This window comes from Apiospora kogelbergensis (assembly GCF_038363985.1).
Source record: "Apiospora kogelbergensis strain CBS 113332 chromosome Unknown utg000001l_segment0_segment0, whole genome shotgun sequence".
Taxonomy (NCBI): Eukaryota; Fungi; Ascomycota; class Sordariomycetes; order Amphisphaeriales; family Apiosporaceae; genus Apiospora; species Apiospora kogelbergensis.
The window spans coordinates 5,335,211-5,868,347 of NW_027117418.1; the positions used below are offsets into that span (position 1 = coordinate 5,335,211).

A 533,137-nucleotide genomic window follows, 5' to 3' on the forward strand; every position below is an offset into this window, starting at 1 on the left:
GGCGGCGGTTATGCCGTTGTTTCTCGAAGGACCCCCACATCACAGATCCCGGAGTGCACGAGAGGCTGGATGGATGCATCTCATATCACCAGTGCGCCGCGCCACAAGGGGTGGGTTGGGTTTGGGACGTTGGGCTGGCATCAGAGGCTACCTAGAAAGCTGGAACGTGGTATGGTATGGTAATAATGCACCAGTCGTGAAGGTCAGCACGGCAGGATTGAAGGAGTGACTCCAAGAAGACCGACTATATTCGCAAACGCACACGTAGACACGTTATGGCAGTCGTGTATCTTGCTAATAAGCACCGGGGCCAGAGGGAGCGGTTCTGAGCCGACTTCTCGAAGGCCAAACGAGTGTTCGTTGCTTCCTGAGCTTCCGCATATGCCACCGCGGCTGTTTCTAATGCTTCGTGCCTAACGCCCACGGAAGGCGGATGGAGAGGCGCCTCTAATAGACGCCGAGGTGACAAATGCGATAGCGGCAGACGAGACTCAACAACTTGGCGTTCGCACCAGCAAGCTTATATCTGGCACAGTCCGCACCTGCACATGGCCATTACGTGGATGGACACCCTGATCCTGATGTGCTGTACAACCGACAAGACCTTTGGTTCGGGAACTCCCCTCCTGCGGACGCGATGGTCTCCCGAGATGAGAAGCATGATGAAGCTGGCTAGCTAGTAGCACCTACCTTATTAGATGCGGAGGCCTCGAACGGCCCGGATCAGCAGACCCCTAAAAACAGTAAGCAGTGTGGTGAGCATTATTCACTCAGCTGTTGCGACTGGAGACGAACCTGACCAGCTGGGCGGCGGGCGGATATGCATCTGGAAAGCCAGCTTTATTAGCCCCGGTGGAGAAACGAGATGGTTACAGTAGGTGCAGCTTGCAGGAGGAGCAGGTGGCTTCTGGGTGGAGGTTCAGCCGCGTGTCCCCCCGACCTCGACCCGAGGAAATGGGCCGGTTTGTAGATTGGGTTTTATTTTGCTATGTATGCTTGTATTCGTCTCTTCGTCTTCCTTGATGGCCAACTGCAGGAACGACGAGCCAGAACGAAAGGGGAGAAAGCCCTGGTCTTGCTTGGTGAGACGAACATCAAGTAAGCATGAGGCGTCTTTGTCTTGTCTTGTCTTTTCGCGTGTTTCTCCTCCCCCTTTCGTCCTTGGCAATGGGGAATACGAAGATTGTTCTCATACCCAACGTGACATGGTAACATGACTGTTCGTGCCGTACATGTTTGCAAGGACAAATTTAGAATCATTTTGGAGGATTGAGTTCCGATTGATTGACTGATTGATGTCAGCAAGGATGCTGCGTTAAAAATGATATATCTATGTGCGTAGCATGTCGGTGCGCTGTGCTGTACGACATGCATTAATCATGTAGCAAGTATTAGTAGGTACTCGTAGGAAGGAGCGTGTTGGGAGTGCAGGTAACCAAACAAGACTTTCCGAGAGGGAAGGGTGTCCTGGCTGTGCAGGCTTGCAGGCACAGGCACCAGAGCTCTTCTCACGCGACAGGAACCACACGAACCACCTGTGTTTGGTGGTAATTGGGAGGGGATTCCGGGCGGCGGAGAGGGGGAATAAGGAATGAACAGCCAGGCAGCGTCGTCAGCGTCACACTGGGGCGATTGACCGAAGGCCCGGCGTGTCGATCAACGGCGGTAGCTACGGAACCTGCCTCCTAAAGTAGCAATTGATGATCGCACAGGCTATTGGCAAATGCTCGAGGCTCTTCAATTCTATTTCTCGTGTCGGCAATTGGCAATAATTCAATCTTGCATGGCCGCGATGAACGCCGGGGCTGGGCTTTAATTGGATCTCTCCATGCATTCCTGGAGAAAAGTCTTGTTCGAGGTGTCACCAAGAGCAACGTGATCGAGGCTGTGCTGCCTCGAGTTGTTCGGTCGCGCATAAAGAACACGGACGCCGACATTTCACATGGGGACGGGCTCCATCACACCCTCATTTGGGTAAACAGGATCTTGGGCTGAGTGGCAGGATCTTGTAAAAGTTGATTGATTGGCCGTACGGCCACGAGTCGGTCGCCGTCTTGTCTGGGTGAATTACTAGGAAAATAAATGTGAAGCTGGGTTTTATGCAAGCCGCGCACAGGTGCTTGCTACTAATGAGTCGAAAAAAGAGAATTGACCATTCCGCCGGTTTGCCAGTCAGAACCAGTCGCGTGCCATGCAGGCGACACGGGGAGAACAAAACAAACGAAATGCGTCTACGCCAAACATCGAGGTCTCGAGGTCAAACGCGATCTTCACCCCTCCCGGATTGGCGTACGGCTCGTCGTAGTTTCACATTTCGCGTTTGGCTCGATTTGGCGGCTTGCTGCATTGGACTAATGTTGCGAGACGTTCATCAAAGCCATCCGTCGGCTGGGTTTGGCGAACCTTCTTTTTACGTCCGGTATCGTGCTAGACCAGGCACCTCATGCGCGCCGCTTTGGTAGGCGACGGCTTCCGTTAGGTTCAATGTTAGCCTCTGGAGATAAGGAGTGGTTCGAAGACATTTTGACATTGTCACTGGCTGGACGGCGAGGATCTTGACAAGTCAAGTCAAGTGTCAAGAAGACGTCGAGGTTGGACCACGACTTGCACGTCTGAGCGAACCGGGGCCATCTTGGTTATGAATGTCTCGAATGCGACGCCTGTGCCTTGGTTTGTGCCCGCGGAACAGCATGAGAAAGGCAATTGTTCCTGAAGATCGTCAGGGCTTCCTGCTTGTGCGCGCAAGGTCTCCCCGTCGCAGCGATATGCAAGAAAGCGTGGCAGCGCCGAGTTGTGCAAGGTGCGTATGTAAGCAGGCCTGTACAGACAGTGTGCTGACGACTGTGTACAGCACGCCCGTCGCTCTCTTGGACCTCCCTTTTTCCAGGTCTCACAAGAAATTGATTAGACGGCCAATCAAACCCCAACGGGTGGAGGACCATCTCATATGTCCTCTTCCAATTGGCTGAAACTATCATAGCTCGTCTCAACCGTTAACCACAAACGGAAATAGGGGTGTCCACTACTGCAGGGGCGGCATTCTATGTACACGCAAAATGCCTCCGCCAAAATAGACCGCAGCGCCCAGCGCCTGGGGATGCTGGAGGAGAAGGCCTGGATTGCCCGATGCTGTTGGCTGCGGGCTGCAGGCTTGGAGCTTGGCTCTCTCGACGGCTGGGCAGTACGTCTGTACTGTGCAGCTGTACTTGCCATCAGCTTATCCTGCACAGCCGGCTAGAAAAAGCAAAGGGTATGCCCCTGGTCGGTGTAATTTCCCGTCGACTTCGCTTGGCTACTTTTGACCAGTACCAGTGCCCGGCGGCGTGACGGCCATCCACAGAGTTCCCACAGGTACTCTCGGGGCCTTGATCCTGTCTGGCGACGTGGAGTGATGAGCGTGCTATTAAAATGTATTGTGTGCTTGCCAGCAGGGTACGGAGTACGGACAGAATACGGAGTGCTCTGTACATGGCAATGAGTGCGTGGGGAGTGGGAGAAGACAACTCAAGTGAGCAGTGAAGCAAAGCCGCCCCCCAATACCCTTGTCGTTACTCTCTGGCCTGGGCCCATCTCCCATCCTCCCATGTCCCAAATCTCTCCGTGCGCTCTCTTCTTTCCCTCCCTTCCCCCCAAGTCCCTCTTCTCGCGCTTTGCCGGGCATCCACTCTCTCTTCTCGTCTGATCTCACTCGCCTGTCTCTCGTTTCGGCCACTTGAGATCTCTCCTTCCTTTCCTAAACCCGACAGAAACACCTCACATCTATCGTGTGTGTCAGCAGTCTTGCCTCCATTTCCACGCCAGACATAGTGGCTTCTCGTGTCTAACGCTCTTCTCGCCCCTTCGACTTGCCATCTGCTCGTCGCTCATCAACGAGGGATAAATCGATTACCGAAGTTGTCCACACACCTAGGCTTGGACAAGTCGTTACCATCGAAACCGGCCATCGAACATCTATACACGGTCCGCCAACAGAAACCTTGCACCATCAGGTTAGGGGAAGGTTGTTGAAAGCAAAGGTTAGTGCTCACATCCCTTCTCCCAGAAGGGTCGTCTGTAACGGGAGTGAGGACAACGGGTTGTCGAATGGGGGGGCATTGTTATTTCCTTGGCCCTTTCAATCGAACCACGCCGTCTATCCCGTACAAAGACTCGTCGACGACCAAGTCTTGCCTTCAACTTTCGTCACCCCTTTGATATCTCGAAGGCTGTCAAAGAAACGTTGGCTGGACACTCCATCTCAACATCTCATCCTACTTCATGCGACCGGACCATACCAGCCAGACTATATCATTGGGCCAATCGACTAACGTATCATAGAAATCTGCCAAATTTCATTCAACAATCCTCTCCCTAGCGGAGCCGACATTTTGTCACTTCGATCTTTCATCGTTCTCATCGCTGAGCGTCCTGAGAGCTTTTCTTACCACATTCGCTAAAAATCTATATCGAACTCACCGTTCAACCACCTTCAATATGTTGTTCAAGTCTTTCGCCTTCACGGCCTTGTTTGTGGCAGCGCCGTTGGTCTCAGCAGCTGGAAAGGGGACGCAAAAGCCAGCACAAGAACCCCAGATTGGACCTGATACCGTCCATGGGTGTTACTCCTCCAAGGGCAAGATGGTACTCGCCGACACTAACAAGTTCCAAACGCAAGGAAGTTGCGCCGCAACCTGCAAGGAGAAGGGAAATACAGCTGCTGCTACGCAATCAGATCAATGCTTCTGCGGTGACTCGTATCCGCCCAAGTCTACATTAACCAAGGACGAGAACTGTGGCGAGCCATGCCCAGGTTTCGATACGGATGCTTGTGGTGGTCTGGATACATGGACGGTTTACAATTTGGGTGTTCGCAAACAGCTGCCGGACGATCCCGACCCGAAGACATCCTCATCAGCAGCAACATCTGCGGCGACATCTACCGCTCCTGCGGCCGTTACGACTTCTGGTGAGTATAACGGTTTCTGCATTAATTGAAGAGGGCAAATGCTAATGTATTCTAGCTGCGGCTTCTGCCTCCTCTTCTGGAGAAGCCGACTCTGGCAAATCGACGAACACCGTAGGCATCGCAGTTGGTGTTGTTGTTGGTCTTATCGCTGTGTGCGGAATTGGTGGCGGTGCCTTCTTCTTCTACCGCCGCAGAAGGAACGCCGAGATAGAGGAGGAGCATCGACGAAACGCCGCTGTTAATGCCTTCATCGCGGGCGGCAAACCCCCATCCAGCAGCGGAGGCCTATCACTTTCCGACCAGCGCCTCGACCCCGTCATGGCCCAGCGCCGAGTCAGCAACGGAAGCATTGCCGACAACGAAGACTACTCCCGCAGAATCCTTCGAGTGCGTAACACGGCAACCCCATGATTCAGGCCTCTTGTAACCAGATCCTTACTAACGTATCAATAGGTCACCAATGCATGAACGACTCATTAAGACGCATTCTTGAAGCATCAACTCACGACGAACGAATGACTTCGGCTTGTACCTACTTGTTCTACATTGGCATATTTGACGGCGTTCTCTCTGGTGTGGTGTCTTTTGTCATCGGATGATCCATTATCATACCCGACAATCCTTTGGCGTTATTTAGTGTCTTGCAGGCTGTTGGATAACAGCCAATATTGGGCGCACGAAACGGTACTCGACGCATCACCCTTCACCTATACTACTACTACTACCACCACTACTACTACGCCGGTCACACAATGCCGTCCCCTCCTTACCTCTTATCTTCTGCTCGGACCCGAGCGTAAGCGCAGAGGCGCCTTACGACCAGCGCGCGTATCATTCCAACACATACACTTTTTTAAATTATTCACAGCGAGAACCACAGCAAAGGCGGCGGTGGCCTTCTGAGCAAAATGTCATAGATAGGGGGTCCCCGGGATACGTTAACCACACGGTTGGTTGTCTCGTATCAGTGACATACACTGACGGGTTGTGCTGTCTGGGAATTCTGCGATGTTCGAAGGGTATGCCCCTGAACCGGGATCTAGGACAATAGACAGCGTGAAAAGGTACTGGCATTGAGGCACTTTTTTGTATATTTATCTGGATAGCCCAACATATCTGAACTTGCGTTCACAAACTAATACCCTTGTGTACACCTCTTGTCTTTACGCTACTAATAACTGGAACCAAGCCCGATACTTGGCGGCCATGACCTCTACCTTTACTATCTCGTTTCGAGTCAACTTAGTCAGTGAATGGGTTTTAATCTATTTCCGCTGCCACCGGCATCTTGACTGGCACGTCTCCACTAGAACACGTCCCCCTCTAATGGGAGGTTATCTTGATTCGCATGGAGACAATTAGGCTTTGTCCCTGGTGACCCAACTATATAGTTGCCTTTTCCCTACAACGGTTGGGAGGTGTTTCGCGATCAAGATTGTGACACAATGGCCACACTGGAAGACAGACGATCATCATTCATTCTGGTGGCCGCGGCTGACGACATCGCATCCTGGAGCGTCTAGATGGATGCAGTGCGACAAGATTACGAACATCGAATATGCCCACTTTTGGGAAAGCAGACCATTAGGACAGACGGATAGAGTAACGAGTGACTCGGTGAGAAGCGCTCTCGTGGCTCGTTATAGAAATGACGTGAGGATCGACTAGTCTGAAACGTGGGACAGAATGCCTAAGGACTGCCTTGACCTGTGCATCCTGTGGATTGTTTGGCGTGTGTGTATTGGATGTAGCCTGCGTTATACAACACGTGAAGATTGCATTATCTCGACTTCATAAAAGAGTCCCCCCCTTTGCATGAACGAACTTGAACGAAGTGAAGATGACCATGTTGATGGCAATGACGATTGTCGCGTAATAATACTCCGTTCCTGGCCCAATACCAACCGTTTAATGCCTTAGCCTGCGCTGGGTCGGTCGCAACGGATCGGTGGTGCCCAAAGGCCTGGTCTGGTGCCTGATGAGTTTTGATTGAGAGGGCTAGAGCTGTTAGCCACTAGGAAAAGTAGCGTCAGCCACCTCTCCAGCCACATCAGCTAGCTCTAGACAAGGATCGCGTTAAGCTACAATCCGCGTGCTTGGTGAAGGACGACAAACACTTCCTTAAGCAAAGTGATGCTTTGCGACGAGAGAAGCCAAGCGTGACGATACCCGCTTTGTATCTCAACACACCATCACAGTTCCACCTGCCACCATTTACCACTCGCGGATTTCATGATCAGCTGATCTTTTGTTTTGCAACAGCTTCTCAGCTCGTCAGGGTGCGAGCCGAACTATAGCTGCTGCAATGGCAGTCAGCGTTGGGCCTCGAGTGCGCCGTACTGCGCAAAACACCCAGACCACGTAAGCCATTGAAGACACAAGCTCAATGGCCTTGAGCTATTTGCTAATCGCTCGTGCTGGTCTTTTTAGATATAACCTAACGCGTCGAGTACATACCATCCAAACCTACCCTGTCCTTTCCCCCAGGGAGCCACGATCATCCTGTACGGCCACGAGGATGGCCTTTCAATAATTTGGCGCGGAGGGCGGCCCTTCAAGGCCTCTGTTTACGAAGACTCCGGCCACGCCAAGGGCAAGCAAAACGGCGGTGCACCCGAAGACTCCGTTATGGTCATTGATTCCGACGATGACGACACTGCGGCTCAAGGCGGCGCGGCCTTCGTGGACAAGCCGCAATTCGAAGATGGGGGTATGGATGAGTTCCCACAGACCGACATCACGCAAACGCTGGACCTATCTATGGGCACGGCCGTCTTCCATATTGCTACTTTGCCGATGACACCTTGCGCCGCCGAGGATGCTGCCTGGAACGGTGCCGATTTGCTTAAGGAGAAAATCGTGTTCTCCGTATCGTGTGCAACGCGTGAGGTGTACTTGATTACTTTGCCTCTGACACCACCCTCGCCTCTGAGCAAGTCGCGGGAAGAGCTTCGTGTAGACTTGCTGGCCGGAAAGGCTGGCAACGGAAAATGGGGCGAGTCCATCACCCTATTGATGGGCCAGGAGAAGCATAGTGATGGGTTGGCCATGACCCTGGTCCAGCCAAAGCCTACGGCAGAGCGCAGCAAGTCTGCAGAGCGCTCAAGGTCAACTGGCAGAGCCGCTCCAAGAGCTGTGATAGCAGCGCATTCAAAAGAGGCATCGGGTACTCTTCGTCTTTGGGATGTTGCGCTCGAGAAGACCACGAAAGACCGGCCGGTAGAGCCTTTCCAGACCGAGTTCCTACCGTCCCCGCTGGCGTCGGTAGCTTTCAACTCCACACACTCAACCCAACTTTTGTGTAACACTTCCCTGGCCATCAGGGTCTATGACTACGCACAACCATCTATGCCACTTGACGACTTTTCCGATACCCCGTTTCCCTCTCAAGGCTCGTGGCTCATCTCTCTATACCCGCCCTTCGCTCGCCCTTCCCCGTCACGCAAACCTATCATAGCAGCCTCTTGGATTGCCCATGGGCGGGCTGTGCTGGCCTTATTAGCAGATGGACAATGGGGCATCTGGGATGTCGACGGAGTTTCGCCACAAGGGCCTGCCCTCACTAAACAGGGTTCTGGTATCCGTGGTGCTGCTCTCACTTCGTTCAGCGTCACGGGTTTTGTGGAAGGGACAAGCCCTCTCCGCAATCCCGGAACCCAACGAACACCGGGTGCCGGCGGCGATTTTGTGCCCATGACTCCCCATTCCCGCCGTGAAGCCTTGTCCACATTCTCGGGGCCTGACCGACTCTTCTCAGTTACAGGAGGTATCGCTGTTATGCCCATCCCTGCTCAAGCGACGACTACCGCAGATGAGAGTGCAGTCCTTTGGATTGGTGGTTCTGAGCATGTCCTTGTTATTCCAGGCATCCTCAAATTCTGGGACGCACAGCTGCGGAAGGGTGTCGGTGGTGGCGTAAATCTCTTTAGTGGTGCACAGCCGACGCGAATGGTCCGCCTAAGCGATCTCGCCGTTGGCCTGATGGGCGAGCGATGTACTGATGTGGCGGCCATCCCAAAGTTCGGAGGACCGCAGTCAGCAACCAATGAAGGTCTCCCTATCGACATCGCTGTGTGCGGCGAAACGCGGGTTGTTGTGATACGTGAGAGTGAGACTGTTGTCGGCACGCGAATTGGTGGTATAATGGGCCGCCGCAAGGGCCTCAGCGAACGCGCCAGAGAAAGCAGTGCTATCGTCGTGCACCCGCGGCCGGAACAACCTGCCAGCCAGGCATACAATCTCTCAATCAACCCTAGGAGAAGATTCCTAAGCCCTTCGGCCCATCGTGAACCCGAGAGCAGGAACAAGGCCGATCGAGTTTTGCCTTCCACTGAGACGGATGATGCGACAGCTGCGCCTTTGTCCACCAACGGCTTTGCCTTTGCAGATAGCCTAAATGCAGCGGCCGATGTCATGCAAGACGAAGACGAGATAGAGCGAGATGTCGAGGTGGAGATGCTTGACCTTATGGAGATTGATCGGTCATTGGACAACATGAGTGACGGAAGAGGGAGGGGCCGGAAGAAGGTCGTCTTCGACTCTTAGGACGGACAACCTGATACCTGAGCATGTCACAATCTCGGACGAGGGCAGATGGATATCCCAACAACTACTGATGTATAAATTTGATACTAATGCTGGGGCGTATAGGGATGCTTCACGAACGGATGAAATGAGAGGATGTGCCGCTGCTATTGTCGGTCTGTAATGCGACTGAAGTAACTTTCGTCAGCTTTGCACTTACCCGATTATTTCACAAACTTTGCCCGGCTTTCAAAGTAGCCACCTGCTGTTTCTCCGGCTCCCATTTTATCGCTCCCCTTGAAAGTCTTAGCTATTCCCAACCTCATCCCCATGAGCTGCTATTCAAAGCAGTCGCACGGGTTTCACGAAACTCACTATCCGCGCGGCAAGGTGGAGCACAAGGCGAGATCATTCCTTGTTGTTCTGTAATCCATGCGGGATATTAAATGGCCTTCGTTGCCACGTGTCGCAACCTCTTTCCCCTTTTCTCAATAGATCAGGGACGGATGGGGGTGACGTCGTTCTTTAGACGGACACGCGCCAAGTTCCCTCAGCTCTTGCGTTCTCTGAACAAAGGAGTTTATTTCACCATAGACCTGATGCTCTCCTGGCTTACGCTAGCCATCCTGTTTTACCTGTTCCCTCGCAAGGGGGCGCTGGATAGGCGGGCAGAACTGGCTTCGTTTCTCACGTGGGCTGGGTGGTGAGACTACTTGGTACATTTCCCTCTCTGGGTATCTTTGAACACCGACTGTTTGCATGCATACGTAGTACCATACGGCTCGCTCGGGATCGTCAATGTCCGGGAATTCCAATTTGGGGGCTGGAACTGCCGGGTTCGTTGTGAGTTGTCCACTGCGTGTAGATAGCCAACGGCCACGATTGATTGGTTGATTGATCGATATAATTGAACAGCACGCACGCAGCACAGGAACAGCTGACTCGGACGCTTCGCTCTCTACTGTAGCTTCTGGCACGAGGTGTAGCTTAGCACCGTCGGGTAGGCCAGCCCGCGATTCCAAGGTTTGTTTGTAATAACTCTATTAAGATGAGGGTAATGAAGCACAGCATGGCTCCGAATGGACGCCGTTGGTGGCGGGTTGCCAGGTGCTTATCTTGCTTTTAGGTTTGTTTCAATTCCCGCGACGGATTTCAAACCACTTCAATACCATGTTGTTCAACCAATCTACAAGATGATAACAATGGATTCGCCAACGCCGGGGTTCCAATTTCCCATATTGGCGTAGCTTACATGGTGACTTGCCGTCAATCTCAAGCGGTCTGTCGGTCTGGCTTGACTTGGAATTGTTACGATTATCAAAGTTCGGACCTCCTGTGCGTCATGACACAGAACACGAGGTGAGGCCCGGCAGCTGGCCGCGCTGAGCGTGGATGCCACGCGCTCCCTGCTTCTCCTGGAGTTGCTCACGGCACGCTTCGGTCAGGGTAGACGGAAGTGTCTGTGCCTTTGTTTGCTGTGAACGGGCGCGGCCACGCATGCAAAAGGAATGCATGGCTTGCCTGCCTGCGCCTTCACTAGCCTGCCTGTCGGTTGGAATGAACTGGGGATCGACATCAGCTTGCAGCCACCGTGCTTGCTGCGTGCCGCAAATGTAGGCTTTGTACATAAAGTCCTGTCCCACCCCTCCATCCCTGGCAGCTCAGCTTTGAGGGACCAGCAAGGGCCTATTGGATGAAGCGTCCTAGGCCACTAGTGCCTTGAGTCCAGGTTCTAGAGCGCCCGTGGCAAAACCATCATCTCATACCGAGCATATCTCATCTGCGGTACTTGACGTTGGCAGTGTACTGGCTAGGAGGGAGGGCAGGGTGGCAGGGTGTCGTTATGGGTGGTATGTTGAGATACTACGAGTGCGGCCTGGTCTGCTGATGTCTACATCCAGCAGTACACAACCGCAAACTCCTTTTATAGCCCTGCAATTCCATGTATTTGCTGTTGTACCGTGTCCAACCAGCTGCCAGCGCCCGCACTTTTCGGTCTGCAAGGGCCCGTATCGACGTATTGCTTGAGCGCTGGTGGATCTGTAGGGAAGTGATCTGCGCAGCTGGCATTAAGGCCTATTCATCAAGTGCTTACGGGCATCGTCACTCGGTTCAGGGAAAGAGGAGGCAGGAAGCCGCCGCCCGTTTCCCTTATAATCCCTCCACTGTCTTCCTCGCTCACCGGTCGGTTGCGGAGGTGAAGCAAGACGTTGTTGATCAAGGCATAGAAAATACCTGTGCTGCCCCCGTGACGACGTTCTGCTTTACGACTCAAGCTTACAAACAGTATGGGCTGGTTAGAGAAGGGACTCCTACTGTCCGGTAGTTTTACTGGGCTGTTCCAAACATGTGCCGCTGTCGATGCTACTGCTCAGGGCCCGGTCTCCCACGGCGGCTCGTGGGAGCCCGAGTATGTACTCGTCGCCACGGCACAGAATATCACCATCAACTGTGAGTCGCGGTACTCGGTGGTATTCAACGGCACATCGCCCGGTCCTGTTCTGCATCTGCAGGAAGGAAAAACTACATGGGTGAGAGTCTATAACGAGATGGTGGATAAAAACATCACCACGGTATGTTGCATAATGATCTCGAATATATCACAGACATCATTACACACTACGATAAATAGATCGCTGACTGGTGCGCTAGCACTGGCATGGGCTCAGCCAAAGAACGGCGCCATTCTCAGACGGCACACCACTCGTCTCGCAATGGCCCATAGCCCCCGGGATGTACTTTGATTACGAGATCCACCCCGAGGTTGGTGATGCCGGGACGTACTTCTATCACTCCCATGTTGGCTTTCAAGCCGTCACGGCGCACGGCGCCCTTATCGTGGATGATGCCAACAATACGAAGCCATACGACTACGACAAAGACATTCCTATTCTGATTAGCGATTACTACAAGAAGGTGGACGACGTTATAGAAGCGGGCCTCACCGCGAACCCCTTCAAGTGGTCGGGCGAGCCGGATGCCGTCCTCTTCAATGGCCGTTCAGGGAACGCTTCGTTCAGCAATGCGACGGACGACTCTTGCAAGCCCTACGTCATCACTGTCGAACCGGGCAAGACGTACAGGCTGCGGTTCACCGGCGGTACCGCTCTGTCTTACGTGATGTTGGGCATTGAAGACCACGCAGAACTGACCGTCATTGAGGCGGACGGGCAGTACACGAGACCGGTGGCAACAGATCACGTGCAGCTGGGCAGCGGACAGCGATTCAGCGTTCTCCTGAAAACCAAGAGCGAGGAGCAACTGAAGACGGAGAGTAAATCATCTTACTGGATCAGATACGAGACCCGGGATCGGCCGACGCTGCCCAGTGGCTACGCCCTGCTGCAGTATAAAACCAAGTCGGCTGGATACAAGACGGCCAATCCACATGCTGATCTCCCAGCCGATTTGCCAGCCACGGTGCCAGTCAAATTACCGACGGACTTGACAGACTACACTACCTGGATGGAGTACGCCTTGGAGGCTCTCACCCCGCAGAGCAACTTCCCGACGCTTGAGGAAGTAACACGGACAGTGGTAATTACAATGAATCAAGTCGTGGTTGATGGGTTCTACAACGGCAGCTTCAATGGAATCCTGCAATGGGAGTAAGTTATCAATCATGCGGTCACATACGAGCAGAAGCACTAATCCGTCTCCCCCTTGGCACAGCTCGAACAATCTGACGTGGCAAGAAGCCACGCTCGCGGCACAGAACTACCAGCCATACCTTGTGAAGGCCTACAAGACGGGCGAGACGCCCGACTACGACGCCGCGGTGGCCAATGGCGGGTGGGACCCGGCGACCAAAGCGTTCCCGGCCAAGGTGGGCGAGGTGCTGGACATTGTATGGCAGAGCAACTCCGGGCCGTCGGGCGGGTGGGACGTCCACCCGATGCACGCACACGGCGAGCATTACTGGGACCTGGGGTCCGGCAACGGGACCTACGATGCCGTGGCCAATGAGCGGGCCCATTTTGCCGGCACGGGGTACGTGCCGGCGCTGCGCGACACGACGATGCTGTACCGGTATGCTGCCAAGGGCAGCGCGCAGCAGACGGCCGGGTGGCGCGCGTGGCGCATCCGCGTCACCGAGCACAACGTCGGAGCCTGGATGATGCACTGTCACGTCCTCGGCCACATGGTCATGGGCATGCAGACCGTTTGGGTCTTCGGAAACGCGGTCGACCTGCTCGCCGCTATTGGGCCCCAGCCCTACATCAACGGATACCTCGATTACGGTGGCAGCGCGTACGGGAACGACAGCTACGACCCGCTTGTTGTTTCGTGGTTCGGATGAAGAAGTTGTTGTTGTTGCCTGGCGCATTGGAGGAAGGGAAACCTGCACGATGCTTGAGAGATCTCCTTGACTTGGTGATGTGTAACCGTCTTCTCATAGTAATCCTGTAAGAGTTAATCACGATGTTACGATCCATGTGCCATCGTAGGCAAAGTCACCTATGGTTGGCATTGTTGTTTACATCAGTATCGAAAAAGCCTTATGCAGATGTGTATTGGTGGATGTAACGTGACGTCATGTGTAAGTGCCCGGAGACTATGCTCCATCCTTGGCTTACACTTGCACATGCCGTATCAAACAGCAGACTTTCCTTCACATGAGCAGCGACGCAACATTCTCACCACCTACAACCTCTGCTGTCAGAAGCCAAGGCACCTATGAATTGACCAAGCGGCTGAACTATTTGCAGAGATGGGCCAACGCGAGGAGCAGATTGCCAAATCCATCATCTACGTTATAATAAACACGGACGAGAATGGACATCCTCTCCAGCACCAAACGATCCTGGGCCGCATCTTCAGCATCTTCAATCTCTACTGGTTGACTTTTCAACTGGTACGCGAGGATTTGTTCCGGAACCTGCGCGAGTTCTGGGCTATCAAGCCCTCCGCCTACAAGGACAGCTTCACGCCCGCGTCTGCGGCCACCAAGAAGCACAAAAAAGGCACTGCTGCAACCGTTGGGGGACATGGGCTACAGCGGATCGACCTTCTTCCGCACAAATGACGGTGCCTACCTGGTCAAATCAGTACCGCGCTCCTTCGAGAACAAGTTCTTCAAGAACGACATGCTGCTTCCGTACGCAAATCACATGCGCGCCAACCCCGGAAGCCTGCTCGTGCGCATCACGGATTTCCTGGAATGCGCCCGGGGCAGCTTGGGTACGCTATTCGGCCTGGCGCCCAGCCACCACATCGTGATGGAGAACATCCTATATGGCCAAGACGACAAGAAGGCTTCTTCGTCAACCCCGGGATTCTCTCCTGTGGACGGCGATGACGCGGCGGAGGGGGAGCCGAAGAAGAAGTGGGAATCTTGGGACCTGAAACCCTCCTCGTATTTCTTCCCGGAGCGCGACATCGCCGGTGGCAAGCTGACGTCGGAGGCCACCAAGTCGAAACTCGCCGACGAATTCGAGGGCAAGCTGTACCTGACCCTCGACCAAGCCGAAGATTTCAAGGCCCAGCTGCAAAAGGACACCAAGTTCTTGGCCGACTGCAATGCGGTGGACTACTCCCTCTTCCTCGTGCGGATATCGGTAGACGTCGACGAAGGCAATGCCAACGGGGCCGGCTTAGTGGATCTCCGCTCCCTGGCGCAGGCTGACAGCGAAACCCCTGTCCTTCCACCTTCGGAGCCCCCTTCGCACCTCCAGGCCCGCCGAGTTGGTGCACCGGCATCGCATCGAGCAACGGGAAGGAGGTTTACCGCGCGGCCGTGCTTGACTTCTTCTGGGCCAAGCATACGGTCCACGCCAAAGCGATGACGGGCCTCATCAACACATATAACCTGGTCGATGAGCAGGGGCCCATGAGCGTCACGGCCGAAGCCGACGAATATCGGCAGCGGTTCATGAAGATGTGCCTCGACATGATTGAAGTCGATGGGCGGATGTGGAATTTTGAGGGAGCCGAGGCAACGGGGACCGAGGCGGCATCTGGCTCTTAACCTCGCTGGCTCCTCCCGGCACTCTTCATCATCCGGCGTGGAGATTGTTAGGCATGCCCGGAAAACGACAAGGAGGGTCCAGGACCCGGGGGTATAAGATATAGGGGAGCTTTGTACAATTGTATGACCAGTCCAAGATACCCATCACTGTTAATGAATGAATACACGCTGCATCGCAACTGAAAATATCGGCAATCGCTTGAGTCTATGCAAGGTACTCCTTTACGCTGCTATCATGAGTTTACTACGATGAGCTAGAGGTTTAATTCTAATAGCGGATGGCTTCACTTGATGCTACTCAATCGACACCATCTAAGAAGTGTTATAGAACTGGCCAGGGAGTACTGGTCGCATGCCACATATAGTACGTGCCACGACCACGCCGGTTGAATCTTTGAAACCCCATGACCCCTGATTCTTACCTTTCCCAGTGAGTGCATGCGGGCTTGAATGTGCTGATCAACGTTGGCCCAGCACCCTAAGTGTATACAGTCTTAGACATGTGAGCTGGTGGTTCATGATAGGCCCGTTGCGGAAGATGGGCGGAAGACCCGTTTACTGCACTGCACAACCGTTAAGCTGGATGTAAGAACGAGGGGAAACCCATACATTCCTACTGGTCAAGCCGCATATCTCTATTGATTAACAAAACGTGTCTAGGGGTGGGACGGCTCGGGAATTAGCCGCGCGCGGAAAAAGGAGATATATTGTACGCAAGCTACCTAGAGACAATCATGAAAGGTGATGATCGGCTTATATGAGACATCTACATATTCGTAGTACCACGCGCCGTTGGTGCTTAGGTGATAGATAGGCACTGCCAACTAAGAAGGACGCGGACGGGGGATACTGCCCACTTCGGCGAATACAGCCACGAGCGAGTATTTCAATTATCTAGTTGACCCATGTTCGAAGGTAATCAGTAACCCGCTTTCTCTCTGGTGCAGAATTGTGAACTAACTTAAGAACAGAGAATGTCCAGATGTCTCACGGTCCAACGTTCAGGCAAGCAGGCAGGCAAGGCAGGGTGGCAGGTTGTCCTGCACTGTAAAGGGGTGGCGATGGTGCCCGAGGGACGGAGCCTACTGGACGGCTCGTCACCCCCACAGATCCCAAAGCGCGGGGTGGTTTCCAGGGGCCAAGCAGCTGCAAAACCAACCAGAAGCAGCAGAAGTCTCGCAAGAAGTTTTGCCGAAGGAGCCCAGCGGTTCTACGGCCCTTGCTGCTGCTTCCTGTGTGGGCCACGGTGGTGAGCGAACCATTTCCCGACACGCCGCATAAAAAGCCCGTGGCGAAAGGGATCGGTTCGAGAACGTCTCGTGAAATCACTGGACACCGACGTCTACCGCGCCCACAAGGAATGCGACCGTGGGAAGTGGCGTGTCCAACACAACCTGCCGGGCTATGGTATGTATATAGTATGCTAGTATTTGGAGGCGGTGGGTGGTTGATATGGCAAGTAGCTTGCTGAACCGATTATTGTAGACTGTAAGACATCGGATCGTCAATACATCCTTGCCCGATCCAGGCTAGCTATCTTCGCTTGCCGCCTGGTACGAGGCGAGCAGGCGAGTGAACAACACATCCAGTGGTGCTACGAGATTCTCATACTTACATAATTCCCATCCAGGTAATCCGTGAAAGGGTGCCACGAGTCATGATGTAAGCACTAATTACCGCAAGCGATGGAGGCTGTTTTCGACCTGTCATCTGCACAAGACTGGCGCATGGGCGTGGCCAAACCGTGGTGGTTGCTGTGCTGCAGCACTTGTCGCACAGGCAGGCCACCAAGGCGTTTGCGTGTGTGATGGGAGTCGAACGAGACATGACGATCAGGCGGGTGACGGGGCGGCGCCTCTGGGCAATATTCTCGCTGGCCGCTTTGAGTAGTTGTTTTGATATGTAAGTGGCTTATAGGCCATAGATCCTGTAGCGATGTGAGTCGCGTCTTCATTCCTGCCGTACGTGCGCGCCCCTGTAGGAAGATGCCGTCATTTTCGTCCAGTGAGTTGGGGTGAACAGCCGTTGAACCATTCATAAAGGGTGGTTTTACGGGGTATGCAGTTATGACGGCCAACGGTCGCTGCAGTGCTTGAAATCGGCCTGTAAAATGTCGAGATGCTAATGTCGATAGTGACAGTGCTGGTCCAATAGTCCTGCCTTGGACCATCACTCATTCGTTTCTCGTCTGCCACCTATGTACATACATGCAGATTTACATGTATAAGGGGTGTCAATTAAACTCGCTCCTCCAACGGCTACTAAATTTCTTTTGGATGATCTTTGATGGAATCCAATTAGGCTAGGCATGTACATAATTTGCCGCCTCCGCCCCTGGTACCTGCAGAGCATTTTTCCTGATTTCCTAGTAGGGATCTCAATTGAGATCGGACGCACTACTTCCCAAGCCGATGGGTTCTGGATGGAAGATGGGCCCCCTCTGGGCCCCCCGACCAGCTACGATGGCATTTGGGACGGTGCGACGGGCTGCGATGGGTTTAGGCCGGTGATGCTTTCACATGGCGTTTCAGGAATGTTCTTGAGTGTGGAGCGGACCCTGAGCAGCATGTATGTATGTATGTATGTATGTATGCATGAGACAGCTGTCCATCTGCAGGCGACCAGGCGAGCACAAAGGAGAGAAGAGAGGCCTGCCATGTTCGCCATTGTGAGTGTCCGAGCAGCTGGGCGGCAGCGAACCCCGGCTATACGTGGCGCTCGCTCGTACAGCACATACATACATCTATACATACACTTAGCAGTCGAGATGGATAATCTTCCACTCTAGCGGCCCCAATGCGAGCAAGCCCCCGACGTTACAGGCTCTAGTCCCGTACGACCTCCATTCGAGACTCCCCAAGCAGGTACCCGCAAGCACCGCAGCCTACGACTACTTGCGTTGATGGTCATGATTTCTGTGGAAACACGTCTTGTTCATGCGCATTCGCGTTGGCGCGGCCCTTTTAGTTTTTAGTACCCTCTCTGCCTGTCCTGCCTCTGGCCAGGTCCTGCGAGTAGTGAATGATAACACCCCCTTCCCTCCCCTCGACTCCAGGTCGGGTACGACACCTCGGCACGCATTGTTCCCTCGCGAACGGCACCATATCTGCATACAGCCATACAGCCATACAGCCATACGGCCATACAGCTACACATCCTTACTAATCAGTGGTGGGAGGGAAGTGCAACTCTCTACGGAACAGTACATATGTACATGTGCAAATTAGGGTCGCCAATATTCTCCTATTGGATTTGGGACTTGTACGGCGGCGCATGCTCTCGGCATTAGTGCCTCTGTCCATTTCTCGAACTATTGGCCCTTGGCTACAATCCGTTCCACGGTTGGATAGTTCAGCACAAGCCGGATCGTCGGGCTAAGCCATGTATCCCTCAGAAGGCAGCCGCCGCTCCAGCAGGCGTCGGCCTGAACTGAATATCGATACCTTGTCATCATCTCCGCCACAAATCCGCGACACGAGGCCGTCAACGCCGCCTTCCCTGCGAAGGCCGCCTGTGCCTCCCAAGGGCAAGCCACCAGTGTCCGGTAGGGCGCGTAGGATGCAGCAGCCTCCCTCCATGGACAGCACAACTTCGAGCCGCGACCGAGACTACGAAGAATCCTTTCTCGACATCTCCTTCCACAGCCCCGTGGACATGACGGACAACAAGGAAAACAACGTGCCAGATTTCGTCGGCGATCGCCTGAGGAAGACCAATTACCGAGACTCCCATGACCTCTCCCTCCCATCCCGACAAGTCACCAGAGACTCGCTGGTTTCCAACATGCTCGCCTCTCTCGACCAGTTCAGTCTCGGCCAGATCCACACGCCGGCCACTCCACAGTCGCCATTCGACGAGCCTAGCAACTACAGGTCCATGTCCCTTGGCGGGGAAGATCCGGCGCGAACTATCTCGAGCATCCCCCGACCGAGTCAACGGATGCACAGCTCATACAACGACCGAGGCCACAACTACACATACAGCTCCGACTTCGAAGGCACAGACGATGCCGCCAGCCGGATATCGAGTCCATACCGGGGACGACGGAGCAACAGCAGCTCGGGCTTTCAATCCGGTCTAGGACGGATCAATAGCATGCGCGAGTCGCCGACGCAACAAAGAGGAAGCCAGATGGCAAACGGCCGTGTTCTTCACTCGAGGGGTGGTAAGACGAGTAAGAGCAGCAGCACCAACAGTTTCGATGGGGGCTATGCACAAGTGCTGGGCAGTCAGCGATGGGCACACGGAATTGGGGGTCGCTCATCCAGCTTCGACATGGGCCAAAAGCATCCTCCTTTATCTCCGACCTTTGCACCCGCAGCACCAGCACCAGCACCCAACAACACTGCAGGCGGCTCCTGGAATTTAGATTTCTCCAACACACTGTGGAACGAAGATTATGAGGCCGCACCCACACCTACCGTGCCTGGAGGTCCGCGCCGGCCAACCTTAACAAACGCCCCGACCGCCATCCCGCAGCCGCCCCCAATCCCCCCACAGCAGGACCAGGAGCCAGAGCGCAGGAGTGCGTCGGCGTCGGATCGAAAGATGAGCATGCGCTCAAATAGGACCGGGACGGCAGGAAGAGGAGCTGCTTCGTCAAAGTATAATGATTTACCACCACTACCACTACCACCACCACCAGCCCCTACCGAAGAAATGGACTCGGCACCCGCACCTCACGTCGGTTACGAAAAGGCCAAGGACAAAGAGCTCGGGCAGGCAGGCGCGAACACCACAACACAGCCGAAGGAGCCACGACCGGGATTTTTCAAAAGGATGTTCGGTGGCTCCTCCAAGGCTTTGGCGAGTGCTTTTGACTCGGGCTCAACAAGCTCCAACCCGCCCCACGTTTCGCCAGCGCCAGTTGAAACGCAGTCGCGACCACCCAGCTCTCGCCCTCCGACGCAGCAACCACAGCAGGTGCAGCAGCCACAGTACAGCCCGTCGGCTCCCCGTCCCGCGAATCGCAGCATGCCAATTCCTTCACGGGGCACCATGTCGTGCAGAAGAAGTCTTCGTTCTTCCGAAGACGCAAGAAGTCCATGACCGAGCCACCTCCGCCCGTACCCCAGGCACCCGCAGCTCACATGTCCCGGTACGCAGAACATCCTGCCCAGAGGGCCAGACAGATGGATCCGTCTGATTACATGCCGGACCCGAGTCCGGTTAGTAGTCTGCGCCAAGTCATGAGCCCCTACCTGAAAGAGAGCAGTTCTGCTTCCCCTCTAGGCCTCTTGCCGCCTCGGAGCAAGCGTGAATCTGTCTCGCCTCACTACAATGTAGAAGACCCCGAAGACGACCGGAGACGTAAGAGCAGAGGCTTCTCCCCGGACTACGACCCTAGTCCCAAGGCGACAATACGGACTGTGAAGTCCCAATCGGCGTTGGTCACTCGTAGCCGCGACTCTCCCACTTCTAGCTCCAATCGCACACCCATGGCAAGCCCTCCGATGCCGACGCAGAGGCCGAAGCTTACGCGCGACACCACATTCTTTGAGGATAGCAGCGACAGCGAGGGTGACAAGGGCAATCGGTCCGGTCAAACGAAGCGAAACCGACCTCGCAGATCCTCCAGTCCTACCGCGGGCACGTACAAGCTGGCCCCGAACGACGAAGACGGTTCATATAGGGAGAATTCGTCTGCGAACGGGTCGCCCTACCTCGAAGCTTTCGATACGGAGAAGCAACGGCCGGATAGCCTGGGCCTGCCGATTCAAGACCAACCAAGCTCCGGGAGAGTATCGGCCTTGAGCAGAAGCGGTCCCGACCAGTCGAATGGCAGTGTACCGAGCCTGCAAGTTGAGGGTGCGGAAGCGAGCTCCAAGCCCGTCGGTTCGCCGCTGGACGAGCCAGAAGTAACGGTGGGAGAGCCAACCGAGGACGACCGGTTGAAAGCCCAGCGCATTTTCGACGGCAGAGAGGACTTCATCCAGAAAGACCGAGCCGCCTCCTGGATGGGCGAAGAAGGACTTGTCCGTCAACGGACGCTCCGAGCCTACATGGAGCTGTATGATTTCGCTGACAAGAGCGTTCTCACTGCGTTACGGGAGGTTTGCGGCCGACTCATACTACGGGCAGAGACTCAACAGGTAGACCGGATTCTGGTCTGCTTTTCCAACCGTTGGTGTGATTGCAATCCCAACCACGGCTTCAAGACCATGGGTAAGTTTGATCCTTTCTTGGCGGTCAAGCCCTTGCTAACAACACCTACAGACGTAATCCACACGATGTGCTATTCTATCATGTTGCTAAACACCGATCTTCACATGGCTGATATCGAGTCGAAAATGACTCGCTCTCAGTTCGTGAAGAACACCATGACCACCATCAAACAAGCTGTAGAGGACTCGGCACCCGACGCTTTCGAACGACCAAGCATTCTGCCCGGCAGAAATACGCTGTTGAGTCCCACCGAATCCGAAATGCGAGCTGCCCCAGAGCCTGAACAGAAAAGGGACTGGAGATCATCATTCATCCCCCCGAGGTCCGAGTCAAGGTTGGGCTTTGGTGACCATGAGGAGAGTGAAGGCTGTGGCCCATTGGTGAAGACACCGTTTACCGGCTCCATGCGTGCTTGGGAAAATCTGATGGAGATCGTGCTGAAGGACATTTATGTTTCTATCCGTGATGAAAAGCTCCCCTTGTTCGGTGGAGGACCTGACCCAGCGCAGAGCTCACAGGGCGGCGGCCTGTCAGTGGTGGGCATGTTGATGCGTACCCCCAGTGTTCTTAGCAAGGCGCCCTCGGAGACTCCTTCCTCGAGGGGCGAATGGAGGGGCCCAATCGGCCCAACAACGGCCGGTGGAGTTCCAAGAGTCGGTCACGGCCTCGGATCAACAATGGGTTTTCATCAAGTCGCACCAGCTTCGACGATGGGAATTCTCTCTGGAGCCCCACCGTATCTTCGGCCACTTGGAGTCGATATTCGCTTGGTCGAACGCAGACTACTCCTTCGGTTGATTCTCTGGGCTCCTCATTCCTGCGCGGCGATTATCAGCAGTCGATCGGGTTTGCCAATGCCCTTGCGCATGCCATTATTCGTGAGGATGGCCCCGCCACGAGCTCTCAGTCCATCATGAGTGACGAAGTCAACGGTGCCGCTCTTCTGGAAGACGAATCTCTTGAGCTCACAGGTCCACCGTGGGCCAAGGAGGGTCTCGTGATACACAAACACCATCTTGACGGCGTCGATAAGAAGGCTAAAGATCGAAACTGGAGCGAAGTCTTCGCGGTCGTCCAGAAGGGCCAAATGAGCATCTTCTCGTTTTCTACAAAGTCGATGCGCCAGAAGGCACGTGGCAACCGCAAGCCGGCGCCAGGAGGCGTTGTTGGAGGTGGAAACTGGCAAGAGAATGCTACCAGCCTTGGTACTTTCTCCTTACGTCAAACCCTCGCCTCGGCACTCCCGGCTCCCGGATACTCGAGAACACGTCCACATGTCTGGGCCCTCAGTCTGCCTACAGGGGCCGTCCATCTATTCCAAGTGGGGACTCCGGAGATCTGTAAGGAGTTTGTTCTCACTGTGAACTACTGGTCTGCCCGGCTGTCGACGCATCCATTGGTCGGTGGTATTTCGAATATTGAATATGGATGGAGTGATGCCTGCATTAACAATGCTCTCGTTTCCGCCATCAACGAGAATGCATTGCCACCCCGCCCCGGCTCAGCCACTGCAGGAGCAGGACGCCAGTCTATGCATAGCCGGAAAGGCAGTCATCAAAGTAGTCTGCGGTCTAGTTTCGATCTAGGCAGCTCTTCCAGTGCCCGGCCGAAGCTGCCAGGCGACCGCATCCATATTGCCGAGTGGACGCCACCTGCGCAAAGCTTGCGTGCTTCCAACTGTACAGAGTCGGAGCAGTATGAGACGCTATTGGCATATGTAACCGGGATCGAAGAAGAGCTGCAGAAGCACAACCAGCTGCGCTCGCCCATGCTATTGGCCTTCACACCTAGAGCGTCGAATGCGACAAAAGCCATGAATAACTGGGAGCGCAAGAGTAGTTATCTGCTTCGCGAAATCGTCAAGTTCAGGACCTACGTCGACTGCCTCCAGTACGCCGAACAAAGACGGAAGGAGATCTACGACGAACGTCAGATCGCGCAACGCGCAGCACGAGGAGATGAGATATCCGACTCTGAGGACGATGATTAAGGAGTTATGCCGCTTCAAGGCGAACAAAACGGGTGCTACTATTAGGCATCGGCGGCATTGTTACGCTATTGTTTTTTTCCGGGTAGTTTTTGCTAATCGTCATGTTCTTCTTGGAAAAAGGGTTTGCGTGGTTTCAAACGGAGTAGGGGAGGGAGTGGGACATTAGGACATGGAGCGTCCAGTCACCACACACACACACACACACACACATCGGTTCTCTTTTTTGTCATTCTATCTCGGACATCAGAAAGAGGATTCATTTGTGTTATTGATACCCGGGTTGGCGTATAACAATAATTTTCTAGTGTCATTTCCATTCTTTCGATGCTGTAGCAAGCGATGGGCACCGAGTGTGACGAGGCATGTTCACACTCTGTACATATAGAGGAGTTCAAGCGAGTGAGTATGCAAACCATGATACACTATTTTGCCACGTCCGCTGTGTCCACATGTATCCCATATTCGGTTGTTGATGCTACTCTAAGTTACCAACGCAGCAATGTTGGCAAGTGACGAGTAACAAGTGTGGGATTCCCTGGTGTATCCATATACTGCCACCTCTTCACAGTCCACTGCTCAAGTGGGGTTTGCAGAAGCCGTGGGAACTCGATACAGAATCTCTGTACTTGGGACACTGAAGAAGAGGTCGTCTTCCGTGGCCCAGTCGGCCCAAGCCCGCGAAATCGCTTGCAGGTCTGCCTCGGAGCCCAACCCCTTGTCCTTGACCACCTTCGCAAAGCCGGACTGCACGGCGCGATCAGCCCACATGTTACCCCACTGCTTCGCCCTCTCGCCTGTGTAGCACCATGAGGTGACTGTCGTCTCCAAGTTCTCGGCCTCGAAGCCCGCCCGCCGAGCCCACGTGTGCAGGAACCGGCCGGCATTGGGCTCGCCGCCGCTCACCAAGGCCTGCGCCTGGTACAGCTCGCCCCAGCGGTCGAGCCCGGCGCTGGTCGGGTGCCAGGCAAAGGCGCGGTAGTCGGCCTCGCGCGCCGCGACGACGCCGGCGCCGGGCTTGGCGACGCGCCGCATCTCCCGTAGGATACCCACGGGGTCCTGGACATGCTGCAGCACCTGGTGGCAGTAGACGACGTCGAAGGTGGCGTCGGGGTAGGGCAGGGCGTTGGCGTCGACGATGGCGAACTCGACGTTCTTCCGGTCGCCGGCGAGCGCCCGCGCCTGCTCCAGCACCGACGCGACGGCGTCCACGCCCACGACGCGGCCCTCGGGCGCCAGGTCCGCGAAGCCCATCGTGATGGAGCCCGGGCCGCAGCCCACGTCGAGGATGTGATCGGTGGGCTTGATGTGCGGGGCTAGGAAGGCGGCCGAGTCATGGACGGTGCGCCGGGCATGGCTGCTGACCACGGACCGGTGGTGGCCGTGAGGATAGGTCGCCTGTTCCGTGGACATTTCTTTTTGGCCTTGCTGCGATGTTCCGTGTGAGATGGTTCGAGTCGATTATTTTGTGGTGCGGTTTCTATCTCTGAGCTGAGTTGTGATGGCAGTAGGTTCCCTAGAAAGCAATAATGAATGGGTGCTTGGAGATAGGCAGATCCTGAACGGCCAGTGAACTCCGAGGTCAAGCCCGATGTCGGAGACGTACATCCGAATCAACGCAACGGTTGGATGAACAATCAATTAATGGGGGCTTTTTTTGTACGACTGAAACGAAGTTCTATTGTTCAAAAAGTTCTCTAGAATTTCCTTTGAAAATGTTCACTATGTAGTTGACCAAGTAAGCCGTCAAGCTCCTCGCTGATCAAAGAGATCAGCACACCGTACCGAAGACGGGAATCTTGCCGTACTGCTTCGGAGGAGTAGAGAGGAGTATGTCATGGGAATGCCTGCAAAGTGCGGCATTCTCACTACCGATGAAAGACACCTTCAACCATGCCGGTGTCCAGTCGACCATGGGTCTTGTGAGACACGCCGCAATGCCGGAACTCGGAATCGGCGTTACTGGGAAGCAACCCCTGCAAGCTGTGGGGGTGATCTTGTTCCGCCGTCTGATCTCTTATTATACACGCCAGGCAGTGTCTTGACAACGCGTAGGTCAGATACATAGGACTCGAAGCAGTATCCCCTTTTGCATACGAAACGTCTTCGCTGGGTTGTGTGGTCGACATGCAGTTCTACAACGCGGTTGCCATTGCGGCTGCTCTGGGCAGCCTTGTGCTGCCAGCAACGCCCGCGTCGTCGATTTCGGGCCATGGCACGTCTTCGGGTCCTCTTGCCTCAGCTGAGGCGAAAAGGGGGTGCCGTATACCCTGCGAGAGCAGAACGACCAGGTCTGCGATGCTAGGAGCCGACAATGGACTGGATGGATTGACGTGTCCGAAGAGAAGAAACTTTTCTTCTGTAAGTGATCGCAACCGAACGGGCATTGCATTGCGTCCAGACTGGTCCTGTGGCTTGCGCAATGGTTCTTCGAAAGCCGGTCTGCTCCACGGGACGACCCGGTCATGGTCTGGTTAAACGGCTGCGTAGTGCTCCACGGAGGGTACAAAGAGAGTCTACGACGAGCTCGTGTGGTCTCACCAGGCCTCGTTTCGCCTGGAGAAGTATGTCGGCTGGGGGTGGCCCGACCAGTCCGGAGTGACGCATAAAGGGGGGCGAGTTCAAGGCAGCCGATAAGCTGGCCCTCGCGACCTTGCGCTTTCTTAGACGGCAGAACCGAGTCTCTCTGGCCGCCTCAACCCGAAAATGTCGAGCTCTGAGACCGACTGCGGTTTAAATGTCCATATTCAGCATGCCATATGTACTCTGCATGCCATCATCTTTGCGTAATGCTCCGTTGTGAAAAGTCGCGTTTTAGAGTCGCATAGCGAATCAGAAGACGATGTTGTAGCTGAGACGATAGCTGCGAAACAGATCTGCACTACTGCGACGACTTGCCTATCGGGGTAATGGTAGCCAGCTAGACTGGTCCCGTGGCCGCAACGCTTACAGCAACCCGCCATCCGCGATCGGCATCTCCAGTTGGGCCCGCCTTTAGGCTAATGAGTTACAAGAGCAGATTGGAATCATCGTCACGACCTGGTGGAGCGAGCTCATTGTTCATTTCTCGCAATAGGCTTGCTCGATAACATGATTTCCTCAATCCCGCTGTTGGCCCTTGTCCTGTTGTGCGGGACGGGCTGGGCGCTTCATGCTGTCCTTCAGAAGAAGAGAAGGAGCACTTCGGTGGGTGTCGTCCGTTGATTTCCATGAAGGCCGGGATTTGTTGATGATGCTTGTAGTTTCGAGACCATGGTCCTGGAAAGCAGCATGGCGCAGGCAAGGAGACGGCGCTGACAGTCAACCCCGTCGCGGCCGACTTTGAATGGGAGACGACGGAGCCCCAGAAGTACCGGCCGTTCAAGCCCATTTACTACATCACCATGGGTAACGCACCACACATGAACCCCTATCGTGATTCTGTATAGCGGAACAGCATGACTGACGGTGCGCGCACCCCCACTGCCAGCTTTGCGGTCAAGCACGCCCTCCGACCTGATCGCCATTGACAGCAACTACCTGTCGCGCATCCAGCTGCGCCAAGGGCTCATCCGTGACCACGCCCGCCACGTCGTGGGCTGTCTACCTTCCGGTGCGGACGCCGTGCGCGAGACGTACTCGTACATCCAGAACTTCCTGCTGGCCCGCTACCCGACGCTCTTCTCGCCGGACGGTGAAAAGAGGCAGTTCCGCAACCACGTCACGGGGCAGTCCCTACCCCTGGGCCTGCCCGAGAACCAGGACCCGGTCGGCACGCTCCGGTTGCTGGGCGACACGGTCGAGGACGACCTGTTCTTGCTCCACGCGACGCCCGAGGGCCACCTGTGCGTGGCGTTCCTGTGCTGTTTCCCGTCGGGCTTCGACCCGGCCGAGAAGATTGGCAAGGTGCTGAAGGATATCCACGGGCCGGTGCCGTCGTACGAGAAGATCGGTGCGAGTATGGAGCGCTTCTTCAGCCGCCTCGAAGTCGGCAAGAGCGTGACTCGCAACAACGTATGTCGTCCAGTACGCCATGCGTTCTTTTGGACCGCTGCTGACCGGAAGACTGCTTTTCCAGTGGTCTGTCAACATGACGCCAGAGCTTTATAATGTCTCGGGAAACCATGTGCTCGAAGGGGACGCTTACAAGGAGGATATCGACGTTGACATCTCCAAGGTCAGTATGCGCGCAGCACTCGAGACGCCCCGAGCCCCGAGCTATCACGTCCACTGACACCAGTCTCACAACGACAGGCGCATATCCGCGTGGAGCTCCAAACTTTGACACGCCTCCCCAAGACACAGGCGATCCTCTTCTCGTTCAAGACGTACCTGTATCCCGTAACCGAGATCAAAGCTGACGGGTTGGGGCCCGAGGTCGCCGACGCCATTGAAGGGCTACCAAGGGGCAATGCACCCGGGATGTGGAAATATGTGAGTCATCTCTCCCCGGGTATTTGGCTTTGGCTGACCTGGTCCACACAATACAGAAAGGCGGTGTACGCTGGGGAAAGAGTGTCTGTGCATATTTGAGGTCGTGATCGGGCAGTCCTGTCGGATCTGCCGGCGAGTTCGTAGGCGAGCGGTTTGAATAACAAGGCGATTAAAATCCAATAACCCACCGCGCGTGACGTTTTCAGCTCCCAGGTGAACTGTATAGCCGATGTCGCCACAGAAGCTGAGCAGCTGAGGCTTCCATTGACCGACAGCACACTAGCGCCCCCAGCCGCGGCATGAGTCACCTGCCGACCGTGGAGACTGAAGCTATCACAAACCCTCGTCATTTTGCTGCCGATGATTGAGCGTCTTGGACACAGCTACAGAAGCAGGCATTTTGCAACTTAGGTATATCACCTCGGAGTCCTCGCCTTTGTTCACATAACGGGCCGTGCCGGCCACAGTAAGACAGCCATGGCACCAGCAGCAGACCACACGAGCACGACGCCTGCCCCCGGCCATGGTCTCGACGACGGAACCGTGCTCATCAGCACCACCTTCCCCCGCCTCCCACTCCCGGCCAACGACGCGCGGTCCCACATCCACACAGCGCGCCTCTTGGTGCGCCCGCTGCAGCAGTCGGACCTCGCGGGCCTCCACGCACTGCGGTCGCAGCCCGAGGCCATGACGGGGACGCGGCTGGGCCGCCCGGACCAGGACCTGGCCGAGACGCAGACGGAGCTGGATTTTTTCCTCGGCAGAAGCAGGAAGGCAGAGGGAGAGGAGGAAGGGTGCGGCAATCCCTCGACGTACCTCTGGGGCGCGTTTCTGCAGTCGACGGGCGAGCTGATCGGCGAGGGCGGCGTGCATACGCTGGTATCGGACGACGCGGTTGCGGGTTGGCCCGAGATCGGGTACAAGTTCCGCAAGGAGCATTGGGGTCACGGATACGCTACCGAATTCCTGGACGCTGTGCTGGGGGGCCTGGTGGGGGCTGCCGCGCAATGCGGTGACTGCGAGGGTGAGCAGGCGGGCAGTAGCAGTGACGGCGGCGGCGGCGGCGGCGGTGGCGGATGGTGACGTCTCAGGGGTGGATGGCAGTGACGATGTGGCGGCGGCAGCGGCTACGGAGCACGTGTATGCCAATGCCGAGCCCAGCAACGTAGGCAGCTGTAGGGTGCTGGAGAAGCTGGGGTTCCGGCGCTTCCACGCATGGACGGAGCCCGACACGCAGTTGCATCGGATCGGGGAGCCGCTGCATCTTGCCGGCTACCTACTCGCGAGCCCGGGCCCCTCGTGCGCCAACGAGTAAGTGACATCGGCCTGCCATCAATTAGAAACAGTGTCGCTTTCAGGATGCACACGATTTATAAAGCATGCGTGCCCCGTTGGATGATGAAAAGAAAGTACGACACTTGGATTGGGCAATGCCGGCCCGGTGAGCGCGGTTATAACCGGTACTATAACTGTTTCGTCTCAAGCTAATAAAAAGAGCCCATTTCAATCTATTCCTATCTTGGTCTGAGAAAGCCCAGAATATAGCGACTGGAGCCGGATCAGTCGACCCTGGCGCGGTTTTCACATCAGCTGTAGATGATCGCCAACCCTAGCCCGGCTGTCGCTTAGGGTGCCCTGCGAGAAGCGCCGCAGCACGATGGGCGGTGGTAGGGCTAGCGACGAACTGCCAAGGTAAAATGGCTGGCTCCAGTTCGTTTAGCAGCGTATCATCGAGCTTTTCTGCTGGAAAGGAAGACGATAGACTCTCTCTCTCTCTCTTTCTCTTTCTCTCTCCCGCTCTTCCCTGCTCGAGAGCGCAACGATGGCGACACCAGCAGCAGAAGCTTCTGCTGAGAAGGATGTAGCCATTGCCATGGTCGGCGAACATGTCTGCCCAATCGACCCCACTGTGGCAGCCAAAGCCGTTCGCAAGGTTGACTGGTTCCTCATCCCGGCCATGACCGTCGGTGTATGTATATTCACATTGTGCATACGAGTCAATTTTCACTAACACGACTCTGCATGCAGTATGGCCTGGTTTATTATGACAAGGTACGAACCCGTCCAGCTAGCAGTTTGCGGACATAGCAACAAAAAGACTGACAAAAGGGGGAGCAAGGCCATCCTCGGTTCAGCAGCCCTTTTGGTATGACTTCGGACCTGAAGCTCAGCGTCCCGGATCCGCATAGACCCTCCGTCGTCGATACTAGCCGCCTCTCCTGGGCCACTTCGCTCTTCTACTTCGGCATGCTAGCCGGTCTCTACCCCATGTCGTTCGCGCTGCAGCGATTCGACGTCGGCCGGGTCCTGGGCGTCATCGTGTGCCTCTGGGCGCTGATCTGCATGCTCACGGCCGCCGTTGCAACGTACGAGGGCCTTTACGCGCAGCGCTTCTGTCTTGGCTTTATCGAGAGCGTCATCCCGACCGCTTTCATGACCATTGTCGCCGGCTACTACACCCAGCAGGAGCAGTCCCTGCGGCAGAGCTGGTGGTTCTCCTCGACGGGGCTCTGGACCATCATCGGCGGCGCGCTCAACTACGGCTTCGCCCAAATCACCGGGGGCGGGCTCCATAGGTGGCAGTACATCTATCTCCTCGCGGGTTCGCTGACCTTCCTCTTCGGTCTGTGCTGCTTCGCCGTACCCAGCTCGCCAGCGTCAGCTTGGTTTCTCTCAAAAAACGAGAGAGTTGCGGCCGTGGAAAGGCTTCGTTTTGGACAGACCGGAGTGCGATGCACCAAGTTCAAGTGGTCCCAACTCCAGGAAGCATTCCTCGACGTGAAAATATGGCTGATTGCCATCATGATGGCATCCGCCTACACCGTCAATGGTGCCGTAAGTGGTTTCGGCCCCTTGATCGTGTCTACGTTTGGATGGAGCGCCCTCGAATCGATCATCTTCCAGTTCCCTCTGGGCGGCCTCTGCCTCATTACCATTCTCCTGACCGGTTGGCTCGGTTCGCGATACCCCAACATCAGAATAATGATGCTGATTGTGTGCTGCCTGCCGGTGATTGCCGGGTGCGCATTGATCTGGCGGAGTGAATGGAGCCACCACGCCGCCGCGCCCGTGATTGGTTATTCGATCACGGGCACCTTTGGGGCGGTAGTCAGTCTGATCATTACCCTGGGTATGTCAAATGTGGCTGGTCACACGAAGAAGAGCTTCACGGCCGCCACTACTTTTGTTGCTTACTGCGTCGGTCAGTATAAGCCCTAGACAGATCGAGGGCAAGACGTTTAGCTTACTTGCCTCCCAGGAAACATCATCGGGCCGCAAATGATCAAGTCGCAGACGAAGCCTGCCCATTACCCGGAGCTCTGGCTCGGTCTCATCATCTGGTAGGATGCTATCTAATGCTTTTTGAAATGACCCCTTTTACTGACGCTTCTCCAGCTACTGCATAACAATCGTGGCTGCCATCGCGTTGTATGTCGTACTACTGCGGGCAAACCGTAGCAAAGAGATGAAGTGCGAGGATGACATGGACGAGAGAGCCAAACTCGCATTCCAGGACCTGACGGACAAAGAGAACCCATATTTCAGATACGTAATGTAACATTTGCGGTGGATCGCGCTGCACCGCAGAACTCTATCGTATTCACGATTCCACCAGCTTGGAGGAGTTTTGCTACGTTCCCGCCTGAGCTAGCTACTGCTGACCCATCACCTGATGAAGCGAATTAGTCCAGCTGCAGGATGTTTGTAGGTCTACCTTGCGTCAGAGTAGGCAATGAATATTTGCTCAGTGTGTCAGAAGCCAAGGGATAGCACCAGCTGCCACAACTACTGGCTCTCTTGTGACACGTTGATGGTTTGGCGTGATGATCATGGGTTCGGACAATTGACTTCATTCCAAGTAGAAGGGAAACTTGGAAGCGACCCGCGGGTTTATCAGGGTCTCGGTCTTGTCGGTCGTGGGACCGCCTTGGGAGCACGTTTTGAGTGTATACCGAGCAGATGGATCTCACATCATCTATGGCTTCATTGACCAGGGATGCCCATGGCACGATCTTGATAAGAGACAGCGCTTGGTGTTAAAAGAGGCTTAGGTTCAATGTGGCCCAGTCGAGTGCTGATGTATCTTGCTCTAGCAAAGCTATCATTGTACACATATATGCCTGCACCTGGTTCGGCACGCACGAGGCGCCGGGGTTTTGATCAAGACCCCCAGCGATACTCCGATGATAGGAGAGAGGCTCTTCCAACACGATAAGTCAAGCGTTTGTCACCACGAATAGATCTTTGCACCAAGGCTGAGTAGATGAAAGAAGGAGGGGTGACGTTTCATGGCTGTTTTTAGATGAGGTTTATCCTTTGAATTGGAACGGCGGTTATACCGAATGCCTGATGATTCAACCCTCAACGACTTGGATGCCTAGTATCAAAGTATTAGTGGCTGCTAATATAGGGATCAGAGTTTCCTAGGCTTTGATTCGGATTTTACCATATACGTACATATCTGGATGTTCTCGGGAATTGATGATGGCCCCTGAAACGGCAGGATCAGAGTTGAAAGAGGTGACTAGGATGTTTACTTTTTTTTTTTTTGGTATATCACCTTACTCGGGCAGCGAGAGTGCGAATGACTGGTGGACACACCCACGGCCTGCCGCGTCTTCCCGAATAAGGTTCATATGGGATATGGGGATATGGTATCATGAACGACTTTCACCTTGAAAGCCAGGATAGCACACCTGTGAGGTTGTCGACACGCTTAGTGAGGAATTGACACAGACCACGTATTGGACCAGTTTGAGGTCTTTCTCCCTAGGGAGGGGGGCATAGGGCTACGAAGCCTTGATTGCCGCTGTCTTGCAACCGACTTGAGGGGGCTAAATTCACCAGACTTCAGTCCTAAGCCGTGCAAAGGCCGTGGGAAGTCGGAGCCGACCAGGATCATGGCTGTCGACAAGCCATCACGAGGGGCTATGGCAGGCTAGCTCCACCCTCCCGTCATATTTGTGTGTATTCCTTCCGTTTCTTGTCATGGCGTCGCGAAGGGCACTGGGGCACCAACCCGCCACCCTTTGATCGCTACGGCCCGGCGACCGAGGAAACAGTGGCGGTGGCGATATCCCGAGGCTGCTGGCTGCTGGTCTGGCTGGGTGTCTGAGTCTTGTTTCCTCTACCTATGTCCGGCTATCAGCAGGCCTTTGAGTTTTGCGCGCACGCGGCCGCAGGCAGTAGGCAGTCGGGCGTTGAGACGGGGTTGGGAGCAGGCAAAGCCATGAACAGCTCCGTGGGTTCTAGGCCAGTCTGTCTAATGCACCCGTTGGGGCTTGGAGCCATAATCCTAGTGTCGATGCAGACTTTCGATAGCAAATAGAATGGGAATAGCAAAGTGGGCTGTGGATGAGACGACAGCAAAATGGCCGCGTATGGCATTGAGCCGCAGATAGACAGATTGTTTCGCCAAGCTGCTGTGTCAGTGGGAACGGAACGACGCCCGTTGTTGATTACTGTCCGACTGTGGGATATTGTGCCCCTCTCTGGTTATAAATACACGATACAGAAAAGAAAAGCGCGTTGCTACAGTCGTCGCATGGATCCATCTGAACCGAGCGAGCCATCGACTTCTAGCAGTCCCATTATCGAAAGGTTTGGGTTAGGTGAGCCCAGGTGAGAGGGAGAGGCTACCAGGCTACGGCCCTGGGAGGAGTCATCAACGCTCAGATACCACTCACCACTAGATAGATGCCTTAGTTTCCATGCATGCTTCCATACTTTGGCTCTAGCTAGAGGCTGAGAGGGCCTTGGCTGCTTGGGCAGTCACTCGGGGGCTGCTCGGGGGCTGATAGCGGCGGATGGTGGACTTTTAAACACTGGCCAGGGCAGGCTAGTCCTGGATAGCGGGCCTCTAGGCACTAGGTGCTAGGCCTGTAGGGTGGTGGGTGGTGGGTGGTGGGTGGCCCCTAGCAGCCCAGCAGCCTATATGTAGGTGCTAGGGTAACTAAAACGAAAAAGATTAGTGGCTGTTCGATCCAAGGAGGGGAGGAGGGCAGTAGGAGGGCAGTAGGAGGGGTCCTCTCTAGCGCTCGCCTGGCCCGCCAAACCCACGATCGCAGTGTCCATCGCGGCCTCTCCACCCCCCACTGAACCCACTTGTCTATATGTGAGCGAGCCTTCATGTTCTTCTTACACACGCCATCACTTGATCACGGAATTTCGGAGCGAATCCGCCTTCTTTCTCGCTACCCGGTGACAGAAAGACGCTATCTGCCTGCTAGGTATACTATCTCGCTCTGAATCGCCCATGTCCCTGCCCTGGGCTCGGTCGCTCTTGAAATATCCTTATGTTACGTTACCGCACAATGCTTCATAATCGTCGTACCTCTCCCTTACACCTGGTTCTCGTCCCCGTGGGAATCTGTGCCATTGCCTATCTTGATCTGCCTCTTACTTGAGGTGTAGGCATCGGGTGTCATGGACCATATTTCGTCAGCTGCTTCGATCTAGTAATCGTCACCCTCCCGACCTAGACTCCCTTCTCTAGTCCTGCCCCAAACCCTTCCGACTGATACGAGCGGCCCGCCTGTTGTGTCTGTCCTCCGAGCCGCTGGCGCGTTGCCTCGAAGCATGGACAGACTATCCGAGGTGGCCCGCGAGCGGGAAGTGGTCAGATATGCCTCGCATCTGTAGGTAGAATATGTGCTGCGTTTTAGTTCTTTCTTACCTCGAGAGCCGTTCCCTTTTCTTCCTCAAGGGATGTTTGCGGTATGGAGCTTTAGCTGCTCGCACACCGCCCCCCTGCCCTCAAACCTTTATATTGCACAACTAACTGTCCAAAAGCTATGAGATCGCACATAAACAACAGCAGGAAACTGAACCCCCGTGTGAATTGTCCCCGAATACTTGCACAGATCCAGTCTTGACAAGCCTCTCTCAGCTTGGCGCTCTCCGGTTAGACGCCACCCGCTGTTTGATATCAATCTTCGACAGAACTCACCAGCACGTTGTTGCCGAGGCTACGCCCAACTCTGTTCTCGCGCCTGGAACCAGGGGTCAACATCTGTGGTTAGGGGGCACTGCGATTCCGAGGGCCGAAGGGGTGTGCGAACGTGTGCTAGTACCAAACTCCGATGCCAGGGAGACCAGCAGCGACCTGCCCATATTGTGTGTGCCTGATCTCATCGCCGATCCTCGATTCAAGAACCTCCCATATGTCGAGAATTCTCCAGATAACCGATTCTACGCCGGTGTGCCGATCAAATCACCAAAGAATATCAACATAGGCGTCTACAGCGTCTTCGGCAGCCAGCCTCGAGCCTTATTAGACGATGCGCAGGCCCAATTCTTGCGCGAGGTATCACAAACAATCTCAGGGTATCTTGAATCGAGAAGGTCCGATGAGAATCTGAGGCGCAGTGATCGCATGGTGCGAGGGATCGGCAGTTTCGTCGATGGAAAGTCCACGATATCAAGGTGGTGGTTAGGGGCGAACACAGGACCTACCCCTGACGATGGCGCTCCCGTCACAACTCGGCAGCACGAGACGCGACGAGGCAGCGATGTCAGCCCCCATACTCGCGAAACTGCACCACCACGGCCGCATCCATCGCCGTTGCAACCTAGCTTTGTAGGCGCACCATTTGACTTCAACAAATCTGACGACTCAATAAAATCCAGCACGTCTTCAGGTGCAACTGCGACGATTACTAAGACAAAGTCCAACGTCCTCGTGTCGAGTCCAATGGCTAAAGCACCGACTGACGATGACCATACTCTAGAAGTCAAAGATGTCTTCGCGGAGGCTGCATCTACGATACGGGAAGCTCTTGAAGTCGAGGGCGTGGTTTTCCTAGATGCAGTAATTGGGTCATTTGCCGGACTTGTACCTAGTGGGAAGCAACACTCTGCAAACTCTTCTATCGACTCGACCGTCACCACCCCTGGAAGTGAAGAAGGCTTTTGGAAAATACTGGAGAACTATGAAGGCCAAACGTGTAAAGTATTGGGCTCGTCAACTTCGGAGGACCGCACTGGCGACAAGGTATCAGCCGGTATCCAACGGATCAACATACCCGAGCGATTCCTCAAGACGCTTTTGAAGCGACATGCCAGCGGCAAGATATTCAATCTCGAGGAAGACGGCTCAGTACACGTTAGCAATTCGTCCGAAGGAGAATGGACCTGGTACGCCAGGCGCGACTCAGTAGTCTTCCCCTCTCCCTTGGAACGGTCATCGCACGGTGCCCATTCGCAGCAATATGAAGGCAAGGCCCTCTCGAACATATTTACAGGGGCCAAGAGCGTTGCGTTTATCCCACTTTGGGATTCCGGCAGGGAGAGGTGGTCATCAGGCTGTTTCGTTTGGACCAAAGATCCTGCTCGGGTCTTCACAGTGGATGCTGAGCTTAGTTATCTACGTGCTTGTGGGATGACCATCATGTCAGGCCTTGCACGTGTCGACACCATGATAGCTGAGAAAACCAAGTCTGATGTCCTCAACTCCCTGAGCCACGAGCTAAGGTCTCCGCTCCATGGAATTGTTGCGGCGGTCGAGCTGTTGGACGGCACCGACTTGGATGCCTTCCAGGGTGAAGTTTTACACTCCATGGAATGTTGCGGGCGCACCTTGCTCGATGTTATGGACCATCTTCTCGACTACAGTAAAATCAACAAGTTCATGAAGGACTCCAAGGACCAGTACAAGAAGGGCGCCCAAATGCCGAAGAGGCGAAATGAGATTCAAGAATCGTTCGAGTCGATGAGCCGTAAGAAGAGCTTTTCGTTCAGTTCCAAGATGACCAACTTGTCTACAGACATCGATCTCAGCCTTCTCACTGAGCAAACGATCGAAAGTATCATGTCGGGCCATAACTTTCAGAAAATGTCCATCCCGGCCGGGACTAGCAATATCGAGGCGTTTGGGCAGCATCCCAAACTGGTGAGTCCGATAGACATTGGCAATGACACACCATCCGTGTATCTCGATGTCGATCCGTTACACGACATCTCGTGCCGCACCGAGGCAGGCGCGCTGCGGCGGATTATCATGAATCTGCTCGGAAACTCCTTGAAATACACGACTCGTGGCTACATCTATGTTTCCCTAAGGAAGCAAGATTCGAACAACGTATTGTTGGTCGTCTCCGACTCAGGAAAGGGAATCAGTGATAATTTTCTCCATCATCACCTGTTCAGCGCGTTCTCGCAGGAAGACGCTTTGAATCCGGGCACGGGTTTGGGCCTGAAGCTGGTGCAACAGATCACCAAAGTCCTGGGCGGCTCCATCCATGTCGAGAGTCAAGTATCACGAGGTACTACTGTCTCTGTTACCCTACCCCTACTTTCGCCTTATGGAGCAGAAGAGAAGGACTCGGTATTTAGGGAACGGATTGAGAAGCTGAGGGGCCTTCGCGTCAGCCTCCGTGGATTTAAAAGGACTGTGGAAGCTGGTGGTCTACCAGGAAGGGCGCCGCCTTCGGAGATGTCCTTGATGGAAGAATTATGCCGCCATTGGTTGCATCTGGACATCTTGCAGTCACAGACGCGGGATATCCGACCAGACATCATTCTGTGCACAGATAAGTCCCTGGAAGAACTTGCCATCGAGGGCGCTGGTGCCACTCTGCCTCCTGTGGTAGTCGTTTGTCGCGATTCTCTAGCCGCCCACCGACATGCAATTATTCAAAGAAGGGGGAAGGAAAAGAACGTCCTAGAGTTCATCTCACAACCGTAAGTACCCCTTACCCCCTAGAGTGCCCCAGTGATCTGATTCTGGTTCATTGCAGAGCGGGCCCTCGCAAGGTAGCCCAAGCACTTGTTCTGGCTTTGAGTAGATGGAATGCCACTTCGTCTTCACGGAACGACATGCCGATTACCCCCCAGATTCTGCCTCCTGGTCTGAGCTGGGAAGCCGTCGCGGTAGCTTACTTCATCCTTCCCCTTCATCCCAGCTATCGCGAACGGCGTCTTTCTCAGAAGAACGCCGCTTCTGCAGGGGACCGCAGCAGCTCGAAGTCCTGACCGAGCTCGAAATCTGCCGCACGTCTAGGAATGTGTCGCCGACGAATGAGCAGAACAATTTACCAAATGGCGTGAGCGACGCAAAATACTTACTGGTTGACGACAACAAGATAAACTTACAAGTCAGTTCATCCCCCGCGTCGAAACCTCTTAATCCCACCCTATTGACCCTTGAATCTAGATTTTGGTTTCATTTCTGAAGAAGCTCAAAAAGCCATATGCGACTGCCAACAACGGGCTGGAGGCGCTGCAGAAATACATGGCCAACCCTGGCGATTATCGTTGCGTCCTTATGGGTAAGCACTTCTTTCCCATGCACCGGCTTTCTCCGCTGCATTTCCTGTCACATGCAGTTCTCACGAAAAGGAATATCCTCTAACTTGTCTGTCTGCATAGACATATCAATGCCCATCATGGATGGCCTGGAATCGACTCGTCGCATCAGAGAGTTCGAGCAAACTAAAGCCCAGCGTCCTGCCACAGTCATTGCGCTGACAGGCTTAGCAAGCGAGGACGTACAGCGCGAGGCCTATGCGAGCGGCATCGATGTGTTCATGACGAAACCTGTCCGCTTGAAGACTCTTGAGGATACAATATCCAACATTAACGTCTAGGTTTCCTTTTTCTTCTTTTACTCAAGCGAAGACGACTTTCTTATCATACATCGGCGCCCCATACCTTTTGTTTTCTGCTCATTTCGTGCAAGGCATTTATTTGCACCCACATCTCGCTTTGGGTTTGGAGCCGGCGAAAAAAATGCGATAGAGGGATTTGGTGTTCTTGTGGATTCTGCATTGACTTCGGGTGGTGCCCCATGAATTCCATGGGCTTGTTATGGCGTAGGTGGCAGCTACGAACGCATTGCCTTTTCTTCGCTAATGCCGGCGTGTTCACGGAGTTCTTGGGAAAAGCATACTCAGAGCGCTAGATTGAGGGCACCTGCAATGGTCCTCTCGTTATTCTGGCGTTAGCCCCTATACAAGCTGGCTGATTTGAAAGCAGTCGGTTGTCATTGGCCATCTTAGACAGCACGGCATGTAAGACTGTATGAGAGTTGAAAAAGATTTTAAGTATTATTATCCATATTACGATTTGAAATCAGGTAAACACGTGCCCATTGACAAGTGGTAACCCGCCTGGCGTCGCTATGTAAGGCATCTACGAGCATTATGAGTATACATATCATCTATCGGCTGGCTGCCATTTCAGGTCGTCTCGAAGCCCGCTTAAAGGGCCATGGCGCCTCCAACCAACGCAGCAACCCCAGCCAGTACGGCGCGTTGCGTGATTTGCGGCACGGCAGCCCCGCCGACGCTGGTAGTACTCGTCGGGGCAGCCCCGCCGCTGCTGGGCGATGCCGCCGCTGAAGCGGCGCCATTACCGGAGGAGCTGGAGCCGGAAGAGGAGGAGGCCGCCTGGGTGGGCTGCGTAACAGCGCCACCGCTGCTACCACCGGTAAGCTTCTCTAGGCCGGCCGTGACGGTCACAGCCTTGAAGAGGTCCTCCGATGAGAAGTCGGTCATGGTCTCCGTCACCGTGCCCGGGTCGTTGGCCTCGGAGCCAGCACCCATGCTGGTGCAGATGGCCGTTTGGTGCTCGGCCTCGCATCTAATACTCATGGTGCTGAGACGGGGGTTTATTAGCGTTAGATTGGAAGTTCTAGCAAGGCAAAAAGCAGGGCTAGTAAGAAATAGGCCAGGGGTGAGTGGATTCATGTGTTGAGAAGTGACGACAGCACCCTGCCGTGTTGATACACCAATGTGAGGGCAAGAATGGTGGAAAGGGTTGCGCATTTGCAGTCCTTACATCGACTAAGGGGAATCTAGATGAGCACCGCCAGCAAGGGGAAGGAAGGCGAGCCATCTTGGCACGAACAGAAAACAGAGCAGGTGCAATGACGCTTCTGTACTTGCGTACCGAACTGTGAAATAGGGAAAGATGAGAAGTAAAAGGAAGAAGGAAAGAGGAGTGAGGGGGCTGGCTCTTACAATGCAGGCGACTCGTTTAACTCAAAGGCATACGTGCCGGGCGCCATGCTGACGGTGACGCCGGGACCGAGCCCGCACTCATCGCTCCCCGGAGCGCATTGAACAAAGTACTTTGCCGAGGGGGGCCTAGAAGTGGCGGCGATGACGGAGGCCTGCAAGTTGTTGCCATCGACGCCGGGGACGAACATGTTTAAGACTGTGGTTTGGGCCGCTGCGAGACCGGCCGCCGACAGAAGATAGAGGGTGGTGACGGAGGGCATTGTGTATATTGATTAGATGGATTCGAAAACGAGTGTGAGCGGCGGCCTTAACGAGAGACTGGGATGGAATGCAGATAGCCAAGATTGTTAGTTGAGAGGGGTAAATCAGGAAACTTGTAGGTCTCGAGATGCGAACGATATATCAGAAAACCAAAACCGACTCCCTCCGGACTCCCTTCATTTCCCAGACGCCTAGCTGCTAGATTAGCTGGATTTTTGATACCCGTGCCGTAGCGCTGGCGTGGTCTTGTTGCTAGCGCACCTCGACAGCATCATGCGAATGCCCTGGATGCCCTGGATGCCCTGCAGCGGGTTCGCGCTAACCATCATCTCAGATTCCGACTCAATGAGGGGCCTGATGGGCTCCGCAGCGTGTTCCATGCAAGCATTGCAGGCTGATAGGCCCAATTCCGTCGTACCGCAGCCCTGGGCATCGCCCGGCATCTCAAATACCTAGGCCACTTAGGGTGTGTCGGTCCGCTCCTAGCAATCGCCTGTAATTGAAGCTTCAGCGCCTGCATAACACTGGCAAGGGAAGGACCACTGCTCGTTGAAGTTGATGTGGTTGACTCACCCGGCAAAGCTCACGGGTCTTGGCGGCCGTGGCTTGCAACCACGGGCCAATAAGCGTCACGCAGTCATCTGCTGCCTAAAGTGACTCGGCACCGATGGCTCGGAGCATTGCGGCTGTCAGCGTTCATCGGTACGATTTATATAAAAGTCGCAACTGCCCAGGTGGGTCGTTATCAATGGAGAGATCATCATGGTAACGACACTATACCCAGCTCAAAATCGCCATGCCATCGATACACCAGGCGATTCGGGATACGGCCGCCCGCACCGGCGAGCTCTGGACCCAGATTGCTCAAACCGACTACGCACCGTCGGCGCTTGAACAACAGAAATGCAGAGTTGTCGAGCTAAGCGAGGCATTGCACAAGTTGAATGCACAGATCGAGTCACTCGACAAAGATAGGGGCACCACTTTGATGAGTCACCGGAAATACCGAGACAGTGTCGTCCGACGACTCGCTTACCGGGCCACAAGGCAGCGCAACAGATACCAAGCCAAGGCTGCATTGGTAACAGAAGAATACTACGAGGTTCTTCGGCAAGAACACATAGCCAAGGAGAAGAAAGGCATGCTCGAGAGACAGTGCGAAGACGCCGTGATTCTACTCCAGGACCTCGACCATGTCGCCTCTCGACATGACCAAGCCCAGCAAGGACTGGATCGTCTCTGGGAAGACGTCTTCTCGCGCTCCGATTCCAATTACCAGCAAGAGAGAGCGCTACAGCAGAAGGTGGACGCAGCATACGCGTCTAAATGCCAAATGCTAGAGCGATACAAAGAGTCGAGAAACATGGCGGAGGCGCTGGCAGGCGCGTTGAGCCGAGTTGCAGCAGCCTTTGACGAGGTGAAAAAGGCGCTCGTCCAAGGGCAGATGAGTGGTGATGGGTCAGAGACCAGGTTCTTGCGAGAGGCTCAGAGCCAGGTGGACTCGGCACAATATCTCCTGAGGCAGGCGCAGTGTGACGAAGAGTCCGTAGGGGCCGCCGAGAGCTTATGTATAGCTTCTCATTCCGAGAAAGGGGGCCAATGGGATGGGCCCTACAGCACCATCATTTGGCGTGACAGGATCCGGGTATCAAGGAGAGAGCTCGAGATCTGCCATGCAGTGCTCAGACAGAGACTGCACATGGCCAGGGAACAATGTGAGGACGCTGAGCTGGCAGTGGAGGTATCCGAGGAGGCGTTGAGGAAATCAAGAGAGGATCTGCGCATGGAGAGGGCAGTGATATACCTCGAGGTTGCTGGGGCTGAAGCATTGTCCATGGCCAGATTGGAAGACATCAGCAGAGGGTCGTTGCCCGTCATTGCGGCTCCTCCCCATATGTGACAGCATAGCGCACGGGTACCTGGCATTGAACAAACAAAGCAAAGCATCCGGTAGCCGGGTGTGTTTCGTGCTCATGTGAATTGGTGGTGTTAACGGGGATATGCCGGATGCTCCCGAGGTTTAGCCCCGCGATGATAACCTAGGCGGGGAGCTTGGGCCAAACAAACCAAACTGACCTCATCAATCAAAACAGGCAGAAGGTGGACGGGATGGAATCCAAGCTCCAAATCTAGTTTTCCCGACTGTGCCAAGCGAGCAATTCCGACTTCAGTCAAACACAGCGGCCATTCGCGCCCTCGACACTGCCCACTACCGCCATGCGCACTGCCTCTGCTTTGATCAGAAGAGGTCGGGCACGCCAATTGGCCGGTCAGAGCAGCCACATCTGCCGGCAATGTAGGGCAATCCAGATCAGCTCATCGCCCACGACCGACTCGCCGCGTCTTGGCGGCGATGCTTTCGGAACATCACTCGACACCTCTCGAGACGTCGCCGATGCCCGTTTTGAGGTCCTCGGCACACCATACTCTCTTTTGTCCGTTTCTCTAGCTGCGTCGCAGCGACTCTATACAAGACGGGGGACTCTTGTGGCTGTCTCGGGCAAGGCACAAAATGTAGCGCAGCCATTGCAAATCTGTCTATCACCCCTCGGGACTGGCTAACCTGCGATTCTTCTAGGCCCAATCGACACTTTCCCTTCTCTCCCCCTTTAAGCCGGGCCGCGACAGGTGTGCCCTTCCTTTACCAGCGCATTACCTCTACGTCCCCAATAACGGCCCTGATCTCTACGAAATCGCCCACGACGACTTTCACAGTTTTACACCTTGATGGAACGACGGACTGGATGGTTGCGCAGCGGTCAGCGCTGCTGGCATGGACCGGCCACACTCTGACGGTCACGCCGCGCATCCAACACAAGCTCCCGCTGGCAAACTGGGGCTCGTCGGAATTGTCAGGTCGGGGTCTGGCGGCGCTATCTGCGCCGGGTCACACCTACCAGCTCACCTTGGGAGAGGGGGAGGAGTTCGTTGCGCACCCTTCAAACGTGGTGGCTTATACCATCACCCGAAACCCGCCCTTGCCGTTCCGATTCAAGAGTACCGGCATCACCTTCCAGATACCCTCTGTTACCAATTGGCTGGGCAATATCAAATTCTTCCGTACCATGCGACAGACGGACTGGTACCAGCTGATGTCCCGGGTATTCTTCAGTATGCGCACGACGGCGCGGAGAACCATCTGGGGCGATCGGTTGTTCTTGCAATTCAAGGGACCCATGACGATCCTTATGTCAAGCCGAGGCGCCAGAATCAGCGATGTACTTACCAAGGACAATGTGAACGAGATCGCCGACACCCCGGCGGGTTCGCTTCCTGCTGCCGTCGAGCTTGCCACCAAGCCGAAGCCGGATGCCACGGCGCCTATCAAGGCGGAGGAGCCCGCCCTTAAGGTCAAGGTGGCGAGTGTCGGTCAAGATGGGAAGGTCCATTTTGAAGATGCCAAAAACCCCTAAGGGCTTCAGAAAACAAAATAGAGGTGGTCGAAGACCTGTATCAATAGCATCAAAACAAAACGACACGTAATGATAAACACTCACGCTTAAATGGCAACCCGCTTATGTCCCGTACTTAGGTCGAGCACATGCTCCCCTTCTAGTTTGACACGTTGTGCTCCCATGTAAATCCTGCAATACTGTTTCCTGGGGCTACAACACTTGAGGCTCAACGCGTATCGTACAGTGATCCAGGGCTCCCCACAGGTGGGTTGCATCTGTCGGCAGTGTCGGGGACTGACCCGCCTTCCACGTGGTATTATAGAATAGAGGTGCCCTGGTGATTTTAACCCGGCACCTCGCGGAGCCTATATCCGACGTGTTGGAGGCAGCTGCTGCCATGTGAGGATAAGGGTTGGCAATTCTCATGTTGGAGCTTTAGGGTTGGATAGCGAACAGGAGAACTAGTGGTCCTGACAATACATGCGGACATATCTCTCGAAGGTAAGTGTCGGGCGTTCGACATTTTACCTCACTGGTAGTTCTACAAGTACTGGTTCGTACAAAGGCGCCGGTTGGCTGGATCACCGACGAATGTGTCTTTCTTTTCTTTTAAATGACAACTTTAATTACGTATTTGTCATATCATTCCAGAACATCAGTCCTGTCTAGACTCAGTACTTTCCCACCTGCCATGGGCATAGTACTACAGAAACAGAAACCCCAGTATAACTTACATGTAGTTATTGTTATAGCTACATGAACAAAATGTTCCTTTGCTTGGTTATCCTACTGTTACGTTCTTGATTCATGCTACTGTTATTGTATTGATTAACATGGAAACAGTACCGAGCGCACCGTTGGCACATAGCTTGAGTGTTCGCATATAACCATGAGAGAGTGAGACAAAGTCTCAGCCGACTCGACCTATGCAGTATAACGTACCGAACAGATAGTATCATGATTATTAAATAGTCGCACCCAAAATAGCCTAACAGTACAAAGAATATAAACGACGTTTCGCCTGTTAGTTTGTACAGTGCTCTGGTTAAGGTGATATGGACGCAGAGCAATGTGCCTCGAGAAGTATTTTCAGGAACAGCCTGACTTGGGACTACGCGGCAGCTGAAACAGGTCGAACGATTACAGAGACACTCTCAACTCTTTAGCACAGGTAGTTTCAACGCTCACGCGTCTGGGAAACCTAATCTGCCCGACGACAAGATTGCACCACTTCCAATCTAGCCAGAGGGTCGGACTGTCCCATCACCCCAGAAACGGAGGCAACGTGGTAAATAATCGCAAACCTCCGCTTATCAAGAGAATAGAGGTGAGCCGACAGGAATTCCTCATCATGATCACACACAAGTAATAATGTCTTTCATCCTCTTTCGCGATACAGAATGTGCCCGTCCTTCGGCCAACCAACCAACATACCTGCCACTAGGTAATAATAGCTCCTGTGCCGTTTCTACTCTTCGCATGCTCAGTCCTTGGGGAGTACAATTTTCTAACTAGAATCAGGAATATGCCTTGATGTGCCGCCGGGGACAGGCTCAATCCAGGTGGGCACACTGCCCGGGTGTCCTAATAGTGGACTGCCCACCCTTTTAATATCATCAGAATTTGGGTGTGCCTTCCCTACCGAGACGACATCAAGCAGCGGCACCGAAACCGGCAGCAGCACCGGTAGCAGCAGTAGCAGTAGCACCGGCAGCAGCAGTGGTAGTAGTGGGGATGGTGGCACTCACGGCGGCACTGGGGCCGCATCTGGGGGCCGGAACAGCACGAGCGGGAGTGGAAGCAGCAAGGAAAGTGGACATGACGGCGAGAATGCTGGCCCGTCATGGCTAGCCCCTCCGCCCACTTTCACTCAGGAGTCCTATGCCCCTGTTGTGCATGCTGCTACTGCTGCGCAGGGTTTCGCCGGGGTGAATACGTCAGGGGTCTGCACCCAGTTCAGGGGCCAGAGAATCGCCAGCGTACAGTTCGCTTGCCCTGAGTTTGCACGCCAGCCAGGCCCAACTGCAACGTCAGTGTCCAGTAGTGGTGAAGGCCTGCGGATACAAGGGTCCGTTTGGTGGCACGGGGCGATGTGGTGGACGTTGATTTGTGTATATGCTGTATCTGAGCTACTCGGGGGAGGATAACGCTTTTACCCTGTCACATGGTTGCCCTAATGAGGTAATATATATAACTGCGAGACGATAGACCTACTTGGCTGCTACTTTTCATTTACAGCAAATAGATACCCAAGCCCTGAATACTTTTACCGGAGGCGTCTAATGTTTTTGGAAATCTATAGTGACGTCAAACCGTTCAACCCACCATCGAGTTATGCCAATAGCGAAGCGAGTATCATGGAGAAACCATTGGCCCCCTATTCTATTTCATCGCATGCGTGTCAACATCCCACAACTTCTTAAACCCAACTTCGAGTCTGGATGTGGAGGTCTCAAGGAAGTGGGCATTATAAATTCGTCACAGGTCACGAAAAACAAGGTTCAACGTTGTGCTGATCAAGTCCTTGGACCTTTTTTGTGCCCAGTGAAGCCTACGACGATGCCCTTCATCTGTCCTACTCAGATACCAGGCTGTCATAGTGGCGCAAAAACCCATGTATAGCCTCTACAAATCTGTCAAGTTCTGTAGCAGTCACTTCCAATGACAGCGCAATGAAACCACGTCGGGCGAGGTAGAAGCCTTGGCTTAGCATATATAGGTGCAAAGTGTCGAGTAGGAAGGTGTTGTGGCCATCAAGATCTCGAATGCTGTGGATCCTTTCAGAAGGCGTTGCAGTGAAATGAATGGCCATGATAGAGCCGCAACCTGTGACCCTCATAATCGTGCCTTTAGCGACAGCCTTGAGCTTGCTTTGTAATTCATCACCACGGGCATGCAGGGCTCGTGCCACGCCAGGGGAGAACACCTTTTCTAGCCCTGCTGAACCGGCAGCCATGGTGAGAACGTTGTTGTTGAATGTGCCGGCGTGGGGGACGGAAGCCCCTTTTCTTGTAATGCTAGTCGTCCGAGGATCGTATATTGACATTATTTCTGCCTTCCCGCCAAATGCCCCAAAGGACATGCCTCCACCGATGTATTTGCCCAGGGTGGTGACGTCAGGGGTGATGCCAAGCTCGGACTGAATACCGCCACCCGAGTACAACCGCGAAGTCATAACTTCATCGAAAATGAGGACAGCTCCTATCTCGGTTGCCTTTGCTCTGAGATGAGTGAGGAAGTCAGGGGCTCCAGGAATGCAACCCGCTGATCCAATCATGGGCTCGACAATAATAGCAGCTATGTCCTTTCCATCTGTCGATATCAATTCATCGACAGAGTCCGTGTCGTTGTACTGCGCCATCAAGTACTCGTGGGGAACGTTGACGGGATGCGGGCCGGATTTGAACAAGAAGCCTCCGCCATGGTACCCTCCTTCGAACACCATAATCTTTGGCCTGTTCGTGTAGATTTTAGCGGCGGCCAGGGCCATCAAGCTCGCCTCAGTGCCCGAGTTGGTGAAGCGCACAAGCTCTATGCTCGAGAAGCGGTCCCGAATCAGCTGGGCGAGACGTGCCTCATCGGTGTGATGGCTTCCAAAACTAAGGCCGCGCTTCAAAGCGGCCTGGATCGCCTCCACGATCACCACATTGGAATGCCCATACAATCCTGCCGTGTACTCCCCTAACAGATCGACGTATTTGTGCCCGTCGACATCCCATAGGTGGCAGTCCTCTGCTCTCTCGGTATAAAGGGGGAACGGCTCGTAGAACAGGACTGTGCGCGTATTGCCGCCAGGGAGGCTTTTGGTCGCGGCCTCGTATGCGGCTTTGCTTTTGGGATTGTTCGCAGCATACTCACTAGCCAACGCATTGTACGCTTCTTGGATCTGCTGCATAGTCGTTGTATGAATCTTGACTTGTTTGTGACTGACATGGGCCGATCTAGTGTTGACATCAATCGTACTAAGTATCTAGGGACAGTTTGGGGTCGTCGACCTATCTCCGCTTCTTGCCCTTAGTGAGACGAGTGGAGATGGTGTTCATAGCCGATTCACTATCCAATCACAACCACATAGACTATCGAGAAGCATCAAGCAAAAGCCGAGTCCGATATCGCATTCGGTACAACCGGTCCGGCTGTACACAAAACGGGTGGTCAGACAGCCACCCCGAAAGTTCGGGCCGGATGACTGGCTTCTGTGCCATATCTATCTACGGCCGAAACGTATATTTAAGGTGCTGACATTATACACCACCAGGCGCGGATTCGTTAGCCATATCTCGCAATGAGGACTGGGGAGGGCAAACTCCGGCTCAGATGGCCTCCCGTCTCACAAAGGGTGAATGCGTTGTTCTCCCAGAGAAATGGACTGCTCCCGCTGGCAAGTTCAATTACTGGTCGGGCATGGTGGCAGACGAGATGGCCCTCAGAACCCCTATGTATGCCACACAGCTCGGGAAGGAGCAGCCTAGGTGCAAACCGAAAACAGCCCACACAAACGGCAAGAAGGGCACCAGGCACCAAGTTTCTGCAGGCAACCGACCTTTAGTCCCAGGTTGAAATACCAGATCAACTCTCCCATCTGATCTACTTTCATCTCGTTGTCCAAGCTCGGCTTCTTGGCCAACTAAAACCCACACGCCGCGCCACCTGAATACTTCGCCCAAGACACCACCAAGCAAGACAACAAGCGTCTCTCATTGGCCTCAAGACTGGCTTGACCTGAGCCAAAATGTCTGGCGGAAGCAAGCTCACCAACAAGCAGGCGCATGCACTCTCCATGATGCAAGCCAATCCATTGGGCTGGCTTCGCCATGGCCCTATGGAAGTGAGAGACCTGGCGCTCATCAATGCCCACGCCGTTCCATTTGTCAAATATGGCAGCCAGAGCTTCGTTCGGAAGCTGGTACGTATAAGAGCATATCATGCTGCGGTTCTGCGGTTCTGCGGTTCTTCGGTTCCAAAACTGACACAACTGCTATAGTACTACAGAAAGACTCAGGACTTGTCGTTCTACAACGTAAAGTTGGCCAATTTTACCGCTGACCTGGCACCATTACCAATCCGCCTGTCTAACTTCAATCTAGTTAGACTGGACCGTCGAGAATAATGAGAACTGCATGGAGATTGTTGCCAAAATGGGTGGCACCGTCGTCGGTTTCGATTCTCGCTTGGCTACTGGTGCTGTCAATGACTTGACCTACACTTTGGGTAAGTACTTCGCTTGTTGCTCTGCAAATAGGATTGTATCTCGGATAAAGATCTATCTCTACTTCTATCAAGATGAGGGAAGGGTTAATATACCCTTTCCTAGAACAAAGCTAGAATCCTGCTGCCTTAGACAATATCGATGGCCACAAACCGGTCTACATGTAGTGGCCAACAAACATGATGCGCAGTCAATGTCAACATCACTGCCACACCCAAGTAAGGGTTCGGTTTTGGCTTTTTGTCAACCAGAGCAGAAAATGTGCGCATGTTTCGTGGCCCCCCTGCCACCTGCCCAGATCATCCTTGGGATGCCATGATCTTGAGAGATTGTACTGCCAACACCGATAGAATGATTGCCAATGAGGAGATCTCGTCACGAAAGTGGGACATTCTTGCCATGAAGATGAGCGAGGACTACGATGGCAAGTATTGTCATGGCATCGCTTGCAGTTCTCGGCTAACAAAATGCAAATAGCTCCTTGGCTGGTCACAGCGGTCCGTGACTCTGGCCTGGCAAGCGACGTACCTAGTGGTGGCTTGCCCGACTGCTGCTGTGCCCATGGTCTTCACCCCAGTACTTGCAACGACCATTGAAGCGTGACATGATGAGTGTTGGGGACAAGGGGTGTGTTAGAAGGTGCAGGATTGAGATGGCCTGCGGATTGTGCTGTTCTCTTCTACTACACGATGGTTCGCGAAGATGTGGACCAAATACTCATTACAATTAAGTGGAAATCTGTGCGCCCTGGTCAAAGTGCCCATGCGATATATTCTGCAGGCAGTTGATTGAATGTCACTCCAGCTCAAGTGATTCGCTAGAACGTCTACAGTGGCTCGATACAAATGTGCCAAGCCAGCTAATTGATGTATAATCTGACTGATATTTGATCTTCGATTCGATCCGATAATAGGAAGCATGTCTGGCGATGAGATGAGGCCTTCTCTGTAAGTGGGGTGGCCGTAAATCTCCCCCAACTACCGTCCGCTTGGAGATCCGGCGGATTCTATTTGCTCACAGCAGCTTCGTCCATATTAAAGCTCAAAGGCAGACGGCCGCTCGAGAAAGGCAGGAACTAGAACCAATAGTAGTTTTCTGGCAGTCTACAGAAATTCGAAATTATCAACTTCCTTCATGGAGATGCATGCTGCCAAGCTGGGCCACTTAGCGTAGGTACACCTTTGACATGCGTAGGGCGCGACAGGGCGTTTATGGAGTTGTTATTGTATAGAGATACATCGTTCCCGGCTTGGTTTATAAGTTAGCCATTTGCGATGTAGCCTTTCTATTTTCTCTGCATTGCGACCGTGATTAACGCTATAGTGCATTACCTCAAGAAATTGATCATTCCAGCATCTCATTTGCTGTTCTTGGAACTGCTTCTCAAGCGACTTTAACAGGAAGCAGCAATCCCGCCATTTCATCTCCACTAACCCATTCAATTCCCATCGATCGCCATGACAGTAACCTTAGACAAGGTCGCAGACATAAGTCAATCCACAACGACCCTGGTACAATCGAATACGACAGAGAAGCCGCAGCACGACATTCTAGTAGAGATAGCGTCAACCAGGGACGTAGACGCCATGGCTGATGTGGGCACGCGGTCCTTCAACGCCATGGTTGGTGAATCTGTGCCTCAAGGTGAGCTCGAGGCCTTCATGGCAGCAGAGTACTCGGCCGCCGCCATGGCTGCAGAGCTCCAATGCCCCGAGAAGATTACCCTTGTCGCTCGAACACAAGACCAAAACTCCGTCGTCGGTATAGTGCAGCTCGTGCGCGGGGAGACAGACGCCTGTCTGCAAGGAGATGCAGCGGAGAAGTGCTGTTTGCAAAAGCTCTATGTCGACCCTTCTGTACAAGGAAAGGGCGTTGGCACTAAACTCATCGACGCCCTCGAAGGAAAAGCCCGCGCTGAGGGATTGAAGGAGATATGGTTAACTGTGTGGGAAGACAATTCCAAGGCACAGAAGCTGTATGAACGCCTCGGATACCGGAAGGCAGGCGAGACAGGATTCTGGGTGGGGACATGCCACCAGACGGATTGGGTATATCAGAAAACCCTCTGAGAGTGATGGTAGGTTCCCCAACGGAACGCTGCTTTTATTCGGGGTTGATAGATATTACATTCGACGATGACACCTGCAGGCTTGGTCGATATGTATGTAGTGATACTTGTACATACATATGAAGAGATAAGACCACTCGCTCGCTCACTCACTCAAATGTCCACCGGCGTGGGGCAATTGGTTGGAGGAGGGGGAGGGGGGGTAGTAAGTGGTAGGAGGGGTTAAGAAGATCCGGATCTGCCCACCAGTCGATAGTACAAACTAACAAACAACACGGTTGGAACCAATGACATACTTCCGAAGCCAGCCTCTTATGCTACGGAATTCTTGCAGTTTCCTGATCTTTACGTACATTAACTACTCGCGTCTTCCAATCACAACACCGTGAAGCGTCCCCCCCCGCCGTCTGATGACACAAGGATGAAGGGATGGGCATCATCTAGATTCCGATGCAGGCACACTCAGTCCTATCTTTCACTGCCTTACGGGCCATGCCAAGGGGTTAGCTGACGTTTGCGGCACCCACTAATGGGGCCCAAACCCGCTCCGGCCGTCGGCGGATCCAGCTGTTGGGCAACGGACACTCCTAGCAGCTAGTTGATCGTGGGCTTTCGCTTAGACAGGGCAGGCGGCAGGTTGCACGAATGAATGGAGCTGCCATGGAGCTGCCATGGATCTACCAGCTGCCCTAGCCCACACAGCATGGGACACTGGACACTTTGAAATGTCTCGCCCTCGGGGAAGGTGGTAGGTGGTACAAGTTTCCCCAGATTGTGCAGTCAACGTCACCAGGTTAGACAGGACAAGGACATCTTCAAGTGCGTGAGTGCTGCCTCCTTCTTTACACACGACACTTGTTGACTGCCCAGATCCGAGTCGTACAAAACTCTGATGGCTGACGTCAAATTTCCAGCACTAGGAATTATCTGACGCACCGTCAGTTTGCCATCTACCCTGCGTTGTGCGTCGTGCCTGGGAAGTTGAGCCTCCAGCTGGTGGAGAGGTCGATTGCCCAAGCCGTACTAGCGGCAAGCAAAGAATCTCGAAGAATCTCCAGCACATGGCCACACGGTGTGGTGACTGATGTCTTCTTCTGTTGTTAGATATCCAATCCCGGAGAAACATCTATCGACTCGATCTCTCATCCGCTGTTGTTAGCCCTACCTAGTATACTTGTACTGCCTTACGATTTGTCAAGGCCTTTGGGGGTCACCACAACTTGAGCAAGCCACGTGGGATATCGTGGGATTCTGGTACGGCGAACAAACACAACCAACTGCCCCATGCAACAAGAGAGTTAAACCCTTCTCTTAACCTTCCTGTTCCCCATCCCAGAACCTTCTTTTCTTCCTCATTCTGTCTTCAGACGGCATCATGCCCATCCTCGATATCACCAAAGACCTGTCGGCGCTGTTTCGCCAACAGGCAGCCGCGACCCCTGATGCCCTCGCACTGGAGGATGAGTCCACAAAATGGACTTATGCCGAGCTGGAGCGTGAGACGAGTCTTCTAGCTGACCGTCTACGCCATCTTGGAGTCGGCCGCGATGATCTTGTTGGTGTGCTCCTTGGCCGCAGCGCCGACTATATCATCGCTTGCCTTGCTGCCTTGCGTGCTGGAGGCGCCTTCCTTGTTTTGGAACTCGCATACCCTCCTGGACTCCTGGCCGACGTCATCGACGACGCCAATCCTTCTGTCGTGGTTACTCATCGAGCCTATGCTGGCTCTATCAAGCCCGAGATTCCTCTCATTCTCCTTGACGAGGCGAAGGCGCATACAAATGGCACTTCAGAGACCGACGGACACACGAATGAGCTTCCCCCGCTGCCTGCTGAGGATGACCTCGATCGACTTTCTTTCGTGTGTTACACTTCAGGTACTACGGGCCGTCCCAAGGGTATCGCCAATCCCCATAGAGCTTCGGTCTTATCTTATGACCAGCGATTTCACTTGAGTGATCTACAGCCTGGAGACCGCGTGGCGTGCAACGTGTTCTTTATTTGGGAAATTTTGCGCCCGCTTCTTAGAGGTGCCACAGTTGTTGCTGTCCCTGACGAGACCAGCTACGACCCGGAGGCGCTTGTTGACTTGCTCGCCTCTCAAAAGATCACCGAGACCCTCATGACACCAACACTTTTGGCCACAGTCTTATCGAGGCATTCCAAACTTGGCGAACGACTACCGGATTTACGCAGGCTCTGGCTGAATGGTGAGGTCGTTACCGCCGACCTCGCCAAGAGAGCTCTGAATGCCCTACCGAGTACTCGGTTGCTCAATTGCTACAGCGCAAGTGAGACTCATGAAATCGCATGTGGCGATATCAAGGAAATGCTCACTGACGAGGCAACAATCTGCCCAGTGGGCCCTCCTATGGACCCCGACCATACGTACATTCTCGACGATAACTTCAACAAGATTGAGGATGGCTCTAGTGGCGAGCTCTTCCTTGGTGGTAATCTACTAGCTCGCGAATATCTTAATCTGCCCGAAACGACGGCTAAATCATTCCTTGCTGACACCTTCGACAAAACGCCTGGTGCGCGTATGTACAGGACCGGTGATCTGGCGAGAATGCTTCCCTCTGGTCTTATGGAGATCACCGGACGTGTTGGGGCCATGATCAAGGTCCGCGGCTACAGCGTGCAGCCAGGCGCTGTCGAAAGTATCATCATGAGACAGCTGGCTGTTAGGCACTGTGCAGTTATCTCATACGGTGAAGGCTTACGCCGTCAGCTCGTGGCCTACTTCGTCCGAGACAAGGAGGAACCAGGAGATCGCGTCATCCCTGTGGTGGAAGAGTCTGGCTACAGCCCGGTAGCTCGTAAGACCCTGTCAGCATATCTGGCGCACTACATGATTCCAGCGCTGTGGGTCGAGCTTAGCGAGCTGCCTACGCACGAGGTCTCAGGCAAAGTCGACCTGAAGAGGCTACCTGGTCCTACGGGCACCAGGTCGCCCAACGGAAACGGCCAACAGACAGAGAAAGATAGAGAGATCAAGGTGGAGGCCATCACTAAGGCTTGGGCTACTTCCCTGAACCTTCCGATGAACGTTATCACGCAGGAGCATGACTTCTTTGACCTTGGAGGTCACTCTCTAGCCCTTGCTGATCTAGCCCGCCGGCTTACTGTCAACTTTGGATTCCCAGTGCCATTGGCACGTTTAGCTGGGAACCCAACTCTTGAAGGCCATCTGGAAGTCGTGCGTGACGCGCGTGACGGTCACACTGCGAAAGTACAGGCTGATCTTCCAGCCGTATTGCGAGCAGACTCCGCACTACCTGATGACATCAAACCCACGAGCACCTCAATGTGCCCGCTGAAGGATGCTAAGACTATCCTTCTAACGGGTGTCACCGGCTACCTCGGTGCCTTCCTGTTAACAGAGCTGCTGAAGTCGACCTCGGCGCGTATCCTTTGTCTGGTGCGTTTTACCCAGCCGGCAGAATCCACTTCTCGTTCTGCCGGAATGGCGCGAATTCGCAAGAACCTTCTAGACTTGGGGATATGGGAACCGTCCATTCTGGATCGGATCGACGTCGTGCCTGGCAACCTTGGAAGAAAGCGGCTAGGTCTATCGGAGGAGGAATTTGAGGGTTTGACTTCACACCTCGATGTTATTGTCCATTCTGGCGCTACGGTTAATCTTGTCTATCCTTATGCTGCCATGCGTGGCGCTAACGTGGGTGGCACGAAGGAGATACTTCGTCTGGCTGGCCGAAGTGGCGCAACTGTGCACTATATCTCTACCAACGGCGTCTTGCCTCCATCATCCGAAGGCTGGACTGAGGACACAATCATTGACGCAGACTCTGTGCCTGAGAGGCTCGTTGATGGTTATGGCCAGACAAAATGGGTAGCCGAACAGTTAGTTCTTGAAGCAGGCCGGCGTGGATTGCCTGTCAGAATCTACAGACCGGGCACCATCAGTGGCCACAGTGTCTTGGGTTCGACAAACACCTATGACTTGCTCACTGCTTTGTTCGTCGAGTCGATTCATGTTGGCTACGCACCTGAGATCCCTGGCTGGCTGGCAGAGATGACACCTGTCGACTTCGTCACACAGGCAGTCGTGACGCTGGCCAACCATGTCGATACAGATCAGCGAATTTTCCATATTGGAGACCCGAAGCCCGTGACAGCCACTGCACTCCTTGGCGATCTTAGTAGCCTTGGATATCCTACTGATCTGCTTGGGTGGGACGAATGGCTTGCACTCTGGAATGAAAAGAGAGGTGCATCTGGCACAAGCGGCGACGACTCGTTTACAGCGGGGATTCTACGTCGCGGTATGCCGAGCGTCGACTTCTTGGAGGCCGTTACTGTTCTGAACGACGCAAAGACCCAAAAGGTCCTTGACATTTATGGCCTCCAGAGACCCAAGATTGACTGCGCACTCCTCGGGACTTATTGCCGGGACTGGTATGCTCGCGGTTGGCTATCTCATGCGCCTAGCAAGAGCGACGGATTGGTCCAAGCAAAGCCCAAGGGCCCTCTTGCTGACCGCGTTGCTGTCGTGACCGGTGCTAGTTCGGGCATCGGCGCCGCAGTTGCAACCGCTCTGGTTGGAGCGGGTGCACACGTCGCTATCGCAGCACGACGCACCGAGGCATTGGAGACCTTGAAATCCAAACTCACTGCTTCAGGCGGTAAAGTCCTCGTTCATAAGACTGATGTGACAGACAAGTCACAGGTCGAGTCGCTTATGCGTACCGCTGCGGAGAGTTTAGGCCCAATTGATATTCTCGTAAGCTGCGCTGGCGTCATGTACTTCACGATGATGAAGAACGTTCAGACCGATGAATGGGACCGCACAGTTGATGTCAACTGCAAGGGCCTTCTTCACTGTCTGTCTTCCACTGTGCCGGATATGCTATCAAGGGGCAAAGGCCACATCGTTGCAATCTCGTCAGACGCAGGCCGAAAGGTCTTCCCTGGCCTCGGTGTCTATTCTGCTAGCAAGTTCTTCGTGGAGGCAACACTCCAAAGTCTTCGGGTAGAGACTGCCGGAACCGGTCTACGAGTCACTAGTATCCAGCCTGGTAACGTCGCGACCGACCTCTTGGGCATGTCAACTGACGCGGAAGCGCTGAAGCAATTCGGTGAGCCCTCTGGCGCCAAGGTTCTCGAACCTGAAAATGTGGCCAACTCGATCGTGTTCGCGTTGACGCAGCCGGAGCATGTTTCTGTCAACGAAGTTCTGATCGAGCCGCGGGATGAGCCGATCTAAAGGGTTGAATTGAAACATTTGGGGACGCATTCGCATGCTAACAAGGCGCCTGGGGGATACTCGATGGCGAACAAACACAATCCGCATGGAGCAGACGATCGGATCATTTTTGATTATATCACTTACGGAATTACGGAACAATGGCCGTAATGGGTCCCAAGTATGCCGAGAGAGATGCAGCGCACAGGAAATTGTTTACACGAACGACCGGTACTCGACTAGTGTCTTCCATAGCATTCGTTCCTTGTTTGTGTCTTTTTTGTTTTGGCTTGAGCTGGTACAATAGTTGGCTCTTCTTACCATAGATATCGAAGTGGTCCGGATGTATTGGAGACTACGCAGCAGCGGCAAGCAGCATGGTGATTATTGGTTCGCCTGTTTCATGTGTCGTTGGTACTAACCTTGAGTGTCGTCTGCTCGTGTCCCGTATACCTCCCTGATCATACGGCAATGAACAATATATATATATACAACCCTAGGATTCGCCAAGGTAGGTCTGTGTGGTCTAAAGAGGAGGGAGGCAGGGGAGAACTGCAAAACCCCGCGGCCGTCGTCAGCTCTGTTCCAGCGCAACTGCCTGACATGATCTTGCCTAGTTGTAATGCCCTGGAAGGTGCTTGTTCTGACATCGGTAGCATGTAGGAGACAAGTAGTAATGAGGAGTAGAGATCATTTTTCTTCATCTTGTGTTCTTAATGCCTATGTTGAAAGCTCACACCTTCTCATGAACCTAGTGTCGGATCTCGTCGCGCTAGGAACCGTCATGTCGGTCCTTGCTTCTGGGTGCTGGGGTTGCAGGGTGGTAATTACGACGGCTACGAGAGATTTGCTTTCAATCCCAAGCCTGTATAAACAAGGGCGCTACTCTTGGTATATGGGTAGTCGATATTCTTCGCCGTAGTTTCCGCCAGTCATGACTAGGCGTTCGCATTAACAACGCATTTCACTCCTTAACCCTCCCAGACAAATTCCTGTTTAACCTCGCTCTCCCTCTTTAAGCTGCGGAGCGCAAAGCCGTAGTCGCCGGCGTTGGGCGTGCGCAGCAGCGTGTGGATGTGGAAACGCTTCGGCTCCTGGTTAGTGAGGAATACGCCGGAGTGGTGGTCGAACTCGACGACGACGACGGGGCTCTGGATACGGAAGTAGAAGGGGTCCTCGGCGCCGTAGCCGCCAACCCACGAGAAGTACGTCTCTTTGTACCAGGCGCGGCAGTCTTCGAGCTTGAGCTGCCGCGCGCGGGCCGGCAAGTACAGGAGATATTGCTCCAGGATCCGGGATACGGTCTCCTGCTGGTCCGCGGGTAGCGAGGCGACGACGATCCCCTCGTAGGGGACGATGCGGTTGTCACGGTACGCACCGAGCAGGTGACGCTGGTCGTCATGGTTCCAGCGGCCCTTGGGCATCTTGTCGTCCTTCATGTGTTCGAAGATGCGGGCTTCGGTCTGCTGCTCCGGCGTGAGGCTCTGCATGAGCACCAGGCCGAGCCGATCCTCCTCGTGCAGGATGCGTGTGCCCCTGTAGGGCCCGTCGTCGATGAGGTTAGGCTCGGCGCCGGTGAACCAGGGGCTCACGACGATCTGGGTCCCGCGCAGGAACACTGACAAGCACAGATGGTGGCCGTAGAAGCTGAAGCCCCAGGGCTGTTGGGCATCGGGCCCGCCGAAGACGCAGAAGTTGTAGGAGAACTCGTTCATGACGGCGGGAGCGCCCACGAGAGTACCCAGGAAGTGGTTGACGCGCATGGCAGCCACGGCCTTGGCGTAGCCCTCCGGGCTCAATGCGGCTTGGAGGACGGACAGGACGTCGCTTCGTAGGCCGGACGACAGCTGATCCAGACGCACGCCCTTGTCCGACAGCAGGAACTCCGGGTTCGACCACGTGCGCCACTGCGGCGAGTCGATGTGGAACAGCGTCTTCTCCCTCTGGGCGTCTGTCAACTGCCCCAGCACCCTGTTCGTGGCGTTGACGATTTCTTCGATGGGCACACCTTCGTCGCGGGGCTGGAACAGCCCAGGACGGACGTTGCCTGGCTCGCATTGTCAAACACCACCGTAGCTAAGGAGAGGGCATTGGGCGTACCGTCATTAGTCACGCCGCGGAATGGCTCCTTGAGCAGCTGCAGCCAGTGTTGATACAGAGCATACAGCCACGGGGGGCGCTGGTGGTCCACGAGTTCGGCGGCGTGAGTGCGAGCATCGCATTCGGCTATGCGGGTTAAGCGCGGAGCTGCAAGGTCTGGGAGGTATTCCCGGAAAGATTGCGATTCTGCAACGAGCCTTTGTTCAGATGCCATGGCGGCGGTGAAGATGCCGTGGTGTCGCTGTTGTCGGGTCAATAGAAATAACGAAAGGGGTGGGTGAGACACTGCCGGCCCCGAGACGGTGGTTCGATCACGATGGATGGCGGCTGTCTCCTTCGGCATGGCGGGGTCGTCGAGGCCGGCTCAATCTCTCTTTCTGCCATTTCCCCGCAATCGGGTACATACAGCGCAGGTGGCCAACTCAAGCCAGCAGGGGCCGAGCATCCGGTCGTGAGTAGAAAGTCGCTTGAGCTTCTTCATTGTCATTAATGGTGCTATGTACAGTATAGTTTTTTCATTTCGTTATGCGCCCATAGGCGGTAAAGGCAATGCCGAACACCCCCGAACACCCCCGAACACCTGTTTCCCAAATGCTGTTTAGTCTAGGGTTCGGACCCCCTGGCCTTTTCTTTTTCTCTCTCCCGCTCGAAGAAAGCCCCCTCCTTCTGCTGCCCCTCAAAGAACGCTCGCCCTGCTATGAAAGGCAAGCATCGTCACCCCGGTTGCTATGTCAGGTCAGTAGTCCAGAAAGAAAACACGCTCTCGTCAATCCCGTATAATACACAGTTATCGTAGTACCTCAGCCCGCTGCTCTTAGCGTTTTCTCGTGTCTTTCCCCTTTTTGGTCTTCCCCTTTTTCTTGTCCTTCGGCAGCTCCAGAGGTGTGCCTTCTAGCATTCGTCCCATTGTCCCAAGCATGAAGTCATCGATATTCCGCATCTGCTCTCCGAACGCGTTGAGCTCTACCTCAACCGCGTCGGCAGATTGCTCGTATAGCCCAAGGTTGGACCGACCGATACCTGGAGCAGTCGACACGTCCCTGGTAGTTGGCGTGCCTTGTCGCGTGCTTGAGTTGCCCGAAGCGCTTGTAGTAGGAGCTTTGTCGTCAAAGTCAGCCTCGTCTTCTTGGATTTCCTTCTCTGCTTCGTGAGCAGCTGCGACATCTTCACGGTCTTCGGCTTGTTCAAGGACCCGGCCAACAGCGCGTTCGCCTCCAGATTCAGCGCCTCCCAGTACGCGGTCCATGGCGTCTCCAACGACGTCCTCTACAGCATTGTCCACTACATCTTTCATGACATCTTGAACCGTCATCTTATTGAAATAGTCGGTAGTAAATCCTCCTTCCTGGATAACCACATCATCCAACATTTGCTTCTGCGAGGCCTTGCGCAGGATGTTGGCTTCAATGGTGTGTTCGGAAATCAAACGATAGATGTGCACGTCGCGAGTTTGACCAATGCGATGGCATCGATCCTGGCACTGCTTATCCATGGCTGGGTTCCAATCTTGGTCGTAGAATATAACGGTGTCAGCACCAGTCAAGTTGATGCCCAGTCCTCCCGATCGAGTAGACAGGATAAAAGCAAGAATGCGGTTGTCGTTATTGAAGCGATCAGTCAAAATCTGGCGTTGCTCGACCTTGGTGGCGCCGTCCAGACGAAGGTATTTGTGGCCGTGAATATTAAGAAATTGCTCCAGGATATCCAGCACTTTCGTCATTTGTGTGAAAATCAGAGCCCGATGCCCACCGGACTGGAGTTTGCGCAGAAGACGGTCTAGTGCTTGCAATTTGCCGCAGTCGTATTGTAATAACCGCTTGTCGGGGAACTGGATGCTTAACCGCATGCGAGCCTCGTGCCATGGATCGATCGGCGACTCCTTGGGCATGAAAGGGGCGTATCGCACAGGAGCCGCGAGTCGAAGGTTCTCCTCGTCGAACACGTGGACACCTTTGGACCCCAAAACAAATTGATCAGCATCTCGGGTGATGACGGCGGGTGTGATGCAAGCAAATCTGGAAATGGTTTTCTTCATGCTTGCTGCACGCTGATCAATGTCCAACACCATGGAGCGTAGGATGGGCGACTCTTCCTCAAACCAGCTCATGATCTTGGCCGGCACTTTGGGGCGTGATTTGTGTGGCCGCTTATCGGTGCCAATCGTTAAGAAGTCCCGCAGGCTTTTGCCATAGATTGGCCTCTGTTGCCGGCGAAGAGCATTAATATAGACGCAGTGTTGCAATTCTTCGAACCTACCCCATCGAGCTGCACTCTCCAGATAAACAATGTTGGACTCGACAGCAGAAGGGTCAAGATTCGAATAAGCAGACTGAGCTCGTGTCTTTTGCGCCTCCCTAAGATCCATAAGCGAGCGGTGAGAGCTTAACTGAGAACCCCGGTCACAGACAGCACCGGACAGATCCTCGTAGGTGGTCGGCAGCAGGTTGAGAAAGCTCAGACTCACGAGGCTCATTGGCTTTTCGGCTAAGAGCTTGTCCTTCACCAGGCGATTTGTAAACTCATAGTCGCCGGCCACAGACCCTCGCTGACGGAAGGAAGTCATGATCGGTCGTTCCACAAACAGATCAGGGTGGTTGCAGACTTTCCGAAGTTGCATGAGGCAATTGATGACGGATATGTAGTTGCCTGATGCCAGCGCATCTCGTGTATCAGTCCGAGCAAGAAACCCATCGTAGAGCTCACGCTGTCTTCGCGACAGCCGACAGAACTCGACATGTTCATACTTTGCAGGCATCTGCTTTTCGACGTCGGCCTTCAGACGACGAAGCAGGTATGGTCGAAGGACCTTGTGAAGCTTGGCAATAATGGCTCGAGCTTCATCATCCATCTGCTCCCTCCCACTCTCCAGAATCTGAGACTCTGGCTTATGAAACCAGTCTTGGAACTCAGCAAGATCGGCAAACCCACCGACTCCATTTTCCGAGGGCATCAAGAAGAATAGCAAGGACCAAAGTTCCGTCAGGTTGTTTTGCAAAGGGGTTCCGGTCAGTAAAAGACGAGCTTGCGTGTTGAATGTCAGCAAAGTTTGCCATCGTTTGGACTTGAAGTTTTTTATGTTATGAGCTTCGTCAAGAATCATGTAGTGCCATCTTCGACGTTTGAAGACCTGCTGGTCCTGGAGGACAATCTGGTAGGATGTAATGCAGACATTCCACATGTCATCTGTCTTCCAGCCCTGGCGCTTCCTCTTCCGCTCCTCTATACTGCCGTAGTATGAGAGAACCTTGAAGCCGGGGCACCATTTCTTGAATTCCATTTCCCAGTTGAGCATTACACTTGTTGGAACAATGACCAAGTGAGGACCCCAAACTTCGTGATGGCAGGCCAAGTGTGCCAGCAACGCAATTGTCTGGATCGTCTTGCCGAGACCCATTTCATCAGCCAGGATGCCGTTTGTCTTATTGCGATAAAGACCAGCTAGCCAGTCCAGACCGTAATGTTGATACTCACGCAGCGTCCCTCGAAGCAAGAAAGGTAGTTCCGTCTTGGGTGTGCGGCCTGCCGGTGATGTCGACCTACTGAGTCCGGATTTGACCACTGAGGAAACCGTATCGGCATCTGTGACCTTCGTCTCGGATGTCCTGGGTGACTGGCTAGGATCCCGGCTCCCGACGTTGGTTACGGCATCGGTGCCGGGGCTGACATTCGTAACGACAGGAGCCGGGAGGGCTTCGACGCTGGGGATGATTGACGGCTCTTCACTTGCTTCAATCATAGTCATATCAACATCACTCTCCAATTGTCCGTGCTTGACTGCATCAGCGATCCCATTGCCGACAGTTTGGGCACTGAGAGGGCCTGGAACTGTAGCCATAGCATTTGGCACATTGGCTTGATATGGATTAAGAGGAGGGTCGACCTCCATCGAGTGTAGCTGTGGTGTCTCAACTTCCGATTGTTGCTGAGAAGTCGGCTGGATGTTCTTTTGTTCGACTGTCGCATCGTCATGGCTTGGCGGCAGTGCCAGAGATGTGTCGTCCAATACCTCGCCGAAGGGCTCAGTTGCATTGGTTTGTTCGCCGACCTCGCTGTTATCTGGCGGCGATGCATTACCCATTTCGACATCAATAGCGGATGGATCCGAGTGCTCTCCATCGGTGTCCGTTTTTAATTGCTTCAACTCAGACTTGCCGAAAAGTAGCCCGAGAAGGCCTGAAGGCTCTTCCTCGTCTTCTTCGTCCTCCGACCCATCATCAACATCGCTTTCTAGGTTGTCATCGCTTGAGCCCATATCGTCGTCCATGTCGACAGACTCATCGCTTGTGTCGTCCTCATCGACGGCTTCAGCGCGCGTCTCATCATCAACAAGGTCATCGTGTGCGCCCATCTCATCACGTGGTAAATCAGGGACATTGGCATACTTTGCTCTTAGCTGCTCTTGAGTCAACTCAGCATCTGATAGATCCGATTTGGCGTCGTCCTCATCGTCGGATGAAGTCATGTTGTCTTCATCTCTGTCGAGAGCCTCACGAGGATCAAGTCCATCATCCGATTGCAAGTCGCTGCCAAGACCAGCGGCTACTGTATCGTCTTCGTCTTCGAACTCTTCCTCCTCCACTTCATCATCTGTAACATCGTCCTCCGCTTCGTCATCCTCCTCAGAAACGACCTCAGAATCGAAATGAGCACGGCGAGCTTGAAGCTTGAGTTCTGACATATTGACTGCTTCGTTCAGAGCCGCCTTCACGCGTTTTTGTTCGGCAGCCTCCCACTCGTCTAAGCGCCTGCGGTTGATCTCGGCGCGCACATTTTCCCATGTACCAGAGACCACTTTTACCACAGTCCTATACCGCGCCATCCAGGCCCCCCGTGCCTCGGCTTCGATCTGTTCGGCCGTTTTGGGTTGTCTCCGGAGCCATTCATCTCGACAAGCATCCGCTAGTTTCCGCGCCGTTGTCCTATGCCTGTGGTGTTCGATGAGCATGAGCCTTCGAAAATTGATCGTAGCCTTGAGCATGTGATCCATATGTGCCCATTGTCGAGGTGGCTCCTCAACCGCTTCCGGAACAAATGCAGCGCATGTGTCTTCATCGAGCAGCCCACCAGGCTTGGCCTCCTCCTCCACGCGCGCAAGTAACTTGGCATCTCTAACGGCCTGCTCGTCGGTGTAAGACGGTCCGTCGTCGCCCAAGTCCTGCCACCCACCTTCTTGGACATCTATGGCTGGCGCCTTACGCAAAAAATCGGCGAAATCCTCACCGACTTTGGGTCGAGCTACAGTTTGACCTGGTAGCACATTGACTTGAGCGGGGTGGACGATGGGTATAAAGGCGGACTTGACGCGTAACCGAATCTTAGTCGGGCGTGCGTTCGAGCTGTCTTCATCGTCGTAAAGGGGCGCTTCTAGGCTGTCGCGTCGGTTGCGAGAGCTACGCCGCGTCCTGGCCGAGGTACGTCTGGATGTGGTCTGAGACGGCGGCGACGGGGATAATCTCCTACGGCTCGTGGCTTTTGGCACAGATCGGGAGCCGTTCGTTATGGGCTTCTTCGGGACACCTTTGTTAGCAGAAAGCGGTGTTTTAGAGGCTGCCGCTCTGCTTCCGGAGGAGTATCTAAGGACCCCATTCACATGGCCATTCGCTCTAGGTGTGTTTGCTTGCTTGGCCTTGGCTGGTGGCGTGGCCTTGTGATCCTGTAAAGCACCCCTAGTAAGTCGTGATTTGGCTGCCTGTGGCGGCGGCGGCAGCGGCGGGCCCGGAGGTCCTATGTTGACGCGGCCAGATCTGCGTTTGCCATTGTCAATGATTGTCGTCGGGCCCTCAGCCTCGAACTTCTTCCAGGGCGGCGACACGGGGTTGGGTTTGCGCTGCTGAGAATCCGGGGGAGGTGTCGATACTCTACGACGCTTTGCTGGTCTTTCATCTTCCTTAGTCTCCGTATTCGTTGTGCGGTTCAGAGCGTTCGGTGTGGCCTGCGATAATGATGTCTCGGCGAAAGGGTTTTCTTCGAATTCATCGTCCGATTTGATAGGAGTCAAGTCGGAATCACTGCTATCGCCGGGAGGATTTCGAGCCCCGAGGGGTATGTTGGACGTGTCAATATGCAGTTTCTCGCCCGTTCCTGCACTAGGCTCGGTGTCGTGGTGGTTGGTATTCGAAGTTGCATCGAGGTCGTGTGCAGGAGCAGGCGCATTTGCAGCAGTTGGAGAAGCATCGGCCATGACGCGGTGGTGCCCAGGGTCTTGGGGGGACAAGAGGGTCTCGCACTCGACGAATGTGGCATTTGGCGAGTCGAAAAATAGGTCTACGAGTAGAGAATAGCCGAGAGATTATCACTGCAAAGTCTGGACATGCTCAAGGAACCGTGCCGGTGGTCACGATGGAAAATGTGTTGAAAATGCTACTCTCCAGCTAACAGTTTTGATGAGTGACCCCCGTTGCTCTAGAAATTTTGCGCTTGCTGCCTTGTCGCGCGGTTTAGAAGAGCAAAGAAAATGCAGCAAAGTGACCAAACACGTCTTGGGTGCTTTGGAGCTAACATCATCGCTTGTACCACTACAGTGACACACTACGCTGAGCTCTCTCTGGGTAGTGGGTAGTGGGTAGTGGGCTGCTGGGCTGCTGGGCTGCTGGGCTCCAGTTAGTGGAGTGGCAGTCAGTGTGTGGCTGCAAACCGAATTGATTGAGATTGGGGGCCAAGATGGGTGGTCCACTAAAAGCTATGCTGGGGGAGACAGTCAGCAAGCAGCCTGACCAAAGTACCTAAGACAGATACATAGATGGGCGGATGGATGCCTCAGGCCACAAGGAGAGCTCGCAACCAAAGCTTGAACCACACTCGATTGAATGACCTCAACCTGTAGACAGCATAAACAACCCCATCGCAACTTGGCAGGCATTGAGGCTCGAAAATGGCCACGGTATGTTCCAATTGCACCCTGCAGCTGTCTCTTCTACTCACCTTAGGTCGCATAGATGCTCCCTCGTCGAATTGCGCAGGCTCCGGCCCTGCGATCTGCTGCCCAGGCCTCCCGACGACTACCCGTTATCCAACGACGATGCTTCCTCCCCAACTCGATAAACGACAAGTCCATCATCGAGGATAAATATCCCAATCCGCCGCAGCTGACTGACGCCGAGGACCCGAACATGGTCAGTGATGCAGTCCATTGTGCGCTCCATCGCTTGTCGGCGGGACACTAACTGAAGTGGGCAGAACGGTGGCTACATCAACCCTCCTCGGATCAAGAGACAATTCCGCGACCCTCACGGCGACTGGTGGGACAAGCAGGAGCGACGAAACTTTGGCGAGCCCGTGCATGAGGATCACGATATGCTGGGCATGTTCAGCCCTTACGAATACACTTGGGTCTCGCCAGCAAAGGGTGCTGCCCAGATCGGTGCCTTCGTCGCTGTCTTCTTGGGTGTCTGCTATACGATTGCACAAGTATATCCTGATAAGCAATCATACCCTCGGGAGTATGAGGGGAGGGTTGGAGCGCGAGCTGGGTGGCAAGGGCGCCGTCAGGGTAAGGGCGACAACAAACTAATCATTGGGTTCTTAAAGCTAACTGTAGGACATAGGCGAGAGCTCCAGGCGACCCTGAGCCCTACCAGATTGCTGAGGAGGCCTGAATTGTACATATTGTCGAGTTTGGTGCAACGGAACTAGACAGGAAACCCTCAACATTAGGCTGGTAAGCCGTCTAAGTAGATGGGGCTTTGCTCAGGGGAACATTACAGCAATTAATGACCTGAGTCACATGTGATCTACTATACTTCCACAGTCGGTCCTTTCCCTATGTGAAATCTAGAAGTTCGTACTTATCATGGTGGCCTCCAGTAGGCATCATGAACCAATCAGGCAGGAGGCTGCGAGAGGAGACCTTGTACTCGCGCTTGGCATCGTTCTTCGTTTTGTCAAAGCAGGAGGCGCGATTCTAGATTTCCCCCTATGCCCATGCCCATGGCCATGCGCGCTTACATATTCTTGTAACGAACATCAACCTGACTGAACCATGGACACCTAGAAGTCTCGATGGCAGTAGTGGGCCGGCTTTTTCATTTTTGGCCTAAAAACTGCATGACTGCTGGAAGCTAAGTGCGTAAAGACTTGTACGGTACCAACAGTGCAGTCACGACCTCCTCGTCAACTCGCTTGGGGCGGACTTATGATGAGCGGCGGAGCCTAGAAGATGCGTGGCTGCCATCAAGGACCGCCTTGCATCTTTCATGGGACAGATGGACTTTGGCCACTGGACTTGGGCGAGAGCTTCGATCGAACATGTATCATACCGCATTGCACATCAGCCTGGACTACTCCCTCCTTTCTCAATATATTGGCCTGCCAGAGCCCGATGTGCGATATTAGGACTCATTGAGGACGTTCCATCCAAGCCTTTTGGGTTATACGCCCTCGTTTGTCATCCTCCTTACATATCATTCTGCTTGCTTCTCATTGCATGACGATACACACTTTGGCCCACCCGTCACGATGCGTTACGAGGATTGGGATCTCCTTATCTTTCCACAGGACTCCAAGATCCCTCTGCAGGAATTCAAAACCCAATGCCATGTCGTACATAATCCAGAATTCGCATTCACTTCCGGATCTTATGGCTTGCCCACCCTAACCTGCTTCGTGCCTGGTCTCACTGGTGGCACTCCTTTTAACATATCCCTCCACAATTGGCGAAAACCCGAGATCAGCCAATACACGAAGAGCTACAGCCAGCATTTGGAACTTGTCAAATGGGAGGCTCGTGTGATCATCGACGGCCGGCTTGTAGCGTAAGTTTGCCACGCTTGCTATGGTTCATGCCGATAGCCACGGCATTTCTAACTAACCATTGTGCTTTCATTAGATCCTCTTCTTTCTCTCAAGATACAAAATGGCCCCAGCTATTGAGTCGGAGCTTCGGTAGGGCCATTGCCCCATGTCATGCTGCTGCGATACTGACACACAGACTGGTCCAGAGTTCACCAAGAATGGAGAGCTCCTGCCTCTCAAGTTTCCTCACTTCAAGGAGGAGCTCCTCCAGCAGAACTACTGGAACCCTTCCGATGAACTTGGGCGCATCAAGATTATCCTCAGTGAAGGGTTTCCACGCGACTCTCTGACAGTCCCAGTTGAGCGTGTGAAGAACCTTGTTACGTTCTCCTTTCAACACGCCCCCATGGGTAAGTTGTTGTCATGCCGACATCGGGTTACCCAGGAATTTATACTAATCCATCATCTCAACAGATATCCTCGAGTCCTCGGGTATTGCCTGGCCGAATCCACGTATGTGGTACCGCAGCCCTGCCCAAAACCAATCGATGCCCGTCCCAACACAAGCCCACAAGGATGGTTCGGAGGCCCATATACATTCTCCACGCCGTGGCAGTGAACAAGGTATATGCAAGACGACATCTTTGAGCCACGACACTGGCATAGCCGGGTGGACAGCTGCGCAGACAAGCAGCTTTTTTGGAAACATGCCTCACACACAATCATTGTTACAGCGCGGGTCCAAGGGAGGAATCAACAACAGTATCAATTCCATGGATGCCTTCTATCACCCCTATTCAGAGTCCACATCACGGCATAGCGATTGGGCCTTCCCAAGCTTTGGCCCGATGGGCCTGTCTCCAAGCACTCAACAGTCTAAGCTGTGGTCCCAACAGGCCGTAGAGCAGAAGGCGTTCAGAAATGCTCGAAAGTTTACGAGCTCAGACGAGAGCATGCCTGACTATATAAGCAACCCAGGCAATACTTCCCAACATGTCGCAGAGCTGCAGCCGACAGGATCTCACATCCATAACTCGAACAGCAACATCGTCAATGGGGACCTCGAGAATGGCTTTCGTCATCCAAAGGCGCCAAGCAATACACCGAATTCACTACCTGGGCCGATCTTGGTCGAAGATCTGATCGCCGGGGCATCAAGCAAGTGTACACCCGGAGGTATGTTGCCTACCACTCCCGGATAACGATATATGAAAGCAACGGCACACTTCGTGGGGCGTGCGTGTGGCTTTAACTGATAACTAACAGATAATTACAGGTACCCTACCTACCAATGACCTACTCGCCAAATTGACAAATACGAATCGCTTCCCGTCAGAACTGGCGACATCTCTGACACAGTCCTTATTGAGCCAGCCCTCTCCACTTCCGGCCCAAGCTGGTACCATGATGACGGCGCCAGCTGCTGAGATCAAGTCTCGGAAAGAAGCTCGGCTGGGTGCTCACGGCGCAACGTACAGCCCCCCCCATCTCTTCTTGATCATATGAACATGCGTAAGATATCTCAAGCTGCTTTTGGAGGCCAGCCAGGCAGCTTTGCCCAGAATCAGGACTTTGAGGACGGCGAGAACAGCAGCCGCGAGGCAAGCTCCGGTGTATCACCTCAGCCAAGTACACGTACTTTCTCGGGGGTCTTCAGTCATCGTTCCGGCTCGGGTGGTGACTACGCCAAGAAGCTGAACAATACCAATAGTTTCGTCCAAGCTGATCGTGATGCCAGCACGCCGGTTGGTATGGGCGACATTGGTGATATTGATCTGTCAGGCGGCCGCAAGGGGACCAAGCGGACCATACAACAGACGACCCCGACCGGACCCAAAGCTGACCAAAACGAGCCTCGCAGCACACCTCGTATTAGAGTTGGGTTTGGAGAAGCAATGGCAAGCTGAAACTCGCGATGCGCCATCCATGCTGGAATGGCTTGGAAGAACCCACAAGTCTCGCTGAATACATATAACTGAACACATATGACTGTTATCCATCCGGCATGCTTTTGTTGCCGCAGGCTATGGAAAGTAACCGACAATCATTACTCGGCAGGCTACGAGGTGGGCGCACATTCTGTATGCATTCGTTACTTGGGGTTTCTTGGTTGAGAGAAAGCCTTTTCTGTCTATTTATCATAGGTGGAGTCTTTCTGGCATCAATCAAATTATCAACCTTACTGAAAGCCCGATTCCTCACGTACAGGCAGCTGGGAAAGACTTGATCGAGCTTTTGAATGACTATGATATAAGGGTTTAAGTGACCGATCGTCAACAACAAAACAGTCAGATCTGTCTAGGGTTTCGGTCTTGTGGTTTAGTGGTATAATTCTCGCTTAGGGTTCACCCTAAAGCTGTCATGCGAGAGGTCCCGGGTTCGATCCCCGGCAAGACCCTATCTTTTTGGTCTTTTTCCCCTCGGCTACTGCATCTATACATTCTGGTAATGGAGGTCATCCAGAGTGCATAAGCTGCCCTTGCTTCTTATTTTTCTTCTTGTTCGTGTCTATTCCAGTAGCCTTGCATTTGCACTGGTGTGCCTAATGTGGGGTTCATCCTATCATGCCTCCCTCCCCCTCGGATGCTCGGCCTCGCATAAGCTTATCCGCAAGCTCGTCCACCAATGACGTTGGTCGACAACGCTGTTTAGGAGACAGACCTGTATCTTCTGGCTGTGAAGTTCACAGCTGACACGACTATGCCTCTATTCGATGATCCGTTATGTTGTTTGCTCAACTTCTACTCATTCCTCTCTCATCTTCACATAGTCGCACAAAACCACATCACTCTTAGACGATGGCAACGCCTGTAAAGTCTAATGGTAGTAATACACTACCAATATCACCCAATGTCTCCAGTACTCGAAGCCTTCGAAGTTGTCAATCATGCCGAGCACGTAAGATTAAGTGTGACCGTCGACAACCATGCTCTAGTTGTGTGAGAGCCGATGCAAGCTGTGTTTATCCTTCGGGTCGGGGCAGGGCGCCCAAAAGACCACGAAAGGCGACAGAGAACTATGTGGCCGATAGATTGTCGCGTCTGGAGGCTGTTATTCGAGAATTAGAGAGTCGCCCCCATTCCGGGAGTAAACGTCCGGTTAAGTCAGACCCCTCAGCACCATCATCAGCAGGTCCAGGCCACGGCCAGTCAGAGCAGGATCAAAACGCCGGCGAAGGGTTCAGTCGGCTCATGATTCGCGAGCAATCGAGTTATTACGTTAATGACAATGATCTGTGGGGCAATCTAGCCGACGAGGTGTGTCCTCCACATGGTGATGGCTGTAATACAGCTTTATACCAAGCACTAATCATAGCCAATACTACAGGTCGAAGAGCTACGCGAGATGCTGCTAGATCCAGATTCTGACAATGAGATCTCAAACCCACCCTCACTAGGGGGCTCAAGCTTGACGTCTTCATCGTCCGGGATGAATGCCGCAATCTTCGGGTACCGCTCAGTCGCACATTCTCTACACTCGCTGCACCCTTCGCTAGCCCAAGCAGTGGCGTTGTTCAGAGTCTTCACTGAAAACGTAGCGCCCCTGGTCCTCATCTTCCATCTGCCAACCCTCTCAAGAGATTACTGGGACGCCCTTGCCTCTCTCAACTCCATTGCCAAGGACACTGAGACTGTCCTCTTCACCGTCTACTATACGGCTGTCATAAGCCTGGCCCCTCATAGTTGCATGGAGGTCTTGGGCATCCCAAGAGAACAGGCCCTCACACAATTTCGGTTTGCTGTCGAGCAGTCACTGGCCCGGGCCGACCTGCTCAACACACAGAGCATGACTTTGCTCCAAGCAGCGACATGCTTCGTATTAGCGTTACGCAACGAGGACGATTCCCGTACGCCGTGGTCATTAGCCTCACTCATATATCACACTGCACAGACGATGGGCCTGCAACGTGATGGAACACATTTTGGGCTCAAGCCGTTCGAAACCGAGATGCGACGCCGGTTATGGGTAAGTTTAAGTTATCCACCCCGGTTGGTTTGGCAGAGTATATAACATGTGGGTGGCCACGCTCATTTGGGTCGGTCATCACCGTTTGCTAACGTCAACCATCGTAGTGGCATATATGCTTGTTAGACAACCGTTCGTCGGAGTACCACGGGTTTGAACCATTTGTGAATGACTTGGCGTTTGATACGAAGCCACCGTTGAACATTAACGACAGCGATATCGAGCCGGATATGACCGAGTTCCCTGCGGAGCGAGAAGGGTTCACCGAAATGACGTTTTGCCTGATCCGAATCGAATCGCTGGCGGCGGGGTGGAAGATATTTCGAAAACCAGCCGCCGCGTCGGAAAGCAAGGGGCATGTAACAGAGGATGTGTTATCGCTCGGGCAACGTGAGATGATGCTCAAGGAGTTCGAGGAGAAACTCCAAACCAAGTTCCTGCGCCATTGCGATCCCACCATCCCCTCCCAGCTGATCGTGCTGCTGCCTCCACAACTGATCCTCAAGCGTTACTGGCTGTCGATGCATGCGCCACGCACCACCAAGAGGGAAAGTAGCCAGCCACAGAGTTCGAAAGCATATGATGCGAGCACTCGAGACCAAGTGTTCCGCACATCAATCGAAATCCTGGAGTTATCGAGCCGGTTGCTGCTGGATCCGCTTCTGGCACCGTGGAATTGGCACAGCCACACGTACATCCAATGGTCAGCCGTCGCATTGGTACTCTCCGAGCTATGTGTGCGGCCTCCTTCTGCCGACTGTGATCAGGCGTGGGAGTACGTGCAGAAAGTCTACGACATCTGGCAGCTCAACCAACGCGCGCAGAGAGGCACGCTCTGGCGGCCCATCCGGAGGATGATGGCCAAAGCCCGGTACGTGCGGGAGATGCAGCAGACGGAGCCGAGACAGCGAGGCCAAGGCAGCTTGGCATATTTGGACACTTCATCAGCAGCAGCGGTAGCGAGGGGCTCTGTTGGTCTGCCCGCGGTGGGCTCAAGAGAGCCGGCGGCACAGAGCTCGGGTTTGACGTCTTCCTTCCCCGCCTACGTGGCGAGAGAAGACTCAGGACTCGAGACGCTTGCATTCCCAGGGAACCCAGGGAACCCAGGGAACCCAGGTGTTTTCGGGGACATGTTCGAGGACCTGCTATCGATGGACTTTTCGGAAGACATGTTCAATTTCCTAGTATGATTGGCGTGGTCCCGTTTTAATCCACTCCCTACCCACCCCCTCAGGAAGCCATCAGGAGAGCAGTCAGGGTCGTTATCTGAGACCCTGTCAGGATTGGGACCCTGTCAGGATTTAGACGCAAGAGGCTCCGACTGTCAGGGGCCTGGAGGGGAACAAGGACGAAGAGCGGGATGATTAATACGAGCTATTATGACCCGCCGCCTCTGCTATGTTCTCGAAGCCCCAGCCGTTAACCTGACTCGCGGATTCGGTTGTTGCCGAATTCGGGATTCTCTCGACGGCCTCGTGGGTTTCACACAACCTGCATTCCGCCACACCTGTCTGTGCACCCGGGCCTCGTTCTTACGCCGATGGAAAGAAAAAGCAAAAAGGGGGAAGTAACTTGGTAACTGAGGAACTTTTCTTCCGCGGTGGATATACATATCTACACATGATGGATTGATTGCACGTGCTCGGCTGGCTGGAGGTTGCATCAGCCCAACCTGCCAGGTTCGGTTCGCAGGGTTCAGCATCGCACCACTAAATTTTCCCCTTGGACCTCAATTTAACTGATCCTGGTCCCTGAACCCTGCTACACACATACAGCAACAGCAACCATATCAGACAGAGCGCCTAGGAGCACAGGATCGGTGGCAAGCTGAATGCCCAAGTCGCCCAGTTACCTCACACCTGGCATGCTCAGCGGTACGGGGATGTTTCAGACATATTGGTGTTTTGGGTATTTGCATCTGCTATGCTACATGTTCTAGTCCACACAGACGAGGGATTAATACATACACATAAAACATGACCGAGTCCTCCATCATTGATCATAACGCTTTCCCTATCACATCTTCCCTCTCTCCCTACTTCCTAAAACAAAGGCTTAAAAAGCCAGAGCCGCGACCATGGCCACAGCAAGGCCGAGTCTAGCGCCAGCAGCGTTACCAGCACCGGTCACGGCAGTAGCGGCGGGCTTGCTGGGGGCGGCGGGCTCTGAAGGGGCGACCGAAGCAGAAGCAGGGATGGTGGCCGTGGCCGTGTTATGGGGGACGGAGGACAGGACAGCGGTGGTAGGCGCGGTGGCCTCGGGCAGCTTCGCCGTGTGGTAGTGCGAGTTGGTGTGGTAGTTCTCAGGCATGGTGACGGTCGTCGGGTTGGCGACGTACGACGACGCCGGGTAGGCGGTGCCGACGGAGCTGGCGGCGCTGGTAGTCACGGAGGCCGCGGTGGAGGAGGCGACCTCGACGACGGTGGACGAGGTGGTGAGGATCGTGGTCGAGGTGCCGCTGGTCACGGTCGTGACGACCGACTTGACGGTAGAGCTGGGAGCCACCGTAGAGGTCGCCGAGGTGGTGCTGGCGGCGCTGGAGCTAGGGCTGCTGCTGCCCTGGTGGTCCTGGATCTTTGCCTTTACATACTTGGCGGCCTCGTCGGTGTAGAGGTCAAAGTAGTTCAGGTGGTTCTCGACGTTGTCGCCGCCGGCGCAGATGGGCTCGTCGCCGGCGCAGTAGTCGCGCCAGACTGAGGCGTAGTTGGCGGCGTTGGCCAGCTGCTGGCTGTTGCGCGGGTAGAGACCCCACTTGTCGGCACCGTCGAGGTAGTTGTAGGGCTGGAAGGCGGTATGACGGACGTCGCCGAAGGTCAGGATGGCGGCGATCTGCTTGCCGGCGGGGCTGTTGATGTCCAAGTTGGGCGTGGGCTCCTCGACGCAGCCGTTGAAGTAAGAGCCGCCGCCGCCGCCAAAGATGTCGCCGACGACGTGGGCGCCCTGGGAGTAGCCGCTCACGACCAGCTTGGTGTTGGGGCAGCGCTTGTTGTAGGCGATGATCTGTTTCACGCCGTTGGTGGACCCCTCGTGGACGGCGCCGCAGTACTCGTCCTGCAGCATGTTCTGCATCTGGATGTCTTCGTAGTCACACGACGACAGGCCCTCGCAGATGGCCGATACCAGCTTGCCCTGGCGGCCCGGGTAAGGCTCGTTGTTGCCCTTGCCGAGGAAGATGTGCGTCTCGGAGCAGGTGGTGGTGGTCTGCTGGCGGGCGGCCAGGGGCAGGCTCGCGGCGCTGGCGACACCGGCCATGACGGCGGCGCGCAGGACAGAGGTGGTCGAAGGCATTATTAAGAGTAGGTTGATTATTAAGTAAGGAGGTATGATTAGTTGGTGGAAATAGCGAATGTGGTTTGCTTGGGACGCGGCTGGCCAACGCTGGTACTTAAGCAAGTGAACCGGTGTTGTGGGATCAAGCGAATGTGGATGATGCAGGGCCGTATAGCGAGGCTCGTATTAAGTCGACAGAGAACAGAACAAGATACTGCTGCTGGAGCGAGAGAAGACGACCAGGACGTCAACCCGAGCGACACGGCCCTTTTCATCACGTCCGGTGTTGACAGACCTGCAGGGGGGCCAGCAATGTGGCCAGTAACACACGGGCTGACGGGGTCAAGATAGCGTAGCATGGAGCTTCCGTATACCTACATACATATACACATGTAGGTACAGCGTCCAGGGGTCATGGCTGCACGGGAGTGGACTGCTCTCGTCTGCTCATTTCTGTCACGCCCTCCAGAACTGCACATCGGTGGGGATGCGCGAAGACCACCCCGGCCTCTGCCACCCTTCGCAGCGCATGCTAAGTCGACGGTGTTCCGGGTCGGATGCGGACATATGGCCGCATCCGCAGTGGCAGCGCGGGGCCAGTCGCCTTAACACTGTTCCTTTGTCGATCCGGGCCTGATTACCGCTTTCGCACTGGAATGGAAACGGTCTGCTACATACATGCAAACATATATGTAGACTGATATGAACCGAAGAGGCCGTCGTCCTGGTTGGCTCCAACTGCCCGTCTGGCCGCTAATAAGGCTAGGTGGCCTCGTATTGAACCCCAGACCCACGTTCTATTTACAAAAAAAACCCCTCGGTCGCGTGAGGAGACTTGGGAGATGAGGAAAGATCGCCAGGTGAACTACTCGCGCTCGACACTCCCAATCCGCAATCCACACCGGGGTTTTCGCGACGCTGCTGCTGTGCTGCTGTGCCGCCCTGCCGGATGGGGGCCACCCGATTAGGAACAGTTGACAGTGGTACGATGTATCAGCTTTGCGTCTTGTTTTCTCCGCCATCATGGCTACTGGGAGCTTTTCGAAAGCTTCATTTGGGAACAAAGTTGACTGCGGCAAATGTCATCGTGCTAGAAGACAACAAAAGTCGTGTTATCTACATAACGAAAGGGCCGGAAGCTTTTGCCAGGCACGTTATTTATAGAAGTTTTATATGGGTAAAAAACGGACTGCCGGCGAGCCACCGAGGTGTCAAATCAGGGGCTAACAGCAAACGACTCGAGCTATTGTCTTTAGCATCGTCTCGGGCAATCCAGAGTCATATCGTCTGCGTCACTCGTACTCCAATGAATCATATTTCCCCCCTTCTCTCTCATGCTGTTTAAATCCGGCTGTTACCCGTACACCTAAGCACGTTCGTTGTTCGAACTACCAACCATCTCCCTCCAAATGATGGGTTGGACTGTAGCCTCGCTAGCTTCTTCTGGTTTGAAATTACACAATGGGCATCTGAACTTACGACCACGCCTGCTTTTGTTATACAAGGGACATGGCTTTCCATGGGATCGCCAGCATGGGCTGGTTGCGTTGTGTACGCTGGAGCTTTCCTTGGGCTATGTATCAGCACCCAGCCTGTTCAGCTATTGGCACTCACTAGCTTCTTGATGCTACATATACCAGCATGAGTGCCTCGCTTGCATTCTCCAAGCTTTGTTTCCGATCCTATCATCTATAAAATGTCGACATGCGGTACTTCGTTTCGCCCCTATATTGCTCCAGTTCCTCTACGGCTTGTCTGCCCTCACGTTTGATCGTCTCACCGATCTCTACAGAGCGGGGCGTGATGCTGCATTCAAATGGTTGCGGTCGCCAGTTGAGTCCATTCCTGTGATGGGTAGCACGTATTTGTTAGTACGTAGTCAGCTTACCACGAGAGGAGTAGCATCATGTGGTTGTTCGTCCAGCCAACTTACGTATAATCGTTGATGTCCACCGCAACCACGCTGCCGTCGGGGCTCTTCGCCTTCTGAACCCTAAAACCCCAAAGAATGCGCGCAATGGTGATCCAGGTCCCCTGTTCGGCCAGGGCCTGTCCCGAGCAGACTCGGCGGCCCCATCCGAAAGTCATGTACCCTCTCTCACCAGGAAAGGGACGGCTGTCAGGGCTGTCGGCCAGGAATCTCCTGGGATTGAAGCGATCCGGCTCGGGGAACTCGCGCTCGTTGTGGTGGATGGCCCACACATTGCCTTGAATCCACGAACCCTTGGGGATTAGCCACCCCTTGTAGTAGTCGTCTTGCGTGGGTGCATGGGGTTGGCCTCCGATGATGGCCACCGAGCGCCATCGGAATACTTCCTTCATGAACGCCTTCACGTACGGCAACTTGTCTTCGTCCTCCCACGCTGGGCTGCGGTGGGGACCAACGACGCGGTCCAGCTCCTCCCAGGCGGGTGCCAGCGTGTCGGGGAACGCACAGCACGCAAGGATGAAGGTGATAAGCGTGCTGCTGCTCGTGTCAGAGCCCGCACCGAATAGGTTGCCGGTGAGTGATGCGATCTCTTCGACGCCGAGATGGAGTTTCTCGCTCTCGGAAAAGATGTGTTTCACGAACGAGTCCTCGTGTCCCTCCTGCGCCCTCGCTTCATCCGCGAGGGCGTAGAAGAAGTGCCGGCCGCGTTTCCTCCCCAGGCCGTGCTTCCAGGGCGCAATGGCGTTGGGAAACCGTGACAGGACCGGGAACGTCTCCATCAGCATGGGGAATGTCTTGCCTGGCACATTGAGGTCGGCGGCGACGTGCATGGCGCGGATGACCTCGGTGATGATAGGGTCCTCACTGGTCTCAACGCGGCGGCCGAAGGCGATGATGGAAACGACGCTCGTCGCATAGCGCTCAAAGTGCTTGACGTAGTCTCCGGGGTTGCGAAGTATGTCGTACGCCACCAGACGGCTCTCGTCGTTCTGGAACGTGCGATACCGCCGCACCGACTGGACGCCCACGCCCTGGTGCATCAGCTTGCGGTGGGCGCGCCACCGTTCGCGCTGCGCGGGCGTCGTCGTGTACATGTTCAGGAAGTTGCTCTGGCCGGCGCCCAGCTCAGCGAAGACGATCATCCGCGGCCGAGACGAGTAGATGCCCGCCTTCTTCTCGAACAGGTCCGAGGCGGCCCACGCGTCGCAGATCCAAATGGTGGGATTTCTGTTGCCATTCGCCCGAGGTCAGCCCATGACACACGACCTGTTCGGGAGTTCCGTTTCGAGACTTACCTCCCTATCCATATCGTGACCAATGGAGCATCGTACTTCTTCGACAGCTCTTCAAACCAAAACCACGGCTTGGTGTCGGGCAGCATAAATGTGTTGCCCACGATGGGCCATGGCCGAGGCCCCGGGGGCTGCCAGATATTAGCGCGTGTACAACACCTAGTCTAGACTTGAGTGACTTGCCAACTTTGATCGCAGCCATAGCATATGCCCATAGTCTACAATGAGACCTAGCAATGCCAGTAGAATGGCGCCAGTAGCGTAATGGGCCAGATCATTACCGAGTCGCGGTGAAGCCGAGGTCGAGCCATTGCCCAGGTAATCGAATAATTTATCAAACAGCATCGTGATTTACTGGCCCTCTACTTGCAGCATATCTTGTATACTCGCAATGTAAACAGAGAGGTGAAGCTGGAGTCGCAAGAGGTCAGTGTTCGATTCGGGCATATTTCTATGATCTTACCCCAGCTCAATTACCCCAGGTCCCCCCCCTTTTGGGATTTCTCCTCACGAGCGATGCATCCACCACTCGTTCAATACAACGCTCGGCATTTATCCCTCCGAACTATAATTGGCTGCTGAATACGACGGTGTAACGTGGGGCTCGAAGTTGTTCTTATCTTTTGCTGTATGATTAGTAGGCCTGAAGCCATTCGTCCCGACGCAAAAGATGGGGGAGGTAGAAAAGGATCTGGGTATGGGCAAAATGGACAGGAGCATGAGTTTGGAAAGGGAGCAGCGTCCCATCTTCAACTACGCGTTGAAATGCCCCCGGATGGAATACGGTTGCTGATAGTCGCCAAACGTGTTGCCCAAGGCCGGGGACCATATGAGCACGGCGGACGTAGCCCAGGAACGAGCGACTTAGGACTGGAGGGGGCTTCAACGGCGGAGGGACAACCGGTGACGATGGTGATGTGTGGCGTCCTGCGGGCATTGAGCAGTTAGTATCTGCCTGGGGCAGAGATAAGCATAATGTATGAACCGCGAAATAGGACTAGGGCAGAGCAGGAGAGGACCATCTTGTATAGCTGGGGATTACCTCTGGGCTAGCAGACTGCGCTCAGTATAGTCACGAATTGTGATGGAACAGGAAGCAAAGATTTGCGGTGGAAATATAATTTCTTGGTATCACATCGTAGGCTAAAGAGGGAAATACAAAAGACAGCCAGCTAATGATTATTCTGGCACTATTTCCATCATGTCTAGCCATTCCAACGTGAAAGCAGTGACTATTTTGCACCAATCTCTCACTGTGGGCATATCTAAATGCTCGCCATCGTCATCCATTGTATGCCACACAGGGGGGAAGGCCGAGGGTATCAGATGCAAGATCGGGACGCCACGTTTCATGAAAGGTTCGTGGTCATCCCCGACGAAACTTTTGCTGAATTGACTGGGCACCTTGCTTGCCTCGTAGAGGAATGGCTTTTGTGGCTTCGTCTCAAGTAGACCCAGCTTCCGCATTCGCTCCTCGACACTCGCCATATTCATATAGGCCCAGTGCGTGGGGAGAAAATAGGACGGGATCCGGGGGTTTGCGGACCCCAACAGATCGAGTAGCACGAAAATGCTGATTTGGCCCAAAGGATCACGGTAACTTGACATGGCCGGATTCATCGTGTGCTCCCATTCCTCGGCAAGAGACCGGGAGCCGTAGAGAGAGTCTGTGGACGTCCACGCTGGGCCAAATGCTTCTTCTCCATCGAGGAGGAGAATCTGCAGCCCCATGTCCATCGGCACAGTGCCTCCCAGCTCGCCAAGTGCCACCATCTCCTCATGCATCTGCTTCATGTACTTGTCCACGAACCGCGCAATGTGCATGAGAATAGCACATGGCACCGCACTGTCAATCGCGCCAATAAAGTTATCCGGCTTAAACTTGCTGTCGTAATGCGCCACCAGTGTCAAGTAATTAGCCTGGCCCGGTTTCGTCCACGGCGGCTCTTTCCGGACAATGAGATTGGAGAACGGGATTTGTCTATTGCCAGTTACCGGCGTCGTGCCAGTCGAGTTCTGCCATAGCAGAGTCCAATCTGGCAGCTCCTTGCGAAAGAAGTTCACAAAGTGTTGCTGCGTCTTGGCCTGGCCCGGCGTACCAGGGACTCGGGGTATGAGGATAGGCGCTAGAAGGCCTTCTTGGTTGTGGATGTCGAAATCCGACTCGGCCAGTGTCAGGTTTCGGAGGAAATCGTCAGAGAGTGTCTGGTAGGCAACGGAGAGGGCGCAGAGAAGTTGAAGGGCCAGCAACAAGAGTAGACGCCCCCTCGGGGATGGGGATGGGCGCGAGTGCTGCATGGCCAAGCTAGCTACCTCGAGCCAGCGAGGTTGTAAATGTGCAGTCGAGACTTGAGTTGGGTGTGCTTCGAATGAGCGGATTAGATAACAGCGCCCAGGCTCGACATGCTGTGCCGACGAAGTTCGAAGTTGGAAAACGACTTGTCATCGACCCGTCGCCGAAACTGCCTTGCTGTCCGAATTGGCCATCCGGGCTGTCTATCCAAGACACTTCAATTGGCCTCGGTGGCTCAGCCAGGGAGGGTGTTAACTCCGGCGAATCCATCCGACAGGCCGAGTGGCTGAACCCCACTAAACCATTGAGATGCAGGATGCTAGGTGCATACAAGTACCTATCTATGTACCCAGGTACTTAGTGCCATCCATGGCCAAAGCTCCCCCCGCATTCTCGGCAGTTATGTATGCACATCATATATCTATCCTACATACGTTGTATCAAAAAGATATCAATAGCTCCTCAGCCCCCGGCATCTTACCATGGCGTCGGCCACTGGGAAAGCTAGACGTCCTCGGGCTCGCGGCACGCGGGCTTCTATCGAACCGAGCACTGTTCTACCAGCAGTAGGAACAATGGAGCATGCCTTGATTGCCTAACAACACCATTAGCATCTCCCTTTCCGCTACACATCTGGCTACTCGAGCCGGTTACCTGATGCCACGGAATCAAAGTGGCTAGAACCTTCAAGGCCCTCTTCTCACGTCTCGATGAGGTGATTGGTCTCCAACCTTCCAATCAATACCGCAAAGACACGAGCTGTCCCGCCGCTCGATAAGCTGTCAGGTGGTGCATCTCGGTGACTCTGACAGGCCTGGACTCGCGCGGTCTTCTCTTGACACTCGGCTCTTTCGATGGACTCTCCCCTCACGATTTCCAAGCCTCCAACATGATCAGCACTGCATGACGTCTGGATGAGCAGTTAGCTCACACCACCGACGAATTGGATCATCAGACTATGGTAGCACCATTACTCACGATCCAAAGCCAAATCAAATTGACGTAGAAAGCCTGTGGAGGCAGCCGTAGAGGTGTTTCTCAAGCGGCCTCATCTACTATATAGTCGCGGGCAGTACGCTACCGACCTCCGCACTTCCCTAATGTCTGCTTTACTCGAGCGATATATCACCCTTCATGTCAAAGATATCCCTCTATCAGACAAGAAATATTTCCACGTTGTAAATCATGTCGTCTTCAGAGAGCCACGGTCTCCCGGACCCCGCCATCAAGGCCGCCCATGACGGTATGCATCATGTCGAACAAGAGCAGCACGAACGTGAGGCGGCTATGAGACGTGGCCTGCCTGATGAGGCCATTGATGCCGACCGAGAGTTCATGCAGGGTGTCGAGCGACGAGCCTCGGTAAGCACACTAACATCCTCACGATGTTGGGATATAGATGTCTAGGGCAGGAGACTGACGACAAACAAACAGGAGACTTCTCAGACCAGTGCTACCAAGTCCGGGTCCAAGATCAAGCGGGCCATTGACAAATTGATGCCAGGGAACAATTGAGGACCTCGGAGGTAGATTCTGAGATAGGTGCTTGTATAGTAGGAAACAACTTTTGCTGCTCTGTATCAATGGAAGATTGAATGAAACCCAGGGGTCTGTGTTCCTTGCTTGCCGTGTCATCCACCGATTCTCAACAGTCAGAACTTGCATGCATAGCATTCTTATAGAGTATGCGTACTATGAAATGGAATGATGCGATGAGCAATTGGTTGTCAGCAGAGCCCTCTCATGCGGCCTAGCTAGGACCTCCACATAATAGGTCGACACTAACGTGATGATTCTCAGCTTTAGGACTCAGCCACCGACTACGTGCCACGCCGCCCGCCTACATGTAATAAAGAACCTCAGCCCCCCACGGCGACAGCTGCAGATCAATCCATGATTTCTTTGCATACCAAACTTAAAGTTTCCGATTACTGTAGTCTTCACCATGGCACCAGGCGCGAAATCCATCGAAGTGGAGGCCGCTGATGAAGCATTGCCGGCATACGAGGCCATTGCTGGTCCTTCATCGGTTGACGCCCGGCCTGGCGCACAACCTTCCCCTCAAGCTTCTCAAAGTGCCGAGGGGCTTCCGGGCTCGGCAGGGCCAGAATATGGGGGCCAGGGTCCTACACCTTCGGACCCTTTCAATTTTCCCACGGCCGATGATCTACCACCATCCTATAGTCCACCGACTCCTGGAAGCCAACGGCCCATCGCCATACCACAATCATCCCCGGATGTAGCGGCTCCTTTTCTCCAGGCATATCCGCCATCACTCTTGAGCTATGGGATCCCCAACGACACGTGGGCGTCCTTCGTCAAAACCATCAACGCCTTCCTAACGGCCAAGGTGGGTGACCAGGCTATCCAGCACGCAGCCGACATGGGCCGCAAGCTCAGCGACCTGCCCAAGCGGTACGGCAAAGAGACGGCCACGCACGCTAAGGAGATCGGTCGTGGCGTCAGTGACAGCGCCAAGAAGGGCAATTACGTTGCGGCGGGCGTGGGTGCCATCGGCGGCTCCATCGCGCTGCCGGTCGGCGCCGCGCTCCGCCTGATCGGTACGGCCGCCGCGTTACCGTTCGCCGTGCTAGGTAGTATCTCCTCGAAGCCCAAGACGCCGCGCGAGCGGGCCATGGCCTACGTGGCGGCGGCCAACGGCAAGTGGTTCTATGCCCGCGGGCTCGACGCCCGGCTGCTGGACTCGGAGGAGCTCGCCAAGGCGGTCGGCCTCACGGTCGGCCGCATGGCGGACCTCTCCAAGGAGCACAGGAAGGGCGGCGCTCAGGCGCAGATGGCGGCTCTGGGCGAGTGGATCGCGGACGTGGAGGTCGGCGCCGCGGAGAGCACACTTACCCTTGACTGGGGCAAGAAGACGCTCTGGCTGGTCATTCACTGTGGTGCCCCTGGCACGGGGACGACAGAGAAGACGAAGAAAGGCAAAGAAAAGGGTTCGTCGTCGTCGTAGGTGGCACTGGCCGTGGGCCCATCTATAAGGGGTATTACATAAATTACCAATGGTTGAACTGTTTCAGCGAGTTCTACGCGTCAAGGCAGTATACCGCCATCCACTTCAAGACGCAACATACCTTCTACAGACCCATACATGATGCCATTGTTCCACCCGCAGCTCGCGGAATATTATCTTAAACTCCCGACATATATCCAGCCACATACCCCGTACCGTAGCAGCCCACAGGCCTATGTGCATATGTATGTACAACAAATCTTCAAGGCAACCCACGATCTCCGTTCTACTTCCCAGCGCCGACGTCTATCTCATGACTCAGGCCAAGTATGAGTTATTCTTAGGAAGGGCAGGAGAAGCCAGGAGGGGATCCGGTTCAAAACCAGACATCAAACGCGCTGCAGGGGGGTTTCTCGGGGTGAGGCGAGATGAGATGACCGATTGAAGACTCGAGGAAGTGGTGATATGCACAGACCTTTGAAACTTCCTGGGTGCCCACCAACCACCAGGCGCAACGGTCCATTCATTTTGGTCCATCCCATCAAGCCTCCTAGTCGGTACATGTTTCGACCGTGCAGGAAAGTACACACGTCCCAATCAATGTCCAGTCGCGCTGTCTCGTCTCACTTTTGATACTGTGAACCAAGTCGCCTTGCCTGTGTCGATCGCTGTCACCATTGGAGTTGCACATTGATATTGGTAATGGCGGTGTTCACAGACGGCCCGAGAGAACACAGAGAGGAAAAACAGAGTACGAGATTGCCATGTTCGCGGTCGCTACCCATAGTCATTGCTAGGCTAGGTAGCTTGTGAAAGGCAAAGGATATTTTCTTGGTGAGTAAAGGTCAACACCCGCTAACTGGCATAGCTCAAGTGCTACTTTTAGTTGCCAGGGTCATTGCAAGGCAAGGTTGTTAGTGTGTACAGTGCAGCTTGGTAGCGTAACGATCAAGGCCTACCACCCACAATTTGCCAAAACGACTGAGGATCAGCTTACAAGTACTTACTGGCCTTCCGTAGTTCATATCAATTCAATATATCAGATTGGTACGGGGTTGCGCATACTCCTAGGTAGCCGGCAGACACATAGATGTGCCTGCAGATAATCTAAACCAGACGTTGTTCTGGGGAGGATCTTATTAAATACCCCCCAAGGCGAGGTAATTGCCTCTGCCATTGCCTCTGCCATTGCCCCCGCCAGTGCATCCCAATTCTGTTGATAGGCTGGTTGGCTATGCCTGAGGAAGGACAGAGTCAGGTCCAGCTATCTCTGTAGGTGCGTTCAGATACTGTGTGCTCGTCACTGTATTTCACTGTCCTGCCTTCAATATCCGGTCGATGCAGGCTCTAGCAGGCCTACGCTTCTACTGGCTCCTACTTTCACGGCCCCTTGACCCCTGTACTCCCGCTCTGGTCGCATTTCGTGGGACCATGATCCATTTGGTCTTTCCCAAGGAACATTACCATGAACTCGGACCTGTCTTGGTGTCACGTCCCGTCCAGTCCAGTATGACATGTTTTCTTTTTCTTCCTACCCGCCTCTTGTCGTTTTCATATCGCCATGTCGTTTTTAGTTTTCTACCATTGATCTTGCAATTCCACCATAGCAGGCCTGCGAGCGTCGAGTCTACCTACTCATTTCCTTGGTATCCCACTGACCCCCTTCTCCCAAGCTCGGCAGCTTATCTCGAATTCTGAATATTCGAAGTACTCGGTTCTCGGCGAGCGACCAGATGATTTCAGGGTGGTTGGAGCATCGCACCACGCTGTGTTATTAGTCGCCTGGCCCAGTTGGACGTTGTTCTCCTTACCAACGAGACTACCAAGGCAACAACAACACGAGTCCGAAGACGCGCACGAGATCGTCTACACCTGCTTTGCGACACGGAAATAGGGGCTGCGGCAGCAACCAGGCAAGAGTTGAACTGCCCCCAAACGCTCTCTGTAGAAAAATCACATACTTGAAGAAAGAAACGAACCGCTCAAGATCGCGCACGCTGTCTTCTGACCGACCTCGACTTTTCTCCGGGGCACCCACTGGCAGACGCGAACCGGATACCGAAGCGACGGGTTGCGGGGTCTCGACAATTCCAAATACTCCCCATTCGAAGCGAATAACTGCGCTGGTTGAATCGCGCGATATCTTCAGCGCGGCTGGAAGTAGTGGTCGCAGCGGCTGAGGCAGATTAGGACATGCAGACAAGCAAAGCCCGGGCCGAGGCGCTGGGACGGAAGGCCAAGGTTAGTCAAGATCAGCCAAGAACACTCTGAGCTGGGCCAAACAGCCCGGCTCATTGTCCAAAAAAGGATTCACGAGCGCGGAGAACTGACCTCTTTTTAACACGCGAACTACAGCTCGCCAACTCGTACCAGGAACTTCTCGAGTAAGCTCCCTCGCTCCTGGCAAAGCAACAAACCCCGACGATGAGAGATCCAATGCTAATAACTTGCTCGACAGCGAGTTCTCAAATCTCGATCTGAAAAACGTGGGCAACTACGGACTTGGGAAACTGATAGGAAAGGGTTCCTTTGGCAAGGTTTACCTTGCGACGCACAAGCTCACCAATGGCTCCAAGGTTTGTCTATATTCACGATTGCCAGACATTGACGAGATTGACTGACGGTTACGCCAGGTTGTACTCAAGTCGGCCAAGAAAGATGACTCGAATTTGGCTCGCGAGATCCACCATCACCGGCAGTTCGTTCACCCACACATCGCAAGGCTTTACGAGGTGATAGTAACGGAATCCCTGGTGTGGTTGGTGCTGGAATATTGCCCAGGTAAGTGCAGGCGGCGTCATCCAACTACGCCGGATCTAACGTGCGATAGGCGATGAGTTGTATAACTACCTGCTGAAGCACGGTCCATTACCAGTCGAGAAAGTCCAGAAAACATTTACTCAATTGGTGGGTGCGGTATGTTACGTGCATCAGCAATCATGCGTACACCGGGATCTCAAGCTCGAGAACATCCTGTTGGACAAACATGAAAATGTCAAACTGGTCGACTTCGGATTTACTCGCGAGTATGAAGGCAAATCCAACTACCTGCAGACCTTCTGCGGTACGATTTGTTATTCAGCACCCGAAATGCTGAAAGGGGAGAAGTATGCTGGCGAGAAGGTTGATGTGTGGAGCTTAGGCGTGATCTTGTACGCTTTGCTCTGCGGCGAGTTGCCCTTCGACGACGATGACGACAATGTGACAAGGAAGCAGATTCTGTCAGAGGAGCCCAAATACCCCGACCATTTATCCGCTGATGCGGTTTCGCTTATCAAAATCCTGCTCTCGAAACGACCATTGCTTAGGCCAACGCTCCCAGATATCCTGCAACACCCATTCCTGTTGGAGCATGCTCCGCAGCAGCAAGCGATTTTGAAGCTGCACCAGCCTGCCCCGTTTACTACAGCCCTGGAGAAGGATTGTCTTCACCGAATGAGAGGTGCTGGGGTTGACATTGACCAAGTCATCGAAAGCGTATTGGCACAGAAATGCGATGCATTAGCAGGTTGGTGGACACTGCTTTTGGAAAAAGAGGAGCGGAAGGCCAAGCGGAGAGAGCGGAGACGGAAGGAGAAGGAGGCCGAGAATAGGAATTCTCGTCGGTTTTCGGCAGCGTCGAGCAAGCTCGAGCGTATGGCACCGATAATGGACGAAGACGGTGTCTTTAGGCTCGGGGAACCTCCACTTCCAAGAACTCGAGGACGAGCAGAGAGAAGGAGCGCCCATTATGGTGACCTCAACATCACTGAGCTGCCCAACCTCCCAGAGTCTTATGCTAGGGGCAACTTCAGTCCTGACAGCGATGTGCCACCGCCGCCGCTGGAAAAGGACTCTATACGTTCGACTAGTACATCGTTACAGCGGAGACCAGTGCCGCCACCAAAGGAGGGTATTATCCGAAGTGCGAGATCTAGAGGCTCGACGCTGCACCTGGTGACTACTCCGGATGTGCTCGGGGTGAACAACGACAACAATAATGACAAGTCGGAACAAGAGCCCCAGCAGAAAATGCGCAAGAAGCCTTCACAAGCAATCATACAACACTGGAAGACATGGAAACATTGGATTGTGGACACTACTCGGCGTCATACGCCCAACAAACGCCCAAGTTTGTCAACTCCGAATCTCAACGGCAAAAACGGCAACAAGAATACCAAAGATATCAGCCCGCGACCTCACACCAGTAAAAATAGTTCCTCTGGAACCGGCCAAGCTGGGACGACGACCGAATCGACACAGGCGAACGGCCAAGCGCCGAGAAGCGCCGGCACCATCCGGGGCGGTGGAAGTGTCACCACGCCAACGTCGTTAACTCATACGCACACAAACTCGGGACACATGACCAGGCGTATGCCATCTTCGGCGTCTTCGTACAAGCGACACTCGCTGTCTCCTGCCCCTCTTACACCTCGTTCCACCGTACGCCGGCCCTCAGGCGGCCTTCGTGGCCGAAAGTCAACTTCGTCCTCACTTAGCTCCATACATACCATGCCTCGCCACCAGCATACTCATTCGAAAGCTAGCTCGACTTCCTCCACCGGATCCATGTCGACTACAAAGACGCCACTAGCAGCTGGACGGTCGCCACATCATTCAGTCAAAGTTCTTCCTGCTACGCCTACCAGTTCCGCCTTTCCGTCCAATATCCGTCTAGTCCGAGGCCCCGCGCTTTCTCTCAACTTCAACGAGGGTATGCCGTCTGCCAACCAGAACCCACCACTTGGGAGTCCAAACCCGTTCGCATCCCAAAACATACTGTTTGCGAAAAGAAAGAAGAACATCTTCAAGGGACCAATGCTCTCCCTCGGTAACCAGTCCGGTGGAAGTCGCAGCCGAGAGACTAGCCACAGTCGCAATGCCAGCGCCAATGGTCTCGGCCGACGAAGCGGTGAGATGGCTATACAAGAAGAAGATGAAGAGGCCGATATAGAGACCGATTTGCAAAGCAAGGGAGATGGGGAGCACAGGGAGATGGACGAAGAAAGCGTCGAAGAGGTGGATCAGTTCAGCCCTATCATTAGCGTGCCAGGGGAAACGGTCGAAGAAATCTACGAAGAGGATGGAGTCGAAGGAGACGGCGTAACCGATTACTTCTCAACGCCAGTAGCTGAACCGGAGAAGCTTGCGGTGCCTGCGACAATCACCCCCGCAGCCGTCTAATGTGGGCTCGCCGGCGTCATGCGCATTACCCACATGGGGTAGGCCATAGGAGTGCGGTCTCGATTTCAAGCCGCTTGATTCTTGAGGGTTCTGATCGGCTTGGCGCAAGGTGCTTTCAAAGAACATTTTTTATTACTCTTTTTACAATAAGATATCCATTTGTTATGTTGCTTTTATACACAGTCTGGTGCGAATTGAAGATGCTTCATACCAGGCGTGCTGGTGCATGCCCCTAGTTCTACCACGACTCCCAGATTGCTACAACTCGTTTCGCTTCGTACGTGCAATTCCCATACAAAGGGGCCTCTTGAGCGCCGATAGATATCTTGACGAACTGTGTCAGCATATATGGCCCTGTTTGTGATAACGACTGCGGGCCGCCCCAAGGCGCGTTACTCATTCGGGTTGCAGCGGTCTGGTGCTGGGTTCCAGCCATATTGAACACTGAACTGAGACTGCTCTCGACTAACTTAAACGGCAAAGAGGGCGTGGACCCCTGATGAGGACTGACTATCATTGCCGGGTTGACGTGCGGAGTCTCCAAACCCAAGCCAAGATAAACGGCTACATAGGCAAGCTCGGATAGACAGCTAGTTACCGTATTCCCCCATCTCGTGTGATGAGATGCAGGCGATATACCAATGGTTTAGCCAGTACGTACCTCCAGGACATGGCGATTAAGTAGTCTTGGCAAAAGGCACGTAGAAACGTTGCTTCTTCATGCACGACTGCGTGGGCTTCCGAAATAGGAGGCTTCGTACATGGAAAACATGCATGAAAACCGGCCTGGATAGGCAATGGCTTCGAAGTAAGCCCTAACGGAGAAGGTCTACTTCGCTCAAAGGTTCTCCAATTCAATTGACATATGACTGGTGGGAAACGGGGGCGCCGTCAACAGGGAACTCCTCGTGTTGTCCATACAAGTACTTATCCGCACCGGCTGTGCGAGTTCCCTTGCTTGCACACTTCGCTCGAGTTGCCATGCGATCTAGGAGGCGACGAGGAGTAATACACAATGGAGATCAATTCTGAGCCTCGTTCTTGGGTCTTCGGGGTCTTCATTGGCATCCTTGTCACGTCCCTTATAGCTCTCGTGCGGTTCTCCCTGAAGTCGCTGCGGCCTCGAAACTACCCTCCAGGCCCGCCAGCTCTTCCTTTTATTGGAAACGTCCACCACTTCGCCACCCCCAAGCCATTTCTCACGTTCACGGAATGGCGAGGCAAGTATGGAGATATTATTGGGCTCAAAGCCGGCCCAGGCAACCTTGTTGTTCTGAACAGTGCTCGACTAGTTCGAGACCTGCTGGACAAGCGCGGCCCCATCTACTCGGGTCGTCCAAATGACTACATTGTCCGCAATCATATTGTCCTTGGGGCCCAGCACATCCTCTTCCTTCCCCACGATAGCTACCTGAAGCAGTGGCGTACCGCTGTCGTCAGACACCTCCTTGGGCCCACAGGCATCGAGCAGGTGCTGTGCATCCTCGAGGCCACAGCCGCCCACCTCATGTATCGGCTTGCTGTGGACCCGGCCCAGTTCGCCAACCACTTCCGAAACTGGGCTTTGGCGACCCCGCTGCTGGCAACCTGCGGCCACCGCGGCGAGCAGAAGGAAGCCGAGCTCATCGAACTCTTCTACCGTAACCAGGAAAACTGGCTGAACCTGCTGACGCCCGGGGTGGCGCCGCCCGTCGACATGTTCCCCATCCTCAAGTCCGTACCCACATTCCTGGCCCAGTGGAAGCGCGCGGCTCGGGAATTGCGCAAGAACCAGCGATGGTTTTACCACATGATGTTAGAGTCCGCGAAGGAGGAGCGTAGACAAAGCAAAGCGGCAGCTCCATCATCGCAAAAGCCGCCTAGGTACGAGTCACTGATGGCCAGGATACTGCGGACGCAGGAGGAGAGCGGCAGGACTGGATTCGACGACGACCAGCTAGCATACCTCGGTGGCGGACTTTTGGACGCCGCGGTTGACACTACCTACTCGACGGCGTTGACGTTGGTCAAGGTGCTGGCGGCGCGGCCTGAGATCATGAAAAAGGCACAGGCCGAGATAGAAAGCGCATGCGGGTCGCATAACGGACCTCCGCAGCCCCAGGACATAAACAAGCTCACATATCTCCGAGCCTGCTATTCAGAGGTGCGCACCCTATTCTCTTCAGTTGTGTGACGAACGAGCAATGACACAGTAAACTCACGTCTCGCTGCATAACAGGTCCTCCGCTGGAGACCGCCCGCTCCCAGCAACCTGCCGCACGTCCTGGACGCAGATGACACGGTAGGTGGATATCATCTACCTAAAGGTACTGTAGTGCTGCAGAATACGTGGGCTATTCAGCACGACCCAGAGCTATATGATGATCCCGACGCCTTCGACCCCGAACGATACCTGGGAAATGCCTACGGGGTCAGGCCCGGCATCTACGAGCAGTCAAATGCCGAGGGCCGCAAGTCCACCTATGCGTTCGGCAGCGGCCGGCGGCAGTGCCCCGGCGACCAGTTTGCGATCAACAGCGTCCTCATGGTGGCGGCCAAGCTGGTCTGGGGGTTCGAGATGGAAGCCCAGGAGCCACTGGATTTAAGTGTGGAGAGCGGCTTCCACGGGGGTCTTGTGCTGGGCTCTGAGGACTTCGCGGTGAATTTCGTGCCGCGGGGTGAGGGGCGGCGGAAGGCTGTGATGGAGGATTACGAGAGGACTAGACTTCGTCTTCAGTGATGCGGCCTACCAGGTACGCCGTCGTCCATCGGACAAGGAGTAGGCCGTATCCGTTCGATTCAGTACAAAGAATACCCGTAGTATTGGAAAGACCCCAGCTCTCAGCTCTCCACTGGATGGATATCACCATCAGCAAATCCTATTGGTAATTGAATGAGGAACAGGTTGATAAGACCAGCCACCAGCCGTTTGCGCTGGAGCTACCGAGGCCCACCGACCGGCCGCCCCTGCGTCATCGCGTTCTTTAAGAAGCTAGGTCAACAATTGTTGCGTCCATGCATATCGCCATTACATTACGAGGTAAACATTTCAAGACGAAGCGAAAAGGCAGTTGCATAGTTGTTATCCATTGACAGCCTGTTGGACGTAGATCTTGGCCAATTTCCCGCCATGAAGCTACCGCTACTCCCCGCATGTCTGCTCGGTGGCTCCGCCGCCTTCGCAAGCTCGTTGCAGAAGCCGCTGAGCAACGGTCTCTCTGCCGACACTCGACCTGTCCACATTCCCTCGGCAGCAACAGGGGGCTCGCCCGGCTACCGTGATGCGCTCCTCTCTCTCCACAAACAGCTTATTGAGATCTCTTCGGTGAGCGGCAATGAGAATGCCGTCGGTACTTTTCTGGTCGAGTACCTCACGGAGCGCAACTTCCACGCCCAGCTCGAGTTCATCCCTCCGTCCTCCAACTCCTCCTCTTCTACGTCGTCTGTCGATGCCGATGACGCCAAGCCTCGCTTCAATGTGCTAGCCTGGCCGGGCGCGAAGCGCAACCCCGACCCCAAGCTGCTTGTCTCAAGCCACATCGACACTGTCCCACCCTTCATCCCGTACTCCTCGTCCGACCCCGAGCCGAATGCCGACACGGTGATTAGCGGGCGCGGCAGTGTCGACGCCAAGGCCGCGGTCGCAGCGCAGGTCATTGCCGTGCTCGAGCTGCTCGAGGCCCAGAAAGTCAAGGGCGAGGACGTGATGCTGCTGTTCGTCGTGGGCGAGGAGGTGGACGGCGACGGCATGCGCTACTTCAGCGCAACGCTCGACGAGCTGGAGCCGCCGCCCCGCTTCGAGGCTGCCATCTTCGGCGAGCCGACCGAGGGTAAACTGGCGTGCGGCCACAAGGGCCTCGTGGGCTGCGAGGTCTACGCCCGCGGCCACGCCGGCCATAGCGGCTACCCGTGGCTCGGCAAGAGCGCCACTGAGGTGCTCATGCGCGGGCTCGTGAAGGTTTTGGACACAGACCTTGGCAGCTCCGAGCGCTTCGGCAACACCACCGTCAATATTGGCCGCATTGAGGGCGGTGTTGCCGCTAACGTGATCCCCGAGAAGGCCCACGCCGACATCGTCCTGCGCGTTGCCATCGGACCCCAGGACGGCAGCGAAAGTGGCGGCCAGATCGTCAAGGAGCGCCTCTGGGAGACCTTGAAGAGCGTCGACGACGAAGCCTTCGAGATGAACTGCCATAACATCTACGGCGCCGTCGACTGCGACTGTGAAGTCTCCGGCTTCGAGAACATCACGGTCAACTATGGCACCGACGTCCCGAACTTGAAGGGAAACCACACGCGGTATCTGTACGGACCTGGCTCGATCTTGGTTGCCCACGGACCCGACGAGGCAATCAAGGTGAAGGAGCTGGAACAGGCTGTCGAGGACTACAAGAAGCTTGTACTTCACGTATTGGGAAACTAGATTCTTAAAAACCTTTCAAGGCGTATTTAGCCCAACATGAAACGAAAGGCTTTGTACATTTGTAGCATTGGTATACACCCGTTAGTCACTAACTCGATACCACCCCCACGCAATGCAGTCGAGAAAACCCTTTATCCCAGGCCATTTTGCAATGTCAGCCGTTTTGTGCGTCTCCCCATAACCCATGTCATTTGTCTTGTTTAGTTTCCAATGACCTCGGCCCATCTCTCAGGCATAATCTCCTTGAAATCGAATCGTCCATCGGCACCCTTTGTCACGACACCACGCTCGGTGACCACAGCATCAATCAGCTCGGCAGGAGTAACGTCGAACGCAGGGTTCCAGACACCAATAGTCTGATCAGCTGTGACCACTCTGACCGACTGGCTGGTGTCCACCTTGCCGTCAGCACCTACAACGGCGCCGCTGATTTGGGTCAGCTCCTCCGGCTTGCGCTGCTCAATCTTGATGCCTGTGCCGCTGTCCGTGTGTAAGTCGATCGAAGTCGTGGGCGCGGCGACGATGAACTTGATTCCATGGTGCTGGGCCAAGACGGCCAAGGCGTACGTGCCGATCTTGTTGGCCGTGTCGCCGTTGCGAACCACGCGGTCCGCGCCGACGACGACGGCCGCGATGTAGTCGCTGTGCTTCCTGGTGGCGAAGAGCGCGCCGGCCATGGAGTCCGTGATCAAGGTAGAGGGGATCTTCTCGAAAGCCAGCTCGAATGCAGTGAGACGGCTGCCCTGGTTGTAAGGCCGGGTCTCGGTGCAAAAGGCATGGGACAGCGCGCCCTGTGCGTGGAGAGACCGGACGATGCCGAGAGCGGTGCCGTGGCCCGACGTGGCCAGGGACCCCGTGTTGCAGTGCGTCAGGACCGCGACTTTGCCCTCAGCCGAATGGATCGGCGCATTCTCAAGAAGCCACTCTGCGCCGTGCGAGCCGATCTTGAGGTTAGTCTCGGTGTCCTTGCGGAAGATCTCCTCGGCCGCCTCGATGTAGGCGTTCACGATGGCGGACCGCGCGGCATCCTGATCCAGACTGGCGACGTCAACACCCCTCACGATCTTCTTAAGGTTCGCGATGGCGTTGCCCAGGTCCACGGCCGTGGGTCGCGACTCGTACAGGTAGTCTAGCCTGGAGTCGATGTAGGATATGGTGTCGGCGGGCGACGAGGAAGGGCCGGCGCCGTTCTGCAGCTCGACGGCGTGCGCCAAAGCAGCGACGATGGCGATGGCGGGTGCGCCGCGCACACGCATAGAACGGATGCAGTCAAAGCCCTCCTCGGCCGTAGTTACCGGGTCATAGTGGTGCTCATGCGGGAGACGGAGCTGGTCCAGGACCTGCAGGGAGCCCCGCGTGTAACGGATGGCTTGTAAAGAAGCCATTTCTTTCTCTGGCCACTCTCAGATAATCTGAAGTGATGAGCAGAAAGTCGGACTCGAATGATAATACCTTTTTTATGCCTGTAATATCTGTCTAAAAATACACCTACGCGTTCGCCGGCCCGTTGGGCGTATCCCACCGATTGGCAAGGGGAGGGAGAGATCCTTCTGATTCTGCCGGACCCCGCCATCAAAACGGAATGGCGACATGCTGACATGCTCGAAGATGACTCGCTTGAGCCAATCGATTTCCGGCGTGGCTTTACACCGCCTTCTGCTAGGCCCGGCCGCCGGGTCGGTACCTGAAGAAGGTACCGGTCTAGCGCGACGGGGACCAGCACAGGGATCACCAGGCCAGTGCAGGCCCGAGCCAGAGACACCCACGTAGCAACACCATCACCCGCACCAACAAAGCAACACCGACATCGCCCGGTCGCAGACAATTGCATCCTATCCAGTCCGAATAATGAAGTCATGATCCAGAAGTAACGCTGTTCACCATGGAACAGCCCTATTCCACCTCCAAAGTAACCGGTATGCCCTCTGCACCCCCTCTGCATCGGACCGGGCCCGTGAACAACCTGCAACTTGGCGCATCTCTACTAAAGCACGCGGCAGTCGAGTACTTTGACCCCCATGGAGTCTACAAGCTGCTGGCACCTGGCTTGATTCCCCGGCTTCCATTACGAAATCTGCACTGGCAGTCTCATGCCGGGCCACTACGCTCCATCGATACCTTACACGTCGAGCTTGCGCCCGAAGGCTCCGTCGACCCGCGTCCTATTTTCTCCCCCGACCCCTTTTTCCCCTCCCGCCCACGGTCCGAGAGCGCCATAGCCCGCGACGATGGCTTCCAGACACAGATCGGCAATGGAGGGGCTACCCTATCAATAGACGCCTCGCTAGAAAAGACGGCCGGCCACCAGACTAGCAAGCCTGCGCGCCGGCATCAGATCCCCGGCCTACGACGAACCCCCTATCTCAAGGTCCTTCTCGTACGCTGCGATGATAACGACGCCTACAAAAATGGAGTGCGCCAAGAGGTGCGGGAATGGATCAAGACACAGACACCTGGGACCGGCGCCAAGAAGACAAACACGGCCGAGAACCACGACGCTTTCGAATGGCTCGTCCTCCACGTCATTATCCCAAACACAGTGGCCGCAACCCAACCACCTGTGACCGGCAAGGGAGACTCGGGGGCTGCTGAGAAGACATCCGCGGTTTCTAAATGGAGGCCAGGGTCTAGTACGCTCTTGGAGAAGTTCCGAAGCGACTTTAACTCAGGCAGCAAGGGCGCTGTCGACCACATTGCCCAGATTCGGATTGGAATCAACGATGTTCCCTATGACAGCTTACCGCGCGTCGTGCCTGCCGTGCCGAGCGGCTATAAGGAGAGTGCTGAAGACAACGAGGCTTCATGGGAAGATCTAATGATCAAGATGCGAAGCTTGATTCTCTCGAGTTTCGATATGCGCGTCACCCAATACGAAGATGACATCAAAGAAAAAGACAACCAGCGGAGCTTGCCGGGCTGGAACTTTTGCACTTTCTTCATTCTCAAGGAGGGGCTTGCTCGCGGATTCGAGAGTGTAGGCTTGGTTGAGGACGCTCTAGTTGGATACGATGAGCTGAGCGTAGGGCTTGACATGATCATCAAAGACCAGAGAACTGGGAATATGGGCACGACGGCTAGCGCGCTGCTGGGTTTCACAGACGAGCTCAAACAGAGTGCACTTAGAGCTCATAAGCTCATCTTCGAGGCCCAAGAAGACGACGATGAGGTTGTGGATATGCAAGCCACAGGAACCAAAACCAGCAGAGGTGGTGATGACGCCTTCGATGAGATCCCGATCAATGCATCCAAGAAGCCCTATCGCGATCTCATTCTTGAAAACAACGTCTCAGTATTTGACTTTAGATGCTACATTTTTGCGCGACAAATTGCACTCCTGTTGCGTCTCGGTAACGCATGGTCTACTAGAGAAGAGCTCCTAGCAAAGCTCAAAGAACAGCAGGACTCAGTGATACAAGGTGTGGCACCACGAGCACTGCCGCCAAACCACACGGAGAATGAAAGCGAAAATCTGTCCATGCTGGCAGAGATCTGCCGGCGGACGCTCGAGTTCATCCCTTCGGTGTCGCAGGTTATGCGGAGCGATGTGCAAGCAGCTTTAGCTAAAGAGGCCAAGTCCGAAGGTGATTCCCAAGAAACGCCACCCATAGATGCCGCAACTACGGAGGTTATAGACAATCTTGTCGCCTCATATGCGTTTTCAATTGCACAGCAGGTTCTTGCGCAGACATCGACCAAGGCTCTCCCGATTCCTCCTTCGACTTTGGCTACCCCTGACGGCCCCGAGCAAAAGGCAACTATACCGGAACCGAAGACAATGATGCACCCAGCCCGGGAATCATCTTTAAGGATCAGTACCGGTAGTGCTGGTGCAGGGCGTCCGCCCCCGAGCCCGGCTTTCTTCCCTGGGCCAGGGGCGGGCAAATCGGAACATGAAATAGCGAGGCACAACGCTTTCTTGAAGGTCGGACTAGAAGAATTGGCTGCTAGAAGAGCTGAGCTTCATATTCTATCTCGAAACATCTTGGAAGAGTGCGGTAAAAAGCGAGCATGGAGCGATGGCTGGGCGTCCGTGCCGGTTGTCGGACAGTCTTCACTTATAGCCATGGTCGAAATTGATCTTGATGATGATTCGCAATCGGTACCAGAGGATCAGCAACCATCAGCGGAAGCGGCCGTGTCTCTTGCTGGAATCGAGAGCAAGCTTCTACGAGCGGCTTTAGACAATAGCGAGGACTTTTACCGGCTTTATGAGTCTTTGACGGACAAGGCATTGAGACACTACACTGTGTCCAACCATACACACTCCGTCCAGGCTAGTATGGCCGATCTGGCTGTGCTCAAGTACCATATGGGCGATTATGCGGCGGCGGCGGCGTTCTTCTACAGAACCACCCCTTTCTTCGGGGAAAGCGGGTGGAGTCTTCTCGAATTGTCAATGCTCGTCATGTATTCGGACTGCCTGAAACAGTTGCAGAGGAAAGACGAGTATATCAAAGTCGTTTTGAAGCTGTTGTCCAAAGCAGCTGCCGCCGAGAGAGAAAGAAAGCACCATCGGTCCTCTTTTCGGATCGGAAAGAAAGAAGCAAAAGAGTACCCTGACAATGATGCTATCAAGGGATTTCTCGGTCATTTACTATCTGAGACGAAAACAGCAGCAAACGAAGCCCGCATACCACTTGCAAATTTCTTCTCCAGCGTAGAGGTTGAGGCCACTCCTGAATATCACGACGGCCGAGATAGCTTCTCTATCCTCCTCAAAGCTACTAGTATACTTGTAGACGAGTTTCCGCTTGAGAAGGCCAAGTTGCGAATGATTGGCCACGCGGGCGGAACACAGAGGGAGATCTGGCTCGAGCTGATGGACCCTATCGTGATCAAACCTGGGCGGAACAAGCTCAAGCTTGATAGCAAAGTAAGTTTTACGTGCCCAATCCAATTCAGCAAAGGCAGCATCACTGACCGAGTGTCAGGTCGTCATTCCCGGTACGTACGACGTCGATAAGATCGATTTCATTGCCAGCAACCTGTGCCTGCACTATGAGCGGGATATCAGCCAGCCCATCGCAAGCGGTGGTTTCTTGAAGTCACCCAGGATCACAATCTACCATCGTGCCAATACGCTCGATGCACGCCTTGCTGCAGCCAGTACCGTGCAGCTAGACCGCAATAATAGCGTTGATATCGAGTTTGATTCGGGTTGGAACCAGCTCGTCAAGGCCGAGGTGCGCGTCAAAGCTGCAACCAGTGGACTGCGCCTCCTGACTGCCGAAGGAAAATGCATACAAAGCACGGATACAGATTACAAGTTTGCTCAGAAACCGGAGGGCGGCCTGTTCAAGTTTGACGTGCTGCCCAAGCATGCGAAATTCAAGATTCGATTTCCATTCACTGTGGAACAAGAGGTTCTGAACGTGTCCGTCAGGATCGAGGTCACTTACACCACCGAGTACGGGACCTACCTGTTCTCGGCGACACCCAGTATACCTATTTCCTTGGCTCTGGGCGTCAATGTCCAGGACGTATTCAAACACAAAGCTTTATTCTCTCGCTTCACTGTATCTACTGCCAGCAGCAGCCCCTTGAGATTGTTCAAGAGTGAGCTTGAGAACTCGGATATTTTCGAGTCTCACTTTGGGTTACCGATGGACAAGGCAGTAGTGGTCTTTCCGAAACAGCCCGCCAGTCTTCTGTACAAGATAACGCGGAAGACGGGCGTAAAAATAACGAAGAAGACAGCAAAGACGCTGTATTTGAAGCTTCAGTACAGTATCATCCACGACGAAATCATCGATCTTGTCACGGGATCGATTACCCAGTCGTTGGCCGATTCTCCCTTCCAAGCTTACAGTCGTCTTCTTTGCGACACCGTTGTACCGCTTGTGCGATATGACCTCAACGCTCAAACCTTGGAACATGCTACACTCACGGGTGCATATTCTACCGACTTCCTCAGTGAATTGAATTGGCAAAGATACTTCGCGGGCCTGGGGAAAGACTCCGAGGGAAACAATATCTCCGAAACCCTGGTCTCGTGCATCCAGAAGTGGCAGTCGGCGCATCCCTCGCTGGCTCTTCCCCAAGAAGCCCCGGCGGAATCTCGATCTATTTGGATTCCCGTAGATATTCCGCCCGTTACCATCGTGCATACCGCAGACATCAGCCTGCAACCAAATGATGCGACACAAAAGCTCCGCCAGGGACCTAAATCCGAGACAGCTGCCATTGTAACTAACCAGCTCGTCCCCGCTACACTACATCTGAAATGGACACGGGTTTGGGATACCACTACCCCCATGGCAAATATGTCAGACATGGAGTTCTGCTACGAGGTATTGGCACCAGGCGATGCATGGCTCGTGGGCGGCCGGCGCAAGGGGCATTTCGTCATCCCAACGCCCTCTAGCGATGACAATCTCAACAGTACGGATGCCACCGAGGCGGACATCCCGTTGCTCCTGATCCCGCAACGAGAAGGTTGGCTACCGTACCCCACCATCGACATCAGGGAGGTCCGCTCAGTGCCAGGCGAAGCCGGTGGCAGTGGTGCCCTCACACCAGTTGACGGGCCAGGGGGAGCCATGTGAAATTGACCTCCGGAACCTGGGCGAGACGGTCAGAGTCATTGCCGACCGAGAACGAATTACTTTGAGTCTCGACGCCAGTGGTCCCGGCGGTGGCCCGCTAGTGCTCGAGACAGTCCGGAGTGGCTTGGCGGAGAGAGTGGTGGCTTGAGATGGGGGGAAATCACTGAAGGGACGGGCAGCCAGGAAAGAAAAGATAGGTTTGTGGTTGAAATAGATATGAAATGAGCCACTAATGAATATGCCACGCTTGTCCTGTCCGCCGATATATATATATGCCCCAAACGAGAAAACTAACGCCATCGCTAATCATGAGAAGAAAACTGAAATGAACAACAAAACTCTATCAGCCAGATTTCGACGGACCAAGCATGAGCATCTTGCCGAGAGCATTCGGTTTGCCGTCGTCTCCAAACAGAGAAACACCGGCGCCTGTCCAAGCGTTGGCCTTGTTCGGCCGGGTGGCACCAAACCTTTTGGGGACATTCACGTCAGTATGACCTCCTAACAGCAGTTGCCATCATGGAAGAAGAAGAATTTACTCACCAAGCGTACGCTTCAACAAAGTTGGCCTTGCTAAACGAGGAGTCGGCCTGCTTCAGGAGGGCCGCGTTGTCGGCGGGCGTGCCCTGGCCCTCCTGGCCGGCCTTGGGGACGCCCAGCTCGGTGAACCAGAACTTGGGCTCGGCCTTGTTGCCGTAAAAATCGTGGAGCTGACCCGTCCAGCCATCCAAGCCGGCGGCGGGGCCGTACCAGTGCACCGAGACGAAGTCGGTCGGGCAGTCGGCGCCGCCGTTCTCGCGCCGGCACGCGTCGCGGAACTGCTTCAACCAAGCGAGGCCCGGCGGGCCGCTCGACACGACCGGGTGGCTGATCTTCCACCCCTCGTCTTGTTGCAGCGGCATGATGACGTGCTTGTAGTACTTGGCCACGACGTCGGGGCTTAGCCCGGTGCCGCCGTTTTCTACCTTTTCGTTGGGCTCGTTGAAACAGAGCAGGCGCTTCGAGCCGCTCTTCTTGACATTTTGGAGCTGGTCGGCCGCTTTGGACAGAAGCTTCGGCTTGGCCGGATTGCTTAGGTCGAGGTCGTGCGGCCCGACCTGGGGAAGGAACTCGGCGTCCGGGTTGGCTTCTCGGATCATCGGGCTCTCGTAGAGCTCCCACGTGTAGTACCAGCTCACCTTGGACCCCTGGTCCTTGTCCACGATCTCCTTGAGGTCTTGGAGATTCTTGTCGGCCACAGCCAGGCCCACTTTGGGGCCGCTCCCGCCACTGCCGCGCTTGTCGATCCCTTCCAGCTGAGCGGCCGGGGCGGCTTGGGCCAGGCCGCTGAGTAGGGACAGGCCTACGATGCTGAGAAGGGCGTGCATGGTGGCGAGGGGTGTTTGTGTGTGTGTGTGATGATATTGGTGTAGGGGAAAGTGCGAAAGCGATAAAGGATTGTATATCACAACCCCTGCTGGCCGGCCAGTTATCTTTGAAAATGAATGTAAAAGGGATGGGCTTGCTATGTCGAGTGTGAAGACAGGAATGAAGGAGATGGGGAGAAAAAAAGAAACCGGGGTCTGAAATCGGGTCTGGGGATGGATATTATATAGATAGATAGGCTTGCTCACCATGAAGCACTTAGGCTGACCAGTAGATACTCATTTGCTTACTGTTAACGTATCTTGATGGTGATATCTGCCATGGACCAACAAGGGAAATATTACGTCAACCGTGAGATCTTGGGCCATCACATTGTGACTCCGGGGCGCTCATTGTCTCTAACACGGGGGCCAGTCCTAGGCATCTCAGTTTGCCCAAGCCCTGGGGGGAGCACAAGCAACGTAAGGATGCAGGGAAACGCTTGCCCCCAATAACTGACGAAGATTGTACCTGAATCGGTGCAGATGGTATCAGGGGTACCCGCATGGGATCAGTAACGCGCGGAAACAACAACCGCCGGTCAGCTGACAAGGGGTTTGTTTCATGGAATTGGAATCGGGGCCATGAGATGGATGCCCTGGGGGCCAACAAAGACGTTGTGGTTGGTGGGCGGCAACAAAGGATACAGAAAACAGGATCGTCGTGCAGACGCGCGGGTCAGGATTCTAACCCCTGTAATGTAAGCCATTGGCCTAAATTTAGCAGGAATATTGCGACCAATTTAGGCGTTGGGCTTATTTAGTGGCGGTCGACTTTCTTACTGGCCTCCTTTTCCTCTCTTTCTCTTTGGGGCCAGCAAACAAGGAATCAGACGTATCATTGAGCTTCGATTTCTAGCTGAAGAACTGAAGGGCATCACAGTCAGTATGGAAATACCGAGCCATTCCTGCCCCTTCAGCACCCCCCAGAGCGGGAACGTTGCCTTCTGGTACGTCCGGAGCAGGACTTCAAGTAAATATGGGTGACGTACTTCCTTTCTTCATTGGTGTAGATGATTGGCACCCAGGCAGGGTTTGTCGTGAGAAAGCAACTGGCAATAGCACGCATATGATGTACGATTTCTTGATTCGTGTTTGTCGCCTTCTATGTATGCGTGGTATCATTTTCCGGCCCCAAGGCCCAATACTGTCTTGCCCGGTTTACTCTGGCGGCCGCCTCCTTTCCAAGACAGAGCCGCACATCAAACTGGCCCAACCCCTCTTCAGTCGCATCCCCGGCCATTGCAGCGAGAGCTGCCAGGCCCAGATATGAGTGGAACAGGTCGGGTGGCGATCCTGCGTCCTTTCCGAACCCTCCATAGGTATTTTGCGTCTCCTGCAGCAGAAACGCGCGGCCTGACGCTCTGTCCAAACTTGCGGCTTCAGGCAGAGCTTTGCTCAGCACCTGCAATGCGCCAGCTACCCACCAGGCGTAGCATGTATCTGCTACCTTATTCGGGCGGCCATTAAACCCGCCCAACACTGGGCCTGTGACGCTCAACGATGCCATTTCAGAGGTCGGTTCTGCCGGCGTGTTATTCTCTTCTCCTTCTCCTCCTTCTTCTTCGCTATCACTTTCATCGCTACCCGTGTAGACAATCTGCCGCGAGACTAGCCAACGTACCATGGCGGATGTGTTGGGTATGCCGGCGTCTAAATAGTGACTCGGCTTGTCCGCATCTGCTTCTGTAAGGTCCAGCATAGACAGCGCAGCGACGGCGCAGTAGGCGTATCCTGCCTGACTCTCGCCCATGTGGCTCTCGGCGAAGCCGCCGTCGTAAGCCTGGCTTTTTCTGATATGCCGCACCATGCCGTCGACATCAATATCCAGGTCTTTGCCCGCTTCGTTCCCCCGTAAGGCCCATCGTATCGTTGCTGCCATGTAGCAGTAGCGCATGTCCCGGCCCCCAGAAATGGAGCCGTCGGCATTGACGACTTCGCCAAAGCTCCCGTCAGGTCTTTGCAGTCTTTTGATCCACTGCAACGTTCCTATCCGGTCCACGCCCCGAAAGGCGGTTGCGACGCTGCTTGCGTCGTCGTTGGCCAGAAGCCCCAGGGTGAGCAGGGCAAAATATGTCCCGGGCAGGCTCGCGTTCTCGGTGTCGCTCGCCGCCGGGTACGAGACTGCTTCATCCCAACCCCGCTTTACAGTGTCGGGCTGGACATGGCCGGGACTGCCGCAAAAGCCCCTTTTCGGTGTTGTTGCGCAAGCACCCAGTCGCGCAATTGGAGCCGGTCCGAGGCAGGTATCAAAGACTGGGGAGTTGGGGGTGCACTGGCTTCGTTGGCCGATGGCGAAGCGGAGGAAGCAGACGAGAGAAGGTCCAATCCGGCGAGGGTGAAGTAGCCTAGGAGCAGGCGGTTACTGTCCATGGACGTATAGATGGATGGCAGGACTGTGGTGTAACAGCGCTGGAAGTACTGCACGTGTCTTGCTTTCTGGAGCTCCATCTCGGGCAGGCAAAGATGGGGGAGGACTGGGTTCTGTTGGAGCATGGCCAGAACTCGAGTTGATGTATTGGCGGTTTGAGGCGGATCGCGAATGTTTTTTTTTCCTTTCTTTCTTTCTTTTTTTCTGTTGTCTTCTCAACAGCAGCCATCTCCGAGGTTGGATGGATTCGTAAAGTCAGGGAAGGACCCCGCAGTGGAAGTACGTACGTGCCGCTTCCCTCATCATATCATATGCAGCCCCTCCCTTAAAACTGGGACAGCCAGCTGCTGCTGCAGAGGCTGGGAGGCTCGCGACAAATCCCATACACATACAGTACGCAAAGAAAGGTATGCAAGGGAACCAATATTTTTGAGACAAGGTCGCCAGCACAGCCCGGGAGGCAACACCAGGACACACACGTATCCTCCCTGCATCCATGGAACACGACCACTCCACACCATCGCCGTCGCCGTCGCCGTCGCCATCTACCGTTTTCCATCCATCGCCGTCACGACGATAGCTACCTGCCAATAGACCGACCGCGCGTCCCGAGAGCCACCCGAGCACACCGCAACCATGGCCCTCATATCGACCAAGACCATCCTGACCTCGCTGTCGCTCTTCCACATCACCCTGGCCTTCTTTTTCTTCACGAATCCGGAGACCATCGCCGACCAGGCCCTGGTCTATATGCTGGGCGAAGCCATGGGCATGGTATGCGCGCCCCCAATTCTCTCCCGGGCAGACGAGATAAGCTAATTGAGCCTTCTTTGCCCCAATATAGCCCATGACCACCAAGTTCAACGTGCCCTCCCCCCGTGACATCCCTACTCGCCATGGTCCTGCTCTCCGTGGGAATATCCGATATCCTGTCGCTGTCGATGCCCGAGGAGGTCTGGCTCATCCACCACTGGGGTGCGCAGGCGCCCCTGCGCTTCCTCTTTTTCCTCGTCGTGCTCGCGACGACCTGGTTCGGGACCCCCTCCGCCCCGCGCCGCCCGGGCGCCGGCCGCGGCATCATGTCACGGCCCATCGCAGTCGCGGGCACCGGCAGCGGTGGTGCTTGGGATGGCATGCGCAACCGGGTCGTCTTCACCCTCGTCTTCGTCGAGATGCTCAGCTGGTTCTGGGTCTGGGTCACCCTGCGCGAGGAGGCCCGCGCCCTCCAGGCCAAGAAGCGGAGGCGCAACAGCTCCGGCGGTGACCGTCACCTTTAGTTAGTAGAAGAAAGATGAAGAAGAGAAAAGGCGCCGAGACTTAGGGAGAGCAAGAAAGAGGAAAGAGAAGCGAGTCGCGGACGAATAAGAGCACATGGGCGTAGCGAGATAGATCTGAATATGCAGCTAAGATTGTATGGTCTGGCTTGGGAGAAGACGACGCGATTGCGCAGCTGGGCCGATCCGAAGTGAATTAATGCATGATACCCTTTTTTTAATTGGACTCGGGTTCCGAAGTCTCTGGTCTTACTACAATCATGATGCGCTACCATTATATCCAGTCAATCATGTCAAATACGATTGCCTGATTTCGCTATGGACGGGCTACCTGCGATCTTGTTGTTCCTTGTTTGTATATCTTCTGCATCCAGTCCAGGCGAACCTGGGAATGGAATGGCGTAGCTGTCTGATATGTCCTGACCATGTGCTGAGACCTGTTCGTCTAGGCTTGAAGCGCATGCGAGAGAGATGCCTCTATTCTCATCTTACGCAATTCGCAGGAGACCAAGACAAACTCGACATATCTCGTAAGATAAAACTAGGCTGTCGAGGGCGACGAAGTAAAGGGTCAAAACAACGGCATCACTATCACCATGCTTCATGATCAACCGCAGTACGGCAGTATAAATGGGTGCTATCATCTGGTTGTGAGTCAGGCTTCATGGTCTGGTAGGCCCAGGCTGCCAGCTCGGCTGTCAGCTGCTTCCAAGCAAAAGGTGTTGCCTTCGAAAGCAGCATATCAACCATGTCCCTTCTTATGGTAAACCAAGGCCACCGCCAATTCGTTCAAGCTTAGGGTTTAAATCCCTTATCGTCCAGCCGACGGCCCGAAGTGATATCTCAGCCTGTCTGTCATCCCAGAAAGGAAGGAGAAAGAAAAAGTAGACTCCTTGAAGTCCTTCGGAAATCTTGCCCAGTGCGAGAGAACAGCTCAACACAGAGCTACCAGGCTAACTCTAGGCAGGGACAACACGAACACAAACGAACACCGCGTTGAAATTTAGTCAATGATCTTGACGTTGCTCCAGCCCCGGGCAACATCCTGCCACGAATCCACGATCTGGCCGATCGTATTCTCGAGGTCAGGTCCCTGTCCAATGGCCTTGTATAGTAGCATGTCGGTGTCGCTGTTCTCGAACGTCTCACCAGCGTCGTCTGAGACGGCGCGGGTGCCGTTAACCAGATCGCCGAAGGCCCACTCGGAGATACGGTCGAGCCAGCCCGTCATAGTGACCGTCGTATTGAGTCTTCGGATGTACTCCTTCATGCTACTATTGGCAGTCGCGGAGGCTGTCTTCAACGTCTTCAGGTGGATATTCATCCACGATGGCATCGGGCTCTTAGTATCCGGGTTGCGTGTGCGCTCGAGGTAGCGGGTCACCTGGACGGTCACCAGCGCCGACTCGCGCAGCATTCCGTTAGCGTGCAGCGCAGCGAGGTCGTGGAACACATCGTTTCTGCTGGCTTCGGCTTCATGTGCCAGCTTCCTCCGTTCCATAAGTCGCGTGGTCTGGCTGACGAGTTGCGAGCGGATGAACTCGACAACTCTGTCGCGTGCACCGTCTTTCGGATCTGACAAAGACAGGCCGATGTAGGAAGCAAGTCCTTGAACGAGGCTGTAGTATTCCACCTCGGGAAGTGTCAGCTTGTCCTGGATACCACGCCCGTTCATCAGTTCATTCATCGACTCTGCCACATCTTGGCAGGCTGGAATTACGATACTTCGGTCACGATCTTTGGCCAGAGCGGCATTGGTGGGCTTGTAGTCCTTGGTCTCCTTGTAAGCCACGAGGCTAAGGAAACGCTCAGAAAGGAGGGACAGATGCGCTCGTTCCTCCTAAAGGGTTGAATTAGCCGAGAAGATCAGTTGCGCGTTATATTCAGTTCGTGTGACATACCGATAGACCAGGGCCAACACCGAGGAAGTCTTGAATAGGCCGATCCGGGTTTGCCTCAATGTTAGGAAAGGGGCCATAGTCGGTGGTGTCATACAGTCGCATGCCGGGCTTGACGTGCTCTATATGGTCGTTAGTGGGTGAATTTCGCGGATGAAGGGGTACATACGAGAAAGTTTGTCTTGCCAGGTTTCGTGCGAGACTTCGCCATTCAACGATCTAGTGCCTCTGCAGTGGTCTACTAAGGCCATTACCAAGGTACAGCTTTGCTTGTGTTTGGTCTTGGTAATGAGGTTGCCCAGAACACTAGCATAGCTGCCGTTGTCGAAAGACAAACGTAGGCTATTGGGAATGTTCCTGTCAATGGCACTTCTGTAGTAGTGCAGATAGAGAGACGTGGGAGTTCCATTGCGGCCAGAAGATGCCCAGAGGCCAGGGGCCATGGTACCGAGGCGATCCGTAAACAGGGGCCCCAGACAGTTGAGAGTTACGTTTTTGACCTCGAGACAGTCCCAGAGGGTTTTGGCATGCGATGCCGCTCCGATGAGGATATATAGCTTGACCAGTAAAACAGAAAGATCTTGCCTCTTGAAAGGCTGCAGATGGTGCTGTGCATCCATCCAGAGGAGTGCCTGCATTACGCGCTTGCGGTCAGCCCACAACAAGGGGGAATTGGCATTGCGCCCCCAGAGGCCATCAACTCCGGCGAGCTTCAGTAAGCACACCGATCCAATGATCGTCAAATCGGTATTAGGGCTGACACCTTCGCTCTCTATCTGCTTTTGGAGAGCCTCATGCTTGAAGCCAGTCTTCCATGTCCAAATGCATGCCTTGGAGATATCCTTAAGACAAGTCTCGCATCGTTCAGGAACGGAGTCTGAGTCGCAGATGCCACAAGAAGCCCCACGATAGATGGAAGACGACGTGTAACACTTCGAAGAAGTGGTGAAGAAGTATCGTAATCGAAGGCGCAGTGTCAACAACATGATGTTCTGGAACTGCGATTCCTCGGACTGTATTGGTCAGCTTTGGATCATTTCTAGGTGCCTAAAGCTATAAGAGTGTCAACAACAACGTACCTGGGAGCCATTAGTGCCCAGCCTTTCAAGCAAAAGCTTAGCCTCGCCGATAGAAAGCAAAGCGAAGAAGCGCTTGAGGTTATCAAAGCAGCTCATGTCACGATAATGGGAGTGAATGTAGGCCATGAGACCTTCTACCCGAGCTCCTGAGGCAAGCGAATCGTCTGACCCTGACTCGATGGGCGTCTCGAATAGAATGATCAGTCTTGCCATGTCCAGTTGTGTGCGGTAAATGGCATGCCTCGGGCCGAAGTCCGTGATCGTTATGAAAAAGCCCTCGACTTCCTTGAGCGCCCTTCGACGGTTTCAGCATTCTTATTCGGGGGAAAAAGACGAGAATGCGACTTACTGTTTGGCATTCGGTTGCTTACTGGCAGCCATGATGAAGCTTTCCCACATTTTCCAGTCCTTGACAACGGTACGCGTCGCAATAGACTCGGCAGCCAATTTGTTCTTGAAAAGGTCTTCAGTCGACGTGATGTTCAGGCGGTTCATAGCCGCCACCAGTTCGGCGGCTTTCTGTTCGAGGGACTTCTCTTTGGGATGCGCCTCTTGCTTTGCCTTCTTCTCTTGTTCTTCAACAAGCAAGAATGCTACGCCATTCTCGAAAATGGCCTTACAGATGGAATAGAACTCATCCCAGGCACCCAGGCTCTTCAAGTGATTCATCATGGTGGAGCAAACGGTCTCGAATCCATCCTTAAGAGCATCAAGGGCATTGTACTTGGGATCTGCAAGGCACTTGACTAGCTCGTGTCCCTTCTTCTCCTTGAGGGTCATGTCGAGCCAGAGCAACATCTCATCTTGAGTTGCAATAGTACGAGTCGGCAACGACCCAGAGTTAGAATCCTATCGTCAATAAAATTAGTAAACGGAGCATTTGCTTCATATGATCCTTCCAAATACCTGATGCCGGGAAGACTTGGCCTTTTCGATCTGTCGCAGAGCCAAAGTTCGGAACATTGCCTTCTTGACATCGGTGTCATCAAGCGAATTCTAAATTTGGGTGAGTGAGAATACCATATAATTGTATGATATAATGATGCGAGCTCTTACGGCATATAAGTATGTGGTTAAGACATTGCGGAAGTGGAAGCTTCGCTCAGCTGTGAAGCTCTTGTCCATGATGGCAGCAATCTTCCAGGGAAGTTAGTCGAAGGGGGTAAAAGGCCATGGGCTGTAAATCATACTTGTTGCGCGTGCTCCCAATCTTCATTGGCAATGCAAGAGAAGAAGCTCGTTTTTGCTACGTCTTTGAGCTTAGGGTTCGACTTCACCACATTGACGCGCATTGCGCCGATATACTTGGGATACTGGTCGCAGTCCATTCCGTTGCTGACGAGCGCCCACTCATAAAGATCGGCAGTTGCAGCGTCTTTGACAACGATCTTGTCGTTGATTATCTTATCTACAGCCTGGCAGGCAGCTTGTCGATCAATAGGACTGTCGAGCTGTGATCGAGCAGCAAGTTCAAGGGCCTATACACAATCAGTTTGTTGTCACCAACACTTCGCGGGCATCCCCTTTTCAAAATGAATGTAAAGCAACAAAGCCGGGTGGGTAATCGTCAGTACACATGAGTTTGCTAGCCCACTTCGCAAGTTACACATTGGTATCTTCCGAGTGTCATGGTCTGAGGACCCTTGCCCTTGACGAAAGCTTTCTTGCGTAGAAGCTCACGGGGCTCTCCCAGCAGCATATCATGACGATGACGCCATGAGATATCCAGACTGGGATTTCCGTGTTCAAGACCATACGTGGCAGTGTGTTGGAGAGGTGAGTAGGATAACTGGCCTCGGAGCTGTGCCGATATTGTCCGGCTTCTAGCACCGATCGATACACGCGGAGCCTCGGCGACTGATACGGAGTCCTCTTGAACAAAACCCGCAACAGGCCAGCCATGTGTTTGGTCCGTGTACGTGGAAGAGGGACAAATGAAAAGCCGGGGCTTACCTCAAAGTAGGGGTCTTTGGTGGCCTTTGCCTTGGCTTTAGCATGGTTGATGACCACTGGCCACTGGCCCTGTTGCCAGGCTCCCTGGATTTGCAAACCGCAATCATCACGAAGTACTGGCCGGTGGGCCTGGTAGTCGTTCATGATGGGCAGTGTGGCGGTTCACGTGCTGCAAGGTGTGGTGATGTTGTTGATGTGGATGACGGGATTCAACAATATTCTTGGTGGGGGGCATGGCAAACGGGAAAATCCAACCAGATCGAATCACAGATAAAAGAAACCAATATTCAAAAGGGTGGTCGAAACTTGACAACGCCGGCAAAGCTTCTCATCGGCGTATAGTAAGTCTTTACAGTGCCTCATTATTCTTGAGTCTTTGCTACATGCGTCTATCGTGTGTTTACAGCTGTGCGGCCTCAGTCGTGCCCCTCGACCCTCGACCCTTCCTTCGGTGGGGTTGTTCTCTTTCTGCCACCGTTTGACCTTCGCCCAAGTAAACGTATACATAAGCGCCATATACCGCCGGGCGCTCCATATTATTAGCACTTCTCAGCCAGCCACACTTGGTAGGCGGTGACAAGACCATTCCCAAGGGAACGAGAGATAGGTTGGAAGAGGATGTTCTTATACCTGGAATGCATGCTTCCTTGATGAGATGAATACAGAGACAAAGAACTATGGGATATTCACATTTGTTATGCGCTCTCGTGACTCGTTACCTCTGCATGTACAATATTATACACTTAATTGTAAGGCCATAGCTGCCTGCCCGCTGTCGTCATGGCAGGAATTTGGCGGCCGGCCCCCACTGAGCACCCTGTATGGCCGCTACCAGAATATGCCGGCCTTTTCCTTCTTTCGCCTCTCGATCTTGGATTTTGTCAGCCGAGCAAGACCCTACAGGAGAAGGACGTCAATTGTCTTGATCGTACTTACCCATTCCTTCTTGCAGTTTCGGTACGCCCTACCCCGCCCGTTAGTCTTGGACTGTTGTTGCCATGGCTAGGCCGAGGGCGAAAGTAATGCGCCTGGGCCTGCGGCTCCCGGAACTCACTCGAAATAATCTGTACACATCTTTCGGTCACCTCCGTTTCGGTTAAGGCATCGTATGCTTCGTTCGGCGGCTTCTTGGCAGGGATCGAAGAATTCGCTTCTGGACTTGCTGTGGCGAGCGAAAAGGATGAGCGACGCAGTAGAGGGGGAAACGGCAATCCGATTCATTGGAGGCTCACTTCTGGAATTTGTTCTTGTTCTCTTTACTCCAAGGATCCTTGCCGTCCTTGCCATCTTGGCTGGCCTTGCTGACCTTCCCGGCGTCGTCTGGCGTTGACATCTTGTCCCTTGCGATTGCGCGACAAGATCATTGACGTGCAGGCGAACTGGATGCGAAGTTGTTACAAATCGAAGCTCTACATAGGCGTTCGCGCTTAATCCCTGCAATCCTGGGGCGTGCTACAAGCTAGGTGCTGTAAGTATCATCGGCTGATCGCAACATCAATATGCCGGCCGAGGCCCATTTAGTGGGCTTTCACACGTTTTGAGGGTCGCTATCCGATCAGTTGATTCCTTACCTACCATGTGCCGCCGAGCGAAGCATCTTTGAGCAATAGGACCCCTCTTCGTCATGTTCACCATTAATAAGGGAGGCGATCAAATCCTATCGACGTCATGGCAACTCTATATCGTCTGACGAACATAGTAATCATGACTGTCAGCACAAGTTGGCATGGTGTCGTAAGCATGCATGTCTGTTCAGCTGTCTGCACAGCTAGAATCTCGGGGGCAGGCGGGTGGCGGAGCGGATGGCGTGGACGACCCCCTTTGGCTCTTGGGTTCTGGGCCCTTGGCTGACAATATGCCGCTTCTGACCTTGACTAGAAAAGAACCTGATCATTTTCGCTGCTTCGCATTCCAAGGGACGGGTTCTGGGCGCAACGCAAACCGCAGAACGATTAAAGTATAAGACATACTGAGGTTTGATAGCTTAGGTATTGTATCATATGCAACGAGATTATTGCTCGACAGTCGTAGTTATTATCTACACAACATGTCTTGACTATATATGAAAGTGTGGGTATCAGCTCAGATATTTTGACCATTATATATGCTCTCGCCCGCCACTATAGCTCACGCGTTGGCTCCTTGTTGCCTCACGCCAAAGAACCAGTTCGGCGCACCCTGGCTGGATCCTAGACGCGACTTCAGCCAGCAGCGTGTGTTGCCCTGGTACACTCCCCATCCGGCGCCTACACACGCATCGTTTTTAGCACATGCGTTCAGACAGTCCTCGAAGGTAGTCGTCTGGAAATCGCCCATATCCTGTGTTCCGCCCCCGCTGTGATAATCCGTGTTACAGGCGACGCGAAAGAATTTGTTATTATCTTTGGAATCATAGAGCGAACCATTGTTCGCCGGACATATTATCGAAGTGACGACCGATGGCGACGGTGAAGCGCTGTTTAAGGAACAAGGAATTAGCAAGCGTGCCAGTAATCCAGGGGAAAGCAAAATGCCTTGGGTGTCTGGAACGAACCTCGGTGAGGCATCGTCGCTGCCATGCTGAGCTCCCAAGCCAACGCCCAACCCCACGGCCAAGCCAATGACGAACACGGCGATCAGGGGCCCGATGATGAGCCAAAACTTCTTCTTGCGCATCCCCATGACTGTCGACTCCTGCGGTGCTCTCTCCGACACTGATGGGCCCACCGTCCCGTTCCATTCTGACATGGCCGGGTGGCTGGACTGTGGTTGTTGGTATGGCGAGTATGGGGACTGGTCGTATCCATTCTGGATCGGGGAAGTGGCCTGCTGGTACTGGTGGTACTGGTGGTACTGGTGGTGCGGCAATGAGCCTGGCGAGCTCTGGTCCCATGGCTTCTGCGAATCCGGCCCTGCTACCACTTGGGGCGCCTCCGGCTCCGGCACCACTTCCAGTCCCGGCTGGAGTTCCGACTTCACCTCCAGGCCAGGTTGATCATCGTGAATAAAGGCCATGGCGCGCCTGTTTCTTTCGTCGGGTTGCGCTCCCTGAGTTGGCGACTGTTTACTGTCTGTATACTTTCCGTACCCTCGCCAAGTGAGAAAAGAGGGTGCAGGAGTGCGTGCATGAAAGACAACAACAAGAGAGGGAGGAAGGGAGAGAGAGAGAGAAGAGTGAAGGCTGCCTAGGGGCTTAGCAAGCGTCCGCTCGTTCGTTTTTCTCCATACTCTACACACACTTCTCTCTACTAGTCGAGCCGCCCCCCAGCCCTGCTGCCCTGCAAGTCCTACGGACTATTGCCCATCTCATTTACAGACCAAAAGCATCTCTCCAGGCCCAGCTCGTTATGGGGCGCGTGGAGACCCGTAAGGCGCTGATTTGATTCTGCTGCAGCCAGATGCCACAATAAGCACATGACCCCTGCAAGTGCTTACCGTCGATCGAAGACTCTGACCCAGGAGATTATGCGCGCTTCAATTTTGCAGGCGCAAACAGCCATTGGCCGGGCCCCCGTCCAGAACCCGTCATCGAGGTGCATGTCATTTTGCCGTTCCCCTGCGTTTTCACGCTGCTTTCAGCTATCTATTGCATACAAATGTGCCATCCTGCCTATACGAGATCTGCAACGCGGGGGTCTCGGGGGCCACACTTGCAGTGTACCCGTGCAGAGAAGGGACCTTTTCATCTCCAATTGCAGCTTCTTTGCATCGGGAGGAGGCTTCCAGAATATCAGCAATTGCGGTTCGCGAATCCAACGAAGGCTATGTAGATGTTCTGGTTCAGGGTCCCTGCACAAGATCGATCGGGAGACTGCTCGGTACTGCTCGGTACTGCTCGGTGGACGCAGTTTCTATTTATATCGCGAACAGCCCGCTGCTCGCTACACCTACTTACTAAGTACCATCACATACCCACCCACAGGCCAAGAATCTCCAATATGGCTGGCTGAGCCTCCCGACCTCTTCGACAGAGGCGACCCTTACGCTGCATGCTTGCTTGCATCGACGAAGTTTGCCATTCATTCCCTTCCCGAGCGACGATAGGCCCGAAATGCTTTGCCGACTTCAGGTTAGGGCGTTTCGTCGGTAGTGGGTATTTAGCTCACCCGGTGCCTAGCCAAATCCCAAAGGATGCTATTTCATACGCCAATATTAGCTTTACAAGATGCCACGATGCCCTGGCTAGGATTGGCTAGCAGCACATAGGATTGCAATCTGACGCCCGCCACTGCCATGCCACCCGAAGCTCTTTCCGTTGCTTCTCGCTTCATGGCGCTACCGTGTGTAGGCTTTTTCTTTGTATCTACTGTCGATTTGACGGTCCCCTATTCCGATATAGCTGTTTTACTCCATGTCCCGCACCAGAGAAAGTCTTCTGGCCGGATCGGGGCCGTTTGGTTGTTGTAGTAAGCAACATCCCCTCGCCGTGGGCATGGGACGCATGCACTTTGCACATAATCCTTGGGGACGGCACCGGAGAAACCGACCAAATACGCCTTGCAAAATGCATATACGCCAAGGACGGGTTGGCTAAAATAGTTGGGATGGCAGCTATTAGACTCAAGAGATGACCCATGCTGCGGAACCCATCGAGGGGCTCTATATTGAGTATCTACCGGAATTCTCCCACCTCAGACGTCGACCCAGCTTCCATCGGTGACCGAATGGTATTTCTATTTCAAAGAACACCGAAGAGCGCCAACAACCCCATGGCCCCCCCGGTGACCCAAGAGGAGTCCCCAGCAGGCTTGGCCGCCATGCTTTTGGGGACTTCAGGGCTGATGGAGGCGTTACCCCTATTTTCAATATCAACTTGAGGATCGACATCCCAAGTCGGTTTCATTTCGTCACGCAAAGACAAAGAGATATGAGGTAGGATGAGTAGATGAACGTAACGTACCCACAGCTCCAGCTCCCTGCAGCATCAACTTCGCCTTTTCCATCCCACTTCGCCATCGCCGGGTACGGACACAGTGGCCGTTGCCTCCGCACGGGTGTCGACGCATTGGCGGCCTTGTCCCAGGTTGTGGCAACAACGGCATCGACGGCGGTGCCGTTTTCGACCCAGCCCATGAGCGCGAGAAGGACGTCGTGGCGCGCGTCGCGGAAGCCCGGCACCGACCAGCTGTCGTTGCCGAGAGAGCTGGCCTGGGCCGGGCCCGCAAAGTTCCAGGGTGCATCCACCGCCGTGCCCCCGCAGTGGCCCATGCCCGGAACCTATCGACTCTCGGCGTGAGTATTGCTCTTTTAGTGCATAACGGTGTGTAGTAGGAGGCGCTGTAGGCAGTTATCCGACGAAGAGATCTAGCCAACCCCTCCGAGACACTGACAAAGAAAGGAATGAAGCACGGAAGTCGCTTACCGCGAAGTATCGAAAGAACGCTTGCGTCGCTGTCGTATTGCCCCCGCCCGTCGTCGCCACCACCCGGTCCCAATACAGATCCGAGCCCTTGGGCGGCACCAACCCGTCGGCGAGTCCGTGGTACATGATCATCTTGCCCCCGCGATCGCGGAACGGCGCGAGGTCGTAGTCGTCGGCCGTCGCGTTGCCCGGGTCCGTCCTCGCCGCATACGCGGGTACGCTGTCGTTGTAGTCTTGCCACCGCCAGTCAGGGTCGTCGTACAGGAAGTAGCGCGCGTAGTTGAGCCCATACAGACTTGTCATGTTCTGGCCCAGCACCTGCGACCATTGGTTCTCGCACCCGGGAGACAGGCCCGGATACAGTAGCACCCCGCCGGCGGCACGGTAGTTGCTGTAGGCTTTCTTGGCTGTCTCGATCTGCGCCACCGTCAGGCACGCCGACTGGTTGACCCCGGGCCGGTCGCACGCCATGACGGTGTAGTCGGGCGAGCAGGCATCGGGCGCGCTGATAATGCCGTCTTGGACGCCGTCAAGAAGGTCGCACTGCCGGATCACCTCTTTCGCCATAGCGGGGAACACGCTCGTGTTGATGTGGTTGGGCGCCGTGAGGGCAGGTTGTATGTGCCGACCTTGGAAACCCACGTGTTGAGATGGCTTGTATACCAAGCCGCGGACCCGACGAGCACGCCGTCGAAGCTGTCGGGGGAGATCTGGACTTCTTTCAGCCCCTGACGCCCGCCAGTGGAACAGCCGCTGTAGTAAGAGTAGTTGATTTTCTTCTTGTAGTACTCCTCGACAACCTTCTTCCCGATCTCGACGGATCCATGGAGAGAACGCCAGCCCCAGTCCGTCTTCATTTCGGGGTTGTTCAGCGCCCACGATACGTCGCCCGTAGTTGAGCTATGGCCCGTGTCTGTCGAGATGGCAGCAAAGCCGTACCTGACTCCCGCCCCCATATCCAGCCAATTGATGCCACCGCCAAACCCGCCATTGCCGTGGGTGATAATCCGGTTGTTCCAGTTGACTGGCAGGAAGAGACCTAGGCGATATGCAGAACTGGGGGATGACTTGACACGTATCGTCACAGCACACAGATCTGGTAGGTTGGTGGGCTGAATGGGGTACATGAGATTTCGTGGCCCTTCGCCATATGTGTTACCGCTCTCGACGAAGTCCACCCTTTCTATAGAGGCATTGGCTGGGAGGGCATCAACGAAACTGTGGTCATTACAGGCTGGAGGTACGCCACGGCGCTTGGTGATCGCCGTCACAATGATCGGCACGAGAGCGACCCAAACAAGAAATCTCTCTGTCCAGCCTTTCCTCGCCATGATGACACTGACGATTACTTCTTCGATGCGACAACCAATGGCTTGATAAATAAGGGCAATATTTTCTTGTTTCAAGTCTAGCCCTCACGGAAGAGTACTCCAAAAATCAGGGGGGTGGGTATTTTCCAAACCCTCGGAATGGGCTCATCTATTTCTGACTCGGGGCAATATTTAACTCTCGATGGTGGAATTATGCATCGTCGGGTTCATGCATCATCGGGCCAGAAGTCGGCTGAGAGGAATACGAAAGCTACACAGCCTGTCGACCGGCGGTCAGTCTACGTAGACTTGCCGTTGCTCTTGCCGCAAGCGAGCAGTCACACCGTATTTGCCCCGGCTAAATCGAAGAACGTTGAGCAAATCAGGGGCCGTATGACTGGAAATCAAACTCCAGTATGCCGATTCCCCCCGCAGATACCCCAGGAATAGAAATCGAAATGCACCGGCCCGTTAGCCCAGACCCAAGGAAGGGATAGGATTCGGCCACACTCTAGGGTAAGTCACATTCCTGGCAACAAAAAATGTGGTACGTTGGCCTATGGATGAGCGAGGGGTACTGCAAATTGACTATCTGGGTTCTCTCTTTCGTCGTGGCTCCATAATCTCGGCTACAGACTGGCTTATAGCGTTCCCCTGAGTGCCAGGCAAATACCTACAGTTATGTGCACTAACACCTACCAAGGGAATATTTAGAGCTTGTAAAGTCTGACCTCGTCTCCCTCAACCATGGAGCTCTGGATGCGCTTGTTCTTGCGCTGGTAGAATATGCTCAGGCCAATAGCCCCGATCGTCACCACGAATAGCATGGCACAGTTCACGCCATGCCCCGTAGGGTAGCCCTTTTGGCTTCATCTGCCTTGTAGATCCATACCCCGGGTATCTGACCCAGCCCTGCTCCGATACTCACATTGATAGCGATGGCGAGCCCCGTCGAGGCCGTGGTCCAGATGTTGGACGAGAGCCAGCCCAGCATTGGCGGGACGCATGCGAAGGCCCCGGCCGAGCCGATGACGAGGGTGGCATAACGGCCACCGTAGTTGTCGGGGGGAGGACAGCTGATACGAGGAACGCGATGGCGCCGACGAAAGCAGCACCTGCGCAATGATATCCACGGCTGTTGAAGTGGTCGGCAGACCAGGAGACGAGAATCTGTGAAACTGTGTTTCCTTCTGTTAGTTCCGTCGGAAACCGGATGGTTACCCAGAATACGCTTACCATATGCTGCCTGCAAATTCCTGTGGTTAGCACCTCATCATACCATAGCTAAGCTGCGATCTGTTACTTACTGCATAAGGGGGTACAGACATGAGCTGAGCCTCCAGGTCCTTATACCCCAATCCCTGCGTGATCGATGGCACGAACAGCGACAAGGAGCTAAAGGGCAGGGAGACCGCAAAGTAGATGGCGTAGTGCCCGTACAGCCGCCAATCCGTGATGGTGGCCTTGGCATCCTCCCAGCTGACGCCCTTGCCCTCGCCCTTGCTACCTTCGAGGTAGAGCCGCTGGACGGCTAGGTCCTTCTCGGCCTCAGAGAGCCAGTTGGCACGCTCCGGGAAGTCGGGCAGGAAAAAGAATACGGCAACGGCGGAGAGGCAAGAGGGAATGCCCTCGATCCAAAAGAGCCAGCGCCAGGCGGCGTGGCCGGCGGCGCCGTTCATGTGACCGATGCCGTAGGCGATGGCGCCGCCAAAGGCCCCCCCGCCAGCGTCGCACTCGCCAGGATGAAGGCCACGCGCACGCTGCGCTCGTCGCTCTTGTACCAGAAGGTCAGGTAGTACACGAGGCCTGGGAACAGCCCCGCCTCGGCGGCGCCCAGCAGGAACCGGACCACGGTTACCTCGGCGTAGGTTTTGGTGCCGCCCAGACCGATAGTGATGGCGCCCCAGATGAACATGATGATGGCCAGCCAGCGCGATGGGCGAAGCTTCTTAAGCATGATGTTGGATGGCACCTCGAAGAGCTAACCGTAGAGGAAGGACGGCTGTTAGACAGGGTCGCTAGTTCTCTTGGGTGGGAGACGCTTGCGCTTACGCCCCTTTCTCGCCTACGGGCACCAAACAAAGACTTACGAAGTACCCAATCAGGAATATCATCAGCGCAACGTTGAACTGATAGTTCGTCATGCCGTTTTGAGTCTGCATATCGTCATGGCTGGAGTTGTTCAGGATCTTGGCGTTGCCAATGTTGGACCTGTCGAGGTAACAGAGGAAGTAGATGCCGGCCGAGAGCGGAATGATGCGCTTGTCCTGTCTCCAGAGCAATTTGCGCTCCGCAGCGTTCGAGGCCAGGATAGTGTTGACGGCGGCCTGGCTGTGGATCAGTCGACCTCCAGCTTCGTGGCCCATATCCTTCACTTACATGTTTGCTATGAAGCCCCTCGGCATGCTGGCCACGGGTCTCGGGCTTCTCCCCACTTTCTGACATGTTGTCGTCACTTGCTGCTTCGGATTCAGTGCCAGATAGGCAGGTTGCTTAACCAAGAAAAGAAAAGAGACAAATACGGCAAATCCGGAGAATCGGACAGCAGTTGGAAGAGGCTATGCCGCCTTCAAATAGTATGTGTGTGCGGTGTAGATGCAAAACTTTAGTCGCTACGCAACACAACATGTATTTCGTATCAAAACATGGCTGACCACCCATCCGGGAGGAGCTGCATCTAGTCCCGTGGTGCGTGGGCTTCGGATCTTGGTGTCACCTTCCAGAAGTACCTGTACGCGGCGTGAAGCCGTCAAATCAAGAACCCCCGAGCTTGCACTGTCGCCCAATCAACAACAACAAAGCTACTGCATGAACTGCGGGGAAATGTATGCAGTCCAGTCCTAGGGAAGTGTTTGAATGATAGACCATCCCTGGCGAATGCAAGGGTAAAGGTTGTCTGCTTACCTTGCTTACCTTACCTCGGGAGCCCGCGATGCGTGTCGGCTAATATGGGGGATTCTGCCGGTAGTTGTCTTTTGCTTGGAGGGGCGGCTGTCGGCGGGAAGGGAGACCTGGAAGATTATTTCTTCCGCGTGTTGTGTTAGACGAACACGAGAATCCGGGAACGCGAGGCAGGCCCGGGATTTCTCCAATGGGGTGGCGTCTCATGGTGTCTGACCACGACTCTCAGCACGGAGACGGCCGGGTCTGGCGGATAAGGCGGAGCTGAACGTCAGCTGCGCCTACCGGGAAGCCGTGCGAGTCCAAGGGGCGACTCCCGATTGGCTGCTGCCAGCCGACCCGGAGTCCATGCTGCCATCTGGCATGCACCAGGAGGCCCTTGTGCCTGTCGAGCTTTCTTCCTCGACGTCCTGTACGATGTCGTAGCTGCCAAGGGAAATTACGAGCAAGCCATGTGTATAAAAGGACGTGCTGTCTAGGCACTCGGGATGGGAGGCTGACACCATCAAGAACCCTTATTTGAACCGCTGCATCCGACACGGTTCCATCTCGCATTTGGACTGAACTTCGAGTATCATACATCCACAACCCAACAGCATCGCTCAAGATGCAGGTCCGCACTGCCATAACGGCTGTCCTCGGCAGCAGCATCTCCTTCTCAGCTGCCGCGCCGCACCCACGGGCCAACATCCCTTCCGAGCTGAACATTACAGGACTCGCTGCTTCCACCGAGTCTGGTAAGCCGGCCGCGCAGTGAGTAGCCCCATTCTTGGATTTCTTCCCCCTTTCTGTGCTCTTTAATACAGAGAAGACTGGCTACTCCCTATGTAGCAAGTAATCGAGTGGCTTGACTGACCATCTCATGCCAGTTTCGCCTTCGCCGTAAGCATCCCTGGAGGCGGCGACGCAATTAAGTGCTCGTTCTACGGCCGCGCTGCTGCTGGCGGGCTCTTGCCTGACGTCGCCTGGCGACCCTGCGACGACCCGACCGTCCAGTGGCAGTTCCGGCACGAGCCCTCGCGACCGGGCACCAGCGGACCGTATTTGTTGGTCGTGACGTACCGAGTGGATGCTCAGACGGGACAGCGCGTTGGGGGGTTCAAGGAATGGCAGGCGAGCCTCTTTCCTGCGGAAGAGTCTCCCGACGGGATTACGCAGTCCTACAAGGGCGAGTCAAATTTTGTGGTTGCCAACCTCTCAGAGGGGTATGAGCTGGCTAGAGGAGGGATGGAGGCTAGGTAGAATCGATTTTGGCCTGGAGTCGTGTCTTTACCGTCAGACGAGTTAATCAAGCCGGAAACGCCGAAGTTCCATACTTGTAAGCTATCGTAGACCACATGCGATTGCAGTACCAAAGTCTCAATGCCTGGGTCCTCTGCAGAAACTCTTTCGTAGCCTTGGCCCCCTTTTCGGAAGCTCTCTGCCTCTCCTCTTCCAGCAATCTTGCCCGTTTCGCCGACGAGGCCCTCCTCCCCGCCATTTTCATAGCCCGCCGCGCCTTTGCCTCACCCTCATGTCTTGTTTGTTCATCATCTCCTGCCGCAGCCAGTCCTGATCCCGCCATAACCATATATCGGGTGTGTTCTGCTGGTAGGAGTGCGCGCTGTGGCCGAAGATGGGGTAATTTGGTTTATCCCAAGACCCTGATCCGTGGCGCAGGAGGTTACCTCCAGAACGGTTGTCCAGACCACTCCATGTCGGATTCCTTGTTCTGGAGGTTGGAGATTTCAATTTTTCGGGGAACGGAATTACAATAGTCTGTTGCCCAAGTTTATCTTCATGACTGCCCTTCGTTTGGTGACCAGGCCCCTTTTGCCACTTCACTGCATCAAACTCCGCGCGGAAAGGGTTCGTAGATGTTTGCGCACCTGGTCGGGGGGTTAACTTGGCATTGATGGCTATGGCTTTCGGCAATTTCGATTTCGGTGATAAGTAGATATCCTGATCTGTATTCTCCGGTCTTCGAACGCGGTTAGGAAGCTTGGAAGCGTCGGTCTTGATCCTCCCTGAATTGATCGAGTCGCCCGCACCCCCCCCATTTACGGCCGCTCCTCAGATTGACAGACGGAGGCTCAGTCTCCATCTCGGAGACTCCAGGGATGGTGATGCAGGGCCAAAAGCAGATTCACCGGTCGGCATTATTGCACCAGAAGCGAACAAAGAGGTTATCTGCAAACAGCGACCTCAGCCGGCAGGTCAGCACCCATCATATCCAAGACGAAGGTAGGCAATTTGATGTAGAGTGGTCTGAGGTTTGGATATTATTGACTATGGACCTACGGATTCCTCTTCCTGGTGTAACTGAAGGGGCTGCAAATACATCGGGTCAGCCTTGGGAGGCACCTACGGACGTGATGCATCCACAATCCTTCCAAATCAGAGAAATAATCGTTGCTCAAAAGGCAGGCCAACTGGTATGAGCTGGTGGGCTTTGTCAGGGGCCCAGTTGGTAGAGCCATTAGCTTTTACCGGAATAAGAATGCCGCTTGTGGCGCGACTGGATGACATGCATCGTGAAGCACGGCGAATTTGCGAGAAAGGATATCATAATTGATCCAGACGCCGAGCTGCTGTATGATTGAGTCGTACAAAAGCAACAGGGAAAGAGGAAGATCAGGCAGGGTCACAGCACCAGGAATGGAAGGTGTCGGCCTATGGCTTCGCGGCCACAATGCGATACGTCGTCGTCGACAAGCGCATGTTGTCCATCTTCACAAAGGCCTGGCCGTCGAGACAGAGTCGGTTGACCAGCGTCTTGAAGTGCGAGGGCACCAGGTGGAGCTTCACACCGGCCAGAATAGCTTGCCGCATGGCTCGAAAGTAGATGTCCACCTTGTCGATCAGTGGAGCCTGGAGGTCGTCGATGCTGGGATTGTCGGAGCGCGAGACGCTAAAGCCGGCATTCCGTAGGGCTGCTTCGAAGCTGGTAGGGGTTGGGGTCCCGACAGCGCCAATCAACGGCTTCACCCGGCGCATGAGCTCGGCATGCTCGGCGTTGTAGGGGTCGTATGCCGGCAAGCTGACCCAGTCACAGAGGACAAACTTGGCACCTGGCTTGAGAATCCGGAAAATCTCGTGGAAGAGAGCTCGCGGGTCTCTGCACAAACTCAAGGCCTGGATCTCGTAGAATGCATCGAATGACGCGTCAGCAAAGGGGAGAGGCAGATCGTTCTGGTCGTGCTCCACGAATCCGTTATCCAGCCCCAGTTCCTGGTTGAAGCTGGTGGCTTGTGCGATCTGATTGGGGTCAATGTTTAACCCCGTAACTTGCGCTCCAGTGTATTTGGCCATATGCGCAGCGACACGCCCGCGGCCACACCCCAGATCCAAGACTTTGTCGCCTGCTTTCAGGCCCAGGTCTCTGGCAACCGCCTCCTCAAACAGCAGTTGATTATCCAGGACGGATGCTTGCTTGTCCATCTGCGGCGGGATATACATCTTCTCTACATCGCCGAGAGCACACCTGGTATAATGTCAATAATAGCCCCGGTTTCGCATTGTACATATCCAGAAACAATGCATCCATCCCAGAGGAGGGACTCACAGATGGTTCATGATGCCGTAGTAGGATCGGAGGCATGACCCTACGCGTTGTTGATAATCTGGGCCCAAGGCGTCGATCATTTCCTTCTCATTCTCCCAGTCCAGGTTGTAAATGACATAAGAGTCCATGAAGTCGTCGACTTCTTTGGGCGTCAAGTTCCAGAGATGTTTGAAGGAAGCGCGGAACGTCTTCCATCTTTTCGTCGATGCAGAGCGATCTACAGGGGACGACTTCTTGTTTGGCGGCGCAAAGCCAAGTGTAGGCGCTAATGCATCGACCTTTTCATTGCTGGTGTTGCTTGACCTGGGACTCTCGCTGCTGGATTTGGCGGCGGCATCTAAGGACGGCAACTGCTGTGGTCGCGTAGGTGTGACAGCGGCCATGCTACCGGGTGTTGGAGACCGAAAGATAGAGAGGGAGAGAGGAAGAGGCGGGAGGCGGTATGTGTGTGCGTGCGTGCACGCGCGGGGCGATTCAAGTGAGAGTGAGAGAGAGATGGGGTGGTATGCCTGGTGTAGCGATGCGGTGTTACCCGGAACTGAGAGGGACAAGACAATGTGCAGGAAAACTAGGTTTTTTACGTTGAACAGTACCCGATCATCAGAAGGAAATCCAAACAAGGGAAGGCCCGGTCACGCAAGTGCAAGTTATGTCATATAATTTGATTTGATCGGTCCAAGGCAAGGCCTGGCTGGGTTGGATGTCCTGGGTTTCTTCGTCACTCGGATGTTGCGGGACCGCTGCTTACGAATAAAGGTGATAGTATCCGAGAAATGATCTGATAGACACCGGAGACGGCCAAGCTCCGGATTAGTCCACGCAGATTTCGTGGAGCGCACATAGATGTAAGTAAAAAAAAAACACGGCAGGCCCCAAGGGCCAAAGGGCCAAAGGGATCCAGTAATTTCCTGTTCTTACGCGGCAGGGCCGGGCAAGGTGAGGTAGAGTAGAATTGGATGGGATGATGGACTCACAGGGACGACCGGTGACTCCCGTCGGTTTGCTGCTGGCTTGAGTGACTGGTGACTAACCAGAGAGAAAAAGCACGGCGTGGGAATTTAACATTGGATCCAATCTCGCAGAGGCTCCAAGCACATGTTGTCATGTTGATGGTGCCACTTCATCATGGCTGCCCGCTGCCCCTCCTTGTCAACTGACAGCTGGACAGATCTGCAGGCACCCATCATTTCCTCCCACCATTTCCTCTGCTCCCGTAAAGCCCGGGCCGGACCCCCGGCTCCAGTCAGAGGCACGCTTTCCTCCCGCCGCCTAAACTTTCGTCCCTAGGCGTTACTGCCTTCCCGGGGGTCGAACAACCGACCTTGAGAGAGGATGCTATCCCATGCCATCCAGTCGCCAGAGTCGTTCCACGCCGGGAAACATCCTCCAAGCGTGTCTGTCGTCTTTTCAAGAAGTCCGCCCAATGTCAGTCTTCCCCTTTTCCGGGCTCCATGCAAGCTCTGGTTGGGGCAGGTCCGTTTTCGTCCTCAGCCCAAGCTGAGCAACATTATTGACAAGCCATGCGTGCATCAACATAGCTAGATGCGATCAAACGACTGCACCGTCTAGTCACAGGAAACTGCGCCGTGTTGGAAAGTGTTGTTGAAATAAGCTTCGAGGGAAGCCGTCGGTGACCCATGGCCCGCAGCAAATGCCATCCAATACGGGCCTGAGCATGTTGGCTTTCTTGGCTTAGCTCAGCGGATCAGAGGCAGGCCTGACTCGTGTCTTGAGCTGAGGAAGATAGATGAGGGGGACAAACCACGTGCCAACCGGCATCCCGCTTACGCGCTGGACTATTTATTCATGGACATGACATGAAGAATGCGGGCAGTGTCTCCTGCACGCTGCCATGGCTGCATCCGACCCCTGGCACGTCGGGCAAGTGTGCCTCGTGTAACCAATGCATCTTGTTTGCAGTCTAAGTACGAACCGAAAATGGCAATGAATCCTCGGTCCATCGGGGCAGGTAGAGTGTCCCGAGATGGGTTGAATCGACTAGCTACCTAGCTAGCCTTGCCGTCCCCTGACGATGGCGCTGCATCTTATCTGCATACGTCTCACGTCTAACCCACCTTGCCCGGATCACTCGGGCATGCCCCGGCCCATTGTGCCAAATCAGGTCTGCTATAGACAAGCGCGTTGCCGCTGTCTCCCCGCATGCCGGTCCGGAAAGGTGCTGCATGCTGGCCACGGATTTGTTCGTGACATGCCCCATAGCAGCAATAAACATCCGAGTACCAATTAACATTCGGCTAAGGGAGGATTCATCCATTTGTTCCCACCTGAACCTTCCCGTCAGCTGGGGTGGTGTTGGAGTGGCGTGTTTTCTTTCCACCCGCCTCATGAAAGATGGCTTCCAGGGTCTTGAGGTTGCGCGAAACAGTGTCGTGATCTGTCCCCTTAATGGATGCAGCGCCGAAATCGAGGCAGTCTTCGAACTCGCTGTCCTCTCCTCTCCAACATTCTTCCATGTAGAGCTGGCCTTTATGTCCGATCATGGCATCGGTCTCGGCGAAGTACGCACGTATCTTGAGCCTTGGCCTTTCTTCTCCAAGACCCCTGCTCCTCTCCAGCTCAGCCAAGCCACGGACGAATGCTGGATAATCGTCGCACTTGCCCCACGTCCCACTCGCTCCTTTTTTCAAGCACTGCAATGCCTCGCTGTCTGCTCCTACTGTTTGCCCTTCGAACATTATCTTGGGTATTTGCTCGTTCAGTTCTGTTTGCAAATTGCCAGCAAACCCATACTTCTTCTCCAGTCGCCGAGAAAACCCGTGGCGCCCAGCACTGCTGCTATCCATTTTACCAAAAATGGCGCTGGCGGTTTTGGTAAGTATTGCCCCGCTTGAAGCAAAGGCAGGTTGCGCCTTGGTGACAAAGAGTCGCGGAATATGGTGCCAGGCGCTGAAAGCTGGTGCTGGTACGTACTGAGCCACTTGGAGAGATACGACCCGAGAGTGGGTGGGATGTACAAACGGTGCTATACGATGTTAGTGTGTACCAATGTATGGGATTGCCGCATATCTCATTGGCCGATCATCCAAATCTGGCCTGCCGGCTGGCATCAACCTACCGAATAATGCTACGAACGGTTTGGTAGGGCTCAAGATATCACGGAAGTGATACAAGAGGTTCAGGCTGTAAATGGTGCCACTGCTGTGCGACACAAGTGCAACGTGGTCGATACCGAGATGCTTGAGGAGTGCAGGCACTGTTTCCAGCCAGACTGCGAGTCTCTGTGCAAGCGGCACGTTGGTGGAATAGCCCATCTCAGGACTATCGGGCGACCAGCATGTTAGATTATCAAGGATCAGACCAAATTCCATCTGCGCCGGCAGTCTTTGAATACTGCTGCTCTGCAAATACATACCGGTCAATGGCCAGAACACGTACGCCCAGCTTTTGCCCCATTGCATGCAGAGGATAGACTCCAAACAGACGCGAGGAAAACATGCCGGGAATGTATAGCATGGTCGGCACCGCATTGGGGTCGTCGCCCGCATCGCGCCCTGAATCGGAGTAGCTCACGACGAGTGCCTCATGGTCAGTTGTGGCTGGCAATGTGAATCGTTGGTGAAAGCGCTCGTTTGCCAAGTAGGCAACGGCTTGGTCCCGAACCGAAGTTGCCACTGCACCGCCCGTAGACTCTGCCATGTCTTTTCTGTACGTTTTTGACGTATCTAAAAAGAACAAGCTGCCTGGGCGATGGGGAGGATCGGTGGTCTTGGGAAGTGTTGCCTAATCAAAGAGATTACGTAGTTGGTGGTGGTAGGTTCAATAGCGAGCAACAAGGTACGGCGTATATCCAAGCACCCCACATCACGGGTCATCATCCAATCACACACACACACACACACCATGCATACCTACCACCTCCCGTACTTGCTCTTGCTGACAGCTGTAGTGTTGTGGTGCTGTGGTGCTGTACTAACGAGATAACGCGTACGTAGGCGAACTAATACACTCATAAGACTAGACTAAAGCAGATGGCATTGCAGTGCCTCATCGCACAGGCATAGAGATGCCATTGGTGGCGACCGGACCCTCAGGGCTACTAACAGCGACGGGCGATGAGGCCACCCCATTCTTATAGTCCTTTAGCACGAGGCAGCCCTCGAAGTACGCCTGCACCTCGTCAAAGTCCTCCAATTCACCAACCCACGCGACATACTGATCCGGCCGGACGATGACGACGCAGCCGCGCTCCTTGTCGACGCCGTAGTTCTTGTACGCATCGCCAAAGCCCTCGTGGTAGCTGACATCGTCCACGTAGACCTTGTCGTAGCTCCAGCCCGTGGCCTTGCGGAACGGGTGGAGCACTTCGGGGAAGTCCCGCAGCAGTTCCGTGTCCCAGCGCTTGGCCGAGTGAATCGTCAAGATTTCCACCACGCTATGCAGCCCGTCGCAAACGCCGCCGTCGCCGCCGCTGATGGAACGGTGCAGGAAACTTCCCGGCGCATCTAGCTTGGCGCAGAACGACTCGATACGCTCTTTCTGCTGCGCACTGTGAATGTTGCCCGCGAACAACACGACTCGGAACCGTCCGTCGGCCGGCAGCCGCTGCTGGAATTGCCATGGCTGCGCGGAGGACTGGTTCAGGACCTGGAAACTATTGAAGCGCATGCCGACAGGGATGCCAGTCGCCAGTGCCTGCTTCCGGCTGAAATCCGCCTCTGACATGGCTACGGAAGGTGGCGCCACTGCACTGCCGTCGCCCTGATCCTCGGCGTTACCAGGCTTGAGGACTAGGTTGCTGGGCCCATAGTTGACCGAGAGGCCGCAGGCAAACATGTTACCCTGAACGAAGGCCTCCTTGAACTCATCCATGGAGACTCCCTCGGCGTCCTATAAGAGTGTTACTTGACATTGAATTCCCAGGGGTGAGGGGATATCGTTTCTTTGCTTACCAAGATATCCTTTGCTGGCCTCCCGGAGAAGAGGCGGGCAAAGCGGTTATCGAAGTCGATCAGGTCTCGGGCAATGCGCCGACGCTCACTTTGGTACGTCTTGAGGATGTTAGGCTGTGCGATACCTCGACAGACGAGGCCGAGCTTCCACCCGAGGTTGTAGCAGTCTTGCATCGAGATGTTCATGCCTTGGCCAGCCTTGGGTGAATGCGTGTGCACGGCGTCGCCGGCCAGGAACACGCGTTGGTGGGCGTCAAAATTAGTGCCCACGCGCTGTCCGATTTGGTAGGCAGTCCACCAGTCGCAGACCTCATAATCGATCTTGTACGGATCGATGATCTTCTTGGCTGCGTTGAAGATAAAGTCAGGGGTGATCTTGGTGCGATCCGCGCGTCCAGATGCATCTGGCTTAACCTCCACAAGCTGAATGTACAGCCGCACCAGGTTGTTCTCGCGTGGGATGATCATGAGACTGCCATGGGTGGCAGAGTGGATTGCACATCGGCAACGAATATCCGCTGAGCAAAGTTGCGCATCAGTATTGATCACATCGCTCCGGGCTTGATATACTCACGAAAGTCGGTAAATGGGATGATGTCCATGACACCCCATATCATATCAGTGGCTTCACCTTCAAGCTCAAAGCCGAGTGTGGTTCGAGTCCAACTCCGAGCACCGTCGCACCCGATGACATACTTAGCATGAACCGTTTCGCCGGTTCCCGCTCTGCCGTAAGTCTGCCTGATTAGGGCATCTTCATCCGCCTCTTGAAACAGATTGCTTCGGAAGAGACCATCCGAGACCTTGCTGCCTCCAAGCTGCCTAGGTGCCGCCTCTTCTTCCGTCAAGAACCGCAGCTTGACGGTGACGGGATAAGCATTCTGGTCTTCGACTTTGCTCTGGTCAATCTCAAGAGATTCTGGCAGAACCCCTCGCTCAACTTTGATGGTGTCATTGGAATACTTCTTGATATTGTCGAGGAAGAAGCGCTCAATGCGGCCTTGGTGTAATGTGCTCTGCTGGAGACGTGAGAGGCCAACAGGCGTATCTGGTACACGGTCTGAACGTCTGATGATGCCGTACTCGTCCGGGTTCTAGGAGAGTCACTACCGGTGCCCCACGAAGGCGATTTTCACGACCAAAACTTACCCATAGACATATCTATATGGCTTTAGCGTTAGCATACGGCACTCGAGTGTCTTTGAGTGAGGCCTTCGCTTGGTGCATACCTCTATCATATGATTGGCCTCCTTCCAGGCTCTGTCACCAAATCCGAGACTATCCAACATCTCGAGACTGCGAGCATTCAAACCATCAGCTTGACCGCAGAACACCTTATTCGGGCAGTATGTCAGTCATCACCTCAAGACCAAAGACGGGGGTTCAGGGGCCCACGGGGACGACGAGATGTCTCGTCCAAATAGTACCTTTGTATTCCTCTTATCAATAATGCGAGTCTTCAAACCCATGCGAGCCATCCAGGCGGCAGCCATGATACTTCAGGCAGTTAGCCTCCGACTCGTTATATTCTAGACCATGTAGTCTTACCCCGCAGGCCCTGCGCCGATGATCAAGCTGCGATGATGTTAGCTCCATGGCATCTCCATTCGGTGCTTTTTCTGTACTCACACATCGACAGTGGTTGTAGGCTGCGTGCCGTTCGTCTCGCCCGTGGCGGAAATACCAACCGTCGCCATGTCCGCTAGTTGGGTTTCTTTTCTTGGTTAAAGTTCAAGAGGGCAAGTTTCACGGGACCCTTCGAGTCGATTCCGAGTGTACTGGAAAAGGAGTTCGGGGAGCTGTCAGTTGGAGAAGACAACTACGAGTCGGAAGGGGTGGTCAACATTTAAACGTGATATGATAGCCTGCCGGCCAATAGAGTTGCAGTGCAACCCTCCCTCGCTGCGGCTTATATTGTGAGCTCACGTTGGTAGCGAGGTCTTCTAAGCGCAAATGATTTGTCTTGCATCCAGTTTACACGGGTTGCGCAGTTGGAGGGGTTGTTGTTGTGGATGATGACCCAGATGGTATGCCACATGGGCTAGTAGCAACTCCCGGATCATACACACCCCTTGTATACGGGCTGAGCTAGTCTGCCAGACGTTGTGCGGCATCCGAGCCCGGAAAGGGGACTAAATTGGAGAATCGAGCAGCATTACATTCGTATGTGGCATGAAGCCCGAGGGCCCCGGAGCTGCGCTTCATACGATATGATATCTAGAGACTGCTTTGGGGTCCAAGCCAATCTGTTTCCAAGGTTCAACGGTCCAGAAAGCATGGGGCATTCTCAAACAGATAAAAGGGTGCGGCCGTTGTCGCAAATACCAGGCCATCTGACATTGATTTGGTAAGAACGATATATCCCAAGACAGGACCCAACCCCAAACCAGACACAGGGCTGCGTCACTCTACTCTATGTTCGGTCAGGTAGACAGTACCCAAGTATCCAAGATACCGAGGCCTTTGCTCTTTGTGGCAGTCTGGGACAGGGACAGGGAGTCCAGCGGAACCGGGGGGTGTTCTAATCAGCGAGCAACGCCAGAGAGACTTGTATGTAATTGCATTGCCCATCCCTCCCCCGGCACGTGTCGTAGCGAAGCGTCGGGTTCTGGTCACTGTGGCCTTTTCGGTTATCCATCTTTTGGAGTTGCGCCTCTGCGTGGGTGCGGGGAAGCATGAGATCCAGCCATTCCGGGCTCGGCTACTCTTGGCCTGCCTGTCGGGGGGGATGCAAATGGAAGGTGGCAGTGGCGCCACAAGACGCCCTCGGGGCTTTTTGACTTCGGATAGGCGTTCTTGGACCCCAACTCCCGCTGAGTTAGGCCGATGTACCGAGACGGGGCGCAGTCTTTCGAGCATGCGACGGCGCGGGAACGTACATGAGGCAAGGTAGGGAGGTTAGTTGACAGTTTGACAGGAAACGTAGGTAAGCAAGGAAGGGATACAGGAGATCTGAAACATACTGTATCAAAACAGGCTACCTTATGTAATCCATGACCCTTTTCCCGCGCATTACACCTGCGAGAAGACTTAACCATCACTCGGCAAAAGTGGGATACAATACTATACGTATATTTCGACCATCCCTTGCTCAGTTAATCTTCCTTCTATCCTGGCCAAGATGCCAGGCAAAGCAAAGCCTCCCTGCTGCTGAGATCTGGACCCCCAGCCTGGGCAGGTCTCCGTTTAGGCTGTGTTGTGTAACGATGTCGAGCAAAGGTAGCTTCGTTGGGCCGTCCAACGCAAGGCCGATATTTGCTCGCCGTAATGAGAAAATCAAACACGATGATCACCATACGATACAGCGCCACCCCTTGCACTTACCTACCTTCACCGCCCCCGTGTGTCAAGTACACAGGTATGGGGTGGTACACACGTATTGGGGTCCTGATCAGTTCGCGGGTGGATAAAGCCCAAGCACAGGTGATATCTCACTTCTGTTTCCCTGAGCCAATTTTAGGTATTCGTCATACCGGTATCGAGAAAAGTAGTACAGGATCCCATCTCAGATATTGTACCATGATAAGTATACGCGGTATCATTTGAGCACTTTACTGATCAACTCACATGGCTCTTTCCCGGTCTGCCTGCAAATGCATCGAATGTTTCGCAAAACGGATACCTGCTGGAAAGCCAGAACGGGCACGAAAACACACTCATATTATCAAAACTTACTGGTCGATTAACGATTGGTATGTCTGCCTGTTGAGTTTCCCGACAGCTTGACTTGACCTATTAAGATGGGAAGAGTTGCCAGCTCCGTGACATGTTTGCCACAAAAGACATGGAAACCTCGCCCTCAAAGCAGTCAGCTTCTTCCCTCCGATACTCTTCTCGGCTTTGTTATTAGATCCGCCCTAGCTGTTGAATTGCCAGCATGGACCCATCAGCAGCAGCCGCAATGACCACGGCGAAGGAGAGAGAAGGTCGGCTCTTCATCAGAGAAGTATGGGGCTTGACTGGAACAGCCATCGTCTTCGTCTTCCTCCGTTACTACGCCCGCTTAAAAGCCGTGGGCCTCAAGGGCTTGACTGCAGACGACTACCTGATGCTACCGGCCACTGTGTGTCAGCCCCCGCCTGTCTCTGTCCACTGGACCACCATGGGAAGGTGGAAAGTACAATTGCCTTACGGCGGCTGACATGTTGCATGAATAGGTGGTAATGTCGATCGAGTCGATGGCGGGATACATGGTTGTGGCCTGGTGGAAGGGCTTTGCCAACAATGGCATCTCGGATACAGACCGAGCCACTCTCGTGCGACAAGCAAGCCTCGATCTAAGCGGTCCAGCTGCGGAAGAAGTGCGGCTGCGCATAGGGGGCTCAAAGAATCATGTCCTTGGGCTCCTCATGTACACGACACTTATGTGGTTACTCAAAGGATGCTGGGCACTATACTACAATAGGTTGACGTGAGTAATAGAGCCCGAAATAGATGTTGTATCCATCCTACTAAGACAATACAACAGCGATGGTGTGCGAAACCGCAGATTACTGATCAAGGGCACCATTATCGTCTTGCCGGCTACCTACATCGGGTGTCTGCTAGTCGCCTTCCTCAAATGTGTGCCCTTCGACCACCATTGGCAGATATATCCCCAACCGGGCGTGAACTGTATGCCCGCGATATCCCCTTTGCAAACTATATTCGTCATGGTCATGAATACCGTGACAGACTTCTACCTCATGGCGATTCCGATCCCGGTAAGATTACGCAAACTTCCTCTTTTCTCCTCCGAAACCAAACGTCTCGCTTATTTGTGCTCACGGCTATGGTCAGATGATCTGGAAGTCCAAGCTCCCGCTTAGGAAGAAATTCATGATCATATTAATGTTTAGCGGCGCCATTTTGGAGATGGTGTTCGGCATCCTCCGCGCTGTGGCCATCCTCAAGGTCAGTATCCCCAAGGCCCAGTGGTTGACAGCGGTACATTTTCTCATCAGTTCATAATTATCGAAATACAGGAGGGCGACACCAATCCGGCCGAGTCAGGGTACTGGTCGATCCGCGAGTCTTTCGTCTCCTTTGTGCTCACCAACCTACCCATGGTGTACCCGCTCTTCCGCGAGTATTTCAACAATGTGCGCGGCAAGACCAAGTCGACGATAACTGCCAAATCGTCCGGCAACTCGTACCGGCTGGGCAGCTATCCACGCAAAAGCCGGAAGAACACCACCAACAACAACACCGGTGATACCCGCAGTCGAGACCCACACACCATCCCGAACGAGACCATTACATCTGACTCCAAGGAGAATATTTGCTTCGACACCGTGAAGCACCCGACGACTGGAGGCACAATCGGAGAAGACAGGTCATTCATGGATCTGCTCCAGGAGGAGGAGGAGACGGGCCACGGGGACCTAGAGGCGGGCCGTGGGGGCTATCAACCGTCATTCAAGGAATCAAACAGCCAAAGCAGGCCCTTCAACCCCCGGCACCAGCACAAGCCGAGCTCACATCAGATTACTATCACTACCGAGTACATGGTCTCCGATGGTGGAAAGAACAGGGCTCCGCCAGGTTCTGCCTACGCTTTTTAGTCTAATCTCCCTGCTGGATAGCGGCTGTTGTGATATACCGGGTTAAAAAAGGATCTTATCGAGGATACCTTAACCGTAATGCCCCGCTGTGGAGCTATACATATATATATCTCTATTCTTAGTAATATATCTATAACGATGCGGGTATATTCCCATTACCTTTATAACGTGTGAATATACCCGCTACCTTAAGCGTCTTTGTCAGTGTATCGTGTTCCGTCTAGCGTACTTTGCTCTTCGAAATCGATATTTTCGAACAGACTAGCAAGGGGCCATGTGAAAGTTGGTTTTACACCCAGTCAAGGTGTGCTGTTGGAGACTATTCATGCCTGCCCAGACGAAGTGGGCTGCGCTGGACCCCGACCTTTGGACCTTCGTGACAGGTGCTTACTAAAACGACCCATAGACGTCGCCCAACATGACAGGCGACGGCCTGCTAAGCCATTTCAGTGCAGCATCATGCATGCAATTGAGGCTGGTAGTGTGCGACTAGCAAGCGACACTCCATACACCAGAACACACACGGCCTGTATACATCAGACATCTGGAACCGAGCTCCGAGGTACATGTGGCAGCGGGATGGACGGGTCGACGCGACCGCCCCAGCAGTTGGTTGCAGGGCTGAAATCCGGACTGGCTGGTGAGGATTGGAAATCACTGCCGCCGAGATTGCACGGGGATCGAGGTCATTAGTGCGAGGCACAGCAGTTCTATTCTGGCTAGGTCCCGCGAGAGAGCGCGCCTAGCTTGAACAGCCATTGCCAACAAAGGCATGACTGCCCGCTCGGCATCCTTACCATGGTGGATCCATGCATCTCGTTAGGGAAGCGAACCAGCACAAGCGACCGATGCTGGCCACTTCTCCTGCCTCTTTCTGGTTCCCGATCATGCAGTTCGAGATTGTCGGTTAAGGGCTCGCGGACCCCGTCCTTTGGGTCGGGCTTGAGCAGCAGTGATGAACTTGCAGTTAGTTGCCTTAAAGCGGCCGTGTCCTGCATCAAGTCGGATCCATCCAGCGTAGCTTCTGCGTCAAGCCAACAGCCCGAAGCACCTACACCTCCTCAGTAGAAAGCATGCCTGTGACTCGCCAAGGTAGCAAGAAAAGGCGCAGTGTTGACACATTTCGTACATTTGCATCGCGCATATCAATGGGTACAACGGATTCCCCGTCGCCAGATGAGAGCGCAAAATCCAGGCCGAGCATCGCTGGGAGCGGCACCACCAGCGAAATCAACATCAACATCACGCCGAGTTTGCCCAAAGAGAAGGTCATCCTTGTCGGATCGGAGCAGACGTTGTTGCCCATGGTCATGTTCAAACTTCGGGATGCCCAGGGCCCCAATCCCATCCTCGCGGACCCTTACGCCAGACAGCTGCTGGAGCGGTGCGACGTCGATATGGATGCGAGTCATTTCAAATTTACCACCGACCAGCGATACGTAACTTGGATCGCCAACCGTGCCAAACGCCTGGATCAGTGGTGTCAAGACTTTCTGGACGCGCATTCAGAACCTGTCACCGTCGTGCATCTTGCCTGCGGCCTAGACTGCCGCTTCTTCCGCGTGAACAAGAGTTCGCGGGTGCGGTGGATCGACATAGACCAGCCTTTGGTGGTCGACCTGCGGTCGCGGCTGATACCACAGCCCGAAGGCGACTACACACTACGCACGCTGGACGTGGCCGCGCCGGGCTGGTACAAAGACATTCCCGCCGACCGCCCGACGCTGATCATCGCCGAGGGGCTGACTCCGTATCTGGAGCCGAAAGACGGCAAGGCCATGATGCGGGATCTGGTGGAATACTTCGGAGGGAACGGCCTCAGCGGACAGCTGATCTTCGATTCGCTGGGCAGCCTCTCTGTGAACTTGACGACATTCATCAAGGCGCTGCGCACGAGCGGGTCGGCATTCAAATGGGGCATTGATGAGCCCGGGGAGATCCTTTCGCTCCATCCCCATCTGACGATGCGCGATCGAATCCAATGGCGCGAGTTCATGGATAGTCACCCACCCTTCTTCGGGCCGTACGGCACACCAATGGCATCGATTCTCCCTTCTTTTGAAAAAAACATACAGTTTTGGCGTTTTGATTTTATATAGTCGCACTGCGAGAAATTCGACGGTTTGGCGCAACGGATCGGCGGGAGGGAAAGCCACGTGAACTGTCACCTTAAAAGAAATAGCGGTAGTCGCAACGAAGAGTTGTATATGAACTCGCATGTGTACGTGAACGATATCTACTCTGCTACTTGCTACTTGCTACTTGCGACTTGCTAAGGTCTAACTAATCCAAAGTCAGCGTCCGTCCGATCCAGGCCACTGAAGCCGTGGGCAGCCACCGTTCCTTGGCGGGCGCCGGCCAACCAGTGACAGCGCATTATCTTATCATGGGATGAGTAGCGGGAATTACGTCACGGCATCAGGCCCCCAGCCTTAGGCTTCGTGAGTACAGGAACATGCGCATGCAGGTTCATTGGAGATTGCATGTACGCAACTGTGCCTCTCTGTGTACCTGCTTGCCTCTCGCGCTGTCGCGTTCTTATCGTGAGCCGGTGGACCTGGCTGACTTACAAGGATAGAGCTGCTACGTTGGCAGGCATTTAAGCAGGCGAGAGTTCGTCTGTAATCTTGGGATGGCACCGCTGGCCAAGGAAAAAGACATCCCGTTCTCGCAGTCTCGTCTGATGCTTTCTTTGGTTTTTCGTTGCTGCAGCTCATTACTACAGGTATTATCATTGCTCGCGTAATATCCGGTACGTCCTTTGATTCGCCCGCTGTCTTGGAGTTTGTGGGATGCCACGCCTTGGGGTCGTTCCGGTTCAGCTCCCCTCCCAATGACAGGATGCAGGACGTTCGACAAGGGGGCGCTGTAGATTAAGAGAAGAAAAGAAATACCACACACACCAGGCCTCACTTGAATTCACTCTTCGCGACGAAGCTTCTGCCAAAGTTGCATACTAATCATTTTGTTGAGACCTAGGTATCCAATCCCGTGTCTATTATATACCTGTGTCCAGTTTAGAGGTCTCAGTCACACCTGCTATTGATCAACACACACCTCTGCGACCGATATAATGTCAGCCCCCGAAGTATCGCACGGCCGTGGAGGCGCTGGTAACATCAACCCCGACTCGACTCAATACGTCGACGGAGAGATCACGCGGCAGGGCGAGGAAGGCACCCAGAATGCCGGGCCCTACTCCACAGGTCGAGGAGGTGAGTCAAACACTCAGGGGATAATCCCATCGCTATCACCCCCGTCGTCAGTCCATCGCATTCTAGAGCACTTACATCGAAGAAAGCCCCTTCGTGCTACCCCAAAACTTGCCCCCGCGGGTTGACTCACTCGGCTGAGAACCCATTTCCTCCTTGACAAACAACAGCCATGCCCATAATCACTCCTTCTATGTCCCTTCTCCATAATCATTGCTGCTAATCCCGTTCCCCGCGCCATGTAGGCGGCGGCAACATAGGCGAGCCGGGCAAGGAGCCGGGGCTGCGGACCGACAAGGATGTGGTTCCTGCCGCGGCCACGCGCCACTCTGAGGAGGAGCCCTACCATACGGGCCGGGGGGTGCCGCCAACGTGCACTTGACCGACGACGACGAGGCAAGCAAGAAGAAGGTGGCCGATTCGGCGACGCCGGCCGCCAAGCAGCAGACCAGCACCGCCGACAAGCTCAAGCACAAGGTATTTGGCATGTTCAAGAAGTGAGGCGTCGTTGGGGCTCTTTCCCCGCGTCTTCATACCGGTGGTTTTGCTTCTGTTGTGCTCATTATTGGACGGATGGCACTTAACGATTATGAAGAGGACCCGGGGGGCGATGCTGTGGATGTGTTGATTGCTCCTTGGAAATACCCTTACTTGCCTTTCCTGCAAAGGTTAGGCATGCTTTCAATTCCATACAAATTTATTATGAGCGAGTACATAACGTCACAAATGCTATTTGGTGCGAACTACAGCACTTATAGGGGAGAAAGCAAAATGCTTTCATTTATGTTGTTGCCTGGGTAGGTTATTTACCCCCAACGACTCAAACTGTCACCATCCGAGAATATCTCAATTTTTGAAGAACCTGAAGCTGCCTCCAGTGTATATGTTGTAGTCTACAGTCAAGGGGATAGACGTTCTACAATCACCATAGTAGGCGTGTTGCACCAGGAGCTGATGCGCGCCTGGTCGTTGATTAAGATCGAAATTGGTTCATTCTTGAAGTGCTGGTCATGATTTTGAACTAAGATCTGTTTTCCACAACTACCCTTATATCCCTTTCATTTCCAAGACATATCGCCTTTGGATTAGACAGGCATCGCACTTATCCAGAGGGCATATATCACACAACATCGACCAGTGACAGCATGGGCTATGATGAGCCCTAGGCTCTCTGTTTGAATGCTCATTTCAAGGCATTGGCAATAGCGGTATAAGCAGCCTTCGGTTGATATTGGGCGTTGAACAGAAGAGGGTTGTTCTGTGATCGCCAAGAGTCCTGAGGTGATGAATCATTAGCATGTGTTTCATGGATTTACTCCCAATTCCGGGAGAATACATCAACGGGGTCCAAACATACAGGATCACGGACACCCCAGACAGTCACGCCAACACAAGACTTGATATTTAGACACCCGTTGACCACCGCGACGTAGTCGTTGCTGCCAGCGTTGACGATGTCGAGCTCGGTGATGGCGACCTCCTTAACCCCGGTGGCGGCGAGCGCGGCGAGAGCCTGTGCATTGGCGGAGCCCTGGCCGGCCTGCAAGTGGCCCTGCGAGCCAATGCCGTCGATGGGGACGCCGGCGGCGATCCACTTCTTCACGTGCGCAACCATGCCGTTGGTCAACTTCGCGTAGTTTGGGCTGTCTAGGTTGTAGTCGTTGATGTAGAGGATGGCGTCGGGGTCGGCTTTGCGGGCGGCCTCGAAGGCGATGCGGACGAAGTCCTCGCCCAAGACCTGTGAGAAAACGGATCCGCGGAGGCCGCCGTTCTCGTCAAAGATCTCGTTCACGACATCCTGTTGGTAGGTGGTCTTAGTATCTTGCAGGGAAACATCCCCGAATAGGGGCTAAGTGATGCAACATACCCAAGCTCGGATCTTTCCCTTGTATCGAGTGACGAGGTTCGTTACGTCTTGAAAGTTCCAAGTCAGCAGCTACTTCCCACAGCAAACTTCGCTCCGTTGCCCGTGAGTCAAGGGACAAGGACCTACGGTTCTGAATGACGGTGGTCAAGGTTGATTTGTCCCTGATGTTGCTGACCCAGCCAGGGAGCTGCGAGTGCCAGACGAGGGTGTGACCTCGGACTGTCTTGTTGTTCTCCTGCGCCCAGTTCACGAGGTAATCAGCACCGCCATAGCTCATCGAACCTCGAGAAGGCTCGGTGGCGTCCCACTTCATGGAATTCTCGGGAGTGAGCTGGCCGAAGTCGGGTTTGATCACACCGGCATTCTGGCTGTTCGACAAGGTGCGCTGGTCAGCACAGGTTCCAAAGTAAAGCTTCCCCTTGCTTTTGATCAGCTGGTCGATGCTTGGGTGGGACTGGCGTCCGACGAGCTCGGCGGGGGCCGCGAGGGCGGACAAGGGGGCCAGGAGCAGAACAAGTGCGGACTTCATCTTGATGGAGCGGTTTGATCACCGTGGTGTTTAGAAGGCGGGAGGTTGCAGTTGCTCCTTCTGGCAACGCAAATCCCAAGGGCGGCTCTAGGCGTGAGCTTTATAGTTCGGGCGGCAAACCGTCACGGAAGATGACGACCGAACCAGAGATGGTCGGCCGTGTTGAAGCAAAGCAACCATAGCACTTGCTTGGTCCAGTTCATCGAGCAGGAGTCATGTCAATGTGGGGTCGAAGACGTACACGTAGTTCCCATTGAGCAAAGTGCGGAGCCGAAGGCTTACCCCTGATACTCCCCTTGCCCTAAGACGGGTGTGCAACAGTATGGGGAAGCATCGGGGCGGCTGGATGGTAGCACCCAATGGGGAAAATGCACATGGAGATCCACGAATAAGACCTGAGTCGACCGTACGAACCTGGGTACATGGAACCCAGGAACATGTCAACCGTGGGTGAAGACAATAGCCTGAAAGAACGACGTTCGGGCCATATGCCAGATCATCGGCACATACGGTCGCTGGAAAGGATGGAAATAAGCACCCCGGAAAGATCGACGACAGGGTGGCCCGTCTTGGCATCGATGACCTAGCGACGGCCAACACACACCAACACCATCATTGACCTGCTAGAGCGTGCGGCCAGGTCGAATTCCATCTATAGAAATCGAACCGGCTCACATGATATCTAGGACCCAAAGTTGGACAGACTTCGGGTCTGCAGCCTCGCCCTGCCGTAGCATCATTCGGTGCGCAAGACGCCATCTGGAAACTGAACATGCGTCCCAATATCGAATATCGGCGAAGGAACCCCCGTCAGCCACAAACGTCTTTCATCATGCCACTAGGACCTGGTTCCATATTGCTTGCAAATTGCGGACATGGCATGTTAATAAGTCAGTGATGTTGCCATCGTCATCGATCTTGTTAATGCTATCGACATAGCCACCTCACCTCATTGACCGAACCAGCCGAGACGCTTTGTGGTTGGCATATATAAGCTCTGAGTGAGCCCCAGGCGTACATGTTCGAACGCTTGGTTCCTGGAAATGCCTATTGGCGAGGGACACAAGCTTTGTGGCAGGCCTGGGCACTTGTTACGTAAGTATAGCCCAATCCCAGTAAGGAAAACACTAGTAGGCAGTAGGTACTCGATGAGCACACGTGCGTGCGTGCGTGCTTGTTATAGTAAAGGTGTATAACCGGCTTACAGATACATGGTAGTACAATGGTACTGGTGGAAACCTATGGTTATATGTTACCCATGGTCGATGGGTCACACCCATAAAGATGGCCTGGCTGAAGGCAAGGTCATCCGTAACCATGGACTCCCTTCTCTCCAGATCAGGATTTTCTGAAGGAAAGCATGAGATCTCGATGTCGCAGACAGCAATGATCATTCGGGGGAGAGCCACCACGACCCCGCGTTCTCGTGCTGGAGTGGTGGAGTCGTAGCGTAGCAGCAGGCCAAGCTCCCAGCTCCAGATCCTAGTTGGGAATGCCGGTCTCAAGGCTACATATACGGCGAGAGCTTCCACCGGCTCTGGGCTCGGCCTCTCTCCGCAAGGGTCCCAGGGGGTTGGGAGAGGACGCTAAATTGGCCAGTGAAAGAGAGAGGGCGCTTGAATCTTACGACGGTTTCGCGGTTGTGGCTCAGCATCCACATTGGGCCTCTACGAGAGGTTTCAAGAAGGCGGCACCTAGAAAGACGACGATCATGGTGTTGAGTGCGTGCCACATATTGCATATGCGGCGGATGCGTCGCCTATAGTAAAATCGCTACGATGTACACCGAGAATCGTCAGAAAAGCTGGGTACAACAACGAAGCCCCTTGGAGCGTTCCTTGACAACCTTCCCATCGCAACTTTTCTTCATCTTACTTGTGCCTATCAAGACCTGTGGTGGTAAATCTTCGAACTTCGCGGCAACCGCTTTTGCTCGCCCAGCTGCTGAACGCATTCGCCATAGCCAACAGGAAGAAGGTCGATTGACGATTGTCATCTCGAAAAACAAACCCCACCCACCTGCACGTAACCGATTAACGCGCATGTTTGGCTACTTTGCAGCCCAACAAGCAATTAAGGGGGCGTCTGTGCCTGTGCCTATGCCTGTGCCTGTGCCTGTGTCTCCAGGTCCAGTCAACAACACTAATAATAGTAATAACACAATCTCAGGCTAGCAGGTGACGGCTGGGGGTCGCTGCTCTGTCTTGCAAACGACCACATACCTACCTACCTACCTACATACATACATACATACGTACGTACATGCACTCAAAGGTGCGCAGAGTTTAGGCAGTGTGTGCGTGGCGGTGTATGGATGTGACGGTGTGAGGGAGCTGTGCGGACCGAACTATTGGCGGTGGTTTAGTGTCTGCTGTGCGACGGCTCGCTTTGCTTTGCTTTGCTTTGCTGGCACGGAACCCAATATGGCCCCGCGAAACGAAGAGCGCTTACCTCCACGGCCTACCCTCTTGTCCATTCCATCCTTCGCCAAATCTTTCAAATCTTACCAATCTTCATTCGAAGCCGACGATGAAAGATCGACGTCCGAATCCGACGCCATGAGTCCCAGAACGAGCATCGAGAACGGGGAGCGCGGCGAAGGTCGCTATCCTGCCGAAGATAGGCGGCCTACCACCAGCAAGGAGCTCGCGGGATGGTGAGCGCAACATCACTGCCCTTGAATGCCCGGAAATGCTGACCCCGAGGCCCCGAAAAGGTACATGTACGCTTTTGCCGCTGAAACCTACATGATATGTGGTGAGTCCAGCTTCCATTCCCGTCTCAATACCCATGCTGGTGGTGATACGGATAGCTAACCTGCCCATGCGATAGCCATTTGTAAGTACGGCCGCCGTGCATGCATGCGACATGCTTTGCGCAGACTCGAATCCGCTGCGACTAACACCCAACTTCTACAGCCTCCTTCATCCCAATCCTACTCGAAAGCCTGGCCAGAGACAATGGCGTGCTCTTATCCGATCGAAAGTCGCCATGCCCAAGCAGCGATATCAAACCTCCCAAAGGGGAGGAGTCGCAGTGTATCGTAAACGTGCTCGGGATCGAGATCAACACGGCGAGCTTCACCATGTACACCTTTAGTATCAGCGTGCTGCTTCAGGCCCTTCTTGTTGTCAGCATTAGTTGTGCGGCCGATCATGGAAACTACAGGAAACGCCTGCTCCTGATGTTTGGCTGGGTCGGTAGTGTTTGCGTCATGGCCTTTATATTCGTCTTCAAGGAGATTTATGTCCTCGGCGCTTTACTGGCCATCGTCTCCAATGTGTCGTTTGGCGCTTCGTTTGTCCTCTTGAACTCGTTTCTGCCACTACTGGTCCGTCATCATCCCAGGGTGCAAGAGGCCGCAGTCGCCGGCGTCGTCACGTCCGACCCCCGCGAGACAAGCGCCGAATCGCAGCAACATCACTTGTCGACCGCAGCCGAAGGGTCCTTGAACAACTCGCAAACAGCTTTATTGCTGCAAAACGATGCCGATTCTGACTATAACGAGTTGGTTAGAGCACCCACGCATTCAGAGCTCACTTCTATCGAGTTGCAACTATCTACCCAAATTTCAGCCAAGGGTATAGGGATCGGGTACGGCGCGGGCTTGTTCGTGCAGTGCATGTCTATTCTCATACTTATCGCGATGGGGAGCTCGACGTGGTCACAACGAGTGGTTCTCCTGGTCATTGGCTCATGGTGGGCTATCTTCACCATACCTGCAGCTATGTGGTTGAGACCGCGGCCTGGACCTCCACTACCCAAAACTGACGGGAACAGCCGCTGGGCTTGGTTGTCCTATATCGTCTATGCGTGGAAAAACCTGTACCGCACCATCAAACTTGCCAGGCGCCTCCGCGACATTGTGCTCTTCCTGGCAGCATGGTTTCTGCTGTCAGACGCCGTTGCTACGACCTCCACGACCGCTATACTGTATGCAAAAACAGCCTTGGGTATGAAGCCGTGGGCGCTGGGGATGATCAATGTCATCTCAACCACGACTGGTGTGCTAGGCGCATTCTCCTGGTCGTTTGTCTCGCGATATTTTGGGCTTGCCCCTCACCGCACAATCCTGGCTTGTATAGCGCTGTTCGAAATCATCCCTATTTATGGCTTGTTGGGTTACTTGCCGTTCGTAAAGCAATGGGGGGTCATCGGGCTACAGCAGCCGTGGGAAATGTATCCCTTGGCTGCTATTTACGGATTGGTGCTGGGTGGGCTCGGCGCGTATTGTCGGTCGTTATATGGAGAGCTCATTCCTCCCGGATCGGAAGCAGCATTCTACGCACTCTACGCCATCACTGACAAGGGTTCCAGTGTCTTTGGGCCGGCCATCGTCGGTGCCATTATTGACGCCTCTGGGGAGATCCGACCCGCCTTCTGGTTCCTGGCGGTGCTAGTCGGCCTTCCAGCACCGCTCATATATCTTGTGAATGTAGAACGAGGCAAGATCGAAGGCGAAAAGTTGGCCGAGGTGCTCGAGGGATTTAAGAACCAGGAAGACGCATCTAGTCTACCCCACGCAGACGACGAATCCCGTGGAATGCTCGCATCGTATGACGGCGATGGTTAATAGACAGGGACCCTGACCGACATGGCGTTTTGTACTTTGGACTGCCCCTTCCGAGATTGCATGGCGTTGGCGTTGGTTTTCTAGACTATCTACTCACATAATTCACGCCTGTTTCGTCTCCTGGCCATTCGCGAAACATGACAGCAATGACAAACAACAAAGGCAGACCAGGTGCACATTGGCAAACTCAGCAATTAGCTTCCCGTCATGGATAAGAAGAAGAAAGGCGTGCACAGTTACGCCGCGGGTTGACTTAACGGCATGTAAAATTGCATACCTCATGCGTGTAGGTAGTTTGGCATCCAAGGGACTGAACCAACAACAACAGCACTGGGCACGCTGGTGGCCAAACTGCTCGAGACCCCACCAGCATTGTATTATTTAGTACCTGAATGCGTAGTACTGGTTGTCGTTCCTGTGCGACGTGGTGGGTATGCGTTACGCATCTATACGGTGGCACGCTTTATACGACGAGTACATGAAATGAGCTACTCCGATCGATGGTAGTTAGTTGTCAGCTGGCTCACGTGGTGTTCAGAGCGAGTTGGGTTTCTTGGCTTGGTCGCATATGACCCTACAGTCTCTGCAAATGAAGCATCATGAAGATATGCAACTCACTCAATACATGCATTTTCGGAGGGGGGGCGGCTATATCCAATCGGTGTTATGGCCAGGAGAAACACTCCAGCAGCGTCATAAAGCCGTTAGAGCCAAATGTTTCCGAGCCAGGATCCGAGTGCTTAGGCAGTCGTAGTCGTTAGTGCTGGTACTGCTGGCCTGGTCCCCCAGCCCCCAATCAATGCCTGGAGCTGGCCTCTCTAAAGACTCTGGGCGTCTCCAATCACGTGGTGCTTGATGACGGGCCTTTTCCTCTCTCTCTCTCTTTCTCTCTCTCCCCTGTGCCTGTTCCTCCTCCAGGGCTCCATCTAATAGTGATTAGAGGTTAAAAAAAGCAGGTGGCTAGGAACTTTTGGAGCGCAGTCCACTCCAGCTCTGTCAGCAACACGCGATCGCGAAGACCGACCCGACCGATACGACGGCGTCCAATTGATCGACCTGCTTCCGTATTCTACTGGCTGAATCAGGCAGACGATACGGCCATTGAGGGAGGCTGGCATATCCATCTTTCCGCAGTCCGCATCCATCTCCATCGCATCACAACCTTCATCATCGCATTCAACGCTCCCGCTACTCTACACCGGGCTCGGCAATTGGAACCCAACATTCAATTCCCCAAGCCAGTCAGACAGTCGCGTCTTCTCAAGAAGCTATTGGTCTCCAAACCACCCCCAAATCTGACATACTCGTCGTTCCTCCACATCATTTGCGTTCCCTGTCAGCGGGAGGAAAAAAAAGACAGCTAGCTTTCTAGCTATCCAGCACTCTCTTTTTGCTGAGTGTGACTGCCTTGCATTGGTGATGCTCTTCCCCCGCCACTGAATTCTCCATTGAACGGCCGGCGGTTTCGATTGATATCACCACTGTTCGCTCCACTGGCGCGCGCGACTACATCCCCATATCCATCAAGCCTTCATTTTATCCTGGGGCATTTCCTTTACTCTATTTTGCTTTTGGTTGCCCAATTCAAGCTCGGTTTTTTGTCACGCTGTTGGATTGAAGATTGCTTGTCGCAATCCTGCCATCGCATCACACTACCGCGCACACTCGCACAAGGGATATACATCACCAATCGGCTGGGTTTGCGACAAACTGTTTCTCTCGCCCAGGGCGCCTCCACCAGGATTATCATTTCCCCCGCGCCTCAACCTCGCAGAACGCGCCGGTCTTTTGACACGACCAGAAGCTGCCTTGCCTAACCGCGTACTCTATCGACTATTACCTTTTCCCTCCCTTCCTCGAACGCGCCCGTTGGTCAGTACCTCATAAACCATGGCGAGCGCACGCAAGCGACCAAGGGCCGAGCAGGACGAGAGCTGGGCAGAGTGCCCCTTCAAGGTAACTCACCCGACCCCGGGCGATAAGGACAAGAAGCAGAAGAAGAGGAGGCGCCAGGGTTCGAAAGAGAAAAGCCCTCCGCCACCACAAAAGACACCTCTGCAGGTTTCGCCCTTTGCGCCCACGGGCAAGTTCAAGGACCCCAATAACACAATGGACCGTCATTTCCTTGTCACGCCAAACCAGGAATGGGTTGATATGACGAGATACAACAGCTTTGTTTGTACGTGAACCTCCCCCTTCTCCGCGCGTTTTAGGGATGGCTCTATACTAACGCGGCTATTACCATAGTGAACGGGATCAAGTACTACAGCGAAGGCTTCATCTTTGTCGCCAACAGCTCGACAATTCAGCGACAGAAGAACCCAGACGAAGCGATGCAGCCGAGGAAGCGATCAGATGACGATTGGGTTGCCCGGATTCTCGAAATTCGCGCCAGCGACGAGCATCACGTATATGCTAGAGTTTACTGGATGTATTGGCCCGATGAGCTGCCTTCTGGCACGCAGGATGGGAAGAAATATGTCCAAGGCAGGCAGCCGTATCACGGGCGTAACGAGCTGATAGCTTCCAACCACAGTATGTTTTCATGAGCAGTATGATACTCGGCAGTTATCTAACCAAACCTACAGTGGACGTCATCAATGTCGTGAGCGTCACTGCTTCAGCCACAGTTAACCAATGGGACGAGCAAAATGAGGAAGAGATTCAGTCGGCTTTGTACTGGCGACAAGCTATAGACGTGCGAACCATGGAACTATCGGTAAGTTCGCAGCGGCAAGCACCCAAGAACATGCCGCTAACTGCCTCAACTACAGTCTGTGGAGCCTCGTTGCCGTTGCAATCAGCCCGAGAACCCCGATAAGGTTTTGATTGGTTGCAACAGCGATGGCTGCTCAAGCTGGCTACACGACGACTGCCTCCTCCGCGAAGCCCTGATGGCCACCTACCAGCGCCTCGGCACCGACAAGTCGCACAGATCCAAGCCTGTCAAGGAAGAGAACGCGGATGGTGAGGGACCCAAGCGACCTCTTAGCCCGAGCGAGTCTGGTGCTGCCCAAACAACACAGCATTCGATTGACGTCAAGCCGGAAGACCAGAAGACCATCAAGCTTGCCGATGTCGAAAATAACGCCGAGAACATGAACGTTGGCAGGAAGGATAGCACTACCATACCCGTCGCGTCCTCCAGCAATAACGGCGAGCCCAAAAAGAGGGGCCGTCCACGAAAATCTGACGCTGGCGAGTCAAGCGCATCCAAGCCCTACGAAGGTCTCTTCGAGGGTGTCATCAGAAACGAGATATCTCCGCCGGTAGTGGAGATTACAGACCTCCGGCAAGACATTTCTGGCGGAGAGAAGTCATGGACAGAGCCTATCAGATGCCTTCTTTGCTCGAAGGTTATCCAGTAATCGGCGGCCTCTCCTTTTATGGCACGCGCCATATCCAAGCCGCCCCTATTACTGGGCCGATTATCAACCTTGGCGATCCCACCCGTTAGCTTGAAATATGGTCCCACATTTATATACCAGTATCAAGTTATCTAATGTGCAGCGCAAATTGGGTTATGCTTTTTCTTGCCCGGCGTTCAGGGGAGGTGTTTGTTAGATACCCTGCAGTTTTTGCGGGGTGTCCTTGGGTTCGGTGGCATCTGCAGGCAAGTCGGGACGATGCTGATGAGATCTAGGGGAGAACAAGACCGCAAGAATGAGTTGGAAAAGCACGTGACAAAGCAATGTGTTGTTAGCAGCATCGGTGGCCCAGGCCCAGGCCCAGCCGATGCGGTGTGATGCGAAAAGGGGGCACGTAGCTGATGCAGGAGTACGGCCCTCGTTGAGCAGTAATATGGCTATATTCTTACTCCGGAAGCGGCCAATCATGGGTATGTCGAGCATTGGACTAAGTATACTTACTCCGGGCGGGCGAAGCAAGCCGTGGTTGGTTTTGGGCGGATGGGAGCTGATGTCTAAGGTAGATGTCTTTACCTGTACATAGTAACTCAGTTAACTATCTTCTTTTTCTACTACTGACACTCGTTAGATGTGTGTCTGTTCTATTCTGCGGTGTGATATCCTGTGTATTCTGTTAAGGTAGGTAGACTGCAAATCCAAGGGCAGCTAAATCATGTTATAAAGGCCGTGTTTAATAGGAGTCTCCTTTCCAAGTGAATATCTACGTCCGGAATTAGAGTTGGTAGCCCAGTAAGACGGTTCTATATATATAAATTAAACGACATAATATACACTATCGAACATTTAACAAGGAGGGGTTCATTCGACCTAGTGTTTTATTGCTCTTTAATAGCCCCCTGACCGGATGCACGTGTCGAACGAGGTTATTCCCTCGAGACATCACTAGCCACGACTTGAAGTGGCACGCATTCTGTTCGAGCCCGAGGCGCTTGGGACGGGTACCCGGGCTGCACCTGTACCAATGGGATCTGATCGGTAGCGGGGAATGTGTAGTATAAGTTTAGTTCGGCGCAAGTTGGACCCCTCGGGACCGGCGCGCCTGTCAGTCGTAATTTGCATGTGGAGCTGAGATAGGGGACACTTCTGTATAGCACGGTTACGCTTCGTGTTGTCGTCTTGTATCTTGGGATTGTGCAGATGAGCGGGTTCCGAATGTTCGGCTTGGTAGCTCAACTACACACATGTGCAAGCGATGTGTGCGTGATATGCCAAGGAATCCAAAGATGTGCGGCAAGGATGCGATTCAACGCATATGTATGTACGCATATGTATGTATGTAGTCTTTCTAGCTAGGTTGCGATTTGGCTCAGATCATTTTCTTTCTCGCGACTTGAAATTGGATTACTTTCCGCTGATCCACAGACACAGCATTGGCAGAGAATAGTCGTAAGGTTGGAATGTATCGAAGTGCCGCGTGCCGGCATCGGTTGGGTACGTAATCACCCGGCCTCAGGTACAGGAACCCAGAAGGTTGCATGCTGATTTCAACCTAATAGCACGAACCTTTTTGGGGCCCGGGGAGAATCACCATTAAACAAGACGGACGTGGGCTGGTGGAATGCCAATAACGCCAAACGGTGCCGATGACGCCGTCATGTGCCATTGGCCATGGATAGTACGAGCGAGTTCTGGTACGAGTATGTGCCTGATGCCTGTTTCCCTGAAAAGAACACATGCTTGCTTATACCCGGACCAAGCTGTTGGGTCGGCCTGCCAGCTGCTTTGCTTGATGCCATCGGATTCTAGGCCGCAATGCTGGAAAGAGAAGCAGGCATCCTGGTATTTCGAGCACGCTAAAGTAATGTCGCTGGTAGTGGACTAGCGACCCGGTGCCAGCCCCCACCTCGCCCACTACAGTAGGTTCTCTGAATCCAGCCCCCCCCACCGTAGATTAGGCCTGTCCGGCCTCCTTCAAGCGTCGTGATTGGAGCAAAACAGGACTTTCTGCGCGGAAACTAACGAGCTGCTGCGTGCGCAATTGCACGTCCATCCCCCCCCCAGCTGTAATTACGTAGTTGGAGGCTTGGAGCCCACGATCTGAATCTGGGCACTTCCCAATGAAGTAGCCGAGACCCTGTGTGTGGTGTGCTATGGTAGTATGGGTGTACTTGTGCTTGTGTTTTGCTGTGCTGTGGTACTCTGTACCTGCCGTGTAATTGGCCGCGGGCCTGTGTGTCGTGTTGCCTTGGATCTTGGAAAAGGACAGCTTCTGGTCGCTTACCAGCCCAAAAGGCTGGCCATTTCGAAACCTCTCATTGACTCGTGTAACTTGTTTTTCGCGGCTTGCATTCTTCCACTACTTCTGCAGCTATCGCCAGCTCCTACGCCTCTCTTTCCACCAACCCCTCGTCTTCTTCCTTACCTCTTACTGCTCTGCCGCTGCGACACTTCCACGGCGCTATTCCCGTCAAAGCTATCGGGGCAACAACCCGCCTCATCTTGATTCACCACGTGTATTGCTTGTCTCTTTTTTTTTTAATCTATTTCAATAGCTTTGCCGCCCATTGGCCTCGATTAGCACGGTTCAAGGCAGCTTGTAGACGCCTCACCACATCAAAATAAGCTTACAGCTAGCTCTACACTACCCAAGTCTGTAGGAGAGCAACAACCTCCAGCATATGGCCTAAGCTACTGCCTTTTGCCCAATTTCATTCGACAGACTCGGTGGCTTCTCGAGCAAGAACAACAACCCAAGTGCCAGCGAAGCGCTTCCTTCTCGCAGAAGCCCATTGTCGCAATGGCGACCGAACAATCCGCCGCGGAGCTTAAGCAGCAGGGCGCCATCGAGGCCGCCGGCAACCCGGACTCGAGCGTCACCGCCAACGATGCCCAGAGAAAGATGGTGGAGGAGAGCAAAAATGCTGGCGTAGCTGCTTTCACTTTCGACCCAGACGCCAGCCCCGAGGAGAAGCGGCGCCAGGCCAAGGCTGTGAGTCTCCCTCGCGTCTATCGTGATCCCTAACCGAATAAACTGCTGACTGCGTACTTTCCCTACCTCCAGGCCGTACCTGACGAGCTGCGACCTCATCGAAAACACAAGGCTGTGGCGGTGGTCACTGACGCCGACGACGGAGCCAAAGCCGACTACGAACTGCCCTCGCCCTCGCGAGCCGGTGCGATCGACGTTCCCAAAGACAAGGAGGGAAACCCCTTCTCAGATGATTCGAACGATACAGAGAGGCCCGAAGACATTGCTGCCAGAGTCGGGTGGCCGCAGCGTTTCGGTTGGCCCCACGACAGCCCCATGACCGCCGAGAGTCTGCTCGACCATCAGACATGGTTGGAGGGGAAGATTCCTGCTCACCTCTACGGAGACTGGTACCACAATGCTGGCATCATCATCTTCGCCTGCCTCTCGTCCTGGCTGGTGGCTGTCCTGGGCGGCGGTTTGTCCTGGGTCTTCATCGTCATGGCAATCTGCTCGACCTACTACCGCACCTCCATTCGACGGGTTCGCCGCAATTTTCGAGACGACGTAACAAGGGAAATGTCCCTTATGAGAAAGACGGACGTGGACGCCGAGTCCCTGGAATGGATCAATGCTTTTATGCTCAAGTTCTGGCCCATCTACCAGCCAGTACTTGCCGAGACCATCATCAACTCAGTCGACCAAGTCCTGAGCTCCGCAACTCCGGCCTTCCTCGACAGCCTGAAGCTGAAAACTTTCACGTTGGGCTCGAAGCCTCCGCGCATGGAACATGTCAAGACTCTGCAAGCCGAGGATGATATGGTTATCATGGACTGGAAATTCAGCTTCACCCCCAATGATACCGCCGATATGACCCACAAACAGATCAAGAACAAGGTCAATCCCAAGGTCGTCCTGGAAATTCGGGTTGGAAAGGCCATGATTAGCAAGGGCCTCGACGTAATTGTTGAGGACATGGCGTTCTCCGGCATTATGCGCCTCAAGCTCAAACTGCAGTTCCCTTTCCCTCACATTGAGAAGGTAGAGATGTGCTTCATGGGACGCCCCGAGATTGACTACGTATGCAAGCCTCTGGGTGGAGAGACGTTTGGTTTTGATATCAACTTCATCCCGGGTCTCGAGAGCTTCATCCTTGAACAGATACACGGAAACCTGCAACCGATGATGTACCATCCCAATGTCTTCCCCATCGAAGTCGCCAAGATGCTAGCTGGAACGCCAGTCGACCAAGCAATCGGCGTTGTCGCGGTGACGCTCCACGGAGCTCAAGGCCTGAAGAACCCCGACAACTTTGCTGGCACTGTAGACCCCTATGTCATCGTCTCGCTGAGCCGACGTGGAGAGCTCGCCCGGACCAAAACAATCAAAGACACATCCAATCCTCGCTGGAACGAAACCAAGTACGTCATCATTAGTTCGTTCCACGACAGCCTTGATTTGGAGATCTTCGACTATAATGAAATCCGAAAGGATAAGGAGCTTGGAATAGCTTCTTTCCAGCTGGATCAACTGGAAGAGGCGAACGTATTTGAGAATGAGCGACTCGAGGTCACGTCCAACGGAAAAGCCCGTGGTGTAGTCTCTGCCGATGTTCGCTTCTTCCCCGTATTGGAGGAAACTACCTTGCCTGACGGGAAGGTGGAGCCGCCCCCCGAGACAAACACTGGTATTCTCCGCTTCACCCTTCATCAGGCAAAGGATCTGGACGGTAGCAAGAGCATGGTCGGGCTTCTCAACCCCTACGCCGCTTTGCTTCTCAATGGCAAGGAGATTCACCACACCAAGAAACTCAAGCGCACCAACAATCCGATTTGGGACGATGGCTACAAGGAGGTCCTCATTTCCGACAGGAAGAATGCCAAACTGGGAATTGCGATCAAAGATGACCGAGAACTCGCCGGTGACCAGCTTGTCGGTACTTACCAAATCAAGCTGGAGGATCTACTAGAGATGATGGAACAGGGCAAGGATTGGTACAATCTCTCGAATGTCAGTTCTGGGCGTATCAAGGTCACTGCACAGTGGAAGCCCGTTGCTGTGACGGGTGACTTGGCCGGCACTGGTGGTTACCAGACACCGATAGGTGTCATGCGTCTGCATTTTAAGAACGCTCGCGACCTTCGTAATTTCGAGACCATGGGTAAATCGGACCCCTATGTTCGTGTGGTCCTATCTGGTATCGAGAAGGGAAGGACGGTAACACATCGCAATACCCTCAGCCCTGAATTCGACGAAGTCATCTACATTCCGATGCATTCGTCAAGGGATCGCCTCACTTTGGAAGTTATGGATGCTGAGAAAATGGGCAAGGATCGCAGCCTGGGTCTCATTGAGTTATTGGCTAGCGATTATATCACCCAGGACGAAAATGGCGAATACCTTGTCAACGATAGAAAACCACTCCTCGAGGGTGGTCTTCGCTTGCATGGGAAAGGCATTGCCAAGGGTGTCCTTTGCTATACCGCATCTTTCTTCCCATGCTTGAACATCGCCGACCCCGATGATGAAGAGGAGGAGGAAGCGGCGGCAGCCGAGGAATCGAATAACTCTCTGGAGCTCTCTCGGTCAGTGGATGCTGGAAAGATCACGTCGCTGGAGCGGAAACCAACGCAGAACGGCCAAAGTGCACCCTTGTCCCCGTCAATGCCGCCGATCACGCCAACGTCGCCAACTTTCTCCGATCGCCGTGATGCCCCCAGACAGGCTCCAAAGATCCGTCTTACGCCTGAAGAACTGCTCAAGCACGAGTCCGGCTTCCTCATCTTCCATTTCATGGAAGCTGAAATGCCCAAGAGTGGTTCCCACGTTGAAGTATATGTTGACGACATGCTGTTCCCTTCGTATGTATCCGGTTCAGCTAAGCACAAGTCGCATAAGTTTGACGAGATTGGGGATTGCTTTATCCGCGAACTCGACTTCTCTAGATTGACGCTGAAGGTCCGGGAAAAGCGAGAGAAACCTGGCGAGGAGCGTGATGAGGATCACACCATCGCTCGTCTCGCCGGAAACACCCTGGATACTCTCAAACAATGCCTGGTAAGCTTCCGAGGCATGCCTGTCCGCTGCGCTATTGCTAACACACGCCAGAATAACCCTACCGTACTGAAGTTCAAGGACGGCGAGAATGGAGGAACCTGGGTGAAGGTAAGCCTGAAGTACATTCCTGTGCAAATGGAACTCGATCCCAGCGAAAGTATCAACAACATGGGCAACCTCCGTGTCGACGTTTTGGACGCGGCTGGCCTGCCTGCTGCCGATTCCAACGGCAAGAGTGACCCTTACGCCCGATTCGAACTCAACGGTCAAGATATCTATAAGACGAAGACGGTAAAGAAGACGCTTGATCCTGTCTGGAATGAGTTCTTCGAAGTGGCAGTGCCATCTCGTACTGCTGCCAATTTCCATGTCAATGTGTACGACTATGACTTTGCAGACAAGCCCGACTTCCTTGGCGGAGCAGACATCAACCTGGAGCAACTTGATCCGTTCAAGGCGAAGGAGATGAAGCTTCTCTTAGACGGCAAGTCCGGTTCGATCCGCATCCGGCTACTCTTCCGACCCGACTATGTCACGCGCACACGCATGGGAACGGGTACCTTCGCCGGAACATTCGGGGCTCCCGGTAGAATTGTCACGGGAGTGGCAGGTGCCCCTATCAAAGGCGGCGTTGCGGTAGCAGGAGTTGTTGGACACGGTGTCGGCAAGGGTGCCTCTTTCCTCAGACGGGGATTCCGCGGAAAGAAGGATGATGACAGCAACGGCACCCTCATGCCGCCCGGCAATCCTGACGTCCCATCCATCGTAACGAATGGGGAAGCAGCCACACCAGCTCCAGGTCTCAGGCGATCTACAGGGCCTCGCGTTGATGGCGCCGAGTCACCCGAGACCCCGCCTGCTTCAGCACACAGCAACCACCACCAACGTACCACAAGCATGGGCGGCGTATCGGTGCATAGCATGGCGCCAGGTGCCGCTGGAGCAGGCACTGCTACTTTCACCGTGATCTCCGCGACTGGCTTCCCGCCATCGTCGGATGCCTACGTGCTGATCCGCCAGCTGGCACCCAAGGACAAGGTCGTTGGAAAGACCAAGCACCAGAAGTCAGCTACCAGTCAGATCCAGTACGGCGAGACATTCACGCACACGTGCACTGCCGACACTCAGTTCCGCCTCGAGGTCAAGGATCACCACACATTTGGCAGCGATGACGATCTGGGCGAGACGCTCTACTTTGTTGACGATACCCAGTCTGGCGGAGAAAAGGAGATCAAGGTCGGCACTGGAGCCGTGGTCATCAAGAGCTCGTTTGAGGAGAACAGCCGGCCCACGACTAGCAGCGATAGCCCGCGCAGTGGAAACACGATGAGGCGGAGCTTCCTCTCCAAGGGGGGCAGCAAGCCTAGTCGCGAGGTCACGCCCAGCTAGTTGCGCCAGCGTGGATCTCCGAGTAGTCTTAGTTCACCCGAAGGGGGAGGCAGGGCCCGGGTGAAGCAGATTGAGATGGTCAGGTCTCACGAAGTCGATTGAATTCGAGTAATCAGCGGCCGGGGAAGGTGGGCGAGGGGGGGAATACGATTCTAATAAGCGCTGGGAGTTGGGTCCAAAAGAGATGGATTTGGGTGGAATTGATTCAGGGATGGCACACGGAGTTTTAACGGCTGGTTGTCTCTTATACTACTTTCTCTCTCGGGTTGATGATCCTTCTGCTCTGTCTTAAAATGGGTTCATGATACGAGTTTCTTAGATCTGTACGCTAACTTTCCCCCTGTGGAAGTGAAGTGACTATAATATTACGTCCTCAAACTATTATAAGCTAACAAAGGCTGATAGACTACATCGTCAAATTGTGTAATATGAAGCTCGAGCCGAGTCTTTCTTGATGCACCAGAGTCAGGGGCTGACATCGCAATATCCTTGGTTATTGAATATAGAAAGGGGCGAGGAGGTTATTGACACTGCCACTCTGGAAAAGGCCCTGGGCACGATGAAATGGGATTACCAGAGTTTATCACATTGTCTCGTTCATGGCATGATCTATGAGTATCATTCGGTATATCTGGCCTCCGCGATTATTCGCCACCAAGCAAAGTTGATAATTCCCGCCCATCACATAATAACAATACTGGTCGGTTGTTTGTAAGGCTTAAACCCCATCTTCCTTCATTCGCCCTGTCTCTTGGGTTCTTCCTCTCATGTCATAGGTCAATTTTTCCATCCTATCCAGAGAGTTGTATGACACTTCTCGCAAGTCAGTTATGGATCCCAGTGCACCGGCCATTAGCGCCAGTGAGCCGTCCAACAAAAACATCGAGGCGCTGATGTTATAAACCTCCCGTGGCCTCAACCCCTGAATGAGCTGGCGGGAATGCCCCGGATGGCCTGCTGAACCTCGCGCATGTGGCGCTTCCTCTTCTGGTGGGTCTTTGCAAATGCCTCTACCTTTCTCATAGCAGCCTTGGTGCCTTCATCGATACCTTGAGCGGATCTAGCAACCGTTTTAGAAACATCTTGGAATTTCTCGAGGAACTTGCTGGCCGTTGGCTTAAACTCGTCTTGTTGCCGCTTCAAGAGGGTGGCAGTAATCTTCTTACTAGCGCAGTCATACTCTTGGACTACGCTATCAACAAGCTCCCCTTTTGGAGCAAGCTGGCGATGGATGGTCTATGTGTCTAAGTTAAAAACTGAAAAGGCAAATTCACATGCATAACTCACCTCGACTATTTCGTGCAACATCGTTGCTATGCCTTGACTAGCCTCCTCTACAAGGTTACCACTTCGGGTTCGTTGGCTTCCTTTCGAGTGTCTTGCTTGTAAATCATCGGCATTGTCTTCGTGAATGTGATGGTCCTGCTTGCTTTGATAGCCAGCTTGGGTTGGGATTCCCGGGGGCATGGGCCCCGCTGGTGCATCATTTGAACCAGGTGAGTCTCCTCTTGGAGGCATCGACACCGTGGAGATTTGACCTTTCAGGTTTTCACGGCGAAAGGTTTGCAAAGGCGCGAACATTCGACCATACTCTTGGGTCTTTGCATTGCATCGGGACGGAAGGTATTGTCCTGGACGTGGTTGTGGATGCCGTGCTTGGGTATCTCGAACGAAAGAATCACTCCGATGTTGCTGTCGACGAGGCTCTTGGGGGTTTGCATGATATTGATAAGTCTCTTGCACACTGGTCGGTTGAGGGCATGAGGCCAGCTTTTGTTTTGGCCGAGGGGCTGTTGATTGGATATCCCACGGATTCGAGTTATTGACAGCAACATCGTCACTGTTGTGCAGATTGGGCTGCACCACGGCCGTCTCGGATGCTTCCCAAGGAGGTGAACCAAGTGCGGTGTTTTGGCTCGCGACTCTGGTCAATATGCCTTGATTTTCCGAGTTGTAGGGGCCAGTAAAGGGGTCGCTTGAAACCATATCCTCTGATTTTGATATGGATTGTATGCTGGTATTGCTTACTGTATTTCCGCCCTTCCGGGCCAGTGGTTGCTTCTGCTGTACAACGATACCATCGTGGCCCCCTGCGGAATCATCACTGCCGGGATTTGACGTATCGATTATCTGGCTTGGAGATGTTAATTGTACTTTGTACGATGACGTTGCACCTGTCTTTGTCTTCTTTCTTGGGGGTTGTTGCAAATCCTCATCAAGCTCATATATGCTTGGCGGATCTGATGAGATGTCAATGAGGGGGACTTGTGAGCCTTGTTTGGAGTTTTTATTATCCTTGGAACCGACATGTGCAGGAGCACCTCTCCCGTCCTTGTCAGGAAAGTCAGTCATGAGACCATTGAGTTTCGTGGAACGTGATCCATAACCCTGAGGGGACGACCGCCTTTTCTTCGAGTTTGGTTTGGTTATTGATGCACCTACAACCACAGTGGGACGGTCGTCGTCCATGTAATCGTCGGAAGGTTCCTTCTGCGTGCCCGCAAAGGCCGGTTTACCCTTTTGAGATTTCTCTGCATCAGAGCCGGACCTCTTTGCGGCATTTCGAGTTTGGGTAGATTTGGCTGCACTTGAAAGCTTCTTTCGTGGGTTAGGCCTCTTGTATGAAGGTCCAGCGGGGGATCCTGTTCGAAGCCGGGCTCAGGAGAGCCCTCGATCTCAAAAGGGTCAACCATGGCTTTTGTCAATGACAGGGCAGCTGATGGTGTCTTGCTTGGAGGCTTACTCCAGGATTCTTTGTCACCTAATTCGAACGGTTTCTTCGCAATTCTCCTCTTGAAGGGTAGGGGTCTCGTGTCCTGATCAACCTCACGCTGTTTCATCTGTATGCCCGGGCTTACATTGGGGGAGTACTCAAACGACCTAGTTCCGGCGGGCCTCGGTGGCGCCGACTTTTGTGATTTTCCGCGAGCTGAATTTGATTTATCGGCCTGTGTACCCTGTTCGATATCTTGCCCTCTGTTGCCTTCTTTTTCGACCAAGTGAACACGATTCTTGGAAATGTGGATGTTCCTGGCCCGGACTGGGTTCTTCCGATGGGTAGAAATTCGTCGCTGCAGCTTCTTGGGGACCTGGGAGCAAGTGCTGGTCAGTTTCAGTGACGGGGTGTACTCTTCTTCTCCAAAACTCTTGGGAGAGTCTTCGGTCTCTTCGTCGAGACCATCACTGAAGACTATTTCTTGGGATCCGACCAGATCTTCTTGTATATCCGACGAATCCTGTTCTTGGAGTGCCTGGCTCGCAGGAAGTTGTCCGTTGTTTTCGCTCGCACTGGGTTTAGACAAGGCGCTTCGAGGACTTGAGACATCGTTATTATGCCAAACTGATGCTTGCGATCCGGGACCATCGTCATGGTCTAACCCAACAACTGATGGGCGATCGCCATCTTCTGTGCTCGCCCGGCTACTGTATCCCGGAGCTGTCGCCTGTGACCTCAGTAAGCCATCCGGCTCCAACATGGTCTTCATCCTAAGACCACTAGACATTGTGTCGAACTGAAAGACAGAATCGACAGCTGGTGTACCAACAAGCCCATCAGTGTGTTAGTTCACAGAAGAACGAGCGTCTGTATCATGTGCAGCGGCCTCCTGCTACAACCCAGTGAAGACGAATACTACTTTGCCCAGTCGCGTGACCCAAGTTCGCTACGGTGCGAAGATGATCTTGGGCAGCTGCCGTGGATCGCCAGTTGAGCTACCCACAAAGGTCGAGTCAAGAATATCAAATTTCTGGCAATACCGAGGAGATTGCATCGACAGACAGATGCCCTCGTATAACGAGTAGAGATTCAAAGGTGACTTCTATTAGTTTGGCGGTGGAAGGGTTCATTGAAATAAGGGTGGGGGGATGAGCATCCTACAAGAGAGAGAAAAGACCATGAAACTGGAAAGCAGATATGCCACATTTGGAAATTGGAAATCAAGCACCCTTGCCCATATGTTGCAGAGATCTGGAGGAAAGTGCCGGCTGGTCAGGCAATTAGATCAATTGCTTGCCGTCAACTCGCTCCTTCCAACATTTGGCTGGGAGTGGTGGGCTACTGCCACTCGGCACGCATTCTGTGCAATGTTGAGGTGAAGTGACCGTCTACGGTTCATTTGGTTGGTCATATGGGTTTATCGGGCCGAGTCATCACTGCTGGGCTGGATAGATATATGTCCTGCCTTTGAGGGAGACGAGTAACCAGAAACCATCATGTTCTGGACTAATTCGCAATCTGCATCATTGACATATTCGGATCGTGTACGTTTGTATGAGGCAGTTAGTTGTACTGTCCCATCCATGCTCTATCGCGCGTGTTCAAACGAAAACTCTTCGCGGTCCATCCCAACCCAAATTTGCACACGTCAACAGGCGACAGCCACACGATAACTATCAAATGATTGGAATCATAATCATAGCAAACACCCTGGTAGAGCCAGCGTCACCAATCGTCAATTAAGTCACAGTATGGAGAAAGAATTATATAGGGAAGCCGGCATGATGCCGGTCGGTCTCTGAGGCCGTTGCTGACTCGATTGAAGTCTGCTGGGTTGACGAGATAAACTCGTCGATAGATCGCGAAGTACATGAGAATGCAACCGTGCCCCCTCAAATCCGGGTGCATCAAAGGTAACAAATCCAGCCAACGCCATATGAGCCTCCGTGTTCATTCATTTTTTTCTTTCCTTGTTCGTCATCACATCCTCCCATGCCAGGTCGAATGATTTATCGGACGATACCATCGAAGCGAGACTTGAACCACTTGACGGTCTCGTCACGGTTGATGCGGTGAGAGGCACCGATTCTGCTCTTGCATCGGCGGCGGCGAGTGACGCGCTCACCGGGGCGGGTCATGCAGCAGTAGAAGTCCATACCGTAGATACCGATGGCGGGGTCGTACTTGATGCCGAGATCGATGTGCTCGGAGATACCGAAACCGAAGTTGCCGGTCTCGCTGAAGTTGCGCTTGCGCAGCTCGTACTCCTTGACCTTGAGGCCACGCTCAAGAATCTCCTCGGCCTTAGGGCCACGGACGGTGACGTGGACAGCGATCTTCTCGTTACGTCGGATACCGAAGGTTCGGACAGTGTAGCGGGCCTTGCCTACAGGGAGAGGGAAAACGGTCAATACATCATGACGATGAAGAAGCCAAGGGCCGGAGATGCGAATTGGGATACATACTGTAGACAGGGGTCTGACCGCTCAACTGTTCCAGCACCTTGGCGGCACGGGTGAGTCTATCACCAGACTCTCCCACGGAGATGTTGAGGACGAGCTTCTGGATGCGAAGCTCGCGCATGGGGTTCTGGGCCTTCTCAGACTGCAGCAATCGTGCATTAGCATGTTGATTCAACTGGCGACTCTCGATTGGCATGCACATACCATTTTGGCTGCTGTGTTAGTGATGACGAGCGGTGGTTCTGGTGATGTGATGTTTGGCTGTGCTGTCTGTCCGGTCGGTCGGCCTTAACGAAAAGTTCCAAAGACCAAAGATCGAAAAGTTGCAGTTTCTGGCTCCCGCGAAATTTCTCGGGGGGGGAGGGCTTCTCTGCCCTGTGGCTTGGGAAAAGTGGCTTTACCGAGCTGGGGCAGTCACTTGGACGGACGGGTAGGCCGGTGGGCGACGGTCAAGATGCACTAAGCCTGTTAAAGCTAGTTGGTAGCTGGAGCTTTGGGCAAGGACTTGGCCAATTGCAAAGCGGACCCTTGTTCTTCATTCAGCCTTGCTTTGCTTGCTTTGGAGCTTTGCTCTACTCGACGTGTGCCTGGCCTCGCCTCGTCCCGATATTTTATCTCGGCCTCCCCATACCACCCAAAGTCGCGATCTCTCTCAAACGTGCCTGCCAACGCAGTCCGGGATCTCGCAGAAGTCAGTAACGGCTTCGCAAACACGCACATCCCAATTTTTTGATAAGCTAGAGAAGTCCCTCGGGGCAACTCGTCGCAAACATGTCGAACAAACAGGGCAAGATGGTGAGCTGCTCCCCTCCACCGCTTCATGGCTTCGACGTTGACATCACAGGCTGACCAGACTTGTTATTTTAGGCCGGTTACGTATGTACCCTCTCACGGAAGCGAATCCGCCATCGACGACGCGTCTAGGCGCCTTCCGTATCGTTCTCTTCAATACTGACGAGTGCTATAGATCAACTACCGGATGAGAGTGACGTTGATGGACGGCCGCCAAATGACTGGGCAGATGCTTGCTTTCGATAAGGTAAGTCTTCTTCATTTCCGAACTGCGCTCTCTAGAAATCCCACTGACCGAGCGTTTGCAGCACATGAACCTCGTTCTTGCCGACACCGAAGAGTTCCGACGCGTCAAGCGAAAGCAGAACAAGCCCGCAGCCCCTGGCGCTTCCGGCTCAGCAACACAGACCATTGAGTCCGAAGAGAAGCGCACGCTTGGTCTGACTATTGTGCGAGGTGCCCAGATTGTCTCATTGTCGGTTGAGTCTGCACCCCCCGCCGATCCCAGCACACGTCTTGGAAAGACGGCTGCCACCAGTCTCCCTACTGCTCTTACTGCGGGCTCAGGCGTAGCACGACCCGCTGGCAGAGGTGCTGCTCCTACATCCCTTGCAGGACCTGCCGCCGGCGTTGGTGGCGGCGCGCCTGCGTTCCCTCCTCAGTTCCCTGGTGCTCCTGGTTTTGGTCCCGGCCGAGGCGGTCGTAAGTTATCCATCCTACTATGCTAATACCCCTGATTGGTGCATAACTAACATCGCACAGCACCGGCTCCTGGATTCCCCTCCCGGCGGCTTCCCTCCCGCTGGATTCCCCCCAAATACTGGCTTCCAGCCGCCACCTGGCTTCCCTGGCGGTGCGGGCGCTCCTCCGCCAGGTTTCAACCCCCTGGACGACGATGATTGTGACGCGGGAAGTTGGCTACTGTAAAGAGATGTATTGGCCCTGTGATTATGGACAAACAGATACCACTGGCGTTTAGGTTGCAGGTACGAAGAAAAGTGTATCGAGCTGCATCATTGATGCGCCCACCCGCATACTGGGATTAGTACCCAGTCTACCAAATGAATGAAATGATATCACAACATGTTCTGACGCCCCAGCTACGCAACGTATCTATACCAAAAAAAGTATTCTGAGAATATATGGCCTGCATTATTTCCATCCGCTTCGCCTGCTCTCATTGCCAATTATTACCTGAGATCCCGATCCAGGCTAGACACTTAAGGCCTCGGATTATCCACTTGCACGTTATACCAGATCTCAGAGTTGCACCGCATACCAATTAGTAACCCAGGAAGCAACGGAACTGGGTAAGCCAGAGCCTACCAGTCATCAGAAGAGCAGTCGCCAGGGCCGCCGTCCAGCTTCACGCCTATATCTTAAAGGTCGGTGTCTCCGAGAACGCCAGAAACTATATGGACGTTCTTACCGGCATGTTGATACGACATGGGTTCCGATCTTTCAAGCACTTCATCCGACACAGCCATGAGAAATACTTAATTCTCTCATAAAACTGGAAGGCTTTGAGTGGGTAAAAATGGACACTAATATGTAGTCTACAGTTGGAGCTGATGAGATCCAACCCGAAAAGATACTGGCTGGATGCGATCTGCTCCGTATCGTTGAAGACTGCCCACTGCCCAGTACAGTTGTTAAGCAGAGACGAAAAATCACATGCAGGCGCGTTAAGTATATGTATGATATGGGTGCTTTTTAGTGTTCATAACGTAGGCTCGTAATAACTAATGAAATCAAAGGGCATAACAGACTAACACCTCAAGCCTTCGCGATCTTGCACACAAGGTCGCTGCCATCCACGCTATCACCCTCCTTAACCTCCAAGCTGGTGACCTTGCCACTGTGAGGAGCGGAAATGACCATTTCCATTTTCATGGCGGACAGAATGGCGATCGGCGCTCCCTTGGTTACATCCGAGCCTTCCTTGACCCGAAGCTCCACCAGGACACCGGCCATAGGAGCACCGACTTGGCTGCTGTCAGTTGGGTCAACCTTGGGGCGAGCAATATTCTCGACACTGGACTTCTGATCAACCACCGACGTCTGTCTGACCTCTCCGTTGACTTCATAGAAGACTTCCCTCTGGCCAGTGTTCTCTGACAGAGGGCCGACGGCCAAGAGCTTCAGAATCAGGACTTTGCCCTTCTCAAGTTCCACGTGGAACTCCTCGCCAATCTTGGGAGCAGTGAGGAAGTACTTGGTGGGAAGAACGGACAGATCACCGTACTTCTGGATGAACTTCTTGTAGTCGTCAAACACCTTAGGGTACATGATATAGGATGCCAAATCACACTCTGTCACGCTACCCCATTTTTGACCAATCTCAGTGCGGATCTTCTTGAAGTCAATGGGGTCGAGGTACAGGCCAGGACGCTTGTCGAACTTGCGGCGGTTGCGAAGAGCCTTGGTGCGAAGAGGCTCGGGGAATCCGCCGTATGGTTGGCCCATCATGCCTTCCAAAAATTCGAGGACGGAGCCGGGGAAGTCCAATTCCTCAGCACGGTCGACGACATCTTCAGGAGATAGCTTGTTGGATACCATGAACTGGGCAAGGTCTCCCACAACCTTGGAAGTAGGCGTGACCTTGACAATATCGCCAAGGAGTTCGTTGGCGTGTTCGTAGGCCTTCTTGGTTTCAGCCCATTGAGAACCAAGACCAAGTTGTTGAGCTTGAAACATCATGTTGGTGAGCTGGCCACCCGGGATTTCGTGCTCGTAAACCTCGGGATCAGGGCCAGCCAGATGAGCCTCGAACGGTGAATAGAGAAGGCGCAGCTGAGACCAGTAGGAGTCGAGAGCTCGAACGTGGGCAGGGTTGAGGCCAGTACCGTGACTACCGCCCTCCAAAGATGCAATGATGGCATTGATGCTAGGTTGGGAAGTCATGCCACTCAAGCTGTCTGTAGCTGCGTCCACAACATCGGCACCTGCCTGCGAACAAGCGACCATGGAAGCGACACCGGTGCCAGCAGAGTCGTGGGTGTGGACATGAATGGGAAGGTCGGGGTACTTCTTGCGGATACCGCCAATTAGAAGAGTGGCGGCATGGGGTTTAAGGACGCCTGCAGACAAATCAGATTGGGCAAAATCCAAAGAGAGAGGGGATATAATTACCAGCCATATCCTTGATTCCAAGAATATCAATGTCAAGCGCGACCAGTTTCTCGATCAGGCCCATGTAGTACTCGAGGTTGTACTTTTTCTTGGGGTTCTAGTTGCCAAGTTGGTTAGCAAGTCACGATAGACCTCGACGGAAGAAGAGGGAGAATACATACAAGCATATCACCGGAATAGCAGCAAGTGGCTTCCACGACTCCGCCAGCCTTCTTGACGGCTTTAATGCCAACTTCGAGTTGATCGACGTCGTTCAGGGCATCGAATACTCGGAAGATATCAACGCCGTTATCCTTGGCTTGCTTGACAAAATGGTCAATAGCGTTGTCAGGCAGCGAGGCGTAGGCAACACCGTTGGCTCCACGGAGCAGCATCTGAAAAGGGATGTTGGGTACGAGCTTTCGCATCTTTCGGAGCCGGTCCCAAGGGTCCTCGTAGAGGAAGCGCATGGCGACATCAAAAGTAGCGCCGCCCCAGCACTCCAGGCTGTACAGGTTAGACAGTGCATGGCTGGTCTCCTTGGCAATGCCAAGCAAATCAACAGTTCGCACACGGGTAGCCAAAAGCGACTGGTGAGCATCACGCCAGGTTGTGTCCATCAGCAGGGTGCCCTTGTACTCGCGTACGGCCTTGGCGAACGCCTTAGGGCCCTGCTCCACGATGATGTTTCTCCAACCCTTCTGGCAGGGCTGGGAGACATCAAGCTTGGAACCGTCGTCGTTGAGGAGCTCAGGGATGATGATGTCACTCTTAAGCTTAGGCTCGCCGACTTGACCCGCGATGCTGCTTCCATTTACGGCGAGGTCGCCCAGGTACGCAAGCAGCTTCTGAGCTCGGTTCGCACTGCCGATCAAATCAAACAGTTGTGGGGTGTCATCGATGAACGTTGTCCAGCAGTTGCCGTCAATGAAAGTGGGATGAGTAAGCAGGGAGGCAAGGAAGGGAATGTTGGTCTTGACTCCACGGATACGGAATTCGACAAGAGCTCGTAGAATCTTTCGGCGGGCGATCTCGTAGGTAGAACCTAAGCATGTGCACTTGACCAACATAGAGTCGTAGTAGGGGGTGATAACGGCACCAGCAAAGCCATTGCCACCATCGAGACGGACGCCATTGCCGCCAGCAGATCTGTAAACCTCGATCTTTCCGGTGTCAGGCTGGAATTGCTTCGCGGGATCTTCTGTGGTGATACGGCACTGGATTGCGAAACCGCGTGTGGAGATTCTGTCCTGGGTCAATCCCAGCTGCTGAAGGGTGGCGCCAGCTGCAATCTGGATCTGCGCGGCAACGATATCAATGCCAGTGATCTCTTCAGTGATTGTGTGCTCGACCTGGATACGAGGGTTGATCTCAATGAAGTAGTAGCGGTTCTGTTGGTCAACCAGAAACTCGGCTGTGCCGGCGTTTCGGTAGTTGACTGACTTAGCCAGCTTGACAGCATCGTTAAGGAGGGCGTCACGGGTTGCAGCCGGAAGATCCTTGGCGGGTGCAATCTCAACAACCTTTTGGTGGCGACGTTGGACCGAGCAGTCACGCTCGAACAGATGCACAATGTTTCCATGGTTATCTCCGAGTAGTTGGACCTCAATGTGCTTGGGCTTGTCCAAGAAACGTTCGACGAAGACGGTGCCATTGCCGAAGGCGGACTTGGCCTCAGATGTAGCTCTCTCGAACGATTCCTTCAAGCTTGCCTGGTCTCGCACCACTCGCATTCCACGACCGCCGCCGCCGAAAGCGGCTTTGATGATGATGGGGAAACCATATTCATCAGTGAAGCCCTTGACTTCCTCGAAAGTGGCAACTGCACCTTCAGTACCCGGGACAACGGGGACATTGGCCTTAATAGCCAGTGTTCGTGCCGAAACCTTGTCTCCGAGGGCGTCAATGACTTCGGGAGAAGGTCCGACGAACTATACAGCGCAAGCGAACCAATCAGTATTGCCCGGCCGGATGAAGGTAGGGTTTCTCCAAACTTACAATCAGACCGTTCTTCTCGACATTGCGGGCAAATTCGGCGTTCTCGGATAAGAAGCCATAGCCTCGGATAACAAGTTAGCAGCATATCGCAAGAAAGGAAAGGCAAAAACGCCTCGGGGGATTACGTTCTACCCACCTGGATGAATCATTTGAGCGCCGTGCTCCATGGCGATCTTGATGATCTCGTCGCCGGCCAGATAAGCACCGACCGGGGTGTACTGCCCACGCTTGCCAATGACGTAGGCTTCGTCGGCCTCTGTGTAAAAGAGAGCAATTAGCGCGGTCCCTTGGGCGTGCTAGTGAGTGTGGGAGCAACACGTACTTTGCCGATGCATGCTCAGTCTGTCCTCATAACTGAAGACTGCAATTGTGTGGAGGGACAGCTCGTGCGCTGTTCGGAAGATGCGAATGGGGATTTCGCCTCGGTTGGCCACCAAGATCTTCTTCAGCTGCATGATGGAGCTGTTGGCACGAATGTGGTGTACCGTTTGGGCTTCCTTGGGCGCCATGCCCTCCTCGAAGACATCTTCTTCGACGGCAGCTTCGGCGCCAGCCGCCTTCAAGTCCTTGAGGTCCGGGAGTTCGGCCGCCATCTTGTCTCCCAAAGATGTGATTTGGATGAGGCTGGAGGAAAGCGAGCAGACAACTGAGGGAAGAAGCGGTTAGAAGGCAGCGCCCAGAGGTCAGGATGAAGAGAGCCTTGGACGGACAGACAGACAGACCCGTCGGAATGAGGGGATAGATAGATAAATGAATAGAAGAATATGGAAATACCTGAGGTGGTGTCTGTTGTTGAGGTCTCAACGGCCAGCCGTAGGGTTTGTTGTTGGCGGGGGGTGTCAGTCAGAGCGTCTCGAGGGCTCGTTGGCTGGAAGCTGACGTTATGTGAGTTGTGTAGAGGTGAATGGCTGAACTAGCTAGTCAGGGTGTCTGTAGCTGCTTCGCCAAGGAGGGAAGGAACGTGGGGTCACGCAAGTCCTTCTCGTCCTTCAAGGTGGCGGTGTCTCACTCAAAGAGGATTGCTTCTTTCCAGAGACGCACCAGAAAGAAGAGTCTTCTCTTATCTTTTTGTGCTGGGAGTATTACGCAAGAAGGTCCCGAGTTGATTAGACAAGAGGAAGAACGGACAGCAGCTTTTGGAAGGGGGGGTCGAAGGGGGGATCTTATAATCTTAGGAGCTAGGGCGACACCTGCTAGTCACCCCGAGCAAAAGTCACCCTCCTCTCCGGTCGTCGTCCTCCTCTGATGGATGGACCCATGCAGGCACGTAGGGTGGCCTCCAGTTTCCCACCTGATGCTGGCTTCTCTACATGCTTCTTCATACACCACCAAACATAGCAAATGTGAGGCAGGCTCATGGGGGCGCCATGGTGGGGGATACTCGGTGGGACTCTCTTGGTTCCTCTCGTGCTGGGCCTTTGCACCCCTGCTTGACACAGTTGCACAAACATCCAAGAGAAACACGCCGCATCTGGTGTCTCTCTCACCTGGACTTACTGCTCTCCACATCCCGATCTCCAGGGTAGGAGGCATCTGCCGCACATACATAAATAGCATCTGTCCTGCGATGAATGTGTTTCCCCGTGGAAGAAGCTCCACTGCTATATATGGCTGCTTCAGAGTTGCCCCTCATCACAGTTCCACGGTCCAGCTCCCAAAGCACGTGGGTACGTATGGCTGTCGCTGCAACATATGTAGGCAAGTGATGTTGGCCGATGGAGAAAGAGGCCATATGCGACATGCCGGTAGGATCTAGATAGCATCTGCGCAGCTGCTCGGCAACGCGACTAGGCAGAACTGTATCTTCCATCTTGTCCTTGAGCTGTCCAGCTACGACGACAAACCCTGTCCAAGCTTCATGATGGCGGGGTTTCATAACTCTAGAGTCTAGCTTATCGGAGTCTCTGATTGCTCAATTCGTGCTGCGGCGGGGAGCCCGGGCCTGAGCATGCTTTGGCGGGGTTGTTCTCTCAATCTCCCTCATCCTCACCAGCTGTAACAAGAACGGCCACCCCCGAATACACGTAGGAGCACTCGGATTTCCGCTCGGAGAGAAAGACACAGTTGAGAAAGTCTATTTGGGCATGGGCCTCCTGACTGGTGGCCGCTTCAACGCACCACCTACATAGGGACGGGGGACGGGGGACGGAGCCTGCCTTCGCTTCTGCAGTCGCGTCATGCTGCGCCAGAGTCTAGACGGAGTTGGGAGGTACAGCATGCAATAGAGAATTAATTGGAGAATCTACCAGTCCCTTGGTATCCGCGATGGACGTTGCTGTCTGTTCTCCGGCCAATCAGTCGAGCTGCTGATAAACGTTGCATTTGCTTTTATGTCTCCGTGACGAGACTCTATTATGTGCAAGTAACCCAGACCTCCGCTTCGGACGACCTATCTCACTAGACTCGGTCTACTTTTGAGAGCAATTGCTTGCTAACTAACACCGTCGTCGCCCATCCACCACACTGGTTGCTGTCCTCGCCCATGGAGGGGTTAAGGGTCATGGTTGCTGCTGTGCAACTTCAATAAACACACCACCATCCGAGTCTTTGCATGAGTGAGCAGCATCATTTCTTTTGATGTCATCCTGTTCCCTTTGAAAGAAAAGAGACCCATCACCTGCGACCGAGACGCAAAGCCTTTGATGGGGGCCATCTTTAATTGAGCCGAGGAAACACAAACCAGTGGCAGCCAAGACGAAGTTGTTAAACACGCCAAGAGCCAGCCCTCGGCATAGCTAACTTTCTTGGCGGGCGATCGTGTTCCTGGTTGACGAAGCGGATCCCCTCGATACTACATACCTAATACCTAGTTACTACCTGGCGAGCCTGGCCTACGCATTCCAGGGATAGGCGCTTAACAAAAAAAAAAAAGAAAGAAAAAAAAGGAAGCTCCCTCAAGCTTGACTCATCCCTGGTAGTAGAGGAATATACAAGAACAACCAACCGGCTATTGAATTAGCACTCAACCCTGGGTCCGCGGGTAACAAGCGAGTGATGCCGTAGCCATGGGACTGTTTCGGTAGTGGACAGAACGGACCGGGAAAACGGATCAAGGGTTCACCAGTTGATCCAACATGGCATGGCGTTCCTCTCCGGCGGTGTACGTATCATATCGACACAAGCCCGTCCAGCCCTCGACAGTGTCGGAAACGTCATCTCCGCTGCCGATGGCTGCTGGATGGGTAAAACACAACAGTGGGGAGGGGTTTTCCGTGTGCTCCAGATGTTGTTTGTTTCTATCAAGGCCCTGTTTCTGCGCTATTTAAAACCCTTCGTCCTACCTGACGGGGTCCATAGCAGTGGCATCGACAAGTGACAAGACTAGCAGCGACCTGCTTCATCATTCGAGCGGCTCGAAACTCGCAGCTCACCTTGGCAGAGCCGCGGCGTACCCTCTGCCAAGCACCGTCCCTATGCATCGAGCCGCGCCCGCTCTCCCTATCTGCAAATGGACAACATGCCAACAACATGCTCGCACACCCTGTGCCAAAAATCGGCTTGTCCGTCTGACCACCACCCACCGCTTTCTCCTCACATCCCATCTGTGCATCTCGGCTGAGGCTGCATCATACATAGATGGTTCGATGGTCGATGATCGGTGACTCTACACTCACGGAGCTCCAGTTCTCAAAGGCCGATGAGGGCTTAGGCCCGACTTCGGGGCTCGGGCGGCGGAACCAGTCGTCGTCTAGTAGGGCTGATTTGGACAGGTACTGTGTATTTAGGTGAAATAACGCCGGCCACGGCTTTATGGAAAGCTCCGATCATGGAGCTATTCTCTCACCACAATGACAAACAATCCGTCTCCGAGCCGGCGGAGGGGCAAAGGTCTTAGACAACACAGACACAAACGTCAATGTGCTGATGACAATGCGTTGCATCCGTCCAACCCGGCTCGCTACTCTAAGCATATTCAGGATGCAGGTGTCCTACGCAGATCCCTTTAGTGAAAAAAAAGATACCAGAATGGATACAATATCTAGATATGCATCTGCATGATGACCACCAACCCAGATGCGCTATAGCCTGTAAGCACACACATCCTGCCATCCCACGACTCGCCAAGACCACGTCGGGCATGCGGAAGGCGGGTATGCCCTTTCCCAGCCTGCACCTCTTAGCAGTGTGACCCCGAATGTAAATCTCAACAACTTCTTTCACCTCTTGCAGGGCAACTCCTTCCCAAACTGGGTACGTAGCTTTACCTTGCATGTATAAGCCGAACCACAACCACACACGTGTATGCCGATAGGCATTGGCTTCGCTTCCAAGCCAAGCAGTTTCTCGAAGAACACAAGATACGGTTGACTCGGTAATGTCTAAGCATCGGGCCTGCCGGAGGTGGGCAGAATAAGAATAGCCGGCACTCCTGTGTTTATAAGTATTGTATGTACAGTATTTGGAGGCATGCCGCCAAGGCTGGCGAGATACTGCAAGCTCCCTGGTCTTTTGACCGACACACGACTCGTCCGCTCTCGGTGATGCCTGCATTGCGACTCCATGCCCGACTGTCTTGACTCTTCAGCAGCCAGCGCCGTGGAATCTGCCGAGGAGGAAACCACATTGAATGAAACAATACCTTAGTCTGCAGCGTGCCATTTCTCCCTGCCTCCCTCCTGTGTCTTCTCGACTCTTGTGGGTTATTAGCCGCTGTCCTCAGAGGACGATTCGTAACATCTTCCTCGGGCACCGTCTTCACGCCCGCATGCATCTACGATCCTACTTCAGTTCTTAACCCCCTTGTCGCCCCGTGTTTCCCGAACTATATATAACCGGATGAAGACGCTGATGAACAAACCCTGCCCAGAAAAGTTCCCGCTTCCCTTTCCCCGTTTTAATGAGATGCGCGGATGATTTTTCTGGGATGATATGCGCCTAGCAACGCGCCCAGAGATGTACTACTGCTTCATCCCAGATAGGTAGAAAGAGGGAGAGGGAGAGAGGGAGGGAGAGAGAGATACGGAGACGGAGACGGAGACGGAACGAGATAAAGGGGAGTGGGGATCGCCTTTCTCTTGGCTTGCGTCGAAACATCAGTGCGACGGAACTGTCCATACCTCCTGTCTTGCATCGCTTACAAGGTATAGTCAAATGGCTCATACGGCCCTGAACAGCTTCATTCCAATTTCTCGAATTTGCGGCACCATCGTGGGGAGGCTCCAGAAAACGACCGAAGAGTAGGACTTGGCTACATATTCTTGGAATGCCGGCTTTTGATATCCACGAATTAGGTTATCGCCAGCTTGTCTTGGGGCGCCTCCCCAAAGAGCCACGAGGTGCGCGATATTCATCACATTAGGAAGTTACATGCACCCCGGCAGAGGAGGACCTTTGAACGCGAGTGCCCCATCATCATTCCTCGGCAAAATGAGGAACAGCAGGTATACCAATTACGTAGGTAGGCACTTATTGGTGTTGCTCTAGCGAACTGTTGATGTACAGGACCACAAAGCCGTCTGCTCCGGTGGCCATCGTTTATCTTCCTCGGTAGCTTGCAGCTCTATTTCATCTGCGGCCTCCCGTCTCGGGGAAGGATTGACAGCAATATGGGAGAGAGCAACGCCCCTTTGGCTGTTCGTCATTACGCCGCTAGGTATTGACCTTCGCCCCATTGATAGCCCGCAGCCCCCCTGCGTGTCTTGAGCAGAGCGCACACAGTCTTCTTTCAGTCCTGGCCGGCCTCGTTTATTTCGAGACGACATCCTTGACCTTGTCGCCAACGGCAGCGACCTTAGCCTTGGCCTCCTCGACGGCGCCCTGGGCAGCGGCCTTCTCCTTGCCACCCCAGTTGTGCCACGAGAGGTATCGATATCCTTGAGTGAGCTGGGAGCCCTCGTTGATGAAGTGGCACGCGAAGAGAAGGTAGTTCTTGGGCGAGACGGCGAGGGAATAACGCATGAAGGTCATCGAGTAGATGCAGAGAGCGGCGGTCATCTGGCCCGAGATCCTGGGAGTTGCATGTTAGCAAGAGGAATAGCGCGGTAGGAGCGAGGCAAGACCTCTCTTGTCGAGATCAGGTTAATGGTTAATGCTTACAGGTCGGGGGACTTCTGCGTGTCCATGACGGCGGCGACGGGGATGCCGAAGTTGGACACCGGACCCCAGAAATCTGTTGCGCACAGTCGTTAGCAATCGGTCAAGCTTGGCCCTGAGCTGGCGCCAGGTAATATGCTCATATAGAGACACATGACGAGGCTACAATCCGCAGCTCCGGTTGCGGCTCCTCAGCAGCCAGCTAGAACGAGAGTGCGCCAGGGCAGTCCTGCAACATGACAGTCTGGAATTGTCAATCCAGAGTCTCGAGAAGCCTGGCGTTTCTGCCTTGGGCAACAATTGAAGCTGGATGTTGTTGCAGAACCGCCCCGTCCCGCCCATGTCGAGTCGTCGCCGTCGGACTTAACGAAGCGAAGACCGGGAAAGAAGAAACACAAAGCTGGTCACGTACGTGTCGAGCAGAAGTAGCTCACGGTCGGGTTTGACCGGATCTTGGCATTGACGGCTTTGAAGAAGGCGGCCATTGTGAATTGAGTACGCCGGAGTTTGGGGCGGAGGTATGAGGTCGAGGTCGAGGTCGAGGTCGAGGTCGAGGTCGAAGTCGTGGACAGGAAGTCGCGAGAGGTTAATTGAAAAGCTGCTGCACGATCTTTCTCAATTGAATTTCCCCAACTAATGGCGCCGTTTCCTCCGATCCTGGCTGGGCTAGCCTTGGCTTTGCGCTTCCTTCCCACCTGCAAAATTTTGGGGCCCCGACTTCACTCACAGCTTGTCACGTGTCGTTAACCCGACCCTTCCCACTTCCACCTCCCATGTACGTCATGCCAACGAAGCATCTATCAATTCAACTGTGCCACTTGAAGGACAGATTTGGCATTGACACAGCAGATCTTGTCAGGTGGTCGGAGTGGTCCTCTGCAGGAGCGAACAGGCCAGACCTCACATTGCAAACAAAGCCATGGACGGCGCTACATAGTTCACACAAAAAAACAGATGACTCCTTATTTTACTATCATACAGCCCTGCTGCGCAAGAGCAGGCCGAGGCTCAAAACCATAAACATGTCTCGCACTATGGAGTCCATAGGGTCCTGAAGATATTCCCCAGCTTCTCCCCTGCCTAGTGGTAGATGTGAACAGCGATCCCCCTTGGCGTGTCCTATCCACCCTCTAGCTGGGAACCCCGGCATTCTCAAGAAAGCACTTTTTCATTGCGCGAGCTTCTGACCTGGATTATGGTGTGGTGTTCGTCCAAGCTGTAGCCCTCTGAAATACATCGAGTCCATGTATGATGGCGGCGGTGATGGGTTGGCTCCTTTATACAAGGGCATTAAGTGTACTGGCACGGGCATGACTGCCAATGGTTTTGAGGGCGCCGGTGCTAACTAAAACCCGAACCCCGTAGGCTGAGGCGCAAAGCCGTTGGTCTGTCCGAAAGCCGCTGGAGACGCTCGTCCACCAGCAGCGCCGCCGGGACCAGCCGTGATCATCAGTCGGCCGCCTCCCAGGATCGGGGCTTCGCTCTCGTCCTTTTCTTGTGCCGTCTCCTTGGCCTTGCGGGCCTCGTTGTCAGCCCTGAGTGTCGAAATCTCCTTAGTCTGCTGGCAGAGCATGTTGATCATGTACGGCATGGCGAAGTCATGGAGACCATGGCGCCACGACAGCTCCAACACGAGGTCGGGACGGATGAGGTCATAGCAGGCGTAAAGCATGCCCACGTAGCACTCCTTGCTGCCAATGTCGACAAACTAGGATTATGTTAGTAGCGCCCAGTAAGCAGAGAACAGATTTACTTACGTAGCGAAGGAGCTCCTCAACCACCTCCGACTTGCCAGAAATAGCAGCAGTCTCGATGGCATCCTTGAAGAGCTTGTCTTGTTTCGAGAGAGCAATCGACTTCTCCCATCTCTTCGTCTTACGGTAGATGTTAGCGGCAATTTGACGGAAGAAGACGAGGTCGTGCTTCTCAAGGCGTCCAGCCAGATCCGTGGCATCGTAGTTGTCATAGTTCTCGACCGAGTCTCTCAGAGTCTTGTAGTCCTCCTCTTCGATCAGAAGATCGTTGATGGCATCGTTGACGGTACGCTTGTTTTGGGTTTGCACGTTCAGGAGGAAGGGCTTGATCAACGGCAAGTTGTCCGACTTCTGGAACATCTTCACAACGCGATTGACGTCAATGCGGGGCGTCAAGGCCTGGAGCAGATCAGTGATGAGCGAGGGGTGCTGCTCCAAGTAGAAGTTGATGGCGCGGTAGTAAATTTCCAAGTTGGCAACCTTCACAACAATATCCTTGAATTGCTGGTGCTCCCAAGAGTTCTCGGCACGCTCCATGACCGCCAAAGCCGCATTGTCGAATTCATCGTAATGGTAGTAGCAGAAGACCAACTCCGGCCACAGATTGGCTTCCTCGCAGGCCCTGATGAGCTTGGGGAGGTTCATTCGGCTCCAGAAGAGCTTGATGTGCTCCATAAGTCGTTCGGGGTGGTACCTGGACAGGGCAATGCCAAGTTCTGTGAACATACCCATATGGGCGCGTTCCAGGCCGAGACCCTGCTCAAGCAAGTCGATCAGCTCATCGAAGTAGCCTTCGTATTCGTACTGCTTGACAAGGGTCTGCAGCTGTTCGGCATCAACAATGAGGTTAAGACCACAAATCTTTGCGAGGCGGAACTCCTTCTTGTTAACACAAGCTCCGTGTACCTCGCGCCAGACTCGGATGTTGTTGGCCTTGCGGGCACACTCTACGGCAGCTTGATAGTCCTCAAGGTGGACGAGCGTCGTGGCGAGTTTCGCCCAGTTTGAGATGCTAGTGTAGAATATCTTGGCGGCTTGGTGGAAGCCCTCGTTGGATGCCTTATCACCGGATTCTTCGATGTTGGCAACGTTAGTGCCCCGAAGGAAGTCCTCGAGTTCGCCAAGCTGATCCAGCCGGGCAAAGCAGAAGGCCAAGGCCGTGTCGATGGCAGGCTCTCTCATCGACTTGCGCGCCATGCGCAAGTACTTGACCAAGTCCTCATCTTTGCCGGCATGGGTTCCGACCTCAATGACCTCTTCATAGTTGCGAGGATCACCGGCCTTGATGTACGAGTCGATGGCATCAGTGACCCGCAGACCGTCCAGTTGAGCCTTACCAACCTTGCTCCACACTTCGGGCAAGTCAACGTCTTCGGCAAAGGCGCTGGCACGATCAATGCTGACGACATGCTCGACGAGAACGGCTGCAGCCGCAGTCGGGTTGCCGGCCTTCTTGTAGATTTCAAAGGCCTCTTCGTGAAGGCCGACGTTGATGCAGAGCTGGGCGCATTCCTCGGGATCATAGGCATCGAGACGCTGGATATAATCAGCGACTCTGCCCTTGTCAGCTCGAGCAGCAGTCAGGATAAGGAGGTTCTGCAGGCTTGGGTTGTCATTGAAGGGCGAAGGCTCAAGCATGATCTTCTCCAAGAGCTCAATAAGCTCAGATGGAAGATCAGCCGACAAGAAAGCAGCGACTGCCTCCGAGACCTTGGCCGGATCGGTGCACTCAGGCACAGCAGTAGCCACAACCTGGTCGATCACTGAACGGCGGTGGATGTTGTTTTCACTGAGCACAAACATCCAGAGCTCGCGATCACTTCGCTCGAGCAGGTATCGTGCCTGGGCTCGGTACATTGAGTTCTCGTTGGTGATGTTGACCAACTCCAGATCGTTCTGACCCTTCTGGTAGGCAATGTATGCTAAGTTCGGGTCTCGCTTCTCACAGTACTTGCCTACGCTGAGAGTGTCATATTGGTCGTTCTCCTTCAGGAACTTCTCGGGGTTGTTGTTCGAGTCGATGTAAATCTTCGCGAGAGCATTGTAGACAGCCTGCTGTTGGTTGCCGGCAGCCAGTGTTGCCTCGAGGAACGGAAGCAACAGCTTAAGTCTGTTGCGGCTTTCAACCTCAGACACCAGGGCATCGATGGGAATGGAGGCATGGTCTACAGAGTTCAGAAGACCCTTGATAACTGACTCATCGCAGTCAACATCCAGAAGGCCGCCAATGACCTGCGGCGTCCGGCTAGGGTTAACGCGCTGGACGTATGTCTCGATGGACTGGAACTGTTGGTTCTGGTACAGATACAACACCAAGTCATGAACAAAGTCGAAGCGGTCGCACACGATAATCAAGGGCAACTGCTCGGGCAGGCGAGCCTCCTTGAGGAAGTTCTTGACCTTCTCTGGGTTGTAGTGGTTGCTGTCGCGGCAGATTCTCTCAACCTCGGCAGATTGGCCCATCTTAGTAGCAGCCTCAATGTACTTGAAATGAACATCGGGATCTTCCGACATATTGACGACACTGCCGAGGTAGTAGAACAGGCCCTCGAAGGTCTTGTACTTCTCAAAAAGGTCGATCAAGTGACTGGGGCCCAACAGATCAGAGTACTTCGTTGCAATCTGGACGACAGACTGGAGGTTCTGGCGGATATTGCTCTTCATCATGGCGTCCAAGCAATCGAGGGACTGCTCGACAGACATTTGGCCGAAGAAGGTGACCAGCCAGTCAATGCTGAAGTTCGGTGTGCCAGCAATGTTGACAATGACGCGCTTGACGGCAGCGGGGTCCTCGTAGAGCTCCAAAGCCTTCTGGGAAAGCCCTTGTTGCTCACAGAGTGTGGCGATTCTTGCCTTGTCGAACTGAGTGAACATCTGGTTGCTTAAGATGGCATCTGCGACCTGCGGGGCCTGGGTTAGGTTCATCTCCAGGAGTCTCGTCTGAAGATGTCCCTGGTCGGGTCTGTTATCCTTGAGAACGTCGAGCAAGAAAGCGGTTGCCTGCTGGATCATGTTCTGGGATTGGAAGACATCGACAACGCGCTCAATATCCACAAGCGAACCGCCCTCGTTGTTGACCAGAGAACTGGCGAATTCGGCACCCTTCTCTGAGTTAACGCGGACGATGTGGTTGAGTAGACTGATCCAGTCGGGCTGGTATCCGGTCTGGCTGACATAAGGCAAGATCTTCTCAAACTGGCCTGTCTCGGCGAAAGCGGCAACAACCTTGTGGGGGGCATTGCCCTTTTAGGTACACTGCCAGGGCCATGTTGACATCATGAGGTCTGATCAAATCGCCAAGTTTCTCTGAAAAATCCAGCTTGCCCTCCTTGAGCCACTTCTCGAGGAGATGTTTGCGGCCCTGTTGAAGAACGGGGACAGCGAGTTCCAAAGTCTCAAACTCGTTGAGAGGGGTTGTCTTGTCTAGCAGCATTCCAAAGTACTGGAGAATATAGGACATCTTTCCAGGTTCCTGGGGGAGATTCTTGAATCGGTTGATGGTGTCGGGTGTGCGAAGGAAGCCCCGTGGTGAGTTGGCGGCAACCTTGGCGGCACCAGCATAATCGCCCCTTTGAAACAACGAGTCGAATTGCTGACCATAAAGTTGATCAGCGCCAGGAAGACCAGCTCTAGAGGCCATCTTGATTGCCATCTCGGTATTGGCGGGATTTTGCAACAGATACTGGACCATGTTGTTCTCGTCGACGGCAACCGCAAGAACCTGGCCCTTGCGGTTGATGCCAACAATACCGGCAGATTCAGAGTCGGAGCAAGTGGTGAATATGGTCTCGCTCGAAATGCGGTTCATGAAGATGGTAGCGCCCGTCTCGAGATCGTACAAGTGGATGAAACCATACTTGGTGACCATGTAAATAACACCATACTTCTGAGAGACTTGCATCGCAACAGGGAAGTCGTTTGTCGCCTCGGGCGGGAAGTAAATGTCGACAGCTTTCTTCTGGAAGGCAGGGTTCGCATCGGGCTTGTCGATTTCGACGATGTGGAGCTTGGCACCCGTTGCAGTTCGCACAGCAAAGGTGAACACCTTGGTATCCGCAGGTGCACCCTCCATTCGGACAGTGCCGAAGCTGGCGGCATGGCCCTCAATGGCCTGGCTAATGCCTCTATCCTTGGAGTACAGCTGGAGGCTGCCGACGACGCGGCCTTGCTGCTGGGAGATACCAACAACTGCCATCCATTTTCCGTCGCTGTTGATCCGGTAGTTGATGATTTGGCATCCCTAGGAATCAGTTAGTACATAACCCTGGTCAATGATCAGTTGGAAATAGTGCGCATACATTCATATTGGCGTTTCGCTTGAAGACCTCGACAGGCGCTGCTTGGGTCGCGTCGTTGATATCCCAGTGGAAGACAGCTGTATCTGTTACCAAGCCGAGCGTGGACTCGCTGATCCATTTCCAGAAGACGACATCTTCGTTCATAGTGGCCGACTTCAGCTTTTGCTTCTTCTCAAGGTCGAAGATCTGCAGCGTTCTTGACTGCGCACGCAAGGCGATAATCTGCTTGGTCCAGTGCATGATGGCACTGTCGGCCTTAATAGGACGTCGGGTGACATTGTTGCCCTGCTTCAGATCGACGATGACGACCTCGGGCTGTGCGGCTTCATTCTTCTTCTCTCGTATGCAGATAAAGTAGTCGGACTCTAATGTCTGTCGTCGGGCAGTGTTAGCAAGGAAGCTGCCGACCAAAGACCAATGGGCCACGTACGCAAGAATTGAAGCTTATGCTGTTGGTGTCGACACCGACTGTGTTGAGCATCAACAGCTCTGTGAACTTAATGGGAAGAGGCGCCATGGTTGCTGTTCACATGGAAAGCTGCTGCGTTGGATCGAATTGTTGGCGATCGCAATGGGATCTGAGGACAGTTGGACGAGGTGGCAAGCTCGATGGGCAACTTCTGGGTAGTGTTTTCGAGGTAGTAGGAATCGCGTTCCGCTGGGGGAAGAAAGGATCGAATTAGGCGCAGGAAAAGGTAAAGAGAACCTCCAGGGACCGTGGTGATTATTTAGGGTACGAGAGTGTAGATCCAAGTCTACATCAAGATCAAGGCAAGGCAAAGAAAGATCGTGAGAAGCACGCGCTCTAGAACCTCAGGGAAAACAATCACTGAGATGCGAGGCCCGGCAATCGCGATGAGAGTGTTGTACAATGCCTGATGAAGGGCGAAGGTAGAGCGGTATTTGGTTGATTGTGCGGGGGAGGGGAGGAGGGAGGACGGGGAAAATAGAAGGAGATGTGTTGATGTGGGAATACACGTAGGCAAACGAAGGGTGCGATCCTTTTTCCCAGATCAAATGGATTTGATGTTCTTTCCTCCAGTTCGGTTTAGGAGAGAGGCATTACGCTTACCTGTTCGCAAGGGCCTCAATCAAGCAGCCAGCCTGCCTGCCTGCCCAGCTGCGCAGCAGCAAAACAGCTTAGCCAAGCTCAATTGGATGCTTGGGTGAGCTTTTGTGGGCCGCCCACTGCTGCAGTGGCGCCCGGGCCAACCACAGGTCCCACCAGGTGCAAGTTGCTGGAGGCTTGCGTTGCCTGGTTGCATAGGGGCCGTAGTGCGTAGTTCTGGCCGTAGCTCCCCTATGTGATTAATCATCGCCTGCTATTGGATTGGGTCAATGCAGGGACGTTTCGATCAAGTTTGGGCGCCATCTACGAAATGTTTGAGAATGTGAATATTGAAAAGTTTCTGTCCACAGGAAATGAGGCAATCATGTTGATGCATGTTTATAGATGGGTTTGTCGTCTTGTGTAGGGGGCAAATTCAAACTTTGCGTTCCCAATTCACATCTCTCGGCTACGCTACTGGTATGGGTTGCTGTAGTGCTACATAGATAGTTCACGGGGTAAACACCATGCCGACTAGTAATTGCCATCATCCTCCTCGGCCAGCATTGCCGCATAGTCGTCAGCGGTAGCAAATGTCGGGAGGCTTCTGAGCACCTTCTTCCTCTTGGTGCGCTCAGACAGCGGCTTCTTTTCATCCTCCTTCTCGTCTGCGACAACTGCGCCGCCTTCGTCGTCATCCTCATCGCTGAAGCCAAGCGAGGACACATCCGAGAAGTCCGGTGCGCTGCCCTCAGACATTCCGTCCACATCCATCTCCTCTTCAGCATCACCTCCGGCTTCATCGCCAGAACCGTCAAGACTCATCAAGTCCGCGAAATCGGATCCTACGTCACTCTCATCGTCGCCCTCCACCTCGGGTCGCGATGCCGTGAGCGCGTTCCAGATCTCGTCTTCATCGCCAGACTCGTCACCCTCGGCGCCGTCCTCGGCACTTGCCTTGGCCTTCTTGACACGCTCGGCTTGGGCTGGCTTGCCGATCTGGTTGAAATATTCGTGGAAGAACACATCCTCAACCGCAACATCGCCGGCCTTCTTGTTCCAGAAGGCTGCCGAGTTCAGTGGTGCACCAGTCTTGGCGGATGACTTGCTGGAAAGCAAGATCGGACCTTGTCCCGTGGCGGCCACAGGCTGCATGAGAGAGTTGCCCTTCATACCATCCGAAGCCTTCGGGTTACGGTACACGAATTTGTCGAGGAAATGAATTAGCGTATGGTTGGCCAAATCAGGTTTCTGGGCTGGCTTTAGGCCATTCAGAAGACTCTTGGCATAAACATCAACAGATGGATGGTAATGATTCAAGAAAGGAATCAGTTCCCAAAGACAGCTGAGATGAGCGTTGCTGTATTCCGGGTTTCGTTTACGCCCGTCGTAAGCATCCTTCGGACGTGCGGAATCGGCGATCAATCCATCAGTAACCGCGTCGTCTTCTGGCGACGCGTCAGGGACATCGTCGTGCTCTTCTGGGTCCGCAAGCAGAGTCTTCAGGCCAGGGAAGGCCCCGTAAAGCTCCATAGTCAGGTACAGAATCCCGCAGACGAAAGAGGGTTGCTGTAGGTGTAATATTTGAAGCATTCTCTTGACGAAGGCCTTCACGCGGCGCACATCCACATCCGCCTTGAGACTGCGGTACAGCAGATTAAGATAGAGTGCCTGCTTCGAAGACGTTGCAAGGCGGTGGTCCAGGAGCGATTCATACAGAGTGCGGTAAAATCTCTCCGTAGCAAGGTGCTTAGTAGCCACAAGCTGTTGGATGAGCATCAAAGCCTGAATGCTAGTGTTGAAATTGGAGGAGTGGGTAATCTTGAACAGTGTGTCGAGATGCGATTCAAGGCTGGAATCGGTTAGCGGTGTGGATTGGTACTCAGTCAGGATAAACTTACGTGGAGGAGTCTGTTTCTGAGAAGGGTACTGCGCGGTTGATGCCGGTCAAGATGGCGGAAACGAGCTTCTCAGCTGCCTCTCGCTCACCTTGTCCCACATTGGCATCTTTGTCGGATTCCTTAGGTGGCCCGGAAGACCGCCTCTGCTTCTTCTTCTTCTTTTCAATTTTCGACGTAGCCGAAAAGTCAACGTCGGCGAGCGCTCCAGTCTTTAGTAGAGAAACGAACATGCCAAAGTAGATCTTGAGAAGCGAATCGGCGATTTGAGGTTCCTTGCTGCTGAGGATGGTCTGGTTTAGGGTGTTGACTGCATAGTATTTGGCGCGAACGCTTTGGCCGGGTTTGAAGATGATCTCCTGTTCCACGGATCGAATCACCACGGCCTTCATGCCGGGGTGAAGGTTGACCAGCTGCAGAAGCAGATACGACGCTCTTGAAGCTATCTTTCTCTCGCGATCTCCGAGTTTATTCACTAATAGCCTGAGCAGATTGGCCTCTTGCTCCGGCTTTTCCTTCAGAAGAGCGTATACCATGTCAATTGATCTGACACGGGAGTATTCAACCTCATCGTCGCACCAGGTCTCGAGGGTTTGGATAACCTTGAAGTAGGCGTCCTTCAGCCAGTCCTCGAACGCCCAGTAGACCAAATGCTCTTTGTTGATTTTTCCAGGCAAGGATTGATTTGAGGACCAGGTTTTGGTATTGAATTTCTGCAGAGTACCGATTAGACCTGTTTGAGATGTAAACGGGCGTAAACGGCGATTTGGTGGTAAGATATTGCCAGGGCCGAGTAGATCAACAAGGGCTGCTGCTGCTGCCAGAGCTTGCCCACGGCTGCGCTTGGCAGCAAGACCCATTAGGTTCTCCAGAAGTTTGATGCTGTGAACGGGCGACTCTTGAATGGCCAGAGTCAATGCGGACGTCTTATCAGAAACGGTACCGGAGGACATGATAGTAGACATGAATTTATGCGACGATGTCGCGGATAGGGTTTTGCTGTAGGCGGCTATGTCTTCATCCAGAAGCGAAGTTGCATAAGTCTTAAGGCTGTTGAGGGCGGAAAGGAACGGGGCGACGTTGTCTGATTTGGGCTCGGGCAGTTCCCTCAGCTCTGTAGCGTGCCAATCGGCTCTAGCTTCGAAGATCTGTGAAATGTATAAGGTCAGAGGGAAGTCCTTGCAGCTGCAATTAAATACGGTAAGGCTTACTAACCGTTTTCCGCTTTGCCTTCAGTGCCAGCTCGCCCTTGCTCTTTGGCTCTTCCTCCTCCGGCTCGGATGCTTCTTCCGCCTCCTCCTCTTCTTCTTCTTGGGGGCTTCCTCCTCATCCTCCTCCTCCTCCTCCTCGACAGCCTCCTCGGGCTGGACCTTCTCAAACCCAAGTCCTGAAGCGAACTTGGCCAACTCAGCTTGGAGGTCCTTGTCTCCACCCTTTTGGTCGCCGTAGGTCTCGTCTTCGGAGTCGACGTCTCCAACGAGCTCCAAGTCCTTCTCGTCTCCACCTAGAGCCATGATCTCGTCCAGGAGGGCATTGGGGCCCTGTCCCCTTTTCGGGGTTGGTGGCTTGTCATTCTGGTCACTTTTCTTCGGTTTGTTTTGATTTCCCGGTGGCTTTGACGAGTGGTCCTTTCTGTCCTTCTTGTTGCTCGCCTGTTCGGTCTTCTCTTCTTGCCGTTTTCTCTTCAGATTCGCTGGCGACTGCGCAGGTTCAGACGGCTTTGGCTTGTCCTGCGACTTTGGCTTACCCGCGGGCTTTGCTTTGTCCGCAGGCTTTGGCTTGTCTGATGACTTCGGCTTGTCTGCCGCCTTTGGCTTGCCGGCCGCCTTTGGACTATCCGTCGACTTTGGCTTGATTCCAGCCTTCTGCTCCGAAAGTTTCTTGTCGATCTTGGCAGTTAAGCTCGAGAGCGCCGCATCCGTGAAGGCGGACATTGTGCTTCTGTGTAAGACTGTCCAATCTGAAACAACGGTAGGTGTTCCCAGGGCCAATGTATGGAAACAGAGGCAATTGATCGCTGGGAAAACAACAAGAGTCGGGTCCTTGTTGAAATTCTGGAATTGGGACACTCGGGACTTGGACAGTTATCCCAGGGTCGAGCGAGGTACTGCCAAAAGAATTTAGAAAAATTATTGCGGGGCAATGCAAGGCTGGCGATAGTGGGAGGATTCGAATGGGCGATAAGCATGGCCAATCACGCATGTTGCGCAAAGTTGGAGGGCTCCGCCCCGTATCCACTAGCAATGCAAGGCTGTGAGTGAGTGCAGCTATGGTTCTCATTTTCCGGACGAGGGCTCATGTCTGGGTCGAGGGACTCTTGGGTGAACTAAGGGATAATTTGAACACATCTTATATGATGTTCCAAAGACGGTCACCTCAGGCGGCAGCTTTGGCCAGAGTCTCCCTACAAGACACATGGCAGCCCTGCTCCTTCCGGAGCAGCATTTCCAAAGCCAGCACGCTGGCTCACCAGAGAGCATGCTTGTCCAAAACATGGCTGCCCACAGCCGGCCTTGCAAAAAATGAGGATGAGGATGGCCATTCGAAGCTGGTCCGGGCTGGCTATTTGCGGCAATCCCATGCCGGCGTCTTCCACATGCTCCCACTCGGCCAGAGAGTGCAGGACAAGCTCGAGGACTTGATCGATAAGCACATGCTCTCGGTTGGTGCCTCCAAACTGTCTCTCTCGTCCCTTTCCTCCGAGTCCCTATGGAAGACGACAAAGCGGCTGGAAGCATATGGCCCAGAGCTGTTCCGTCTTACCGACAGGAAAGACACAGCGTTGCTGCTAGCCCCCCACTCACGAGGAAGAAGTCACAAATCTTGTCTCAAAACTCGTTACGTCTTATAAGAGTCTTCCGCTCCGCTTGTACCAGATCGGACGTAAATACCGCGACGAGTTACGGCCTCGTCAAGGGGTTCTCCGTTCAAGAGAATTCCTCATGAAGGACCTCTACACGTTCGATGCTACTGTCGATGCAGCCCTGCAGTCTTACGAAGAAGTTCGAGCTGCGTACTCTCGACTCTTTGACGAGCTCAAGATCCCATATTTGGTGGCTGAGGCAAGCTCCGGGGATATAGGGGGTGATTTGAGCCATGAATACCACCTGCCCTCATCCATGGGCGAAGACATGGTGATAAGCTGCAACAGCTGCTCGTACGTGGCCAACGAAGAGCTGGCTGTCACCAAACCTCCTTCGCAAGAACAGAGCTTCGATGAAGCGCGGGTGTGGCGCGGCGTATCCAAAGACCGCTCCACCCTGATCAATGTCTGGTATCCTGACTTGCCTGGGCTGTCTTTGTCCGACGTCAACACTCATGCAATCAAATCAGTCGTGCCAGAGCTCGACTCTAGTATAATGGACTCGATACCCTTCTGGGCCAAAGGGTCGACGCCAGACCCCGAATCGCCCAAGGTGCTGAAACTCATCAACGTCGTTGACAGGAGAATAAGTCCATCTATCAACGAAGCCATAGAACGGGGCAAACAACTGCAATTACTCCCCGCAAGTTCCAATATCGATCTCTTGTCCATCAAGAACGAGTCCGTAACCAAAAGCGATGATGGCCAGCCTATCAATACCCTTCGTATCCGCGATGGCGACAAGTGCGCCCACTGCGAGTCGGGTGAGCTGAGGGTACAAAAAGCCGTAGAGCTAGGCCACACCTTCCATCTCGGTACCCGTTATTCGAAGCCCCTCGGAGCAAAAGTAAGGCTGCGAGAGAACACCATGGCCCCCATGCAGATGGGCTGCCACGGCATCGGCGTCTCGCGAATTATCGGAGCAGTGGCCAACCACTTGGCCGATGAAAAGGGTCTTAACTGGCCGCGCGCGATCGCACCCTACGAGGTCGTCATCATCATTGCCGACCGTGACGTCCAGGATGAAGATGCGAACCAAGTCTACGACCGACTCGTCGGTGAACGGAAAGAGGTCGACGCAGTCCTCGATGACAGACCAGAGTCTTTCCCCTGGAAGATGAAGGATGCAGAAACGGTGGGCCACCCGGTCATCGTCTTGCTCGGCCGAAGGTGGCTACCAGACAAGATGTGCGAAGTTCAGTGCAGGAGGCTGAAGATGAAGGAGGATGTGGCGTTCGACGAACTGCCCGGGTATATCAACAATCTGCTATCGCAACTCTAGTGGCCCTGTTATGTATCTTGTCATGTTATATACCTTGCCCACCTCCAGTATTCGCAAGTCCTTGTCAGCGAACTTTTGAGATCACTTGATCACAGCCTATGCCTGTTTAGAACAGCACTACCCACCCAATCATTGTTTTGGCCCAAAAAGACAACAAGCAACTATATTGTCACACATGACGACGGCGAGCCCATTGCGTAAGATACTCTCGACCAGCCAAGCGATAGGTATCCTCTTCCACGCATGACCCGCCCTGCCCCTGCGTCTGTAAAACCAGATTCAATCCCTTGTCTCCGTCTCCATATCGAGGCCATCCGGGCAAGCCCTTACCGTTGGGGTTCCCGTGATACGCAAACCGGATCCAGTGGTCTTGCATCTGCTCGCTAAGGGCCTTGTACTCAGGCCAAGGCCCGACGTACGTGGGGTTTCCGAACACGAAGGCGACCTCGGTGTAGTGTGCTACCCCTCTGGAGGCCGGCACCAAGCTTCCCCCTCCGCCTGTGGCTGATCCATTGCCGCCCACATACCCCCGTGTGTTGAAGCGGTAGATGTAGGTCTCGGGCGAGTGCCGCGCGTAGTGCCGGGCATCGTCGAGCCGCGGCGCGTGGTAAAATACATCGCCCACGATCGCCGCGGCTCGCTTGTACTGCCAGCCGCCCACGTCAGCGAAGCGCTCGGCGCCCGTGCCGAGTGGGATGCCTTGGGCCGGGTCATCTGGGTAGAGCTCCATGATGCGCGTGACGGCGGAGGCTGGGAAGCCGAAGCCCGCGCCGTGCTCCAGGTAGTCACGCAGGTCGGCGTCGGTGTTGATGGGCCCCTGCGGCGCGTTATCTGTGCCTTCGTCTGAGTTGGTACCGTAGAGATGCGGGACGTGGGCGAAGCGGCCGGAGTGGAGGAGCTCAGTTGGGTAATTGGGTATGATGTCTCCGTCCTATCATCCCATCCGGGAGTCAACATAATTTCCAGGATATTGGGATTTCTCGCTGGTAATAAGGGGAAACATCAAGAGGCGCTTTCTGGATTCACATATCCGACACATATCCGACTTACCACTGTTGGATAGAAACCAGGCCCATCCACTTTCGATGATGCCATAAAAGGATAGAGGGTATTGTAGTCGACGGTCCGCAAACAAGCAAGAGTATCAGGAACCTCACTACAGTTGACTTGGCTCACGATCTTATCGTAGATGGGCTGGTACCAATCAGAACCATTATACCAAGCCTGGCAACATGATTAGCAATAGGATATGTGGTAAAATGCTCGCCACTCACTGTTGCTGCAGAACCGCTTTCCTGTATTGATCGGTGGAATAAGCCATCCGTCCGTCCTCCATATGTCATCAATAGTTGACCCTGTACTCGCGTCAGCAGATCAATTCCTGGCCTCATCCCTAGAGTGTCGACTATACCACAGCAAAAGAACCCGACGACTCTCCCCAGATTGTGACGTTGTCGGTATCACCGCCAAATGCTTTCGCATTTTCTTGGATCCAAGCAAGTGCCTTGCGCATGTCTCGTAGCGATAGGTTAGTTTGGCCAGTACCCTGTATTTCACGGGAATACATCGACCCCCACCCCCTTTCTGTAGTTGATACTGGCACCAATGATTGGCATGCCAATTTTGACTGATTTCTGGACCAGAAACGTCAGGTTGTAAGTAGGCAGGCCAGTGGTCCCAACTTGGTAGCTGTGGGCAGTAGAGGGTTCATATCAGCCGGTGCATGTTCACCCAGGCCACGCCTGATCGAAACACCATATTGCACGTACCTCCCACCATGTATCCAAACCATGATAGGCGTTCTATAGCTTTCATCAATCCCGGCTGGCCGCACGATGTTGATACTCAAGCAGTCCTCGCCCATGCCATAAGTACCGTCGGAGCCAAGATTCTCATCTGGGCATGCATGCCCATACTGTTTCGCCGGACGAATCTCATCCCAGGTCTCATTCAGGGATTGAGGTATACGGAACCTATTAGGCCCGCCCGTGTCCTGGGCGTACGGAATGCCCAGAAATATCTCTTGCTGGAATTCGGACAGGTAGATTCCTTCGTAAGTCCCATTCGATATGGTCACTCTCGGTGCTGCCCAAGCTACATGAGGCAGCCAAAGTAGGAAGTAGGCAAACAGGCTCTTCATGATGTAACGGGGAAATGACCAACGGATTTGCCCTCTAGGGATACCAGTTGAGAATTCCAATAGCTGGCGGTTGCAAAACAGCAGCGTTTGCAAGAGCGAATATATAAAAGAGGAGTACCACCCAGAGGACATGATCAAGATGCCGCGTTCGGATTCGACTTTACGTGGTAGATGCAACGTAAAAGAGGCTAGCTTTCTGTAATCATACCTTGAGACACCCCTTCTCTATCTTGCTTCTTGCAGCTCTAGCGGCATCGGCGCTCCAATGCCAAGAGTTGTATACCCCTCTGGAGTGAATAGATCGGAGGGCCCCGGACAACCAGGCATGCAACTTTCACCAGATTCGTGCCTGTACTCTTTTTCCTCTATGAAAGAACATACGCAACCCGGTGCTTTTGACCATGGCAGCTGGACCCGACAGCTCTGTCACAAGAGAAAGTACGGATTGAAATTAGAAAGTACATCTTGGCAAACGATATAAACTTGATGTTGAAGCTATTTCTTAGAGTTGATATTCCTTGTAAGGATTTTAACTTGAGAAGATATGTCAGCAACTGCCCTGTAAGCATGCATGACAACATTGGTTTTCTATTTCTTCTGCAAAAGGCAGATACAACCCAACCGCATGGAGCTGGATGTATTTAGTCGTATTGAGCATACCTCCCCTTATCACAGCCTCTGGACTACATGCTTGCCCCGAGCCTCGCATTGGCATGAAAGTAATCATGGGAGTGAATCTCGCTGAAATGCAATACAGATATAGGAAAAGCTTTAAGACGGTCGTATGCCTTCTTGACAACTATTTCTCCGCTCATATTCGACATGAGCCTTTGAGAAATGTATCGAGATGCATGACAATTACCCTGTTGTAACGCCCACGCCCACGCCCATGCGGGCCTTGGCAATCTCCAAATATACCACCTAGCATAAAGTGGCAACTGCTCAGGAAAGAACAAGACAAGCCAACCTGATTTGAGACTCATCTTACATGAGGAGTCTCCAGGCACCAAGAAGTAGAGCAGCAAAACCAGTGCAAACACCCATGAGCCACTGCAGGGTTTGGAATTTGACCTGCTCCAACTTCTCCCGCAAAGTTGCGACTTCCTGTTCGATCTTGGTCTCTGTCTCCTTGATCTTCAACTCTTGATTTGCAGCCTCTTCTCGTATGCGCCCCTTTTCCAAGTTGAGATCGAGCCGCACGGAAGCCTGCGTCCGGCCGATTTCGTCGCGTAGCCGGCTGTTCAGCTTGGTGATATCGTTGGTAAGTCGCTCATGCTCCACACGCGTGGTGCTGGACTCGGTGCTATCCGCCGAGAGAAGCTCAGAGCGCAACTTGGCAAAGTCAACTTTTTGGGTGTAGGTTGCTTTGGCCGCATCTTCACGAAGGACCATGGTTCGGGTCAAGTTTTGTATGCTGGTGAGGATGTTAGAAAAACTGCCCTGGTAGGATGAGCGATATCGGTCGAACGAACCTTTCCTCGATGACGTCGTTGAGAACCTTCATCATCGCAGCCGACTGGTCCTCAGTAAAACCTTCGCTCTGCAGCCGTTGCACAAACTTCAACGTATCAAAATGGTGGTCGCGCATCCGTGGTGCCGTCGTATGGAAAGACCGTTTGAGAGCCGGGTTTCGGAGGATGGAGGAGGGTCGCTTGGGTTGCGCCCTCGTCTCTGCGTGAAGGGCTCGCCAGCTTGTCCTAGAACCCACGCCATTATCTGGCTGCAAAGATGCTGCTTGCATCTGTTGCGATAAAACAAAGCCTGAGTTAAAGGCTCGTGAAGCTGTGGTTGGCCCTTGCCAGCTGAGACGAGGCAATAAGAACCTCGGCAGCGACTGTGCCGTATGCATTGTAGTGGTTGCCATGGCGGGACCAAATTAAAGGTAGATTTCAAAACGGAAAGAAAATGGGTTATGAAGGAAACGAGGTTAAAGAGTGATTTGGAGCGCCAACAGTCCAATCAATTGATTTCTGGGCGACAACGGCCTCCTAGGAAGACAGCATGCATGCGAGTTGCTATCGTGGTCAAGTGGATGGCCCGGAGCGGGTAGTGACGGCCGGTGGACAGGGGCTCCAAGAAGTGGACACAGCAGCCACAGAAGCCACAGGTCCGCCCAAGAAAGAAAACCCCGCCGAAAACGTGGCTGAATTGGATAATAAAAATCTCGTCGATCGACTACGAAGTTTCTTCCTTTTTCCTTTCCTTCCATATTATTAATGAACAACGCAAAAAATCACATTCGCGAGCAACATACTATTTGATGCGAGGTAGCTGCTTTCGAGGAGTGGCCCACGACCATTGAAGTTCTCGAAGAAATGAAGAACAAATCCCAGCGCACAATCTTGGGTGCGGCGCTTCTCTGTGAGGTGGGAAGGGTCGCAATGATTGAACGTACATATCACATGACAGCATGTCTGTTTGCTTGTGGTACAAATAAATTCTCTTGACTGCCCAAATACTTTGTGATCAAAGTGACTGTTATTTGCCCACTTGGGAGACGGGCTATACAGCCTTCTATTGCTTGGGCAACCTCCTCGGTAGCCCTGCTGCTTACGTGTCAAACCACTCCAAAGCATCGTCCTTGGAGAACACGGCCTTGTAGGCGAACCCTCCGTCTGGCAGTTCCGCCCTAATGGTGTGAATCGAATGGATCTCAGCTGTTTTGCCTTCTTCTGGACCCGGCTCGAAGGCCCTGAAGTGAATATAGCAAGGGCCAGTCTCGGGCATGGCTGGGATGCGTAGTTTGCCGAAGAGGATGTGGCCGTACGCGACCTCTGCATGGCGCACGGACACGAAGTCATCGACGGTGAAAGAGGTTAGGTCCTCGTCGGAGAGGTGGGCGAGGGGCTCGAAGTACGGCAACTCATGCTTTGCCTTGTCTTTGCGTTCGTGCTTCAGAAGGTGCTTCAGCTCCTGCTCGAATTCCAAGAAGGCGCTCTTTGATGCTGGTTTAGGGGCATGAGGTGCGCCGAGCTTGGCCGTCTCAGCGGTGGCCATTGTAGCAATGCTGGAGGGGTATTGGCTTGAGTCGGGGTATGCTTATATGTAAACTGGCTGGAGACCGATACGATTGTCGATGTGGTAGGAAAGGTGAGCAGTAGAGGGCAGAAAATGGTTCCGCTGTCTAGATACCCCAATGCAGTTACTTATACGACGTTGGATATGTGACCAGCTACCGGCAAGATTAACAGTGAGGGTCGCACAGCATGGCTATGATGCTAGCACGATGCGTGACCTGGCGCATGAAGTTGCAGCGCAAGCAGGTTTGGGGGAATAGAGTGAGGGGTTAGTCAGGGTTTGGTGCTAGCAGATCATTGGCTTGCTCATCTATCAGTCGGGAAGACTCACTTCGGCTGCCACGTATGTACTGTATGTATGCAGTGGTATCTGGATGATACGAAACAGTTGGCAGTGTGCCTGGAGCTACCCTCGGATGACGTAGAGTGGGAACTGTTGTTGTGCCATCCACGCCTACATATTACTTGCAGTGCATACGGTGGGATCCCGGCACACACACCAAACGCACCGCGGATACCTAGGCTGGACTCGTGTCAAGAACAGACAACTAGGTATTGGGTATGTAGTCCTTTTCGGCTTATTAGACCTAGACTATATTTTGACTCAATTGGAGCCAATGGACCGCCGGACGAACATCCCACCGACATCCACCGCCAATGCCTCGGCTCTTCCTACTATAGCGTCCTTGCCTGTTGTGCAGGCAAATCGACTGTAGGTAGGCCGAAATCGTTGGGGAAAGCCTGGTCGTTCTAGCCCCCTAGGCATCTGGGAAGACCCAGCCAACTGGTCAACGGAGTCGCAAATCTACAACCCTTGCTGCTTCGACAGATAATCTCCGGTGCCTATCGAAGGCGAAAAAAAAACCTCCACATCATCAACCTCGGGACCCTTCCGCGGGCAACCCAGCACACACAGAAGATGGACGCCCTGCGAACGCGATGCGCAGCCCTAGCGGCTTGCTCTCCTTTCTCTGCGCCGGCGCGCCGACTCATAAGTGCACCTAGGCCGTTCCTCAAGGCACAAGCGACGAAGCCATATTCCCAGTCCAGTACGTAATCTATCAAAACCTCCTTCCCGGCCGCTGTCTGGGTTTTTGGTCGAGTCAGTTGCACACTTGACTATATTATATCTATACCCATGTTGCCTGTCACCTGTCGTCTGTGGTCTTCCTCTTGCTCACGATCGCCTGCTCTTCCGTAGCCGCCGCACTGCAAGCCAGACCCTCTTTTCTCCGAAGAACCATCAACTTTGTCGCGATCGGTGTCGCCTTCACGTCCCTCGGTTTCGCCATGACTGCCGCCCCCGCGTTGCCGGCCCTTAATGGGATACTCACACCTGCTACCGACGCGGAAACGCTCACTATGTTCACGCCGGAGGACCAAGAGGAGATACAGGTCGAGGAGTATATAGCGAACCACTGGTTAACGAAAGAGATGCGGACAAGGGCCGACTATTCCGAATCGCGTCCGCATTTGAAGATACCGGAAACCTTTCGCGTCAACAATCTGACGGCCGGCACTCTGCGCGGTCCCGGCAAGGTTGTCGTTCCCCCCGTTTGCCTGGGTCGAGGCCGGCGGCAAGTCCATCGTCTCCATCTCGTACCTGGGCTCGGGGCTGTGCGGACACCCCAAGATCGTGCACGGCGGCTTTCTGGCCACGATGCTGGACGAGGGATTGGCTCGTTGCTGCCTAGGCGCCCTGCCTCACGGCGTGGCCATGACGGCCAACCTGAACATCAACTACAAGGCACCCACACCCGCAGGCACATATGTAGTCCTGAGAGGTACGACGACCAAGGTCGAGGGTCGCAAAGCCTGGGTCGAAGGCCGGATCGAGACGTTGGTTGCAGAGGGAGAGACGCCCGTCGTGCTCGCAGAGGCCACGGGATTATTCATCAGTCCCCGGCAAGCTGCTGTAGGCACATTCCCGACCCCCTGTAAAACTACTTTGCTAACTGCGGATTATAGATGATGGCAAATGTAATGCCTGTTGAATGAGCGACATTAGAGGAAAGGGTTTTATAATATAGACACGAAGCGATTAGATCTGTTTTATAACCTAAGATGCACATTGCATAAGATCTACTTAACAGCACATACAACCCCTTTTAAAGCCAGCCACGCAGGTATAGACGTTCACCAACAAGGAAGCGAGTCCTTTAGATCGGTTTATACCTTGCGGTACCAATGAGTAGACATGGGATTGGACAGGCCGTGAGGGTTAGGGCTCGTAACTCAGCGTGTATAGACCGTCCTATGCAGGAAGGCAGAAGTGTATGATACAATCAGCTAAGAGATCTAAATGTATAGGAAAAAGCTGTTCATACATCTTACTACATATGTTGCCCAATTGTTCGAGTGCCCCATCAATGTGCTTGCCTGACTAAGTATTGGGTAAAGAGTATGCATAAGGGGTATGCGACTGACTATAAGCCCATTTATCAGGGCATTACCAAGCAGGGTAGTAGTATAGAGGCAGATAAAATCTGCAATTACTGACAGAAGCCCCGCGGGTTCACGCAAATCACGTCATTCTCATTCTGTTAGTGGTACCTAGTCTAACAGCTCCGGTGCGGAACCCGGGAAATCCGCAGAACATGGAAACGGCACTTGGGGAGGAGTGAGGTGGTGTGTACTTACTTGACTTGAGGTGTTTCCCCGAAGAGGAAAAAGCAATACTGTCTTTCAAACACTCCTCCTTCATTCTATATTCCCATTCTGCATAGCCCGTCGAAAACTAGTTCCCATATTATACTATACAATGGCGTCGTGAGTATTTCTACTGCCCCTCCAAGACATTTCGATAACCCCACCATCTATCTGTCTACCAATTTACCCCTCCATTATCGGATCATCATCATCGCCATGGGCTAAACCTGGAAAAACAGCAACATCACATGGCACCCGTCGCTCTCGCGCAAGGAGCGCAATGAGTTCCGCGGCCAGAAGGGCATGACCATCTGGTTCACCGGCCTCTCCGCCTCGGGCAAGTCCACCGTCGCCACCGCCCTTGAACAGCACCTGCTGCACCTGGGCCTGGCCTCGTACCGCCTCGACGGCGACAACGTCCGCTTCGGCCTCAACAAGGACCTGGGCTTCAGTGAGAAGGACCGCAATGAGAACATTCGCCGTATCGCTGAGGTATGTCTTCACGCGTTGTTTTCCTCCTCCTTTCCCGTCGCTCAACGCTCAGAGACTGACCACTATGTTTATTTTTATGAGAAACAATAGGTCGCCAAGCTCTTCGCCGACTCGTCGACCATTGCCCTGACCTCCTTCATTTCCCCCTACAAGGCGGACCGCCAGACCGCGCGCGAGCTGCACGCCGCCTCGGCGGCCGGCAGCGCCGACGAGCCCATCCCCTTCATCGAGGTCTATGTTGACGTGCCCATCGCCGTCGCTGAGCAGCGCGACCCCAAGGGCCTGTACAAGAAGGCCCGCGCCGGCGAAATCAAGGAGTTCACCGGCATCAGCGCCCCCTACGAGGCCCCTGACCACCCCGAGATAGTCATCAAGACCCACGAGAACAGCGTCGAGGAGTGTGTCGCTCAGATCGTCGAGTGGCTGCAGGCCAAGGGCCTCGTCGAGCTCAAGAAATAGAGAGACCTGTCTGCCTGCTTATGCACAATAGAACAGGATCATAGAAAAAGATGCAATTTGTGTAGATGGAAACCGTAGCGCTTGTGCAAAATGAGATCATGACCAACCAAACGGAAACGTGGACGAGTGCATTGGTTGTATCTCCTGTGTTGTAGGATCTCTGCAAAGGCCTAGTCATCGCTTGACGACTATCTGCTCTCTTCGCCCGACCCGTATTCGAAGCGTCACACTGCAAAAGATTAATACCCATTCATTCTGGCGCCTGCTTGATTTGCGTAATGATACTAATTTCTGGTTGTCGCCAAACACAACGACTTATGCCACTTTAAAGACAACCATCTCATCATGTCAGGCTTAGAGCTCAAACTCGTAGTACACGTAGGCAGTGTACTCGCTGCCCTCGCCGTGAGCCAAACCTGCCGCCGCCATCTCAGACGTCAACGCCGCATCATCCTTGGTGATCCTCCCCTTCTTATCCCGGCCGACCGCATTGCCTCCTAGGTGTGAGAACGCCGAGTCCATGTTGGACTTTACCTTCTTAGCGAGCTTCGGGTTCGTAACAACCAAGGCAGACGCAAATCGAAGCGGCAGGCCGTACCGTAGCACGGTTTCAACGAACACACGAAGCGTGAGAACGTGCGCCCAGATCATGACGCTCTCGCTCCAGCCGGTCCGGCTGAGTCGCAAGGCTTCGCCCCATACCTTCTTCTCTTCTCTCGCGACACGGTCGAACTCCTTCTGCTCTTCTTCCTTGCCGCCTTCCACATACTTGTATTGGCGCGGGGTCCACTTGTTCTCACGACATTTCTGCAAGAACTCGGCACTGTGCTTCTTAAACGTTGTCGCTGTGAACAGTACGAACTCGTCGTCTTGAGCGACTTGTGTGGCTGACCTAGGCACGACCATGGGCGACAGGTCCTCGTAGCCTTTCAAAAGTCCTTCTTCAGGTTGGCGGGTACAACGATGAGGTGGGTTTCAAGGTATTCGGAGTCTTGGATAAGTAACGAGGGGTCGACAATAGGTGTGAGGGATTTGGTCGTGAGGTTGCCCCTGAGTCTTAATTAGCGCATCGCCACATAGCCGGCAAAGAAGGATGCTTGGAGGCTTACGTCTGCTTTCTCTGAAGCGTCGCAAGGTTTGTCTTGACTTGGTTGTATTGGTTGAGCTTCCCCTTCACATCGCTGTCGACAGTGACAAGCTCCTGCGGGAAACACGAGTCAGCTGTGGCATGCCATGGATAATTATGTGCGACGTCGTTACCTTTTGAAGTGTGTCGATCAACTCGGCAATGGGCTTGTCTGCTCGATACCGGACCTTGTTCCAGTTGAATGTGCGTAGGTAGTTGTCGGTAGGCTCTGTGGTGTTTGTGAGCGGGCCATTTCCGGCAATGGAAGAGAACGGGTTGGATGCATACTGTCATTCACAAGCTTCTGTTCCTCGACCTTGTCTGAATCATCGAGCAGTGATTTGAGGGAGTCGGCGACCTTGGCTACGAGGCCCTCGCAGTTGGTGTCGAGCTTACCGAGGTCATCAGCTTGCTGGACAAGGGCATCCAAGGTTCCGATTTTGAAGTCTGGCACGGCGAAGTTAAGGACTGTTCCATTATCGCCTATGATCCCTTTGAGGGCATCAAGGGGCTCATCGGAATCGACTGCCTCCAGGGGGACCGAAACTAGGCAGTATTTCATCTTGGCGTAGGGAGGTCGAAAGATATAGTGGCAGTGGTAGCGATGCTGTGCCGAGTTGTTAGGCGGGATAACCGCTCAGCAGGAAGCTTAATGTCCCCGCGCAAGAAGCAAGCACGCGAATTAGGAAAATGTGACCGGCCTGCAGCTCCAGAAGAGAGAGTGAGAGAGAGAGTGAGAGAGAGAGAGAGAGAGGTAACTGCCAGCTCTCTATGTTGTGTCGGGCGGTTGATTGAGGTTGACGTTATTGGACCACCTAGGACAGTAGTGGTGTATGTGCATGGAGTTGGAGCTCCCAGCAGAACCCAGGCAGGTGGTAGGTCTAAAGTGACCAGACAGGCTGCCCTCTGGCTTCTGCTCTGGCCCTGTCGGCTGTTTGGATGCCCAGCAAGGCCCGCTACAAAGGCGCTCTGGTAGGCGGGGGACTGGGGGGGGCCGGGTTCTGGCCGGGGACTACTGCCTTTAAGCTCATCAGCTAGAATAACTTCTAGATGCAGACACACATGCTGCCCCACGATCACACCAGCTTCCATCATGTATCTGGTCGACGCCTACTGACTGAGTCGCTCTATGCACCGATTGCTATATGTATTATTGTCTGCAACTGGTCCAGGTACATGTACGTAGCCCGGTAGTGAAATGCAGCTGCGCGGAGCCAATGCATGTTTCAGTAAGTAACGAGCGTTGGAATCCCTCCGGCTTCCGACTGAACAGAAGCGAATATGGCCTACATGTTTATGCATCGAAGCCCATTGACTTCTCTACATAGAAATGGGAGAACCCGAGGGTAAATTGGGGGTCATCAGGACGTACAAAGTCCACCTCCAACGTGCACCTGCATGCATCAGCGAAGTTACGGGCGGTTCAGGTTCAGGTTCAGGTTCAGATGCGCCAGCCACCCGACTTCTTGGACTGCTGCTCGTGTTGCCGATCAATGAATGAGCCACACTAGGCCAAAATTAGAATCTTACGGTGACCCTCTGCCCAAAGGGAAGGGTTGGACTTGGACCTTGGGGACTGGAACTGGTGACTGCTGGGGAGACTGGGGACCAAAGCGAAAGCAGTAAAGCCAGCAAGCAGGTCGGTCAGTCGGCCAGCTAGCACTGCCGTGAACACCTCCATCTGGGCAACCTTGATACTGGCTACTACTACAAGCCTCCATACCGACCTACTAGATCAACTCCAGCTAGCCCAGCGAGCAACCCAGTGTGGCCATTCGGGGTGAACCTGATCCCAGGAATCAGTTATTGATCCCGTCTTCCAAGGAGCTGAATCCGTCCTCGATTCCCCTCCCCTTCTCATTGCTGGCGTTGTGCGGCGTCTCTTCCATCATTTTCTGTACCCATCATCCGATATCCTCCAATTTCCTGTTCACCACCAACAGTCGTCGTGTCATCTGTGTCGTCCTCATCGTCCATCACTACTTCCACGACCGTTTATACCGAGTGCGCAGCGCAACTATCATTACCTTACATCGACCGGAACTACGCTCCACGCTCTTGGCGTTCGAAGTAGTAGCTGATCGTAAACTGACGTATTGTCGCTATTTTGCATCCCCCCGGTTTCAATACTGCGAGGTGGCCATTCATTCAACTTGACATTGAGAGCCCGAGAGCCTGAGAGCCAGACCACATCAGTATACGATCGAGCGTGGAACCATTCGACCAAACTATGTTCCGATAGGGACGTGGGGGCACGTACTTGCGGCAACACGTCCTTTTCCAAGGGCCAGAATTGGTGCTCGTCAAGTCTTCACAACCAAAGACAATACATAGATACGCCCTGCGGCTTGGGATTTCTAGCCACGATTCGCCTCTACGGCCATGATCGCAGCCGCTGGATCCAATGGCCACTGCCGCGAGTAATGCGTCAACAGCCCTGGATTCCCCTCAACAGCTACCAGCTCCCGTCTCCTCGTCTGTCAGTACTGACAGTCAAGCCGAACTCACGGCTGCCCCCAATGAAGCGGCCACCGATAACACCGTCACCGGACATTCGGGTCTTCGAATAGATAACCGAGCCTATAATGGCGCTCACTCGGACGGCCGTGTGCGAAACCCGATTCCCAGCAAACTGAAGGGCAAGACAGACCTCATGAAGGGCAATTTCAACGTAATGCACATGGAACTCTCGAACCGCAACGAGAGCCAGGCCAGGTACGAGGCGGCAAAGCGAAATAGTGAAAGTACTGCCCTGCAGGCGAAGCTCGCCGAGACACCCCATTACGTCTCCCATCACCGGCGAGCCAACTATGCGCGCCCACGACCGGCCAAGACCCCATCCGACTCGGACGCAGCTGGTGCAGCTGGTGCAGCTGCGCCTGCTTCTGCAGCCACTCCTACGCCTGCTCCCGAACCACAGCGAGCGCTTTCTGCGTCAGGGGTGAAGGCAGAGCAGGCCCGCCTACTCACACTGATTCGTAGCCTGCCGCATGCGACGGTTGTGGACCAGGTTTGCAAGGCATTGGCTTTCTTCGGGGGCATTCCTGACGCACCACCGCCTGCCGACGGGAAATTTCCCGACAGTGGTGAGGCTAACGGTACTGGTAATCTTTTTGTCGGCTGGATTTCCGAGATCTTCCCAGACCTTACCCGGCCTCAGAGGCCCCCTCCTCCACCTGCTGGCCCAGCGGCTCCGGCAAGACGCCCGAGAGGCCGACCAAAGGGCAGCAAGGCAACCAAGGTCAGGAGAGACAAAGGTTTAAAGAAGGGCTCCAAACCAAATGGCCAGACTGCTACAGTTGCGCTGGCCTCGCAACCCGCACAACAAGCGACCGATGAGCCGGAAGTAGCCCACGACGAGAGTTGGGTAGATGTGGACGAGGAGCCGGCGGGAGCTGATCCAGATGGAGATGTTGTCGAAAGGAGGGTGTTTGATCTCCTGACGCCTCCACGTGTTTCTGATATGAGGGCGGAGAATGCAACCCCGGCGTCTGGGTTCACGTCTATCAACAACGAGGCCGGAGAACCTGGCTCGTCTGCTAAAAGAAGAGGCCGGCCGAAAGGGTCCAAGAACCGACCCAAAGCAGCGGGTTCTCAGGAAATGCCGCAGCAAACACAAGCCTCAACTGAGCCTAGTCACCCTCAGGCTGTGCAGGCTGTGCCTGTCACGGAGGTCGTGAGCACGACTCCAATCAAAAATAACACAGGGCGGCCCAAAGGGTCAAAGGGTAAAGGCAATGCAGCAGCCAATGCATCGACCCAGGTCTCTAAAAGCGTGCAGCAAACACCAGTCCCTGCACCGCAGACCAGTACCTCGTATATTCCACCACCCACTCTACCCACACCCAACGCCGCCGCCGCAGCTGCTCCGAGTCAAGTGAACGGCGGTGGAATCAAGAACAAGCGTACGCAGCTGCCGCCTCCGAACGCTGGTCAGGATACTGCTCCACCCCAGGATACCCAGCCAAGCACACCCCAAGTGAAGGCGTCTACTATTTCTGGTGCCAAACGAAAGCGCCAACCGAACAAAAGTGCTGAGGTAATCACGAACGGGAACGGCACGCTTGATACAACACCCCAGTCAACGTTCCAGTCACAGCAATCGGAGGTCGCCTCAGTTGGTGCAATTCTGGGAGGGAACAGGCAGCAGAACATGCCCGTGGAGCCCAGTAGCACGTCTGGTCCGCCTGCGAAGCGCTCGCGGAAATCGAATTCTGCAGCGGCGAAGCGACAAAACGCAGGAACTCCTGTACCCGCGGTGACTGCGGCAGCACCTGCCAGTAACATAGCGCAGACTATGCCTTCCTCTGTTGCTTCTCCAAACTTACCACGCCAGACGTCACAGCAGTCCACAGTGATGCCACGCCAGTCTATGGACAAATCTCTTGACGCAGAGTACGACCAGATGGGTGCACTCCAAGCGCGCAACGAGCCAAACTATCAAGCTTACGGCAGCCAGCAACAGAGGCCACAGCAGCAACAACACCAACAACAACAACAGCAGCAGCAGCAGCAGCAGCAGCAACAACAGCAGCAGCAATCACATCAACAGGCTCCATCAGCCACTAGACATTCTATCCCTGCTGCACCGGCTGAGGGCTTGGCTGCACACTATGAACAATTCACAGCATCTATGCAAAACCGCCAGCAAAGCGCGCAGAGCAGCAGCAGCAGCAACCACCCGCACATGCAACAGATGCAACAGCGTCAACAACAGCATACTGTGTCCCCTACACCATCACATATCTCCAAGCCACCCCAAATGACAACCACTCTGCCCTCTCAGCAAAGCACCCGGGCGACTGCGAACGCTCCAAACTATTACAGCCAAAACCAGAGTCCCTCCTACACAGTACAGCAAGGGGCTTATTCCTCGAACCCGCGCCAGCAACATGGCATGACAACCAACTCCCCCGGGGACCACGCTGGTGTCCCATGTGACGCATTCTCCGCAGTTTGGGACCCAGAATAACTCGCCCTTGATGGGAACCGAGAACTCGTTCCGGGCCTCGCCGTCCATCAGTTCCGTCCACCCTAATGCTTCGTATGCTGCCCCCCGACGAACGACGTCTGCGTCATCGATGGACAATCCATACCGGACGGCAAGCAACGCCGCACATGGGGTTCCAACGCAGTCACCACACTTCGGGACATCACGGCCAACTCCCGCAAGCTCGCATGGCGGTGTAGCTTCGTTTCCCTCCTTTTCTGACCAGAGCTTGTTCGATATGCAGGCGCTGGACTCCAGCGCGGCTCACAGCGGTATGGGGATGGGAGGCGCGGGGGGCATATGCTCTGGGCAGCAACGTCCAACGCACCAACAGTGGCTCGGGTGCGACTTCATATCCGAACAGTGCTATGACAAATGGCGGGTACGACACCAGCGGCTTAAATAAAAGCGGTATAAACACGGGCTACGGTCGAAACCGGTGGTCTTGACGATGTAACGACGAAAAAACCATGCTTTGTTTGATTATGTCTGTATTTTTGGTGAGGGGCTTTCATTTTAGCCCCTTTTCTGCTATTTTCATCTAGTCTTGGAGCCACGAATCATGATGGGCGTTTTCATTTTCCTCTTGGGCGGCGATTTTGGGGGATTCTCTTGCAGTTTCAAAGTAATTTCAGACGCAACCTGGATTCCTACCGACACTTGGGAGGTCTTCACTGCGCTACGACGGACGAATGAATGGAACATTTGATCGAGCAAACATCGGCCATGTCATTTTCTCTTCGACGATGCTGCCAGATGTGGGAAGCGAAGTCGGGAGCGGAAGAGTACAGAAGCCAGAGATGGGACTGAATATACCACTGCAGTAGTCATGCCGCCGATCTTAACGTCTTCCCCCCAACCACCCCAATGTATTTCTAGGCATAATGAGCGATATCGAGTATAGCCAGCTTTTTGTTCTTGATCAAGCGTCTCGATGGAAATAGAGGAGTATCATGTCATATATGTGGTGGAGGTCGGTAGCTACACCGACTCCTTTTTTTTCCTTTTTTTCTTTTTTTTCTTTTTTGGCTTGCTTGGTAACGTGTGGCTAAGTGAACCAGGTCACCCGGTTTCCTCCCCAGATTTGCCGAGTCATGGACATGCCCAGAAGCCTCGGCCCACGACTAGTATTGTCGGTAGACCAGAATTCGCCCGTAGGTGATATGGGGTTATATCGGCCAAATTACCCACTTTGGAGCAGGATGGCTTCGAATCGAACTTCTTCTTCCTCTTCCCTCCTGTCGCTTTTTTTCGCTGGTGGGCGGCCGGCGGCTCCTTCTCCCCCGAAAGTGACCCTCTTCTTTCTTCATACCCCCTGGGGTTGAGCACGAACTAAGTTGACATCTGGAGAAGAAAAAAAAAGGGAATCCATCATCGCCGTCACGATCAATCGACGGCCACGTTTTTGCCTTGTTTTGGTTTGTGGTAGATGGATGATCTTGATGTACCGCATATACTACGTAAGCTGTGTGCGTTGTTGTGTGTCGTCTGCAGAGCCCCCTTTCTTTTGCCTGCGTGCCGTCGTGACAACAGTTGTCTCTCATGTTTTCCTCTTAGGTACATTTACATATGCATAGTTAATTCTAGTCGGACGATATTAAAGTTTGACCAAGAAACCGACCGCTGAGGCTCTAGTTGTCTTTTCTTCTCCCCCCTGCTGTTGTCTCACCCCTGTCCCCTAACCTTCCAGTGTCACGCGCTATCTAGATCCATTCCGACGCCATGGAAAAGACACACGCGAGCTAGACTCCACAGCCTCTCGTTTCCCGAATCGGCTGGAAGTCGTTAGCTTGTTTAAGCAGCGTTGTAAGTGATGGAGGCTAGGCCGGACGAAGATAATATACCCGGGTCTCGTTGCAGGAACAAACAGTTGAGTTCACTCTTCTCATGGCCATCGCATCTCGCTTATCGGGAGAATCTAGTGCCCGCGACGGCTGCGCGCAGGGAGAAAGCATGCTGAGTCAGTAGGTGAGCGAGCGGCGATGTGGTACAGCGCAAGTATTACACATGCAGACAGGAAACACCGACAACAACCTGCCAGACGTTCACTACGTATTTTCTCCCACACGCCAACCCCCCATGGCTGGTTTGGCCCTTTGGGGTCCGGGCCAGCCTCAGATAGATTTCACGACTGGGGGAGAATAAACAAGCGCCCGGGACGACCGTCGGAAACCGTTGACCGTACAGTGCGCCAGCGCGAGTGGGAGGCACGAATAATGGTGGGAACCCCGATACTTCTACGGGGGACGCGAGAAGGAAGAAGAAAACCAGAGTGCGTACAGATCATGGGGTGGGTGGGAGGATCTGTCCTGATGAGATGATTGTGTGGACAACGGGCCGAATATGGAGTTTTGGTCGATGTGCGATGGCAATGTGACGGAAGAGAAACAGGAAAAGAGTGGGAGACAGCGAAAGGGAGCAGCGCATGCTCTCCCGACAGTGGGGGGCCCCTGACCCCATGGGAAAGCTGGCATAAAGCAGGGTACCTACGACATTGGTGTTGAGACTCCCCATATATCGAGTGGATATATGTATGTAATCCATCGGACGATTCTTGGGCGGGCTGCTGGATAGGGACAATACATACCACCTCATGGGGTCGGAAGTCGGGAGTCGGCGTCGGAATGTGGGCGTCAACGAGTGAGTGGTACGACCGAGATCCGACTATACTCGCCAAGAAAACAGTATTCGCCGTTTGGCGTTGGGAGCCTTGTAAGCAAGTTATAGACACTTATAGCAGTGTTGACGAGTGCGGCTTGGACACATTGATAGTGTCTTGCTTTAGCATTGGCTTCATCTATCTGGTACACTCATCCCCCTACCCCGGGCTCATCTTGGCCCAGCTGTCAGCCCAGTACCTATGCATACGAGTAACGCTGCATAGACAATTCAAATAAGAAAATTGGTGTTCGGAGGAGTCCTCATTTTGGCCGTCGATCCCATCCATAAGACAAAGAAAATAACTCCAATATGGACGCCGCCGCTTCTAGGGCCGCCTAACTATCCGGCCTGAACCTCTCTTGACCGGAACGCCTGCAAATGCCAATGACTTCTCGTGGGTATAAAATAAACAACAAGAGAGATAGAGAGAGAGAGAAATGATGGTGATGTATAGTAGAGAGCATTACGTCAAACGACGTAGATTGGTAGGGTGAAATTCGAGCCATGGGATACATTTGTATACATGGCGATTATTCGATGGGATCTTCGTCAATCGATTCTAAGGGTGGGCAGACCGATTCAGGTGCTACTCGGCCATACCACCACTCGTCTTGGACTGCCGCGCCATCCTCTTGGATGAGGTCCAGCATCACCGCAGCGTTTCTTTTGATATCCTGCGGTCGTTCAACAATCTTCCGATCTAGGATGAGAGCTTCGGCGGTCTGCATCCATATTTGTTGTAAAACGGGAAGATCCGGGATGATGAGCCTGAGTTGCTCTCGGGATAAGGGGCCCATCGGCATCCCAGCTGACATGCTAGTATCGAAGACCAGGCTTTCCACCATTGTAGCGTTGGGCAGTGGTGACGTAGCGTCACTCGGCCTCCGTGCTGCGTCGGATGTGCGACGGGCCCTCGTGTCCGGAAGAGGTGGTGAAGCCTCAGTCCCCGGAGCTGCAGCATCTTTAATATTGAATGACGACTTCTTGCGGCTCAGACCCAACAGGCCCCGGCGTGGTTTCGCCGCTGGCTCGGCAGGGATCTTAGTAGCTGGGTTTTTGGCAACTGAGTTGTACCAAGCGTCGACAGTGCCTCTTCGTGAGTTGTAGCCTTTGATCTCCCAGAAACGCTCGCATTGCCGAAGTCCACCGATACACAACGAAGTCACGTAAATCTCGTCACTGGGCTTCCCGTGCATGTAACCGCGCAAAGCTCCTTCGACACGACCGACATATGAAGGGGGTCGTAGCCTTCGGCAGAATGACGACACTACCATGGGGAACACTTGGTGAACATGTAGCAGCGTCTTGTCGTCGTACATACTCATGATCTTGGCCTCGATGGGGTTCACCGTATAAGGCTCCTTCATGAGACCGTGGCCATGCTCTTCGATATACTGGAGGTGGAGAGCCCGATACGTCTCGAAGAAATGAAACAAAGTGAACAGCAATGGGATCAGGCGCCGCCGCATGCGCTCGCGCTGAACAGAGAAACCCCGCCGTTGTTCTTCGGTCCTCCTCAGAAAGAGCTCTTTCGTAATCCACTCGCAAATGAGAAATGCGAGTTTTGCCGCAACATGTAATCGATGCCATATCCCACAGAGGTAATGTATGTTCACAGCCGACCTATCTTCCGGCACCGGGTACAGCCGTGTCGCATAAGCCGGGATGTGGTGTTTGAGGTGATAACGAACAATCGGCAATTCGTTCAGTGAAATCATGGCATGCCACGAACGAGACGCAAGTCTCAGGCTCAATATATCAGATAATGGTAATGATGCCACAATCTGAATCTTCAACTCGTTAGGAAGCGCAAGGAAAAGCTGGTCGAAAGCCGCCCTGTATAGATGAGTTAACAAACAATTTAAACCCAAATTGATTCGGGATTCCCACAAACCTCTGTTTGTGAGCGTTTTCAGTGGCCAAACGGCGCTGGTCATGCTCGGTTGAGGTTCGTAAGGGTATGATATTACGGAACTTGAAGGGAAGACGTCTCTTATCCGCAGTCTTGAGGATTTCGGCATCAATCTGCTCTGGTGACTTGGAGGCTCCAATGGGAAGGATAAAAGTCGAGGCGGTGCTGACCACTGAACCGTCTTGCTGGGGGGCATTTGGTGGTTGCCGGTCTTTCGCTTCGGCAAGCTGCTTGAGCTTATCAAAGTATCGCTGGGAAGCGAACTCGGTTACGTGAGGGGGTCCATGGCAAATGATAGGCGGAAGGACGATCGTCTGTCGATAAGGTAGGACTTCAAAGCAGAGCGGAGGACAGGCAGTCGCTGGATGCGTCCAAGTCCTCTACGAGGCAACGAGAAGCCAAAGGAATGAACCTGGTACGGGCGACAGTTGTCGGTCGCGAATTAAGCATATTGGGACATCGAGTACTCGGTCTGAGACGGCAGTGGGTTCTTCAAGTCGAAGGCTGAATCGCCAAGACGCAAGATACGATCGGTAACGAGTGGACGGGCGAGTATGAGATGTTGGACAGAAACGCAACGTTCCGAGTCTCTAATCGGCCCAACCTGCACACCCGGGGCGCCAGTTCCACCGTCTCTTCTCCTGCTGTCAAGGCGTTGTGCTCTAGACCCAAGGGTGCCTGGTGCCTGTCGCTAGTCGGGTCTCGGCGAGAAGCGAGGAATGTGAGGGCGAATCTTGTGCCGGTCACTGAGAAGTCGTCGAATCGTCCAGAGAAGGGGGCGTCTTTCGATGAAAACCAGTCGTTCTGGATCGTCTCCAATCCGTGGCCGCGTTGAGTCGTTCCGCGGCGAGCGAAGACGTGAGTGCACAAGAGTCGGGATCAGGTGCAAGGCGTGGTGTGGTGGTGGGAGTTGCCAATGGGAATCGTTTAATTGGGATATGCCGCCACGTTGTGTTAGTGGTAATAACGGGTGGGATTCAGATTCACTATCAAACGAAGGTGTCGGGACCAACACAGCAAATCCTATACGATCAAAGACTCGAGGGGAGGGGGGAAGGTAGAATCGAAACGCAAGAGGCAAAAGTAGTATACTTCTAGTCTCGGTGGTCTGGTCCGGCTTAGAAGGGCAGGTCTTGGGGATCTCTTGGAACTGGAGAAAAAGAGACAAGAGACTGGGGGTCGGAATGGGAAAAGAGGCCGAGTGATGGGTAATGGGGGAGGGGTGGAGGGGGTGTGTGGAAGCACGGGTGGAGAGATTCTGGGGCGTCTGGGCAAAGAAGCAGCAGCGGACAGGACAGTGGACAGTGGACAGTGGCAGGCAAGGCCTTGTACTTTGGGCCTGCTCTCGCTGCTCCAGGACACACACGGCGAAACGAGAAGAGGACGGACGGGGAGCTACGGAGCGTGGAGAAGTTCTTTTCTTTCTATTCTTTCTCTTTTGGCCGACATTTCACCATAATACTACCAAGCCAAAGCTTGCCAAGGGGTGGTTACCGCCGCGCGTGGCCCGCTGGGCTCTGGGCTCTGGGCTTCAAGGCTTCTCGCTCGTCAAAACTCTCTCTGTCTCTCTCTCCCGCTGTATGTGTGTGTGTGTGTGTGTGTGTGTTTGTGTATGTGTACCACATTGGACAGAGTGCTGTATTGATTGATGCACGTACGATACCTCACATCCATCCATACTTTCAGGTCAGATGGCTATCACAGTACTACATACCTACCGGCCCGTCACCCACTCATGCCTCTGTCGAGTAACCTCACACCTTGAATTATGATTGTCTCTCAATATCCATTCATTCTCTGAACTACCACTGATAGGCAAGGACGCGTCTCCGGCCGGCTGTTGTAGAGTTTGCGGCTACTGCAACACTTGACGCTGAGGGGCTTGTACATAGTTGGCAAAGCTGGTAGTTGGGCTTAGATATGTATGTACAGGTAGCAACGCGCGCCCTCCTCGGTGCACTGCAGTTGAAAGATGCGCCACCTTTTTCGTCCTTTTTCGCTTTCTTCTGTACCGTCTCGGGGCTATTCTCGTAGCCAAGTTCGACGGAAACGTAACCAGCTCCCACCCCCAGTGGCCGACGGTGGTCACGTCTGGGTCCACGGAGCACTACTTACGGCGATATGGCCGGCCAAATAGTGGGGTGGCAACAGCACGCCCGAGCGAGTGATCTTCCCGCCTTGAAAGCCCTTTCAACACCCCCTAATCGTCCAGTGCTTTCCTTCCATCGGCGGGCAGCGGGTGTGCTACCTACTACCTACCTACTACCTGCTACCTGCTACCTTCTAGCCTTGCGCGAATCAGCCAGTTTCCAGCATGACGTTCGTCAAGCACGCACGACCTGCCACGAAACACAGATACGTATGTATCTGCCTACCGTCCTATGTACTACCTAGCGTCAGTGGAGCCTTGGTCACTTGTCTTTGTCGTCGTCGTCGCCGCCGTCGCCGTCAAACCAAGCCAGTCGGCCCGTAGAACCCTTATCAAAGACGGTTATCAGTCATGAAGTCGGTCCACCCCCGCCTAACGCCCGATACACAAGAGATAGACAAGGCTGCGCTGTACGCTTGCTACTGGTCGCACTTGATATGTGACTGTCTTGTTATCTTGCAAATCCAGAAGAGAGCTGTCATGGTTTCGACTTCTCACAACCCAGGGCCGCGCCTTCTCAATCTGGCCCTGCAGCGACCCTGTGCCTGCTTCTGTGGTCTGGTCTAGAGCTCGCGTCTGCATTTAGCCGGCAGTCTGACTCGGCTGAGTTCGATTGGGTTGGGCGGGAGCATTCTCTCTTTTTTTGGCCCATACCACGCACGCCATGGCTCTTCCTTGCCGAAAGTGCCTCCTTTAAGCTTATGCCGAGCAATGGCCACTGGAGTTTAAGGGTAGATCGGTGCAATGCCAAACAAGCAATTCGCTTCTTCCTTTGCCTCAATATCGCAAGATGGTATCTTCGCAAAAGAAACGTTCCCTCAGGCGAAAACGGGCGGCATTCAAAGTCACGAGGGTGACCCTATCACCTATGTATGGGCCCTGCGCACATATGGACGACCATGTCATAGTATTTGTGTGCTACTACCAAACGATCTGCATTACAACTCGGCACTTCTCTCACGACTAACCTTCCCACTGTCTTAGCAGTTTTTAGCAGCCCCGGATTAGAGCACTCGAAATCCTTATTGATGATGCGAAGCTTTCCAGAAAGGCTTACGATGCAATGGCGACAATGCGACGGGTGCCGCAACTAGTGTGCGAGGTGCTGTCAATCTCTCCACGAGCGTACGTAGTATGTCTAGGTCAGGTAAAAATGGCCATGCAGATCGCGACCTTGGTTTGAAGTGAACTGGCTACTTGTACATAATCTGGCCGATGGGAAGGTTTGAGCTCGGCATAATTTCACGCGTTTCCACGAAACTATCGTGAACACATACCCTCTAGAAGATGCCGCGGACCGATTGCATGCTCACTCGTCCATCACTTGACTCCGGGAAAGCGGGAAGATGGTTCTACTTCTTGGCAGACAGTGCGTGCGACGAGGGAAGGGATGGAGTCCCCGCGACGCAAGAAGAGTCCCACCGATTTCTAACCGGCCCTTCTCCGGCCGTTCTCGCAAATTGCTCAGACTGACTCCGGCTTATCTCATTGGCGCTCTTAAACAACCCTGTCATCGCCTTCTCCTTATCATCACCCAGAGACAAACACCCAGAGGAGATGCTGACATTATAGGTAGATCCCCGTTCATCGGGGGTCGCAACTATCGACAAACTCTATACAGAGTACTATGCGCAGTATCACCAGCCAGTGACGATCAAGTTTGCGCTCTGCGTGCCTATCATCAAGGTGAACAATGAAGCGTAACGCTCGAGATCGAGAGGTTTGTTTCTTTTTCGTAGCGCGTCATGTAAGTAGTAAGACAGCGGTGCTATCATTGCCCAACAACTCAGCTCCGAGTTGGTAGGGATCGGCATCTCGCTTCCAGCATTCCAAGAGGGTTTGTTTTGCATGTCATATCATCTCGAGCCATTCTACCTTCTGATCTCAACACATACCCAAGCTTTGTCCCTCAGAAATTGATGTCATACTTTCCGGGACAACCATAAATCTCTTGACCTATTGACCCATAATCCAGCCCAGAATGTTCTGCCCAGCAGCGCAGCAGTCAGTGCGCCAGGGGAACGGGCAGGGAGAGAGAGAGAGAGAGACACACACACACACACAGGGTACGTACCGGCCACGCCGCGTGAAGAAGCCATCCGGCTCGGAAACCCGTCCTAGGTTAAGGCTTCGGACCGGAACCGCCTCCCTGCCCCCTTACGTTACCTGGGTTTTTTTGGATGTGGGGGTCACACTACTAGTGACTACAGTAGAACTAGAACATCTTCCCCCTTCCCCCTCACGACTGTTCCGTAAGATGCCGGCCCAAATCTGGGGAACTCGTATGTCATTGGCTTTTGTGCATGGCTGCCCTGTAAGACGCCCGCCCTCTGTTGTAAATAGCCCAGACTCACCCACCCACTCTAGACCACCAGTCAGGCAGCCTTCCAGCTGCCAGCTCCTTGCCTGGTCTCATATTTCCTTTGAGGAAAGGGGCTGTCGCATGTTGCCTCAATTACCTCAAGTTACTGGACGTGTTCTAACATGGGTTTTGCGCCAGGCGAGCTCCGACCCTCTCAAGCCATCGGCATACTTGTCTCCCTATGGAGTGCTTCCTGTGTGCTTCCGTGTCCCAAGTTTCCTCCATCTACATAATAATAGTAGTAGTAGTAGTAGTAGTAGTCGCAGCAGTAGTAGGCATATTCCCTTGTTTTGGACCCTCGGCAGGCTTGGCTCGTTGCGACATATCCTCCAAAGAGGTGCATTGTATGAGGCGATCAGCAATTAGATTGCATCACTGCGATGCAATCCGAATGCCGAAGCATGGCTTTCTGTTCGCATGACGTTGCGCCCCTGAGGCAGGCGAAACCCGTTCCATGGCCTACATACTACTGTCTATCTCACGACCCCGAAGCGGCCCGCACTCGCAATCATGGACCGTTTGTGTGCATCGACGAAACTCGAGCCGTACATATTGCCCGGTCGATCTTTGCAGGCGGAATCTAGGAAAACAGCAGCTGGCAGCAGACGGGTGTGTAGCTTAGCTAAGCATCGACATTGACACCCTCCATGTGCCATCCAACCATCTCTTTCGACACTTTCGCCGACAGTTTGGTTGGAGATCGACGCCAGTCATCTGTCCCAATGCGTGCAGGCTACAGGATCAGGACCCCTCATTCTCGCGTGGGAAGGAACTCCACCCTAGCAGTTAGCTGACTCTCTCTTACTCTCTTGTCTCCCTCACTCTCTCCCCCTCCCCTCTCTCTCTCTCTCTCTCTGTCTCTGTCTCTCGTGGCAACGGATCCACAACTTTCATGCCGCAATGTGTCTAACCTGGCTATTCTATTAATAGCAGGGAAGCTCTCTTCAGGGCCCTGCCTCGTCGCCGACGCTCATTCGACTACGAATGGGACAGAAGCTGCTTGTCTGACGAAAAGGCGGTACTTTCGAGTTACATGACATCTCGGACGAGCCAAACCACTGCACCCATACACCGCAATCTCTTTGCGCTGAAGCGGCGGTTCTATTACTCATCTTGGACTTGTCCCTTGGGCGTACCGTAATCATGGCTCCCTCGCCAAGATTGTCAAGTGTTCCTTTTTGAGCCAGGGAAATTCGTGCCCACGACAAGTCAAATAAATGGACTTTCTCGTTGCTGCTCTTCCTCCCCCGCCGCATCTTCGCTGCTGCGTGGGCGGTTCTTTCGAAAAGAAACATAGATCTCCACCGACATCCGGCAGGATTCTTCGTCCCATAAACAGATAATGCCTCTGGCCTTCATAGCTTCCTAGCCTCATGGCCAAACTTGTTCTGCAATTTGCCTCTTCATCACTCGAGCCTACTTGCTCTCGGCCCTGAGCCGCTCCCTTTCCAAATATCCCTTGTCATTTTTTGTGGCCGCTTTCGCCTCACGGATCTTGTTTGCCAACGACCTTGCCGGGTCCGTTCGGTTGATAGGTATCTTGTTTATCGACACGAAACCCCGAAACATCGCCGTGTGCTTGCGGGCCTGCAGGCGCATACCCACCACCGCCCGGTATTGCTCTTGTCTCCAATAGGTCTTGAAGGTGTTTGACCGCGTCGCGGCTGATCAATCCTACGCACCACTAAGGCGCATTGAGTGACGGTTACCTGCTCTCACTCAGCTTAGCCAGTGCCTCGTGTTGTCACCTCAGGGTTACATCAACCCGGGCTTTGCGGCTAAAGTGACCGGGTCATCAACAGAGCTGCCTTGGGAGGCTGGCTTGCCATAATCACTCCTGATTTTTTTAATTGGAAATACTGCGGTTTGCCGGCACAAAATGGCGGCTCCAACCATCGAAGCCCCCGAACCCGGTATCTCTGCGGTCGACGCGGGCCCTGTAGATTCTCCGGCAACGCCGTCTTCGCAAGACGCCCTGGCGCGCTTCGAGTTCGAGACGGGGAGAGGCAACGAAGGTACAAAAGTACTCCTGGTCGAATGGAATCCGGCAGCGGGCGATACTGCCGGCACGTCGGGCGCTCTTTTATACGGCGGCAAACAAGATGAGGGTTGGGAGGTTTCCTGGGAGGGCAAAAAGACCCAAATCCCTGCCCAGAGTGAAAGAGAGGGGAGCGAAACACAACGAGTTTATTTCTTAATACCTTCCGACATCACTATTCCGCCCATGATACAGATTTCGCAATCCCGAAGTGGTCGGGTACTAAGTACGAAACCGATGCCCGCGATATATATCCCGGCGCTTGGTATGGACACGAGAAAAGATGTAGGGAAAAGGGGTGTTCTGCATACTATTTGGTTCGTACCACCCCAATGCATGTTTAGACGTCATGCGTCATGATCATCGAGTGCATCAGGCAGTTACGAGATCGGCGCCAGGGGCTCTCTTTCTCTAGAAAGTTTGAATCACCAAGGACTGACCTTACATCGAATGCAGGGCCAAAAAGCGTATGTCCCAGTTACAGGACGAAATCCGCCGCGAAATGGGGAACAACAGCGAAGGCATAGCTTTGGTCATGGCGGTGCAGGAAAGGGACTGGATTGCCGAGCATTTTGGGCTACCGAACCCTGACGCGGACACTGGACATTCCGATACAAGGCAGATTCCGCCTACTCCACAAAGCCCAAGATCACCGGTAGCAGGCCGACTCGGTGAGAAGTTGCGGGGCCTGAAGCTGGTCACAAACGCATCCGATTTTACCGCCTCCTCTGGTAAGTCCTTTTTATGAAAAAGGAACTACAGTTTCTTTATTTCCCCTTGACAGGGATAGATAGAGAGAGAGAGAGAGAGAGAGAGAGAGAGAGAAAGAAGAGAGAGAGAGAGAGAGAAAGAAAGAGAGAGAGAGAGAGAGAAAGAAAGAGAGAAAGAAAGAGAGAGAAAGAAAGAGAGAGAAAGAAAGAGAGAAAAAGAAAGAGAGAGAAAGAAAGAGAGAGAATTGCTCACGATTCCCATTTAGGTCATCAACAGCATCATTTATATTCACTGTCTCCCGACACGTCGGACATCGCTATTCCGTCGACAACAACCTTTGCCGCCGGCGCGGCTAAAATGGGGGCTGCGGCAGGCCATGCGGTCGGTTCGTTGAACGCCATTGTCAGTGGCAACAACATGCCCACCACTAAGGCGCATGAAACTGAGGACGAGCTGTTCATGCTGCCTCTGAGCCCCAGAAGTCCGGAGATGACGAAGAGCCCTTTCAGTCTGTTATGAAAAGGGTGGTGTTGAGATACATGAGATTATAAACGAGGTGGAGACCTGAAGCATAAGATGGGCTGAAAGCATCAGTCTTGGAATTTGGGTGTAGAGGCGAAAGCCCGGTCTTTCCGGCAAGCTTATTGTTGCGACGTCGTCACTAGTGTTGCCGACCTGGCTTTGCAACTACGACGCCAATGCCACTATTATGTGACAATAGTTGGACTTGTAAGGCAAGTCTAAACAATAAAAGCAAAGCACGTTGTTGTCCAGCCATAGCCTGTAGAATTAACCAGCCTATTATGGTTTGTCATCGACCGGTGTGCGATTTCAATGAATCCCCATGAAGTTTCAAAGGATGTGGCATGAAATTGTCCAAGTACTCTATAGAATGCAACGCTGGCTTAGGTCCATGATACACGGAGGCATCAGCCTGCTGTCGAGGCGGAACCGGATGCCTGGCTATACGAGAGACGATGGTGATCGCATGCAGCCTTTGCAACTTTGCGCAGCTCGAAAAGGGCAAGGGCTATTCGCGAACTGCAAGCGTTGCCTATGAGGGCCCGTCCGGAAGCATGTATGTCGCACCCGGTGAAGAAACACTGGACCACTGGTGCAACCCGGGGGTTTGCAGCTCTGCGGTGATGCAAAATAGGGAGAAAAAGAACATGTGTGCTTGGATGGGGGTGCACAGTGTTCGAAGCGGGCGTACCTACAGGAACACCACGTTGATATCGGACCGACTACGACTACAAACAAGCATTGGCGCGGATGTGCAGCTTATCCCAACACCGTGACGCCGTGGTATGTATGTACACGTTGGCAATATCGAATAGAAGATGCCCATGGGCTGTCGCTGACGAGATAAGGAAGCGTAGTGTGTTGGTTGGTACTTTCTGGTGGTTAAGCAACTTCTTACTGCATTGTGACCCGGCCTGACACCGGCGTGGTCTGATATGGCTACCCATGTTCGTCAGAGTGAAACCGGCCTTGCGACGGCGCATCTCACTGTGGTACAGCAGCTCCATCCGGCTTGGAATTTTGTTGGGATTGCTTACGATTCCGCGTGATATCATCCGATGAACCTCACTCATCGTCTCGCGCCTAATAAAGGACATTGGAGGGTTTCTGACCCGGGCGCTGCTGGCGCTCCGTTCTCAGCCCCCTTTTTGCGAAAAGGCGCCGCATTCTCCCACAGGCCAATCATGCCCGTAGCGCAACGCAGAAAGTAGCATCACCGTAGCTTGTAGGTCCCGTAAACTGTGCGTGTTCCAGCGGTGGTGGCGGTGGTAGTAGACGTAACTTACCATCACCTCCAACCACCAACTCGGCGCTCGTTCCACCTCTCCTTGCGCTCCTGTCGCAGGTAGTACAGCTTTCTGGCGTCGCGGTACCGGCGCACCCAGTCCAGCACCTCGCGCTCCGTCGCCACCCCGCCTGCGTCGTCGCCCCCATCGGTGGCGGCATTATAAGATAACGACGAGCGCGGCGGGGCTCCGCGGCCGCCGTCGAGGAAGCTCTCCTCGAGCGCGTCGCAGATCTGCTCCTGCTCTGCCAGCGCCTGGGTCAGGCGACCGTACAGGGCGGCGGGCGCAAACGACGACAGGGCCGCGTCCATCTCGGCCTGTTTCTGGCGCCACTGCCGCTCCAGAGCGTGTGTCGACAGCAGCTGGGCCTGCGTATGCGCACGCTGCTGCGAGACGCGCCCTTCGAGGTCCACTAGGTGCGCCGCGAGCGTCATGTTCTCCGTCAGAGCGGACTGCAGGCCAGCGTGCGAAGACAGGAGGAGGGGTGCCCAGTGTCGGGCGCGTGCGTGAGGGCGTTCAGGAGGTTGGGGTCGGAGAGGATATCGGCCAGGTCTTGTTTACTGTAGTGGCGGCACAAATCATATAAGGTCAGTATTACGTACAACAAACGGGCAATGGGAAGCTATCACCACCGCAGTGCCAATGCCGACTTACGATTTGTCCTCGAGAACCCTAGGCAGCCATTGCTCGCCCGGATCCGGAATCTCCTCCGGGGGTGGAATCTGGCGCGCGGCGGGTATCAGGCCGGCGGAATCTGTCGCGAACGTTCTCCCTTTCCCATCCAACATGGTTTCTGGGTTTGGCGGTGGGCGCGGGGACTGGTTTGTGGCGGGGGTACCTAGGCGGCTGGTGTCATGACTGCTAGGCTTCGGCGGTGGTATCGGGGGAGGCGGCGTAGGGCTGTACATCTTGGGGGGTAATGCGGTGCGATGTCTACCAAGTTGTCGAGATGATGGGCTGGGCTTGCTGGACAGATGGATGCAGACGACTGTGACGTCTCGGGTTACGCAACTAAGCTATGACCCCCCCCATGGTGCTTATCTTATCAACACATCTGTGTGCCGTGCGTGACACGGAGAAGCTCTCATCAACAGCAACAGATCCACCAGAACCCCGGATCTTCAAAACCCCCAGCTTTTAGCCCATTGCCTTTACGTACTAATACTCATTCATGAGCGAGTAGGTGGCTTGCTATTGGATGGGCTGGCTGCCCCCTGGCGACAACAGGTTGGCAAACAATGTTCAAGTTGTCGGGCTTCGCCTAATTAGATGGAATTTGGAGGAAACAAGGAATCAACGTGAATCACGCTTAATCTCCCACTCGTTGATGATGCGCAGCATCTTGGCAAATTAGGCAAATTAACTACCTGGCTGTTACCAACGCCCAACCAGCAAGAGCATATAAACGATAAACTTCTCGCTAGAAGATACAACGACTTTTTGTTCATGGTGAGTAGCCGCTCCTTAGTGATGACCTGATCGACATGTCGGTAATAGAGAGGTCCTAAACAGGCTATCAATAGCAGAAGCTTGCTGGTTCTTCAAGATGACTGCGCCAAAGTTTGACCCAGAAAGCGACATTCCCGACCTCAGGGGAAAGGTCATCTGCGTGACCGGCGCCAACGTAGGTCTGGGGAAGGCCTGCGTCAAACACTTCGCTCGGCACGGCCCAGCTAAAATCTGGCTCGCCGCCCGCAACGCCGAAAAGGCAAAGGCCGCCATCGCGGACATACTGGAAGAGCTGGGCCCCGGCGGCGGCGGCGGCACGCCGTGCGAGTTTCTGGAGCTCGACCTTGCCTCGCTGGCTTCGGTGCAAAAGGCAGCTCAACGCCTGCGTGCAGAGTCGCCGCGCCTCGATATCCTCATGCTGAATGCGGCTGTCATGTGCAACCCGCCCGGCCTCACCGCCGACGGCTACGAGCTCCAGTTCGGCACGAACTATATGGGCCATGCGCTGCTTACTAAGCTGTTGCTGCCCTTGCTTTTGAAATCGGCTGCCGAAATCGAGCCCGAGACCGAGAAGGACAAGGACAAGCCCAGTGACGTCCGTGTCGTCGTTCTAGGGTCGGAGGCGCACAAGGTCGCCCTGCCGAAGGTGGGCATCGACCTGGGCCGGCTCAAGAGCGAGACCATGGATGTCTCCAGCGCGCGGCGGTACGGCGTCAGCAAGCTCGCCACCGTGCTCTTTACGCGCGAGCTGGCGAAGCGGTACCCGCGGGTCACGGTCGCCGCCGCGCACCCCGGATGGGTGACGACCAACCTGGGGCACTCGATGGCAGACTCATTCATGAGCCCGGCGGTGCAGGGGCGGATCATGAGCTTTCTTGCGCATGTGCCGCCTTTCCAGACGCCGGATAAGGGGGCGAAGACGCAGCTGTGGGCGTCCGTTTCCAAAAACGTCGTGAGCGGCGAATACTATACTGCCGTTGGCAAGGGGGTACGCAGAGCGCGACGGCCAAATCTGACGACTTGGCGAGGCGCCTGTGGGAGTGGACCGAGACGGAGCTTGCGCGGTTCGAGACATAGTTGTAATGGTGGCTTGGATATGGGTTTTGCTTGAGTCTACTAATGGGGCCATTCACTTGGTAGCGTCAGCTTGGCCGTTATACACGCTATCACGAAGTTCAATATACTACTGAGTTTGTTCTTACTCTCAGTCGTGACTTAGGAATACATAAGCTGAGAGCTCTAAAATAGACTGTTGAAATTATAAGCCTCGGAGCGGTATAAAGATATCAGTCCAAAACAAAAGCGCGGCTTATGTTAACCATGATCAAGTAGATGTAGACTTGAAGTGTAAGTGGATAGAATTCTGAAAATTCAAGAAATCCAGTGCCCGATACGGTGAAATCCTACAACAGCAAGCAGTACAGTCTTGGTGGCTCAGTTGGTTAGAGCGTTGGTCTCATATTTAATATGACTGAATTAAACATTCAGATATCCAAAGGTCGAGAGTTCGAGTCTCCCCCCAGGACATGCCTAGCTTTTTGCTGTTTTTACTAGCCAGCATTAACTGCTTATTCGGCAGCTTGGAGCTACATTTTCTATGGTCATTGTCGTCTCACTTTTCCTGTGTCGACCTGGTGTGGCTCGGTTGCATAAAAGGAAACTATAGGGCTTCTCTAATATATATATATATATATATAGATATATTTACTATATAAATAATATAAATTAGATTAACCTAGGGTTATTAAGTTAAAGTAATATAAGAATCTTTAGGTTAAAGTGAATATTAGATTAATTAACTAGCTCTAGTATAATAAGTATCTTTTACTAGCTATAATATTTATAATATATTTTTATACTTAATAATTATAACTTTTAGATATATTAATAAATACTAGAAACTCCACCACATCTTTACCCATTTCAGTCGACAGCTTCCCCTTCCATCTCCTGTCTTCCGTGCAACTAATTGTCACATTAAAGGCCGCGCCAGAAGTTGCCGAGGTTGCCCAGCTTATCTTTCATACTGGGGAACTTGGACTTGAGCTCCTCAATCCAATCCTGAATCATTTCTGGGCACGCTTATTAGCGCGAGGCGCACACTAGGGATGAGAGGAGGGCAAAGTACCTTGGGGCGTCTTGGGCTTTGGCGGGGAAGGCGGGCCGGGAGCGGGAGTGCTGGGCTTAGGCGGCGCAGTTCCACCGGAAGGTCCGGGAGGCGGAGGCGGAGGCGGGGCTCCGGCGGATGTGGTGGTAGCCGGACGCGTGGCGCTGCTCAGGGTCGTAGCCTTCGTGGCTGCACTGCTGACGCTGGTGCTGCTAGCCTTAATAGAGGCCGAGCTTGTAGACACAACGGGCACCTTGACAGAGGTCGACGCCGAGGAGGCCGGGGCCGGGGCCGGGGCAGAGTCGTCCTTTCGGTACCAGTTCTCGACAGGGTCGTTGAGACACTCGCCGACGGTGACGAACTTGTAGCCCTGCTTCGAGACGGTCGACAGCATGAACTCGGTCAGGTTGTAGACGGTCTGGAAGTGGATGTCGTGGCCGATGGACAGGGCGTCGAAGGCAGCGCTCTGCTTGCCCTGGAAGAACTTGGTCACGATATCCTTGGACGTCTGGATCTGGTCCGCCTGCGTGTGCAGGTAGTCTTGGGTGTCGAGGTCGAAGTAGACGACGTGGTAGCCGAGCGACTCGAGGTCCTTCTCGCACCCGCTTTCGGCCGTGCAGGATGAGTAAGGGGGCGCATGTAGGTGGGGACAAAACCGACAATGTTGCGCATCGCCATCTCGAGCTTGATCATCTCGTTGCGGCGCTGTGCCGAAGTGATGGCGGACAGGTCGGCGTGCGACCACGTGTGCGAGGCAAGCTGGTGCTTGTCGGAGTGCATGCGGCGGATGACGGCGGGGAAGGGCGTCGCCGGGTCGTCGATCTGGCCCTTGTTGTTGTTGACGCCCGTCATGAAGAAGGTCGCCTTGGCGTTGTACTTGGCGAGCAGGTCAAGGAGGTCATTGGTGTAGCCACTGGGGCCGTCATCGTATGTCAAGGCCACGGTGCCTAGACAGGGGAGACACGCTGTTAGTAAATCGGCGCCCTGAGGATGCGTGGTTCGAACATACCCTTCTTCGCGCAGGCATAAATGCCGGCACCGCCGTAGGCAACGCTGCCAAGCTTGGATCTCGGCAGGGTTGTGGTGTTCTTGCCCGAGGGAACCTTGTTGGCGTCACAAGCAGGTCCGAATTGGAACTGGCAGTCTGGCGCCTTGCAGTGATCAGGGGTGGTACCGCAGTAACTGTTCGCGGGTATTAGCAGAGTATACTTCGATGTTGGCCGGCACAGGTAGAAGACCTACCCTTCTGATGAGCAACACTCTGTAGAGGCACACACAGTATTGCCGTTCTTGGGACCACAAAGTCCGGAGCCTGAGCCCGAGTCGTTGCCGCCAGTGCTGCCACTGCACGCAGCGCCGAACTTCGACTGGCAGCCTACATCAGCACCACAGTAGTCGTTTCCGGTACCGCAATATCCACTAGGTCAAAGGTCAGCGTAAACCCCTTAACACCCATGAGTCAAGAAATTTGTGACTTACTAAGCTGAGCAGCACATGCCATCGGGGCATGTGTAGCCCTTTGTTCCAGCCCCGGTGTTTCCGCAAGTTAAGTCAGGGGAAACCTCGCGCTGTAAGAGTTGGAGGCGCGAAGAGGCAGAGGCAGCTACGACACTGCTTGCGAGAGCGTACGAGAAGATGGAAGAGGCCCGCATATTGACAACGAAAGTCTTAACGAAAGTAATGTATGACCCAATCTGAGCGTGGGTAAGCGAATGTAGTGCCACGAGCAATGGGCGACTGCGGATGCGAGGAGAAGGATCTCGGGGCTCTTCTGGGCGACGTGCGGCCCATTATGTACCCAACAGTCGACGGCTCATATTGGACCTGGAAGGCGATATAACAGTAAGCTTTAGCTGTTCCTGAGCCAAGAATTTCCCCTTCGTTGTCGGACGAGTATAGCGTCCACGATACTACTATTCTCAGCCGCAGATCTTGACCAGAACAGCAACCCCGTCCGCCACCACGAAAAAAATCATATCAGGATGGAGACCACGACGGTGTGTATGACCCATGCTAGCCATGATGCCTGTGTCATATAGGCAATCTTGGCATCCGATGGAAATTTGCTTCGCTCAGAGCTGGGAAAAAGCAAGTCTGGCCACTGAACAATACACAGGTCCCGAAACGATGGGTCGATGCCAACACGAAAGGACCCATGCAGAACTCGAGATAATTACCCAAAGCAGAAAGATGGTGGGCAGACTAGATGTTGGAAGAAGGAAGCCCGGTGCGGCAGCTAACCACTAGCTGGATGGGTCAGGCATCCGAGCATCGTGAGATTGCTATTGGTGTGTTGGTGAGCCCCAAGTCATCTGCGTCTTTGGTGTATGCACGTGAGAAATGACAACACATGCGTCGACTTGCTTCTTCTCTAGTACTTATTGTAGTGCAACAATGGCCTTTGAGGTAATGATAGCATCCAATCTTATCCGGGGATAACACAAGTCGTCGGTGCCGGGGTTCGTTGTAAGCAGGGTAAGCAAGTAAGGAGCTGCTGTTATGCAGCCAAGCATGTAGCCAACCCTCGTATCCATCAGATGCTCATGCCGGCTTGCAGTTACGAACAACGCACACGTCTAGCAGAGCTACAGAGCGAGCCAGAGAGCGGTGATCTGAGCGCAGGATAGCAGACTGGCGAATATATGACACCTCGCATCTAGAAGCTAGGGGGGTATTCTGGCCTGGGACGGGAAGGTAGAAAAAGCCCGTCGGGTACCTGCATAGCCTGATATCAGCCACGAAAATCCCCATTCCGCTGAGGATCCGACCCCTACCCCGAAACGACGGTGGCTGCTGATTATAATAGTGACGGCCCCGGCCGCTGGCGCACTGGAAATGGGATGAGCTGTGAGCCAACTGCACATTCCTTCTGCAGATCCTCTGCATTCATGCTAGAGGCTTGACATTGACAATATTGGTTCATAAGCCATAAGCTGACATGCAGGAGGCAGTCTAGGCAGTTGGCTGAGCTTGCCGAAGAAATCGAGAATCGAGGGGACCCGCAGTCATCGACTACCCCCGGGCGAGTGTTTGGAAGAAATCCCACCTGAGACGGCGACCACAGAAATGGTGCAGCGATCGTGGAGCAAGGGAGCAGAACAGAGCTAGGCCGTCGATCGTCCGGGGAAAGGGCACATACAGTAATCCTCCTAAATCATCACGGGCCCGGTCTGGAACCAGAAGCTGGGAGATCCCGTCTACCGTTGCCGGCTTCGTCTGCCATGCTGCCATGTACGAGCGCAGCCCATCTCCTGCCCATCTAGTAAGCGCCCCCCTGGCGGCCCCCTGGTACTAAATCGGTATCGCTAATATATGTAGCATGTATGTAGTAGTAGCTCAATCTGAAACACATGGCCGTCTATCCGCAAGCGGCCCAGGGGTGAGCAGAGCATGCTGTGTCGCCTCGCTCGCCGGCCCCCGATTAGCTGCGAGTATATAACGAGGCGGTGAGCGCACAAGTCGGTCGCTTGCCTCCTGCTCTCGCTCCATTTCACCATCCTCCTCCTTTTTGCTTGCACTGTTGAATCGTCCTCTTGTGGGTGGTGGGTGGCGCCCGGAAGTTCGGGCGATCTAGTGCAGGCCTTGGCCGACATATCATCCCAAGCACGGCAGTCGGCAAGTCGGGATGCGTTAGTGTGAGGATTGGCAGTCCACGGTTTCTGCACGGTGAGGGATGACTGTAGCATTCACATACATCTTGCTACATCTGCATTCTATTTCTGGGGTGGTTGCGGCTATCATCACACTATGTCCTGCCGGCCTACCAGCCTACTTACTGTACACGTAACCACCATAGTGGCTGAGCCCTTGCGGGCGCATTAGGGGGCCAATGGGGGCATCATGGGGGGGGCTGATGCACGCGCCTCCACGCCTACACGCCTACAAACCGCCTGGCACGAGACCCTTAACTGCTTCTGTCTCAGCGTCTCAGTGATACCCTCCTTTGGCCCAATTGCCGCCCTCCGGCCTCCCTTTTCCACCATCTTCCCTCTCCCAACACCTGTCATGAGTAAACCTTAACTTTTATTTGAGGGCAGCCCTTCCTTGTCCGCCATTTGGATCGACCATCACGTACACACTCCTCCTCCTTCTGCCTTTTCCTTGCCCTGCCCAGAGGGAATTGCGCAACAGGGCTTATGCCGCCAAGCAAGCACCAAGCATCCAGCGCACAGCCAAGCAACGTCCGCACAAAGGACAGGCGGCCTACTCGGGCTCCGGTTAAGCGACTGTTTTCATTTGGCCCTGGCTGCTGGCCGAAGGGACTGGAATCTTGAGGCCAACCTGACAGTAAACTGCTCGCGCGACTGCCCGTCACGCCCGCGTCCGTCTTTTGTTTCCCTCCTGCCTCCCTTGCACGGAGCGCTAAGAGCTGAGTCGAGCACCCGGCACTCGCTAGCTGCTCCTACTATAATTGCGCCTGTCGGTTCCTCCTGCCTGGCGTCGACGGTCGCTCCTTTGTCACCAGGCACTTTCCGCTTTCTCCATCTAGTCTGATTGTTTCCTTTGCTTGAGACGGGATTGCCATTTGTCATTTTGGGTTCTGCCGGGTGGCCAGCGAATCCGGACCGTTGGTTTTCAGGTCAATAGTATAGAATGCAAGAGGACTACTCTTACCCCAAACACCGCCCAAAACCAGACCACAGTCCTTCTTAACATTTCCAACCTATCAAGCGTACCGCAAGATGTCCGATTTGGGCGGTCCTTCTGCCCGAGGGAACGGCGGTGGTGGTGGCCGCAAGAAAGCTGGCATCTCCTGGGTCCTGATTGCCTCTTATGCGTTAGATTGGATTGTCATGATTGCTGCCGATGCGGTTGGCTTTTACCTAGGCAACATCACACCGAATCGGAGGCCCTTCAGCTTGTCGGATCCAAACATCTCGTACGTCTTACTAGCCGGTCCCCGGCATCATCATTCACTCACTTTCCTTGCTTATCCCACTGCCGGACCAGCCCACCTGACTCTAGCACCTGAATGCTGACTGTAGACATAGTTTTCCTTTTACCGTGAAAGAGACTGTGGACTCGAAGCTTCTCTTAATCTGCAATGCCATCATTCCCATTGCCGTCATTCTTTTCGTGGCGTTGGTCTTTGTTCCTGGCAACACTGTCCCCAAGGGGACACCTAAATCTCTCATCTGGAAGCGCAAGTTGTGGGAGCTTCATACGGGATGGCTTGGCCTGGCATTGTCGCTCACCGGTGCTTGGTTCATCACGAGCGGCATGAAGAACCTCTTTGGGAAGCCCCGGCCAGATCTCCTAAGCCGCTGCCAACCAGACCTCGTCAACCTTCAGCAGTACGTGATAGGTGGCATCGCCAACCTGTCGAGCAACGGACAGCTCGTGTCGGCCGACATCTGCAAAAACCCCGATGTGAAGCTTCTTGAGGACGGCTTCCGAAGCTATCCCTCGGGGCATTCGAGCTCGGCGGCCGCTGGCCTCATCTACTTGTCATTCTTCCTGGCCAGCAAGTTCTCCGTTACGATACCCTTCCTGGCGTCTGGAGGCTACCCTGACGATGCTAACGCCATGTCGTCGTTTCCGTCCCGCCTCGCCAACAACCGCGGCAACGCCGAGGAGGCCATGCGCCTAACCTCTTCGAATGGAACCGAGGAACTTGGTAACCCGAACGACCCAGCCACAGCTAAGCAGCTTGCCTCTCACACCAAGGCCGTCTTTGCAGTTCGGCGCCAGGCCGCGGCACCGCCTGTGTACCTGTTGGCCATCACGCTGGTTCCCTTCTTCCTGGCCATCTTCATTGCCAGCTCCCGCTGGTTCGATTTCCGTCACCACGGCTTCGACATCCTCTTTGGCTTCATCATTGGGACCATCACAGCCTGGTTCGCGTTCCGCTACTACCATCTGCCCATTGCGCGCGGCGCGGGCTGGGCCTGGGCCCCTCGCAGTCATGACAAGGCGTTCTGGGCCGGCATCGGATCGTACAGTTACGCCACCGAGAAGAAGGACTGGGTCCGAGCGGGCGAGGAGGGAGAAGGCTTTGGCCATGCGCCCACGGATATCGAGATGGGTGTGCGCAATCGGAAACCCGAATACGACGCTCAAAACGACCGCATGGCCAGCAGTTCGGCTCTCGATGGGCGCCACGATGGGGATCATGATCGCAACTCGTCATTACAAGGCCAGGCGTTCTAAGACCCCATTTATGGGTACTGGCGTTGGATGTGTATGTGTGTGTATGGTCAGATTTACATGGGTCTGGAAAACACAAGATGCGTGTATGTATGTACTGGCGTTTAAGAGGGTTTTGCTTTGCTAAAGGCATGCGGGGTGGTATATTTGTTCCTGTATCTTCTTCCTTGTGGTATAGCAGTGAAGGATTTGCAAGAAAAGGGCGGAGGGCAAGGAGCTTCATGGCCTGCTAAAAGCCGAGCCTTCTCTTTAGGCACACTGCTGGCCAACGAAGACGTACCGTTCCTTTCCTCTGCACACAGTCAGCCATGTGTCGGTGAAGGCAGGCTTGACGAGCGGCATGATCTTGGACGATATGTATTACGACTGTAAAAGTTTCTACGAATAGAGCTATACCACTGTTCAAGGAGGGCAAACAGCAGAACACATATCTGCCAAATACTCATGTTTCAAACTTTTATTAACTCGATCCCTTTCCACAATCAGTTGGTCTCCGCTACATAGAAGATTTGGCACCGTGATGTTGTTGGATTCCAGTCACGTACCCAATCGCCAGTTATATCTACGTCGAATGTTGACTGCCAAATGATCCGAGCCCAGCTGAAAGGGCCGAGCCAGTTTACGACGCGCTGCACAAGGCTTGCTTATTATGGCTACAACCCCTAACTATCTATGTACAATAATCGTAAGCTGCGTATACTTGGGAGGTTTGATAATCACCGTCCGTCCGTCCGTCCCCCTGGATTTACGGATTCCAATTTGGAAGAAGAACATACATATGGTAATAACAGTTCACGCCTTTATTCCAAGTTATAGGATAAGACCTAGCTTGAGAGCGATCGATAGGAGTTCGCCCACGCCCACGCTCAACCTCAACGAAGCACTGGCGCCTTGGTCGCGTTTGCTAGAATCGGTAGGCTCGAGCATCGTCGGGTGTCACACAGGGGCCAACCAGGCATCCCTTCCGCAATAGGCGAACTCATTTCTAAAAAGTTTCATAATACCATTAAGCTCCCTATGACATGCTCGCCGGAGCACGGTGTGAGACTTGGGGAATCACTCAAAAATAACGCCATCGCAGAAACAAGCCAACCTTTCTCTGGAAACGCCGAGATGTGCAAAAGCCGTAGGCAGAGCAGCAGCCTTTTTTTTCTTCTTTTTTTTTTTTTTTTCTCTCGCTCGCTTCTTGAACCCCCTGACACAAGACCAGTCGGAGGATAGAGAGATGAAGATGGAGAGTATGCCTCACGAATGTCCATCTTCATGGGCCGTTCCTCTGAGGGCTGAATCAGTGTTGTCACGGACTCTCTTCCTCCCACGTCGATTCTGTTCCTAACCGACAACGTTGGTGTCACCCTCGACATCGATCTCATCCTCCTCTTCGTCGTCGTCGTCGAGATCCTCCTCGCCTTGGTCGCCCTTGAAGCCGCTCTCGACCTCGAGTTTTCGTAACCGCCGGAGCATATCGGTCCGTTGGATGTTTTGCCAACGGATCAGAGCGGCTGATGAGTGGACGCGGAAGCCGTAGACGCGGGGTATGTAGCGCTCAGAGCTCTTGGGCGGGACGAGGGCAGGGTAGACTTGGAACATGATGTTGTGGAACGAAGTGCCAAAGTAGGCGCCGTCGATGGCAGCGTGGCGAGAGGACTTGGGGTTGTAGACGTCTTCGCAGCGCACACAGTAGAGCTTAACGGGTTTTTGGTTGGGCACGTCGGTCTGGCCCATGGGTAGTAAGGGGTGTGAGTGGCAGAAGACACGAGGACATTTGCCAAAGTCGGCCTTCTTGTACTTGTCGAGCTACAACGAGACGTAGAGTGATTAGTACAGTGCAATGCAGCCGAGGGGGGTGAGACTTGTTGGTAGCATACCATCTTGGCTAGACCTCTAGTCGTAACAACGTAGCGTGCGTGGATGAGCCCGTACAGATGGCGAGCCGACTTCTCAATGGTCTCTCGCATGTCATCGTCGCAGTCGAGGTCGAAGACGTCGGTGATTAGGTCGAGAGCATATTGGTAGTACTGGACCTCAGTGTTGAGCCCCGTCAGGTTAAATCGGTCCGTGAGATAGTCTTCGTCGATTTCGCAGAAGTATTCGTTGCCACGGGAGGAGATGAACTGGAAGACAGCCACGATAGTCAGTATTTGGTTGGTCCCCATGTGATAACGGTGGAGGGGCAAGTGTGGTCAGCGTACCCAGTCGCGCCAGTAGCTCGTGTAGTCACTGTCGGACTCGGATGCAAATTCGTCCATCATGAGACTGAGTTTCGGTAGCGGTCGTTGGCAATGGGAGACACTGCCAGCGACTCGTGTATGAGTTGCTGGAAGAGAACTGAGGTTTTTTCTTTTGGCGGCGACGGGCGATCAAAGGAAGCTGAAGTGGGAGAGGAAATGGAATAGAGTTTTTGATATCAGATATCCCAATGCGCAACCATCACGTAACACACAATGGCAATAGGTCCAGCTTTGGGTCCAAAAGTGGCACCTTCTTGGAGGAAAATGTCTGCCGGGCAACCCAAGCCAACCCAAGCCAAGACAAAGCACGGAGAAGACAAGACGAGGCAAGGCAAGGCAAGGCAAGGCAAGGCAAGCGCACAGGTGAGGCGAGGCAAGGCGGAAAGAGTTGGGATAGACAGAGATGGAAAAAATGGCGGGGTGGTTTGGGTGCTTGGTAGATTGGTAGATTGGGAGATCGGGTTGATTGAGTGGTCGATTCAAGAATGGGCAAACCGCTAACACTAGACTTAGCGGTGGTAGGGAGGCGTTAGGGAGTCAGGGAGGAGTCAGGCAGCCTGTTAAACCCCCCTCCCCACCCAAGGCGCGCCCGCACACGCTGAATACATACACGGACATTTGAGGCATCAATAACCACATCTCTCTGTGCGTGCTGCTTCCATATTACGTATGTACCTATTGATTACGAATTACTCGCGGTGCCTACACTACTTTCACTGCCGCCGCTCGTCGACTGCACGTCAGAGCCCGAGTCTCGCCTGGAACCCCGCTGCCGTTGACGTTAATGGCGAGTCTCTGCGTCGGCACTTCTAGTCTCGTCATCATGTCCATGTCCTCGCTGCCCCCCCGGACTTTCATATTGACCAGGTTCATCGCCTCCCGCAGTGTTTCTCCGCTTTCGTCCAACGCCGCCAGGAAGCGTGCCAGCTCTTTGCAAAGCTCCCAGTCCTCTTCTCGAATCGCTCGAGAAAAGAGGCGTACCGACTGCTCCGACGCAGTTGCCAGCTCGTCAAACGTGTGTAAAATCAGCAAGTAGCCGCCTGCCGTCTTGAGTGACCCCTGCTGCAGTGACTCTTCGAACAGTTCCTGAGGCGGCGGCAAGTAGGCGAACAGCGTCCGCCACGACCGCACTTCCGTTTTGCGTGTGCATTGCACCACAATGTCATGATACTGTCGGAAATGCGAGAGCAAAGATAGGACCCGCGGCAGCACCGCTGCATCCGGCGCTGGTGAGGAATCTACCTCCTCGTCAAGGACGTGGTGAAGCAGAATCTCGAGCGCGTGGGCAAAGTATTCCAAATCTTGGTAAGCCCGTGCCAGCTTGAGAGCGGCTGTCAAGTTCTTGCATGCGAGTTGGAAGCGTAGTATCTCGGGGAGGAAGAGGTGAGTCTGCGTGCGTTAGCAAAAACGGCCGGTTTGTGCGTGGGCTTGCGCGACTTACCCGGATGGAGAAGCGGAAGTACGAGAAGTTCACATCTCTCCTTTGAACCAGATCAGGCTCGACCCCGAGCACTATGCCCTTCGAGAGCAAGGTAGATAGAGGATAGAAATCCATTGGCATCGACACTGTCGGTGGGAGGTCCTGTGCGACATCTGTGGCTGCCCGTAAAACCTCTTGAACTTCGGGCCAAATCTTGAGCTCGCTTCCCTCAAACACCCATAGTGAGTTGCGAAGACCGCCATCTTCCATATCCGCAGGGAAATGCGCACTTGAATGGCTTAACAGGTGGACGGCCGTCTGGTCTTTCATGCTGATGTAGTACTCAACGCTTTGCGATATCACACGCATGTCGTATTTGAGGTGGCCCTCGTTGTTAAGTGAGGGCTGGAGTAGGACAAGCTTGCCGTCGACTAGGAATAGTACCGACGCCACGGCAACGTCCTGTGAAGGATCCCCATCCACAAGTTGGTTCTCGGGCAAGATCCAACTAAGACCCCTCACTCGGGCCGGAGACCTGACTATACCATGAAAGGCGATCTGGCCGACTTGTATGGGACGGACTGCACCGCCTACGGGGGCGAAAATGAAATGATAAAGTTGGTTGTCATAGGTGTAGACCAGGAGAGAGTCTTCACCTGAAGGGGTGATCAGGACGATGGGAGCCGGCATCTGCTGTGTGAACATGATCGTGGAACTCTCCAGTGCTGCCTCTCTAGAGTAAAGACGTAGTTCGTACGACCGGTTGTTGGCCTCGACGGCGGCAACAAGGATATGTTGATACCAGCACATACCGCCCCTTACCTGGAACTCATTCTCTGCCGCCTCATTAGAGAAGGTTTTCCACCTGCCGCTGTTGATGCTATAGTGCGCAAGACCACGGCGACCTGCCACGGCTACATATCTCCCGTCAGACGAGACCACGGTGCACTTGATGGGCCACTGGTTCAATAGATAGTTTTCGGGTATTCGAGCCGTGTGCCATAAAAATGGCTCAGCGGATATGCTAGTCAGATCCGGGAGGTCATAGCCTCTGTAAACCATAACGCTAGAAGACGTTTGCAGAACTGTCCGGAACAAGTTGGGAGGGCTATAGCAACCGGTCACTGCGCTTCTGGCCATCTCCAGCAGCCATATAGAGTCGCTTCGTCGGCTAACCAGAAGTATCTCGCATGCACCACCAATCCACGAGGCGTCGTTGACTCCAGCTAGCCACTCCTCGTTATTGGCGGACGTCACGGAAGAGTTGGCACCAAAGCTCTGGCTGGTGGGTTTCCCAAACACACTCCAGCAGGCCCAGCCGTTTTCGTAGCCTGCGAAGAGGCAGTATCCGTCTGGGGTGTAGCTCAAGACTGTTAAGCTACCTGATGTCCTGGTCGACACAGGGTTTTTGTGAACGTGAGAAGCTGGTATGTTACCTGCATAATCTCTTACTGAATAGACGTGAATGCTCCCATCGGCGCATCCGACGGCAATGAGCGAGAATCTTGCGTTGATGATTGCCTTGACAGCTTCATCACCCTCCCCCTGTGGGGTATGAAAACAATAGCCCCTAAACAGTTTCTTGGGATCCACCTCGCCGTTGTCCTTTGACTGAGAGGCTTGCGCCGGCGAATTGCGCTGCACGGCATAGGCTCTGCCATCACTGGCTACCCATGTCGACAGATTCATGGGCCGGTCATGTGTCATCTCCTTGACAGAGGCCTTCTGCTCGATCCAAGTCATACGACTGAGGATCTCGGTGCTGGTTTGGTTCCCTGTCTTATCTGGGGTCCAACGTATGCACTGGACGGCTGCAGGTTTCTTCGTCGCGACTACCAGCTCATCTTCGAGAGCTATTGCGCACTCAATTCCAGCATCAACCTTAATGACTCTCCTGAAACGCACGCTCATGTCACGGACGCCAGCTCCTTCACCGGGTCCCAACAAGATCTGGTCTGGGGCGGAGTTGCCATGCCCTCCAAAGTGGCTCTGGCGCCGCCTGACAATATTCGTATGGTCGGCGAAATGCGGTTTAAGAATCCGGGACTCGGTATCGGTTGCTAGGGAGTACGTGATGAGGAAGTCGGAGCTGGTGCGTACGACAAAAATGGCCGAGTCAGGGCGCAATAAGATGGCCACATTGGTGCCGTAGGACCTCAAAGAGGCGTCTGAGCGTACGACTACAGCAAGAATAACAGTCGGCTGAAGCAGGGCAAGTCAGTTCGACGAATTGTAGTGCCGTTCAATAGCTAATGCCTACCTTGGTCTGCCATATTGTTATAGTAGTTTCGGTTATGACGGCAAACAGATGACCAGTCTTCGAGACCCTCAGCGCAAGCACCGGCTCGTCAGATGGTATGGAGAGAGACGTCTCCTGGGAGTAATGGGCTGTAGCGTCATGAAAGACGTCGTGCTCGACCGAGTTTACAGCAGGCGTTCTGGGGGTGAAGGGCGTTGGGGGAGGCTGGTTTGTGGCGGCATCGGATGTCGCGTCGCTTTGGCTTCCGTCGTCGGTGGGCTTGGACAGAGCAGAGTCGACGCTCAGCAGAGACCGACTGTCTGCATTGATGGCCGGGTCGAGGCCATCATGGGAGAGGAGGACCTTCGACTGCGCTGGAGCTGGGTTGGTGCTTGTTGCATAGATCCGAGGCGTTCCTATGGGCCAGTACATGGCTTCTGAAAGCCAATTGGGGCCGCATCAGCGTTGCCGCATGCCAACCAGACAGAGTATGGTGAAGGTATCTGTAGTGATGAAGCAGATAGCTAGTGCACTTCAGCTCGCTGGTACATTCTAATGGCGTTGTAATACTGCTATCCGCATGCCGTACAGCAATAGTGACAGTGTAAGATCAGAAGAAGACTCCGGGGTCGACGGCGAGTTAGACTGGTCTGCTGTGGCCTTGACACTCGCACTCCACGCCCGCGTCAATCAGCACCAGCTTGGACAGTACTAAGAGTACAGCTAAAGTGATATGCCTGGGTAAATGAATAGAACGCACCCACGCACCCACGCACCCCACTTGTTGCCATTGCGCCCAAGCTCAAGCTCAAGCTTGAACCTGCACCGCGCTTCATACATAACAGGTTATGCAATTGACGCTTTCCGAAATTAGAAGCATCAAACAACAAAGACAGACTGAACTTCTCGAACGTTTTGGGCGGGGGAATCTATACGGTGGCGGTAGTATCGAAAGTAAACCACAATACCACCACCAGAACTTCATTGGAAACCTCACTCGGCTCCCACACACTCCCGTCGACGTTGACGTTGGTCAACATGGCACGCATACAGCCCAAAGTATCTGTTCCGCCTGAGAAGTTCAAGTCGGTGTTTCCGAATTTAAAACCCACAACCTACAACGACACCAATGCCGCCAGAGGCGTTCACAAGTACGTGGTCACAGCTCGATAGCTCACATGTCCTTGTGAGCAAACGTCGAGCCTTATACTGACATATATCTCAAGCTTGCGGTCCATAGCTTGGAATCCTCTGGGTACTTGGGTTGCGACGGGATGTGCTGATAAGACTCTTCGGGTTTGTACGTTTTTGTGTGTGGCAAAGACGCCCCCGTTTATTAATCCGTTATCGTGACACTCGGCTAACGCGGTGATGAAAATTAGGGAATGTTGACAAGCCCAATGTCCGTCAGTCAACTGAGCTGAAGGGCCATACCGCCTCTATCGAAAAGGTAGCCTTCAACCCTGTGAAGGAGCTGGAGCTCTGCAGCGTTAGCATTGATGGCACGGTCAAATTTTGGGATGTCAAGACTAAGGCACTCGTCAATGAAGTCAAGGGGCTCGGTGAGGCCTTCACTCTAGCATGGGCACCTGATGGCGAACATCTTATCGTTGGCAACAAGGTAATGAGGCCCTGCGCCCAGCAACTCCGGATGGCGCCGACTTGGTTAACAATTCCAACAGGCAGACAATTTGTTCGTACTCTCGCCGACGAAAAGCACGCCCGTTGCTTCCCATCAGCAGGACGTACCAACCAATCAGGTGGTATTCTGCTGGGGTGGGAAGAGAATTTACGCCACTACTGGGGAGGGCCGCATTCGAATCCTAGATTTCCCAAGTTTCGAGCCAGCTTTCCGCTACGACTACAAACCCGAGGCGGAGGCAGAATTCATGCTAAGTGGGCATACCTCATCATGTATATCTGCTGAGCTGCACCCTTTCAACAGATGTTTGGCTACTGGAGGGACAGATTCACTAATCTCCCTGTGGGACACGGATGAGTGGAATTGCGAAAGGACCATCACTAAGATGGTTGGCCCTGTTCGAACAATCAGTAAGTCTCCTTTTCCTTCGGCTGTCTCTCTCCTGGCCAATTATCTAGTTACTCACCAGGGGATAGGCTTCTCCTTCGACGGCAACTACATCGTCGGCGGAAGTGACGAAGGTAACGGGCTGGAATTCACATATGCCGAGACAGGCGAGCACTTGTTCACATTCAAGACTGCATCACCGTGCCCAGTTGTCGCATGGGCTCCTAATAGATATGCTCTCGCCTACAGCGATCTCGGTATCCTTCGCATTATCAGTGCAGGGGCGAAATAAAGTGTGCATTCACCTCACCCACGCGCCGAATTGCTTCATACCTGCAACTGGTTTGACAGGCACGCATACGCAATTTCGATGTGCGGCAGTGTCCCCTTTTTGGTAAGGTGACCGGTTCGGTGCTGATTCAATCAGAGCATCCGTGCCACTGCCACTACGTATGATGCAGTGTTTTGGTGAAAATGGACACAAGTCTAAGTGCCCTCAAGCAACCTCTTGAAGAAGACGTAGCCTCTCAAATGATTGGCCGCTCCATAGGAGCGTTTTAATATACCCTGTCGAATTATAGATCTGTCTCCTTACTTTGTGCATGAAAACCAGGACGTGATAATCAAGAATCATCAAACTGCCCGTCAGCGCGGGGTAATTTCATGCCGAATATCATACCGAGCCTCGAGCCTCGTGTATCTTAAAGCCTCCGAGTAGGTCAGTGTCCGAGATGACGAGAAAACACCAAGCAACGGAATTAGTGCATTTTGTATATACAAGTGTGCATAGTAGGAGAACGAAAAGCAGATGCTGCGACTAAGGCTCTTTAAGATCATCATTGGGGCAGAGCGGGTCGGTTCAATAAAGGTTGCTGGAGGTTTTGAGGTTAATTAGTCAGTATGCTAATCTTGACTGATAGCCTGTCTCATACTTCCAGGGCGGCATATTGGACATCTCCTGTTCGCATTTGAGTACATATACATAGGCAATTAACTGCCGGTTGCCAATTCTGTTATCAGTAACAGTATGTTCTCGGCTCGATTGAGGTTGTCATGCGTAATGTGGTGAGCCACGTCTTTCTTGGTCGCCTAAATCATCACACTTATGCTGTGCTAGATTAGCTAGCCCATCATCGTCCGTTGATTCATGTCGACGCCGCTGCTGCCTGACCATCACATATAAATTTCCTATTGCCAGGGAATGTGAAGATACGTCAATACCGAGATCTACCGTCTTCTCCATGTTTCGGGTTCGTGGTCGAATTCCAGCTGCTCTCGACTCGACCAACAAGGTACAAGCCAACCAGCTTCAGCCCTACTAATGTCTCCCCAAACCCCCAAATCCCCGCTACGACGCTTGCCTGTGTCCCCGAGTGCCCCCTAGCTGCCCCATCCAGAATCCCAGTACCAACTAACTGGGTATGCTATCCAGCGCTAATATACCCTTGGGTCTTACTGTACCCTCAACGATAACAGTCAGCGCCGGAAGAACAAGACGGGATCAACATCACGATCTTCCGGACGTGCTAACGATTGTCTTCTAGCGACAGACACTGAGTCCATTACTAGACATTCCAAAGGCTTTTTTTTCTTTTCTTTTTTTCTTTTTCAGAGTACGGGGCCCTCTGTGTCGTTTCACCGGCTACCAGGTGTCTTCGGTACTAGCTAGCCTTAATCAAAGGCTTATAACGACCCTGGGTGTCGGAAACATTTGTCAGCTCACATCTTTACCAGTCAACTCAACAACAGCCCGTCGTATTTCGAACACGCAACGCTCACGTAACGGGAAGACGCCGAAGATAGTGGCCATGGCTTCATCCATGCCGAGTGACGCGCTCGGTCGGTCGGCATCGAGGGACGAAGAGGGCAATGGTAGCGACCAGAGCCCTGCTACGGAAGGCAACGGCGACAGTGTTGCTCAAGCGGCTGGTGCAACATCTGCTAACTCGAGTGTGCCCAAGCCGAAACGACTGGCTTGCATGATATGCCGGAAACGCAAGTTGAAGTGCGATGGTGTCAAGCCGAGCTGCAGCACCTGTACACGTTTGGGGCATACATGCGCCTATGACGAGGTGCGGAGGAAGAGTGGCCCAAAAAGAGGCTATGTGAAAGCTTTGGAGGAGCGACTGAGTGAGCATCACCCGATATCCTCGATCCTGCTGCTGTTTGGTGGATGGCTTGTTAACCACGTACCACTGCAATTATAGAATTGGTCGAATCGCTGTTACAGACACCTGAATCCTCATCAGCGAGGCCCAATAACACCACCATGGCGCCCAAGGAATTTGCCAAACCCTCTACGCCTGTCGAGCCCCGAACCCAACCTCCCGTTACCGCGGTAAATCTCAATATAGCAAACCCGGCCATTGCAATTGCTAGCGACAACGATATGGACCGGTGGCATTTCAACGGTGACTCCCCACAACCTGGGGCCGCCGACGACTTCAACTTCAATACTGCCATGCCCATGGACATGAACCTGGACTCAAGTTTTACTTGGGAAATGATTGGCCTCGGGCTAGAAGAGCCTCTTCCACCACAAGAAACAATAGATGAGCTGTTAGTATATCGTTGTCCAATTTACCTGACTTCCGACCCTTGCTGACTCAATCTCGCAGGCATCAAATTTACTTCGACAAGGTGCATCCGTCTTTACCAATGATCCATAAGTTTAGATACTTGGCCGCAATGAATCTGTGAGTCTCTGCGGGAACGCAAAGGGATAGCGATATTTTTCGACGAGGAAGGACAGCTAACATTGCACCAGAGCTCCGAACCAACGCCCCCTGTTGCGCTGCGGTACGCAATGTGGACTTTGTCTTGTTCCGTGGCTGAGAAGTATGCTGGTATGATGGATTTGTTCTATCAAAGAGCTCGAAAATACGTCGAAGCCGACTACGTCAAAGGCTACGGCGAACATATGATCTCAGTCGCCCATGCACAAACTCACATCTTACTCGCTTCATACGAGTTCAAAATGATGTACTTCCCCAGAGCTTGGATGAATACTGGTTCTGCAGCGCGTCTATGTCAAATGTACGTATCTAGTTCCCTTCGAGCCTGAATGTTATTGGAGCTAACTTCTTGAAGGATTGGATTACACCGGTTAGATGGCACGGGATTAGACGTCAAACAATGTCTACCACCACCTCGAGATTGGACCGAACGGGAGGAAAGGCGGAGGACATTTTGGATGGCCTTCTGCCAAGATCGTTATGCCAGCATTGGCACTGGGTGGCCGATGACCTTCGACGAAAGGGACATCATGACGGACTTGCCTGCTTCGGAAAAAGCGTTCGAAATTAGCCGTCCCGAAAAAAACGTCAACACTGGGCGACTCCATGACACCATCCGGCGCTGCAAAGCTCCAACCGTTTTCCAGTGTTGTTCTTATGGCCTGCCTCTTTGGTCGGAACCTCATCCATCTACACCGACCTGATGCCAACGATCGCGACCACGACCATAATGGCGAATTCTGGAAACGACATAGGAACATGGATAATATTCTTCTGAACACGTCCTTATGCCTTCCCAACTCGCTCAAACTCCCAACAGGGCTCAGCAACCCTAACATCATCTTCACCAACATGAATATTCACACTTCGACAATCTGCTTGCACCAAGCAGCCATCTTTAAAGCAGACAAATATAAACTGCCGTCATCGGTGAGCTCCGAAAGCAAGGTGCGGTGTATCACCGCTGCAAACGAGATCGCGAGTATCATGAGAATGGTCTCTCATATGGACCTTTCTGTGGTAAGTAGTGCAGAGGAAGAAATCCCGGGTTGTTGTTGCTTTTTGCTAATAGTAGCTCCGCAGATGAACCCCTTTCTCTCGTTTTGCTTATACGTAGCTGCCCGTGTATTTGTCCAGTATCTCAAGAGCCGTCCAGAAGATAGCCAAGTAGCCGACTCGTTAAGATTTCTCCTGGCTGCCATGAACGCGCTGAAGCGCAAGAATCCTCTCACCGAGTCGTTCCTTGTTCAGCTTGACGTAGACCTGGAAGCACTCGGTGCGAGGATACCTACGCTGAGAACCGCCTTCCCTCGAGCTAGTGATTCGGTATGTGAGATAACAGCCTAATTACTGCACCCTGTTAGCTGACTCGACTTAGCCCATGACATCTCAAGTGAAAGCCAAACTGCAAGATCATGCGCGGCTAAACCAGCAGTTCGAGAAAGCTGGCGTGCCAACGAATCCATACAACGCCGACTCCGCCTTCCCTGGTGCCCAAGGTGATCCTGGGAGTTCTGCTTGCCGGCCGGAAGTCGTCAGGCCCGAGACGGGCATCCCAGGGACGGGTGGGCGAATGAGTACGGGGTATAACGCATTCCCTTGGGACTCGATGCCTGCAGGGGAGCCGAGTTCTGGAAGGCGCAGCAATGAAGATAATGCTTTGCCGGGAATGTCCCTGCATAATGCATTCACCGCGGGCGGTAACTCTTTGAAGACGAACGGGTTCGTTGAGAGTCAGGGTACCAGTTCTCATGAGTTATCGGTCTCGCCCCATCCAGACAGTCTGTCAAGCCGACCAACACCCAATTCGAGCGGCACCTCAGATCAACCCAACTGTAGTTCAGCACAGGTAACGGTGGGCTCTGGCCGGACCTCTTTTGAGGCCAGTCCCGAAGGACCGATCACGACACAGTCAGAGATGGACGCTGCGGCTACAACATTCTTCACGGCTTCGAGCGAGTTTGGCTTATCGGGAGCCGGTCCAGGGATGACACCGGGTCGCGGCTTCATCATCCCGGAAATGACGGGGAACGACTTCACGATGCCAAGTAGCTGGGACCAAGCCCAAGACCAGCCCGAGATGACCCCTATAGCGGAGGGCGTCCTTCGCAATCTTATGAATATGCCACCAATGGACGCCATGGATTTGGGATGGGATAGCGGGACGTGAGGAAGTATCTGTATGCATATGGGTTTGCCCCTGGATGATCTATGCGTAGGCTGGTAGATGAGACACGCATTATGACATGGATATAACGACTGGGGTTTTATGGGATTTGAGGGCCGGATCATAGGAATAAGCGATCCAGGGCTCTTGGGATCGCTGGTTGTGTATTACGTACCACGGGTTATAGGCGATCGAGTGTAGAGAATCGGCGGTTTCTATACATAATGTTTGGCGTCTTGACAGGCTCTGGAACAGTCTATTGATACCCACTCCACGTCAGAGATGAGATGGGATGAGATGAGATGTCGCACATGCACATGCACATGCACTTGGGTAGCTGCTCTCGTTGCTGCAGCTGTTCATGCCGGCCGAGTGGGAGGCGAAAGAGGAAGGAAGGGCTTGCTGTCATGTAAGTGATGTATGTATGCCGCACCCGAGACATGGGTGCAACGCCGTGGGGGTCAACGGAGATCTTTCAGGGTTTCAGGGTTCTAGGTTCTGGTCCAGTCCAAGGACCGGGACAGGGCTGAGGGTCTGATTCGCCGACGGCCTTGCGAGAGCGCCGCCGGTCTACTGGAGGCCCTATCGATAGAGTCGGAAGTGAAAGCCCCTCCTCCGGGCGCTCCCTAGCCCAGAAAGTCCCCCCCCAGGATCCCGTCTTGTCCCCAAGACGGTCGTGCCCAAAGAACCCCAAGCACCAAGAAACCCAGAGCACCCTTGCAGGGATCGGCGCCCAAATGCAAGTGCGCTTTCGGCTTGGATTCCTGGATATGTACATAATTTATTCACCACAATCGGCTGGCCTACCTACAGGTGCTACTACACCACACATTCTTTACGCATCACGCGGGGCTTTCTTTTTCGCGATAGTCGGAAGAACATCGCGTTTGTTGCCCTCACCAGAGTCTTTGCAGTCTTTGCCAGGGCCTGTTTCTTTGCACTGACATCGTTGGCCCAGCGCCTGCCCTTCTCCTAGCTATCTACCTACTCTACGTACCTCTTTAATACTCAATCCTATACCTAATTTGAAGCTTCTTACCACAGCATTGCAGCTAGGCGCCCAACAGTATACCCAGCTATCCGTTCCCACTGCCAAAACAACAAAGCAAGACCAATATACTGCCACGTAATCAAGGAAGAATGGACTGGTGTCGACAGCTCGCCCTCCGCTGCGAGACGGTGTAAGAAGCGGCAATTAGCAGCCAGGACCAGCCCGATACTCGTCTCTAGAACTCGCAACATGGACATGGACCCTTCGTCGACCACTTTCGCAACCCCGCATCCTCTTGTCGCCCACTCGCTCCATCATGGAATGCCGGACATCGAATCCCACCATCATCAGCACCACCAACAGCGCCAGCAGCATCACCAACAGCAGCAGCAACAACAACAATACCATGGGCCGCCCATGCAGCACCAACACGCCCACATCGCCCATCATCACCACCACCATGCCTCTTCTCCACCCCCGCAGCAGCCCAACGAACCGCCACCGCCTCACTTCCCCCTGCCGAATCTACCATCGAACGCCGATTTAGGCCTTGTACTCGACGGGCCCGATCCATCCTTCTACATCGACCACGCCCACCCCCACGGGCATCTCCAGCGGCTACAAACACCAACTACTGTGCCCATACTCCAACACGGCCCTCAGCAACAGCAACCACCGCCGGCCCCGTCGCAGCAACTTCGCCAGCAACATCACCATGCGCTAAGCGCCTCTCCTGTACCGGTGACCGTTGCGCCGCCGCCTCCTCCACCACCTCCGCCGTTGCCACCCTCGAGTCACCCTCCGCCAGCGAATCATGGCGTCCACGGTGGCCAGGCTCCCTTCAATCTCCTGACCCCGGGCCTTATCGCTCAACTGCAGCAAGAGGAGGACTATCTGGGGCCAGGTATGGCTTCGTCCTCGTCCCAGAATCTCGAGAACCCAGAGAACCGACCCCACGGCCAGCTGGTCAACAGAATCGTCCCCGATCCGCCGAATCTGGAAATGTGGCGGGAGAAACTATTTCATGTTGACGATATGATCATTTTGACCAATGATGAATTTGAGACGTATTTCCCTCACATTGATAATGTTTATTCCCACCGTTCGACTCAGAAGTATAAGCGCAAACCCTTTATATCTCACTACTGGGATTGCCGCATGAAAGGACGACCGCCCGGCACTCCTAAGTCGGATGACCCTTCCAAGAAGAAGAGGAAACGCAATGCGCGCGAGCGAGATCTATGCGACGTCAAGATCAAAATTACGGAATACTTTGCTGGTGCCACCATACAGCTCGACGACGGCATGACCATAGACGGGACCCAGGCTCCACTGGTTGGTGACAAATTCTGGACAATTCAAAGGGTAAATGGAAATGGAGGCAACGGAAAGCAAGACGGTGTGGCTGGCCCTCATAAACACTCACTAGAGAAGAGCGACGAGATCAAGAAATCTACCGTACAGCGGTTTGTTCAAGCGCAGGAGAAGGAGGCCAAGAAAGTCACGAAGCCCGCCCAGAGAAAGGCCACCGGCGCAGCCCAACTGACGGCCAAAAAGCACTCAAAAGACCACGAGCTGAAGCTCTATGCTGCGTGTTTCTGGTACGTTCTGATGATGGAAACCTTGATTATACTCGGCTAACTAGCTACGTAGCCCCTTTTCGCAAAGAGTCTGGATTGCACTGGAGGTCAAAGGAATGCAGTACCAGTATTGTGAGACCGACCCTTTCAAACGACCTACTCATCTGCTCGAGGCGAATCCTCGCGGTATGGTGCCGGCTATACGCGAGGGGGATTGGGCTAGTGGCGAGAGCGCCGTGATTCTCGAATATGTAAGTCAATTCCCTACCAATAAAGAGTTACGATGTTCTGTGCCTTACGATTCAAATTGCAGCTAGAGGACCGCGATCGTCACGTGCCCCTTCTTCCTACTGATCCACGGCTGAAGGCAAACTGTAGGTTGTGGATAGACCATGTGAGTTGAAGTGTTCGATACTGCGGCAAGCCCGCCCACGAGGACCACTGGTCTAATGCCGTCCTAGATCAATGCCAAGATAGTACCGTCGTACTTCAACCTCCTACGAGCTACAGATACATCCAAGCAGTCCGAAGGCATAGATCGCTTGCAGACCGAAATCCGGGCGCTCGTGCAGGCAGCCGACGAAAGGGTACGTATGGGTATAGACGGGAGAGCCTTTCTCGCATGCAGAAGCTTATACTTTTACAGGGGCCATATTTCCTCGGAGCCGATCTTTGCTTGGTTGACGTGCACTTTGCACCCTTCGTTCTACGTTTGCCACGGATGCTCAGCCACCACCGGCACTGGAGTGATCCCATGCCGGGGACACGGTGGCACATGTGGGTGGAGGCTCTAGAGCGGAATCCGCATATCATGGCGACGACAAGCTCCAGCGAGCTGTACCTTGAAACATTTGATCTCTTCATGAACAGCCGTCTGGCTAACGGGGAAAGCCGAGGTTCCCAAGGGTTATGAATGAATATTCACTCACTCCCGAAAGGGGGCATGTTGAGGAAGCTGCCGAACACATCGATACCCAGTCATATATAGTTTGAGAACCGGAAGATTAGGTAATCGGGTTATACATGGTCAGGTGGCCCAGAGTTGTGAAGTCGTCAGACTGACTATATGAGGTTAACTACAGAAAATTGGAAATAAGGGGGGCTGGGCGTTCTTTTTCAGCGATCATGGACTGGAGTTGCGGATGCTTGTTGTTTGTTTGAAAATTGTCTAGCGTACAAGCACGGGTTTTGTATGCAAAATATAGAAACTGTATCTATGGAAGATGATATATAGCCTCCCCCTCTGCGCATTGGATTTGATATGGCAAGTTTGCTGGCTTACTGGATGTGTGCCGAGTATTCACGGTAGTCCCCTCAACTGCAGTTCCAACTTGAGTACGTGTAGTCACGAACGAGTAAGTGAATCTGGGTATGGGATGACATCATTTGCTGATCCGGCTCACTTCAAAGAAGCCAAGATGATAAAGATGGAGCTTCGAGAAGCCTTTGGGCGGAGGCGGGGCTAGACTCAGTCTCGTACTGCCTAGTTCCTCGCCGACATGGTAGATCAGGCACTGAACAGAAACTGGAGATGCTGGTAGAAATGCTGGCTTGCCGGCAGCTGGATGCCTCGCACCAGAACTTCGCACCGCCTTCCGGCCATCTCCGATTAACTCTACTACTGCAGCCAGGTGGGTGGGTGCTGTGTTGGAAAAGCTGCCCAGCCTCTCCTCGCGACCCCGTCTAGCCGTTTGACGCAGCACTGCCACTGGCAACAGCGTACGTCACCAGCAGCAGCGGGCAGATGGTCGGCATGAACAAAGTGTGATAGACGGCCTTGCGCATCGTCGTCGGGGTACATGTAGCACAAGCATGGCAAACGAGGCCTGGGGAGCCGCGCTGCCTCGTGGTTCTGCCTGTTGGCGAGAATCAACGTTCCGCACGCAGCAAACAATACCCCGCCAACCGCCTCGTATATGTAGAACGGTGGAAGGGAAGGAGGGCTGGCTGGCTGGCTCTCTCTGCTCCGGCCAGCTGCGCCCACATAGGTGCCCAGCCTCCGTCCATCTTCCATGTCATGGCCAACCTAGGCCCATTTCGCTCGTATGGCGTTGGCCCAATGGGGACGAGTAGTTCTCGCAAGTTGAGACAAGGCCTGCTGTTCAGACCAGAGACCCTGCCACCTGCTGCCGCTACCCATCTTCACCCGTCCCTGTCACTGCCTGTCCTAGCGAGCGACCAATGTATTTCCCTGTTCTGATGTAGTCGTGGTCTTGCCCGCCCCGCCCCCCAGTGCCCAGGTCGTCAGTCACTTTCATTAGCAGCACCCTGCCACCCGCCCTACTACACCCAACACCCACCTCGCAGGTATTCTTCGAAACAAGTCCTGCTTCTTTCTCTGCCCTCTTTGTCATCTGACTCAGAAAAGATTGCTGCCCGCATACTGTCTGCAAAACAAAAGCTTAGATCCATACCGAGTTGTGTTGCGACCCGAGCGGCCTTTTTCTACTTTACGTCATCTGCCCCAGTCATAAGGCAGCGACTATATCCGGTTTTCCCTGCTTGTTACTGCGACACTAATACTTTACATCCAGGCTCAGCTACCTGCCCCGCTTCACCGCAACACCCACATCTCTCTATGCTCACTCGCTGAGCTTACGCTCTCTCACTCTCTCTCTCTCACTCACCCCCTTCATTGTTTTACCCCCCCAGACACTCAACCCAACCTCACGGTCCAATCTATTCTACCATTTCATACACACATATACAACCCACGCCTGCTTTCTGTCCGATCTACAGCCATCTGTAGAGAAAGGTGTAGACCATGTCGACTTACGACCCCTATGACCCCCCCTTCGCGGGGTCATTCTAGGCGATACTACCAGGAAGAACGCCGCGAGACCAGAGAGCCGCGTTATGTTGACACGCAAGAGACATACCTGAGAGTGAACCCTTCTAGCCGTACCGACCTCGTTCCCCGGGCTCGTGAGGACAGCGACCTCTCCATCGAGGAAGTCAGGCGGGACTTCCCACCCCCGGATATTCTGGCTCGCGGGATGTTCGGCGCGCTCGCTCGGCAGAGCCAGGCTACTATGATGACTACTACGACGGTCGCTACGAAGGTCGCTCCACCCGTGGAGGCGGCCACCGTGGCCCCAGGAAGGCCGGCAGCGTCTACTACGAGGAGGAGGAAAGGACTCGCAAGCGCGTCCTCAACAAGCAAGAGAAGATCATCGCCGCCGTTGTGGGCGGTGTCCTTGCTGCTGGCGCCAAGGAGGTTTGGGACCGCCGCGAGGCTCAACAGGAGGACCGAGACGTCGACCGCAATATCGTTGCATCGGCTGCGCTAGGAGCAGCGGGTGCACTCGCCGGTTACCAAGGAGCCGACGTCTACAACAAGTACGCCGAGAAGGACGAGAAGAAATCGACTTACGTGGTCCACAAGGGTCGCGACGGACGTGTTTCCGAATATTACTCGGACGATGAGGAGGATACCAAGAGCCGCAAAGGCAACAAGTCCTTCCTCGAAAACGCACTTTCCGCAGCTGGTCTCGGTAGCGCCATCAAGGCGCTGACGGGCGGCGGTGGCAGCGACAAGGACAGATACGACGACCGCCGCTCAGAAGGTAGGAGCCGCCGGGGCAGTATGGACTCTCACAAGTCCAGGAACGACCCTGCTGGCCGCATGCAGAAGGCCGCCAAGGCATCCCTTGTCGCAGGCGCCGCCGAGGCTTTCCGTGTTGCCCGGGAGCCTGGCGGCTGGAAGGGAGAGAAGATGAAGCGCATCGTCACTGCCGCTGCTGGTGCTGCCACTATCGACGCTGCTCAGAACCCTGACAAGGACAGCAAGCGCCATCTCATCGAATCTGTTATTGGTGGTCTTGTTGGCAACCGCGTTCTGAACGGCTCCAGGAAGGACATTGAGGAGGACAGAAAGACAGGTCGGAGCCGATCTCGGTCCCGCGCCCGCTCCGAGGGTGGCAGCGGCGGCAATGGTCTCGCAGCTCTCGCCACTGCCGGTCTCGGTGCCCTGGGTGCCAAGAAGCTCCTGGACAAAGGAGGAGATGACTCTCGCGAGTCTCGTTCTCGGGGACGCCGTGGCAGTGTCGATTCGTATGACAGTCGTTACGACAGCCGGCCCAGCTCGCGGGACAGACGCCGCAGCCGCAGTCGAAGTGTTGTGGACGGAGCACGCCGCAGTCTAGCTAAGCTTGGTATTGGAAGCGCGCCTGCTGCTGCTGCTGAAGCCAGGGACGACTACGATGACACACGGTCTCAGAAAAGTCGAAGGAGGAGGAGCCCGGATGGCTACGATGACGACTATACCTCTAGGGGCTACATGAGAGGAGGAAGAGGCCCGGACGACTATTATGACGATGACAGATCCACTGCTAGACGCCGCAGCAGATCTCGATCGCATACGCGGGGTGGTCGATCCGGCTCAGTTTCGAGCAGTGATCTTGGCGACTCGGACGACGACGAGAAGACGGCCAAGAAGATGAGAGGTAAGCAAATGATTACCACGGGTTTAGCCACCGTGGCAACGATTCACGCAGCACACAATGTCTATTCGAGTATGGAGAAGCGCAATGCAAGACACAAGGCAGTCAAGGAAGGCAGGCTCACCCCCTATGGAGGCCAAAAAGCTCAAGTCCAAAGCCATCATGCAAGACGCCGCATCTGTTGGCATCGCGGCTATGGGCATTAAGGGAGCTATTTCTGAAATGAAAGAAGCTCGCGAACAAACCCACCAAGTCAAGGAGTGGAACCAAGAGAAACAAAGGAGGCACGAGCGACGCATGGAACGGCTCAAGCGGGCCAACGATTCCCACCACGGGAGATCCAGGGATGACGATCGGTACTCCCCAGCCTCACCGCGCGAGAGTCGGTACGACGACGATTACGGTCCCCGCTATTCTGATGGCAATCCGTATGCGGCCACCCTCCCCGCGCCTCCCATCGGCTACGATAGGAGATACTGAGCAGCTGCTTCCCTCCCCCTCTCTCCTTTCCTTGGCTGCCTGCAGAAAGAGAAAGAAAAAAAACCCCGAGCTATCAGGATGTATCACGACTTTACGACACTTGACGAAGATGGCTCTGGAAACCATCCTTGGGCTGGCGTTTTTGATACTTGGTTCATGTTAAAGCCATGGTTTGAATTTCGAGAACCGAAAGTCTGCCAGCATGTCTTGCGTTGATTGCTTCTTCAACCTCGTCCTTGAAAATAGAATGCTTCTCTCCTGTTTCTAACTCCCCAACCAGCATCAAGCAATTCATATGTATACTTGAGCAATCTAAACTGATCTTACTTATTTTTGTGACAGACGGGCGCCGAAGACGCCACCATGACCACTAAAAAAGTGGCGAGGGGACGGGCTATTGACTTCCATGATATTGGCCAGACCTTCACGATGATGACTACTGCAGTTTTGTATGGGCCTCTACGATTGCTGGGGTTGGTTTTACAAGGACGTGCGTAAACTCTCCCTCGAGGCACCGATGATGCTGTATCACCTAGCGGGGGTGCGCCATCCCGGTGCGCGAGGGCAATGGGTTGACAAAATAAGGAGAGCAATGGAACTCTGGCAGAACGCAGCGCGACCCCGGTATATATATATATGCGTGTGTACATACCCCTACCGACTGCAGGTGTCATCATTGTGGGAAGATGGTCGATCCAACGGACGTGCATATAGACCCCCTCCCCGAGCGAACAAGCAACGAAGGCCGGGAATCGAACCTATCACACCGCAATCCGAAGCCAGGGATGGAGCGAAAGAACGAGGGCCACTTGCGGAACTCGTGGGTGCGTGTTCCACCGCAAATTGTTTTACGGTTGGGAGCGGATGTGTCGGAGTAATGCAGGTAGCGAGTACTTGCATTGCATGGGGGATGATAGGATGAGAGGATGGAGGTTTGAGCGGTGAGACTTGTCTTTCGAGGGAATTATTTGGGCAGGTATAGGGAAACGAATGGATGGACAGGAAGCCGGGGGAAACGTCATGGGGTGTGTTAGACGGGCATTGGTGGTTTCATCGGTTTTATTTTCTTCTTAGCAGAGAAGGATATTGTATCGGGGATCTGGGCGGGCGTGTTCGCTCCCCCTCTAGCGCGGGGGATGTGTCTCGCTGCAAGATGATGACATACGGGAGAAGTTTGAAGGCGGGGAGGCTGGGAGCGGGAGACCGAGCGTTGTTGAGTTGCGACGGACGTGCACGAGATTTAGGACGCCATGATACGAACGAATGTTACGAATCTCCTTTTCAAATATAACCACCAGCTTCTTTATGGTCCAACAAGCACTTGGAACTCGTATATTTACTTCGCTCTACTCTTTGTGATATTCGCCAAGTGCCAAGGTTCCTCCAGGCACAAACGTCAAGATAGGCAGTGCCTAGCACTAGCTGAGATGGCGGGATTTAGGTACGATGCGCCCGCTTTTCTCTTACATACATTGATACGTGGCACGCATTTCCATCAGCAAGCAATACGCACACAATAGGTACATGTATCCGCCTTATAAGAATAAAGAATAGGTACTGGCCCATCCTTCGCAAGCCGGCGGGGTTTCCTGTCATTGTCCTGATCAGGCCGCGATGGGGATGGGCTAGGCCGGCACGCAATCGGCGATAGAGGCAGGATCTCTAAGTGACATCATCTTGCTGCTTTTCCCCTTCGGTCGTGCTTCTTCACCGCCACCAGTCTTTATTTTTGGGACTGCGATATGACAATAGGCCAGTGCTTAAGGAAGTTGGCTGATGGTTTATAAGACCGAGGTATCCTGATAATGTGTCACACGATAGGAGTCCGGGACAGTAACCCCTCGCCTCACCTCCGTAGTACCAACTCCCCGTTCATCCTTTTCCGTCTCCCTATTTTTTCAATTCCTCCTTTCTCACCAATTTTTTTGGGAGGCAATTGGGATAGTATCATCCTGTTCTACCTAAGCTTGTTATAGTCCGTAGCAGAGAAGGTTCAGACTAGGGAGTCCTATACGTACGCCAAGAACAGGAACGCGGGAAATACTCCTATCAGTCTAGTAGTATACCACTATGCACGAGATAGCACAGCGACCAAAAACAAAAGTTTCTGTCTCGCACAGATCTTTCATGGCAAGTCCAACAAGTCTAATAAGGCATCATGTTGCCGGTGCTTAAACTAGAGGTGATGGGCGATCTGCGATAGCGGGGTTTTAGCGGGACTTTTTGGTCAGATAGTGTGGTCCCCGATCTCGGGCCGCCCACCACAGCGAACAAAATATTTCCCCTGCACACAGTTAGTCAGCCGGATCAGAGGCTCGTCGTCGCAAAGAGCAGTAGAGCATTCGTTAAAGGTTTGAGGCACCGTTCAACCGCCTGTCTGTCGCTTCTGGCATTGTTCATCTCTGCGCCCGCTGCCGAGGACACGCAACGATTCCTGGAACCGAGGAACGAGCAAGACATCATATCATGTCTTCCTCCCTGCCGGGTAATCGCGAATTGCCCGAGTCGCAACACGATCTCAGCACGTACTGGGGCCGTGTCAAGCAGACAGCTGGTATTACAGACCCTAGGTAAGTTGAAGAAAAACCCCTAGGCTATAAAGGAGTTCTCGGCAAGGCTGGTTGACTGTAGCCGTTGGACAAGGCAGCTGAAGGCCCAGGCTGATCGTTGCGATTATCTGCAGGACCCTTCTTGCCGGTAAAAATGGTCTTGAGCAGGCAAAGAAATTGGTGATCGCGTACAAGGAGGGCGCAATCCCGACCATGACTCCGGAATTGTGGAAAGCAAAGAAGATTGTGGACGCCACGCTCCATCCTGGTACGAATAACGACTGAAGCACCCGATACGTACGCCGGAAGCCCCAGCGCTGACCATGTTACAACTTTGCAGACACTGGCGAGCCAGTTCTCCTGCCGTTCCGCATGTCCTGCTTCGCGCTGTCTAATCTGGTGGTCACGGCAGGTATGCTGACACCTGGACTCCAGGTAAGAAGAGCCTACGAACGATTTCCTTTCTGTCACCGCTTGGGGAACAAGCATTCTAACAATATGACTTTACAATAGACGGCGGGAACGATAGGGTGGCAAGTCGCCAACCAATCCCTAAATGTCGCCATCAACAACGCCAACGCCAACAAATCCTCCCCGCTTTCGTACGGGAAAATCGCACAGTCCTACTTCATGGCTGTAGGCGCCTCCTGCACCGTGGCCGTAGGCCTCAACGCGATCGTTCCCCGTATGAAGCGTATATCGCCGGCCACTCGGACAGTCCTCGGCCGTCTTGTCCCCTTCGCTGCTGTCGCATCGGCTGGCTTCCTGAATGTGTTCCTCATGCGCGGTGAGGAAATGCGCACGGGTATCGACGTGTTTCCTGTACTTTCGGAGAAGGATAAAATAAAGCTGGCGGCAGAGGGCAAGGCCGAGAGCGACGTTGCCAGCCTGGGTCGGAGCAAGAAGGCGGCCACGCTGGCGGTGAGCGAGACGGCCCTGAGCCGCGTGCTCAACAGCAGCCCCATCATGGTCGTGCCGCCGCTGGTCCTCGTGCGGCTGCAGAAGACCGACTGGCTGAAAAAGAACCCGCGGTACACGACCCCTATCAACTTGGCCCTGATTCTGGGTATGAGCTACCTCGCTTTGCCGTTTGCGCTGGCGGCCTTCCCCACGAGGCAGCGCATCAGCGCCGACAGTCTCGAGGAGGAGTTTCACGGCAAGGGCGGAGAAGGGGGGCCTCGTCGTGTTCAATAGAGGCATCTGATAGAGACCACCATAGAAGAGCCATTCCTCCGTGGAAGGAGAGTGGCCGCATTCTCAAACTACCTGCATCAAATGGCGTTGGGAGCCGGGGATCCTGCAAGTATTGGCTTCACTGAATTCATTCATTGGTATTCATTACAGCGCCTGCAATTGAATTCGATTTAAATCTTGCACTGGGCGGATGCCGTGCATCATTTTGCGTAGGCATGGCAATAGGAGTACGAACGATGAGAGCAGGCTCGGATTTCGTGGACGTTTGTTTGGTTTTGATAAACGCATCCCTGATCGCCAGGGCCCGTCCAAGGCCGTCTTCCACCCGTCAATCCGGTTCGAGATGAGGTGAAACGCGCATCACTTGAACCCTTCAACCCGGCCCCCCCAGGAGCGGCCCCGTCCCGAGTAAAGCGGCTACTTGACCCGCGCAGTATAATGAGATGGATTCGTACGATGCAGGAGCTAAGTCCGCTGCTCTGTCTTCCTCTAACTATCTGGAAACCCACCCTAAGCCACTTTATACCAAGCCGGCAGAATTGACGCGAACGAAGGCCTTATGTTTCAATCATTCAAATGGTTGTGATCGAAAGGAAAAAGGAGCTGAGATCAAAAACCCAGTTTTTCCCGTCTCACCTGCCCGTTTGATGATACGGAGCTTGGGAGTGTCGGCGTCGAGATAAAACGATTACCTCCTGTTTGGGCCTGACTTGCGTGGCTCTGACATTTATCGTCGTGCGTGTAGTACTCTATGTTCAAAGGAGCAGGTAGCCCGGGCAAGTCTATACCGTATGCAATACTGTTCGCCCCTGTCAGCTTCTTCCCCGAGATGTGCAATTCGTTGAGATGACAACAATCGCGAGGACTTGTGCATGCTTGCACTTTATCGTCATACAGCTTCGCGGCGTTTCATTACGTAGATTGTGATACGTGCGTGCCGGCTTCCAATTATACAGTTGCATGTCCTCCCGTGGTCCAGGCTACAGCGGAAACATGGCAGCACTAGCCAGCCCGTTTCTTCCACAAAAGAACTCACTGCCGAGATGTCGCTCGTAGCCCGGGCACCATGAAGATTAAGTCGTCACGTTCAGCGCATCCTTATTTATACGCACGGTCGCGACCCTTGTGGCTTTCCTTTTGATCGACATCGACGGCATTATAATCTTATTCATAGTACTCTGTACGGGAATATAATAAGATGTCTCCGTAAAGGATATTGTGGAATTTCGCATGCAAATAACGGAGATTTCCATTCAGGTATTCCTCCGAGCAGAAATAGCCCAAAATGACGTCCAGTAGTGTATGTATTTAATCTACGGTACCGGCACCCTGATACATCCGCCTACAGCGTGTGAAAAAGAAGGGTCCGCTGACAAAATTAAGAAGAACAGCCCAAAAAAAACACAAAAAAACACAAAAAACAAGGGCTCCAAGGGACTCTAAGGGACTCCAAGGGACTCCATCAATTACGACGTTGGCCACGCTCAAAGCCAAAAACGTGGTGATGGGCCATGGTGGAGCAGCTTTGGGCAAGGCAAAACGGCGGGGAAAGGACGAAGGGATTGGACGAGATGGTAGATGGGATGTGATGCCCGCGAAAGTGCGAGTGTCGAACGGATAAATGGCCGAGATGGTGCCATATCTGGCTGGCTGGCTGGTAGACCAAGACCTGGAGTCCAGGGAGACCGCCTCTACACTTTCAGTACGAATGTGCATCACCTTACCTCTTCGTGCTATCAGGTAGGTAATAATAGTATGTAGTAGTTGCGCGTACCTAGTGTAGTGCTTACAGTACCGAGAACCCATCCGCAACGGAGGAAAGCCGCCCATACACCCTCAAAGGAGAATTGCCACTTGGAACGACAGGCCCGTCGTCTTGTGTGAGGCAAATACATATGTAAGTGATGGGTGGGGAGAGCGGAGGTAGGGGGGCTTCCACGGGCTTGTCAGTCATCCTACGTCGCACCGAAAGCACTGGCTGTGTCTAAAGCCCGTCTTATCACCCTTTATCCCCTTGCTCAATACACTGCCATTTATATCGAACGAGGGCGGCCTAGCTATCAGCTACCAAAGGCTGTGCTGAAAGAGCTCCAGTTACCCGGTGGCTAGGTGGTTGGTGTTGGCAAAGGGTGGTGCAGGGTAGGTAAGCAGGGAGAACATGGGCGGCTGCACGCCTAATGCCCAAACCAGGCATAACACGGTCCAGTCTTGAGCAAGCAGGCAAGGCCTTCTTCATCCATCCTGAAACCCACCCATCAACGGGCCAAGCTCGAAGCAGAAAAGTCGAGAGGACAAGATATCTCGTTATTCCTCATCAGCGTTCTAGTTGGAAGATCTGAAGCCCAGAGCGTGTAGGATCTGCCTTGGGATCTTGAAGCCCCCTTCCAATGGGTGGTAGTCATGCTTGCTCCGGGGCTAACTAGCCTCGTTGGAAAGCGCGTACATACATGCATACTGCTACATACATGTCCAGAGGCGTCGCGGACTCCGCAATCACTCGCTCCCACCACCCTCGAGCAGGATTCCTGTGTGCTTATAAGTCTGCAGAACCCGAGTCAGCTTTTCCGTGGATCATGGAGGCATGCCCAATAATCCCTGATGCCCACGCTATAGGCTGCAGAGCAAAGGCCCTGCCATTTGTTTAGGCGGTCGTAGTACTACTGCGAGACCTGCATACGTAGGCGACGTCAAGCCACTGTACTGTAGCCCAGGCTGCCCAGGCCATCTTTACTATTCCCTATCTGCTTTGTACCCTGCCTAACCTACGTATAAGCCCACTTCAGGTTGTGTAGTGGATCTCCAGTTATATTGATGGCCAGCTGAATCATTCCAAAGGACCAAGAGCGAGCAGCAGACTACCTGTGGAATGGATGTGATATCATTGGTAGGGTGTGGTCGTTGCTGGCCAACCAGGTCGTCACAAAAAAGTTGTCAGGCGCTTTGGCTGCCCAGTGAAGAGGGGCTTTTGTGCATTCGTAAACTTTACCCAGAGGGACGAAGGGCAGTGCCCCCGAGGGTCCTGACGAGGCGTGAGGGCTGTTTTCCAGAAGGTATGTAGGAAGAGAAGAAGAAGAAGAAGAAGAAGAAGAAGAAGAAGAAGAAGAAGAAGAAGAAGAAGAAGAAGAAAAGAGCACTGTTGGAATCTTTCGAATGGCCTTTCCCCAATGAGGCTTCGTTGAGACGGACACGAGCTCACCCTGGAGATCCAGAGGACGGGAGAAACGCAGGCTGCGTATCTCACATATAAGAAGAAACAAGCAAATAGCCACTTGAAATGCACAAGCCTAACTCTCTGACCTGGCACCTTGGCCCATCGAGTGCTGGGTGCTTTGGTGTGAAAGGCAATTGCTTGATTGTCGCAGAAACGGAAAGCAACATCCCCTCTCTAAAATAGTGAGATGGCAAAAAAGCATAGTTGCACAGACCTTGCACGATCAGATTCCAGGATATGTAGAAAACGTGGTCCAGCAAGAGAAGCCAAAATGGCCGAGTCCGGTTGCCATGATAACACAACCCTGATAGACATGTCCCGATAGGTGCCGTCTGTAGCAACCGACGGCAATAGGGCCACTCACTTGCTGCAGAGGGGAGCTAACATCCAAGAACCAAAAGACTGAATATTCCAGGGGCGTCAGGCGTGTTCGTTCCTGAAGCCGATGAGATAAGGATGCAGCATGCAGCCCATCCTCAGCGTGATATGTCGCCGGTCCTAGGCAAAGTAAGCATTTATGAAAGCTGTCATTCAACCGTAAAGTCGAGTAACCTCGATATAAGATGGCGCAACTCCTAGAATCCATTATACCGCGCACCAATACGTGCTCTTCCTGAGGTTTGTGCAAACGAGACACACAAGGTTCCGTGCACGGTGGGATTCCCTCACTGATACATTCAATTACACATGGCTACTCCCCGGAATAGCATCCACTAGCCACCCAAACTCACTTCAGGTTTTTACGTGTATACGGAAATACGTGCAATGCAATGTTCTAGAAATACCATGTACGTATGATAACTATCGGAGATGGAAGGTGTGCAGACATCGTAGGGAAACAAGCGACAACAGACCCCACCCAGCAAGCATTTGTTGTGTGTGTGTGCCATCATCACCGAGTTACTGGCAGTAAAGCGTACAGTGCCGTGCAGCACCTCCTTACGGTACAGGCCGTTCATGTCCACGTCCACGTCCACGTCCATGTCCATGTCCATGTTACCCAGACCTACCTTGCCTGCCTACACGACATCACAGGCCAACTCGCTCCCTCTAGTTTGACGACAAAGGCGGCGTGAAGGAAGACCGCACAACACACACGCCTAGACGCCACACCCCTCCCTCTCTGTCGAATATTCACTTCCAACCGACTCGTTCTCTCCCTTCTCTACACAGATCGACCGACCCCCGTGAAGTTGCAACTGCTTCCTCTCTGCCTAAGTTTGCTTTGTCTCCAGCATACCACCGCCTTACTCCTCGACGTAATGCACTGACTCTGAGGGCGCCATCTTCGCGGATGCACTAACTGCCCTGTACCGCGCCGGTTCGACCTCACTCTCAGTGCTTGCACTACGCACTACTTCCTCAACCACGGCCATTAACCTGCCGCCTACGCTGGCAATTGCATGATAATCACGGTTTACATTGCCAAAAGTGCAACCACTCGGACAACTACGGAGCTCAACAAGCGAAGTATTCCATTCGTCGCGCCCATTAAGCATCAGCATCGGTCTAGACGTTCAGACTCTCTTCCGTACACCACCGAGGAATAGCGTCTAGGGTCCCACCAACAAAAACAGCCTTGAGCAGCCCACCAAGCACCTGCAAACCCCAAGCCGGACGGCACACACACACTGCGCAAACATACTGTTCTTTCTTGCGGAAGAATCGTTGTCATAAACACGGGCTTGAAGAGGGAGAGGAACAAATAGCCAGCTTAATCCGACCTATTTCGTACAAGTATCAACCATTGGGGACCGACAAACAACCTCACATTTTACCAACTGAGCTTCCGTGTAGCGAGCTTGCCCGCTAGAACGCTAGAAACGCAGGCGTTATTACTTAGTTTAGTGGTTATTTGGGGCTACCAGTGCCCTGAAATTTCAACTGCTGGCAGCCCTGCAACTGTGCCTCCCAGCCAGCCAGCCAGCACAGCACACCTTGGTTGTTTTCCCCCTTCCCTCTTCGCAACCACCGAGACTCGACCCCATCCATTCCAGTGGAACACCAGCCAGTCAGGTCAGACAGGCAAAGGCAAGAAGACCCTGCCAACGTCCGACCCGGAAAAAGGCTGCCCCAGTGCCCCCAACTGCGCCTTGGTGCTGGCGGCGATTGAAAGTAAGAAGAGACGCAGCGGCAATACGTTACTGCACTCCCACAGTTGGTAGCGGAGTAGGTCGTAGAGGGCAGACATCATCCATTTCGAGTGGGTTCCTGCTAACTGCGGCCCTTTCGAAACACACTCCCTCAATCTTTCCTTTCATATCACCACAACCGAGGACCCTCATCAGCCGAGTGTCCTTGCAAAAGGCGCCGTCTGTTGTTATTCCACAACAATGTCAACGCCGACTACTGCCACGGCCACGCTTCCTCCCCATCATTATCGACACCACCCTCATCATCACGCCCATTATCCGCCCTACCCGCAGTTGCAGAGTCCCGTACACCCTGCTTCCTACCGAACGGCTGCCGCAATACCCTCTACGCTTCCGGCAAACCACGTTCTCCCTTCTCCCTCCGGTGTCTCGGCGCCAACCGCGATATCCAACTCTTCTGCGTCTAGTCGCCACGGCCCTGCTTCTACCGCTTCCTTCTCAACCTACAACAGTGGTCTTCAGCAACCGTCGCATCGACGGTCGGCCAATGGAGCCACTGCTTCGGTAGCTTCTACAGGAGCACCGGGGACGAGATCAACCCACGAATATCACGGAACAGACTCAGAGTCAGCGTCAACTCCACGATCTGACGCAAATCTCGACACAATGTCTGTACCATCTTCGAGTCAACATGCTGCACGGAAGCGGAGGCGATCCAAAGGTCCCGATTGGACCGAGTTTTACAAGAACGGAGTGCCCAAGGAAGTCATTGTCATTGACGATACGCCAGAGCCTGACGGTGATGTCAAAGACGCCGCGTCCAATTACTCTACAACAACCTACACCGGCACCGGGGTCGGATCGGATGCTGGCATTATTCCTCGGCATGTGGCCAAGAAGCGGAGAAAGGACGACGGATATGTCAATGGCGGTAGAGTCGTCAATGGATCGCACATTGCTACTCCCAATAGTGCGACTTCATCGACCGATCGGACTACATCAGCGCAGAACACCACAGCCCCTACGTCGCTTGCCTCGCTCTCTTCCAATGGCCAGTACGATTACGAGCAGGCTGCGGCTCCCGGCTTGAAACGGAAAAGAACGCGACAGCAACATGCCCAAGAAGCAAAACGCAGAGACATCGAAGCCCTCGGTGATGCCTATATCAGCTACAGGCCTCCCCAAAAGCCCATCAAGAAATCGGCCGAAGTAGCCGTTCGAGTGGTCACTGATGTGAGACCCACTGCCACCAGCCGCTTCGGAAGCACCCTACTGACATTTAACAAGCGATACTCAAACGTGAAAGTCGATGACGAAGACGGCCACTACATTGTGGTGCCTGATGCTGATCTCACCCAGCAGTGTAAGTCTTTCTTCTTCTGGGATCTCCAGTTCCTCGTCTTTCCTGTCGAGCGTGCATACTGACGGGCATCAGACCAAATCAACAAACTTCTCGGGCAAGGAACTTTTGGCAAAGTCGTCCAGGCCCGCGACAGGAAACGAAACAAGTTAGTCGCCATTAAGATTATTCGATCCGTTCAGAAGTATCGAGATGCCTCCCGAATCGAGCTCCGAGTGCTGCAGACTCTGAAGGCGAATGATGAGGAGAACCGGAATCGATGCATCCATCTACGAGATTGTTTTGATTTCCGAGGCCACATCTGCATTGTCATGGACCTGCTTGGCTCCAGCGTCTTCGACTTCCTCAAGAGCAACAACTTTGTCCCCTTCCCCAACAGCCAGATCCAGAGCTTTGCCCGCCAGTTGTTGACGAGTGTGGCTTGTAAGTCATATGCCTAGCGTGCTCTCCATTAGTCTATTTACTGACTTGTCTTAAGTCCTTCACGACCTTAATCTCATCCACACGGACCTGAAGCCTGAAAACATTCTTCTATGTGACAACGCTTATCAGACGTTCACGTATAACCGCAGAATACCTTCATCTTCAGCCGGTACGCCTAGACAGGCTAATCAGCGAAAGGTTTTGCTCGACACTGAAATCAGACTGATTGACTTCGGTTCTGCGACGTTTGAGGATGAGTATCACTCTTCTGTGGTCTCAACCCGTCATTACCGTGCCCCTGAGATCATCCTGGGACTTGGCTGGTCGTTTCCCTGCGATATTTGGAGTATTGGTTGCATTCTTGTCGAGTTCTTTACAGGTGATGCTTTGTTCCAGACGCACGACAACCTCGAGCACCTGGCAATGATGGAGAATGTTTGTGACAGGCGAATCGACCAGCACCTCGCACAGCAGGTGACCAAGATGAGCAACCGGTCTAGTAGCTCAAGCAGCAACGCTGCAGCCAAGTACGTTTGAAGATCTATCTTACCACGGAATTTCCAAGTCAACTAACCAGGCCCAGATACTTCAAGCGGTTGAGACTCGACTACCCTACTGCCGATACAACCCGTGCCTCGCGGAGATTTGTCAAGAATATGAAGCGTTTGAGTGTAAGTTGAAGAATGGCATGCTCGAAACTGGTGGTAAGATTGCTAATGACAATATAGGACATCATACCTACTCACAGTCCCTTTTTGAGACTGTTCCTGGATCTGCTTGAAAAAATATTTGTTTACGATCCGGCCAGGCGCATTACAGCACGGCAAGCGCTTGATCATCCTTGGTTCAAGGAAGCAGCAATTGCTGATGATGGCACCGAGGCAGCAAAGATCAGGCTGGAACGCCTGAGGGCTGACCCGGAGTATGCTCACTCCAGAGCACCGCCCTTGGGCCTTTCATAATCCAAGAATGGAAAAGGGACAACTACCAGCATTGATACCACGGTGGGCAGCGATACTTACGATGCACATGTCTAGTCATATTTTCTTCGCGAGGCTTTTCATGAATGCTTTTTTTTCTGAGGGACAGGCGTTGAAGTGGTCGTTTTGGAGGTGGTGCAACAACATGGCATGGCATTGGAAGTACCTGCATAGAGAAGACAATCCCACTCGGCTAAGGCGCAGAGAGTGTTGCGATACTTCCACAGTATATAGGATTGCATTGGGAGATATCCCTGGTTTAATGGAAATGCAGGCTATCCTCACTTGGTTGAGTTGATTGCCATCTAAGCTGCCACTTCCCTCGCTATCTCGGGCCCTATTTACAAGATTCCTTACCTATACGATCGACAAGTCCCGACACGTTGAAAACTCCATTGCGGCTGACTATCCACCATGTAAGTTCCCTCGATACTTCCTGATTCTCTCAAATACGGGATTGCTACTGCTTCTTACAGGGTCGTAACCTCTACGTCATCCTTTGTGCTTAGGCATTTAGGGCTATATTATACAGGCCTAGGACAATGCCCTTGTTCGCGATATGGCACCGGGGGGCATAGAAAATGAAAGAAGGCAACAAAGCACAGCACTGGCGGTCGGGATACTGGATTCTTCATGCCAGACAAAGGTCCTGGTTGTTGTCGTGGTACAAATAGCTTGCCGCTGTCTCCCGGTTACAAGGGCCGGCCCCTTTCGTACCGTAATCACATTTCGCTGTCTGGCACAGTAGCTTCTTTGCCTTATAATTCATCATTTGAATTCATCACAGCAAGACAACTTACGTCGGTGATTAGGGCGAGTTCAATACGCCATGGAGGTTCCCTTGAGAAAACTCACGGACGAAGAAATTGATTCGCTAACACACCTTCTCTCGCGCCGGCCGAATTATGGCATCGCCGTTCCTTCGCAGAAATGGCTCTCCCGCCAGCAAGAGAAGGTAGAGCGGTTGCCCGAAATCCTGCTCGAACCAAAGAGTCGCCTGCTGAGAAAGGTCAAGCGCTTGTCGTTGGGCGCCCGCAAGATGCTCGGCGAGCTAGACCTGGCCCCTCCCCTGCCCGAGAGGGCGATCCTTTGTTCAGCCCACGAGCGACTAAACCCCTTCCTCGTGCGCGAGGTCTTCTGGCTGCTTTGTCTCGAGGTCGGCGAGCACCTGGAGTGCCTAAGGTGCTGGCCGCACAAGAGCTCCGGTATGGCCTCGTGGCTCACGAGGCTCGACTCGGTCACGGCATACTTTATGAGCAAAAGCCACTTCGACCGCGTATTTGGCTGCCCCCCCTCACGACAACCGGTTTGTTGAGGTCGTGAGCAAATGCGAGGCCTGCATCCTGGCGGCGGTCGGTGCCAATGGCCGGTGTCTGGCCGATCTGTTCACGGCTCTGACGCTGCGGCGGGATGCCAAGCACACCGCCACTTTACGACGGTTTGTGGATAGCTGGATCAGGCAGATGGGGGAGGAAGAGGAGCGGACTATTCGCCGGTGGATCGAGGAGCTCCTGCGAGATCTGCGCCCACGCAATGTCGAAATCCGATCGTACTGGCGGGAGCACCAGAGGGCGAAAAGGAAGAAAATGAGAGAGCGGCGAAATCGGGGAGAAGGCAGTAGGGAGCGGAGCGGCCGTGGCGCTAGGGGTAAGCGCCCTTCGCGCCATACCACCAACATTCCAAAGGTCAAGGTTGACCATGCAACGGCTTCGGAACAGAGAAGACTATATCGGGAGCCCAAATTAGCACAGAGCGTCTACCGGGATGACAGCATCGCCAACGAGGCCAACTACGCCGGCTTCGGGCTAGATGGATCGCCCGTTGGTGTCGCTGCCTCATCATATGATATCGGGAGTTCTTCCAGCGAGAGTGGGGAAGAGGAGCCGGGCTTCGGGCAACCGATGCCGTTTTCGGGAGATGATGAAGAAGATGATGATCTGCATCGTTATCCACAAATAGGTAGTACCTATGATGATAGCTACGAGCAAGAGGATAGGGCTCCGAACGGCGCGGAACAGGACCCCGAGGATCGGGGCGCCGGCTACAGTGCCGATAGCAATCATCAGAGAGTGTCAGAGTGGTACAACAACTGCCTCCAGGATACCGGTGGCAGCGAGCTCGACCCTGAGGACATACACCCCGCGATTCGTCGGGAGACAAGCAGGACGGCCGGGAGTAAAGCCCCGAAGAGTTATTTCAGTGCCAAATCCGCAGTGCCGCCTCCCCTGCGACAAGCTAAAATAGCAAAAGGAAAGATAGCAGAAGAAGAAGAAGAAGAAGAAGAAGAAGAAGAAGAAGAAGAAGAAGAAGAAGAAGAGGCGTACACGCCTGCTCGTGGAAGCTGGACCAAAGGTATCGGAGCGGAAAAGCCGCCGCCGCCGCCGAAATCTGAATGGACTGACTTAACCGCCAATACCGAGCTCTCACGAGGTGTACCTACCGCCGATGCTCCGCTTGTACCGTCCGTACCACCGCGTTTCGAACAGCAGAAGGCCTCTTCATCTGTCTATATCGATACTACTATAGCTGGGACATCAACCGCGGTGCCGTCGACGCCAAGCTCGCCGACACTAACAAATATTGGCCCGGAGGAGTACGGACCAGTATCCCCCTATATCTCTGATGCGGAGGCTGGACCAACAAAGTCTGCCCGCCCGCCGTTGTTCGATCGTCGTGAGTTGCAATACCCAGAGTCGGAAGCGAGCGGTCATGGCCAAGACAACAACAACAACAACAAGAACGGAATTGGTAAGAAGCGCGGGGGGCTGAAATGCGCCGAGCCCGGCAAGAACCCCTTTATCCGACAAGGGAGCACCAGAAAACGTGGCGGGTATCAACATGCATCTCCGATACCGAGGAAGGCGACGCCGCTCAGCGAGGCAAACCTACACCAGAAATTGGATCACGACGAGCAGATGAAGCTGCGCCGGGACCTCTCGCTGAGTCGCCGCACCGACGCGAGCTTACTCGCCGAGGACTCTGCGTCTTGCGTGGCGCCTCCTTCGCTTGCGGCCACCAAAACCGACATCACGACCTGGTCGCAGCTGATGAAAAAGGGAGGCAGATAGTCCTGGACGGCCTAAGCATACCCTCACCGCGTGGTTAGTATGCTGTAGTGGCTCCTCGCGCCGGAGAAACGGGAAAGGCGTCGATAAATAGTCCAGGTGCCGGTCGGTTGTTTTGCTGAAAACGACCATGTCTCGGGACGCTCCGTCGCCGTATTGGGCGTGCGTGGCTCTGATTGGGCAGGCCTGCTCTTTGGGCCGACGAGGGGCCTGGGCGTTGAAGAGATCCGGGTCCCCGTTACCCCAATTCGTTGGATGCTAGCAGGAGGCAGCCCCTGCCAGGAACGGCTTCCCGTCTGTTCCAGAGAGGCGCGTTCCCGACCCGGTTTGACTGCTATAGCACCTGGGATCCCACGAACCATCACGGTCCGTCTCATGTGGGCCAGGCAAGACATTGACTCGCTCATGCCTCGCAGCTGACCGGATTAGGTACGACACAGCATGTTCGGAACTTCCAGCCGGCGGATGATTGCTCGACCATGCCGTCTGCATGAAACCTCGACAGCAGGGGACCCAGGACTTGCCCGTAGATGAATAAATACCGAGCCAACGGCCTCTGAACCAGCAATGCCACCTGCAAGCCAGCCCACTTTAGATTTTTGCTTCTTCGCCGCCAACATGGTGAACGACACCATCCCCAGGGGGCTTCTGTCCCTGCTGCTGGTGGCATCCCCCGTCGCCGCCGTCAGGCTCTGGGCCACATCGTACAACGACCACGCGCTCTACTCGCTGAGACTTCAGTACGAAGGGCTCACCGTCACCGCCAAGTCGCTAGACTGCGGATCCGAACCGACCTGGATGACGCTCGACAAGGGGAAGTCGACCTTGTACTGCCTGAACGAAGGGTGGGGTGGCAATTCCTCTTTGACTTCTTACAAGGTCAACGAGGACGCGAGTCTCGAGACTCTTGATGTCCTGCCTGTACTCAAGAGTCCTGTCAGTGCCGCGCTGTACGGGCCTAACAACAATGGCCTGGCCGTCGCTCATTAGTGGGTGTCCCTTCTCTGCTGGGCTTGCTAGCATGGCGCATGGTTGGCCCTCGCATATCCATACTGACGATCATACCCTTCTCCTTCCTAGTGACACATCGACCTTCAGCTCCTTCGATGTCAAGGACACATCAAACCTGGCCCTGTCCCAGAACGAGACCTACACAATGGCCAAGCCCGGCCCCGTCCCGGCCCGCCAGGACGCACCGCACCTGCACCACACGATCCTCGACCCGAGCAAGAAGTTCATGGTGGTGCCCGACCTCGGCGCCGACCTGCTCCGCGTCTACGTGCTCCATCGCGGGTATATCGCGTGGTCCGAGATCGACCCCGTTCAGGCCCTTCCCGGCTCCGGCCCGCGCCACGGCGTCTTCGCGACGGCAGGGCCCAAGACGTTCTTCTACGTCCTCAACGAGCTCAGCAATACCATCACCGGCTACAAGGTCACGTACGCCCCTGGCGCGCTCAGGATGGACCGGCTCTTCGACGTCAGCAGCCACGGGCCCGGCGGCAGCGTGCCGGCCGGCACCAGCGCTGCCGAGTTGAAGATCTCTGTAAGCAGATCTTACTTTTGCTCCGAACCCCAAGATGCATTTCCATGTGAACCTTTTTGCTGATACTGGTATTGCCACCCTACAACAGCCCGACCAGAGGTTCATCATCGCTTCCTCGCGCGGCGAGAACTCGCTGACAATGCCCAACTTCGACCCCAAGAACAGCACGGCGGTGCCGTCGGACCCGCTCATCAGTTTCAAGATCGACCAGGCGACGGGCTCGCTGACGCACGTGCAGACTGCGCCCGCCGGCGGCCGCAACCCGCGCGGGTTCAACATCAACAAGGCGGGCACCCTCGTCGCCGCCGCGCTGCAGGACGACAACCGCGTCGTTGTCTTCGAGCGCAACATCAGCTCCGGCGAGCTGGCCGGCATTGTGGGCTGGGCGACGGTGGGCGAGGGCGAGGGCAACGGGCCGAACTATGCCTTGTTTGATGAATAGGCAGAGAAAGGGGGAGAAGATTCCCTGCCCTGTTGTTAGCCAGAGGACCTCCATAGATACTTAGCTTAGGCGTACATAGCCACACAGCAGAACTGTGTTTAATGTATAAAGACTTAAGACTCTAACACCAATTTGAGGGCGTACTAGACATGCAAAGCGACTCCTTGATTTGTTTTGATTTTTTCTTTTGGTGAGAGCAGCGATTAGGGGGGGCATTGCACGCCTCGGCAGGCCAAAAATAGAACATATGTCACATTTCACCGGACGGGTTGGCCAGCCTGTATTACAGGAGTTGGGGTTTCTTCTGGTTCGCCGGTCTAACAGTATATATGCATATGCCTATTTCTCTACATCATCAAACAGCTTCTGTATAGCTGGAAGGAAGGCCTGCGCTTTCCTGAAATCTCCAAGTTTGACGCGCATATAATCAAAGGCCACCAAGATAATCTCGTCGAGCTTCGCCTTTTCTTCGCCATCGGCGTCAGGCTTGACCTCCAAGTTCTCCTCTATTATCGGCACCTTCTGATACCTCTGGGAGAAATGCGTGAGAAGAATGCGTCTCGCACCCATCCTGCGTCCAACATCTATGGCTTCGGACATGGTGGAATGCTTCTTGGCAATGGCATCGCCCTGAAGCTCGTCGTCAAATGTGCTCTCGTGAATCAGCAAGGTAACGCCATGGCCAATCTGGACGAAGTTGTCACCAGGTCGACAGTCGCCCGAGTAGCCGATCTTTAGACCCGAGGGCCAAGTGAAAACCGTCGCTAAAGCCCCATGACAATGCTCGACAAAGCAAGCATCAATGCGCGCAATGCCGTGAACCTTAGTTTGCTCCGCAGCGAAGATACAAGGGTTGGCGATTTTAGTAGCCGGGTCGTAGTTCCTGAACTCGGTGAAGGTCAGGCGATCATAGCCGAAATCCTCAACTTGGGAATACTCGCGGAGCCAGTCCAGCATGTGCATATGTGACGCAACGTGGAGCGTCGCCGAAGGATTGCATTCTCTCGTCTCCTTATGCCATGCCCCTATCACACCGGCGGTTCCCAGGTGGTGGTCGGCGTGCAGGTGGCTAATCCAGATGGCCCTGAGATCCTGTAACACCGTGGGCAATTCGTTTCCGAATACTCGACGCATTTGACCCAATGTGTTTTCACCGGCATCGAACAGGTAGTTACCGTACCCAGGAACCTTCACAAGAGTTGCAGACACGTTACGATACTTTGAAGGTAATGCAGATCCTGTCCCGAGAGTGATGACCTCTGCATCGCGATTAGGTATATCGGATTCCACCTTCTCAATTTTTGCGAGGAAGTCGGCATCCTGCAGTCTTTGTCTTGCCTTGCTGGCCAGTTCAGAAACCAATGGTAATTGAGGTTCGCTTCCCGCCAGTTTTTCAACATCTGGGAATCCCACAACCTTGTCATCCTGGTGCAGGAATTGAGGCGAGAACTGTATCATTTTACCTGTCCGACCGACCTCATACCCTTCGGGAGATGTGTTTGTTGGATGGCCATGAAGGGTTTGTGTGTTGCTATAGAATGGCAGGGGGAAACGATCCGGGTCGATGCTGTGTAGCTTGTAAGCCTGTGTTGCCACAGACTCCAGAGCGATCATGTTTGGAGCATTATCCCCCGAGCAGACAGTATGGCGGATGTTGGCATGGTCTTTCATGAAATTTTGCAGGCGGGGATCGGCGCCAACATCAGGTCCAAGCAGCCAGAACATCACGCAGACATTGCCCATAATCTCTACATTGGACCATTCAGGCCGACTCACCAAGGGTTCAATGTAAGAAACGTCAGGGATGTCCACAACAGCGAAACCTTTCCCAAGAACAGTGTCTCCCAAGACCATTTCCGGGGTGACAATGGTGCCATCTTTGGCGGTAACACTTTCACCCCTGGTGAGATTGGAGTAGTCTCTCTTTGGTATATCGAAGGCTGCCGCCTTCTTGGCATCAAACTTGCCCCGGCGGTCATGGTTTTTGACGATATAGCACATCGATTGACGTGCTGGTTGTGTATGTGGGAGCGCCGGTACCAGGGCAGCTGGCCACGGTTGACGGACCAAAACCGGTATGTTGGGAACGTCTCCGTCCCTGCCAGGCAACGGTCCTTCATAAACCTGAATGTGGCCATTCCCATCTCGTACAAATAACTTTGCGGGGAGCTTAGCCTCGTGCAAAGTTGTCTCAACCAAAGCGTCCATTTTCCAGTCGGAATTGAACATTTTGGACACGACGCTTCGAACAGCTTCAAAGTCTTCTTCTTCGGTGCTGCCAACCTTCATGGTCTCCGACTCGGATGCGTCTTGGTGACTCCGCTTCCGGTTTGCGTCAGCGGCAGCCTTGTCCGTGGGCTCCAAGGCCAAGGGCACATACCACACCTTGATGTTCGTGTCTTGCCAGTCAGGTTCGCTTGAACCCTGGCTGGACATACGCGGATCACGACGAATTTCGTGGGGGTTCAGAGGCAAGCCTTTCCGGAAAATGAAGCGCCGCGCAGTAGCTAAGAAGTGCGACAGGTTTTTCCCTCCGTGGATGTTCAGGCTCGACAGAAGTTTGTCTGTGGCGGCAGCTTTGCCCTTGCGCCCTCGCTCTGCGTTCTGTGCGCCCAGATGTTCCCTCGAGGAGGCAATCACGTCGGCCAGCGTGAGAACCATACCCAGCAGACCGCCAGCACTGTGCCAATTCACAGGGCCCGTGATGAAGACATCTTCCGTCTTGTTCAGGGCGATCTTCCGCTGTACCATGGCCCGCTGTGTGCCTTCCGAGGCGTGTCCGAACACATAGCGTCGGTCGTCAAAGTGAAGCAGTAGACATGTACCCGGCGTATCTGCGGTGGGAGTCGTAACGATTTGGATCCAGTTCAACATCTTGGCACCGAACGCGCGCGCGCGCCTATCAGCCTCGCTCTTCTCGTCGGCCGCGAGGTCTCTCTCGGGAATGTTCAACAGCAAGAAAAATGGCTGCTGCTTCCCAAGGCGCTGGGAAGGAGGGACTCGTATAATCCTGAGGGCGGTCCCCTCATCCGGCGTTAACAAACCGTCGGGGATCTGAGCGCCCTCGAAAGTTGATATGTGGCTAGGTTTGAGGCGATGCCGGGGTGGGAGAAAGCGTTTCCGAGCGGACATGGAGATGGATCTGGAGTCTAAGGCGGCCGGGTTGCCGGAGTCGCGATGCCGTTTCCGTGCTTGGGAGAGTGTCGCCTCTCGGGTCTTCGGAAGGGCGAATGGGCTGGGGGGTGAGGGATGCCCTTTCGCACGTGGGTGGAGCGCTAAAGGTCTACTCAACGCCTCTTTGGCCGCGGGAGGAATCTTCATGAAGCCTCTCTGCGCATTGTTTAAGTAGACTCGCAAAGCTGCTACTCTATGTAGGATGCAGCATGGGCATGAGATGACTCTTCGGCGAGACGGTGCCGTACCAGCACCAGCTAAAATCTATAAATTCTTATCTTATCGGACCGCTGGCCGCCAGCCCCACTGGAAACCGCACTAGGCAGAGGACCCTGAGCATCTCACCGTCTGTATTCACAGATGATACGCCATGCCAAGGGCCACTCCAGATGATCGGCCGTTTGCATCTGCCGGCCGCGGCTCGGCGGGGGTTGCGGTATCAAGCAGGTGCCTTGTCAACCCACGCTCCGACATTTCTTCTTGCGCCGCTTCGTATCTACTCAACAAAAGCCTGCAACTTACGGCAGTATGGACTCGGGCTTAAGCTACACGAGTGCCCCTTACACTCTCGACAGCCCGGAGCTGGGCTCCATCAACGGTCTTGTTCTGTCTAGGCTGTCTAGGCCCGCCATTCACTACTTTGGCGGCATCCCTTACGCCTTACCGCCTCTTGGGCCTTTCAGATTCAGACGTCCTAGACCACTTCCGCTCCACTACAGATATGGCACGAAATCAAATCCAGGAAACTTCACAGGCAACTGTGCTGTCTGTCCGCAGCCGGCCTGGCTCAACTCGCGCAACGAAGAGGCGTGGAATGAAGACTGCCTGCACCTGAACGTCTACATCCCGGCAGGCACTGCTCCCAAGGACGGATGGCCTGTGTTTTTCTACATCCACGGGGGGCTTTCTTCAATGGGGGAACCCGAACATGACAGCCGAATCCATTGCACACCTCTTGGACGATTCTGCTCTGCGATGCATCATTGTGCAGCCGGCATATCGTCTGAATGCCTTTGGGTTCATTGCCAGTGCCGAGCTGCAGAAGGAAGCTGTGCTCGACGGCCATGCGACTGGTAACATGGGCTTTTGGGATCAACGCATGGCCCTGGAATGGACGCACTCCAGTATCAAGGCATTCGGTGGGAACCCGGGCAATATCACGGTTGGCGGCTACTCGGCCGGTTCCCACAGCACCTTCCAGCAACTTGCACATGAGCTTTACTTCGTCCCGGACGATAAGGCCGTCATCAAGCGAGTCATAATGTGGAGCAATGGGCCAGGAGTTCAGGCGAAAGGCATTTTCGAGCAGCAAAAGCAGTTTGACGAGCTGCTTACGGTCCTCGGCATACCTTCCGATCTGCCTCGGGAAGAGAAATTGCAGCGGTTGCGAGAGACGCCCGCCAAAGCAATTATTGATAGCCAGGCGAAGATGAGCATCACCGAGTTCCGCGCAACTACGGACGACGCCTTTATCTCTCCGGAGACCATGGCTCATATCAACTCGGGCGATTTTGCCCGGCGTATGAAGAGGCGCGGGATGAAGTTGATGAATGGCGAATGCCGAGACGAGCACAATCTTTACCGCACTTGGAGATCGGCAAAGAATTCATATGATGGCGTGTATACGCGTCTCTGTGCAGATTATCCCGAAATCGCGGTATCCAGGTACTTGGAAGACTGCTGCGGTGAGTCCAAGACACTGCCTTCAGGCATGAAGGACTGGCAAGACCTTTTCGGCTATGCATATGCAAACCTCCAGGTCCACTGTTTGGAACGTGGCTTCCACCGGGCCTTGGTAATCCACGGTTTGCAGCCTGGAAAAGACCTTCTGCGATATCGAATTGAGTGGCGAGCTGATTGTTGCGGCTATCCCCCAGAATGGGGCGTAACGCATGCAACCGACATGGCAATATGGTTCTGGTACCCGGGCCTCACGACCAAAGACAAACAAACTCTGAAGCCATGGAACGAGGCTCTGGCAGCCTTCATTCATGGAAACGATGTGAAGTGGGGGACCAATGGAGTCCGAGAGGCGCGACGTTTGCGAAGCGATGGTAAGACAGATGCGTGGGATGATAATCGGTGGGACGAGGGAATCCATGTTTGGAACCTTCTGAATGGAGAGGACGATATTTTGAAGTCTCGTCTATAGACGGGGCAACGTCGAGGCCAAATGACGGCGATGGTCCTTACTGGTGTACTTGCTTGTTACATGCATTTGCTGTTATAACCCAATTTCCTATTCTGCAAAAGCCATGTACGTCTTCCAATGCATACCCGAATCCGCCAATCGCCGGTTATAACCGCCCAGCATAATTGCCGAACAAGTGCGGAAACGGATGGCGGGGTACACAGAACCAACCATAACTTCCACTCCAGCAGTCTATAGATGAATAAAAGCTGACTCAGCTATTGTCACTCACTCCGCACTGTTGTCCCAGTCTGGCCTGTCTCGTGTGATGTCGCGGATAAGACCTACTGTGCTCACCCGGGTAACTTCCAACATCAAGACTGCAGCCACTACCCGCAGCTCCAGTCCCTCACTGCTAGCTCTCCGCCGTCGTCTTGCACCCCCTCAACTCATCGTCACCAGGAAAATGTCGGGCTCCATCTCCACGGAATCAGAGAAGCTGATCAAGCGGAATCCGCACCCGGATTTCAAGAAGGTAGAGGAGTCGCGGCCGGACTGGGACGCCTCCGCCGCCTTCCGCTACACCAAGACGGCCGACCCGTCCTGGCAATTCGGCGGCGGCGCCAACAACCTGCACTCCGAGGAGGCTGCAGGCAAGAAGCACGTCGCCATCGACCCGTATGAGCCCGGGCGCCCGGCCCCCTTCAACTACAAGCTGCTGATCAGCAGCATCGTGCCGCGGCCCATCGGGTTCGTCTCGACGCGGTCGCCTGATGGCTCGGCAACCAACCTGGCGCCCTTCAGCTACTTCAACATGGTGAACCACGACCCGCCGCTGTTCGTGCTGGGCTTCGCGGGCAACCTGGAGCGGCCCAAAGACACGCTGAAGAACCTGGTCGAGAGCAAGGAGTGCGTCGTCAACATCATCTCGGAGCAATTCGTCGAGGCCGCCAACGCCACCAGCGTCGACGCCCCCTACGGCGCCAGCGAGTGGGACGTCAGCGGCCTCACGCCCGTCTCGGACTGCCACGAGGTCAAGGCCGCGCGCGTCGGCGAGGCCGTCTTCAGCGTCGAGTGCAAGCTCGAGAGCGCCCGCGAGTTCGAGAGTCGCGCCACCCCCGGCAAGAAGACGGGCGTCCTCGTCGTCCTCGAGGGCGTTCGCTTCTGGGTCCGCGAGGATGCCATCAACGAGGAGCGCAACCTGGTGGCGCCCGAGGTCCTGCGGCCCATGAGCAGGCTTGGCGGCATCACCTACGGCCGCCTGACCGAGGCGCTCGAGATCCCGCGCCCCGTGTTCGAGAAAGACGTTGGTGGAATGGAAGGCTACGAGAAACTGAAGAAAAGCGACCCATCCAAGTAAAGAGAGAGACATAGGTACATACATATCCAGCAGTGGCCCCGGTTAGACTATTTCGAGATATGCAATAGACTGTTCCTAGACTTATTAGAGAATAGCGAACCGAAGCTAGCACACAAGACCGGGCATCGGTTTGACGCAGAGTGCAAATATGAAGTCTGCTTCTCTCATGTGTCCTCTTGAAATTGACAAACAAGGCTTTGAGCCAGTGTACCATGCTATCTAACATTCCATACACATCTTAACGCCGCCGAGAAGACCAAACAAAACCGACTCAAGTTATTCCACAACAGCCAGAACTCCATTGGCCCAAGCCAGGTACGGTACCAGGGCGTGCATATAAGCAAGATAATGACGACAACTCCCCTTGTCCATTTCGTCCAGTCGTCCAGTGCGGAAGGATGTCCATCGCATCGGCACACCCGAAAGAAGGAGATAACCCTCTTAAAATCCCTACAGTTGCAACCATCTCTATCAAAACGTGAAGCTTTGACCTGATTTGGAAACGACGAACTCGCAACCGAGTTGAACCTCCCTCTCGTACTCCAGAAGTTCGCTCAATATGATTTCCCCAGTCGACTCCCCGTCGCTGAAATTGTCCTTTACATGTATAATGACGATCTTCAACCCCTTTAACGGATGTGCCAGAGGGAGGGGCGGCAAGCCGAGCTTCATGGTCGGGTCGAGATCCTTGAGGGTCAACTCAGCGGTTGGTGTGGCGATATGTGGAGAGTCAACTGGTGGGTGCTCATCTGGAAAAGAGCCAGGGGCGGGCGATCCTAAGGCGCCGTTGGGAGAAGGTCTTGTCGACTTGGGGGATACTGGTTGGTCGTCTCCGGTAGAGCGGGCCGCCACCTTGGGAGAACGTCCGAGGGCTTCCTCCAGATCTCTCTTGCGTTTCTTATTCGATTCAAGTCGGGAGGAGACGTGCCGCGCATGTTCGACCTCGCTAACCAATGCTCGCAACTCCTCTATGATGAAGCGAGGGCAAAGGTGGCCGAAGAGCCGGTCATTCGTCTGGCTGTCGTCGTAGCTGCATTCAATAAAGATGGCTGCTAGCTGGCCACTGACGATCTTGGGCGCCGCCTCCTGCCATATCACAGAGTTGCGAGGAGATAGAGATATGCTGTCGGGTTCGACGTCGCCGAAGATCAGGACCTGGCGCCCCGAATGCTCATCGCGGATGAAATAAGCGCTCGAGTCGTACACGCACATCGATTCTCGATCTTGACTGCCGGACATCCTAGTCATGCTGGTCGAACGGAAGAGCGCAGAGGGGCCCGAAGCCGCGTTACTGCCAGGGACACCCCGCGGAGACATGATGCTCACGTCGGTGCTGTTTAGTCGGGATGAGGACGCCGATCCACGATGACTGTGCCGCTCGATACAATGGCCGTGACTAACCCCGAAGACCTTGACGGCCAATCCATCTGAGATTTCGAGGTAGCCCCTACCTTCGCCTTCACCCAGAGCAGGGCTTCCTCCTTCCACGAGCCGCATATACGTGACCAGACCCGCGCCATTGTTCTCATCGGAGAGGTTAGGCCATATTACATTATTGAAGATATGTGTCTTCAGGGCGGATATTGTCGAAGGGAGACCGGCTACGCGCTTAGGGCGTGAACCGGGGAGTCCGGCTGTGTTGATGACAAAACCACATATATGGTCGAGGTGGGGGTGTGTGATCAGGTACGTGTCGATGAGCTGCCTTGTGATGTGAGCAGCATTCGCTGAAGGGGATTTCGATTTGACCTCCAAGCCTGCAAAGGGGCCGGACTGGAGCTTATGCGGAAGATGGATGCGCGTTCCTAGGCCTTCAGGCTGTGTGTCTTCGAGTATGCGTGTTATGGCTGATAGGTGGACGCCCGCATCGAGGGCAACTATCGACCCTCTAGCCCACCCAGCGTGGGTTGATCGTACCAGCAGAGCAGTAACATTGTTTTCTTGTGGACCACCACCGGAACCCTAGAGACAGAGAGATAGTTGTCAGCATAAATATTGCAAGCCATTCAATCTGGCATAGTTGGGCTGTGTGCTGTCTCGGGAAAAGCGCCGGGGGCCAATGGAGCACGGCCGGATGGAACATGGCCGGCAACATGCCACACATGCCACACATGCCAAGCATGATACTGCCGGCAAGAGGCCACAGACAAGGCCTGTGACGTCACTGGGCTTTTCCCAGCGATATATATACACATATATAAGCCTGAGTAGCCATTGCCCCTTTTGCGATTGGGGATAATGAGATGAAGCCATCACCGGCTCGTGCACGTGACAAGTCCCAAGGACCTGGCTCGACTGTTTTGGGCGGCCCGCCCACTGTGGCACGGTTACTCGACCATTCATTCCACTGTCACCATACACATACATCCCACTCGAGTCTTCAGCCCCCAACAAAGGCAGGCAGGCATTCGTCTTGGAGGGCCGGCACCGTTTGTTTCCTTGTTTCTCTTCTTTCGCTCCAGCGACTGAACAGAAGAAATGCAGTTCTTTGCACGCCTGGCCCAGACAGATGGATCTGATGGTAGCTCCATCAAGGCTCCCCCACACCACGAAGTGGCGTCACGGACGTACAAGTCATGTATGCACAATGGCACGACAAGCTTGTGTGTGTGATCCGGGCGCGAGTATGCTTTGGCAGACCTTCCCCGATCTGATGAACAAATATGCATGAAATTGCAACGCACCCAGACCACAGCGGGCCATGCCGTTATCATGAAGCGCATCTAGCGGCCGCCGGGTTCTCTTGTCGGAAGTTCAACGCGAGCCAGCTCATGGCGCGTACGCGTAGGTTGCCCCCCAATGGTGGACTGGGCCATGACGTCCGTCCGCGAAAGACAATGGACCAAAATTGCGACTGCATTGACGGGCGCATACTTGATGACGGGCGCGCGCTCTGCGCATCGAAACAAACAGGAGGGCAAGACGCAGAAAGCCAAACGAGTGAAAGGGAATGGAGACAAAGGGAAAAGCCGCTTACCAGTACGACAACCTGCAGGGCCGAGCCCTTTTCCTCCTCAACCATGTTGATGAGGTTCGCGCAAGCTTTCTCAAAGAACTTCGGGCCCGGCTGGGGGTGGGTTTTGGGGGGGGGAGTGTGTCAAGCTCTATGTATGTATGTACTAATAAGCTGCTGTCTCGCACGCGTTGGTGCAAGCAAACTGAGCCCAGCCCGCTTCCACTTTAGGCCCGTCCGTCCGTCCTGGGCTTGGTCGGAGGTTCAGCCAGGCGCGGCGCTGGTCACACGTGATCTTTCTCTTCCCTTGAATCCGTCTCGTGTCTCCCGCCTGCAAGCGTAGGGGGTTTCTGTAATAGTATGGATGTTCTGGGAATTGGCATGTTGGATTTGCAGCCGCAACAAAGAGCGATGCGCACTCCCGGCGAACTATTTATTATTAGACGGGGCCTGTCGTAGGCCTCCTAGGACCATCAATTCCCTGGCTGCATGTCGAGTACATTGGCTCGATGGCTAGACTTCTAGAAGTGCAATCGCATTACGAAATACGCATGGCGGTGCTAGTCCCCTTCAGCTGTGCCAACATGCCGGCGTGTTCTTGTTATCAGGCTGTCTGCTCAGGTGTCAGGCTTCGTTTTCCCTGCCGCTGCATTCTTGGGTCACGGAGGACTAGGGAAACTCAAGACTGCGCTCCGCTTTGTGCTGCGGGCTGAGGTGGAGTACAGATACACTTCGCATTTAGTCATTTAGTACATACTACATACGTAGATTGCAGATTGCAACGGCGTGAGCTATGAAACAAAGAAACAGCTAAACAAAACAAAACAAATACCAAATACCTACCACCTACCTTCTGTCAGTCGAGCTTTCCAAAAGACATAACAGCTTCCATGTCGTCAAGACATAGACCGTAGGAGGGGTCGCATGGTATGTCAACGACTGAAGGGTCTTCTCCCTCCTGTTTGATAACAGTGGCTTCTGGGTCCTGAGTACCTGCAAATGGAGGCACGCTCGCCATTTCAGGAGGCTGAGAAGGCCCTGCATCCCCGACATCATACACATAGGGACCCATGTATTGCCCCTCAGCTGAGTAGCCGTAAGACGCCATGAGCATACCCGCAGTCGAGTCGTGAAGAATAGGGGTTGGGTATGCATTGAAAGAAGCCATGCTGCTGTTCTGATGCGGCCTTATGTCGGGTGGTGCCGACTGATGCCTTTGGCACGATGCAATCCATCTGCCTCCTCTGTTTCGGGGTCATCGCATCGACGCCTTTTCCGATGTACAGATCCGGGCTTCTCCAGGTGTTCCCGTTTCGCATGCTGGAAAAGGTCCCAGGCCTCACCGACTTTCAAAGGGCCGCTCACTTTGCTGCGTTTCTTCTCTCTAGCTTGATTGGCAAAATCGAGGTCTCCCTTGTGGGTGTCCCTATCACAGGAGTCGGGCTTCACCTCACGCCTTTTGATTCTCTGATTGGCCTTAGCCCGCGTCTCCAGCTTAAGGCTCTTGCATATTAGTCTGTATGTCAGAGAGTCGGACCATAGCCTCAGTCGCTCTGGCGCTGCAGGAGGTAGTGCAACTTCTGGGGAAGTACTCCTGGCCCTCCTGGCTTTGTCGCGATCGTCTCTCGCCGGGCTGTACTCGTCACAGCGCCAGTGGCAATAGTCCTCCCAGAAGTCGTTTGCCCATTTCAAGCAAGCTTGTTCCTCATCAGTCTTCAATGCACACAGGTTAACTTCCTCCTTAGCAAAATACCTATTATCAAAGCGCACGTCAAGTACGTCCATCAGATGTTCCATATCGAAATGCTTCTCGAGGCAATACAGATGGCAATACCCCGCGTTGTAGAAGGGGTCAATTACCGCTCCGTTGACATTGTGTCGCTCATCCAATATGACCCGAGGTTCACCAGTCCTGATGGTTCGATTCGATATCGCACAGTCCAGGAACTTACATTTGTTGGAGTTGGAGCTGGGGTAGCGGTCGTTGGCTTGAGCGGGCGTCCAGCCGACCCATAGAGTCAGTCCCGAACGAACCTTTCCCTCCCGCTGGACCTCGCCCGGCTCGGTTTTCCTTTCGACCCAGTTTTCGCAACCTCCGGGGCTTTTGGCGAACAAGTACCACTTCATTTCCTTGAGCTCGAAGGGCCTACCTCTTGCGAGTTCGCCTTGTCTGTTATAAGAGAATAGTAGCATACCGTCCTTCTGTCTCGGCCCCCACGCTCCCTTGGGCGGCGGTGGTTGGCCGTAATATTGCTCGGATAGAAATCTCACATCGTCCGGCCCGCCTCTCTTCCGTCGCGTGTTGCGTTTGATTTTACCTTGGACGAGATCTGTGCTGCCGCGGCGCTTGAGTGTGTGGGCTGGCTCCGAGTTCATTGGTTTTTCCACAATCTTACGTTCCACTGGGCTGTTGGCCAAGGGCGGATTGCCGAGGGGAAGCGAGATATCCGAGTCGTAATAATAATAGTCCCCATAACAGTATGCCGTCTTTCCTACGTCCAAAGGCAGCGGGGGGCTTTCCCGAGGTATGATGATGCCGCTGAGACCCTTCGGAGGCACCGGAGGCACCACAGAGCAACTCTGCGTATCTTGGCCGAGGCCAGACTGGTTCGGAATGCCTCCATCGAATAAGTTAGCCGTTCCCATATAGCCTAGGGGCTCCGGCTGCTGGAATTGCGGGTGTGCCATATTCATGTCCATGCCATCTAAATACTTAGCATTTGGCAGACCCATTGTTATTGACCCGTTACTGGATGCTTCGGGCCCTACAGGATCAAGTGAATTCACCTGCCCCGGATCAAAGGCGCCGATTTCTCCGCCAGTAGGAGCTTCTGCTGACAGCTCAGCAAGTCTAGCCTCAAAGTCAGGGCCGGCATACTCGGTTTCATTGAAGTCGGTCCCGTAGAAGTAGTCCTCGGCCTGCTCGAATATCTCGTCGGGGTTGAAGAAGTCATCATCTGGCGTGGCCATGGCGCTGGGCGATTCTCTTTCCTCCAAGTGTTGTAATATCACCATGATACACAGCGCTCGCAGTAAATCAGAAAAGGGTGCCGCGCTGTGACGACCTGATCAGTGGCCTTCCCGTCAAACGACAAGACAATGCACGCGACAGGTTTGGTGGCTTGATATACTCGGCATCTGACGCCCGCCGTATATTGGCCGTCCGAAGAGGATCTCTTATACTGTCTTTGTGACAAACACACCACATTGCAATTGTTCATCCTACAATGGGAGCCTGTCGTAACATGGCAGCCGCCAAACAAGAGCTCCCCATTGGGCAAGCCAGCGGATCAAATCAAGACAAAGAGCTCTTTCAATGTTCCGTCCAGATGCTTTGTTTACTTGCTTGAGACCAAATATTGACCTGCGCCCCGGTCGAGAATAGGGGGTTGGAAGAGCTTTGGTCAAGGGGACCTGCCTGATGTTTATGAATATGTATAGTTGTGAACTGTTAGAGGCAGCTCCATTTCTTTGTCCTGGAAAGGCACAGATGAGTTGGGTCTGTGCTTAGGTACAGTATCCGGAATCTGGAATCTGGCGATATTGCATGGTCGATAACCGCATCAAGGCCGGCAGCCGGTTTTCCCTCAGTTGAACGAACACGAGGTGCCGTACATTCAACGGCCCAATCAAATAGCTGCATCCGTCGTTCCGCCCAGAGCCATAGTACCCATCGGGCTTAGGGCATGTTGTCCATTGGATCCCCTGACGGCCGTTGCTCAACACGCCCACACTTCTCCCTCTCCCTCTGTCTTCCCCCCTGTTGCCCGTCTCCCCTTGCCCTGTCTTGTCTCCCTCTTGCGCGCTGAGGTCCATTCATTAATGCTATTAACCTACTTTATCAGTACGGGAGTAAGTCCATGTGCATGTGGCCCGTCGTTTGACCTGACCCTCACACGAGCAGTACTGCCTTTCTCTTATTATGATACCCCTTGATTCATGACGATTGCTGCGCTGCTGTGTGAGACAATCTCAAGTCGTAGTTGCTGCTGGCTTTTGCTGAATTGACTTGAGCCTCTTCCCCCACTACGTCACAGCGCCGCCGCATCTCTTTGGATGAATTCGACTTAGGTCCACCAAAATCCACCATCACCTCTACCTACACCGGCGCGCGCTGCTTGTGGAACGCATACGCGCAACACCATGGCGCAATTCGATCCCAATCTGAAGGCGAAGCTCGATGAGCTCGAAAGGGAGTTGGAGGTGAGCAGTTCGATTCCCATCTCGCATTGTCTTTCCTCGGCCTCGTTTGTTTTCCTCGCTGCGCTTAGCGGGGTAAGGTCGAAAGCCGTGCCAGCCTTCCGAAGCACTGGCCCAAGTCGCCGCATGAATGCAATCGAAGCGTGGTGTTTTTACTGACATTCTCAATCGCCATGCATAGGAGGGGGACATTACAGAGAAAGGGTACGTCCGGCGACCTCATCTAGGCCGCCACCTCTAGCGTCAGAGGCTGGCAGGCAGCTCTAATACGATCAATCTAACATGCCAAAATTGCCATAGATTCCAGAAGCGACGTACACAACTCCTTTCGCAGTTTATGGACCCTGGAGAAGAAATCGCCAAAGCAACGGGCGGCTTGAGAATACATTCGGTCGACGATGATGTCTATGCCTCGAGCGATGGACACCGCGGTGCCGCATTGGCTGCTCTGAGCTCCCACACCCCCGAGCACGCCGCTCCATACGCGCCGCCGAGCCATATGCCCCAGGCAGATTGGCGACCGCAGTCATCAGGCCCCCCACAATCCAGTCACTCGCATGGCTTCGATCATCCCGCAGGACCCCTCCGGCCAGGCGGCCCTCTGGCACTGGCAGATCATCGACCCGACCTCGCGGCTCGCGATTCGCTATTCCTCGGCCCATCTTATACAATGGGCACCGATCCCGATCCTCCGACACGCTCAGGAACTATGGTATCTGGAGACTATGCCTTTCGACCCGAGTTTCAAGGGGGTTACGGTCAGCACCCGCCGCAGAACCAGTACGACAGCAGGACGGGGACCATGCTGGATTCCCAGGGATACTTCTCCGACTTCACTGGCCAGCAAGCTAGCGACCAGACGCCAAGGGATGAGTATGGCGGAGGCGCGCAAAGATATTCGTCAAGCGATGCCTTTTCTCCAACTGCTGCTATGGCCCCTCCTATGCTTACCGCAAACGATTTACCGCCCCCGGAAGCGCTACAGTATCAGCTGCCTCTAGAACCGCGTGAGGTGCCCTTCGCGATACACGATCCGCACGATGAAAGCACTGCTATGTCTGCCTTCGACAACATAGCCGCCGTTTTGCGGCACCGGGGTAGAACTACTGCGAAATTGCCTGCGTACTGGGTTCTCGATGCCAAAGGCAAAGAAATAGCTTCAATCACCTGGGATAAACTGGCTTCTCGCGCTGAGAAGGTCGCCCAGGTCATTCGTGATAAGAGCTCTCTGTACCGCGGGGACCGAGTGGCACTGATCTATCGCGATTCCGAAGTAATCGACTTCGCGATTGCCTTACTGGGTTGCTTCATTGCCGGCGTTGTTGCTGTGCCCATCAACGACTTGCAGGATTACCAAAAGCTCAATCTTATACTTACATCCACACAAGCGCACCTTGCGCTTACAACCGACAACAACCTTAAAGCTTTCCAACGAGACATTACTACCCAGAAGCTGAACTGGCCCAAAGGGGTGGAATGGTGGAAGACCAACGAGTTTGGCAGCTATCATCCCAAAAAAAAGGAAGACGTCCCTCCCTTATCCGTTCCGGATCTTGCATATATTGAATTTTCTCGAGCGCCTACCGGAGATCTCAGGGGCGTGGTTCTGAGCCATCGCACCATCATGCACCAAATGGCATGCATGAGCGCTATAACATCCGCTGTACCAAATAATGGACCCGGAGACACGTTCAATCGTGCGTTGCGGGACAAGAACGGACGCCTCATTGGTGGCGGCGCGAGCAGTGAGATTCTCCTGTCGTACTTGGACCCTCGTCAAGGTATAGGCATGATCGTCGGTGTTCTACTCAATGTCTACAGTGGTCACACTACGGTATGGTTAGAGAACAAGGCAGTCAGCGTCCCAGGACTTTATGCGCATCTGATCACAAAATACAAAGCGACATTGATGGTCGCAGACTACCCTGGTCTCAGATTGGCTGCTTTCAACTACCAGCAAGATCCGATGACCACGCGCAACTTCAAGAAGGGCATGGAGCCGAACTTCCAATCAGTAAAGCTCTGTCTCATAGACACCCTTACCGTCGACAGTGAGTTCCACGAGGTATTAGCCGACCGCTGGCTGCGGCCCTTACGAAATGCTCGTGCCAGAGAGGTTGTGTCGCCCATGTTGTGCCTCCCCGAGCATGGCGGCATGGTAATTAGCACAAGAGACTGGCTCGGCGGAGAGGAACGCATGGGCTGTCCACTGAAGCTCGAGTTGAGTGACGAATCTGAAAGCGATACGGACAAAGATGAGGAGAAGGAGAAGGAAGAAGAGAGATCTGCGCCATCCAATGGATTTGGCAGTCTTCTGGGCGGAGGCACAACGACAACAAAAGAGCAAGTCGCTAAGAATGAACTCGGTGAGGCTCTCCTTGATCGGGAGGCGTTGAAGACGAATGAAGTGGTTGTCGTCGCGATAGGCGATGAAGCGAGGAAAAAGGCGTCGACAGAGCCAGGTACCGTGCGCGTAGGCGCATTTGGGTATCCCATCCCGGACGCTACACTTTGTGTCGTGGATCCCGAAACTGGCCTTCTAGCGTCCCCTCACTCCGTCGGCGAGATCTGGGTGGATTCCCCTTCCCTCTCCGGTGGCTTCTGGGCTCTACCGAAACACACGGAACAGATCTTCCATGCGCGCCCGTACAAGTTCGAGCCCGGCGACCCGACACCGACCCCTGTGGAGCCCGAGTTCCTGAGGACCGGTCTTCTCGGTACCGTGATTGAAGGCAAAATATTTGTCCTTGGCCTGTACGAGGATCGCATCAGACAGAAGGTCGAGTGGGTTGAGCATGGTCACGAGGTTGCAGAGCATCGCTACTTCTTTGTTCAGCATCTTGTGGTGAGCATCCTCCGGAACCTCTCGAAGCAAGTATACGACTGCTCCGCTTTCGATGTATATGTCAACGACGAGCATCTGCCGATTGTGGTATTGGAATCCACGTCAGCATCCACAGCTCCTACGACATCTGGTGGCCCGCCTAGGCAGCTCGACACCGCATTGTTGGATTCGATATCCGAGAAATGTATGGATGTCTTAATGCAGGAGCATCACTTGAGAGTGTACTGTGTCATGATCACGGCGCCCAACTCGCTCCCGCGCGTGGTGAAGAACGGTCGTAGGGAGATCGGGAACATGCTGTGCCGGAAAGAGTTCGATCTTGGCAACCTACCTTGTGTCCACGTCAAGTTCGGCGTTGAGCATGCTGTGCTTAACTTACCCGTCGGGGTGGATCCCATGGGTGGAATCTGGTCGCCTATTGCCTCGGATTCGAGAGAGGATATACTGGGCCCTGCAGACAAGCAATACTCTGGCATTGACAGGCGTGAAGTTGTTATCGATGACAGGACCTCGACACCCCTGAACAACTTCTCGTGCATTACAGACCTTATCCAATGGCGGGTAGCAAGGCAGCCCGAAGAGCTTGCTTTATGCACCATCGACGGGCGCGGGAAGGAGGGCAAAGGGATTACATGGAGGAAGTTCGACACCCGAGTCGCGGCTGTCGCCATGTATCTTCGCAACAAAGTGAAGATACGCCCTCGAGACCACGTTATCCTGATGTACACACACTCTGAGGATTTCGTGTTCGCAGTCCATGCTTGCTTGAACATCGGCGCAGTTGTCATTCCAGCAGCTCCCATGGACGAACGACGACTCAACGAGGATGTGCCGGCATTCTTGCACTTGATTGCTGACTACGGCGTTAAGGCCGTTCTGGTCAATCAGGAAGTCGACCATCTGCTCAAGACGAAACCGATCGCACAGCACATCAAGCAGTCTGCACAGGTTCTCAAGATTTCCGTACCAAGCGTTTACAACACATCGAAGCCGCCGAAACAGAACAACGGCCTTCGCGACCTTGGTATAACAATGGATCCAGCCTGGATCCAGCACGGCTACCCTGCAATTATTTGGACATATTGGACGCCTGACCAACGCAGAATAGCTGTCCAGCTTGGTCATGACACAATACTGGGCATGTGCAAAGTCCAAAAGGAAACCTGTCAGATGACCAGTTCACGGCCGGTTCTTGGGTGCGTCAGAAGCACCACGGGCCTGGGTTTCATCCATTCGTGCCTTATGGGCATATATATCGGCACACCGACATACTTGCTGTCTCCTGTCGAATTTGCTCAAAATCCCATTTCACTGTTCTTGACGCTGAGCAGGTACAAGATCAAGGATACTTATGCGACCCCCCAAATGCTGGACCACGCGATGAATGTGATGCCTGGCAAGGGCTTTACCATGCACGAACTGAAGAACATGATGATTTCGGCGGATGGGCGGCCACGCGTCGATGTGTTCCAGAAAGTGCGACTTCATTTCGCGGCTACTGGACTCGATAGAACGGCTATCAATACTGTCTACTCGCACGTGCTCAATCCTATGATTGCATCCCGATCATACATGTGCATTGAGCCTATTGAGCTGTGGCTTGAGCAGCGAGCGTTGCGAAGGGGTTTAGTTATCCCCGTGGACCCGGAGACTGACCCAAAAGCGCTTCTTGTTCAAGACTCCGGTATGGTGCCAGTGTCGACACAAATTGCCATTGTCAACCCCGAAAGTCGATTGCTGTGTCACGACGGTGAATACGGTGAGATCTGGGTCGACTCGGAAGCTTGCGTCAAGTCCTTTTATGGCTCACGCGACGCCTTCGACGCAGAACGCTTCGATGGACGGACTATTGATGGCGACCCGAATATCAGCTATGTGCGCACTGGCGACCTTGGCTTCCTGCATAGCGTCAGTCGGCCTATCGGACCTGGTGGGGCACAGGTTGACATGCAGGTACTATTTGTGCTGGGCAATATTGGCGAGACATTTGAGATCAACGGCCTCAGCCATTTCCCAATGGACATTGAGGCGTCGGTCGAGCGGTGCCATCGCAATATCGTTCCTAGCGGCTGGTGAGTGGCTTTGTATGTCCAGATTTGGTAAACCCTGCTGACGTAACTTAAAAACAGTGCCGTGTTCCAGGCCGGAGGTCTTGTGGTAGTCCTAGTTGAAGTATCGCGCAAGGCGTACCTGGCGTCGATCGTGCCAGTCATTGTCAACGCGATCCTGGGCGAGCACCAGATCATTGTTGACATTGTCGCCTTTGTGAACAAGGGTGACTTCCCCCGCAGCCGACTCGCGGAGAAACAGCGTGGCAAGATTCTTGCCGGCTGGGTGACACGCAAGATGCGGACTGTAGCGCAGTTCAACATTCGAGATAGCGACGCGTCAGGGCTGGAGCACGATGCCCAAGTCGAAGCGCACCGCGCCAGCGTGGGGAGCTTCAGAAGCTCAGGGATTCCCGGGGCCAGTTCGCTGAGGAACATGGAGCACGCACCGCAGATCCTCGAACAAGAAGAGTTCGACCACCAGATCAACAAGATGTCGGAGCTGCCGCCGGCCGAAATGTCAGCTAAGAGCAGCAGGCCGGCCAGTACGCTGCCTCCGATCGATACGAGAGGGGCAGCCCCGGGCGGCCAAGGCTATGACTTGACCAGCTTTGATCGCATTGGCGGCGATGCGCCGCTGTCGGCTCGACAGCCATCAGCCAACACGCCACAGATTCGGTTGCCCAGCGTAGATGGCCGTGAAACGGACCCGATGAGTCCTATCGAAGGCCAGGGGATTGAAGACGATGATTGGTCTAGGGACGCCATCATGCATTTCAACCTCGCCGGTCAGTCATAAATGGGCATTTTGCGGATCCCTTCATTTCCAAAGCCGGAGGAGACGAGTCGCCGAAGCTGGTTACCGGAGTTGGACGGAAGGATCAGCTGGGTATTGCTGGGTATTGCTGGGTTGAGCGCAACGAGACAGAATAGCATCACAGAGTAGCACTAGACAATAGACTCTGTAGCAAGCACCGATTCCTCCCTTCTGCCTTTCTCCTTCTGCCTTTCTGCCTTGCTGCCTTGCGCGCAAGGCAGCAACGACGGGTGACGACGGGCTCTCCCCAAAACGGAATAGTGCAGTCTGCACGCACGGGTTCTCTGCGAGTCCGTTCCTGAACTAATGCCAGGACGGGATCCCCCCATCAACCATCCGTTGGTAGGAGGTCACACCGGAGCACAGCAATTCAGGGTTTCGTCAACATTCGTTTACAAGCGCGGTTCCAACACTGCCGGCCCATCGAACCCAGCCCGTCCACCTACCGACCCCCTCCCCCCAAAACCCCAAAAATAAGAGCATGGCCTCCGAGCTCTCCGTCTCCGAGGATGTCCCTGCCGAAGAGCAGGCCGCTGCGCCGGCCGCGCCTGTGACCGATGTTGAAATGGCTGAAGGAGAAGAGGGCGGCGACCACGCCGACGGCAGCGAACTACCTTATGCTGAAAGCGGCGATGCGGAACCGCGCACGAGCTTCATCGACTACCTCACCAGTCCTGTCGTTACTATGATCGTTGGCAGTGGTGGAAACGAAACCGTTCTTACCGCACATCAAGCCCTGCTTCTTCAGAGCCCGTTTTTCGCAGAGGCATGCGCCGCCTTCAGCGAGGATGGAGGTGTAGGCAATACCCACCACGCGCTTCTGCTGGATACAACAACCTGACTCTTTAGTACAGCCGCGCCAGATCGAACTCGTCGGCGACGAAACCGACTCGGTTGGCTGCTTCCTAGAATACCTATACACGGGAGACTACTTCCCCAGGAAGCTACCTGGCCAGCGTGTCCTCGAGTCCGACCCGGCCCTGCCCTCTGTCGACGAATCGGGTGATCAGCTGTTGAAGCACGCGCGGGTCTACACGCTCGCTGAAAAGTTTGGTGTAGAGAAGCTCAAGAGTCTTGCCACCAGCAAGATTCACTGCGTCAACTCCACGGCCAAGGGCGAAATCGCCTACGCTCGTTACGTCTACGCCTACACTAGCAAGGACGACGCTTCGATCCGCGCCCCTGTTGCCAACTTCTGGGCCACTCGCAGCCACACTCTCCGAGCCGAGGCCGAGGAAGAGTTCCGCTCCCTGTGCCTGGAGTACCCTCAATTCGGATACGACGTTCTCAGTACGTCTGACTTCTCTCTCCCGAACCATCGGCATCTGCTAACATCAAACAGCTCGCGTGCTGGACGAGAAACTCAAGCGCGAAAGCCAGTCCAAGCTGCACCCTGCACCAGGGAGCGGGCGCAAACGACCTCGACACAGCCAAATCTAATAAAACTCAAGTGGCAAATTTGTTGGATCGCAACTTCCATTGCTACGTCTCAAATGTTTTGCGTATAGGGGATTATGTACTATAAATTGAGCTCCGGCAGGGCGAAGTGGCGGGAGCGAAAGCCACATCAGAACGTGGAGGCTATCAGTAGCCGTGTACATTATTAACTCATACCGCTCAAGGTGGGTGGTGTGGCAGCAGGAACAAGAACACCAAAAATAAATAAAGCTCATCACAAACACAGTGTCATTTTCACGGCATGCCCGGCGAGCAACGAGATAGGTGCGAGTTGGGCGTTCGGGAATGGGGGTAGCCATCTCAATACATGATCAACTAGCGCCACGGTATAGGCAATGGGTAATACCCCAAAGATCCAAAGAATAAAAAATAAAAAATAAAAAATAAAAACAAGAAAATCACCCCCTTGTCGAGTTTCTATTAAACCCCGCCAAAGGCAGATTCTACCCTCAGTTCGGTCATGGGAAACTCCAGGCTATATCAACTCCCCTCGTCAGTCAGCAGTCTACCTTACTGGCCTGGCCCCTGCGGCGACATGCCAGGACTATACGGATATTGCTGGCCAACTTGTCCGGGCGAGTGGACAGTATTCGATGGAGCATGCATGTTTTGCTGCACATAGGGACCGGGTGTGTGGCTCTGGCTATACACTGCCCCTTGGGGTTGTTGCGCGTATCCTGTTCCCTGTGCATACCCCATATTCGACGGCGGGGGCGTCATGGGGCTCTGCTGCTGCTGATGTTGCAGTTGATGTTGCTGCTGTCCTTGGTATTGGTGTTGTGGTTGTTGCGGCTGTTGCTGCTGTTGCGGCTGTTGCGGCTGTTGCTGCTGCTGCTGTGATGCATACGGGGCACCATGTTGTGCAATCGGTTGCTGCGGTGTCATTTCTGTGCCTGTGTGCATAGGGTAGCCAGGGACGGCACCGGCAGTAGTGCCGACGGGAGCACCTGCAGGCGAGACAACACCACCGGAAGCGCCGTTCAGCTGCTGCTGCTGCTGCTGCTGCTTCTCGGGGTCGGGCATGGCATTGGCCTCGGTGTACGAGAGGCGGAAGAAGTGGCAGACGTAGGCGAAGGAGGCGACGAATAGCAGCATGGTGAGGGCGCAGATGCCCGCAAGCCCGCTCAGAATGGCGAGGGCGCCTTGGGTGGCGACGCCGACCGTCTCGGTGTAGCGGCGCAGTATGTCGCAGTGGCCACTGTTGATAGCGCTGCCGTCGCTGGTGCACGTCGCCGTCACGCTGTACTTGAACGAGGTGCGCGCGCTGGCCGTCGCGCCCATGGCCGCCAGCCAGAAGACGACCAGCAAGCCGTCAAGCGACAGCGTGGCCCACGTGTTGTAGCCGGGCCGGCACCCGGACGCCTTCTCGGACAGGATGTTGTAGAGCGAGACGATCCAAGTGAAGACGCACTGTTTTCCAAGCGGCGTGTTAGTGGGTGGTGAGCCCAGAGGCGCAGACAGCACAGCACTTACACAGGCGATGACGAAGCCGAGTTCGTTCAGATATAAGCCGTGGATCCACCAGCCTGCCAGGCCGATGGCGATGACGGAGAGCACGATCTGGAATATCCGAACTACCAGCACCCAAACAGGTGTGGGTATGATTTCGTAACCATGCTTCCTAGCTCTGACGTCCATTATGTTCGTTTGCGTGTTGTGAGTTGGTCGTAGGGTATCCTTAGGTGTATGTTCACGAGGATACGGGCAACAAATCACCCTGAGAGCAGGAGAATGATCTTTCCACTATTCTGCCAGCGGTACCGAGTATGCCCACGGAAACCTTCCAGGCTTTTTTGGGGGAGAGCACGTCGCTGTATTTAAGACCAGCCAGCCAACCGTGCTTCCTTTCAGCCAGCCGCACCCCCCTCCCCTCTCTTTCCCCGACTTCGCGGGCCAGCGCAACTTGGATGCACTGCCAGCTTCGCCGGTGATGGACCACGGCAGCATGTCGTATCCTTAGCAAGCGCGATGTCTTGTCGGGCTGTTCTCCACTCAGCTGCCTGCCCAATCCTCAGCCGCAGTCCAGAACGGGAAGGGCTGAAGGCTTGCCTGCTGCCCTTTTCCGCGCTATCGACTCCCCTTGTCCAACCCTCATCTCGCTATTGGGCGACTCGCATGTTGGCGTGGCGCTCTTGCATCAGGAGGCGCGGAATTGGCGCCGTCGGGGTTTTCCTTCTGCGCAGTGTTGGGCGGGAAAGGGCAGGGGGTTTCTGCATCCTGTTTCGGAGGCCCCCTGTCTATCCAGACCTTACGAGCGAAGGCCAACGACGAGGACGACCAAAATAACAAGCTTTCGACATGCATTAGTGACTAGTGACGGTGACTCAGATTTGTCAAAGAGTGCGTGGCGCCTGCGGGCGAGACGCCATCCCCAGCCATGCAGGGCCTGGACTGTGATTGAAAAGGACAGCTTCCAGTAGATAACAAAAGGTATACGACAATATATCCGAAATCCGTGGCAAGCGACAGCCTCTTTTTCCCAGAATGACGCGATGTGGGTTGCAACCTCACAGCCCCGCTCGGCAGTCCTGGACGGGCAGCCGGGCCGGGTCGTGCTCTTTCTCCAACCCTGGTGCTGGAGGCCGTTGATGATCCATCCCCATGCAGCGTACAGACTATCTAACCAACGCCCGTCTATTGATCCAGAACCACGCCGAGGTCGTCATCCTCGCTGCCCAAATGTCCCCCCTCAAGAATGTCACCGTAGTTGGAGTAAGCCCAGTATCCTACCACAACCAAGAACACTATCGTCTGACATGTGCTTCCGAAGGCCTCGGGCACCCTAGGCATGCCTCTCGTGAAAGCCTTACAGGAAGCCGGCTTCCACGTCACCGCCCTCAGCCGGGCCGGCTCCCCGTCCACGCCGCCGGCCGGCGTGGTCGTGAAGAAGGTCGACTACGCTTCGCCAGAAGCGCTCAGGGAGGCACTGGCCGGCCAGGACGCCCTCGTTTCCGCCATCGCCACGACGGCAACCGGCGAGCAGTACCCCTTCATCGACGCCGCCATCGCCGCGGGCGTCAGTCGCATCATCCCCAGTGAATTCGGCATCAACACGCGCACCGTCTCGCACCCGGGACTGAAGGCCATGCTCCACTCCAAGATCAAGCTGGTCGATTACCTCCAGGAGAAGTCCACGGAGAATCCCGGCTTGACGTGGACGGGCATCTCCAACAGCTTTTCTTCGACGTATGGACCAATGTTTCTCCTTCTCAGTTCCGTCTGCTCCCCTTTTGTCGTCGGACTTACTGATGGCATGGATGTTTAGACAATCAAGAAAGGGACAGGCTTCGGCTTTGACCTCAAGACCAAGACCGCCACCATCGTCGACTCCGGCGACGAGCCCTTCGACCTGGCGACGCTCGACTTCGTCGTCAAGGCCGTTGTCGCTGTCCTATCGTCGCCCGAGAAGACGGCAAACCAGTACATCACCGTCTCGGGCACCGTCACGACCCAGAACCAGCTCCTCGAGATCATCCGAGAGGAGACGGGCGGGGACTGGAACGTGGAGAAGGTAGCCTCGGCCAAGTACGAAGAGGTCGGGAACGAAAAGCTGAGCAAAGGGGACTACTCCTGCTTTGGTGACTTCTTGCATGTCTTGCTCTTCGCCGACGGGGCGGGCCAGGCCTTTCACCATCCCGCCAACGACCTCCTCGGCCTCGAGAGGCAAGACGCCCGGGCTACCCTGAAGGCTCTCCTGGCCGGTGGCTCGTTGTAATGGGCTGCAGGAAACAGTGGCGAACCGGCAGAGCATTTCGCAACCTTAACTTCTCACAGTATACAAATTCTTCTACGGGGCATCTATGTATGCAAGTATGCATTGATCGGGAGCTGAACTTTGTCTCATCTCGAAGCATTGCTAGTTGTAGCTTCATCATGTGTGGCCTAACAATGGTTATCATGGTCGTTTCAGTGGCCAAACACAACTGTCCATGACCGCACAATTCTTGACCATCTTCTTGGAAAACCATCATGTACTTAAGCTCTCAATGCTTCGATTGTAATTCCTACATGTAAATACCATAAAAGCAGCCGTCGTTACCCACACGGAGTGGGAGTTCAGTCTTCCAAGGCCCAGGCCTCAGGATCGAACGCGTGGATCGAATAATTCGGTGGGATGATGACCAGGGGTGCTCTGGTGTCAAATAGGCAGTTCATCAGTCCCTGTGCCAGAAGAGTCTTGTCCTTCAACTTGAAATCCAACCCCACCGTGTCCATAACATGACTCTTCACCCTAGCTAGAGAAGGCCGCGTGAATGTGGTACACCACGCGACGGCGTCCCCGAACGCCGCCGTCCACGTCAATAAGCGGATAAGCAGCCAAACGATCCGACGCAGGACCCAGTGGATGGCGCAGATGCTCAAGCCGGTTACGAACAGGGCAATCACGCGGATCCCGAGCCGGTAGGCAGCCTCGGGCCGGTCCTCGCGCAGGCTCAGCACATCTCGTAGCTTCGGGGCCAGCGCTGTAGATTGGAGCAGTGGCTCGAGCTCCAACGCAGACACCATCATCCCAGCAACCTGATACGCGGTAAAGGAGATGATATGCAGCGCCGTCGCCCGCCACTGGGCTGCTGTGACACGATCATCTTCGTCGACGTAGCGCATGTCGACCTCGCCGCGCTCCCACTGGCTTCTGGCGCGGGAGATCTTCTCTTGGGATTGACAATGGTAGATAAGGGCAAACAGGAAGCAGACCGCGGCCAAGCTGAGCTGCAGTCCAGCCTGCGCGCCAAAATGACCCACGCTCAACCAGGATCCGTCAAACTTTGGCGAGAAGAGGTAGCTCCATCTCCCATAGATGAAGGACTTCAGGGTATCTACGTGTCTCGCCAGTATATCCACATCCTGGCCGGTGAAGGGCATGATGACGTCGGTTGGGAGCGCCCAGGAGGCCGCGGTCAGTATAGCACAGAGTGCCACCAACGCGGGCTGCTTGATGGCACCCGGCGACCAATATGAATCCAAGAGGGCCAAGGGACTTTCCAGGCAGCGGGCGACTAACGACTTGACTTTGTCACAAACATCCCACAGGCGAAGAAAACGCCCAACGTTCGTGTCTGATAGCCAGCGCCCACATAAAAGCAATCCTGCGATGACGGCTGCATTGACCAAGATGTTGGGCAATCCCAGAAAAAAGTCTTGACATCCAAATTGCAGCAGATAACAGTTGCCAGACAGACACCTGGTATGTAAGCACCAACGCACAATCAACAGCCCCAGTCGCGAGTTCGCTCGTGGCAGCGAACACCGTTCGAGGCACTTGTAGGGTGCCGCCCTGCATCAAAGCCTCCTTTTGGTCCTCGAGGGTTGCGTCTTCGTTGAGGGCGATTCCCCAGTGCCGCGCCACGAGTGACGCCAGTATAAGCTCGACGCGGTGGTTTATCCATCTCCGTTCTTCGTTTACCTTGGTGAGGTAGCCATCGTAAAAGACCATAGTAAGCCCAGCGACTATCACAGTAGCGATAGTCTTGAGCAAGATAGACCTGAGGCCAAGGATCGAGTCCAGCCCTAACTGGACATATGCATTAGTAGCTCCCAGGAGGACCCAGATCGTAGCGAGGAACCAGGTACTCTCGACATTCAAGGGGAACGGCGGGGGCCGAATGGCATCTGTGAAGGTGAAATCGGTCTCATCATTGTCTGAGAAGCCGTCACTCGTATTGTCTTCCATGGCGTGCTGCTCCTCTACAATTGCGGCGGTTACGGGAGGTTCCAGTCGGTTGTAAAAATCGTGATGAGCCCGCGAGCATGTCCTAGGTTATATTGGCGATGGTATTCCAAACCAAAGCTCAGTAGACCCTTTCGAAGAACTTGGTTGTCTTGCCATTTCGGGTGTTGCGCACTCGCCCTCATTCGGAGAGCAGTAGCAAATGGTTGAACAAAGAAGATATTGAACGGGACCCCGGATGCGGAAAACTTCAGAACTAAAGCAATACGTGGTTTGATGCCACAAAACTCGTGGTGATTGGCTTTGTCAAGCCCGAAACCGTTCAACCCGTCGATAATGTAGAGTCAAACGACGCACGAGGCTCTCATGAAACGAGACTCGACAAAGAAGGTGTTACTGGGCTTTGGGTGACCCGAAGTCTCGGACGGACCTGCTTTTTTGTTAGAAGTAAGAATTTGTCACGGAACAAAGGCATTCGACCACATGAATGCATGTGTACGACCGGAAGCCAAGCCATGCTGTAGCAGCTCATCTCGCTCATATATTGAGGCGAGCCTGGCCCCACCAGTGGCACGGCCATCCCAGATTACACTTGGGCAATGCTCCAAGAGCAGTTTGGGAATGTTGCCTTTGCAAGATGAAAGCCAGCCTCATGCATAAACATGGCACGGCCCGAAAGAGAAACATTCTGTCAGTAATCAAATAACCCGGGAAAGTTCAGGTGACAACTGGACACGGCCTGTCCGTTTGTTTTTTTTCTTTCTCTCCTGTCCGCTGCAGCAGCCAGCCAGTTCGAATTCGAAGAGGGAACACTTTTTTTCTTTCTTTTTCGGCCGAGGTGAAAACCCGATTGGAGATGAGAAGGGGATCCGGGCAGCTGGTGTTCCGAGGCAGCTAGGTATACATATGTATGGATGCACTGTATCTTGGCTGTTGCAGGGCCCGAGACGGAGGGTTGGCAGCCGGGGTCGAGAACAGCCTAAGAGAATCGAACTTTGCGAGCCGTATAGCCAGGAACCGACCGACCCAGGGCCAACAAGGCAAGGTCAAGGGCTACATAGAGACGAACCGGTTTGGCGTAGACTTGCCCGTGGACGTGAATGTTGTTGCTCGGCATGAATCATGTCCTCCAAATTGTTTCAGGTGACATTCCAGAAGACAATCGCCAGGAAGTCGGAAGCCAGTTGTGTCGAACAATTGATGGATGTGGTCGACGTCGTCGACGACGACGACGACGACGTGCGTCAATCATATATGCCGAGTCTTCGTCACATGAACCCAGCTAGCAGTCGGATTCTGTCCTGTTATTTAAGAGTGATCCCAATGATGCCGGGTCCGCCCTACCCCAGTGATCGGCAAACATCGCTGACGAATGCCGGCCGACGGGTATCTGGCGTTCCACTCCCGTTCCCCTTGGTAATTGCTTGGCGGCAAGATCTTCAGAAGGATGAGGTCAGCTGTAATGCAATTGGTAGATGGCAGATGGGTACCGGGACACCCGCTGCACGTGTGCGACGCGACGGATGTATGTATGCCGCGACGCAACACGAAGGAATACACATACATGCACAGCAGCCAGAGTTCTGGTCAGAGCATCCATTCAATGCACAAGATGCGAAGCGTCAGTAAGCGCGCCGGAACGGAGCGTTACACTTTAACGCTAGCCTCCTCTTCGACTGGCCTTCGACTGGCCTAGAGGCATTGCCTGCCGAGCCTGGCGCATGGCTAATGGCTATTTGCTCCGTAGATGGGGGTCCCACAGGACTGCCACAGGTCCCAGGCACAGGCACAGGCACAGGCACAGGCACAGGGCACAGGGTCCTACGACGCCCGCTAATGTGACAGACAACCACCACGGCCAGAACACGGCGTCGCTCAGCCACCCTCGTATGTGTACGCATTTGGCGTTTCGCCCCAATCGTCAGTACTCGATGTGCTCGGAAGCGGCTTTCTTGACGGCGAATGGGAATTGCATCGGGGAACGAAGGGCGAAGGAAAAGCCATGACATGACAAATGGTTGATCTGATAATTTTGCCGGTGGTCCCTCCACTCTCTACTTCCAGGTTCCCAGGTCTTGGGCTCTGCCTTTTGTCCCATCATCCATGTCGCAAGCCCAAGGCTGTGCTGTGTGCTGCATGGATTTGGGTGGGATTAAGGGGCTATTGAAACGCGTGTAGATCGTCGCAGTCTCAAGATGCGCCTGCCAACACACTGCGCCAACACGCTCCCCTTCTCGCCTTCTGCCCCTCTACCCTCCGGTCAGACAAGGAAAGGAACCCTGGCGAACCTACCCACAAACACCCCCCCGCCGACAGTCAAACCTACTGGTTTCAACCTTTCTTTCATTCATTTCTTGCTGTCTTATCGTCACCAACTTAACCCGTTCGATAATAACCACCTTTGGGGGCCCTTGTTTGTTCCCGTCCTGTCCTGCCCTGACCTGTTTGTTCATTGTTTTCCTTCTCTTGACGTAGCTGTGTGCTGAGCTGTGTCGTTGTTTTCTTTGTTGTAATATACTACCTTTCTTATCTACCTATACCTACTTTCACTACTATACTTCGAAAATCCTCCGCTTCCCGCAGGTGCCCGCCATTATGCAGGAACCTGCCTTGCAGCAATCCAAACCGGAGACGCAACAGCGAGATCCCACCCACCCCGTTCCGGACCTCGAGATGGGCAGCACTCCGCAATCACAGCGCGGCGGCCCGGCAGAAACCGACTATGACTTCCAGCCCTTCAATTGGAAGAGGTTCTTCCTGAGTCCCAAATACTTACGTACGCTATGCTATCCCTCGGCATGAACCCATCTTCTGGACGCCCGCACCGGCGCCCGGCATCGGGCCACAAGCCACTCCCCCCTTGGCTCGTACCCTAACTAACTCATGAACCAACATACAGCATGGCACATTCTCATGGTCATTGTAGGAATACTCACAGGCCTGTTGGTTATTTACCACGACCAAGTAGTAGAGGTCAGTAGCAGCCGTCCTGTCAAGCTGCGCCGCCCAGCGACTAACACGAACATGCTGTACCATAGATCCTAAGGCCCTTCTCGGAAAAGGTCCGTGATCTACCAGCAGGCTGGCTCATACCCATTGTCATTCTCATCATCATTTCTTTTCCTCCATTGTTCGGCCACGAGGTGATTGCACTACTGTGTGGTGTTGTCTATGGCCTGTGGATTGGTTTCGCCGTCGTCGCGGCCGGCACGTTCTTGGGAGAAGGTATGGAGCTGTCCCCAGTCTGGCTCCTCTTGGGAGAGAAGCTCATTTGCTAAACCACGTTTTGTTGCAGTCGGTACCTGGTTTGCATTCAAGTCGTTGCTGCGCCAGAAAGCTGTCAAGATGGAGAGGACGAATCTAAACTACGCCTCTCTCGCACGGCTAACGCGAGACGGCGGGTTCTGGGTAAGTGGCAAATACAACATTGCATTCGTTCCATTAGCAACTCGTCTAACCTGCCTATAGATTGTGTTCTGGATCCGTTTCTCCGTCATCCCCTCGCATTTTTCTACCGCTGTGTTCGCCACCTGCGACGTCAAATTCTGGCACTTCGCCGTGGCGACCTTCCTGACGTTACCCAAGCAGATCATTCTAGTTTACTTGGGTGTCTTGCTGGTGGCTGAAAAGGAAGGCAACGTGGTGCAAAACGTTGTGCTCGCCATTACCTTTGCCGTCACCATTGTCGTCGGTGTTATTATCTACAAGCGGATGAGGACAGCCAAGGCCGCACTTCGAGCGGAGCAGGTGAGGAGGAAGACTGGGCAAGCAGGAGGACAGACGCAAGGTGTCGAGGATTTCGCAGCAACCGGCGCGGACTCCACCAGAAACGGCTCGATCCCCTTGGTATACCAGCAATATCATACGCAGCCCGCATACGTCCCGCCCTTGTCGAGAGACGATACTGCTATGGCAGAAGACCGGTATTGGAGGCCACAGGATTCTACCACGTCATTACCGCAGCAGCAAAGTAAACAAGAGCCCCGCGAGTGGCTATAGATGCGAGGCGGTTCCTGGACTTGGAAGGATAACGGAGGGATTTGCATGTATTATTTGGGCATGGTTGGACCAGGGAATCGGTAAGGACTGTGTGTCCACGGTCACATTTGGGCACAATATCGATTACGGATGCTTGGGTTTTATCGCAAGGCGTTGGGGATCATCATTTTAACACCAGGACTCTTTTTTATGACGCTGGTAGGAAGCTCACTACCAAGGCTAATCGGGAAGGGGAGGTCTACCCAGGCATTTCCACGAACACAATACCGAAGCGCATCTACTATATATATGTGGCAAAAGCTATCTCACACCCACATGTACATATTTTCGAGATGCAAACCATGGAGTCCTCCAGGAGCGGGTGTATGCTCGTTTTCGGAGACTAGGTTCATCCTAATATTCTGTTAGTTTTTTGTCGAACCGAAACTCGGGTTCAAGTCACGGCGGAAGTGGCCGAAGGAAACCGGTCAAGCAATGCTTCCGAGTTGATATCCCAGTCTTTGTGTGCTGGACATCGGAGATGAAATTGGCCTATATTACTTTTCGCAAGCTTCCAACTGATCCATCATCCGGTGTTGAATGTTTCTTGTGAAAATGAGCTTATCTGCCCTACGCCCGTCCCCTCTCACGTGGGAAATTGGCATTGACGAATCAGTCCAGACCGTTTGAACCAAGTAATATCAGGTTAATTACGTTGATGCCACCGGACACGTATTCGAGGTCTGCAACCCCAAGGTACTCACCTAGCTTCGAGCTATGGGTTGGGCTTCCTCAATGCGATGAAACTATAACCTACTTACAAGTACTTCCCTCAAATAGTGACAATCCTGTCATTGCTGCTGCCGCTGCGAAGGTGGTGTGGGTGGTCGGACGAATTTTGCAAGCTGCCCCTATTCCCACCTTTGTCGAATATAAGGAAAAGAAATAGGGGCAGCTCGGATATTTCTCGTTGGATCTTGATTCATATGCGCTCCCCAGGCCCATCAACTACTCGGCTATGGACAGATGACCAATCGCGTCGAAAGCAAGTTCATGGCGTCATTGGATACTCGACCAAGATATGCCGAGCTGGCACAGAGGGTGGGACAATGTCTCGGTACCGTAGCTTGTGTGGACATGAATGTCCTTAGAGCTCCTTCCGGAAATCATCGGGTCCTCTTATTGTTATACCAGGGGAAATATTCACTTGTGTGTGTCATTTGTAGATTTCATGGAATCATTATGATTCCAAATACATTTGGATTTGCAATTCCCAGCAAGGGTTAAGATATTCCCTCTCTAAGCCAGCTCCCGACACGACGTTTCCATTTGAGAGTGAAAATCAAAGAGGGACTCCAGGATCCATTCTCAAGCATCTGAAAACTTCGCTTTGGTGGGCGAAGAACAAGTCGAAAGCATCCCCATCCGGCAATCCTTGCCTATATTGTTGTACCCAGCCGTAGGCTCGTCATCCCGTTGCTCATTCATCCTCTCTCTATCTTGAGATACTTTCGCCCCCAAAAACACCGGCAGACGCGCAACCCAGCCCACCGATAGCGGCAAGCCCCCAGGACAGCGAGGCGCTCTCCCAGTCTGGCTCCTCGGGAGGTAGAATGTCGCCCTCGACGACCTCCCGGGCTTCTTCCGCACTCGGTCTATATGCCTCTTCTTCCTCTGCAAGCTGCCTGTTTGCTCGACCTCTCTTGCGTGGTGTCGACGCTGAGATATCATCACTCGCGCCGCTGGAGCTCGCAATGCTCGCCAATCTGCGCTGGGCCCGGCCACCTCGATAGACAGCCGTGGAAGACGCCTCCAGCTCCGAGCCCTCGTCAGCTTCGGGCTCGGCCTTGATCATCGTCTCGTGCGAGTCGGGCTCTTTTGAAGAAGACAAGGCTTCCGCAACCTCAGTACCGTAGTACGGCACTGTCGATTTGATGATGGCTTCAACATCCGTTGCTCGAACTGCGGCCCAGACCCCCAGACTCGCGACACATATCAAAGCGTCCCATCCGACGGCCATAACAGCTGGGTGATCGGAGATGGAGCCGAGCACTTTACCCAAGGCGGTAGAGCTGCGCTCCCAGGCAGATCGCTCCTCAACGTCCCAAGGGATAAAGCGGCTGTGTCGGTGGTGGTGCGAATTCGGCATGTTATACCTCAGCCCGTAGAAGGTAGCCTTAGCATGAAGGAAGAAGCTGGCGGCGGAAAGGAACCGGAATAGGGCCGTAAAAGAGCTATGTGTGTTGTGCGGGTGCGGGTGGACTGTGCCCCAGTTTTGGGGTATAATTTTCGAGAGAAGCAGCGGCAAGAATGTGGCCAGCCGAGAGACCAAGGCTACCTTGACAAACGAAGGTGTCTCGGCGGCATGAGGAAGCAGTCCGATAGCGGCGAGGTTCACAGCCAGCCCCGTCAAGAAGACGGCTGGGTGAGGGCACCAGTTGTTGGGCTTGGGAGGAAAGAAGTAACGGTGGAATCTTGTCCAAATCGAAGCAGGGACGGGAGTAACAGGAAGCTCGACGTGACTCTCCCCCGATGGGATAGGCGTTGGCGTGAGCAGTAAAGCTAGGTAGAACAGATTTTGGGCAAAGGACAGGTTCACCAGATGCGCGAGTGCCATAAAAGCCGGCAACATAGGGATTCGTTTCCGACGCCCTTCGATGGCCAAAAGCATGCCCAAGGCGACAGTGGCGAGGTCAACCTGCTGCCCCCACCAAAAGCGACGGGCCTTCTCGGCAACGATCTCGTATGCATCGAAATAGACAGGAGTGTCATTCAGCCAGTGAGCGAGGTACAGCTCGCTCGAGTTATTGAAGCCCGGAGTGAGACCCTGATTGCCGAACAACCTGGACGTGACGTCAGCATAAATTCTCTCTCGACGTGAGTCGAAGTAGGCATACCGTTGAGGTAGCGCATACCCCCTGTGGTCGGCCCATGCTCTGTAAGACAGTGTAGCATATCGAACAGTTGAGTATGCAGCCCAAGACAACGCGGTGGCGGCAAGTCCAAGGAATACGGGTGCCAACTTTGCGCGTCTCGATAGACGCCGGCGCGTATCCTGCGACGGGGATAGCGACTTGTATGATGTGTACAAGCTGGCGCCAACGGCGTAAGTCAAGTAGACGACCAGGCCTAAATGACTGACAGCCACGCCCAACGGCACGTAGCTAAAATACACAGGATGTCCAGTTAGCCGTCGGGTCTGTGGCGATAAGTGAATGCGGCGCAAGGCAGACGTACCTTGGCGGGTGGAGGTTGGGGACGGGGGCCATCTCTAAATCATTCCCTGGTGCTGGATGTGTGGTCGGAAGACTTCTCTGTTTCCCAAGGTCCGAGTGGATCAGGAAGACAATCGGCCAGGCTGATTCGGGTTCCTGCAATGATGCTGTTGTCATGTAATCAAAAGTCAACGTGGGTGTAGGTAAGAAGTGTAAATTCGAGGCGCGTAGAAGCTAGCTGTAGCGCGGACCAACTTGATGCGCCATGACGTGAGGGAGGCTTTCGGCGACAATACGCATGCAATCAAACGCTCGGAGGGCAGAGGGGGAATGCCATGCATGTAAGCAGTGTCATGTCCAATATATATATATTTATCTCCTGGGTAGGCGAGGGAGTCTGAGTGAACCGTCTTTGGATGTATCCTTGTGCGTATCTGTACATTACATCATAAGCGACATCCACCCTCTCTCTCCCGTCGTATGTATGATAATGCCCACAGCGCATCGCTTCGAGAAGAGGCCGGCGGCTCGAGAAGAGAGACCTTCGCGAGAGGAGAATGTTTGTTTTGATGTCTCCTCAACGGTTAGGGAGTAAGTGCGCTGTAAACCGCCCGAACAGGGGTAAGCTCAGAGCCCAAGCCAGGCCAATTACAGGAATTCCAGGGCCCGAATTGGACCCCAGGTTATTCGAAATGTCCCGCTTTAGTGGGCAGCCAAATGTGTTTCAAGACATTCCTTGCGCAACTAAGCACGTGGAAATTGCGATTCGTCAACCTCGCACCCACTGCTGTCGCAAAACATCTGGGGAGCCGTCCTATGCTTCTCTAGATCGATACACTTCCAACGCCCCAAGAAAATCCGCCCGAGGAAGCCTGTCAATAGACAGACATCTTGTTCTGCCATGTACCATCTAGCCAAAGGCCTGTACCGGCTCGCGACGAGCAAAGAAGGTAAGGGGAGACACTCCCTCCCCCTCGCCCACGCACTATGTTCTTACGTAGCATGTATGGCTGTATGGCATCGACCCACGCAACCACGCACTTCTTCCTTTTTCTCCTCTCCCCACCAGCGTGAGCAGCCCGAACTGACACCCGCGCGCGCGCGCCATCAATCAGAGTACTCGGTAATCCTCCTAGGTCTCGACAATGCGGGCAAGACGACGTTTCACGAGCAGGCCAAGTCGCTCTTCACGCCCGAGCGCCCGGACCCGAAGCTGCGGACGGTGCCGACGGTGGGGCAGAACGTGAGCACCCTGACGCTGCCCGACATGTACCTCAAGATCTGGGACGTCGGCGGCCAGCTGTCGCTGCGCCGGCTGTGGCAGAGCTACTACGCCTCGTGCCACGCCATCGTCTTCATCATCGACAGCACGGACATCGGCGACGGCCTGCTGCTGCGCAACGGCGTGGGCGAGGACGGCGACGAGGACGACGAGGACGGCCAGGTCGACGACCGAAACAACGAGAACTCCCCCGAGACCGGCGCCAGAAACGAACGAAGGTCGTCCAGTAGCCGCGGCCACGTGAGCAGCGGCAGCCAGCACCTGGGCCGGCTGGACGAGTGCCGCTTGGTGCTGGAGGATGTGCTGCAACACAGCGAGACCGAGGGCGTGCCGCTCTTGATTCTCGCCAACAAGCAGGACCGCGAAGACTGCGTCGAGGTGGTCAAGATCAAGGAGGGGCTGGTCAAGAAGGTGTTCGAGGGCGAGAAGGCGAGCTCCATTCGCGACTCCAGAGTGCTGCCCGTCAGTGCTTTGACCGGAACAGGAGTCAGCGAGGCCGTGGACTGGGTACGGAGCCGGGTGAAGTGGAATAAGGAGTCAAGACCACCCGTTATGCGATAGACGACGAACCGGTAGGGCTACACCGTAGGTGGCGGGAAGGGCGAGTCTTTTCTCTGGGTTGGCGTTTCTCAAGCGACATGCAGACGGCGTTAGGTAACGGGGGCAGGAAACGGTTTACGCAAGGCTTGCGAGATCATCATATAGCAGCGATTCAAGGGGTATCCTCAAGATGGTGGGTATCATTGGTCTATTTTTGGGCGCCTTTCCAATAGAAGAAGAGTAGGGCTTTATTCTACCTTGCGTTCTCGGCAGACAGCTCTGCCAGAAGTCCACCTTTATTCCTGCGCTTCGAGTCCTCAGCCAGCTTCTGGTCCACGAAGTCTGAAAGATCCTTGACCTTCTGAAGGGCCAAATTGGAGCACTGCAGTACCGTCACGGCCTCGACAGGGGCACCACCAGGCTTGGCTACCTGGCATATCTCCCCATGCTTATTCATGCTGATGGTGCAGCTACTAACACGCAGTTGCTCTTCCAAACGTGTAGTATCCAGAAGCCAGATGTCCTTTTCCTCATCCTCACCAACGGATACAGTTCCAAAGAAGCTGAAGGTAATGCAGAAGGGCGAGTGCAACCAACTCAAAGGGACGGGCTCCCTCTCGGCCGGGGTGTAAACGGTCAAGGTGTCTCCCTCGATGCTTGTGTCGGGTTTGCGGAAGTGGCGCAGAGCTGCGACAACGGCCAAACACGAGGCATCGATCAGGTTGCCGTCGTGGGACAGGACGTGCAGGTCCACTCGGATGGACCAACACTTCTGGCCAGCCACCAGACATAGAGACTCGGTGTCTAGGGCGTTCGAGCGGCGCACCGTCTTCTCTAGTAGCCTCGACAGCAGGACTTCGGTTTCTGTCGGGCGGTTGACCTCGAACGCGGGCGAGGCCATGGGGCTGAGCTCTGTGGTGATGGTGAAGATGCCATCGAAAGGTCGGTCTGTGTACGGCACCGTGACTTCTGCGGTGACCTTGGCAAGGATCCTAGAGGCGTAGCCTGGTCAGATCCCGTTTGCATCCTCCGAGGTGCTGGGCTCGCATGCGGAAAGGGGAACCTACCTCGTCTTGCCCAGGGTGACGTCTGCGACTCCATACTGGTCGCCAAACTTGAGATCAAGCGGGCGGAACTGGTCGAGGGCGCGCGCATCCAAACGGTGGCCCTCTCTCACGGCTTTCAAGACGAAGTCCTTCTCATTCTGTGAGGGTTCGGCCTCGCGCGGCATGGTGAGTGGTTGAGAGAAGGAATCGGGCCTCTGGGAGAAGGGAAAAAACAACAATGCTTTGCGAAGATTCGAGGTGGGATGCAATCAATACAACTTTACTGAGTAGATGCCGTGGTGGGGCTCCAAAATCGTATGTATTTTAGCGTCCAACCGCGGCTCCTCCCCATATTCCGCGTTCTCCTGCCCATACCCAAAAGTCGGTGGTTTGGATGCAAGACGCCGACCACCAACTTTCTCTCACACTTGCCGTCTTACTTTCAGGCACATATCAGCATATTCAACCACGCCCCCCTCACGCCTGCGCGTAGCACACTAAATCCTTTGCCAAAGCCACCATGACTACCGCCCACAGACCTACCTTCGATCCCGCGCGCGGCAAGGAGGCTTTGCGCGGCCCGGCATACCACCAACGACTCCTTCCCGCACACACACAGTTGAAATACCGGCAACCGGGACAAGGCGGTGCCGCCGATCCCCAAGTCCGCGACCTGCGTGAGGAACTTCTGGCCGCCGAGGCCGCCCACTTCGCCAAGACCAAGAGCGGCGGTGCCCTTCCTGCGCCCGAGTCCGACGACACTTCGGCTTCCAATGGCGCCAAGCGCCCTCTGGCGCTGACATCGCACGCCGACGGCGAGGAGGATCCCGAAGCCAAACGGCGGCGTGTGCTGGAGGAGTCGCGAGACATAGATGCGGACGACGACGACGACGACGGCAGCGAAGAAGACGACGACGATGACAGCGACGACGATGATAGCGATGACGACGAGGCCGAGCTGGCGCGCGAGCTGGAGAAGATACGGCGGGAGAAGGCCGAGAAGCGCGAGAAGGAGGAGGCCGAGCGCGCCGCCGCCGAGGAGGAGGAGCGGGAGCGGGACATCGCGCTGGGCAACCCCCTGCTGAACAAGCAGAACTTCAACATGAAGCGGCGGTGGAATGATGACGTGGTGTTCAAGAACCAAGCCCGAGGGACCGAGGACAAGGGCAAAAAGAAGGAGTTCGTCAACGTAAGTACCACCAACGCCTGTTTATACATTTTCCATGTTGAAAAGCCGGGCCAATACATACTGACTTATCTGCAGGATCTGCTGCGATCTGACTTCCACAAGCGTTTCATGGGCAAGTATGTGCGCTGAGCCGCTCCGTGGCGGATTATTTAGAGATACCCAAATAGAATGAACACAGGATATGACAACGGCAGCGTTACGGGGAGGACTATGCTGTCTCGTAGGACGGGCAAATGAACTTGCCTTCGAGTAACGAGGAGTTTTGTATAGAAATCACAACCACGGTGGGCCAACCCAGGGATTGGCTTTAATACATACAGCATTATTGATCCTGCCAAGTAGCTTCTTCGTCACCTTTACCTTGCTGATGACATATACCGTTTCCCCCTAGCTCCGCGTACAGGCGCGTCATGCTAAGCTGGATCCCCTGTCCTAGGTCCAAGATACGAAGGCACTTGGCTGAAGTCCCTCTATCCCTACTGACCCTTCTTTGTCTCGCTCGTTGCCTTGGCGCTATTCAGCGCCGTGTGTGCCTGGAACCCAGCAAGTCCGGCCTGGATGGCATCCAGACTCCGAAGCTTCCTTCTCAGCGTCTTGACACTGTCAAACAACAAGACTGCATATTGTAACAATGTCAGCCGGCTAGCTACGTTTTGTTTGTTTCCCCCTTGCTCTCACACGACTGTTGGGCGCGGTCTGGGAGGCAAGGAATGGGAGAGTGCAAAAGGGGTAGATAGGAATCAGCGACACCGCGAAACTTACAAGCAGGAATAATAGCCCAGGGCAGATTGAAGCCGACGTAGTAGACCCAGAAGTACATAAACTCGGGCCGGCTGTGGGAAAGGCCGCTGAAGTGCATCTCGACGAGACTGGTGGCATAGTACAGGGCGACGCCGTACAGATGCGCCATGCACATGATGATCTGGAGCGGATGGCGGAGGTGGCTGTCGACGACAATGCTGGCCGCACAGGCGAAAGCGAGGGGTCCCTCGGTGAACTGGGAGTTTCATAAGGAGGTGCCATGGTCAGCGACTTGCCATTACCTGATAGGATACGGTATCATGATGGGATAAAGGGGGAAAGGGAAAGGGGGGCACCCACGACAGTAATGGTCTCCACGCTGAGCATGAAAGGGTCGGATGTCAAATACCTAGAGTCCGAAAGGGTATACTCCTTCCAGAGCTGTGCGAAGAGGTTCTGAGACGATGCTAATGTGGCATGGTTGACGACAAAATAGCCTGTGCGCCAAACGGTGGTTGGTGTCAGTCTCAGCGACTCCTCGCCTTCCATCCTACAGGGCCCCGAGAGAAGGGGAGAGGTCTGGCGTGTTCTCACCTTCAAAGAAGCAATGTAGCGAGCCACCTGAAGCCCGTATAATTTCAGTTTATTAGTAAAACTGCCCACCCACTAACTCACATGGCATGGCTTGGTTGGAAAGAACGGGGAACGAGTTCTTCCCAGCTTGCTGCTTGACTTACACAAGACGAACCAGCAGATCACTGCCAGGCTTGATTTGGTCAGAGTCGGGTTCACACGTAACGCGACAGTGCTCATAAGCAGCATGACGCTGGCTAGCATGCCACCCAGCGACAAGATCAGCGTCGGGACGGTGGCGGTATTGGCTTCATAGTTCGGGATGGCGACGCCTAGGGGGTAATAAGGATGCATGGGCTGTGGCGGCGGCGACGCCTTGGCCATGGATTCCGAAACGGCATCCCGGTTGATGTGGCCGCCCCAGATCCAATCCCAAACTACAATCGACATGTTCCCTTGATTAGCCAGCTGGATGAACGAGGGCGTGACGGGCGTGGCGGGCGTGGCGGGCGTGGCGGGCGTGGCGGGCGTGGCGTTTGCCAGGGCGGGATGATGTCTGTCGGGAAAGGGACGGCTGCCAGACAGGAGAAGGCGAGATGCCGAAAAGGGATGAGAGCCAAGGGAGATCCGTGCTCCACGCGTGCCCCACTTCCCCTCTGGCCGAGCCGGCTCCGGTTGAGGGCTTGGATGGCTGACAAGCAGAGCCCGGGCGGCTCCTCGCCAGCCTCTATTTATATATATATATGTCATCACTTCCACCGAACCCTCCTTGGGCCAGGCAAAATACACGGGCACACGAAAACATGTCGGCACTAATAGAAGTGACCCTCTCCTGGCTGCTCCAGAACTTCAAGCACCGCGACGACAAGCTGTTCGTCAAGGGCCCGGCCTTCGCCCACCACCCGAAACCGACCCTCTCGGTCACTTCGCCAGACTGCGGCGAGACGGACGCCCAGCTCGCCGTCGCCTACACGGCCGACGGCCTGGGCGCCCATCCGGAGCTGACATGGACGGCGCCGGCTGCTGTCCAAGACCAAGTCCGGGAGTGGTTGCTCGTCAGCGAGGACCCGGACGCGCCGCTGCCGACGCCCATTGCTCACGGGTGCGTCGCCAATTGCCCCCTTCTACTCATGTCTTTGATGTCCTCGTGCGCGTGCGCTGGGCTGGCAGCCGTCTGTGGTCAAGGCTGATGATAGATTGCTGACCATGGGGCCGAACGGGCACGATAGTGTATTCGGAGGCATCCCCGTAGCGAAAACCAACGTCAAGGCGCATGATTTCGACATCCAAGACGAAGCACAGGCCCTGCTGAAGGGCGGATTCCATTACGGAGTCACTCGTCGCGGAGTGCCGTACATACCCCCACGGCCACTGCTGAGCCACGGGCCGCACCGGTGTAAGTTCCGAGATTATGCTCTCTGCTACCCGCATCGAAGCTAAACGCTACAAGACTTTTTTTGTTGTCGCGCTGAGCAAGCCGCTCGAGGCTGGGCTGCTGAAGGCGAAGGCAACGAGAGAGCAAATCGCCGATGCTATCGTCGGGAAAGTCGTCGGCTGGGGTCAATGGGTGGGGAGTTGTGAGAGGAAATGGGCTTAGAAGAGCAAAAGTCACAGAGTGCTCGATCCAGGAGGGAGTTGAACCCACTTGCCTTCAAGTATACTCCGTATCGTTTATATTTCCATGCTGATTTCGTCCTTCAATCACGGTAGTTACGCGAATCAAGTAAAGTGTATGACTTTATAGGGGATATCAGTTGGGCAACCGAGACAATCAACCCGCCATAAAACAGTGCCAGACTAGGCATTATCGAAGTAACGGCGCCACCCAATACATCGTCATATATGCGTCAAGGCCCCAAGCCCACAGGTGCTAGTAAGCTCGGCTCGAAATTCCAATCGAAATCATCCATGAAAGACCAATCAATGTGCGCCAGGGGGTCAGCCCCCGATGCAGCCGCCGTCCCGACGCCCAGCGTCGCCGAGCTCGTTGCCAGCGCCGACGCCGGCGCCAACATATCACTGCTGTTGGCATCGCCCTCGGCGTTGGGGACCTGCGCAGTAGCAGCAGTCTTCGGCCTCATCGTATCTATATCATTCTTCCAGAGCTTCAGACAGTCAAAGCACACCCCGGCCCCGAAGCGCTGGGTCCCGACCGAGACCGTGGGCTCCCCGTGCCAGATGTTGGTGGACTGCGCCACGCTCCAGAAGGAGTCGAAGAGTACGGCGAGCCGGGCCCCTAGGTCGCCTTCCTGGACGACCGAGCGGCGACACACGGCCATGCAGTTGGCGGCGCTGCGCTCGGCACCTTGCTTGTCCAGACTTTGCTTGTACGAGGACCGGAATACCTTGTATATGATGCACATGGCCGACAATAGGGAACGAAAGGCAAAATGCGGCATGTGTTTCAAGAAGCCACCCTGGTCGTCTAGGCTGAGGGCGTCACGTAACACGGCCTGTGCGGTGGTGTATGCACGCAGGATGTTGCGTTTCAAGGCTTCGGGGTTATAGCCCGGTAGAGGTATGAGATAGTATGTCTGGATCTCCAACTGTACAAGGAGGGCATTGAATTTGTCCATGTTGTCTGTAGTGGCTGGTCAGCGAAAAAAGCAAAAGTAAATACCATGTCCGGCATCTGTCCCGGCGCTAGACACCTACCGGCTCGCTCCGAACAGATTAGTCCGCGGATGTTGTCGAAATCGTCCTCGAGTTGTTGTACAATGTACGAAGAAACCCCCTCGGACTCTTCCAAGCATGCAGCCATTGTTTTGCTCGCCCGGTGAGCGTACTTCTGGCACTCCAGGAGCACCCGGAAGGACGAGGGGACATGGAACGGCGTCTTGCCATCGATGACGTTCTGCACCGTCTGGTTGAAGAGGTTGCCTAGCGGCGGCAAGCCCATGTAGTGCGATGACCTGCAACCCGATTTAGCTACAACTCTACGCGGCTGGTATGCTGTGCTGTCATCGTCTCTCACCTCTGCGCGACGACATTATACCCCGCCCAAGTATAATGTGCTTCTTCGTCTGTGAAGCTACCTTGGAAGCCCCCGAAACTAAAGGCCGGATTGGAGCCCTTACCAGCCTGTAAGCCCAACAGCAGCGAGGCATTCATGATGACGCCGGTGAACATGCAGGTTGGATCGTTGACGAAACGCACATCAGGGAAGGCCCAAGTGCAGATGAGGACCATGGCATTGATGGTGTGTATGCTGATGGGCAGACTCGACAGGACGGAGAACAGTTCTCGCTTCATGGCGTCGAGAAGAAACGGCAGAACCTGGGGGTTCTTGGCGTAACGCCGACAAGCCACCAGGATGACGGTCCAGAACAGCACTTGCCCGGACTCGTAGCATTTGTTCGGATCCCGCTGCGTCAGTATGGGCATATATGGATGGAAATGCTCGAAGTACCTGGGGAGCTTAGACTATGCGCGATAAATATGACTTTGGGATGCTTGCTATTCGGAACCCCACTTACATCTTGAAGTAGTAATCGATATCTTCGCCTGTAAAGGGCTGTGAGCCGAGAGCTCTCGGACGGCTCGGCTCGATGGGGACATCCTCGGCGAGCGTCGTCGTCGGCGTCTCCGTGGTGCGAGGCCCGGAAGCAGCAGCCCTGTCCGACACCGAAGCTCTCGTCGCATCCGGCGAAGGAATCACCGGTTGAGGTAGAGGCAGCTCCTTTGAAAGACGGGCGGCGGTGATGTCGCCGGTGGGGTGAGCCGAGCCGACGGTCTGCTTGATGGTCTGGATCTCCTGGACAAGTTCATCTATCTTGCTGCGGGAGTATGGCCGACATCAGAACACCGCCCCGGCATTTGCATCCAACCCCTTCTATCGGGATAACTCACTTGCGCCTGCTGACTCTCTTGTGGCTCCTGTCCACGACACATTCCAGCTCCAATCTGCTGCAGCGCTGGCACGGCTGGCTCGGCTGACTGCTCGGATTGCACCGAACCTGCCACGGGAGATGGAAGTTGTAAGCGAGGCCGTCTCCGAGAGCAACCCATGACATGTTACTCACTTTTGCATCTCGACAAGAAGTGCAGGCCGTGTTCCGTCTGATACGACTCGGCGTCGGCGTTGGCGTCGGAGTCGGTACGGCTACAGGGTCCGACATGGCGGGCTACAGACAGCGGCTTGGCTTGGACTGGACAGCAAATCCACGCAAATCCACGCGGAACTTGACGTCGTCGCCTCCAACCGAGCGATCGAACGGCTATCAACGCGAAAGGGTCCGCATAGCACAAGCACAAGCACGGACGAGATCGGGCATTGCCACAATTCCATGGTGGAAGGGCGGCGGGGACTGGTTTCCTCCATCGGCTAACTATCGGAGCCGACAGCGGCTAACGAAAAGCAGTGCAGCTAAACCAACACCACCTACGTAATTGCCCGTCAAGTCAAAGTAGTCTTCATGCCAGCCTAGCAGCCCTATCTGAGCCTGTCAATCCAGATCTACATTGTCGAGAATTAGTGACTTCTTACTCGACCCTGGGTAGTATGTGACGTAGGTATTCCTAAAGCTTGTATCCATCATGGAAGTGCCGGGTCAACTACAACTATACACGGGAATAGACCCCTGTCGTGCCACCATCGTACGATGCTCGTTGCATTTCTGGGCTTTAGCGCAACTGCCGTACTGCCTGGTTTGCCCTTATAATACTGGACTGGCATCGCCAGAGGGGTTGGTGGTGGACTTCGTCAGGTAACCTCACAGTGGCAATCCATTTCTTCTGCATCCTCTACTCCTTCAATTGTCCTCTACTCTTGATCAACTGCCGGTGATCAGCAGGCTGCTCTCCTGTGGGTATCGCCATCACCAACCCCAGGGAGAATATCCTATGTACAACAAGGCATGCAATGTCGAGGTTGCGCCAGAAGAGATATAACCCATTTGCCGGGCCTGTTCTCCTTCCAAGATGCCATACAAAACGCCTTGCATCCCACCCCAAACATACAACGACATTCGCCTTCTTTGACCTGAACTGAAACAAAGGAAGCAAGCGACCACTTCGTGAGATTATCATTTCTCCTCCCATATACTGAGGAATTCATCATCGGTGGCTGTTCCTTCGCAGCCCCAGTCCACTACCTGGCGTCATGCCGCCAGGACTAAACATGCCGCCAAAGCCCTCCATGCTCGCCATACCGGTTGCTACATCCTGCCCCAGTTCCGGAGCTTCCATGTTGAACGGCATAAACCACGCCGACGACGGCTCTGAGTGGTAGCCCGAAGGCAACCCGCTGGGTCCTCCCTCACCCCCACCGCCAACATTGGCTCCATTACCACCCCCAGCATGGTGATTCGTACCGGCCAGAGCATCCCAGTTTATCATAGCTTCTTGTCCGCTGATAGTCGTTGGATCTATCCCGCCGTAGGCCCCAAACACGAGTTGCCGGTCGAGGTGTGGCATCATTCCGGATGGATTGTTTGCCAACCCGAGTGAAACCAGATCGTGGTCATATAAACCCGGAAGACCGTGGTGGCTGTGATGGCTATGTGCAGCAACAAAGTGCGGGTGCCCATGTCCATGCCCATGCCCTGCCCCGATGGGGCTGATGGGCGAAAGTGCATGATACGCTGCCATGCTACCCGCAGCGGCATTTCCTACAAATTCGAGTTCAACTACGGACTTCACAGACCAAGGGATGGGGCATGATGGACTTACGTTGTTGGCTACTCAAGCGAGCGGCATATTGCTGGCGCTGGTGGTGTAGCCTCTGCTGGACATGCTCGGGGAGGGTGTTTGGGTTGAGATCGGTAAGTAGCGGCTCGAGGTGCTGCGATCCGCCGCGGGGTGGCATGCCGTTCTTTCTGGTGCTAATACTGGCAACCGATTTTCTCTTTGGTATTTGTGGGCGGCTCTGTGTGCCACTGGCCGCGGCCTCGCGAGTCTCGGCACTTTGAGGCGGGGAGAGCTGAGCGAACAGCTCTTCTACGGTGTACGTCTCTGGTTTTTGTTCGAGCACCGCGTCATCGCCGGACTCTTTCTTCTTGATCCCAGCAGGATCGAGGAAGTCGGATGATGACACACCGTGCGGGTATCGGTCGAACCAGTCACCATACTGGAATATGGGCGAGGCTGTGGCATTCTCGGTCGCAGGCGTTCCCTGCCGGTGAGCGTCCGCGCAGACGCGGTATTGCTCGCGAAGGTTTTCAGACATAAAATGGAACATGCCCCAGTATCGTTTCATCTTCCCCAAAAAACCTCACGTTGGTCGCCAAATTCTTCTTGGCCGACTGCTCCACTGCAACGTTACCGGAGAATATGCCAAATATGTGTACTGTGCTGGAAAGAAAGGCGCAGTATCCAACGAATGGCGCGGCAATGAAAAACGACTCGGAGTCTCTGAGTAGGTCGGATATCCTGTTGGCAGCGCCAAACGCTTTGGCGCCTGCCTTGGTAATAAAGTTCTTTGGTACATCGACATTGGACAGTCCCGCGGGCGATGACACAGCAAAGCGATTCATGAAGAGAATATTCTGTTGTATCGATATGTGAAGGAAAAGGAACTGGTTTGCCATGCCTTCGGTATCATGCAGGCGTAGGTTTTCCGCCGAGTATTTGAGCCCTTCTGGCAGAGCTGCGGCGAAATCCTCGGCTTGTTTGAGCATCTTCGAGTAGTCCGAATCAGGCTCCCACATGGTGTGATTATCGATATCTTTACCTCCCTGGTTCAAGAAGCTAATTATTTTCCCCCATAGCGAGATGGTTCGTATCATGTACGCGGCAACGCCCATGTTATCTTTGGGGTTGGACAGCTGCCCTTCATCGACGGGTACAGGATGGGGCACCTCCCCATCTAGATCTTCCGTAGGTCCCGGCATGTCCAGTTGAAAAAGCTTTTCTTTGATGGGTAACTGAATCCGGACCGTCTCCTCCCTGATAAACATGGGACGGTCGGTCCCCGAGGAGTTGAACCGATCCATGAGAAAACAGGCCCACATAGTCCTCCTCCTGACTTCTCGATCGATGAAGCTGAGCTGTGCATTCGGATTGGACCGCGTGGGGTCAAATTCCAAGTCCTTGTGCAACTGGAGGGCGAAGGCCATTCGAATTGCCTGGCCTCCTAGAGACCAGCTCCTCCCTCCATGGCATGTACCAAACTCATGCAGTCCCAGGATGAGTAGGCACGTTAAAACTGTGATGTTAGGCCATTCGTATCGCCTTGTAACGATATCTCTGGCGTGTCCGGCCCATTCTTCACCCCGTAGAAAGTTCGGGATAGCCGCAAACATGGGGTGAGTCGAGAAGCGAGCCGAGATGGCGCAAACCGAGAGCACAAGGACTGGTGGTAATGTATCGGCCCTAAAGGCGAGTTAGCCACCCGTCTCAATAAAACGGACCCTGCGAGTAACATACTTCAGTTTCCTCATGTAACTGGGTTTGTGGAGTAGATGATAGACCTGGCCATATATATTCTCAAAAAAGACCTCAGCCAGATGCTCGCGTATGTCCATGGGCGGTAAAGCCTCGCGTCCTTCGGTCAGAAGCTTGCCGTCCTCTCGTTCCTGTACCTGTAAAGACGCCGGCCTAGAATCCTCCGGCTTCGCCTTTGATGATGTCCTGGACCAGTGGTCCAAATCGTTGCCAAAGGCTTCGTCGGCGCCACGCTTCTTGACTTGCTTCCCGGCGGACAGCGCACCAATGATGCCAGGCTTGAGATTCGCACGGGTAACATTGGCGGCGGTTGCGTCTTGCTCAGACTTTGGCACAATCTTAATAATCCGGTCTTCCATTCGCTTCAGTCGCTTGTCCAACATGGTCATGTAGTCCGTCCGTGGGGCTGCCTTGCGCGTCGTGACCTTGTAAACACACGGGATGCGAGAACGAATGCAGTGCTTGCAGGCCGGCTTCTCGCCGGAGCATCGAATCTTCTTCCGCCGGCACGCGATACAAGCTAGCGGCAGTCGTTTCCGTTCCTTTCCTGCTTTCGTTTTGAGCTCGCTCCAGGCTGGCGTGATATCCGACTTGCTGTCCTTCCGCCCCATGTCTGTACCATCACCCGGCGCACCAGCGGACAGACCAAATTCGTCCGACATGTCGTCTTCCAACGAGTTAACACCCGCATGTGTGCCACCTGGGCTTTCACCTTCCGATGCGTCGTGGCTTTGCCGCCTCTCTGAGTGGCCAGTGGCGGTAAAGTTTGCACTGGGCGCACCGGATGCGATCGAGTCCTTTCCGTCGCCTATGGATGCGAGAGAGGCTTCACCGCCCGATGGGCCAAACATATCTGTGGCGTGGTCTTCGAGCCCCATCATCTGAGCCCCTTCGGGCATCTCCTGGTAGGGAAAAGAGAAGTCTTGAAAGTCAGGGGCGTCTATCAAGCTGTGTGGTGCAGTGTTGCCCGACAAGCCATCACGGCTCGAATGGAGAGAAAAACCATTCATATCGGCTGAGCCAGTCTGAACGGCCGGGCTCCCGGTCTCAGCGGAAGCTCGAGAGACATCGGGCCTGGCGGTGGATAATGAGCGATTATGGGCCTGTGACTGACTGGGTGACATTGCTGAACCGAGAGGTAAGGACCAAAGAGAACAAATACGGGCGGCGCAACAGCGGACCCAAGATCAGGCAGGGCGAGGTTTCCCTGGTTGAAACTCGCGCGCCTCACCAAGTCGCCACGGGATCGAGAGTCCCCAATGAAAGTTCCTGGGGAATATAGGCCCCACGTAGTCAAAATTGTCTCAGCTGGGGAAGGCGAAGACTGCTCGGGCTCCCCGGGAAGCGATGCCAGAAGCCACAGCGTCGTCGACGGCGTTCAGACTGAGTCTCATGACATGAAACAAAGGGATTCTTCGTAGGGCAAAGACAACGAACATGTAGGAATTGGAAGTGAAGTGAGGTACTGTTTAAGGTTTTGGGGAGGTTTCGCGACGATCGCTGCTGACGGCGGCTTCAGAAGGTTGGCAATTTGACGGGGGTGGCCCCCGGCTCAATGGCGTTTCTGATCCCTGCATACGACAGCGAATCCACTCGACGCGAGATGGGATGCGTTTTCGGCGGGCTGGTTTTTGTGGAGAAGACAGAGTAGTAGTATGTAGAGGGGGTGGTGGAGGAGGACGAGGACGAGGAGAAGGAAGGAGAAGGAGCAGGGCCGAATCAGGTGTAGTGGTAGCTGCCCATACGACTAGAATACATAGTAGCAGGTAGTATTAGTAGTAGCAGCAGGATAACCCAACCCATCTATCTACCATCCATCCCAGGCAATCCCTCCTAGCCTGTTTGGAAGGCAGAAACGACAACGGTCCAGACTGCTGCCAGATTCCGGGGAGAGAGGGTGAAGGAGAGGCCACCACCACGTGATGATGGCTAGTAAAATAGTATACTGCTAGCAGTTGCAGATGCAGGTGCGAGTGCGAGTGCAGGTGCAGGTGCAGGTGCAGGTGCAAGCGCACACGGCAGCAAGACACTAGACACAGCGCCTAACAATGTCTCGGAAGCTGAGGATGTCAATGCAAGACAAGACAGGCCTGGAGCAACAGCAGCCTGTCGACCTGGGGAAGGAGGATGCGTGGTGGTGACGATCGAGGCGACAGCAACTAGCAGCTACAGCAGATCAGGCAACAACGATAAGCGCTCTATTTGCCTGCCTGCTGCGCATTTGATACGCACAAGCGGCAATGTATCTCTTTGCCTAACATCCGAGACGCGGAGGTGTGAAAAGAAAACAAGAGAAAGCACCACCCAGCATTTCAATAAGGCTCGTGGCTGGCCCGACCGACCCTTTCCGCGTCCTGGCCCTGCTTAGAACCTGCTGAGAGATCCCGCCAGGAGGGGAAGGTTTAAAGAAGGTTGTATGTCATCCATTATTAACACAGCCCATACCGGATGGAGACAGTGGCAGAGTCGGGTAGGAAACCTTCATGGATGCAAGCTTGGAGGTAATGTCCTTGCTCGTAGTCGTACATACATGCCATACCACTAGCATGGAGGAATCACTTGTCGGAAGATCTGGTATGGTGGCGAGGCAGCGCTAATAAAAGGCCGTTTAAAAGTGCCCGGCCCCAGGAAATCCCGGTATGCCAGTTACCAGTGTCGAAGGCGACGCATTACATACGTGGTAGATACCGAGGACCAAATACTACATACGCTGGTTGGCCATGCTCGTTAGGTAAGTCCTTAGCGGAACCCGCTCCCGTGCGGTTGGACCCAGCCCGAATATCCTCTTCTTCGGATGGAGGCGGCGCTATGGTCAGATAGCACCGGCCTGATGTATCAATGAGTCGCGACAGGTCACGTCACGCCAGGATGGCAGTCCTACTTTCAAGCTTTGATTCTCCCATACAACGAACAATAGCCGGGCCGAAAGTGGTCGAGGAGGCATGCATGTGGACGATCGACAACTGCATTGCATCCGTACATACCTCAGCTACAACTCAGGATGTCCCTAGGGCAGTACAGAAGCATATGGGGCGCTCTTATATCCTGCGCCATCGCGTACATAGATGCCGCGTTCTAGATGAAAGTAACGTGCAAAAAAGAGGCAAAGCGCTGTTCCGTCGCCATGTTGCGTCGAAGGCGACCCGCGGAAGCTACCTGCAGGTGATTGATTCCCCCAGGTAGTGAATCAAGATGTGGCTGCATGTTCCCATCGGGGCAACAAGAAGGAGAAAAGCGGTGATCACGATGGCAACGTACACGTGTCGTAATGTGTTGCCATCGAGTGTCGCGCTGTTTGCCAGCTGCACCCGAGGATGCCTCTGGCTAAGACACCGGGCCAGACCAGACCGGGCCAGAGCCAGACCAGAGCGCGAAGATTTCCTGTCATGGCAGCAACAGCAACAGCGACAGCAACAACAACAGCAACAGCAACAACAACACTGAACATTTGATATTACATACATGTGGTGTGGGAGAAGCCGGAGGTGGAGCTTGAAGGTCCGGGGTAGGAATGCAACGAAAGGATGGATCGGCTGTGTGGAGTCGAGGGGAGCAGCGGGGGAGCATGGAATCTTGCTGCTGACCTCCCATCAGAATATTACATCATGAGAAGGAAAACGGTGCTGCTTTCATTTCGTATTGCACCCAGGTAGTGTTCAATTGCGTCCCCGGCCAGCATATGGGGAGCGGTGATCATGCGGATGATCGCCTCGAAAGCCCAAAGGGGAAGCCCACCAAAAGTCCAGGCTTTGAAGATCCCCGACGCCACAAGAGAGCTGCAGCCATGGGAGATGTGAATGGAAACGGAAGTCTGGTATTCTCGGGCGTTTTTCTGGCCGAGAGGCACACCCAACCTGTCATTGCAATGCATGGGTTCATTACATAGTGCACACCATCCACCCGCCATCCACCAGCCAAACACCATCTCACAGTGGCGGGAAGGGGGAGACGCCATACATACCTAATACTTGACCTACCTCGCCGGCTGCAGGCATGACTGGGGATATTGCATGGCATACATAGCGTCTGCAGGGCGACCGGTCATGGTTTTCGAGGGAGGTGGGAGGGGCTCTGGCCCAATTGGGGGAGTATTGGCCATTGTTTGCTTTTATATGTACAGCTTACTTACATGTACTGTTTCTAATTAGTAAGATACTGGAACGGGATGATCGTTGCTATAAACGGCCATGGCCTTGGTCATGCTACATTCTGGTTGGCCAGAAACTCGATAAAAGCCGAGATTAGTGGACGGCGTGATTGCTGCCCCATCCAAGAAAAGCCGGAAGTGAATTCCAATAAATCATACATGACTGCTGCAACCTAACGGTCGGTGTACTGCTACTAACAGGGAATCAGGATGATAGGTAAACTGTAACTGCTGTGCTATCCAAGTACAAGTTCCAACGTTTTGTCTCAGGCCAGGCACAGGCTACAGGCACAGGCACAGGCACAGGCGCTGACTGGCACGCATTGCTGCTGATCTGGCCTACCCTACCCTCCCCCTTCCCCAGAAACGTAGGATGGGTGTGTAAATGCAACGGAACATTTCGTGCTTACATTGTGTGTGGTTTTTTTCGTGTTTGGTCCTCAGCCCAATCAATACCTGCCTGAGTGGCCAAGGATGAAGCGCATCAGAAGGACCCCCCGTCCTGCCCGTCATTTGTCCAAGCTGCGGCAATCTCGGGGGTTAAAAGCCTCGAAGCCTTAGACTCCCACGCCTCTGGGTGGGCCTGCCTGCTTGATTAACCCCCAGGAGAAGGAGCATCAACCGTTGCATCCGCAAGCGCGAGACCTTCCAAGCCTCTTCCGAGCCGCCAAATACGTCGGGTTAGTACATCGAGTGAGGCCATCATGCATAAGGCAGCCCGGTCTGTCAACATTGCAGCAGCAGCATACATCAAACTAAGGATTGCTGCTTAAACCCGAATCAGGGAGGAAGAGGAGGGTTGCCAGCGACTTTCCTCACTAACCGTCACCGTCCCTGCATTGTGACTTGTGTAACGTTTGGATCCCACATCATCCCCCCGGCGTCATCTTCCAAGTGGCTGGTATACCCGGCGTTGGCTACGAGCAACAATGGCAGGGAACAGACCAAATCGTGTCGCCTTTGGTCCGATCGAAGCGAGCTAAGGCTTGTGTTATAGCAACATGGCGTGCTATGGAAAATAGACAGGGCTAGCAGTAATAGCAGCAGCTGTTACCCTGGGTGCTGCTCCGGGCGGTAGGCGGGGACCCGGCCATCCATAGCCGTGGCGTGTCACTTATCACTCGTCATCTTCATCGAAGTGAAGGAATAAGAAGAAAAAAGAAAGAGAGGAAAAATCATATAGACTCACAATACAGCACGCACGCAAGTGGCCGAGACATCCTTCTCCACCCGGCCCGTTCAGGAAGCGAGTTTGCGGAGAGCAGACAGGTTCGATCCATAGAATATTCCCCGAAACAGTCGTCGTTTGTGCCACGGTTCTATCTAACGCCTATTTTGCCGCCGATCCAAATTGGACTGAGCCCCCCCGGAATCCCACAGCAAAGGCCGTCCTGGGAATAGCCAAGTTCCGAGACGCCGACGTGCCCAACCCGGATAAGGCGACTGATTATATAGGGCAGGTCCCCATTAGGAAAGCCATGCACGTTTCCAAGAGGCCCCGCGGGTCTTCACAGAAGTGACCAACATGCCCACTGCCGCCTACACTGCTTGCATATCAAAAAGCAAACAAAAGGCTTGTGTCTGGAAGGGACTCCGCAGTTTGTGTGTATGTGTATTCGTCTGAAAGCCTATGCGTAATACCGTGCACCCATGGTACTTCCTGGGTCTACGGCTCTACAGTAACGACCAGGGACAACTCGATTCACTAAATACTTAGGGAGGGCCCTCCAAAACACCATGACGGGTTTGCCCGGGGAGATCTCTGTGGCACGCCAGCATCTGCTGCGGGGGCAGCCGAGCAAGCGAGCGATCATGTGTTTTCTTTTCTCGTTGCTGCCACCTTGTGTGGGACCGCCGCCAGCTTGTCTCTACCCCTATTTCTCTCAGTCCAACTATCTTCCTTTTCTTCCTCTTTCTCATTCGTACGCTTGCCAGAACCAACGAGCTCGCGACTCGAGCAAGCACCACCACACTTTCGTCACATCACTAACACTAGATAATCTCAGATAAGCGGTGAGACGGAGATGGCCTCTGTTATCTGACATAGATGAAGCAAGTGCCTTGGTAACCCAGCATGGGGTTGAGTAGATACATGGTGTTCATATTAGACAAAGGCCGTACAACAGCTGACAGGAGCACTCACAGGTCTTGCATGCCCATTTGGCCTATGACTTATCACATTCATACTTCTCGCTCACAAAGCAGTGTTTCATTAGACGTAATAGCCCAAAGTAACACCGAAGGTCGTCGCCATCTGCTTTTAGATAGGCAGCTGGCTGTTCTGGCTCGCATTGAGGGGTCAGACGCATCACTCCGGCTAAGCTACCTCATCAAAACCCTGTTATGAGAAGCAGATGAACACAGCCATGCATGACTTTGGTCATTGTGCCGGTCCTTCTACTTATTACCGACGAAAAGCAATTCCTAAGACTAGGCTAGACCAAGTCTCCGTTGACCCACAGCTCTATAACGACCATGTAGTGCTTTCTATGATCTGTAGATAAAACCACAGTCATGACCATAGTCATTCATAGTCAGGTGAGCCTCGGTGGGTAATCATCTTCGCATCACGTCTCTTAGACAGGCAGAGCGAGCATGTAGAAACATTAATGATATATTCCTTCTATTTTGGACCCTTCCCTTCTGCGCTGAATTGAACAATGGGTATCAAAGCTACCTATGCACCAGAGAACGAAGAATAACAATTATAGCCCTCTCTAAGTCAAACACTAAAATGGCCATATACAACCCCTTTCCTTGCACCCAAAACACGACCGACCTTCATCCCGCCTATTTGCCAACATAGACCGGGATGCCGTACACAGACCGCCGCAGCGGTAAGGTATCGAAACTTGCAGGCATCCCTTGCCCTGGCGACCGCCTCCACGAGACTCATGGGTGCCGTGGCGGTGCCCTCGTCATCTCCTCCATCTGAAGACGATGATGACGCCGTCGCCTTGGCTTTCTTCTTGCCCTTCTGGCTACCTGTACTCCGGCTCTTCTTGCCGACGTCGCTGCTGTCCTCCTCCGCGAACGTACCGCGAGGAAACAACCCCCACTCCTCGAATAGCCGACTCGCGTACCGGTCGATGTCGCGATCTGTCACGTCCCACAGCGTGCCCACGACGGCAGGACTGCCGGCGAGCATGTAGTTCCAGACAGGGCCGTGGGGCTCAAAGTCACCTGGCGCCGTGAGGGACGCTGACGAACAGCCCATTAGCAGCGCCACGGCGCGGCACTTCTCCATCTTGCGAATGGTGCGGCCGCGGATGTACTGCGCGCCCGAGCCGTGGCCAAAGTAGAGCAGCAGGTCCGACTTGGTCAGGGCGGCCTCGAACTCGGACTCGGTGGGAACGCGCGCCTCGATTGCCGACCAGCTGAGCGGGAGACCCGACAACGGGCGGCCGAAGACGGACTGCGTGTTCTTGAGGTCGGCGCCGGGGTTCAATATGTAAGTACCCGACTTATGCGAGATGTGGTGGCCCTTGCGGAGCGGCTCCGTGGTGCTCTCAGAAGACGAAGTTTCGGACTCGTGGGAAGCACGCTGTTCGAGGATGGAACGGCGGAGGCAAGCAAGTGAGGGCACCCGGGACACGGCTACACCCTGCAAGCAGGGTAACGATTCCCAGGGAACGATATGCAGAGACTTGTCAAGCACCAGGATCGTGTGTGTTTGCTCTAGGCTCTCCTTGTTGCTCTTAGCTTCGGCATGGTAAGAGTGCAGTGCATCAGTAATCTCAATGACCATCCTATCGAGGTCGATCTCGTCATAGGCGTTACGTTCACCGTGAAATTGGAGAATGTCCACCACGAAATACAGTAGATCCGTCAAGGGCTCGTCGAAATCGCACTCCGGCAGGGAGGGATCGCCCAGTCCGATGAAGAGATCCAGGATTCGGGGGTCCAGTGAAACTTTTGGGGCGGCGGCTGCCTTTGTGCGTCTGCCACGAACCTGCCGCCTGGATGGTAAATTATTGTCAAGTATGTTCTGGAAACTCTTTTGGAACCTTGCAAGCAAGTCGGAGCGGCGGTGATGTTGAGAAAAGACGCCCCTGAAGCCTCCGAGCCAGGTGTGCTCAATGTTCTCCAACATGTTCTTCATCCGCTCGTCAAGAGCCTCTCGTTCAGACCACCAAGCAGACTTGGCACCTTTGGCGCTCATATCCCTGGCATTATGGCAAGTGCGGTTAGCTACGCCGATAATATCGAGGAGTTCGGCTCGGCCCTGCTCAAAATTGAAGACTTCAATATCGGCGTCCCTGGACATAGCTCGCTCCAGAGGCAATCGAATAGCAAATGGGCTGTGTCCGGCTTGTAACTTAGTAATGCACAGATCGTGTTTATTGTCGCTCAAGGATACCGAGACGACGTTCCATGAACTGGGAATGACGTCAATGTACTCCTTCTGAAATCGGTTCATGTCGACCGTCAGAGACAGGCTGGAACGCCTGGATTCCGACACTTCCACCGGCATAGGCCACTCCAATCTCGCTCCCTTGTTAGAATCAAGCTTCAAGGTCTTTCGCTCACGGCCCCAGACCAGATTACGTGCCAGCTCGACCGAGCATGTTGCGTAAGCAGGATTACTCGTTCCCGAGACCTTCGAGTGATTTGTGGTGGATAATAGGATGAAGGTATTCTGAAGCAAGGTCGCCACACGTTGCACAAGTACACCGTCACCGTTCATGACTGCAACAGAATGGGCGTCAAGAAGGTGGTCGCGGGCCTGTCGTAGAGTTTCGAGGAATAGAGGCCCTTCCTGCGGTGGCGATCGCCCTTTCCGAGGCGGAGAGGTCTTCGTAGATGGGGTCTTATCGGCCAATGCTTTATCCTTGGCAGAACCCGCCACAGTTGGAAATGACAGGGTCGAGTCCAAGACGGCAGAGTAAACCGAGTCTTTGCCCATCAACTCTAGGCTCTGACCGATGAGCGCAACAGCCATGAAGAGAGAGTCTTGGGTCATGTCAGCTGACAGACGGGGAAGCTCGCCGGCGGTCTGCAAAGCCTCAACCGCTGCAGTCCACTCTCTCTCCCGGAGCAGTGCGGCTGATTTTTGCTGAAGGATGGAGGCACGCACGAACATGAGTTGCTTGTCCTCTATGGCTGATAATGGTTTTGCAACAGCCAAGGGCTTGACAGCGGTGGCAGTCGCCTTTCTTTTCGGCGCAGCCTTACTGACACTTTTGGTTACTCTGGTCCGCGGCAGTCGTGTCGTCTTGGGAGGGGCTTTAGTCTTAATAGTAAGTCTTGCCATCTGTTTAGCCAGATCCATTTCTCCGCTTGTCTCTTGCCTGTCAAGTCTGGCTATCATCGACTCCGCTTGGTCGAGCAGATCTGATTCCGCAGCATGGTCCGCCATATCGCGATAGATTTGACTCAACTGGCAGGCCAATTTGATGGTCGAGTAGTTCGGTTCTAGTGTAGCCAGTGAGCCCTTTATTTCCGATGCCAGCTCCAGGGCTTTGTCAGTTGCCCCGGCTTTGATGTGTATCGCCGCCAGCCACGCCTGGGACTGCATTATATAATTTGTAGAGTTCGTGCTTCTCGCAATCTTCAGTGCCTGTTCAGCATAGTACATCGTTTCTTGGAACATTCCAATGTGGGCATAGACCGAAGACAGCCGCAACACGAAACGGAAAAGGGGGTACACCATAGCCCAGAACTCCGGCCCAGTTCGAGCACGTACGGCATCCGAGGCACTCGAGACCGAGGAGCTGAAGCTGCAGTCATCTTCTGAGGCCTCAACCTGCGATGGCTCGTCGCCTTGGTTAACAGATGTGTTTTTGATTGTTTCCAGCTTTGCCCAGTCGTGATATAGAATGCGGACAGCATTCTTGGCATATCGAAGCGCTTCGTGGGAGTTACCTCGCTCGAGGACCAACAAGCCTTGTAAGAACGAAGCGTATGCGATAGACAACTTCCTCGTCGCTTTACTGCTTCGGGATGATCTGTCAGACATGGAGGCAACCCCTGACGCATGAGCATCAGCTAGATGCTTTTCTGCTCGCTCGTAGCTTCCCACTGCCATATGGTACTCAGCTGAGCAGAGGTGGAAATTTGTCGCAATCTCATGAGGTAGATCTGGGCGCGAGAGAAATTCCTGGGTCGTGGTCAAGACAGTTTCTGCTTTGGTAGAGTGCCCGACAGTCAGATACTGCAGGCAAAGAGCGGTATTTTGGGCGATCAGGGCCGCAGGATCGTTTTGCGATAGGAGCTTGGAGACCGTCGATGACAACTCCAAAACAGACTCCAGAAGAGAGTCCATGCCTCTCATTCTGGCAAAGTCAGAAAGCGACTGCAGATTTGTGAGCAGCTGGGCTGGATTATCGATATGGTCGTAGAGGCCTTCCAGCGATTTCACATTTGTCAAAGCAGACCTCCAGAGACCGACAGCATCCTGGACAGGCTTCCAATCAACTTCAAGTTCAAATAACGCTGCAAGACACGCGATCAAGGACTTCAGATGCGGAATGAAACGAGCTAACCCGGCATCTTTACCCAGCTTCCCGGCTTGCAGATTCCCCGACAGGGCCTTGGCCTCTTCTACCCAGCTCCGTATGGAATCGCGGGATTCAATGTTGATCGTAAGAAGCTGAGTCAAGGTTCGTAGCCTCCTGATCGGGAAGGTGTCTGAAGGGTAAGCCTGCAAAATATTCTCAACCAACGGCTCTCCTGCGTTGAGACATGTTCGTAGTTTTGCGTCGGTTGAATATATGAAGTAAAGGTCGTGTTCGAGAGCCGTGGTCTTGTCGCTTCCGGATAGGAGCCACGTCCAGTCGCAAGGCTTGGGGTCGAGCTTCGCTAAAGTGCACACCGTCCTTGATAATGATTGTGTCTTTCCACTCAGCTGCCAAGCTGTCAAAGGCGGGCTTGAATCCAACGCCGAAGTAATTTGTGACACAGTTTCCTCGCGAACTATGGAGTCTCTGATAGATCTGAGCGTGTCGGCTGCATCATCTTTTCTCCCTGATGTCCTGCAAAGGTCGGCAAGGCGCTCTTGCTTGGCTAGGAGCTGTGCCTTTGTCTGATCGGGTTCGGGTTGTAGTTTCACTGCTTCGATAGAACGCCGCAATGCACGTAAGAAGTCCTTCGGGTTGGAAGCCTTCTTTCGCAGTAAAATATGTTGCTGGTAATAGAAATGGGAGATCTTGACATGGTAGGAAGCGGATGGACTACTCCCGAGAACAGACAAGTCGCCCATGTTCTCGAGCACTGCCAGACAGTCTTGGAAAACAGAGTCCATAAGATCCCATGCCATGCTATCTTCTTCGAGTAGTGTTTTCACCAGCATCAAAACCGAGTCTAGCACGTGGTGGATATATTTGGAAAGGAGCTGCCGTCGTTGTTCGAAGCGAAGGAAGTCTTTGGCAGGCCCTCCTGAAGTAGGTGGTTTTCCTAGCCATCTCAAAATGAACCGAGGAAGCTGCAAAATTAATGTTTCGAGTTGGGATTGTGTTGGATTCGATTTTGGATCCGATCGCCCCTTGCCGAGTACGATGCTTACAGCAGCCTTTCGTACTTGGCATATGCTGGTTAGGAGATCGTCCAGTTCTGTTGTACTCCCACTCAATGAGCCTTGCAAGCCTTCTAGCACCTCGAGTATCATGCTCTCATCCACCTTAGAAGACTGTTTCAAGGACAAGGCAAACAACTGAGCAGTTACAGCATGACATCTGGCAGCTGAATCAACCTCACTGCTTGTCAGGCCTCTCAGTTTGGCGATCCACTTGATTGCATCCTTGACGTCGCCAGCTTCCCGAGACAGAGACCCAAGTGACTGGTAGATTGCCGCCATCAGTAATCTGGATGAGTTCAAAGTTCGCAACCCCAACGTCTCAAACATCTGCCAAACCTGCTCAAAGGCTGAGTTGGCAGCCACACACTTCAAATGTGCGTCTCCTGAGCTCCTCCTAGTGAAGGCAGCCAGACATCGCGACAATGGAGAGAGAAGCTCTTTGTCAAGATCGCCCTTATGGCCCGATAGACTCCAAGAATGTAGCCTGGCCTTCAAAGCAATTGCTTGAACCTCCAGCGACGTTTCAGGGGAGGGACTGAGCCTTGGCTCGAGTGCCACTCCGTCATCGTTGGCCGAGACGCTTGGGGTAAGTGACAGCAGGCTTTGGGCCAGACTCTCAAGCTGCCTGGCGCTTTTGAGGCGGTTTTGCGGAGTGTCGCTCGGACTGGGCAGTAATAACGTCAGCGGTGAAGCCTGGTGTGTCGGCCGGAGAAAAGCAAGTGCCGCGTCCAAGTAGGTTGACTTTTTCAGGCCATGCAATATTCGTAATGCCTGAAGCTGAGATGTGACGACCAGCTGGGCCACGGGGGCGGTTGTATCGATGGCCGGATAATCAAACAAATCCGAAAGTGTCCTCGCAGCTGTCGTCGCCTCGGTCGGTACCGGCGTCTTCGCCCTTCTAGGGTTGCCCTTGGAAACTACTCCCTCCAGTCGTCGCTTGAGCAGACGGAGCTCCTTCACTGCGTGCTCAAAGAGACTGAGAGCTATAAGTCGGTTGACAAATGATGACATGCCAGATTCGATCTGAAGTTCGGGTAAGGTCACACTTCCGGAGGTGGAAAGTGTTCGCAAAGTTGCGAACGCGGCTCTAGTACATTCGACCATGGCCAAGCACCCACTCGAAGCCGGTGCTGCAGTCTGTGGCCGGCATGTTTTTGCGTCGTTCGGCGATGTGGAGACGCGATTCAGGGTTCGCGGTTGAAGCGGTGTCATCGGCATGGAGTTCGAGCGTCGCAGGCCTTTTCGAGGTTCGGCCTTATTCGGCATCGGGGTTATAGGGGAGCATTTTGCGGCCTCTCCCAATGCCTTGAGTGTCGCATTGATGACTTGGGTGGCGAGGAGCGCCTTCTCCTTTGGCAGCAGGCCATCAGTCTTGCTCTCGTCGTCTTGTTTGGTTGCGCGACCTGTTTTCTTGGCGGCAGTTGTCGGCTTTCCCCGTGTGGCGGGCGCCGCTCTTGTTTTCCCTTTCGCGGTTTTGGTTTCGGCAACCTCGGGCTCTGCTCCCTGGAGCAGCTCCTTGAGTGTCGCAGATATCGTCGGGGTGCAGGTTTGTACCGACGTGATGGCGCTCCGGATGGCGTCGGCTTGGGTAGTTAAGGAAGCCATGTAAGGTTTGATGAGATTTGTAGGACTAGACTCCTAAATCATGTCGTCGTGTGCCAAAAGGAGATATCGGGTATCCAGACGGTCAGAAAAGAAATTCAAAGGCGGGCACAAGCCAATCCTCTATTAGCAATTCGAATATTAGTATCTTAGGTGAGTGGGAGAGTACAGGTATGAATGGAAGAGCAGTCTATAACACATCAAAGCAAAGCATTCGCGATACAAAACCAACGGTGGACAAGCTGGCGGGCAAGTTCGTTGTGGATCGCACTGCCCAAGCAAGGGCAAGCGCGGTAGGCCCGGCAACCATGGATCTCAGCGTCCCATCTTCCCATCTTCCCATCCACCATGCTGCCATGTCATGCAAATGGACAAATCCAGCCTAGGCCCTGTCGAGCCCATTTAATATTAAATCCCGTCATTGGCTATTGGAGACAAAGTACTTCAAGATGTACCGACAGTCCGTCCCTCGGGTCACGTACTTGAGCCCAATTCTCCGTTGAAAATATTCTGTTGGCGGTCGCCCCACGATTCACTCATCCAACTTCAATCAGGCACCATGGAGAGAGCAACACACCGGGCTAGCGCACGCCTATGGAGGGGCACAACGGGCATGGGAAGCTCGCCACTCCAGGCGATGCATGCGATTCACCCGATTCACCCGATTCACCCACGCTGCGCCGTGCGAAATATTGGCTCTGGCTCTGCCCCGACGATTGCGCAACCGTCCTTTTGGAAGTCGCTGGTCCCTAAGCCTTTCCGCCGTCGCAAAGAGCCGGAAGTGGACTGGGGTGTGCCGAAGAAACCCAAGTCCAAAGAATGGAACCCGGCCACCTTCTTCATCATCATGTTCCTCTTCGTCGGCTCCATGTCAATCCAGATGATCGCCCTGCGGCGAGACTTTAACACCTTCACCAGACGAGCCGAGACCCGCATTGGTGTTCTTCGGGAAGTCGTTGAAAAACTGCAAAGAGGAGAAGAGGTGGACGTGGAAAAGGCGCTGGGAACTGGGGATGCCGAGCGCGAAAAGGAATGGGAGGAGGGTTTGTCGCACTTATATTATCCGAGATGGCTGCGAACTTGTTACTAACAGCTTGCAGTTTTGAAAGACCTCGAAAGGGACGAAATCGCACGAAACTCGAAGAAGAGCGAGAAGCCCTGGCAATCCAGCTCCAAACCGCCAGTCAAAAGCGATGCTCCAACACCACCGAATGCCGCCACTGTGAAAACGAGCAACAAGACCTCGAATTATTCTAGCTTCTTCTGAGCTGTAAATATGAATATAGTTATAAAAGCATCAAGACATCATGTCTTTAAATACGGAAGCGCCGTGCTCTTCCACCTTATGGCTGTGATGCTCAGCCGCACGGTGTATGCTCAGTTGTTTAACCAAGGCAGGCAATACTGCATCCGTCGACATCTCCACTCTTGCGCCTCGAGTTCCATCAGGATTGGGCTCGACATCGCTGAAAAAAGCATCCTCGCCTCTCACTCCTCCGAGGTTGGCGATGGCAATCGGGATTCCCCTGTCTTTGGCTCGCTTTGCGAGTCTCCAAGCTGAATACGTTGCGAGCGATGTTCCAAGGACTAGGAGCTTGCTAGCTTCCTCGACCGCCTTCTCCGCCTCAACCTTGGTTTGAGGTCGGATATTCTCACCAAACATGGTTACGGCTGGTTTCAAAATGCCTGCGGTGCTTGGTGCGCTCCAAGCACCATCGCCATCAACCTCGACCGCAGCGCGGCCTCCCTCTGGCGTAGACGGCGGGCTGGCCAGGCATCGTGGGCAGGCTGGGTATCTGAACGTGGTGTACGGGGCGTCGGGTAAATCCACATCGCCGTCTGGGTTGGTTCTCATGCCGCGGCGGCGGCGTTCCTCGGGGTTTTCTGTGTCTAATGCCCCTGACGCGGTAATCTCCTGCAGAAATGCAGCCCAGGCAGGGTTTAGCCTTGCCAGCTCTTCCTGGAATTGGTCACGTGGCAGTTCCTCATGGCATGATACGCAAACCAGTGACCGCAGATAGCCATGGAGCTCTATGGTAGGCAGAGAGGGATGGGCCTCCGGATGGAACGAGTCCACATTCTGAGTGATGACATTGTGGACCAGCCCCAGCTCCCCAAGTTGCTTGATAGAGAAATGTCCAGCGTTAGGCCTGGCCTTATGTAAAGACGTCCACCCCAGAAAGCTTCGAGCCCAGTACCGCTTTCTAGCCTCGTGATTCTGTAAAAACTCGGAATAGTAGATGGGGCGGTAGCTCTTGTTCACCCGATACGTTCCATTCGCCCCTCGATAATCGGCAAGCCCACTGGCAACGGATAGTCCGGCCCCAGTGAGAACCAACGTGGACGCAGGTATCCCTTTTGGCGATGGCGCAGTAAGAAACTCCTGTAATGCTGCTACAGCACCTGGGAGCGTGCTTGCACTTGAGGGCGTAACAGTCGGTGCAGCTAGCACGTCCGTGTACGGAATCCTCATATACGGTTTGCGCAGCATCGCAAAAGAGAGACTGGTTTGGCGACTCCCCCCTTTTCTGAGGTGACTTGTAGCAGAAATATGCAACCTGATATGGTGTTGGCGAGATGAGGCTCTCGGGACGATCTGCTCTAGGTTACAAATCCAAGTCGTCACTTTGGCGAGTAAGACTTGCGCTACGTAGGATTTTTGCCTCTTTCGACCCGTCCTGCTGTAATGCGGTAATACACTCTAGACTAGACACTACAAGGGCTGGAGAGCTGAGAGCGTTGCAGCCCCACCATAGGCCAACTCATATGTATGCTTTCGAGGTAGCTCTGTTGTTTACAGTATATAACTTTACAATTCCAATAGTATGCCGTCTGGCAGTTATGAGCTTGGGTCTCAATCAAAGGACATCTGAGTCGGTGCAAGATTGTCATGAGTTAAACAAATAACAGTCTTGTAGAGACTCGCAGCTTTTTTCTCTTTTCTACTTTGCTTCAACATAGTCTTCCCATCGGGGCTAAGGGCGCCAAGTAGAATGCGGCGACTGTCCAGTTAGTTACGCATTCGTCACCTTTACCGGACGTGAATGCGAGGTTGACTTACGGCCTGTTGTAGGTTGGATACCCTCGGGAATGGCTTTGCAAACGCCGATCCAGTGTCGGCCGACTCACAATAGCATCTAGAGAGCCAAGCCAAAGCCGACCAAGATAGTGTGTGGCCTGATTCCCATTCAATGTCGGTGTTGCGTGCATTGCATAGGCAGGCTTCCAGGTTCAAGGATCCGCAAATCGGCGCGTTCCAGATTTGATACACACCTTTACTTTTATTACTTACAAGAGTGCACTCACTGTCCGGCCTCTCACACACCGCGCAACAAGTATGATCACAGAGCGAGTTGTTGGCGAGTCTGCATATTCTACCTGTCTTCTGCCTCCAAGAGTATACGGCTAAACCGGCTGTTTACTTTTATGAGTGTCCCCGGCCCTTTACCCTTCCCCCTGAGCCGACTGATGTTGCCGACTCCGCAATGTCGAGTCGACAATGTGCGGCAGCCCTGAGGCTTGGGCCAAGCGGTAGTAACCACTGCAGCCGCCGCCTTGCAGCTTTTGTGAGCGCGGATGCGAGTGGCTTTCTTCCAGCTGCGTCATCTTCCTCAACAATACGCTCCTTCCAGCATGACCACTTAAGGACACATCGCCATAACAAGTCCCTTCATTACCGTGCTCTTCAAACATCCGCTGCTCCCACGGAGTCGCAATCCAAACAACCCCCCGCCATTCCCTCGTTATTGCGACCGTCGCGCACTCGTTGCCCCCTCCGTTCATTTCCAGCCATGGCAGCTCTCACCCAGACTCGAGGCCACAGCGGCCATGGCCACAGCCACGGACACCACCATCACCACGACAATGTCTACCTCACGTCCAAGAATAAGAATGATGCTGGCGTGCGCATCACCCGAATTGGCCTCGCTTCGAACCTGGGCATGGCCATAGCCAAGGGTGTGGGTGGCTACATGTTCAACTCGAAAGCAATGGTTGCCGACGCCTTCCACAGTGTTACCGACCTGGCATCCGATATCCTGACTCTCGCGACCATTTCCTGGAGTTTGCGACCGCCGACCGATAAGTTCCCTGTTGGCTTTGGCAAGATCGAGAGCCTGGGTTCTCTTGGCGTATCCGGCATGCTCCTGACTGGTGGTCTGTGGATGCTCTGGGGTAGTACACTGTCCCTCTACAGCCATTTCTTCCTCGACCCGGCGGCTGCGGCAGAGTTGATGGCGCATGCCCATAGCCACGGCCACAGCCATGGGCACGACCATGGACATGGCGCACCTAGCATCCACGCTGCCTGGCTCGCAGCAGGAACAGTAGCCGTAAAGGAATGGCTGTATCATGCAAGTAAGTTTTCGGCGGTTACCCCTGATCATGATCAAATTCGGATCGCCTAGTGCGAACAGCTACTGACTGACAATCCCAGCCATGAAAGTCGCACGCGAGCGCAAATCTTCGGTCCTGGCATCCAACGCCGTCCACCACCGAGTCGACAGTCTTACCGGCATCGTTACGCTCGCTGTTATCCTCGGTGCCAACTTTGTGCAGAACGCGGCTTGGTTGGATCCTGTCGGTGGCCTCCTCATTTCGCTCATGGTAATCAAGGCAGGTGCAGAGAACACGGTCGCTTCTGTGATGGAACTCGCCGACCGCAGCATAGATGATGAGGTGAAGGGCTCTATTGGAAAGCAGGTCCGCAAGGCTCTTGCGGACGTGCCTGAGGGTCACGTCACTGAACTTCGTGAGGTGACTGGTATCAAATCTGGCCAAAATTACCTTGTCGACCTCGAAATCTCGGTACCCAATAATTGGACCGTCGAACACGTTCGGGACGTCGAGGACAATGTCCGAGCCCGTGTAGGCGGCAAAGTACGTGGTGTTCGCAAAGTCCGAGTCCGTTTTGTGCCCAAGGAAACCAAGACTCTCCCCAAGTTTGACGAGTTCATCCCCGGCGACGTGAGTGCGAAATCCAGCCCGGAACCCGAGGATGAACATGACCATGATGATGGCAACGGCCACCATCACAAGCATCAGTAAAGGGTCACAACACGACATTTCTTGTCTCACCCTGATTTCTTCGTTTACACGGCGTTTTAGGTTAGTGATGGGTACCCGACCACACATCGGAAGAGGGCAAAAAGCTATGATACCACAAGAGAATCTGCTTCAAAATAAACCTGACATGGCATGGAGCAGTCTAAACCGGCCTTGACACGAGAGGCCGTGTCCCATGTATGCTGCGACCTGGGGACGGGGCAATTGCAGCATCAGGAGGCGTTGAGAGCCACGGATCCCACATTTGCATACGGGCCAAGAGATGTCTTGGGTGCTCATTCCACGCTGATAGATATAAACTAAACTACTGGCAAAACTTTGTAGATGCTCTGAAATACGTGGACGATTGAAACGGGTGACAGGTTGCTGCTCAGGTCACACGCCGTGCTCAAGACGCAAACCAATCGATCGATCGGGGCATTTAGCCTGAATGCGGCACTGCAAGGCTACTACAGCACAGGCAATGGCGGAAGGCTCTTGGCCTGACAGAGTCCTTCCCCCACCAAAACGTGTCTCGATACTGGCTACGCCTCTGGGTAAATCTGATATCATAGTGGGGACCCCGCGTCAAGCCTGTACCAAGAGACTCCGGAAACGCATCGTGAAGGGCCACTTCGCTCTGCTGGTTGTGGCACCATTTTCTGCCGTTGTATGCTTTTATCCTTTTTCCCTCCAGCACACGAGGCGTAGAGTTCCGTGGCAATCACCCCTTACTTAAACGGCTGCCCTAGCCATCCACTGTTCTGTTCTTTTCATTTCTCTGTGTATTGCTCCTCGAGTCACATAGACAAGCTCGACTTTGGTCTGTACATCTGCCTTAAAACTCCCACGAACGTTTCCTTTGGTTCATCATACACATACACCTAGACAATATGAGCTCTGGCCCCTTGTACATAGGGTTCGATCTCTCGACCCAACAGCTCAAAGGTAAGTAGTCAAATATCTATGTCTCCCTCACATTTACCACATGATGCTTATGACTGGCCGCCCAATATGTAGCCATTGTGGTCTCTTCGGACCTCAAGGTCGTCTCAGAGGCCAAGGTCGACTTCGATGCTGACTTTGGGCCGAAGTATGGCATCACCAAGGGTGTGAAGACTAACAAGGATGAGGGCGAGGTATTTGCGCCCGTGGCTATGTGGCTGGAGGCCGTAGACCTGGTGCTATCGCGACTCGTGGAGAAGAAGTGCCCCGTTGCCGACATCAAGGGCATCAGCGGTTCATGCCAGCAGCATGGCAGCGTCTTCTGGGCTGCGCCTGGAGACCCCGGGCTCAAGGCGCTGAGCAAGGAGAAGGGTTCGTTGCACGAGCAGCTGAAGGACGCCTTCTCTTACGAGTTTGGGCCCAATTGGCAGGACCATAGCACCCAGGCCGAATGCGACTTCTACGATCAGCACTTGGGTTCGAAGCAGAAGCTGGCAGACGTCACCGGAAGCTCAGCACATCATGTACGCGAGCCCAAGACTTCCCACCTAATCACTTCTTGCTCGATGGTATCTCGGGGCTAACGAAAATTTCTATCAGCGTTTCACGGGGACACAGATCATGAGAATGCGGAGGAGGCGACCCGAAGTCTACCAGAAGACTGCTCGAATCTCACTGGTATCTTCGTTCCTGGCCTCCGTATTCCTGGGTGCCATTGCCCCCATGGACATCAGTGACGTCACTGGTATGAATCTGTGGGACATCGCAAATGCGAAGTGGAGCGAGGAGCTGCTCGAGCTCTGCGCCGGAGGTAAAGATGGCGTTTCGGACCTGCGGAAGAAGCTGGGCGATGTGCGCCTGGACGGCGGCGGTAGCATGGGTGGCATCAGCCAGTATTTTGTTGACAAGTACGGCTTCAGCCCCGACTGCCAGGTCGTGCCCTTCACGGGCGACAACCCGGCAACTATCCTTGCCCTGCCGCTCCGGCCCATGGACGCCATTGTATCACTGGGTACGTCTTCGACGTTCCTCATGATCACGCATACCTACAAACCTCACCCATCGTATCACTTCATGAACCACCCCTGCAACCCAGGTCAGTACATGTTCATGCTTTGCTACAAGAACGGCGGCCTTGCGCGCGAGAAGGTGCGCGACCGGCTTCCCAAGCCCGACGGTGCAGACTCCTGGGCCAACTTCAACAAGTCGGTGCTGGCCACGCCGCCGCTGGACGTACGGGCTGAGGGCGACCGAGCTAAGCTGGGCCTGTACTTTCCGCTGCCGGAGATCGTGCCCAACATCAAGGCGGGGACTTGGCGGTACACCAGCAAAGCAGAGGACGGGTCCGACCTGCAGAAGGCGCAGGAGGAGTGGACGACAGAGACGGACGCGCGCGTTATTGTCGAATCGCAGGCCCTTTCGATGCGCCTGCGCTCGCACAATCTACTGGGCAGCCCGCCCGGATCCAGTCTTCCGGCGCAGCCGCGCCGTATTTACTTGGTGGGCGGCGGCTCTCTGAACCCGGCCATTGCGCGCGTGCTGGGCGATGTGCTGGGCGGCGTCGACGGCGTCTACAAGCTTGACGTCGGCGGCAACGCGTGCGCTCTCGGCGGGGCGTACAAAGCTGTCTGGGCGCTCGAGCGCCGCACCGACCGCGAGACCTTCGACGAGCTCATCTCGGAGCGCTGGCACGAGGCCGGCGCCATCCAGAAGGTTGACGACGGGTACCGCGATGGCATCTTCCAGCAGTATGGCAACGTCGTTGATGCGTTCGAGAAGATGGAGCAGGAAATCCTCCAGTTTGCCCACAACTAGATCCAGCTGAGGAGGCGCAAACAAAACGAGAAAGATATGACAAAAAACGAAGAAGAAAAAAACGAAAAAGAGACATGTTTACGGTGTGATGCTCTCTTTCAGTAGACGATGGTTTTTAGAGTAAATTGGAGTTCTGAAGAATTTGGATGCGAGTATGAAGGTGCATTTGAGAATCGGCTCCACGGCAAGCAGAGTATAGAAACTTCTAAGATTGAATACAAGCATTAAATGGTATATAGCTATTGGCTATCTTTCTACCTGCGTTCAGCAGATACTTGAATGTTCTGAACGATGTCGGTTTGGAAAACATATATTGTTTCCAATTGAAGACCAACCCTGGGGCGGCAGCTCCTAAAACATCCAACCCTTGTCTTCGACGTCATTGGTTTATTAGTCTGGCTTGGACAACAACTCTGTTCTAATACGCCGATCTCCTTCAAGGCTCTCAAATTATCGAGTCTGGTTTATTTGTTTACCTACCACCGGATCTCTAAAATTTGCACTGGGTGATACCTCTCAATGAGAAAGAACAGCCCAATTGTGCAATACTCATAGGGGAGGAGTTAGCATTGCTGCCGTCCAAGATGATCCTGGGTCCCGTCTCATACCTCGACTGTATAGTCTTCTGTGTTTTCCTCGCACCCCAACTTCTTGTCCACGTCGGGCTGGTTGAGACTCTCGGGGTTATACTGCGATGCCTTCCTTTCCTTTGTAAGGCCCCTAGCTACTTACTGCACGAATCGCGCCTATGGGATAACGAGACACTTGGAAAAGGGGACTCCGTGAAAGTGAAGAAATAATCACAACCGGTTTTTGGCTTAACGCTTGGTTCTAACTTATGTGTCCCAAGTATACGAGCTCCCCACGAGCTTCATCTACGAGCGCTACTTCGCAAGTCGCAGCCAACAAACCCCGTTTGTGCAAGGGGCTGCTCCCTTTGAGGACTTCGTGGTCCGTTGTGTTCGTTATGCATTCGCCAACATCCCTCCCCAGGTCGGACGGGTTTTCTTCTCAAGACCGGTTGCCCTGCCGTTTCTGAGGTTTCGAATGCTACGCCACGGCTTCATACGGCACCCCATACATTGGCACGAGTATGGCGATGTAAGAGCTATCTTCGCGCCCCGAAAGTTGGCCCAGAGGATCTCGGCAAATGCTGACCACGGGCGACACAGGAGAGGTGCCGGGGTGTATGGATAATCAAAGACCCAACGCAACCCGTGGATGTTTGTGTTTATTACGCTCATGGTGAGTTACAGAGATGATTCTAATGCTAAACTTGGCTTACAAGTACGTGCTTAGGCGGCGGATTTTCAATGGGTTCTTCCTATTTCTATCTCGAATTTCTTCTCACTTGGGTGGCGTTACTCGCCCAGAGCGGATATCGAAATCCTGCTATATTCGCGTTGGAATACACTCTGGTCCCGGATGATTCGTTTCCCACGCAGCTGCACCAGGCCATTGCGGGGTATCGGCACGTCTTGACGACAGTAGGAGATGCATCCAAGATCTGTGTGAGCGGTGACTCAGCGGGTGCAACTATCATGCTGAGCTTGCTACTGCGCCGGGCAAATATGAAACATGACGCAAACAGGCAGTTGAACGAGACGGGCGACTGGCGACTGGAACGGCCACGTATGGCCGCCTTCATCTCGCCTTGGACCACATTGATATCCCCCAAGCACCGAAACACACCAAGCGATTATCTCGACGAAGAGAGGCTGCATCAGTATGCGCTGGACTACGCAAATGGTAAAATCGAGCCAGACGATCCGCTGATATCACCAGGCAATTGCAGAGACGCGAAGTGGTGGAAACGAGCTTGCCCCTCGGGAGGGCTTTATGTGGCCTATGGTACAGAGGAGGTCTTCGCGTCCGAGGTTGAAGATCTGATCCATTTTTGGGATACACATGGAGTCAAAGCCAGCAGCCGAGCCGAGGAGGGCGGAATCCACGCATGGCCCGTGGCCTCTTTATTCCTGTGCACATCGGCAACAGACCGACAGAAAGGGTTGAAAGCCTTGGTTGAACAGATCCAAGAGAACATTGGGTTGGGGCAATAGAGAAAAGGAAGAGAGACGCGTGCGTGCAAACACCAAACAGGGTTGGCAGCCGCCCCGGGCAGACAATGCGAACCCGTGTCATGTCAGATTAGATCAAGTAAACCTTCAGCGACCACAAGACAGAGTCGAAACCCGAGAGCGGATGCAAGCGGCTTCGACATCTGCCTTGATAGCAGGTCTCCGTGATAAAAAGCTCTGATTTATTATCATCACCCATGACTAAAGCAAGAATTGGATGAAGCACACCTCGCTTGAGGGGGTGTTGATGCTAGGACACGACCTTCGTAGACTCGCATCGTCGGTATCAACAAAAATGACAACATGCAGACAATGGATTGTGTCGACCTCAACCGCGAGGGCGGTGGTAGTTCCGTGTCGTCCTACTGGTAGATCCAGCCGACACGCTCTTGGCGGGCGTCGCCATCTTATTAAGATTTTTCAGGCGAGGACGCGAGTCACAGCCAGCCAGTCAGTCAGTCAGCTGGCAATCATTGGCGATATCGAACGAAGCACCAGGTTCGCAGGTTTGGCGGTTCGGCCCATGTGGATGACGACGATGCACCATCGAAAGCGGCATGACAGACAACAGTGAGATGATGGGGAGAAGCAGAAAGGACGGTGACACCTGCATACATACAGTACTCGGTGGTGATGGGATCTGCAGTAGCCTCGTTGAAGAAAAAAGGTGGCTATGCTGCGAAGGTAGCAAGTAGGGGACCCCTGCATGGCTTCTCTCCGCTAAGGCCTCAAGGTTTCGTTCAGACCCCCCGTTACTGCCCCATGGCCATTCAGTATTTAAATCCCACTCTCAGCCCAGCTCGAGCCGACCCCATTGCGACTCAGCGAGAGCGCAAAAAGTCTAAGTACATACATATAGCACACACACACACACACACACACACCAGCCGCCCCTCATTCGGTTGATTGATACTGGCCTTCCACGTATATTTATTACTCATCCCAACCCATCCCTACTTGGCTTGATATCACTTCACCACTCGGTTGCTCTGCCCTTGCTCCCTTGCTTTGAAGCATGTCCACCGGAGCCGAAAACGAAGGAGCCTCCTATGCACCCAGGAGTCCTGACCTCTCTTCATTTTTCACGGGTGGGCCTGAATCCGTGTCGCTTCCGAACTATGCAAATTCCGGCATCCCTGAATACTCCAGCTCGTCGGTGCAGCCACACATAAGGACTCTGCAGCCCCACCACAGCTTCCCGCAGAACTATCCTCCGCAACCACCACCACATTCTTCGCCTCTCCAGCAGCAAACGCATCACTACGGTCTACACCAACACCACCAACATCCCCAGCACCACCACCAGCCAAGACAGACACCGCCCTCGTCCTACGCCGTCCTGCAGCAGCCCTTCTACCCGCAACACCAACACCAACACCAACACCAACACCAGTACTCTCCGCCTCAGCAGTTGCAGTTGCAGCTGCAATCCCAACCCCAGGCGCCGTACCACCAACAACAGGCACCAAGCAGCCATCCACAGCAGCAATCACCGCCAGTTCAACCACAACCAACACCACAACAACCCTACTTCCCACCGCCTGTATATCCAGCAAACCACAACGCGAACCAGTACCAACCACCGGCACCTGCGCCTGCATCCGCACCTGCACCAGCACCAGCACCAGCGCCAGCGCCAACATCTGTGCTCGCGCCACCCTCGCCTGCGTCGCGGCCACCTATCAAACACGAGTTTCCGGCCGAGTCGGAACCCATCGCCGCCATGCCACCCCGCAAGGCTTCGCAGATGAACCAGGAGGCCGAGATCACTCCCTCGCCGGTCAAGACAAAGTTCCCCACGGCGCGCATCAAGCGCATCATGCAGGCCGACGAGGAGGTCGGCAAGGTCGCTCAACAAACGCCCATCGCCGTGGGCAAAGCCCTGGAGCTCTTCATGGTCCAGATCGTCACTAAGAGTGCCGACGTCGCCAAAGAGAGAAACTCCAAGAGGATCTCGGCACAGATGCTCAAGCAGGCCATAGACTCAAATAACGAGTGGGACTTCCTGCGCGACATCGTGTCCAAGGTCAGCGAGAAGGAGGACACGTCGCGGGCTGGCAAAGCCAAGGTCGAGACGGAGAGCGAGGAGGAGGTCGAGCCGCAGCCCAAGAAGCGGAGAGGCGGCCGAAAGAAGAAGGCAGAGTCGTAGATGGGGCAAGCGACGCACCACCGCCACCACCACCACAACTCATGTCTTTTTCTTGCGTCTTTACGAAGGTTACGGTCCGTATGGTATGAAATTATGAGGCGACGGTTGGGTCGCCTGGGCGGCGTTCAGATAGGTCATGCATACACTCCCGGCGTTTTGAGGATTCCCAGGGCGAATCGTTGCTCGAAAATTGACTTGTGGCATTCTGAGCTTCCACATAGCGTGGCCTTCGAAGAGAGTTTATAGTTGGTTGATTTCGAATTCCATGACTAAAATCCAGGTCATCAACTCAGAATCCCGCGGACTGTGTTGTGAAGCTGTTGCTTTTAGGGATTAGCTTTGTGATGTTACTTGGTGACTGGTTCTTATCGAGCTGCCATCAAGTATCATGATATCTACGTAAGACAAGCTAACGCAGATCCTCCGAGGCCCTCCGAGGACAGTTCGGGCCTTGGGATGCAACAACACAACCCGCTGTTTCACCGACGTATCCCTCATACCGTTTTGATAGCCGTTCGCATGCGTGTAATCTCGCTCAATCCGACGTAGCGCCGCATGTGCTATTCGGGTTTTTTTTTGGTTTTTTTTGGGGGTTTTTTTAATATAAATATTCCCCCTCCCCCAGGGCCCATGCGCAGCAAAATAGCAAGATACATAGGCATGACAGGTACAGGTCGTGCCAGGCACAGGCAATTGCCAGAAGGGCCGAGGAACACGAACTGGGTTGATTACTTAAGACGGAAAGTCAGTCAGTCAGTAGCCAGTACGCATTGAAGACGGGCGAAAGAGACCCGCAAGACGCAACGCCGAGGAGCCATTAGCTGCCATGGATTTGCTCATTGGCGGGTGCGTCTACGCCTTGCGCTTTGCTTAGGTGGCATATAGCCCATAAGCCCACCACCACCCCTGGACCTGGCCAAGCACCTGGGCAAATGGGCAAATGGGGTGGACAGATTCATTCGCACTGGACCGACCGATAGATACCTCAACCTAGATGGACCAAGAGACCAATTCAACCATTCCCCCCGATTCATAAAAGAACAATTCACCCCTCGCGCCGCTCTCTCTCTCTCCATATCGGCCATGACATGACAGAGCTTTATCACTGGTTGAATGCACAAATCCGATGAAGCCGCTCGTCCCGCTCCCTGACCCATTCTCCTAATCCTGCGGCTGTGCGTGCGGTGACGACAATTCGCTATGTCGTGGAAGCTACTGCAGCGATTTCTCGAGAGCGACGTCTTCAACCAGAATCCCTTCCTCTCCGTCTCCTATCTCTCGTGAGTAGCCCCCCCGGTCCCTCCCCTCGAACATTCCCCCGGCCCGCTCTAGGACGTGAGCCCTTCTCACCCTCGATTTCTCCCGCCCCTCTAGACGTTACGCAGACCACGTCGGCATTCATTATGTCCTGTGCTCCAAGCTCCGCCAGTTCCCCTACGAGGACATCGAGTTCTTCCCCCCCCAGCTATGTCACCTCATAATAAGCGTCGACAACGAGTCTATGGCCTTGGAAGAGTTCCTGTTGGACCTGTGCGAGGAATCGGTTACTGCTGCTCTACTGGTTTGATACTCCACCCGTGTCTCTTTAGGGGCGAACGAACGAACGGGAATACTGAGACGATTTGTAGACATTCTGGCTGTTTCAAACGTACTTGCACGACCTCGCCTCGACGCACCAAGCACAACCCTTTAGAACCTGCCAGAGGGTGTACAACAAGGTGCAACATATCGTCTTCGGCCACTCGGATACGGTACGGCAGGAGAAGATTAAAGAGAACATCCTACCCGTCACGGTGCTGGCGAGCTTTGTGCTAGCCAGCATAGGAGTACCGCTGCTGCCGCAATGGGCTGGTCCTCTAGCTGTCGCGCAAGCCAGGAGGTCTCAGCCGGATAGCGACGTCATCTTGGAAAACAGCCAGACGCCCAAACCAACGAGAAGCCAAACTGTAACCGCCGTCTCGACCAAGTCTTCCAGGCGTCGCGAGCCGCACCGAACCGCGAGTGCATCGTTCCCCGACGATCTGAAATCACCGACGGAACCGATGTCGCCGCGCGTCGCAGTGACGCGCCCGACTTCGGGCCGCTCGTCGCCGAAAGATGTGCCGGACCATGCCAACGTACACAAACCGAGTTACATTGACAGCAAACTACTCGATGCGCGGCTGAGCTCCTCCTCACTTCCGCTGCCGGACATACGTTCTCCGGGCAGGGTCACACAACCCGCGACGCCAAAGTCTGCAGTCTTCCCCCGCCCAGGCGATAACCTTTCTCGTAGACATTCCCACCATGTCAAGACGCTCCTGAACCAGTCGGAGATGACGTCGATCCAAAAGGCTCGACTTTTGCGCCAAAACTACTTCCGCTGCCAGACAGCGTTCTTGACTGCCCTCGAAGATATATCGAATCGCCTCGTTATCGTTCCCAAGCAAGCTCGTCTCAGCGCCTTGCGTGCCGAATTGGCGCTCATCGCGAGGGATCTGCCCGCCGAGTTAGACATTCCAGTCATATGCCCTCCTACGCTGGTCGACGGATCGCCCTCGAGAAGTCGTCACCATCGGATCGTGAGAGTGAACCCGGCAGAGGCTACGGTGCTGAACAGTGCGGAAAAGGTTCCGTTCTTGCTCATGGTTGAGATCCTGAGAGATGATTTCACCTTTGATCCCGATTCGGCGGACAACCAGAGACTGATCGCGACGCTCTTAGCTGAGCAGGGTACTCGAAAGCGTCTTTTCGATCTCAGTGAAGCGCCGAGAATGTCGACAGCCGAACGAACTGGAGACGCAGCTACGGTTGTTGATAGCGTCTTCGAGCCAACCTCCGGTGACCTCGGTAGCTCACCTATGCTGAAGCCTTTCGATGATGATTCGGCGAACAAGAACAATGGCAAGCTTCCAGCAAACCCAGTGCGCTTACCTAGCGGTACTACCACTATCTCTAACGTGTCTGAAATGACCACAACACCTAGAACCTCGGCCACATCCACCTCGCGATCTAGCAGCCCGGGGATTTCCGGAACTTTGAGGAAAATGACCATCACCAACCCGCGCAACAATTCGGTAGACCAGCCAGACTTCTCTGCATTGGCAACACATATGCGGACCGCGTCGCAGATGCTAGCCCAGCTGGAGGCTACCAGCGGCAAACGGCCACGTAACGAGGTGGCTGCTATCAGGGCTAAGATCATTGCGAGCATGCAGAGCCTGGAAGAACAAAACTTCGACGTAGACGACGGCCAAGGTCCGACTTTTGACCTGATCATCGCAAGAGCTAGCGCTGCGGACGCGGCAGCTGCGAATGCGGCAGCGGCAGCGGCGGCAGCTGAGAATACCGATGCCGAGCCGGGCTTGGAGCCAGCCTTGATTGAAAGCGCAGGCCAAGCGCGGATGGAGAACGATGCCATGACGGGAGGGGTTCAGCGGAAAGGTGATCGAGACGATCCCAGCGCCGCAGTCTTCGGCGAAGCCTGGCAACAAAAGAAGGAGCGCATTCGCAAGTCGTCGCCGTACGGGTGGATGAAAAGCTGGGATCTGGTGAGCGTCATTGTCAAGACAGGAGCAGATCTTCGGCAAGAAGCATTTGCTTGTCAGCTGATCCAGGTCTGCGACAAAATCTGGGTCGAGGCAGGTACTCCCGTATGGGTTAAACTTATGCGAATATTAGTCACGGGCGAATCCTCTGGCCTTGTCGAGACTATCACAAATGGTGTATCGTTGCATTCTTTGAAGCGAAGCCTAACGTTGGCCACGATTGATTCTGGCGCGAACCCGCGGCGGCGCATAGCGACACTCAAGGACCATTTCGTGAAGACATTTGGGCCTGTAGATAGCGAACCCCACAAGGCAGCGGTCGATGCGTTCAAGCGGTCACTGGCCGCCTACAGCGTCATCTCCTACGTCATCCAGCTCAAGGACCGCCACAACGGCAACGTCCTCGTCGACAACGAGGGTCACATCATCCACATCGATTTTGGTTTCATGCTGTCCAACTCTCCTGGGTCGGTCGGCTTCGAGGCGGCCCCTTTCAAGTTAACCCACGAGTATGTGGAAGTCCTGGGCGGTGTTGGTTCCGAGGATTTTGACGATTTCAAGAAACTGTGCAAGCAAGCATTCCAAGGTGAGTTTGCAAATATGATGTGGATGGCGGGGACTACAAAGGACTAATCCAGGGATGGCAGCGTTACGCCGTTCGGCGGACAAAATCATCGACCTCGTGAGCATGATGGGCCGCGACTCGAAAATGCCCTGCTTTGCGGTTGGCATCGCCCATGTCACCAACACTCTGAGGCAGCGCTTCCAGCTGCACCTCAGTGCCGAGGAGGCAGAAAGCTTTGTGGAAACAGACTTGGTCGGAAAGTCATTGGGTAGCTACTACACACGACTGTAAGTTGATCCATTGTCTTTGGGCGTACTTGGCGGCATGTACTAATCCGTGGGTTTCCAGTTATGATACCTTCCAGTACCGGACCCAGGGCATATATTAAAACTTGGGAATCACGAAGACCCGGGCTTATCTGGCTCGAGAAAGGGGGCGATGGGGAAGGCAGGTGGCATCAGCAGGATCACTATCGCATCTGGGCGGCGTTGTCACGGCTATAGACTCTCGGTTGAGCAGAACAGGATAGTTCTCCGTCCGCAAAGGCATATGTTGGGTTGAAATGAGCTGGATTTGGGCGGGCGACGAAGGCCTGGTCGAACCCGATGCGTGGATATTCAAATATACACAGAACCAACTGTAGTACTGATATCACGCACACAATACCAATTTACTGTTTGCTGCTGTCCAAGGGAGGCCGAGGTGATGATGGTTGCCATTTCTAATGGTGTTTCCCGCCTTGGCCATCCATCCACACGCCAATCCAACCGAGAGCGATCCAAACTTGGATGTGAAATCGGCGACACACAATCATTCTGGCTTTGTCACGGCGAGTGAGTGGCCTGTCCTTTCAACCAAGCAAGCCCGTCCATGCTGTCTTTGCAGCACTGCTTTGATCCTCTTCCACGCCAACAACCGCAGCAAACACTCACCATGGCCTCACCATCGTCCCAGGACGGTGATGGTCAATCATCTTCCAGCTGCACTGCACGCGAGATTGGTGTCCGTAGCCGTGCCCGCTACTGGAGCCCATTCGAGCTCCAGGCCGTCTGCGCTCTGGTGTGCAAGGGCGCCCACCTGGGCAGTCCTCTCAGTTTCGCAAGCAAGCTGAACAAGATCCTCCATGGAAAGGACGACTCCAAAGACATCGACGTCGATGACATCGAGGAGCTCCTTCATCGTATCAAGACGGAGAAGGTGGCCGCTCTGGCTTTTGTGAGTAGTGTTCCTTCCCATCTCTCCAACCTTCCGTCCTCTTCCAGAGCCCGTCGCCTCTTTTTGACATTATTCGAGTGCCGCTGCCCACAACTGCAGCCATCACCTATCGAGATCCTCTGCTGAATCATGTTGCTAGATCCAACGTCAAGGCGTTTTTCGCATCACAAGAGCTCAGATGCGCGTCTTCGCACGTGACCTAGGCTTCGATGGCACCCAGGCCGAGTGGGAGGGAGGCCGGAAGGAGAAAGCGATGCAGGCCAGAAAGGCCAGGCTTGATGAAGAGGCCGCCAAGAGGGATTGCAATACGGCTGCCGATGGCACTCGAATCGACCGTTGGACCCCGAGTCAGAGGGTCCAGGTGTCCCAGACTGACGCCCGGATTCCTGGCCATATGCAAGACAGCGTACTGCCGACGCGCTATGTTGCGAACCGTACGCCCAGCCATGGTGAGGATTCTTGGATATCAGGTATCGCAGATCGTACTGACAGACGAGCAGCCGGCTACACCACTTCGACTCCAGTATGGGGTAATCCGAGCCCCATGCAGCCACCTGGTTGGGGTTACATGCCTCCTTCTGCCGGCTTTGGAGGTATCGCCTGGGGGACCACTGCTTTCATGATGTCTCGAGGCTCAACGCCCCCTTGGCGTTCGGGGCAGCACTGGGGTCCAGCTTATCAGGACGACCCGAAGGAGAAGTGACACCGAAAGGCCTTCCTGGACATAACGGAGCTCGGCAAAGTAAGCTTACCGACTCACATGGCCCCAACTGCACTCGTCTATTGTTGAAGCGAGATACCTTTCGCCTCGGAGCTTGCAGTGAGATCGATGCTCCAGCGGATGTTGCACTGGCTGGTCGTCGCCCGGGTTGGGTGGGCGAAGCAGGTGACCCGCGCTTGTCTAAGACAGAGACATAGGATGCAGAAACTTCTGCATGTTGGTTGCACCAGGCAACTTTAACTTGATAGAACACTCTTCTCTGTCTATATCTCTCCAACATGCACCGAGTGAAATGAAATGAACCTTCCGGATGCAGCGGCATGTTTCCCCCTCGGCGTGCTGGAAGTGAAAGGCCGCTTTGCATTTTCACTGGATATGCTGCGATTGGCCAGTGGTCCTGCAGAGCGAGCTTGGGAATGGACGGTTCGTGCATGGTATCGAGGTCCAATATGGCGAGTGCTACCATACAGAACCAGTCAGGATGTTCGTGTCGTCTCCGGACAAGAGGGTGCGAGGTGGGAAGCGGTGTCAATCTACCTATCAGCCTCACTCATCTCACCGCCCCCACATGGGATTCGCCGTTATAAATAGACTGCCCGGAAGGTATTGCTTGTCCGAACTCAAGATGATACGATGATAGGATGTAGTGGTATATGCCACCTGGATTAATACACACACTTCTGGGCCACCGCCGTACCATAAGGGTTGAAGTAGAGGATTATACTCGGCATTGCTTGGCTGCCAGGAATCAGCCGCAGGCTTGGATAATGTTGAATCATCCGACCGGTTGCAGGCTCCTGTCGCAGCCTGCTGCCTCCCCCATCCTTCTTTGTGCGTCATTATCCTATCTACCGACGGAGTCGAAAAACATCACGAGGCTGTCCCCCATTCCCCTCGGAAGGGGCAATGAAGGGGGCAGTAGCGCAGGTGAGGCTTCTGTACCGACCCATTAGGAGCTTCCTAGTTATCGCCCAGCACCAGTCCGGCAGTCGTAAGCAGCCCAAGCATCGGCCTACGTCGTTGGCTTCACACTCCCACGTGCCAAGAACAAACAACAAACAAGGAAAAACCTGGAAGTATGTGTAGAGAAGACACGGAGAAGCAAAGCAAATAGCTCAATCATACTATGAAGGAGGGAGGTATGCATTAGTGAGAACCCCCGCGCGCCACCCCCCGGAGGACCGTGTGTTGACTTTTGGGCCGCTGCAATTTGTTGATGCCGACCCCACGCTTACGGACGCGGGTAGTCCACCTCGATCTCGAGCCGGGGGATGGTACCCTGGCCCAAGGAGGCGAACAGCCTGGTAAGGTCGTCGCCGCCCCGGTAGTTTGCGAGGTCCCAGCTCTCGTCGTCGAACCAGGCTCGCTTCACCGTCGCTCGCAGAGCCCGAACACCCACACCCCCTGGCCGCACGGGCATGGGCGCGGGCGCGGGCGCTTGAGAAGAAGGATGGCTCGGGGGGTGGGGGTCGGGTGGTAGGGCCATGTCGGCGGCGGTGAGGTTCTCGAAGGCATGTGGGTTGTTGTGGACGTAGGCGAGAGCGGCGTCCTGCAGGGCTCGCAGCGACGGGCGTACCGTTTCAAGGGTGCGGGCTGAGGAGTGATGGAGCCAGACGACGGTGAGGCGGACGTCGTGTAGTCTAGGAGGCGCGAGGGAGACTATGCGGGTGTTGCTGGCATTATTGTGGTAATTCGCATGAGACAGTACATTTTGCTGATGTTTCGCTTGCTGTTGCTGCTGTGGGTAAGGGGGGGTAATAACAGTAGAGAACGATGATATAGGAGGAGGAGCCCCCGGTGGCCCCATCACGTTATTCAGAGGCCCGCCGTTTCCGCCCATGTGAGGGGGTGCTGGTCCAGCCCCTGGTGGTGCCGGTGGACCTGGTAGCGAGGATGATCTATGAACCATAGAGGATTGATGTTGCGGCGGCGGGGGTGGGGGCATCCCATGATGGGCTTGGACATATTGCGGGTGAAGGCTCATGTTCGGGGGAGGAGGGCCCGGTTGCGAAAGGGGGCCGTAGTTGTTCACCAGCTTTCCGCCATAACTCCGGAATGGCGGCGGCGGTGGTTGTTGACGAGCTGCGTTGGGGTGACCTGCAGCCCCTGATGGAGGGGGTACCGCTTGCCTCACGGGGTGAACGGTCTTGGTGCGAGGTGGTCCAGCGTTCTCCTCGTCGTCTTCAGTGAAGTAGTCATCGTAGGTCTTCCGAACAGCAGGCGCAGGAGGGGCCTTGCGGGCTTTGCGGCCATTGGTAGCCTTGGCTTTCTTCTTGGCGCCCTTGGAGGCGGAAGGGAGGGGAGCTGGCCGGGTTGTTCGGGTCGATGCTGATGCCGCATGGGTGATGGAGGAAGGGGTAGGTACCTCAGCCGCAGTGTCTGAGGTCGCACTCCACACAGACGGGGCGTTAGTCGACGACGCCGAGTCGCTGGACACGACAGATGTATTGTCATCCTCGTCCTCGTCCTCGTCATCATCGTCGAGCTTGTCGCCTTTGACCTCGTCGAGCTCGCGGGGCTCTGCGTAGCCATTGGTCACGATGTATAGATGCGCGGCCTCCGAAGACTTTGTGTGCAGAGAGGCAATGGCCTCTTGCACCGTGTCAGAGGGGTCGGAGGCGATCAGGGGCTCTCGCTTCTCGCTGTGCTTAACAGTGCGGAGGGCAACGGCCTTGAACTTTCCAGAGGGTTCCTTGGGAGTGATGATGGAGATGAATTCATTTTTAGCGACGAGGAATTCGCAGTTCTCTGGAGTGGTAAGTGTGCGTTAGTAGGTCTGGGACTCAGCATATATATATATATATATATACAGTAAGAGGGAGCAAGAGCCCACCAAGGATCTGGCCTCTGTAGTCAATAAGGACCATCTGTAGATCGACGGGTGCCATGGCTTGGATGGGGTGATAGCGACGATGAACAAAGTGCTGTGTTAGGGAGACTGCCGGGACGAGCAACATGAACAATGCAGGAAAGAAAAGTCGTGAGGCTCAAAGGTATGGACTTTGGCGACGGGTCGCATGCTTATATGCACACGGAGACGAGCACATCTGGTAGATTTATGTTGAGTTGCCACTTACAGACACTGCCTGGTTGTATGCAAGTGATGTTTGTATACACTGGCCCGCCGAGTCCAGACGCCTGAAGTTGGAGGGTAGGACGACCCAAATCTGCAATCACCCCCAAGGTGGCACCTCGTATTGCCTTCCTCAAGGCGGCTTCGCGGTACTGGTAGGAGGTAAACGACTCTTGCCAAACCCCGACCCCATGCCATAGTTTGTCGAATATGCTATCAACCATGGCGTCCTAATGTTGGCACTATAGCCGGCAGCCGTGTCAAGATCCCCTTGTTTGGTCAACTGATCTGGATTAACTTCAAGACCACATATGAAACCAGTTGCGAAGACCAGAAAGACGGGTTGGAAAAGTGAGGCGGCAGGCACTATATGTGTGTGCACCATTGCTGGGATGGGGGCCGTAATCCTGGACCTATCGAGAAGGTTGGGGTGACATCAAAAAAAGGGCTTGTTCCAGGCCTGACTGCTTTGCTGCTGCAGGATATCGGATGGCCTAGGATGATGCCCAAGGGTTCGGTGTCGCAAGTAGAACAGACGAAAATAAGCATAACAAGTTGGCGAGAGACAGAAAGGGGGCCAACTGCAGTTTATATAATTGGAAAAGCGACGCCCGCTGCGAAAGGGAAAACACGCCACTTGTTCTCACAACTGCTTGCTGGCTCTGGCTCACCGAAGGCGTCCAGGCTTCACCCAGCTTCACCACGCTTGATACCACCTCTTGGCTGACTTCGCAGTTTGCAGCATTCCAGATCCGGCCAACACAAGGCTGCATGTCTGCCAGACACTATTGGACGTCCACGACTCGGTCCAGAACGCCACGTTTTCACGGCTGACTGCCGAGGTAGTGGTGGCGATACCTGAACCTGCCGCGACCTCTCATAAAAGGGGCAGTGATCGACACAATATTCGCCGCTTGATGCACTTGTCTTGCGCAACGAGCTTCCTATATCCTTACTGTCTTTCACATATGTGCCAGTAGTCCATTCCCGAGGAGCGTTGACGGGGAGAAGGCTGTCCAATGAGTCCGAGATGGATTCGCCCACGAGAGAGCCTCACAGATCAACTGGGTTTGGTCGAATCGTCTGTCAATTACGCAAAACCAACGATTTTTCTACTCCAACTCATAATCTCGTCACTATTACACTCATTGTTACAACAGACGATTGCTTGGTACGAACTAGCGCAACCTCTCTCCTCCTCCACGTCAACTAGCCCGAGACGGCCATTTTCTCCAGCCTCGACTTGACAGCGTCGACTAGAGCCGACTCTCGTTCGAGTAGCCCTTGTACCTGCTTCAGCTTTGCCTTCCTGAGCTCGGACGGTATACGAAGGTCTGGGGTTGACGCGGTTGAACCGTCTTCCCTGTCGCCGTCCGCCTGGGCAAGCTTTTCTGCTCTGGGAACCAAATCATCCCTAAGCGTCTTCGCCTCGTCGTATCTCTTGCCTAGATGCTTCAAACGAGCTGGCCCCTCTGCCGTGCGTGCATCAGTCCCGTGCAAACTGGCGTCCAGGGCGTTCACTTCGTTGATCCATGCTTTCTCCTTATCGCTCAGCTCGCGGCTAGTTGCCTTGCTGACCGTCTTCCTCATCTTCTCGAGTCTCTGGTTGAGTGCGCTGCTTCTTTGCTTAGCTGCTTCCAAGCGTCGTTCGACAGACGCCTTGCTCGATTCAGGCGTCTCATTGTCCGCTTGATCGTCACCCGTGATCGCCTCGACCCTTGCCTTGACCTCGTGCGCCTTGGTGATCTGTTGTCTTAACTCATGCTGCAGGCTTTCCAGACGACGGAAGAGTTCAGATGTCCCAGCGCCCAGTCCATGCGTCTCCTCGCTCAAGAGTTGATGAACATCAGTGAAGACCTGTAAGGTTACAGGAGACAAGCGCACTTCCTGATTTACAATCGCTTTGTGACGGCTTGTCCGAAGTTTCTCGAGTAGGTCTGGAAGCGCTGAGCTTCTCTCGAAGATGTGGGGAGGCTGGAAAGTCGGGCGAGGCTCGTAAAAGTCCAAAGGTTTTACATCAACCTCTTGGTGGACAATGGGCGAAACAGAGCGGATGGCCTCGAATTCATCCTCGGGAGTCTCGAACACGACAGCGATGGGCTCGAACGGGGTCGCAGATAGTATGAAATAGCCGAGATCTGGATCACGAATAGCCGCAGCTGATGCCAAAGGCAAATGCTCATCTCCCTGACTCTGACTTGTGTAAAGCCTCTCACGGGTCGAGGTTTGCCCTCGGACAAGCACATCCATCCTGAAGTCCAACCCACTCTGAGACTCGCCTCGCAGCTCACTTTCAAGTCGGAAGACCCACGGAGAAAGCGATAGATATGAGATGCTTGTTGGGTGAGTGACGTAGAAGGAGTAGCGTGAAGTGACGTCGGGACTGAACATTGGCCATCCATCGGGAGTCATTTCCATGCTCTTCAGGGTGTCGAGAGTCTGGAAAGTAAGCAGAGTGTAGTCGCTTTCCTCATTCGAGGACCGTGTGATTTCCCTGAGTCTGTTTTTAGGGGGCAACCACTTAGCCTGGACACCCACCAAATCAAGGCATATCCGCAATTGCCCGCTGGACGAAAGAAGGCAAATCACGTTGAGCGACAAGCCTTCTTGGTCGATATCGTCAACTTCCAGCTCCTCGTCTTCTCCCATCATCAACTCGTCGGTATCCAACTTCTGGCCAATGACAAAAATGTCCGTAAGCTCTATGTCCATATCATCTTCGGCGTCTACACTAAGCTCCAAATCGAATGGACCTTGCAATCTAGGCACAATACCGGGGCGTGACGGCCTGGTGTAAACTTCGGCAGGAGGCTCCCCAAGAGGACCGTCGACCTCCACAGGCTCCTGGTTGTCCAAGTCAGACATCCAGTCAAGCTGCTGCTGCGCCAGTAGTTTAACCGAGGGGGAAACACTCAGGTCATCTTCTATAGCCGCTAGGTTGCCAACAATGGCGACGGAAAGCGAGGGAATCAGGGTGGGAGGAGGTGCCCATCGGGACGGGAGCAAGGGACAAAGAGCATAAACGTCGCCCTGCCCCATTGCCACCCACAAGGTCATGGACGACCACCCTCCCGAGCCTCGGCCTGCAAAAGCGGCCGAGGCCACATCCATCTCGAACGAGTCGGCCGAGAAGTTCCTCCCGGAGGCATCGTTGGAGGGCGCAAAGTTCTGGTCCAATGATGTACCATCTGCGAGTTTCTTCAAGTCGATAGTCAAAGTAGATTTGTCGAACGACCAGCGATCGCTGGGGGACAGCTCCCACACTCTCACAACAGCATCAGTAGTGACTGTAACTAGGGCAGAGCCGTTGACCCCCAGAGGATGCCATATCGCCGAGGCAACGGCAGAACGATCGAAAACGTGCGTCGTAGGTCCAAGAGTCCACGACTTGGGCTTGATAACCTCGTTCGTGGGTGACGTCAGGTGGGATAGGTCCGGGACAGCAATAATGCGGACTGTATGTGTAGTCAAGACGGCGAGGTAGTCTTCATGGGGAGAGATGACGAGTTGTCTGATCTCGGCGGCAACATTAACGGCGAGGGTCTGGTGGCAGTAGTAGTTAGTAACATGGCCGAGATGTGGATGCCGGAGGCGGTATGCTTACCCTGAACCCGACGTAGCCTTCTTGCTCTGCGGCATCTAGCAGCTCATTTGTGTCGAGACCGTCGGAGTCTTCGCGCTTGATTCGGAAGTCAGACCGGCCTCTCACATCCTTCTCTTGCCATTTCTCCTTGAGCTCGATTAGGTCGGCCCATCGGATCTCCTTCCCAACAGCGACGAAGACCTGCGAGCCAGATTGAGCGATGGTGCGTCGCGGGCCAGTCTTGTTGATGTCGGACCTCGACGCGGTATAGGCAGAGGGTCTGGGCTCCCCAGCTGAAGGGGCGAAGATTTGGTGACCCGGCGAAGGCCGCGATAGCCAGGCCGGAGTGTAAGCTTTAACTTTGGGCATATTTCTGAAGGGTGGATTGGTATGTCCTAAGTTACCGAGTGGGCATTTCGGGATTGGATATCATGTGCGATAGGTTCGCCTCTGTCGACAGTATTTGGGCGCCGAGAGTCTGGGGGAGTGCTGGGAGTTAATGCGGTAGTTGGGGATGTTGCGTTAATCGGTGGAAGAGAAAGCAGAATTCCTTAGCAACGGAGCCAACAACAACGACGATGCAAGCAGTGGACGCATCTGGGAATTTTTGGGCGCCAGCTCTCCAAGTCCGCTTGGAGATCCCTGCATGGCCTGGAGCTAAGCAAAGAGGTTTGTTTAGGTAAGTGGTAGGTGGTAAGTGGTAAGTGCATACAGCACTGGAGCTGCTGGAGCTCCAGCCACCAAACCACTGGCTACTTGCTACTGGTACCTACCTACCTACGCGACCGACAACCCGCCAAACCGCGTCTCGCAGCAACCTCCAGGCCTAAGGCAGGTCTCCAGTTAAATAACAATAAGTGGCACCGCCAGGCTGAATTGAGCCTCATGCAATATAGCGAGCGATTGACCAGCTTCACTTCACCACGTTGTAGCCTTCTTCATCCAACCATTCACATCTCCGCCGCTGACACGCATCCGTATCTCCTGTCTCGCTCATCCCATTGAACGATTACTCAACCGCAAAGTGCCGTGTGGCCCAACATGCGAGGCGGATTCAGGAACACAGTCGAGCGGCTCGACAGGCCCAGCGCGTACTACCTGAGCCGGGTGAGTTCCATCTGATACATCCTCCTATTGTTATGCAAAAGGGCGGCCGGGAATTGGCCGACGCGATGCAGACCGTTTGATTACCAAGAGTGAGGCTGACAAACAGCTGGCCCCCGTTCTTACAGAACAATAAGAAAGGGCGCCGGAATGATCGCAACAATCGAGATGAGAAGGATGGCGATACAGAGATGGCCAACAACCAGCAGCCGGATGAGCCTCCGGAGGATCCTCTCAAAAATGCCACTACCCTTTACGTTGGCAACCTGTAAGTCATGGATTTCCATTTTCCAGGCGTGAGAGAATGGGGACTTAAGTTCATTCGTTTGTTGCACCATTCCCCTTCGTCTCTACAAGCGACCAAAGGCTATCCAAGATGTGCAAAGTGCCTAACATATCTCCCCAGCTCTTTCTATACCACAGAAGAGCAAGTCTACGATCTCTTCTCCAAGTGTGGGGAGATCAAACGGTTGATTATGGGCCTGGACCGCTTCAACAAGACGCCGTGCGGCTTCTGCTTCGTCGAGTACTACACGCACCAGGACGCCCTGGACTGTCTCAAGTACGTCGGCGGCACCAAGCTGGATGAGCGCATCATCCGCACCGATCTTGACCCGGGCTTTGAGGAGGGCCGCCAGTACGGCCGCGGCAAGTCGGGCGGCCAGGTCCGCGACGAGTACCGCGACGACTTCGACGAGGGCCGCGGCGGGCTCGGCCGCGCCATCCAGCAGACGGAGCGCCTCCGCGAGTCGGAGAAGAACCGCGACAGCGAGCAGGAGATGCGCGAGGATTATGGACGCCTGCGGTAAGGCGTTCACTGCTATCTCCAAGGACGGGGAAGGGCGGTTTGGTTTATTTTGCATTGTACGATACGGCATACCCTTAAGGGCCGTACTTCCTCGGCCAAGCTACTTGGGCTCAATTTGCCGATTGAAGAGCAGGAGCCCTCTCGACGGGCACGATCAGAAATTCCATTCAGGGGGTAAACATATACTCCTCGTTAATAGTACGGAGCGCAGGGAGTAAGCAGATCACATTAGCATAAGACGATCCAATTTTGCTTGGCAACGGTGCCATGATTGAAGCCATTTCGTTGCTCTTCGCCTGTCTTGACGATATACACATACAAGCTCGTGTCACAGAAGCTTGAAGCTGGAGTTACAGTATTGTACAAATTCACCCAAACGCCTTGGTAGACCCTCCTTGGCCTCCATGCTGATTCGTCCGCGTCTGTATTCAATCGTCCCTCTCGTCCCGACGCTGTACAGCAGCCCTGTAGAGCACGATTCCTCCCTCTCCAATCCCAGGATTTGTGCTCTAGTATCCTGGGGGGTTCAATCGCTGCGATACTCTGGTCCACTTGGGCAACTCTGTGAAGGGGTTCTTGGTCAGCACTCTCAGGTTTTCTCAAATAAATGCTCTCCCAGTGGCTGTTAATGGTCTTGCACCCTCCCGCACAATCCAAGAAGAAGAAGAAGAAGAAGAGCACCTACTGTGAATGCCCTTCCTGTATCGCTTCTCCTTGCGGTCGAAGATGGTGTACTTGTCCTTGGGCAGCATCTCGGCCTCGGTAGGCATCGACTCCTTCCACGTCTCGAGGGCGGTCAGCGTCTCGCCCTGCTTGGCGAGCGCGGCGTCGAGGGTTGCGACGACCGAGTCGACGGCACGGAGCCGCCTTCGCTGGCGGGTCTTCTGGAAGCGCGACAGTCGCCAGGGAGTCTTCCTGTAGGAATTGGGGGGCAAATCGCCCAATGGTCAGCTCACGTGTACTGTTGTAGTTGGTCGCTTCCGGCTTGGTCTGTAGCACGATGGCCCTCCTCCCCCATTACCAAATCGGCGGCCGTCGAGTATACCGGGGTGGAGGAGACGGACGTCCTGCCATTGCACCGTCGCTATGCACTTCTCCCGAGAAAGCAACGCATTGAACGTACCATAGAAGACCTCCCGACAAGGGATTTGTGAATCGAAAGGCGCCGAACATGGTGCGTAGGTGGTTTGGCGGTTCCTGCGCTGGCTGCGTGCTGTGGCCGACATGCGAGGTCTGGTCAAAAAGCTCGCAACTCTTTCGTCAAATCGGCACGGGCCACACCCTCCCGACATCCCTGCATACAGACCGTCCGCTGCAGGCCCCCACAATCGGCCAGCTCCTCCTCCACCGTGATTGACGGGCGCGCAAGCTGAATGCATCGAAGATCGCCAACTTCGTCTTACCTTCTCTTCCCCATCTCGGTTGTCTCCTCCCTGAAAACGTCCATAATGTCGTACTACTTCGCCATCGTCGGCACCCAAGACAACCCGCTTTTCGAGCATGAGTTCGGCACCTCGAAGCAGGGCGGTGACGGCATGTCGCGCTTCAATGAGGCAGCGCGGCACATGAACCAGTTTATTCTACACAGCAGTTTGGACATTGTCGAGGAGGTGCAATGGGGCACAGGACAGATGTACGTTTTGCCAACGGCTTGCCACCTTGGCCGCCGCCCAGCCGGGGAGGAGGAGGAGGGGGCTTCTGGCTTCTAGTAACGATGGCCCGTAAGCTAAGTCTTTGCTTTGCTATCTAACAGGTATCTCAAACACGTCGACAAGTTCTTCAACAACTACGTATCTTGCTACATTACCGCCGGTAACATCAAGTTCCTCCTGCTCCACCAACCCACGACGCCCAACTCGGCAGCCGCGGCCTCTTCGCGGTCCTCCACGTCCATCGCAGCGAATCCCACGAGCCCGCAAACCGAGGAAGCCGTCCGCAACTTCTTCGTCGAAGTGTACGAAAACTGGGTCAAAACCATCATGAACCCCTTCTACCGTGTCAACATGGAGGTGCGAAGTCCTGTGTTTCGACAGCGAGTAGCGGCTGCGGGGAGAAAGTACTTGTAGAAACTGGAACCACGAATAGACATACTACAATAAATGCAAACAAGGGAGGAAGGGACGGTGTTATAAGGCGTTGGGCGCTTGTGATTCGAGATACCAATGCGATTAGTTTAAAACTGGGCAAGGAATGTAAGACCATAGGCATCTTTATGTGGTTCATCGGATAGAGTATGGTGTTGCCTGCAAACAAACAATACGAAACAGCTACGCAAAGAAATGGCATTCACGCAGAAGGACTAGTTCGGTATTGTTTCATCGCAGCAAAGCTTTCGCTATGCTCAAGTGTATTCAGTATTCGTCAGCGTACGATATAGCTGCAACAAGGCTCATCTGCCCTTCAGAGACCTCTAGTCGGGAATTCATCGCAAGATCCATGTCCATAGTAAAAACCGCCAACGCCAACAAGAATTCAGAGTGTATCATGCCATTTCCTGTAACCCAAACGCAAACAAAGCTGCTGGTACCGCTATTGCAGCATGCAACAGGCCCGGAAGCCGCCCGTCAAAATCAAAGACAGAATGGTCCAAGCAGATGGTTAAGCTGCAGAAAGCAGCTTAACCACCGAAACCGTACAGAGTGCGGCCCTGTCGCTTCAGAGCATAGACAACATCGAGAGAGGTGACGGTCTTGCGCTTGGCGTGCTCGGTGTACGTAACAGCGTCGCGAATGACGCCCTCAAGGAAGGACTTCAGAACACCGCGAGTCTCCTCGTAGATCACTGGAGAAGGTGCGTTAGTAAATATTACAGTTGTGGAAGGTACATTTGTTGCTTGTTGGTAAACTTACTGGCAGAGATACGCTTGACACCACCACGACGAGCGAGACGTCGGATAGCGGGCTTGGTAATACCCTGGATGTTGTCACGAAGAATCTTTCGGTGGCGCTTGGCACCGCCCTTTCCGAGGCCCTTGCCGCCCTTGCCGCCTGTGAGAAACCAAAATTAGTATACTAATACATGATTGTGATTGATGACGATAATCATGATCCCCAAGTGTACATAGGCGCGTGTGGTGGGAGTAGGTAGTGGAGACGCGTTCTGATGGAGGGGAAGGCCCACCATCAGAAGCGAATCGCAGCCCTCCCAACGCGCCGGTATCATGGAAATGATGCGACTTGAGGGGTGCACTTACGTCCAGTCATCTTGAATGATGTTTATTGGTGATTGTGAGGGGTTTGGTTGATGAAAATGCTTGATGACGCGATGGTCAAGGAGGTTGTTTGATGGATGTTGATGAATCGGGAATGGAGTCAATCGGAAAAGAGAGAAGGAAAAGAGATTGGTGGGCGAGTGGGTAGACTTATATTGTCGTAGGCAGGCTGATTGCAATCAGTAAAGTGGGGTTGGGGAATCTGGCTGATTTGGGATTTGGGATTTGGGGGGGAAAGGGGGGGCCAGTTGTGTTGCGGTAAGGAATTAAATAATTAATTCAATACGGAAACGCTTGGGTTGACTTTCTCGACGAATTCCGGGGCGCTTACAAGGTCCGGAGTGCCTGGGAGTTTTGGTGTGGTTTTTTCGCTCAAGGCTGCCGCTGCTGCAAGACTTAGACTGGTATCCACCTCAAATGCCAAATCAGCGGGACCCGCTTTCCTATTTGTGACCACATTCGGTCGACGGAACAAGGCCCGTGCTTTGTCTGGAATTGTTGGCCTGGACGCTTTGTCTGAGTCGCCCTACAAATAAGATACAGCCATGTAGCATCTTGAAGGTGGTAAACCATCCATTGGGTGGGAACCGCCCTTGCGCTTCTGAGACGCTTCTGGGTATCTGATGAAGACAGAACGGCTTCCGGATCTCGATTTATCCTATAGTACACTTGTCGAAACCCTAGGCATGATGGTTACATATACACAAAAACGAACAACTGCCGCCGCAGCCACAGCCCTCAAGACACCAGAAACACGCCGCCAAAGTCTCGGCCTCTTTTCTCCCAAACGCCGATGCCATGTTGTGATCCATGACCTATGCATGCCCTTGCAACCAAGTAATCCTAACTCGTTGCGTCGTACCCTTGATATATTGAAACTCGCTCCACGTATCCTCACGTCTTTAGAAATGCTTCACTGCCACTCCATGTTGCTGTGGCTTCACCCTGAGACGGCCTGCAGCAATCTGAGACCACCAGACTCAACCTTGATGTGTGCGTTTACGCCATCATCGAGTCCTCGTAACTGTCTTCCTCCTCTAAACTCTCGATGGCCTCCTTGATTTGTTGGCTTGCCTGTGGATAGATTAGTGAGAACCGGAAAGACATGGCGACGAACAAATGACATACCTTGGGATCCAGGTTCAGTGCAATGGTGAAATGTCGAACGGCTGCACCCTTGTCGTTCAGCGACTTGTACAGTTTTCCCAGCAAGAAGTGAACCGTAGCTTCATCTGGGGCAAGGTGTTTCAATATTTCCAGCTCCCTCTGAGCCGCGTCAAGCTGGTTCAAGGCCAGAAGAGCACGTGCCTTCTTGTACCGAGTTTGAGCGGCATTGGGAGCTAGTTCCGTGGCCTTACTGAAGTACTGCAGGGCCTGCACTGTTTGACGTTGCCTTTCGAGTACATTTCCAATGCAGCAGATCAAGACGGCATTGGTGGGGTTGATGACCGAAGCAGTATGGAAATGGGTGTATGCTTTGTCGTAGTTGCCGAGCTTTTCGTATACGCGGCCAATACCGTAGTAGGCGTTATAATGTCGACGATCAGCCGAGATAGCCTGGCGGTACGCCGTAAGTGCCTTCTCATACTCTTCATTCGCAACATGTTCGTGGCCCTGCAACGTGAAGGCGTACGCAAACGATGGGTTCAGCTGGGTCGCGCGCTTGAAGCATCGTAAAGCTTGCTCGTGATCTCTGGCCAGTGACCAAGCGTTGCCGAGCGCACACCACGCCTGGGGCGAGTGCCACGCAGAATCGACCAAATCGTGGGCGAGAAAGCAAAGGTCAGTTTCTCGCTTGAGAAACCACAGGATTGTCGAATATACTTCCATATCCTCTAACCGCGTGGGTGCTAAGATCCGCAGTCTTCTATACTGCTTTTCAGCTTCCGCGTAGTTTGCCTGCTCATAATACGCGCGACCCATCTGTGACAACACCCATGGCGTTTCCTGGTGCACTTTGGGCAGTGAGTTGAAGGCCACTATCGATTCCGAGCATTGAAACTGCGATAGAGCGAAATATCCGGCGCCAAATTTCTTCAGCAAGTCAAGTAAATATTTCAAAGGTTCTTCTACCTTGACAGGTTCTGGTTCCGCGGCCTTCACCATGGGAGGCGGTGGCGGCGGCTCCTTAAATCTCGGCGCCTCGGCATGGTCTACGTCCATGCCACCATCATCCATCGGCTTGCGATTCCCACTCACGGCTCGACCGACACTTGTACCGCTAGATGTTGCTGGCCGCATGATTCTTGAAATAGGGGGTCTAGCCTTTTTCAGTTCGCGCGTTGCCGCTCCTCCAACGGTGGCAGCCCCAGAGTTGGCCTTGGAGCTGGTGCCACGAAACATGTTGATTCTTGTGCTACGCCTTGGCGGAGCGCCTGGTTCTTCCGATTGTTGTCTCGGTTGTACAGGATGCCCAGATACTGTTCTCTTCCTTTCAAATCCCGGTCCGTTTGGTGCTGGCACCCTTAACGAGGCCGAATCTGATTCCGGAAGAAAATCGTCCTGTACTTTTTCTTGGGGCCTCTGATTTCTCCTCGCCCCCAGGCGGTAGCCCACCTTTGATGGCATATCCGAGGGTTCATTAGCTTGGACATTCCTGGTTTTCTTGGGTGCGCCATGGGTAGGCTCTTGGGCCAGCCCCAGTCGCGGGACATGAGGATGGTCTTGGTTATTCGTGGGTGGCGTCTCGAGGCCGTCAGGCATACGAACAGAGCCAGACGCCATCCTAGAGCGTGCTGCGTTGATCTTTGCCATGAACTCATTCTCTGCCGTGTTGAATGAGGAAATATTACTGGTCAAAAATGTTTCGTTCCCAGCTGCCGCACGATGCGCATCGAAGGGGTCCATATTCTCATAGATGGCAGTTCGTGATGGTTTTCTCAGAACTGGCTCTAAAGGGTTTACAAACCCAGTATCCCTTTGTTCGGATAGAATGCCAGCAGGCAGGTCATGTTCGAGACCCTGAAGCAACGAGTCGTTTAACTTGAAGATGTTCGGTGTCCTCACATTTACCCCCATGTCGCAAAGTGCCGTAAAAGCATCCCAGATGAATGGGTTTGCCTTCAACGACTCCTCAAAACATAAGATCGCTTTCTTCTTGTCCTCATATAACCGATACAGCTTCCCAAGAAGACAGAAAATGGTGGCTGCGTCCGGGTGTGGAGCACGGTTTGTGGCCGTATGCCTTCCGAAACTTGTCTTGTGTGTCCATAACCCTCTGGACTTTTCTAGTGCGGTGATGCCGTCCTTATAGCGCTCGAGTATCAGGCATGACTGGGCAAAAACGAAAGCACAGCCGAGGTGGCTACCTCTATAAGCCACAGCCTTGCTGTATTCGCATGCCGTCCGGTGGTCACCAAGGCGGAAGTGGCTCAGGGCTAGCAGGTAGATGGATTCGCTCGAGCGTGGATCGTGGGCCGTCAGTCGTTCGGCATAGAACAGCGCATTGTCGTATGAATAATTGTCCAAGTGATAATAAACCAGCTGCCTGAGCTGGCCACTAATGGCCGTGCTTGTAGGAGCCATGGTCGGAAGCGCTTTCCCGTAATTTCGAAGTTGTACTATCTGCTGAAGGCCATGGGGTACGTTCCTTCGGTAAACCTGCGCCAATGAGAAGAGTAGCCTCGCTCTTCGTGTGGGAGGACTTCGTACCCAGGGCCAAGGGAGGGTTCCTCAGACTCTCAGCGGCATAGAAAACCGACGCAGGGCTGGTTAGCAAGGGCAGATATCGAACAGGGTGCCGAGAGTGGTCGAAGTCGAAGTCGAAAGTCGCGTTCGGTATTATTAAGAATTAACGTCGTAGTTGATTGACGTGGGCCGGGGCAGGGGAACGGCGAGGATTCGAATGCAGCTGGAATGTGAATTGCCGAATCGTGTGGTAAGGGTGTGAGGTAGGCGTGGCGTAGGAGCACCTGGTGTGAGGTCGAGCCGACGTGAGTTTGCAGAGGCGGCGCGGCGAGGTTGGGCCCGTGAGAGCGGAACGGGAGTTGGTTTAAGCTTGCGGAGGTCGACGCATGTCGCATGTACCTTCGCGGTACGGGTTGTGAGAAAGAGAGGGAAAGGGTATTCGATGAAGACAGGATAGGGGATAACCAAGAAACAATCAGTCCCACGGTTGTCGATCTACTTCGAAAAACCCAGACCACCTTCCCCGTGACTTGGTGGTGCAATGACGGGTTGTTGAAGATGAGGGATGATGTGATGCTAGAGCGTTTCCTCTAGCTGTTACCTGCTTCGTTCTCAAGCTTCGCGATGTTGTGGTTAGCCACGGGAACGGCTCTGTCATTGGCTGGGTTGCGCCTCAAAAGGCCGGATTTGCAGGCCTTGTACTTGGGACTTAGGTAGGTCTTGGGGGTCTTGGGTCTTGGGAAGGCCCCCCCGTCGCCCAGAGGCCCGTGGCATGGCAACAAGAAGCGCCGCGGCCCACTTGCAGATTTTACGCCACTTGGAATTCAAGGAATCAATCTTCTTCTAGCCTGTTGAGCCACGTCGAGCTTTCGATTTGAGATGTACCAACTTCCCACGCTCACACAATCACCTCGATCGAGAATTCAATTCCAACCATGGCAGGCAAGGCGCGGAAGGACCGGGCCAAGGCCAACGCAGATGCCCTGAAGAACCTGCACATCGGAACTCTTGTCGTTCACTCTTTGTTCGTGCTGAGCAACGTCCTCTTCAGACGGCGGGCTCTTGTCCCCTACATCCTATTGTCTATACCCAGCTTCATCTGCCAGTATATCCTGGAGAAAACCGGCCGCCCCAAAGTTGACCCTACCACCAAGGCACTGAGGTCGGCTGGCGAGGATCTATCGGCACCCGGTCTCACCGAGTACATGTTTGACGTGGTTTGGGTCACATGGGCAGCCGTGGTGTCTGTCGTTCTCTTGGGCAATTGGGGCTGGCTACTTTGGCTGGTAGTACCTATCTACGGTGCAGTCAAGGGCTACAGCCTTCTAGGTGCTGCGCGTGGCATGGCGTCTGGCATGCAGCAGCAGCAGCAGCCGGATGCGGCACCAGTTGCGGGCAATAGGAAGCAAAGAAGGGCCGCCTAATTCTGCTCAGGTTCGCCCACGCCACTCGCTGCCGGGCGATGACAAGCCGGCTCTTGGGTCCATTCCTCCAAAACCTCCTTGCCAGCATCCTTGACCATGACATGGATATGTTCCAATGCTCTGACGCTCTGGAGTGCAACCCAGTTCTTAAACCAAAGCACACGCTTCTCGCCCCCTGCCCAAGGCGATCTACAAAGTACCTCTTTACGAAGTCCTCGACAGTGCCACGACTTGCAGGTGTCATATCTCCTGTCTTGGGGTCGGTTGCAATCGGGGTCCTGGACCAGACGACAATGTGTTGGATGTCGGGTGTCAGGCCATAAGGCCAGTCGTTGAGCAGAACTTTATAGTCAGAGGGGTCGTGAAAGGGAATTTGCGACGCAACGGTGAATGGAGGCGTCCCCCAAGCCTTGGGCAGTCGGTTCTCCAGGAGAAAATTGGTCATGGAGCCATAACGAGCTTTAGTTTCTTGCGTCCAGGCCATGTACTTTCTTAAGTCGGAGGGTTTCCGCTTCAACACAGACAAGTTGTTTTCCCCTATGAACCACTTCAGCGACGGACGAAGCCTAGGCGAGTTTGGTGTCAATTACCTATAATTGTCTCCATGTCTTCCCAGTCATGATACGTATACTCTTCATCTGTCAGAGAAAGGATCCACTTGTCGACCTCAGTGAGTGGGAAGGGTGCATCTTGTGCTGCTGATACGGTGCCCATGTCGCACGTCCACCGCTCCTCCGCGTCCTCAACCCCCCTTGGGTAAGATGTATCCCTGGCAGGCAGTGGGGGTGGGGGCTCCTGGGATTTTCTATCGAAGGCCGCGGTAGATCCTATAGCTGGCAGCTGGTTTGGTTGAAAGAGGGCGGCAAACTGCTCCTCCAGAGTTCCGTCAAGCACCGAGAGAGATGGGCGGGTTGACCTGGCCCAGCGAGCACGCGGTTGGGATGACCTGATGTTGTTCACGTATACTAAGCGACTAGCCCCCGAGCTCGGATCCCCCACCACCCACCATCTTCCTTCTTCACAGTACTGCATATACGTGTACTAGACAGCCAAACGCTGGGTTCCTTGCCACGCTAAACTCTAATCTGACATGTTATCCCATTGGCAATTGATTGGGTGATTGGGTTGGGGTTTCTGCAGTTTCGGCAATAGGTTTGGCCGCCATAAGAAGTTTCCAGCCCATCGGGCGGGTTTCTGGGCGCGTGGCTGGCAGACTGTCCACTCGGCTCCCCACATCGGAGCTTTGCTTGCTCAACAGATTGCATTTCGGCCTTTTTCCTGACTGACAGTGGAGGGTTCCTTGCCGTCCCATTGTAATCCATCCTCCTTCAATCCCGGGTCGCCAGCTTCTGTCAGTGCGAATCCAGAGGTTCTTTGTCTGCTTGTTATTTTATTTTATTGTTTTTAAATACGTCTCTTGAAAACCCTTCCGCCGCCAATTGGCGCAGGTCCTTTTCAGCATGAATGACAACGCATTGGGCTCGAGCCGCAACATCAACGGCATCTACATTCCCGCAGGTCTGTTGGTGTTCGGCACCTTCATTGTCAAGAGGGAATGGGTGCCTTACGCCGTTCTCCTGGCACTTGTTTTGGGCGCATGGAAGTTCATCGACCAGCGTATGTGCTACTGCTACCACCTGCATCCTCCCAACTTTCGCTAACTATGGTGCAGAGCCCAAAAGGTCCTTAAGCCCGATGCTTTCCAGGAATTCGAGCTTAAGGAGAAGACGATCGTATCCCACAACGTCGCCATGTCAGTATCCACGATTCGCGAGGTAGTAGTCTTCAAGTGGTCCTAACCAAGGATAGTTACCGATTCAAACTTCCCGCCCCCAACTCGATCATCGGTCTGCCCATCGGTCAACACATCTCCATCGGAGCCAACATCGCTCAGGAAGATGGCAGCAGCAAGGAGATTGTCCGTTCCTACACTCCCATCTCTGGCGACCACCAACCTGGCTATGTCGACTTTTTGATCAAGTCCTACCCGACCGGAAACATCTCCAAGTACATGGCCTCGCTCGCTGTTGGCCAAACGATCCGCATGAGGGGCCCCAAGGGTGCCTTTGTCTACACGCCCAACATGGTCCGCCACTTTGGTATGGTCGCCGGAGGCACTGGCATCACGCCTATGCTCCAGGTCATCCGAGCTATCATCCGCGGCCGACCCACTGGAGATAAGACCCAGGTTGACTTGATCTATGCCAACGTTACGGAAAGCGATATTCTCTTGCGGGAGGACTTGGATTCGCTCGCCAAGGAGGACAGCGGCTTCCGTGTTCACTACGTGCTGGACAAGCCTCCGGCGGACTGGGCTGGTGGTGTTGGATTTGTTACCGCTGAGATGCTTGAGGTGAGTGACCGAGTGCTGCGAGATTGCAGAAGCAAATTGCTAACACGAAACAGAAATGGCTGCCCAAGTCTGCTCCCGATGTGAAGTTGCTGCTTTGCGGTCCTCCTCCCATGGTTAGCGGTTTGAAGAAGGCAAGCCAGAGTCTCGGCTACGAAAAGGCTCGCCCTGTCAGCAAGCTTGCCGACCAGGTCTTTGCCTTCTAAAACCCAGATCTGATGTTGACCCTATCAACGATTGTATAAATATCAAACACGCTACAGCGGTCAAATGACCTCTATGAGCTAAACACCACATAGTCTACCGTTCTGGTTGTGGCACATGGTGTTCGTAGAAAGGGGCAGAGATGGGTGATTAGGCATCACAGTTCTATGGATATAGAGATTAATCGATAGAACCACTGTGTAATCTAAAACCACTCTTAATGAGCTACTATATGAGCTACTCCGCTGGCAGAACAGCGAATAACTTGTGTCCTAATACTATGTGATATGGATATTGACTAGCAACGAGAAGGAGCGCGACGACACCGGACCGGAGGCCATGTACAACGCGTGCACGCTCTGAAACGGTTTCTATCTTTCTCATCGAGCCCCATTGTTGGTACGACGTTACGGATATATACTAAGAAGTCGGTTGGTATTCATGCACTTCAGTAGGTATGAGGCTCAACGTCTTAGGAGTAGGGCGGCGCTGAATATAGGTGGCTCTCGAATTTAAGAGAGTAGAGATGGCCCAGCAATCACCTAGATCTGTGTGAATGCAACTAGGAACTATTTGCTACATGGGGCGATTTCACGGTAAATCTCTGTGCCACAGCAAATACAGATCTATTCAGTGTTCGGCGTGTTAAGTCGGGGTGACGTCGGATAGGAATTCACTAGGGCGGGTATGTCGGGCTTCACCTCAAGACGGGTTGCACCTTTGCACACTCACTCTTGTCTTTGTGTGTCCAAGCCCGACATTGTCCCTACTGCAAAATAAGTAAGAGGAGTCGATGCCGTTGACTCGTGTAGTCCGGTAGGCGCTGGGCGGATGCAGATCTAAAGGGGCTGTCATTCTTCGGACCAGGCACAGGGCAGCCAGCAGCCAGCCTAAACCGCGCACCACGAGCCAGGACAGTACTGCCATGTACGACGTATCGTATAAAAGGGGGGCTGGTGGCTGGGGAGCTGTCGGCGACACACGATGTGGGCAACGACGTCCTCCTGTAAACGAAGAAAGATGTTACGCCAATGCGTCAGCGCTTGGTAAGATCACGTTGGCTTGACATGTTGGACATGTTCGCCGGCGTATCTAGTGGCTGAAGTGGCCCTGCTCTAGCAGCCTAGAGTAAGTAGTAGTCAGTAGTGGTCGAGGTCGATAGAGTTGTCACCATGTACAACTTTCCTGCCGATGGCGTGTTTACGTGGGGTGGTCGTCGACACGGCTGACCTCATAAGCAACGCAGCCAGCCAGCCTCACAATTGACAGTTGACAATTGACAATTGACAATTGACCAATGCCTGATATCTCGGGTCCACCACCCACCATCCACCATCCACGGCGTACCTTATCTGGGCACACCACCTTTCGACCTTTTGCCACCAATGTAATGCCATGTTTTTGGTGTGCGCAGGCTCAGGTTCTAGAAGGCCACAAGCTTCGACGATCCCGGCCATGATCCCGGTCGCAATGCAACGGTGCGACATGGGCGCTCAGAAACGCTATCGCCGGATTCCTGGTTGAAGCGATAACCCGCAAGGATACACCCTAGCTGGCCCAGCAATCCAATCCCATCGTGATCACGCGCCCGCCACACTTTTTAATTTCTCTCTCGATGTATGTACGTATCGGTATCGCTCGGTATCGCCCTTCTGTCGGCGTGCGTTTGGTATGATTGATACCGTCTGTCACTCGCTTCCTCCCCCGCTCCGATCCCGCATTGCGCAACCACCAGCTCACCACAGCACACCACAGCGCACCACAAACCACCACCACCGATCAATCCCTCCATCCCTCCATCCATCCATCCATCCATCCGTCCACACCCACATTTTCTCCAATTCTTCTGATCGAGGCCTAGACGTCTCAACGTGGTGTCTGTGTGTGCGTGCGTGTGTGAATGCGTGTTGTGCATGCATCAGAGCTGCTGCTGAACACCATTCGTCGTGATGCTGGATGGGTTTGGGTCCTTTGTCCACTGGCGTCTGTTTTCGATTTTGATAGGGTAAAGGCAAAACCCACTAGCTCTTGTTGTTGCTGGCTTGCGGGTGTGTGTGTGTGTGCGCGCCACCTAGCAAAGGTTGCCCATAATAAGGACCGGCCGTACATATAACCAACACCCCAGAGAAACCAAGGACAAAAAGAGAAGGATTGACAATGGACGATGCCACCACCATCGCCTCCGACCTTCTGCAAAAGCTCGGCCATCTCGAGCAAAAGGTCCAGGACCATCGCCAGGAAATGGCCACCCAATTCCAGAGGTACTCCCGCAGTCTGTTGGAGACTGCGACAGATCATGTCTCGGTCCAGGTCGAACATGCGATACGAGACTCCCTTCACAGATACCCGGCCATTAGCCCGGCCTTGGATCAGGCGAATCCCATTAAAAACAACACTACTTGCCGTTCTCACCCTCACGACACCAAGTCCACCGCCACTGCCGATCGTTCGAAACGCAACAAGGGCTCGCCGCCGCCAATCCTACCGCATACATCAGGCACCCCGGCTGTGGAGGACAGTCCCAGAAGCCCCCATGCACGCGAACGCGAGTTCCACGGGCTCTTCACCCCCAGCTACTTGACTTTGCTGGGTGCGGACAACACAAATAGCCGAGACACTCTGTCGCCGCCCACATCACCGCCCGCTTTGCCGCCGGGCCCGCAAACCCAGGAGACGGCGTCGGCAACGCCACTGCCCGCTAAATCTGAGCAGGACTCGCTTTCCTCATTGGCTGCTGTAACTGATAGTCGACCTACTCCAGCACGACGCCCTACTCAGGACACTATCTCTTCAAATACGTCGGACGATAGTTCCGTCAGGAACCGCAGGAGCGCACTCCGCCGGTCCTCGAGTTCGTCCACCTCCAAAACGCAAAGCCCCCGACGTGTACGGTTTGAGGTCGAAGGGGGCGAGGTTCTTCCTACAATGTCGCCACCCACGTCGCCTCGTTTCGCGGAGCACTTGCCGTCCCCTCTGGGTAACTCGGAATATGGCGACGAGGGACATACTTCTGGCACCATTGCTGAGGAAGACGAGGATAGCGTCGGCTTATTGGGCAGTTCACCTCCGAGTTTGCCAAAGAAAGTATCCAGCACGGACCGGCTGAAGGCTTTGGCGAGAACGTCGAACGAAGATACTTCCCAGTGGGCTGTGGTTGGTGATTCGCAGGATGCGGACGATGACGACGATTTATTAGTCATGGGGGGTCTAAAGCCGAGACTGGGCAAATCGCAATATAAAACCACGGCTTCTATGGGAGGCGGTGGACATGCAGGCCAACCTCGGATATCACAGCCGCCCAAGCTCGGGGACGAGGGCGACGACGCCCAGGAGACGGGTGTGGAACAAGTGGAGGATGTTGACGACGAAGACGGCGATTTACTGACGATGCCTGCACTGAGCTCGTTCAAGGGAAGGAAAAAGTTCTCTCCCATTGAGCCATCTCCACTTTCGGAGGCTGCCCCAAATACACCAAACCCAGTTGTAACCCTGAAGGAGCCTGCGGCAAGCGAGCCACTGGCATTGCATCACAACAACAGCGATAGCCAAGCAGAAGAGGAGGATATGTTTGACTGGGACTCCGATGAGACCGAGCCGACGTCGAAGACGAAACGGAATGGGGATGCTAAAGAGCCGAAGAAGTACCTCGAGGAGGAGGATGAAGAAGTCATTGACCAGGGAGAAACTCCGGCAGAGGAATCCCAAAATGAGAGATCGCCAACCACTCTGTTTTCGACTTCTCCTGCGGTGCCCATACAGAAGCCAAGCTCTATCCCCATGCAAGCTTCTACACCACCGCGAACCTCGGCAGCCTCGATCGGCTCTTTTCGAGGGCGCCCGTTCAGCATGTCTAGCGTCAAGGAAGGCGAGGCGATTCGGCGGGCCTCGGAGCTGGGGAACATGCAATCTTTTGTGGGGAGTGTCGACGGGCGCAGCGGATTAGACGAGTCATCCAGCTACCGACCAATCCGTGGCCAATACAGCGGAACCCCGAAAAGCTTCAGCGAACGGCTCATGATGGAGGACCTCATCGAGGCACACGAAGGCTCGGCAGACGCGAAGTCGGGCAGGCCAAACTGAGGCCCTGACTTGAGGGCGTTGCTCATAACATGGCGAGCTGTAAAATATTAGCACTGTCCTTATGGGTGCGGTTTTCTGTGTCATCCGACTGCCTAAGATTGGTAAATTCCGTTGGCGTTTGCATTGGAATTGCTCTCTTGAACCGTTAACACACCAACGCTGGGCTTTGTGATCCGGCACTGGCGATGTCAACAGGCGGGGCTTGGATGATCTGAGTTCACGAGACCAGCACGATATACCGGCGTATGGGCAAACGTGGTTGCAAACGGGGACGGTGGCCATAGTCTGGTATGCCATTGCGCCGCGAATTATGAATGGCGGGCTCTAGTGGCATTTGACTATTGTTCGACAACATGAGCCTGCCAGCCAGCATCGGATTGTCGCATGCATCACTTGTCACAAATGCTTTGGTGGGGGAAGGGTAGGGGAGAGGGGGGGTTCGAAAAGCGTGATTACTCGTGTCCCAGTGGGTTGGATTCGTCCATCATCTGGGGAATCGATACGTTGTCTTACGAAACGAGGTGCTGAATCCTTCAGCAGATATATGCTGTGCACATGGAGCTCGTTAAATCAGGACTAATTCGTAATACATAATTGAATTCGCGTCTTTCGTGCGCCGTTGCTGCTATAGCTTGCCTTACCCGACTCAAATGCTGCTCCTCTCCTCCCCTATTACTGCTGAAGTAAATCCCCTATCTTGACTCCCCGGCACAGAATGCGACGGTTGTCGATGGTGGGCAACCCATGTAGCTATGTGCTCGTTGCCGCCACTTTCAGCTTAGCGAAACCAACGTCGAACATGCACTGATGTCCCTACCTGTGACGGAGACCCAATAGCGCATTATCCCTGGGAACCAAAAAGCAACAACATAAACAAGACATCATGTTTCATTAGACAGCCAGGCACGGAGTGCACTTTCCTAGGTATGTAGTGTTAGAGCCGAGAAGCGTTATATTCCCCATGACGCCAGAACGCCGCGCTCGTGCAAATATACAAACACAATAAACCCCACTCCTCTTTGTTTAGTCCGTAGCATTCGCGATATCAGTGGCGATACCTGCCCCCGTGCCCCAGTCGATTTGGTCTGGAATGCCCAAGAAGTCCCACGAGCCCGCATCCGTCGTCGCGTTGTCGGGGGCCAGCCCGTTCTGGAACTGCGAGTACAAGCAGTTCCCTGCCATGTCCCACGCTGGCACGCCCCCGGCAGAGTCGAACCGTGCTCAGGCCCGGCGGTGCTGACTGTACCTAACGTCTGGCGGCTTCCGGTGATGGTAGGGCCCAGAGCTACACCACCGCTGTTTGTTCCACTGCCAGTGGATGGTGCGTGTTGTGTAGAGCCGACCACGGCGGGGGAGCCCGTTCGGTGCGGAAGTGACTGCATGGGAAAGAGAGAGTGCCGTGTACCTGGGCTCGGGTTGTCGAGGCGAAGGTCCCGAGGCCGGCAGCTCTCAGAATTAGTTGCTGCATTGTACAGACTAGAATCAGGTGGCGTTGAGTCTGATGAGAGGGACTCGGAGTATCCGAACGACCCGGTCTGGGCCCAGAGCGGACTTCCGTCGTCCAGCTCAGATGTCCCCTTAGCGGGTGACCTGTCCGGAGCTTGACGTTTACGTTTGTGGCTTGCGTGGTCGACTGGGCTTGAGGCTGTCTCGCTGACGGGGTCCCTGACGCCGCCGCTGAGACAAGCAACACCGCAATCCATCGAGTAGCTGGAAGCGTTCATCTTCATCTTCTCGGCAGTCACTTTAGGCGGCACTTGTCCGGGCACGGCCGGTGTTCCGCTATGTCGGGAGATTGCGGAGCGGACCAGCAAAGGGATATTGCAGTCGCTGGTTGCGAACTGCGAGGGTAAGAAATCTAACTTTGGGACATTGACGTAGGCTTTGAGGTCGTTGCACTCAATGTCTGCTACCACCTGCCTAAGGAATGAGCGGGTAATGAAATGGTCCCGTGATAGGGTAGACATGGTCGAGAGTATATAGTTGAGGTTATGTGTCATCCCGGAGGGCCCTGTCTCTTTGCAGTGATAAATATATACCGATGCTGCCGAGTACAATGATAGAGCTGCAAGGGGTGTTTTCTGGAACGAGGTCAGCGACCAAAGCCACGTAAAGATTACGGTGATAATTCAGGGCCATAGACTTACCGGGTGCGATTTTGTAGGCCCAATCGTCTTCATGATTTCGACGATCGCTTGGGCGGCAGTGAGAAGCCGGGTCTGACTGGCCTTCTTGAGGTGATTCGGGAGCTTGTGCCTGTCAATCTTATCGATGGCCGCATGATGTAAACAGATGATTGATGCGTGCAGATTGAGATTTGTATGGACGGCTGTACGATCACGGTAGTTGTCAGGAAGCCGGAATCCTTCGGGGAGAAACATGAAAGCGCTCGAAAGCTTGTTGTCAAGTTCACGATGCCTCGTCCAGTATCTCCCGAATTCATAATTCTCCGGGAAGTCGTCCGGCCTAGGCCGATGAACATGCTTGAGGATCTCGTTGAAAAAATGACAGATGACCACCGAGCTTGCGAAGCTACTATATGGGTGCCCCTGGAGAGCCTCGTTGAGGGTGCAGGTTTTGGCCACCTCGCCGTTACGGAACGCTGCCTCGGAGCATGGAAGATGCGTAGTCACCTGCACGACGCGTGTTAGAATGAAAGATAGCCGCTCCCAGTCTGCTCCGCTTACCTCGCTCGGATCTACAAGGGTAGGCCAACCAGTGGATATACTGCAGTGGCTATCGAGACAAAAAATCCCCCAAAAAGTGCGCCTTCTCTCTTCCAATTCTACCCAGTCTTTTGGCGGGAGGACTGTTGCAAATATATCGGTTAGCTTCCTGAGATGTGCAAGGGCAATGCTCGGCTAGGGATGGATTTGGAACTTGTGTGGTTGAAGCAGACGCCGGACCCCATGTTGCTCGACCAGAGTGGCCTTGTGCGTGGTGATACTCACTTGTTGGCGACATTTCGCCAGGCGCAAAGTCTAGGCGTTGCAACCCCATCATCTCGGCAAGTCGTACGGCGCGGGCAGCGCTCATGGCAGCTCTCGTGAACAACATGGTTTTTGCTTCGCATACCGCAATACAAGCCCAAGCCTGGGCATGTCTCACGGTAAGGAAATGCTCGCCTTGCCCCTGATACACCGTTAGCAAAGAGGACTTGGCTGCAGGAGAACTCGGCGTGACTAACCTTCATCTCATCTGCCTCGGCGTATTGTCTTGCACGTTGATAAAAGACTTCACTAGAGGCTCTGTACTTTTCATTCTCAAGAGCGGCGATGGACCAGATGGCGTACTGTAAGCACATAGGGGGCTTCATATGAGGTGGTGAGTAGAACTCTTGCAAGTACCGCTGTTGGTTTAGAATAGGGATGGTTTCAGACTGGCGCTGAAAAAAGGTTTGGTGACTGTAGGCAAATAAGCTGGGTGAAATCATCTTGGTGCTGACCAAAGGGGGGGGTAGACTCACAGCTCTTCCATAACCCCGGAGGGGGCGTTGGCTCCGATATGCCTAGACCGAGGAGTTCACCGCCGAAGAAGTCGCTGGTGTTGTTGCCGAATTCACCAGGCGCATCTGTCGAGAAGCTGAACGAGTACATGTTGGCGGCATCTCCCGGCACAGAGGCAGAAGGAACAGTGTAGTCCATCCCCTGAAAGAAGACATCTTCGGACTGTGACTGTGCCACTTCAGCGAAATCGAACTCGACAGTGGGTTCGTCAAGCATTTCTTTCCCAGGGGCGGACGCCTTGTCACTGCCAACCTCCTTGAGTAGAGTCTCAACCTGAGCTTTACAGGCACACATTGTCAGAAGGGCCTGGACGGTTTACACCCTGCTTCAGGGGCGAAGGTTGGGCTCGGGGGTGAGTCCGCCTACCTAGACGAGCCTCTAGCTCTTTCACATTGCGGCGCTTGAAGGCGGGCTTCCTTCTCGACTCGGGGTAGACACACTCGCCTCGCACCCTGACACAACGGGAGCAGGCCGGCTTCACTCGATTGCACTTGAGCTTGCGGGCACGGCAAGTGACACAAGCCAGGGCCTCGGTCGTTTGGTCATCAGGGGGGAGCCATCTGGCGGAGTAGGCATCGCTTAGTAATGCCCGTCTGGTTTGCTTGAGGGCGTAGGCACGAGGACTTGGAGGAGAAGCACAGGGCTGGAGATACACGGCTTGCACTCCCACATGAGGTCGTCTCCGATTTGCCGTCATTATCAACGTCGTCTTACTTGCTTACTTTGCCAGGCAACAGCTGCCTTGTGCTGCTTACCTAACTAGGCTCGGACAAATTGAGATGCTCAGACGGCCTGATTTTGGTCCGAAGGCCGAGCAGCTGATAATCCGATAAGGATCTATGACGGCTGCTTGATACCATCACCATCGAAATCAGTCGCCTCGTTCAGGAAAGTCGCAAGGCTGCTGCTGGCTTTCCGCCTGCTATGCGTATGTATTGCAACTCCTGTCAGCCGTTCCGTTCGGTCTGGAATCATTGGACGACGGCTACAATGGTCAACGGTTCATACGATTTCCGTCGGATGGCGATCATTGCTCGCTTGGCCATTGTCCACGTCCTGTCGGCACACCGTTATGTGACGCAAGCGCTAGATGTGGTAGTACGTTGTGTATAGATTGCATCCCACGCTGGGCCGGCCAATGACTGTCCAAGGTTGGCCCAGCCCGGCCGGCTCCAAGTGGGCGAATGGGCCGAGTAGGTGAAGCAGAGTACAAGTATACATCTGCGAAAGGGCCAAGGGGTGTATACCAATAAAGATGGAGGGAAAAGCAGGTGGCAGCACAGCATCTCTCTTACCTGTCATTCTCGGAGAATTTCAATCGATACTACCGTGTTTTCGACAAGGTTGGCTGTTGCTTCGCTTGGGCCCATCCCCGAAACTTCCTTCGATGACAAGACCCAGAAGCCAGACGGGGAAGCAGTCCCGGGGCGATGCGCCTTTTCCTTCCCAAAATCTACGAACATCTGCCGAAGACACAGACCCTCCAGGCTCGGCAGCCTGCCAATCCGAACGGGACTGGGACTGGGACTAAACAGGGGTCAAGGGCACCGAAGATACCGCCGATGCACTCAGTAGCTGCCAGGCAAGAGAGAGGGGGAAAGACGACGTGCATGTCTGTAGATCCCTGTGGGAGCCAACGCTGATGCCAATCAATTCGTTCATACAGGCAGCAAAACAGGCACCGCCCTGGGAAAAGAAACTTCACAGTCTTTCACTGCTCCACATCCGAACCCTGCCTTTTGTATCCATCGCGTGCTATCGCAAATCAGAACATGTACATGACATGCCCGTATGTCTAATGTATAGTCGAGTTAGTCGGCGTCCTTCGTTGCAACGCCGACATGGTTCCTGCCGCACCTAAGTGTGGCTGTAAGCCGCGCATTCCCGCCATAGCCAGCACCTATTCGTTTCAAGAGCCTAGACTCTGCGGCCCGAGATGCTCAAATCTTCCATCATCTCCCCCCCCGTCGTGTTTCACTCAGGAGGAGGAGCTTGGGGGATGAACGTCGACAAGGATATACGATGATCGTCTTGAGCCCTTGTCGAGACGACGGGCATGGATGATCGTGAGGGATGATCGTTTTGACAAGTCCTGTCCGCCTTGTCAAGATTGCTCACTCTAGACGTGTCATTTATTGTTAGGTGTCGTACTTCAGGGGACCGGCTGGCTTCGGTCTCCGTTCCGGATCGATGTCCCTGGCTGGAGACTGGCCTCAACTTCAGGGCTCATGCCTGTCATTCAGACGAGGCGTTTGTTCGTCCAAGTAGGCGGCCAGTGGTTAGTTAGCCCATCTGGCACATCACTCTCCAAGGCTCAAATGGCATTGCTACCCTACGTCGTACCAGCCCGCTATACCCATCAGAGCAATAGCAATATCCGATCACCTACAGATGAGCTCCCGGGGGGTCGTAGGAAATTAGAGTAGTACAGTAGCAGTGCATCTGCTGCGACTCCATGCCGCTGCACCTGAGAGACTGGGTCGGATCGTCTACATGCATATGTAAGAAGTCAGCAGCCTCCCATAGTAGCCCTGGACACGATTCAAAACTCTGGCCATTGTGTGTGCTAGCCGGTCCGGCAAGGAGTAACCATGCATGTATGGCAGGCAAATCACCGAATTGGCGTCTTTGACAGTGCCGTCTTCGAGCCGACTATCGTTGGGAGTACCCGCGAACCTGTTGGACGAAACTTATTTACGGAGTGTGTAAAGTTCGGGGTACGTCCCGAGCTGTTGTGCAAGGTTTTACAGTCAGGGCCGGCCAGTACTCGTGAGCAAGAGGTTATGAATGGCCAGGCCCCTATCACGCCCATCAAAGCAGCAGCAGTAAATCCTGGCAGACAAAACTAAATACGCAGTCAGACATGCACAGCAAGCGTTACCTGTGACCATTAAAGAGAATCACTACCAGAGGGTGGGTGTAGAGTTTGTATTTCGCCCCCTCCCCCCTCTTCCCCTCCCCCAATATGCTTTGGAATACGGCTCCGACAGGAAGGCCGAGCCGCATGCTTCCTTTGAGGCGTGAAGCTTGCTGATGTCCTGGAGACGAATGGACCAGATGATGGGCGGTTGGTTCAGTTGGCGGACAACCACGGGCGAAGGCAAACTAATAAGAGCATCCCCCTCCTATCGCCGCGATGCTTGGACCGCGAGCGGGTGAGAGTAAGTTGAGTCGAGTGAATGCTTGACACATATGTCAACCGAGACATTCATCTATCACAACAAATTCGTTGACAGCTGCCTCGGGCATGGGCGGAAGGGGAGGGGATTCTACGTGCCTCCACATGCATGTACAGACGCATAGTACACAACCCACCGAAAAGGTGAGCAACTGTCGCGTCGTTAGATTTGTAAACCATGCCGGCATGAATTCAATTGGCATTCTCGCCATCCAATAATCAACGCCTCCGATGCCCACAGCATATGTGAGCCGTGGACAACGCCGGTGCTTCTCAACAACAAAAGCAGCAGCAGAGGGTCCTTCGTGGCCATGGAAAACGGCCTTGCCTCCAAATCCCTTGCTAGTGGCGAGGTAGAGCTACATGGACTCAGGCAGGTAGCTACACCACTTCATCCGCACCTGATGGTCTCACATCTTCTAGTTTGACGGGCTGTACACACACAGACGCACATTATATGCCTGTCTTCTACGGCATTCCCTCATGGTCCGCTGTCTAGAATCAGCTGATGCGATCCTCCTCCCCCTCTGTTCCCCTCCCTGAAGCGTCTCGTGCGCGGGTGTCTGTGTGGGTGGCTCGGTACGTTGTCCAAAATGTCCAGCCCGCCAGGTTGGCCTTGCGTGAGTGTCTAGACAAGTTGGTGTTTGGATTGGCTTGGGTCAGAGTGGTGATTAAGCGCCGCTCATGTCACTCAACACCACCGAACTTCCCAGCCTCCCCTCGCCCAACGGTGCCGCCGCCCGCAACGGTGGTGCATGATCAGCCCCAAGAGGCGTGTGAGACCCTGCGAGTGACCTGCAGAAACGGACAGTAGCTGGAAGTAGCAACAGCAGGAGAGTTTGGGTTGGCCGAAAGGTTAAGACAGCCACGAACGACCCAAGCAGAACGCCAAGATTGGGTTCCTTTTGGGGGAGGTGCTCGTCCTCTTTTCCTCTCTTCGCTCTCCCCCGTCACCGTTCCAACCGACACCTGACACACCCCAGCTTGGCCCGTCGTTGACCCTTTTAGAGCTTTGTCGTCGACTGGGTAGGTGAGACCCTTAGAAGTCTAAAGTTAGAAAGTTAGACAGCACTAGTGCAGCACAACTTTGTCCGAAAGGAGCCGACGGCGTGATTTGCGGGCTAAGCTGAAGGCCAGATTGGGATGATTACCGGGCGAGGCGGAGCAGGGCCTCAGGGAGTTGATCTCGATGTCATCTCGGTCCTAGGAAGTCTGCAAATTCAAATCCGCTGGCTGGATGGGAGATGGTCCGTATCGACGTTACTCGCTTCTAGCGCCAACAACGAATATTCTGGCAACTCGGCTCTCGTACCTGCAGGCACTCCTAACCTGTTCTATCGTATCACGTCTGTGCGATGAGCTGGAAGATAAAGACGCGCTCTGGGAGTGCTTTGTCCTGCGAGTAATCTGTTGCTTGTCTTGCCCTGACCTGCCTGTCTCGCCCTCCATCCTCGATTCGGCCTGATAGTTCCAAGACAGGTCAAACATGTATGGGAGAAACTTAATCTCGCAAATCTTGTTGCGACAGCTGCAGTAGCGCTTGATCCGTCTTGGAAAATGACATCCCAGCTATGAGACCATGGGGATCAACGGGCTGCTCATCGTGCAGCTTATCACCTATGACGCACCAACCGAATCCCAGCGTGAAGACGTCGATGATGCTTTCGGGCGCAAGTCGGACTTATCTTCCATGCTATGTAGTACTCATGCATGTGCCTGGTGGCCCTAAGTTACCGTTGTCGGCCTATCTAGGTAACATCAGAGAGGCAAGCCTCGTCCATTATCCTTCGCCCCCGTGGTAGTCGTGATGGTTGAAGCGGGACATTTCTAGATCATCGATTCGTGGTCGGTGCTTGCCAAAGGACACAAGGTTGTATGGCAGCGATAGTTAAGCAAAGAATTCGAGAATGAGTTTGATTTCACTCGATTGAATCGTTTATGGGTATAATACTACTACTACCGAATAATTCCTGGCTTCGCTTTCTCGCTGGGAACTCGCCCGCTGCCTGCCATCATTATTGGCTCCTCTCTAAAAGAATACTCCCCGTTCCTTCGCTGTGAGCGGTAACGCCCTTCTACACCCAATCCCCAACCGTATGATGTATATGTCCCATCCTATTTTTGACCACCCCATTTGATGGTTGCGTATACATTGTTAATCCGTAGCAATAAAAAACATAGCTGAATATAGCCAGACATAATAGTCGTCGGTCGGTTCGTTGCCGGCATCAGGTCGACATATGCGAGTACTCTGACTCGGCTTCCGTGTCTAAAGAATATAAAAGGGGTTTGTAGTAATACATGCCATAAGAGACAGAATAAATGACGAAGGCGAGGGATAGTGTTTAAATGCTGCCACGTTTGAAATGGCTCGACCCTCTTCGACGGGTCATGCCATCTAACTCGACATCGTCAAAGTTACTAGCTTCGCCGTCGCTTAGTGGGACACTGTTGCGCTTAGCGCCGTGGTCATAGTCGGCTCGCTCAGTGGATGGTAGCACTTTGCCATCACCGCCTCGACCAGACATGGCATCTGATTCGGCACGGGCGTTGTTGATCATGGTAGGCAATTGACGCCGACGTGCGTTGATGAACCAGTTGGAAATTTGGTCTAGTTGGGGAGGAAGAGCGAGTTAGTTTCGATCGTCTGGAACCCAGTCGGGGACAAACTTACTCATCTGCAAACCAGTCTGACGCATCAGGCTTTGTTTTTCGTCCTCAGTTGGGTATGGGTGGTGCAAGTGTGCGACAAACCAGGCGCGGAGTTTGTCGGTTGTTTCCTTGGGCAAATTCCCCCGACGTTTTCGTTGTTTGTTGTCCCCACCCATTCCCATGCTGTAGTCACCCATCCTCATAAAAGAGTCTTGGAAGTGGTGGTGGCCGTACGCTGCCGCCGAAAACGGCGCCCTGTCAAAAGGGTGTATGGACCCAACCGATAGAGATTGTACCCTGGACGGGTGGTAGCTACCGTAGCCACCGTAACTGGGTGCCCTGTATACGGGAGCCGGGGCCTCCATCGAAGGCCCACTGGGGTGGCTCACCCGGGGCCTCATGGACTCGTGCATGTACTCGTCTCCGGACTGGCTGCGAACCCTATGCATCGGCGTCGAGTTCCGTTCAAAATCCATGCGAGGTAGGCTTGGGAGAGTTGGGCGTGCTTCAACTCGCTCACGCACTTCCATGGGTGCCGGGGTTTGCATGGAGGGAAGTGCTCCACTGGGTAGGTACGGACTCGTCCTGCTGGACGAGGGCCAGGATTCTTGTGCAGGCCTCGGCATCGAGCGAGACGGAGGAGATTGATGCATCATCATTGGTGCCCCTGGGTTGGTATAGAGCCGGGGAATTTGGCTTGCCCGCTCACCCTCCCTGTCGTCTTCGAAAGAAAGCCTTCGCCTCTTGCTGCTGCAGTTGGGAGAGTGTATGTATTCTGGCGGCGTCATAGCGCCGGCTGGCCCGGTCACAGGCGAAGTTGTGGACGACGGTGTTCTGGCAGCCCCGTCATGCTGGACTCGTAATTGCAGCTCGGGGAAAGCCTGGATATTTGTTAGCGTGCACTATCCTGCCGGATCAGGACGGAGCAGCATACCTGTCGAATAGAGGGCAAAGCGATCTTCTCCATGTTGTTCCTTGACTGATGAACAGGCTCCGTAGAGCGAGTCTCCTGCCACGCGAACTCACGATGAAAGCCGGTGTGTTGATGAGGGGCGGGCATAGTGAGAGTAGACATTTTGTAAGTGGTTGGCGAGGTATCCAAGTTATGTATCTCTGGAAGTCGTCGTGGGGTATATTCCATGCCCCCAGATAGTCAAAAGAGTCCTGAAAACCGGCTCTCGATGCCTGTTGCGGATGTGAGTACGGGTAGAGCACATGGGCCGAGGCCTCATAAGGGTGCCTGGGTGCCTGGGTGACAAAGAAGCTCTTACCTCAGACCTGAACCGGCGGCAGAGGTGACTCGAGTGGTGAGAGTACCGAAGGGTTCAGCAAGCTGGGAACACCCGGCGTTGGATCACCGACTGTTTCCGAATGCAGAAGGCAAGAAAGAAGCAATAGTCGTGGTTATGGCCTGTTGGGTTTGTATGCTGTGTCTTGTCCAAGGAGGGCAAACAATGTCAAAGCTGAAAGAGAGTGTCGAGTAGAAACCAAATTACTCGGGTGTTGGTGTGCAGTCCCGAGGGCTTCGAAAACGAATGAGGGGCCCTAGTCGTCGATAAACCAAGCAAAGACGGGTGAGAGGCTGTTCCAGAGGGTGGTGAGGCATAAGCAAGCACCAGCAGTCGAAGTAGTTGCAGATGTCCGTCTTTTTGTAAAACGAGAGGAGCTGTGACCTCTGGAGCCGGTCTTGATGTTGTGGGTCAACGAGCAGACGCACAGATGAAGTCCCCCAAATAGGCAATGACAGAGAGTTCGAAGACGGAAGGAACAAGCAACGCTCGAGATCCAAATCTTAATATTTTCTAGTCTCAAGACGAACTGACACAAAGACAGCCTCAGACGAGTCCCGTAAAGGTGGCCAGCTAGAATCTGGGCAAGGAACGGTTGAGGTGAGCGGAAACGAAGAGGCGTCTTGAACAGGTAGGAGAGGCTTGGGATGGCTTTTCAATGTTGGAGTTGGGAAAGAAAAGCCCCCTTCCGGGTGTGGAGAGACGGTTTTGACGGGGGAGGAACTAAACCGTAAAGAGCCTGACCATGCGAGGCATGGGACAAGGATGACACTGAAGTTCAGGAGAGCGAGAGAGAGGGAGAGAGTGTGAAAGAGTAAGGACTACCGCGGTCATCATCCATCTACCGGCTGTACTTCCAGATGAATAGAGGAGGGAGAAAGTCGTGGTGTGTGCGAGCGAGTGAGAGAGTAAGTACTTTGGCGACGAATGACTGCATCCCCACAGACGAAGGCCCCTGATGCCTGTGGCGTTCCCTTTGTGTGGACAACGACAACCGGACTGTTGAGACTTGCCAGGCATATGCTAGGGCAGTCAAGATACCCAAGCGTGGGCATGATTACGGGGCCCAAATCGAGGTCTTCCTGGGTCCTGGGCAAGGGTACGTACGGTACCTTGACTGGAGGAGCGGTGGGAGTGGGAAAAGACACAGCAAAGAGGTGTGGAAGTGAGGTGGATAGGGAGGGGGGTGTGGGCGTGTGTCGCTGGGGGTGTAGACAGAAGACCGACACAGACAGACAGACAGACAGACAGACAGACAGGCAGGGCAGAGGCGGCCGCTACCTAGCTGGCTGATCGTAGCTTCGTAGGTACGGTACCGGCATGAAAGTAAGTGGACGAAGTGACACGAAGGGCCGCTAGAGAAGTGTAGTATGCACCAGCAGGGGTGTAGGACCCCGGACCGCGACCGTTCTTGTTCTGATCCAGATGTCCAGATGAAATTGCCCGATGGAAGGATGAAGTTACCGGGGTCGACCCTAGTCAGCGCTTTTGTGGGCTGGGCCAGAGAAGTGGGTGTGAGGTGCATGCGTCTTTTCTTCTACATACTACAGTACATACATGCCTAGCTTAGACTGCTTATTAGACTCGAATCGTCGTCGTGGTGGTGCTTCTGGTATTTCGAGCAGGTGCGTGTGCCTGTTCTAGGCGTTCCGACGGTATAGGCGGCCAAGACTGGTTGGGTACCACGAAAGCATGCCCGAATGCGGTAGGTTACTTGGAGAATACTACGATGGCCATACTCACACGCTTAGCAGTCAAGTCAGGTGCAAGAGGCTAGTCAGGCGCGGGCAGCAGTAGCACTACATAGTCCCCCATCATGCTGTGTGCGTGTGTTATTCCCGTTGCACCAATTCCAGGGGGGTAAGTCATGGGCCGACTATATTATTGCTTGGGCGAGTATGTATGTGCTGGGCGTAGGGATGAGAAAAGAAAAGCCAGGCCAAGCAAGGCCAAGCAGAGCAGAGCAAAGCAAAGCAGTAGAAGCAATCCATCCTTACGGAACCGACAACCCGACCGAACAAAGGAACTCCAACTCACTGCAGGCTGCCGAACCCAGCAAGAAGGTTTGGCTTGGTTTGCCCAGCTTGCTCGGTGATGCAAAGCGATGCGATGCGATCGATAGGCCAAGCACGTACATTACATTAATTACATGGCACAGCTAGCTACATTCTGAGCGCTTTAGGTCCCACCTACCGAACAATTGGTACCGACATAGCAAAGGCAATTCATTTCCTCTTTCGGTGAGTGGGTGGCAGCAATGGCGCTGTTAGTTCATCTGCTACCCGAGAAATAGACTCGGGAGAAGACGTTATGAGCCAACCCTACCCTAAGTAACAGCGTGGGCGGGCTCTGATGCATTGGCATGCGGCGCTCTTTCTGTAGCTAAGGTTTGGCTGGAAAGGGTTGTTGCGAATGTCGATAATGGATGGTTGCTATTATTGTTGTTGTTGTTGTTGTTGTTGTTGTTGAGAGGTCACTGCGGTTGCATTGCACGGCCAGCTAAAAGGATCACCATGTGGTGCCGAATCTACACTAACAACAAATCTTCTTCAGCAAGAACATAGCATGATGTCTCAGAGGCTGCAGATGAGCTAGTTGAATGGTGTCTCTGCCTGAAGACGGCACGCATGCTGGCTTATTTTGTATTCTGCTCCCCGGCGCAGTCAGGAGAGCACAGAGAGAGAGAGAGCGCGAGCGAGCGCGCGTAGTCAGAGCACGAGGAACGCAGCCAGGGAGGATGCTTCGACAACGATCGTCTTTGACGTGATTGATCATCTCGGAATTGAGATCTGAATTTACCCCGGCGCATACATCTACATACTGTACGTAGAACGACGACAACGACGACGCACCCACCCAGGAAGCCGGCCCCAGTATGTGATCGGCTATTTGATTAATGCCTTACTTATGCGACCGGTACTGTGGGTTGGGCCCGGAAGTCGAAACGCCTGACACACCCGATCTGGGAACTGCCACCACTTCGCGGGATATGAATGATATTGTGAGGATCATTACAACGGCACTCACTGCCTCTTGACGATTACCGAATGAGACGGTGGCATGTTTCGGCTCTACCACCGGCCGGTGGACGCTAAAGGACTGCGGCTATATGTGTACATAGGAGAGATATGATAGCAACCTCCTGCCTCCGCCACCAACCAGTCACCAGCCGCCAAAGGCGCCATGCGCGCCAGCCTTGGTCCGTCATTTCGAGAACCTGAGGCGTGGCAATGAGGGTGACGAATTCGCGCCTGTAACAACTACGTCAGGTCTGCCAAGTGACCGAAGAGGTACGGGGGAGGGGGATCGGACGAGAAAGAAGCTTCTTTGTGACCAAGCAGCAAACCATATACTACTACCATCACTACTACTAGACACGGGTTATTTCTGCCCAAGATTTAAGACATGATTGCCCCGAGGCATTAATGTGTCGCCACGGTGTCTGCCCGTTTCCTTTTAATCTTCACCACTCGCAATGCCGTCCGGCCCTGTCCCTCCCGCCCATCCAGTCCATTCCACCAAACCCCAGCCCGCGCGAGTTTATATGCCGTCCCTACATATTACCAAGGTGCAAATTGATGTAGGTTGACGGAGCGTGACGTTTTGGTGATGCCCTTGCCGTTTACCATGTTTCAGGGCGGCTTCTAGCTTTGCTAGCCGGCCATTGCTTCTTACTACTACTACTACTACTGCTGCTGCTGCTACTACTACTACTAGCCCATTCGTTCGCCATCATAACCTGCCATTGTATACAGTACGCATATACCTGCACAGAGCTTCGCAACATCAGACATTCAGGGTTGAGAGGGATCGCGAGATAGATTGCGCTATGTCGACTTCACCCTGTCAAAGGGCCGACTGCGGACTTATTAGCTGCGGACATTGCATCCCTTGGGGTGAGGAGGCTGACAAGTGCGGCTTGGTAACCACTGCATGACAGCGGGTGACATGGCGATCAATTGACTTTGCTTGTCCCGTCGTTTGGATTTAAATCATGAGTTTACCCAATTGCCTGCAGATTATTGTCTCCAATGTTATTTATATACAAACTGTGACTGTGCGTATTTTCGGTATATATTTTCTCTTTTTTCTTCTTTTTTTTTGCTTCTTCTTTTGCTTCTTTTTAGGCCTTTAGTTGTTTTGGCGGCATGCCGTGCCTAGCTAAGCGCAGTCAAGCAGAAATCATAGATCGGTTTTTCGTAGATATAGTAAACTTTCGATGGCTGCCGGCAACACAAGCCGTTATAGCAGGCAGCCAGTGCCGAATTCGATACTGGATACTGAAACTAACCGTTTTGATTGTTTGGTCCGATGCTACTTATTCCCCTTAGCAGATCGCCTTACTGTGTAATTATTGCAAGGACAGACAGGTGGTCACATGGAGCACATTAAGACAAAGCGCCATGGGCCGTAAGCGACATCGCTTGACGGTTTGACGTTTCTAGCGGTTGTAGGGATAGCCCACGGAATGTTCCAAAAGGCTGGTGTAAGAGCAAGCCTTCCCACGCCACATAGCAGGAAGCACATAGGCAGGGAGGCGAGTGATATCCAGCAACGAATGGCGATCATCGGGCCGGCGTTCCATCGCAGTATCACGCAGATGCTGCAGACCAGGGCCGGTTGACTTATCAGCCCTTTCGGAAACCAGAACAAGTACGCAGAGGACATCCAGGCTTGCGATTGGCTGTGAAGTCATCTGTCATATCGGATCATATTTCCTTCTCGACGGAATTCAAATAAGGAATGAAGCACGTCCTTAGCGTTCGCGATGTCAAGCCCTGTCTTTCTTTCAGGTACGGCGACTACTGCGACAAGTCGTGGCCTACCTAGAGCATGCCCGGAGCGTGAGAAACAGTGGTTGTTTGGGGGTCACTAGTCGATCGCGTCCAATCATGTGGAATTATAGTTGGGTGAGATGACAGTGCGTCCTTCCCACACCCGCGACGGTATACTCGGCTGGGGACAGGATCAGCCCTCATACGATGTCGAGTCAAACCAGGCGGTGTTTCTAGCAGAATCCCGACGCTCGGATGCAAAACGAAGTGCGTGTCAAATGGACCACGACAACACTGCCTGTGTTACTCTAGCGGATTACCACCTGGCGTCATGTACCTTGTCAAATCGCTCAACTATTGGAGCCTCTTGAAGGTGCTTTGGTATACATGCAAGTCATTTGTTCGTTGCAGGCAACCCAGCATCGGTGCGGCGCGGCCTTCCCCCAGGCGGCCGGAGTGGCATCCCAGGAGAATAGGTATGTAGGGAGGACCCGTCGAAGGACCTGATTCTTTTAATAGGACGACACGGATCCAGCAGAAGTCGCTAAAGCAAGCAGGTTGATGGGTGGGGTTGGTTTTTCTATAGGTGAGCTAGCCGCTGTTCCATTCCAAGCCATCCAATCTTCTCGTGGCATCTTGACGGCTGGTGGGAATACGGAATCAACACACACCGGTGTTATCGGGCAAGTCCCGGGCGTCTGTTAAGATGCAACTGCGAACTTTGCACCAAACTGCATGTCTCAAAGCCACTTCAACGTTCGATTCAATCCCGTTTCCGTCAAGCCAAGTGTTCCTTTTGGAAGGCTACACACGGTGGCGTTATCGATGATTGATTGTTCTCATTGTTTATTGTAAGTTAAGTAAGTACGAGACGGTGGTGCTCCCGAACCCTGACCAGCCTCCGGCCAAGTACTGGTACTTTGGAACGGGGTGTTTCTCCAGCACCATGATCGAATGTACACATGTGCTTGATTGATGGGCCGTACAGTAGTCGCTGCAGATCACGTCGAGCCAGAACAGCCCGAATCGAAGGGAACGGAACCACTGCAGTGCGCACCGAGAGGGACTTTCGCTACCTGCCTTAGCACTTAGCACTGGAGGGATGTATGCACCGTGTGTTTCAGGTACCTCGACTCACCGAACATAATGCAACACACGCAATTGCGTACGGTCCGCACACATTCAAGCACAGCATTCGTCCGTCACCGGGAGTCGATCACGGCCTAATGGTCTACCTGCGATTCACCATGGTTTCGATCTTCATCGGCTTGGAGACTTGGCAGGCGGGATTGATGCAACCAACCGCATTTCGAGCAATTGCTTCGAGGGGACTACACGCAGACACGGCCAAACCAGATGTGGCTGTTAGTCAGCTGAATACCGACCCGCTGGTTCCTGGTTGTGGACTAAATAACCTACGTTAGTTCTCCTTCCACACACATGGAATGTTTGATGGGCTCGGCATCAACACCCAATCTACCGGGCACGCACGCGACCTGACCGAGTGCTGACTGACTGTAGATGCCATTCACCACGGGCCTTCCTTCACACGCCAGTTCCCCCTTGTTGCTTCTGTTTGTTCATCCCGCATATTTCGAATGTATGCTGCATATGCGCTACCACCCACCCAGTGTTCTGGTTGTTTGCACATGCAACATGATCCATTGAGGAATATAACGGTACATCAACAGGGGACAGGCAGCCAGGGTGATACGGGCAGGACTCGAGGGTGACGACGACAAGACAAGAGGTAAATTGGCATCGTCTCAATATAATCCAACCTTATTACTGTATTGGGCGAGTATGATATTATACATGGACAGCAGGCAGGCGTCAGAGCAGCACTAATAAGGATGATCATAACAACAACAATAACAGCAGCAGCAGCAGCAGCAGCAGCAGCAGCAGCAGCAGCAGCAACAACAACAACACACAATACAGTAATTGAGAGGATTGGAGGTAATTAAAGGCCCGCCGCCTCCGGCACGAGCCCCCTTCAGCCCCAGGCGTATGCGCGACGCACTAAAGGAGAGTTCCCGACCCGCTGCCGCTGCCATCCATCGCATCGGCCAGATCCACGCACATGGCCCAGCAGCTAAGTGCAAGTAAGATCCGCGGCCCTCCAATCACGGTCGGATTTCCACTGCCCTTCATCCACCTGCCTGGGATGGCGGATGGCGATGGATAATGCTTGGCGCACCTACCACCCAGCCATTCGCGACAATTCCTCAAAACAGTCAAGTGCTGCTATTACGGAGTAACATTGGGTGACTTGGTGACAAGGTGCCTACTTGTATGTAGGTAAGGACATACATACCCCAGCAACCCGATTTGACAAGATCCAACGTCCGCCTTGTCTTGCCAGCTTGCCTGCCATTTGCAATCAAATTAATTGCCTGCCCCCACCGGAATTCTGCCCGGAAGTCGCCTGTTCTAGTTGCAGCTCCTCCTCGTTCTAATTCCGTTCCCTCGTCGGATCCGACTCGGGCCACGGCCAAGGCAAGCATAGATGGGGTTTGTCTGGATTTATCCGTCGGCAGCGCTTCTTTCTTTCAGCTCGTTTCGGATGAATGGCATTTGGCCTTGTTTGCTTGCTCTCTTCGGGGCCGTGGAATAGCCCCTCTCTCAAATCTTCTTTTCGTTCATCTGCGAATCATTGTTGAAGGGGCTCTTCACTGCATGACCGTTTCTGACCACAGCTTTTGTCTCTCAACACGATGCGGTGTAGCCATCAACCACCAAAAGACCAAAGGAGACGCGGGATGGCCTCCACAGTTGAGTTGCTTGCTTGCCTGCCTGGCACGATGACACAGCCACTCAAGGCCGGTCGCAAGGCAGTAATAATCAACTTATTATTAATCCGGTAATCATCAATGTTACTACATACACACTGACTGCCACCAACCCCTGCAGCGGCGGGCGGCCGATCTGGAAAATGAGGGACCCTCCCACCATGACGGACTTTGCCCCCAGTCCGGCCAGCCAGCTCCTTGCATCCAGACAGGTGTGGGAACACAAGCAAAGGCGACAAATGTAGAGGCAGTGATTGACACCGCACGCACATCGCCAATCTCGCAGTGGACGACCCGGAAGTCAAGGGCCTGTAAGAGTCCCGATCCGCCATCATGACCTCCGACGTGACTGCGTGACTTACAGCGTGTTGTGAGTCTGGCCGCCGTCTTAAAAGGGGCCATAACCTGATTCGTAGAGACGCCCCAACGTATCAATTCAATATCGGGGCGGCAACACATACAGCCAGCTAGCTGATCTGGACCCCTGGCATGGCATAGCAGCACCTGGCCAAAGAACCAACTCCCAAACTGCCATGTATGCATTTTGCCATGGCCATTCGGGCATGCATCCCCACGGCTGCTTGCGGATGATATGCAGCACTACGTTCCCCCTTACCACCAGCTGAAAGAAGAAGTTCTCAACCACAGACCAATGGCAGCAGCATGGAGGGCGGAGTCACGCATTGGTGAGCGGGGCTGTTCGCTGCCTCATAGAGGCACGCACCCGAGATATGTCAGGTCTCCTGGCCAGACAGATCTGGTCAGAGAGATGAAATATGACTGACTTTTTGAACGCAGTGGCACCATCACGTCAGCCGTCAATAATGTCTTGGGGACCGAACCGTATGCACAGGTTGTGCATCGTTGCATAAAAACTTGTCAGTCGTCTATTCTATCCAGAGATGCGGACTCCAGCCAACCACAAGCCTCGATCCGTCCGAACATGTTACGGATTCAGAAGTTTGGAAACACATCGCCGCCAGCCAAGCCAATCTGCATCGGTATGACAGCAGGCTACCGGTCTGTTTTAACGTGACGATAACCAAAAGCAGCACCGCAAGGCGACAATCCCCGAGGACAGGATCGCTTGGATAATGGCCACTTCTTAGCTGCAATATCGGCATGTAATATGGCGTTAAGATGACGGTATATCAAAGGTCGCCAGCCAGTGGCTTCGGTTAAGCTGGCCGCCCCGCCCCTTTATTATTATTATTATTATTTTCTTATTCTCTACCAAGTGTTTTTTTTCTTTTTCTTTCACCCCTTTTACTCGGTAGGAACGCCGGTCCTTTCACAACGGCCGCTAGGCGGGTCTAGAGACAGACATGCATACACACATGCATATCGCAGCCATGCTTCGTTGCAACACCTCGTGATAGTAGACGCCACTCTTTTCTTTTTTTGTCGTATGACATGTGCCTTATTCTACCGCACCCGCACTTGGTACGAATCCGACTCGTCACATTTGATCTCTGGAAGGGCTCGGAGAGATCTGAGGCTGCTGTAGCGTGCATGACAATATGTAGGTCGCGAGTCGGGCGGTGGATGCATCATCACGCTGCAGGCCCGGTTCACCATGGCATCTTCCGCCCAGCCCCACCAGTCAGTTCGCTCCATTGCCAAGTTCACCTGCCCGGGCGTGAATCATCCCCCCCCCCGGAAGAGCCTGTCAATCCAGGGCCTGCAAAGGTTATATTTCCCGGTCTTTTGTTCAGGAGCCACACCGATGCAGCAGGCCAAGTCGAGTCAGGTTGATCAATTGGCGCACAACTCCTCCCGCCCCGAGGGGGTCTCATGACGGTGTTGAGCCCGGCCGAGGTGGTGTATGTATGGCATGTCCTGCACGATTTCTGACATCCGCCGCCAGTCCCTCGAGCAGCAGCAGCAGCGGGGTACTTTGATGGCCGCTGGGAAGAGAGGGGTGTGTGCATGGGTTTTCTCCATCAACTACTACGCTGTTTACATTGGCAGGTATTTGCTCGTCCTATGTGTACGCCGTTCTCTGTACTCGACCGGCGTCGTATCCCTTGGCTACGCCAACTTGGAAAACCCCCATGTGTCCTTAGGACGATGGTGCGCCATAACTCCCGGTATATGCCCCAAAACATGTGCGTCTTGCGAGCGAAGGGCACTCTGCTGCTGCTGCTGCTGTGACAAGCGAAGCCAGCGACTGATTGCCCTGTCAGCGATCCCGCATGGTGGGCGAGGGTATAACAGATAGCCCCTGTCTATAGCAGAACCGTTTCTTGGTCAGATTTGGCAGCTCACTGGCCAAACCTAGGCACAAATCGTTATTTCCTTGGAACGGGGTGTATGTACAGGCAGGTGGTATGGGACTGTCATCAGGGCTGATACGACAAGTATACCAGTTGACAGCGACGACCTGAGGCTCTTGGTGTTTATGCAGCAGCACGCACACACCTCGAATGACTCGGGAATGGGGGGACACACTTTCCTTCTCCTCCATCTTGACAGCTACGATATCTGCCAAGCATATATGTTTTTTCGGAAACACAGACTGAGTCCGAGTTTTGCCAAGGCTAGGAATGGTCCTGGTCCTTGTCCCTGGGGTGGCGTGAGGGCTTTTTTGAAAAAAAAAAAAAAGATCCGGGCAGGCAAGGCAGTTGAGAGTTGATCAGCCAGTGTGGGCCGAGCCCTTTTTCTTTTTCTTTTTTCTTTTCTCCCTCTATTTCTTTTCCTTCCCTTGTCACCTGTGTGTCCTCAGCGACGACCACTGTGCAGAGTACTGTATGGAAACATGTCAAGATCTCCGATAAAGGTCCAAGCGGCGGCTGTCAATTGTCGTCAATGAGTCTATATATGTGCGACAGGAATGCTTGCTGGCCGGGCCTCCACTGTACAAGCCGAAGTGCCAGACATCCCAGCACGTCACATTGCCTGCAACGCTGGCTCCGCGAATCGCATCTCCAGAATCACGAAGGGGCAGGCGAAGGGGCCACCAGGTAAAGCAGAACGCGTGGGCAGTGGGTAACAAACAGCCCACTGTTCGGCTCGCCGTAATTGGACCCTTGTTACTCTTGCTCGGCTGTGCATACACACACGCCCCCTCCCAGAATCCTGCCTCTCTGCTCTCTCTCTCTCTCACTTCCAAAACCAAGATCAGATCCTCCCGCTTACGTTGTATTAGTATTTGACATGCTGCAGTTTCTATGGAGAAGGGTTCCCTTCAATGCGACTCTGCGACCAGGTGCCGCGAACAAGTTGCCCCATGGAGTTAAGCTTCCTTCTGGTCCATGTCAGGCCGTTCCTCGGGACACGTGTGATGCGAGGGGGATATCTAATGAATCGTCATCACTTTCGTTTTTCCTGGGCCATATTTGTTTCCTGGCGTCGCTTTCTCTGTTTCTTTCTTTCTTTCCCGACCACCCACCACCCACCACCCCCTTGTATGCAATAGGTAGGTGCGGCCTTCCCCCCTTGTGGCCCAGTATCAAATTGATGACGGACCATGACGCCGTTGAGGCTGTGCTGCGCCGGAAATCGTCTCACCACAGGACGGGCTGACATCCCGACTCAGGCCGGGTGTCACGAAAACAACCAGCATCTTGCTACCGCGCAAGCTGGCTAACGTTCTTGGGGGACGAACTCTGATGCCCCTCCCCCATCTGGTCTTGAATGATTGAGTTGTTGCTATATGGGCCTAGCCAAGCCGGGGGCACAGCACAGATTCGGCCGATGGTGTTCAGACCCCGTCGCCCATAGACCGTAGACCGTTTCTCGCGTTTGACCTACTATAGTCGCTCTGGCACTGCCACCTGACAAACCGCTTTTTCTTTCTTTCTTTCGTGCGAGTACAGACTGCGCAACTGCCAACTCGGCGGCCCAGCCAGGACTTATGTACGACTGGTTTTCTAGAACCGATCCTGTCCCGATTGACAATCAAGCTGTCAAGATCGGAAATCGGGGCGGTTGGCGGGGGTGAGTTGCAAGCGGAATAGGGAGAGTGGACCGAGATTGGCACACCTGCTGTCGAAACAGAGGAAATCCAACGGGACTGGCAGCCGGGCTAGCGACACGCCCCCGCCTATTTCTCTTTCTCCGAGGCTTACTACGACCCAGCGACACCCTTTCACACTCCTGTCATCTTTGGGACGGAGAGCGGAGAGGAGGGCGATTGTAACCTATGATCGACGGCCGGCCCTTCATCATCTTGCAGACATACATACACACATACATACATATGGCACTATATCCAGGCGAACCATGTCGGCGTCCCTTGATTTGAGCCTCTCCCACTTGCCCATTTCCGGTAGGCTGCTCGCGCCTGCGCTCTCTCCTTTCCCTGTTCCCTTGCTGTCTGGGCTTCCGGGATGGAAAGGGACTCGGCTTTGATTCCAGAAGCGAGATAGAACAGCAACGGGCAAGAAGATCAAGAACGATATGTGATGAACCCGATCTGCCCCCACGTACACAAGGGTATTTATTGCATGGGTCTGCACAACCATATGCCTCGCTTTATGTACGTGTTATGAATGCACAGCTTCTCTCTCTGCCTTTCTCTCTGCCTTTCTTTCTGTATTGTTTTCCTTTTTTCCCCTTTTGCTCCCTATCATGTCTCGCTTTCTCGACTGCACCTCGTCCTTTTGCGCATTGGTTAAGCTTAAAATTATGGATAAAAAAGAAGAAGAGTGACGGATGACACATTAGTTTGTGTGGGCTTCGCCACGCCAGGCCGTGTTTTGTGTGTCGTTGTGTGTCAGTCCGTCAGTCAGACAGTCCTCTTTTTTCTTCTTCTTCTTCTTCTCCTCCCTTGTCTTTGCTTGGGGGGGACACGGCCTGGGCCTTTGCCAGCCAGCGGCAGCAGGGGGCTTCGTGGAACGGGGGTGTGAGAGAACAGCATTTCTGTGACATGACAAGCCACACTCGGGGAGGGGAGGGGGAGGGGGGCGCCCGGGTTAGGGACGACGGGTGGGTTGATTCACAACCAGGGCCGCCCGGCAAAAAAAGGATCACCGCAACAACATGGTCCAGGGCTACTTATCTTCGCCTACCTGACTTGTGGGTTGTAGACATGACGGCCTCTGGCGAGTAAGGCCACGGAAATTCCAAGCAAACACGGCCTGTCCTGGTCGTTGTCCTACTGTACGTGGCTGTTTACTGACCGACCGGGTTGGCGAATGACAAATATTGGATGGATGGATGCGAAAGCCGGATCCGTACTGGAAGCAGACCCTTCACCCGCTCAATGCGATATGCCGTAGAACCACACATAGGATGAACGCACATGGCTGTCCAAGCAGCTTGTTCCCAGCCAGGTGGAAACAGCAACACCGGCTCCTGGGTTCCCCCTATTGGCTGTGGACAATATCTCAAATCACCTCGGCCATGCGAGAGACTGCCCCGTGGCCCAACATGAACGCTGCGCGCTGTCGCCGCCGACACGCCGCCGTTGGAGATGAGTATAGAAGATCGCTAGACTAGCCTCCCATGACCAACCTTCTTCTCTACTGTACATCGGAGGGTTTTTCAGGGTATTGGCTAAGCCCCCTTGGGCATGGCTCTTGGTCCTGCTTCTTGGGACGAAGCCCGAAACATTGCCAGTTGCCAAACTTTAAACGTCACAAGCGGAAGGGGCCTCGAGACTGAAGGGCCTTGGGGCGACACAAGTAGGGACGATAACGCAGACTGGCTCTAGTCTGTCTCTCTAAACGATCAACATGTCAAGCAAAATCCAGATGAATCGTAACGCCATGCCCGCTAGGCCGACTGTTTCCGGCAAATGTTGCGTCGCCGCCTTGGTGGTGGGACAGTCAGGTAAGAGACTGATGCAGGTACCTGACAAATGTCATGTTGTTCCCGCCACGGCCACGGCCGTGGCCGTTGATGTGGTTTTGCCTGCCAACACTCCCTTTCCCATTCAAACTTGCCGCCGCTCCCCCAAGGTACCACACCATGCTCCCTCGCTCGCAAGACCAAGACTCCCTTCACCGTGTACTTCGTAGCATCTTGAAGATATTCCTTCCACGCCCACCTGTCGAGGCTCCCTTTTTCTGTTGCGTGTCGCCTGATGATCCCGCTGCATTGTCGGACGAATAAGAGGGCGCTTTACTCGCTCCAGCTGATGCGGCCTTTTGCTGGTAGGCTGCGTCACTCGGCAGATGTTCGTGGTCCGTGTCGATCACATCGTAATCGTCGGCAGTAAAGTGCACATCCCGGCTCTTCTCAGGGTAGCTCGGCAAGCCGTGTCTTGAGCCGCCGCCGCCGCCGCCGGCCTCCTGCATCTTCTCCAAGCCTCTCGAGAGATGCTCGACCAAGGGCGCCTTGCGGTCCCACTTCTCAACCGGCTCGTTCTCTAGCGTTTTCACATCGTGATCTAGGGCCTTCCTATACAGCGAGGGCAGGCGTCTCTCGAACTCGTCCTCCAGATCCTTCTGGTGTCGTATCATGGCTTCCATACGCTCAGCCTTTACTGCGGGCACCAGCTCGGTAGAGGCAGCGCGGTCGTCATCCTTGACCAGTCTCAACCAGTCGCTGTAGTCTTGTTGGTTGTCCTTCTGTGAAGCAGATGTCAGTTTGATTTGAACGCCATCCAAGCCCAGCTGGTTGGTACTAAGACGAACCTGCTTCTCCATCGAACGTTCGCTCAGGCTCTCCAAGTGCTTGCCAGCATTGGCACTCATCCTGGAGCCTCCGATGTGTTTGTCGAAAGAGGCCGAGAACTCGCGGTAATGTCCCTTTGGTATAAAACCATGCCCACTCCAACCTTGGGCTTTGAATCGTTGAATGAGAGCGTCCGCTGCGGGACATTCCCAGGCGAACTCGATGTGTCTGTCGTAAAAAACGACACACCTGAACTCCGGCCATCGACGGAAGGTGTTTCGATTGGAATCGTCGGCAATGGCCCTTTCGATCATTTCAAAGCTTGCTCGCTGAACGAAGGAGGCGGGTGCGCGGAAGTTGATAGCCCCGTGGATGTGTGATCGTTGATACTCTACCGGAGCCCGGAGGTCGACAATGAGCATCTGGGTTGGTAGGAGCGTTTCTAGCAACTGATTCAGATGCCCAGGCAGTATCATGTGCGCACCATCACTTGCCTGGACTCTTTGCTGGCTGTCTACGCTTAAACTCTGTAACCTCGCGGCCACTTGCTGTTGCTCACGGCGGTGATAGAACCAGATCTGTAGAGCCGTTAGTTGATTTCAGATTCCAATGCCTCGTTTGCGTTTTCTTACATCGATGTCGGTCGTCTCGATCCCTAGGTTCGATGCCAAGAATTCCTTGACTGCCACCGTTGGAGCCGGGTCTTCTTGGAAGTAATTTTCCAGGCGGCTTTCTACATGCGGAGCAAGGCGCGGGCGTTCGGGGATGCTGTCACCTGATGTGATGTACGTCTTCCGTGAGCTGCGTGCTTGGTTGAGTATCATGGTCCTCGAAATGGCGTCATTGGTGGTTGTCCTTGCCAATGTTGTCGTCGGCGGTGCCGTATAATTCCGGCCTGGTGGGCCAAAGGGGCCAGGCCGCCATTCCTTGTAGAAAGAGCTTTGGGATGTCGATGGGTTGGACGGAAACACCGAGCTACCGGAAACTGAGTCTGGTGCTCTGGTGGTTGGCGTGTTTCTAGTCTCTTGTAGGCTGGGAACGGCAACACCCTTGGGTGACGAATTGCCTTGGCTGCAAGGGCCTGTCATAATCGTGGTCCCTGAGAAGATCGAGCCAGACTCTGCCTCCGAGCCCGGCATTCGTATCTCTGACTCGACAGTGCGAGGCACGCCTTCCTTGGAAACTGCCAGGTTGTTTGACCGTATGAAAGCGACGAAGTCAGTCGCCAGATTCTCCGGTAAAAGATCCCATATCATCACCGGCAACGACAGCAGCATGAGCGTAGAGTGGCTTTTGAAGACTCCCTGCACCTTGACGTATTTGGCAATTGCTGGGAACGCCGCAAGCCAGCTCTCCCAGGCGTTGATATCTAGGCTCTGGTTGTCTTCAAGGGCAAGCGATATCATAACATGCGGCACGTCTTCGGTGGGCTCTGCCGGCACAAGCTCCGGTGGACCGCTAGATCGCCCGGTGGGTGTCGGTACTTCTGGTTCGGGTTCCTGTGGAGGCGATGGCGGTCGCATGTCCTCGCCCACCATGCGCGACATCTCAATGCTGGGAGCTTTGTGATTCGATGTCATCATGAAGTGGACTGGCGTCGACCGGGCTTCAAAGTGCTTTCCATTCAACATGATAGGGCGTGGGTGCTTCAGTCGCGCAAGCACCTCTGCGTGTAGCATAGCGGCGGAGTAAGTCCTGTGCTTCCACTCTTGCAGAACCTCAATCAAGGCGTTGGTGAAGCTGTAGCGCCCCGGGTCCGGAGCAATGGCATCCCAGCTACTAGCTGATATTGTCTCGGTGGTGCTGTTGCCATTAGGGAACGTCGCACTGGCAGCCCCAGCACAACAGTCCAGCAAGATGAGGACATCAGACAACGACCGCTCCAGCAGGGTTTGGATAGCAGACCATCTATCGCCTGGTTAGCGGCTGAGGACAGCGGTGATGGGAGGCATGAACGCACTGTAGCCATGGCGAGTCCGGGTTTCGAGCTCTGCGTCGCGAGAACAGATGAGTAAGCCGGTCAGAATGCGAAAGGGGCTCTTTCAACGTTGACTTACGCGCACCACGTGCTCTGCCGCGAGTCGTCAATCCGAGCATGGCCGCCGTAGTATATGATGAACAAGGTGTCAGTAGACTCGTGCTCTTTGATCATGGACCCTACCCTCATCATGAGCTCCAAGTGTGAGTTGTCCGACGGAATCGCGAACGTGTCGGTGTCAAAGCTATAGTCTTCCCGAAGACACTGCCCGAGGTCTTCGAGCTCGGGCAAGACGAATAAGTCGTCAGATCGCCAGTGGAGAAGCAGCGCCTGCACCTTGTTGTAGCGCTGCGACCGGCCGCGGTTCGGGAATGCTCGCGCAGCAGACTGCCAGTTGATCCGTCGTTAGTACATGACGGGGTGTCCTGAATGGAGCCGGGGGGGAACGCACATCCTCGAGCGATTTCGCAAAGTCGGACAGGTGCTTGACGTGATAGCTGACGCGACTGATGTCGTGCGTGGCCGACGGCGTCCTGTCGTCTCCAACACTCGAGCCATACTGAGCAGAGGTGAGTGGAGCTGATCGAATCCGACGTTGAACACTGTGCATGACTTCACCACGTACGGCAGAATCCCCGCTACTCATGCTATTCCCATCCGCAGGCCTCCGCGTCCTCAGCGTGACATATGGCGGTTGGTCGCCCATGGTGGGTGGCAGTCAGCCGTCTCGGACCAGATCGGATGAAAGGCAGGTGGTTGGCGTGCAAGTCCGTAGAGGCAAGCAGCTTTGGCGGATAATGGGGACGGGCGATGCTATCGCAAAGTCGTGGTTGTCACCTCATGGCGCCGCAAAAGGGTCTTGTCGCCTTCAAAACGAAGGAAGCGGAACGTCAAGTCATCGCAATCGCACCAAGCTTGGGGCCAGCGACAGATTTGCTTTCCCGGAAGACAGAGGGAGGCCCACGTGTTTATTTCCGGCTCTGGGCGAGGGCTCGAGAGATACCGAGCAAGCCAAATCGAGGCTGTGAATGCGGCCAAACGGCATGCCACTTTTCGCGATGACAACCCCTCGGTATCAGAATCGGGTTTAGCGGCTGAGGGTCGTCGGTGAAGCAAAACCGACTTGCAGAGCCCCCGAACCCCCGGCCCATCTCTCCCGCCTGCCTTTGATTCGCCGCACGCACGCCACCCTCCTCCACCCTCCGATTGGCCCGCTACAGGGGCTCTGCCAGGGGGCATCGAGAAGCTTGACCACACGCACCGTCACCGATCCGGGGAACTTTACAAGTCAGTTGCGCCATGTGTGTCGTAAAGTGCAACCTGCTATGATTGGCAATGCCAGGTCTGCGAGTTTAGGAACCCATGCTGTCTAGATTGTCCACCATAGCCACAGCTCTATATCGCCCAGTGTTCTTGTTCTTTTCCCCTCCGCGTACCCCCAAAACTCCAATCATTACAGCTTTCAGGCCATGATCCGCTAAATCCACCCGTTGAAACAGGTACAAGTACACATCTTTATCCTATGCCCAAGAACAGGATACCCCGGGTGGCGGGTCCAGTGTCCCTCGCACCATCGTCTTCAACAAGCCCCTGCGGCTATATACCGCAGCTATTGGACCGTGGCATACTTGTCGTTGTGAGTGGAAATGGCCCTGTAACAAACATGCCATTAGTTCTGTTCACACTTGCATCGAAAGCAACCCCCCGAGTTCACTTACCGTCCACTAGGGTCCGACTGCTTCGACCAAGTAGGCGTCCATCGCATGACAGTTTCGGCGCAGTGAGGAGGGAAGTGCTCGTCAAACATGCAACGGTACCAGTACCTGCATCTACGGTCAGTGTTGCTAACAAATGGCAATAACGACAAGACTTACGCCTCCTTGGTATCGGGGATGTCGTTACCCCACTCAGGCTTGGGGTTCTTCATCATCTCGTCCGTCACATGCAACTCGGCGTTGTCCTTCAGAGCGTCGATCCAGCCGTAGCCCACACCGTCTGAGAATTGCTCCTTTTGCCTCCAGAGGATCTCGTCGGGCAGGTACGGTTCAGTCTCGGGCTCATCAGTGGTATCGAACGCCTTTCGCAAGATGTACTTCTCTATGCGCTCCTTGGTGATCATCTTCTCTTGGGGGTCGATGTTCATGCTGAGCTCAAGGAACTATGACAGTGTTAGCGGGTGGTCGGGCAAGATTGCAGAATTAACGAGACTAACCTCCTTGTCAAGGAAGGGAACCCGAGCCTCCAGTCCCCAAGCCGAGGTGGACTTGTTGGCTCGAAGACAGTCGGCAAGGTGGAGGTTCTTGACGCGGCGCACCGTCTCCTCGTGGAAGGCCTTCTTCTCCGGCGCGGCGTGGAAGTACAGGTAACCGCCGAAGATCTCGTCGCTTCCCTCACCACTGAGCACCATCTTGATGCCCATGGCCTTGATCTTCCTCGACAGCAGATACATTGGCGTCGAGGCACGGATAGTCGTCACGTCATACGTCTCGAGATGGAATATGACATCAGAAAGTGCGTTGAGGCCGTCCTCAATGGTGAAGGTCATGACGTGATGCTTGGTTCCAAGGTATTTGGCTGCCTTGATTGCCGCCTCGTTGTCAGGGGATCCAGGAAGGCCGATGGAGAAAGAGTTGAGTTTGGGCAAAAACGTCTGCGTCGTCAACTGGTTGTCGTTGTCGATTCCGACCAGCCCCTCGCCCTTGTCCGGGTCCTCTTCTGCCTCCTCGTTGCCGTTGGCAGCAAGAGCCAATTTCCTCAGCCGCTGCGTCTCGCGTTGGGCAATAGAAGCAACTAAGCTGGAGTCCAGCCCGCCGGAGAGCAATACACCGTAAGGGACTTCAGCCATGAGTCGCTTTCGTACAGACTTCTCCAAGCTCTCCCTGATGGCCTTGAGGTCCAGGGGTGTCTCGGGGACCTTGGCGCCATCCCACCACGTGGGCTGGAAATAACGGGTAGTCTCGCCAGTCTTGGTGTCGAATACGTGACCCGGGGGAATGAGCGAATCTTGTCGCATACGGAATGGAGACACTTCAGCTCGGAAGCGAAGTAAGTTGCGTTGTTCTGCTCCGAAGACCAGCCTTGGTAGAAGGTGGTGATACCGATAGGGTCACGCGCAGCAATGGTCCGGTCGAGCTTCTTGTCGTACAGAACGAATGAGAACATGCCGTCCAAGTATTTGGGCGCATCCAGACCATACTGCATGTACAAGGGAATGATGACTTCGCAATCCGAGGTCGTCTTGAAGTGGTAGGGGGTCTTCAGGTTCTTTCGGATTAACCTGTGGTTGTAGATCTCGCCATTGACAGCGAGAACAATGGTCTCGTCTTCGTTGGTTAAGGGCTGGGCGCCAGACTCTGGTGGCCATGTGTGTGAGCTTTTCGTTCATGGGGGAGGAGGGGGAAGGAGCGCATCGCAAGGCAACTTACCCACACCGACAATGCTGAGACGTTCATGGCAGAGGACTGCGATAGAGACAGGTTAGTGTGAGTCTCGGCAGAAGAGGAGGAGTTGGCTGGCCATACTTGTGTTGTTGCAGATGACACTTCCACCTGGCGGGCGCAATGGTTAGCCAAAAACCGCCCCTGGCACTTGGCGATACGTGACACAAGTGACTCACTCCAATCGGGGCCTCTGTGCCGAATCCTATAGATGACGAGTCAATTGAAGCCCCAGAGCATCAGAGTAGGATCACTTACTGCTTCGCAAGCCGCAGAGCTGTTGGCTTGAACTTCTGCACGTCGGGGTGACTGCGCGCGAGACCAAATATTAGCAGGCGTTCGCGAATCAGATATTTGGCGGGGTCGTTGCGGGAGGGTAGGTAGTGACGACAGGCCGGGTTGGATTTTGGTTGGCTTACCAGTGACACGCAAAGATGCCACACATTTTGACTTGTTTGCGGACTCGTAAACGTCTATGGCCAAACAAGAAGAGGAACAAGAGTGTCAAGTTGTTCTACACAAGGATAAAGTTGTCGAAGAGGAAAACGCGTGAGTGCTAACGGAAACCTGTGAACTGGCCTGGACCTTAAGTTGCAGAGAGGCTGCCTGCAAATGGTCTAACTAACAATAAGTAGAGCAGGGCCCCACGCGGCCAAGACTCACGTTCAAGCTACGCAACCGGTCTCACTGATAAGGCAAAGAGTCATATAAAAATTCAAAGCCGTTCCTCGCCTGCAGCTGAGTAATGAGTAATTCCTGTGGCCGAAGGGCTGAGTGCTTCCCCTGGCCGTCCTGGCCGTCCGGGCCCCGTCTTCGTTTCCAGGGCCAGCAGCCAGCTTGCTTTCGTCGCCGAAACCGGCCGGCCTGGATTGGCTTATCAACCTGCATGCTTAGTCGACGGCCACCAGTCAAGCCGAGACACGAATTACCTAACATCGTCTTGATAAGGACCTACTATGACAGTCGCCTTTTACCATGCTTTTCCTCACCGACCTGGGGCCTGGCTACTGGGTTTGCACGCAAACACTAAACATGCGGGTAAACTCCACTTTCTTCAAGTACGTGACAGACGGCGTGATGAGCGAGATGCGACAAAAATGAGGTGAAAGTCATAAACATCGTGAGAATAACCCGGCGACGACGAATCTCGATCTATGCCAGACGCCCTTCTTCCGTAGCTGACCAAAGGCTAGATGTGTCATCTCCTTCCCTTGTAGAATTTCGGCAGAGAAACTCCCGAGTCAAAAGCAAACAATGCATCACGTTTGGTATCGCGCATCCAAAAACGCCAGACCTATCCGGGTCTCGAAATCTCATGTTCTCCCTGCTTCTCTTTTTTTCTTGTTCACTTCTTCGGGATGCCCTTTGTGCCCTTCGCCTGCGTCATGAACAGAGGCCGATTGGGGTAGCTGGCATCTTAAGAGCCCGGGGCATTCTCTTTAACCACACGACGCACTCGTCGCTCGTATTCAGTTCGATCCTTCTTGAACAGGTTGTAGGCTTCGGCTTGGGCGGGTGACTCGGGATTCGGGTTGTCGAGGAGATCTTGGACTCCGAGGGCAATTTGCTTCACAGTAATGGCGGGCTTCCAGCCTTCCTCCTCGTTGAGAATCGACAAACAGACCGTGCCGGAGGGATAGACGTTTGGGTGGAAGAGCGGTGGGTTGAACTTGCCTGCATTGCACCGATCTATTAGTACATCCTGGATGCGACGGGGCCGGTAGGCGGACGGCGACGGCGGCGTGAGGAGGTGACTTACACTTCGGAGGCTTGGTCGGGTACTCTGAGAAGTGTGTCGCATGTCAGTAGTGAATTTCGCAAAGGCCTCGAAAGGCCTCGACACGGTCGCTGCAACCTACCTTCGGGGAAAGTCATGGTCATCTTGAACAGACCGCCCTCCCACAATGTCTTGTCCTTGCCAGGAATGCCGCACTCCCAAACCTTCAAGTCCATGACACCATCCTTGTTCTTGAGGGGTCTGGCCCAGAAGCCGAACGGGTGATCCTTCCGCCACTGCTTTCTAGCGAGCCTCCATGTTAGTGACGGCAAAGATGCATTTGTGACCATGCAGTTTGCATCAAACGACGACGAGAACATACCTCTCCTCCTGGAGGCGCATCTGACAGAGGGCCATGGCTGCAGTTGTGTCGGCGAGGTTGTCGCAAAGTGCCGGGATCTGCAATAAACAGAGGGTATGAGGCAAGGTTGCGAATAGAGACAGGCAGGTCGGGCGTCGGGTTGATCAATAATAAGTGGGCTGGCTGGGCTGGTAGGCTGGCCTTGGAGGGACCTTGCAGTCAGGCTGATGGTGGTGGGTAAGTGTGTTTCTTGCCCAGAGTTCTGCCCAGAGTTCTTCTGCCCAGAGTGCGGGAGGAGGGTGAGGTGGAAGAAGGAGGTGAAAAGTAAGGCGGGCCGTGACAGTTGATTTGGATGAAAATCAAACCAAGAGAATCCAGGTGTACAAAGAGTAAAGAGTTAGTTGGTTGCCTGGGGCAGGCCGTGAACGTCGCGATGGGCGTTTTTGACGGCTGGCTCCGTGCCTACCTCGCAACAACCCAGATACTCAGATACTTGGCGAATGCAACGAACAAGCGACCATTTGCTATCCCGTCTTTCTTTGTATTCGAGGCAACCAGTATACAAGCTATTTACTGTCGGGGCCTAACCTACAAGGACGCAGTTTTGACAATGACCTTACTCTTGTTTCTTCGGCGTTAGCAGCGCCTACTCAAGTACTCCAGCTGGACCCCACTGCATTTGTGTATCCTCTCCCAGAGGCATCATATCATACATTGGGCAAGTAAGTACATGTATTCAGAAATCATACACCAGGTATGAATGACTACGTGATCTGCTCCTCCGCCCAGCCAAAATTGACGTAATTGCACCAAGACTTCACTTCCCAAACGATCTGAAAAATCACCAAGAAAAAAGACACAACTCCCCGTTGCCGTACCTGCGTCCCTATCCCCAAAACCCGCATCTGCCATTTCAGCTTTTGATTTCTTTTTGTTTCGCAAACCCCTCGACCCCTCTCCATCTCATCGCACTAGGCCTGGAATTGTGTCGGCTCCCGGCTGCGCCAGTGATTTAGTACCAGTTGTTGTAGTCATGGTGTTGTTCGTAACCATAGCTGCTGTCCTGGCTGGTGGTGGCCTCGGGAGAGGCGCTCGATGCCGGTGTAGGAATGGACCCATACTCAGTTGTCGCCGCTGCCTGGGGTGTGCTCTCAGGAGCCGACTCGGGAATTGACGTAGTATCATACGTGGCAGCCGTGGTTTCGATGGCGGAGGTCTGCTGGGTGGTCACGGGGGTAGTTTCAGGGGTCGCGGTGGGTGCTTGTGTAGTAGTGGTTGTAATAGTCGAGGGCTGGCAGCGAGACAAAGTGCTATACTGCGCGTTTGTGCAAGCACACGCCGACTTGCCATAGTTGGCCACGTTGCTGCAGTCCACGGAGGCTGGAGTGCTGGGCTTGCTGGTGGGCACAGGTGTGGGTGAGTTGACGGGTGTCGAGGTGGCCTTTTGTCCGTAGACTGACGTCTTGGCGGGCGTGGGAGTGTCAATGGGCTTAGGGGAGGTAGGCACCGGCTTGCACTGGGGAAGTTCGGAGTTCATCGGGATCTGGCACGAGCACACGGGGTTGCCAAAGTTCATTGGGAGCAGGCAGTTGGGGGAGCCGTAGCGACGGGAGACGGGCTTGTGGTCTTGGCAGCGACGGGAGTCGAGGGGCAGGATCCGCCGCAGGCCGCGAGGTTCTTGTGCTGGTCCAGCTTGCAGTTGGGCTGCCAGCTTTTGAACCCATATTGGCATGACCACTGGCCACGGTTGGATGGGTAATCGCAGTTGATGCAGATGCCATTCGGGCCCGTCATCCCTGGGCCGCCAACGCCCGGGCCCGATCCGATGCCCGAGCATGGGTTGACGTTGCCGCAGGTTCCTGAAGATGACGAGCCGGTCGGCGAAGATTGGCTCGTAGTGGCACCGCCACAAGCGGCCAAAGCAGCATTCTGGGACCAACTACAGTTGGGCTGCCATCCTTTGTACCCGCTCACGCAGGCCTTCTGAGCACGATTGCTTGCTATAATAGAGAATTTGGTCAGTCCTGCTCCAGAGCGTCACTTCCAATTTATACTCACGATAGTCACAGTTAACACACACCTGCCAACACACAAGTTAGTAATCCATCAAGTAACTTCAAGCCGGGGAGTTGTAAGGAAATGCTTACGCCGTTCGGGCCGCCCATGCCCGAGCCACCAGGGCCGGTTCCAATGGAAGCACAAGGGTTCGAGCTCGTACTCGAGCCACCGGCGTTACCCCTACTAGAGCAGACAGCCAGATTGACATTGCTCGGGTAATTGCAGTTCACGGTCGCCCCCTGGTTGCCAGGGGCAGGGCCGCCGGGGGCAGGACCACCGGGAGCAGGGCCGCCAGGGGCAGGGCCGCCGGGAGCAGGGCCGCCCGGGGCAGGGCCGCCGGGAGCAGGGCCACCAGGGGCAAGGCCGCCGGGAGCAGGGCCACCAGGAGAAGCACCACCGTAGCCACCGTAGCCATAGGACCCAGGCAACGGGTTTGCCGAAACGACCATCGGTCCGAGGACGAGAGCGAAGAGGTAAACAGCGTTGCTCCTCATGGTAGCGATATGGCAAGGGAAGAGCTTAACGAATGATATCTGCTTCTAGCAGAACCAGCGAAGGATGAAGGAGGAAAGAATGAATGGAAGTTCCCTACAGAAACGGAATAGAAAGAGTGTGGGAGACCGACTAAAAATCGGATGAGAGAAGAAATGCTGATGCTGATAAGAAGAAAGAGGAAGTCAAGGTCCGCGGAATCTGGTCAATATATAGACATAGACCTACGCGCCGGGCCTGGTTGTATACTAGTACTACGTTCTACCTAAGAACCCCCTTCTGGCACACGATCTTCAGAGTGCTGAGTATAACCCCCTATTGGCGCTCCCAGAGGCTGCGCTTATGTCAGGATACAACGGGTCATATTCTGACAGACGTAATGGTGTATGTGAAAATGCGAGGAACTAGCACTACACTCGAGACAAGGCCAAGCACTTTCCGGTGAGGTTCAGCCAGGTTTCGAGTGTAAAAATTGCATTCAAGCTTCGGCATAGTCCTGATGGTCATGGTGTATAGTCAGCCGCCATGTAGAACAGCTCTGCCATAACTCTCTCTCGGCTTGACTGCCGTAGCAAGCTTTTCCGGAACTCAGGGGGTATGGAATCTTTCAAGCCAAAAGGCTGAATGTAATATTCAGTCCCTCGATTAGGGTCTAGGGTAAGTCAGACTAGAGATGACGGGCCTCCCCCTTGCTGTGCTGACGAGTAGACTACCAAGTAAGCGTGCGCCACAACTGAGGGCCCCTTTTCTGATAAACTTCGTATTGCACCTGCCACTGACGCCAGCTCATTTCAACGAGACGAGGTTGTGTTTTCCTCCTCCGGGAATATTCTTGCCAGCCAATCCTACTAGGCACCAGGGAGCATTGGTATCGGCCCCTCGGCTCGTAGTGAGCCTTAGCCAGCGCAAGATCCCATCGACTGCCTGCTGATGGCTTCCGGTGGCATTTCCTACACCGAGTCATAGCGGGAATAAGAGTTTCTAAACAAATTTACCCACGCGTATCTTTCTGGAGTCACCGGATGTCGTGTGAGGGTTGGGTATGTATATATTGAAATCCTCCTTGATGCTTGTTTCCACGTAGCAGTAGCTGGCAACCCCACGGTCTTCACACCAATTCCACTCCCTAATTCGTTTTGCTATCATTTATGAGACATACATTCGTTACTGAGCTTCTACCGCAATCACTACTCATTATCAAGTCACTCGTTTTGGTCTTGCCTCTCTCAAAATGCCAGGCATCATGCCTCCGCTAAGCAAATGCCTCAGGCTGGCAACCGTTGCGTTGTCGTTCACGGCACAAACGGTCTGGGGCCAATCGTCCCAACAATTTATTGTGACGGGCCTTACGTCAGGGGTCAACACTGCTACTGGCCAGAGACCCGTCAGGCAGAACGTCAATACGTTCGCTGCCAGTGGCGGGCCGCAATGGTAAGGGCAATGGTGTATGACTCAGGAATATCCCGATCCCGCTGGCTGATACGTATCATATAGGGATCTATTCATTCTTGGCTTGCAGGCATTCCAGGCCGCCCCTGAAAGTGACCAGCTGTCGTACTTTGGCATCGCAGGTATGCTTAGCAGTTTGCAAATGCCCTGGGGAAAACACAACCTAATCTCGCTTAAGGTATCCATGGTCGACCTTACATTTCTTGGAATGGCGTGAATGCCGTCTCGGGAGGTAGCGGAGGAGGATTCTGTCCGCACGGAGTAAGTCGGTCGCTTAGCTACTTCAAGAAGTCGAGAGGATTAACAAGACTGCAGGAGATCATGTTTCCAGCGTGGCATCGACCCTACGTTGCTACATATGAGGTGAGCATACCCCTTTACTTGGACCTAGGCCGTCCCAGAGACAACCGGCATCTGGGTGTGTGTACTGACAACCCTAAAGCAAGTCCTCGGTAGCTACGTAGCCAAGGTGGCTGCAAACTACACAGGAAGCAACGCCGCCGCCTACCGGGCTGCTGCACAGCAGTGGCGGCTCCCGTTTTGGGACTGGGCCGCCGACCCCGCCCTTCCGCCGTCTGCTTCCACGCCGACCATCACCGTCAATGGCCCGAATGGACAAGTCACGATCGAGAACCCCCTTTTCAGATACAAGTGGCAAAGGTTCCCCCTCAACCACGCCAACAACTACTTCCCCACCAACACCGACTACAACTGCTGGGGCTGGCCTACCACCACGCGCCAGCCGAACTCACAGGGGGTTGATCAGCTCTCCATCGTGAACCAGCAGCTGAGCACGGATCCAAGTCCCCTCAAAGACCAAGTCGTAAGTCATGGATGAGCCCCGCCTGGCAGCCTCCATCGGGAGTCTAACAAAGAAGCTGCAGTACCTCGTCTTGTCGTCGGTCACGGATTTCAACACAATGGCCTCGTCGGGGACTGCTGGGACGAGTTTCGAGGACCCCCACAACGATGTCCATAACAGCATGTATGCTATCATGAGCTCGCTCGACTACTCAGGCTTCGATCCCATCTTGTGAGTCCACATAAACAGCCGAATATTATATTTCGCGAGAGGCGTAGACTGATGCAGGGTCTTCCCAACTCATGGTAGCTTTCTGCACCACGCCCAGGTGGACCGCCTCATCGCGCTATGGCAGGCCATCAACTACAACAACACGGTCATGACGGGATCTTACCGCACGAGGGGTCTGTACGCCACGGCGGCCGGGACGTCCATCACGGCCGATACTGATCTGAAGCCGTTCTACCGGGCCGCCAACAGCTTCCACACGGGGCGCACTGCAGCAACGACGAAGAACTTCGGTTACTCGTACCCCGAGATCAGCAACGATTGGTCTCTCACCCCGGACCAGCTGCGCACCTCCGTGATTCGCAGCGTCAACATCCTGTACGGCGACGGCTCTCTTGCCGGTAACCCAGCATCTACGTCGTCTGCACCATCGTCAACACCATCGTCAGCGCCATCGTCAGCGCCATCGTCAGCTCCAACAAGCATTGTCACCCAGCAGCAGCAACAACAGGCGTCCAGCCCGGTCACCTCCCAGGCGTCCACGACAGCAGCCAGCACACCGGCCCAATCCACCACCACCACCGCAGCCAACAATAACCCCGATGGCGGCTGGAATTGGTGGGGTGGTTGGCCATGGGGACAGTGGCAGCCTGGCCCCCCGAGCCGCCCTGCCCCTGCCCCCGCCGCACCCCCTGCTCCGGCCAAAGGGCAGGGACCGCCCGCCCCCGCGAAAGCCGGACCTCCAAGCAAGCACGGAAAGCGTCACGCCCCTGTTGGCGGCGACGGCAGCGTCAGCGGCGCCGCCGCAGTGGCTGCTACGCAGGAGCCCTTCAGCAAGAAGGCGATACGCCGGCGAGGGTGCGGGCAAAAGCCCCCGGTCGTCGCGATCGCGTCCGAGTCGCCGGCCCCATCGGCTCAATTGGCCGTCAACAACGCCGCCGCGGGCTACTCTAACGACTACCCTACTACCGTCGCCCCTACTGTTATCGCCCCTACTGTTATCGCCCCTACTGTCAGCCCTGTCGCTGCCGCTGCCGCTGCCGCTGCCGCTGTCGCCGACGCCGGCGCCGCCAGCCCGCCGCCCTTCAACTCCACGCGCTCGGAGAACACGACCACACTATACGCACTCTCGGTACAGGTGGAGAGGTCGGATCTACCACTTCCCTGCAGTATCATTTTCGCTCTGGGCTCTCAGGTAAGTCACACAATCCCACCCCTTCGCTTCCGTCACACTCCAGGAGAGGGATGAGCCTCCCCCGTCAGAACCCGAATTGCTTGGAGACTCAGGAGAAAATAAGGCAATACTGACGCAGCCGCTCGCAGACCGCTGGCCAGATGACGGTCCTCTCCATGCCTAACACCGGCCTAACCCACAGCCAGATTCCGCTGAAGCGCGCCATCGACAGACTGGGCCTTGCGGACGAGATCGGCAAAGACGACGGCCCCACGGCCATTACGAGGCTCACGTCCATGCTTCAAGCCTCCATCCGAATGGCTAACGGCACCATCGTCTCGAACCCTAAGGTCCCCAGCCTCAAGATCCAAGTCCAGGCCCAAAGCGTCGAGCCGGCCGAGTCTATTGACCACTTCCCCCGTATACAGCGAGCCGCTCAAGGGGCCGACGCTGACCTCTAGCAACAGCAGCAGCGCCGCCGGCTCCGACGGAGGTGACAAGATCATCCTCGATACGCCCACCGGCGGTTCGCTAAACCTCACAACGACGAGGGTCACTGCCTCCGTTGCAGGCGCCGCCGCCGCCTCCGCCTTGAATGGCACTGCCGGCAACGGCACAGCGGTCGAACGATAGGCGACTCAGTCATGTGTGAGATAGAAAGGCGGAAAGGGGCAGTACATTTAGAATGGAAAAGAAATGGGGTGGGGAAAAATTGGGACGGGACACTCATTTGGCGGGAGGTGGATTATGGAATGGAGTTACAGTGTTATTGTGGTGTTGTGTTGCTGAAAAGTCTGGGTTTATCGGGTCACTCGGGTGCAATAACGATAAGGGGCTCGTGGGAGGGATATCTGGGAGAACGGGAATTGTGCCAACCTCTTCACTACCCCAGGTCCTAGTGAGAGCCAGTTGGGTAAGCAGCCTGCGTGCACTGCATGCGTATATGCCGTTGCCTGAGAAAGATATACGGATCGTGTAGTAATTAAACGTATATTGACACTCGGCTCCTGTGGTGTCCCCTTCCGTCTACTGCAAACGCTGCACCAAATCTATTATAAGGTATCTAAGTTTAGACAACACGCTGCGTGGTTGACAATGCCACGATGCCATGCCAGGGCCGACGTTTATAATACAGCTGTTTCGAGGTTTGTTTGGATGCCTACAATTCTTTTGAGGCTGAGCCACATCTCGAACATTTCCAGCTTGAGCTCTACTCGCAGGAAGCCCACGTATGCGGCCAGGAATCGGAGAGCGTTGGCAGGCCACAACAAACTCCCGTTGTGTTCGCGGATTTCGTCCATCTGCTCCTCTAACACGGTGCGGGCGCAGTATCGGGCCAGTATCACGAAGTTGCGCACAGGGCCCTGACGGGTTTTTAAGTTCTCATCCAAGCTTCGGGTCAAGTCGTTCGTCTTCAAAATGAGAAGCATGATGCGAGGAACCTGGCCCAGTAACTGTACCAAGTCGGTGAGCAGGCCCTCCTGCAAGGCATCGCCCATCGTTTTCTTCTCATCTGTTGAACGGGGCTTCGTGATGGAAGATGAGATGATGCTATAATCGCGTCCGGTAATGGCGCTGGCGAACAAGGGGAATTGTTCATCGGTAATGCCGGCTACTTCGTGTGCATAGTACTTCATGCGGTCCATGTCTCCATCAATGACAGCCAGCCACATTCTGGCGTAATTTCGCCGCAAGGCTTCCGGGATGTCGCGGTACAGACCATGGTCGTACAGGATCACCTCGAAATTAGCACCGCCGGGGCCCCGATGAGACGTCTTGCGGATGGCAATATTGCCTCCGTGAGGATCGCAGTGCAGAGGTGCATTTTTCCCGAAAATCATTTCGTTGAAAATACGTGCCAGGGTTGCTGAAACCTCGTCTCGGTCGATTCCGCTTGCATCCAAATACTCCAAATCATCAAGACGGTGTCCAGACTCATTAGCCATGACCAGTATACGCCTCTTGGCCCAGATGACCTGGGGAATCACTAGAGGCAGTCCAGATATGTTGGCGAAATGCTGCTTGGTCTTCATAGCATTGGCAGCCTCCATTTGGAAGTCCAGCTCCTGGGGTAAAGATACCTCCATCTCGGATGCCAGCCACTCCAAGTCGTATTCGGGGAACCACTTCTTCAACGTAGAGAAAGTAAATTTGGTGAGCAACGTGTCCAAGGGGGCCCACTGAGCCAGAGCTGGATGCTGCACCTTGACCGCGACCCGCTGGCCAGTTTCCTTTATGGTAGCGAGATGGACCTGGGCCAATGAAGCGGCGCCTATGGGTTCCGTGGAGAAGTCGGAGAAGTAGTCCTCGAGCTCTTCGCCAGTATCGTCTCTGAACATCTTGGCGATGGACTCGAACGAGGACACGGGACACCTGTCCTGCAAAGGTATAAACGTATCGGTCCATTCGACTGGAAGCAGGTAGGTCATGGCGCTCAGGTGCTGGCCCAACTTGATAAATATACCTCCATTCTTCTCCATCACCTTGAACGTTCTCGTCGAGCATCTCTTGTGGCATTCACTCAGCACACTGCTCTTCTCGTCTTCGTCTTCTAGGACATCACGTTTCTTAAGGGTCGTTCGATAGCTGGGACATGAGCACGGTTAGAGGTCGGTGTATACTTCCGAGAGTGAGGCTCGCACCAGCCAGGTTGGGGAGGAACTAACTCATTAATATTGATAAACAAGGCTGATGCCACTCTTCCTGCTCTCTCTGTGGCTTCATATCCCTGCGTAATATTGTCGGTCAAGGCCAAGGCGCCGGCGCCGGCGGCGCCTGTAGCGGTGGCCCAGAGAGTAACAGTTGCTCTTCCGGTCCGACTGCGCCTATTGCCCCCGGATGAATGGCCCGAAGAAAATTGTTTTCTGTATGATCGCGCTGCAAGGTTGGAGCGAGGCAGGAGCTGGCTGCGACAGTTTGAACAGGTCCATCGAGCAGTGTTGGGGCTCGTGAAGCGGCTCAGCGCATTGATCGAAGGGGCCCTCATAGTTGTAAGGAAGGCGAAAATCGGCCTTGAGGCATTACAAGCAGGGGCAGATCTGGGGTGGACAAATTACAAAAACGATAGTCATAAACCCATTACCGTAAAACAGGGCACTTCCCTTCCAGAAACAAAAACAAAACGGTATCCCTTATTGTAAAAGGAGAGGACAGTAACGAGAAAAGTGGAAACCGGCGACAATGATGGTGAACACGCTTGCACGATAGATACTGCCAGTATGTTTTTCGTTGGGGAGAGCAGCCCAAAAAAATAATCAGATTGCCACGGCCGCGGCGCCGTCATAGGGGTCCAGTCCTGGTCCAGTCCTGGTCCAGTGCCTGCCGTTCTTCGGGAAAAACAGGGGTACAGGGATCGATCGCCGCTGGCAGGTACGATTGCGATTGTTGCTGCCACTAAGAAAAGACACTGCTGACTGTCAACTGCGGCCTAGCGGCCTAACCCTTCCATCATTAGATAAAGCTTTATCTAATCTAATTGAAAATTGGCATGTGAGGCGGTGACAAGCCGTCAAGACCGCCGATGCGGGCTAGCACACTTTGGGGTTAATTGCGTATGTTATGTAGAAGTACATAAGGTACGTACAAGGGCAAGGATACGCGTGGTGGGGTGGCAGCCCGCGCTCCAGAATCCCAGCAAGTGCAGGTCCCGATCGCTTTATGTTATTGAGACGCGTTGGTTCGCGACTTGTTCAGATCAATTAAGCTTCAAAGAAAGCCTACAGTGTCTCTTCTGCCCACCACGCTGATCGACCACCACCGAAGATTTTGCATAAACACCAACCAGCTTTTGTTTGTCCGAAATATTGTATTCATTCCGCCGGCTTCAGCAAGAGAAGACGCAATGTTGACAGCTATGCCTGCTCCCACCTTCTCCCTCGACTTCTCGTCCCCCTACAAGCCCAACGTATCCTCGCCATTATCCTCGTCGCCCATTCGAGCCGCCGTCTCTTCCTCGCAGTCGTCTCCGTCCGCGCCCCTGTCCCCGCGCGATTCGAATCGGTGCAACCTGATCCAGTCCTCGCCTATTCCTGCCCTGAAGCTCTTCAAGTACGCGTCGCGGCCCGCCAAGTCGAACCCACTCCGGCAGACCCGCGAGAACGCCCAGGAGAGCCGGCGGAAGCTGTTTCTCAAGAACGTGCGGCAGCGGCAGGACGACCGGCAGTGGGAGCGCCGCGGTGGCGATCAGGAGGTCCTCAAGCTGGAGTGGCAGCTCCTCAACCGCCAGCGGCGGCTACAAAAAGAGAGCGACATAGACGGCTTTGTGTTCGAGGAAGAAATCGATGAAGACCCATCAGTAGAAGCGGCAGCTGCGACGACGACGGCAGGAGATTACTCCAACAATTCCCAAAGTGACGATATCGACAGCATGATGCTTGATGCCATGGAGCAAGACGAGGATGCGATGCTATCCATGTACGAAGCCGACGCTCGCTCTACTCAACCGCAACAGCAGCAACAGAGGGCGCCGCCGAGGCCTGACTCGCCCTTCTTCCTGTCTGATGACGAGGACTACGACAACATTTTCATGGACTTGCTGTCCCATACACAACGAGGCAACATCACCCCACACGACTTTCCCTCATCGAGCGACATGGATATGTCGTAAAAAAAAGATATTAGTCGTAAACCCTGTACAAAGTTCTGTTTTGATACCCTACGAGGAGTAAGCATTGGCTGGCGTTTTGGACTTCGATTTCCGCGAGGTATTCTCGGCTTGGCTGATTGGAGGCGATTTTGGAAGGATGCGAGATGCACTATTCCACCTCAGGTTATATCAAGCACTCTTGGCTGGGATTTTCATGGCATTGAAGATTATTCCAAGTCATAATTCGTCTTGGGGGTTTTGTTCTGTATATGTAATCGTAGAATGCCATCTGTATATCTCTTAACTGTCAGTCGTGCACGCACAAACGAATACATAGTCATCAAGAAGAGGCATGGACATGGTATCATTATTCGGCCTGGTCGCATGAACAGGTACACGTAGTATGTCTTAAAATCTAGCTTGCCTAGCCGTTGGATTACTGAGGCGCGCATGATTCGTCCGGCATATCGAGGACCTCCTTGGCGGAGGGCATATCGCCAACAAGATCGGCTGGCGGCGAGCCACTTGATTGCATCTGCGACTGCAAGTTAGCATAGTCTGAGGCAATCAAATTACCTGCAACCGGCCTGGGCGGCGGGGACGGGCTTACCTTTTGCATGCGCTCCACGATGTATTCGCGGTCCGCCACGTCCTCGTCCTTGTACGTGGGCTCCTCGAACTTCTGCACCATCTCCCGCACAAGCCGGCTCTGCTCCTCGTACTTCTTCTTGTCGTCCGCCTCGAGCCCCGCGCCGTTCTTCTCGAGCCAGCCGGGGTACTTGTCGTTCAGCTCCTTCATCGGCTCGTAAAGAATCTCCTTGTTGGTGAGCTGCTCCATCATGCCCATCAGCATCTTGCTGAACTCCTCCTCGGACCCCTCGCCGCCGCCGCCGGGCATGTCCTTCATGGCCTTCATCATCTCGGCCATGAAGTCGTCCTCGGACCCTTCCGCCGCCGCCGCCGCCGTGGCTTGCTCGCCCGACTCCTGCATGCGCGCCATGGTGCGGCGGATGGTCTCCTGGAAGGTGGCGTCGGCGCTGAGGTCGGCGGCGACCTTGTCGGCGTCTTTCAGGTTGCTGCCAGCAGGCTGCTTGGGGGCGGCAGAAGATGACGAGGCCGGCGTGGTCGCATGCGCGGGCGGTGGTGGGCCATCCACCGCCGCGGCTGCGCCCAGCTCCTTGAATATGTTTTCGAATTGGGCCTGCATCTCGGGCTGCGCTTCTGTTAGTGCTAGTCGTTGCGTTGCGTAAGCCCGCTATACGGAAAGCTGCCCTCCTACATTCTTGTCAAGGTCGCCCATCAGCTCTGCCATGCCGGCTTGTAACTGCTTTTGGAACTCTTCTTCGGAGAAGTCATCGAGGTCTGCCGCGGGCACATCTCCAGCTAATGTACGAATGGTAGGCACTGTTTTGGCAGTTTTCGGATTCGTCGCGGTTTTGGCCGAGCCGGGCACCGATGCGCCAGCCTTTTGGGGGTCGATCTTGGCAGCTGAGAACTCTTCGAGCATGTCGTCGAGATCGTCTAAGTCATCCTCGTCTGGGTCGCCGGGGTCAACCGTTGTCGTCACTGCCGTTTTTGGTGCCGGCGCGGTCTCTGTCACATGTTCGGCGGAGGTTGTGATATCGGGCTTTGTGGGCCTTTCCCCGTCCACGAGGGCATCTTTGCTCTCGGACATGGTTCTGCGAGAGTACCAAATGACAATAACCGAAAGGTGGGGAGAATAGGTTATCTGTACAAATCCAAGGGCGCTTGCTATTGGGAAATCAGATCATGCAATGAGCGAGCATGTTGGTCGGAGATGGGGTAGCTAGAGTGGTTTTGGCAGCTAATCCCAGCCGCGCTGGCTGTCCGGTAGTTCGCGGGGTACAGCCCGAGGCTTTCAATCGGCCCAAGTGCATTGTTGCGTTGTCAAGGCGGCTGCTGGAGTATCAGCCCGGCTGTCAATGATTTAGGCCCTTGCCTCATAACACAAACCATCAACACCACCGTGACCTCTTTATGCCTCCACCAAGTGACTCGATGAGGGTTTTGGTATGTAGACAGTTTGGATCAATGCCTGGCTAGACGTGCAGCAGCAGCAGCAGCATCATCATCATCATCATCAAGGATCTGGGGCCGACAACAGTTACAGGAGGGAAAAGCATAAAACGGGTCCTGCAAAAGAAGAGACCAAGAGCCTTGCAGGCAAAAAGCCACGTGTAGCAGCGGCAGAAAAATTCATGCTCCCAGCGAGACTCGAACTCGCAATCTCCGCATGTCTTCATACACATTTAATTGCTCAAAGATGTATAAGAACGGCGCCTTGACCATTAGGCCATGGGGGCGCAACCTAGAATTTTGTAGGTTAGCGAAAATGCCCTTATCGACATTGTTATTCGCTAATCTCAGATTCACTTTGTGACTTCGAAGACAAGCCCCTATTCAGCAGCATCCTCTACCTATTTGCAGAGCGGTACCGACTGTCCCTTTGACAGCCGATTGGCTTCAGCTTGGGTCCATGCTATGAGATTAACGCTGGCTGTCAGTGTGGTCTGCTTTTCTCGTGTCCTTCGCCACGAAGACTAATCCTCTTCTATATCGTTTAGGCTAAGGTTGCCTAGATCTGTGGCAACCCATTGACGCCCTTTGTATAAGCTTAGCGAGTACCGCCGTGTCAGGATTGGAGGGGATGCATGTGCGGCTATCATATGTCGGTCGATACGAGGTTAGAACTTCGGATACGATGCCGTGTCGTAACCGCAGTCGATTTTGCACGTCTGTGATCTGAACCAGACTGAGATGCCGAGCTACAGGTCAGTTTCTGCTATGCGGCGTCGACTACACAGGAGGCTTATGACTAGCTTGCTAGTGCTAGACTATATTAATACTCGGTGAACCAATCCAATAGCAAAGCTATCAGCACTAACTCACTGTGGCACGACATCTTTTGATATATTCGGCATATTTTAATGTTATGGTGTGTGATAGCGGACAGACCGGGATGCTCACCAGTTTAGATTCTCGGGCAGTCTCTTCTTTCTCCTTCAGGGCAAGTCCCACATCGTCCTCCCTCCGTTCGACCTTGAACTTTCCACACATCGTCTTCATAAGTGTACAAAGTAGTCAAATCCCACCTTGAAGCTACGTGATAGCCATGCAGAGCGATAGTGGTTTATGTATTTCCAATGGTATTTGTTGCTTCGGCCGTGGTCAGATCGCCAACCGACACTTCATTCCATACGGACACGCTGTTGTGAAGAACGGCCCGCAAGCGTGCTGCTGTGAAGGCCATTTCTGTCTCCCGCAGACTATAATGGGCAGCATCTTCTTCAACCCAACTGCTGTCCCGGCCCGAGGAGCAGACGATGCTTCCTCTAGCATAAGCGGTACCACATCAACGTCCGCCTCGATCCCGGCTCCACCTCGCCAGGCTCCCCAGGTAGCTCCTCCTCTGGCCTAAGCCACGACGTCCAGGTTGATATCGGAGTCGGGGTAGGAGTCGGCGGTGCCCTTCTGGTGCACAGTCTGCGGCGTCAGAAGAAGACGGCGCAGCCGCCACAATACGAAACGCCGAAACAGCAGTGGGTGAGATCACACGAGGCGTCACCCGACCCTGAAGATGTCGGCGGCTCCGGTCGGGCACAGCAAATCTCACCCAAGCCAGCGAGCAACCAAAAGGGCACCAAGTCCCCCCAGCTCGGTGCGGGTTTTTGGGATATACCAAAACTGTCTGGCGGCCCGACCCTGCGATCCGAGCTGCCGTCACGTGGAGCCACAAAGAAGGAGCACTTAGCAGAGCTGCCAGGGGCGGCCTAGAGGTTATTGGGGTTGCCATTCCCTCCTAGGACAGAAGTGCTCATAGCTCAGTATGCTTTTGGCCCCCATGAGTATTTTTTAATTTATTTTTTTAATAAAAAATAAAAATATTAAATCTCTTATTTAGGTCTATCATGCTGAGGGCTTTGGCAACAATCTTACTGAACCACGCTAGGCTTCGGAGTGCCACCTATAGATAAAAGCCATTTTTAGCCGGTTTCGCATCATCCAAGCAAGTGAGGCTCTCACAAGCAGCGATTATCTCATCGGTCTGTTGGCCCAATGGCAAGGCGTCTGACTACGATTCGACTCTCGACGAGAGATTCTCTTCTAATCAGGAGATTCTGGGTTCGACCCCCAGGCAGACCTGAGTATCTATTTTTGGGGATCCCGTCGATGGTGTTTGTGTCCTTTTATGTTTTGTCGCGTTGCAGGTGTAGTGATACGGGTGGGAGCACGTAACTAAGCCAGTCTGGCGGTCTCTTATAGACCGGATGGCGACGCTAGGAAGCTTCACACTAATAGGGGTTGATACCCACTTCTCCGAACTTACAGTATACACATTCCTATTGACTGGGTATTCTACGTACTATAATACTTGATTGTTGAGCAACCTCCAAATGCTGCCTTCTGTATCGACCTGGACATCCACTCATCCTGCCTTGGCGAACTGGGCATCTCGCTTCCTATTCTTACGGCCACTGCAGCAGGTGAACAAAATCAACGCCGAGCCTATTAGGGAGCATTGCTTTCTCATCGTCGAGATAGCTGTCTTCGTATCGAGTTTGAACTTGGGCCGTCACCAGATGGCGCGAACTTCAGCTTTCTGGGCCACATAAGTCGCCATCATCATCCTGGGATACCCGGTGTAAGCAAAATGATACTCACTTAGTATCCCAAGGGGGCCTGCAGATGTATGGCTATTTTTAGTCCGTATGCCCCCACACGTCTGCCTACCCTCATGATTGGTACGCTTCTGTCATTTGACATATACATATACAACAGGGAAGAAGAGATAGGCATGGAGCCCCGTACATATATAAGCATAAACACGCCATAGCCGTGCTTGCTTTGTGGGTATTACCCCAGACCTACGTCTCTGTTCGCGGTAAGAGGGTGGGAGTCCGGATGACAAGCCGAGCACAACCTTTACATACATACATAGGCGATACTCACTCTCCGGTGGGGCTGCCGAGTGACCTCACACTATTGTCATCATTGACTAGACATGTATTCCGGTGGCATGGAATCGTCTATAAACAACCCAACTTGGCAGCGGTGCGCAACCAGGCCGAGTTTGGAATAGATCGGGGGTCAATTCCGCGGATTCCACGCCAACTGGCAACTCCCCGAAGGATACCGCAGGCAATTGCACCAGTCGAGCCGAACCGACCCGAACAGACCCGAACAGGGCTGATGTTTTGTAGGTGCGTTGGTCCAAAGAGAATTGAGGAATGCCATGGCACGAATGGTGCCATAGTGAGGCCACAATGCCCGGCACCCACCCACTTCTCCATCCCGGCCAGGCCAAACGTCGTACGATTAAACCGGTGGAAGGCGACGCACTGCCGCTTTTGGGAATTGCACACCACCAGTCAGCAGCATTCCGAGCCTCCCCATTGGCCCCAGATCCTGCCTGCCACCCCTGGAGTTCTGCTGGAGCACCCTCCGAGTCATGGGCGGGGCGCACCCGATCGACACGACGTGCTGTTTCTAATAGCCGCCTGGCCGGTACAGGTAGTAACCGTACATTTATATGGATGGCAGGAGGCGGCAGGAGGCACGCAGCGCATGCGTACATGCGTCCAATTCCCTCTTGCAGGGTCAAGGAGGTATAAGCCAGCAAGGAGCAGGGAGTGTGTCTCTTCATCGTACGTGGTAGGAATAAAACTCACCCGACTCCCCATTCTTTCTGTCACTCCATCTTATCACCGCCTGGTTACCCGATTTGACTTACACGACATACGACAACCTAACGTCGATCTCTCTTCCACCTTCCACCTCCCTCTCCTAAACCCGGCTCGACCTTACCTGCACTTCTAGTATATTTTTTCTCGTTGCGCACCTGATCCTGAAGCTTCACCTTGTCACATTCCACAATCAACCTAAACCTTGGTTTCGAACCCATAATGAGAACGGGCATCAAAGGAAGGAGAAGAAAATAAAACCCCTACACTGGAACAAACGCCACTCTGCGAAACATCGTACCACCTAGTCTACTGCCCTCCACCTCCACCGCTACTACCACCAAAATCACCATCAACATGTCGCCCACATACACAATGTCGGCGCATTTGTGCAAGCAAATCACTACATCATGGCGCCAAGCGCGGCAAGGCCCCCTGCCCGAGCCTTCGAATGCGACAACCACAGCCATGTTGCCGTCGCGACGCTCGCCCTCGCCCGAGAAGCGCTCTATGGATAGCGACCGCAGCGACTCGTCGCCGCCCTCCCCATGTCGCGATCCTCTTCGGCTTCTAGCTGGCGCTGGGGCAATCGCTAAAGACTAAAGAAGCATCTTTTTTGCTTCTTTGTTTGCGCTCATTTTCACACTACTATTCTGGAAGGAGGGATCGTCGCAGGCGGAAACAAACAGTATCACGGACAAGAAGTCGGCTGACTGGGGGAGAAGGGCTTTGCGACTACTGCTACTACTACAACAACAACGACTAATCTACACGTCTGCCTCCCATATCACGCAAGCACAACATGCGATGGCGCCTTAGTGTCGTATTCGACAGTGCTCTGCCCACTGTCACATGGCTATATGCATACACAACACACATACACGCACGACCAGGCATCAAGACAGTGTTGGCGAAGGAGGTTGCGTCTAGGCCAGCCATTGCTCGGTAGTGGCTCTTAGCGGCCCCTATAGGGCAGGATACATGGCAACCAGGGAGCGGTTAGCTGGCTCAGACCTATTGGGTTATCAGAGGCAGTTCAAGAGCTGCTATTATCAGGACTGGGTGGTATGATATGGGCTTTATGAGTGCGCTGCCTTGCATTTTGGCGGCTAATGAATGACTGGCGTTTCGGTACATGGCCTGGCGATGCCGAGCCACGTCATTGGAGTTAGGTGTTTATACCCAGGATGAACATAACATTTGGCACTTATTCAATTTATGATTTTCACAAATATGCCATCGCATAAGACTTGTTGATTCGTGGGTTCATGGAAAGAATGCCCACTGGTATATTACCAGATTGCTGCCAGTATAAAGTCTAGCTACATGTACACAAGCCACGGTTTCACTCTCAGAAGTCCTTCCTGAGCCATCAAACGCCTATCGTAATTCGACACCTTGCGCCCCAAGCAATGCAAATCCTCGTGAATCAGTAAAGTAGCCGTTCCAGACGCCAAGCATCACAACGCGAGCCGGTGCTCGTCGTGGTGTCCTGGTCGAGCTTTTGGCTGGTATGCCCCTAGCCCGTTTTCTGCCTCTTTGAATCCGCTGCCGCATTGACGCTGTTGTTGGTGGAAACCTCATTCAACGCCGTTCGACCATTCGCATCGGCTGCAGGTCGCTTCACACTCAAGGGCCTGAATTGGCCTCTGTTACCCATGGGACTCATACCACCGCCCGGGGCACCGATCTGGCGGGTGCCGGCCAGCGATGGATTCATCGCATGTCCTGGGCCTGTAGGTGGTCTTCCCATGCTCTGAGTCGGACCCAAGCTGTGGCCGGTACCGGTTGCAGCGTTGCCTTTTACTGGGGCATCCTCGTCCCTTTTCATCGGGGGTACGTGTTTAATGTCTTTGGCAACCGGCTTGGATGATTTGTGATCGATACCAGGAGTCTTTCGAATCGAGGGACTCTCTGCATGAGGATCAAATACCTTGGCCTTGTCGGGCGCCACACTGGCCGTCCCAGGCGGGGCGTCTTCTGGCAATTGATTGACTGAACGGGCGGAGAAGAAACCGACTGGTCCCGTGAGTTCTGTATTGCCTGGAGGAGGCGTATTCGTTCTAGCATTCAGCGAAGCCTGTTGAGCGGCAGCTACCTGACCTTGAGCAGCTCCTGTACCAGCCTGCATTGGCCTTCCGTGCACTTGGGGATTCGGCCGCCCGTTGTTCATCGCACCCGGGCGCTGCGGAGCCTGGTTGGGTGTCTGAGGTTGTGGTCTAGGGGGCGGAATATTCTGACCTGGGCGTCCCTGGGCTCTCGCAAGAGGTTGCATGGGTTTTGCCGGCCCGGATGCATTCTTCGTGGAAGACTTGCTCTGCTCGTTATTGAGGCCAGAAGAAGGCGCGTGGGGCTTATCGTTCACTCCGTGTGACGTAGGCAGGATTACTTCGTCGGGATGACCATCTTCTGTCACCCCGAAATCCGTCATGTCAAAATCCCCAAAGTCATCGTCAAGTGAGTCCGCCGAATCTACAGGTCCAGAATATCAGTATCTACCCAGTCAAAGTCGTCAGAGTCCAACCCACCAGTTTGAGGCGCCGAGGGTGCAGCACTGACCCGGCCCTTATCAACAGCACCACCGCTCTCTTTCTTGACGACAACCTCTTTCTTGGCGAAGTCGGAATGACGATGCAGGTTATCCTCATTGAATCTCGTGGCACCGACCTTCATTTTGGTTACTTTGGCCAGGTAGTCTTTGTCGTAAATGCAGTTTCCAAGCACGTTTCCGAAGTTTCGCAGGGCTCTCTTTAAAGCATCTGTGGTGCCCTCTTTCTTTGCCTTCTCGAAAGCTGCCGCCTTGCCCTTGCAGTTCTCGATATGGCCGTAACCAATATCCTCGTGGTAAGTGCCATCTCGCAATGTTACACGAATCACGACAGACAAACCCAGAGATATCTTGAGGGTCTGCGGGTTCTCGTCGACGAAGTCGACTTGAATGTTCTGAATGCTAGAAGACCAGCCGTTGAAGCCAAACACCTCGTTCGCGAGCGCGATGCATTTTTCAGCAGCGATATAATGAACCTTTTGTCCTGAGGGTCCACTGCGCGCAGAGAGATACTCAGGGCCAAGCTGCTTTTCAAGTCTTGACTGGAGCGTGGCGATCTCTCCTGCTGTATACTCCGAGATACGCGGTTTTGCCTCCGCAAAAGGATTGGCAGCCACGTTATGCTGGTCGCCCGGGCTGTTTGCCATGTTAGCACTTCTGAGCCCTGTAGGGTCATCATGAGAGTGGTACTTACGCAGGCATGATGGAGCTCTCACTGATGAGCTGGCATTGAAAAATCTACAGGCGTCAATGCTCCAAGAGTGTAGATGTCCTCTTTTGGGTTGTAATTGTTGCGACAGTGTGAGGTGAGCTTGCGATATGCTGGTTGTGACGCGTCCAAGTGAGCAGTGGAGAGACGCGACGTAGCCTGCCATGTACTTTAGGCAGTCACGTCAGTCACGTGCAATGCAAGCATGGGCCATTTGATTGATTTCAGTGGCGGCACTCACTCAATATCACCTGGGCAGAAGAAGACAGGGGGTAAAAACCGCAATTCGATCAGTGTCGACTAGTAACTATTATTCTTCAACTACCTAGCAGCAGTAAACTTTCCAGATAACACTGCATTAGCTAGCGAGGCCGTCGTGTGTTTGGGACGAAGAGGCTCCCCTGGAGGCTTCGATTCGCGCCTGCTAAGGACGAGTAGAGGGCCAACTACTGCAAATGGCTTCAACAAGAGGCAGTTATGGATTGATACGCAGCGCGGATACGCCCGTAATACCGTACCAATTGAGATGGGCACAGCTGGCTCGATAGAATGCAACTGGCAATAAGCCGCAATGTAACTCAAAAGTGCTGAAAGAGATCACCGTGATTTGCAAATACCAAACACAGCACACATGTGGCACCCTTGCCTGCCTGCATTTTGCCCACACCAGCCATAGCCACACGCCCCGAATGCAGCTGAAGACTGGCCAGGCGGGTGACAAAAAGAGAGCACTGCTGATACGACAAAACCAAAGCGTTCTCCAAGAGTTTGTGCATGAGTTATCAAAACCCCAAAGAATATATTCTAGAAATGTATCAATATATCCTTACAATCGGTAAAGAACGTTGTGACTGACTTCCTTTGCGGTACTTTCGTATCTGTCCACCGCCTGCCAGCCTTTGGACGGTAGACGGGATGCCCCATCGCTAATTAAGGGCACCCTTACCTTCTGGAAGGGGGGCGTTGGGTCTTTATTGGCCTCCCTATTGGCCCCCGGTGGTAGCTTTAACGTTAGTGGGACCACACTAGCTGATCTCATCGGATTGTGAGATGCAACGCGGTGCTGCTGCTGCATTTGACGTCTGGGCCTGGACCCATGACCCAGCAGCGCTACAGACAACAAGTGGAATCTAGAAAAGGGATGATGAATGACATGATAGCACTTCGTTCTGCCAATATTTCCCAGCTGCCATTCCTATACCCCACGCGCTTCACAGCAGCCGTTGTCGACAGTCGGAACACACGCTCCTCTCTTCCTCTCGTTAAGTTGACAGCATCCATACAACAACAATCGGTCAACCAACCGCGCCCGCGAGTTGTCTGCTTTCACCACCGTCGTTCCCCCTACCAGCCATTTGAGAGAAGTCGCCCACCCTATACCGAACGCAAAAACGAATAGGCTTGCAAGCGACACTTGCTCTCGACTCTAATCCGACCAACTCCGCTCGTAAATACTGCCATACTGATTTACATTCCTTCGAAATTTATGCCGGCATGCAGTTACAGACAATCAAGTCGTGAAGCAACGAAACACTCCACGGCATTGGTCGGCCAGCTCTAAACACAACAGCAACACGACGTTGACGGGGTACCGATTGCCTGACCTACATATCACTGGAAGGAAATCCCCCTCCCAACATGGAGCCCCCCGCCGAACGAGACGACTCTGTATCCCCAATGTCGAGAAGCCCAATGAATATGACCCCAACCCCTGGGAGCTCTCGTCGACCTCAGATAATACGAGCATTTACCGGCCCTCCTGGGACGAGCTCGCTTTCCCATGAACTACCCCCTTTGGACGATGGACTGGCAGTTTCTTCCGGTAGAATCCGCGAGGAAGCGGCGGATTACTTGAACGGCGGATTACCTCATGAAACCCCTTCGCCTCACGCTGGTTCGGCTGCCGCGTCTCCGTCAGGCATCCCCAAAACAAATCATCAAACGACCCCGAGTCTACAGGCACATGTTGATGGACCCGCACCGGATGGTTTGCTCTCAGGGCGACGTAGCGTGCAATTTGCAAGAGAGGACGAGGTGCTGGAAGCACCGCCTGGATTCGGACACGTGCGACAAGATTCTGGGGACTCGACCGATGCATTTGGGCGTTCTCGCAGTGAAAGATTCATCACCAGGCTGAAATCATTGGCCGCGACGGGAGGGACACCAGGCCCTAGATCACCCGGGGCCGGACCATCTGACAGCGGCTTTCCCTTCAACAGCCAGTTCTCCTGTTGCAACTCGACCGAACCGTATTCCCGATACTTTGGACGAAGAAGGTAGCGATGCAGATGTTGAGGAGAGCGGCGATGAAGGAGATGGCGACGGGCACGAATCGCAAACGCCGAAGGCGACTCGCCGAAAGAGGATGCGCCGGCGCCTAAAGAACCTTGATATAAGAACAACGCAGAATACCCCCAAGATTGGCCATGATATCGACTCTCCTGGGCCTAGTAAGTTTAGAACCATGGTTAGACGGTCTACCATGCCTGATGCCACTGAGCATCGTGGGGGTCTTTCTGAGGGCGAAGGCCGGGATCATCTGACCGGCACGCACCGGAGAGCATGGGGCCGTGGGGCTTCGTGGGTCGGAAGCCCACGATATGACACTGCAGGCGAAGAGCCCGAGAGCCCGCGTGCTGCTCGAATGCACAGACGGAGGATATCCGAAATGTTCGGTACCGGAGGAGGAGGCGTCTCCGAGGGAGATGCGATGAGCCCTCGCAGACCATTGTTCGGTGCTGATAGAGCTACCACATTTGGAGTCCAGCGCTGGAAGCAAGTAAAGAACACATTTAAACTGCTTGGCAAGAAGAAGACGGACCAATTTGATCTTCACAAATCGGCCGAGTTGATGGCTGAGCTCAGAGCCGTAACGCCAGCTGTTGTTATGTTCGCTAGTATGCTGCAAAGAGACGAACATGGCAACAAGCGCATACCAGTCCTGCTCGAGCAGGTCAAGATCAGAGTCATAGACAGCAAACCCGATAAGAGCGATAAAGACGACAACAGCCGTGAACGGCATTCCATCTTCACCTTCGCCTTGGAGTATGGCAGTGGCCCCAGTCGCATGACATGGACCGTGGAACGCTCAATCACCGACATCATCAATCTCCATGCACGCTACAAGCTTTCTCTTAACAATCAGTATCTGCAGACTGCGGCCTTGCGAAAGAAGCCAAAGCAACCTCACTTCCCGTATTCAGCATTTCCATACCTTCGAGGCGCCCGCGGAGCTGATGATTCTGACGAGGAAGAAAACCCCCAGGAAGGTCGGGCTGATGATACAATCGCCGAAGCCACTGCAGGCGAGATGACAGCTGCGGAGGGAACAGCAAGTGAGGCAGAGCGGCCTGCAACGGCAAGGAGAAAGAGATCACGCATGGGCCTCCTGGGTAGGCGCCAGTCGTCCAGTCTCGCAGAAGGGCTCGAGGGATCCAGTTTGAATCCCCAGAAAGCTGCAATGGAAGCTGCATTGAAGAGGCAGAGATTCGTGGAGCGTCAACGATCATTGCTGGGAAAGTATCTGCAAGAAATGGTTCATTGGTTGATGTTTCGAGCTGATAGCAACCGTCTGTGTCGTTTCTTAGAACTGTCTGCACTAGGAGTTCGCCTTGCCGCTGAGGGAACATATCATGGCAAAGAGTGCTATCTTCATATCCAATCATCCAAAGGTATTGACTTCCGGAGAGTGCTCACTCCATCAAAGGTCATCGCACGGCACAGTCGCAAATGGTTCCTGGTGCGGCAAAACTATATTGTTGTTGTCGAGTCCCCTTCAAACATGAATATCTACGATGTCTATCTTGTTGATCCCCGATTCAGGATTGTGGCAAAGCGTAACAAACTGAAGGCACTCCAGGGAAAATCCAAACAAAAGGGCAAAGACAAGGAAGGACCGAACCCTAATGACGAGGAAGAGGCCGTGGATGATGAGGACGTTTCTGGCAACCACCACTCATTGAAGATTTATACCTCGGAACGCAAGATCAAGTTGTTCTCCCGCAATGGTCATCTCATGCGACAGTTTGACCAATCTGTCAATGAAATGCTGAGGAACACGCCGTGGCATGAGCATCAAAGATTTGACAGCTTTGCGCCCGTTCGGACTGGAGTGTTCGCCCAGTGGTTGGTTGATGGCCGTGACTACATGTGGAATCTATCGCGTGCCATTAGCATGGCACAAGATGTCATCTACATTCATGACTGGTGGCTTAGTCCTGAACTATACATGCGGCGGCCGGCGGCGATCAGCCATAAGTGGCGACTGGACAGGCTGCTTCAGAAAAAGGCCCAAGAAGGAGTCAAGATATTCGTTATCGTCTACAGGAACGTTGAGCAGGCCATTCCCATCGACTCGGAGTACACCAAGTCTTCGCTTCTTCACCTCCATTCCAACATCATGGTACAGAGATCTCCAAACCAGCTGAAGAAAAACCAGTTCTTCTACGCTCATCACGAGAAGCTCTGCATCGTCGATCATGATGTTGCTTTCCTAGGCGGAATCGATCTTTGCTTCGGGCGTTGGGATAGCCCACAGCATCCATTGACTGATGATCGCCCGACCGGGTTCGAACCCAACTCGGAAATACCGAAAGATTCGGAGCACTGCCAGATGTACCCCGGCAAGGATTACTCAAACCCCCGAGTGCTTGACTTCTTCAAGCTCAATGAGCCATACGAGGAAATGTACGACCGAAGCCGGACTCCCAGAATGCCGTGGCACGATATTGCCATGCAAGTTGTTGGACAGCCTGCGCGAGATCTCACCCGCCACTTTATCCAGCGATGGAATTACTTGCGCAGGGAACGAAAACCCACACGCCCCATCCCATTTCTCCTCCCTCCGCCAGATACAAGCCATACCGACCTTGAGCAGCTGGGGCTCAGTGGAACATGCGAAGTTCAAATTTTAAGATCTGCTGGTGACTGGTCGTTGGGTTATCCGAAAGACCTTGTGGAGCATAGCATACAGAACGCGTATGTTGAGCTCATCGAACGATCCGATCACTTCGTCTACATGGAGAACCAGTTTTTCATCACAAGTACAGAGACTCTGGGCACCAAGGTACACAACCGAATTGGCGACGCACTCGTTGAGCGCATCATCAAAGCGCATGAGCGTGGCGAGGAGTGGCAAGCGTGTATAATGATTCCTCTCATGCCTGGATTCCAGAACACGGTAGCTCAGGATTCGGGAAGTAGCGTCCGCTTGATCATGCAATTCCAATACCGCAGCATCTGCCGAGGTGCTAGCTCCATCTTTGGCCGCTTGCGTGAGCGTGGAATTGAGCCCGAGGAGTATATCCAATTCTATAGCTTGAGACAGTGGGGTAAGCTGAGGAACACCCATCTGGTTACCGAGCAGCTTTATATCCACGCCAAGACTCTCATCGTGGACGACCGCTTCGTTCTCATTGGCTCCGCCAATATCAATGAACGTTCGATGCTGGGGAACAGAGACTCGGAGCTTGCGGCCGTTGTCAGGGATACTGAGACCTTCTGGTCTACTATGGCAGGGCAACCGTACGAGGTCGGCAGATATGCCCACTCTCTTCGTATGCGCCTCATGCGTGAGCATCTCGGCTTGCCGGTCGATGAAATCACGGAGAATGAAAGAGCCGCGGAAGCCGAAACCGACGCCATGTACGAATCTGAGATGGATCAGATTTACGGTATAGATGAGTCGGATGTTCCTGCCGCAGGTCCTAGCTCGAATACAATGCTCCGTCCCGCGCCGTCGCAGGGCACCAGCTTCAACCATGACACGCCTGCTACCGAGGATCCTGGATTCACATCCTCTTCAAGCTCATCGTCGGAAACTAAGAGGGAATCACAGGCGGAAGCCCAAAGGAAAGATAAACTCGACGCCGCGCTGGAAGGAGCCGACACCGATCATTGGGAGGCGGCGAAGGAGAAGGGTCTTGATAGATTCCGAGACACTACCATTGTAAACGGGCACGAGGTTCTAGTAAACCCTCAGCTCAACCTAGCTACCGGCGGCACCCCGGCATCCGGCCGAGACTCCGTCGAGCAACACACCCCAAAGGGTAATGACCAGCTGCCACCTCCCGACTTCCAACGCCAATCGACGGCCGAGCTTGGCTTGCCCCGACTGACCCAGCTTCCGAACCTACCCGTCACCAACGATACAGATATCGGTGGCCCCCCGGATAAAATCAACCCACTCGCAGCTGACATACAGGCTGCCGTCATCGATAAGGATTGTATGCTTGATCCTCTGGACCCGGCATTCTGGGACGACGTTTGGAACCGTACGGCCGGCAACAACACCAAGCTCTACCGTCGGGTTTTCAGATGTATGCCAGACAGCGAGGTCACCACCTGGAAAGACTATCAGGATTTCGAAGATTACTCTACTCGCTTTACCGAAAGCATGACTGGTGGCAAGAAAGGCGAAGAGGTCGAAGAGAAGGGGCAGAACGGACAAGCTGGCGGCGCCGGTGCAGGCGTGGCCGTGCCTTTGGGGGCCCAAACTGGCGCCGAGTTGTCCGAGAAGAATGAAGGCCACCAGAAGGCAGAACAGCCGCATATTGAAGTGCCCTCTTTCGAAGGAGATGCTTCCCCCAAGAAAAGGCGCCTTTATCCGAGTCCCAAGATGCAGAGCAGCCCGGTAGACCGAAGATTACTTTCAACTCGGAGAATCTGAACACAAGACCTGTAACAGCCGAACCGCCATCTCCAATCCAACCTGCGGGAGATATACCCTTTCCTGCTTTCGAAGGCGCGGTCGACAGCACTGCCCAATCCCAGAAGACACGTGACCGACGAACGACGTTCTCCTCGACCGATAAGCCGCCTTCGTCTGCGGGTGGAGGAAACCCGCCCGTGACAGCCACAGGCTCGACACGCCGCCGCCGCCGCGCCACTACCAAGGGCAGCCGACGGGGTCCCGTCTTCCCGTCCGAGGTCCTTGGCGTCGACGAAGCCGAGGACCTTTGCAACCTGATCCAGGGCCATGTGGTTCAGTTCCCCTACGACTGGCTTGAGAGCGAAGAAAAGGGAGACCACTGGCTGTATCAAGCCGATCTTTTGGCACCCAAGGAGATTTAGTAAGTTGATCCTCCTTGTTTCCCCTTCTCTCTTGCATGCGCCTCACTCCCACTTTGAATTTGCTCGCGCCTAAAGCAATTGCTAACGAACCTGCGCAGCGACTAAACCTCCCATCCTAACAAACTGCCATTACTGCGTACGGTGCCTTAAACAAGCGCCTCCTGGGAAACCGGCACCTCCCAGGCGCACCTGTGGCGTTCTATTTCGCCCAGGTGGGGGCTACGGTGTAGCAAACTATGCAGAAATCCAGCCCCAGGGATAATGCGGTCTGAACATATGTCGTTTAATATATAAAGAAGAGATAAAAGGCGGTAGATAGCTGCTTCTTTTCTTTCTTTTTCCTTTCTTTGTTGTTGTGCCATCCTGGGCCACTGTTCTCCCTGCAGCACGTTGACGGGCTTTGGCAATGGGGCGGGGAAATGCATGGCAGACGGTTCTTCAAAATATGCAGAGACAACCTATAGGCCGTGGCTGCTTTCGTTAGTTGGTCCTCTCCGATGGGGCCAGGTGGCTATATCCGTTGGTTTTTGACAAGTATATATATACATATAAGTTACCCCTACTTCATTGAATTGACTTGCAGATCGTTGCGATGCCATCCGGGTCATCCGCCAGACGTCGATGTCTAGAACCTCACCAACGAGACTTGGGGCAACAAGCAGACAGCCACTCAAATCCGGGAATTTCGAGTCTTTACCAATTTCGGTCTTGGATATTGTACACATATCTATCTGTTCATACCTCTTCGAAGTAGACTACTTCTCATTTCGCTGCAACTGTGATATCGTGAAAAGGTTGCTGGCTTGACTGAACTAGATCTCGAAGACCTCGCCGACGCCGTAGCCGCCGCCCCTCCGCGTGTCCACAAGATCCAACCGCCAACCCTCCCAGTTCTTGAGGCCGCGCTTGATCTCCTTGATGCGCTCCAGGCGCTTCTTGGCATCCTCCTCGTGGGCGCGGCGGAACGCGTCCTCGTCAAAGTCCATGTCGTCGTCTTCAAGGAGCCCTTCGTCGTCGGCTGTCTCGCCCGTAGCTCCCGTGAGCGCGTTGAGCCCGCTGGTGAAAAAGTCGCCCAGACCCGTGCCTCGGCCGGATACCCTGCGGGCGGCGGTCGTCGGCGATAGGGGTCCGCCAGAGAGGTCAACGTTGGTGAAGTCGCCGCCGGGCGAGCCGTCTTCACCATCGGCGCCGGTCTCCATGTCCCGCCGGCGTTGGTGCCAGATACCGCGGCGCAAGTCGTAGATCTCGGCCTCGAGGTCGCGGATCTTCTTCTCGAGCCGTTGGCGTTCTTCGTCCTCGAGCTCGTCGATGCCGCCGTCGTCGCCCCCACCCTCGGCCGCGTCCTTCTTGCGCAGCTTTGTGTTCTCGCCCTCGAGCCGCTCGACCTTGGACTTGAGCTCTGCCGTTTCCTTCTCGGCAGCTTCCTTCTCGCGTCGCAGGGATTGGGACCGGCTGTCATTCTCTTTGTGCAGGTTGCCCAGCGCTTGGACCTTCTTTTCCAGGGCGTCGTGTTTCTTCTGCAGCTCCGCGAGGGAGTCGTTCAGCGTGATATTCTCCTGCTCCAGCGTTTTGACGCGGGTCTCGGCACTGGTCCGGTTGCTGCCCTCGCGTACGGCCTTCTCGGTCGTGCGCTCGAGGTTGCGCTTCAGGTCGACGAGTTCACGGGTGGCCTTGGATGCGGCCTGCTCGGCGCGTGCCAGCTTCTCTTCCAGGGCGACAATCTGGTCTTTGTCGGTACCTCCGGAAGCCTCTTGACGGGCGGCCTGCGCACGAAGGCGCGAAAGCTCCAGCTCCATGTTCTCGATGGTCGTGGCTTTGGAGGCAAGCTGAGCCTGGAGCTCAGCGGCGGGTGGAGATGATGCTGAAACGGATGGTGAAGAGCCATGACGGCGAGATGCGGCCGACTGCAGCTGGTTGTTCTGGCGCTCGAGTGAGGCGATTTCCGCTTGCTGCATGTCGGTCGGTGTTAGTATACGCCAATACAGAGCACCCCTGCTTGACCGAAGGGGGAAACCCGTTGGTACACGTACAAGTTTCTCTATCTCTCCATCCGCGCCCGCGCCGGCCTTCTTCTCATCCCCGCCATTCTCGCGCAGATCGTCCAGTTCTCCTTCAGCCTTCTGCCATCTCTTCTCGGCATCGGCCGCCTCCTTGGCGAGTCGCTTGTTCTCCTTCTCCAAGTCCTCGATGCGCGCAACCTGTTTCCGGTATATATCAGCAGCGCTGGTTCCTTCGCCGTCCGGGGTGGTGAAAGGGAAGCCCGGGGACAGAGGGCCGCCCGCCTTGAAGGAGGCGGAGCGCATCTTGGACTGGACAGAGGGTGACGTCACATCTGGGACTCCGTCATCGCCGCCGGTGGCTGCCTTGTCCTCGATCTTGAGGCCTTGGACTGCGGCGGGCACGGGTGGGATGGGGGGCTTCTTCTCGTTGGCATCGTCTGCGGCGGCGGCCTCCTCGGCTGGTGTTTCGGCTTCGGGCTCGTCGTTGGCGGCGGAGGTAGGCTCCTCCTTCTCCTTCTTGTCTTTCTTGGATGCGCCGCCTGACTTCTTGGCGTTCTTCTTCTTCAATGCCTCGACCTGGTTGAAGTGTTGTTTGCAATCGTTAGCCAGGCTAGCCCGTCCGGTGGACAGTCTACAGTGGGTGTGGGTGGTGGGTGGTGCATGCATGCAACACATACCCGCTTCTTAGCAGCGGCAAGCTTCTCGGCCTTCTCTGCGTCGTCGGCCATGGTGACTGTGGCGGTAGTAGGAGTCGCGCTCGAGACGGTTCGAGTGTCGTTGGAGCGGTAGGGCAGTTGGTTGTTAGCCAGGGAGAGGTGACTGTCTGTCTTACGTACATGGAGGTTCAGTGACAGCATGGCCTCAGCCACAGCCAGCCAGTTGAGTATAGGCTATTTCGGGGAAGCTACGTACCGCACCAGCCACACCCACTTTCCACCCACTTTCCACCCACCAGCCAGCCATATTGCCACTCACTTGCCTTCACTACGGCTATGACGATGACGATGACGATGCCGATGCCGATGACTATGACTTCCTGTCTCGCCGTCAAACACATAGTCGCCCCGTGTCACTACACCAGAAGAAGGACACTGTAATACAGGATCCGAAAATAACCGCACTTCAGCCTCAATGCGCAGGCTGATCACTACTATGGCACAACACGCGAGCCCGAGACGGTTCGCTCCTCTGCAGCATGGAATAGCGGCGGATCAAACAGCCAACTTGCCCAAGTTAAAAGGCGTCGTCTTCGATGTCGATGGTACATTGTGGTAAGCTTTGATTTGCTCATTCCATCCTTTCCTTCGCTCAGAACCCACCATGATCCTCGCTTGGCTGCCAAGACAGTCTGCCGGGGGTCGTATAAGTGAGCCTCCCACAAGGTCTCGTTGGAATAACAACTCAATTAACCCGCCGCCTCTAGCGAGCCCCAGAACTACATGTTCGGCGAGATGCGCGCCGTCCTGGGCATCCCCAAGTCGGTCGACATCCTGGAGCACGTCTACTCGCTGACGCCACGCTCGGCCCAGGACGAGGCCATGGAGTCGATCCGGGCCATCGAGCGGCGCGAGATGGCGCGCCAGACCCCGCAGCCGGGTCTCACTGAGCTCATGGCCTACCTCGATGCCCGCGGCGTGCCCAAGGCCATCTGCACCCGCAACTTTGATGCCCCCGTCAACCACCTACTGACCAAGTTCCTCCCCGGCTCTGCCTTCCACCCCGTCGTCACGCGCGAGTTCCGCCCGCCCAAGCCGGACCCCGCCGGCATCCTCCACATCGCCCGGAGCTGGGGCCTCGTGCGGTCCGCCGCCGAGAAGGCCCCGGACAAGGACGCGCGCAATGGGAAGCCGCAGGAGGGAGGGGAGGAGGTGGAGCAAGTAGGGGATGCGAGCGGGCTCATCATGGTCGGGGACAGCATCGATGACATGACGGCAGGTCGGAAGGCGGGAGCTGCAACCGTGCTGTTGGTTAACAAGGTGAACGAGCACCTGTCAGACCACGCGCACACGGATATAACCATCACAAAGCTAGATGAGCTAGTCCATCTGCTAGAAAGGGGCTTCACCGGCCGCGAGATACCCGAGAATTAAGAACTTTGTCTAAAAACCTTCCAACTTTGACATACCGAGCAAATTGGCCTGGCCGCTTTTGCGCCCGAAGAGCTTCCCAAGCACCGACGTGTCGCAGCTCATCAATAGAATGATCGGGACCACGTGAGGCACCGCAAAGAATCAAGCTGATTACAAGATTTCTCAAACAGCGTACGGTCAGCCCTTAGCATATGTAATATAATGTGCTCATAACTTTTTGCAACACATGCTCTGTTCATCGCCGAGGGGGCGGGCTCTGGATGTCTACAAAAGATATGCTTGTCTCAAGGTGCTCTCTCCCCTCTTTCATATAACACGATGCCCATAATGACTTTCACGACCAAACATCCCTAGCTAAAATCCCCGAAGCTTGCTCTAGGTCCTCCCCCCTCCTCAGACCTCCCTCGACGTCATGACTTACAGCCAACGTGATCCCAGAGTATGTGTTTACTTGGGGCATACCTATCACACGATCATTGCCCTCGAATGGTCCGACGTGCCAATGACATGGGCTCTCTCGGAGAGATGAGGGTAACCGTGACGAGCGAGGGCGCGAACCTGGTCGTTATTGTGGCCAACGTAATGCGTACCGATCCACGGTGTAGACTACTTTGTTGGGTATCCTGCGTTGCTGTAGCCGCCGTTAGACGGCGGGAGGAAGGCCGCTTGTCGTCGGTTATCTTTCCTCAGCTCGTCGGGTGTTTCTTTGCGCGGTGGGGGAGGCATGGCACCTCCCGCGCCAGATCTTACGGGTAAGGTGAAAGTTGCTTGACTTGCGCTGGCCGGCAAATTCTTGTCTGGAGTCCCCACTCTGGGAACTGATGTGGCCGTCGCCGATCGCTGGCCTAAGCCAGGATGAGCTGCTGCCCCGCCCGCGCGTCCGAGGCTACCGAGTCCGTTGCGTGTGGGCGACCGGTTCTGCGAGTGGCCGGCTGGGTCTCGCGGGGAGGAGATGGCTCCCGCAATGGGAATCTCTCCGGAGGTCGGTGTGTAGCCGCCGTCGCCTTGATAAGTTGGCGAGTCGCTGGTGCGTAGCAGGTCCTGTGTGGATGGCGAGAGCTGCGGTGCCAAGTGAGATTTCCGGTTGTCCTTCTCCATCATCCCGACTGCCCATGCTCTCAAATCAACAGGCGTGCGCTTGGCCGCCTGAACAAACGGATCGCGCTCCTGTAAAGTTGCGTTAGTATAGCTTTTGGCCCAAGCGCTCCCATAGTCGACTGCTTACAAAGAGTTCCTGCGGAGTTGGCCGTTCGTCGGGTACCTTGGACAAACACTTCTGAATCATGTCCTCGAGGATAGCCGGGAATGCGTCGCTCTTGGGAAGCTTAGGCGCCGGCTCATGGACAATCTGCTGCAGGAGGTCCAAAATACCGGCCGGTGCCCCGTCGCCGTCGGAGAGCTGCTCACTCGCAGCGAAGGGGAACTTGCCGATAGCCATCTCCATGATGGACAGGCCGAAACTCCACACGTCGGATTTGACAGTGTACCTCTCGCCCTGGATTCTCTCGGGGGCCATGTAAGTCGAGGTGCCGACAAATGTGTCCGCAATAGAGTTGATGAGTTCTCCGGACACGCCAAAATCGCATAGCTTGATGGAACCCCTGGAGTTGACCAAGATGTTGGACGGCTTGATATCACGATGCATGATGTGGTGCTTCTCGTAGAGATATGTCAGGCCACCCAAGGTTGCCTCTGCGATCTTACCCAGTACATCGACTCGCACGGGGGCAAAAACCCGAGATACGCGGTCGAGCGCTCTGCAAGCAGCCCGTTAGCCCTGTCGTAGATGTGCCTGCCATTTCTCATGCCTGACTTACCCGACATCCATGTATTCCATACACATGATCACATCGTTGTGTTCGTTTAGGAACGCTCCGTAGAAGTTGACGATGTACTCGGAGTTGCAGCTGTGCATGATTTGGAGCTCGCGCACGATTCGCTTCCTCATTTCCTTCTTGGCCTCGACGTGGATGATCTGAAATGCTCATGATATCAGCGGGCTGTCTTCAACGACTTGGGCGGCACAGCAATGCGCTACTTACCTTGCGAGCCATGGTTGTTCCCGTGGGCAAATGCTTGATCTTGCTGACGGTACCTCCATTGCCTGAGCCGAGCTCCTTTATTATCTCCAGGTCCTCCTGTCGCAGATCCAAGTTGAACTCGATGCCGATTTCCAGCTGGGCCTCGTTGCCATCTTCAGCTCTGGAGCCGCCTGCTCCCCAGCCAGACCCGGCGTTGTCGTTGTTACTGGATGGCGAGGCTTTCGGGGCGGCGGGTGTAAGGGCGAGACCCTTGACATTCTTGCGCTTCATGGAGCGCGGGGCAAATGGATCGGCCATGACGGGCGGAGTATCGACGGACGATGGAGGGAGATTCGGGGTGACGGCTCGCAGACCACAGGGCGGGTAATAAATGCGTGGGATCTCCGGCAGAAAAGCCCTTGATGCGCTCCGGCGATCATGCAGCGATGAGCGGCAGATGGGCCAAGCTGAGTCTGTCCCCTTGACAGGTTGGGGTGGGCGCTTCGATTAAGCGACACGTTGGGCGCGATAGGGAATTGTCTCGTACCTAAGACGAACGGACGGTGTTACCCCGCGGGACTAAACTCGAGCGGCGGGCAAAGTAGGGATCGAGGGATACCAAACCACCCAGAAGAAGGACTGGGTCAAGCAGCGAGAAGAGGAGGAGATGGCCCTCAGGAGTAGCTGCCGCCCGGGTTTTGTTGAAGAGTGGCTGTAGGGTTGTTGATGTTGGTAGCGTTGCCGTCGGCGATGGCAAATGGCTGCTTCCTTTTTCCTGCTGTAACACATACATCCACCGAGACGGGTGCTGGGTGGGCTTCTAGTGGTCGGCTAGGCCAGTAATGTCGACTGTGCGAGCTTTCTCACCGTTGATGGTGGGGGCCTTTCAGGAGCTGGGAGGGGGTCTGGCCTGCAAGTCGGTCTGGAAGCGCCTGAGGCCAAAGGCCTGAGCCCGGAGCGAGTCGGGGGCTTTCCCTCTCGAAACAAGGCCAAATCCAATCAACCAACCAGTCAACCAGTCGATCGGTCAATTCTTGGCCAGAATGTCGCTTGAGTGAATGCTGAAGCTTGTCAACCGTTTCGGCTGAGGGAGCGTGTCGGGAAATACTCCTAAGATACATACACATGCCTTGCACCTGCGTATTCCATCATGCCCACATACCAAAACACATAATACATCTGCTCTGATGCTGCCATTTGAAACCCCTAGCCTTCAAAGCGTTTATAAACGTGACATGAGAGGTGGGCTTTCTGTCACACGAAGTGGTCCAAATGCCCTCGCATCTTGTCCCAGCCAGTCAGGGACGGAGCCGACAGGGCCCGGACTATGTTATTGAACCTGCCGATCATATCACATCTGACTTGCGCCGCTAACGTATAGACTCTCAGATGAAGGGGTTGATAATGCACAACGTTGCCTTCGGCAGCTCCTATCTACCTGCTGACTCATCGTACCAATATCATCACCACCTATCGTCTCCCAAGAACCACGAGACAGACGAACGCACGCACGCACGCGGGGGCGTCCCCCTCCCCCTGGCAGATATCAGGCCAGTAAAATAATTACAGTCACGAATTCGCATGCGGTTTCAGTTATTTAAGTAGACGGAACTTCCTATTCCTAGTGACCTCTATACGCTAAATCGTAAAGTAGTCGTTGGCTGGGGGTATGACATAAATGTGGCAAGGGCACTCAAGTGCAGGTGACCCAAGCCGGACGGACAGCGATTCCCAGCATTCTCAATGCTAATGTATACGGCATCGTACCCAGAACCATATCAAACCACTGCCACGCCCTAATCGTCAAATTCGTAAAGAGCAGAACCAGTGAGAGAAACGCCGAACATGCATGCCTATGAAGGCTGCGAGACGCTTATCGGTCCTCAGCCCACTCGTTCTCACGACGGATCTGCTCCTCCTCCTCGGGCGTGAAGTCGTTCGTGATGTTGAACGTCTTGCGGATCTCCTCGGGAGACTTACCCTTGATCATGTTGGCGACCGTCTTGCAGCCAACGTCGAGAAGGGGCTTGATGTCCAGGTAGTTGGATGCCAGGATGATCTCGAACAGCATCTCTTGGTCGACCTGCATGAACTTCTGATCCCACTCCTCGATCTCAGTGGTACGCTTGCGGGTATCTGACTCGTCCTCGTTGGTGGCAGGGGGATCGCCGCGGTGGTGTTCGCACCACTCGATAACCTTGCGCAGGACAGACTCAGTGACCTACAGCGAAAGTCATGTTAGTACAATTGAATCGCTCCTCACAAGTGCGACAAGGAGGGGGGGATGAGGTGCAAGGGCAGATGGTTAGTTAGCTTACGTTGGGAATGGGGATCGTCTCGGAGACAGCAGCGTCGCCAAGATCCTCCAACATGTTCTTGATCAGCAGCGAGCGCTCGGCGACAGCCTTCTCTACATCGATGGTATGGTTGTCATTGGACTGAAGACGAATCATGGTGGCGTCAGTGGCAGCCATTTTGTCGGCGGTGTGGCGTCAATAAGATGGTAAGATATCGTTGATGGGTTGTGATGATAGTAGCCAGCTGGTGACGATGTACCAATGGCCGATGCTGGTTTTTGTGGAAGGGTTTGTCGCAGAAGTGCGTTGGGTTCTAAATTCGTTGGTATGTTGTCAGAAGAGAAAGCAGTGGTTGGATAGGTTGGTGGATTGGGATTTGATTTGGGACGTGTTGTAGCCAAGGGTGGGGTTGGTGTAGGTAATAAATAGGTAGCCGCAAGGATGCCGTCAGCCTTGGTGAGGTAGATGGAGAAAGGTGTTGTTGCGCAGGGCGCATGAGCACTATGGGTTGTGATTTGGGCCACAATGGATCACCTCGGACTTACCCTTTCTCAAAGCGTCGATGACTGTGTCTGTATTCCCTTTCAACCGAGCTGGCCGGGTACTTTGTCGGCGCGGGTTTGTGAATGGAGATTGAGAAAGGCGAATGGAGAATGCAGAAGGGACGGATGGCGAGGGATGGGCACGATCGAACAAAGAGACTGGATGGATCAGAGTCAGAACTGCAGAGGACGGGCTTTTTGTTGTTGGCTGTGGATGTTGTTTCCTTGGTGCTTTTTAGGCAGTCACACGGATTCAGAGTCGATCCCGGGGAGTTGTTAGTCTAGGCGGCGCCGTGGGTGACAGGAAGATACCCAGCTTGCCAGGCAATGATCCCTGTGAGAAGCCGCCACTTAAGCAGAAACCCATTTCCAATTTTAGTGCCTGCTGGTGCCTGCTTTGCGGGGGGTTCGCCCATCAACATTCAATGCAGCAGCCAGCAGCACATTCCAGGTGGGACATCTACATATTCACTCATCCATCCGGTATGACTCTTTCTTTCCCCTCAACCCCCCGTTTCCCTGCCGCTTCTGCTACTTCTGCCAACAAGCCCCTTTGCGTGAGCGGGTTTGGGGGATTTAAGGTGCATTTCAAACTTACGTATGGCCATGCAACCAACCACCAATACATACATATACATACATATACATACAGTAAGTATGTGGCGTGGCAAGGTTGGTTGGAGCCATGACGACCGAAAGGGCAAACGGGTGGATGTCACAACCTTGGAACACTTAAGAGCAACTTAGAAGCATTTCATTTACTGTACGCGGCCAACAAGGAACAGGGCCTTTTTGGTTGCGTAAGGTGGGATATAGTAGCAGTCACATCCGTCACATCCATCATATCAGGACACAAACCTGCGCAACTGCAGAGGCAAACCTGATTACCAAATTTCAAAAGAAAAGTATTTGCTTGCGTTCGCGTCGAGTTCATTGTTGAAACCATCATGCTCCTCAAGGGACAGATAGATTTGATCTCAAGTACAAGTGTGTAAAACTGCATGCATGCAATCAACATCTATTTAACGTATGGAAATCAATGAATCCCAGGTTTTGCTTCCAGGTTGTGGCCGGCCACACGGTGTTGACCGTGGGTCTAAGGTCAAATAGTGACCGGCAAGGAACGCAAGAAGCGGATTTCAGACGTGAATAATGATAAGATAGTAAGGAAGTGAAGAAAGAAGGGTATCTCTGAATGTTCTCCCCAAAACGTCGCTCTAACCAAGAGCCATCCATCAGTGGTAATAATAAGTGAAGAAAGAGGGAGGTGTATGGTGGTGATAATAGAAAACACGCCCAACGAAGGCGATCAGATCCGTTCATATCATGTACGTCGTGCAAAATCTCTTCTTCGCAGCTCGTCAAACTCGTCTGCTCATCTCTCTTTTTCTCTTCCTTTCTTTCGACTTTTGTTTGTTTGTTTCTCCCCCGAGGTGTTCAAGAGTCTCTGACAGAGCTCTGCATCCTTCGTAAAGCATCCCGATGCGCGTCCATCAAGTCGCCCCGGCGCATGCGCTCTTCAAACATGCGCTCCGCGCGCTCCTTCTCCCAGAGCGATATCTGCTTGCGCTGGGCCTCCTGCTCCTTCTGTGACAAGAGCTTGTGGCGTCCCTGCTCGATGCTCTGCCGAGCGGCCCCATCGCGGTTCAACGTGCCCGCGCCCAACGCAAGTGGGTTCTGAGAAGCCGAGGCCAAGAGGGTCTGGCTCCCGTTGGCACCGCTTGGGACTATGGGTGTGCCCGCTCGTAGGTCTTGCGCCACCGATTGCCGGAAGCTTTGCATTTGGGCGTTTCGGGCTGCTTGCGATGGCAGGTTCGAGTACCGTTGGGGCTGGTGCGAGTCGAATGGCACCGCCTCGGCCGGGGCGGACGACAAACGCACTGACACTCGTCCAGGGAGTGGCATCAAGCTTTGTCTCCCATCCATTGGGGAAGCCGCGTATTGCAGGCTCTGCTGGCGCATGAGTTGTTTCCTTTGGCTTAACGGAAGATCGTCTGCATCTTGTATCGACGACTGAAGGACAGACCCATCATCGCTTAGGGGTTGGGCGGAAAATCCTGTCGTTTCCGGCACCATGTCAACCTGGGATCTGCTTCGGAGGAGAACCTCCCGCATACCAAGCAGGGTTTGGGGACTGGAGTACGAGACAACCCCAGGAACGGGCAGTCGAGTCTCACCCGTTTGCTCCATCGACACTCGTCGAGAAGACACAGGCGACGCCTTGGTGGAGCCGACTGGAGGATGCCGATTGGGGGCTTGCATGAAGCTGCCCACTCGCCTCCTCGGGGATGGGATGGGCCATGACCACGTCAGACGACATACGGTGTGTCTGGTTGAAGGACATTCTCTTGAAGCTGTGGCTTGGGCGGATGCTTGGGTCTTGCGGAGTCGTCAAAGTGGAGTTCACCGAGATCCGGGAATTGGATCGTGACATGGGGGCCAACTCTGAGGAAGGGCTGGGCGTCGGCATTGGCATTACCGCGGGCGGCAGGGCGGCGGTCGCTGCAGTCTGCTGCAGAGCTTGGACATCCACGGGAGCGGAAATTTCTTCGTGAGCTGTGGCCTGTTCCGGAGTGGGCAGCACTTCTGCCTTCAGCTCTTCCAGCTCAGGGGCATCTGCCAGAGCCAAATGTTTTGCCCACTCGTTGGTTCGATACGATTTGGCAACGCGCGAAAGGTTGGTAGGCAAACGATCTTTCGTCAAACTATTAGGCGTCGAGGCTGCCGAAGGCGCGGCCGAGGATTGTTTTATAGGAGTGGCCAGCGCATCCTGGGCTTCCACTGGGAGATCCTTGGTCTTGTCATTTTCAGCCGCAGAGTCGGCTGCGCTGTTTCGAACGGACCTAGCACCAAGACCTTCATCCATGACTGACGGGTTCAGAATATCGGTTGCAACAGTTTCTGCTGTTGACTCAGGCCGCATAGATTTCTTGGTGCTATCAACCTTGCGGAGTGCGCGTTTTCTGCCTATTGTTGGCGGGGTCTCCAGCATGCCATTGCTGATTTCGATGGATGGCAGCAAACTTGATCTTTTAACGGTCTTTTGATCATCGTCGTCTTCATCTTCTGCCTCCTGGCCGTCGTTGCTCATTTCGTCAACGGTTGCAATGACCGAGCCGGTGCCGTCTTCACCAGCACCCGGCGATTGTATGACAAGGTCTTCTTGGCTCTCGCCGCCACCTGGCGACAAGGGGGAGGGGGATAAAACACCGGATCTTCTCTTAGAGCGTGACGATTTGATCGAACGGTGAGACAATTTCCGAAGTAAATTTCCGGATTCGATGGACAAGCGGTTGCCCAAGGATCCCCGGGAATCCCTTTTGCTGAAAGTGACAGACCGGTCTTCGTCGGCGAAGGTGGCAAACGAAGATCGATCGTCGTCATCGTCGCTGTCCTGGTTCGTTTGCTCCGGAATATGGAATGGGAGCGGGATGATCTCAGGTGCAGCTGACTTCATAGCTGTTTTCTCTGTAACAGCTGATATCTGAGAGACAGGCCTGGCAGATTCGTTGGTCTCTTTCTCACTTTGGAGCTGAGCCGGTTCAGGCATTGCCGGCAGGTTATCCTCACTGACAGGAGAATCGCCTTGTGCCACTCGTATTGTAACGCCGCTCTCCTCCTTCGTGTCGGACGTGACGAGGCCCGCCAGGGGAGATTTTGGCGGAGGTGGAGGAGCAGACACTGATAGTTCGGCGAGTTCGATGATGGTCTCTCCGGGCATCTCCTTATTGATAGAGCTGTCGATCCCGCCGGTTTTCTCGCCCACGTCTCCAACGCCAGAATCTTGCGAGATGCTAGGGCTAGTCGGACTTCTCTGACCATAGGTAGCTTCCCATTCCCGTCTCTCCCGAGCATTCTCAGCCTCTACCTGGCGACCAAGAGTCGCTTCTTCCTCGTCCATCTGCTTGCGAGCTTCCGCACGGGCTTCAGCCCGCTTAGTCCGCCGCTCCTGAATGACCTTCCAGAGCCGCAGTTGCGATATCATTCCAATGCCGCAGAAAATGATAGTAAGCGCAAGCTCAACACGCATGCCCCTGGTGATTGGGTAAGAAGTAGCCCCCAATGGGAATAAACCGGCATTGAGATCCCAGATCCAAGCCCAAAACTCTTTCAGTCCGGCCCGGCTAAAGCAGTCAATGCCCAGGACTATGACGGTAGAGCCGGCGAACGACATTAAAGCCATCAGCCCATACGCGCGGGTGTGTCGGCTGAAGTATAACGCAAAGCCTGCCATGGTGAAGACAATAATGAAGATGACCTTGCCGGTAGTGTTACCCTGCAATAGACCGCCCTCGTGGAGTGATAACAGCCACATACTGAAGCAGAAACCTCCGAGCAAGCAGCCCAAGCTCTCTGTCAGATCTCTGAAAACAACTGCGCCACCACCAAGCAAAAGTCCTGTACACACGACCGCCACCACATAAGCGCCTTGAATGGCGTTGGAGACTGGAAGTACCATGACATAAACAATGAGAACCGTAGTACACAGACTAGACAAGTACGCCGCTGAGCCGAACGCTTGTAGCCAAGTGTTCTTGATGCCGATTAAGGTGTATACGACGCCGGTCAAAATAAGGATGGCACCGGCAACCCCCATCCTGGCGTGACGACTGGGGTTAAAGGAAGCTCGCCATCAGGCACCGTGGCTGAAGAATATTGTCAGAAGGGAGAGGTAGGCTTCAAGGACCCAGCTAAGTGGCTTACCGTTAGATGCTGTCGTGTTTCCGGGCGCGGTATTGCCATTGAGCGCCGAGGGGGCGGCAGTAGGAGATGGCACCACGGTATTGCTCGGAGGGTCCGTGGTCCGGATCGTGCTGGCTGATGTGATTTGCGCCGTTTCCGATGTCGCTGTCGCGGTCGGTGCGGTGCTGGTGGGAGCCTCTCGTCCCGGGGGCCCTGTCGTGGCCACAGCAGCTGTAGTGTCTTGCCGTCGAAGAGGACCCAACCCTTGGACCACCACCGTGTTGGACATGACAGCCAAGCACACCACCACCCATGATCGTATATTGCCGGATAACATGATGGCGACCTCTTGCTGGCGAACAAGGAAGTGTAGTTGTGATGAGGCCTTCCAGATCTATATCTCCTAGCGGCCAACGTTGTCTCCCTCTAGTAGCCCGGTTGTAGGTGTTCAATAGCTGTCATAAGACATCATTGGCAAAGAACGTTGACGCTGATAACCTGGCAAGCCACTGAGAGTTCCGAGCAGACCTTGAAGGTCTGGAAACTTCGGGCGACAGACGCTTAAGAAGCACGGGTGGGTGGTCTTGGATCCGTCAGACCGGATCAAAGTGACAAGGAAGTTGACTTGAGAGCAAGGATGTTACTGGGCAGTGTTCACGACATATGCCGGAGGGCAACCCAGGAACAGCCTCTGTTGTGGAGATGCCAGAAGGTCGATCAAACAGGTATAGCCAGGTCCAATATCACGCATGGGCTGTCAGGACAGGGCAGTGGGGGCCTTCTTTCATGCGAACAACGTGAACATGAAAAGATGACGAGAGTGTGAGGATTGATGTCGTTGGCAGTCACGAAGAAATGGAAGAAGGAAAATTCAGCAACAGCGAGCTACCCGGGTCACAGTCCAATCGTGTGTTGGACTCTTACCTATTACTGCCAAGTCCATGTATGTACCGTACCATGGCCATGCTGCTCATCTCGGTAGTATATCGTTGCTCCACTTGGAAAGGGCTGGCTGGCTCTCCCATGCCGAGCGGTGGCTGACAACCAGAAACACCCGGTCAGAGGCGGCTATCCCCCTCACTCACCACCCATGGGAGATTGACAGTGACCGATCAGAAGTGCGACGATTCGACGAGGCGTGATCCAAATTTGCTTTCTTGTCAGGGGTGGGGGTGAGGTTTGGATCCGCTACGGCAGGTTGAGAAAAGCCATCCCACTTTGTTTAGCGTAGCCCCTCTGCGCCGCCCCCCAAATCCCCATGGTTCGTCACTCGAACATCAAAAGGCCCCATGTGCAAACGCCGCTCGCGAGCAAGCATATGAAGGAAGTTCTTCAACACCCCGTCACGCTTATAAGCTTGGCAGGTTATAGTTCTGAACAGAATTGCAGGTTTGGCCGTGGTGAAGGGATACGTCTGGTGGCGACGAGACAGCAGTGTATCTCCAGCGTCCCAGAGGGAGGTGTCTATAGCTGCAGGCCGTGGTGCCTAGTGGCTTGCTCTGGCAACAAAAGAAACGCGCGAGGATAGCAATGGCAACCAGTCTTCCAGTCCAGAGGGGGCTCCCAAAATCCGTCGCGGATTGGCGTAGGTGTGATGTCGTGTCGTGTCGTGTCACTCCGGGATCCTTGCAAAGGTAGCTACTGTATGTAACTCACATATGTACGTCTACATATATGCAAGTTGTGTAGGATGGATGGATGGATGTATGTAGGTGCTCAGGTGGTAGGCATCGGCAGCAAACACCACAACATCACAGACGTGCATACTATTAACCAATCCTTGCTCAAACGCGTCAGACAGACGAACATCGGCCTGGTTACTCTAGCCTGGTAGAGTTTGTGTTGCTTTCCGTTTTCGCTCCAAGGATCAACGAAATTATGAAAGGCGTTGTTGCACTGCAGTTTGAGGCTTGCCAGCACACGGTTGAGCGTTTCCAAGATAGCTCCAAACGAGCCTCACCAGTCAGTGGCCGAACAACAAATCACTGGCACACTAGACGTTTCCGTTTCCATTTCGACCAAGCCTTGGCAAACCAAAAACCAATGAAGCGGACCAAGGAGTTCGCGATGCAATTGTCAAGGTTGGTTGTCGATACACATTGGTGTTTTGTTCCGAGAGAGAGAGAGAGAGAGCTTTGGCTGGTATGGCGTCAAGATTCTGGAAATGAAATTGCGGTCCCATCCAAGTGCAGAGGCCAAGCTAGGGGATGGGCTGGTAGGCCGGCTAGGCGATCAAGCCGGCGCCCCGCCCATCCGTGATTGGGTCAGATTGGCTATCCCTGAGCGTGCGGACTACTGTCGACACAATGTGCTCCGTCTCTGGGCTGCGACTGGCAGCCTCGGGTTGTGGCTCGGGATCACTTGCAGCGAGCGAACGCGAAACAGAGAAAAGAGAAAACTCAGATAAATACATACATACCTGATGTAACCCCCGCCAATACTGTATGCACAGAGGATTCGGTCACACCTATGTTAGTAGGGCATGTTCTTCGGGCGACACGGCAGCGGACGGTGCAGTGCATCCAAAGCCCAGCCAATACAGTAGCGTGTGCGGCAGTCTATCTGCTTGCGGGCGCTGAAGATCTACACTGCGCAGCTCGGGGCTGGCTGGCTGGACTTGTATTGGCTGGCGATCAGACGGCACATCGCCTCGCCCGCACTTCTTCGTGTCTCCTATCCGGGCCACGAATGGAAAGGTGAGGATGAACATGAAGCAAGGGAGAAGCAGAGCGCCGCGTGCGCACTTCCCAACTCCACCAGGATCAAACTGCTGTCTTGAAAACCTTGCAAGGGCCTCCTCTGGCCCTCTTTTCCTCGGATCGGAGAGAAAGGTCAGGACAGCTCTGTACATACATACATACATACATACATACATGCGCAATACGTGATACATGCAACGCAACTGGAGCCGGCCGAACTTGATGACGAGAGAAATCCAATCCAGGTTGACTTTTGTGTGGTGGGATGCAATTTCCTGCATGGGGATGGGGGAACCTTGTCATCCTGGAATCGCATCATGGGTTGGTCCAGAGTTGGTCCAGAGTTGGTCCCGCGCCTTAAAATGCTTGGCAAATTAAATCCCGGACGTACCTGAGCTATCGTGGATCCCTGCACCTCAGCTCTATCGGGGCCCGTCTCGCAAGCGTTGCTGGCGTGAGCCGCCTGGGCCTGGGAAAAGCGAAGAAGAAGGAAGAAAGAAAGAGGAGAAGAAGAAAACCTATGCAGCCTCAATGTGCTGATGTCGAACATCTTTTGCAAACGAATGAACTCCTTGATGATCCCGAAATTTCGGTCTTCCCGATATCGAATTGCTGCGTCTATGAAGCAAAAGATGACGAATGGCACTGGTCACACAGGATAACGAGCCAATCCATGTCTACTTAATTAGAATAAGTTCGAATGACTCGTAAATGTCGTTTGCTGCAAAGTAAATTGTTATGTTCCTGTGGCTCTATCCCTACTATCTCCTAATCATCAGTCGTTACTATTACCACTCTCTTGTAGTTCGCTGAGCTTTTCAACAAAGAACCTGCCGCTCTTGGATTGCTCACTGCCTTGGCTGTAACAAGGTGCATGGAATTATGCCTTGCATGCATACATTCCGTCAAAGAATAGCCATCGCAGCGATGCCGTACCATAAGCCATTCGCAACCCTTGATCATCTATTCTGGTTCCTGCCGGTTATTATGGCTTCTCGCCTGGTATCAATATCTCTCGCAAACCCGTACCCCCATTACGCCTCATACAAAGCAAATTGCTTGAACCGTGATACTGCAGACCCATGAACACCCCTTTCACCTTCTAGATCTGCTAGATACGTATTCACCGTTGACCTTTGCAGAGCCAGGCCTTCGTCCCGTCCTGTGAGACTTTTCAGGAGCTAATCGACCTTTTTGCCCGAACAACGATGAGAACGCCCGGAAGGGAGCCCCGCAAACTGCCATTGCGGTTTGTATTGGGAAAGCAATCATGGCAACCATTCTCTCCGCCAGCCAATGGCTCAAGTCCGCCTGAGAAGTGCTATTCTTAGCTGCAACTGCGGCTAGAGCTATAGCATCGTTCATCTTCTGTTCAAGATACTCCACGCGGCGGTCTGTTGCATTGGCAAGAAGCGCCAATTTTTTCTCGTATCGTCGTACAGCTCGGTTCAAGGCGTCCAACTCCGGTTGCGTGTTGTCCCTCATGTAGCCTGCGACCAGAGCTTCCATGGCGCGGTTGTTGTCAGACGTTTCAGTCTGAACGCTGGGGGCGAAGACACCTCCGCGGCAGCAGCAGCTGCTGCTGCACGCAAGTCGAGTTCTTCAAGCCGCCCATATAGATCTTCGATCTGCTGATCCCGTTGTGTTTTTGCCAGGTGCGGGTTTGTACTGACCAGCCGTTGCATACGCAGGACACGGTCCTGGAGCAACTTGAACATATGGCTCACGGGGCGTACCTCGGCTGCGATCAAGAAGATGCACAGGTTGTAGTTCGAAACAAGACCTTCTGATCCCCGCGTCAATTGGCATCGAATGGCGTGCAAAAGTAGGGCTCCTAGCAAGGGGAAAATGAAGCATCCTGCCAATGCAAGCACTTCGTGGGTGTATAGTTCTTGTGAAGCAGACTCTTGACGTGATTCAAATTCCAGCTGTGCTGAGCTCGTAGGCCGATCGCCTGGGGTTTGGTCTTCAACCTCGTCCCGATCCTTCTCATCCCCCTCCGGGACGTTCTCAAGAGCTGTCGTAACAGAATCCGTAACGGAAGGTTCGACCTCGGTATCGGTCTCGAACACACGCTCGTCCATAGACGCGTCCTTTAACAGCCGTATTTCCTGCGCAGCACGATACCAGTCCCATGGTTGTGTAACAGACCAATGTAGAAATATAGCAGCAAGACCCAATAGTATGATATCAGTGAGGAAGGCACTTCCGTTCTGGAAGAGTATACCGCCCACAGCAGGCAACAGAGCCAGGACAAGCGGTATTAAGGCATACCGAGTTCGCTCGTCCGATTGTTTCTTCTCTTTGTCCGGAGTCCATATGCCTTCCATATTGTGCCCGAATGAATGCCTGGCATCATTCAGGCTGAAATCGGAAAAGTTGGAGCTACGCCGCCGAATATCGCCAAACGGATCTGCCGTAGGGCTGTTTGCTGTTGGGCGGCGACGTAAGTGAGCGGGCTCGTCAACCGTCACGGCACGTCTGATGCCATGGCCAGGTGGCGCGTGACCGGGAGAGCGCGGCGGGTGTTCTGCAGCCGCAAACGTTGGCGCGTTGTCATCTACCATGGCTGACGTGAAGAGCGAACCGCACGAGCGCATAGCCAATGGGTTCTCGGTTTCTCAGTGACGTACGAGATGGGCCGATGTAACGAGGAAAGACGGGTCGAAGTCGTGTGTATACGGATATGGTATCGACGCGGTCAAGTCGGGCACTCAAAAAGGTTATAGATAGATGAGGTCAGCTGTAGCCAAGCCGAGGGTGAGCGGGACCGAGCTCTGTGAGGAAAGATGGCACGAGGAGTGCCTGTCCTCTGTCCTGCGCAGGAGGCGTTTTGTTAAAGAATGGCCGGAAAGTCGGAGTCGGAAAGAGACAATTAAGTCAAGCCTGTTGTCAGTTCTCAGCTGCCACCTACACTAAGAGGATGGACTACCTGCCTCCCTTAGAACTAACAAATCTTCATTCTCGCGCTTTTACCGGTAGTCACACATGCCGTACGTCCTAAAGCCAATGTCCGAAATATTACGTAGCGGTGCAGGATAGAAAGAAAGTGCACACTACCGAGACGACGTAATAGAGCGGAATCAATCAGCCATCTGAAATACCAGATACATGTCTTCGCCTCAGGCCCGGGGCCCGGGTCCGGGTGCACATGTATGTATGTACGTATTGAGTGAGTACAAGAACGTCACCATATAGTGAGGATGCCTAATAACACTGATCTACCTCCAGATGGTTAGTTGCGCCTTCAAATCCACTATTCAAAGCCACAAGCATGATGACAGCAGGGGGCCAGAGTGCTGTAGCGGGGCGCCCCAGAGAACGTCACGTCACGAAGGGAATGGAATTGACCGTCAGCCCAGTCCAGCTGCACTTGGACCACCTGCCAGCAGAAATCAGGGGTCCAGTTCTGGTCCAGCTCAACTTGGCCAACCCTAGAAATACGTATGTACATATCCTACAGTCGCCTCTCCGCCCAGGGCTATCGTCGACTACGCCCTTACGCGTTCGGTTGTAACACAAATCTCACCGGCACAAATGGCCTCGGATCGATGATGCTCCGTGCGTACAGGGGCGCCTTTCGATATACTCCAGACACCAGACATTGTAGACTTGTGTGAGATAAGCAGTAGTTGCCTGCTTCTTATTTAACTAAGTTTGAGGCCTATCACAAGTGACTGGATCACAGGGTCCGACTACATAAACGGTTTGGCTAGGCCACCTTCCAAGCTCCAAGCCGGTCTACACAAAGGAAAAGGGGAGCCTCAAGGAGTTGCTCCAATCACTGCCACACGCAACACTGGACATACAGTAAGTAGTTGGCAGTCTCGATCCTTTCGCAACATCAGATGAACCAGACGTTGAGCGCTGCTCTCAAGGCTTCAAGCCCTACAGCGCCTACTAGTAGTAGTGCGCCAACAGGGCGTGTTGCTGCACGATGATACGTCAAACGCAAATAAAGCAAACCGGGTTTACACTACCATGGTAGCACAAACGGAGGCATTATGAACCATGCCATGCCTAAAGAGTCTTGCACGCCGCTGCTGTGCAAACAGTCTATCGTGAGATGTCATGGCCGAGAGGGGCATTGACATGGCGTGGTTCATGCCGTGTCTACTTTTAGCATGTATACCACTTTACAGAGGGGACAATGCGGCACGCAGTGGGTATGCATATTGAAACGGCCGCAATGACTTGTGGCAAATGGGTTTCCTTGATTGCCTGTTTATGCGGATGATGCACAGACGTGATGAGGCGTAGGAGATGACCGAAAGCGGGTAGCTAGCAACGTAGCATCAATCAGCTTGCCTTCTTGCCAAATAATTACCTGATACCCGAGAAAGAAAGGAAACTAAGTTTCTGGCTGTCGCTACAACCATACGAATCATTCCAGAGGTGAGGTGAAGCTGAGTCTTGACCAAGTGGCTGCTGGGGTTGGCTGCCTGGCTGCTATTGATCCGTGGCAAACGGCATGGAGCAGTGTTGGTGTTGGCTTAAGTAATCGTGACATGCACCTTGCAAGCTTGTAGGTGGATGCGGCTTGAGTGGTTCCTGATCCAGTCGCATCTCCCCAACCACTTACTCGGGTCTCTTGGGTGGTGCTTGGGGTCGCGTACAGTGGTATTGGCTAGTTGGTACCTGACTTGTAGGAACCGAAAGAAAGATCATTTTTGATATCGATCCACCATCAGGCTGCTACTGCTACTCAAACATGGCAAGTGGCAGGGGCCAACCCTGGCCACCTCGCGGCCGGGCGCTTCAGCTGAGCTGAGCGCGTGTGTGGACGGCCCCGGGAACAGAAAGAAGCAGGGAACGGAAGCAATAGATATGTAATTTAAAGCCTTGTTTCTAGTGACATTTCCGGGCTTGGGAATGATGTCTTAGGTCGGCGAGTAGTTGTCGGAGGAAACACCAGGACCTACTTATACGAGACGTGCGCGCAGAGCCGAGCAAACCAGACGTTCTGGACGATGCCTACTGGACCCTGGACTCAGAAACAAGAGGCTGCAGCCGTCAGACCTGAATCGTCTATGTATAGGCTACCATCGCAGCCCAGCAGCAACAAACGACTGACCAAGTGTCACTTCAAAGACACCCCGTCGTAACGCACATGTATCCGACCAGCCATTCTTGGACTCCCAACTGAAGAGAGCCATCGCCCTACATAGGACTGGGAGGTCCGAAACTCAACACACTGCAGACGTCAACGGTTCTTCCTGGTCTCACTGGCTACCTGTTCTTCCTAGCGTGGGTGGTGCGTGTCAGTGAGGCTAGAAAAGCCGATAGCCCTATCGTGAGCGGAAAAGCCGGGTGGGTGAAACAGTGGACACCAAACTGAAATCATCAGTGAAGGGAGAAAGAAAAGAACCCAACCAACTGACGACACACCATCAATCGAGTCCTTTGAAAACCCTTCATTGGGTACTATTGAGCGACTGATTGATTGCCGGCCGCCTTATCGGCTTGATCGTTATAAACCAGGTTCCTGGACGAATGGTTCAAGGCGAAGGGGGAAAAACACCATTCGCAGTGGTCCTCTCTGGGTCGTGAAAGCGACTAGGTAATTTCCCAAGTGCCTAACATTATGCTGCATTTGGCTAGCAGGTGCAGGAGCATCTCACGACCCCTGACTGCCGGTTCTACTACCACGACACCTTCCCAATTGACCATCCAACCAGAACCGCCAGGTCAACCAGGAGCGATTTGCTCTCTAACCCTCACCCAGTTCGAGGCCTGCGATAACCTGCTCTCAACACCGACAACACCGGTTTTGCGTCAAGACTACACGCTTTGGGTCTCATCATCGACTCACCCACGCAACAAGCGCCGGAGCCACATCGGTGGTCGTCTTTGCGGCTTGTCCGACAATTTTCCCAGCCCAGTCGCCCAGAATTTAATAACGACAACTTCATTTCATCAATTGCGTCTAAACATCCCCCAAGCCCGACACGCACGCCAGCAAAGGCGCCGCCGTGTTCGTGTGTTTTCTCATCTGGCCGCCTGCTCGGCCGCTGCCACTAGACTTTTGAAACGGCTTCGCACGCCGACCTTCCATCAACGAGTTTGTCACCGCCCACCCTAGATGTACGAAGGCAACAACAACAACAACAACAACAACAGCCACAACATTTACGTGGAGAAGCCGATGAATACAACCCCTCTCCCGAACCGATTAATACCAACCTCACTGCCGAAGAACAAGCTATCCCCACCGACCAAGATCATCCACAGGAACCACAGCAGCCCGCTCCGCGCCAACCACCGCGCAGAAACCTCTTGGCAAGGACACCCTTCCACCCCCGAAAATAACCTCCTGCAGGCTTCCTTGTACACCGCAGAGTCAACAATCCAGCCTCTACGCCAGCAACGTTTAATTGGGCGCCCAGCTGCTGCCCGTTTGTGGAATCCCACTAATTCAACTCCGAGACCACCTCCGCGGAAACAATCGTCACGAACACGTCGCGCCTCGACTCCACCGCCCCCGAACGTTCCGCTTCACCATCCCATCGTAAACGAAACCGCGGGCCCGAGGGACCCTTGCGACACAGGGGCAGGTGACTACCCGCTGCTCACTCTGCCACAGCAGCGACAAAACAAACATCCGGCCGCGACACGCGCTAGTCTTCAAATCGAAGGACGAGCCAGCGGCGATCATCGCATCAGCTTACCCAGGTCACTACGCCATTCCTACGACGGAAAGCCAGGGCTACATTCGCCTCCCGCCGAGGAAGCTGAGGCCGGCCCTTCTTTTCAACGGCCTCAAGCAGACAGCAAGCCCAAGGTCAGCGGGCTCCGGAAACGCGGCCAGAGCGTGACATCCCGCGCTCGAGCCCTCAGTTTCGGCTTGGTTCGCCAGGACCGGCAGGAAGACCGTCATCAGGTCGATAAAGGCAAAGGCAAAGCTATCATGGCGCCATCAGATACCGAAGGAGCGGGACGGTCATTTTCCAAAGACCTGGAACGAGGACCGGCCTCGCTGGCCCCGCGACAGAGCCATGACAATCTCTCATTGCCAGACGGTCTTGGGTCACCCATTTCTTCTACTGATTCTTCCATCATGGGCGACCCCGATCAGCCTGACATGGGAGAGGAATGGGGGCCACAGCACCCTTGCTTTCCTCACCTGAATCCCCATGTTCCCATGGACTCTCCCGAATATGCCGCGACGCGCATCATCCGAATCAGGAGGGATTGGTTACTGGAAGGCGACCTCGCCCCGACCTTTTCCAACCTGTATCCCGAGATTCTCGATCCTGCCGGCATCTCAGAACAAGAGTTCCGCCGCGTCATCGAGAAGCTGAATCACGAATTGGTACCTATATTTAATCCTTACTACTGGCGTAACATTGTCGATGGCGTTATGGGCCTGGTAACCGGGTGGATTTGGGATGACCTGGGTCTTACCTACACCAAATCCCGACTTAAGACTCTTGAGACCTGGATCGAGAAATGGAATATCGAGATGGAAAAAGCCGTTGGTACTGAAGATTCAGCGTTGGCACCCAAGATTGTCTCTTTACGGAGAACTGGGTACATGAATGTAAGTTGTGCCAACTTCAAGAGACTGTGTTCGCGCCTGTTACTGACCTTTCAATCAGCTTGACATCCAAATTCCCGATCCAGAAATTGCTCCTGCCATCACTGCCAGTCAACCAAACTCGCGGTCTGGTTTGCCGGTTGAACCAGAAGCGGCCGTCATGCCTGAAGGTACTGGCGATGCTCAGCCGTGATGTCTCTTGTCACAAGCCAACCCCACATCCCATTTCGTTTTCTTCCGTTCTTCTTATTGTTTTAATGCTACTATCATACTACGTTCGTACGATTCATGATGATACCCCAACCTTTACCCCAATAGCTCATAAGAGCCTATCAACCGATCTTTCTTCATTTGACTAGGTCCTAATCATTTTCATTTTCATGTATGTACTTGGTAGCACCTGCTGCTTATGCGCATGGCGAGGCGTCTTCGGTTTTCCTTGCTTCATTGTTGGTGACAGACTCGCGTGTCTGCGCATTGGATTCATTCATTGGACCAGGGGCTAGAAATAGATGGCAACAGCATAGCAAACCTCTCGGTGAAATAAAGAAAAGAAAAAGAGGAAGAAAGAACCTACCACTCGATTGATCACTAGTTGGTACAAGCATGTATGTACGTACAATCATTGTTAGGTTGCTTGAAATGTTACATAATCGGAGTGATGTGGACAAGGCACCTTCTGCATACTTTTGCATATCGCTGTTGTTGACCTCGGGGCAGTCAGTCGCTTCTTTTAAATGGGAAACGTACTTTATCCAGCCCGCCGAAACCTACGTCTCCAAGCCTGCCATCGTCATATTGAAATTGCATATAAGTATCACTCATATAAGCATCATTCGTTTCCATAGTTGGGGTGAAATCACAGGGTGCAATTGCCACTTTGGGCTTCTTTGTTGGCATTCGTTTGGTTTTAGTTCCATTCCCTTGTCTTTGGGTTGGAGAACTCGGGAGTTGCAAAGCCTCACTCCCTCGGCTCCATCGTCCATCACCGGCTGCTGTATACCGCCATGCCGCAGTCCCGGAGAACTAGACCTTCCCATCCGCACCTCTTCACCTGCACATTCTGCTGGCACCTCTCGCGGGGGCCGCCTCATGTCTTGGGCCGCGCCGCGCGCCTCACCTGCGAGGCGTGCTACGACGCCATCATCGACCTGGCCATCTGCTGGGTGTGCGGCGAGATCGTGTGCCGCGGCGATGAGTGCGTCAGCCTCGGGTAGTGCTTCTGGCACCGCGCTTGCTACGGCTGTCTCTTGTGCGGGAGCCGGCGGGTCACCCAGGGTAGGCGAGTCGAGGAGCTGTTTCGTGATGATAATGACGACGACGAAAACGATAGGGAGGGACAATTAGGCGAAGAGGGCCGGGATATTTGGGATGTGGAGCATTATAAGGCCAAGGAGATCCTCGATATCCCCCTCTGCGCCAACTGTGTCGTCGAGGTCGAGATGGACTCGCTCGACCGCAGGGCGGTTGTGCAAAGGGCGTTGCGGCGGACGGACAAGACCGACGGGGGACTGAACAGGAATAGGTGGGAAAGGAAAGAGGGCACCATCAGTCGCTCCGTGACGGGCCAGATCAGAAGGGTGCCCAGCAAGATGGCCAGAGTCTCCGAGGAGCCCGCGAGTATTCGCACACGGCCGAGATCCAAAAGAATCAACGCGGAAGACGGTGCTGGATCAGTAAATTCCACCGGCAGTGATCAAGGCAACTGTGTCGTGCCGCTCGACTCGACAATCTACATATCAATCCTCGACCCGATGGGCGAGCCAGCCTTCAAACCGAGTCCTACAAAGCCCATCCCCCGATGGATGCAGCGATCATCTCCCCAGGACCGTGTGCGACGTCATGCGAAGTCCCGTCCGGTCTCTATCTTGGACGACCATTTCCCGGACGTAACATCGGTATCTGCCAGAGCTCCCACCCCGCCCGAACTATCCAGAATCGTGTGTCCTACGACTCCATCCCCGCCTCCACCTCGAACCCGAACACCGCCAAGGCGTTTGCATCCCTGGCATACGCGGATTTCAGGAAGGAAAGGGTGGGAGCTGATAAAGGAAGATACCCTCCAGGTATCCCTTACAATACCAACACACAAAACCTCCTTTGTGACTTCCCCGCCCTTGAAGCGTCCATCTTCGCGCGTTATAGCACAAACGGTATCTGAAGGGCCTTCATTCATCGATTATCCTCGCAGGCAGACCGCACAAACCGTACAAGAGGAGCACCCAGGCTCGTATATTTCATCGCAGATGTCACGAACGCGTGATTCTATCATTCATGGCGACAACGGGCCCACCACTGCCGTGAACTACCAACTCCCTTCCCCAGGGACCGTGACACCGCCGTTGTCCAGACGAGTCGCAACTCCAAGTTCCGAACCAAACATCGGCTTCAGCGCCGGTACCGGCAACGGCGACAAGGAAGACAGCCCACGCAGCGGCAGCCGCTCACGGACACCCATCGGAAACCTCCTGAGCCGCTCGTCTTCCCCGCTCGCCGAGGCCGTCATCTCCGGACTTCAGCGCATCGTAGCCCGATCACGGACGCCGCCGCCACAGAGCAAAGAGTATCTGACGCTCTACCGGCCGACCACGGCTACCGGTTCGTCTTCCCGCAGCTCGGGGGCCAGGGGCAGAGGCCGAGGCAGAGACGTCACGGACACCAGCCCGAGCATCGGCGTCGCGGGTCGGAAAAGGGGGAGGAGGGTGGAGAGAGAGGAATTCGACGACATGATTCACGGTCGGCAGATGGTCGACGCCGATGGGGATGACGACGGACGAGAAGATATTGCGGGCGCCAACAATGGGAAGCAGCTGAAGACAAAGAGGAAGAGTAGTCTGCAGGTGGAGTTGCGAAAACTTTTCACCCGGGACGCAACATGATTTACGCCTCTTGTGTTGAACTATTACGTGAATAGGATTGCTGCGTAATCGGTTAGCAGGGGAGGTAGTATGAGCATCCCAAGGTTCTTTTTTTTTCGGCGGTCTGGTACAAGTTGACAGGGATAGACAAATAGCTTCAATACCAGAATGATTATTACAGAAAGAGTTTCGCATGTTGAGAGCACCCGTCACCCGTGCCTTGAGTCAGCGTCCTCCAGAAGACGACTAGACGAGACATGCTTACGATATGGCATTGAAGACGAATCGTCAGGGTCCACTCGGGTGACAGGCGGGGAGAAGCGGGTGGTGGATGTTGGGTGGAGGATGGATGGTTCTTCGGTTGCGGGAGTGGTGGGTATTGATCGGGCTACGGGTTGCCCCTCCTCCCCCTCCTACCTCAGGCGTCAGGCTGTCAGGATCACGGTCATGCCAATGAAGCACTCATTGCGGCCAAGGTACAAATGCCGATTGGTTCGATGCTTGAGTTCTGGCCTGAGTGCAGAGCCCGTTGCCCCAGGCCAGCCGTAAACCGACGGGGAGCATGTGGTAGTAGTGCAGGGTGTACTCCTATTTGTCAAAAGAGAAAAGAGAGGGTGGTGGGTGGCGCTAATCTCGGGCTTGGTCGCCCTTTCCCTCCAGCTGCCAGCATCGGCAATATCGTTGACGTTGACGACGACACGCCAAACGCGAGCGACTCGTCAACGGATGGGTTGGTGAAACGAGCCGAGACCGCTGCCGTAACCTGCATGAGTTGTTGTTGTTGCCTATTGCATACGAATCAGCCGACGTCTTCTGGTCCACCAGCACTGAATATTAGTATCCGGTGTCTGGGCATAAATCTGGGCAGGAATCTGGGCTCCACTGGGTCCATTACAAAGTGGTGGTAATTCCTGAGATCCCGCGGGGTCGAGATGGGCCAGGCGGAAGGCGGGGGCGTTTGAATTGCCGTGGTTCCTATTGGCTATTGGCGGCGTTTCGACGTGAACCTCCCACCTCCCACCTCCCACCTCCTCGTCCATATCGGATAATACAACTACGTATATGTATAGAGACGTCAAACATCAATCCAGGCATGTTTATACCGACTACTGCTACTGCTACGTATGTTCAACAAGGCCCCGAGCACGAGCGTCTGCGGCGCGCAATGCAATTGGAACTCCAGCATGGCTGCATCCAATGTAAGGGGTACGTTCGCGTATGTACATGTGTACTGGCCGTCGCAGGTATCACCAGTCAATAACCCGAACCTTACTCGACTCAACCCAAGATAGAAAAGACAGGCAAGCTCTACCCCGCGTGACGAAACGGTCCCAGTAGTGAAGGTGAATCAACCCGCGTCCGCACCCTTCTGCGCACTCCCCTCCCCCCATCCCGCCACTCATGTAAGAGTACGGTTTGCGTTGGACCAACCCCGCAACGGCCATTCATGTGCATTACTTGATACACTCCTTTGCCGGCCAGAAAGGGTATTCTTTAGCTGTTTCGGTATGCTCCCTACAGCCAGGTAGAACCGTCCAGATGTATTTAGTCTCGGCCCCCCGCCGGCTTCCCATCTCTCTCCCTCCCTCCTATTCTCTCTGCAATCCTCCCTTCCTCCCACCTACCTTTCCGACAGGCACGACCCTTACACAATCCAATCCATTCGACAAAGCTGTACTCTTCCAAAACCATGTCTGGCCAGTGCCCCATTAAGAGCAATGTTGGCGGCGGCGGCACCAAGAACCGTGACTGGTGGCCCGAGCAGCTGAAGCTCAACATCCTGCGTCAGAACACCGACAAGTCCGACCCCTTGGGCAAGGACTTCGACTATGCCGAAGCCTTCAAGAGCTTGGACTACAATGCTGTCAAGAAGGACCTCGAGGCCTTGATGACCGACTCACAGGACTGGTGGCCTGCCGACTTTGGCCATTATGGTGGTCTCTTCATCCGCATGGCATGGCACAGCGCCGGTACCTATCGCGTCTACGACGGGCGGGGCGGTGGCGGTGGCGGCCAGCAGCGTTTTGCGCCCCTCAACAGCTGGCCTGACAACGTCAGTCTGGATAAGGCACGCCGATTGCTGTGGCCCATCAAGCAGAAGTACGGCAACAAGATTTCTTGGGCAGACCTTCTGCTCCTGACCGGCAACGTCGCCCTCGAGTCCATGGGCTTCAAGACCTTCGGCTTTGCCGGAGGTCGCCCGGACACCTATGAGGCTGACGAGTCGGTGTACTGGGGCCGTGAGATGACGTGGCTGGGTAACGAGACACGCTACGCCGATGGCGTTCAAGGTGTATCAAAATCTGGCGTCGTCGATGGCGACGAGTCCATGAAAGCAGAGAGCAAGGCAAAGTCGCACTCGGAGCCTCGCCAGCTTGAGGAGCCGCTGGCGGCTGCTCACATGGGTCTCATCTATGTGAACCCCGAAGGACCCGATGGCAACCCTGACCCCATTGCCTCCGCCCATGACATCCGAACCACGTTTGCACGCATGGCTATGGATGACGAGGAGACAGTGGCGCTTATTGCCGGCGGCCACACCTTCGGCAAGACCCACGGTGCTGCCAGCTCAGACAACGTCGGCAAGGAGCCCGAAGACGCCCCCCTCGAGCAACAAGGTCTCGGCTGGGCCAACCAATACAACTCCGGAAAGGGCCCTGATACCATTACCAGTGGCCTCGAGGTGACGTGGACTACTACTCCCACAAAGTGGGGCAACGGATACTTCACGAGCCTGTTCGAGAACGAATGGGAGCTCACCAAGAGCCCGGCTGGTGCTAACCAGTGGGTTGCGAAGAACGCTGGGGATGTTGTTCCCCACGCTTTCGACTCTTCCAAGAAAATCAAGCCGACTATGCTCACCACTGATCTGGCGCTTCGCTACGACCCAGCTTACGAGAAGATTTCCCGTCGGTTCTACGAAAACCCCGACCAGCTGGCCGATGTTTTCGCCCGCGCCTGGTTCAAACTGCTGCACCGAGACCTGGGTCCGCGATCTCGTTACCTTGGACCTGAGATTCCCAAGGAGGAATTGATCTGGCAAGACCCCATCCCAGCTGTCGACCACCCGCTCGTCGATGCGAATGACGTTGCCGCCCTCAAGAAAGAAGTCCTTGCTACGGGCATCGAGCCTTCCAAGTTTGTCTCCACCGCTTGGGCTTCGGCTTCCACTTTCCGCGGAAGCGACAAGCGCGGAGGTGCCAATGGTGCTCGTGTCCGGCTCGAGCCTCAGCGCAACTGGAAAGTCAACAACCCTCAACAGTTGGCCGAGGTTCTCAAGGCTCTTGAAGGCGTGCAAAGTAAATTCAACGGCAGTGGCAAGAAGATCTCCCTTGCCGATCTCATCGTACTGGCAGGTGGTGCCGCCGTAGAGAAGGCGGCAAAGGATGCAGGCCACAACATCACCGTTCCGTTCGCACCGGGCCGCATGGACGCCTCGCAGGAACAGACCGATGTTGCCTCGGTCGGCCACCTGGAGCCGCAAGCAGATGGCTTCCGCAACTACGGAAAATCCATGTCCCGTGTCCGCGCCGAGGAGTTTCTGGTCGACCGGGCCAACCTGCTCAACCTGACTGCCCCTGAGATGACGGTCCTTGTTGGTGGTATGCGCGCTCTGAACACCAACTACGACGGTTCGTCTCACGGTGTTCTCACCAACCGTCCGGGCCAGCTGACAAACGACTTCTTCGTCAACCTGCTCGACACGAACACAGCGTGGAAGGCTTCAGGAAACGACAAGGAGGTCTACGAGGGCATTGACCGCAAGAGCGGGCAGAAGAAGTGGACCGGCACCCGCGCCGATCTCGTTTTCGGATCGCACGCAGAGCTCCGCGCCCTTGCTGAAATCTACGGCAGCTCGGACGGAAACGAGAAGTTTGTGAAGGACTTTGTCGCTGCTTGGGACAAGGTCATGAACCTCGATCGCTTCGACTTGAAGAAGAAATAAGTGTAATTGTAGAGAAGTACCTCTATCCGAGATTGACCATTTGAAACTGTAATGTTATTGCAAGCCATTGGGGGATTTCCACCATGTTACCTGTCAATGCAATGACGAAGTAGCTCATAAGAATGAATGGAAACACATGGACATACAGCTTGAAACACGTCACGTCGAGTATCTGATCCACTCACATTAGAAGGCACCCATAGACACGTATTCATATCATCTTGTTTTCGTATTGCTTCTTAGCCTTGCATTACAGCCAAGTTTTTATTTTCTTTGTTCTGTTATAGGAGTGCCCATAACTTATTATGAAAACCCATTGGTAGGGACAATATGAATCCCTCACTGAAACGACAGACACCCCAAACCTTAGTCTGTTGCTGTAGCAGGTGTCTTGGGCCGACTCATCCAGGCAAATGCCGAAGCGCCTCCTACTGGATTGGCCGCAGTTCGTGGTGCACCAGACGCATTTCGAGCTTCTCGAGCCTCTCGGGTCTCTCGGGTCTCTCGTGGCATTGCTGCTCCCGCCCCCATCTGCCTTGAATCGAGACCACTAATGCTAACAGCCCGGTCTGGCTTCCAACGAACCGTGCCTGCCGAGGCGCCCTCTCCCAACGGTTGACTCTTCCGGCGATGTTCACCACTCGTTCTGGGAGGCTCGTAGGAAGCACCGGTCCTTGCTGACGTAGACATACTCGGCTTGCTCGGTTTAAGGACTTTCATATTTCTGGCTCGACCCGGTGGCTGGTAGCCGCTCAGTGGCATGTTCTCCTTCGAATCGCTTCCGTTGGCCGAGGTGCCCTGTCTCCAGGAGGACCAGATACCACCTGCGGTAGACTCCCGCCGAAGGCTATCGCTATGAGACTCCGACTGGCTGTCATTGGCCCCCTCTGATTGCCTACCGTGGTTTGAGCCGACCTCCTTACCCTGGGGATCACTTTCAGTTCCACTCTCCGAGGCTGTACTGACGCCCGGGAAACCGACCGATTTCTTTGGCATTTCCGAAGACGGAGAAGCCAGTCCCTGCGAATCAGGCCCTGTCGAGGTATCCCTGTCAGCATCGTTTGAAATTCCAATCTCTGAGGCGCTTTGCTTGGGCTCGGCAAAAACGAATGGCCGTGCAGTGGCGTTCAGTTTCGGCTTATCCGGAATCACTGCCAGGGTACGGATGTTCTTGAAAACACCATTGTCCTCAGGCCGGACAAAGGGCACAGACAACTTCTCACGCTCAGTGCCATACAACACCATACGGTTCTGTGACAAGAGGATATCGGCTGAGTGCTCTCTCAAGTTTTCACTGCCAACAAAGATCCGGATGCCCTTCCGGGCCTCTGCACTCTCTACTTGTTCCGAACCGACAACCTCGAAATTAGCCATCAGACTGGGTACTTCTGGCATCTGAGGTCCTGGGCTTGCGGCTCTCGAGGTAGGCTGGGTGACTGTGGCTTCGGCCAGGTACACGGGGAGTCGAAGACGCTGTACACCATCTAGATCACGGTGTATCTCGTCAAGGAGATCCAACTCCCTCACAAGAGAATACTCCACTGATGAGTGCTGAGAGCCGGAGCACACAACGGCGTACAGGAGGGGTGTCATGAGCAAAGTTAGGTGTAAGCCAGCAACGCACAATAGACGGCACCGAGCCTAGAAACATGAAGCCAGGAGGAAGTTCGGGTACGCCAACAGGGGAGTCCTCGTCGGTTCCTGTTGTGGCAAATGTGGTGTCGAGCCCGAGGCTGCTGGCGTGGCCCGAGGCCATGGAGTGATGTGAATGTACGGAATGAACGGAATGGCCGGCCGAGCTGTGTCGTCCATCTGACTTGTGAGAAAGAGACCGCTCCATCATATTTCCCATGCCGCTCCCAGGGCGAATGGGACCGAAGTCACCTGAATGTCGCCCATTCTGTGCCCAACTGGAGCTCTGCAAGGCACTCTCGTCGAAGCGGACGCTATTGGCTCGAGAAGCCGCACCCCGTCTTGCCGGTTCGTCCTCCGCATCTAGATGCAGGCTACCTAACAAATTTTGACCCTGCTCTTCGAAATCGTCGAACAAGTCATTTGCAGGCATTTGCATGGGCCCTGCATATATTAGGTCAGACATGGTTTCTTTGCGTATGGGAGGATACGAACCATGTTGCGGGGTTCCACCGAGAGCGCTGGGGAAGGGCGAGTTCCAGACAGACTTCAAGGCAGCATCGTCAGCCTGGCGCTTTTCAAGACGGTGAAGCCTCTCGGCATGGCTGTTCTGCACCAGATGTAGTTGTTTCACGTCCATCTGCACACTATATAATTCTTCACGAGAGATAGAGAACCGAGAATCCATGCCCGAGCCCAGTGCTAGCCAAAGATCTCAGTTGCAGGCTTTGTAATTCAGGCAGGCAGGGTACAGTGGTCGACGATGGCTCTTTTGGATAGCGTGGCCCAGAAACTTCACAGTGGTCAGTCAAGAGCGTTGAGCTGGCGTGTATCCAAGTGGTCAAAGGCCCATCCGGCGGTGCAGGGTTTTGTGATTGCCGAAGACGTCGCAAGCAGCCCCTCAATTCGTGATCACTGATACGACGTCAGTCTCTGAAGCCTTGAATGAGGACCGCCGCCTCTGCCTCATCGCAGAAGACCCTACGGTCTTGAGCGACGATGCCTGCCGAATGTCCGAAATGTACTCGTATGCAGTCACGGGTAGTATTCAATGAGAACCACCGAAGTTCGAACCAGGATGTTGGCCTTGAGGCAAGGTAGATCAAGCGTATTTAAAGAATCGTTCAAGGTAAGCGTCGGTTTGGTAGTCTCTTGGCTGCGATTGATATTCAATCTTCGAAAGGTGCCAGCGGGCAATGTATGAACGTAGAAGGGTGGGTGGTAGAGTTACTGTGTGGCACACAGCACGAGGATGTTAGACGCCGAAATCAACTGTAGAAGTCTACGCTGCAACAATAGGATGTATTCGGTCTTGATCCCTCTTTCTTTCTTTCTTTCTTTCTTTTTCAACACGGAGAGGCCCTCGCAATAAGCGTATTGGCGGAGGAAAACAACGCGGTAAGTGGGCGTGGTCAACGGGCGTGGTTCGGGGAGCGTGCTGTTGTTATTTGGTGATGCAGATGCAGTGAGGGATCGGGTAAGTGGGATAGAGTTGAGTTGGCTAGACAGACGCTTCGATAACAAACGAAGTGTAAAAGCAAAAAGAACGGCCAAGTCGAGAGTTGGTTGCTGGTGCTGAGCAGAATATGAATACAAACACACACTTGAGGGGGGGAGCGCAGGAACAAGAAGATTATTGATGATGGATGGATGGAGGGATGTAGTTCAGAGGGCCCGATCCAAGTTCACGGAGTCGCTTCGGTTGCTTTGACTGTCATTTTGGGAGAGCACAGTTGCCAAGGCTAAGGTCAAGGAAGCAGGGGAGCAGGGGAGCAGGGCTACAGGGGCAGTGTTGATCAATCACTCACGGAGGGAGGTACCTGTAATAGAACCTTATGGCTTGTCAGCGAAAGCGCAGGTGACCCTTCCGAACCAGCTAAACAAAACCGGAGAACCAGTACACACTCGGGGAGCTAGGGGAGGCATGCACTTACTTACCTCATTGATATCCATCAATCTAGTCGAGGTGCATGTTGTACCTAAGGTCTGCCGCCTAGGAATTCCCCAAGCACCAAGCTGCAGGGATCTATTGGAGGCACATGTTTTCGATGGTGTCTAGTCCATAAATAGTTCCCTACATATGTACTACTGGACTGGGCCTTCTGCCATCCACTACTGCCTCTCTATTTATTATCTCCAGTGATCTCTCTGAACTGGAAGGACGGAAGGACAGCGATGCTCCAGCCGCGCAGCCGGGTTGCTGCCGCTGCCCACGGTAGAGTTGAATTGGCAGCCAAACCACATTGAAAGCAGTTGACCTCCTAGTGAAGTTCTGGCACCAATTGATATGGCTTGAATATGTTATTAGTTGGCTATTGAAACCACACTATAGGCTCGATCTAAGGTAAATTACACACCCCCTTTGACAAACTGGAACGAATCCGTCAAGCAGAACACTGGTTACAAACATTCCCATACCTCGTGCGTACATACTCAAACATGAAGATTTTCGATACTCAATACACAAGAAGCACCCGTCCATCTGGCCTGTATCTCCATCCTATGTGCAATGCGATACCTACCCTACTACCTCCTGTCACTTCGGTAGCACCAAATTATGGGCTCCTCTCCAGGAGGGGCAGAGCGTGGGGCAGCCAAGCAGGGGTGTCTTATCTGAAGAAGTCCATAGGATGATCAGCTTATCGCGTGGGTCCTGGTCGGTGAAACTTAACGGCCGGCAAAATCTCGATAACAAAAAAAAGTTCCTGGATAAGCTGCAAGCAAGTCTGTCTGTAAGTGCAGGTAGCGGAAGCCAGCGCAAGATCCCGACCATCTGACCTTTCCAAAATATCGGCACCTCATCGCATTTCCATCTGCCTCCTATTGCTGTCTCAATGACCACGACGAACCAGTGAGTGGATTGCTGCTAGACGAAGGCCAGAATTATGGCGACTTCTCTTGCAGCCCAGCTGCAGCAGATAGCTGCCAGCTCCAAGGCGACCCTGGACGTGAAGGCGCAAAAAGCTGCCCATGCGAAGTCTCTGGTATCCGGTGCACGTGAGGCGGCATCACAGAACTACCAGGAGCTCTACACAAAGTGTCGCCAAGAATACGACGAACTGTGCCGAATTGACGGCCGATTCGTTGCTTTCAGCACTACTCTGTTCAGCGAGCAAAGCCGAGATGAGGACCGCACGCAAATGAGCGCCGGCGAGAATGCAGAGTTGGATCGGAAGATCGAATCGTTCCTTCGCCTTGTTGGCGGACGACTTAGGATCAGCCCTGCTATATATGCCGTCGAGTGGCTTGTGCGAAGATTCAAGTAGGCATACATTCGTCTGTCTGTCTCAACTACGCTAACTTTCCCAGAATTCACGAATATAATACCGTCGCTCTGATCACCACTTTTCTTCCGTACCATACCGAGTTGTTCTTCGTAAAGCTTCTGACTATACTTCCCACAACTCTCCCGAACCAGTACCGCTTCTTGGACCCCTACGTACGCACGAGAGCCGCGCTTCCGAAATCTGTTCTTGTGCTCCAAGCGACAAACCATTCCGAATTCCTCGCATCGATTTCCGAATACACTTTGGAGGCATGCAGGCACCAGCAGCACCATGCTGCCTTGATCAACTTATGGCGGGATCTTATGACTCAGGCTGTCAATGGAATGTTGGACAAAATGCGCTCTGGCCGGCGCAGCATCCAGCTGACCAACGACCAGGATTTAATGCACCAGATCGGCCCCGTACTGAGCGAAGCACTGGTCATGAAAACAGTTTCCGAGATCCAGGTTGCATGCTACACCGTGGTGTACGTTTTAGCAGCTAAGGGCAACCTCCAAGACCAAGCAATAACTGCCCTGATGGAACAACTCGTTATTGGGTGGACAAACAAGACTGTTCGGCCGGGTCTCGCGACGCTATGCGTTCTTGCCCAATATCGGTCTTCCAAGCAGCTGTCACGAAAAGTGACAAAGGCTCTCCTCGATATTGATGATCTTCCAAAAATGCTTGACGAGCTTCCTGCAGAATGCAATACCGAGAGGCTATGCAATGGGTTCTGCGTTGCTGCAGTTGAGCGGGTATGGAAGAAGGCTGAAGTTCGTGGACTCCCCCTTATTGAATCCATTATTCTGAAAGATCTCCTGAGCGATTTGCAGCGTGGTGTCATCTTCAAATCGCTTCTGCTGGCTGCGCACAGGATCAATGGCGAAACAGAGGAACAAGGCCAAGCCAGGCATGCACTTGCCTCGACCATTGTTAGCCTATCCCACACTGGCGGCAGCAGTGGTGAAGTCTTCACCAAGGCTATTGCAGACCTCGAGGTTGACATTGAGGAGCTCGAGATGAAGCTTGATGTGGAGATAAGGCCCAAAGCCATTACTACACAGCCTGATGGGGATGTACAAATGGCCGGCGATGACAACAAGCAGGTTTCTGCACCTACCGAGGATTTCGAGACCGGCTTCAACCGTCTTAATCAACCAGGAGCAGGCCCAACGGCATCTTGCTTGCTGTCATCACCCCCTGACGTTTTCGCCGATCTCTGTTCTGTGTATATGACCGCGGTCACCAACCCAGAACACCTGGCAAAGTTCGTGGAGGTGGCTTCCTTACAGCACAGCGAAGCACACTCAAACCCCTTCTTTTTTACGTTCTTCACGCGAATGTGGTGTGGACCTTACCCGGCGTTGGCACGGGTGAATGCGTTGGAAATGGTTAAGAACCGCCTGAAGTCTGCTGAGTGTGAAAAGTATGACCCACAGGCCCTTATACCGTATTCGATTGTTGCTCTCAACGACCCAGCTAGAAAGGTACGACGTGCAGCTGCAGATCTGTTGGCGGTCATTGACGAACATTACGGCAAAAACGATACTAAAACGTTGAGTCGATGGGGAGGCAATAAGCTGTACGAGTCTACAAGTGCGATGGAGTGGATGTCATCAGAAACGAGCCGCAAATTTTTGCAAAGTGTCTTGATCCCGACCTTGGAAGAATGTGTTCTCAACGCCGATCACGTCAATGCCGTTATCCAAACATGCCTCAATAGCAGCAAGTCGAGGACGTCTGACGGAGCTTCTAAGGACAAGAAGGCACATCTGTCCCAGAACACAAGACTATCCGTCATGATTTGCCTGGCTGGCCATATCATTCAAACGCCCATTTTGCTTGTCAAATCGCGTCTTCTACGGTCTTTGAACCAAGTGAAGGGTGTTTCGGGTACGAGCCGAACTGAGATGCTGCTTCCCCTCCTACAATGGTGGGTGTCACTGCCCGCAGATGCTGCCAACGACCTTTGCCAAGTTGAGCACATTGATGCTCAGGGCTTGGATAAATCTGTCGCCGAAATCGTAGTAGCGAACGACGATGCTGGTCTGGACTTCTTGTTTGAAGCCATCAACAACCTGGATCTGCGTGCACGAGATGGTCTTGTTCAAGTATTGTTCGGGCGTATCCAAAAGATGTGGCCTGCAATGAAGACTGAAGCCAAGCATTCTGCCGCCGACAGGCTACTGGCCCTGGCCCAGGAAGCTCCCATGGATGAACGAGACCTCATAACCACTGAAGCTGCAAACCTGTTGAGAACTGTGGAACTGCCAACTGAGGTTCTGCATAACTTCTTGGACTCTTTGCAGGGCACTGACAAATTGGCAGCAGAGCCGCCGGTCAATAAACGACGACGCACAAGTTCCACTTCGGAGAGGAGTAATATCCAAGTGCCGGATCTGAGCCTGGCGTTGAAGCAAGTCACTTTCGTTCTTCAACTTGTGGATGGCCCGGAAGCTGGAAAACACCCCTCTCTACTCAAGCCTCTCTTCAATACTTTGTCGCAACTGCAGCAGTACAGAGCCATCTTGGGTTCAGAGTTGGGTTACCTACAAAGTCTTACTCTTCAAAGCTTACTTTCCATCCTCGAAACCCACAAAGACAGCAAGGAATTCAAGATCGACAGCTCCGGAGGCTATGGGGACTTGCTGGTCAACTGCATCCAGAGATCATCCAGTCCTGCTGTCCAAAACAAAGCTCTTCTTTTGGTCGCAAGCCTCGCCAAGATTGCCCCTAATCTGGTTCTCCACAGCGTCATGCCCATCTTCACGTTCATGGGAAGCTCCACCCTCCGAAACAATGACAACTATTCGGCACATGTCATCAATGAGATTGTCAAGGAGGTCGTGCCTCCACTAATTCAATCCCTTCGAAAGGGGAAGAAAAGTCCTATCGCGGGTGCTTCAGAGCTCCTACTGAGCTTCGTCACCGCGTATGAGCACATTCCTACTCACCGGAGGCTCGGGTTGTTCATATCGCTGCTTGAGACACTCGGGGCGGAAGATTTCCTGTTCGCACTACTGGCCATGCTGTCAGACAAGTATGGCCCAACTGCAGACGTATTGTCCTTTTCCACAGGAATCTTCAACTACTTCTCTGTTGAGATCGGGCTTCATTCGCTTATCAAGCTTCTCCATCTCATTGGTGACCTATTCAAGCCTAAGCCCGGTTTGTCGGCTTCGCTTCTTGGAATAGGCGACGAGGGCAACCGGGACCCCCAGAAGATCGCAGCCCCGTTACTTGATCTACCCCCTCAACTCTTGTCTAGCAAGAAGCTGACAGCCCAAATCCGGCAAGTCACTGAAGCAGACGACATGGATGCCGCCAGGGTTCGTGAACTGTATTCTACCCTTTTGGAAGATTTGCTGTCATTGGCAGAGAATTTGAAACCCCACCACACTCTTCACGTGCGTTGCGGCGACACACTCCTAAACTCCTCAACCTTCTTCCGATTGGGGAGTTCATCAAAGCGGTTGAGAATCTGCTGGATCGGCCGGATATTGTTGTCCGTCGTAAGGTACTGCGAGCCGTCGAGGTGCGGATTGACCAAGAGAGCCAAGCCAATGCCAATTCGAGAACCGCGATACTTGCGTTCCTGCCGCAGCTCACTGCCATCATCCGTACCACCGATGATGTACTTTACAAGTATGTCGCCGTGGAGTGTGTTGATAAGATCTCGGAGAAATATGGCAAGAAGGATCCCGAGGCTGTCACTGCGGCTGCAGCCATCATCGCCGGCGATCATTGCCTCGGCCAGGCCGATAACAAGCTCCGCGAAATGGCACTCCTGTGTTTGGCATCTATTGTGGATGTGCTGCAAGACGGTATACTTGAGGTTCTGCCTGTCGCTTTCTCGAAGTGTCTGTCTTACATGGAGGACAGTATTTCGGAGTCAGACAACGACACCAAGCTTCATAGCGCAGCCTACAGATTCATCACTGCGCTTGCTGAACACCTGCCTTACGTGATCTCTACGCAATACCTTAAGCAAGTTCTTGCTATATCCAGCGCTTCTGCTGAGGCCAAGCTCGATTCCGAAACCAACGACACGCGGCAAGAGTGTCTTCAATTCATCGCCAAGCGGGTGGATGGCAAGTCTATGTTCTCGGCACTCGAGACCAACTGGCTTGTGGCATCGAAGACTGGCTTTACTGTAAGTGCACATATGGTCGGCCCGGTACCGCGAACAAATGCTAATAAATACCAGGCAATCAGAGAGTATCTCGACATCCTTGGGATGGCCATTGAAAAGCATACCAAGGCCGATATCGCAAAGAGTGTCGGCTCCCTTTCAAGCATATTCATGGCTGCCCTCGATCTGCGCCGGGTGAAGCATGTCGAGGATGACGGTAGCTCCAGCAACTCTGGTTTAGCCCGGGTCGAAGAGCAGGTCAATGCCGTTGCCATTCGCATGATCATGAAGCTGAATGATGCTGCCTTCCGCCCCGTTTTCTCGCAGCTCCTGGTCTGGGCTTCTTCCGATCTCCCCAAGTCAGACGTCATCGGTCGTAACCTTCGTCTGCAGAGCGTCTTCAACTTCTTGTATGCCTTCTTCGACCGGTTCGGCTCGATTGTCACGAGCTACGCATCGTATACCATCGAGCCCTCGGTCGAAGTGCTGAAGGCCACCAACGCCCAGAACCTGGAGCAGCAGCGCGACCTCTGGCGCAAGGTCCTGCAGACACTCACCAAGTCCTTCGAGCACGACCAGGACGACTTCTGGCAGGCCCCCGCCCACTTCAATGAGGCCGCCCCCGTCCTTGCCGCCCAGTTCGCTCTGCCCTACTCGGGCCACGAGCTCCAGACGTACCTCGTTCCCGCCGTGGTCGAGCTCGCGTCCGCAGCCGACTCGCAGGAGCACCAGAAGGAGCTCAACGGCACCCTGCTCAAGCACCTGCGGTCTGAAACGGCAGCGGTGCGCCTGGCGGCCGTCAAGGCCGAGCAGAGCCTTACCCAGCGCCTCGGCGAGGACTGGCTCGCCATGCTGCCCGAGATGCTGCCCTACATCAGCGAATTGCAGGAAGATGACGACGAGGAGGTCGAGAGGGAGACGCAGCGATGGATCGTGGGCATTGAGGAGATTCTGGGCGAGTCTCTCGATGCCATGTTGCAGTAGATAGATAATCATTAACAGCCGGTTCTGTCTGTTTAGTCGGGTTTTAGGCACATATGCTTGGTCACATATAAAAATAGGAAAGCGCTACTACAAATCATGTCCTTCCCATCCTTCGAAGCCCGTTGAACTCAGTCGCGCATGGCCCCTAGTAACGCAAGCTTTGCAGTCGAGAGTTTAGCATTCACTTATTGTTTGGCCTATTTTACAGTGCGTCTGACTCAACTTAATAGAAACCCAAAGGGGAGGGGAGGGTCGTAGGCAAAGGACGTCGACTGGCCCCAGTCATCTACGCTATATACCATGTCGCTCCAGGCCTCTTCCCATGTCTGCATAACGATGTCGCCACTACCCATGCCTTCTTCTGTTGCCGTCACTGCCGTTGCCCTTTCTGCCTCCAGGACGAGGGACTCGCCCAGACTATTGCTATCCTGCGCGGTGTCCTGGAGCGAAGGAGTGGGCATCTGTGCAACACCATCCCCTTCCTGGTCAGGTTCTTGTTGTTTCCCCTCCTTCTGTACCTGTTGTTGTGACTGCGGTGATCGAGTTGCTGCTGCTGCTGCCACGATGGGTGACCCGGTAGCGAACAGCAAACCCCTCAAGCCATTTAGCAGATCAATAAGCCGGCGATAGGGGTCTTCTTCGGGTGACCAATAATGGAAGCCGCCTTTCTCGCGGCGCTCAATCATGCTCATAATCTGGCCCCTCAACTGTTCGATGAGGTCGCCCAGCCTCAAGTCGCGGCGGACGTGGCCGGGGTCCCAGCCGGGGACCCCGCCGAGGTTGGTCAGCTTCAGGCAGGTGATGAAAGCGTACATGAAGTCATAGCTCGAGATGCCGAGGAAGCGGGGCGCGAAACAATTCGGCGTCCTCTCCTCGAGCCGCAGTGCGAGGTTGGCCTTGCAGACGCCCAACAACGACCAGAGGAGCTCGAGGCGGTCGAGACAGGTCAGGCCGTCGGCTTCGCACAGGCTCTCCTGCATGCCGACCTCGTAGAGCAGGATCTCAGCGACCTGCATGTGCGCCATGAGGGTAGCTGTTTGTTGAAGGGTTTGGGTATTAGCTGCTACATGAACCTACACTGCTGCCAGCCGTTCTTTGGAAGAGGGGGTGAAGGGAAGGAAAACGGGAAAATACAACTTACGGCTATCTCGGAGACACCCAGCAGGCAATTTCGAGCGGAAGGTCTCGATCTGAGCCTGGAACCCCTTTACCATCATTATCAACGGGAGTGCGGAGAACTGGGGTCTCGCCAGGCTGTTGCTGCCGTCGGCGAAAGTCAGGGATATCGAATGGGCCATCTGCTGGATCTCGAGCAGACGCACGAGCATCGCGTCGGTCGGAGACTCGGCCTTGGCGCCAATGATGCGACTCACAACCTGTAAATAGGCCGTATTGCCAACTGCATCTGGCCGCTTGCTTGTCAGGAACGTGCTGTGTGGCCAAGGTCAGAAACAGGCATCGGCCAGGTTCTCCCTTGCTTACTATGTGCTCAAGTAGTACGTGCCCGCAAAGGCGCGCATCTGTTCAAGCTGTACAGCTCCATAGTCCCGCGGTTCCATCTCGGTCTTGTTCTCGTTGAAGCCGAGGCTGGTACACAGGGAGCGGGCAAGGCCCAGGAGATTGGTGACCTGAAAGGTGCTCAGGGCGTAATGGAACCTAGGAACGGTTAACATCCAGTATCCCAACCCAGTGGCCGGTCCATTCATACCATCCCACATATAACAACAATCCTTGAAGTACGTCCAAGCCCTTCCGCGGCTTCGTCAACAGGGCCTCGCTCAGCTCCTGGAGCAGCTTCCGACCCATGAAGACCTGCCGGCTCCCTTCTAGGTGGCAAGCCTGCAGCATGACGGCCTTCCAGAGCACTGGCCTCTCGCTGCGCAGCTGGGCGGCCGACATGGGCGGCGGCACGATGACGAACGGGAACAGGTGCATCATGTTCTCCCGAAAGTCGTCCAACAGCTGCTCGGCTTCTTCGCCTCGTGGCCAGGCCGAAGGTGTTGTGGTGGCAACAGTAGCAGCAGCAGCAGCAGCAGCAGCAGCCCTGCTTCCTTCATCAGACTGACTGTTGATGCCTGGAGACAGTTCCTGTTGCAAAGAGGCTCAGCTTTACCGCGGCCCATACCGGGAACGGGATGTCTTGCACCGCATGATGAATTCACATACTGGCCACTCAGGCGATTTCCCAGCCTTGTCGCTCGGGCTTTGGCCCGAGGATGCACCCTCGGGAAACATAACTAAGATGCCATGCCGCATCCTCGCATCGCAAGCTTCCGTCCTTCGCGCTGGTAGGCAGAAGGGTCCCGTTGGGGAACCAACAAGCGCGGCTGGGCTGTCCGCTGCAGCTACTTTCGCGGGCCCGGGCTCTCTCCGTGCCCTCGAGCGCGCCGGGGTCTGCTTGACGCATTGTTTTCTCAGGCGATCACATCTGCGTGTCTCCCGAGTTAGTCATGGACTGCAAGGAAGGCATCGCCCAGTTCGGACTCGTCTGCGCACCTTTCACACTTCACCGGGTTGTTGCACGGGATGCATCTGGCTTTGGCCTTGGCGCAGGTTAGACAAGCCCGCGGGCCCGCCTTCCTCTGCGGTGCTGCGCTCGAGTCCATCGCAGCAAATGTCTTCACGAGAGTACTAAATGGAGTAACGCCTTGGGAGTCGGTGATTCACCCCTACTTGACATGACCACAGAGGCGAGTTTTCGTCAGCAGGCTGCAGATGCCTCTCTCTAAGAATTGCGTATGTCTCCGACGGAGACGGAGCAATTCGTTGCCGCCGTGTCTCCCTAGCCTAAGGGATCTCATAAAGCAGCACTGCCACGATCCAGTACCATTCGGTCAAGATAATCCCGGTTCGCCGCCTTCCTTGTCTTCACGGCAATTTCAAGGTATGTGCAGCGGCACGGCAATTATGGACAAGTGAAGCTGGTGTTTTTGGTCCCCAATCGGGCCTTCTGTTCTATCCTACATCAAATGCAAATGCCAACGGGCAATCGAGAGAGAGAGTATATCCACGACTCAATGTCGTTGCAACCACGCTGAAACCCTGCGCGGATACCAGCGTACCTAATAAACCATCCTTGCGTTGTTTCTAGTTCCCCACGTCTCACCAGCCAACCCGGAGTCCAAACCTGGGTTGGCCATGGGCAATGGCAGTCAGTGCCTGTGCTGAGCAGGAACGAGATAACGCCTGCTTATCTAGGTGAAAAGAAGAATGAGGGTGGCAACCAACATGACAGCGCAGCTGGCAGAGCCGCCACCATTGCCGCTACCCCAGTAGAAGGGCGCAGGCTTCTTGATGGAGCCTGACACGACAACGGGGGGAGGAGTAGGCGTATCAGTCGCACTGCTGCTGGCATTGGCATAGACGGTGACCGTGCTGGATGCAACAGTGCCAGGGTAGTCACCTGTGCCGGCAATCGAAGAGGTCATGTTCATGGCAGTGGGCATGCCGTTCTCGGCAGCTGTGGTAGCCGAGAAGGAAGTGGTCAAGTCGGAAATGCTGTGTGACAGGAGTGTGCCCGAGTCGGTGGTAGAGGCAGATGCCGTTGCACCATCGACAGCTTCGGTCGTTGAGGGAAAAGTAGTACTATCGGTCGTGTGTCCGTTGCAGGGAATGCTTCCGCTTCCTTGATCATACCTGGCAGTAACAAGAGCAGTGGTGCTAGGGCCCATGGAAATGAGAGGCAAGCTGGCATACGAGGCAGAGCTCGAGCTTGAAATAGTCTCCGAGGGGGAATCCGTAGCGCCACCCTGTGCAGCAAATGCTGCGGATGATGTGGTGGCGGGGATGGGCACGACCGTGTAAGTCACCGTGGCGTCGCTTGGACCACAGCTTCCCGCAGCCGACTGAGTCACGGTGACAAGAGCAGTCTCGGTGACAAGGACAGTGACGGTCGCAGCACCCGTCTCAGTGGCAACTTCAGTGGTCTCCGATGCAGTAACCACGACAGTGACCGTTTCGACAGCACCAGAGCTGAGAACATACGTGGTAGTGCTCGTAAACTCTTCGGCCGAGGAAGACTCGGTCACAGTCTCGGTAACCACGGCAGTGACGGTCTCGACAACACCGGAACTCAGAGTAACAGTGGCAGTGCTCGTGAACAGCTCCATGGAGGATGACTCGGAGGCAGTCACAGAGACGGTAGCAGAAGCCGTGGGGGTGACGAACGTGGTGATAGTCCGTGTGGTGAGAACGCTAGTCAGGACGCCGTGGCTGCTGCTTGGGCTGCTGACAGACGTGGTGGAGTTGTTACTGACCTCCTCGGCAGTGCACGAGGTGGAAGTAGTGTTGACAGCATCGTAACTAGATATCAATATCAGCATGACCTTATCGCGGCATATTTTGGAGGGAGGAGGCGCTCCATGCTTACCTCGTAACGGTGGTTACACTGTAAGAAGTCAAGTTGCCGAAGACGATGGGAGCTGTAACAGTGGTGACCTCCGGAGTGGGACTTAAGACCGATGCAGAAAAAGTAGATGAACCACCAGAAGTCATCTCAGCTGTGGAAGTAGTAGTGTCGGAGCCCAGGACGGAGCTGGTGACCACGGTCACAGACTGAGCACCGGGGGGCAACAAGGTCTCAGTGGTTGCCTCGCCAGAGACCACGATGGTGTTGGTGACGTTCGCAGTTCCTGTGACGACCACAGTGGTCGCAACAACTGGAGTCTCGGTCGTGAGAGAGTCGCGGGGGAAAGTGGCTGTAGTTCCGTTGTTGGATGCAGTAACTACTTGGGTGCCATTGTTCCAGATGGTAATGGTCGAAACATGGTGTGAGGACGTAACAGAGCCAGTCACCGAGGCAGGGACACTCGCAGTCTCGGTAGCGAGAGACTCGCTGGAAACGGTGGCTGTAGCTCCTTGGTTAGTCGCACTAATGACCTGGGTACCATTGTTCCAGATGGTAATAGTAGAAACATGGTGTGAGGCCGTAGCAGAACTAGTCAGCGTGACAGGAACACTCATAGTCTCAGTAGTGAGAGAGCCAGTGGAGACAGTAGCTGTGGTTCCGTTGTTAGTTGCAGTGACTACCTGGGTGCCATTGTTCCAGATAGTAACAGTCGAAACATGGTGTGAGGCCGGGGCAGGACCAGTCTCGGTAGCAGCATACGCCGACGAGCTGACAGTAGCAGACACAGTGGAGGGGGCGCTAGAAGATGAAGTGCCAGTCTTGTTCATCGTGGTGGGAACACTGACAGTCTCAGTGATGTAGACCGACGAGCTGACAGTGAGAGCGACAGGAGAAGACTCGGAAGAAGAGGTCTCGGCAGACGAGACGGTCAAGGTCGTGCTAGCGGTCGTATGATAACCATAAGGCTGACCTTCTCGCTTGCCCAAGCCACCCAGCTGGGTAGTGCCGGCAGCGATAGGAACCTTGCTGGTATCGATCAAGGCGCCGACATTCTCAACGAGATCTGCAAGTGGAATAAGTAAGAATGAACATGTGATTGACAGGCTGGGATAACTTACGCATGTGCAGAACAAAGCAGATGCCAGCTGCAACAGACACACCGATGGTCACAAGTGCCAGAACGAAAGTGAGAAGGACAGGGGTGCTACGAGCAACTAAATCTGACAAGTCAGCTTGGTCGAACACACCTCCGAACGTAATTGTAGATGGAACAAGAAAATCATACCGCGCTGCTTCTTGCTTCCATCACTGCTTGTGGTCAGGGTGTTGCCATCGCTGAAGAAGGATGAGTCGGCTCCCTCCTTCATGTTGGGAGGGAAGACGGTCTCGCGAGTTGCGAAGAACGGCATCGTCACAAGCCGGAGTTGTGTTGTGTTGTAATTGCTGGGCGCCGCAAGTCAGTAGAAAGCACAAAGAACACAAATAAACAAACGGCTGTGTTTGGGTCGGTGTGTGAGTAGAAGTGCGGAAGGGGAAAAGAGTTGTGGATGAAGTGAAGTGTCAAAATGAATGGTGAGGTGGAGTGAGGGAGAGGTGAGGCTCGAGGTTGCAAGGTGTGGATTCACAAGCAGGAAAACACAGATGAATATCTGTCATCGACGATGCTTCTCAAACCTCTACCTTGGACCTGCTCTTTTTGTATCGGAATACAGATGAACCGTGTGTGCTCGGACAAAAGAGCGAGGAGGGGAAATATGTCCTGGGGAAGGGGACGAAGGCAGGTCGTGGAGGAACAGTGTGTACATACCTTGTCAACGGTTTATTGAGCGGAAAAAACGATGTCAGATTATTAGATGAAAAAGAGAATGTAGAACAGGAGACCACAATGTTAACAAGGACGCGCCAAACGAGTGAATGGGGTGGGTGGTTGCGGCGGAACGGTTGTGGTGGATGGCAAGGTTGGTGAGAAGGAGGGTTCGCGGGAGAATCAACTTCTGGTGGGCTGGAAAACAATAATAAATACTACCACCAGAATTGGCTGATTGAAAAAAAAACTCTGCAATTGTTGTTAGGTCTCCGCGTGAATGGGGAGCGATGGGAGGGTGATGGGGAATGGCCTCTTGGTTATCAACTCTCGATGCCTCAGGTGCTGGGTCCACTCCTCGAGACCAACACCATTCAATAAATACTCTGGGTGCATAGAGATACACACCTGCTATTCTATTGCCCTTGATTTTCATATGGGTACAGTAGAGCTGGCCCGTCGACTCCTCGCCTTCTGCTGTGGTAGCCCCTGAATATCAGTTGTAGGCGAGTATCTCGCTTTTGAACGAGGGACATCCAGCCTGATCAAGGACTGTTGCTTGTTCGTTGACATCTCTAACTACAGCCTTGAAACCCATGGACGGGTAAGCACAAGAGACCGGCTGTGTGAGAGGAGAGGACATGCGCTCCAAGATGGTGCTAGGTATTGATTCATCGCCAGTGTCATAACATAAATAAATTCATAACACAAACACACGCTCAAAGTCCAAAGCCACCCACGACATGAATAAACCACCACAAGAATAATATATAAAACTTTGATAGTGAGGTATAATAGAACACACGAAAGGGGTATGACCGCACTACATACATTTCTGAGCTCAAAGACCGAAGCCTCCATCGCTCAATGAATACCACCATCCACCCGATGTTGCTCCAGTAGAACAGGATAGTCTCAAGATATGATCGTGATGTGTAGACTGACGCAGGGCTGCAGTCTTAGAATGCTTTGCCTAGGTGCCATTCTCCCAATTTCAAAATTTGGAACCACCAATCTCGTCAGATACGCCACCTACGAAACAGTAGATGAGCAGGGCTCGCTTGGCTGGAACCGGTTGGATCAAACTCCATAATGACCGGCTACACATTATGCAGAATCATCGGCCGCAGCCCTTCGACTTCGTGTAGCCCGGCCGGAGGCAACAGCAGGCTGGGGCTGGGGCTGGGGCTTGGCCTTGCTGGCTGCCGCCTTCTTCCCCTTAGCGGCAGCTGGCTTGGTTGGCATCGTCTTAGGCTTTGTTGGGGCAGCATTCCTACCCTTCCGTGAGCTGGCTCGAGGTTGCGGCTCTTCCTCTTCTTCTTCCACCTCCTCCTCTTCTGCACCTGCCTCAGCCTCAGCCTCTTCCTCCACCTCCGCTTGTTCCCCCTCACCCTCAGGGTCGTCTGCGGGTGGTTCACTCAGATCACTGTCTTCGGCATCGTCCTTGTCAGGTGCTGATTTCACTCCAGCTTGGTCATCGTTGCCATCTTCCTCCATCAGTTCCGGTTCCGATTCTTCCTCGACCTCGGAAAGAGAGGAATCTGCCTCAGAGTCTTCATCCTCATCCTCATTTCTAACCCTATTGCCCATTTTGTCGTAGTATTCCCATTTGGAAACACCTTCAAGCATCTCATCTTCATCTTCGTCCGAGTCGCGTTCGATATACGACGAGTTTGCCTTGCTACGGCCACTGCGGCGGCGCTCACCCGACTCAGGCCCTGGTGATGAGGAGGATGCAGCCTTCCTCGACCGACCTGGTGCTTTGGCTTTAGCCGCTGACCTCTTCGCTGTGGGAGTCCTTGATGATTTGCTGGACTTTGATCTGGGAGTCCTTGACTGGGTAAGTTTCGTCTTCTTGGCAGAGGACTGATTCCCGTCACCACGTTCATCGGTGCCTTTGCGCTTCTGTGGGCCGATGATGTCAACTCTGAGAACAAGCTGCAGGGGGTAGTAATGAGGAGGTAATTGTGAGCGTACCTTCTTCTTGTCTAGAGACCGCAGTAGATCATCCAAAAGCTCGTCAGTGCCTTCGGGTAGATATTGTTTTTCGGCAATCGTCTGAGCAGTGGCGTGGTCGGGCAACGCCGCATACAATCCTACGGGAAGACCAATCTTGCCAGCGTAGGCTTGGAAGCTCCAATTCCTACGCTCCTGCCACTTTCTCAGGATTGTTGTTGCCAGATCGCTGAGTACGTAGAGCCTCTCGCTTTCGGCGGCATTGATACCGTCCCGTGTTTGTTTCACACGCTCGGCGTATTTGAAGATCATACCGAAGTTTTGCTCCGTCGTCACATTACTCACGTAGTAGAGCAAGTACCTGCCATGGTCCATCAGGTCGTTTGCGTCGTCGTTATAGTCTGGATGGTGAGCCAGTAGGGAGACAAGTCTGCCCATCGTCGCCTCCAACACAGTCTGTTTGTTCTCCCGGAAATGACGGGCTCGAGATCGGATCCAAGTCTCGATTTGCTGTCGAAATTCGCTCACAGGCTCGAAAGCAGTCAAAAAGATCATGGTGTAGAACCGTGGCCGCAACTTGCCGTTCACGAGGTATTTTTGGAGCTTAGTGACAAACCCGCGGCGCACGTCCGCGCATTGGTCCTGTGTTAGGATCGACAGCTTGTTGAACTCGACGTGAGAGAAGAGTTCCTCGAATTGTTTCGCGGTACAGAGTTTGAGAACCGATTGTCCAGCAAGCAATCGAAGCCGTGACTTGTGGGATGCAGGAGTTTTCGCGGGCTTGCAAAGGTCCCCTTCTCGTGAAGTCAATGTACGAAGTAGCTTGAACGTCATCAGGGTTATGTCTTTCGCCTCGCTGGGCTGTTGGATGCCGCGAAGCCGGTTGACGAGGATTTTGACAGCATAACACTTCTCCTGGCATTCTTCATCCATATCACTCTCGTTTACCCAATCAGGATCGGGGTCCTTTCCTTCAGTTCGTACCTTCTGTAGGACGTTCTGAAGTACCATGTCCATGATCTGGTCATTGGCATCCGCAGCAACTTTGGGCGCAAGCAGTTCTAATTGGCTAACCGCAGCCAGCTTATTCAGAAAATGAGGCTTGCCCGGGCCCCAATCCTTTGTGATCCGACCAAGTAGATCTGTAGCAGACACCATGCTCTTGTCGTTTTTTCGCGCCATCAGGATGTTGACAGCATACTTGGCCGCTTTGGGGGGTTGGCCATAGAGGGTGTAGTTCGTCAATGCCTGTGTGAACTTCCTGTCTTCAGGCAGGTTTTCGGGATACTTGCGTGAATAAGAGGAGCATGCTTTCAAAGTTTCAACCACACTGGCATCGTTCTCTTTGGTAGCTGTCGGAGCAAGATCAATCAAATCTTTGCATAGCTCCCCAATATGCGTCTTGAACAGGTCGGGAAGGTGCTGTGAGATCTCGTTCGTAATTTGCTGGGCAGAAGGGCCGAGACCGTTCTTGTCGTTCTTTGAGCATTCAATGAACGTCGAAAGATGACTCTTATTGAACATGATATATGCCGAGCGGTAAAGCAGAGGTACCATGGTGTCCAGGATTTGCGGTTTGGTAGAGCCTTGCACCCTCTTGTTGAACTCTTTAATGGCACGATACATCGTCTTGAAATCGCTTTCAAGACCTATGACGAACTTGATCAACTGATAGCTTCGGCGATCATTCAGACTTGCGAAGTTGTACAGGTCCGTCTCCACTTTGGGCTGGTCGGGGAAGAAAGAGCAGATGTAGTGTATCGTCTTCTTGAGATTCTGTTTCGTCATCTCTGCATTCCGCTCCGGGGTACCACCATTCCACGCCTCACATTGGCGAACGTAATTTTCGACAACGAGTGCAAATTGTGGCTGTCGTGTTTGAATGGCGAAGAAGGCCCGGCGCGCCTTGTCATTCATACACTTCACCAGGAGCAGAATCCGCTCGGCTCGAATCTTATCAGGGTCATAAGCCTGATCTGCCAGCTGCGATTGTGACTGAGAATTCCCGTTGGATTTGGAGCCCTTGCCTTTAGCTGGCGGGTAGGACAGCGGAACAAGACAGTCGAATATGACTCGTTCGAGCAACAAGTTGAGCTCCGGGTCATTGGCATAGAACGCATTGAGAACGTATGTCGGCACGCTCGAGAGGACATTAGCTATCTCGTTCCCGGCCATGAGCTCGCCAGTAGCAACGGCCCAGAGCTTGCCGATCAAAGCCATAGCTTCAACTCGAATCGATGGCCGCTTGTCACGACACCGATCGGTAAGGGTTGAGAGCAGGGATTCAGGCTTGTCAACACCTCCACTCACTCCCAACTTCATTACAATGTCTCTGAAGTTGAACACCTCAATGGATCTAACAGCAGCTAACCTAACCTTTTCATCGTTGTCATTCAACCGGTCGCGCAAGCCGGTAAGGAATGTAGCTTCGTCTTCCCGGCTTAGACCAATGCCACCAGCTGATGTTGCCACAATGTAGCCAGCCGCAGTAGTCCATGCGGCACGGATGAGTGGCGACTTATCATTCCGCCGACCGGTGAAATTGTGAAAGGCTTGAGGGTGGGTCTGCGTAAAGGATAAAGGTGATATGGGTGTATTCAGAATGCTGAGTTCAGGATGCTCTGGACCATCATCGTCCAGTCCGAGGGGCGGATACGCTGCTGGATCTAACGCAGGCGCAGGAGGCGGACCAGCAGCGCCAATTCCTGATATCATGTCTCCGAGTGTCTCTGTGGCTAACAGACGGAGCTGAATGTTGTCGGCAGACAGTTCGGCATCGATCTGTGGCACCACGTTCTGGAGCACAGTAGGTGCTGCACGCCACAATTCCCGAAGAAGAAGGTGCGCTTTTCGCAACTCTCTGAAGTCGGACTCGGAGGGGCCAGCCGGCTCATCGTCATCTGATCCGCCCTCGTCGTCATTGCCATTGGTAGCCGCCTTGCCAGTTGTCACATCCATGATGACGTCGCTGAAGTATTGGCTCACGTATCGCGCCATCTTATCCTGGCAAGAATTGCATATGGTCTTTGCCATAACATAAGCCTCAGGCTCTTGTTTCGGGAGAAGGGTCGTCTGGTTCCCATTCACCTCGGACTTGTTTTTAGCGCCACCTGGAGGAGCCGCTCGCAGGAATTGTGCCATTATCACATCCAATACGGTCGGCGGCAGCCCTTGGCCTTCATCGACCAAGGTCACGAGTATCTCGGTCATATGGTACTCGACGTCTTTAGCTACTTGTTCGCCCGAGGTGGACTTTGCAGCGCCGGAAATGCCGTCAAAGACCGAGGAAAAGAGGAAGAGCAGAAGGTCTTCGGAATTGGGTAGGTCGTTGACGAGTAGAATACTCTTGACGTCGGCCAAGGACATGAGGACATATTTGTGTTGCTTGTTGAAGGGATGGGTTGGGTCCCATAGCGCGGGAAGGACGACCTTGATGAAGAGGTTGAAGATTTCCTAGAATGGCCGCGCACCAGTTAGGAACGACAAGATCAAGGCAATGCAAGCGTAGGGAGGCAACAAACCTTCAGCTGTGATGGTGTGAATGGCGCGTCGGGGGCGCATAGCTTGAGAATGTCAACAAGGCAGGCTGCGGTGTAGGCCTTCACGCCAGCCTCCTTATGCGCCAACAGGTTGTGCGACGCAAGCTGTTTGGAAACATTATTGAGAGATTCCGTATTTACTGTGTCCTGCTCCATATCGACCAATTCCTTGGACAGTTTTTCGAGTCGGCGCAAGAGCTCGCTCGTAGCGATGGGCTTGCCCGCTCTCCATGATAGCGTCTCGTTGAACTGCAAATCGAACTTTTCTTCCTCGTCCATCTGCTCGTCCTCTTCAGGCTCCTGATCCCTCGTACGCGCCATGGTCGAAGACGGGTTGGTGGGCTTGATGGTGGGTTTGGGCGACTTGGTCGCGTGGTGGTTGATTGACGTGAGTCTCTAGCAGTGTGGTGATGGTAAGTGGTAGGGGAGCTGTGTCTTGGTTGGTGCGCGGGGAGGCGTCGAAGGAAAACCCGAGGCGGGACGTGACAGGTCCAACAAGTTGTTAGCCGCCTGCAAGTCGCTGTTGGTCGATTAATGCATGTAGAGGCAGATTGTGCATGTATTGGTTGCGTTGCGCAAAGCTTGCAAAAGTGAATGCGATGCGTTCGATAGTTGGGGGATTGGCGACAGGAAAGGTAAACGAGTCTGGAGCCAGCGGCGCATCAGGCGTTGGGTGATGATTTGACGAGATGGAAGAGCGTACTACGCGACTTTACTTTCGATTGGCGTCTCGGGACGACTGAGACGGGATCATTGGTGCACGCGTTGTGACTGGTGGTGACTGGTGGTGACTGGCTGGAATCAAATTGGCCCCAGCTCTGCTTCTACCGTAGCTCAACGGCAAGGAAATGGCCCGAGCTTCTAGCAGTAAGCTCGGTCACAAAGCCTTCCTGGACTTCCGGACAGAGAAGTCCCAAATCGTATGGCCGGGCCTAACCTTAAGAACACGCTAAATAACATCAATCTGAATGAGTGTGCTATCCTCTGTAAGCTGGGCCACAAACTCCAGAAACCCATCTGCATGAATCTTTGCTAGGTAGTAATCTGCTGTCGGCGCGACTACCAGCGGTATGGTCCGTCGTCCGTAGTGTACATACATACATATACCTACACGTACACACCTATTCGAGATGGGTCTTCACTGCGCGGCCCCGCATCAGCCTTTTTCAGGGGTCCATGTCCGCACAATGGCCGTCTTCATTAACCAACACCAACAAGTTTCCTCAAACGGCTCGGAGTAGAAGACTTCTGGAAGAGCACAATGCTGTCAAGACATTATAAGCAACCACAGTCTTCATCCGTCTTACCATTCACCCTCAACCCTCAACCCTCAACCCAAGCACTGTGGTCACCACCTTGGCTTCCGAGTTGAACGTCTGCAGAGAGAGGTATACACATCAAGGGTCATGCTCTGCTAATTTACTCACCACCTGGCAAGGACCCATTCCAATGCTTACAGACTAGCACCCGTTACAGGCAATCTGCCGATGGGCGAACAGCTCATCCTGGCAGGTTGCCCACTATGAGAGGCCATGAATCCTCACACGAGAACGCCCTAAATTGCTTCATGGTCTAGTATGCAGCCCAGGTTCGTTCTCGATAAAAGATCTAGAGTTTCTTCACTACTACACGTGGCAACGAACTATCATTCTGAAAATATCCCTCCCGGGCTCAAACGGTGCATGGCGAATTTCTTGACGTGGATATCCCGTCTTCCTCTCTTTTATTTAATAAGGCAGTCGGTTGCTTAACTCTTCGCCACGCCTTTGGATCATCTGCCCTCTGAAGTCTGGGGTTTTGCCCTTCGAAGCGTCTTCACCCAACCAACGACAGACATAATGCGGTATCCCACGGTAGTCTCTGCTCTCGGCCTTGCAGGCGCCGTCAGTGCGCATGCCGTGCCACCGCCGGTGGCGGCAGCGGCGGCATCTGTCGACTGCACTGGGGTCAATGCCATCAGCCCCAAGTGCCGGTCCTCGGAAGCCCTATACAGTCGCGATGTCTTCTACGTCGGCGGCCGCTCAGTCGCCAGCGGCTTCGGCAACATCCTCGCCGACCAGGTCTACGTTGAAAAACTGACCCCGAGCTGCGGTGTCAAGCAGCTGCACCCGCTTGTCTTCTTCCACGGAGGCGCAAACTCAGCTGTGACATGGCTCAACACCCCCGATAACCGCAAGGGGTTCGCCTCGTATTTCCTCGAGAAAGGATACATGGTCTACCTCGTTGATCAGATCGCCACAGGACGTTCCGCCCAGCAGGACACCACCGACTTCGCGCTCGCCAACAGCACGACAATAGAAATTGTCCAAGGCGGCTTCTCCGCGCCTGAACTCGCTGCCACATACCCGCAAGCGATACTGCACACCCAGTGGCCTGGCAGTGGTCAAGCCGGCGATCCCATTTTTGAGGCCTTCGCCCACGCCACCGTCCCCTACACCACCAGCCTGGTGGCGGGCGAGAACGCGATGCGCGCCTCGATTTGTAAGCTGCTGTCGTTGGTCGGCGCGTCCTATCTCGTCTCCCACTCCTCGGGCGCCCAGTACCCCATCCTGGTCTCGAACGACTGCCCCGAGCTGGTAGCCGGCAACATCAACTTGGAACACTCGACGCAGCCGTTTTGGAACTACGGCACGGCACTTGGTTCTGGCTCCGCCGCGCGTGCCTGGGGTCTTGCTAATACACATCTGGACTACGAGCCGCCTGTCTCGGACCCTTCTGAGCTCCAGGTCGAGGTGGTCGGCGAGGACACGCTGGCGTTGCGTAACTGTCACCTGCAGGCCGAGCCTGCGCGCCGGCTGCCCAAGATCGCCAGCGTGCCGTACCTCTGCACGACGGGCGAGGCCAGCGTCCACATGACGTACGACCACTGCGTGATCGAGTTCCTGAAACAGGCCGGCGGCAACCCGGACTGGATCAAGCTCGCCGATGTGGGCATCCACGGCAATGGTCACTTTGGACACCTGGAGAAGAATAACATGGACATTGCTGCGGTAGTCGAGGGGTGGATTAAGAAACAAGACGCGAATAAAGCTGCCCGTGTCTAAGCTAGACATTAAGCAGTACAAACTACGTACAAACATTATAGCCTAATACCTCCCATGTATATATGAGCCCGATGACTTAGAAAGCTGGGCACTGCACATAAAGATCCATAAGATTCGCTGCTACAGAACAGTCTAAAGATCGAGCCAACTGGTCAATTGTCTTATCACACACTTTCCGCCGGAAACACCAAAATAGCATCCCCGAGAGTCATTGTGCGCGGATTTATCACGCTTGCAGCAAACACTCAGTCAGACAAGGCAAGAATAAGAAGATGCTTCTCCCGTGGCGAGGCTGGGGGCCCAGCTAAGACAAAGCAGTCGAACGACAACAACCTTCCCGTCGCCCCGTGACGGCGCGCTTTTGGGCGCGCCTAGACTAAGTTCGGGAATGCATCATCGAGTGTGTGTGCTTGTCTGGTTCCCACGTGTTCCTGCATATGCCATATGGCCACGCAACCCGTACGACCATGCAGATGGCAGCATTTGCATGTGTAGATTTCCAACAGCCCTGCCGCCCGTCCCCGTCGTAAGGCGTAGGGCGTTCTTTGGTGGCAGTGTTGCTACGTAGTGCCGCTGGCGCCCGTACAACCTTCTGCCGATGAAACTATAGTTAAGCTGGCCGTCCCGAGTGCGGGTTACACGGACTGCCCGTCCCTGTGGCGCTTCTTGTGGGATTTGGATGTCCACCTCTCCCTCGAAGAACAATGAGATCAAACCCCATCGTTCGACCTTCCCAACAGGGGATAGTCCAAAAAAAAAAAAAAAAAAAAAAAAAGGAAAACAGGGCTGTTCTATTGCAGGAGTGCCCCAATTCAGTCTCCAGGAAATATCACGGACGATAAAAACGAAACAGAAAATGCGATGCTTGAAAAGCTACGTGCAACTGGTCCTTTCGCATCTTTGCCCGTTTCTGACCAGGCTCATCACTAGGTGCGGTTTCATCCGATTCGGACGACCCGCAATCCACCTCACAAGCTCAGAAGAACATCGGCCAGATTTGCCCAATACGCAAGCGGCTCGAATATGTTGAGTGCAGAGTGCAGAGTGCAGCTATACTACCTGCGATTATACCCGATCATTGAGATCAGAAAACTTGCGCGGGCATCGTGGGACTGACCCTGGCCCAGGCCAAAAACAAGATTGCACCGATGCGCTAAAGACGATGGAAAGACAGCGGGATGCGCTTTCCATCAGCCGGGTCCACTCCCATAAGATATTTTTACTTGTGAGATGTAGCATCCTCTCTCTCTCTCGGAAAAAAGAAGATTGAATGTCTGGCGTAAAATAAGAGAGCCAAAGCTTCGAGTCTTTTCCCCTCGAACGAGCCCTGGGCAGAAGGTTTCATAAGTGAGGAGATATCGTGTGTCACTGACGGGGTGACGGGTCAAAACTTTGGACGAGTCCATGCTACGTATCGACATGGGGGTTATACTACATACTTGTCGTATGTAATGTCGGTTATCTCACTCCCTGCCACCCTCCAGACGGTGTTCTTCTTTAGCGGGACGAAACAGTCAAATGGGCAGTGATCTTCAGACGACCGAACGACCCGACAACCTGGCAGTCGTCTTGAGTCTCTGCTGCACATCTGTGCATATTTTGTGCATGACATATTGGAAACGGGACGGTTGGAATATTATGTCTTGGGCGCGAACTACCGGATGGCGCGCGGCACGCGTCCGCCAACCCAAAGTGAACCCAATGTTCAGCCACGGCACTCGAATTAAGCGAACTCTAAACGAGGTCTGCCCTTGAATCAGAACCATGTTATTGTCGTATGCCAAAGGGGACGAATCACCAGGCGAGATGATATTGTGGCACCGGTTCGGAAGCCCGATCAGCTTTTCTTTTGCCTGTTGTTCCAGAACAATGCCACCCAAGATCGAAGCAGGGTTCTTCCTTGGGTATCCTTGGCACACCCTCGGCACACCCTTGTCCGCCCAATCACGGCCGAAGCAGAACTGCCAGCTCGTCTATCCCAGACCCGGTATAGTCGTGGGAAAACTCCTCTGAACCTTGCAAAAGGCCACAGTCCAGTAAGTCGTCGGCAACTAGCCCTCGGGGTTGTCATCCAAATCCGATGGTCCCAGAGCGGCCGAGTTGCGACTGGGTTGGAAGATGGACACATGTACCTGCAGCGGCGTGCATGCGCATGCGCATGGCATGGCATGACGAGCCGCTCCCTGTCTGCTCCAGAATACTCCTCCGAGACATCGTGGCTGCCCGTCTCAGATTGGTCGAGCCAGCTATCCAGGTGTCAGGCTTCTGCCATGTTCCGGGTGTCTAGTCATCTCCGGTAATGAAGAGAAAGGCACTTGCAGATGCACTACCGGACCAAGCTTGCGAAACAGGCTCTTCCATTATTGTTATTATATCAAGACGATCGACCGCCGTTTGCGCTTCCCCAAATATTAGACCCCTGGTTCTATCAGGGCTTGTAGTCCTATGTCATTCCTTTCCTTTTCACACCAACGGGCTTGAGCCTGTTCCTCTTTACTGCACGGCCGCCCATCCGTCTCGAACGCTGAGGGTGATAGGTCACAACAACATTATAGCGACCTGCGGTTCATCCTCCCTCCCATGGAGGATCGACGGCGACCATACGGGGCAAAAAAGGGAAGAAAGAAAAAAAGCGTAATCACTATTTATATATACTAAAAAGGCATACACAATACCTTGGGGTATCCGCCCCACGGCCAGCCAGCGACGATCACGATGCCGATGATATTCGGAGAAGGCCCATCGGCCTTTGTGGGCCAACCGCCCAATACCGAACGAGACTACTACATCGTAAAGGGCTTCCTCCGCGCCGCCGGCCTCGAGAACGTCGATCCCGCCTTGGGTTATATCCGGGCCGCCCAGCCGCCCAACTCGGGATATGTGTATACCTCCAAGTCCCCCGGCATCATCGCCGGCCTCATCATCATCATAGTCGCCATCACGGTGGCTACGGTGTCGAGGCTGGCTCTGCGGGTGTCTATGACCCAGCTTCGGTTCGGAGCGGATGACTGGGCGTGTATTGCCGCTGCCGTAAGTCTACCTTGTGAAGCATTGTCTGCCCACTTGCCATGTGGATCTCTATTTTCTTTTCTTGGGACGTTCGATGAGGCTAACTTTGTTGGTTGTTGTCGGTGCATTAGGGTTTTGGGTTGACATACACTATATGCCAACTACAAATGGTGCTCAGGGGCGGTGGAAACCACATTTGGGACGCCACAGTACGTCGGGCTTGATGGGCAGTCGTAATATAACCTTGATGGTTCTTTTTTAACTGACAACTTCGGGTGATAGTATGAGGACTACAACACATTCGTTTACTACGGAACTATCGACAAATGGATGTTCTACCTGACCGTCGGTTTCGCCAAACTGTCGCTCGCCTTATTCATACGCCGTCTTGCGCAACACATCTCCAAGTTCTGGCGCTGGTTCTGCGACTTCTTTATATTCACCCTCGTCGTCTACATCGGCCTTGCCGTCTTCTGGGATGTTCTCAGCTGTACGCCCATCCGGTCGCAGTGGGATCGGCTGTATAGCGGGCAGCTCGAGGAACCGGGCGCGTGTTACTACGGGGGGATCCAGGGAAAGTTCTTCAACATTACACACGTGGTGCAGGGAGTGATGCTGCTCACGTCGCCTGTTATCATCCTCTGGCGGGTTCGCATGGACCGCGCCAAAAAGACGCGCCTTTTCATCATCTGGGCTAGCGGCACCGTTGCGGTGCTTTGCGGCCTCATGCGCCTGGTCCGCGCCGACTTCACGAGCGACCTCACCTGGGACTACGCCGAGCTCCTCATCTGGACCTCGCTCGACGTCGCCATCGGCATCATCACCATCTCGCTCCCCGTCCTCGACGCCTGGTTGGCCGGCGCGTGGCGGGATGCCGTCGGCCGGATAGGCGGTGGCGGACGCTCGAGGGCTTCTGACGAGCGTCACAACGGCAACAGCTATGATAACATTAGCGATTCAAGCTGCTCCAAGTCGGGAAGCGGCCGTCTGTATGGCCATGGCACCATAATTAAGACGGGGCGGGACGAGGGCGACGAGACAACGATAGGCACGCCATCAGTATCAAGACAAAAACACAAATATTCCGAGTCGGTAGAAGAAATTCTCCAGCCCGGCCATGAAGACTTAGGAGATTTTGGGGGAGAAGGTGGGAAGCCTATGGAGATGAGAATCTTTACGAAGCACGAGTTCAACGTGCGGTACTCGGCCGCAAGCCCGTCCTTGATGGAGGAAGGGGAGAGCAGGCCGGTCAGGGGTTATGATAAACGTTTTGTCACTGGGCTGGAGGACAACCACTAGCGGAGAAACAAGGAAGAGCGTTTGATCCCTACTATTCCTTTGTCATGAGATATCACTTAGCGAACATATACCCCCCCATTTATACATTTTCTTGTTGTCGAACATCAATGCATGGATGCAGTCCTGTCGATTGAAAAGATCCATCCATATCGATGACATGCCCCACTATAAAGGTGCCTGCCGGTCGGAGACAGAAGCCGGTCAGGTTGAAGTGAATTTTGTACCCTCTCAAGCTGATTTGATTTCAATCTTTGCAAACCAGATGCCAGGGATAACAACATAAATATCGCATTCGGAATCAAATGCGTGTTCCAACCTCTCCTTTCGTCGACATCTTGCTGTAGTGGAAAGGCACCGGGGATACTCTGCTTTTCTATATAAATGCCTTCGCTAGCTACGTCCCGTTTAATTTTCAGACTACTAGGTACCTACGCCTCTTCACACTCGACGATCTGAGCTTCTCTCAATCCACTTGCACCTTCCTTCATCTTCCATCCTTCGCACCACCACCATGGCCGATAATATGGGACCGTTGCAGTCCATTGACATACCCGGCGTCAAGCTCGCCGATGACGAGGCGCGCCATCTGCGACAAGAGGTCCAGCGCCTCTTAGGAAGAGAGCGTTGGGACTTCCCCGGCGCGCAGCCCGTCAGTTTCGCGCGTCACCACCTCAAAGAACTGCGCGCCAAAGACTACTACGTCTGCGAGAAGTCGGATGGCATCCGATACCTTCTTTACCTGACCGTCCACCCTACCACCGGCGACGAGGCCCATTTCATGATCGACCGACGCAACGATTACTGGTACGTCACCAGCGGAAGCACGCACTTCCCTACAGCCAAAGCCGAAAACACCTTCCACCAGGGCACCCTCCTCGATGGCGAACTAGTTATGGACGACATCGGCAACGGCCGCAAAGAGCCCATTTACCTCGTATTTGATTGCCTTGCGCTAGATGGCCAGAACCTCATGTCGCGCGAGCTTCCGAAGCGCCTGGGTTACTTCAAGGAATGGATTTACGACCCCTACAAGGCCCTGTACAAGAAGTACCCCGAAGAGAAACAGTATCAGTCCTTCTTCTTGGGAATGAAGGAGATGCAAGTTGCCTACGGGATCGAGATGATGTTCCGCGAGGTCATTAGGAACCTGAAGCACGGTAACGATGGCCTTATTTTCACCTGCCTGGGTAGCGAATACAAGCCCGGCACCGACCCGCACATTCTGAAGTGGAAGGCCGCCGACGAGAATACTGTCGATTTCCGGTGGAAGCTTGAGTGGCCCCTCATCCAGCCCGACGAGGAGGACGTCGCTGAGGGCTGGGCCGAACCGTACAAGCTTTATCACGAGATACCCCATATCGAGATGCTTGCCTACCATGGCGGCAACGGCCCCGATTCATACCAACACTTCGGCGAGATGTATATGACGGAGGAGGAATGGGAGGAGCTCAAGGGGCTGGACGAGCCGCTGGATGATCGTGTTGTCGAGGCCTATATGGATGAACAAAAGCGATGGCGATTCTATCGCTTCCGAGACGACAAGCCAAATGGTAACCATATCTCAGTCATCAAGTCGGTTCTAGAGAGCATTAAGGACGGCGTCACCAAGGAAGAGCTTCTCGCCGCCGCCAAGGGCATCCGGGATGCATGGAAGGAGCGACAGCAAGCACAATCACAACGTCGAGGATAGGCAGGGACTGGGGGAATGTAGCTTTGGTAGATACAGTGCATGGCGTTTTCTTTTTGGCGGGACATGATATCCAGGACAGGCGTTGATTTATGCTTTTGCTGAATACATAGCATTGACTGCCTGCCATCAATGGCAGTGCCAAAGCTAAGGATTTTCCTATGGCGAGACTTGCATCCTTTGAAGTACATGTACGTGGCTGATCTCTCCCGCGCAACGATGGTCTGATTCGTAGGATTTTTGCCCCGCGGCCTTCGTTTCCTCATCTTTGGAGACCTCGTAATGAAAATCTCGGCGATCTCCGGTTTACATAGCGTCATATTCAACGGAGGGCCCCTATCTCGTGGCATTGAAATAAAAAGTGGCTTTCGGGTATAAACATTCGACAACACAGACAACAAGAGTCAAATGTCCCAGCCTTTGAAGTTCCCTCGTAAACCATGTCCACGTCCAACGCCCAGCAGTTTCCCGCAATAAATAATGGCGGTAGCGGCGGAGGAGGCTCGGCCGCGTCGTTACTCCCGTCCTTATTCCCGGAGCGGACCCCAATGTCGCCGGCCCAGCTCGCCGCGGGCGTCGAGGCGGCACTGGAGGTGCAGCGGCGCGCCGTGGCCTTTGGTAAAAGGCCGTTCGCGGCCGTCCTCGTCGCTCCCGACAACGAGACGGTACTGCTGTCGCACCAGTCCGTCGACCAGGTGAACCACGCCGAGAGCTCCCTGGCGCGTCTGGCGTATTGTCACTACGATAAGGCGTTTCTTTGGCGTTGCACGTTAGTTAGCACCTGGGAGCCTTGTGGAATGTGTACGGCTACTATCTACGTAAGCTCCCCCCTGTCTCCGTGCTAAGCCAGGCCCTGGGGCGTAGGGCGGCAGAGAGAACGGCACTGACGATCGAATCACTACAGTGGGCGCATATTGGCCGAGTTGTGTTTGCGGGCAGTAATGACCAGTTGTATGAGTTGACAGGGCCTGGGAACAGAGAAAACTTCACCATGGACTGGCATACAAGAGATGTCCTGCAAGGGTGTCCGCAGAAGGATATCGAAGTGATTGGACCGCTGGAGGCGGAGGGTAGGATTGTGGTTGAGGAGAGCGACAAATACTGGATCACGACGAGAAACTAGAAGCTGTCGGGCCATCATGGCTTAGAACATACACATGGCCGTCTGCGGCCTCGCCTTGCCAGCCGACCTTTCTGATATCTACATCTCAGCCTCGGACTTGCGGAGGACTGGTAGCAGCACCGTGACACCGGCCGGGTGCATACGCGTAAGAAACTCCAGCCTCCCTGGATGGCAGGTCCCGCAATGTCATGCAAGAAATGCCGACCCAGAGAAAGCGGCAAAAGGCCCGGCTTCGAGTGAGGTGCCCTTGTAATGAGATGAGATCAGCTGAGTCGGAATTGGCATCCACCACCCCGAGCGGCGGCCTACTGCTAGCTAGTAGAGGGGGCCGGCGGTATTGGCACGAGTCAGAATCGCGGGGAGAATTCGGGGGAGAATTCGGGGGAGAATTTGGGGGCTAATAGTGCTCGCACCTAGCGTGTCACTCTCACTCTCTATAGTCGTAGCTCCTGCTAATAGAAGGACCGAGAAGCTTACGCTGCTCGGTGGCAGATTTCGAAGGATCGACATCCTCTGTCCGCCGTTGCATACTACTCTCTCCCCTGTTCAATAGCGACACTATACGCAGCCAAGAGGAGAAGCCCCCGCATGCCCCCCCGCAAATGAGAATGCGGGAAGAAAGCCTCAGACTCCCCAGAGGTCGCACAATATTAACCGCAGCCAATGGCGAAGGTGCAGAGCTCTCTAGTGGCATCTAGCCGTCCACCCACATATTACGTATAGCTCAGAATGACGGCGATATGCTACGGTATGGGATCGGATCCTCCACTATGCGCGGCGTTGCAGTCGCAGCTGGGTGCTGGGGTGGCTGTCAATAATGTCACGTCACATACAAAGAGGGGAGTGCGAGCCCATGTACGGAAGCAGATAAGGACCGCTCCCGCACACCGCGGTGCGTGCTGCATGATCCCCTCCCAAAGCGCGCAGCCAGCCCAGGATAAGGGATAAGAGAAGAGGAGTGTTAGTAAAGCCCTGCTGCCGTGCTCTCCGTCCCTCTTTCCCATCTTTCCAGGCTCGAACCTCCCTCTGATTGCCACGGCCTCACACCATGTTGTCCGATCCGGAAGACCAGAAGATACGGGTCGAGCATGCCTCCTCGAACGAGTGCCATGGCGACCACAAGACACCCGACGCGGCCGTCGGCGCCAAGGCGAGTCTGGAGGCCGTGCAGAGGAGGAGGCTCCTGCCTCCGTCCATCATCGCCAGTATGTCGCCAGAGCAGCGTGCAGACGCAGAGAAGCGTTTAGTCAGGAAAGTCGACTGGCGCCTGTTGCCCATGGTGGTCCTGATGTACATTATGAACTACATCGACAGGTGAGTTGCGCGCACCGAACCATGGGGAGGCTCGAGCCGGGAGGAAGGCAACTAACCGGGTCGTGATGTTATAGGAATAATATCGCAGCCGCAAAGCTTGCACATATCGAGAGAGACCTGAACATGCCCGAAGACTCGACACAATTCCAGGTAGGCTGATTTGATACGATGCTTTCTAGATGCAGCAAGGCTGCTTAGCTAATTCTTCAACTCAAGACCACCGTCAGCATTCTATTCGTCGGGTACGTCTTGTCGAGACCTCCCTCCCTCTACCTTTCAATATTAACGCGTCTTTTAGTTATCTGTTGATGCAAATTCCCTCCAACTTGCTCCTCAACAAGATCGGCAAGCCCGCGCTGTATCTTCCAACTTGTGTAAGTAGAGACCAAGCATCGCAAACTGCTGCAAAATACTGACCAAACTTCCAGATGATCATTTGGGGTGTTATCTCGACTGTTACTGCCGAGGCCAAAAACTTCGGCGGCCTGTTGGCAATCCGCTTCTTCCTGGGCTTCGTCGAGGCTGCCTATTTTGTAAGAGACACTATGAGTGTCCCAAGAAAACCGGAAGCAAGCATTAGAGACTAACAGTCTGCATAGCCAGGATGTCTCTATTACCTGAGTTGTTGGTATACCAGACAGGAGCTCGGTAAGCAGCCTGGACAGATAACCACCCGTCCTTTACTAAGACGACTGCCAATATAGGTCTTCGCACCGCTTTCCTGTACTCCGGCGCGCTCATCTCGGGTGCCTTCTCCGGTCTGATCTCGGCCGGCATTACGGGGAACATGGACGGGGCCCGAGGGCTTAGCGCATGGCGCTGGCTCTTCATCATCGAGGGCGCGGCTACCATCTTCATCGCTTTCCTCGCTTTCCCGCTCCTGCCCAACTTCCCGCGGACGACGAGCTGGCTGACCGAGGAAGAGAAAGCCCTCGCCGTCTGGAGGCTCGAGGAGGACATCGGCGAGGACGACTGGGTCGACAGCGAGCAGCAGACCTTCTGGCAGGGGGCCAAGCAAGCCTTCGCGGACGTCAAGACTTACGTTCTGGTACGTTACTAAGGCCTCGAACTGAAATCAAGGAGCATTGGATACTTATTCGCACATCCATAGCTTGTGCTGCTATTCGGCATCGTCGCGAGTGGCTCCGTCACCAACTTCTTCCCCACGGTCGTGTCCACCTTGGGCTACAACAATGTGGTGTCGCTCCTGCTGACGGCCCCGCCCTATGTCCTGACGGTCATCGCCTCCATGATCAACGCCTGGCACGCCGACCGCACCGGGGAGCGGTTCTGGCATGTTGTCCTGCCCCTGGTTGTCAACATGGCGGCCAACATCATCGCCGCCACCACCACGTCCCTCGGCCCGCGCTACCTGTCCATGATGCTGATGGTAAGTGTACCGATTCTCATAGCCCTTTGTGCCCATTGAACCATGCTAAAAGATATGCCCACAGGTCCCTAGCGTTTACTCTGCTTTCGTAGTCGCCTTGGCCTGGATCAGCAACACTTTGCCCCGGCCGCCGGCCAAGAGAGCCGCCGCTTTGGCGTTTATCAACGCCGTCTCGAACAGCTCTTCGATTTACGCCTCCTACAGTAAGCATCCTCACTCCTTATCTCTGATTGCCACTACTCTGGTGGGGAGAAAGCTGACTGGATTTCACCGTCCAGTGTATCCGAAGAGTGCAGCTCCAGGCTACATTATCGCCATGTCGGTCAACTGCGCCACCTCCTTCATGGCCATCATCGCCGCGGTGGTGTTGCGTTTCATACTCGTGCGATTAAATAGAAAACTCGAGCAGGGTATCTTCGTCGAAGGAGCCATCAACGCTTTGCCTGGCGAGGCTGCCCACCACGGGTTTAGATTCAGGGTGTAGTGGCTGTGTTGTTTGCGGCGATGCATTGACGATCGTCAAGGGGTGGGGGACTGCGGGCACGTATCTGATAGCTTCAGAGTGTGATTGCCTCCTGTAATGTATTCAACAAAATGCAAGCCTTTCTAGAGGCTATGCTTTGGATTTGTCATCCTTCCTCTCTCATATGTTCGAGTGCCCTTGATTTGCTCGGGGGACAATAGAGCCAGCGCAGTGTTGTATGGTATTCCCACATCGAGACACCTCAATGAAATGCCACACTAGAATCCTCGCCTTCAACAATGGTGCCACCATAGTTTCTGCTGCTGATTCCACATAAAGGAGTTTGGAAAGTCGTACTGGCACTTGGAACCCCTCCCCTATCCATGGAATATCTTACGCTCTTTCCACGTCAATGTACTCCAAGCCGCTATACTACCCAGAACACTCGTCGCTTCTTTGCCTATCCCGACATTCCTCCGATTTGCGCCAGGCCATATCGATATTCGGTCTGCTTGTCCCCTTGATCCGCAGGTGTAGTCTTGTCGGCGGACGGCTCGGGTGCTCCCCGGCGCCAACAAACAGCACAATATAGACGACTGCCAGCCTCGACATCGTCTCGGTCATCCTAATACAGACCATACAGAAAATGAATACGGCTCTTTCGGCAGTTGTCGTCTCCGAGCTTGGATGACTTGTCGAAGACTTCTGTTTGTGCTGCTGCTGCGCTCGTGGCGGCTGGAATCGGATGGATAAGGAGAAGTCTGACATGCTGCACAGATTCTGTCTGAGCTGACATATGATAGTATACCAAGCAACAGATAGCTCTGTGGTTCTCTAGCAGAATAAGTAGTCGTAAGGCAGTTGTCTTGATCAAGTACAGCGAAGAGCCGAAGGAGAAGTAGATGAAGACCGGGTATATCTACATGCGCGAAAGGCCCCTTCTTGGGAACCCAAGTGACACGATCCCATCCCCGATGACAGCAAGCCTCCCCTATGAATTGCACAGCGAACAAGTTTTCCGGAGTGCTACTGGGCCCTGTACAACTGACTAACTGGCTGATCGCGCGGCCGTCAGGGATGAGGCCTGAGAGCAAACGGATGCCTGCGTACGCGGAAAAGAACAAAGACGGACACATCTGTTTCAAGGGAGCGCCCTTGGCAGCTGCAAGAGCCAACCAATTCGATTCTGCATTGTTGACGCGCACATGTCGTCGGACACCTGCCTACCTTGAAGCACGACGAAGCAAAGACTTGGTTTGGTGTTGTAGGCTGTTGGTGGTTATCAAAGGCGCAATACGAATTGGACCGCTAAAAGATTAGGTGCAGAGCCCCACAACAGGGCCCTGTAATCGGGGGGCGGGGGGGAGAAAACGCAACACCTCCTGGAACTTTGCGACATGCGACATGCGACATGCGACAAGCGAAGCTCGGCAGAAAGAAGTAACGGATGGCGACAAGACGTCGTTGCACACTCCAATTGCTGGGCTCGGGGCCTCAAGCCCGTCCGATGGCTGGCTCCAACGGGTAGATGGATAGCGGAACGCAAAACAAGAAGAAAAGAAGAAGGAGAAGAAGAAGGGCGGCCTCCACCCAAGCGACCTCCACATACTAATACTAATACTCCGGGGGCCCGATATCATCGAAGCAGTCTGATCCCTGCTCATAGGAGGAAGCTCCCGGCACGGCGTCTTTCTATTGGCCAGCGTCCTGGACAACCTCCTGTTTACCTGCGACCTCTGCCGACCTCGACCTCGACCTCACCATCTCCCACCAACGTCCCTCTTCCTTTTCCATCCCGACTCGATCGAATCTGTCCAGTTTTTGTGTCTACACGGTCGCTACACCCTCGCGACCCCTAGTCTTCCTTTAAAACTGCATTTTGCCCACTTACATACTCGCCTACCACCTTCGCTATGCCTGTCGAGCTGCGCAAGCGCAAAGCTCCTCCGCCCGCGCCAGAGCCGCCGGCTAAAAAGACCTCCAAGGTCTCCAAGGCCGTCGCAAAGGTCAAGGACGCTGTCGCGAGCAAGCCTGCCGCCCCCGCAAAGGCCAATGGTGCATCCAAGCCCGCTGCCAAGCCCGTCGTCGGCCATGTCATCACCCTCGAAGGCTTCGGCGGCGAGATTGAGACCAACGATGGCGAAAAGACCACTCTAAAGGCCCTCGTCGACGAGAGCAAGTCGGGTGTTGTCCTGTTCACGTATCCAAAGGCGAGCACGCCTGGCTGTAAGTCTTGAATCTCTCTCTCTCCCCTCCCCCAGCACCTATCTACTCATATGTTTGGTCATGTTCTCCGTGTCTTGTTGCGCAGTGTCTGTCCATGTCCTACCTATCATGCGCTGGCTTCTGACAAAAGGTTGTGATATCAAGGCACAAACCAAGCCTGCATGTTCCGCGACAACTACGAGCCCTTCACCAAGGACGGCCTAGCCATCTACGGCCTCTCCGCGGACTCTCCCAAGGCAAACACGACCTTCAAGGAAAAGCAGAAGCTGCCATACCCACTTTTGTGCGACCCCGGTGCCACGCTCATCGGTGCCATCGGCCTCAAGAAAGCGCCCAAGGGTACCACCCGCGGCGTGTTCGCCATTGATAAGACTGGAAAGGTTCTCCTGGCCGAGCCCGGCGGCCCCGCCGCGACCGTCGCGGCTGTCAAGAACCTGGTTGCTCAAGGCGCATCTGCTGATGAGCCTGCCGCTGCTGCCGAGACCAAAGATGACGAGCCTGAAGCCGAGAAGCCAGAGGAAGAGGCCAAGGCGACTAATGGAGGGATCCTGTAGAAGAGAAGCCGGAGGAAGCTGTCAAGGAGCCCGCTAGGTAACCCGGCTGTGTTGTGTTGGACTAGTATACGATGGAAGGCTCACTAGTTTTGCTACTTTGGCGGCGACGGATCTCTTTATTTCGTTTTCTGTGCAAGGGATTTAAACGTATATGAAGGCGTTGGTCATTCTAAGGGGGTTTCTTTGCAACCAAAAGAAATAATCGGACAAGTCTGTTCCAGTTGGTGGGAGAGGCTGTTCACAGCTCCCTCAATTGACTGCTGTTGCGGAACGCTCATCATGTATACGGCCATTGATAATCACAAAACCTATAACATAATGTTGGGCTGCTTCCAGGACAGTCAGCTTCAACAGCAGAGGTCCCTCCCCCCCCGTCCCAGTTCGTGATGAATCGGAAGTGTTAGTAGTTCCAGCTTCTCGCTAGGCCGAAGATTCGCCGGGTACCCCACCCTCCGACCAATCACATCGATTCTAATCATTGACCTTTCGGGAATCTTTGAGAGCACCCGACGACGACATTGATTTCCAGAGCTCAACCAGATCCCCCCAACTCCTTGCCATTGAGCTTCCACAACGGCATCATGGCGTCCAAACTCTGCCCCATGCTGCTCCGCACAGCCATCCGCGCTGCCCCTCGGGTACAGCGACCGCAGATCCGGGCTTTTACCGCCGCGGCCGTACGAAGGAGTGATTCTCTCTCGGTGGTAAGTGACAACAACCCCGAAACATACGAGAGACATTACTACACCCAGACAGAGCTAATCAACTGGTCTCTTTTCGACAAACAGCACCGCAACACGCCCGATAACAACCCCGAGATCCCTTTCAAGTTCACCGCACAGAACGAGGCCATCCTCGCCGAGATCCTCAAGCGCTACCCGCCGCAGTACAAGAAGGCGGCCGTCATGCCGCTGCTAGATCTCGGCCAACGCCAGCACGGCTTCTGCTCCATCAGCGTCATGAACGAGGTCGCCCGCGTCCTTGAGATGCCCCCCATGCGCGTCTACGAGGTCGCCTCCTTCTACACCATGTACAACCGGACGCCCGTCGGCAAGTTCCACGTCCAGGTCTGCACCACGGTAAGTCCAAGCGATCTGCGGTTCTTCATGATCAAAGTGGCTGCTACGTGGAATTCCTTCATCCAGGAATGAAGAGAAGAGGGAAGATGCATGCCATAGCCAACAAATACTAGCTTTTCGAAAAGCAGAAGAGAGACGCCGGCTAACAACTACGATCCGCAGACCCCCTGCCAACTCGGCGGCTGCGGCAGCGACGTCATCGTCAAGGCCGTCAAGGAGGAGCTGGGCGTCTCGCACGGTGGTGAGACCACGGCCGACGGCCTCTTCACCTTCATCGAAGTCGAGTGTCTGGGCGCCTGCGTCAACGCGCCCATGGTTCAGATCAACGACGACTATTACGAGGACCTAACGCCCGAGACCACCAAGCAGCTGCTCAAGGCCCTCCGTGAGTCGGCTTCCGGCAACACCACCCTGAAGGTGCCCGCTCCCGGTCCTCTGAGCGGCCGCCAGACGTGCGAGAACAGCGCTGGCCCGACCAACCTGACGAGCGAGCCCTGGGGTACCGAGACTACGCGGTCTGATTTGTAAAAAAGAGAGAGCAAGCAAAGCAAGGACAGCGGGGCTTTGGCATACTGCATACGGGGCAAGAAGAAAGCGGAACTCGTATAGCTACTGGAGGGAGAGTAATCAAGGCCCCCTGGTATAGAAGAAGAGCAAGCAAGAACGAGCATCCCATAAGAGAGGTGCCGGCGTATTTGTACATAAGATCCGTATGTGTATTGATTGAACCCAGATTTCATGATGGAACAACCATGCTCGCAATAGGCTTTAATACTGATTGAATTGACATTCTTGTACATACGCTATTGATTCATACCCAATTGATCCTCATAAGTAACTCCGAAACCAGAAACCCACATGACATGGGCCGTCGTGATCTGCGTGCAAATAAGTAAGCAGACTACTGCACTACTCAAGACCCTTTTATATACCGGCCATATATAACCTCTTGATTCCCCTCCACTTCTCATCCAAGCCTGAAGATCCACCCATCGCCCAATCGGCGGTTCGCCTCGTCCTTGCCACCGAATAAGACGATGCCGCCTTCTTCCAGGTCTCCCATGTTGGCGGCGGCGAACCAGCCGCGGGCGCCCGGGCCCTGGATGTCCATAGCGACCTCGTCGTCGTAGGGCCCGGCGTCGACGCGGGTCCAGCGGCCCTCGCCCGTCTTGCGGCCCGCAAGGTGCATGAAGGCGTCGGCGAAGCTGGCAGCAGTCATGCCCTGGGGCGGCACCTGGTAGGCCCAGACGTCATCCCAGAAGGCGCCGGCGGCCTCGTGGCCCTCTTCGGTGGGAGCGCGCTCGCCCAGCAGAAGAACTAGGTACTCACGGCCCTGCGCGCCGAGGACGAGCTGGAGACCTGCCACGGAGCGGGCGCCGGGCCAGGGCTGGTGGTCTTGCGTGGGCACGAGCGGCGTCGTGTTGGCCTCGCCAGGGACCGCGTTCGCCTGTAGCGTCGGCGAGGTGGGCGGCACGAGGCTAACCCAGTCGCCGCGTGCCACGACGCTGACCTCGCCGCGGCTCACGCGGTCGTCGAATTGGTCGACGCCGAGCTCGAGCACGTCCAGCTGGCCGCCGATCTCGGACATACCATCAAACCCGCCGAAGCGGTACAGCCGGCTCTTGGCGACGGTGAGCGACGCACCACTGCGGGTGGGGCTGGGAGCCGCAGGAAGCTGCTTCCAGATGCGGCTGTGCACGTCGAAGGCCCAGACGTCGTTGGTGCGGCTACCGTCGGCCAGGCAGCCGCCGTGGATGAACAAAGTACCGAAGCCGGCGTCCAGGTCCTCCTCATCGCGCGCATTCTCGGCAATGTGTCCGGCGACGGGTCGTTGCGGGATGCCGACGGCCGCGCTATCGCCCTCAGCCCACTCCTTCCACGACTCGCTGCGGCGCAGGGGCTTGATGCCCGGGAACTCGCGCGGCTTCTCCGTCGCAGCCGCCGCATGGTACGACCGCGGCGTCGGCACCTTGTCGGGGTCCGTGGTCACACCGCCCTTAATCGAGGCCGGCAGCAGGCACGACCACGTGTGTGTCTTGGTCTCGAACACCCAGACGCGGCCGCCCTCATCGAGCGTCGCCTCTTGTGAGCTGTCGCTGCGCCCACCGAACAGAAAAATGCGGGTCCCGATGACGGCCGTGGCATGTCCGAGTCTTGGCGCGGGTACCTCGGCGTGCGAAAGGTCCTTGCCCTTGCCCTTCTCGGCGGCGGTCGGGCTCAGAGGATTGGCGTCGGACGTCGGGGTCTCGGCGGTCGGCGGCGAGGAGGAAAGCGGGACGTCGGTCAGGGGTTCCCGCAGCTCGGCGGCGGCGGGGGACTCTTCGACCTCGCCGACGCTGTTGAGGGGCGTCTCGGTCAGCTGCGTCTTGGAGGAGGGCTGGGCGGGCACCGAGTAGTAGTCGGCCGGGGCGCTGCTAAAAGGGAGAGTGACGATGTGCATGTCGTTGTCGAGGGGTTTGTCGGGCTCGGCCTCGCCGCCGAAAATGTAGGCCGATCCGCCGACGACATTGAGAGACTGAGACGACCGCGGAAGAGGCGGAAGGGCGATGTGCTGCCAAGTCCCCTTCATTGACGAGTGCCCTGACTGCTTGAGATGCATGTTCGGCATCTGTGGCATGTTGGGCATGCTTGGCATTTGTGGCATTTTTGGCATGTTGGGCATGTTTGGCATTTGAGGCATAGAAGGCATGTTCTTAGGGAGAGAGTCCATAAGATCCGTCGTACGACGCTTGAGCTTTCCGAACGACTCCATGCTGGGCTGGGTGATGATTGACTGAGGTTCGAGGGTTTGGGTAATTGATGCTCGAATGTGAAAGAGGTGAGCTTCCTTGGAGCGGACCAAGGAAGGAAGTACGAGGTTGTGCTGTGTGTGTGCTGTGGATTCGCTGGTCGTGTCGGCTGTCGTTGTCTAATGGACCAGGCAGTGACGTAAGACGACACTTGCAGCAATTGCAGCCGGTCGATTCGGGATACGAGGAATTGCGAAGAAGCGCTTCTGATTCTACACACTTGTTTGTATTGGTATTTCCCAGCTGACAACCAACTTCCTCAGAAACGGCTGGAGCTTGTTGCTGGCCTGGATCATCCCAAATGCCCAGTGCCCTTTAGCATGTCTAGCACGCGTGTTTAGCGGGGTCGATACCCCTGCCGGACACATCATAGTGCAGCCGCAGCTGGAGGGCGCAGCAGCTTTGGGGGGGGTCCTTCCAGTGGTCCTTCGGCCACCACGCGTTAGGCGTTGACTGCTGTCGGTCTCACCAACCCAAACTCTTTAAAAACGGGTATTTCAGAAATGGTACACTTCTAAAGACACTTTTAAAGAGCGATAGCCAAGAGGCGGGGGTATATTTCTCGGACCCGAAAGGTCCGCAGACTTCGGCCGACTACGTAATTACAAAACGAGCGATTCCAGTTTCGCAGCTGTGAATCTTTACAGAACCCAAGCGAAATCTCCAGAATCGTAAGGCCTCCTCGAACGAACGTGATGCTTCGCATTGAGCAGGGCGGTCCAACACTTATTGTATTAGAAGGCTTACATCTTCTTGTCGCCCTCGAAGTCTGGTACTGGACGGGCGCTCTTCTCAATGTCCGTTCCCGTCGGACTGCTCCGCATGGGGTGGTGTTCGGCGCGGTCCGAGTCGTCGTGCGCGTCGTTGTCGACGTGGTAGAGGGGCTCGAGAACGGCATGCTTCTGGAAGAAGACGTAGCGCTTGAACCACCAGGGGGTCGCCTTGGTGACCTGGTAGGTCGCAAACTTGCCCATGGGCACGCCAAACACGTAGTCCAGCTCCTCGAGCGTCCGCTGCTTTGTCTCGGGCACCAGGAAGAAGATGAGCCAGAAGGCCGCGAAGTTGAATCCGGCGTAAAGCCCGAAGGCGCCGGCGGTGCCCAGACTTGTGAGGATCAGAGGGAAGGTAATACCCAGGACCGCGGCGAATCCCAGGCAGGTGGCCACGGCGAAACCCATACCGACTTCACGGTGAGACAGCGGGTATACTTCGGCCGAGTACGTGAATGGCACGGGACCTTCTCCTGGTGAATAAAAGGCGGCAAACACGTACACGAACAATGCGACCAAGGCTGTTCTGGCAGGGCTGTTAGGCATGAGTGTGCAGAGACCAGCAGCCAGTAGGGACCACATCATATTAGGGAACGTGAAAAGTAAGAGGGAACGTCGCCCGAACGTGTCAATAGTCCAGAACGCCGGGAAAGCGAACAGGAAGTTGACCATGCCAAATCCGAAGGAGCTGACCATCGCAATGAACTCGGTGGAGCCAGCAGCCTTGAAGACGGTCGTTGAGTAGAAAGCGATAATATTGATTCCGCACATTTGCTGGGCAAGCATGACTGTGAAAGCGGCAATATTGGCACGTCGGACTCGCGGGATAGTGAAGAGTTGGCCGGCTCGCGTCAAGTAGTTGCTTTTCTTCGTAATCTGCTGTTCGATACTGAGCTGCGCGTGGATGTAGTAGAGATCTCGTGCGACTTGGATAGGATGGTTGCGAAGCTTAATCATGTTGACCCAGGCTTTAGGGTAACGATTCTTCTTCATCAACCAGCGGGGAGACTCTGGACACAGATAGATCAAGAATACGAGAGGAACGGCCGGGATAAAGGGGCGCCTGTCACGATGAGTCAGCCTCCATTACATCGAGGACAACACACGTCATGGGGAACTTACCAAGCATGAGTCTCCAGTTGTGTACGTGATAAAAACAGGCAAGATTAACAGCGGTTCCGAGCATGATTCCGAACGCAGTCCACATTTCTAACCGGCAGTTAGCACAGTGAACTAGAATACTCCGCCTTCTTCGCTGGTTAGTCGTCCAAGGGATACGACTTACGCCATGACATGACAAGTGCGCCTCGGATGGACGCAGGTGAGTTTTCGGCCGCGTAGATTGGTACTATACCATGTTAGGTCAGCGATTGTAAACCCATTCAGGGGTGTGAACAAACCTGTAGAAGCCTTGATACCCATTCCCACACCCATAAGCAAACGGCAGGCAAACTGTTGTTTCCATGTATCACAAAAGGCACTACCAATAACGGGCCATAGACACAGGTGGCCGGAGAGGAAGATGACACCGCGACGGCCAAGGTAGTTGTTTGCAGGATCCGAAAGCCAGCAACCGAGGAGAGCGCAGCCGATGTAAGGACCGGCGTTGATCATACCCACCAACTGCGAGTTGGGATTGTTAGCATATATCTTGGTACGCCTACCGTGTAGCGTCACACTTACGAGTTCGTTTTCCTCGATGCCATAGTACCCAGGAAACCAGATTGTAGCGCCATTGGATCCAGTCTGGTCCCAGCCTTGCACAGCTGCACCAATGGAGCAAGTGGCGATGGTCAGATAAAGCTTGGCTGGAAGTCGCCATTTGTGAGTGACCTCCTCTCGCAAAGCCTTGATCTCAGCTTCGTCCAGGGCATGTTGGCCCGTGAGTTCCTCGCCAAAGTTGGACGGGTTCTGAGCAACCAAGGCACCTTTACGCAAGAGTTCGACGTGCTCGGTCAGGCCCTTTTCTTGGGCGAAGGCGTCAACATCACTCATCAGCTGGTGGTAAGGGACGCCCTTGAGGGGGTTTTTAATCCTGAGCCCGGTGTTAGGAAAGTCGGATCCGTTATTTCCAGCAATTGGCCCAGAAGGGCTGGAAACAAGAGCATTGCTTACTTGGCTTCGAGGTTCGTGTTCACGGCATCGTCGACGACGGGATGGGCGCTATCTTCGACATGAGTGTCCGACACTCCCTTTGACGGGCTGGTGTTTGTTAGCAAGATTGGCATATGTCATTGGAGGAGTCGCGCTACCCACATGTCGGTCGTGGCGATCCTCTCAGGCTTCTCGGCCATTTTTGCGGGATTGCGCCAAGGCCAAGGGCTTGTCCGTGAGATGGCTGGAGCACAAGAGAAAGCTTGGGCAGCTTGTTATGCCTTACAATGAGCTTATCCTCGCTCTTGGGGAAAGCTTCACTGTGGAAGGGATAGGGTCTTAAGAGGTACGACACGATAAGATTGGATGTGTCACCCGAATAAATGCACACGGCCGATCATGTGTGAATGGGCTACCGCGTCGAGAAGGAAGCTGAGAGGAGGTTTGCCCTGAGTCGAGCATTTCGGGGGAGCCGCTTATAAGGGAAGAAGGGAAGAATCTAGCCCCTGCTCGTATTTCATGTTCACCTGCTTACTTCCCTGACGGACTGCCTGGTCTCCTGCCGGCTATTAGTCCCCTTGCCTGGCACTTATCACTTGGCTTGTTGAAATCTATTATGTACAAAGATTACTCCGTACAGAGGTGAGATAGGTCAGTAACGCTGTATGCACACGCCAGACACGGCCCATCAGTCGCATACACAACCCAGTGGGTGCAATATGTATGCAAAGTCTCAGCAGCTCGAACCCACATCACCATACTGAAAGCGAGCAAGCGAAAGCTACTACTGCTCCTCATGACCCCATACGTACCAGCGTGGACTGGGGTGAGAGAGGATGATGCGTTGTGAATGGTTGGATAGGCCGAAGCTTCTTCATCATTGTCGCATCCGTCGTCTGTCTTTTCGTCCCAAATCAGCGGCGGGCCGGGGGTTGAGTGGTGGGTGGTAGTTCATTCATCCACCCTTGCGAGGCACGCACGCACTGTCCCCATCATCGTGTATCCGAAGCCAAGAGGATCGATTCACAGCTATCCGATCCACTCGACAACAACGGTTGGACTGGGCAACTTCTACTTGGACCTCTTGGCTGTCTTGGACGGCAGGAAAGAACAAGCCCGCCAAGTTGGTAGCTCGCTCCACCGTTGGACATCTTGGCCGGGCACTGGGCTGCCGGGGAGCAGGGAGGCGGGGAGGGAGAGGGTGCAGGGGGATGTCTCTTTGCGGAGACTTGCTTCTGTGCCGTTGCTGGGGGAGATTAGACGAGCTTGGATTCGGCTCCATTCGAACCAATTTGCCGCTTGAGCTGCGGCCTTGACTGAGCTGCGGCCTCGACGGGCAGGAACTGTTCGGCCTCGCTGAGTGTCCTAGTCATCCACGGATGTAGTCTGGATTGTTTGCGGCTCTGCGGAGGGTTCGCAGCCATTCGCGGAGGGATTCCCATCTAGCAGGTCTGGCGGTGGTGTGGCTCGCTTTTCCCACGAGCTTTCTTCCTTGGAAGCCTCCGCATTATCCCCCAACTTTTCCAACCTTACAAACTGGAGCATGGGGGAGAGAGAGGGGAAGCTGGGGGATCGGGGATCTTCGTCAGCTCTTTGCTCTGCGACTGGTCATGGTCCCACTCTCCTAATCCTTGGCGTCTTCATTTCGAGTGTTTGTTGTGCCGATCAGTCTAGGTATACCTAGGTATGTATTGCTGCTAGACAGGGCTCCCAGGCGGGTGGCGTCAGGCGTGTAGCGGTAGGCGGTAGGCGGTGGGCCGCCAGCGGTTTGCGGGCTCGGGTGTAAATGTCGGAAGCCTAAAGCCTACTATTTCCCTCGGCAGGCCCCGCAAGGGACGTCATGGAGGAAGTAAGGAAGATATGTATTGTTCGTGATTGAATGCTAGTACATTGGCCAGTCAGCTGCGGGCAACGCTTTACGATGCAGCGCAGTTGCAGCGCATGATGGATGCATGATTGATTGGGTGCCGAAACCTGCTCACCCGTCCAGAACCCGTCTTCCTTCATTGTCGGTACAAATCCGGCCATGATTTACCCTCCACCGTACATTAGGTCAATCCTTCCAGTTGGTAGGAACCCGACTCTTTGCTTGTTCCAGAAAATGACATGTGTGCAGGTGCACGAGGTCAATCTCGGGGTCGGTCAGGGTCGTATCTCCTGCAGGGACAAAACGTGGGAAGGAAAAAGACGACAAGACTGGCAAGTCAAGCCATTCCTGAAGAGTTACTGACTGACATGGCGACACGATCGAGCTGAGCCGCGCAACCCCATACCGGCAACCGCACCTAGCCGATCGAGGATCAATCACATGATGGATTTGGCACCCTCAAGGGATGCCATCCACCTTTTTCTCTCATTTGCAACAAGAGCGAGAGGGAAAAGGAACCGTCCCTAGCTTATAGCATTCTAAAGCCCACCGCCCTGTCGCTTACGCGTCTTGGGCCGCTGTGACGGCGGTGACGGTGATCGCGACGGCGAAGACCACCTTGTGCTGGCGGCCCCACGTCCTCTCCCCATCCCCATCGGAACCCCTCCACGTCCGAACCCGCGCCCAGCTTGAGCTCCGAGGGGCATGCCGGGAGGAACACCGCCGTATTGAGGGTATGAGATTGGGGGCGGGGGTGGTGGCGGAGGCGGAGGCGGAGGCAGGGTGTCATAGTAGGATTGCTTTGGCCTTTTCCATATTAGTTCTGGTCTGATATCCATCGTGTTGAGCTCGCAAGGGGATTGGGGTATAAAACCTCGAGGGGCCTGGCCCTCTACTCACCACATCATCATAGTGACTGTCATGCCCGGTACAGCGAGTTCGTCCCATAACTCCGGTAATATCTGTGGTCGCATTAGCCTAGGGGTAACATTAGGCTGACCGGCCTCGGAGAAAGGATGGATAGGTACACCGAACCCGACCCTTTCACGGTGGCCACGATATACATCAACGCGTAGCCCCATTGATGTAGGTCCCATCGAGGCACTATCATGCTCAACAAACGCCGACAAGAGAGCCAACCAAGGCGCTTAAAAGGAACCTACCACGGTTTGCAAGAATGGCGCGCCGCTCCCCGCGTCAGGCTGCTGCTGGGGAGTGTCCGACAACGGCGGTGTCTGCTGGCTGGCGGCTGCTGGTCCGTAGGCGGCTACCCCGGAGACCGGCGGTGCAGCTACTGTCGTAAACACCTGTGAGGAGACGCCAGTCATTGCGGGAGCAGCGGCGGTAGATGCCTCTGGTGCGCCGGACTCGACGATCTTAAGATCGTAGCGGCGTTGGTTCACCCACCACACCACAGGCGTCACATGCGCAAAACATGCGCGAATAAGGCGTTCCATGCCCTGGAAGAGGGGAAAGGCGGAGGTGGGCGAAGAATTAGCTCTCGAAACTTTTCCAGAATCCCGGTCACCTCACCTCCCACGTCTTCGCTTTCTCCCATGGAAAGGTATAGTTCCTCCCTACCGCATCGTGAAAGTAGATAGGTAGCTTTGCCGGTGGGCGGTCTGAAGAACACGCCCAACGAGGATCGCCTGGCTGCAAAGGCGGGAGAGCAGGCGGCGTCTCCTCGGGTTCCTCAGGTTGCTTCTCCTTGCTGGAGTCGCCAGCCCGGGGGCGGGAGTGGGAGTCCGTCCCCGGACTCGGAGGACCCCGTTGTGAGGTCTACTTCCCCAGAACTACTACTGCCAACCACCGTAGGGGTGTGGTCCATGGTGATATTTGGTGATCAGGCGGCGACAGACACTTGGACGTGGTTGAGAAACCGACGGTTGATGGGTGCAGTCGGGCGGTGCAGCCAGCCTCGATTGCCTTGATTGCTTCGATTGTCTCGCTGCCTGCGCTCGCCCCTATCATTGGTCCGGCTACCCCGCCGCCGCCCGCAAGTGTTCTATCGGAAGTTCTAGACCTTTGACCTATCCTCACATAGATTCTTTAAGCATCAGATACCTAAGAAATACTGTGCATGTGAAATGATCCTTTCTAAAAGCAAACCGTATATCGGAGGGATACATTCCCCGGTTGGTAGCAGATAGATGTCGATCCCTGCTTCAATATTACCGGTGGCCAAGCCCACCGGCACATCAAAGCTGCCCGTGGCCGGCTAGAAGAAACAGAGAGCTTGATGAAAGACATGCTATAACTCTGCCTATCTTAGGCGACGAGTTCCTAGGAATCCTGGCTGGCAAGAGGTGGTATGGCGCGGTGTTGACGCGGAGAGGAAAGCTCGACCAGGCGGGATACTATCTCCAAGAAGCCGGTAACCGAGAAAAGTGCCAGAATATTGCCGGCCGCGACGATGAGCAAGCTGAAAGGATCAACCATGTTTTTTCACTAGTCCCGTGCCTGGAGAGACAAGAAAAGCTCACCGAGGCGACGTAGCTGTTTTGGTAGCTGAGGCTCGGCGTACCCCTAGTTGGCGGGCACGGACTAGGAGCCCGCCAGGTTTTCAACGAAGACCTGGAGACTTCGGACACCATCATGGTCGCAGGGAAATGACCCAACAGCTTGGGACAGAGGTGTGGCATTGCTGGACCAGGTGTCAACCTAGCATTCGATCATCCTTGGTCCCTTGAAAGATACCTACGGCCAAGCGGATTCACCCCCCCTTTTGGCTGCGTGCACTACCCCAGATCGCGCCAGAAGTTGACCGGTGAGCTTCTATTCTTTACGGTGAACCTGAGGCTTTGGCGCACGCCACCCAGCGCCAGGGGCGTTTGCGAGTGTGTGGCAATGGAGGATTTCCCTTGAACAAACAGCCTCCGAAACAGGCGCGCTGGCAATAGCCTGAGCCAATACGAGACTCGGTACGCTCTATATCCGGGAAGTAATGACATGATGATACACATATGCATGGCCCGTATTGGGACATTAAAAGCAAAACCTCTTTTTTAACAACATAAAACATAGACAGCGGCCGGCCAACTGGTTTGCTGCGGCCGCAAAAGCAACCCAGTGAGAAACCAACCAACATTAGTCTACGTAGACTGACGATCGCTTATCTGGCCTAAGCAGTGACATTCAGGGACATCGCTCGACACCCGATTGGATGAGAGACAATATAGAGATACAACGGGCAGCGCTTGGGTGCGTCGAGCAGGCCACTCAATGCGTCGGGTTCAGATTTCCAATTTCGGTATTGGATGGAAAAGCAGTCACAGCAGGAAAGAGAGCACAGGCCCAATATAGGACTATGGAGGGAAAAGGAGGTGGTCAGCAAGAGATAGCGAGCTGAAAAGCAAAGATCGGAACGACCTTCCCATTTCTTGTCCATCTCCGTCCAGTGTTTGCAAGTTGCATGTAAGGAGCGGTTGCTCGCTTCGTCGCCCCGTCCCGATTGTGGTTCGTCCATTGGAGATGATGGAGTGAGTGAGAGTTGCTTATTCGGCTGGTTCCTCAAGCGCCTAGGCTGGGTCGCTGGGTCGCCGGGGTCCTGTCCTGCGGCTGTAAGGCGGCTATTTCGTGAGACAAGGCAAAACAATAGGTACATGGCATATGTATGATGATGTTGTTGTTGCATATGTCTATCTGGTCCCCGGTCCTTTCTCTGGTCGAGAGATCCGTGAGGCAGGGCAGGATCACAGATAGATGGTGGTGGCGCAGCGGCTATAGATAGTTCAGTACAGATCATTAGTAGATTATAAGAAGTAGGCTTAATGCATACAGACGCGATAGGGCTAGGCAAAGCATACAGACACAGGGACAGGCATGGATGCATGCATAGACCGACCTACTGGGTTGGCTTGCTTGAAGACGACGAGTGGAGGAAGGCATTTTTGCTTCTTCCACATGATACGAGAATGGGGAGGTGCCGCATTGCCGATCGATCTCCGGCTCGTCATTGCTTTTCACCATTCACGATGATAGGCACGGGCGAAAGGGACTCAGCCTACAACTCCACACTGCCACGAGGCGCATTGCTCACCTCGGATGCCATCAGCCTGCGGCAACGATCCGAAAGACTGATAGCCTAGGCCCCATGGAGATGGCAGCCCGGCCGGCCAAACTACGGGCTTGTCAGCCTGCAGGACCATGATGAGCGGACCCTTTATATGGGGAGGGAGTGCCATGCATGGTGATTCGTCGTGGCCTAGCCTATGGGGAGCTTATATCTGCATCGTGACACCAAGGGCATGGCAGGGCAGGCACGTTGGGCATAGACGTTAGGCGGTTTCAAGGTACCATCTTGGGTTCCGATATCGTGGGGGTTCCCTACGCATCTTGGGCAGTAGCGAGATTGCATCTCTTGCTCGGAAAGCCAAGGCGTACCTCCATCATGGCCATAATCAAGATTTGGGCGGTAGCAAGAATACCGGGGGCACTGACAAGGACAGAAAGAAGAGGGTATTATTTGGAAAATCGTGAACATCACGATCGTATTTATATATTCAAAATCTAGACACAAAAACTGACTGTTGAACCGTGTTACTCCCAACACAGCAAACGCCCCGATGGTGTAGTGATATCATCGTATGTACCAAGAGGTGAATGAATAGTCCGTCACAAAAGGTATCACAAACTCCCGTCCCTGGGGGTAAGCCATTCTGCCCCGAAAATGGATATACCCATGAAGCAAGAAGGAAAACAAGACTAGAACGAATAAGGCTCTCGAGCTCCATTATACACGGATATCCATAGCATTGAATAGCAAACGTAAACATTAGACATGAAGACAATCATGACGTCTAGAAGTCATCCACCACCTCTCCCTCGGCATCTTCGTCTTCGTCGTCCATGATTGGGCGGACGTTGTTCTTGTTAACGTTCTTCTCTGGCTTAAGCGGATTGTTCAAAATCCAGCCCCCAGTCCTGGTGGCGACGATGACGGCAACATCGGGGCGCGCTGCCCACTCGGTTAGGGTCGGATCGTTGTGACCACCGAAGACGGTGCGCTCCTCGAGGCCGTTGGCTGCCTTCTCGAGGTGCTTCGCCACGTGCTCCATGCGCTCGTCCCAGGCGCCGGGCCCGTCGAAGATGGTGGTACACCCCGGCGCCGGGCAGGTCATGTACTCGGGCAGGCTGCAGCGGGGCTTGTGGGCTTCTTTCTGTAAATCTTGGACGCGCTCTTCCCATTCGGGGACCGTCGCCTTTTGCTTGAGCTGCTTCTTGACGCTCAGGGGCACATGCATTCGTCGGACGTGTTGGGTGTAGAGGTCTTTCCGGTTAAAGATGGCACCGTTGGGTAGGTTGGGTGAGTTGGGACAAGAGCGATTCGAGGAAGAGTTGGAGAGCTTGGTGCAGCTGTCCTGGTCGCAGAGCCAGTAAAACAGCAGCAGGTGTTGCGAGGCGACATGTCGCTTCCACTCGTTCTTGGCAGCGAAGGTCGAGTTGCAACCCGCAAAGGCAAAGACGCAGCTGAAGGGTCGTGTATGCTGTTTCTTGATGTGGTTCTGGAGGCCGGTCTCGTCTTTAAAGGCAACGTCGTTGCACTCCGGGCAGCGATGGTTGGATGTTGATCCTGGGATCAATGGTTTATCTGCTGGCCTGTTCCTGTTGCCCAGAGGACGAGGCTCGGCCTTGACCTTCTTTGATGGCTGAGCTGGCTGGACCCCGCTGCAACGCTTACGTCCGCGCTTCGCATTCGAAGGCCGCCTTTGCGAACCACTTGGCTTGTAGTCCCGGTCTTTATCGTCATCCTGGGCTGGCTGAGGAGCTTGTTCAATGTCATCCAGGCTTGTAGTATCGTTGTCTTCAGGCTCAGGGAGTGGGTAGTTGGTATTGGTAGGAATGCAAATTTCTTCCTTAACATCAGGGGCGAGTTCTGTAGGGCTGCTCTGCCGCATGGTATTGACAGGTTCAGGTTGGCTCATTGGGTCCATCTCGTAGTTGCTTCCCATGCTCGACATAGTGAAAGTCCGGATGGGCAGTCCTGTTGTTGTTTTCTCCTCATGGAACCCACGAAGAACGTCGTCCTCTAGGGAGTTAACGTCGCCCAGCTTAACACCATCGGACATGCCAGTCAACTGCACAATTTGCGATTGGGCCTGTGGTTTCCATGTACCACACTGGGTAGGGAAGGAATAAGCTGCCTCGTCAGGTGGTGTTGAGGGCGCATTGTCGCTGCTACCGGGGCTCAATGCGCTGCTGCTTACCGAGGAAGCGTGGTCTGAAGGAGTTCCTTGCCGGCCAAACATTGGAGGTGGAAGAGAATGTATTGGGGTAGTGACTCCGTCAGGCTGACGAGCATCGAAGACAATGTTCATGAAGTACTGTGAGCCATCTGGGGGCAGCGACACACGCGAGAAGCTTTGTGGGTACCATGGACTTGGCTCTTGAGACGAGAGGCCTGCGTATTTCAGACTCGGGTCCAACACCATGTGGTCCGCTGAGGCATAGCCCGAATGCATGTTGGCATAGTGATAATGTTCGTACTCCATCCTGTGGTACTTTCTTCGAGCCAGCCTACCGTACGATAGAAGCTCAGGGCGTCGTGGTGATTGTGGAGTGATGAATCGATGTTACTTGAAGGCACTGAAGGTACTGAGGTTGGCGATGAGAATGACGGAAGCGGAGCTGGGCCAGATATGAGACCGTTATGTGCGTCTTCACATACCGCAGTTGGGACTCAAGCGAGATCTGGATATAACATGTAAGTGGCCCCACAAACCAACTAAAGAGTCTCCGGGAGAGGGGGGTGAGGAATAGTTATAGGCATCAAGGAGGCGAGGCTGCTTTTGGATCGAATCATGTTGTATCGTAACATGGTCTGGACCCGGGCATGGGGATAACTTAAGTTAAGACAATAACATCATGGGGGTTCGAGTCTCACCTCCTCCGTTGGGCGCACTCCTTTCTCTCGCTCTCTTTCTCTCTTTCCTCTCTAACTTCAAAGACCCGACCCACGCGGAGCCGCAAGGTGTACAACGAGACCGGTATACCTACCCTCTTGTGTATGCCTCGGGCAGTAGGTACATCTTCGCTGATTGGAGGCCACGTACCCTCGCGTCCAAGAGCTGACGAGCAACCAAAAGATCTTCAGCGGCATCATTGCACATTGTACCTACCCAGCCCCTGTCAAAGCCCCAATAGAATAAAAAAGAAAATCACTCTAGTTAGCCTAGAGAGCCCCCGACCGGCCCCCAAAATATGTGCCTGTAGGTGATGCGTAGTATGTACTCGTACGGTACTTAGCTGCTTGCAGCGGAATAGCCATGTGTACAGGTTACCGATTTGTATAGCTGACGTTGGTGCGCGAACCACGCACCCTTTTCGGACCCCAACTTGCTTTTGTTCTCATCGTCGCTTTTGCCTCGAACGCCTCTTTTCCAGGCCGAGAGGCAAGTAAGGATCTGGCGGAAAGAGAAGAAGCTTCTCTCAAGAGCCATCTGGGATGCCAAATTGCATATGTTGAATCTGTCGGTCGGCCCCCGGGAGATGAAGGATGATGTTGTGGATTGATGTGTGAACGCACAATGGTTCCTAACCATACCGGGATGCGGGAGGTTCTGCGGGAGGGAAGAAAGAAGAGGAGGCTCAACAGGGTCTCGGTAGGTACGCATCCTGCCAGTCAAGAATCACTCCCCACCCGCCTGCGAGCGAGGCAGACTCTGGGTTCTAATCTCGGCACCCAGGCAGGGCAGCCGCCAATTTCTCCATGCTTACCCCCCTCTCCGTTGGGCTGCTGCAAGCAGGTACTGGATTGTTTCCTGCTCACTTGTAGGACTTTTTAGATCTCCATGGCGGCGGCCCCAATTTGGATGAAAACAGCGACCTCTCTCCAGTCTAGTTGACCGGGCGGTGGGTTTCTTCCTGGTGTTGCATTTTTGATCTCCCCCTTTATCAACCTTGCTGTTTGCCTTGTCATGAAAAGTGGCAAGTTGCCCTGCTATTATGGAAAATCAAGTTGTCATCAGAATCGTGCGTCTATGACGGACCCAATCAACTGTAACGGCAAGGGGTAGGGCGGCGGTAGTATCACTGCTGGGAGGGGTCGCGGCAACGGCCCCCTCTCCCTCCCCCATGTTCCCTCGGCTTGCCATGGTTCTTTCTGCTGTCCCTAGTTGTCGGATTTCGCATCTTGTCCGTTACTACCCAACCCAGATTGTTGGATCCAAATCTCAAATGCTTCCTCGTAAGGCACCTTCACCCTGGCGTTTCACCAGGAGGAAAGACGCAATACGGTTAGCTTGTAGTCCTGGTACGCATACAGGCGGGCAGTCTGGCCCCCAGCCTTCAATGGGCCATAATACGCTTCTTGAGCTTCCCCAGTTAGTCCTTGGTCATGCAGACGCAAAGACCGGGCCTTCAGGATTGGATTCGAAAGCTGAACAACGCTTGCAGATGCAGAAATGGACCGCCGCCATGATCCTTGGCCAACTCCAAAAGTACCTCGCCCATACGCCCAATACCGACTTGCCGGTAACAGTCTCTCTATAGGTAGGCAGGTATATCGAAGGTCGATTAATAACCATTGCGGCTCCGGCTGGTTGTTCCTCCTCCCCTTTGGGCAAATGAAGGTGAGACCAAAAGATATTAGTGACGCATTTATCTCACTGCTCATCCAATGTTTAATCAGCGTCAGCTTCCATCGGACCCATTCATTTTTCCTCTTTCACTCCACCGTCCGGACTGGACCGACGAAGAGTAAGCACAGCGTAGCATGGAGATGGAGAAGTGGTTGGGTATCAAATATTGCATGTTGTAGCGAAAGAGGCAGCAATTACCTAATCAATCAGTGTGTGCGGTGCGGGGCAAGGATTTCGGTGCAAAAAGGAAGGGACGCGAGATATCACACGGCGCTAAACGGGGCCTGTGGTGGATGGCCCGGTCAGACGTGCGAGAGCGATAAAACAATATGTTTGCTTGTCGGGCTTGTCTCTGTTCAGGCCTGGCCTCTCACCAGGCCTGGCCTCTCACCCACATGCAGTGTATTTCGGGGGGTATAGGGTGGTGTGGTGGGGGAGGGAGGCGGCCCACCTTCTTTCCCACTCACTCCCACTCCCACTCCCACTCCCACTCCCACGCACTTGCACATTGAATACATACTAACTCTCTCTCGATCAACTTTGCATGCTGTAATTCACCGAACTCTTAGTGCTGTGGTGTGGTGATGTGCGGAAGCAAGCAAGTAGTATGATGTAACCAGATAAGTCAGTAAGTGAGAAGATGGCCCCCTCCCCCTTTACGGCAACCCATCCAATACCTCCTGGATAAGTTGCCTTTGTTTTCTTCTTCTCCCATTGCACTGCCCGTCCATACTCCATCCACATGCAGTGTTGTTTCGGCATTGGCTGCTCTCTCTGTCTCTCCAAATATATACAGGCTTACATTATTGCATTACCTTATCTACCCGCGGCCCATGTTTCGCGTGTGAATGGGCTGCATGTGGCTTATTCTTGCCTGCCCCGGGCAATGACTGTGATGGTCTCTAACGCACGTACGGAGTTGAATGGGCCAGTAGGAGTATAATGTACATCAGCTACTTCTTAGATGGGCTTTAGCGATAGGTGAATGGAGGAACGCGCAGATATGTGCTGGCCGCGACCACCATTTATTGTACAGTAGTACGCAGCCAAGCCCCCTGAGCATGTGGTGAATGCCACCACCAGAACCGCCCACACCGTCCTCCATACCACCTCCATCATCATCGTCTGCGGTAGAACAGAGCCGACAGACAAACACAACCAACCCTTGACCGAGAAAAGAAAAAGGAAAAAACAAATGCCGAAGAAGTAGTCCTAAGCAAAGAACAGCTGCGTTATCCAACAAGGGTCTGGTACAGCTACTCTATGAATCAAATCAACATCTTCCAACTTGGCGTTGCCGTTTGCCGTTTGCTGTCGCAGTCGCTAAGACTGTGCCTCTCCTTTTGTCTCTCTAAATTCTCACTGCATCAACCCAGTCCGCGGAAATCCAAACTGCTTCCCCCTACCATCCCCCCGGTGATCACCCGTGTTTTATCGGTCCCATGAAGATTGCAGACAGGTTTTCGTTCTAGAAGAAACAAACCATGCGGGCTTGAGGCAAAGCATGCCCAGTCCGCGGCCACCCAGATACAAGCGGGCATATTGAGCCACGCTGGTGGGTGTGATGTACATACACACCCTTCCACCCACCTGCTTTCGTGGCAACCGGATGAGGGTTGGCGTTTCTTTCCTGGGGCTGAATGGGATCGAATCAAGATTCAAGAACCCAAGACCTACATAATGCACATAAATCTCCCTCCTGTCAGCTATGCGTGGCACTGCCTCCCCTGTCGGAACTCGAGCATAGCCAAAACAAAACATAAAAAAAGCCATATTCATATCCCCATGTTCAATATCGTCGTGGCACTTGCAGAACCCCATGTGGAAGGTTCCGAAATGCCAAACACGATTTTGGAACCAGAGAAAGAAAACCATCCCCCTCTCGGCCAGTGGCAGCTTGTCTACCACTCCTAGTATACACACCAATCGTGTGTTTGTGGTACATAGTCAGATACATAGTTACGTAACATCCCCAGAACTAGCAGAGCTACTAGTAGTTCTATTTCCACACTTTTAATAGACACCCGGCATGGTATTAGTCGGAATCGGAAATCCTCCGGATGGAGATGAAAACCACCAAACGTGATACTACATAGTCGATCTCGGAACCCATCCTGGGGGTAATGAAGTAGTGGAGCAATGAAACGTTGTAATACCGTAACGCCAAACCCGGGACCTGACTGTATCAAACCCTGTAACTTATCCGATCTGGGTATCCAAAATATTCGCTCGCTCAACAACCGCAGTTGATGCAAAGCTTGTGCTGACATTCCCTTTTCACACATTGCGGCCCCGATTGCCTACTGTTCCCTTCGCCGCATTGGCACTGTCCGGTGTCAGTCAGTTCATCTCTCGGTAGTGATTAACATAGTCTTACACATCTCGTTACAGCCCCCATTAAAGCCAAGGGAACTTTGGCCCGTTTCATATGTTGGCCGATGGCAGCTTCTTCGTCATCACGCTTTCGCTTCTTCGGGCCTGCAGGATGGCTATGGTACTCCCTGGGAGTTCCTTTCCTTCCCGGGTCCAATGATCCAGATAGGGGTGGAGGTTGCGACGGCGTCGCCGAGTCGCCATCTTCTGAATCAGAGCTCAGAGCCTCCACATGCGGCGCGTCTGGGTCGACATCCTTCCAATCATCAATCTCCTTTCGGGGCAATCCCTCGCGCCCCGAGAAGTGGTCGTCGATGTGATTAAAGCGTTCAGTGAAAGCCCCCAATCCCTTCCGTTCGATCTCGATGATCCGCTCGCAGAAGCCACACCAAAATCTGGCCTCGCAGTTTCGACCTACCCGGCAATGCTCCAGTTTGATCTCTAGCTGTTCGCCCTGGAGATTATGGTTCTTTGACAGGTGCTCCTTGAAAGTCTCACGTCGGTGACTTAGTTTCCCGCAAACTTCGGAGGTCCTGCCGTTGTCACAGTCCAGGTCACATCTCCATGCTTCATGAAGAAAGTGTTGGCTGTTCTCGTGCCTCTTCCAGTCGTTCTTGCTTCCGAATCTCTTGGTGCAATTTTGGAATGTGCACCCATAAGGTTTCGAGTGACGCTTCAGATGTTTTCTAATAACTGGTCAACAAGATGATGAGACCCCTGCATGAGTAAAAGCCAACTTACTTCAGTTCGCATGGGCGCTGAAACTTCTTGTCGCAGCCTTCGTGGGTACAGAGATGGCAGTTTTCGGGTTTGACGCCCTGTGGGATGTCTTCCGCTTTTGTCTCCAGGGCAGGCGAGGCCTCCTTTTTGAAGCCGAATTCTTCAAGGATGCCTTGCATCTGGAGTGCCTCGACAAGCTTCCTGCGTTTGTCTGGATCCCTCAGCTCAAGTTGCAGAGAAGATATGTCCGATACTGAAACGACCTGTGGTTCCTGCGCAGTCGATTTGAGTGCCCCGTGCTTCCCATGCTCTCCTGTAGAGGTGGAGTTCTGGCTTCCCTTATTGCACAAGTCTTTTGCTCCTGCAGCGGGAAATTGAGACTCGTCGCCCTCTTGTGACGTGCAGCTTGACGAATTACCACTGCGGATACCACGAGAGATTCTTGAGCTGCTCGGATATTGGTTTCCCTGCCTAAGATCCTCTGGCGAGATAAACTGAGAGTTTACCTCCTTAAGATCCGGTCGCTCAGAGTCGTTCCGCATGGATGATCGTAATGATTGGGTCAGTCGAGGCTGGATGTGCCCAATTGTCTCTAAAGAGTCCGGGATACTGAGTTGCTCATCCCCAGATACCAGCCCGATAGCACAGTTTGCTGCAACAGTCCCGCCAGTCATATGGCCCAAAGCCATTTGCGTATCGTCCAACTGGGGCCGAGAAATAGGTGCTGGAGTGGAGGCATCATGGTGCATAGCCTCCTCAGCACCACGATCCTCGCCGTGAGGCCAGTAGTTTTGAAGATGCTCGGTTTCTAGAGTTGGGCTGATTTGGAAGTCACCATAGTTTCCAGGCGGCTCAGGCACGCCAGCAAGATCTGGAAGCATGTCCTGTGCCTGACTGGAAATGTGGGCTTGTGGCCTACTGCGGTCTTAGTCAATGTAATAGGGGCTGGGTCATTTCTGCCATCGACATACTGATATATATTTCCCTCCAAATCCTCATCCTTGACGTTCTCAATTCGATGGACACGCCTGAGATGGGCTCGGAAGTTGTCTGCTCTGGGCCATATCTTATCTTTGTTTTTACACTGGCCATGAGGGCATTGAAAGCGATTGCCTTCAGGACTTTCATCAGGATGCACACTCCTCTTGTGCCGCTCAAGGTCGTTTGGTGTGCTGAAACCCTCGGCTCGGCCGCAACTGGGCACATCACAGGTGAAAGGCTTTGTGTGCCTTTGCCTGTGTTTTCTAAAGCAGCGTATTAGTCTACCTGCCGACCGTCGGTCTAGGGGGTATTCGCTTGGCCGTGCTTACTTGAGCTCCGAATTGGTCTTCACAGGCTTCTTGCAGGTCTCACACACAAAGTTCTTGCCATCAAATTGGCGCGCTGGCTGTTGAAGAGATTGTGGTTGGTGTGCCATTCCCCAGTCCCCAGGGGGAACGAGGGAAAATGGAAGTCGGAGAGGTGTCCGGTCAGGCTCTGTGTCTCGGCATTCCGGTCCGAAGACTCGTCATAAACAGAATTAGCTGTCACGCTCTGCTTAGTTACTTGGCTCCCAGTCCCATACCCCGAGTCCGAGGGAGCCATGCCTGGCGGGGTAGTCTCGCATTCTGATTCCATGTATCCTTCGCGGAAATGGCCCGGAAAGCCCATGGCATGGTTTTGAAGGTTTATGGTATGGATGCGAGACGGGCTACGCTCATCATCCTCTGGAAGCGCGAGGCCTTTGGGGATCCACGGGCCATCGTTGGTCGCATACCATTGCGAAATCGCGTCCTGGCCGGGCAAATTCCGAGGATGGCCATATGCGCCGGGCAAGTCCTGGCCATTGGGTGTATAGGATGGGGTCAGGAGAATGTCAACTTCTGACAAATTCCTCGAGTGGCTGGCCCGGGAGAACATTGGTGTATCCATGGGCCCCGCGGAGCCGCTTATGCCGGAGGTGGGCCCCATACCGGGGCGGTCAGTCATATCAAACGAGGTTCGCTGGTGCTACCGATCACACAGGTTGTCCGGGCATCGGCCGGCGTGTAGTGCCAATCAGCTGGTTGGGCCCGGATCTGGTCCAGCCCGGCAACAAGCCGATGTTTCCAAATCAGGCGATAAAGCGATCGGCAAAGATCAAGGTCAATGGGTATATAGATAACGGCGCGACTGCACTGTCGAGGGCGTGAAAGGCGGGTTTAGGAGGCGCTGTGAGCTTGGGTGTGTCAGTTTTGGGTCTGATTCTGCCTCATACCACGTCGCGGACCGTCTCTTCTGCTGGGTGTGGCGAGAAAGAAAGACGGATAGGCAAAGTAGTTGACTCTATGAGGCTGACCAACATTTCAGAGAAGTTGTAGGCAGCTCCGGCCGTTCAGACTTGATGGCTGTTTGCTTTCCTCGACGAGGGCAAGCAAACGTGTAGCGTTGAGATTGTGTTATGGTTTACTCGTAGAAAATCGAGATCAATTGATTGCATGCAGTCAGCAATTGTGCGGTTGAAAGCCGGCTATCGTCTCATCGAGAAATCGCAATTGCGCGAATGCGAGGATTCCAAGTCGGATCCGATTAGGCAGACGAGGGAGAACAGCAAGCACTAGGTTAGGCTAGGCGAGGGCAAACAGAGGCACAGGCAAGACAGGATGGTTGCCAGACAATCCGATCGCAACCCACCCCCAATAAACCAATGGTGAGTCGGGACAGCTCGATGCTAAATGGACATCAAAGAATGCATCAAATCAAATCAAGCCATCCAAACGTCAAATGGATATGACGTGGCGAGGTGAGATTTGATGCTTTTTTGAATGGCTATTGTTCGTTGTCGATTTGCCGGTTTGTCTGCCTCACATCTCAACCAAGCCGGGGCGCAGTCGCAAGGTCATAAGGCAACCAGCATGCAAAAGCGAGGCAGAGAGATTTTGGTTGCCTTGTCCCTTATTCGTGGCGTCTCGCTTGCCCATCCCGTCCACGCCTGCTGTACGCATAGTCATTTGACGGCTGGTTGTACAAGTCAAGCCAATCAAGACGGCTCATTTGTTGCTCCCCAAGTCCCCGAGACGGCATGACATGTATGCTGCATCTCCTTAATTTACATCAGCTACTCCCAGAAGTCCCGAAGACCCAATGAGGCCCATCGCGCCCATGCAATACATGCAGGTGAGGAGGGAAACAGAAAAGAGGCGACAGCAACGGTGAATGATGGATGGTGGATTGCAGAGCAACAGACTAGCCTATGTGCCTCCAATGTGCTTCAAGTGCTCCCCCAATTGGAGCTGCAGCGCACCAATTCGCATCGTGGGTCGACGACCGCAACACCTGGGCACGTATTGGATGTCGATGAATCGATGAGCTAACTGTTCACCAAGGGTCCAGACAGGCATTGGGCTTTTGACATTTGACGTCTCGTTGAACCAGTGATACCATTCCGCAAACTGTTCGTGACACTCCGGCGGTGCCGAATTGTGTCTCCGGTCGATTCTGCGATTCTGGAGTGCACCGGCTTCTTCGTCTGCCACGTGGGGGTTGAACGGTTGAGATCCGTATCGATGCCCTATCGTTTCAAGCGGGCTGTGCAATGGTCTCGTCCAATTACTATTGATAATGGGCGTGTCCCGCCATTGTCGTGCTGCTTCCGCATCCTGTATGTTTACATATGCACACGCGGGCCTGAAGATGTCTCTCGCCTGTACTTGACAGCAGCATGGCGTTCCGATTTTATTACATACTCTAAAAGCCTACGCATATGTTTCACTAAATACAGTACATATTAAACTGGCTTCATTATCTTCGATGGGCTTGATGACAAGCATTCTCTATCTGTCACAAACCTGTTAGTATGGTATCATCTGTGCCAGATCTGACAAGTAATCTGCCTAGACGTTGTTCATTATTGCTTGGCACATATGCGAGCGAGTACTGCAACGTACGAACGAGATTCGCTTGTTACTGTGTGTTTTTGTGATTACTATTCTGTACCTTTAGATGTTTCTTGATGGACATGTGAGCAGGTGTACAGGATGACTGTGCTCAACTATCACAGAGCCTATGCAGCGGGGGATATCGCCATCCGTCTGTATCACCGCTTCAATGAACATTTTATTTTTCTCCCTGTACCTCCTAGCGAGCTTCGCGGGTCTATCGCAACTACCGGTTTCCCAAGCCATAAACGTTGAGGAACCGCATGGTCTATGTTCAACCGACATGAGGCAATTGGCAATCGTGTTTCTGTTTGGGGGCGACAGAGATCTCAGTTTTCCAGTCGGCCGCAACAATGCACAACGTTGGTCGCGCAGTTGTATACACGACAACTACATGGTTCATCGCCGCCATTGAGCGTTCCGAATGGCCCACTGTCTGCGATTACCCCTGACTTCGGCACCTTGCCTCTGTCGACCCTCTCCGGATAGTGCGGCCACCGAGCAAATAAAGCGTCATGAAGGAAAGCTGCATACCATTCAGGTAAACCACCCTGCCAACATGTATATATATAGAGAGAGAGGGGGAGGGAGACATCTTTGATATCGAAGTGAACTTCATAGAAGCTGAGAGGCGTAATAAATCCGATTCAATCTATATCATCCCTGGCTAGTAATTAGAATGCTCAGTAGAGATAACTTGTAAGGATAAATTACCTCGGATACCCGTGTGTCGTCCTGGTGTAAATAGTCGATCCTCTATTTGAAGTCAGGATGCCCGCTTCTTTCCATGCAATCCAAATACAGGGGTCGTCAATAGTCTCAGCTCGTCAACGCGTGTTTGCCCTCGTTCAGAACCGGCCCGCGCCGCTGACATTAGGTGCTCTGCTTGTTTTACTCTCGCCTCGGCTGCATATGCGTTGCCAGCTCATGATACTACTGGTTCTTCTGGCAGACCGACCTGGTTACCGGGCTCAGGACAAGCTCTTCCCCGGTCCAAGTTTGCCTGGGTTGCAGCAAACCGTTCGAGCAAAACATGCAAGCACGTTATTGCTCGGGTCTCAATATTGGCTTGTTAACCAGGGTTGTGGTTTCCGATATCATATCTGGATCGAATGTATGCAAGATATCCTTGATCAATGGCAAAACTACAGGACAGGTACTATTTCCTGCTGATGGTCAAGGAATCGTATTCCAAATCTTGGCAAGATGAAACACTATAGCAATTTGAGGGATTGAACAAAGACACTGGTGGCTCCCTCATAACCGAGTCCGAGTTAGATTTATCTTTGTCCTCAGTCTTATAGAATACCCAGCGGGACCGTGGATGATCGTAATTATGCTGAAGGGGAAATCTCTCTGGCGATGCCACGCCCTCTTATCACAACCTACAAGCCCCCATGCCCGGTGCATATTTCCTTCGGTGTCTCGGCGACGTGTAGAGTGCCTTTTTCTCCCTCAAATGTATGTGACTCATCATCCTGCAGTCGATTCCATCTTCAGATAAACCGACAGAGCCGTTTTCTATCAACCGAGCTCTATTGGATGACGATTTTCATGTTCAAGCACCTTGTACATGATCTACCACCATATGCATCCCGGGGCGAGGAAGAACAAGCAATTAAAGAAGAGGTTTAGCATTGCACTCCTTGTCAGGCATGCTGTGGGGTGGTGAGGCTAAAGCAGCTTCGTTGTATTGCTGGCTTGCATCATCGCCATCATCCGGAAGGTAAGCCCAGTTACCGCTGGATGAGCGAACGTGAGCATGGGGTTTGCTGTGTCTTTCTTTGAAATCCATCTCTCAGGGATACGCCTGTAGGTGTGTCCAGGTCAGGGACAAATACACAACAGGTTGTAGCAATCAGATGGACATGTGGAAGATGATCGCAAGATTAAGGTATTTAAGCCATCGCAGAGCCCTGCGGTACTTGAGGGGATGGCTTCCATACCAGTCTTCGCTACTCAGTCATCATCGTACCCACCAGCACCGATAGGAGTTACATGTAAGAGAGAACAGTATTCACACTCTTGGTGAATTAAACAAGCAAGACATTACCAACATACAAAACCACCAATAGTTCATCGTGGTTCTCACCGCCTCGGTATATTGTTGTTATCGTCTATTCTTCTTCTTTCCTATTTGGGCCCCCTTTTCTTCACAGGCAGCTCTACCACTACTTGGAGCACGAAATCGTATTTTTCAACTTCTGTCTACATCCCATACGCAGCTTGCGGAAGGAGAAAGAATCAAAAGGAACGAAATAACGTGGAAGATGTGCGACTACGAAGAGTTCATCTTTGACTGCGAGCACTCAGTCGTTCGCCTCAAATCCCACTGCCACTTTGCCCGCAACGACCCAAACCACGAGTGCTTTGGAGTCAAGGTCCTGCGGCACTCATGGCCACAGCACGGCAAGCTCTGCGACGACTGTGCCTTGATCGCTGCCGCGAACAGCAGAACGTTCGAGCAGCAGCAGCAGCATCAGGGCCCTTATGGTTATGCGACGCAGCAGGGGCGACGGCGCTGAAAATACTAGCTAACCTATATTTTCACCCTCCGACCTGATCCTGAGGGCCATCCTCAGAGACGGGGGGAGACCAGAAGGGGGAACCAGAAACAACATGGCTTCACGAGAAGAGTGTGCTATAGGTTTCAGGATGAGGTGCCTAGCCGTCGCACCGCTGATGGGAGCATGACTGGCCATACCTTCATGTTCACCGCTCGCGATGGCTTGCCAACATTCGTCATGTCGAGCCGGGCGTTGGAATAGGGGGTGTGGGCAGCGTCATGGTCCAGGTGTGATATGTTCCACTACTGATGCTGACAAACCCCGAAGCAAAAAAGTCATTGAATTTTTGTATATGCGTCGGCGTTGCAGGCATTTGCTTTCTTCTGGTCCTTTTCCATGGGAGTCAACCTTGCAGTTTCTAGTTTCTATGTGTTGCCGAGCTTCCTTGTAGTGGTTGGCTGGTCCACGTCGTTCAGGGAAAGGGCAGAAGGGGGGGGAAGCGGTAAGACTATCCAATCGATAGTTTCTCTGTCAAGAAAAAGTTCTTGGCTGTTATTTTGTTTGCTCCGGCGTTTTGGCTTTTTCTGCAATGGGAAAGGCCACAGCATTTGATCGATGGTGACGTGGCTGTACTGAAGTGAGTTAGCATCAGGTAGTATAAGATAATTAAGTGTGTTTGGGAAGATGCGCCCTGTATAGTGATGTAAGTGTACTCACATACTCATGTTATACCTCGGGATTGTCCAGTTGACTGACCCAGCACAACATTATGTGCAAGCAACGACGTGAGGAGAGCTGAAAACCCTGGGTCGCAGTGGTTAACGCATGTCAGTATCCGGTTCATGAGTTTGGTCTTCGTCTGATTGTGCCCCTGGTCACACATCCATGCTTTTCCCAGGGTTTGGACTTTCTCGATCAGAGTCTCGGGGAGTTCTGAGAATCGAGGGTAAACATAGTCTCCACGCCAGTTGAGGCTGATTGAGCTTGATGGGTCTATAATACAATGATCCTATATAGGGCGCCTCATTCCGCCGAAATGGCTTGTGTATGTGCAAGGTGATCAATCTTCTGGGTTTACGGTCTCGGGGTTTTAGGCGCTTAGTAAATGGCGTCACAAAGACACTGCACGATTCCATCTAATCGGCATATCCGGCATGTATATCCTGGCGAGCGTTCGACTTGACAAGCTACGCAAATTCTGCGAGAATGTGCTGTTTGAAGGAAGAGCTTCGTCGAAGGCTGCCCGTCCCGTGTTGAGAATCTCCAGTCCGTTGGGCGGCAGGGTCATCTTGGGAACCCGCATATTCTCTCGATTTCACAAGGGGTACGTATCAAAACGGTATCATTTCGCAGTGCGTCTACTTCGAATACCCCCCATGGGTAGATGAGCCAGCAGAATGCCGTTATTCTGATTTGGAGTACAATATACAATGTTGTTCATGCCTCGTGCGATCACTTTTCCATACCCCCGACTGACGCCAAATATTCTTCGAAAAGTCGTTTTCCGTCCCGGACCCCTTTATACAACGCGCTTCACCTCGAAGAACCTTCGAAGCCACCAGACCTGGAAGACAGACTCGCCGATGACAACGCCAATGACAAACAGGTTCCACCACTTGACTCGGCTGTTGGTGCTCTCGGCCGTGTTGCGGTGGGTGCGCTCTCGCAGGACGATATATGACTGCTCGTCCTTGACGGTGTTCAGGATATCAGAGAGTTTGCGAACTGGATGGTTGTTAGTATATACGTAAAACCCTTTGATTCTCCCCATAGCCCGGGAACTGCATACCTTCGTTCTCGAGGGGATCCTTCTCGGCCTCGTGCTCGGACACGTATACTATGCCGTGGACGTTGAAGGAGACCTCCTTGGTGTTGGCACCCCAGTGCTCGTTGCCGAAGCAGTAGAGGTACTTGCCATCCATCTTGGCATCGAAAGAGTAGTCGCCGTTGGATACATCCTTCTGGAAGGTCTCATACTGGTTCGCGGGGTTCGAGATCTGCAGAGGGGGGGGAAGAAGCTGCCTATTAGCCATCATAACCATCTTTGCGCCCGTGGGGGTCAGGCCGAAGCGGAGGCTAAAAGCGTACCCAGAAGTCGATGTCCAGATTTCCAGCACTACCGAACTCGCGATCGCCAACCTGGAAGGTGACGGTCATCTTGTCATCCCGGTGGAGCTCCTCGTGGAAGCATTCGCGGCCATGGGCAGGGAGCTGGATGTTGTGGCCTAGCGCAGCTGGGAAGAAGCTGGCGGACAGCAGCAACGCTGCGGCGGAGAGGAACTGCATTGCGGTTGTTGTTGTTGTTGTTATTGTTGTTGCCTAAGCTAGCCCGGGGGTCGGGACAGTGGTGTCAGAAGAGAAACAAACAAAAAAATGGTGCAGCCCAGTCGTCGTCGTTGTCGTCGTCGTCGTGATCTATGCACACGCAGCTGTGGCTCACAAGCTCGAAAGGTTGGAGTTGACACTTTGCCCCAAACAGGGTCGCAATGGGTGGTTGAGGCTCGAGGCGGCTTAGCGCGATTCCAAATATTTAGTGGGGTTTACATGCTGTTACTTTCAGGCGACTTGCGCTGTTAGTACAACTGCCTACTGCCTGTTGCTGCCTTCTGCAGGGCGTGTGGCAGCATGCTTTGTGGCGGACGGCGGACGGCGGACGGGCCTGCATGAGTCCCCCTACCAGCCTACCCCCTGATTTTCCTTTTTCAGTACTCCGTACATAGACTTGGATCTTTTGCACTCTGGGATTGATCTGCCAAGTTCCGGCCTGGTCTCGTCATCCGCACCCACATCACATCCACATTTCATTATCCGTATTTCGAAAGGGTCAGGTCGAGATGCTATCTACATGTGATGTGATGGCTACCGGATACGGACCACGACAGGATTTGGGTGAGCCGGTGGTGTTTGCATTCAATCCTGGTTACAGACGGGATGCTTATTATTAGACTCGGAGAATTGGGCGACATTCTCTGGCACAGTAGGAGCCTCAAGCGCGTAGCATTCCACAGTCGGCATTCGTGTGCTATAGGCCATAGGCAATAGGAGATGGAACATGCTGAGTAGGCAGCCCACAATTCCTGGTGCGCACCAGCCAATCGCCGCCGTACACTTCCAGGTGGCCTTTTCTCTGCCACAGCGACTGGACTGCTGGCTGACTGCTGCACCCCCAAGGAGACAGAGGAGTACGTGTATGTAGGGAGGACCTGAACACACTTTTTTTGTGTGTTCCCTCGCCCAGGCCCACTGCCACTTTAACTCAACCTTAAACAATCCACTCAGACCAGAGTCCAGCCGCCCTCTTACTTTCCCACCCGGCATTCTTGATCTGTCTTCACCGACAACAACCCAACTTGCCCCCCTTTACGACGACACGACCCTCTCCATCTCATCGTATCGCAGCATCGCAACAGACATCTTCTCTTCATTCGGAGCAGGTCTCGTTGCAGTATCGAGAAAGAAAGACAAACGTACGTATGCTGATTCCTCTTGGCTGCATCGCCTCCCGCCTCATGCCCTCCTGTGCCATGCTCTTCCCACGCGCTGTGCTGTGCTCCAGCACGAAGCCAGTCCAGGTCCAGTGGACTAGGACACCAAGGCACGAAAAAGGTGGCATATCGCAACCTGCGCCTGCCCATCCCGACGAGTCTGCACAACCATCCTAGCCGATAAACCCAAACACGAACTCGGTTCACCTCAGCCCTGGGAGTCTTGCCCTTCTCTTCATCTACATCTACATCTACATCCCAACTTTCCTGGCCCACCCCGCACACGCACTACACCTTTGACCGGTTGTTCCTGAACCTGGGGTCCCCCTAATAGTGGCAGCCTGGGAACAGACTCGACCAAAGGAGACGACGTCTTGGGATCATAGCGCCGCGTCGCAGAAATTTGTCCATCTGTCCTCACCTCCAACGTTGATATCAATATCCTACTGCCCCTCCATTCTGCCCGTTTCACTCCGTCAGCAACAATCACTGTGGCCCGTCGCAGAACAATTCACTCTCCCCTCCCTCTTTTTCATCATCTCGCACCCACTCCAACAAAGGCGGCGACATTGGCCTTTTGTTCTAACTAGTTCTCTCGGACAGAACTCTGCCATCGAAGCCTAATTAACATCCGCGTAGAACTTGTATCGCATTTCGCTACCGAACACCGCTATCATGGGTCTCAACATTTCAAAGCTGTTCGACAAGCTCTGGGGGAAGAAGGAGATGAGAATTCTGATGGTTGGTCTTGATGCTGCCGGAAAGACCACCATTCTCTACAAGCTCAAGCTCGGCGAGATTGTCACGACCATTCCTACCATTGGTATGCCGCCTCCGCCGTTCACGCGGCGCTTCGTATTCGAACATGGCCGATGCCTTCCCCGTTCTATGCGCTAATATTGTCCCACCCCATACAGGCTTCAACGTCGAGACGGTTGAGTACAAGAACATCCAGTTCACCGTGTGGGATGTTGGTGGTCAGGACAAGATCCGTCCTCTGTGGAGACATTACTTCCAGAACACCCAGGGTATCATCTTCGTCGTCGATAGCAACGATCGCGACCGTATTGTCGAGGCCCGTGAAGAATTGCAGCGCATGCTGAACGAGGACGAGCTCCGCGATGCCATTCTCCTGGTGTTCGCCAACAAGCAGGATTTGCCCGTATGTTGCGCCCTCGGTTCTTCACGACTACGTGTGCTGTTAGACTGACCAAATCATCACAGAACGCCATGAACGCTGCCGAGATCACAGATAAGCTTGGTCTCCACAGCTTGAGACAGCGCGCCTGGGTATGTTTTCTATGCACCTGGGGAGAGAGAAATGGACGAGACTAACGTATCACATAGTACATTCAATCTACTTGCGCCACGTCGGGTGATGGTCTCTACGAGGGTCTCGAGTGGTTGGCCACTACTCTCCGCAAGGCCGGACACCAGTAGAGTTGGGGTAGTAGAAGACAAGCTTGGTATGGGTACGGCTCGTGTTTTACGGCCCCATCTCGTCTCCCTCGATAATCTCCACGGTCGGTTGCATTTCTAGGACCAAGCCGTTTCTCCGCAGCGTGGTGCAATCGACGCAGTCCATCAATGACGCATCTCTCTCCCTCCTTTCTCAGAAAAGCCCATCCTCTGGTGATTATTCTGGTAACGCTCTCCTGGTCTATCATGAATTGCGGAAGTATGATTTTCGGAAGAATGAGGAAAGGGGCGTACCGGGATGGCTTATGTACGAATTGATATTACGGGAAAGAAGCACAAAATGAGAAGACGGCTTTTCTGCCTTTTTTGCGATAGCCTGACTGACTCGACGAATGGCGTGTGACCAAGAATTGTGCTTATCGTCTCTATACTGCCTCTGTGTCTCGGGGTCAAGCCGAATTGAGTTCCGCGATGTCCAATCTGATTATGCATGAACGAGGATTCGCCTTGCTCTGGTGTTTCCGTTCTCTTGATTTCCTTGGCGCCAGGCTGAACTCAGATGGATCAAGGTTTCCTCGTCTCCTTGTCCTTAGCACACAGCTTTTACTTACTTACGTGTGTATTTTACGGCTGGGTATCCACGTCCTGCCAATCCCTCTATCACTGGCCAATCGGCCGACAGGTCCGCTATCGGCATCCATCGGCTCGCCGGTTACTACCGTGTCAGTGACTGTAGGTACCGGGCCTTTCGTAGCCAGAACACCCCGCCAAACTCAACAACGCTGAGAGGTTCCCTTCCTTGTTGTTTGTTCTCGGTGTACGTCAAGACGCAATTGGCTCATTCCGTGGCATTCAAACATCAACTGCTCAAGATGAAGCTTGTACAAGCCTTGCAGCGAGGCCGAAGGGCCACTGCAGGCCTTCAATTGCAGCCATCGCGCTCCGGGGCTCTGTTATCGCGGCCCCTCGGCACATTCGTCGTAACAAGGCAGCATCAACATTCACCGCGGACTGCGCTCTCGTCTTCTTCTCCGACGCCATCCGGCAGAACCAGCCGCCGCCATGGCTCCTCTCTCGCCTCGGACGAGCCCCTCCAGAAGACGCCGCTGTACGACCTGCACGTGGCGCACGGCGCCAAGATGGTGCCCTTCGGCGGCTTCCACATGCCGGTGCAGTACTCGTCGCTGTCAGTCTCGCAGTCTCATCACTTCACCCGGTCGCACGCCTCGCTGTTTGACGTCGGCCACATGGTGCAGCACCGGTTCTCTGGCGCGGGCGCCGCCGCCTTCCTCGAGCGCATCACGCCCGCCTCGCTCGGCTCCCTGCCCATTCGCAGCAGCACCTTGAGCACGCTGCTCTGGCCGGGCACCGGCGGCATCGTCGACGACACCATCATCACCAGGCTGGCCGACGACGCCTTCTACGTCGTCACCAACGCCGCCTGCCGCGCCAAGGACCTCAAGTACCTCGACGAGGAGAAGGCCGAGTGGGAAAAGAACAATGGCGCCGCTTTTGAGCACGAGGTCATGGACGGCTGGGGTCTCGTGGCCCTGCAGGGTCCCCTGGCCGAGGAGATCTTGAGCTCCATCCTAGTGGCGCCCGAAGAGTCCAAGCTGCGCGAGCTCTACTTCGGGCAGTGCCGGCCCATGATGGTCAAAACGCGCGGCGGCGAGCTGTCGCAGCCCATCCTGGTCTCGCGCGGCGGCTACACGGGCGAGGACGGGTTCGAGATCTCAATCCCGCCGGCCGACACGGTCGCGGTGACCGAGTCCCTGCTCGAGTCCGCCGGCCCGGAGAAGCTCCAGTTCGCGGGACTCGGCGCGCGCGACAGCCTGCGCCTCGAGGCCGGCATGTGTCTGTACGGCCACGACCTCGACGACACCACGACGCCCGTCGAGGCCGCGCTGTCGTGGGTCATCGGCAAAGATCGCCGGCATCCCGCCTCCAAGAACCCCTTCCACGGCGCCGAGGCCATCCTGCCGCAGCTGACGCCCAAGAGCAAGGGCGGCGCGGGCGTGTCGCGGCGTCGCGTAGGCCTCGTCGTGGAGGGTGCTCCCGCCCGCGAGGGCGCCGAGATCATCGGCGCCAACGGCCAGAAGATCGGCGTCGTCACGAGCGGCTGCCCCAGCCCCACCCTCGGCAAGAATATCGCCATGGGCTACGTCCAGGACGGCTCCCACAAGGCCGGCACCGAGATCGAGGTCCTCGTGCGCGGACGCAAGCGCAAGGCTGTCGTCACCAAGATGCCCTTCGTTCCGAGCAAGTACTGGAAGGGAACTGCACCTGCTTGAGTTCATGTATCTACCTATCTAAGGGGAAGATTGGCATCCTGATTGGGGCAGATTTGGTTTGGGAATTCAACTTTGAGGCGTTCATCTTACATAATGTACATACAGACATGGCATATGGCATTGCACCTTCAACGGAAAGCCATCTTACGAATCTAAGGATTTGATAACACCACTCGAATACCAAGCTACTGACTGAACAGGAATCAAAGAGGGCCTCCTTTTTAATAAGTTAGAAAGTGTGTGGCCATGCTTGCCCCGTGAAAAGAGAAATACTATTTTAGACAGGCAGCACGAGTATGACAAAGAGTTATTAGAGTGGCTACCAGTCGCACGTCTACTCAAAGTGTACATATCTTGCCTGTCTTCTTGTCCAGGGAGGGCACCCAACCAGACCCTACATTGACCACTCGCCTCCTGGAATGCTATACCATCACGTGTAGCTACGTCACGGTAGGGCCACGTGGGGTGCTCACTAAAAAGGCAACGGAAGGTATTTTGATACTCGTATTTTGGCTATCGACCTAGCTTCATCGAACCAAACATCCCAACCCAAAACGCCATCATCATCAGGCATTGCGTTGCCTTTTGTGAAGAGTCTGCTAATGCCGCTATGCCCTCCCTTTCCTTCTTCTTTTGTAAGGAGTCTGCTATGTACAGCCCTCTACCCAACCAGGAAAGCGGCAAGAGATCCATTCGATCATGACCATCATTATCTTCATCAGAAAGCGCCTCTCCAATCGATTATTTTGGAAACAAAGGCCGCTTCGACTTCACTCACACACGCAACCAAACCCATTATACAACACGTCAACAATATATACCGCAGAGCCGAATCCTATCTGCCTGTCTTTTCACTCATATTAAGCGTTAGGGTCCGACTCGGGGAATTCGGTCCCCTCAACCACAACATCTTCAACCGGCAGTTCGACATCCTTGATGGGATGGAGGAGCATGGGCGGCAAGCACATGCGGCCCTCGCCGCCGCGCATATCACCAACGGTGGCGCCGTTCTTACTCTTGTCCTCGGTCAGCTCGAACTCCTCGCCGCCATCGTTATTGACCTTGAGGCCGAGCCACCGCCGGTATAGGTTGGGGGCGAAGCCGGAATCGTAGAACCAGGTGATGCCCCGGAGGTTGTGCTCGCGCTGCCCGAAGACCGAGGTGCGGGCGCCGCCCGTGGCCGAGTTTTTGCCATTGTTGAGCGTGCTCGCCAGCACCGCCGTCGGCCACTCGCGGTCGACGTAGAGCGGGTGCGGCACGAAGACACCCTTGTAGCCGTGCTGCAACGCCACGGTGCCCGGCCACATCTCGGGGAAGGCAAAGTGCTTCTTGAAGGCCGTCTCGCGGTGCATCGTCATGAGAAGGCGTCGCGAGAGACGGGAAGCCGTGATGATCTGTGCTCGTCGCGGGGGCTTCTCCTTGTAACCCGTGATATCGTCTGCCAAAAGCCACGTTGTACCTTCGGGGTCGAACAGAGGATTGAACGTGATGTAGTCGGCCTCCTCGCCAACACCCCAGACGTACTTGTCTTTCTCCATCGTATGCGGCGGCTGAGGATCGTTCTCGGGCTCAAACCAATCCTCGGGATCGGTTGAGCGCTCGGGTCCCCAAACCAGACTGTTCCGTACGGGTGCCTGTTTTCCTTTCCCCTTGTTGGAGTTGAGCACGCCCTCCCACATGTTGTTGGGGTCGGCGGTTCCCATCTCGGCCTGCACGCGTGCCATTTGCTTGAAGTCTTCCCAGGTGCCGTGAACCGAGGGGACGTAGTAACGGCCGTTCCGCTCCCATAGGCCCTTCCTAGGCTGCTCCTTTGACCAGTTCTCAACCTTGGTGAAGAAATCGTAGTAATGACCGGTATATCTGATGTCCATCTCCCATTGCCAGTAGTAGTCGTATTCGGGGTGTTGGTCGGCGAAATATTGCAAAGCCATCGACAAGCCACGATAGACTCCGTGGACGGGCAAGTCGGGTCCGCGAGTGAAGAGGTCGTGGATTCCTTGGTACAGAGCCAGCATTTGCGTCTCAGTCCAGAGCGTAGCGAGACCCTGGAACTCTTCGGGAATAGCATCCTCGATCCTCTGCTGATAAGTCTTGGCGTCGGCCCAGATGGGGTACTTGGCCTCATTCTTTACTTGAACAAGAAGATGCACGTCGTAACGACCGCCGGATGCCAAAGCGACTTCCGTGATGAGGGAGCGCATGTACATGATGTCTTCCTCGCGCCACGTATATTCATCCCAGCAACGCACAACAACAGCCGTGCGGGAGATCTTGGCCGATGCGTTCTCCTTGGTCATCGCGTCGCCTGCGGGCTCATCCGTCGTAGACTTGCCCTCGGCTGAGGGCAGCTCTGGGCTGGCTTCTCGGACAGCAAGTGTCGAATTGGCTTTGTTGGCAATATCCGGCAGTTCGGCAACGCCTTCGCTGATGTGAAAGCCATGGGGTCGAGAAATCCTCTTAGGCACAGGGCTGTATCGGAGGGCATTGGCTTGGAAGCAGCGTTTCTGGGCATCCGCCCAGTCCATGTTTCGCCAGTCGACTTTAGGCGTTTTCTCCCAGGTGATATCCATGCCTTCCTTCTCGCCGTTCTCGCCCACGCCGAGGCCGCCAGTTCGCTGCGAGTAGCCCATTCCGTATGGCGAGTATCTGCCGTAGCGTTCGTAGCAGATATCCTCGCTAAAGTTCAGCAAGTCGTAGGAACCAAGTACAGCCTCTGGGAATCCATTCGGTCTCCCGTCCAGGTATCGAACCGGAGGTACGCGCATCTTCTTCTCCTTGTCCAAGAAACACTCGTTGAGCTTCTCGGGCTTCATATTGAAAATGCTCTTTGGGTGGTCCGCGAATACCTTGCTTGAAGGTCGGTCCCTGGCGACCAAGTCCGGGCCCTTTCCCTTGGACTCCTCTCCATTGGGGTCTGAGTAGGTGAAGTTGACAAAAGCCAACTTGTCGATTGGCGGCTCGTCCTGTGGGCGGGGGTACTCGGCCTCGTTCTGTTGGAAGGATACCAGGTTCCTCACGCCTCCATAATATCTCGTCAAGAAGGGGTATTTCTCCCATACCGGCGGCGGCGGCGGTCGCTTCGAAATCAAGCCGCTCGTCAACCTTCGGTTATCGTTCTGGCTTGCGCGGATAAGGCTGAACATGAATAGGAGTATCGTCGACACTAAGCCGAAGCACATGTACCGCACCACTTTGTTTGGTAAGCGGTAGCCCATTGACCTCCCCGGCCGCCGTGGTAGCGAAAATGTCCGTTTCGCCATTATAGGCGTCGCAGAGGAAGGTAAAGAGGTTGAAGTCACCCTCGAGTTGCCTGTGCTGGGGGATGAGTTGACGGAGTAGTCGGTTTCGTAGTCGGAGTCATCTGTGTAGTCGTTGGAGTTGCGTTCTTTCGAATTGGGGTTCTCGTAGAGAGGAAGTTTCGATTTTACGTCGCGCGAGCGCAACGGGTTCAGGGAGAGACCTCCCATGGGGGGCGGCTGGAATGGGGAGGGCTGGGAGCGGGTGCAATGATCCAATTACACTTTATGATGGATTCTATGTGTATGCATGCTACATTAGTTTCCTCTCTCTCTCTCTCTCTCTCTCTCTCTCTCTCCCTCTCTCTCTCTATACACGTCACGATGAATGCAGCAGATGCTGGGCTCTGGAAGTATTGTGCTGCATACCTTTGTACAGAAAGAAAGCTCTCTGCTTTGCAAAAACTCAAGAACAACCAGTCTCTGAAGCAACGGCGAAGACCATGCCAGAAGACAAACGGCGGGGCGGCGACAGTAAATACAACGACGACAACAACAAAGTCGTGGAAGTATATCGGGATTAGAGCCCAGGCTGCGACGGGATGATGGCAGGGCACAACAAGAAAGGTTGTTGTCAAGTCGTCTGAAAGTTGGGACGAATCTTCTTCGAGTCGTTGAGTGGCAGTCCACAAAAAAAGAGGTTCCTTCCTACAGCCGGCACGTCACTTATTGACGATTGCTTGTTTCACAATGCGATGCGACGCGACCGCTCGATGTCGTTCCTTGGGTGCCGAGTCACGGGAGGGATGCTTCTTTCCGTGTGCCGTCTAATCCACCACCAGATATATGTAGATAGATGCAATGATCAACGAGGAAGAAAACCGGGAGGGAGGTTCGCTCCCACTCCCCCCCCTCGAGCACTTACATGACATACATACATAACCAAACCAACAGCATGGACAAGACGGCGTATCCCCAATTGGGAAGCATTGATACATCTCCCGGCCAATGGCTGGATGGGCATCCCTGTGGATCTGGCTTTATCTGGGCAGAATTGGCCGTCCAGCCTGTCATGGACCAGATCGCTCTCTTGGCACCCACTAGGTTGTCGTCACCCCCCCTTTGGCGCAGTTGTCAGGAGCAACCCTTACACCGATTTGCTGTCACTGTCACTTGTCCACAACCGCCTTTGCAATACCTAGCCTGCCGGCCTGCCGATGTATCATACCGTCGCGACATGCATACACATACACGCACATTGGTTCCGAACGTATGAGAAAGCTGCATGTGTGCAAACATGTGTGTCAAGTGCACACAAAACTCGACATCCGGGTGGTAGGTGGGTGTGGTGCGACAAACTGGAGAACTACATCAATGCACGCATATCTACATAAGCTTACGACTCACACTACTTGACTAGTTGAGGTCCTGCCTTGTTTCAACGTAGGAATTAGAATGCCATGCACCATGGGGGACCATACAAACCCACTGCTACTATAAAGATAGACGGGATCTTCGCTCCTGGCGATCATATCCAGCGCTATATACATGACTACATCCAAGTGCTACCTCATTTAGCTTGCTGTCTTGTGGTTCCCTCTATTGTTGTGTAGCAGCGCTCTGTGAATGAGTCGACTCAAAACATAGTGTTATGCATCGTTTATGTACATGCGACAAGCACCCGGGTCTCAACACTTAAGAAACCGAGAGTGCTTGGTATCGCAGCAGAGCTCACAGACACCCAAACCCATGCAAAAACGGCTTGCCTCGTCTGCGCAAGATCGAGAAATGCGAGAAAGACGCATTCCCAAGCCGGCACTGGGCCATCGCCCCAAAAGGCGTGACAGATGTCGCACCTAGGGGGAAGGTAGATAGTTATATAGAGTACAATGCGTGATTATGGGGTTCAGATCACATCTTATTACCAAAGAGACAAGAAGCCTTCTTCTTCTTCTTCTTCTTCTTCTTCTTCCTTCTTCGGCCGTTCAGACATCGGTTGCTTCATTATCTTGCCCCTTTCCGGACCTGCGAAAACGCTCCCGGCCCGATGCAACAATCGCTCTCACGGTCCGGCCGTCAAAGGCCCGGCCGTCCATCATTTCGACGCAAGCTTCCGCCGCCTCGGGCGCCTTGAACTTGACGCTCACGACACCATCCTCCTCCAGATCGTACAGCACCACGTTGGTCACCTGGCCCAGTCTCGAGCACTCTTCGCGAATGTCTTCCTTGATGTCCAACAGCGCAGCCGGATCCTCCTCGAGCTCCTTGAGTGTGAACATGTGCCGTAGTATCACCAACCGCTCCTTGCGCATGTTTGTCTCGAGCTGGGCGCCGTAGGGGTCATCGTCGTCCCAATCAGCCAATTTCGCGTCCAGCTTTTGCGTCTTCTTGATGATTTTTTGCTTGTCCTGCTCGCGCGCCTTGTCCCTGGGCTTGGATAAAACCACTTTGTCTGCTTCGTCGCCTGCCGCTTTGGCGGCCGCCTCTTCTCCCGTCTCCTGTTGAGTTTTCTTGTAGCTAGAATCCGCCGCCTGAACCCGCATCTTCCCACTCGGAAGCCCCGACGCCGAATAACGGAAATCCGTGTCATCCAGCAACATGATGGCCATCTCTACGCTTTGCGGCTTGAAAAAGACGATCAATGCGTCGCCCTTGAAGTTGCCGCTGTCGTCGGTATAGAGCTTGATGCGCGGGCGTCCGCTGTCGATCTCCTCGGCGATGACGCCGCACTTGCGCGAAAAGGCGTCGTGCACCTCGTCTATGGAGACATCCAGCGGCAATCCCGTGACGTAGACGGCCGTGTTCTGTCTCGGTTTTTTGGGCGGCCGGTCGCTCTTCCCGCCGCCATTCTTCCGTTTCCGGCTCGAGGGCTGCGCCGTGGTCTCGTCGTCGGCGGGGTCGGCGTTGGGGGCACCGTAAGCTCGTTGTTGTTGTGCGACGAGGTCTTCGTCAAAGATGGGGATCCAGCGCTTCAGCTGCGAGTCGAACTCGAACTCGGTCCCGTCATCCTGGACCGCGATGAACTTGTTGTCCGTTCTCGAGAAGGAGATGCGCTCATCGCTGTCGAATTCTTGGGGGTCTATCGGAAATGACAAGCTCGGGGGTGCCTCTGTCGCCATGGTGGTGATTCTCTATGTTTCGGGGGAGCACTTACTCCCAACGCTGGAGAAAGAAAACCGTTTATTTGTAGTACTAATAAACTGAAAAACATACTCGAGCTCCGTCCGATGGAAGCAGGGCGGAATTACTTCCAAGGAATCTTGGCAAGTACCTGCCTAAGATCTTGGGTCCACAAATACAGTCCCGTCCTTTTGCATGTATAACTACCTGCTTTTACTACTTTTACTTACATACATACATACATCAATCCGATACCCCCACTGCCATCAACTCGGTGTAGTTGCAACTTGCAACCTACGACATTATGATAGAAATGCGTGCCGTCACCTTAAGAAATGTTTATTCAGAGCTCATTGGGGTATAGGACAGAACACATGGATGAGACAGACAATCAGGCTTCCATCTTCTCGGCTTCAGGCATCTTGCAGGGTATCAATCTCATACTCTTTCGCCATCACCCACCAGCCCGCCGCCTCAATGATCTTGCAGACTATTTTCAGCTCCTCCATGTTCCGCGGCGCATACACCAGCGCGAACTGCCTGGGCACCGGCATTCTGAGCCAGGTCTCGCATGCGAGTGGATGACGTTGGCCCCAACCTTTCTTGAGAACCTCCTTCAGATCGGACGGGTGAAGGTTCATGTGCATGGCAAAGTCTGTATTGTGCACATGACAGATCTCGCCCTGGCAGGTGTTGTTGAAGGGGTAGCGGGCGAATAGGCCCATGCCATGCTTCTCGAAACAGGACGTGCCCACTCCGATATTTTCAATGTTTTTGTCACTGTGTTGTTGTAAAATCTTCCGGAGCCTCAAGTAACACTCCTTTGAGCCCTGTTGGTCAACTTGTCGCTGAGGGGCAATGCCGACAACCGTAGGCCGTGGTCCGCATCGATAAGGGAGAGGGGAGCGTCCTAGCAGACCTTCGGCCGGCTCCAGTGTTGGGTCTTCCCGGAGTGGTTCGAGGGGGTCCCGTAATGCCCAAAGTTTGAACCAATTGATGCGGAGATAGCCTTGTATGTTTGCTGGTGTTCCTCCGGGTCCCAGCTTCAGATAGTTATAAAAGTCATTCCGGATGAACAGGGCAACAGGCACTAGGCCGATGAGAAGGACAATAACGAAAGGCTGCAAGAGATGCAACCCAAGAATCAGACTGATGGCCAGCGAGAAGATGGCTGTCCCATCTAGGGTAACAGATAGAGGATCTTGTCTGAGAGACACACTGATGGTGAGCCTGTCCTCGCTGTCCTTAGTCATCTCGACCATGGGACTCGAAGGGGCGTGGCCCGCTTGTGTGTAGGAGAGAGACATGGCAGATCAGAGTCGGGCAGTGAAATGCGTGCGTGCGTGTGTAAATGTGTGTGTAGGATAAGTGTAAGCGTATGTGTATATGCCAGACAGGAGTTTCCAACCTCACACGAAGGCAGGCTGGTCTGCAATGGGAGTGGGAAGGCAAGTCTGGGGGCTGGAGGGATAGCTATGGCAGCAGAGGGTCCTTGAGGAAAAGAAGGCAACTGACTGGATGTATCAAACCTTGAGCCTAAAGCCTCGAGTATTTGTAGGCGTGGTGCAAAAGAATGTGTGTAGAGAGGACAGGATAGAAATAGCAGGGGAAAGGGAGGGGTATCGTGGTCTTCTTATTCTCCCAGGGGGTTCCAGGACCATGGAGGAGCCAGAAAGAGTCGAACCCAATGACCGATAGGTCGTGAACCCTACGTGAGTAAGAGAGACGGGTCACGTAGGTAGTGGGTAGGTATGCGAACCCATACGTACGGGGATGGAGGGTTGACGTCGGCTGCATTAATTGATTCATTGGGACTCAACTGACTACCTCTCTCACTAGCTAATGGCCCGTTTCTGGGAAAGGACCTTCGAAACACGGCTCCGGGTCAGATAGGCGAGACTTCCTACTGGCCGCTCGTGGCCGGAATCAGCACTCTCCACCCTGACGCAGTTACTAACCACCACTTTGCTGGGTGTAGCTTGACCACGCCGACGTGGAAAGGTGTGAGCCGCAGCCAGGCCTGCAGGATTGCTTGATTGGATACAACCGTCGCTTCGGGCATATGCCCAGGTGATACGCGGGACCAAAGATGGTTTCGTGTGTTTCCCCACGTCGGATCTTGTGCTGTCGCCCACAAGAGAATTGAGTATTCTTTGCCGGGGTGGGCATTATGACAGCATGGGAAAAGGCATATCTCGATCGTCAGCGGCCGTTCACCGTGGGATGATTGCCCAAAACAGCAACACATGCTGGTATGGTAAGGCGGGCAGGTTCGTAGCCTCTGTTAGTCGCTACATAGGTTATGGGGGGCGGGGGTCCAGTCCGTCAGTCATTCGGGCGGACTACTCGGTACTGCAGCAGTAGCTGCTGCTGTACAACTAGTGTTAGGGTGCATACCTGACGTAGCATGGGGTACGGAGTATAGAAAGCAGTGTTACCACTGAGTGATGGAATAGTGCGACCAGTAGTCGAGGACCGTTCTTTCACCGATACTTGGCCTCAGCTGACCCGGCAAAGGTCAGTGAGCTGGACTTAACCTCTGTCCCTACATGATACGAGACATGAGAGAACATGCATGCGGGCACGCCGGGGAAGTTCTTGGCGGAAAGACGCGGGTTCCTCCATCAGGAATAGCCCGGCTTTCGGTGGCGCCCCGCAGAATCCGTTATGGCGGGGTACGTGTGGTGGTTCGACTTTAAATACAACAAGGTGTATTGTACGTGTATGTACGTAAAGCCTAGACCTCCTGGACGAGCCCTGGACGAGTCAACATGATACCAGACGGTCCTGCTGACAAGGCGCGTTCTGTGCCTGCAACTGCCCCTGAAAGCCGGCACTTTGGAGACTTGTAATTTTCCTTTGTTTCGTGCCTGTCGGGTATTACGTAGAGGTAGAGAGAGGGCTTCGGCACCCTGACTCTCGAGTCAATCTAGAGGTTTTACCTTTGGGCATTGATCCTGTTCGGTGTAAAGGAGAGGATATTGGCTCATCGGCGTTGGCTTGATCAACTTCGCAGAGTTACCATGCATGATCCATCCAGTACATCATCGCCTTTTGCTGAGAATTATTGGATTCTCGGCTGGTGGGTTTAAGGGGAGTCTCGTAAAACTGGGACGACACAGCGAGGCGTCGAATGCCTCATAATTCTTTAGCTAGCCGTAGACCCGATGGCATCTTTCCATTTCGTTCCCTTGATTGTGCCATAGTTCCAGCCTCAAATATCTTCAAGCCGTCAGGATGGCGGACAATATCTCATAGTCGTTGCGATGGACTCGAGTGACGAGTTGGCACCTGCTGGTCTAGTGTATGGTACATGGTAGCCAAAGCAAACGCCTTACTTCTTCTCCTCAACAGTCTTCTTAACGCCCTCTACGAAAGCCTCGACGGCACCCCCTCCACCAAGGGGCATGCTGCCGCCCCTCATGTAGCCTCCATTCTCGACCTTAATAGACAGCGCATCAGCGATGCTGGGAAGTCCGCCGTCACGAATCGCCATGGTCAGACTCGTAAGGCTCTGGTGGAACTGAGGACTTCGCAAAACCTTCTCCAACAATGCCTTCTTCTGGCCGAGACTCATCGCCTGCTTGGCCGCCTCGACAGCAGCTGGCGTAGGTTCCGTGGAGCTGTCGCCGGCGTTGGGTTGTTGGGCAAGGACCAGCACCGCCGGGGGTAAGAAGCTCAGGAGATTATCGATCTCATCTTCCGAGGCTTGTCTTGCCATAGGTACGGTCGCGGGAGGGGGCAGGAGGTCTGATAGGAGCGGGAACGGATTGCCCTCCCCTTGACTGGCACCTCCAGCTCCGGAACCTCCATTTAGCGAATCGAGAAAGTTTCTTACGGCGGTAGCAGCATCTGTGGAACCACCAGCAGCACTATGATATTATAAAGTTAGCCGAGTTCTGGCAGTATTGGCTTAGGTCCTGAGCAAACTCATGATGCGGTTGCTGATTTAGCACCAAGCTCTACAATTACAAAATATCGCCTTTTGAGGCGGCGCCTTCGACCCTCGGATTTCATATGCCATGCAAGGCTACCCTCGTGACTGCCTTCCTGTATTTGTACCGCAAACGCCATGACTCGCTCGAATGAGATTGTACCTACGCTCTTGCTCCATCAGCACCGCCTTCTCTAGAACCCTCGCCCTCTTCTCGTACGTCGCCACCGGTAGCCCCGGGGCCGGCGCCGCCAGCGCCGCCGCCTTGGGAAGAGTCGCCAGGTCCATCGACATCCTCCATCGTCTCATCATCGTCATCGGGGCGCGATGGTCGAGAGTTGTTGTTGATCGATGCAAGCTCGGCGTTTACGTTCACTTCTTCTCCCTGGAGTAGAGCGTCGACGATCTGGCCAATCTTCAGATCTCTTGGGCTGAAGTAGCTTGCCTCGCCATCGCGGCCCTGGGGTTTTGACTGGAGCCAGAACATGTAACGCTGGGAAGAGGACATAAACTTGAGAACGAAGATCCGGCCATTGGTCTTGGACGACGCATGCGTTTGTTTGTTGGATTCATGGGGAAGAAAGTGGCCATCGGTCGGCACCATAACCAAGTCGATCACAGGGGCATCTAACGGGTCACTTCGCTTTCTCCAGCAGAAATGAACAAGATCTACCATCTGTCAGAGGGTCCTAGTCTGTTGGGTGCAAGGTAACGATCAAACATACCGTCTTCAGAGTAGAGATAGACATAGCCTGGGTCGGGCTTTGCTGAGACCTTGTACGGCTTCTGCGACGACTGGTTGGGACGTTAGCAGGCAAGTTACTCGTTGACGTTGGGGGAAACAGAGCAGCTTACATCGATGTCGCATATGCCAGCCTTGAAGGTTATGATGGGGCTGATGGACATGATGGGCAACTCGAAGCTGGTGTTCGGGAATCAAATCAATCAAGGGCAACAAAAAGATGGTATGTAGGGTGGGTGAGGATGATGACTTCAAGTTACTTAAGCCTGGTTGTTTGTCGCCGATATCATAAAGCAGTCGGTTGTCAGTTTGGGTATGCAAGGCTACCACGGAGCTTCGTAGGCAATTGGTGAGGTCGAGTTCCTTCAAATGCGGTTGGCAGGCAACGGGAGCTTGGACCCCGGCAACTCCCAAGCCCAGCCCAGCCCGGACTGCATCC

General features: G+C 54.1%; 174 protein-coding genes across 174 annotated transcripts; 88 read left to right on the forward strand and 86 right to left on the reverse strand.

Annotated features, from left to right (window-relative positions):
• Positions 1–4,473: 4,473 nt before the first annotated feature.
• Positions 4,474–5,413, forward strand: PG998_001711 (WSC domain containing protein; the record flags this gene model as incomplete). The annotated part of the gene is made up of 3 exons (XM_066868529.1): positions 4,474–4,945; positions 5,001–5,332; positions 5,399–5,413. The coding sequence occupies 3 exons, from the start codon at positions 4,474–4,476 to the stop codon at positions 5,411–5,413; spliced, it is 819 nt and encodes a 272-aa protein (XP_066736944.1).
• A 1,837-nt stretch (positions 5,414–7,250) lies between these two features.
• On the forward strand, positions 7,251–9,490 carry PG998_001712 (uncharacterized protein; the record flags this gene model as incomplete). Its single annotated transcript, XM_066868530.1, has 2 exons — positions 7,251–7,306; positions 7,396–9,490. 2 exons carry the CDS (start codon positions 7,251–7,253, stop codon positions 9,488–9,490), a joined length of 2,151 nt encoding a protein of 716 aa, XP_066736945.1.
• Positions 9,491–11,757: 2,267 nt separating this feature from the next.
• On the forward strand, positions 11,758–13,769 carry PG998_001713 (uncharacterized protein; the record flags this gene model as incomplete). The annotated part of the gene is made up of 3 exons (XM_066868531.1): positions 11,758–12,042; positions 12,122–13,077; positions 13,142–13,769. The coding sequence occupies 3 exons, from the start codon at positions 11,758–11,760 to the stop codon at positions 13,767–13,769; spliced, it is 1,869 nt and encodes a 622-aa protein (XP_066736946.1).
• Positions 13,770–14,180: 411 nt separating this feature from the next.
• PG998_001714 (uncharacterized protein) lies at positions 14,181–15,437 on the forward strand (the record flags this gene model as incomplete). Its single annotated transcript, XM_066868532.1, is given in 3 exon segments — positions 14,181–14,404; positions 14,424–15,066; positions 15,099–15,437. The coding sequence occupies 3 exon segments, from the start codon at positions 14,181–14,183 to the stop codon at positions 15,435–15,437; spliced, it is 1,206 nt and encodes a 401-aa protein (XP_066736947.1).
• Positions 15,438–18,818: 3,381 nt separating this feature from the next.
• On the forward strand, positions 18,819–23,592 carry PG998_001715 (uncharacterized protein; the record flags this gene model as incomplete). The annotated part of the gene is made up of 4 exons (XM_066868533.1): positions 18,819–20,360; positions 20,411–21,602; positions 21,654–22,138; positions 22,174–23,592. 4 exons carry the CDS (start codon positions 18,819–18,821, stop codon positions 23,590–23,592), a joined length of 4,638 nt encoding a protein of 1,545 aa, XP_066736948.1.
• A 576-nt stretch (positions 23,593–24,168) lies between these two features.
• Positions 24,169–25,002, reverse strand: PG998_001716 (ubiE/COQ5 methyltransferase; the record flags this gene model as incomplete). Its single annotated transcript, XM_066868534.1, has 1 exon — positions 24,169–25,002. The coding sequence occupies one exon, from the start codon at positions 25,000–25,002 to the stop codon at positions 24,169–24,171; it is 834 nt and encodes a 277-aa protein (XP_066736949.1).
• Positions 25,003–26,679: 1,677 nt separating this feature from the next.
• On the forward strand, positions 26,680–28,109 carry PG998_001717 (uncharacterized protein; the record flags this gene model as incomplete). The annotated part of the gene is made up of 6 exons (XM_066868535.1): positions 26,680–26,775; positions 26,832–27,003; positions 27,059–27,582; positions 27,647–27,745; positions 27,823–28,002; positions 28,059–28,109. The coding sequence occupies 6 exons, from the start codon at positions 26,680–26,682 to the stop codon at positions 28,107–28,109; spliced, it is 1,122 nt and encodes a 373-aa protein (XP_066736950.1).
• A 370-nt stretch (positions 28,110–28,479) lies between these two features.
• On the forward strand, positions 28,480–29,317 carry PG998_001718 (GNAT domain-containing protein; the record flags this gene model as incomplete). The annotated part of the gene is made up of 2 exons (XM_066868536.1): positions 28,480–29,026; positions 29,049–29,317. The coding sequence occupies 2 exons, from the start codon at positions 28,480–28,482 to the stop codon at positions 29,315–29,317; spliced, it is 816 nt and encodes a 271-aa protein (XP_066736951.1).
• Positions 29,318–29,824: 507 nt separating this feature from the next.
• On the forward strand, positions 29,825–31,561 carry PG998_001719 (MFS general substrate transporter; the record flags this gene model as incomplete). Its single annotated transcript, XM_066868537.1, has 5 exons — positions 29,825–29,971; positions 30,031–30,054; positions 30,112–31,204; positions 31,262–31,343; positions 31,399–31,561. The coding sequence occupies 5 exons, from the start codon at positions 29,825–29,827 to the stop codon at positions 31,559–31,561; spliced, it is 1,509 nt and encodes a 502-aa protein (XP_066736952.1).
• A 3,020-nt stretch (positions 31,562–34,581) lies between these two features.
• PG998_001720 (Hsp90-like protein) lies at positions 34,582–38,588 on the forward strand (the record flags this gene model as incomplete). The annotated part of the gene is made up of 6 exons (XM_066868538.1): positions 34,582–34,640; positions 34,795–37,683; positions 37,740–37,783; positions 37,837–38,096; positions 38,156–38,270; positions 38,371–38,588. The coding sequence occupies 6 exons, from the start codon at positions 34,582–34,584 to the stop codon at positions 38,586–38,588; spliced, it is 3,585 nt and encodes a 1,194-aa protein (XP_066736953.1).
• Positions 38,589–39,200: 612 nt separating this feature from the next.
• On the reverse strand, positions 39,201–40,222 carry PG998_001721 (uncharacterized protein; the record flags this gene model as incomplete). The annotated part of the gene is made up of 2 exons (XM_066868539.1): positions 39,201–39,597; positions 39,963–40,222. The coding sequence occupies 2 exons, from the start codon at positions 40,220–40,222 to the stop codon at positions 39,201–39,203; spliced, it is 657 nt and encodes a 218-aa protein (XP_066736954.1).
• Positions 40,223–40,426: 204 nt separating this feature from the next.
• Positions 40,427–40,666, reverse strand: PG998_001722 (uncharacterized protein; the record flags this gene model as incomplete). Its single annotated transcript, XM_066868540.1, has 1 exon — positions 40,427–40,666. The coding sequence occupies one exon, from the start codon at positions 40,664–40,666 to the stop codon at positions 40,427–40,429; it is 240 nt and encodes a 79-aa protein (XP_066736955.1).
• Positions 40,667–41,019: 353 nt separating this feature from the next.
• PG998_001723 (uncharacterized protein) lies at positions 41,020–42,123 on the forward strand (the record flags this gene model as incomplete). Its single annotated transcript, XM_066868541.1, has 1 exon — positions 41,020–42,123. The coding sequence occupies one exon, from the start codon at positions 41,020–41,022 to the stop codon at positions 42,121–42,123; it is 1,104 nt and encodes a 367-aa protein (XP_066736956.1).
• A 317-nt stretch (positions 42,124–42,440) lies between these two features.
• PG998_001724 (Altered inheritance of mitochondria protein 24) lies at positions 42,441–43,636 on the forward strand (the record flags this gene model as incomplete). The annotated part of the gene is made up of 2 exons (XM_066868542.1): positions 42,441–42,737; positions 42,872–43,636. 2 exons carry the CDS (start codon positions 42,441–42,443, stop codon positions 43,634–43,636), a joined length of 1,062 nt encoding a protein of 353 aa, XP_066736957.1.
• Positions 43,637–46,193: 2,557 nt separating this feature from the next.
• On the reverse strand, positions 46,194–47,513 carry PG998_001725 (uncharacterized protein; the record flags this gene model as incomplete). The annotated part of the gene is made up of 1 exon (XM_066868543.1): positions 46,194–47,513. The coding sequence occupies one exon, from the start codon at positions 47,511–47,513 to the stop codon at positions 46,194–46,196; it is 1,320 nt and encodes a 439-aa protein (XP_066736958.1).
• An 837-nt stretch (positions 47,514–48,350) lies between these two features.
• PG998_001726 (uncharacterized protein) lies at positions 48,351–49,332 on the forward strand (the record flags this gene model as incomplete). Its single annotated transcript, XM_066868544.1, has 5 exons — positions 48,351–48,524; positions 48,706–48,829; positions 49,018–49,045; positions 49,178–49,255; positions 49,305–49,332. 5 exons carry the CDS (start codon positions 48,351–48,353, stop codon positions 49,330–49,332), a joined length of 432 nt encoding a protein of 143 aa, XP_066736959.1.
• Positions 49,333–50,284: 952 nt separating this feature from the next.
• Positions 50,285–50,896, forward strand: PG998_001727 (uncharacterized protein; the record flags this gene model as incomplete). The annotated part of the gene is made up of 1 exon (XM_066868545.1): positions 50,285–50,896. The coding sequence occupies one exon, from the start codon at positions 50,285–50,287 to the stop codon at positions 50,894–50,896; it is 612 nt and encodes a 203-aa protein (XP_066736960.1).
• Positions 50,897–52,270: 1,374 nt separating this feature from the next.
• PG998_001728 (Linear gramicidin synthase subunit D) lies at positions 52,271–56,125 on the forward strand (the record flags this gene model as incomplete). Its single annotated transcript, XM_066868546.1, has 1 exon — positions 52,271–56,125. The coding sequence occupies one exon, from the start codon at positions 52,271–52,273 to the stop codon at positions 56,123–56,125; it is 3,855 nt and encodes a 1,284-aa protein (XP_066736961.1).
• A 950-nt stretch (positions 56,126–57,075) lies between these two features.
• PG998_001729 (uncharacterized protein) lies at positions 57,076–58,418 on the reverse strand (the record flags this gene model as incomplete). Its single annotated transcript, XM_066868547.1, has 2 exons — positions 57,076–58,151; positions 58,205–58,418. 2 exons carry the CDS (start codon positions 58,416–58,418, stop codon positions 57,076–57,078), a joined length of 1,290 nt encoding a protein of 429 aa, XP_066736962.1.
• Positions 58,419–59,018: 600 nt separating this feature from the next.
• PG998_001730 (SWR1-DEAH-box protein- putative RNA helicase) lies at positions 59,019–64,385 on the reverse strand (the record flags this gene model as incomplete). The annotated part of the gene is made up of 1 exon (XM_066868548.1): positions 59,019–64,385. One exon carries the CDS (start codon positions 64,383–64,385, stop codon positions 59,019–59,021), a length of 5,367 nt encoding a protein of 1,788 aa, XP_066736963.1.
• A 690-nt stretch (positions 64,386–65,075) lies between these two features.
• PG998_001731 (nadh:ubiquinone oxidoreductase subunit protein) lies at positions 65,076–65,799 on the forward strand (the record flags this gene model as incomplete). The annotated part of the gene is made up of 4 exons (XM_066868549.1): positions 65,076–65,084; positions 65,140–65,316; positions 65,381–65,611; positions 65,749–65,799. The coding sequence occupies 4 exons, from the start codon at positions 65,076–65,078 to the stop codon at positions 65,797–65,799; spliced, it is 468 nt and encodes a 155-aa protein (XP_066736964.1).
• Positions 65,800–66,658: 859 nt separating this feature from the next.
• On the forward strand, positions 66,659–68,841 carry PG998_001732 (uncharacterized protein; the record flags this gene model as incomplete). The annotated part of the gene is made up of 5 exons (XM_066868550.1): positions 66,659–66,949; positions 67,131–67,344; positions 67,409–68,110; positions 68,211–68,390; positions 68,462–68,841. 5 exons carry the CDS (start codon positions 66,659–66,661, stop codon positions 68,839–68,841), a joined length of 1,767 nt encoding a protein of 588 aa, XP_066736965.1.
• Positions 68,842–69,729: 888 nt separating this feature from the next.
• PG998_001733 (bikaverin cluster-transcription factor) lies at positions 69,730–72,090 on the forward strand (the record flags this gene model as incomplete). The annotated part of the gene is made up of 3 exons (XM_066868551.1): positions 69,730–70,191; positions 70,262–70,900; positions 71,008–72,090. Coding segments are annotated over 3 exons (2,184 nt in total), but the record flags the coding sequence as incomplete, so codon positions are not given.
• An 865-nt stretch (positions 72,091–72,955) lies between these two features.
• On the reverse strand, positions 72,956–74,188 carry PG998_001734 (uncharacterized protein; the record flags this gene model as incomplete). The annotated part of the gene is made up of 1 exon (XM_066868552.1): positions 72,956–74,188. One exon carries the CDS (start codon positions 74,186–74,188, stop codon positions 72,956–72,958), a length of 1,233 nt encoding a protein of 410 aa, XP_066736967.1.
• A 1,667-nt stretch (positions 74,189–75,855) lies between these two features.
• PG998_001735 (uncharacterized protein) lies at positions 75,856–77,737 on the reverse strand (the record flags this gene model as incomplete). Its single annotated transcript, XM_066868553.1, has 4 exons — positions 75,856–76,015; positions 76,104–77,327; positions 77,396–77,523; positions 77,615–77,737. 4 exons carry the CDS (start codon positions 77,735–77,737, stop codon positions 75,856–75,858), a joined length of 1,635 nt encoding a protein of 544 aa, XP_066736968.1.
• Positions 77,738–78,571: 834 nt separating this feature from the next.
• On the reverse strand, positions 78,572–79,690 carry PG998_001736 (glutaminyl-peptide cyclotransferase; the record flags this gene model as incomplete). Its single annotated transcript, XM_066868554.1, has 1 exon — positions 78,572–79,690. The coding sequence occupies one exon, from the start codon at positions 79,688–79,690 to the stop codon at positions 78,572–78,574; it is 1,119 nt and encodes a 372-aa protein (XP_066736969.1).
• A 1,180-nt stretch (positions 79,691–80,870) lies between these two features.
• Positions 80,871–81,200, forward strand: PG998_001737 (uncharacterized protein; the record flags this gene model as incomplete). Its single annotated transcript, XM_066868555.1, has 2 exons — positions 80,871–81,047; positions 81,120–81,200. The coding sequence occupies 2 exons, from the start codon at positions 80,871–80,873 to the stop codon at positions 81,198–81,200; spliced, it is 258 nt and encodes an 85-aa protein (XP_066736970.1).
• Positions 81,201–81,630: 430 nt separating this feature from the next.
• Positions 81,631–82,653, forward strand: PG998_001738 (uncharacterized protein; the record flags this gene model as incomplete). Its single annotated transcript, XM_066868556.1, has 1 exon — positions 81,631–82,653. One exon carries the CDS (start codon positions 81,631–81,633, stop codon positions 82,651–82,653), a length of 1,023 nt encoding a protein of 340 aa, XP_066736971.1.
• Positions 82,654–84,846: 2,193 nt separating this feature from the next.
• Positions 84,847–87,816, forward strand: PG998_001739 (uncharacterized protein; the record flags this gene model as incomplete). The annotated part of the gene is made up of 5 exons (XM_066868557.1): positions 84,847–84,894; positions 85,009–85,037; positions 85,112–85,229; positions 85,287–85,434; positions 85,484–87,816. 5 exons carry the CDS (start codon positions 84,847–84,849, stop codon positions 87,814–87,816), a joined length of 2,676 nt encoding a protein of 891 aa, XP_066736972.1.
• A 1,015-nt stretch (positions 87,817–88,831) lies between these two features.
• On the forward strand, positions 88,832–90,535 carry PG998_001740 (uncharacterized protein; the record flags this gene model as incomplete). Its single annotated transcript, XM_066868558.1, has 2 exons — positions 88,832–89,959; positions 90,035–90,535. 2 exons carry the CDS (start codon positions 88,832–88,834, stop codon positions 90,533–90,535), a joined length of 1,629 nt encoding a protein of 542 aa, XP_066736973.1.
• Positions 90,536–90,925: 390 nt separating this feature from the next.
• On the forward strand, positions 90,926–92,218 carry PG998_001741 (acetylornithine deacetylase; the record flags this gene model as incomplete). The annotated part of the gene is made up of 1 exon (XM_066868559.1): positions 90,926–92,218. One exon carries the CDS (start codon positions 90,926–90,928, stop codon positions 92,216–92,218), a length of 1,293 nt encoding a protein of 430 aa, XP_066736974.1.
• A 200-nt stretch (positions 92,219–92,418) lies between these two features.
• Positions 92,419–93,603, reverse strand: PG998_001742 (methylthioribose-1-phosphate isomerase; the record flags this gene model as incomplete). The annotated part of the gene is made up of 1 exon (XM_066868560.1): positions 92,419–93,603. The coding sequence occupies one exon, from the start codon at positions 93,601–93,603 to the stop codon at positions 92,419–92,421; it is 1,185 nt and encodes a 394-aa protein (XP_066736975.1).
• A 497-nt stretch (positions 93,604–94,100) lies between these two features.
• Positions 94,101–98,911, forward strand: PG998_001743 (uncharacterized protein; the record flags this gene model as incomplete). Its single annotated transcript, XM_066868561.1, is given in 3 exon segments — positions 94,101–97,091; positions 97,150–98,688; positions 98,699–98,911. The coding sequence occupies 3 exon segments, from the start codon at positions 94,101–94,103 to the stop codon at positions 98,909–98,911; spliced, it is 4,743 nt and encodes a 1,580-aa protein (XP_066736976.1).
• Positions 98,912–99,106: 195 nt separating this feature from the next.
• PG998_001744 (glycoside hydrolase) lies at positions 99,107–100,130 on the reverse strand (the record flags this gene model as incomplete). Its single annotated transcript, XM_066868562.1, has 2 exons — positions 99,107–99,233; positions 99,307–100,130. The coding sequence occupies 2 exons, from the start codon at positions 100,128–100,130 to the stop codon at positions 99,107–99,109; spliced, it is 951 nt and encodes a 316-aa protein (XP_066736977.1).
• Positions 100,131–101,271: 1,141 nt separating this feature from the next.
• PG998_001745 (prenyltransferase and squalene oxidase) lies at positions 101,272–102,617 on the reverse strand (the record flags this gene model as incomplete). The annotated part of the gene is made up of 2 exons (XM_066868563.1): positions 101,272–102,324; positions 102,381–102,617. 2 exons carry the CDS (start codon positions 102,615–102,617, stop codon positions 101,272–101,274), a joined length of 1,290 nt encoding a protein of 429 aa, XP_066736978.1.
• A 556-nt stretch (positions 102,618–103,173) lies between these two features.
• On the forward strand, positions 103,174–103,814 carry PG998_001746 (uncharacterized protein; the record flags this gene model as incomplete). The annotated part of the gene is made up of 3 exons (XM_066868564.1): positions 103,174–103,311; positions 103,382–103,402; positions 103,488–103,814. 3 exons carry the CDS (start codon positions 103,174–103,176, stop codon positions 103,812–103,814), a joined length of 486 nt encoding a protein of 161 aa, XP_066736979.1.
• Positions 103,815–104,814: 1,000 nt separating this feature from the next.
• PG998_001747 (N-acetyltransferase B complex non catalytic subunit-domain-containing protein) lies at positions 104,815–108,885 on the reverse strand (the record flags this gene model as incomplete). The annotated part of the gene is made up of 10 exons (XM_066868565.1): positions 104,815–105,651; positions 105,713–105,831; positions 105,879–106,722; positions 106,789–107,083; positions 107,138–107,637; positions 107,695–107,784; positions 107,845–107,925; positions 107,979–108,266; positions 108,395–108,589; positions 108,742–108,885. 10 exons carry the CDS (start codon positions 108,883–108,885, stop codon positions 104,815–104,817), a joined length of 3,393 nt encoding a protein of 1,130 aa, XP_066736980.1.
• Positions 108,886–109,569: 684 nt separating this feature from the next.
• Positions 109,570–110,074, reverse strand: PG998_001748 (uncharacterized protein; the record flags this gene model as incomplete). Its single annotated transcript, XM_066868566.1, has 3 exons — positions 109,570–109,611; positions 109,678–109,705; positions 109,974–110,074. 3 exons carry the CDS (start codon positions 110,072–110,074, stop codon positions 109,570–109,572), a joined length of 171 nt encoding a protein of 56 aa, XP_066736981.1.
• A 794-nt stretch (positions 110,075–110,868) lies between these two features.
• On the reverse strand, positions 110,869–111,735 carry PG998_001749 (uncharacterized protein; the record flags this gene model as incomplete). Its single annotated transcript, XM_066868567.1, has 2 exons — positions 110,869–111,196; positions 111,275–111,735. The coding sequence occupies 2 exons, from the start codon at positions 111,733–111,735 to the stop codon at positions 110,869–110,871; spliced, it is 789 nt and encodes a 262-aa protein (XP_066736982.1).
• Positions 111,736–113,559: 1,824 nt separating this feature from the next.
• On the reverse strand, positions 113,560–115,413 carry PG998_001750 (feruloyl esterase B; the record flags this gene model as incomplete). The annotated part of the gene is made up of 3 exons (XM_066868568.1): positions 113,560–113,937; positions 114,083–114,792; positions 114,831–115,413. 3 exons carry the CDS (start codon positions 115,411–115,413, stop codon positions 113,560–113,562), a joined length of 1,671 nt encoding a protein of 556 aa, XP_066736983.1.
• Positions 115,414–116,102: 689 nt separating this feature from the next.
• PG998_001751 (MFS transporter) lies at positions 116,103–117,837 on the reverse strand (the record flags this gene model as incomplete). Its single annotated transcript, XM_066868569.1, has 7 exons — positions 116,103–116,252; positions 116,321–116,570; positions 116,629–116,648; positions 116,700–117,125; positions 117,152–117,373; positions 117,483–117,719; positions 117,772–117,837. 7 exons carry the CDS (start codon positions 117,835–117,837, stop codon positions 116,103–116,105), a joined length of 1,371 nt encoding a protein of 456 aa, XP_066736984.1.
• A 1,063-nt stretch (positions 117,838–118,900) lies between these two features.
• On the forward strand, positions 118,901–119,535 carry PG998_001752 (uncharacterized protein; the record flags this gene model as incomplete). Its single annotated transcript, XM_066868570.1, has 2 exons — positions 118,901–119,046; positions 119,163–119,535. 2 exons carry the CDS (start codon positions 118,901–118,903, stop codon positions 119,533–119,535), a joined length of 519 nt encoding a protein of 172 aa, XP_066736985.1.
• Positions 119,536–120,945: 1,410 nt separating this feature from the next.
• On the reverse strand, positions 120,946–122,220 carry PG998_001753 (S-adenosyl-L-methionine-dependent methyltransferase; the record flags this gene model as incomplete). The annotated part of the gene is made up of 2 exons (XM_066868571.1): positions 120,946–121,756; positions 121,838–122,220. The coding sequence occupies 2 exons, from the start codon at positions 122,218–122,220 to the stop codon at positions 120,946–120,948; spliced, it is 1,194 nt and encodes a 397-aa protein (XP_066736986.1).
• A 1,884-nt stretch (positions 122,221–124,104) lies between these two features.
• Positions 124,105–125,494, reverse strand: PG998_001754 (uncharacterized protein; the record flags this gene model as incomplete). The annotated part of the gene is made up of 3 exons (XM_066868572.1): positions 124,105–124,820; positions 124,914–125,116; positions 125,211–125,494. 3 exons carry the CDS (start codon positions 125,492–125,494, stop codon positions 124,105–124,107), a joined length of 1,203 nt encoding a protein of 400 aa, XP_066736987.1.
• A 348-nt stretch (positions 125,495–125,842) lies between these two features.
• PG998_001755 (uncharacterized protein) lies at positions 125,843–128,444 on the reverse strand (the record flags this gene model as incomplete). Its single annotated transcript, XM_066868573.1, has 7 exons — positions 125,843–126,685; positions 126,748–127,265; positions 127,322–127,815; positions 127,897–128,081; positions 128,175–128,244; positions 128,296–128,322; positions 128,377–128,444. 7 exons carry the CDS (start codon positions 128,442–128,444, stop codon positions 125,843–125,845), a joined length of 2,205 nt encoding a protein of 734 aa, XP_066736988.1.
• A 2,180-nt stretch (positions 128,445–130,624) lies between these two features.
• Positions 130,625–132,290, forward strand: PG998_001756 (uncharacterized protein; the record flags this gene model as incomplete). Its single annotated transcript, XM_066868574.1, has 5 exons — positions 130,625–130,810; positions 130,905–131,158; positions 131,216–131,450; positions 131,527–131,673; positions 131,712–132,290. 5 exons carry the CDS (start codon positions 130,625–130,627, stop codon positions 132,288–132,290), a joined length of 1,401 nt encoding a protein of 466 aa, XP_066736989.1.
• Positions 132,291–133,438: 1,148 nt separating this feature from the next.
• On the forward strand, positions 133,439–134,389 carry PG998_001757 (tetracenomycin polyketide synthesis O-methyltransferase tcmP; the record flags this gene model as incomplete). Its single annotated transcript, XM_066868575.1, has 1 exon — positions 133,439–134,389. The coding sequence occupies one exon, from the start codon at positions 133,439–133,441 to the stop codon at positions 134,387–134,389; it is 951 nt and encodes a 316-aa protein (XP_066736990.1).
• A 974-nt stretch (positions 134,390–135,363) lies between these two features.
• Positions 135,364–136,003, forward strand: PG998_001758 (uncharacterized protein; the record flags this gene model as incomplete). Its single annotated transcript, XM_066868576.1, has 3 exons — positions 135,364–135,505; positions 135,748–135,863; positions 135,899–136,003. The coding sequence occupies 3 exons, from the start codon at positions 135,364–135,366 to the stop codon at positions 136,001–136,003; spliced, it is 363 nt and encodes a 120-aa protein (XP_066736991.1).
• A 682-nt stretch (positions 136,004–136,685) lies between these two features.
• PG998_001759 (glycoside hydrolase family 10 protein) lies at positions 136,686–137,898 on the reverse strand (the record flags this gene model as incomplete). The annotated part of the gene is made up of 4 exons (XM_066868577.1): positions 136,686–136,778; positions 136,860–137,300; positions 137,370–137,416; positions 137,496–137,898. The coding sequence occupies 4 exons, from the start codon at positions 137,896–137,898 to the stop codon at positions 136,686–136,688; spliced, it is 984 nt and encodes a 327-aa protein (XP_066736992.1).
• A 2,423-nt stretch (positions 137,899–140,321) lies between these two features.
• PG998_001760 (autophagy protein Atg22) lies at positions 140,322–142,471 on the forward strand (the record flags this gene model as incomplete). Its single annotated transcript, XM_066868578.1, has 4 exons — positions 140,322–140,554; positions 140,615–140,655; positions 140,731–140,736; positions 140,817–142,471. 4 exons carry the CDS (start codon positions 140,322–140,324, stop codon positions 142,469–142,471), a joined length of 1,935 nt encoding a protein of 644 aa, XP_066736993.1.
• Positions 142,472–144,361: 1,890 nt separating this feature from the next.
• Positions 144,362–145,839, forward strand: PG998_001761 (uncharacterized protein; the record flags this gene model as incomplete). The annotated part of the gene is made up of 4 exons (XM_066868579.1): positions 144,362–144,650; positions 144,719–145,006; positions 145,060–145,190; positions 145,246–145,839. 4 exons carry the CDS (start codon positions 144,362–144,364, stop codon positions 145,837–145,839), a joined length of 1,302 nt encoding a protein of 433 aa, XP_066736994.1.
• A 2,797-nt stretch (positions 145,840–148,636) lies between these two features.
• On the forward strand, positions 148,637–153,253 carry PG998_001762 (C2 domain-containing protein; the record flags this gene model as incomplete). Its single annotated transcript, XM_066868580.1, has 3 exons — positions 148,637–148,828; positions 148,901–151,864; positions 151,916–153,253. 3 exons carry the CDS (start codon positions 148,637–148,639, stop codon positions 153,251–153,253), a joined length of 4,494 nt encoding a protein of 1,497 aa, XP_066736995.1.
• A 915-nt stretch (positions 153,254–154,168) lies between these two features.
• PG998_001763 (uncharacterized protein) lies at positions 154,169–156,756 on the reverse strand (the record flags this gene model as incomplete). The annotated part of the gene is made up of 3 exons (XM_066868581.1): positions 154,169–154,489; positions 154,541–155,895; positions 155,997–156,756. The coding sequence occupies 3 exons, from the start codon at positions 156,754–156,756 to the stop codon at positions 154,169–154,171; spliced, it is 2,436 nt and encodes an 811-aa protein (XP_066736996.1).
• Positions 156,757–157,978: 1,222 nt separating this feature from the next.
• Positions 157,979–158,638, reverse strand: PG998_001764 (60S ribosomal protein uL5; the record flags this gene model as incomplete). The annotated part of the gene is made up of 3 exons (XM_066868582.1): positions 157,979–158,355; positions 158,435–158,573; positions 158,636–158,638. The coding sequence occupies 3 exons, from the start codon at positions 158,636–158,638 to the stop codon at positions 157,979–157,981; spliced, it is 519 nt and encodes a 172-aa protein (XP_066736997.1).
• Positions 158,639–159,171: 533 nt separating this feature from the next.
• PG998_001765 (uncharacterized protein) lies at positions 159,172–160,122 on the forward strand (the record flags this gene model as incomplete). Its single annotated transcript, XM_066868583.1, has 5 exons — positions 159,172–159,226; positions 159,299–159,307; positions 159,399–159,470; positions 159,532–159,925; positions 159,986–160,122. The coding sequence occupies exons 1-5, from the start codon at positions 159,203–159,205 to the stop codon at positions 160,120–160,122; spliced, it is 636 nt and encodes a 211-aa protein (XP_066736998.1). The 5' UTR covers positions 159,172–159,202.
• Positions 160,123–160,999: 877 nt separating this feature from the next.
• PG998_001766 (uncharacterized protein) lies at positions 161,000–164,925 on the reverse strand (the record flags this gene model as incomplete). Its single annotated transcript, XM_066868584.1, has 6 exons — positions 161,000–162,303; positions 162,356–162,452; positions 162,517–164,265; positions 164,333–164,394; positions 164,469–164,588; positions 164,655–164,925. 6 exons carry the CDS (start codon positions 164,923–164,925, stop codon positions 161,000–161,002), a joined length of 3,603 nt encoding a protein of 1,200 aa, XP_066736999.1.
• Positions 164,926–170,017: 5,092 nt separating this feature from the next.
• Positions 170,018–170,850, reverse strand: PG998_001767 (uncharacterized protein; the record flags this gene model as incomplete). The annotated part of the gene is made up of 3 exons (XM_066868585.1): positions 170,018–170,279; positions 170,369–170,441; positions 170,778–170,850. The coding sequence occupies 3 exons, from the start codon at positions 170,848–170,850 to the stop codon at positions 170,018–170,020; spliced, it is 408 nt and encodes a 135-aa protein (XP_066737000.1).
• An 860-nt stretch (positions 170,851–171,710) lies between these two features.
• PG998_001768 (Clathrin heavy chain) lies at positions 171,711–177,000 on the reverse strand (the record flags this gene model as incomplete). The annotated part of the gene is given in 5 exon segments (XM_066868586.1): positions 171,711–172,073; positions 172,123–175,362; positions 175,376–176,359; positions 176,418–176,789; positions 176,848–177,000. 5 exon segments carry the CDS (start codon positions 176,932–176,934, stop codon positions 171,711–171,713), a joined length of 5,046 nt encoding a protein of 1,681 aa, XP_066737001.1. The 5' UTR covers positions 176,935–177,000.
• Positions 177,001–177,999: 999 nt separating this feature from the next.
• PG998_001769 (ribosome biogenesis protein MAK21) lies at positions 178,000–181,297 on the reverse strand (the record flags this gene model as incomplete). Its single annotated transcript, XM_066868587.1, has 3 exons — positions 178,000–179,317; positions 179,367–180,511; positions 180,611–181,297. 3 exons carry the CDS (start codon positions 181,295–181,297, stop codon positions 178,000–178,002), a joined length of 3,150 nt encoding a protein of 1,049 aa, XP_066737002.1.
• Positions 181,298–181,632: 335 nt separating this feature from the next.
• On the forward strand, positions 181,633–183,508 carry PG998_001770 (uncharacterized protein; the record flags this gene model as incomplete). Its single annotated transcript, XM_066868588.1, has 2 exons — positions 181,633–182,144; positions 182,218–183,508. The coding sequence occupies 2 exons, from the start codon at positions 181,633–181,635 to the stop codon at positions 183,506–183,508; spliced, it is 1,803 nt and encodes a 600-aa protein (XP_066737003.1).
• Positions 183,509–183,677: 169 nt separating this feature from the next.
• PG998_001771 (alpha/beta-hydrolase) lies at positions 183,678–185,780 on the reverse strand (the record flags this gene model as incomplete). The annotated part of the gene is made up of 6 exons (XM_066868589.1): positions 183,678–184,439; positions 184,559–184,732; positions 184,783–184,863; positions 184,920–185,012; positions 185,086–185,197; positions 185,278–185,780. 6 exons carry the CDS (start codon positions 185,778–185,780, stop codon positions 183,678–183,680), a joined length of 1,725 nt encoding a protein of 574 aa, XP_066737004.1.
• Positions 185,781–186,632: 852 nt separating this feature from the next.
• Positions 186,633–187,512, reverse strand: PG998_001772 (uncharacterized protein; the record flags this gene model as incomplete). The annotated part of the gene is made up of 2 exons (XM_066868590.1): positions 186,633–187,062; positions 187,121–187,512. The coding sequence occupies 2 exons, from the start codon at positions 187,510–187,512 to the stop codon at positions 186,633–186,635; spliced, it is 822 nt and encodes a 273-aa protein (XP_066737005.1).
• A 686-nt stretch (positions 187,513–188,198) lies between these two features.
• On the reverse strand, positions 188,199–188,645 carry PG998_001773 (uncharacterized protein; the record flags this gene model as incomplete). Its single annotated transcript, XM_066868591.1, has 1 exon — positions 188,199–188,645. One exon carries the CDS (start codon positions 188,643–188,645, stop codon positions 188,199–188,201), a length of 447 nt encoding a protein of 148 aa, XP_066737006.1.
• A 1,310-nt stretch (positions 188,646–189,955) lies between these two features.
• Positions 189,956–190,637, forward strand: PG998_001774 (adenylyl-sulfate kinase; the record flags this gene model as incomplete). The annotated part of the gene is given in 2 exon segments (XM_066868592.1): positions 189,956–190,219; positions 190,236–190,637. The coding sequence occupies 2 exon segments, from the start codon at positions 189,956–189,958 to the stop codon at positions 190,635–190,637; spliced, it is 666 nt and encodes a 221-aa protein (XP_066737007.1).
• A 789-nt stretch (positions 190,638–191,426) lies between these two features.
• On the forward strand, positions 191,427–192,265 carry PG998_001775 (Adenylylsulfate kinase-domain-containing protein; the record flags this gene model as incomplete). Its single annotated transcript, XM_066868593.1, has 3 exons — positions 191,427–191,434; positions 191,554–191,806; positions 191,897–192,265. The coding sequence occupies 3 exons, from the start codon at positions 191,427–191,429 to the stop codon at positions 192,263–192,265; spliced, it is 630 nt and encodes a 209-aa protein (XP_066737008.1).
• A 354-nt stretch (positions 192,266–192,619) lies between these two features.
• PG998_001776 (V-ATPase subunit C) lies at positions 192,620–193,171 on the reverse strand (the record flags this gene model as incomplete). The annotated part of the gene is made up of 1 exon (XM_066868594.1): positions 192,620–193,171. The coding sequence occupies one exon, from the start codon at positions 193,169–193,171 to the stop codon at positions 192,620–192,622; it is 552 nt and encodes a 183-aa protein (XP_066737009.1).
• A 23-nt stretch (positions 193,172–193,194) lies between these two features.
• On the reverse strand, positions 193,195–193,953 carry PG998_001777 (uncharacterized protein; the record flags this gene model as incomplete). Its single annotated transcript, XM_066868595.1, has 4 exons — positions 193,195–193,315; positions 193,375–193,466; positions 193,526–193,620; positions 193,680–193,953. The coding sequence occupies 4 exons, from the start codon at positions 193,951–193,953 to the stop codon at positions 193,195–193,197; spliced, it is 582 nt and encodes a 193-aa protein (XP_066737010.1).
• Positions 193,954–195,795: 1,842 nt separating this feature from the next.
• Positions 195,796–198,363, forward strand: PG998_001778 (uncharacterized protein; the record flags this gene model as incomplete). The annotated part of the gene is made up of 1 exon (XM_066868596.1): positions 195,796–198,363. One exon carries the CDS (start codon positions 195,796–195,798, stop codon positions 198,361–198,363), a length of 2,568 nt encoding a protein of 855 aa, XP_066737011.1.
• A 3,209-nt stretch (positions 198,364–201,572) lies between these two features.
• On the reverse strand, positions 201,573–203,404 carry PG998_001779 (F-box domain-containing protein; the record flags this gene model as incomplete). Its single annotated transcript, XM_066868597.1, has 3 exons — positions 201,573–202,878; positions 202,937–203,315; positions 203,374–203,404. 3 exons carry the CDS (start codon positions 203,402–203,404, stop codon positions 201,573–201,575), a joined length of 1,716 nt encoding a protein of 571 aa, XP_066737012.1.
• A 5,940-nt stretch (positions 203,405–209,344) lies between these two features.
• Positions 209,345–210,733, forward strand: PG998_001780 (uncharacterized protein; the record flags this gene model as incomplete). Its single annotated transcript, XM_066868598.1, has 3 exons — positions 209,345–209,856; positions 209,960–210,234; positions 210,480–210,733. 3 exons carry the CDS (start codon positions 209,345–209,347, stop codon positions 210,731–210,733), a joined length of 1,041 nt encoding a protein of 346 aa, XP_066737013.1.
• A 1,291-nt stretch (positions 210,734–212,024) lies between these two features.
• Positions 212,025–212,930, reverse strand: PG998_001781 (uncharacterized protein; the record flags this gene model as incomplete). The annotated part of the gene is made up of 2 exons (XM_066868599.1): positions 212,025–212,574; positions 212,677–212,930. 2 exons carry the CDS (start codon positions 212,928–212,930, stop codon positions 212,025–212,027), a joined length of 804 nt encoding a protein of 267 aa, XP_066737014.1.
• A 638-nt stretch (positions 212,931–213,568) lies between these two features.
• PG998_001782 (uncharacterized protein) lies at positions 213,569–214,582 on the forward strand (the record flags this gene model as incomplete). Its single annotated transcript, XM_066868600.1, has 1 exon — positions 213,569–214,582. The coding sequence occupies one exon, from the start codon at positions 213,569–213,571 to the stop codon at positions 214,580–214,582; it is 1,014 nt and encodes a 337-aa protein (XP_066737015.1).
• Positions 214,583–215,573: 991 nt separating this feature from the next.
• On the reverse strand, positions 215,574–217,230 carry PG998_001783 (chitin deacetylase; the record flags this gene model as incomplete). The annotated part of the gene is made up of 5 exons (XM_066868601.1): positions 215,574–216,170; positions 216,239–216,525; positions 216,588–216,760; positions 216,821–216,997; positions 217,058–217,230. The coding sequence occupies 5 exons, from the start codon at positions 217,228–217,230 to the stop codon at positions 215,574–215,576; spliced, it is 1,407 nt and encodes a 468-aa protein (XP_066737016.1).
• A 3,030-nt stretch (positions 217,231–220,260) lies between these two features.
• PG998_001784 (uncharacterized protein) lies at positions 220,261–221,728 on the forward strand (the record flags this gene model as incomplete). The annotated part of the gene is made up of 2 exons (XM_066868602.1): positions 220,261–220,457; positions 220,570–221,728. The coding sequence occupies 2 exons, from the start codon at positions 220,261–220,263 to the stop codon at positions 221,726–221,728; spliced, it is 1,356 nt and encodes a 451-aa protein (XP_066737017.1).
• A 1,329-nt stretch (positions 221,729–223,057) lies between these two features.
• On the reverse strand, positions 223,058–223,974 carry PG998_001785 (Casein kinase II subunit beta-2; the record flags this gene model as incomplete). The annotated part of the gene is made up of 3 exons (XM_066868603.1): positions 223,058–223,522; positions 223,594–223,839; positions 223,918–223,974. The coding sequence occupies 3 exons, from the start codon at positions 223,972–223,974 to the stop codon at positions 223,058–223,060; spliced, it is 768 nt and encodes a 255-aa protein (XP_066737018.1).
• Positions 223,975–224,658: 684 nt separating this feature from the next.
• PG998_001786 (RIC1-domain-containing protein) lies at positions 224,659–228,047 on the reverse strand (the record flags this gene model as incomplete). Its single annotated transcript, XM_066868604.1, has 3 exons — positions 224,659–225,345; positions 225,398–227,578; positions 227,637–228,047. The coding sequence occupies 3 exons, from the start codon at positions 228,045–228,047 to the stop codon at positions 224,659–224,661; spliced, it is 3,279 nt and encodes a 1,092-aa protein (XP_066737019.1).
• A 606-nt stretch (positions 228,048–228,653) lies between these two features.
• On the forward strand, positions 228,654–229,936 carry PG998_001787 (WD domain-containing protein; the record flags this gene model as incomplete). Its single annotated transcript, XM_066868605.1, has 5 exons — positions 228,654–228,766; positions 228,842–228,915; positions 228,998–229,511; positions 229,561–229,667; positions 229,734–229,936. The coding sequence occupies 5 exons, from the start codon at positions 228,654–228,656 to the stop codon at positions 229,934–229,936; spliced, it is 1,011 nt and encodes a 336-aa protein (XP_066737020.1).
• A 1,516-nt stretch (positions 229,937–231,452) lies between these two features.
• Positions 231,453–234,549, forward strand: PG998_001788 (fungal-specific transcription factor domain-containing protein; the record flags this gene model as incomplete). Its single annotated transcript, XM_066868606.1, has 8 exons — positions 231,453–231,774; positions 231,852–232,203; positions 232,263–232,284; positions 232,346–232,680; positions 232,735–232,938; positions 233,027–233,399; positions 233,463–233,705; positions 233,758–234,549. 8 exons carry the CDS (start codon positions 231,453–231,455, stop codon positions 234,547–234,549), a joined length of 2,643 nt encoding a protein of 880 aa, XP_066737021.1.
• Positions 234,550–235,786: 1,237 nt separating this feature from the next.
• Positions 235,787–238,030, forward strand: PG998_001789 (uncharacterized protein; the record flags this gene model as incomplete). Its single annotated transcript, XM_066868607.1, has 5 exons — positions 235,787–237,138; positions 237,191–237,368; positions 237,431–237,511; positions 237,579–237,704; positions 237,764–238,030. The coding sequence occupies 5 exons, from the start codon at positions 235,787–235,789 to the stop codon at positions 238,028–238,030; spliced, it is 2,004 nt and encodes a 667-aa protein (XP_066737022.1).
• Positions 238,031–239,900: 1,870 nt separating this feature from the next.
• PG998_001790 (uncharacterized protein) lies at positions 239,901–242,039 on the forward strand (the record flags this gene model as incomplete). Its single annotated transcript, XM_066868608.1, has 3 exons — positions 239,901–240,042; positions 240,069–241,562; positions 241,678–242,039. The coding sequence occupies 3 exons, from the start codon at positions 239,901–239,903 to the stop codon at positions 242,037–242,039; spliced, it is 1,998 nt and encodes a 665-aa protein (XP_066737023.1).
• Positions 242,040–244,505: 2,466 nt separating this feature from the next.
• PG998_001791 (uncharacterized protein) lies at positions 244,506–245,782 on the forward strand (the record flags this gene model as incomplete). The annotated part of the gene is made up of 4 exons (XM_066868609.1): positions 244,506–244,609; positions 244,723–244,856; positions 244,929–245,023; positions 245,102–245,782. The coding sequence occupies 4 exons, from the start codon at positions 244,506–244,508 to the stop codon at positions 245,780–245,782; spliced, it is 1,014 nt and encodes a 337-aa protein (XP_066737024.1).
• Positions 245,783–251,326: 5,544 nt separating this feature from the next.
• Positions 251,327–253,831, forward strand: PG998_001792 (uncharacterized protein; the record flags this gene model as incomplete). Its single annotated transcript, XM_066868610.1, has 5 exons — positions 251,327–252,449; positions 252,522–252,869; positions 252,925–253,396; positions 253,453–253,540; positions 253,598–253,831. 5 exons carry the CDS (start codon positions 251,327–251,329, stop codon positions 253,829–253,831), a joined length of 2,265 nt encoding a protein of 754 aa, XP_066737025.1.
• Positions 253,832–254,678: 847 nt separating this feature from the next.
• Positions 254,679–256,917, forward strand: PG998_001793 (uncharacterized protein; the record flags this gene model as incomplete). Its single annotated transcript, XM_066868611.1, has 2 exons — positions 254,679–255,125; positions 255,166–256,917. The coding sequence occupies 2 exons, from the start codon at positions 254,679–254,681 to the stop codon at positions 256,915–256,917; spliced, it is 2,199 nt and encodes a 732-aa protein (XP_066737026.1).
• A 615-nt stretch (positions 256,918–257,532) lies between these two features.
• Positions 257,533–258,899, forward strand: PG998_001794 (uncharacterized protein; the record flags this gene model as incomplete). The annotated part of the gene is made up of 3 exons (XM_066868612.1): positions 257,533–257,903; positions 257,995–258,457; positions 258,546–258,899. 3 exons carry the CDS (start codon positions 257,533–257,535, stop codon positions 258,897–258,899), a joined length of 1,188 nt encoding a protein of 395 aa, XP_066737027.1.
• Positions 258,900–259,238: 339 nt separating this feature from the next.
• Positions 259,239–262,031, reverse strand: PG998_001795 (uncharacterized protein; the record flags this gene model as incomplete). The annotated part of the gene is made up of 1 exon (XM_066868613.1): positions 259,239–262,031. One exon carries the CDS (start codon positions 262,029–262,031, stop codon positions 259,239–259,241), a length of 2,793 nt encoding a protein of 930 aa, XP_066737028.1.
• Positions 262,032–263,001: 970 nt separating this feature from the next.
• Positions 263,002–264,225, forward strand: PG998_001796 (uncharacterized protein; the record flags this gene model as incomplete). Its single annotated transcript, XM_066868614.1, has 1 exon — positions 263,002–264,225. One exon carries the CDS (start codon positions 263,002–263,004, stop codon positions 264,223–264,225), a length of 1,224 nt encoding a protein of 407 aa, XP_066737029.1.
• Positions 264,226–264,670: 445 nt separating this feature from the next.
• Positions 264,671–265,564, forward strand: PG998_001797 (uncharacterized protein; the record flags this gene model as incomplete). Its single annotated transcript, XM_066868615.1, has 1 exon — positions 264,671–265,564. The coding sequence occupies one exon, from the start codon at positions 264,671–264,673 to the stop codon at positions 265,562–265,564; it is 894 nt and encodes a 297-aa protein (XP_066737030.1).
• Positions 265,565–266,035: 471 nt separating this feature from the next.
• PG998_001798 (uncharacterized protein) lies at positions 266,036–268,586 on the reverse strand (the record flags this gene model as incomplete). Its single annotated transcript, XM_066868616.1, has 2 exons — positions 266,036–267,526; positions 268,542–268,586. 2 exons carry the CDS (start codon positions 268,584–268,586, stop codon positions 266,036–266,038), a joined length of 1,536 nt encoding a protein of 511 aa, XP_066737031.1.
• A 787-nt stretch (positions 268,587–269,373) lies between these two features.
• Positions 269,374–269,685, reverse strand: PG998_001799 (uncharacterized protein; the record flags this gene model as incomplete). The annotated part of the gene is made up of 1 exon (XM_066868617.1): positions 269,374–269,685. The coding sequence occupies one exon, from the start codon at positions 269,683–269,685 to the stop codon at positions 269,374–269,376; it is 312 nt and encodes a 103-aa protein (XP_066737032.1).
• Positions 269,686–269,705: 20 nt separating this feature from the next.
• On the reverse strand, positions 269,706–271,487 carry PG998_001800 (uncharacterized protein; the record flags this gene model as incomplete). The annotated part of the gene is made up of 1 exon (XM_066868618.1): positions 269,706–271,487. One exon carries the CDS (start codon positions 271,485–271,487, stop codon positions 269,706–269,708), a length of 1,782 nt encoding a protein of 593 aa, XP_066737033.1.
• Positions 271,488–272,660: 1,173 nt separating this feature from the next.
• Positions 272,661–278,409, forward strand: PG998_001801 (acyl-CoA ligase-like protein; the record flags this gene model as incomplete). Its single annotated transcript, XM_066868619.1, has 4 exons — positions 272,661–272,720; positions 272,899–272,921; positions 273,018–277,634; positions 277,692–278,409. The coding sequence occupies 4 exons, from the start codon at positions 272,661–272,663 to the stop codon at positions 278,407–278,409; spliced, it is 5,418 nt and encodes a 1,805-aa protein (XP_066737034.1).
• Positions 278,410–278,908: 499 nt separating this feature from the next.
• Positions 278,909–279,867, forward strand: PG998_001802 (uncharacterized protein; the record flags this gene model as incomplete). The annotated part of the gene is made up of 3 exons (XM_066868620.1): positions 278,909–279,223; positions 279,282–279,717; positions 279,770–279,867. The coding sequence occupies 3 exons, from the start codon at positions 278,909–278,911 to the stop codon at positions 279,865–279,867; spliced, it is 849 nt and encodes a 282-aa protein (XP_066737035.1).
• A 528-nt stretch (positions 279,868–280,395) lies between these two features.
• Positions 280,396–281,523, reverse strand: PG998_001803 (uncharacterized protein; the record flags this gene model as incomplete). The annotated part of the gene is made up of 1 exon (XM_066868621.1): positions 280,396–281,523. The coding sequence occupies one exon, from the start codon at positions 281,521–281,523 to the stop codon at positions 280,396–280,398; it is 1,128 nt and encodes a 375-aa protein (XP_066737036.1).
• A 963-nt stretch (positions 281,524–282,486) lies between these two features.
• On the forward strand, positions 282,487–283,600 carry PG998_001804 (uncharacterized protein; the record flags this gene model as incomplete). Its single annotated transcript, XM_066868622.1, has 3 exons — positions 282,487–282,597; positions 282,656–283,102; positions 283,151–283,600. The coding sequence occupies 3 exons, from the start codon at positions 282,487–282,489 to the stop codon at positions 283,598–283,600; spliced, it is 1,008 nt and encodes a 335-aa protein (XP_066737037.1).
• A 341-nt stretch (positions 283,601–283,941) lies between these two features.
• On the reverse strand, positions 283,942–285,556 carry PG998_001805 (uncharacterized protein; the record flags this gene model as incomplete). The annotated part of the gene is made up of 2 exons (XM_066868623.1): positions 283,942–284,882; positions 285,091–285,556. The coding sequence occupies 2 exons, from the start codon at positions 285,554–285,556 to the stop codon at positions 283,942–283,944; spliced, it is 1,407 nt and encodes a 468-aa protein (XP_066737038.1).
• A 2,592-nt stretch (positions 285,557–288,148) lies between these two features.
• Positions 288,149–289,552, forward strand: PG998_001806 (uncharacterized protein; the record flags this gene model as incomplete). Its single annotated transcript, XM_066868624.1, has 5 exons — positions 288,149–288,329; positions 288,453–288,526; positions 288,592–288,778; positions 288,849–288,961; positions 289,022–289,552. 5 exons carry the CDS (start codon positions 288,149–288,151, stop codon positions 289,550–289,552), a joined length of 1,086 nt encoding a protein of 361 aa, XP_066737039.1.
• A 1,474-nt stretch (positions 289,553–291,026) lies between these two features.
• On the reverse strand, positions 291,027–292,800 carry PG998_001807 (uncharacterized protein; the record flags this gene model as incomplete). Its single annotated transcript, XM_066868625.1, has 3 exons — positions 291,027–292,374; positions 292,429–292,695; positions 292,769–292,800. The coding sequence occupies 3 exons, from the start codon at positions 292,798–292,800 to the stop codon at positions 291,027–291,029; spliced, it is 1,647 nt and encodes a 548-aa protein (XP_066737040.1).
• An 847-nt stretch (positions 292,801–293,647) lies between these two features.
• On the forward strand, positions 293,648–294,589 carry PG998_001808 (uncharacterized protein; the record flags this gene model as incomplete). The annotated part of the gene is made up of 2 exons (XM_066868626.1): positions 293,648–293,696; positions 293,748–294,589. The coding sequence occupies 2 exons, from the start codon at positions 293,648–293,650 to the stop codon at positions 294,587–294,589; spliced, it is 891 nt and encodes a 296-aa protein (XP_066737041.1).
• Positions 294,590–294,821: 232 nt separating this feature from the next.
• On the reverse strand, positions 294,822–295,799 carry PG998_001809 (uncharacterized protein; the record flags this gene model as incomplete). The annotated part of the gene is made up of 2 exons (XM_066868627.1): positions 294,822–295,560; positions 295,636–295,799. The coding sequence occupies 2 exons, from the start codon at positions 295,797–295,799 to the stop codon at positions 294,822–294,824; spliced, it is 903 nt and encodes a 300-aa protein (XP_066737042.1).
• A 335-nt stretch (positions 295,800–296,134) lies between these two features.
• PG998_001810 (uncharacterized protein) lies at positions 296,135–296,932 on the forward strand (the record flags this gene model as incomplete). The annotated part of the gene is made up of 2 exons (XM_066868628.1): positions 296,135–296,803; positions 296,879–296,932. The coding sequence occupies 2 exons, from the start codon at positions 296,135–296,137 to the stop codon at positions 296,930–296,932; spliced, it is 723 nt and encodes a 240-aa protein (XP_066737043.1).
• A 347-nt stretch (positions 296,933–297,279) lies between these two features.
• On the reverse strand, positions 297,280–298,567 carry PG998_001811 (emopamil binding protein; the record flags this gene model as incomplete). Its single annotated transcript, XM_066868629.1, has 4 exons — positions 297,280–297,419; positions 297,566–297,800; positions 297,905–298,041; positions 298,282–298,567. The coding sequence occupies 4 exons, from the start codon at positions 298,565–298,567 to the stop codon at positions 297,280–297,282; spliced, it is 798 nt and encodes a 265-aa protein (XP_066737044.1).
• A 353-nt stretch (positions 298,568–298,920) lies between these two features.
• PG998_001812 (uncharacterized protein) lies at positions 298,921–299,714 on the forward strand (the record flags this gene model as incomplete). Its single annotated transcript, XM_066868630.1, has 3 exons — positions 298,921–299,219; positions 299,314–299,513; positions 299,554–299,714. 3 exons carry the CDS (start codon positions 298,921–298,923, stop codon positions 299,712–299,714), a joined length of 660 nt encoding a protein of 219 aa, XP_066737045.1.
• A 250-nt stretch (positions 299,715–299,964) lies between these two features.
• On the reverse strand, positions 299,965–302,235 carry PG998_001813 (uncharacterized protein; the record flags this gene model as incomplete). The annotated part of the gene is made up of 5 exons (XM_066868631.1): positions 299,965–300,707; positions 300,773–301,029; positions 301,092–301,526; positions 301,594–301,893; positions 301,967–302,235. The coding sequence occupies 5 exons, from the start codon at positions 302,233–302,235 to the stop codon at positions 299,965–299,967; spliced, it is 2,004 nt and encodes a 667-aa protein (XP_066737046.1).
• Positions 302,236–303,172: 937 nt separating this feature from the next.
• PG998_001814 (uncharacterized protein) lies at positions 303,173–306,624 on the reverse strand (the record flags this gene model as incomplete). Its single annotated transcript, XM_066868632.1, has 4 exons — positions 303,173–303,726; positions 303,788–304,262; positions 304,333–305,428; positions 305,483–306,624. 4 exons carry the CDS (start codon positions 306,622–306,624, stop codon positions 303,173–303,175), a joined length of 3,267 nt encoding a protein of 1,088 aa, XP_066737047.1.
• Positions 306,625–306,804: 180 nt separating this feature from the next.
• Positions 306,805–309,599, reverse strand: PG998_001815 (uncharacterized protein; the record flags this gene model as incomplete). Its single annotated transcript, XM_066868633.1, has 6 exons — positions 306,805–306,965; positions 307,080–307,247; positions 308,178–308,306; positions 308,759–308,940; positions 309,103–309,354; positions 309,478–309,599. The coding sequence occupies 6 exons, from the start codon at positions 309,597–309,599 to the stop codon at positions 306,805–306,807; spliced, it is 1,014 nt and encodes a 337-aa protein (XP_066737048.1).
• A 2,260-nt stretch (positions 309,600–311,859) lies between these two features.
• On the reverse strand, positions 311,860–318,768 carry PG998_001816 (peptidase family C50; the record flags this gene model as incomplete). The annotated part of the gene is made up of 2 exons (XM_066868634.1): positions 311,860–311,901; positions 312,475–318,768. 2 exons carry the CDS (start codon positions 318,766–318,768, stop codon positions 311,860–311,862), a joined length of 6,336 nt encoding a protein of 2,111 aa, XP_066737049.1.
• Positions 318,769–319,324: 556 nt separating this feature from the next.
• On the forward strand, positions 319,325–320,032 carry PG998_001817 (uncharacterized protein; the record flags this gene model as incomplete). The annotated part of the gene is made up of 2 exons (XM_066868635.1): positions 319,325–319,808; positions 319,866–320,032. The coding sequence occupies 2 exons, from the start codon at positions 319,325–319,327 to the stop codon at positions 320,030–320,032; spliced, it is 651 nt and encodes a 216-aa protein (XP_066737050.1).
• A 30-nt stretch (positions 320,033–320,062) lies between these two features.
• Positions 320,063–321,256, reverse strand: PG998_001818 (Sir2 family protein; the record flags this gene model as incomplete). The annotated part of the gene is made up of 1 exon (XM_066868636.1): positions 320,063–321,256. The coding sequence occupies one exon, from the start codon at positions 321,254–321,256 to the stop codon at positions 320,063–320,065; it is 1,194 nt and encodes a 397-aa protein (XP_066737051.1).
• Positions 321,257–322,556: 1,300 nt separating this feature from the next.
• On the forward strand, positions 322,557–323,811 carry PG998_001819 (mitochondrial metal transporter 2; the record flags this gene model as incomplete). Its single annotated transcript, XM_066868637.1, has 2 exons — positions 322,557–323,121; positions 323,201–323,811. The coding sequence occupies 2 exons, from the start codon at positions 322,557–322,559 to the stop codon at positions 323,809–323,811; spliced, it is 1,176 nt and encodes a 391-aa protein (XP_066737052.1).
• An 890-nt stretch (positions 323,812–324,701) lies between these two features.
• PG998_001820 (uncharacterized protein) lies at positions 324,702–326,568 on the forward strand (the record flags this gene model as incomplete). The annotated part of the gene is made up of 3 exons (XM_066868638.1): positions 324,702–324,756; positions 324,829–325,277; positions 325,354–326,568. 3 exons carry the CDS (start codon positions 324,702–324,704, stop codon positions 326,566–326,568), a joined length of 1,719 nt encoding a protein of 572 aa, XP_066737053.1.
• Positions 326,569–327,152: 584 nt separating this feature from the next.
• Positions 327,153–328,628, forward strand: PG998_001821 (alpha/beta-hydrolase; the record flags this gene model as incomplete). The annotated part of the gene is made up of 3 exons (XM_066868639.1): positions 327,153–327,279; positions 327,419–327,755; positions 327,857–328,628. The coding sequence occupies 3 exons, from the start codon at positions 327,153–327,155 to the stop codon at positions 328,626–328,628; spliced, it is 1,236 nt and encodes a 411-aa protein (XP_066737054.1).
• A 1,033-nt stretch (positions 328,629–329,661) lies between these two features.
• PG998_001822 (uncharacterized protein) lies at positions 329,662–330,795 on the forward strand (the record flags this gene model as incomplete). The annotated part of the gene is made up of 1 exon (XM_066868640.1): positions 329,662–330,795. One exon carries the CDS (start codon positions 329,662–329,664, stop codon positions 330,793–330,795), a length of 1,134 nt encoding a protein of 377 aa, XP_066737055.1.
• A 1,200-nt stretch (positions 330,796–331,995) lies between these two features.
• Positions 331,996–335,275, forward strand: PG998_001823 (phosphatidylinositol 3; the record flags this gene model as incomplete). The annotated part of the gene is made up of 5 exons (XM_066868641.1): positions 331,996–332,075; positions 332,170–332,356; positions 332,424–334,908; positions 334,970–335,174; positions 335,236–335,275. The coding sequence occupies 5 exons, from the start codon at positions 331,996–331,998 to the stop codon at positions 335,273–335,275; spliced, it is 2,997 nt and encodes a 998-aa protein (XP_066737056.1).
• A 545-nt stretch (positions 335,276–335,820) lies between these two features.
• Positions 335,821–336,228, forward strand: PG998_001824 (phosphatidylinositol 4-kinase pik1alpha protein; the record flags this gene model as incomplete). Its single annotated transcript, XM_066868642.1, has 1 exon — positions 335,821–336,228. The coding sequence occupies one exon, from the start codon at positions 335,821–335,823 to the stop codon at positions 336,226–336,228; it is 408 nt and encodes a 135-aa protein (XP_066737057.1).
• A 73-nt stretch (positions 336,229–336,301) lies between these two features.
• On the reverse strand, positions 336,302–336,550 carry PG998_001825 (uncharacterized protein; the record flags this gene model as incomplete). The annotated part of the gene is made up of 1 exon (XM_066868643.1): positions 336,302–336,550. One exon carries the CDS (start codon positions 336,548–336,550, stop codon positions 336,302–336,304), a length of 249 nt encoding a protein of 82 aa, XP_066737058.1.
• Positions 336,551–338,054: 1,504 nt separating this feature from the next.
• Positions 338,055–339,711, reverse strand: PG998_001826 (uncharacterized protein; the record flags this gene model as incomplete). The annotated part of the gene is made up of 2 exons (XM_066868644.1): positions 338,055–339,571; positions 339,657–339,711. 2 exons carry the CDS (start codon positions 339,709–339,711, stop codon positions 338,055–338,057), a joined length of 1,572 nt encoding a protein of 523 aa, XP_066737059.1.
• Positions 339,712–341,105: 1,394 nt separating this feature from the next.
• Positions 341,106–343,848, reverse strand: PG998_001827 (nuclear pore complex protein An-Nup82; the record flags this gene model as incomplete). Its single annotated transcript, XM_066868645.1, has 2 exons — positions 341,106–343,439; positions 343,501–343,848. The coding sequence occupies 2 exons, from the start codon at positions 343,846–343,848 to the stop codon at positions 341,106–341,108; spliced, it is 2,682 nt and encodes an 893-aa protein (XP_066737060.1).
• A 672-nt stretch (positions 343,849–344,520) lies between these two features.
• On the forward strand, positions 344,521–345,392 carry PG998_001828 (RNA recognition domain-containing protein; the record flags this gene model as incomplete). The annotated part of the gene is made up of 3 exons (XM_066868646.1): positions 344,521–344,586; positions 344,712–344,851; positions 344,990–345,392. The coding sequence occupies 3 exons, from the start codon at positions 344,521–344,523 to the stop codon at positions 345,390–345,392; spliced, it is 609 nt and encodes a 202-aa protein (XP_066737061.1).
• A 508-nt stretch (positions 345,393–345,900) lies between these two features.
• On the reverse strand, positions 345,901–346,564 carry PG998_001829 (mitochondrial 54S ribosomal protein mL60; the record flags this gene model as incomplete). Its single annotated transcript, XM_066868647.1, has 3 exons — positions 345,901–345,953; positions 346,077–346,306; positions 346,515–346,564. The coding sequence occupies 3 exons, from the start codon at positions 346,562–346,564 to the stop codon at positions 345,901–345,903; spliced, it is 333 nt and encodes a 110-aa protein (XP_066737062.1).
• Positions 346,565–346,839: 275 nt separating this feature from the next.
• Positions 346,840–347,457, forward strand: PG998_001830 (uncharacterized protein; the record flags this gene model as incomplete). Its single annotated transcript, XM_066868648.1, has 2 exons — positions 346,840–347,024; positions 347,145–347,457. The coding sequence occupies 2 exons, from the start codon at positions 346,840–346,842 to the stop codon at positions 347,455–347,457; spliced, it is 498 nt and encodes a 165-aa protein (XP_066737063.1).
• Positions 347,458–348,008: 551 nt separating this feature from the next.
• PG998_001831 (Histone H4) lies at positions 348,009–348,609 on the reverse strand (the record flags this gene model as incomplete). The annotated part of the gene is made up of 3 exons (XM_066868649.1): positions 348,585–348,609; positions 348,241–348,378; positions 348,009–348,172 (listed from the first exon to the last, which is right to left on the reverse strand). Exons 1-3 carry the CDS (start codon positions 348,592–348,594, stop codon positions 348,009–348,011), a joined length of 312 nt encoding a protein of 103 aa, XP_066737064.1. The 5' UTR covers positions 348,595–348,609.
• Positions 348,610–349,601: 992 nt separating this feature from the next.
• Positions 349,602–352,127, reverse strand: PG998_001832 (anaphase-promoting complex subunit 3; the record flags this gene model as incomplete). Its single annotated transcript, XM_066868650.1, has 2 exons — positions 349,602–349,676; positions 349,731–352,127. 2 exons carry the CDS (start codon positions 352,125–352,127, stop codon positions 349,602–349,604), a joined length of 2,472 nt encoding a protein of 823 aa, XP_066737065.1.
• Positions 352,128–353,164: 1,037 nt separating this feature from the next.
• On the forward strand, positions 353,165–353,653 carry PG998_001833 (uncharacterized protein; the record flags this gene model as incomplete). Its single annotated transcript, XM_066868651.1, has 1 exon — positions 353,165–353,653. The coding sequence occupies one exon, from the start codon at positions 353,165–353,167 to the stop codon at positions 353,651–353,653; it is 489 nt and encodes a 162-aa protein (XP_066737066.1).
• Positions 353,654–353,659: 6 nt separating this feature from the next.
• On the reverse strand, positions 353,660–354,367 carry PG998_001834 (uncharacterized protein; the record flags this gene model as incomplete). Its single annotated transcript, XM_066868652.1, has 3 exons — positions 353,660–353,773; positions 353,862–354,190; positions 354,244–354,367. 3 exons carry the CDS (start codon positions 354,365–354,367, stop codon positions 353,660–353,662), a joined length of 567 nt encoding a protein of 188 aa, XP_066737067.1.
• A 746-nt stretch (positions 354,368–355,113) lies between these two features.
• PG998_001835 (uncharacterized protein) lies at positions 355,114–356,209 on the forward strand (the record flags this gene model as incomplete). The annotated part of the gene is made up of 4 exons (XM_066868653.1): positions 355,114–355,270; positions 355,328–355,406; positions 355,463–356,006; positions 356,060–356,209. The coding sequence occupies 4 exons, from the start codon at positions 355,114–355,116 to the stop codon at positions 356,207–356,209; spliced, it is 930 nt and encodes a 309-aa protein (XP_066737068.1).
• A 2,155-nt stretch (positions 356,210–358,364) lies between these two features.
• On the forward strand, positions 358,365–360,287 carry PG998_001836 (uncharacterized protein; the record flags this gene model as incomplete). The annotated part of the gene is made up of 1 exon (XM_066868654.1): positions 358,365–360,287. The coding sequence occupies one exon, from the start codon at positions 358,365–358,367 to the stop codon at positions 360,285–360,287; it is 1,923 nt and encodes a 640-aa protein (XP_066737069.1).
• Positions 360,288–361,310: 1,023 nt separating this feature from the next.
• On the reverse strand, positions 361,311–364,490 carry PG998_001837 (transcription factor SEF1; the record flags this gene model as incomplete). Its single annotated transcript, XM_066868655.1, has 8 exons — positions 361,311–361,477; positions 361,534–362,368; positions 362,435–362,920; positions 362,975–363,096; positions 363,239–363,419; positions 363,475–363,706; positions 363,768–364,071; positions 364,160–364,490. The coding sequence occupies 8 exons, from the start codon at positions 364,488–364,490 to the stop codon at positions 361,311–361,313; spliced, it is 2,658 nt and encodes an 885-aa protein (XP_066737070.1).
• Positions 364,491–369,316: 4,826 nt separating this feature from the next.
• PG998_001838 (uncharacterized protein) lies at positions 369,317–370,698 on the reverse strand (the record flags this gene model as incomplete). The annotated part of the gene is made up of 3 exons (XM_066868656.1): positions 369,317–369,582; positions 369,646–370,504; positions 370,558–370,698. The coding sequence occupies 3 exons, from the start codon at positions 370,696–370,698 to the stop codon at positions 369,317–369,319; spliced, it is 1,266 nt and encodes a 421-aa protein (XP_066737071.1).
• A 13,726-nt stretch (positions 370,699–384,424) lies between these two features.
• Positions 384,425–387,724, reverse strand: PG998_001839 (Tyrosine-protein phosphatase non-receptor type 6; the record flags this gene model as incomplete). Its single annotated transcript, XM_066868657.1, has 6 exons — positions 384,425–384,994; positions 385,061–385,618; positions 385,673–386,948; positions 387,098–387,405; positions 387,470–387,577; positions 387,644–387,724. The coding sequence occupies 6 exons, from the start codon at positions 387,722–387,724 to the stop codon at positions 384,425–384,427; spliced, it is 2,901 nt and encodes a 966-aa protein (XP_066737072.1).
• A 903-nt stretch (positions 387,725–388,627) lies between these two features.
• On the reverse strand, positions 388,628–390,900 carry PG998_001840 (asparagine synthetase; the record flags this gene model as incomplete). Its single annotated transcript, XM_066868658.1, has 10 exons — positions 388,628–388,670; positions 388,737–388,841; positions 388,893–389,176; positions 389,231–389,983; positions 390,034–390,371; positions 390,444–390,479; positions 390,540–390,566; positions 390,635–390,660; positions 390,714–390,764; positions 390,875–390,900. 10 exons carry the CDS (start codon positions 390,898–390,900, stop codon positions 388,628–388,630), a joined length of 1,689 nt encoding a protein of 562 aa, XP_066737073.1.
• A 972-nt stretch (positions 390,901–391,872) lies between these two features.
• Positions 391,873–392,589, reverse strand: PG998_001841 (sumo conjugating enzyme; the record flags this gene model as incomplete). The annotated part of the gene is made up of 4 exons (XM_066868659.1): positions 391,873–392,129; positions 392,215–392,238; positions 392,315–392,475; positions 392,555–392,589. The coding sequence occupies 4 exons, from the start codon at positions 392,587–392,589 to the stop codon at positions 391,873–391,875; spliced, it is 477 nt and encodes a 158-aa protein (XP_066737074.1).
• Positions 392,590–393,545: 956 nt separating this feature from the next.
• PG998_001842 (uncharacterized protein) lies at positions 393,546–395,085 on the reverse strand (the record flags this gene model as incomplete). The annotated part of the gene is made up of 2 exons (XM_066868660.1): positions 393,546–394,472; positions 394,681–395,085. The coding sequence occupies 2 exons, from the start codon at positions 395,083–395,085 to the stop codon at positions 393,546–393,548; spliced, it is 1,332 nt and encodes a 443-aa protein (XP_066737075.1).
• Positions 395,086–396,314: 1,229 nt separating this feature from the next.
• Positions 396,315–399,197, forward strand: PG998_001843 (uncharacterized protein; the record flags this gene model as incomplete). The annotated part of the gene is made up of 8 exons (XM_066868661.1): positions 396,315–396,514; positions 396,578–396,654; positions 396,711–396,793; positions 396,848–396,895; positions 396,975–397,355; positions 397,417–397,565; positions 397,623–398,757; positions 398,886–399,197. The coding sequence occupies 8 exons, from the start codon at positions 396,315–396,317 to the stop codon at positions 399,195–399,197; spliced, it is 2,385 nt and encodes a 794-aa protein (XP_066737076.1).
• Positions 399,198–399,860: 663 nt separating this feature from the next.
• On the reverse strand, positions 399,861–401,722 carry PG998_001844 (ABC1 family protein MCP2-like protein; the record flags this gene model as incomplete). The annotated part of the gene is made up of 2 exons (XM_066868662.1): positions 399,861–401,322; positions 401,403–401,722. The coding sequence occupies 2 exons, from the start codon at positions 401,720–401,722 to the stop codon at positions 399,861–399,863; spliced, it is 1,782 nt and encodes a 593-aa protein (XP_066737077.1).
• Positions 401,723–402,577: 855 nt separating this feature from the next.
• Positions 402,578–403,342, forward strand: PG998_001845 (uncharacterized protein; the record flags this gene model as incomplete). The annotated part of the gene is made up of 1 exon (XM_066868663.1): positions 402,578–403,342. The coding sequence occupies one exon, from the start codon at positions 402,578–402,580 to the stop codon at positions 403,340–403,342; it is 765 nt and encodes a 254-aa protein (XP_066737078.1).
• Positions 403,343–403,757: 415 nt separating this feature from the next.
• Positions 403,758–404,996, reverse strand: PG998_001846 (Pex19-domain-containing protein; the record flags this gene model as incomplete). The annotated part of the gene is made up of 3 exons (XM_066868664.1): positions 403,758–403,856; positions 403,932–404,534; positions 404,601–404,996. 3 exons carry the CDS (start codon positions 404,994–404,996, stop codon positions 403,758–403,760), a joined length of 1,098 nt encoding a protein of 365 aa, XP_066737079.1.
• Positions 404,997–406,613: 1,617 nt separating this feature from the next.
• PG998_001847 (uncharacterized protein) lies at positions 406,614–407,116 on the forward strand (the record flags this gene model as incomplete). Its single annotated transcript, XM_066868665.1, has 2 exons — positions 406,614–406,739; positions 406,775–407,116. 2 exons carry the CDS (start codon positions 406,614–406,616, stop codon positions 407,114–407,116), a joined length of 468 nt encoding a protein of 155 aa, XP_066737080.1.
• A 2,264-nt stretch (positions 407,117–409,380) lies between these two features.
• Positions 409,381–409,626, forward strand: PG998_001848 (uncharacterized protein; the record flags this gene model as incomplete). Its single annotated transcript, XM_066868666.1, has 1 exon — positions 409,381–409,626. One exon carries the CDS (start codon positions 409,381–409,383, stop codon positions 409,624–409,626), a length of 246 nt encoding a protein of 81 aa, XP_066737081.1.
• Positions 409,627–410,542: 916 nt separating this feature from the next.
• PG998_001849 (DNA repair and recombination protein rhm52) lies at positions 410,543–412,273 on the reverse strand (the record flags this gene model as incomplete). The annotated part of the gene is made up of 3 exons (XM_066868667.1): positions 410,543–411,495; positions 411,552–412,207; positions 412,266–412,273. The coding sequence occupies 3 exons, from the start codon at positions 412,271–412,273 to the stop codon at positions 410,543–410,545; spliced, it is 1,617 nt and encodes a 538-aa protein (XP_066737082.1).
• A 1,645-nt stretch (positions 412,274–413,918) lies between these two features.
• Positions 413,919–419,351, forward strand: PG998_001850 (uncharacterized protein; the record flags this gene model as incomplete). The annotated part of the gene is made up of 3 exons (XM_066868668.1): positions 413,919–414,393; positions 414,500–418,787; positions 418,838–419,351. 3 exons carry the CDS (start codon positions 413,919–413,921, stop codon positions 419,349–419,351), a joined length of 5,277 nt encoding a protein of 1,758 aa, XP_066737083.1.
• An 812-nt stretch (positions 419,352–420,163) lies between these two features.
• PG998_001851 (uncharacterized protein) lies at positions 420,164–422,408 on the reverse strand (the record flags this gene model as incomplete). Its single annotated transcript, XM_066868669.1, has 4 exons — positions 420,164–421,300; positions 421,382–421,927; positions 422,029–422,241; positions 422,304–422,408. 4 exons carry the CDS (start codon positions 422,406–422,408, stop codon positions 420,164–420,166), a joined length of 2,001 nt encoding a protein of 666 aa, XP_066737084.1.
• Positions 422,409–422,503: 95 nt separating this feature from the next.
• PG998_001852 (HAD-like protein) lies at positions 422,504–423,441 on the forward strand (the record flags this gene model as incomplete). Its single annotated transcript, XM_066868670.1, has 2 exons — positions 422,504–422,622; positions 422,775–423,441. 2 exons carry the CDS (start codon positions 422,504–422,506, stop codon positions 423,439–423,441), a joined length of 786 nt encoding a protein of 261 aa, XP_066737085.1.
• Positions 423,442–424,047: 606 nt separating this feature from the next.
• Positions 424,048–425,780, reverse strand: PG998_001853 (MAP kinase kinase (MEK); the record flags this gene model as incomplete). The annotated part of the gene is made up of 4 exons (XM_066868671.1): positions 424,048–424,608; positions 424,667–425,198; positions 425,259–425,416; positions 425,484–425,780. 4 exons carry the CDS (start codon positions 425,778–425,780, stop codon positions 424,048–424,050), a joined length of 1,548 nt encoding a protein of 515 aa, XP_066737086.1.
• Positions 425,781–427,335: 1,555 nt separating this feature from the next.
• Positions 427,336–427,936, reverse strand: PG998_001854 (E3 ubiquitin ligase complex SCF subunit scon-3; the record flags this gene model as incomplete). Its single annotated transcript, XM_066868672.1, has 2 exons — positions 427,336–427,683; positions 427,781–427,936. The coding sequence occupies 2 exons, from the start codon at positions 427,934–427,936 to the stop codon at positions 427,336–427,338; spliced, it is 504 nt and encodes a 167-aa protein (XP_066737087.1).
• A 1,802-nt stretch (positions 427,937–429,738) lies between these two features.
• PG998_001855 (uncharacterized protein) lies at positions 429,739–433,273 on the reverse strand (the record flags this gene model as incomplete). The annotated part of the gene is made up of 3 exons (XM_066868673.1): positions 429,739–430,535; positions 430,624–432,927; positions 433,006–433,273. 3 exons carry the CDS (start codon positions 433,271–433,273, stop codon positions 429,739–429,741), a joined length of 3,369 nt encoding a protein of 1,122 aa, XP_066737088.1.
• Positions 433,274–437,164: 3,891 nt separating this feature from the next.
• On the reverse strand, positions 437,165–438,250 carry PG998_001856 (uncharacterized protein; the record flags this gene model as incomplete). The annotated part of the gene is made up of 1 exon (XM_066868674.1): positions 437,165–438,250. One exon carries the CDS (start codon positions 438,248–438,250, stop codon positions 437,165–437,167), a length of 1,086 nt encoding a protein of 361 aa, XP_066737089.1.
• A 3,515-nt stretch (positions 438,251–441,765) lies between these two features.
• PG998_001857 (uncharacterized protein) lies at positions 441,766–443,413 on the forward strand (the record flags this gene model as incomplete). Its single annotated transcript, XM_066868675.1, has 2 exons — positions 441,766–443,223; positions 443,282–443,413. 2 exons carry the CDS (start codon positions 441,766–441,768, stop codon positions 443,411–443,413), a joined length of 1,590 nt encoding a protein of 529 aa, XP_066737090.1.
• An 814-nt stretch (positions 443,414–444,227) lies between these two features.
• PG998_001858 (uncharacterized protein) lies at positions 444,228–446,099 on the forward strand (the record flags this gene model as incomplete). The annotated part of the gene is made up of 2 exons (XM_066868676.1): positions 444,228–444,418; positions 444,482–446,099. The coding sequence occupies 2 exons, from the start codon at positions 444,228–444,230 to the stop codon at positions 446,097–446,099; spliced, it is 1,809 nt and encodes a 602-aa protein (XP_066737091.1).
• Positions 446,100–447,768: 1,669 nt separating this feature from the next.
• On the forward strand, positions 447,769–450,024 carry PG998_001859 (bifunctional catalase-peroxidase cat2; the record flags this gene model as incomplete). Its single annotated transcript, XM_066868677.1, has 1 exon — positions 447,769–450,024. The coding sequence occupies one exon, from the start codon at positions 447,769–447,771 to the stop codon at positions 450,022–450,024; it is 2,256 nt and encodes a 751-aa protein (XP_066737092.1).
• Positions 450,025–450,390: 366 nt separating this feature from the next.
• On the reverse strand, positions 450,391–452,344 carry PG998_001860 (ubiquitin carboxyl-terminal hydrolase 19; the record flags this gene model as incomplete). Its single annotated transcript, XM_066868678.1, has 3 exons — positions 450,391–451,575; positions 451,604–452,100; positions 452,152–452,344. 3 exons carry the CDS (start codon positions 452,342–452,344, stop codon positions 450,391–450,393), a joined length of 1,875 nt encoding a protein of 624 aa, XP_066737093.1.
• Positions 452,345–454,541: 2,197 nt separating this feature from the next.
• Positions 454,542–460,041, forward strand: PG998_001861 (uncharacterized protein; the record flags this gene model as incomplete). The annotated part of the gene is made up of 4 exons (XM_066868679.1): positions 454,542–454,918; positions 454,966–458,332; positions 458,386–459,078; positions 459,133–460,041. 4 exons carry the CDS (start codon positions 454,542–454,544, stop codon positions 460,039–460,041), a joined length of 5,346 nt encoding a protein of 1,781 aa, XP_066737094.1.
• Positions 460,042–460,259: 218 nt separating this feature from the next.
• PG998_001862 (uncharacterized protein) lies at positions 460,260–462,276 on the reverse strand (the record flags this gene model as incomplete). Its single annotated transcript, XM_066868680.1, has 5 exons — positions 460,260–461,074; positions 461,183–461,472; positions 461,524–461,697; positions 461,750–462,129; positions 462,208–462,276. The coding sequence occupies 5 exons, from the start codon at positions 462,274–462,276 to the stop codon at positions 460,260–460,262; spliced, it is 1,728 nt and encodes a 575-aa protein (XP_066737095.1).
• A 959-nt stretch (positions 462,277–463,235) lies between these two features.
• On the reverse strand, positions 463,236–465,798 carry PG998_001863 (uncharacterized protein; the record flags this gene model as incomplete). Its single annotated transcript, XM_066868681.1, has 5 exons — positions 463,236–463,626; positions 463,678–464,343; positions 464,411–465,452; positions 465,508–465,603; positions 465,675–465,798. The coding sequence occupies 5 exons, from the start codon at positions 465,796–465,798 to the stop codon at positions 463,236–463,238; spliced, it is 2,319 nt and encodes a 772-aa protein (XP_066737096.1).
• Positions 465,799–467,300: 1,502 nt separating this feature from the next.
• PG998_001864 (uncharacterized protein) lies at positions 467,301–472,009 on the reverse strand (the record flags this gene model as incomplete). The annotated part of the gene is made up of 2 exons (XM_066868682.1): positions 467,301–471,602; positions 471,671–472,009. The coding sequence occupies 2 exons, from the start codon at positions 472,007–472,009 to the stop codon at positions 467,301–467,303; spliced, it is 4,641 nt and encodes a 1,546-aa protein (XP_066737097.1).
• A 1,517-nt stretch (positions 472,010–473,526) lies between these two features.
• On the forward strand, positions 473,527–474,732 carry PG998_001865 (secreted lipase; the record flags this gene model as incomplete). The annotated part of the gene is made up of 1 exon (XM_066868683.1): positions 473,527–474,732. The coding sequence occupies one exon, from the start codon at positions 473,527–473,529 to the stop codon at positions 474,730–474,732; it is 1,206 nt and encodes a 401-aa protein (XP_066737098.1).
• A 2,715-nt stretch (positions 474,733–477,447) lies between these two features.
• Positions 477,448–479,040, forward strand: PG998_001866 (uncharacterized protein; the record flags this gene model as incomplete). Its single annotated transcript, XM_066868684.1, has 3 exons — positions 477,448–477,762; positions 477,873–477,950; positions 478,024–479,040. The coding sequence occupies 3 exons, from the start codon at positions 477,448–477,450 to the stop codon at positions 479,038–479,040; spliced, it is 1,410 nt and encodes a 469-aa protein (XP_066737099.1).
• Positions 479,041–479,551: 511 nt separating this feature from the next.
• On the forward strand, positions 479,552–480,730 carry PG998_001867 (uncharacterized protein; the record flags this gene model as incomplete). Its single annotated transcript, XM_066868685.1, has 1 exon — positions 479,552–480,730. The coding sequence occupies one exon, from the start codon at positions 479,552–479,554 to the stop codon at positions 480,728–480,730; it is 1,179 nt and encodes a 392-aa protein (XP_066737100.1).
• Positions 480,731–481,167: 437 nt separating this feature from the next.
• PG998_001868 (cmp deaminase) lies at positions 481,168–481,850 on the forward strand (the record flags this gene model as incomplete). Its single annotated transcript, XM_066868686.1, has 2 exons — positions 481,168–481,545; positions 481,632–481,850. The coding sequence occupies 2 exons, from the start codon at positions 481,168–481,170 to the stop codon at positions 481,848–481,850; spliced, it is 597 nt and encodes a 198-aa protein (XP_066737101.1).
• Positions 481,851–482,898: 1,048 nt separating this feature from the next.
• On the forward strand, positions 482,899–485,038 carry PG998_001869 (Pantothenate transporter liz1; the record flags this gene model as incomplete). Its single annotated transcript, XM_066868687.1, has 9 exons — positions 482,899–483,164; positions 483,239–483,314; positions 483,363–483,406; positions 483,463–483,538; positions 483,593–483,697; positions 483,764–483,812; positions 483,869–484,212; positions 484,276–484,554; positions 484,619–485,038. 9 exons carry the CDS (start codon positions 482,899–482,901, stop codon positions 485,036–485,038), a joined length of 1,659 nt encoding a protein of 552 aa, XP_066737102.1.
• A 1,892-nt stretch (positions 485,039–486,930) lies between these two features.
• On the forward strand, positions 486,931–487,797 carry PG998_001870 (uncharacterized protein; the record flags this gene model as incomplete). The annotated part of the gene is made up of 2 exons (XM_066868688.1): positions 486,931–487,243; positions 487,388–487,797. 2 exons carry the CDS (start codon positions 486,931–486,933, stop codon positions 487,795–487,797), a joined length of 723 nt encoding a protein of 240 aa, XP_066737103.1.
• Positions 487,798–488,378: 581 nt separating this feature from the next.
• PG998_001871 (NADH dehydrogenase flavoprotein 2) lies at positions 488,379–489,404 on the forward strand (the record flags this gene model as incomplete). Its single annotated transcript, XM_066868689.1, has 3 exons — positions 488,379–488,501; positions 488,586–488,876; positions 489,039–489,404. The coding sequence occupies 3 exons, from the start codon at positions 488,379–488,381 to the stop codon at positions 489,402–489,404; spliced, it is 780 nt and encodes a 259-aa protein (XP_066737104.1).
• Positions 489,405–489,843: 439 nt separating this feature from the next.
• On the reverse strand, positions 489,844–491,628 carry PG998_001872 (uncharacterized protein; the record flags this gene model as incomplete). Its single annotated transcript, XM_066868690.1, has 1 exon — positions 489,844–491,628. One exon carries the CDS (start codon positions 491,626–491,628, stop codon positions 489,844–489,846), a length of 1,785 nt encoding a protein of 594 aa, XP_066737105.1.
• Positions 491,629–492,408: 780 nt separating this feature from the next.
• On the reverse strand, positions 492,409–494,729 carry PG998_001873 (metabolite transport protein YwtG; the record flags this gene model as incomplete). Its single annotated transcript, XM_066868691.1, has 7 exons — positions 492,409–493,498; positions 493,554–493,644; positions 493,721–493,783; positions 493,836–494,058; positions 494,119–494,470; positions 494,551–494,637; positions 494,692–494,729. 7 exons carry the CDS (start codon positions 494,727–494,729, stop codon positions 492,409–492,411), a joined length of 1,944 nt encoding a protein of 647 aa, XP_066737106.1.
• Positions 494,730–496,935: 2,206 nt separating this feature from the next.
• Positions 496,936–497,853, reverse strand: PG998_001874 (uncharacterized protein; the record flags this gene model as incomplete). Its single annotated transcript, XM_066868692.1, has 3 exons — positions 496,936–497,203; positions 497,297–497,358; positions 497,560–497,853. The coding sequence occupies 3 exons, from the start codon at positions 497,851–497,853 to the stop codon at positions 496,936–496,938; spliced, it is 624 nt and encodes a 207-aa protein (XP_066737107.1).
• A 3,342-nt stretch (positions 497,854–501,195) lies between these two features.
• On the reverse strand, positions 501,196–502,887 carry PG998_001875 (uncharacterized protein; the record flags this gene model as incomplete). Its single annotated transcript, XM_066868693.1, has 1 exon — positions 501,196–502,887. The coding sequence occupies one exon, from the start codon at positions 502,885–502,887 to the stop codon at positions 501,196–501,198; it is 1,692 nt and encodes a 563-aa protein (XP_066737108.1).
• A 4,450-nt stretch (positions 502,888–507,337) lies between these two features.
• On the reverse strand, positions 507,338–509,967 carry PG998_001876 (uncharacterized protein; the record flags this gene model as incomplete). Its single annotated transcript, XM_066868694.1, has 4 exons — positions 507,338–508,034; positions 508,090–508,983; positions 509,040–509,297; positions 509,426–509,967. 4 exons carry the CDS (start codon positions 509,965–509,967, stop codon positions 507,338–507,340), a joined length of 2,391 nt encoding a protein of 796 aa, XP_066737109.1.
• Positions 509,968–514,234: 4,267 nt separating this feature from the next.
• Positions 514,235–514,489, forward strand: PG998_001877 (uncharacterized protein; the record flags this gene model as incomplete). Its single annotated transcript, XM_066868695.1, has 1 exon — positions 514,235–514,489. One exon carries the CDS (start codon positions 514,235–514,237, stop codon positions 514,487–514,489), a length of 255 nt encoding a protein of 84 aa, XP_066737110.1.
• Positions 514,490–515,990: 1,501 nt separating this feature from the next.
• PG998_001878 (uncharacterized protein) lies at positions 515,991–516,757 on the reverse strand (the record flags this gene model as incomplete). The annotated part of the gene is made up of 3 exons (XM_066868696.1): positions 515,991–516,196; positions 516,261–516,468; positions 516,560–516,757. 3 exons carry the CDS (start codon positions 516,755–516,757, stop codon positions 515,991–515,993), a joined length of 612 nt encoding a protein of 203 aa, XP_066737111.1.
• Positions 516,758–518,631: 1,874 nt separating this feature from the next.
• PG998_001879 (ADP-ribosylation factor GTPase of the ras superfamily) lies at positions 518,632–519,396 on the forward strand (the record flags this gene model as incomplete). The annotated part of the gene is made up of 4 exons (XM_066868697.1): positions 518,632–518,779; positions 518,874–519,118; positions 519,181–519,246; positions 519,304–519,396. The coding sequence occupies 4 exons, from the start codon at positions 518,632–518,634 to the stop codon at positions 519,394–519,396; spliced, it is 552 nt and encodes a 183-aa protein (XP_066737112.1).
• An 851-nt stretch (positions 519,397–520,247) lies between these two features.
• On the forward strand, positions 520,248–521,666 carry PG998_001880 (glycine cleavage system t protein; the record flags this gene model as incomplete). Its single annotated transcript, XM_066868698.1, has 1 exon — positions 520,248–521,666. The coding sequence occupies one exon, from the start codon at positions 520,248–520,250 to the stop codon at positions 521,664–521,666; it is 1,419 nt and encodes a 472-aa protein (XP_066737113.1).
• An 860-nt stretch (positions 521,667–522,526) lies between these two features.
• On the reverse strand, positions 522,527–525,133 carry PG998_001881 (uncharacterized protein; the record flags this gene model as incomplete). The annotated part of the gene is made up of 1 exon (XM_066868699.1): positions 522,527–525,133. One exon carries the CDS (start codon positions 525,131–525,133, stop codon positions 522,527–522,529), a length of 2,607 nt encoding a protein of 868 aa, XP_066737114.1.
• A 1,754-nt stretch (positions 525,134–526,887) lies between these two features.
• On the reverse strand, positions 526,888–528,021 carry PG998_001882 (uncharacterized protein; the record flags this gene model as incomplete). The annotated part of the gene is made up of 1 exon (XM_066868700.1): positions 526,888–528,021. The coding sequence occupies one exon, from the start codon at positions 528,019–528,021 to the stop codon at positions 526,888–526,890; it is 1,134 nt and encodes a 377-aa protein (XP_066737115.1).
• A 414-nt stretch (positions 528,022–528,435) lies between these two features.
• PG998_001883 (uncharacterized protein) lies at positions 528,436–529,329 on the reverse strand (the record flags this gene model as incomplete). The annotated part of the gene is made up of 1 exon (XM_066868701.1): positions 528,436–529,329. One exon carries the CDS (start codon positions 529,327–529,329, stop codon positions 528,436–528,438), a length of 894 nt encoding a protein of 297 aa, XP_066737116.1.
• A 2,027-nt stretch (positions 529,330–531,356) lies between these two features.
• On the reverse strand, positions 531,357–532,862 carry PG998_001884 (uncharacterized protein; the record flags this gene model as incomplete). The annotated part of the gene is made up of 4 exons (XM_066868702.1): positions 531,357–531,894; positions 532,124–532,625; positions 532,682–532,751; positions 532,812–532,862. 4 exons carry the CDS (start codon positions 532,860–532,862, stop codon positions 531,357–531,359), a joined length of 1,161 nt encoding a protein of 386 aa, XP_066737117.1.
• Between the last annotated feature and the right edge of the window lie 275 nt (positions 532,863–533,137).